Source organism: Bombyx mandarina, chromosome 09 (assembly GCF_030267445.1).
Source record: "Bombyx mandarina strain Sakado chromosome 09, ASM3026744v2".
In the NCBI taxonomy this organism is placed as follows: domain Eukaryota; kingdom Metazoa; phylum Arthropoda; class Insecta; order Lepidoptera; family Bombycidae; genus Bombyx; species Bombyx mandarina.
This window is the reverse complement of record NC_143216.1, coordinates 3,207,024-3,772,406: the sequence shown is the minus strand read 5'-3', so window position 1 is coordinate 3,772,406 and position 565,383 is coordinate 3,207,024. Positions and strand designations below refer to the sequence as shown.

At 38.1% G+C, this 565,383-nt stretch overlaps 8 protein-coding genes, 3 long non-coding RNA genes and 1 other non-coding gene across 17 annotated transcripts; 5 read left to right on the top strand and 7 right to left on the bottom strand.

The window, feature by feature from the left end:
• Window positions 1–1,269: 1,269 nt before the first annotated feature.
• LOC114240840 (ATP-dependent RNA helicase DDX54) lies at window positions 1,270–18,805 on the bottom strand. Its single transcript, XM_028171525.2, has 12 exons — window positions 18,441–18,805; window positions 18,116–18,295; window positions 17,773–17,956; window positions 15,032–15,378; window positions 11,712–11,922; window positions 9,333–9,565; window positions 7,323–7,514; window positions 6,209–6,322; window positions 4,762–4,880; window positions 4,024–4,159; window positions 3,350–3,500; window positions 1,270–1,491 (listed from the first exon to the last, which is right to left on the bottom strand). The coding sequence occupies exons 1-12, from the start codon at window positions 18,636–18,638 to the stop codon at window positions 1,307–1,309; spliced, it is 2,250 nt and encodes a 749-aa protein (XP_028027326.2). The 5' UTR covers window positions 18,639–18,805; the 3' UTR covers window positions 1,270–1,306.
• An 8,958-nt stretch (window positions 18,806–27,763) lies between these two features.
• LOC149502299 (uncharacterized) lies at window positions 27,764–45,928 on the bottom strand. 2 transcript variants are annotated; one of them, XR_016323524.1, is made up of 5 exons: window positions 45,554–45,928; window positions 30,187–32,303; window positions 29,939–30,010; window positions 29,362–29,482; window positions 27,764–29,270 (listed from the first exon to the last, which is right to left on the bottom strand). It is a non-coding gene; the product is annotated as an uncharacterized LOC149502299 (long non-coding RNA). The 2 variants fall into 2 exon arrangements; XR_016323523.1 differs by having other exon boundaries at window positions 29,939–32,303.
• Window positions 36,725–40,963, bottom strand: LOC149502300 (uncharacterized). The gene is made up of 2 exons (XR_016323525.1): window positions 39,069–40,963; window positions 36,725–38,970 (listed from the first exon to the last, which is right to left on the bottom strand). It is a non-coding gene; the product is annotated as an uncharacterized LOC149502300 (long non-coding RNA).
• A 22,567-nt stretch (window positions 45,929–68,495) lies between the features above and the next one.
• LOC114240818 (uncharacterized) lies at window positions 68,496–70,060 on the bottom strand. The gene is made up of 2 exons (XR_003624522.2): window positions 69,366–70,060; window positions 68,496–68,849 (listed from the first exon to the last, which is right to left on the bottom strand). It is a non-coding gene; the product is annotated as an uncharacterized LOC114240818 (long non-coding RNA).
• A 1,809-nt stretch (window positions 70,061–71,869) lies between these two features.
• Window positions 71,870–105,178, top strand: PGRP-S2 (peptidoglycan recognition protein S2). Of its 3 annotated transcripts, none has more exons than XM_089729673.1 (4): window positions 71,870–71,983; window positions 97,994–98,198; window positions 98,936–99,054; window positions 104,899–105,178. In XM_089729673.1, the coding sequence occupies exons 1-4, from the start codon at window positions 71,923–71,925 to the stop codon at window positions 105,096–105,098; spliced, it is 585 nt and encodes a 194-aa protein (XP_089585799.1). In that variant the 5' UTR covers window positions 71,870–71,922; the 3' UTR covers window positions 105,099–105,178. The 3 variants fall into 3 exon arrangements, with proteins under 3 accessions (XP_089585799.1, XP_028027285.2, XP_089585800.1); XM_028171484.2 differs by lacking the exon at window positions 71,870–71,983 and adding an exon at window positions 96,645–96,798; XM_089729674.1 differs by lacking the exon at window positions 71,870–71,983 and adding an exon at window positions 97,011–97,167.
• A 2,936-nt stretch (window positions 105,179–108,114) lies between these two features.
• On the top strand, window positions 108,115–118,440 carry Nurf-38 (Inorganic pyrophosphatase Nurf-38). Its single transcript, XM_028171506.2, has 5 exons — window positions 108,115–108,331; window positions 111,580–112,184; window positions 114,587–114,648; window positions 115,500–115,609; window positions 117,509–118,440. Exons 1-5 carry the CDS (start codon window positions 108,136–108,138, stop codon window positions 117,538–117,540), a joined length of 1,005 nt encoding a protein of 334 aa, XP_028027307.2. The 5' UTR covers window positions 108,115–108,135; the 3' UTR covers window positions 117,541–118,440.
• A 6,549-nt stretch (window positions 118,441–124,989) lies between these two features.
• Window positions 124,990–150,299, top strand: Cow (Proteoglycan Cow). Its single transcript, XM_028171472.2, has 11 exons — window positions 124,990–125,215; window positions 137,495–137,576; window positions 138,544–138,646; window positions 139,820–139,960; window positions 141,678–141,906; window positions 142,735–142,813; window positions 143,640–143,738; window positions 143,829–143,927; window positions 144,804–144,956; window positions 146,073–146,213; window positions 147,425–150,299. Exons 1-11 carry the CDS (start codon window positions 125,114–125,116, stop codon window positions 147,532–147,534), a joined length of 1,338 nt encoding a protein of 445 aa, XP_028027273.2. The 5' UTR covers window positions 124,990–125,113; the 3' UTR covers window positions 147,535–150,299.
• A 1,585-nt stretch (window positions 150,300–151,884) lies between these two features.
• On the bottom strand, window positions 151,885–152,237 carry Uqcr11 (ubiquinol-cytochrome c reductase, complex III subunit XI). The gene has a single exon (XM_028171473.2). The coding sequence runs from the start codon at window positions 152,149–152,151 to the stop codon at window positions 151,981–151,983; it is 171 nt and encodes a 56-aa protein (XP_028027274.2). The 5' UTR covers window positions 152,152–152,237; the 3' UTR covers window positions 151,885–151,980.
• Window positions 152,238–154,400: 2,163 nt separating this feature from the next.
• On the top strand, window positions 154,401–158,689 carry LOC114240772 (protein ST7 homolog). Its single transcript, XM_028171448.2, has 4 exons — window positions 154,401–154,925; window positions 155,862–156,014; window positions 156,375–156,791; window positions 157,484–158,689. The coding sequence occupies exons 1-4, from the start codon at window positions 154,545–154,547 to the stop codon at window positions 157,910–157,912; spliced, it is 1,380 nt and encodes a 459-aa protein (XP_028027249.1). The 5' UTR covers window positions 154,401–154,544; the 3' UTR covers window positions 157,913–158,689.
• Window positions 158,690–161,016: 2,327 nt separating this feature from the next.
• Window positions 161,017–477,463, top strand: LOC114240815 (EGFR adapter protein). 3 transcript variants are annotated; one of them, XM_089729671.1, is made up of 13 exons: window positions 161,017–161,494; window positions 162,745–162,976; window positions 163,476–163,600; window positions 368,821–368,907; window positions 412,802–412,876; window positions 414,735–414,881; window positions 451,139–451,219; window positions 467,461–467,555; window positions 468,797–469,015; window positions 469,782–469,964; window positions 471,054–471,210; window positions 471,635–471,802; window positions 472,816–477,463. In XM_089729671.1, exons 2-13 carry the CDS (start codon window positions 162,775–162,777, stop codon window positions 473,026–473,028), a joined length of 1,752 nt encoding a protein of 583 aa, XP_089585797.1. In that variant the 5' UTR covers window positions 161,017–161,494; window positions 162,745–162,774; the 3' UTR covers window positions 473,029–477,463. The 3 variants fall into 3 exon arrangements, with proteins under 3 accessions (XP_089585797.1, XP_028027305.2, XP_089585798.1); XM_028171504.2 differs by lacking the exons at window positions 161,017–161,494; window positions 162,745–162,976; window positions 163,476–163,600 and adding an exon at window positions 343,653–343,986; XM_089729672.1 differs by lacking the exons at window positions 161,017–161,494; window positions 162,745–162,976; window positions 163,476–163,600; window positions 368,821–368,907 and adding an exon at window positions 398,397–398,539.
• TRNAV-CAC (transfer RNA valine (anticodon CAC)) lies at window positions 207,681–207,753 on the bottom strand. Its single transcript has one exon. It is a non-coding gene; the product is annotated as a tRNA-Val (tRNA).
• On the bottom strand, window positions 441,545–442,640 carry LOC149502298 (uncharacterized). Its single transcript, XM_089729600.1, has one exon. The coding sequence runs from the start codon at window positions 442,255–442,257 to the stop codon at window positions 441,754–441,756; it is 504 nt and encodes a 167-aa protein (XP_089585726.1). The 5' UTR covers window positions 442,258–442,640; the 3' UTR covers window positions 441,545–441,753.
• Window positions 477,464–565,383: the final 87,920 nt, after the last annotated feature.

Genomic DNA, 565,383 nt, shown 5'->3' with positions numbered 1-565,383 from the left:
TTAGTCGATTCGGGTAATAAATAATAATAATCTTTGAATGTTCGTCATTACAGATAAGTAAATTATTCTGTTTAAAAATTGTAATAACATTGAAATGTCCAAATAGGTCAAAATTTAATAAATTAATTTATCAACGTGTACAGATAATTTTAAGTAGGTACGTACTTGTAACATTAATCTTATTTTTTTTAAATATACATAATCATGGTTTTTATTGAGATTTTTATTTCTGCCCGAAATCGTCTCTGCTGATTGTCAATATTTGCACGTAGAAATTTTAGGCAGGTTGCAAATTATTTGGTATTGAACTATCCAACGGGTCCTTAGAACCGTAGTTCTGACAAAATGTACAGACAAAGTACTACTTTGTGAAATATAAATGACATTTCGTTAGCTTATTGCAGTAAGAAGTATATGTGTGTGGACTGTGATTGCCGCGGCGTTTCGTGTCACCATCTTAGTAGTTATAAGCAACTAGTGAAATCTGGTCACTGGCATTAATTGTAAAAGGGGCACAGATTTCTTAAAGTGTTCGCGCGCCACCTATCGTAGGTAGATGACAACTATGACAGAAACCGCCTGGTCACAATCGGATCAACAGCTTAGTCTTTATTTGTGTAGATAATAAATACGGAAATAAAAAGGCCGGATGTCTGTAAAACTTTTCAATGAGGGAGCACAATTTCATCAGTTTTCGGGTGACGCATACACAGGCTAGATTTGGTGATTCAAGATTGCACAGGCACGTCTATGTTTTGGCCACGTTTAGGTATTATTAGGGTTTTTTGAAGAATCGTCTCCTTTTTGTTGTCTCACCTTAACTATCGAAGCAGGACTTATCGTCAGTGAGTTCCCAGATCTGTCTTACCTCGTATCATCAACGTATTGCGTTCAAAAAGGTTTGTCAGCGAACTGCGACTCAGCTGCACGATAGGCGGCTTGGGTCTGCTCCTGGAATTGCTGATGTCCTTGAGCGACGGTAACCACTCACTGGGATGTATGCTCGTCTGCCTACAAGGTCAATAAAAAAAATCCGTATGGCAAACTTTCATTACTTATTTCAGCAGAGGGTATCAGTGCCACCTGAGGATCTATATACCACTCCTCTATTCGTAACGTTAGGCAGTAATCGCTGTATTCGAACAGCTTAATTAAATAGAATGGTAGTTAACATTTTTATTTATATTTTGACATTCAACAAGTGTGTTATGCTGACATCTAAGTTGAAATAAATGATTTTGAATTTGAATTTGAATTGAAACGAACAAAAAAGTTATAGAGTCGTTAACGTTTTATTAAAAATAATTCATTTATTTTTCCTTTTGTTTTTCTTCTTGTTCCCTTTGAACTTGAGTTTCTGTTTAATCTTGTCCTTCCGCATGCGCTCCTTGACGATCTGCTGCTTGTCTCTGAACTCGCGCGACTTGGACTCGGTCGCTTTTTTCGCTACGCGTTCGTTGTGCTTCACCCAGTGCGGACGGAACTCCGACGCTGTCGAATAAATTGCAGAACTTAAAAGTTTACCTATATATTAATGGGACGGAGAACTATGAAATTTTTTACACTTATCTATACTAATATTATAAAGAGGAAAGATTTGTTTGTATTGAATAGGCTCCGAAACTACTGAACCGATTTGAAAAATTCCTTCACTGTTTGAAAGCTACACTATTTCCGAGTGACATAGGCATCTTTTTAGAAACAAAAATTGGGATCCTTACTAAAACTCTAATAATGTAACCTAAGGAGTAAAAAATTATCAAAAATATTCTTTACATCGCGTGCCCTGCGAAAACTATTGATGATAGAATAAAATAATGTACTACGGCTTTGTAGAACACATTATTATTTACAAAAAGTGTCGCGACAGCATATGTCTAACTATTATAGTTATACCGCAATAAGTGTTCTTTTCTTTAAAAAAATAAAACAACGTCAAATATCGTTGAAATTTTTGTTAAAGACCCGAGCGGAGTCGGAGCCGGCAGCTAGTCATAAATAAATACACGTAAATTTAAAAGGTTTTTTTCATGAAGATAGTCATAAAAATCATTTACGATTCATAATTTTAATTAGACTATGGCCCTGGCATTGCCAATGTCCAAAGTCACGGCGATCTCTAACCATCAAGTCGTATTCTCGTAATAAAAAAAATCAACCTGTCTAAATCTTAATATGTCTGCACAGTTATTTTTAAAGGCCATCATTACGTTGACCTATGATGAAATCACCGATAAACAATTCGAAGTCGTCGTGGCCTAAAGGATAAGACGTTCGGTCCATTCGTATCGAGCGATGCACCCTACGAAGATGCACCGGTGTTCGAATCCCGCAGGCAAGTACAAATTTTTCTAATAAAATATGTACTTAACAAATGTTCACGATTGACTTCCACGATGCAGGAATAACATCGTGTAATCAAACCCGCCAAAGCATAATCTGCGTAGTTACTGGTAGGACGTCTTGTGAGTCCGCACGGATAGGTACCACCGCCCGACCAATTTCTGCCGTTGTAACTATACTGAGACCTTAGAACTCATATCTCAAGGTGGGTGGCGGCATTTACGTTAAACTTACTACCTTTAAGAGAGAAATAAATAAATGATTATTATATATATTATATTGTATATGTCTCACAGATGTCTATGGGCTCCGGTAACCACTTAACACCAGGTGGGCCGTGAGCTCGTCCACACATCTAAGCAATAAGAAATAAAAATCAAACTATTCCGATTTGAATACCCATGATATACTTTCTCGACATTCAACTATACTATGCGTATCAATTGCTTATGTTAGATCATGTGAGCCCGCAATGGTATTATTAATGCCAATGTTTTTTTCTGCAGCCAGTAAGATTTCCCATCTTAAAAGGCGAGACAGCCTTACACAATAGAATTTAAATTTCGATCGTCTTCAGATAGACAGCGCTATTCATGTTGTGACCGCATGCTAAGTCGTGTGAGCCCGCAAAAAGTGTCGCGACAGCATATGTCTAACTATTATAGTTATACCGCAATAAGTTTTCTTTTATTTAAAAAAATAAAACAACGTCAAATATCGCTGAAATTTTTGTTCGAGACCCGAGCGGAGCCGGAGCGGGCCGCTTGTAGAGAATATAGAGGAGTGCAGGATATTAATTTTTTTTTTAATTATGCATAAAAAATACATTAAATCAAAATACATTACATTAATATGTATTTGACACAACATATACATATACAATACACTTTGTTTATTCTTAATGTTTAAACTTATAATTTCATTTATTTGTAAAAATTGTCGACTTTCAAATCACAAGTGTACCAAAAGGTTTATTTAAAAAAAAAAAAAAAAACGGCCCCCATACCTGGTTTCCTTTTATTGGTTTGTGCTTGCGGTTCGTCGTCGGAGTGGTCGTGCGCGAGGTTGCGTTTCTTCCAGTCGTCGAAGCGGCCGCTGCGGAACGAGGCCGGCACCCGGAACCCGCTCTCCGTGCGAATCATCTTGCGTCCGCCGTCCTAAAACATAATTACGTTAAAATATAAAAATATATATATTACGTTAAAATATAAAAAAATATATATACAGTGCAACTTGATGCACGTGAGAGAAGTGAAACTTCTTTTGCGATTTTTTTTAATGCTCTCTATTGGACTCTACAACGTAAATGACGCCACCCACCTTGAGATATAAGTTCTAAGGTCTCACGTATAGTTACAACGGCTGCCCACCCTTCAAACCGAAACGCATTACTACTTCACGGCAGAAATAGGCGGGGTGGTAGTACCTACTCGTGCAGACTCACAAGAGGTCCAACAAGCAGTAAACTTTCAGTGCTGATAAAAGCGCCATTATCACAGGCAGGATTAAACACTATTTAAATTAGTAAGAAATCTCGAAAAGCTAAGCTGTTTATTTTGATTGTGGGGGCGAGATATTAGCTACTTTCACCAAAAACGAATTATAAAGAGGGTAGAAACACATTTGTTAGTTGTAAACATCTACTGGCAGTCTCCAGCGCATGAGGCGCGCAGTACGTACGGGGTCAACGTGCACCATCTTCTTCCGCTTCCTGTCCCAGCGCATGACGTTCCGCTGCGCGCGCTCGGCGTCGCCGCTGTCGGCTCGCAGCTCCAGCTGGGCGTGCTCCGCGCCCGCGCTGAAGTTCACCGCCATGCTGCACACGAAACGCACACAATGTAACACTCATCTATGTACTTCCCTTCAAGACTAGCAAAGACTAGTATTATAATATTCTTGAAAACTCATTTTCAATCATTAAAAACGTTAATTGAATAGATGTTAAATAAAATGTTTACGAGCATAAACAAAGCAGGTTAGAACGTGTCCGCGCGTCGCTGTTTTCGGCTCTCTACGTTGCAATGTTTGTCGACTCGCACGTGTCGATAGAGCTAAACGATCGAACGCTACTTCGCTGCTCTGCGAAGTTCGGACGAATACAAAAAATACTAATTTCTCATATTTGGTCATATTTTATTCTAGAAAAAAAAATTCACGCAATTTTACACCGTCTTCTGCGAGAAATATAATTACGTGATATTTGCCAAGAACCCCCCTCCCCCTTAAGTGAGATTTGGAAAAATTTAGCTTGATCCCTCCCCCCCCTAGTACACCTCACGTAATTAATGGGTGGCCCCTAACTTGTGCGGTCACTTACTTGTAGTCAGCTGGACGTGTTGGGGTCCCCAGGCAACACTTCTAAGGTGTCATTTTAATCACGAACTAGCGTTATCGGATACAACAAACCAAACATCTCACCCTGTTTCAGTGTGCTGGTCGCTTGCTTGGTGCGGTATGTAGTTCTCATCTCGCACTGGTCCCTTCTTTTTCTTCTTAGATTTAACGGCAGTGACGATATCATCAAGTTTACCTTCGGCCTGAAAAAACAAGCGTTTTTGTTATTTTTTTATGTATTGATGTCCATAATATTGTAAAATTTACGACTAGGCAATTAATGAAAATGTGTTTTTAAATTAAAATCAGGGGGAACGCGAGGGGTGAAATTGTGTGATTTGTTTTATTTTGTCTATTTAGTGTTAAGCTTCAGGTTTAAATGTGTAATAACAGTGGTTTAATAACTGTTTAGTATCTGTGAAAGTTCACAAATGTGGGAAAATGAAACAAAGCCGCTGAACGTAACTTCTCAGGATCCTCCAAAAAGTCCACTGAAAAACTCTCAGTAAATGACCACCATTTTACTGAGATTATACTTCATCCCATATCATCTCATCTCATTTCATTGCATTTCATATTAATCAACTTCGTTTCATTTCTTAATATCATTTTTCATATAAAAAAAGTTTCAGTAAAATTAAAATAAGGCTTGACCTAAAGTTCTTAGTTACCAGGTCATAAAATCTCTTAAAAAAATTACTAAGATATATATTACACTACGATTATAAACGCGAAACTGAGTTTGTTACACTTTGACGTTTTAAGTGCAAAATTTCATGACCCTGATAATACACAAGGAAAGTAGGTATAATTTTTTTCTATACTATTGAGTGAAAAATATTAAAATAAATATGAATACAGTTTATACCATAAGCATTTGTCCTAAAGCGGGCTTTTATATATTTTATAGTGGCTGTGCAGAATGGTGAAATAAACGTTGGTATAGATCTGTGTCCTGCATTCAATTAAAACGCTGATAAGTTATTGATTTCTGAACAGAATTTAATGTCATTTTCTTTTATTCTTCACTCATTAATGTTTACCTTCTATTTGAGAATTAAAACATTAGACAGCACTCGGATTAGGAAACATACATAATTTAGTTACACGAGCATTTTAATTCATTCATTGTATGTACCAATTTTTTTTTAGTTTTATTTAATTACAAATCATATTTTTGATGTATGTATGAGGAAGTCCGAAAGTGGCACCTGTGACAGAGAAGCTGAGAAGTGCGCGTTTGGCATGGTATGGACATGTGATGAGACAAAATAAAAATGAGATTGGTAAGAGAGTGTTAACTATGAATGTGGAAGGATATAGAGGAAGAGGTAGGCCTAAGAAGAAATGCATGGATTGCGTGAAAGATGATATGTGTAAGAGAGGAGTGAGCGAAGAAATGGTATATGATAGAGGAGTGTGGAAGGAGAAAACATGTTGAGCCGACCCCAGGTGACTGGAAAAAGGGCAGGAGAATAATGATGATATTTTGGATGTATTGTGTAATAAATGAACTTTATTCAATATTTACCTGTAGCTTTTTGTTTTGTCTCGTCTTCTCGACAGTTCTGCCGTGTGCGAGCTTCTTGGCTTTCATCGCCAAATACATCGGTGAATCGTTTTTAGCCGACAACTCCAATATTGTCTGTGAATTAACAACATATCTATTTAGTATTTTTTACATCATCTGTCTTTTTTTTTCCTACCTAAACTGATGGTATAGAGACCATATCAGCGTAACCTTAACTAGTAGGTGAGCTCACGGGGCTCAAACCTGATGTTGTTGCTAACACGAACCCTAGCAAGAGCAGTGCTTCGCAGAATCTACCACCGGATCGGAAACGCGACCCACTGAGAAGATCCGGCGAGAAACTCAGCGGGCATCAAGAAAACTGTAATGTATTCGAAAGATCGGAAATAATATTTTAAAAAATGCAAGATTAAACAGTGACATTAATTTTAATTATATATATTATGTAGGCAAAAAATATATGAATTTACGGTCGCGACATCATGTGCCGCTTCTGTCGCAGTCAGGATAACAAATTACAATCAAAACCTCCAAGCTTTTTTTTTCTTAGCCAAGATTCGCTAATTAACTTTAATTAACCTTGACATATATTTTTTTTATTGCTTAGATGGATGTACGAGCTCACAGCCCACCTGGTGTTAAGTGGTTACTGGAGCCCATAGACATCTACAACGTAAATGCGCCACCCACCTTGAGATATAAGTTCTAAGATCTCAAGTATAGTTACAACGGCTGCCCCACCCTTCAAATCGAAACGCATTACTGCTTCACGGCAGAAATAGGCGGGGCGGTGTTAACTACCCGCGCGGACTCACAAGAGGTTCTACGACCAGTAATTATGCAAATTATAATTTTTCGGATTTTATTTTTATTGCACGATGTTATTCCTTCACCGTGGAAGTCAATCGTGAACATTTATTAAGTACGTATTTCATTACAAGAATTGGTACCCGCCGACGGGATTCGAACACCGGTGCATCGCTCGATATGAATGCACCAGACGTCGTATCCTTTAGGCCACGACGTCTTTGACAATGATTGTGATACACATCGAGACATGATTTTGAAGTCTCAATTGAGTTGAAAACAATAATAGTTTTATGTAAAGACTCACCCCTTTAGGTGTGTAGTTCTTGATCTGATCCACGAGTACCGCGGCGGAGTCCAGGGCGCCGTCGGTGAGGAAGGGGTGCGGCTGCGTGGGCGCTTCGGTCAGCTTGGCGCGCCTGTTGCCCTCCGCGGAGGCCGCCTCGCGCCACCGCACGTACTGCTGCAGTCCACGGGCGCACGTACGAGCCGCCTCCTCCTGTTTTCATTTATATAATCGTTCTAACATGAAAATCATCATTAACTTATTTAGCCGAAATCCAATAGTATTTTCTCTGATATATAATCAAGGGTGAGAACAAAGCATCATCTATACTAATATATAAATGTACAGTGGTTTTTACGGATGTTCCATTATAACTACTGAACCATGCATCCGATTGACTTGAAACTTGGTATCCATGTAGAAAATACATGTACTTAATGGATAGGCTAATATTTATATGAGTGTTGGACTCCCTACACCAGTTGCGGGGGCGTTAATGATGAGAATCTTTGTGAGGGTGAGAAATAATAATGTTAATTTTAAATGCCTTAATCTTAAATGAAAAAAAAAACAAACGAATCTATCAACCATCAATTTGTAAATTATAAGATGTTATTGTGTTTTATTAATAACTAGTGACCCGCCCTCGGTTCGCTTACAACAACTGTAATTTATTATTGATTTCTCCACTATTTAATGGATGTTATTATACATATAAACCATCCTCTTTAATCACTCGTATCTATTAAAAGAAACCGCATCAAAATCCGTTTCGTAGTTTTAAAGATTTAAGCATACATAGGGACAGATTTAGGGGCAGAGAAAGCGACTTTGTTTTATACTATGTAGTGAAGCATAATAATAAATAAAAAAACCGTGAGGAGTTAGTTACACAAAGCAGGGGTGAGAAGACGGAAATATTTCTTTTTTAATTGTCACTGTAACGCAGCGTTCCGTTTCGCGGGGCAACAGTAGCCAAAGGGATCGTGACTCAGGTCAGTACCGCGACGACCCACCCCGCGCATCTATTGCACCATTTGCAACCCCCCAAAATTTTTTTTAAGGGATTTTATGACCTGGTATAACTGAGACCTTTAATATAATAAAATAACCTTAAATGAAATGAAGATGATTAATTTGAGACATTAATCAACTGGGATGAAATGAAATGATATGGGATGAAATACTATCTCAGTAAAATGGTGGTCATTTACTAAGATTTTTTCAGTTGATTTTTTGGAGGATCCCGAGAAGTTACGTCCAGCGGCTTTGTTTCATTTTCCCACATTTGTGCACTTTCACAGATATTAAAAAGTTAAGAAACCACCATTATTACACATTTAAACCCGAAGAAACGCTAAATAGACAAAATAAAACAAATCACACTTCACTCCTCGCGTTCACGCCAAAAAGTCCGCGCCCCCAATTTTTTTTAAGAGATTTTATGACCTGTTAACTGAGACCTTTAAGTCATGTCTTATTTTAATTTATATTATTCATATTTTTATGAAAAATTATGTTATGGAGTGAAATGAAATGAAGATGATTAATTTGAGACATTAATCAACTGGGATGAAATGAAATGAAATGAATTGAGATGATATGGGATGAAATATAATCTCAGTAAAATGGTGGTCATTTACTAAGATTTTTTCAGTTGATTTTTTGGAGGATCCCGAGAAGTTACGTCCAGCGGCTTTGTTTCATTTTCCCACATTTGTGCACTTTCACAGATATTAAACAGTTAATAAACCACCATTATTACACATTTAAACCCGAAGAAACACTAAATAGACAAAATAAAACAAATCACAAAACTTCACTCCTCGTGTTCCCGCCAAAAATTCCGCACCCCCAATTAGTGCGCGCCAGACCATAGATTATACACTTAATATATTTGAGACGCCAGACTCTGAAGCGGCAAGCACGCGTCCCCGGTCGATACCGGAACTGACAACCCGAGAGCCTCATGCCAGTCGGGCACCCAACATTAAATCACGATAAAAAACGCTTCAAATACAAGATATGTACAATTTCAGAGTAGTTCTTCTCCCAGGCCATAACGTCCTGATGTCGAAGTTCCAGCTGTTCTGCGGGCAACGCCCCCCACACTCCGCTGGCGCAGGCGGCCCCCCGCCCCGCGCTCTCGTCCACTCTCCCCAGCGTGGTGCCCAAGAATAGCTGCAGATCCAACAAGTGGGCCACGTCTTCCGCCGCCACCAGGGAGAAGGCCCGACCCGCTCGACCCGCTCTGGCACTGCGACCTAAGTGTCAGACAATTTTACATTTGTCACTAATCAAAATGAGCTGATAACAAAACGTGATAAATGCGAAATTTAGAAAAATAAAATAAGGATTGTGCGGTTTTATGAAACCACGGTAAAAGTGAAACTTTTTTTCACATCATAGACATTTAACTCTAAGGCTTATTACACTTGGCTAAATTTAGTCGCCTGAATTCAGAAGCAAATTTAGAAGCTTCTGATTACACTGTTCTGAATTCAGTTACTGAATCAATTGTCAGTTTAAGCACGACGAAGTTGGACGTGTCGTGTGTGTACGAGGATGGCCCCAGTATTGTCTAGACAACAAAAAATTGGTCTTGGCGTAGACGTAGCAGACGGCACAATTGAAAAAAAATATATATGCGTGAAGTAATATTTATTGCTCCGCGGAAAGATAGCAAATATGAACATTACGAGGGCTCCACTAAAAGTATCGGGAAAGGAATATTTCCACTGTTCCTGTCATATTAAAATCTTTTTAATTGGAAACTCCTTGGTTTTAAAAATCGAATACCATTTATTTATTTAAAAAAAGATTCTCGGTCTTGTCACGAGGTTTTGTCAAACTTGTTTAGTCGTTGAGAAAATGGAATTGACTCGAGAAAATTCAAGAGCGATGATTTATTATGACTTACGAAGTGGTTTAACACAAAAACCGTGTGTTGACCGGATGATTTCTGCATTTGGTGATGAAGCCCCATCCAAAACCACAATTTATCGCTGGTTTGCTGAGTTTCAACGTGGACGTGTCAAGCTCAGTGATGATCCCCGTCAAGGTTGTCCAAAAACTGCAGTCACCCAAGAAAGCGTTGATGCTGTGCGTAAGCTGATTGAGGAAGATCGACATGTGACATACCGCGAAATTCAGGCAACTTTAGACATTGGCATGAGTCAAATACAAATAATCTTGCATGAACAATTAGGTGTAAAAAAGTTGTTTTCCCGATGGATACCGCATTCGCTCTGTGAAGAGCAAAAAGCGGCTCGCGTTACTTGGTGCGTCAGAACTCTCGAAAGATTTCACGCAGGATCCTCAAATGCTGTATACAACATTGTATCAGGTGACGAATCCTGGATATACGCGTACGAACCCGAAACAAAAAATCAGTCACGAGTTTGGGTGTTCGAAAATGAGTTAAAGCCAACAAAAATTGTTCGTTCACGGAGTGTTGCAAAAAAAATGGTGGCCACGTTTGCCTCCAAAACCAGCCATGTTACGACTATTCCTCTTGAGGGACAAAGAACGGTTAATGCAGAATGGTATGCTAGCATTTGTTTGCCACAGGTCGTTTCTGAACTCCGTAAAGAGAACTGCAACCGCCGCAGCATCCTCCATCACGACAATGCGAGTTCTCACACCGCGCACAGAACAAAAGAGTTTTTAGAGCAAGAAAACATAGAATTATTAGACCATCCGCCGTACAGCCCCGACCTACGCCCTAATGATTTCTATACTTTCCCTAAAATAAAGAATAAATTGCATGGACAGAGATTTTCATCACCTGAAGAAGCTGTGGACGCCTACAAAACGGCCATTTTGGAGACCCCAACTTCCGAATGGAATGGTTGCTTCAATGATTGGTTCCATCGTATGGAAAAATGTGTCAAATTTCGCGGAGGATACTTCGAAAAGCAATAAATACATTTTTAAATAGTAATGTGTCACTTCGTTAATTCCCGAAATTTTCAGTGCCGCCTATGTATGAGTGATTTAGAACCAGCAGACTTCAGAAATTATCTACGAATGGATTCGAGATCGTTTGACCTAATATTAAGCATTGTGACACCGTTTATTCAAAAAAGCAGGATATTATCCTACGATACTACGATAGTCTATTATATATTTAACTATTACATATCTAATCCTACGATAATATAAGTCCAAAAGAAAGGGTGGTGGTAACATTAAGATTTCTTGGAACAGGAAATTCGTATCAAGATTCAAAATTTAGTTCTTTAATATCCCAACCCCTGCTGACAAAAATTATCCCTGAAACATGTCGGGATATTTATAAATGTCTGTCACATTAAAATAAAGGCGACTGAAATAAAGAGCTATTTCGTTCTTCTTTTCTGTTCATAGGAACAGTATAAAATCATATCATTGAAAGCATTAGGTACTCACCAACTCTGTGGACGAAGAGTTTGGGTTTAGCCGGAAAGTTGTAATTAATGACTGTATCCAATGCAGGTAAGTCTAGACCTCTGGCTGCCACATCCGTTACTATTAGAACAGAACACTTCTTATTGGTAAACCGTCCTAGAGCTATCTTACGGGCTGACGGATCCAGGCCTGAATACGCATATGTTGAACTTATACCGGCTTGTTGTAGAATCTAAAACAATTATTAATCATTATTAAACTTGATTATAGACACGACTATATTATTTCAAACAACATTTACATGACTAAAGAACAGGTACTCCAGTTCTGGACCTTATTCATTGTTATAATAACCGGCAAACTTCTTGAGCATTTGTTGACGTAGTGGGGGTAAGTTTGCGCATGGTACACTTACGTGCAAAAACATTACTTACTCTGCGTCATAATGCTATTAAATTATTAAAATCAACATATGTATTTATTTATATATTTATTAGAACATCAACAAAACATATAGGTTAATAATTGTAATAATTTAATCTTGGGGTAAAATAGATATTCCTTCTATTAAGTCAAAACTAGAGCTGTTGCCAGGTCTTGGTTCAGTTGAAGCGAAGCTGGTATTTGTAATTTTTTTTTCGTTATCATAATCTTGACCATCATCATCATCACTGTTTTCATCACCCGAGTCGCTATCATCGTGATGAGTCGACATAGGGCTCATCGGCGTAGTTTACAACTCGGTCGATTCGGTCTTCTTTTTTGTCTATAATTAATTATTTTTTGAAGATATTCGATTCGTAGTAATCGAATGTTACTTTTTTCATTTACCAGCTTCCGATTATTTTCTGTTCTTTTTTTCCATCTGAAGCCTAGCTCTTTCATAATCCGTCGTAAGCTTCATTCCGAGCCATTAAAATTTATATCTTCTTTAAATTTTTCGAAGCCTTTCTACGGTACGGAGTTTCGCTGCTTGTTATGTAGTTATTATGATTACATCTTTTTATTACAGATTGAACGAAACTATCCATTCCGGTAACTTTCTTCTTCCCTGATCTTTTCTTACCCGGAGTCCGAAACACGGCGAGCAAGCCAGAGCCTTTAGCTTCGTTAATAATGCACCTAACAGTACTCACTGATGTTTTTGTTGCTTCCGAAGTCTGTTTTAATTTTTCCATATCATTCTTCCCCTGTTTTATAAAGAAGCAATATACGTCGTACACAAATGTTCTACCCTTTCTTTTAAGTACTACACCAGTTTGTCACGGCATAGTGTATATTTTATAAAAAATCAACAAACACTCAACAAATAGCAATGGCAACAAAGTCCACAAGCAATTATAACAAATAACTTAACGATTAATAACGATAGACTTTTCACTGTACGCAAGCGTACTTTTGGGAGCAAGCGGAACGAGGGCGCGGTGCGGGACGCAAGGTTCGACTGATCTACCAATAACGCGCTCGATACGATTTCCCCTGCCGTCGCGCCTCACCCTCACCACCAAAGTGATCTAAAATTCGGTTCTGCGCAGTCAAGGTCATTTGCTCAAGAAGTTTGCCGATTACTATATGAATGGATTTGTAATTAAAGTAATTGAATACTAACACTACTTTTAATAGAGTTGCCATTTCTTTTTACTCATCTTTCTTAGTAAAAAATATTATCGTAATTAAATTGAATAAATAAGAATATTATGCGGGTAGGTTCAGGGGATACAAATACAGGTATAATAGCCGGCAAACTTCTTGAGCATTTGTTGACGTAGTGGGGGTAAGTTTGCGCATGGTACACTCACGTGCAAAAACATTAATTACTCTGCGTCATAATGCAATTAAATTATTAAAATCAACATATGTATTTATTTATATATTTATGAGAACATCACCAAAAAATATAGTTTAATAATTTAATCTTGGGGTAAAATAGATATTCCTTCTATTAAGTCAAAACTAGAGCTGTTGCCAAGTCTTGGTTCAGTTGAAGCGAAGCAGGTATTTGTAATTTTTTTTTCGTTATTTATAATCTTGACCATCATCATCACTGTTTTTATCACCCGAGTTGCTATCATCGTGATGAGTCGACATAGGGATCATCGGTGTAGTTTACAACTCGGTCGGTTCGGTCCACTTTTTTGTCTATAATTAATTATTTTTTGAAGTTATTCGATTCGTAGTACTCGAATGTAACTTTTTTCAATTACCAGCTTCCGATTATTATCTGTTTTTTTTTCCATCTGAAGCCTAGCTCTTTCATAATTCGTCGTAAACTTCATACAGAGCCATTAAAATTTATATCTTCTTTAAATTTTTCGAAGCCTTTCTACGGTACGGAGTTTCGCTGCTTGTTATGTAGTTATTATGATTACATCTTTTTATTACAGATTGAACGAAACTATCCATTCCGGTAACTTTCTTCTTCCCTGATCTTTTCTTACCCGGAGTCCGAAACACGGCGAGCAAGCCAGAGAATTTAGCTTCGTTAATAATGCACCTAACAGTACTCACGGATGTTTTTGTTGCTTCCGAAGTCTGTTTTACTTTTTCCATATCATTCTTCCCCTGTTTTATAATGAAGCAATATACGTCGTACACAATTTTTCTACCCTTTCTTTTGAATACTACACCAGTTTGTCGCGGCATAGTGTATTTTTTTATAAAAAATCAACAAACACTCAACAAATAGCAATGGCAACAAAGTCAACAAGCAATTATAACAAATAACTTAACGATTAATAACGATAGACTTTTCACTGTACGCAAGCGTACTTTTGGGAGCAAGCGGAACGAGGGCGCGGTGCGGGACGCAAGGTTCGACTGATCTACCAATAACGCGCTCGATACGATTTCCCCTGCCGTCGCGCCTCACCCTCACCACCAAAGTGATCTAAAATTCGGTTCTGCGCAGTCAAGGTCATTTGCTCAAGAAGTTTGCCGGTTACTATACTAGACTTATTGACTTAATTTATAGCTCTGGCCTGTTTGAAACAACATTCAGGGTCATTCCAAAGCAATGGACTTTCACTTATTGTTGTTGTATGAATTTTTGCATTCCTGGGTTGAAGCAACCAACCAACCGCGGAGACCGGCGTCGTTGGTCGTCGGCTATCGCCTCGACGACGATATTGTGAAAGAATTAAGAAAATCCGGAACAATTGAGTAGTTCTAGTATGATCCCTTGACTGACAAATATGGCTTGACAAAAATAGGTTACCTAAAAAGTTTTATCACTAAATTTATTGGCATTTATTTGATCCAGGGTTTTATTTGGGTGATTCTTTTTAAATGTGAATATTCTGTGTTCATATAGTGTTTTAATGAAACAAAATGGCAATACTTACCAAATGTAAATACTCAACATGATGTTTCGTAGCAGCAAAAACAACTGCTTGGGGTGTTGTTGAAGTTAATACTTTGTCTAACAGAATCAACAGGGCTGCTGTTTTCAATTCAGCCCTCACTGATATCCATCCCAGCCATAATGTTGAAGGTAATTTCCAATCAACATCTAATCTTATCAAGGTGGGATCTGATAGTCCAGCCCTCGCAAATTCTACTAGCATTTTAGGTAGTGTTGCAGAGAATAATAACGTTTGACGACTAGAAGGGAGACGAGCACAGATCTCTTGTAATTGCTCACCAAAACCAAGCTCAAATAGTCGGTCAGCTTCATCAAAGACAACTATTTCTGTAAACCAATAAGATCATTAATAATAAACCAACTAATTGTTTTATTTTGTTATTAATAATAACTACCAAAGTGGACAATAAAAATTAAGGGGTTACCAATGTGGGTAATGATGAAAAAAACTAAACTAATTAAACATTAAAATTAATAGTAAAACCAACATGGTTCACCCATAAACTAGGGGTAGGGACTTGCGCGAGTCTGCCCGTCTTTCCTGCGCGGGGGTGGCCTTCGTCGTCGGCAGGATCCGAAGGCTGGGTCTGGAGGTGGCGTTCGATAAATCCCAGGCCCTGTTGTTCCACGGGGCCCACCTCGTGATCGGAGGCGTTCGCGTCGAGATCGAGGCGACCGGGTTGCGGTACCTCGGCCTCGTACTGGACGGTCGTTGGAGCTTCCGTGCTCACTTCGAAAGATTGGGTCCCCGACTGATGGCAGCCGCCGGCTCGCTGAGTCGGCTGTTGCCGAACGTCGGGGGTCCCGACATGGTGGTGCGCCGCCTCTACACGGGGGTGGTGCGGTCAATGGCACTGTACGGGGCGCCCGTATGGTGCCACGCCCTGACCCGTGACAACGTCGCAGCGTTGCGACGTCCGCAGCGCGCGATTGCGGTCAGGGCGGTTCGTGGGTACCGCACCGTCTCGTTCGAGGCGGCGTGCGTGCTCGCCGGGACGCCTCCCTGGGACCTGGAAGCGGAGGCGCTTGCTGCGGATTACGCGTGGCGATGTGATCTCCGCTCCAGGGGGGAGCCGCGTCCCGGCGCGGCGGAAGTTCGAGCGCGGAAGCTTCAATCTCGGCGTGCCGTGCTCGAGGCGTGGTCTCGCCGCCTGGCGGATCCCGCCAACGGGCGACGGACCGTCGAGGCAATCCACCCGGTCCTCTCGGACTGGGTGAATCGCGACCGAGGACGTCTCACCTTCCGAGCGACGCAGGTGCTCACGGGAACCGCTGTTTCGGTCGCTACCTGCACCTCGTCGCCCGGAGGGAGCCGACGCCGAAGTGCCACCACTGCAGTGGCTGCAACGAGGACACGGCGGAGCACACGCTCGCGTGCTGCCCCGCTTTCGCGGAGCAGCGCCGATAGCCGCAGTCCTCGTTGCAAAAATAGGACCGGACTTGTCGCTTCCGACCGTCGTGGCTGCGATGCTCGGCAGCGATGAGTCCTGGCAGGCGATGCTCGACTTCTGCGAGTCCACCATCTCGCAGAAGGAGGCGGCGGAACGGGAGAGGGAGAACTCTTCTTCCCTCTCGGCGCCGTGCCGCCGCCGTCGAGCCGGGGATCGGAGGAGGGCGTTTGTCCAGCTCCGGCCCCTATGAGGAGGCAGTCTCCGCATTTTCGTCGTCGCTGTCGTCGCCGAACATACTGTGGAAGAGCAACCCGGTCGGCGGTGTATCGCGTTCCGACCCGGCAGGCTGGTTCTGGCCCAGCGGGGTATCCCGGAACACCAGCGGCATCGCCCGGGCGGCCTGAAGGGCCGCCGTACCGCGGAGACTGACGTCGTTGGTCGTCGACTATCGCCTCGACGACCCGTCGGTCGGGCGTCCTTGGGGTGGCGCCGCGTGTCTGGTTGTAGTGTTGACCGCGGGAACCCCCCTACTCTGACCGGGTTTTGACCCCGGACGGAGATCGGACGCCGGGTGTAAGAGTGCAGGGGAGTCGTTTAGTGGGTGGGCCCTAAATTCCTTGGGCCCGCGGTCTGCTCTCAACACCTGCAGATCGTTGAGTCTCACATACCCCGCGCGCCCCCTAGGCGCGGGGACCTCGTAGGAGGTTCGGCCCTCGGCCCGGAAAAAAAAAAGAAAAAAAGAAAAAACCCATAAACTACCACAAGACTATAACTGTTTGTTTATGTACCTAAAGAATGGAGAAAGATATAATAATGTATACAACAGATATACTTTAAAATAACTTTAAACTAATGTAACTTTAATTAACTTTGTGTTTATAAAACAAAAACTCATAATTTTGCTTTTGTATTTTTTTTTTATTGGTTAGATGGGTAGACGAGCTCACAGCCCAATTGGTGTTAAGTGGTTACTGGAGCCTATAGACATCCACAACGTAAATGCGCCACCCACCTTGAGATATAAGTTCTAAGGTCTCAGTATAGTTACGGCTGCCCCACCCTTCAAACTGAAAAGCATTACTGCTTCACGGCAGAAATAGGCAGGGTGGTGGTACCCACACGCGCGGGCTGACAAGAGATCCTACCACCAGTAAATATAAGTATTTCTATATAAGTAATATATAAGTTTTGACAAAACATCTAGTGCATGGACATTAGGAATGCCAAAAGTACTGCTAAACCCTGGCCTACCCCTAATGCTAAGATAGAGGTTGCCTTAACTACATTATAGTATTTTAAATACAATTACAGTTACTTTATTTCGACTTACTGATGTTGTCTAACTTTAAGCTCATCTCAATGCAGATGTGTAAGAAGCGTCCCGGTGTTGCAACAACTATGTCTGGAGATGAGCCAGACATCACATTAAACTGCTGCTCAATAGACTCTCCACCAAGAATAGCTGCACTCGTTAATCCAGTGAATTTTCCCAGCTCTCTCACAAATCTTAATGTCTGTATCATTTCAATTCTAGTTATAAAACTTCATTACTAAGAGTTTCTTAATTACTTTTATATGCTTCAGATAAAAAAAAAACTATTTAAGGTATTTTGTTGTTTATCTGATTTTAGTAAAAAATTAATCTATTCCAGTAAATCTAAAGTAAAGTTTACCTGTAATGCGAGTTCTCTAGTTGGTGAGAGAATTAATGCCCTCAAATTCTTTCCAGGTGTAGGTTTGTTGTTCGGAACAAGAAGTTTCTCAAGGATAGGGAGGACAAAACAAGCTGTTTTGCCGGACCCAGTTCGGGCCATTGCAACAACATCTTTCCCGGTCAATGCTATTGGTATGGTCTGTAAATAGTACACAAGGTAAAAAAGAATGGCTTTTTAAATCTCCTTCTTACGTATACATCATTTGCCTTTAAAAATAGACTGCCTTAACTCAATGGTAGTTTTTAACATTGTATTTTTTCATTACATATTTTCTTATCATTACCTTACGTTGTATAGGTGTTGGTTGTTTGTAACCCCGTTTCGTGATTCCTTTTAAAACAGGAAAACTTAGGCCCATTGATTGAAAAGCACCCGAACTCTTCTTTTTCTTCTGGTTGTTTTTGGGTTCATTTTGAGGCTCATCTGCTTTAGGGGCATCAAAACCCGGCAGATGATCATCTAATTCTTTAGGTTTTAACATTTTTATTAGCTTAATTTAACCATGCTGCTTATAGTAATAATATTAGTACTAACACGCGAAACACTCAATATTTTATAACCTAACAATTTGACAATCGTGCACCGTCAATTGTCACTGGTCAGTACATTTTTTTATTTGCTTCGTCCATCAGACAGGCAAAGAAAGTTGAGCTGAAACGGTGAAATTTTTGTTAACAAAGACCCATAACATAAAAATTTCTATGCAACAAAATTAAAATCGAACTACTTTTACGGTTTAATCTCGCGTATATTATTTCAAACGTTTTTAATAATTTACAATATTCGTCACGGACGATCACGACATAATGAAAATCATCTAGTATTGAATGAGATGTAATGACATAATGTCACAGTAAACGGGATTTTACTAGAACTAGGTCATCATTATCACAGGTGTCGTAAAACTGACTAATGGATTTAGTAGAATAAGGGAAACATCGTTCTCTAAGTATTACACCAGCGTACTGCGATCGTCAATTGGCATTTGTTGTTGGTAGGGAATATTGTAAGCCGTGGACATGTACCACCCTGCGACTTACATTTATCACGACGAAGTTTTGAGTGTAATTTGAAGAGTGAGACATCTGATATACAAAACAAAGACGTCTCTGGTCCTTGTAGCGTCCCTGGGCAATAATTACCGTAGTAATAACTATGGCACACGGATGCCACATAGGCTAGAGATGGCTTTGCACACCTTGCACTATAGGTAAAGCCGTCTATGATATTTATTATACATAGTACTAGCGACCCACCCTCACTTCGGTTAGGGATCTGTAATTTATTATTGATCTTATTGAATTTTCTATCTTCATCTTTCATAATATCGCGTATTCGGTTATTATACTATAAATAAACTATTCAAATATCTTTTTTTTTCTTACATGGGTGGACGAGCTCACAGCCCACCTGGTGTTAAGTGGTTACTGGGGCCCATAGACATTTACAACGTAAATGCGCCACCCACCTTGAGATATAAGTTCTAAGGTCTCAATATAGTTACAACGGTTGCCCCAGTCTTCAAACCGAAACGCATTACTGCTTCACGGTAGAAATAGGCAGGGTGGTGGTACCTACCCGTGCGGACTCACAAAGACAAAGATAAATTATAACTATTTTAAATACCAGATACGATAAAAGTATTAATTTTGAAGGATCAATTTGTTACTACTACCAGATGTGCGTTAGAAATAAATTATCAATTTTTATTGTAAACTAGCGACCCGCCCTCGCTTCGCTTCGGAAACATTAAATTTTATTATTGATAGGCGAGTCCCGCCATGTTGCGCGCGGTACGACAATAACTGCGGGTGACGTCGCGGCGTCGCGGGGCGAAGCTAGTCTAAAAAGTAGCCGAAGTTACTCCTTATATCATCAGCCACTTATTAGTGAAAGTCTCATCAAAATCGGTCTCGCCCTTCCAGAGATTAGCCGGAACAAACAGACAGACAGAAAGACAGCCAGACAGACAGACAAAAATTGTAAAAAATGTTATTTTGGTGAATGTACCGTACATATATTCATATGCATGTAGTAAAAAGCGATTATTTCAATATTACAAACAGACACTCTAATTTTATTTATATGTATAGATGTATAGATATATGGTTTACTATTTTGGCGATAATGTCTTACCTACACATAAAAGGTAGATATATGCTGTCCCGGGCTTTTTTGTACGATTAATTAAGATAAACATTTCCATTTTACATTATAATCGTGTAACTCCAACGGTTTTTGCGTCGCACGTGGCAGATTTTTATCCTACTTACTTGAGACTTTTATATTATGGGTAATTCAGACTATATCTATATTAATTATAGCCTATGTGTTATTCTGATGTATAACTTATATTGTTGTAAAGTTTCACCAAAATCCATTCAGTAGTATGTATTTGCAGGGCCGGATTTAAACTTAATGCCGCTCCTGGACAACGGAAAAAAATCCGCCCTAATACTGGAATTTTACCTAAACTTTATAGCTTATGTATTTTATTTTTCAAAATAAAAATAACTAGTTTATTGCAGAAACATTATCATAATATGTTATATATTCCAAAAACAGAAATAAATTAAATATTTGTTTTTTTCCTAACAAATATAAAATTTGACTAAGGGTGACTCATAATTTTATTATATTACATAAAAAAACTAATTAACTTTCTTTAATTACAGAAAAAGAAAAATCGATTATTATTTTAATTCTCCAAAGAAATAAATTAATTAAATCATTTTGATTGTTAATTTTTACCAAAAGTGCCAAAATTTTAATTCACAAATAATGGATGAATTGAATTTCTTGAAATATCAATTAAAAACAAAATAATTAATTATTAGAATTAATTAGTTATATTGAGCAATCTTGATAAGACTAAAAAAATATATTTTACTTTCAAAATTTTGCCACCCTAAAAAATTTGCCGACCTGGACACTTGCACCGACTGCGCCTAGTGTAAATCCACCATTGAGTATTTGCGTGAAAGAGTAAGAAATATATACATCCATACATTATTACATATTTTCGCGTTTATAATATTAGTAGAATTAGTAGGATGTAATTGAATAACTAATTAATTTAGATATTAACAGAGAAAAGTTAGTTTGATCGTTCAATAATACTTACCTGTGTAGTATGTGGTAAAGACATACATTACGTAGGTTCGATAGCTATGTTCGTGGAATTCGAAATTATACCTACCGCAAATCATAAATTACGAGTAAATTTTCAAGGTTTAATAACAAATGTGTATACATTTAAAAAACCCAGTATGATAAATTGTTACTTCTAGATAACATCGTCATGCGGTCCAGGCTGTGCAGGTGTGAATAATACCGTCAACACTTCGTGGAAACTGAATTTTAAATAACAATATAATAGAAACAAAATAAGTATGATACAAAATTTTAGCAAAAAAGATTATCAGATAAGTTATGTAATGTATATCATTTAATGTAGTATTTTTGTAAAATTATCATTTAATATAATAATTTAGTCGAAGTCAATTAAATGAGCATTATTAGGGCAATTTTTTTTATTGCTTATATTGGTGAACGAGCTCACAGCCCACCTGGTGTTAAGTTGTTACTGGAGCCCATACACATCTACAACGTAAATGCGCCACCCACCTTGAGATATAAGTTCTAAGGTCTCACTATTGTTACAACGGCTGCCCCGCCCTTCAAACCGAAACGCATTACTGCTTCACGGCAGAATTAGGCGGGGTGGTGGTACCTATCTGTGCGGAGTCACAAGAGGTCCTAGCACGAAATTCAGACGAGTCTTACGGTGAGTACTTAGCGATTTGGCTCTGCCCCTGGCATTACTGACATTCATGAGCGTAATTACCCCAATTAATAATTACTATCAGATGAGTCGTATGTTTGTCTCGTCTGGCTAGGGCAATAAATATAAAACGGCCAGTATTAATAGTTTTAATTCAAGCTTACATGCCCTACCATTAGCACTTCATATAATATTTAGAGCGAGAGTTGGGTAGGAAAATCAGACGAGGAAATCCTACTGCGAGTGAATGACTTTTTATTTGGGTCAGAAAGTATTTGAAGGATTACCAGCCTAAGCGCTTGGGCAGAATAACTTGTAGTCGTTCGAACTGGAACCCAACTTCGCTTGAAAAATCGCATTTGATTCTCTATTGAGACAGAATACACATGAGAAGGATTAATAGGCCATTACTTTGGTGAAATAGGATGGTATGGAACTAAGCCAAAATCAAAAGGCTTTTTATTTAAGTAGGCTCTTTTTACCAACATATTTATACATCGACCGGTAGTTTATAAACAAGAGTGTGACACAAACAACTCTCGATACCGAGGAAATGCAACGTGTTACATTATGTCTGAATTACAAATTGTATATGGTCAAAGCCGCGGGGTACGTCTGTTAATTAATGAATAAATGCTCCACATTCAACGACCCCAGTGGAGTATCTACATTATGTATGCCGGAAACGCATACGTTACAAGAACAAGTACACTCAGATTACAAATACATTTCGTTATTTTTAACAAAGATACTGACTGCAACCGAGGATCGATCTATCCTCGGGGTGATTATGTTAGAATTGCCAACCTTTTTTTTTCCTACCTAGGCTGATAGCCTTGAGAGGCTATTTCAGCGTAACCTTAACTAGTAGGTGAGCTTGCGAGGCTCAAACCTTACGACGTTGCTAACACGAACCCTAGCAAGAGCCGTGCTTCGCAGAATCTACCACTGAATCGGAAACGCGACTCACTGAGAAGATCCGGCAAGAAACTCTGTGGGCTGTGTCTGTGGGTTAATTTGCTTGTCGAGCGACGGGTTCGACGAGAACGGTGACCGGTGCTCGAGGTACCTAAAAGCACCGTTAGTGGATCGGAAGGATCAGAAATGACGTGTTTAGAGCGACGTCGACTGCTTTCCATTCTGTCCGCTGACTCTAAGTCCAGGTCGTCATGGAGGTCGACGTTCCTGACGAACCACGGGGCTCCGACGGCTATCCTGCAAAAACGGGATTGAATAGCTTGGAGTGATTTTAAGTTAGTGCGGGCCGCGTGAGCGAACACTACACTTGCATAGGTCATGACGGGGCGCATGCAAGTTTTGTAGAGTGTCACCTTATTTCTAAGGGACAATTTATTTCGCCTGCAAATCATCGGGTAGTTGCCAACCCTTACACGATCGGCCATACAAAAATGTGTGGTAATATACTACTATAATATAATACTTAGGTATTGTTTACAAACCCATGATTTCGATTTGTGTTCATGATTTGCATACTTCACTAGCACGTGATATAACGATAAATAAAGAGTAATTATCATATTAATCATGTTTAAGACACAGTTGAAATAAACGCTGAAGGTGAACATGGTTAATTTTAAACGTCACTTTGAAACGCCTTTCCTGATTTCCTAAAAGTTTCACTCAATATCCGTAACTAAATTGATTCTCAGAAGAAGAAAAAAACGGGCAGACATATTTGTCTATGTTTGTGACGTAAATAGAATTCAGCGGTCTTCATTAATAATAGTTGCCCAATTAATTGTTAATAGTTGTCAAATTATTTATTATTCGAGCCTGATTTTCTAAGAAATCTAGATAATGATCTAGATGGATAAATCTAGATAAAGATTTTGTAAGTATGTAATAAAGATGGTCGCGATAGCTTAAAACGATTTCTAAAATAACAATGATTTTTTGATGATTGAATTATCTATAATTAGAAAGATGTATGAATATATAAAATATGTATTAAAAATTTATTGTTTTATAACATTTGACATATAACTCGTTTGAATTAGCATAGATGGGCAAATCGTGACCCATAATATGGAATGTGCATAAAAAAAATCGGTGTTTAAGTACACTTCTTCCTGTTTTTGATACGGAAATGGAAAGTTTTATACGCGTCCGCTTGAATATGAGTGGCCATGGTCGTGCCCATAATGCTACAGAGGCCGTTACACAAAAAGTTGCACAGGAAATTGGATGACAGCAACAAGTATTCTCGTGAATTGCACTCGTCAAGGTGGCCTTAGTAACGTGCTTGTAAAACGATCACTGCCGAGTAAACAAAATACTAAAATTTTACGAGTAATACCATACTAATATTTTACATTGTATTCCATATGTCGAACGTGCGTCTCGTAAGTTTAAGCAGTCGAGCAAAATATAAAAATACAGTAGGTACAGAAAACAAAGAATGATAAAGTCGATTGATTATAATATAATACCGAAACGTGTTTTGTTCTTGATAAAAGCTACAGTTTATAAATATAAAATCGTCAGATGGATACCATATACTAGACATAAAATAGAATGGCGCCCGCTTAGAGGTAGAGCGTCTCATGAACCCTCGTTGAAAAGAGTGGGCTACCGGTTAGTAATGTATTGCGTCCCAATCCGACTGGTTCTGACTTAACGGGCTATCGAGACACCAGCCGCACCACTTGGACGTCGAAATGGGCTATTGTACCGAGACAGCTGCGTTTGAAAGTCTTTGATTCACCTCGAAGGCTGCGGCGGCTGGGCGTCCTTACCCCTTAGGGTGAGCTGCGCGTTTGGTTGCTCTGTTGACCGCCTTAACCCCCCTTATCTAGCCCGGGTTCTGTCCTTGGATGTGGATCGGACTTTTGGGCAAGAGCGCAAGGGGCTCACCGTCTTTAGCCATCGAGTCCCACATAGCTCTAAGCGAGGGAACATCTCGACTCTTAGTTGCGGGAATCTGAAAAGCGTTCCGCCTCCAGCTGAGGCTGGAAAATTTTCAGTTTCAATAAGAGCCTAATTGTACACTTTGAAAGTTATGAGTGTCAGTAGCTACTAGGCTTTCTTCTTAGTCGCGTACTTCATTGCTGAAGGTCGTGTCCCTGAAAACCCTTCGTGGCTCTTTGTATTCCATTTCCATTTCCTTCAGTTTTCGGCTTCTTTTTTTATGTTCGAGAATTTACTGGTGGCCCGGAGGCCTTTCCAGTTTTACCAGGCCAGGTGGAGTTTTCGGCTTCTCTCAGAGCGGTCGCAAAAGAGAGTCCAGTGCAGTAGCGCAGTTACCTGATCTGACCAACAATCTGACAAAAGGCTTTAGTGACTACTAATCATTGTTTTTTGGCCGTAGGCTTATACCATATACATTGCCTCAACTTTCAAACCAGAACGACTTACTGCTCCGCGGCAGAAACAGGCGGGGCATTATCACAAATCCTGCATATAAAACTTAATCTTTATAAGGTACCGTCACCAAAAAAGTGTACGTTTATAATATAGGATGAGGACTGTCTCAAGGTTCACTACTACAACAGGTACTGCGTCGCCGCAAGCAAATAAAAAAAAAGCAAATTTCAGCGGCAATTACCTTCGCAAGGCCGTTGGTCCACACAGTAGCTTGCCGTCGCTCAATGTTGTACTTTCCTACCTTCCTACGACTGTTCTACGAGTATAGTGCCTGCCCTTGTCCCTTAAGGTTGTAGAGCACTTTGGTTTCACGCCGAACCTTCTTAGGAATTCCATAGTCCACTGCACTCCATCCACTACGTTAATAAAGATATCTCAAATGAAATCAACTGGTGACTGGGCATTTTGTGAGCCCGCACAGGTAAATACCACTACCCTGCTTTTTTTCTGCCGTAAAGCAGTAATGCGTTTCGATTAGAAGGGTGGAGCAGCCTGTGTACTGAAAAACTTGAGACCTTAGAACTATTATCTCAAGGTAGGTGGCGGCATTTACGTTGTAGATGTCTATGGGCTCCGGTAACCACTTAAAACCAGGTGGACTGTGAGTTCGTGTATCCATCTTAGCCATAAATAAAACAAATCAAACACATTTGTTTTTGGCAGGCAGGTTTTTGCGTTGTTTAATCAAAATAAAAAACGTATTAACATATTTATTATTTATTATATCGTTATACAATATGGCTAACGCTAAATTATTATTAAGATTCTTACGTAGATACAATTCTCGTGTTTAGTTTATACCTACTTTGACAAGCAGAAAGAACACATGGACCACATTAAAGCTTAGTATGACTTAAAACTAATAATATAATCTTAGAGCATCTGTAGCAGATAACAACATTGCAGTAATAATGTTCCGAAAAAAAAAACAATCAGCTTGCTTTACTGTGGAATTTGCGAATTCAATGATTTTTTTTAAATAACACTGTAAAACGATTAATCGTATTTATTTTTATTTATAAATTCGCTGGACGTATACTTAATATATCATTTAATTATTAACATTCTGTATTGATTAGGAAATAAGGTATTTCTAAACGTTTAATTTATTGTGCACAGATAATATAATGAATAATGCGATTGAAAAAAGGCGGGCCCTTATAGTTATGTTGTCTGTGAAATCTGGTAGTAGCTATCATAGATTATACACTTAAGTAGCTATATAGCATCAGTGAGTTTATCAAAATTAGCAAATATTTTTACGAGTCAACGCTTTTTATTTTTCTTCTAACACTCCCTGCGTACTTTATTCGAAAATATGTTATAAATCCACCACGTTGTAAAATACAAATTACTTATCACCTTCTCTCTAATCTCAGGGCCCACTCCGAACTATCGAGATAGTCCGGCTGTTAAGGTATTATTCTATAGTGATATTATACATAACTGATAATAGTAACATATTCTGTGGGTATTTAAAAAAAACTGTAGAAATTCTCAATGAATTAATGTGGAGTAGTTCATTTAAGAAACATAAATAGAATGTAACATTTAACAAAACATTTTATTTATGGGCAAAAAAATATTTGAGGAAACTGCATGAATTATGCATTGGAATTTCAGCAGTTCACATATTTTGGTTTAATAATCATATCACGACCGTCGTATTATACTTGAGCGAATAAATTACGAACCTTGACAGCTTTCAGAGAATTTAATTCTCGTCGTCTGCATTGACATTGACATTGTGTTGAATTTTGTTCTCATAACAATTTGCATATGGCGACTCGATAATTGAAAGCTTAAAGATTCCTTGATCAGTTATTTAACTGACTTGATCTAATTTTTTAAACGACAATAATGCCTTTCGTGGAATATTATTATAAGACGTTTTAGAAATTAATGGAATCCTTCGAATGGTTATTAGAATAGCTCTACAAAGAAATCTAATACTCGCTTAATTGAGAAGAAACTCGAATTTTTAAAATTCACGGTCTAAGTTTAAGGCAGTACTGATGCAAGTACATTGATTCTTGTTTGCAGCCTCTGAAGCACACAATGGGCAATCGATCATACGCAATAATACGCATTCTCCAGACGTCGCGGATTTATTAACTAGGGTCATAGATTATACACTTAATATACTTGAGATAGATGCGCAACTCTCATTTTTATTTTTGCTTTAGTTAGAGCCCAGGACAGCAGGCGTCGCTGCTGTCGATTATTAGTCTCCCTACCCCCCACCAGGTGGCTTTTTTAGTAATTTTAATATTTTTTATAATTAACTCTCTTTATGAAAAAATCTTATCGTTTAGAATCGCTGAAATTCCCGGTAGTACTTATGAAATATTAAAGAACGTTTGATTGTGTTCAGCATTCTAATCGATAAGACCTTTTCATACAGAGAGAAAACAGTTTTTTTAAATAAAAAGCTGTAATTCTCTGTAAGCTATTTAATTTCCCTATATTACAAACAATTTACTGTTAAAAGATAGTATGAACGTACAATTGTATAAAATTTCGAATAACAATAACTCCTCTAGATTAATCCTACTAGAGTACTTATTAACATTAAATCGAAAGTTATCTAAAAGTTAATTAAGTCTAGATAATCAAATCATTCAATGTCACTTAAGTCATTTGTGCGAAATATAAACATGTCAGCTTTCCATTACAAACATAGTAGACAATTTGAATTAAATTTAATAAATTTGTTTCTTAACTATAGCAGTTCTTGCTTAAAGTTGATCGTGACAGATCATGACCTTGTATGAAAATATTACATCTATAAACACTACCTATGCTTCGTCATACAATAATTGTCATTTATACTAGCATTGTAGAGATAATACACACACTAAAGTGAATACTAAATTATTCTTAGCATTCTTATAAACATTTAGAAATTTAAGAAACGATTAACCCACAATCATGTTCATAACATGTGACATTTTGTTCTGCACAAACGTTTTATTACATGATTTGAAAAACAAAAAATGTTTAAAAAATGTAATGATGATTTAAAGTACTCTTAAATATTGATAGTTTGTACTTAATGACGCTTATAGTAATCTTAGACATGATTACATTAGTTATACTTTTATTCCCTATCTAAATTATTTCTATTCTGACGTTTCTGATGCTTTAGCTTTGGTAATACTAGATGAAACAAACAGCAGATTGAAAGAAAATCATCTTAAAGTTAATTACATTCATTACAAACCATTAGTTTACATTTTGTTAAAAAAGAAACTGGTGTTCGTTACATGCAAATGAATTATAAACATACACATGCAAACATAAAATGTAAATTTATCTTTTAATCCAAATTAAATGTACACTAATATTACATCTAAATAATAGAAAGGGTTTCGAAAATTTTTATTGCACTCAACAGCAGACGAGCACGCAACCCGGCCCGTGATAAGTGGTCACCAGTGCTTATAAACTTCAGCAGTGCCATAGGGGTTGCTGTCTATCACTTAAGTTTTAATAAATTATTAATATACTCAGTCACAAGCATATTGATTTCACATAATGAAAATGTAAGAAACATAATCATGTTTAGGCATTTTCATTTATATCTGCTCATACAGAAAACACAACTTAGCAAATATATTCCACAGTAAATCTAAATAATTGCAAATAATGCTTTTAAAGACCGTTGACTTTTGATCATTAATTAAAATCATCTTCTCGTAGAATTTACAAAAGGTTATTTACAAAAATTTATATCAGTATTTTCATATATTACTAACTTACTAATTACAACTATTCAAACGTAATACTATAACTATAAGAACTAAACAACCTATTTTAAAACAAAATTGGCATCAATTTAGTTCTTATGAACTATTTCAATTATTAATTTATCAATTATAAACATATTTAAAAAAAATTAAGATCCCTTGAGAGTTCACGTTCCTTGCTGAATCAGTTTCTCTTCTGAAACGGAGAAACAAAGTATCTTAAGTATGTAACAAATATTGAAAAAATACGACCATGAAAAATTTAGTGTTAATGTAATCTTACTTACAAATTAATATATTACATAACACGTTCTGGTTCAAATATAGTGCATCAATATTTTCATGTTTCAGACATTTTAGTGCTCCTTATAATTTTTCCATAAAATTTTGTCATTATCAAACCTTTGTCTACAAAAATAAAAACATTATTTTATATTGGGTAGAAGGATGAACGTGGTCACAGGCCACTTGGTGTAACTTAGTTATCAAACACCAGGAAACAAAACGTGAATGCCATCATCTAACTTTGGATGTGAGATCAATTGTGCTGTATTTTATTTAAACAGGAAAGCATGACTGATTGATCATTCCAAAAAACTAGTTCGGGCCCACTTGACAATAAGCATATAATACGCTGAGTTGCAAAACATAAATACTTCCACCCACTCGAGACAATTTTATTATCTGAGGTGTGTGTGTGATAGTACGAGACTTAATACCGACTGTTTTGATCAAAACTTAACATATATGATAGCTAGGCAGCAGAAATAGGAAGGACCATTAGTTGGTGCTAATTCATTTAATTATATTATGAATAATAATTATGTTAGCAAATAATATACCGGGAAAATAGTGTCAACTCACCGTTATCAAGGCATCCGAAATAGCATTTCATTTTCGATCTTCGAGGCATGCTGATTTTTAATAATAAACATTCTGTAAGAAATGAAAATAGTTACACAGGCTTACGAAACGCTAACGAAGAAAAAAGTATTGGAGCCAAGTTATGTCTAAAGAGAATTCAAAACAGAGTTTCTCAATGTCTAATCGTCTAATATTCTCATAAAGCTAAAAGTTGCTCTAAATTAATACTACAACGTAAAATAACTCACACCAAGACCAAAAAAAAACGATTTAAAAAATTAAATCGTTACGACATTTTGAAAACTTTTTTTTTTTTTTGAGATTGTTTTACGGCCCTGGAATTTTGAAAACTTCAAAGCAGTGTTTCCACTTACGTTTTTTTTAACACATTTTACCCTAGTTTCTTTTGAATTTACCCTAAAATTTCCTAGACAACTTTCATAAATCCTTTATATGAGTCGACTATTATCAAAGCCGGCAATCTGACTTTTGGACAATGATTGGTAAATCAGAAAAACGAATTATTGACTTTATATTCCATTGGCAGTCACAAAACTCTTCGGAACGACATCTTAGATAAATAACAGGTTAACTATTAACCTTTATTTAATGCAGATTTTGAACCGTATTCTTTGAAGGAGACGATTATATTCAAATAAATCTGTATTGACATATCAATAAAAATTTTTTGTCCAAATGCACAGATTGCCACCTTTGATAATAGACGACTCATATAGAAAGCGTAAATAAAATACAGAAAATAAACCACAGCATATTATTTAATGTAGGTATATATAATATAAACGCCCCCAGAAGATCATAGATCTATAGGATTAGAATTTTCAAGGAAGTCGACGCATTGCTTTTATATTCTTTTGCTGCACAACCTAACACTGTTCGGTTCTAAAATTGAGCAATTGTTTGCTGGCAAAGTTGGGAACTTTCTATGAAGCAAGCCGTTCAGGGTTTCATTAGAAAGCCTGTTTCTTTTGTCAGTTTTTAAATTTGAGAACACTGAATAATCTTTCCACCTCAGTCTTTGAAGAAGGAACTGCTAGCAAAAGTGAAATGACAATTACAAGGTTTTCGTAAATGAAATTACCATGATAATCTTTCATGGTACATGAAGTACCTGTATATTACAATACAAGTAAGTTCTGGTGACATCAACGAAAATAGGTAAATAAAAATTTGGCGGATTATACTTATTGGGATTCTGGGGAATCCCTAAGAAAAAGCAGTGGCTTAATCTATGATTTACTTTACTAGAGGGTTACTGTTGAATCAAACCTTTATAGTTTTTATACACAACTCTGTTTTATTCTTTTACTTGTCAACTCGACTTAATGTCATTCTCTCTCCATAAAATAAAATGTTCATTGTTTTACTTTAATTATCGTTTATTTTAAAATTCACAACAGTTACTAGTATAGGCTTTGCTTTTTACCCCGAAATATCCTAAATCCTGGTATTTTTTAAATTGTCTTTATCATCCAAAATATCAGCTATTTTTCCCTAAAAAAGGGAGAATTCCCTAAAAGTGGAAGCACTGCTTCAAAGTACGCTACATTTTTTATTGAGTCAGAACTCATATCTGCCATCTAGTGAGTTTATTAGATCATTAATGCCTAAAAGTTACAAAAATGACGTCGCCACAGGAGTAAGATGACGCTAGTTGTATGTTATTTTCCTTTGTATGGGAGTTGCACCCCCCTGACTAGGGTGTCCCGGTAACCGTACTCGTTGAACTCGGCAAAGAGTGCGACGTGCAACCTAACCCATATATCAGCCCGCTGAGTTTCTTGCCGGATCTCCTCAGTGGCTCGCGATTCCGATCCGGTAGTATATTCATTCGCGAAGCAGCTACTCTTGAGTTGTTAGGTCTCTTTTGGAGACGCTCGGACAGCTGTCAGCAAATCTCACACCTCTTGGCTGAGCCTTTGCTCGTAAACCTGCCCTGATGAAGTTGGAAAAGCCTTCAGGCAACCAGTAATCCTTCTTTCTTAAAAAAAAGGTAGGGTTACGCCTCAGTTTTAACTCGCGTTTGATGTTAAGATATACATGGTTATGAATTAATAGTTTTTGTATGAGCTTGAACCTGTCTTAAGGCGTAAAGTAATAAATCTTAATTTTTAACTTTAATAAGAGGGACAAATGAATAAAAAGACGTAACCCTAATTTTAAGAGTATATTTAAAATTTAAAATAAAATTCAGTGGCACTACTAGCTTTTCTGTCAAGAAAAAAATAATAATAATTTGTATACTACATTTATATTATGTATCATATTTCTTATAAATTTTATTGCTATCTTACTTATAAAATTAATTTTAAAAATTTTCAGTCCATGTCGTAAAGTCGCACACCTGGAACAAAAAATATATTATTGTTTGTATCTAATATTGTATATCTAATAATCACTTCGCCTCATTTTCTTCACAATCTCGTTTGCAATCTTTATAGATTTATTTCTAAGTAGGAATGTGACAGACGGACGACAATACGATTCCAACGCAGCGCTATATTGTCTTTTTTTATATTAAGTATCTGGTTTGGAAATCACTCTGACCATAGAGTGTCTGTTGTTGAAAAAAGAGGTTACTTTTTAAATGCACGCAGCCTTTAGACCGAATAATTTAAATATATATATATATATATATTGCAAATATTGCAAAGATGAATATGCTATTTTTTTATTGTAACAACAATAAGTACCTACTAACTTTTAATCGTCTAGTCTAATCTTATCCGACCGCGACGGGGCAACGCAAAGCCGCCGTCACCCGAAATGTTTTGTCGGATCCCCCGGATTCACTTTCGGTGCTTTTAGGTCTTTCAAGCACCGGCCACTGTCCTCATCGAGCTTCGACCACAACGAAAAGTTCAACGAGCTAACTAACCCATATACACAGCCCACTGAGTTTCTCGTCGGATCGTTTCAGTGGGTCGCGATTCCGATCCGGTGATAGACTCTGCGAACCACTGCTCTTGCTAGGGCTAGTGTTAGCAAATTCTCTCAGGTTGAGCCCGTAAGCTCACCTCGGGTAGGTGCGTCCTAGCGTAGTTGGAATAGCCCTAAAGGGCTAAGGGCTACCAGCGAATAGGTAGGAAAAAAAATCTAAAGAAGTATAAAAAATATATCAACTAATCTATCTATGGTGCGTGTGTTTTTTAAATCTAATTTATTACAAAAGTTGCATTGAATATCGCGGTAATTTAAATAAAACACTAAGTAAATGGAACATTAATTTAAAACCTCAATTGATTTTCACAAATAAGCTTAAATTGCTTAATGTAAAGTTTCATCAAAATCCATATTTAGTAGTACTTTTTGCATGAAAGAGTAACAAACGTACATCCATACTTTCTTACAAACATTCGCGTTTATAATATTAGTAGGATTCAAATTTAACCCTTCTACCTTCAAAATTCATCGAAATACTACATGTGACTTTTCGAGAACAAACTAGTATATTTAATTTTGTAGCCTAAAGAATTGCGTGCTAAAACTTTGTTTCGCGTGTAAAATTGTACAAATTTTATGCCAAGGGAACTCGATTAACGAGGTATTTCGTAAGGAAATCGTGATATTTGAATGTAATACCTCATTACATTTAACTTCGTCGCTTAGTTCAATAATAAAACTTTAGAAATAGAAGCGTTCAACACAAGAGGTTAGGGAAACATCTTTTGAATGCAATAGGTTTGAATGAATAGCGCTGTCTATCTGATCGCAATTTAAATTCTATTGTATAAAAGTGTCACGCCCTTTAAGACGGAAAATCTTACTGGCCGCAGAAAAAACATTGAGATCAGTACCATTGCGGGCTCACACGACTTAGCATGCGGTCACAACATGAATAGCGCTGTCTATCTGAAGACGATCGAAATTTAAATTCTATTGTGTAAGGCTGTCTCGCCTTTTAAGATGGGAAATCTTACTGGCTGCAGAAAAAAACATTGGCATTAATAATACCATTGCGGGCTCACATGATCTAACTTAAGCAATTGATACGCATAGTATAGTTGAATGTCGAGAAAGTATATCATGGATATTCAAATCGGAATAGTTTGATTTTTATTTCTTATTGCTTAGATGTGTGGACGAGCTCACGGCCCACCTGGTGTTAAGTGGTTACCGGAGCCCATAGACATCTGTGAGACATATACAATATAATATATGGTTGCGCTGGTTTAAAACTTAGTTAGTTTTAGGTTTCGAAAAATAGCAACATTTTTAATTTGGTTTTGCAAATCCTGTCCCATCCCTCTCCGGCACTTTACCTACGGACGCGTGCGAGCGAGATCGTGTGGTGACATCGAGACGAAAAAATATGGCTGAACAACCGCGCGCGCGCTTCGTGTCTTTGTTATGTTAAATACGTAAATAAGTGAAATCGTTGGTGTTTCTCATCGCGAAGTGGTACGAGTCTGCAGTAAGGACTACATAAAGGTATTGTGCATCCTTCCTTTAACGCAGAACTGCCACTTCTTATCGTTTCTTCCCGCAGTCTGTGTCCTTCATTTGCAACGACCAAATTTCAAATATTTTCATAGTTTGCTTATCTCGCGTCTACATTTTTTGGTCCAAACGAGCCGGATTCGTGTTAAAACAGCGCCAACCATTGCCTAGGTTTACCTAATTTACCTAATATAATTAGAACCGCGTACCAAGTAGGTACTTCGAAAAAATATCGCTTTTCCTGATTTCGTCTTTAATATCGTTTTCGTTCACATTATTTCTTAAAATTCACTTATTTACAATATCAAATTAGGTACCTAGATAGAAAACCCGCGTTCTGGTTTCATAATTATATCGGTTATTGCAAACAGTAGTTTCTTTGTTTAGATCACCGGTCGAGCGTACGCCTCGAGCCGGCCGCATACATTAGTTTTAGGTATTCAGTGTAGGTTCCCCGTGTGGTGTCGGGTACCTTACGTAGAATAGCACCACTCCCGCCTCTTCCTGGGATATCGTAAAAGGCGATAGATAGGAAACGCCAGGCGACGGGTAGTAGCGTATTCCTGTGTGCTAATAAACACCCGCCGCTTCGAATATTATCTTTAGTTTTTTACTATAAAATATTTATTAACATTTGTACTATTCGCATAAATTTGTACTCGTAGGTAGGTGTTTACCTTTCCCGCCGCTTCGAATATCGTTAGTTTGTTAATTTGAAATATTTATTTACGTTTATCTTAAAATGGCACCTTCAGATACTAATTAAAAGATGTTATATGCCAAAAGAGATAGGATATTCTCCCGCATGCAAAGCATTTCTAGCCAAGTTAGAGATATGGATTCAAAGTCATTCAACGCTGACGCTTTTTTGTGCGACTTTGAAACAGTAGATTCATTGCGTGAAGATTTTGAAGGTGTGCTCGATAAAATAATCTTGTTGGAGTTAAAGGCTAATCCCGATTATTTAGTTAATTATCAACCTCTTACGGCGTTTGAAGATCTCTTAGGCTGCGTGAAACGAGCTGCCAAAAGGTTACAATCGCAAACGGGGGATCACGTTACGCTGGCTGGTCAACATAGGATTCCAAAACTACCCCCAATAGAAATTCCCGAATTCAATGGCGATATAAAAAACTGGCCTTTGTTTATCTCTAGCTTTCGGAATGTCGTACATAATAATACATCGTTAACGGACTCTGAGAAACTTTATTATTTGATAGGCAAATTAACCGGCAGGGCTCGTTCCATATGCGCGGGAATTACTCCAAGCGCCGAAAACTATTCGTTAATTTTTGATTTATTAAATAGCAAATACGAAGATAAACGTCTATCTGCTACTGCGTATTTAGATCAATTATTTGAATTTAAACCTATCTCTTCTGCAAAGCCTAGTAATTTAGAATTATTTTTGGACAAGTTCGCATCGTCGGTAGCCGCTTTAAAAAACTTGAAGGTCAATGACCTATCGGATTTTACGTTTTTGCATGTTGCGCTTAAAAAATTAGACACAGACACTGCCCGTGCGTTTGAATCCTATCAGCGCTTAAATAATAAGGGATGCGAAATACCATTGTTTGTAGATCTAGTGTCTTTTGTTCGTGATCACATAAAAGTATTAGAGCGCACGTCATCAGTTCCCAAGGCTGCCAACAAAGGGCAGTTTGACTCTAAGTTATCATCTACACAGGCTTATACATCTAGTTCTGAGTCAACGGTATGTAGTCTGTGTCGTGACAAACATGATCACATTTATAAATGTAGGGTTTTTAATAGTTATAAACCGAATGCGCGGTTTCAATTCGTCAAATCGAACAATTTATGTATAAATTGTTTAAGTAGCGGTCATCGTGTTTCCGCGTGTAGGTCGTCCTCTTTATGTAAAAAATGTAATTCTAAGCATCACACTTTATTATGTTTCGGAATTGAACCCGTCGCGAGTAAAGCGCATTCGAATGCTAGACGCACGCAGTCACCAGGTACACGAGCATCGGCTGTCGCACGGCCCTCCATGCCTTCTTCGGTAGGCTTAAATGATATGGGCATTGCTCCAGCTCGCGTCAGCACGGATGACGTAACGCTGTGCACTTTATCGAAAGGTTATAACCGCATCTTACGCAGTCCTACTACGGTACTAATTGCGACCGCACGTGTAGTTATTATTGATTCACGTGGTAGGGAGCATTGTGTACGCGCGTTGTTGGATGGCGCGTCTCAAAGCAATTTTGTCACTCGTGATTGTTGTCGACGATTGGGTTTGAACATAAATAATAGACCTGCTTGTTCCGTAGTAAAGGGAATAGGAGGTTCTAGCAAAACAATTGAAGGTTCTGTAGAAATAAAATTTTATTCTCGTTTCGATCGTAACGTAAATTATACTATGGAGTCGTTAGTAGTAGATAAAATTACTGAACGTTTACCGACTACCACAGTTGATGCCTCTCTTTTATCGAATTTCGAAGACATAGCATTGGCAGACGATACTTACTTTAACCCAGGCCCGATCCAACTGTTGATTGGAGCTTCGATTTTCCCGCATCTGCTCTTATCGAACAAGGTTCAAGGACGGCCTTCGCATGCCTCGCCGATCGCGTTAGAGACTATCCTCGGTTATGTTATTGTTGGTGACGCTCCCGTTCGTGTAGCTAGCAACGAGAGCCTTTCATATTGCTGTACCGGAGACCCGTTAGACTCCACAATTCGGAAGTTTTGGGAATTAGAGGAGGTAGACGTGCCGTCTGTACTCAGCCCCGAGGACAAAATGTCTGAGGAGTTTTATACCAGTACTACCACACGAGATAGTGACGGACGATACGTGGTGGCTTTGCCCTTTAAAGGTGATGTTAACACTCTCGGTAATTCGCGTCAAGCAAGTGAAAGTCGATTTTACTGCTTAGAAAGAAAGATGCAAGCTTCTCCGCAGCTAAAATTAGCGTACGACAACATCATTCTCGAATATTTAGAGAAGAACTATCTCTCAGCTGTAGATTGTGACAGTTCAGATATTTCTTGTTTTATTCCGCATCATGGTGTAATCAGACAAGATAAGGTCACAACCAAATTAAGAGTCGTACTCGATGGTAGTTGTAAGACTACTACTAATGTTTCGCTCAATGATCTGTTATATCGTGGACAAAATTTCCAAGGAAATTTATTTAATATTATTATTAATTTTCGTTTGTTTCCGGTTGCCCTTTCCGCTGACATTCGTCAGATGTTTCAGAGTATTGGAGTCAGAGATTCTGACAGGCGTTTTCAACGCATTCTATATCGTTTTTCTCCTCAACAACCATTACAAGTTTATAGTGGCCCCCCTTGGGCACATTTGGATGTCGCGCAGTGGCCTGCTGTTCCTTTTAATCCTTCCGTAGAGCCTGAGGCGCCGGAAGAAAGGAAACAGACTTTTCTCGCCGCTACTTTAAATGAAAAATCTCCTATATTATCACTAGGAGATCGTATCTCATCTTGGTCTAAACTATTGCGCAGTGTAGTTTTCGTTTGTCGATTTGTAAAATTGTTACCTCACAGATATCGCATGTCAGCATCGGATTATGAGTTCGCTGAGTTATTAATTCTTCGTGAACTTCAACGGTTTTATTTTCGCGCTGAGATCGCGAAGCTCGAGGAAGGTCAAGTTTGTAGCCCTGCATTTCGACACTTAAAACCATTTCTTAAAGATGGAGTAATTAGAGTAGGGGGACGTTTAAGAAACTCTGACTTGAGCTACGACGAGAAATATCCCATTTTGCTTCCGAGAAAAGATCCGATCTTGAATTTACTTGTCGAATATCATCATAAATTAAATTGTCACGCCGGTCCTGACCTGCTGATGGCGCTCTTACGTCAGAAGTATTGGATACTTTCTGCTCGTAATTTAATTAGGAATAGGATACACAAATGCATGCCTTGCTTTCGACTTCGTCCTAAGCCAACATTCCCTGAAATGGCGGATCATCGTTCTTGTCGTGTCGTTCAATCCGCTAAACCCTTCATTCACACGGGTACAGATTATGCTGGCCCTTTCAAGGTTACCATAACACGTGGGCGAGGTATTCGTTCTACCAAAGCTTACGTGTGTTTATTTGTTTGCATGACTACGCGCGCAGTACATATAGAACTGGCTGGTGATTTAAGCACAGCTAGTTTCATGGGAGCCTTCAAGCGGTTCCTATCTAGACGAGGCCCGGTGGGTAGAATTTATTCGGACAATGGAACGAATTATATAGGTGCTAAACGCAAGCTTTCAGAACTTCATGAATTTCTTTGTTCAAAGTATCATAATACAGAGTTTGGTCACGTCTTAGCTGAAAATCGCATTGAATGGTCCCTAAATATACCGACAGCTAGCCATTTTGGCGGGAATTGGGAGTCTAATATCAAAAGCTTAAAGTCTCATCTATATCGCGTTATAGGTGATACAATTCTTTCATTTGAAGAGCTATGTACTGTTCTCACTCAGATCGAATCGGTAATGAATACACGACCTTTATGTAGAACACTCTCTAGTGATCCTTCAGAACCGCTTGCCTTAACTCCTGCGCATTTTTTGAATCTCACGCCTTTGAAATGCTTGCCTGCGGAAGAAATCGATGAAAATTTAACTACTCTTGCTAGACACGATTTGCTAGACAAGTTAGTTCAATCGTTTTGGAAGCGCTGGAGACGGGAATACCTTCATACGTTGCAATCACGCCGCAAATGGAACACGCCGGTCGATCCAGTCGTCGTCGGCTCGGTGGTGATTCTGATTAACGATAATTCGCCTCCTCTACACTGGCCTTTGGGTGTCGTGGAAGAAGTGTTTCCGGACTCTACGGGAGTTACACGCATTGCACGGGTTAAGACAGCGATCGGATCGTATTTGCGTCCCGTGGTGCGACTCTGCCCACTACCCAACCAGTAGCTCATTTAGATTTTTCATATTATTTAGGTTAGTTGTATATAGATATAGTATAGATTCTTAATTCTTGTAGGAACATAGCGTAGTAGTAGATAAACGTAGCGTACTTATTTGAATTTATTGTTATTCGTTTGTTAGATAATACACTTTTTAGTTTTTTAGTTTAGATAATACTTTGAAGGCGTCCCTTCAAGCCCGGGGGAATGGTTGCGCTGGTTTAAAACTTAGTTAGTTTTAGGTTTCGAAAAATAGCAACATTTTTAATTTGGTTTTGCAAATCCTGTCCCATCCCTCTCCGGCACTTTACCTACGGACGCGTGCGAGCGAGATCGTGTGGTGACATCGAGACGAAAAAATATGGCTGAACAACCGCGCGCGCGCTTCGTGTCTTTGTTATGTTAAATACGTAAATAAGTGAAATCGTTGGTGTTTCTCATCGCGAAGTGGTACGAGTCTGCAGTAAGGACTACATAAAGGTATTGTGCATCCTTCCTTTAACGCAGAACTGCCACTTCTTATCGTTTCTTCCCGCAGTCTGTGTCCTTCATTTGCAACGACCAAATTTCAAATATTTTCATAGTTTGCTTATCTCGCGTCTACAATATATATAATAATCATTTATTTATTTCTCTCTTAAAGGTAGTAAGTTTAACGTAAATGCCGCCACCCACCTTGAGATATGAGGTCTAATGTCTCAGCATAGTTACAACGGCAGAAATTGGTCGGGCGGTGGTACCTATCCGTGCGGACTCACAAGACGTCCTACCACCAGTAACTTCGCAGATTATGCTTTGGCGGGTTTGATTACACGATGTTATTCCTGCATCGTGAAAGTCAATCGTGAACATTTGTTAAATACATATTGTATAAGAATAATTTTTATTTGCATGCGGGATTCGAACACCGGTGCATCTTCGTAGGATGCATCGCTGTATACGAATGGACCGAACGTCTTATCCTCCAGGCCACGACGACTTCGAATTGTTTATCTGTGATTTCATCATAGGTCAACGTAATGATGGCCTTTAAAAATAACTGTGCAGACATATTAAGATTTAGACAGGTTGATTTTTTTTATTAAGAGAATACGACTTGATGGTTAGAGATCGCCGTGACTTTGGACATTGGCAATCCCAGGGCCATAGTCTAATTAAAATTATGAATCGTAAATGATTTTTATGACTATCTTCATGAAAAATACCTTTTTTTTACGTGTATTTATTTATGACTAGCTGCCCGCTCCGGCTCCGCTCGGGTCTTTAACAAAAATTTCAACGATATTTGACAGTGTTTTATTTTTTTTAATAAAAGAACACTTATTGCGGCATAACTATAATAGTTAGACATATGCTGTCCGAAAACTTTTTGTAAATAATAATGTGCTCTACAAAGTCTTAGTACATTATTTTATTCTATCATCAATAGTTTTCGCAGGGCACGCGATGTAAAGAATATTTTAGGTATTTTTTTTACACCTTGGGTTACATTATTAGAGTTTTAGTAAGGATTCGTAATTAAAAAAAAAAAAATTATAGTCTATGTCACTCGGGAATAGTGTAGCTTCCAAATAGTGAAAGAATTTTTCAAATCGGTCCAGTAGTTTCGGAGCCTATTCAATACAAACAAAAAAACGAATCTTTCCTCTTTATAATATTTAAGTATATAAGTATAGAAGTATAGATAATAAATCTGATTGGGGTTTAGATTTTATAAGAAAGTCGTTGAAATTCGAACAATTTAAAACTTAAAATTTAAGTCTGCGTTAAATAATTACTCAACAAGTTTTTTTAAATCTCAAGGTCTCTATCATTGACGTAACGTTACTTAGGATACGTAGAGTATGAAGTTGCCAGAAAGCACAGCATTACGAAAGGTACCGCGGCCAACGCACGCCGGCACCGGTTGCATCGAAGTTTCCAGAACAGTTTACGTTCTCGAAATATAATTTCGTTCGTGTGGAGGTAATGGACAAAGATAAAAAAAAGTCTAGTAGTAGTGTCTCACATCCAATTATACCATATAAATTGTTGTTATTGTTGTTATTATTAATTGTTGTTATTAATCTTAAATTTTTGGCACAACGATGTAAGGTGTGGAACATAGTCACTCTTAAGCTGCTATACGCACTATACACTGTATTGTTTGTTTTTCAAGATATTCTAAAATTTAAAATTGTGTTCATTGATGTAACATTAAAATTATGTAACAACGTTTAATTGAAAAGCTTCAGCTTGTCCATGGATTTGCAAGAATGTCACTTAAATCTTGATTATTTTTATATCCCTCAAATGATGATGATAAATTGATTTAAGTTGGGGTTTTTTTTAAAAAGAATATCGCTAAAACCAATACCTATATCTCTTTTTTTTAAATAAAACCTATTGTTTTACAAAAAAAGAAATCCCTATACATTATTCCACTACCCCATAATATCCATAATAATTATTTAATTATCGAGAATAATTATATTCTAATGTGTATGTGTCTTAATGCAAATTCGGCAACCTTTATTATTTCTTTTAGGTTTTATTTTAAACTAACACTAAATATATTGTTGCCGTTTTTAGCACGTTTCTGTAATATAATTTAAAATCTGTAAAAAAATAATTTTCGTTTCGTTTTTTTTTTTTCAGTGACGTCTGTGCCTTAAAATTATCGAGACGTGTTTTTGCTTTATAGTTTCTTTTTCAAAAGCTAAATGATGGTCGTAAAATTTTAACGTATTTTTAGAATTACTAGTTTTAGAAGTCTTTTTCTGAATCACACATCTGCATTTATGTATGTTAAGGATGTAGACGGGTGTCGTGATAAGTGAAGGAGATACATAAATTATTTACTCAAAAATTTTCCATTTCATATTCCTTTCTTAATTTTTTTTCTAATCTTATATTTCATAATTGTATTTTTTTTTATTGCCTAGATGGGTGGACGAACTCACAGCCCACCTAGTGTGAAGGGGTTACTGGAACCCATAGACATCTACGACGTAAATGCGCCACCCACCTTGAGACATAAGTTCTAAGGTCTCAGTATAGTTACAACGGCTGCTCCACCCTTCAAACCGAAACGTATTACTGCTTCACGGCAGAAATGGGCAGGGTGGTGGTACATACCCGTGCGGACTCCCAAGAGGTCCTACCACCAGTAAAAATCGTCGTAATCGATCGTATTGTAATCCATCAACGAATACACACAGTCTGTTGAAAACGGACTATATTTAGATGCCCCGCGCAAGCCGTTATGTAAGGGCCCTCTCGGTGTGTTAATGTGTTTTATAATTTGTTGCAAGGTCGTTTGGTTGTATTAGAAATAACTGGTCCTCAGCGGACGGCCAACGTGTCTTGCAAAATTTAAAGTTTCAGCAAAACTAGCCTTATTTGCACAAAAGAGAATGCTTTTAAAAATGAAGTCGTCGTTGCCTAAAAGATAAGACGTCCGGTGCATTCGTATTTAGCGTATGCACCGGTGTTCGAATACCACAGGCGGGTACAATTTTTTATAATGAAATACGTATTTAACAAATGTTCACGATTTACTTCCACGGTGAAGGAATAACATCGTGTAATAAAAATCAAACCCGCAAAATTATAATTTGCGTAATTACTGGTGATAGAACCTCTTGAGTCCGCACGGGTAGGTACCACCGCCCTGCCTATTTCCGCTGTGAAGCAGCAATGCGTTTCGGTTTGAAGGGCGGGGCAGGCACTGTTAAAAGTGAGACCTTACAACTCATGTCTCAAGGTGGGTGGCACATTTACACTGTCGTATATGTGCTCCGGTAACCACTTACCACTAGGCAGGCTATGAGCTCGTCCACACATCGAAGTAATAAAAAAAAATGTTCCGAAAAATAGCCAAGTAGTATTTTAGTAGTATAGTACACAACTTAAAAAACGTTAACAAAGTTTATTGACATTACATGTATTAAGAAAATCGTTAAATGAAAATATTTCAAAGACATTACAAAATGTTGCTTAATGTCATTCTTTTTTAATTAATGGCAACTTTAAAAAAACAAACAAAACAATTTTTAAAAACTAACAATGAATGGCAAACTGTTTTTCTCTGTCTTTCTTTCTTTTGTCCTTGAAAATAATAGCTAATATTATTATTTAGGCACATTATCTGTTTTATTTTATAAAATAGTCTGTGATCGAATTCAATTTAACAATACGCTTATGAATTCATTATATAAAGTATTGTAATAGCTCATGGCTGTCAACTATTTATTAAATGTTAAAGAACTTCTTTTTGAGATAAAAAGTTCCAGAAAAATAATCGTTTTTTTTTGTTTGAATTTTATTTTAACCTATTTATTTATTTATTATATAAACAGTCTATGTAGAGCAAAATATATTATTTTAATCACATTGGTTTGTGATATTAAACATGTACTACTATAATTATCACTCGTATGAAACATAGTTAAGTCACTCTCAAAATGAATAACAAAGTTTATTTTGAAATTAAAATTAACCGGTTTTTTTTCTTTGTGTAGGTACTGTTATCTAATAACAAAATTCATTGCATTTTTTTAAATAATCCTTATAAATATGTTACGATAAAACATTCGTAAATATACAATTTCATCAAAATATCATCAAAATAAACCTTCTATAATCGCGATTAAATCGGACAACGTAGTAATATATATATTTCGACAAATAAAAGTGTCTCATGCAGTAGTATCTAATATATTAATACGTGAAGCAAAAACTTTGTATCCCTTTTTACGAAAATTGCGCGGACGGAGGAGTATGAAATTTTCCACACTTATAGAGAATATAGAGAAGAAGTGCACAATGCTAATATTTTTTTAAAATAATGCATAAAAGATACATTAAATCAATAAAGAAAACATTACACACACTACATACCATGTATTTGACGCACACACGCATGCATACTATTTATTGTCAAACTATTGTTCTTGACGTCTGTTGTCAAATTGAGATTAAATATTGTTTGTCTTTGTTAATATTTTTTATAGCGTAGTCTTGGCGAAATTTGTGATTATAGAAGTATATAAAACCGTTTAAAAATACAATCATAATAGTGTACAAACTTACAATTCCAATTAATTATAGTCGAATTTTGACTACTGCGGGACCTCTAGTAGTGATGTTATTTGGTCAAGTAACAATCGCGAAGATCGAAATATTTACTATTTCGATTAATAACAGACTTCAAGTGAATATCTTTAAATCAGAGCGACTCCTTTTTCAATGCTCTTGTAGGCTGATGATCGCGATTTAAATTGAACTAGTAGTCTCCCAGTAGTCGAAATTCGACTACCTATAATTATTAATCATTTGAAATTATAAGCTTGTACACTATTTTCAAAGACTAAGATACTTCTATAATCACAGATGTCACCAAGACTACACTTTAGACAAATATGAATAAAGACAAACTGTAAATGTGTTAATCTAAGTAAACTATCGGCCATGACTAAATGTCGGTATTGATTTCGGGACTGTTGAGAGGGTGCATCTGTAGTTTGTAAGTATCTATTTCGCCCAATAAAGCGTTCCAGTTTGAATCATCGGATGTTGGTTCACAATGCGGGTTCTTGCAACCGCTTAACATCAGGAAAGCCGCGAGCTCTTTCCGAGGACCATAAAATAAAAGCCGTAGGTTTTCGAGAATTGAATGCGGCGATGCTTATACGCTTAGGCAACTGCTAAACTTAAGGAGCTCGCTAGCTACGCTATGAAAAAAAGAATGAGCTCACAAGCCATATTATGCGGCCAATCCACAAGTCGTTAACTTCTTAACACCAAATCGGGCGAGCGATTCTCTGGTTATGTACACGTATATGTAATACTACTACATATTTAATGTATCTAGTATTCAGTAAGTATTGCATATTATGCACGACCAATGTTTTTTTTTATATTAATGGCCGAGCAGACAGACGAGCATACGGCCCACCTATTGCCTATTTCTGCCGTGAAGCAGTAATGCGTTTCGGTTTGAAGGGTGGGGCAGCCGTTGTAACTATACTGAGACCTTACAACTTATATCTCAAGGTGGGTGGCGCATTTACGTTGTAGGTGTCTATGGGCTCCAGTAACCACTTAACATCAGGTGGGCTGTGAGCTCGTCCACCCATCTAAGCAATAAAAAAAAAAAACCTGATGGTAAGTGGTTACCGTCGCTCATGGACAGCAATGCCAGGGGCAGAGCCAAGCCGCCGCCCACCGCTTATAATGCAACAACGGTACTTATGGCTTAGTAAATGAATACATACATACCGTAACAATAAATGGCGAAACACAAACGATGACTAGCAGACTGTGAACGGGTTTGTTGCACAAAACGAGACAGTTAAATTAAACACTTAGAACGGACTTTAACTGCGAACGAATCCGAACACTTTCCTATTGTCCGAGATTGTCGAGGCGTTCGAACAGGACGATGTGTTGCTGCCCTTTCTTGACAGTCCGTTCTTTCTGCCAACGCTCATTTTCGATTCTTTGAAAATCCTATCCAACATCTGTCGGATCGTCGAATGTTTTCTGTCGAACGGATTCGGGAACATGTTCGTGTGTTAAGTACAGAAACGTGCACTCGTCAGCGCGCTGTTTGCAAGATTAAATGGCTGCGTTCCGAATTGCAGCAGTGGGGCGGCGCTTGCGAAACCCAAGGGTCAAGTTCAAAGCCGCCTGCCCGTGTTTGTAGTTACTTAAAACACCGTATTATGAAATGTTTGGTAAGATCATATTGACCGTTTCAATGAAATGCTGCTGCTGGGTCCGTCGACGGAGAATTGCGTTATATCGATTGCGTGTTTGCTTTCAGTGCCATTTATCAGTGTTTCGAGGCTTATACTTGTTTCCTTGTATTTGAAAATATTATAACGTTAAAATGTGTATTCTATTAATATAATTTTTATAGAACGTAGATATTTTTTTTTGAAAAATTTTTTATTGCTTAGTGCGGTGGACGAGCTCACAGCCCACAGCTCAAATCGAAACGCATTACTGTTTCACGGCAGAAATAAGCAGGGCGGTGGTACCTACCCGTGCGGACTCAGAAGAGGTCCTACCACGAGTAATTACGCAAATTATAATTTTGCGGGTTTGATTTTTATTACAGGATGTTATTCCTTCACCGTGGAAGTCCATCGTGAACAGTTTTTACCTTCTGTGTGTGTTTTTCTACGTTACGAGACGAATTAACTTTTTCTAAATTGGTTATCATGAAATCGCGTGTTCAATGATTTAAAAATGAAAATACAAAAGCTTAGCTTTGATGACGCGCGGTATTATTAAAACCCTGCAAATTCACGTAATAATATTTTATTTATTTATTTTGCAGTGCGATTTAAATGCAAGGAACAAAAAATAGGATTTAATTACATAATTTGATTACACGATTGTTCAATAAACAAATCTTTTATTTATTCTCCTATTACGCATCTAATCTAATTTTACTTGGGATTGCAAGGACAAGGTGACCTTTACATTGTTACTCTTTGAATTACCTTTTTGATTTTGTTATGTCAGAATAGCGTACTGAGAGCATCATTATGGTCATAATATGTATAATAATATGTAAAATAATAATATGTATAATAATATGTAAAATAAATCATTAAAATTTTGCTACACGCTTCACGGTAAAATAGACCATTGCTTTATAGCATTGCGTTCGTATTTTCAGTACGGTTGTTCAATTTATTTTTTATTTTTTTATGTCAGGATGGAATCACCGGACTTCCACCCTCCACTGGGGATGGAGGGCGGGGCATGTTGGAGTTGAACCGACTAAAACCTCCTGTCGCTCAACAACCAGCATCCAAACCTCGCATGAGACAGAACTCATGAAATGGCAAAGGGGGGAAGGTGAAGCGTTCAGGGCTTCGGATAGCCCGCCACTGATTGATAGTCAGCGGCGAGCGATTAAGAACTAGTTAATACATAAATGGACTAGAATTTCATAACTCTGAATATTCTAGTGGATTTAAAATTAGACATATACATAGATCTAATTTAAACTAATATATAAATCTACAGTGGTTTTTTCGGATGTTCCGTTATAACTACTGAACCGTGCCTCCGATTGATTTGAAACTTGGTATCCATGTAGAAAATACATGTACTTAATGGATAGGCTTATATTTATATGAGTGTTAAACTCCCTAATAATAATGACAATAAATAATAATGTTAATTTTAAAATGCCCAGCGAAGAGGGCGAGTACGGCTTGTTCTGCAATAATCTAGCCTAAATCACTAGAACATTAAAATTGAGGTAGAAAACGCAGATCTATTTGACGGTTTTCCATTCCAATAATGGACATCGGACAAATATTACGAAAATGAAGTCATTATCATCATCATGCAGCCTCCGTCACGTTTGACCCTGAATTATTTTACCGTGTTGTTTAGGTAAAGAGTTAATTAGAAAAAAAGAAACTGAATGATATAATCGCTTCACGGACGGCTCTAAATTTTATACAAGCGTTCTGGGTATTTCCCGCAATAATAAAACTGTAGCTACTACTGCGTTCTTTGTTTACATTAAAAATGTTATTCATCGGTCTAAGACTATACAAGAAAATGTACGACATCGGAATTATAGAGTCGTATCTAACCATATAAAACATAACAAAAATGCACTTTACTGCCGTGTTCTAAGTTTGGTTTTTTCTAGTTATTTTGAATCACGCATGACCTATTGTTGATATGATGCTTTGATCTCCAATTCTCTATCTGAGGTGTATAGTGAGCTGATCGTTGACACTTATTTTTGTGCTTAACATTAACAGGACATGGAAGTTTTTATGATCATTATTTAAGCAACGGTAGTTAACTAGGTTGCAACCGTGTTTAGGTTTAAGTATCAAAACATTATTTTGTTCTTGACACACTGCATATCTAGTTTTTCGACAAAATAACGGGATACCTACATAATAATAAGCAAATTCAATTCTGATATTGAGCTGAACTATCCATTGTGCAACTTGCTAGATATTATGGATACGCTGAATAGAGATCACCTGATTGGTGGCCACATGTTGGGGTCGACTAAATAAAACTCCTCAAACGTTTTCCTATTCCTGAAGAATCAAAGAAGACTGAGAGCATATAGATATAGAAGAACTTGATGATAGAGTCGATCTGGGAGGATTCAAGCTAGACACGATCTTCAGCAATAAAGAAGAAGAAAAACATTCAATAGAACAGACTTTTTGAAGATTATTTTAAATTGAATTATAAAGAATTACTAGCTGACCCGGCAAACATTGTTTTGCCATATAGAGGTAAGATGAGATTTCTAGGGAATTGCTAGTGTAGAAAAAAAAAAAAAAACTTATTGTAAGTGTGTAAGGATGTGGTAAATGAGTGAAAGAGGTATGTAGTGCTGTGAACGATGGGGGAATATATAATAAAAATAACAAAACCTCATTCAACCACATAATACCTCATTATAACAAAAAAAATATGTTAGGGGTGGACAACCCTAATCACTTAGGGGTATGAAAAATAGATAGTAGCCGATTCTCAGGCTTACTGAATATGCATAAAAAAATTCATGAGAATCGGTCAAGCGGTTTCGGAGGAGTATGGGAACGAACATTGTGACCCGAGAATTTTATATATTAGATGAATGCGTTTCAATACATTCACCAATAACCACCGACTATCTCTGTCTCTCTCATCAGACATCACTTGAAACTTAATTACTTACTTGTTTAATATAATTAAGACTTTTCAATAGTATGGATATTTTTAACGTTTTACTTTGCTTTGGGTTTTGCAAATAGCTGTTATTAATGTTAAAATGAATAAAAGTATGTATGGTAAAGTATAAAGACGAATAATTGATGTGGGAAAAGGATTCGAACGTCTAATCTATGCAAGAAAAGCGCGTGACGTCAAGTTTTGTTTTGAACGCTATTTATATCGTCGTATTTCATTTTATTATTTTAAGTTGTATTTGATAAGGCGTGACGAAAGCGGCTGTGGTGTCAACGTCTACGTTGACCTAAGTTAAATGAGATATGATGAAGCGAAAATATACATTTATACAACTAATGCAAGGGCAAGTATAGAGGGCACCTTGTCTTCCTAGATGCGCATTATTGTATCTGACGCAATTGTTATTAGTTGCCTATTGTTGATTTTATTCTATACTATACGATTTTGCTCTGATACCGTAGGCACGAAAATATGAACGCCTATGTAATTGAAGATATTTAAAAGTATACCTTTGTAAGCACTCTGGGCGGTTACAGAAATATAGACCTAGAAAGAAATACAATATGTCTTGATAAAAAAAGAATACTCAACATATACTCACGAATTAGGTACTTATATGATGAAGGCGTAACGTCGTGTGATAAAAATCAAATCAGCAACAATATAGTTGGCGTAATTAGTAGTGGTAGGGCGAGGTGGTGAGAGCTCGCTTCCTACCCGTACCTTGTGGGTAGGCGCTACCACTCTGCCTGTTTCAGCCGCGAAACAGTAATGCATTCTGGTTTGAAGAGTTTGGTGACCGTTGTACTGTACAAGGTGTCCCAAAAATAGTGTCAAGCCGAAGTCCAGAGGTAGAGCATCACTAGGGCTAGGTAGTTCGGAACAAAAAATTTCATTTTTCTCATTGGTATGTCAAAAAACACCTTTGTTATATTCGTAATTATATTTGTTTCATGAATGTTTTTTTCTATAAAATGTAGCGAGGATCGCGATGGTAATTTCATTTCTTAAATCGGGCCCGAGCGAAACTAATTAGTGATCATTGGTATAGAGTACTAATAAAAATCTACGTTTCAAATTAAAAATCTGTTCAAGACGTTAAAAATGTACCTAATTTTAATGCATATATGTATGAATCATATTATGCAACTAAAAGTGGGTATATACTTATATATGTTATTGTTTTAAAATTACGCGGCAATCTATGTTACAAAATAATTGTATCCGACGGGTTCTTATCGCGGTTTTTAAATTTATGGAGATTTTGACATTTCAGCGCTGCTCCAAGTTGATCGAAATCTTTTTTTTTTCTTTTTCTATCTATTCACTAGTAACCTAAGGGGGTATTCTAGCTTCGGGCGGACGGGTAGGTGAGCTCACGGGCCTAGACTGAGACAATTTTCTAACAGTAGCCCTAGCAAGAGCAATGCTTCGCAGAATATAAAGAAACAATTTTAGAAATAAATTTATTAATATATTCCTTTTAGTACTGTATAAGCTATTATCTGTATGTATGTATGTATGCTCGTATATGTGTATGTATATGTATATGTGATTGTGTCTATATTTGTAACTAAATATCAATTTCATTGCACCTACCGCTATATTTACTCTACACTACCTTTGGTTGACTGGTAGAGAATGCCTTAGGCATTAAGTCCGCCAATGTAAATCTGACATGAAGTGTAATCACTACATAGTATAAAACAAAGTCGCTTTCTCTGTCCCTATATCTGTCTGTCCCTATGTATGCTTAAATCTTTAAAACTACGCAACGGATTTTGATGCGGTTTTCTTTAATAGATAGAATGATTGAAGAGGAAGGTTTATAATAACATCCATTAAATAGTGGAGAAATCAATAATAAATAACAGTTTCCGAAGCGAAGCGAGGGCGGGTCGCTAGTAAATAAATAAATAAATATACCACCTGATCTGGATCGCGACCCTCTGAGAAATTCCGGCGAAAAACTTTGTGGGTTGTATCGAGGTCCAAGCGAAATTCCTGGAGCCCCTAAAATCGAAGTATAGTATAAAACAAGCTCTTTATGCTGCAGAACGAACCATCTTTGCCACAATGAAAACTACTTTTACGGTTTTAAAACACGTTTTTAATTGTCATTATGTTGTTTCCCACGATCCGAGCACTTTACAGTTTTCGTGGTCACGGATGACCAAGGTGTTGTTCGTCAGCCTAAGAATATTGTGTTAACCACCGACTATTGTATCTTTGCCATCAGGGTATTTGGAGTATAAATGAGCATACTTTGAATCAATCAAAACGTATAAAACAAAGTTCTTTGTTATTTCAATTCACGCATATAGATTTATCGAAGAAGGAAAATTGACATAACGACAGTGTTGATTTTAATATTTCACGACAAAAACAGCATGTTTACCTTAAAATAAATGTGTTATTTGTATAATATATTATTTATTAACACTATCATTATTTTATGGAATGTAAATTAATCTAAAAATACATTACATTTAATGTCAAAACAAGGGCAGACAGAATAAGTATTTTTATATCACACTTGTTATCCTTGTTTCTATTATTGGTTTAAAAAAGTTGATAAGATCATTTAAATGGAAATTTTAATCATTTTGTTTGTTTGTTGCTTGAAGTTAAGTTAGGTTAGTTTGTTAGGCAGCGGCTAGGCTCTGCCCCTGGCATTGCTGAAGTCCATGGGCGACGGTAACCACTCACCATTAGGTGGGCCGTATGCTCGTCTGCCTACAAGGGCAATAAAAAAAAAAGGTTAGATTTTCGTGTGAATTTTGGAAATTATTGCAAAAAATAAACTTCAATCTCTTTCCGGCAATTACTTTTGGCCAAAAAATTATTTGTCTTCATCCCTGTATTAACATAACTGGCTAAATTGTATTTTTAATGAAAGGGTACCGCATATGTATTGTATGTACCTATATGTTGTACTATAATTAACCATCCCTAAGTTTTTACCAAGCCTGTTTGTCAATTGAACCGATTGTGACCTTTTGTAACCTTTGCAAAGAATATGCTAACTATACCTTAGAACTCATGTTTTAAGGTGGCTGGCGGCATTTACTTTGTAGATGTCTATGGGCTCCGGTAGCCACTTAAAACCAGGTGGAAGGAACTCTTGTGAGTCCGCACGGGTAGGTACCACCACCCTGCCTATTTCTGCCGTGAAGCAGTATTGAGTTTCGATTTGAAGGGTGGGGCAGCCGTTGTAACTATACTGAGATCTTAGAACTTAAATCTCAAGGTGGGTGGCGCATTTACGTTGTAGATATCTATGGGCTCCAGTAACCACTTCAAATCAGGTGGGCTGTGAGCTCGTCCACACATCTAAGCAAAAAAAAAAGGTGGGCCGTGAGCTCGTCCACACATCTAAGCAAAAAAAAAATGCGTATTAAACCTATTGAACCTAATTTAGATAATATATTTGCTGCAAAAAAATGCCAAAGATTCTACTACCATATTCATAATCGCACCTCTTATTGCTCATATAGGTTGTATCACGGGGCAACACCAGGCTGTCATGGCTTTCTAGAAATTTCTGTAACTTTATAGGAGGTAATTGCTTAAATGCCCTTCTGTCATTGTGACCCAAAATTCGGATATTGGCTCCAAAACGATATATGTATTTCCATTCCTCCCGATTGTGTGCTAAAAAATCTAAAAATGAATAATTACACTTTCAGGTTATTATTCTTGGTGCTCTAGGTGAGGGTTCAGACATAATAATGTTAAGGGGCCTGCGAGTTATGCAAATAATTTTAACAAATATTTCTGTTTTATGTTACGCTTTGAATAGTAGCAGCGAAGCGTGGCCGGGTTTTTTATAAATTTTCCAACAATAACAGAAGTGAATTTTAAAATATTTAAATATCTTAAACAATTAAATACAACAGGATATCAGTACTAGGAACTTCAATACTCTTCTCGAACGTCGTTCCGGCTATGAATTTCTCAGCGTTGGGATAATACTGAAGAAAGATTCATTACAAAGTTTTAAGGTTGGAGAAAGGGATTTCAGATACGGTTTTTACACGGCACCACATTTTTGACAATTCCTACTCTAAATGCAGTTAGATGCATCGCACCTTCGGTAAGACAAGGGCCGAAGTGCTAATTTTAAAAATGTTCAGGAGAGACGTTTTAAGATTTTTATAGATTTAAATTGTGTTTTTCTCCGCATATTAATGTAAAATAGTATTTTATTTATAGCAAAAATATACCTTATACATGTGAATATAAATATGTAATTTGAAAGACTGAGTTATTTATTTATTTATACTAATTATTTAATGAAATATTAATGTATGCCTACAATTATGCCATTATCCCACCAACATTTAAATAAATGTGCAGTTGCGACCAAAGTTACACATTATATTGAAATAACTTATTAAATGAAAATACTACTTATTTTCTACATCTTTATTCTTCTTTTTCTTAGGAAAATCTTTATCAATGATAAAATAAAACTAAAATAAAAAAAATAACATAAAATTTACTTCTAAAAGGTTTACATTAAATCTATAAAATGCCACATATTCCTTTGTGGAATGCCAAGTAAATGCGTAAGACATTTATTTTTTCTGTCAAATATGTGCTCTCAAATTAGGCATATTATGTACACAAAATGTGACCATGTCTTTCCAACATATAAAACAAAAAAGGGGATATTTACCTTAATGACCCTTATGGTCCAGTACACAAACACTACTCGCGCGGGCGATGCCGCAAATGACCAATAAGATTTTGTCGCGCCAATATCATCCAAAAAACGAACGAATGGTACAAAGACACTTTTGCCATCTGGCGAAAATTAACTGAATCTATTGAATGTCTTTGTTCCTACAGGTAGAAATTAGTTTTTAAGGCACTTTGGCATATATAACTCATTTTCAGAAATTCGGCCCTTGTCTTACCGAAGGTGCGGTATTTAAATCCGTTTTCGAGTTTGGCAAATTGGATTCTAAAGCTACATAACAATATAATATGTACTTTTCATTACGTCACTGTTTTAAATTTATTTATTTTAAATATGTAGTCTGGAAAGCATCGTTATTTTTGATAAGATCGCTTATTGAACTGGTGCATAGTTTATTCACTTTCTACTCTAATTAATGTGCCATAAATGATATTAAGTTAAAATCAAAACAAATGCTTTCTGCGGTCAATGTCCCCGAGTGCTAGTTTGATTAAAACAATATTAATGAAACAATTCATTCAATAATTATCGATACTTTGACACGTCTGTGGTAGGACACCAGACATAATATCGCGTGATTAAAACGTTTCTTGTTTTCTAAGTATAAATAGCTATTGTTAGGAGCATTATATTTAGTAACGTAATTTTAATAAATAAAGGTAAAACATTACAGTAAATAACTTTCTCATTTCATTTCTACACTATTATAGTCATGAAACTATTAGGATCATTTTATTTAAGTTCCAGTAATATAAGCACAGATGTAAAATAAACAACAAACTTTGTCGAAGTATGACTAAAATATATTTATTTAGATTCAAAAACCCATAATTTACGTAAATATTAAAAGTATTAAATAGATAATAGCAGTTAGACTATTGACCTGTAGAATAATTTATTACTTAAATCTATATACTAATACGTGAAGCAAAAACTTTGTACCCCTTTTTACGAAAATTGCGCGAACGGAGGAGTATGAAATTTCCCACACTTATAGAGAATACAGAGGAGGAGTGCACATTGCTATTTTCTTTTTAATTACGCATAAAGCAAACATTAAATCAATAAAAAAAAATTACACACTCTACTATGTATTTGACACACACACACACATACATATAATTATTCTCTTTGTGTATTGTCAATTGTCAAACTTTTGTTAATCTTTAAAGTCTGTGGTCAAATTCCGAATAGATTAATATTGTTTTTTAATGTTATTTATCTATAGTGTAAGTATTGGCGAAATCTGTGATTATATTATAGAAATATTATAGAAGTATTTGACAATAGAACCATAATAATGTTTAAACATACAATTTCAATTAACATTATAGTCGAATTTCGAGTACTGCGGGACCACTAGTAGTTTCATGATTATCCTATGTTTACTAGGAGTGGGTAATATCGGTTTTGCCGCGTATCGAATCTTATCTATATATCGAGGATCAATATCGGATATTGAATCTATATATTTTCTGAATCTATATATCGATGGATGCTAGTAGATTTTCTCGATTCATGATATTTGAGATTTGAAACGATACGCTGATATAATATCGTAGTAGATATAGATTTAAATCAACGTTATACGGTTGGTTTTCTGATATCAATTTATAATATGATCTTAAAGTAATAAAAAGAACATGAAAATAAAAATATCAAAAAAACTTTCCTTCATGCTTTTACCAGGCTTAGGACTGGCTACATTATTTTCAGTTTTTAGTATTTTGTGTCTTAATTTAAAATTACAAAATATACCAAAAGAGTGTAGATTTCAAAAGTTTAATACAAACACAAGAAATAAACTCAATTATTTGGATTCAACTAAAAATAGAAAAATGTATACTTTAAAAATCAAACACAAAAAACTTTTAAGTATTTATAAACACTTGTCCAAAAATTCTAGTTCAAGGTCAAAGCGCGTGAAATTAAATTCAACGATGCAAATAGGCTATACTGCATTCAAGTTAGGGTCGAAAGTTGAAACTTCTTTCCTTAATTGTATCCTGCTGATACGCTAAGAAATACTAAGAATAATCTACAGACATATGGACTTAAATATAAGGTTTACAATTGTATGGATAATGCCTGTTTCTGTTTCATTCATCACATGATATCCCTATCGTGCGCTCACTCACTCTGGCCGATTCGATACGAACCAAACGAATATTTACGAATTAACGAATCGGTACGATATGCCGATGCGCATCACATCGAGCAATATCGTGTATCGGCTGATATCGAAATATAGATTTCGATTCACGAATCGGTCCGATATGGCGATGCACATCACATCGAGCAATATCGTGTATCGGCTGATATCGATATATAGATTTCGTGCGGAGCGATATCGGATTCAACGATATTGCTGCGATATATAGATATTGAATCTATATACGATTTATATCACCCACTCCTAATGTTTACTTCTGCCCTGGCAAAATAAACGCATGGCGACGCACAAAATGATGGACTTCACTGATTGAGCGAGAGAAAAATCAGGATGTTTCTCGTATGACGAAGTGTACCGGATAAGGCAATTTATGTAATGTAAATAAAGTGAAGCCTATGTGAAAATATAGTAATAAAGGAAGTAAAATTGAAAAGCGTTTGGATTTTTCGGCGAAAGCCTTAAGTGTCTATAACAATTGTTTCAAATTGTCGGTAAAGGACTAGCTGCGTATAAAATGAAGTGTGAAGTTATAAATTTGCGTGATTTCTTATGATATAAATGTTGTATATATAGCATTTTGTACGCCAGCATGACTGTCTTTTTTCTGTCGTGTAGCAGTCACGCGCTGTTTGAAGGATAAGGCAATCGTCATTACAATTGGACATTTCAATCTCATTTCTCTAGATAGGTGGCGGGATTCAGGCTATGATGTCAATGGATTCCGGTAACCGTTTAACTTTATGTGAGACGTGAACTTACGTTCCGAATTACATATAAGTCGACCAGACCTACTCGACCAGAGCGACGTGCATCTTTGACATCAAAATTTCCGGATTGAAAACGCTTAAACCAAATTTCTGCTACTCTCACAGACAATGCACTAGGTCCGTAAACATTGCAAAATTTTTTCGCGGCTTGCTTTGCATTCTTACTTTTTTTGTAGGCAAATTTTAAAATGTATCGAATATCTTCATTAGATTCACTCATCTTAACAGTACGAAAAATAAATAAAAATCACACATTTTCCTAATCTGAATTTGAATTCTTTAAAATTTAAACTTCTAATGATACCAAAACCAGCCAGATACAAATAGTATAGCCAAAGAGATTTTATTACAAGTTCATAGATACTATAATGCGAAAAGACTTTTTCCCCAACCTATTATGAGTAAAAACATGCATTTTCGCGACGACGAACCTGCGTCGAGGATCATTCAACTTTAAGTTACGATAATAAAAAGCTGACATTTAAAACTCTCTGCTTTGGACAAGTTCAACCTGAAACGCACTAAATCGGCTCTCAATTTGAGGTGATTGTGGCGAGCATTTCCTTATTGGCCTCCAAAATAAACAATTTAATTAAGGAAAAATGTGACTGAAATTATATTGATACAGTAAAATACAATTAACTATAAATAGGATAGGTAATGTGCATTTTGCGGTGAACGATCGAGTTATTTTCCATTTTATAAAAGAAACAAGTTTAGCTACACCAAGGGCGGATCCAGCTTTGGCGCCGGGGGGGGGTCACATACTCAAATTTTCGATGCGTTCGTTCCCAAACGTTTGCCATCATACGAAGTTATAATATTATATTAAATTAATTAAATATTGAAGGTATGTAGTTACATAAAATCTGTATGGTGACAAAATATATAAATAAAATCATTATGTTCAGTTAATGGTCCACCTAAGTCCTGGAACCAGCTCGGGGAGGAGGGTCATGACCCCCCCTGGATCCGACGTTGAACTACACCCGTTTTACAATTAAATTTAACGAACATTAATTTACATTACGTACATAAATATTTGTAAGTATATTAATAAAACGAGTCACTGTTTCCACAATTAATTTGCGATTTTATTAATTAGTTTTCTAATTAACGTTTAGTAAAAATATATCGAGTCACTGTTTACAATTTTTTTTCATTTAGTATCAATTAGAAATAAATTAATAAAACATACAAAACGTGTTTCGAATGTATGCGTACGTTAATGGTGCCGTGCAGTACTTAATTAAGTTACACGCGGTATTTTCCATTGCTTTGACGTCAATCTGAATTGCACTGGGCTGCTCTCAAAAGGTCGCATTAAAAATATTTTTTATAATAAAAAGGTATCTTAGCCGTTGGAATTTTGAAACATTATAAATATATTACTTTATTTTCATTTGAATTATTTTAAGAAAACTGGCTACGACGATGCTATTTGCATATTTTTTCCATCAGTGAATTCAAGACTCGCTCCTCTATGACTAACGTTTGCGATGCGACATACAAGGATTTGCACGAAACTTTTTTTTTAATTGCCTATAAAAACTGTATTAAGATTTAAAAATCCGGACAAAAAACGTGTAAATGAAGAGTAACAAACAAAATTACAAACGTTTTTAACTGAGAGAAAGAAAAATGTATTTGTTTCAATTCCTTAATAAGATTTGGCTTTTGTTTTTCAAATGTTTATTAGTCACTTTCATTCTTATCTATCTATCTGCTCTCCTTGAGGTCGTGGAGGAAGTTTTGGAGAGTTTATATAACTATTTTTTTGTAGGATTTTAAGCCTTTTCTAAGATTTCACTAGTTACAAGTTATTACTTTCATTTGTGGAAGTGACATAGGCTTTATTTCAATATGGTGTCCCCAAAATAGCAAAGAGGGAATTAGCTATTCTTTGGCACGCTCTACAGTCCAAAACTTTTCCGAATTTAAAAAATTACCATTATTATAATTGCAATTAATCTTATTGTAAGTCAATAGTTTTCTATAATGCAGCACATAAAACTAATTTCTTTTATTCATAATTCAAATTTTATTTTAAAGGATTGAAATAAAAAAAAAACATTGAATGAGACAATAAATCCGCCTGCATTAAAAAATAATAATGAAAACACGAAAGTTTTCAACTAATCCATTTCACAAACACTAGCAGTTTTATCGAATTATTAGGAAACACACAACGAAAACAATTTGTTTTTCGCCTTTTTACTTACTTAACCTAACTTAGTTTTCAAAGAAGAAGCATCTTTTGATTTGCAATAAATAATCAAAAGCAAATTACAATTAAGATCTGGTCAATTCTGTGTTTTTGCCGCGTTACGAAGCTGCGTTTTTGTTCTCCAATCATTATTTACGTCTCTATTGATTACTCACATACATATCCTTGATCATGGGCACAATCGCAAGTTCTTTTAATAGCATAGCATAGCAAAAAAATGTAAAAGTTTCCATAGCGCAGTCGACTGTTTACCAAGTTCTGTAGTATATGAAACATGTTTAGAACACAACAAGCGGTACTTCGGGAAACCCCTAATGAGTCTGCTGTCTTTTGACCATTGTCTATACTCTACTTTGTAGAACCAAAACCATTTTGCTACATTCAACGCTCATTGACTTTCATCTAACGGTCGCATCAGGCACAAATAACGGAGGTCAAATTATTTTCATAGACTAACCGGAATGTAAGTACCTGTTTGTATTGCAGTTTACTCGTGCTCCTATTGGAAGGGTGGGGATCCAAATATCTATTACATGTTTTTTTTTTCGTACTAAGCTGGTAGCCTGGAGAGGCTATTTCAGCGTTACCTTAACTAGTCGGTGAGCTCACGGGGCTCAAATCTGACGACGTTGCTAACACGAACCCTAGCAAGAGCCGTGCTTCGCAGAATCTACCACCGTATCGGAAACGCGACCCACTGAGAAGATCCGGCGAGAAACTCAGTGGGCTGTGTCTGTAGGTTAATTTACTCGTCGAGCCCTTTGTCGCAAGCGACGGGTTCGACGAACGATGACCGGAGCTTGAGGTACCTAAAAGCACCGTAAGTGGATCGGGAGGATCCGAAATGACGTGTTTTGGGCGACGTCGACTGCTTTTCCATTCTGTCCGCAGGATCGGGAATGTAGTTACCGGCGGCCACGATGAGAGGGTTCTCGTGTCGTGCCGCTTTAACGAAGTGGTATTACATGCCGCTGTTAAAATGTTTATGTATTTTTTTCCTGCCTTATCTTTGGTAGTCTACGGATATTCCAACTACACGCGGACGGATAGGTGAGCTTACGGGGCTCAACATGAGAGAGAGCTTGCTAATACTGGCCCCAGCATGAGCTTCGCTGAATCTACCACTGAATGGAAATCGCAGCCCACTGTGGCCTGAAGTCACAGTTGTGTTCTAGTTCCAAGTGGAAATTGGGTTTTATAGGCATAATTGTGGCATCAACGAAACCGTTACCATCATGTCTGTCTGTACGTCTGTTTGTATGCTCATACTTACTACTCGTAGTCGATCGAAACCATGCATATGAATAGATAATGCTATAAACCTCTGATCAAAAGCATGATTACTTAATACTAACTATTTATAAAGTTCTTAAATAAAATTAAAAATAAACAAAATTTAGAATAACAGTAATTATAGAACTCCATGCAGCATTTTAATTCAGTCATTATGTTTGAAATGATTTAAAAATGAAATGGAGGTTTTCAAATGAGTTTTTAATGCGGAGGAAAAGTTGGCCAGGAACGCAATTTTAAAGTCGTAAAATGTTTTTCCTCGTCTATTTTTGTTTTCGATCGGTGGAAAAATTATGCATTGATATTAGAGTATTAAATTGATATTAAACGAATATTTGTTTTGAATCGGTAGAGTACGTAGTTCTCGAGGAGATTCATTGTCTAGACAAGCGTGATGTGGTAAAAGGCGCTATTAAAACAAAAACTGTGAGGTGATATGTAAATGATGTTTATTTTCTTATTTTTCAATTATTTTTTTTGCTTCGATCGATGGACGAGCTCACAGACCACCTGGTGTTAAGTTGTTACCGGAACCCATAGACATCTACAACGTAAGTGAGAAAAATATCCACCCACTAAAATAAGATCTATAAAAATATAAAGCAAAAAAATCTTCTTCAGCTATTTAAAATGAAGTAAACTTAATTGAAGTTCAATTAAAAACTTCGAACCGTTGATGCTAATCTATATATATAAAAATGAATTGCTGTTCGTTAGTCTCGCTAAAACTCGAGAACTGTTGGACCGATTTGGCTAATTTTGGTCTTGAATTATTTGTGGAGGTCCAGAGAAGGTTTAAAAGGCTACATAAATTTTAAAATCTTCGGAATTAAATAAAAATAACAATTTCGTTTTTCCTTTGATGTGTCCCCCGTCGAACGGATTCCTTTTGTTTATTTTATACATTATCGATTGAGGCACTACGAAGTCTGCCGGGTCAGCTAGTACCAAATAAAACGGACTTTTGATTACAAAGATAATTGTCGCGTATTAAGCGAAATGTCGCTTAAATCAAATAGTCTTGCACCCCTCGATATAAATTTGACTGCCTCGGTGATGCAGTTGTTAGCAGCCATGACTGTTTCGCCAAGGGTCGTGGGTTCAATTCCAATATCGGGCAAACATTGTGCGATTAACATTTGTTTGCTCTTTGTCTGGGCGTTTATTATCTACAAGCCGTACTCGCCCGCTTCGCCGGGCATTTAAAATTAACATTACGAGGGCTGCACTAAAAGTATCGGGAATGGAATATTTCCACTGTTCCTGTCATATTAAAATCTTTTTAATTGAAAACTCCTTGGTTTTAAAAATCGAATACCATTTATTTATTTAAAAAAAGATTCTCGGTCTTGTCACGAGGTTTTGTCAAACTTGTTTAGTCGTTGAGAAAATGGAATTGACTCTAGAAAATTCAAGAGCGATGATTTATTATGACTTTCGAAGTGGTTTAACACAAAAACAGTGTGTTGACCGGATGATTTCTGCATTTGGTGATGAAGCCCCATCCAAAACCACAATTTATCGCTGGTTTGCTGAGTTTCAACGTGGACGTGTCAAGCTCAGTGATGATCCCCGTCAAGGTCGTCCAAAAACTGCAGTCACCCAAGAAAGCGTTGATGCTGTGCGTAAGCTGATTGAGGAAGATCGACATGTGACATACCGCGAAATTCAGGCAACTTTAGACATTGGCATGAGTCAAATACAAATAATCTTGCATGAACAATAGTAAAAAAGTTGTTTTCCCGATAGATACCGCATTCGCTCTGTGAAGAGCAAAAAGCGGCTCGCGTTACTTGGTGCGTCAGAACTCTCGAAAGATTCCACGCAGAATCCTCAAATGCTGTATACAACATTGTATCTGGTGACGAATCCTGGATATACGCGTACGAACCCGAAACAAAAAACCAGTCACGAGTTTAGGTGTTCGAAAATGAGTTAAAGCCAACAAAAATTGTTCGTTCACGGAGTGTTGCAAAAAAAATGGTGGCCACGTTTGTCTCCAAAACCGGCCATATTACGACGATTCCTCTTGAGGGACAAAGAACGGTTAATGCAGAATGGTATGCTAGCATTTGTTTGCCACAGGTCGTTTCTGACCTCCGTAAAGAGAACTGCAACCGCCGCATCATCCTCCATCACGACAATGCGAGTTCTCACACCGCACACAGAACAAAAGAGTTTTTAGAGCAAGAAAACATAGAATTATTAGACAATCCGCCGTACAGCCCCAACCTAAGCCCTAATGATTTCTATACTTTCCCTAAAATAAAGAATAAATGAGTCGTCTATTATCAAAAGTGGCAATCTGTGCATTTGGACAAAAAAATGTTATTGATATGTCAATACAGATTGATTTGAATATAATCGTCTCCTTCAAAGAATACGGTTCAAAACCTGCATTAAATAAATATTAATAGTTAACCTGTTATTTATCTAAGATGTCGTTCCGAAGAGTTTTGTGACGGCCAATGGAATACAAAGTCAATAATTCGATTTTCTGATTTACCAATAATTATCCGAAAGTCAGATTTCAGATTGCCGGCTTTGATAATAGTCGACTCAAATTGCGTGGACAGAGATTTTCATCACCTGAAGAAACTGTGGACGCCTACAAAACGGCCATTTTGGAGACCCCAACCTCCGAATGGTATGGTTGCTTCAATGATTGGTTCCATCGTATGGAAAAATGTGTCACATTTTGCGGAGAATACTTCGAAAAGCAATAAATACATTTTTAAATAGTAATGTTGTGTCACTTCGTTAATTCCCGAAATTTTCAGTGCCGCCTATGTATTATTTATTGTCATTATTATTAGGGAGTCCAACACTCATATACACTCAGTATGTAGCGGCTTGGCTCTGCTCCTGGCATTGCTGAAGTCCATGGGCAACGGTAACCACTTACCATTAGGTGGGCCGTACGCACGTCTGCCTACGAAGGCAACAAAAAAAAATTTTTAATATTAGCCCATCCATTAAGTACATGTATTTTCTACATGGATACCGAGTTTCAAATCAATCGGATGCACGGTTCAGTAGTTATAACAGAACATCCGTAAAAACCACTGTAGATTTATATATTAGTATAGATATATAAGCCATTTTAACTCTGCCATTGCCGCTCCCAAGCTCGGATGAGAAAAGAGGAGGGTTGGCGTCGCATCGATATGCCCAGCGTCGGTATATTTTTACCTAGCCGTAAAAATATAAAGCCGAGCAACTGGCGGCAGTCAACTAACCCGAACTAGGGCTTCAGTGGCCCAGAGAAACTGAATCGCTTCTGAAATTCTGCTGTGGTAGGACGGGGCAACCCACCAATAGCAATTTTCCCAAGAAAGCCTTTACGTATGTATTCCGTAAAGGTCACGATCTTCAGCATTGAAGAACACGACGCACGGAGGAGGGCACGGCCATATATTAGAACTTATATCTCAAGGTGGGTGGCGCATTTGCGTTGTAGATGTCTATGGTCTCCAGTAACCACTTAACGCCAGGTGAGCTGTGAGCTCGTCCCACCGACTAAGCAATAAAAAAAAACAAATATATTTACATTTTTACCTAATAATACTAAGCCACGAATTCTTATAGAAGGTCTACTGCATTGGGGTTTATCGACATTCTCAATAATCTACAATGAATCGATATACTTCGCAAATTTTATACGTTCTAGAAAATATTGAGCTCCAAGGACTACGAGATGTGTATTATACAAACCGGCAACCATTGTTCTGAGAATTTTAGAAAACTAAAACTGGATAAACAAGTTTGAACTCTATTCGCCATTGTTTACACTGCAAAATAGCCAGTTTATGTGCGTGGAACCTGGCCGTGGAAATGTAGTAAGGATTACCAGTGCCCAGTGTCCTTAAATTGTAAATTCAACATAACATCCTTAATTATCACAATTAAAATACGCTTGTATTTTTTAGGTTTTTAGTTCACAAAGACTACATAGTGTTATATGTACTGTAAAATCTAAGTTGGGAAATAAGACAGATTCGATGGCATGCCTTGGCACCTTCAGTGTTAAGGTACAGTATTAAGGTAGCGTCAGAACACTACTTAAACAAAGCGACACGACACGAAAACTCGTACTTGGTCGCCACCAACTACATATCCGAACCAGGTGACGGGCAAACGCAAAGCCGACGTCGCCCAAAAACTGTCCTATAGGATCCCCCGGATCCACCCTCGGTGCTTTTAAGCTCTTCAAGCACCAGTCACCCTCCTCGTCGATTAAGTCGAAGAGTTCGACGAGCGAACTAACCCATAGGCACAGCCCACTGAATTTCTCGCCGGATCTTCTCAGTGCGATTACGATGTGGTGGTAGATTCTGTGAAACACTGAGCTTGCTAGAGCTAATGGTAGCGAATTCGATACCAAATAGAATAGGTAGAGGAAACGATTAATTACCATTGATTTTCCCCAAATCGCAAACAAAACGTGTCTCTACTCCACCGTTGATAAATTTAAAATAGTCAAAGCTTAAAACCGTAATAATATATGCTTTAAAATTGACTGCACTATAAAAACAGACATTTGGTGGTTCGTAGAAAAAAGTTCCATGAATATGGAATGCAATTAATATAAATGGAATATATAATAAGCCGAAATACCAGGTCAGAAGAGACAAATATCGAAGTCAAATTATTTTGGTGATATTATAAAGTATTTGATTTTTTAAATATACTAAGTTATTTGTATAGAAGATAATCTAATACAAATAAGATATGTTGAAGCACGTGGTCAATAGGGAAGCTTTAGATTGCTAAATTTGAAACCACTAAGACGAGCCGTATTTATTCTTAGGAAATCATAAATTATTCCCAATCTATGCTTAGGTATTTTCATTTTCATTTTGGCTTCAGAAAAAAAATGTGTCAAGTATCTTTCTAGTTTTATTTAGACATAACGTAAGTTTGACATACCTTAATTTTTAAATATCCAACATCTTAACAACATTTTATTGAATTTATTTATAGTGTATTAACGATTTAGAATATCTTTGAAATTGCGTATAAGCTCAACATAAGCCAAGCCTACACAATGTGGGACGGTGGGATGGATGTAATGTGCTCTGCGTCAACCCTGTCCCGCCGTTTCAATAGCCTCGACTGGGCTCCGGCCCGGTCCGACGTAGGGCGCCGGTTGTGAGCGGCAGGAGTTTTTAGTGAGGTTCAACTCCCACATACCCCACCTGCCGCGCGGGTGGGGATCCGGCGATTTTCTGCTGTGGAAAAAAAAAAAAAGCCTACACAATGATTCAGACAATAACCGCTGGTTATGATTTTTCCGTTTTTCTTTTTCTCGGAATGAATTGATCAAGGTTTTTTAATAGTTGTTATGTAAAGTGATCCAGAGGTTGATCTCTGGCCTTTAATATATAATGCGTTTTACTGATTTTAATTTTATTCTTGTTATACGTATAATCATTTTTCAAAATTTTTATTAATATCGCAATATTTTAACTGGAATAAAAACAAAAGCTGAACGCGTTTTGACGAGACAAGAGGAATTTAAGAGGTGCAGCAAAACTTGATATGTAATAAATATCTGACAATTACAATTATTTGCATATTTATATAATTCGCAGAATTAAGTTGTGTCGAATAGATTTTGGTAATTTTTTATTTATTTTATTGCTTACGTTGGTGGACGATCTCACGGCCCACCTGGTGTTAAGTGGTTACCGGAGCCCATAGACATCTACAACGTAAACGCCGCCACCCACCTTGAGACATGAGCTGTAAGGTCTCGCTTTTAACAGAACCACGGCTGCCCCGCCCTTCAAACCGAAACGCATTAATGCTTCACGGTAGAAATAGGCAGGGTGGTGGTACCTACCAGTGCGGACTCACAAGACGTCCTACCACTAGTAATTACGCAAACTATAATTTTGCGGATTAGATTTTTATTACACGATGTTATTCCTTCACCGTAGAAGTCGATCTTTTTTTTTTTATGATTGAAGGATTACTGGTGGCCCGGAGGCCTTTCCAGTTTCACCAGGACAGGTGGGCGAGCAAAGGCTCAGCCAGGAGGGGTGGGATTTGCTAACAGCTACCCGAGCGCCGCCGAAGGAGACCTAACAACTCAAGAGTAGCTGCTTCGCGAATGAATCTACTACCGGATCGGAATCGCGACCCGCTGAGAAGATCCGGCGAGAAACTCAGCGAGCTGATTCATGGGTTAGGTTGCACGGCAAACTCTTTGTCGAGTTCGACGAGTACGGTTACCGAGGTCCCTAAGCCTGCTCCTAGAGCTGAAGGCGTCTAGTGCAAAGGTTATTGGGTCTGATGGATCCGTAAGGACGTGTCTAGGGCGTCGACGGTGACTGGCTCCTGCATGATCAGGATTCGGGGAGTAGTCAGCGGCGGCTACGATAAGGCGATTATCATGACGCATAGCCTTATCGAAGTACCGTTCCGACGCTGACTTCATGTATTTCTGTATAGATTCGAGGCCCAGGTCGTCGTGTAGGTCAACGTTCCTCACGAACCACGGAGCTCCGACGGCTAACCTGCAAAAGCGGGATTGTAGAGATTGAAGGGTGTCTATGTGTGTGCGGGCCGCGTGAGCGAACACCACACTCGCGTCAGTCATGACGGGCCTTATGCAAATTTTGTAAAGTGTCACCTTGTTCCGAAGGGACATTTTACTCCGCTTACAGATCATGGGGTAGGAAGTCGATCGTGAATATTTGTTAAGTACGTATTTCATTGGAAAAATTGGTACCTGCCGGCGGGATTCGAACACTGATGCATCGCTACATACGAATGCACTGGACGTCCTTATCTTTTTAGACATTTTCGTAAATTATCATGACCATAGTATGAGTAAACAAATAGAACTCATTTAGATTGATTGTATATTTAAAAAAATGTATTTGGCTATTTAAATTTTTTTGTGGTACGGTCAATTTTCTTCTTCATGTTTAGAAAACTTAGTCCACATTACACTAATCGATGTGTTTTGATTGATCTTTTAATTAAGTGAAGCAGATTCACACTTAATTGTTTTGTTTGTGTCATTATGTTTGATTTTAAAGTTTACGTAAGTGATTTCTCGACTCATTTAAATTACGGATCTATGATGATAAATGACACTGGTATTTGTTCGGAAGATAACTTGTTTATTTTAGAAATCAAAATGCACTGAAAATCGGCGAGGCAATAGCCGAACTTTATTAGAACAGAATTTGCGAGACACAATAACAACAAACTGTCCTAACTAGAGACTGTCTCTAAAAAGAGTAGTACTTCGCTGAATCTACCACCGGATCGGAATTACACGATGACGCGGATTGCTAGGAACCATACTAATTACTGCTGTGACGTTCAGTAGGTTGATTTCACTTGACCTTCAAACCAACAATTACCTCGAGATAAACAGAACGACAAATAGGAGAAATTTCGTTTCGAAGATCAGGATCCACTATTGGTGCAATTAAACAATGTAGCAGCAAAGCAAGTTTTGTTAAATTTCTCAAATTAATTTACACTTTATTAAAAACTTTCAGATTTTTGGGCGGAAAACTTTTTGACTTAGCTCAGGAAGTGTTTCATTTATGCTCGACAAATATTTTAATTACGGTCATTGTAACAATATAAATATAAGATATTATTAATTTTCGAGTATCGTTCCCACTCTGTAATTAAAACAAACAAGGTTAATCTGTTTTAATTTTCTTACAAAGTTAATTGTAATTGAGTTCTCTAATCTGTCACTGTAAAAACGTAATGAATTATTAAGATAACGTTCTCATTCATTGAAAAGGTGACTGTTGACATTGTAGATGGTGTGCTTGACCAGAGTACTGGTGGTACTGGTGGTACAATCATTACTACCACCACTCGCTGCTTATCACCATCCTGCATATTTTTGCCGCGAAACCGTCTTACATTCAATCCTGTTTGAAAGTTGGGACAACATTGCTACAGAGAATTCGATGTCTCTGGGCTCTGGTAACCATTTAATGTGGTCAGCCATGAGATGGTCTGTTTTTCTACAATAGCTTTTCCTTCTTTCAAATTCGGCTTTCTCTTAAGTTGGAGTGATACAACGGAATTCATTTCATCCATCGAATGATTCCATGTATTTATTACTATGTATGACGAAATTACATACTCTTCATAAAACTCATTTAAATTCTAATGAAATTAACTCAAAAATAAGATCTTTTACGTCAAACAACCTAATAAATTACGTTTAATCTTGTTTGTCATCACCGAAAGAACGGGTTATTCTAATATTGTTGATACTTTAGTTTCTTTCTTTATAAGCTTTCGACTAAATATTAGGGAGTGGTAATTAAAACAGTGGATTTGAAGATTAATTATTTGTTGTTTATTAGCATATTTGATAGTACAAATTATCTAGATAAATTCGAATCATAAGTAGTGAATATAACTTTTATTTGTCTGCTTTTTCGTGCACTTAAATATTCACACTGGCTTAGTCTAACCATAATATTATCAAGATGATCTTTGAGGATTTAATGTTTCATTCATTAAAATCATTTAAATATGAAGAAGATATTCTTATATCAATATGTAATGTATTATACTATCCTAGTAATAATAATAGTCATCAAAATCGTGGGCCTAGCTCTTCCTTATTTGCTTAAGACTTCCATAAAGCGATTTCATCCCACTGTGAACCAAATACTGCAATTGACCTGAGAACAAAAGAAATATAATATTAATATTGGGTCCGAAAGAATTTTTTGATTTTGTGTCAGTTAATTTAATCAATTTGAAGTTATTCGATGGATACAATTATAAAGTAGATATTTATTTTTTCTGAAAACGTAGTTTTGGGTCAACGATTGTGAACGTTTTCTTATAAGAGGATTAAGAAAACGACATGTTAATCGTTCTTTGTCATTTTCATATACACAAATTAAAATTAAACCCTACACATATAGAGATAGAGTTTACAAAGTTCGTTATGAAAATTATCGGCATAATTATTTTTGGTAAAGGCTTTTTATTGCATGATATAAATGAAATTTTCATCTCTACCGGATATGTAACGCTATCAAGTAAACACCACGTGTCATCTAATAAAATCTGACCATCGCGAAAATGTATAAATGTACCGTTTACATATTAATAGGTTTACAAGTGAAAACAATCACTTATCTGCTAATTGAAAAAAAAATGTTATTGTTGTGTACCAATAAGATACTAACCTCCTTGGAACTGGGCCATTTCGAAGCGTTATCACTGGTTCCTTTAGTGAAACTGTTCTCTTCACCTCTTGGAGCTCAATTTCTGCTTACATTCCGTTGTGGAAGAAGCGAAAGAAGAAGAGCTTCCCGACGATTTGCTGCTCTTTGAGAAATCACTTTTCTTCCTAAAACTCAATCTCGTCTCTCCCTTGATGAAGCGGTCGAGTGCTTGCCTCAAAACCGAGTGTTTTCTCTCGAAAGGATTGGTATACATTTTCACAGAATATCACTTGGCCACGTCCTTCCAGTACGACAGTCGTATCGACAATGATAGCGGTTTGCCTGGTAGCAACGTTAATATAGGATGCGTGCGTCGACGGCAAAGCGTGCGCATCGGGTCATCAGTTGAGTTCAAACATTTATTATATTATTAAAACGAAAAGACGTCACTGACCACTTTTTGTTTGGATGCCCTATAATTTAACAACCATTCTCAGCACGATGTCATTAAAGCCGAGCCAGTTTTTTTCGTATGGCTCGCTGATGTTTGTAACAGTTTTTTAATGATTTCGTTTTGTTATATGACTTTGTACTCGTTATGATTAAGTGTTTTTGTTTATTTATGAAAGACACACCTATGATGTTCATTATTTATTCATTTGACAGTTGAAATTATAAGGAAATTACTATAGAAACTAGTTTTTTTAAAACGTTATATAAATAGATAAATGTTTTGTTTTTCTAAGATGCGTTGTGGTGCTCACGGCCCACCTGGTGATAAGTGGTTACCGGGGCCCATAGACATCAACAACGAGACATGAGTTCGAAGGCTTCAGTTTTTACAGTCCAACGGCTGCCCCGCCCCTCAAATCGAAACGCACTACTGTTTCATGGCTGTAATAGGCAGGGCGGTGGTACCTACCCGTGTGGACTCACAAGATGTCCTAACACCAGTAATCACGCAAATTTTAATTTTGCGGGTTTTGTTTTTATTACGCGATGTTTTTCCTTCACCGTGAAAGTCAATCGTGAAATTTGTTGAGTACGTATTATATTTCATTACAAAAATTGGTACCTGCCTGCGGGATTCGAACACCGGCACTGTCGCATCGCTTGATACAAATGCACCGGGCGTCTTATCCTTTAGACCACGACGATTTCCTACTATAACTTTGTTACCGTAGTTTGTATAATTTAATCAAATACACCATTAAATGTATTATTAGTATTTATTTACGTTTTAAAATAGAAATGTGTTAACCTTAAAGTACAAACAATAACAAAAAAAATTGGGAAATAACAGTATCGTAATATTGAATTGGGTCACAATATCTACCACAAAGAGCACAGATACATAAAATAACAGAAAGAATAATTTGAATTGTTTTTCTGCATCTACACTATGAAGGTAAAAAACATGTTGATTTTTAAGCGTTACATTGCCTCATAGTAATAATATATAATATACTAAAATCTTTTGAAATGAAAACTAGATTCAAAGAGCTTTTCTTTCAGAAAATTTGAAAAAGAGCAGAGCATTTTCAAATTAGAACGCCCATCAAATCAAATCAAATCAAATCAAAAAAAAATTATTCAACATAAATGAAAGTACATACTTGTTGAACGTCAAAAGAACTACCGCCAATTCACAAGAACTAGCCTCCGTCCTGAGAAGAATTGGCAAGAAACTCAGCGGGCATGTCTTTTTTTTTTTAATTTTTTTTTAAATATGAATTTATTATTTATTTATTTTTTAATTAATATTAGATTTTTTTTAAATATGAATTTTTTACAATGAGTATTATAACGTAATAATTACTACAATATTGACATCAATTCCTAATAGTAAAACTTGTGTATTTTGAAATACGTATAAATCTGAAATACAATAAACTTCACTTATTTCGTTAAGGCACATAAAATAACAAAATAAATAAGGCAAAAATAACGAAAATGTATTGAAAAAAATAAATGAGAAAACTTATATCTAAAACTTCGATCAACAATCTAAAAGTACAATGGGCGGATTTTTCTCTTAAAGCGATCTCTCACAGTCGGCCTTTACTTCAATTGGATAATAAAATTTCAACGTTACGATTACAATTTTGATACTTTCTATATTTAAATTTATTTTATTATAAGCTTACAAATGGCCACGTTAGCTGTTTTACGCCCTCAGGGTTTTATGCTAACTAAGGTTACAAAGTCAAGGTAGTGTAACAATTGTCAATAGCATTGTGTTTTACATCACGGATTCTAAGTATCATGATGTAAACAAGTTAGCACTGAGCGCATTTTGTATCTCGAACGTCAGAGCACGTGTCTACAAATGCCGCAAGCACGTTTGAGATACCTACGAACTAGGAAAAATTGGGTTAATTAATTCTCCGACGCTGAATCGTTTCCATTCAATACTTTCGCTTAGTGATTTTCGCATTCGCGTTTACGTCACCGAGGACTCGTGACGTCAGACAAATAATTTTCCAGTTAACTAGAATAATGTCGCTTCATTTGTTTAACGTCTTTTTGTTTGTTACGCACCCACACGTCAACTTTAAACCGGTTATTCCAAGTTGTGATGTTAATGTGCGCACCGGACATTTCACCTGCGGACTGCGGTATTGACATCGCATATAAAGGTAACAACGAAAAATTCCATAATACGTTGAACGTTGACAACGCATGAGTTTCGCAGTTCTGGCTTGAATTAGTTTTTTTGTTTAGTAATGTTTTTGAAAGGAGATTATTGTTAATTGTTAGTACGAGACTCATGTTTGACATTTTATAAAAATTCCCTGAATATGTATAATGGTATCTACGGTGTTTAAATAAGAAAAGACGAAATTGCGTTTCTTCTAAACAACAAGAAACAACATTTAATGCCCTTTCTTCAATAATTCTTTAACACACATTTCACAACGTCCATTAACCGAAAAATTATTTAAACAACTATCAATTGTCATATGACAGATTGACATTCAATCATTCATTACATCTCCCCCGCTGAAAAGACAATTGTAAGAGGCAGTGAATGGTTTTACAATTGTTTATCATATCAGATAGACACTGGAGACAACTTTGTTATATGGTAGAGGTTTGATTCTGCTTTTTTGTGTCCAGTGTCAACTTCATAGATCGATTCTGAAATCTTCTTTAGTATTTTGTATGGCCCTGTTCTCAATTCATCCATTTTTTTTCTGTTTAGTTTATTTCCATTCTCCACATAAACACTATCTCCTTCTTCTAATTTATACCCTTCTCTGTACTGGTCAAATATATTTTTATTATAATTGTGAGATTTTATTGTGTTTTCTAAGGCTAATTTTCGATCTCTTCTCAAATCTTCTGTTGTACAACTTGTTTTCAAATGTAGTGGTAGAATACTCACATTTTCACCCTCTAGAAGGTACCTGGGAGCAAACTTTGTAACTGTGTGTTCTGTTTCATTATATTTTTCTACGCATTCTTGTGCAATTGTTGTCCAAGATGTCTTCTTATCGCTTTCGTTTATTTTACATCTTATCTTATTTGTTAGTGTTTGATTTAATCTTTCGTTAAGCCCATTCGAAAAAGGCGCATCAACAGCTGTGAAAACTATTTTGATATTATTATTCTTTAGAAATTCTTTAAATTCTTTTGAATTTATGCCAGGGTATTGGTCTGATAATACCATATTAACGTCATAATTTTTTGTTACCTTTTGCATTAGCTTAATGAAATCATTGGAGCCTTGAGTTTTTGATGTACAAATATAGGCATACCGTGTGAAATGATCCACTAGAAGATGCAAATACCTTTTGGTTGATCGGGATCCTCCAAAGCCCCCAATAGTATCGATGGATACAATTTCAAATGGGTGTGTGGCGGGTCCCAAATGTGACATTAAACCATATTTCGACTTCCTCCTGGACTTGTTTTTAATGCAGGTTTCACACGCATCACACATTTTATTAATGTTTGCTGTAATATTTTTGGCTGAAAAGAATGGTGTTATTTTATTTGTCATTTGGGTTCTTCCAATGTGGCAGTATGTGTCATGGACTTTTTTTATTAGAGCTTTGCTAAGTTTTTCTGACAGTATAATCTTATTTCTTCTTTTATTTTTCTTGTAATAAACTTCATTCTCTAATATGTGCTTATTCTTTTCTTTTTGTAGGTCTGGATTTGTTAGCTGGTCATTCTTTATTTCTTGTAGGTCGATTAAATTTACGACCTTTAAAAAATCATCGTTATTATCATTTGCTTCTAAGACTGGATTTCGGCTTAAGCAGTCCGCTTCTTGATTTGATTTTCCTGGGTTGTATTTAATTTCAAAATTATATTGTGATAGATAATATGTTAAATCACCTAGTTCCTCATCAGTTCGAGCTTTAATGTTCATATTTTCCAGGGGTTTATGATCTGTGTATACCATAAATTCTTTTCCCATAAGCCAATGTTGCCAGTATTTGACTGCTTCTTTTATCGCCAGACATTCTAAGTATATTGCCTTCTTCTTTTTCTGTGCTTCTGTTAATTTCTTCGAAAAATAAGCAACCGGTTTACTCACGCCGTTTTCATCGTCTTGTTTCAACACTGCTCCAACTCCTTTGATACTAGCATCTGTGTAAATTCTTATCGGTGAATCTGGGTCAAATATTTTTAGGATTGGTTCTGAGCAAAGCAATGCTCTAATTTTATCAAATGCTTCCTGGCATTCTGCCGTCCATACAAATTTCACATCTTTCCTTAATAAGTTATGTAATGGATCGAGGATAATTGCACTATGTGGTACAAACTTATGATGAAAATTTACTTTTCCCAAAAACTGCCGTATATTTTTCCTTGTTTCTGGAATTGGGAAGCTTTTGACAGCAGTTAAATAATCTTTCAGAGGTCTAACTGAATTGTCTTCTATTATATGACCCAAGTATTTAGCATGGTGACTTGCAAATGTACATTTTGAAAACTTCAGTCTAAACCCTTCCTTTTGTATTGCTTCCAGTAGTCTCGATATGTGTTGTATATGTTCCTCAAAAGTTTTAGAAAAAATTAAGATGTCGTCAATAAAGTTTACTGCAAAGTTAGATAGTCTGTGTTTTCTTATAATATTGCTCAATATTCTTTGGAAAATCGCTGGTGCAGTCTTTAACCCAAATGGGAGACAAGTCCATTGAAAATGTCCTTCTTGTGTCACAAAAGCAGTCTTATGTCTATCTTGAATTTTCAATGGGATCGACCAAAATGCTGAGTTTATGTCTAATGTAGAATAATACTTACAGTTTACTGTTTTGGTCATTAAGTCCTCTATAAGTGGGAAAGGTTGTGATTGTGGAACTACTATTTTGTTTAAATCTCTGAAATCTATGCATAATCTTGTTTTTTTATCATCTTCTTTCTTATATGCTAGAGTTACAGGAGCAGCAAACGGGCTGTAAGATTCCTCTATCAATTTTTTCTGTAGTAGCTTCGATATTTGACTTTCAATTTCTGTTCTGTCTTCAATTGTGCATCTGTACGGACGCTTATAGCAGTATTTATCTACCATCAAGTCTATATGGGCTTCATAATCCTGCACAGAGCCAACATCATATTTGTCCTTAGCAAAAACAGATTTGTATTTATCTACTAACTTCTCAATTTTTGATTGCTGATATAAATCTAGATGATTTACAGACATTTGAAATTCATCAATGTTTACATGTTCATTGAAATTAATTTCACACAATTTGTTGGTATTTATAGTAGTACCCTTTTTTACTATCTCAAAGTATAGTTCCATCTCTGTCTTCTCTTTCTCTTCTATTCTCTCTTTAAATGTTTGTTCTTTATTTTTGTCACCTAGTACATCAGGAATTCCGACATTTGTTACATTATTCTCATTAAAACAATGTTCATTTGAGATTATGCTTTTCTTTTCGGGATATTGTATGATGTTAAGTTCTTCATTTTGTATTAATTTGAATTTTTTTATACAATCCAAACCAATTAAGAAGTCATAGTTAAAATTTTCATTATCCACCACAAAAATATCCATATTTCTTTCAATATTGTAGATTTTTATTTTTAGCGTTACCATACCTTTCGTTTTTTTCTCACCATTAATAGTTTTTAAGTTTACAACTTGCATATCATTTGTCTTCTGTTTCTCTTGTATTTTCAATAATCTTGCATTAATTAAAGAAACATTAGATCCAGAGTCATAGATTCCAGAAACCTTCAAAGTGTCATTTATTTGTAAACTTATTTTTATTAATGGTGGTATTTCTAGTTTTTTGGATTTTTCTCATTCAGTTCTATTTCCAATTCTGAATTATTTACTGTTTTTACCACAGCTTTTTTATTTTTTTCTTTGAACCAACAGCTGTCTTCTGGGTGGAACCGTTTCCCTTTTTTCTCATTTAAACAGATTGGGCATGGTTTCTTTTCGTCAATCTTTTTCCCTTTATTATCTAAATTATATGAGCTGTTCCTTTTTTCATATTTATTTTTCATCACCAGATGTTCCAATTTTCTTATCTCATTGTAAAGGTCTTCCGTTCTTTGTAATGTTTCTTTGTCAATCTTGTCCGCCACATAATTGGGTAAACCAAATGCTATGAGATCAATAATTGTTCCGGTATCCACTGTCTTCCTGACTTCCAACAATAATTTCTCCTTCTTTAAAGCATACTCAAGTAAGGATCCCGATTGATATTTAAAGGCAAGAGCATATCTAGTGGAGGACCATCCTTTGTTCGCAAATGTCTCACAAAAATTTTTCTCCCATTTGCTCCATTCTGATTGTACTGTAAGCTTCATCAGCATACAACTGTACCAATCTACACTAGCATTTTCTAAGAAGTTCTTCAAAATTTCAATTTTTTTTTTATCCTCGTTTATTTGAAAACGTTCACATTCTTTATTAAAATCTTTGATCCACTGTAATGCATTTGAATTACGGCCGTTGAATTTTTCTATAATAAAATCCTTTGCAATTTTCCCTAAATTTTGTTTTTCTGGTTTCTGCTGTTTTTGTTCTTGTAGTTTTTCTAACAGTTTTTCAAGAATGTGATTAGAATCACTAGATGTCGATTCATAACTAACAGGTTGTTCTGAAATCTCTTCCAAATAACAATCATTGAATTGCAAATTTTGTTCTTCATCCAAATATGTTTTTGAAATTTCCTCGGTCACAGTTATCCATATTTTCCTCGTTTGATGCCTTTTTACTAAAGAGTTTTTTACTCTGGTGTAGTTAGGAGTAGTTGTGATCACCTTATGAAGATTTACGGGTTGATATTCGACTGGAATTCCAAAAACTTGTCCACTTGGTGTAGCAATGGAAGTTATGCATATGACGTTTGTTTTTCCATCCGCCATTGATTTCATTGTAAAATCAAATCTTAATTTCTCCATTTTCTCAATATATTAGCAAAAATGTTGTTTTATAATGGTATCTACGGTGTTTAAATAAGAAAAGACGAAATTGCGTTTCTTCTAAACAACAAGAAACAACATTTAATGCCCTTTCTTCAATAATTCTTTAACACACATTTCACAACGTCCATTAACCGAAAAATTATTTAAACAACTATCAATTGTCATATGACAGATTGACATTCAATCATTCATTACATATGTATTATGCAGAGACAATGTTAACTTATAAAATCTTTTTTTTTTGTATACATAAACCTCCTTACGTTAATACGAAAATGCAAATTATAGCACAAAAAAACGGACAAAGTAAATGAATCAACAAACGAAAAACAGAAATTTCTCGTCCTATGGGGTGTTGGGACGCGTATTCGACTGAAGATGTACCTAGGTACATAATCTAATATATAAAATTCTCGTGTCACAATGTTCATTCCCATACTCCTCCGAAACCGCTTGACCGATTCTCATGAAATTTTTTATGCATATTCAGTAAGCCTGAGAATCGGCTACTATCTATTTTTCATACCCCTAAGTGATTAGGGTTGTCCACACCTAAAATTTTTTTTTTATTTGGACATTTTTTTTTGTTATAATGAGTCGTGGTTGAATGAGGTTTTGTTATTTTTATTATATATTCCCTCATTATTCACAGCATTACATACCTCTTTCACTCATTTACCACATCCTTACACACTTACAATAAGTTTTTTTTTTTTCTACACTAGAAATTCCCTAGAAATCTTATATATGGCAAAACAATGTTTGCCGGGTCAGCTAGTAATAATATATAACCCAAGTACCGTAACACAGTTAACCTAAAAATATGCGATAAAAATCTAGATGCTAAAATTAGTTTCTAATAATTTTACTTAGTTCCATTATTTAAACCGCTACTGTAGCCGTAAGCTTTTTTATGAACTAAATAAATAATTTAAAAAAAACTACAATTAACGTACTTATGGCGGTAGTCCGCGCATAAGATATTTGACAGATTCCTGAATCTCGCTAACGACATTTTCGAGATTAGTTTCCATTTAAACGATCTACCGAGCAATTACACCCGCCTGTAGAAGATCTTCCCGTTGTTGTTATCCCTAACATCTACTTATTATTTTTACGGTTTTTTTTTTTTAAATATTCTTCGCCCAAATCCACCCACAGAATCACTACGATAAACAAAAAACCGCGGTATGAACATGTCATATAAAAGTGTTAGTAATTATGTTAAGAATATGAGCTGTTAGACTTCAGAATAAATAGCTCCCTTTAGGCTCGCATTCCAAGAATGGTTAGATCCGGAAACAATCGCCTTCAAGGTCAACGACATTTACAACGTAACTTACAAAATAATGTTCATCGTCCAATAACAAAAAAAAAATACATCACATCAATTACATACGATCGAAGTCGTACCATACCTTTTTTATTAAACATGACTTCCTTTCGATACTTATGATCTTTAGACCGGATCTTCTCTTTGGTGAAATAGCATTTTACCGATTCGTGTGTTTTCTGTAAATTTTTTAAGTTTCAACCTCGGCCTCTAGACTCAATATTTTGGATCTATATGTATATATAGATAGTTAATAGTAATATAATTTAATTACATTTATAACAGAATCAAATGCGATTTGGAAATAAGATAACAAAAACCTGCCTGGACGAACCCTGAAGATTTTGGGTAGAATACTTTTATGCCTGTAATATCGGAATTGCAAGATACCTACTCCATGTTGACCAATCTTAACAAAAAATAGGTATATTACTGTTGACTGACGCAAATTCTGTTCCAAAACATTTAAATGGCGATGATGCCAACTTTAATCATCCGATGTTAATGTAAACATCCTATTATTTTTTTTTAAAGTAATAAATATAAAGGAATTACGCATTGCGTGTTTAAAACATTCTGATAATGTGAAAATCAAAAAATAATTTAATATAAATAAAAAACAAATGTATAATTTAAAATTAAGTTAGCTTTTTAGTTTTTGTTATCTAATAGTGACTATTAATATTATATAAGAGATAGAATATATAATGATCTTAGACGTGGGAGGTCATGTTTGTAGCGTTATTGTAAGTGCATTTTTTGCGTATTTTTTCTTGCGTTTCTGAATTTTTTGTGCTGGCCAATTACAAAGTTAATGAACGTTTCTTCCTCAACCGGTTATATTTAATGGTGTAGATGGGGAGACAAGTTTACAATCCATGTTGTATTAAACTGCTACCGGAGCCAATAGATACAACGAAGTCATAACGATTAATATTGTAATAATGAAGCAGTGGTTTTAGCTAGATTTAATATTTTACATTTCTTTAGAATAGAGGGCCTTCCATATTTGGCTGTAAGTATTTTTGTAAATCTATGTTTACTGATTTTGAAAATTCTTCTTTTTTTTGTCAAAATTTGTATCTAGGCGATCCAATTGTGAAGAGAAGAAGGGTCGTCGTACCCCCTTACGGGGGCACGGAACGGGCCTCGGGGCGAACCCCACTGCCCGGGCAGAAGCTCCCTACCACATAGGGCAGGGGTGAGTTGATGCAGGGGGGAATGGGAAGAGGGTTCGTATGCGCGTTCGGCGCACTCCACATCGACAAAAATATATACATATACATAATACGATGAGCTTGATGTAAGCGACGGATTGATGCCCGCGGAGGTGGCACCCCGGCGCCGGCTGCTGTCCTTGGCTTCGGTTTTTTTTTTTTTTTTTTTTTTTTTTTTTTTTTTTTTTTTTTTTATTTTTTTTTTTTTTTTTTATTTTTTTTCTTACAATCTAACTAATTCTAACTAAACTAACTATACTACTATATACATACTATATACAAGAGCCAGGGCAACAGACAGCTGACGAGGGGCCCGCCACCGGCCCCATGCCGCGGCCCCATGCCGCGGCCCCATGCCGCGGCCCCGCCTCTACAAATCAGAGGGGGGACCGCGGCACTAGTTTGGCGCTCACCCGCTAAGAACTCCCCAAGAGGGGAAGGCCGTCGCGGGGAGGGACCGACGTATAGTCACTCCCCATAAGGGGGAGTGGTCCACCCAAGGGGTGGGAAATGGGTCCCCATAAGGGAGCACCCCAACAATGTGGGGGGAAATGACGAGTATGGACAGCTCAGTCCCATGGGGGCACTCATTATGAGCACTCCCATATCACTCCGGTTAAGCCGACTATCTTACCATAGAAGGGGGTTCTAGTAGCTCCCTTGGTAGCGCCAGACCATCAGGTGGTCTGGCGTGCAAGGGAGCTAAATTGTGGAGATGCTCGTGGGGTCCACCGTCAGCCCGCTCGTATAGATTACGAGCTAGCCTCCGGATGAACTCCTCGAGTGACTCCACATCCAGATCCCGGGCGATTACGGCATTACTGACGTAACGCCCTGCTCCGACTATCGTGCGAAGAGCCAGATTCTGCTGGGCCTGTAACTTCACCCGCATGACCTGCGGGATGAGGTGATACCAGGCCGCAGCTGCGTACGTGATACGGGAACGGACATACGTCTTATAAATGCCGAGCTTAGTCCTGACCGGCAACCCGGAGGCTAACACCGGCCGGAGGAGGAATCTCGCGTAGCGAGCGGCCGCCAACGCCGATTTGGCGTGGGCGGTCATCCTCAAACTCCGGTCAATATCGACCCCCAAGTACCGGACGCTGGATCTAAACTCGACATTAGCGCCACGGAGACTGAGCTGTCCCGGGACGACTCTTGTGCGGACCGGACCGAAGAGGATAGCCGCAGTCTTCCCCACGTTGACCGCGACCCTCCATCGGTCCAGCCACTGGGGCAGTAAGTCCAATAGCCTCTGCATCCTCGAAATGGCCGCAGAGGGGAAGTTGGATGACGCAAAGTAGGCGCTGTCGTCGGCAAACAGCGCCAACTTCACGTCGGCTTCCCACGCTTGGAGGTTGCCCTCAAGCGTGGGAATGTCGTTGGTATAGAGAGCGTAGAGGAGTGGTGCCAGGACACTCCCCTGAGGAACTCCGGCCGTGACTGGGCGCACCGACGACTTGGCGCCCTCGACCGCGACAAGGAAGGATCTTCCCTCCAGGTACGACCCCAGCAGTCCCACATAGGCGTGCTGGAGGTCCGTGTTCTGCAACAACTTGTGAACCAGTCCCGCATGCCAGACACGGTCGAAGGCCTTCTCGATATCGAGAAAGACTGCGGCCGTGTACTGGCGCGCGTTGGACCGATCCGCCAAGTGATGCATAACGCGGACCAATTGCAGCGTTGTCGAGTGACCGCTGCGAAACCCGAATTGCTCGGGTCTGAGAAGGATGTGCGGCGACACCCTTCTCAGCAGCAGCCGCTCGAACAACTTGCCCACATGCGACAGCAAGGTGATCGGACGGTAACTGGAGGGATTTCTCCTATCCTTGCCGGGCTTGGGCAAGGCAATGACCTTGCCCAATTTCCAAATTCCCGGGAAGTGTCCTGTGGACAGAATGGAATTGAACAGCCGTGTCATGTATGACACGACCGTTTCAGGGAAGTGGAAGAATGCGAGGGAGGGAATACCGTCCTCACCCGGCGCCTTGCGCCTCTTCATCCGCTTGATGGAGAGGCGCAATTCGCTGGGAGTGATGAAATCATCATCTCCCAACGGTGGCACTGGGGAGGAGAGTAGGTTCGCTACGCTCTCTTCCACCGATTGGTGGAATGCGGCCTCTGAGGATACAGAGTCATTTGGAGCGAACTGCCGCTCCAGCATTGCGGCCAGGACATCGGCGCGGGCCTGAGCCGAGAAGCATCGGTTGCCCTTCTCGTCCACAAGTGGACAAGTGGGGGCAGGCCGATTTGAGAGCTGGCGGCAAAGTCGGTGGAGGGACACGGAAGAGGGGTCCTCACGGGCCTCCTCAATCCGTTCCTCCCACGCATAGCCCCGAAAGGAGCTAATCTTCGCCGCCAACTACGCTTCCAACTCATTAAGCTCGCGCTTGATCCTGGGACAACGAGTTGTCGCCCAGAGCCTCCTCAGGCCCCTCTTCCGGCGAATAATCGCTTTCAGATGGGCCGGGAGTATACCTCTGGGCCCGCCGCTGGGCACAAGAGTCGTCGCCTGGTCGATCGCTCCCCTGATGGAGTCGACAAGGCGGACCGCCGCGTCGTCGACCCCCTCAGGGGTGTTGGGGTCCTGAATTACGGGAAGGTCGACCAGTCGTCTCTTAACGAGCTCCCAGTCGACCTTCGGTCGTAGGGGCGAGGTCGCAACCCGGGTGAGCCCCATACCCAGTGTCACCAGGATAGGGAGATGGGGGGTACCCAGGTAGTACAGTGCCTCGATCGTTACGGGGCACCGTAGCCCCTTATGAACACACACGTCCAGTACATCGGGCTGATATCGCGCGGCGGACGGGACGTGCGTGGGTTCGTCGGGGCCGACCACGGAGTAGTCGCCCCTATCGGCATCTTCTAACAGCCGCCTGCCCACTGCTGTGTTAAGTCGGGAGCCCCACGCGACGTGCTTCGCGTTGAGGTCCCCGACCAGCAGAGCTGGGCGGCTGTCGTAATTCAGGGCCCGTCTTATATCCTCAGGGTGGAACTCAGGCCCCGGGGGTCTATACGCGGCATAAATCCGCATATCTCCCCCCGAGGTGTGTACCCTCACACCGACTGACCTTGTCGATGTGAAGGACAGCAAATCCAACCCATCATGCACCACGTCCCGCCTGACGAGGGCCGCAGTGCCCCTGAACGGCCGCCCGGCAGGGGTAAGCTCGTCACGTCGGTACATGAAGTAGTTTGGAATCCTGAACACATCCTGAGGACGTAGCTTGGTCTCGCCCAGGAGCACAACCTCAGGGTTGTACTCCCGGGCGAGAATCAAGAGGTCGTTCTTACGGGATTTAATCCCGTCGGGGTTCCAGTAGATGATGCGCAACTCCTGGCTAGCCATTGAGCTGCGCAATCATCTGGTAGAACCCCGACAGGAGCGCCCCGAAAGGGCTGGCTCCTGAGGCGATCTCACGGATCACTCCGGAGATCACCTCAGATAATTTCTCCCATAGCTTGAGCAGCCATGCAGCAAAGCCGGCAGGCTGGGAGGCCTGCCGACCGCTGCGCCGCTCACGCTGCGGGCGGGGTGGGAGGGTTTGCAAATTTGGGCCCGAGGTCGTTGGGTCTTGGGACTTCTCGATCGACGTTATTTTTATTGGCCTGGATGTAGAGGAGGTGGAGGCTACTGCCTCTTCCGGCTCCACATACTCCACCTCCATTTGTTGAGGCGCCTCTTTTTGTGGCTTGGGTTGGGCAGTTGAAGTACTGTCTGTGGCCTGATTTTGCAATGCTTGTTCTTGGGCCCTTGCCGCAAGTTTCTTCTGCCTTTTTTTAATTTTTTTGTTTTTTTTTTTTTTTTGCGTTTCTTGCGGCTTTCCCTCCGGTAGAGCGTACTTGTTTTGAGGACGCAACAGCTGGAGCTCTTGGGACTGGAGCGAAAGATGTGGAAGGACGTGGTGGGTTAGCCTCCGCCATCAGCGTTGCCACTGCGGCGTGGGCCTCCACATTCGTAGGAAGGAGTGTGGGTTGGGAAGGAGGAAGGGAAGATTTTCCCTTCCCCTTACCCTTCCCTTGGGGGATCGGTAAAGGGGCAGCGGTGGGAATAGGAACTGGGTTTGCCCTTGGCCGCGGCACCGGTGGTAATGGAGGGGGAGCGGTTACCCCCATCATCCTCAGCCTCCTGCGGTAGGTTACACACCGTCTGTCGACGGCGGCATGATCCTTACCACAGTTTGCACAGGTGAAGGGGCCCTCCCTCAGCCTCGGGCAGTCCGCCACAACGTGCTCACCTGCACATCGCACGCAGCGGACCGCTCGATGACAATTGTAGGAGGCGTGACCAAAGGCCTGGCAGCGGTGACACTGCGCAGGACCCTTGCCGGGACGCCAACCTTCAACCGTCACCCCCGGCAAGTATAGCAGTTCACTGACTGCATACAAGCGGGCGAGGTCGACCTTCGAGAGGTGGTCTAGAGCTACATGAAAAATGCAGCTCGGCCTACCCCTCTTGGCCTCTATACACCGGGCATAGCGCGCCGGGAATCCCAGTTCTTTGAGGGCGTTGATGACTGCTGCCGAGTCCGTGTCGGCAGGGAGGCCCCGAATCGCTACCTTAGTGGGGATGTCCTCCGACATTGCGTAACAGTACCACTTAATGGTACTGTCCGCGGCGGAAGCCCCCGACAGGTACGACTGGACCGCCCTGTATTCCTCCACGGACGTAGGCAGGAATCGAAAACCGGACCCATGGGGCCTCACCGAAGGAGCTCGGCCTAGTCGCTCCCTAATGGCAGCCATGTGGCTAGGCCAATTAGGGAGCACCTCCACCAATATAGGTGGGTGGCGTTTGAGCTCTACGGCGCGGCCCCTAGTGCCCGGGGTAGGAGTGGCTGATGTAGTTGGGACTGTAGCTCTTGGAGGGATGGAACGGGTTGGAGGACGAACTGCGGCTTTGGCCGCGTACGTAGTTCTTGGAACGGTAGCTGGAGCAGCTGGGATTGAAGGAGACTGCGTATGCGTACGCAACTGCGTGGCCTCTAAGTCCATATACCTCGTGGATTCGAGGTTGCCTGCCGTGCTGCTTAGGGCAGGGGCACCTCGAGGCCGAACAGAAGGGATGGGAGATATAGGAGGAGAAGGGGAACGAGGAGGGGTTCTCTTGCACCGTCGTACTTCCGCCGTACTGGCAAGAGCCCTTGGCATAGGAGTGGGTTTAGAAGTGGGAGTGGGTTCAGGACTGCCACTGCGAGAGGAAGAACAAGAAGAGGAGGGAGTCGTGGTATAGGAAGGAGAAGTAGAGGAAGACTCCTCGCTGTTGTCATCCTCCCTAGACCTAGACGACGGTCCTATCCTGGCGCGTTTGTCACCTCCGGATGAGCCCTGGTCCGACTCGGACCTGGCCTTCTTTCGAGACTGAGTGGCCCCCGAACGAGCGGCCGGAGTAGGAAAGGTACTTTCCCCCGGACCGGTCTTCGGGGACCCCTGAGCCTCTCTGGAACAATTGTGAAGTTTGGAGTGTGGATGAGGTCGCGGAATCGCGAGACTCCGCGGTGCGGGCACCCTTTTTGCCCCGTACGACAGTCGTGAATCCGTCAGACGAAGCGGTTGCAGGGGACTCCTGTACCTCCATCTCGGAGTCTGAGTCGGAGTCAGCAATGGAGGACGCGGGGGAAGATGAAGAGGACGATGCGACGGTGGGAGACGATGCGGGCGCGGGCGGGGTTTCGGTAGAAGGTGTTTTTTTTGTCCTACCTAAGCTGAGAGCCTTGAGAGGCTATTTCAGCGTAACCTAAACTTAGTAGTGTGGCGGGTAGCCATCATACAACGCAAGATAATTGACAGATCCCTGAATCTCGCTTACGACATTTTCAAGATAAAACGCATATATACAAGTTCCGAACAACAACATTCGGACCGTCGGTCTACCGAGCAATATCATCCGCTCGGTGGAAGATCTTCCCTTTGTCGTTAAGCCTTCCAAACTGGTGACCTGCGACGAGATGTGAACACGCAGCCTTCTGATTCATCATCAGCGCATCAAGAACTTCGGCTACCACAATCCCCGCATTCACGCAGATAAAAGCACGTCATTGACAGTCGTCCCACAGCAAGCCAGCATCGCAGCCTCAACAGGACCATCGCAGCCGACTCACCGCGCTTCCTGGTCCTACGGCACGCAACTTCACTGCCTCATCACGCCGCTACAGTTCATCGCAGCCCACGACCGGATCATCAACGCTTGGGGTCACACATCTCCGGCGTGGCAGCTCTGCATCACATGGACTACGCACGACACGCACGCAACATTTAAGCTCAGTCTCGACTCACCGCAGACTTCGAGCAGCACTGGCGACAATCACGCAGCATTCAGCTCAGTTTCGACTCACTGCAAAACTTCGAGCAGCACTGGCGACACGCACGCAGCATTCAAGCTTAGCCTCGACTCACCGCAGGCTTCGAGCAGCACTGGCCCTTGCAAGCTAATCTCAGCACGGACAACGCTAATTAAAAATGACACGACCTCCAGTCTCGGAGGGGAGTGATGTGGCGGGTAGCCATCATACAACGCAAGATAATTGACAGATGCCTGAATCTCGCTTACGACATTTTCAAGATAAAACGCATATATACAAGTTCCGAACAACAACATTCGGACCGTCGGTCTTCCGAGCAATATCATCCGCTCGGTGGAAGATCTTCCCTTTGTCGTATATATTCCCAAAGTAGAATTATTTTGTCCGTGCAGTTTGGGTCATAAAAAACCGGAGCGGTGCAGCGAGTATTTCGCTCTCTGTTCCACTCACGAGCCTTATGGACGGGCATAGTGATCCGCATTATTGTTGTCGATAAGCGTTATCGATAGTGTATTTAGTTTTGTCATTTTGTGAGTTAGTGATAAAAATGAAAGAAAAAATCACTAATCGAACACTTACACCACATATCGCCGCAGCAAGTTAACGAGAACGGCAGAAATTAACACTTTGTAACTTTTCGGGAACTATTCTTATTTCAGTGAAAATTTTTAACACATTGTTGATAGCAACACGTGCAAATATTAAATTGAATAAATTCTGCCGTTTTGATACAAAACAAAGGAGTAGACATTGTGTCACTAAAGAAATTCAGAGAACGAATGCATAAAAACACATTTCTCTTCGACATAATGTACTATAATTTGCAGGTAAGTACAAATGACTCATAACATTACAATGTCTTACCACCCTTCATATACCACATCGCCGCCGTGTACCTGCCTTCGCTGACTCATTTGTTTTTATCGATAATGGCGTTGCGCCCGCGCAACATGCTCACCTCCCTAGCCGGGCTATGTTTTATGACCCAAGCTGCACGGACAAAATAATTCTACTATAGTAGGTGAGCCCACGAGGCTCAAACCTGACGACGTTGCTAATACGAACCCTAGCAAGAGCCCTGCTTCGCAGAATCTACCACCGGATCGGAAACGCGACTCACTGAGAAGATCCGGCGAGAAACTCAGTGGGCTGTGTCTGAGGGTTAATTTACTCGTCGAGGCCTTCGTCGCAAGCGACGGGTTCGACGAGAACGATGACTGGTGGGGTGAGGCCACGGTAGCAGCGCGCTTATGGTCGACAAACTTTCAACTATCGCGGGATGACGTTCGCGCAAGAGCTCAATCAATTGGGTCAATGAACCCACCCTTGACGTAGTGCCCTGGGACTTTCGTACGCTCATCTTGCGGCGAGGCCCCGACGAATATACATACATATTATACAGACGAAGCTAACAAAAACGTAATTAAAAAGCAACTTTAGTAGTGATTATTGTTCTTCCCACGAATCAGTTCAGAGTTCAGTCCCACGAGATGGTCGGACCAAATACGATCTTTTCTAAGCATCAACTTCCACAATGCCCTTCATGAAGCTAAGGATCGCAGCAGAAGGAGGGAAATTGTACGGGAAAAACTGATGCAGCGGGGGAGTCACGACCCTCAGTAATGAGGAAAACGACGCGAGAAGGAGGCGAAGGATTGTTCTTTGACCTAATTGCGAGCTTTCAATATCCTGTATCCAAAATGAACTCAACTCATCCACACTCATAATCTAAAAATTTTGCTTAAAAACCGGATTATTTTTTATGCGACCGTTAATTGTTTAGGGCGGCTCACAGGTACAACCGCAGGCTAACATCCGCCTAGTGATTTATAGCCTGGATTTGATAGCCTTACCTGGAGTAATTTCGCACCGTCGGTCGTGGGTACCTTCACCGAGTACCAAATTGTACGCTATTTATTTTTGTAATAGAATATTATTCCTTTCGGTGAATTTTTTGGACCAATTATTTATATTGAAAAAAAAAGAACTATATAGTAGTTCACTAAGGATTAAATGATAACGTTCACAAACATTTTAAATCCTTTCTAACTGCTATAGTTGTCTATGTTATATACGTGACTGTGGACACATCGCCTAATTACTTCGAGTACATCATATTATTTAATTTAATTATGAATCTGTTTACAAAATACATTATTTCCAATTAGGATTGATAACAATAGTTTTACACGGACAGGCAGTGATATAAATTTGTTCTATTTATATAATTATTGATTGATTAGATAAGTGTTTTTGAGAAATCTGCTTAATTACAACATCTGTAAATAGAGCTCCGAGTTGTATATATTAGTTACAAATCTCTTATTTATGAAATACTAGCGACCCTACCTCGCTTCGCTTCGGAAACGTAATTTATTATTGATTTCACCACCATTTAATGATGTTATTATACATATAAACCTTCCTCTTCAATCACTCTATATATTAAAAACAAACCGCATCAATATTCGTTGCGTAGTTTTAAAGATTTAAGCATACATAGGGACAGATATAGGGACAGAGAAAGCGACTTTATTTTATACTAAGTTCATTGTACTCCGTGGCATTTGGAGTAAATGTGTAAATAAATGCCTAACCTATTTAAGATAATACAATTCAAGATTTTACAACTTATTACAGTTAGAAAGAGGAGTTTTGAGTTCTTTAAGCATGTCGCCAGAAAGAGAGATTAATATTTAGAAAAAGCTGCTGATAGCACGCAATGTATGCGGAAGAAGGTCCAGAGGCAAAAGTCCAATGCGCTGGTCGGACTAGAGACGCTATACTCTTTGCAGTCCAAGATGGAATCCACACAGCCGAGAATAGGCAGAGCTGGCGCAGAATAATCCAGGAGAAAGTTATTAAGGGATCTCACGACCTTCAGTATTGAGGAGAGAAGGAGGACAGTTTGAAGCTGCTCTTAGAAATTAGTGTATTTTATACAGCCATTGAAGAGAATGATGTTTACGATTCACTAGTTAATTGCATTATCGTTATTTCGTTTTTGAAACACCTAAAACAGTCGTATAATTTTTAAAGAAGAAATAATCAAATCTTTTTTGCTGAATGGGCTTCCCTCCACGGTGTTTCCCGAGCGCTATGACGTGTCCTTCTTCAAACGAGGCTTGTGGAGAGTATTAAGCGGTAGGCAGCGGCTTGGCTCTGCTCCTGGCATTGCTGAAGTCCATGGGCGACGGTAACCACTCACCATTAGGTGGGCCGTGCGCTCGTCTGCCTACAAGGGCAATAAAAAAAAAACAAAAATCCAACCTTAGTCACTTTATTCATACAAGTACATATGACAAAGCGACTACACGATTAATTATTATACACGAAAGATAATGCTTATTCAAAATGTGATCGATCTTTCGGTCCTTGACCCACATCTTGGATAGATACCGGGTTTGTTCTACCCGATCGTTACAGTTCATTTCTGTTGATATTTGATTATCCGATTTTTGGACGTTGAATAAGCTATGATTTCTCATGGATACCTTTGATGTAGTTGCAGTTGAAACCCGCGTAAAATATAAGTAATTTGCGTGATTATGCAAGAGTTTCTATCCTACTAAGACCGTAAGGGTAGCTATCACCATCCTGCCTACATTTACCTACCCGCGTAGCAGTATTTCATTTAGTTATGAAGGCCGTTCCATTACAAGGAGGCAGCATTCATGTTTATGAGCTATCGTACCCACTTAACAGCAGGTGGGCTCTCAGCTCGTCCTCTTTTTTATGTAGTATAAAAATAACACTATAATACATACAGCGATTCACAACAAAGCGCAATGTGATTGCTTTAAAATATCAATTAATAAAATAAAAATAAATCCTATTAATTTAACTAAGATTCTCTATAACTGCGTTTTTAAGTATTTCATTATTGATCTAGGTCCGCCTTTGATTGATTGCTTATTCTCACGGGTGTACGGTCTTCCAATGGTCGTTATGAGGCCAAAATAATTATAAGAGAGAGAATCGGATCTCCCAATTGATGTAATTGGACCAATATTTATACGAATGAAAAAATGGGAGCATGCTATAGACGGTCCTTTCTGCAGTAAAACTTAGGAAATCTACTGACTGTTGGTATTTATTCATATCGGATATATTTTTGCATAAATCTTTTCATACAGATTTCATGTTGGGTTTTGCGGCCTCGAGCGGATATTATTCGGATTAATAGATTAAATAATCAAAAGTTAAAAAAAAAAATGACCGTAAAATTATGAAAAGTTGAGAGCACGAATCCAGCGCGTTGTACCTATTAAACAAATTCAATAAAATAATTTAACTACAACTAACATAACGACGTCAATCAAATATACCAGTTTTTATTAAAACCAATCAAGAGTTTTTAATACTAGTAAAAAGGACAGAAAGATTGGATCAGATGAACTAATGTTTTCGTACTTAATGGTTGATTAAACACACTTTATAAAACTTGCCTATGGCCCGTTATGACTTACGCAAGTGTGGTGTTCGCTCACGTGGCCCGCACACAAATAGACACCCTCCAATCCCCACAATCCCGCTTTGGAGCTCCGTGGTTCATGAGGGACTTTGACCTACACGACGACCTGGGCCTCGAATCCAGAAATACATGAAATCAGCGTCGGAACGGTACTTCGATAAGACTTTTACCATCGCACCGCCGCCAGCGGAGTAGAGTTCATCCATACTACCTGGAGCCACTGCGGTCATCCACAGTGCGGTCTCTTTTGCCATGTACCATCCGGCTGTGAAAACAGCTCCCCTCCAAGGTGTTTCCCGAGCGCTATGACATGTCCTTCTTCAAACGAAGCTTATGGAGAGTATTAAGCAGTAGGCAGCGGCTCGGCGCTGCCCCTGGCATTGCTGAAGTCCATGGGCGACAGTATCCACTCACCATCAGGTGGGCCGTGTGCTCATCTGCCTACAGGGGCAATAAAAAAAAACTATAATCGCCTTATCGTTGGCGCCGCTGACTACTCCCTGAATCCTGATCACGCAGGAGCCAGTCACCGTCGACGCCCTAGACACGTCCTTACGGATCCATCAAATCCGATATCCTTTGCATTAGACGCCTTCAGCTCTAACACTAGGAGCAAGCTTAGGGACCCTGGTAACCGTACTTATAGAACTCGACAAAGAGTTCGACGTGCAACCTAACCCATCCATCAGCCCGCTGAGTTTCTCGCCGGATCTTCTCAGCGGGTCGCGATTCCGATCCGGTAGTAGATTCATTCGCAAACCAGCTGCTCTTGAGTTGTTAGGTCTCCTTTGGAAGCGCTCGGATAGCTGTTAGCAAATCCCACCCCTCCTGGCTGAACCTATGCGTGCCCACCTGTCCTGGTGAAACTGGAAAGGTCTCCGGGCCACCAGTAACCTTTCAATCACAAAAAGGCTGATTAAACAAATATACAAGTAAATGATGAATTGAAGTTAGACACTTAGGCACCGTATCGCTCTGTTACACTAATACTATAATTTGGTAATAATAACAACATTTCAAATGATTAACGTTCATAAATTAGAATTGAATGCGGTTAACCTTTCTTTGATTGATCCTGAATGATGAAAAAAAAGTGACGTGTGATGTTTACGCAGTTTTTGTTGCCAATTAACCTTACTTGTGACGCAAGCGTTTTAGGGTTAGTCCTTATACATTTTGTTTTCAATGAAATACCGGAAGAAATTGTAATTCCCTCTCTATAGCTGCAATGGATATACGGAGATATAACTTAGCTAAGGAGGGTTCACATCTAGTAGGTGGCCAGTCGTGAAACCCATGCCAAGTCCATATACAGCATGATAAGAAGACATACTGGGCCGACCGTACATAATGTAGGATAAGAGCAAGAGGAAAAAGAAGGCCATTCTGTTTTCTTGAACATTCTTGAGCTTAAGCCGTAGACTATTGAATTGATTGTTGATGACGTCCTAAGTATTGACGTCTTCGAAATGCTAAAGGGAAAATCAACATCTAACATCTAAATGTTAGCCTCCCTCTCTCTTCCAGTTTTACTCCTCATATCTTAGAGTCGTGACTACCTCTACCCATGACTTTCGTTCCCACGATGTTGCGCCATCACATCCTGTCTTCGGCTACTCGGGGAGCATTGTAGACAGTGGAATCAAGGGTGGGGCGGAGCTGATCAGACCAACACATGGGACTATTACCCCCACGATTTTTTTCCTTCAAGCTTGCCAGTAACCACCAGTTTTTCGGGATTTTCTCTGTCCATCCTGGAGCTTTATTAGCCTTAGGGCTTCGAAAATGCATTGTCGTTTTTATGACTTTAAGATTTTACGAATAAATGGATTTGTTTTGCCTTTTGACTAGCTTTGTATGCTTCCTATGTTCCATGGAGAGTGCTCTGAGGAATTGTTTGAGAAGATCTCTTCATCTCATTTTTACCATCACACCTCTACGTCATACGCAAATGATAATAATTAAAAATCATAAAAAATATATGGATTGGATAAACTTAAAGATTAGTATCGGACCACTTAACTTAATCCGTTGGAGTTTTATTTTTATTATCGTAGTTGGATCGGAGAGTTCATGGCCCAACTGATCTTAAATGATTACCGGAACCTATAGATTAACGTTTTGCCTCTATGCCCATATAGGAATCCCGCAAGCAGGTACCAATTTTTGTAACTAAATACGTATTCAACACGGCACGACTTCCCCAGTGGAGGAATAACATCGTGTGACTAGAATCAAGCCCGTAAAAAAATATATTTGCGTAATTACTGAATGTAGCTACATATGTAGATATGGGTTCACAAGACGCTTTTTTCTTCTTTTTTCTTTCTTTTTTTTCTTTTGCGGCGGAAATAGGGCAGTGATACTATTATCACTACCCTTTCTCCGCCGTAAAAGAAGTGATCCCTTCAGGTCTGAAAGTTGCGGCAGCATTTCTACTATAGAACTGAGACTTCTAACCAATGTCTCAAGGTACCCACTTCCGGTAGTTACAAGATGGTTATCGAGAAGGTTGAAGTATTTCGAGGATGCCGCCGTACTATACGCAATCGCTAAATAGAAAAAATTAAAGATGTGGTGTCGTGGGACACCAGGTAGGAACGAAGTTCCTTCGGCTAATGTAGAATCGACACAATTTGCAAAAAAAGAAATGGTGCTCAATTTTATGTAGGTTTTCTTGGTTTTTCTCTTAAATTTTGCTGATTAGTTTTTATTTAAGTACGGGAAAGTATTTAGGAAATTCAGTATTTTAGGAAATAATAAATTACGTAAAATAAAAAAAATAGTAATTCAAATTATCAATTAAAATAACAAAATATATCTCTTTATTTTTGGTTGACAACATAAAATTACATAGAGATAGAAATAATTACTAAATAGAGAGAGAAGGGATTAGAGAACTAAAAGAAAGAAGGAGAAAGAGAAAGGTATTATACACTACTCGCTTGTGTATGCGACTGTCGCGCCTGCGCACGTCTCATTTAATGGTTTTATTCCACGCACTTTTTTCCACGGATTTATTCCACGCATTTTTTTCCACGGATTTTTTCTTACGGTTTTCCTATCACATTTTTTTCAGTTCGGTCGCGCAGCAAAATCCCTATCCCCTCCAAGCCTGCCGTAAGGAACTTCGTTCCAATATTACGTCCCATCTGTTTTGGGGTCGGGTAAGAAGTGTTAGCCGTTTCTGCGTCCCCGTACCTCACCCCAGCAGTGATTATGGAAATAAATAATATGAGGCCTCGATTTTAAATGCGACTCTTTTCCTTCATCGACCTGTCAAAGTCTTTTTGTAAATAATTTCGTTTTTGGAACGAAGTTCCTTATCGGACGATGCGGAGGAGTACCCTAACCGGGAAAAACGTCCGTAACGTAAGATTTTTATTATTTAGTCTTAGTATGATGGCTATAACAGTGTCTAATGTCATAGTCTACGTGATGACGGTTATTATTATTATTCATATAAATAGCTGTTTCTTTGTATATTATTATTATATATTTTTTATAAATCATTGTGAATAAAATAAAGTTGATAACTTTGTAAAGTAGTTTCTTTTTATCTAAAAAAAATCATAATAAAAAATGTATACCCGAATAATTATTTTCTTTATACCTCGAATAGAACTTAAAATTAATGTTTTTATAATAAGGAACTTCGTTCTTATCCGGGGTCCCACGACACGACACACATTTTTTTTTTTTTTTTATATTTCGTATCGGTTCATGTAATAGTTTGTAAGTTCATTGTACTTGTTCAACGAATTTTAATATTGATGGGTAGAACGTGCTTACAGTCCAGCTCTTGTCAAATAGTTAATTGATCTCTTAAGTATCACAATTTAAATGTCGCTAGCCACTTTATGACACGCGATCCAAGTCTCAGTTGCTTGTATCGCAGCTGCCCTACCCTTCGATTCGGAATTCGCGCCACAATAGCGGTAATTATTAGGAGCTCGGAATGTGCCCTACCACAAGTCACTGCTTAATCAAGCAAATTAAAGAAAGATATGGCTTTCTATACAGGAGGATTCAAATTTTTTTTCTTTTTCTATAACATAGATGGATGACCGTGCTCACAGCCCACCTGGTGTTAAGTGCTTACTGGAGCCCATAGATATCTACAACGTAAATGCCGCCACCCACCTTGTGATATGAGTTCTAGTATATTTACAACGGCTGCCCCACCCTTCAAACCGAAACGCATTACTGCTTCACGACAGAAATAGGCGGGGCGGTGGTACCTACCCGTGCGGACTCACAAGACGTCCTACCACCAGCAAAATGTCGGGTTTAGGCGGCTTTGAGTTTCTCGGTCATCTGGGTCGGTTATACAATGTGGGGCAGTCACGATAAGAGTGTTATCGTATGGGACCGCTTTCGCGAAAACGGCCTGCCATTAATCTAATGTGTTTATAGCATTAATATCGCTGGCAGTATGCCAGAATTAAATACACTAATATTATATCTTATCTTATACCTTTAAATGAGCAATTCTTTTATGTATATACAGTCAAAATCTGTTATAACGACATCGAAGGGACTGCTCATATTCAGTCGTAAAAACCGATAGTCGTAACAACCGATGATGTTAATGTGTATCGTGCAAGTACAAGCAAATCGATAAGGGATTATTGGAAAAATATATTTATATAATACGCGATTTTTCTTCAATATTAATTTGTTTTATTTTTCTTTGCGACATTTTGAAAGTTTCACGAATAACTCCATAAAGTTTTGGTGTGTCTTGTGTATAGATAAGTAACAAACTAGCTGAAGAGATATGAAGAAGCGGGCTTTGACTACCGCAAACAAGAATTAGAAAAGACCCTACACTAAACTAAATCCTATTGTTTTCTTTCCTGATTTTAAAAGCCATTGAAGACAAATGTGGATACCTATTCAAATTGTTTACAATACAGCTTAGCCGGTCGTCCTAACAGATCTAATTCTCCGAAATATTAGTTAAATGTGGTCGTTTTATGAGGTATGTCGTTATTACCAATGTCGTAGAAAGCAATATTTTTAATAAGGCGGTCATATGGCATTCAGCCGAGACCTTTGTTCTTGGTTATTATAACCGGCATGTTGTATTAAACGATGTCGCAGTAAACGGTTTTGACTGTATATATATATAATCTGAATCTCGGGAACGGCTCCAACGATTTTCATAAAATTTAGTATACAGGGGATTTCGGGGGCAATAAATCGATCTAGCTACGATTTATTTTCAGAAAATGTTGTTTTATTCGTGTTTTCAATAATCAACTTTATCGATAATCAACTTTATGGTTCTTCCCGACATCTATTGGCGAATAATAATACTATTTTTCTTAATTTAGGGCAACTAGCCGCTTTAAAGACACAACAAGATGGAATTATCAAGAAAAAAAAACCGAGCAAAGCGTCATCATCTAGTATATTTTAAATCCAGTGATGTTTCTGCCTTGACCCTAAATTTAATTAGCATTTCGTCTTGCAATCCTGCCTTAGTCCGATCACGGTTGTTCATCAAACGGTCTGACGTCAGAGCCGAATGATTTATGACCGTTGTCATAACCGCTCCACTTATTACGGACAAAACAATTTATTTTTTCTTACTTTAATACATCACGTTTCGTCTCCTCAAACCGGTTTTAATTAATTGATCTATTAATTTGCATAAATTTTGTTTATACAAGGAAAACTGCACAAGAATGTCAACGTCAAGTTATGATCCATTATCAATTTTGTATTTAGTGTGATTATTTATTTAATTTATACATGATTTCAGTATTAAAAAAACCATACCATCTTGTTAGTAAGAATTTTTTATAATCTATGTTAGGAAAATAAAAAATCTAACAATAAAAAATATTATAATTCATCATCAATTTGGTCTTTAGTGTGATTGTTTATTTAATTTATACATTGTTTCAGTTCAAAACAAAACCATAATATTTCGTTACTAAGAATTTCTTATAATCTATGTTAGGAAAATAAAAAATCTAACAATATATAAAATTATAATTCATCATCAATTTGGTCTTTAGTGTGATTGTTTATTTAATTTATACATTGTTTCAGTTCAAAACAAAACCATAATATTTCGTTACTAAGAATTTCTTATAATCTATGTTAGGAAAATAAAAAATCTAAGTATCAGACATACATTATACATCATTACAATTTTTTCCTTCCAAATGCCTGCTGCAAAAGCTATTAATTAGAAATCCCTCGATCTTGCTCGATATGATTTTCAGAAGACTATTGCCACTGTCACACATTCAACGCAATAACGATGCACTTCTCTTCCGCATTATTGCAAAAAAGTTCTCTGTGTGAGATGTCACAAACATCGTGGAATATTATGACTAAGTTATAGTGCTAGGTTCCATCAATATGGTGCAGCAAATCAATCAATCAATGGTGCAGCAAAAATATTTAGTATCCAAAATTGACACGCGCTAGGTCCGATAACAGGAAAGTACCTTGGGCTTTTGATTTGTTTCAACTGGAAAACGGTGTTTTTAGAGTAGAGTAAAAACAAGGAAAATTTGTTTTTCCCAGACCATCTCCGGGGAGTTACCATTCGCTTGATAAGACCGTACTTGGGACATATAAATACGTAATTCATTGATTAACGTTTCATTGCATTCGACAAATCTAAAACAGGTTGCAAAGATGTTGGTTGCACCGTCTCTATTATTTTTGGTGTTCTTGGTGAGTTTCGGAACCCTGAATGCAGGTCAGTTGATAGTATTTTTTTCGTTTATTTATGGATAATTTAAAAAATTAAGATAAAATTATTTAAAACATACACGAGATAACACTGTCTCGGTGGTGCAGTAGTTTTTAACCCAGAAACAGCAACCTACATCGTAACTGGTCGATTTGGTATTTGCATTATCGGAACAATTTGCCGATACATTTATCAAAGTTTAACGACCCAATGGCGGCTTCCCTTATCATATCAGCTCTATAATAATATAATTGCCGTACAATTCTTTTCATATACAGAATTCGTGTTTTGTGGAGAACGTACTTCGTTTATTTACAATGAATAGTATTCTATTCTTAATCATTGTTGCGACATGTGCTGGATTGTCGACTTTCGGTATGTAGTTACTTGGTACCGTAATTATTAAGTGTGTTATCTCGAATGAAACTTAGAATTCACCTCGCAATTACTTATTAGCTTATTGCTGGAGCCTATTGAAATCATGATGAAAAGTAGTCCGCCACTTTGAAGTGCGAGGTTAAAATCTCAACTTTATTGTTTATCTGTTGTCTTAAAATTTAAACTGGAATGCTTGTACTACGCTAATAATTCGCGGCAAAAATAGCCTCGTATTACCTGCCCGCGTGGACCCTAATATCGTCTCATTAGCGAAGGGTTATTTTGTGATAAATAAAAATCTTCAAAACTAAAAGTAAACAATTTAAAGGACATAAAAAATTTAAATATAAGCATACCTAATTCTTATTTATGGCATTGATTATGCTAACGTCCTGAATTATTTGCTGTGACATCGTAATGCTATAAGATAAGTAAGTACTTACTTATTGGCAATACGTACTTGCCAATTATACTTGGTAAACACAAGAAAACTATTAAATCCAAATAAATTAATAAGAAAAAGTTCCGTTCGGATAATTCGTAGACATATTCACTTCTTGTTTTGTGAATATTAAACAATAAAATAGGGATTTTTATTTACCAATAGTACGATTAACCTTAGCATCCATATAGTTTTTCTTTTGTGTACCTACGTAAAATCCTTTGCATCTAGGTATCTAATCCCACCTTACTCAAAGACGGTTCCATTCATGTAACAAATCCGTCATTTCTTTGGACAAAAAATAAGTCTAATTATTTTTTTGTATCTTTTTTTTTAATTAACACATAATTAAAATGTACTTAAGCTGTGTTTTATTTCCAGCGTCCCAATGCGGCGAAATTCCCATCACCGAATGGAGTGGCACGGAGTCACGTCGTAAACAACCTCTGAAGAGTCCTATTGATTTGGTGGTGATACAACACACGGTGTCCAGTGATTGCTTTACAGATGAAGAGTGTTTGCTAAGCGTAAATTCTCTACGACAACATCATATGCTTCTGGCTGGGTTCAAGGACTTGGGCTATTCGTGAGTTTATTTTATGAATGTATATATTTTTTTAATTTTACTAAATCATGTATTTCCTATTTCAAACCTAACGGGTAAGACTCCAGAATCGGTTACCCGGAGTATCGGTACCAAGCAATGCGATTACGCCCGTTTCTGGCTGATACGTACAGTATGTTTTTTTATGTAGGTAAATAACTAAAACGTGGCCTCGAATAGCTTGCAAAATTAAAGAATAACTTTTAGAAATGAATATGGAACCGAAAAAAAAATTACGTGTTGGTGGATCGTATTGTGTAAATGTAAGGATAGGTGCCGCCATCCTCCAATTTCTGGCGCCGAATAGTTTTGCTTTCTGTCACCAAGAGTTTGACAGTTGACATCCAATTTAAATTTAATATTCATAGATAATAATACACATAATGTTGATATTTCCAACTAAAGCTAGGCGGCAGTGCGCGTCCACCTCTTTTAAAAAACTTATACTGGTGGTAGGACCTCTTGTGAGTCCGCACGGGTAGTTACCACCGCCCCGCTTATTTCTGCCGTGAAGCAGTAATGCGTTTCGGTTTGAAGAGTGGGGCAGCCGTTGTGACTTTACTGAGACCTTAGAACTTATATCTCAAGGTGGGTGGCGCATTTACTTTGTAGATGTCCATGGGCTCCAGTAACCACTTAACACCAGGTGGGCTGTGAGCTCGTCCACCCACCTAAGCAATAAATAAAAAAAAATATTAAAAACTATTTTTATGTTTTAGATTTGTGGCTGGAGGCAACGGAAAAATTTATGAAGGAGCGGGATGGAACCATATCGGTGCTCACACATTGCACTACAATAATATATCCATAGGGATCGGTTTCGTTGGAGACTTTAGGGGTGAGCATTTTAGAAATTTAACCAAATACCTACCTGGTAATCGTCACCTTAAACAGCCACATCCACTGCTTGGTATAGGTGTCTTCTAATCCGTAGTCTTCTAGTCGGTTGTCGGCTCCTCTTATTTAATACTTACCGACAGCCTTTCAGGATAAGGAGCCGATCCGTAGTCTCCACACAAGAATACATTTGCTCCAATGCTTGTCAATTCTCCGGCATACATTACCATCCCACTGCCATTTCAGCGCATTAATCCTGTGCTCCATACTGCTATGATTGGTTCTCTATCAATCAATCAATCAATAAAAAAAATTTATTCAACATAAATGATAGTACATGGGTACTTGTTTAGGAAATATGTTGTCAACTGTCGTCGTTGCGGATTAAACTCAAACTGCAGTATAGGAAGCATTTATTTATTCCACACGCACCTTAAAATCGTATACATTAACAATCAATTGGTTTTTATCCTTTGAACCTTTTAAAAACGTAAAACACAAATTTTTATCTCATGACATTTTTCCCTCAATCTGACAGCCTGTCTTTCTTTTCTTCCGGACGTCTCCCGTTGTTAATCTGTGTGTGAAAAACCATTCACCACACCACACCCCCACGGAGAAAGATACCCCAGTTGAGAGCCCTTAATCAAAATTGTCACTATACTCTTAATATTACGCATAATTAGGTATACGTGCGAATGTATTACAAGAATAATTGTATAAAACGAAGAATTATAAGTGAAAATAAGTGAAGGTAACAAGTAACAAGTACAAGGTAACGATAGGTAACAACAGGTAACAAGATACAAGTAGTTCTTATAAATCAGTATTTTTTTTAAATCTGACACGTCTGCCTGAGCGTGTGGTATAAGGCTCTTTCGTTTTCTCACCTTGAATTTTTATTGGAATTGACAGCGGCCTTGTTGGCAGCGGCAACAGCGGCGGATTTTCCAGATCCATTGGTCGTAAGGCTTGATTTTGCTGACAAGACAAAGGCTCAGCTTGCTTCCGTTCATCATCAATGTGATCTATGAAAGCCGGCTTAAGTCTGTCTACACTCACGACAACTTTGTTATTTTTTATGGACAGTGTGAACGTTTTCCCATCAGGGGAGCGTTCTAATACTCTATATGGACCTGTATATGGCGGCTGCAATGCCCTGCGGATGGTATCGTCTCTCAGGAAAACATGAGAAGCGCTTTCCAATTCCTTGAATATAAATGGAGAGTTTTTACAATGTCGAGAAGCAGGCACTGGGCGTATAGATGACATTTTGTTACGCAATTGTACCACAAAGTCGGTGGCATCCTCAATTTTTTCTATTGACGAGGAAGCTATTAACAGCTCTCCAGGGAGTCTTAAAGGTTCACCGTACACCGTTTCTGCGACTGTGGCTTCCAAATCTTCTTTAAAGGCTGACCGCATTCCCAGCAAAACCATGGGAAGGGATCTTACCCATGAATCTTGATGGCATATTAATGCCGCCTTGAGCTGTCTATGGACACGTTCAATCATTCCGTTTGCGCAGGGATGATATGAGGTAGTCCTTATACGCTTGGTGGCGAATCGAAGCAGCAGCCGGTTAAACAAATCGGATTCAAATTGGGATCCTTGGTCTGTTGTGATTATTGACGGTACTCCAAAACGGGAAATCCACTCCCTGGTAAAAGTTTCCACCACTTCCTCTGCCGTGATGGTGCGCATAGGCCACACCTCTGGCCACCTGGAAACCCTATCAATTGCCGTCAAACAATATCGGTATTCGTTGCAAACCGGTAATGGCCCTACAATGTCTATATGCACGTGCATGAAGCGACCGGATGGTGTGTTAAACTTTCCAGTAGGAGCTGAGTTGTGTCTTGAAACTTTGCTACGTTGACATGCGTCACAGCTTCGAGACCAAATACGGCAGTCCCTTTTCATCGATGGCCAAACGAAACGTTCTGACACGAGGCGTGTGGTAGCACGGATACCAGGATGACTCAAGTTGTGCAGTTGGTTGAACGCGGTTCTTCGAAAGGAAGGGGTCAAATACGGACGTGGCTTACCTGTAGAAACGTCACAATAAATTGCCGATTTCGCTTCTGGAGGGCTGATTTTAGTTAGGTTCAGGCTAGAGCCATTTTGTAACAGATTTTTCAATTCAGAATCTGTAGCCTGAGACTTCGCGAGTGCATCGTGATCTTGATCCAGCGCGATGGCATTGATATCGATGCGTGACATTGTGTCAGCAACGATATTGTCCTCGCCCTTAATATACTGTATGTCAGTCGTGAATTGGCTTATAAAAAACAACTGGTTTAACTGAGGAGGTGGCAGCTTCTCGCGTCTCTGTAAGAAAGCATATAAGAGTGGTTTGTGGTCGGTAAAAATTGTGGCATGCTGGACTTCTAAAATATATCGAAAATGTTGAACACTTTCGTATACCGCTAATAATTCTCTGTAGTAAGTCGGCCACTGTCTTTGCTGGGGTGTGAGTTTCTTACTAAAAAAAGATAGCGGAAACCACTTACCATTTACCTTTTGCTGAAGGCAAGACCCAATATGAACACTGGAGGCATCCGTGAACAGACCTAAACTAGAATTACTCACAGGATGTTGTAATAGCGTCGCCGAGGACAAGCTTTGCTTGCAGGCTTTAAATTGCTGAAGTAGCTCTGGGGACCAAGGAAATGGCCTGGCACCCTTGCTCTTTGTTGCTACGAGAGCCTCAATTAGCGGTGCCTGAAACTGAGCAGCATGTGGAACAAAACGCCGGTAGTAGTTCAGCATACCGAGAAATCGGCGCATACCTTGTACCGTCTCAGGAGGTGGAAAGTCCAATAAGACTTGGATGCGAGCCTGAGGAGGGCGTGTCCCTTCACTGTTTATGTGATAGCCCAAGAAGTTAACTTCATCTACTCCCAGAGTACATTTGGAGGGGTTAATTACAACTCCGTATTCTTGTAGACGTTCGAAGAGGGTTCGAAGGTGTTTCAGATGAAGATTCTCATCAGCTGAATGAACGAGGATGTCATCAACGTAGGGAAAGCAGAAATCAAGACCCCGTGTGACCTCATCAATAAATCGCTGGAATGTCTGTCCCGCGTTTCGAAGCCCAAAAGTCATGAATGGGAATTCGAAGAGGCCAAACGGTGTAACAATTGCTGTCTTCGGCACGTCCTCCTCAGCGATCGGTATCTGGTGATAAGCTTTTACTAAATCGATGGTGCTGAAAACTTTTGAACCAGAGAGGTTATGAGCAAAATCGTGAATATGGCGCACGGGGTACCTATATGGAACTGTTCTGGCGTTTAGGGCCCGGTAATCGCCGCATGGACGCCAGGTGTCGTCTTTTTTAATTGTCATATGCAGTGGTGATGACCAGGCACTTTTGGATGGTCAAGCTGTACCAGATTGCACCATATCTTCGAACTCTTTCTTAGCTGCAACTAGTTTCTGAGGGGCTAAGCGGCGGGGACGGCAGGCAATCGGAGGCCCATCCGTTGTTTTGATGAAATGGACCGTATGGTGCTTAACGACTCGAGGCAGCCCTGGTGGTCGTGTAATGTCTGGAAATTCTGCTAATAATTCAGTAAAAATGACCTTTCCAGATGCAACTGCTCGAACACTTGGTTGATCAATATCAGTGGTTGAGGCAATTGATGATAATCCTGTGGTCCCATCAACTATCCTTTCATTTCTGCAATCCGGTAAAAGATTGTAAAACGCTAAAAAATCAGATCCGATAATTGCAGAGTTAACGTCGGCTATGACAAATTTCCAGACAAAGTTACGGCGTAGCCCGAAGTTTAGATTTAAATTAATTGTGCCGAAAGTCCGAATGCAACTACCATTGGCAGCGCTTAAGTCGTATTTGGTAGCCTTTCGCTTTACTGGTAACCAGTGATGGGGGAAACAACATAGGTCTGATCCAGTGTCGATTAAAAAACGGTGCTTGGTCACTTGGTCAATGACAAACAGGCGGCGGCCAATACTATGGCAATCAGTTGCCGCCATTACTGACTGCTGTTTGGGTTTTCCGCCTTCCAGGTGCAAGGAGTTACACATTTAGTTGCATTATTGCCCCACCTCCGATGATACCAACAAATTTTAGGGCCGCGAGATGATGATCTGTCACGATAAGGGCGGCTCTGTCACCTAGATAGGGCAGCAATTTGGCTACTGATCTCTTCTAGTTGTTTGGCTAATGAACCAAGGGTTAAACTGTTCGAAGATGTTGCGGTCGAACATACCATAGGAGGAGTTTGGGCCAACTCAAGAATTTTGTCGGCTAGTTCTGACAATTTGTCAAGGCCAAGGTCAGCCTGTGCTGCCAGTATAGCTTGAGCCTGATGAGGCAAGCGGCGTAACCAAAGTTGGCGTATAATATTGTCGTCTGTGAGTGTGCTTCCTGCAAGAGAGCGTAGGTGTCGGAGGAACTGTGATGGTTTTCTATCCCCAAGTTCTTCATCACTCAGAAGTTGTCGAACTCTTTTTTCTTGTGATACAGAAAGGCGCTGAATAAGTATGCTTTTTAATTTTTCATATTTTTCTTCAGTTGGTGGGTTTGTTATTATGTCTTCAACCTCTCCAGCTATTCTTTGGTCAAGGTGACCTACAACATAATTATATTTAGTAGTATCTGTCACAATATTGGCAATTTGGAATTGAGCTTCAATTTGAGCAAACCAAACAGCTGGTTTGTCAGCCCAAAATGTAGGCAATTTGACTGTAACTCTACAAACTTTTGTTTCTCTCTCATTTCCTTCAAGTTGTTTTTGTAGCGCTGCATTTGCAGCCAAGAGTTGTTGCAGTTGTTCCTGTATTTCTTGACTGGCCATTGTTAAGAAGAAAAATATAAACTTAGTTTAATAATATAAAACTGTATAAATAATGTTAACTATACCACACGCTCAGCAGGAATTATACATATAACCAATTATAGTATTATATTACAATACAAAATGGTATTAAAATATTTTTTTTAACTAAAATTAATATTGGTTAATACATTCACAGAAAAATAAAAAATAAAAGGAAATAAATAACATTAAGGTTTTTAATACGAAATTCTATTTTTTATTAGAGTCCCTAATATATAGACTGCAGCACTGATGGTGTTCATATTAGACCTCACTAATACTTGCGAAATTGATAATTAAATTGTCGAAAAAATGTTCAGGCGTAATAATGAGAAATGAACATTTGCGATTAATTTCTGTGGTTCTCCGTGGATTTATTGAAAGCAGGCTTCTATATTGCGTTACTACATCCGTTATTACGTCCGCGGCTTCAACGGGACATCTCAATTTCTCGTGTCGGGGTCACCATTTTAGGAAATATGTTGTCAACTGTCGTCGTTGCGGATTAAACTCAAACTGCAGTATAGGAAGCATTTATTTATTCCACACGCACCTTAAAATCGTATACATTAACAATCAATTGGTTTTTATCCTTTGAACCTTTTAAAAACGTAAAACACAAATTTTTATCTCATGACATTTTTCCCTCAATCTGACAGCCTGTCTTTCTTTTCTTCCGGACGTCTCCCGTTGTTAATCTGTGTGTGAAAAACCATTCACCACACTTGTGAGCGTCAAAAAGAACTACCGCCAATTCACAAAAACTAGCCTCCGTCCTGAGAAGAACTGGCAAGAAACTCAGCGGGCATGTCTTTTTTTTTTAAATATTAGATAAAATATATATATATATTAGATTTTATATTTATTTTATCGGACGATCACTACTAAAATCTGCTCAAGATTAACCCTGACTGGTAATAGTGACATTAGAATCAAGTACACTGACCACCAATTAAACGTTAACCATGATCATTAATTAAAGTATTTTTTTCTCATTTCAGAGAAGCTGCCGACCCAGCAGGCACTACAGGCGGTACAAGACTTTTTAGCGTGTGGAGTTGAAAATAACTTATTGACTGAAGACTACCACGTCGTTGGTCACCAGCAGTTGATCAACACGCTAAGTCCTGGAGCTGTACTGCAATCAGAAATCGAAAGTTGGCCCCATTGGCTTGATAATGCTCGAAAAGTACTGGGTTGATATCTTATTTACACAACGAATAGATCGAGCATTACTATAATCGGACTTTATATTACATTGAATAAAATTAATTGAGTAAATATTCTGTTTCGTTATTTAGTTATGAATCTGAAATGTTTGAATACATGAATTTCAAAAGCCGTATAGAGTTGGAGCAGCGGCTTGGCTTTGCCGCTGGTGTAGATAATACACATAAATTAGAGATAAGCAACTCAGCATTCAACAAAAATGTTTACGGGCGTCGGCCACTAGATGGCTTCGCTTCGATTAGTTTCTAGTATATTTTATTTTTAATGAAGGATTTTGTAAATATTCAGAAACCACAATTTGATAAAATTTAATCAATTTGTCTATAACAAATAATGATGTATTAACTTATTATTTTCTGTGTTTAGTTATACAATAATTAAATGCCTTAATTTTAAAAATATATATCGTCGCCAAGGTCACCGGCAGCATGTCGCGATTGGGCAGGGTTCGGATGTACGTCAACCTGCAATAGTTAGGTCCGGTGCGGACGCGGCGTGGGCTCGTGCGATACTAACGTGTGCATGTATAAGCTTAGGGGCTTAGGGGCATTATAGGACAAGATGTCGCTAGTTTCCATACAAAAAATATTTGTCTTAAAGTATCACAATTTCGGGGCCCTGGCCGCTGGCATTGTTGACGTTAACGAGCGACGATAACCACTTATCCTTAGTTGAGCCGTATACTCGTCTGCCTAGAAGGGCAATATTATAAAACTCAAGATATTATTAGTTATATCTGTGTGAAACGTAGAAGTTAAGAAATATTTTTTAAAGAATTATAGACCGTAACACAATAATCGTAACGAATATCATCGTGTCGTCCGTGACTACGAAAACAGTAATGTAGGTATTCGAACCGACGAAACAAATAAAATGAAAATACTATGTAAAAACGAGATTTGAAGACAAAAGTAGTTTTGTTTTAAAATAGCGCCATCTAGTGTTTCAATATTAAATTAAGATCAAGTGTTGGGGTCGAGTTCATAACGTTGCATTTAAAACGAACACCAAGACACATTTTATTACCACCAAGACAAATTATTATAAAGAACAGTCTATAATAGGTAATTGGAGCCAGCTATCATTTCTTAACAAATTTATTTACTTTATCGCAATTGAATTTCGATAAAAATTCAAACTACGACCTTACGTTTCATGATACATAATAATATTATTATGATGCGTGGGCACCAAGAATTATGCTTTAATACTAATTATCTTTATTTAGTTGAGTAGGTCCTGTAGTTTATTGTAAAAATGAACTGAGTTCTGTATAATTTATATAGATGGCGCTAACCTAAGTTAGGTAACTCATACTTGAGCAACCATGAAAATTTGATATTCCCTATTCTTTTGCTACAGCTGTGAAAATGAAACCAGTGGTAATTTTCTCTGGATTTAGTAAACTATGTTTAGTATCTACTAAATGTTGTATATGAAAGTGAAACACGTTTGAAGACTAGGCAAAAACGCGAGAGGTTATGTTTTTGTGAAAGTTCGTTAATTAGTACATATTTAGTTTTGTTTCGTTTCGTTAGCTTAGTATTTCTTCTGATTTAAATTTGTTATATTGATGTCTTCATAACCGCTTTAACATCTGTGAAAATGTAGAGGCAGGAAAACAAAGAAAAACTTTGGACACCGCTTTTCGTTTTCCTACAAAAAGTATTTGATAGAATTTACAGAATATTAACTTAAATTCCCACCATATTATTGAAACAATATTTAATTTCATTCCATTATCAATTTTAGATTAATTAATAATTAACAATCATTTAATTCAAGTTTGTTACATTTTTCATTATTAGACATGACTTTGACTATTAAAAACATTGGGCACATTTATAAAAATTGGGCAGTATACTGTAATACCTTCGCCTTTCTCGTTTTGGAATCGTTGACATTTTTCTTTGGATTGACGTTTTAACATGTGTTGCTATGAAAAAAATATTATTCAAATTTCTTTTAATTACGATCCTATGCTTTACACATGTCACCGTGTTTGCTTAAAGTTTGTTTATAACAGAAATTGTGTGGAAAGTAAGAAGCGTCTATAATTGAAGCAGTAATGCTTTTCGGTTTGAAGGGCGAGGTAGCCGTTGTAACTGTAGTGAGACCTTAGAACTTATATCTCAAAGTGGGTGGCGTATTTATGTTGTAGATATCTATGGGCTCCAGTAATCACTTAATACCAGGTGGGCTATGAGTTGATCCACCCATCTAAGCTATAAAAAAATAAACTAAAGAAATGTTTAAAAACATTCACTATCATATCATTCGTTTATGGCGTTAGCTAGTAATTTTTATCCTATATTTCTATGGATTATTAAAGAATGCCTATAAGGACACGGTCCATTGCGTTTAAAGAGAGGGAGGGACCGTTATTCAAGGATCCACAGTCCAGAAAATTGTCGAATAGTTAAGGACTTATATTTGTTGCTTGTTCTATAAGTTTTGTTTCTATAAATGTCTGATCCTAGTATTTGTGACAAAAATGGCGCGGGCAAGTTAAAATTGAAAATATCAATTGTACCAGATTTATATGAGGGATAATTTTTATTTACATTCATTTGATGCACTAATAGAAAAGGGAAGAAAGAATTATCAAACTCTTTAACAGAACCCTTCACAAAATTTGCAATATAAATTACAAAGAAAATTAAAATCTCGCAATACTGCCACGAACATATAAAGCACAAGTTTGGTGTTTTGAATAAAAATAATGAACTTCAAAAAGTTTAAGTAAAAACTAAATTTAACATTAGGATATTTGGTTGAAACTTCTCTGGTCTTCAATTTCATTAGTTTTAAAATATTAAATTTCACATCTAGCTTATAGTTTTTTTAAGATTACGTTTATCTGAATCATACGTGTGTCCACACAAAGATACTTTTAACAACTTTGACAGTCCTGTAAACTACTAAAATGAATTTAACACTGCCGAAAATTACGTAACAAATTTCGTATTCTTTTTACAGCTTACCTTGGTAACCCGTAGTGGACTAAAATGTCACTTTCACGTTGCGTTTGTGCCGCAGCTGTTCCGGTTTGCCGGTCGATAGCAAGACGATTGTGCGCTGTTAGAGAACCGACACGTGTAACTTGTTCAATTAATTCGACTGCCACACTAAAAACTCAAGTAAGGATGTACATCGTAGAAGAAAGAGGATCACCTTACACTCCTGACTATCGTGTATTCTTCAGTAAGTCTGATAGTGAGAATAATAGATAAAGATAAAATAGTACTCGAGTCGAGTGTGTCGCGTGTCTGAACATAAACTCTCTTAATCAGTCATATTATAGTTTTAAGTGTTTGAACTTTGAAGTTCGAGGTAATTGTTTTTAAATCAAGTTCAACCAGAGTTTGTTGAAATTGGTTCTTAGTAATGAACTCCGTTTAGAATTCACACAATGTTTATTAGGAGATTTAATATCTATTTCGTTGTTTTAAATTTTTACAGCAATTCTCACAATAAGACCTTTAGACTTTAGAAAACTCTCAAGCAATATTTGTTGTTACACAAGACACCATAATAAAACTAAACAGTAAAAATACTAAAATTTTAGATCGTTAACATGATAGTGCTACATGAGGTTCGGGTTTTTTATTTTAGACTTTTCATTTATTTATAGTTTGTATATAATATTGATATATTTTTCTAAACCTAAACTATAATTTGCACAAAAGTAAGGTCAAAAAGAAGAACCGTCAGAAACTATTAAAACTTATATATTCACTGTACCATAATAAATTTTATTTATTAATAATAATTTAATAAAAAAAAAGATTAATATAGTTTAAAAAAAATGTTTTTTAAGCAAACTGAATAAAAATAATATTTGGTTTATCCCCATAATACTCAAGTTGATTGGGTGTTTTGAAGATGGTGAAAAATGTTTGTACATATTCTGTCTGTATACATGTAGAAATACAACCAAAGTGAACTTAACCAACTGAACGGACTTAGCATATTATTCTCTTACCATAACCGCTAGCATGAAATTCAACAAAAAAAATGTAGACTTTTATTACGACAACAATTTTATATATTAAATATAGATTTTTTTATATTTCATGTTTCCTAAAGTGTAGAATTTTTTCCATTTTTTTTATTTAAGCAAATGCCACAGGATAGAAATTTAACACAATAGTAAAATTTGTTTTAATAATAAAATTGATAGTGTAGTTGATAAACCTCTGGTGGTAGCTTTCACCTCAAAATAAACACAACGTGAAAGCTGCTACTTTATTCCTGATGTTGAATTATATTAAAATAATCTCTTTCTTGCTCTTCAAAACTATTGCGGAAAAATGATAGGTGTATATTACTATACAAGTAAATGCCTACCATAAGGAAATTGGATTCATAACTTGTTTATTCCAAAACAAAGTCCAAAGTAACAGTTATTATTGATAAATAGCTGATATACTGTAATAGCTTCATAATTTACTGTATGAACATGTAAATTATGATGTTGTTTTTTACATAAAAAATTAGCCACAAAAGATCTTGCTGATAAGTGGTAAGCATAAAATTGAATTAAAATTGAAAATATATTTTTTACTTAAATAGCCTTGGTACAGGTGTATAAAAATTATAAATATATTAATATTATATTAATACTGCTTGTGGGTGTTCATTTACTATGACTTTCCTGAGTATATTTGTTATCTTTCATAGTTCTGATTGGCTCATTCCCTAAATTCTACACTCAGAAACTTCGTGAATTTATATTCAGTGTTCATTCAGAAGTCTGAAGTCATGTCCATCACTGGATTTTTATTTATCTGTATGATTTTCACAATACATGTTAGAGAGCTTTAGTTAAAAAAAAAAAAAAAGATCCACATATCCCGCCTGCCCCTTAAGTGCGGAAACTTATTATGAGGTTCGGCCCGGCCGGAAAAAAACCCTTTATTCAAATTAAAATGCATTAAAAATAGTAATCGAAGCTATATAATTAATCTACGAATCGAAAAAGATAGCAAACAACTCAAGGACTTGATAATTTTCTTCATAATCGTAATATCAGTAACTATTGATGTTATAGGTTACAGATAATGTTTTTCCTTGGCATTAACAATGTTAACCTTGTTACATGGATAGTAAAAGTGAATTTTGTTTGTATAGCATTAAGTATTATGAAAACCTTGACTTTTCACTGTTTTTTTTTTTTTTTATTGCTTAGATGGTTGGTGTTTTTAATATTTGTTTATTTATTTATTCTTATAACGAGAACCGGCATTTGGAAATCACAAAAATTAATATTTTTTTTGTTCTTGTGTTAGTACTATTGTCTGACTGACAATAGGCTGACTTGGTGGTGTTTTAGTCTGCGGCCCTGATTGTTGCGCCCAGGGTCGTAGGTTCGATTCCCATATCGGGCAAATATTGTGTGATGAACAGTTTTGTTTGCTCTTTGTCCGGGTGTTTATTATCTATATCTATTAACGGTGCTTTTAGGTACCTCAAGCACCGGTCGCCGTCCTCGCCGAACCCGTCGCTTGTGACGAAGGGCTCGACTAGTAAATTAATCCATAGACCCAGCCCACCGAGTTTCTTCGCGGATTTTCTCAGTGGGTCGTGTTTCCGATCCGGTGGTAGATTCTGCGAAGCACTGCTCTCGCTAGGGCCAGTGTTGGCAACACTCCGGTTTGAGCGGGGCTCACCTACACCTCAAGGAGAAGCTGAAATAGTCTCTCGAGGCTATCAGCATAGCTAAAAATTATTTATACATATATTATATATTAAACATTTATAAGTATGTTTATCAGTGTCTGGTATCCATAACACAGGAAATGCTAAACTTGGCCCGCATGATCGTGCGTGATTTGTTCCCAGTTATTAATATTATTATTAGATTACAATTTTTGTTTCATCATCAATGATGTTCCTAATTTTAAGCGGACACCACAGAATGCAGTATTTTTGTTGTGATCAATGTATTATTAACCAAATTGTGGTAGGACGTCTTGTGAGTCCGCACGGGTAGCTACCACAACAGTGCCTATTTCTGCCGTGAAGCAGTAGGAGGTAATGCGTTTCGGTTTGAAAGGCAGGGAAGCCGTCGTACTGTTAAAAGTGAGACCCTTACAACTCATGTCTCAAGGTGGGTGGCGGCATTTACGTTGTAGATGTCTATGGGCTCAGATAACCACTTAACATCAGGTGGGCCGTGAGCTAGTCCACTCACCTAAGCAATAAATAAATAAAGAACAACAACCGAGGCCTCGGAGAATACAAACCAAAATGAACTTGTGTAAAATCAATACTTTTATGGTAATAACGTATTTGTTAATATTGTATATAAATGTATATTTGATTATTACATTTGAAGTGATGACCTCCACCAATTATATTAATAAAAATCTTACCTACCGCCTGAAAAGGTTTCATTCATAATCTAAATTACAGTCACTACTTACATAATATAATGATTTTGTTCACAGAGGATGAAGGCGGCCCTATATCGCCCATGCACGACATTCCACTATGGGCCGACAAAGCTCAACGCCTCGTCAACATGGTAGTAGAAGTACCTAGATGGACCAATGCGAAAATGGAGATCAGCCTCGGGGAGGCCCTCAATCCTATCAAGCAGGACGTAAAGAAAGGCAACCTTCGGTTCGTGAACAACGTCTTCCCTCATCGCGGCTACATCTGGAATTACGGTGCCCTGCCGCAGACCTGGGAGAATCCTAATCACGTCGACCCTGACACGGGCGCGAGGGGCGACAACGACCCGGTCGACGTCATCGAAATCGGTGAGCGCGTCGCGAGTCGCGGCGACGTATACCCCGTGAAGATCCTCGGTACGCTAGCTCTCATCGACGAAGGCGAGACTGATTGGAAGCTGATAGCGATCGATTCGCGGGACCCGAACGCGGAGAAGTTGAACGATGTACAAGACGTGGAGACGTTGTTCCCTGGCCTCCTTCGCGCCACCGTCGAGTGGTTCAGGCTCTACAAAGTTCCGGACGGCAAGCCGGTGAATAAGTTCGCGTTTGACGGCGAAGCTAAGAACGCAGAGTTCGCTTACAAAGTCGTTGACGAGGTACGTTTCATTTGTCATACGTTCGATTAAACACACTGTTCGCTGAAAAATTTGACAAACAATAACAAAGCTCTCGTAGTAGTGAAACTAGCAGACCTTTTTTAATACGCTTTTATTAGCTTCAGACGTATGTATGTTTGTAACGGAATCTTATAACATGATTTTGACCCCTTTCAAAACGTCAAATTAACTTAAAATTTGGTATACTTATTTTATAACTAGGACTAGGATTCGCTATATCATGGGTACCAAAGACTTATATACATATAATTATATTTATATTCTATACATACTTCTATACGTTTAAATATGTACATATTTTAAATATATAAAGATATAATGTATTATTCTATGGACCATAAAGAAAGTTTAGCCCAGTAAAACTATTAGCACAAACTGAGTTGCTCTGTAAAGAGAAACAACATTTAAAGCTATTGCTTCACCAGTTCTTATGTTTCAATATTCAAAGTACCATTTATGTGTCTGTCTCATTTATAACTTATAATAACCACGTTAATATTTGTATTGTAAATTATATAGAAGTTACATAGGTATTAAACACCCAGACAAAGAGCAAACAAATCTGTTGTCACACGAATTTTTGCTCAATGTGGGAATGTAACCCACTACCCTCTTCCCAACAGTCATAGCTGCCAGCTACTGCACCACCGAAACGTAATCGCAGTAACTTAAATAAAACTTGATAATCGTTTGGCCTTATTCAGCATTTAGCAGAAATCTGAAAAACTTATCGTTTTTTTCTACCTAAGCCGAGAGCCTTGAGAGGCTATATCAGCGTAGCCTTAACTAGAAGGTGAGCTCACGGGGCTCAAACCTGATGACGTTGCTAACACGAACCCTAGCAAGAGCCGTGGTTCGCAGAATCTACCGCCGGATCGGAAACGTGACCCACTGAGAAGATCCGGCGAGAAACTCAGTGGACTGTGTCTGAGGGTTAATTTACTCGTCGAGCCCTAGGTCGCAAGCGACGGGTTCGACGAGAACGATGACCGGCTTAAATTGCATGGATATATTTGTTTGGTAACAACAACACTAGCGACAGGGCTCTTGTGCCAATCACTACCGCATTTGATACATTTTGACCTTGTTAATTTGATTGTGAACCGGTTCGAATGTCCTAAATCAAAGAGTAGTTTTACGTTCTCTTCAAACTTAATGTGGCAATGTTTCGGTATGTATCGAAATCAGTTATAGCCTATTGTGTTATATTCGTAAGCTTACGCAGATGGGAGATAATGCTTGCGGCTTATAAATTGCCAGAGTCGAAATCATCATTATGTTAAAGTCATCCGGCATTAGGTTAAAGACTCAATAGTATAACTGCTGTCGCATCTTTGAAACCACTTCGACTGCTTCGCGGTAAAAATAGGCAGGATGGTAGTGTCAACCCGGGTGGGTTATCCATACAGCCCATCACCAGTAAAAACTGGTTATCGATCGCATCAAGCTGGTAATTTTTTTTTATTGCTTGGATGTGTGGACGAGTTCACAGCCCACTTGGTGTTAAGTGGTTACTGGAGCCCGTAGACATCTACAACGTAAATGCGCCACCCACCTTAAGATATAAGTTCTAAGGTCTCAGTATAGTTACAACGGCTGCCCCACCCTTTAAACCGAAATGCATTACTGCTTCATGGCAGAAATAGGCGTGGTGGTAGTACCTACCCGTGTGGACTCACAAGAGGTCCTACCACCAGTAAAAATCTTCTTCTTTTACTATAGCTACGGAAAGAGGGTAGTGCTATATTAAGCCTCTAAATGTCGAGCCTCGCTAGGTTAATGAACTCGGCTATACGACCGGTCACCATTAGATACTGAGGATCTATAAAATTCTTAATACAACACGAAAAAAACATTAACTTTTATTAATTAACATTATCGATTTTAACCATCGTTGATGGAATACGACCACGTACATGCTCGTGTTCAGATAATATTAATGAGTTTAATATCAAAGAGAAACGCGATTAAAAATCTCTTTTGCATGTGAAGTTTGAGGCGGAAATTGAAAGTGTATCGAATGAATAATGCGATCGTCCGCTATCATGAAATGTTTCGATACGTTTTAATATCTAACTAGCTGACCCGGCAGACTTCGTAGTGCCTCAATCAATAAAAGACCTAAACGTTTGTATAAAATAAACTTAAAACAAACAAAACGGAATCCGTCTGACGGGGGACACATCAAAGGAAAAACAAAATTGTTATTTTTATTTAATTCCGAGCATTTTCATATTTATCTACCTTTTAAACCTTCTCTGGACGTCCACAAATAATTCAAGACCAAAATTAGCCAAATCGGTCCAGCCGTTCTCCAGTTTTAGCGAGACCAACGAACAGCAATTCATTTTTATATATATAGATTTGAAATCGATTAACAGGTCCACGAGTTTTGGAAGAGTCTCATCAGCGGCAACGTTCCTGACGCAACCGATATAAACAAGTACGTGTAAATAGATTTGTTTTACTGTTTGGACGTGTGGATTAGCTCTCAGCGGTTCTTGTATGGGTACCGGAATACATGGATATTAACATTTTTTATTTATTTCTTGCTTAGATGGGTCGACGAGCTCACAGACTAATTGGTGTTAAGTGGTCACTGGAGCCCTTAGACATCTATAATGTAAATGCGCCACCCACCTTGAGATATAAGTTCTAAGGTCTCAGTATAGTTACAACGGCTACCCCACCCTTCAAACCGAGACGCATTGCTGCTTGTGAAGGTAGAAATAGGCGGGGTGGTGGTTCCTACCCTTGCGGTCCACGTAATTACGCAAATTATATAATAATTTTGCGGCTTTGATTTTTATTATACGATGTTATTTCTTCACCGTGGAACTCAATCGCGAACATTTGTTAAGTACATATTCCATTAGAAAAATTGGTCTCCGCCTGCGGGATTCGAACGCCGGTGCATTCGTATCTAGCGATGCGAATGAGGTAGCGAACGTCTGATCCTTTAGGCCACGACTACTTAAGCCAGCTGCGGATCGCGGTCTTTTTTTTATTGCCCTTGTAGGCAGGCGAGCACACGACTCACATGATGGTGAGTGGTTACCGTCGCCCATGGACTTCAGCAATGCCAGGGGCAGAGCCAAGCCGCTGCCTACCGATCTTGAGCCAGTGCTAGGTGCATTCACGAAGCAGCTGTCGAGCTGTAAGGTCTCCTTCGCAGCTATTCACAGATCCCATTTCTCCCGGTGAAACTGGAAAGGCCTTCAATAGGTCATCCTTCCCAAAATCAAAGGTCAAATGTTTTGTGGTGTATCTCATGAGAATGTATCTCGTTCGCAGAATGAACGTGTCAGTGAGCGGCAGCGTGGACCGGGCGGAGCGCTCCGAAGCCGCCGCGGTGTTGGCGAAGGCTCCAGCGCTCGGGCTGCCCGCCGCCATACCGCAGACAGGTAACCGAACATCTCTATAGTCTCCTTTTTTTTTAAGGGATTTTATGACCTGGTAACTAAGACCGTTAGGCCATGTCTTATTTTAATTTATATTCTAATTTTTATGAATAACTAGCGACCCGCCCTCGCTTCGCTTCGGAAACTGTAATTCATTATTGATTTCTCCACTATTTAATGGATGTTATTATACATATAAACCTTCCTCTTTAATCACTCTAAAAACCGCATCAAAATCCGTTGCGTAGTTTTAAAGATTTAAGCATACATAGGGATTAGGGATATAGGGACAGAGAAAGCGACTTTGTTGTATACTATGTTTTATACTATACTGTTTGTTTTATACTATATTATAGAGTGAAATGAAATGAAGATGATTAATTTGTGACATTAATCAACTGGGATGAAATTAAATGAGATGATATGGAATGACATACAATCTCAGTAAAATGGTGGTCATTTACTGAGATTTTTTCAGTGGACTTTTTGGAGAATCCCGAGAAGTTACGTCCAGCGGCTTTGTTTCATTTTCCCACATTTGTGCACTTTCACAGATATTAAACAGTTAATAAACCACCGTTATTACACATTTAAACCTGAAGAAACACTAATCAGACAAAATAAAACAAATCACACAATTTTAATCCTCGCGTTCCCGCCAAAAAGTCTCTATAATCTCCGAAGCAGAAATACAGATAACTACATATCGATTAAAATCGAAATAAAAATAATCGATTTGTAAACACATCTAGTTAATCCAATTATGAAAAGAAATTATTTCTTAAAAGTGGTGGCATAGATTATTCTAATAAATTGCAATTTAAAATAATTTGTAACGTAAAAACATCGATTATCGAACGATGTGTAAAGTTTTCTTTTTTTTTTCATTCTATAGACAGGTAAACGGATTTAAGGGGCCCATATGGTGTTAGGACCTCTTGTGAGTCCGCACGGGTAGGTACCACCGCCCCGCCTATTTTTAGCGTGAAGCAGTAATGCGTTTCGGTTTGAAGGGCAGCCGTTGTAACTATAATGAGACCTTAGAACTTATATTTCAAGGCGGGTGGCGGGTGCATTTACGTTGTAGATGTATATGGGCTCCAGTTACCACTTAACACCGGGTAGGCTGTGAGCTCGTCCAACCATCTAAGCAATAAAAAAAGTGGTTACGAGAGCCCACAGACATCACTTTGTGAACATCAACGTACCCCGTAAAATCCGAGTTAAGTTTCATTAGTATAATATAACCGCCGTCACGCTCTTCCAATCGGGACGTATTACTGATTCGTGGCAGTGAGCAGGCTGGTGGTACGTACCCATGCCGGCCCACAATACGCCCTACCACTGGCTACTACGCAAATTTGAATTATTTCAATTTATTTTTTTACTACACCATGTCTTGTTGCTTCATTCTCGAAGTAATTCGTGAATATATTACAAATATTTTATTGGATTATTTTTTACCTATATGTAGGATTCGAACACGCGTCGCCTGACTCGATACGATGATACCGAGCGTTTGATCCTTTAGGCCACGACGACTTCGAATTCCATTAACCTCTAACAACAAGACGCTACAACTGGTAGAGTGGTAGAGTTAACATTTTCATTTATATTTTGACATTCAACAAGTGTGTTATGCTGACATCCAAGTTGAAATAAATGATTTTGAATTGAACTTATATGTCATCTATATGAATAAATTTCGAACCGAAACATTAGGGCTCTCGTTAAACTAGTTTATACACAAGTCAAGAATGTTCAAACAAACACAAAACGTAATTCGTCACGGCCTTGTTCATTGTAACAACGAACTATTCGAATTCAAGCGACTATGTACTTTGTATAATGTTTTAATGAAAGCGAACCCTCTGTATAACATAATGTGTTGTTTGTTTTCAGTTGACAAGTGGCACTTCCTCGCGAACCTATAGTTCGCTGAACACATCAAAACAGATCGGCGATTCTCAACTTTATCAACAAAGTAATACAATCTAATTAATTATCATTAAACAGACTGTAATAATTGCAATGATTTCCTGTAAAAAAAAAAACAAAAATACATACGTATATGTTCTTGGCATTATACAATAAAAAGCATTGATTAATTTAAAATTAAAATGTAAAGTGCAGATCAAAATAACAAAGGTTATTTACTGTACAAAAAAAGCTAATTAATTTTTTAACACAAATTACACGAAGAATGGAGTCTTTGACTGTTTTTCCCAAAACCACTGCAGATTATTGAGTTTAGCTCATTTAATATATTAATTGTAAGTTTATTGTGGCGTTTATTTTCCTCCTGTCAGTGACATTTAACGCATTAAAAATGTAAACTTAGGTTGTTTTTGGTCAAGTCATCGATGTTATATCTTGTGTAAATATGTGAGTATAACATAAAAAAAATACCTCTTACCCATTGCAACATTTCAAGATTTTTTTAAAGATCAAAGTGAACCATACTAAGTACAGTCAAATACTTTATTCAGAGCTATTAAGAATTACATTGAAAGAAATGATAACTCTCAAGAGGCCTCTTGAGGTGTTTGTCTATAAAAATGTTGTTAAAACTAGGTTGTATCATGGAAGGTAGACCCAAAAATCTATTTTTAAAACCACGTATTTAAATTCATAAACGTCAAACCATAAAATGCACGGTTAGTGTTGCCATGAACGATTCTTTTGAGTGCTGCCGGGATTTTTGCAGCTGGCAACATTAAAAGTTGTGGCTGCAGACTGGGTTACTAGTTTTTGTGGTTGTGTAGTATGTAAGTAAAGGGTTTCACTATAGTGTATTATTTATACTTGATTAAAGTTAATGTTGTTTAATAAAATGTTTTTTCTTTTCTTCATAACGACCTAAATCCTTAACCTTTTTACCCGCTTTATATTAGCTTCACTTGTATGTATATTTGTAACTGACTCCTTTAGACGCTATTTTGACCCACTTTAAACGGCCAGCTTTCATTCAAACTTTGTAGATTTATCGAGGCCCGATGACAATTCAATATTAAAAAAAATTGAAAAAAATAATATTGAAATATTGAAATTCAACTAAACAATGAAAAATAAATATTAACAAATTTAAATGGAAAATAGTGTAAAAAAATATTGTAAAAAAAGCGTGGGGTGCATGGTGTTATCTATATATATATAAAAATGAATTGCTGTTCGTTAGTCCCGCTAAAACTCGAGAACGGCTGGACCGATTTGTCTAATTTTGGTCTTGAATTATTCGTGGAAGTCCAGAGAAGGTTTAAAATGTGAATAGAAATGAAAATGCTCGGAATTCAATAAAAATAACAATTTTTATGTGTTCCCCGTCGGACGGATTCCTTTTGTTTGTTTTAAGTTTATTTTATACAAAAGTTTGTCTTTTGTTTATCGATTGAGGCACTACGAAGTCTGTCGGCTCAGCTAGTTAATTATAAATATTTTTCTGACGGATGTGAGTAGAAGAATTATTATTTCAATAATATCTTAAAAAGCAACCCACGCTTTTTTTACAATAAAATATATCTTTTTACTAACTTATTAAACTATTATTTATTTTTATACAATGTCTATGGATATCTAAGAATTGATTTACCAAACACTAAAGTTAAGTTAGTTATATAATGTTGCAAGCAATTAATGGTTGTATTACCACATATTTAGGCGTTTTACAAAATTATTGATGTTTCTATCTCGTTCACGAATCGTACTTGCTGTGTGTTGGTGTGTTGTTTGTGGGTAAATAAAACAAGGAATAGGGAGGATAGGAATAGGCTTTCAAAAGATAATAAAAAGAAAAGACTCTAAGAGTGACAGAATCTTTTGATTTGATGCCAAAATGGTGTTTCTAGTGTAAAAAAAGAATTAAATGGAATTAAAGTGAATCTGTCTTCTATCTTTTCGCCCATAGAAGTCCACTGCTGGACATAGGTCTTGCAGTGAATAAAATAAAATAAATCATTTTTATGTTATATGTGTCTACTTATCTTGTCTATTTATGTTATCTAAGGGGTCTTCCATAAATTACGTCACACGTTGATGGGAGGGGCGTTATCACCGAAATGTGATAAGGGGCATGGGGGGTCAATAGTTTTGTGACGTCCCATGTTAAAATTTAAAATCTTAAAACGCGAAGTTTAGATGCGAATAAAAAGCTTTAAAAATCTACGAACTTGAACTATAGTTACTACTATATACTACTAAATAACTAAGCGGGATTCGAACACCGTTGCATCGCTAGATACGAATGCAACGAACGTCTTATCCTTTAGGCTACGACGACTATACTGAGACCTTAGAACTTATATCTCGAGGTGGGTGGCGCATTTACGTTGTAGATGTCTATGGGCTCCAGTAACCACTAAGCAATAAAAGCTATCTAAAGCTAAACTAAGCAATAAAAAAAAAAACAGCGAAACACTGCCCTTGCTAGGGTAGAGGCTAGTAAGTTCCTCCAGGCTGGGTCCCGTAAGCTCACCCACCAGTCAAGGTGAAGCCAGAATGGAATTTCGAGGCTACTAGCAGATAGGTACCCCAAAAAAGGCAGTATCTTCTGCTCAATAGTAAAATTGAGGCCGTCAGCGCAAAAGTTGCCTAAGCTTACCATAGTTATGGAGCAATGAGGCTTAAGTTTTCATGAATTTGAATTTGAGTAGACGAAAAAAGAATACGCGCAAAAATAATGTTTACAAAGCCATTTGTTATCTATGGGTGAAACTATGGATAGGCCGGTTTTGCATCACAATTTATAATCTTTTAAATAAATTGCAATATACTGCATAGCATGAGTACGAAAAATTATGGGCTAGGCCATTTTTGCGCTGACGGCCTCAATTGTCGTTAACATCCCTTAGCCCTATCCTGACTGACGGACAATCTCACAGGCTTTGAATATAATTTAATACATACTATTGCTTTTCGTACCAATGACAATGCTCTTTATTAATTTAACAAACGATTTTGATAATGTTTCCGAGTGGCAACACGTATCGCTAATCTGCGGATAAGGGTCGTCGTCCTGACAATGTTAACCATGAAATAATTCAATTTTTGGATTTAAAGAAATGCTTACTGGCGAAAATGGCTTTAGGTTGGTTGAATCGTGATCCTGGTGCCAAAGAACTAAATTGCTGTTAGCGAAAGCAGTGCAAGGTAAACAAACAGACATTGGTGATAAAATAAATATATACAGGGTGTCTCAGAAAGGGTATATCAAGACAACTGTAGACAGTGTTCTGTTATAATAGATATAATCGATTTAACGAAAAGAAACGTTCCCAATTAAGGATACTCGAACATAATGAACAAAGTATTTATTCTTCTGCCAGTTCTTGAATTGTGTTTTACGTAAGGTAACGTAATATGATAAGTAGTAAAAAATAAGGCTGGCATTTCAAAAGATGCATTTTTTTAGTTTATTGTTCATTATTTAGAACTGTGGATGAGCTTATGATCCTTCTGGTGTTAAGTGGTTATCGGAGGTAATAGATATCAACAAGGTAAATGTCGCCACCCACCTTGAGATATGAGTTCTAAGTTTCAGCTTTTACAGTACAACCGTACCCCACGCATCAAACCGACGCATTACTCGCCGAAACAGGTAGGATGATGGTACCTTCTTGTACGGACCCACAAGACGTAAATCTCTCACGATGAAAATCTCAACAACATCGAATTGCTTTCGGAAGTCTGAAGAAACACTGCAAAAGCGTTATTTTTTCTTTCTTTTTTCTACCTATTCTGATAGACTTGAGAGGTTATTTCAGCTTCGCCCTAACATATAGGTGAGGTCACGGGGCAAACGCGATGGTGCGGTGGCCCAATAGAGATCGAAGAGCTTAAGACGGTCACGTGATGTCAGCTGATTGAAATACACAAACACTTAACACATGAAGTCGTCGTGGCCTAAAGGATAAGACGTCCGGTGCATTCGTATCGAGCGATGCACTGGTATTCGAATCTCGCTGGCGGGCACCAATTTTTCTAATGAAATACATACTCAACAAATGTTCACGATTGACTTCCCCGGTGAAGGAATAACATCGTGCAATAAAAATCAAACCCGCAAAATTATAATTTGCGTAATTACTGGTGGTAGGACCTCTTGTGAGTCCGCACGGGTAGGTACCACCGCCCCGCCTATTTCTGCCGTGGAGCAGTAATGCGTTTCGGTTTGAAGGGTGGGGCAGCCGTTGTGACTATACTGAGACCTTAGAACTATATGTCAAGGTGTGTGGCGCATTTACGTTGTAGATGTCTATGGGCTCCAGTAACCACTTAACACCAGGTGGGCTGTGAGCTCGTCCACATACCTAAGCAATTAAGAAAGAAAAGAAAAAAAAAAAACTTAGCCGCTACCACCATTCACTCTGAACTGTGTCGGCATATCAAATAGCTATTTTTGTCTTTGCAATAAAGGTGACATTTAGTAGCATTCGCCGTAATAAGTTTTAAATTTGTTTTGAGGTTTTAAGCTTCATGCAGTTAGTAACATGGTTGCATGTTTTGTCGTATTCATTCATTCGTTTGTCGTTTGAAATGAGTAAAACGATTTTTTTTTCTTGACGCTCTAAAACTGAATGAAAAAATTCAGGGCTGTCATCGAACCGTTGAAATAATTAATTTAATTAATTAGTTTTTTTTATAAAACTACTAATTACTGTTTAGATTTTTTTTGTCACATTTCGACTTGATATACTTATTGCCGGACGCCCTGTATACTTTTGAGCACTGCGGTACCACACAGCGTTAATTACGTTCGTGGCCTAAGGTCATCTGTGTAATCGTATCAAGCGATGCCACTGTACCTGGGTTGAAGAAACGACGATAAATATCAAAATTCTAAAAAGTGTCTGAAATGTGTTCGCTGACGACTTCCACTATGAAGGAATAAAGTTTAGGTTTAGGTTAGGTAGTTTACTGGTGGTAGGACCTCTTCTGAGTCCTCACGGGTAGGTACCACATTCCAGTAACCACTTAACACCAGGTGGGCTGTGAGCTCATCCACCCATCTAAGCAATAAATAAAAAAATTCAACTCGCAATAAGCCTTCGTAATTTGTTATGGTCTGATCAAAACTGAATCATCACTGAAGTAGTCATCGGAAATAAGCCGGCTAGAATTTGGTAGCTGTAACATTTGAAACTTCGAGCCCATATTTCAAGGTGGACAATAAGTATTTACTTTGTTATTTGAATACACCTCGGTGACCTTGGACTGGTTTGGTAAACTTCAGGTATTCTCGAATGTTCTTTGTCAGAGACACTTTTGAGGTTTGCGACTCGTCTTCGGCGGCATTTCCTAAGCTTGTTTACGTCCAGGGAGTGACATCGGCGCCGGCGGGACGCCACTTTCAGATCGATACTCCCCGCACACGCGACTAGCTGTCTGCATCTCACACTCTTGCGTAATCACTAACCACTACACGAAAGTGTAACGTGAGATATCGCAACTCTGTCAAGGGGAGTAAACCATCAAAGCACTAAAACATTTAACAGGCATCCCTCACATGGACGATGAAATTCGTAATGCCATTTACTAATTAACAAATATTAATTACATCGACACATTAACCCGGAGGTTGAATGATGAAATGTCGTTGTTGTGTGCTAATTTATCACGCTTCGAGGAGAAACAAACATGACATGCGAATGGTTTTTCACGTAATTGATCGAAGTGCCTTCGTTTACTCCCTGTACTTATGTTTGACATAATGTTAATTGTTACACCACACGCAACCACACGTCGCAGATATGAAGGCGTGAGCTGAAAATGTTGTTAATATTTTTCAGAATCAACTCTTCGAGGCAACGTGAAATATAATCGATAAATATCTAGGTGGGTAAACATTATTAGATCTTGTAATAAGCTCTAAGTTCAAAGACAAGACTAGACAGCGTTATTTGACTTTTGATAATTTATTATTAGGCTTTTTTATTCTAAATCCAATTATAAGGAGTTAATGTCGTTCGTATTTCTTAAATATACTTGATACAATAGTCAAACATATTTGCAATTTTAATCATGTTATGGAAATTAAGTTCTAGGTGTTACTAGGTAGGTATATTAGATTCAGATCACAACACTAAGTGAAAACTGGAGACCTTGTATCGTCCAAAAGAACGAGCCTGTATGAAACTGCAACTCCATTAACCGAACAATGGCTGTCAGTAATTCGTGATATTGTAATTACAATAAAATAATACGAGATTAAACCGTAAAAGTATAATAGTTTTACTTATGTCTGCGAATTGCGAAAACCGACGAAAAATGCTATGATTGTTTAATTGCTGTTTATGTAATGCGAAGCAGAATCTCCTTTTACGTTTACAATAATTATCGAGCTGACCTAAACGTCAGTTTTCTAAATTATCCCACAGAAAACCAATGCGTAGGCATAACCAATTTGAACACAACCTTATCGTCTACACCGAGAGAAACTATCGATGGCGACACAGCGATTTTTCGCGTGGCGCTATTAAAATTCGCTTACACGACAACCAGTAGGTTGTGGGGCTGCTTCTAAAGCGTGTGTGATAAAGGCTCGCGGTGCGGGGAGGGTGCGGGGGAGGCTGTATGCCGGTTTCATGGGAGACAGGGCGAGGCGGTCAAATACTAGCGATGCAAAACGGATATGCCTCTGTTTTTTAAACAGTCACAACAACGATATTGATTTTTATCTAAATTTAGGTATGGTTCGTGATAATAAATTGAATATTTTGTACATATTGCATATTGCGTTTGTTGAATGTAGGTACTCTGTAGTCCACAGTAAATACGAATTAGAAACGAGGCTCTAATAAAGCAACCATTTCAATTCGTTATACTATCATTATATATTTATAGTTAATATTAGAACAGTACATCTATACTTCTATACTAATAATATTATAAGGCTGAAGAGTTTTTTTATTTCAACGCGCTAATCTCAGGAACTACTGGTACGATTTAAAGAAATCTTTCAGTGTCAGATAGCTCATTTATAGAGGAAGGCTATAGGCTATATAACATCACGGTAAGGCCAATAGAAGTGGAGCACCAATAAAGAATCTTTCAAAATAGGGGTTTAAGTAGCTCCTTAACATTCTATAATTCAAAAATATTTTCACTTTATACGTAAATGAAGTGGGCGTAAAATTTAGCGTTATGCCAAAGTAACTATTCCACGCGGACAGAGTCGCGGGCAAAAGCTAGTTATTAATATAAGAAACAATCAATGAAAAAACCCACAAAATACACATGCAGTTTCTCGTTTTTCTCTAACCTAACCACAGTAAAACGGTAAACAGTTGTTCAAATTCACGTCAAACACTATGAGCATGTTGCCTGTGTAAATTTTGAGTTACTGGTTAATGTTTTTACACCGGGAAGTGGGAGGGAAGGCTCGGGAGGGCGAAGCGGCAGTGCGCGCCGTGCTGAGCTTAGCGCCGGGCGTTCCTCTTGCCTCAAGCCTGCAGTTTCGCTTGTGTGCGTCAGACCTGAGTCTCTATCACGGGTCAGGGTGGTCACGGCGAGATGCGCTTCTACGAGTGGCTGTTGGCAGCCGCGGTGCTGTTGGCGTTTTCGATAGCTTCAGCTCGACGCGCCGACCAGGACTTCGAGTTCGACGACGACTCGGTAAGCAGAGCACCCGCACATCTCCTACGGCGCGAAGGGCCGACGCGAAACGCCCGCGACCTTCTCTATTAAATTATAACCGGGTGACGAAAACAAAATCGATCGCCATCTCGGCTGAAACGCGAAACCGAACGGCGAGGTTAATGCGGGTCCCGGGACCGGGACGATATTCTCTTTGTACCCGTTTATAGTGTATTTACATAATATATTTCGTTTAGAATGATAATTCGATGAGAGAAAAAATAAAATAAATATCTCGTATTACTATAATATAATGATAAGAAATAGCCTTTGATGTTGCGCTTTCAAAGATCGTGTCGGAAATAATAATTATGTCAAATATATTTTAGGGACGTATTTATAGTATTATATCTTCGAGTATAACTTTCAGAATGCAGATTTTAAAAAGTTTTAGGTAAATACGTGATAATAAAAATATCATTATGCCCATAGCAACGGACTTATTGCGCTAAAAGCACATCCTAAGCTATATCCTAAAATACTTGATGCACACTAAACACGTCGCCGCAAATCGTTTTTTTATCGGTTACAAAGCTGAACAAGCTCACTGCCCATCTTGTGTTAAGTATTTACCGAGCCATTAGCCAACGCAGTCAGAATGCCGTCACTAATTTTCAGACATAAGGTCTCCATAGTGTAGTATAACAGCTAAGTCACTTTTCAAACTGGAAAGTGTGATTACTTCATGGCAGAAATAAGCAGGATTGTGGTAGCTACCCGTGCGGGCCTTCATCAGTAAAAGCCCCTTTACTTATAAGAGACGCTTTCCATAATCATATTTTTTTGTATATAACACGACTCTAGTAAATTAAAATAAAAATAAATTCAGTAAGCAAAAACTTAGAGATTATTCCTAACTACAGTGAAGAAGGTTGATTTTAATTTTAATATTTAGTGTAAGTAATAAACATTAAATTTTAATTAAAGATAGATAACCCAATTGTAGGTACAAGAAGAAAACTGGATCAATTTCGGTTGAAAAGCAAGATTATTCACTTGGTTCATTTCTATTCAACTTGATCTTAAAGAGAACATAATTGTAAGTGCAAGACAAAAGGTACTTTATCGTGCACAATTTAAGACTGAAAGAACATCTTTATTATAAATCATAATGGCAACGTACATATTTGAAAGGCTAAGATTAACTGCTAAAACCGGTGGCTCTAAAATGTTCCTTTATTAATATTTTACTATACAAATATTACCTGAATTATAACTGGGATCCTGGGTATGCCGAGAGCCATTACTTTTTAATCTCACGCTGTCCGGATGCGCTGCCTATTCGTTCATCGTCATAAATAATGTTACCCTCTTACTACGTATACCCTCCATACCTCTTACCTACTACTAACCACAAAGCCACAACAAAAAATGAGGATGAGTAGGTACATAATCTTGTGCCAAATTTTGCTTCAGAAAAAAAATTAAACAATCAGTCATTCAGCCGGTCCGCATTACGAGCTTCGTAAAAGGAAAAAAGAATACGAACGATATTTTTTTTAATGAAAAGAAATTGTTTCTCAAAGTTATTAAAACTTTTCCCTGTATATCCGGGAGTGCTTAATGATTATGTTAAAACGAGTCGTGAGTCCAATATTTCCGTCTTATTGATGCGAAAATTATGTAGATAGGTATTTCGTTTTGTTGTTTCCATTGAAGTTTTTTATTACAATTAATGGACTTAAACTCAATTAGTAATGTATTAAGTCACCAAGTTGCATATATTCGAGTGGTCACTTGATTTTAATGACTAGCATTGCTCTTCGTTACGGGAAATATCAAAGCTAAATAATTCAATAATGCCACCCGATTCAATACATCTCTTGATAGTACGAATGAAGAGATCCCAGGAACCCAGAGAACGAACTCTATTGAAACAAATGATAGAGATTTACAACGCTTGTCTTCTTATTGTGTCGAATTGTTGAAGTTGATATTTACACCGAATTGAAAGCAGTCCTTAACTCGCGTCGTAATCCTTTGAATTTTTTTTTTTTTTGAATGGATGGATTCTGGCACGTCCTTGTCGCTTGGCTATTTCGCATGGGCGAATCCAAGGGCTCAGTCGGAAGGGCATGGTTTGCTGACAGACTCCCGAAATATTTTGGAACCAATTTGACTTATCTCACTTATAAAGCGATCATCGTTCTCGTGGAACCCGTCGCTTGCGACGAAGGGCTCGACGAGTAAATTAACCCTCAGACACAGCCCACTGAGTTTCTCGCCAGATCTTCTCAGTGGGTCGCGTTTCCGATCCGGTGGTAGATTCTGCGAAGCACGGCTCGCCTATCTGACTTCAACCCTTCTAGTTCAAGTACATTCCAATGAATGTACTACTTCTTACGAAATTGATTATCGATGTAATATAATTGATAATCGATATACTAAAAGAAGAAAAAGAACATAGAAGAAGAAAAATATGCAGATGGTACAAGAACTCTTGCACCCATTGTACCCATTCTCTTGAAACGAACAATGTTGAGCGAGCGTGTTGAGCGATTCACCGGTGTTCGAATCTCAGGCGGGTACCAATTTTTCTAATGAAATACGTACTCAACAAATGTTCACGATTGACTTCCACGGTGAAGGAATAGCATCGTGTAATAAAAATGAAACCCGCAAAATTATAATTTGCGTAATTACTGGTGGTAGGACCTCTTGTAAGTCCGCGCGGGTAGGTACCGCCACCTTGCTTTTTTCTGCCATGAAACAGTATGCGTTTCGGTTTGAAGGGTGGGGCAGCCGTTGTAACTATACTTGAGACCTTAGAACTTATATCTCTAGGTGGGTGGCGCATTTACGTTGTAGATGTCTATGGGCTTACTTAGTCCAGTAACCACTTAACACCGGGTGGGCTGCGAGTTCGTCCAACCATCTAAGCATAAAAAAAATTGCGCATTTTAGAGCCGTCGATTTGCGGAGAACAGTTTGTTTATTTATTTCTCAAGTTCATTTGTATTTTAGTAGTAGAAGATATAAAATAAAAAAAATAAAAAATATTCCGAAAACTTTTACAGGCAAGAGCTATGAAGTCAGTTTAATTATATAAAAAAACCCATTAAGAACTCGTCTTTCCATTTTGTATCCTTATTGCCGTGGATTAAAATCTTATCTGAACAGAACCTTACAAAATGCGTCCGCAAACTCAATTACTTTTTCGTGGATCATGTTTAATCATGAGAAAATCCTGTGACAAGCCGTCACCCTATAAATTATTCAGGGAAGTTCTCTGCGACGTCGTAGTCTCCGGTCCGTAACTATGCGGCGTTGTTAGTTGCTTACAAATTTACAATGCAAATTGAACTGCATTCATTCAATGTATTGACAGATGAGCGTCGGCGAAGCTCAACGTGTATCGTGATCCTATTATAAATGAATGCACGAATTTGAAAAACTATTTCGTTTTTATATTACTGTATTTTGTATAGTTACAACAGCTGCCCCACTCTTCAAATCGAAACGCATTACTGTTTCACGGCAGAAATAGACAGCGTGGTGGTACTTATCCGGGCGGACTCACAACAGGTCCTACCAGCAGTAAAAGATGCGACGAAGAGTTCAAGGTGCAACTACTGTACTACTACTGAGTTTCTTACTGGATCTTCTCTATGGGTCGCGATTCCGGCTGGTGGTTGATTCAGCGAAAAACTGATCTTATTAGGACACCGGCTGGTGGTTGATTCAGCGAAAAACTGATCTTATTAGGACAAATGTTAGCAAGTTATTTCAGGATGAAGCCCATTAGCTTGCCTATAAATCAGGGTGAAGTTAAAATAGTTCTCCTAGCTACTGGAAGACAGATAGGCAAAAAAGGGGGAATCCTTAGTCGCTCTTTATGACATCCACGGGAACAATTGGGGGCCACACAGCCATTTAAATAAATAGATAAATAATTTAAATATATGTCTGTGAGACAGATTATTTTTCCGTTCTTAATATTTTTATATACATATATAAAATTGTTCCTATATATGTGAGTATTACGCCACCGGATAATCACAAAGGCCTTTGAATTCGTAGATCAATAACGGTTACAACCAACAATCATTATATTCATGAATGACAATACTGACACAATTGCAATACCAGACTTGGAACAATGAAAGCATTATTTCAGGACTAATAAGCATAATATATAATATAAATAATATATATATAAATAACTACATAGCTATACTTATTTGTGTGACGTCAGACGCGTAAGGTGAACTGAATTGGTCGAATGGAGCTCATCTATACTAATATATATGTAAATCTACAGTGGTTTTTACGGATGTTCTGTTATAACTATTTTTTTATGATTGAAGGATTACTGGTGGCCCGGAGGCCTTTCCAGTTTCACCAGGACAGGTGGGCGAGCAAAGGCTCAGCCAGGAGGGGTGGGATTTGCTAACAGCGGCCCGAGCGCCTCCGAAGGAGACCTAACAACTCAAGAGCAGCTGCTTCGCGAATGAATCTACTACCGGATCAGAATCACGACCCGCTGAGAAGATCCGGCGAGAAACTCAGAGAGCTGATTCATGGGTTAGGTTGCACGGCGAACTTTTTGTCGAGTTCGACCAGTACGGTTACCGGGGTCCCTAAGCCTGCTCCTAGTGTCAGAGATGAAGGCGTCTAATGCAAAGGTTATTGGATCTGATGGATCCGTAAGGACGTGTCTAGGGCGTCGACGGTGACTGGCTCCTGCGTGATCAGGATTCGGGGAGTAGTCAGCGGCGGCAACGATAAGGCGATTATCATGACGCATAGCCTTATCGAAGTACCGTTCCGACGCTGACTTCATGTATTTCTGGATAGGTTCGAGGCCCAGGTCGTCGTGTAGGTCAACGTTCCTCACGAACCACGGAGCTCTGACGGCTAACCTGCAAAAGCGGAATTGTAGAGATTGGAGGGTGTCTACGTGTGTGCGGGCCGTGTAAGCGAAAACCACACTTGCGTAAGGCATGGCCGGCCTTATGCAAGTTTTGTAAAGTGTCACCTTGTTCCGAAGGGACATTTTACTACGCTTACAGATCATGGGGTAGAGTCTACCGAGAATAAACGCGGCACGGTCGCGGACTGATTTTATATGCGGGCGGAATGTCATCGATGCATCCAGGGTAACGCCCAGGTACTTGACCTTCCTGGCCTAGGGTATGGGTTGTCTAAAGAGAGTAATCGGGGGTGTGAGATGTCTCCTCCTAATCCGGGAGGAAATCCGTGTGGACCGTTATAACTACTGAACCGTGCATCCGATTGACTTGAAAATTGGTATCCATGTAGAAAATATATGTACTTAATGGATAGGCTAATATTTATATGATTGTTGGACACCCTAATAATAATGACAATAAGTAATAAAGTTAATTTTAAATGTCCAGCGAAGCGGGCGAGTACGGCGAGTACGGTAACATAGATTCGAAATATCGAATAATAACGAAAGTAAGCTTTAAGCTATTCGTTTTAACTTTTAGTTTTTAGTATTTCAAATTGACAAAAGTACTTGCTTTTTAAAAATAGCGACGACTTCTTTTAAAAGCGTGTGAATTAAAATGATCGTTCTGTGAAATGCGGAATTAAAAAGGCATGTTGAATAAAAACGCTTTGTAGGATAGCAGCCTTTAGGAACTGTTCATATGCTATTCAACCAGTGCGATGAATGTTTATCTCTTATTTTGGCTTCAATAATTACGAACCTCTTTTCTTTTCTACTGCACTTTATTTGCAAAAATGCTATCTTAAATATCTGCTGTTCTCTTTTCTTGCTTAAAATTTGATTTGGGCTTCGATTTATACGAATATAGGCTTGGGATTGCCAAAGCAAAATAGGGCTTAGATAGCCTAGGACATAGAAAATTAAAAAAATATAAGTTACATATACTCTCAGAATAATCTACAAGAAGACAATTCAACAATTCAACAAGTTCAACAATAAAAACATCGAGTAGGATTGTAATACGAACAGATAATGAGGTGGTAAGGTAGGTAGTTTAGATGAATGACTCGGTCACACGATTTTTTTAATAAATTACCATACTACTACTCGTATTGATCGGGCGTCTTGTGAGCCCTCTCTATAAAACTGAGACTTAAAAATCATGTCTTACTGTGGGTGGTTGCATTTAAGTCATTAATGCTTAGGGGCTCCGCCACCAGACCGATCGTGAGCTCGTCCACTCACCTGAGCAATAAAAAAGGCTATTATCATGTAAGATTCCCTGTGCCTAACACATATGTGAAAGGTATTTGAGATTCAAATGCATGTTTGTTTGTGAAATGGAATCAGATGGCTTGAGAGTCCCCCCGCAAACAACTTTTAAAATGCAATGTTAACTCTTTGCAAAGACTTCGTTGATAATCATTTTCTCGATACAAAGATCAGTGCTTCCCTTCGTTTGCCGCTAGAGGCACTGTTCTAACTCCATACAAATTTGAGTTAACTTTTACGCGATCGAGAAGTTAAAAAACTCGCACTAAGGACATAGATATCTATTTAATTATGAGAAAAAATAAATAAATAAAAAGTTATATTCTATATAAAATTCTCGTGTCACAATGCTAGTTACCATACTTCTCTGAAACGGTTCGACCGATTTTTATGAAATTTTATATGCATGTTCAGTAGGTCTGAGAATCGGCTTCTATCTATTTTTCATGCTCCTAAGTGATAAAGGTTGTCCACCCCTAACATTTTATTTTTATTTTTGGTTGTTTTTTTTGTTTGTTTTAATGAGTCATTATGTGGTTGAATGAGGTTTTGTTATTTTTATATTCCCTCATCGTTCACAGCGCTTCATACCTCTTACACTCATTTACTACATCCTTAAACACTTACAATAAGTTAGTTTTTTTTTCTATACTAGAAATTGCCTAGGAATCTTATATATTATTATTATGGCAAAACAACGTTTGCCGGGTCAGCTAGTATTCTCAGAATAATATACAAGCAGACGCTGCGTTCAACAATAAAAACATCGAGCATTTCGTGTCTTCAACTTTCAACTTTCTAATTCGATATCCAGGTAACATGTTGCGGTATACCAAGTGCCTATATATGTGTTACCTACTAAAGCACACTGCTTATACATACATAATATCTGTAGTGCTAGGTGCCGACGCCGCCAACTGTTAAGTCAGGTCAAGGGCTTCCGTTGGAAACCCCGGCTTTTAGCTTGTATTGAAAACGGCGTCACTTCAAAACATCAAAAAAAAGTGTATGTGTTATAGAGTCTTGCATTTTGCGTTGAATGTTTACACTCTGTGTGTTTAGTGCGAGTTTTTTAACGTTCTCGATAGCGTAAAAGTTCACTCAAATTTGTATGCAGTTTGAACGGTGCCCCTAGCGGCAAACATAAGCAAAGGTTCCTAATCCATACAAATTTGACTTAACTTTTACGCTATCGAGAGCGTTAAAAAAGTCGCACTAAGCACATAGTAGATTATGGTTTCAGTTTTCGTTTAGATTAGGTTTTTTGTTTGCCTACCTTTTTCTATTAAAATAACCAACATGATGACCGCTTACGATTATCAAAAAGAATCCATTTTTCGTCGCAAGTGACAATGCGGTTCAAAATCCCTTTGTTTCTGTGTCTGCAACGCAAGGCATGCCTTAACGCGTTGGTAGAGCTGACGATCGCTTAGTTCGTACGGCGCCCACTTATCTAGTACTAGCTTTTGCCCGCGACTTCATCCGCGTGGTTTCACAAATAATGCTTTATTTTAGAACAAATTTGGTTAGCATAAAAAACGTTATAGTGAGCCAACCTTAATCAACATATAGACATATGCTGTTGCAGACTTTTTTTTAGATCTTTTAAAGGGGAACAATTCTGTCATACATTATTTTAGCGAAACTTTAATCGTTTCTGCAGCGCACGCAGCGGAAGCTATCAAAAGGGAAAAAAACCCCGATTTTGAAACATTCTTTATTGGTGCTCCGCTTGTATTGGTCTTAGCGTGATGTTATATAGCCTATAGCCTTCCTCAATAAATGGGCTATATAACATTGAAAGCATTTTTCAAATCGGACCAGTAGTTCCTGAGATTAGTGCGTTCAAACAAACAAACTCTTCGGCTTTATAATATTAGTATAGATACCTTGCCAATTTTATGCAAAATTAAATGTAGGTACGTCGAAAGCTGTTGCTAACCAGCGGTAGATTGAATATGAGTATTGGGCTGCCACTATTGCATTTAATTCGTCGTTGTTGACTTTAGTTTTCGACGAGGTTAATTTGGTGAATCAAAATTTCTATGTCGGAAGTATTCAAACTAATAAAAAGTCGTGCGTTCGTCTGCAGTATTCACTCCGTACATGTCATTAATGCTATGAGTTGTTTATGCGGCTTTGATATTTCAAGGGAACTTGTATTCCATAATTAATGGTATTTTTATCGTATCCACATTGATGAGAAAATACACAAATGTATTGAAAACAATAATCAACAAACGAACGACCGTCTGGTGTAGTGGTAAGTGACATGGTCACTACACCAGGGGGTCGCGGGTTCGAATCCCGCCAGGAAGATATTTGTATGACAAATATAAAATGTCTTTTCCAGGGTTATGGATGTATATTAAATATAATATGTATGTATGTGTTTAATAAAAATCTTACATTTGAGTCGTCTATTATCAAAGGTGGCAATCTGTGCATTTGGACAAAAAAAATTTATTGATATTTCAATACAGATTGATTTGAATATAATCGTCTCCTTCAAAGAATACGGTTCAAAACCTGCATTAAATAAAGGTTAATACTTAACCTGTTATTTATCTAAGATGTCGTTCAGAAGAGTTTTGTGACTGCCAATGGAATACAAAGTCAATAATTCGTTTTTCTGATTTACCAATAATTATCCAAAAGTCACATTGCCGGCTTTGATAATAGTCGACTCATTTATTTCCGTTATCTGGTAACTGTAACACAAGTTCTTTACAAGCTTAGCACGGGACCAGTTAACCTGGTGTAATCACACCACGTTAACTGGTCCCGTGCTAGAAGAAAAAAAAAGATTGAATTAGAAAATTAAAATCCAAATATTTTAAATAAAAAATTGTTTCAATTTAAATTATATTATTTAAAAAATATTGCCAGTTATATATAAATTACATTTCAAATTGCCAGTATTGTAAAAAGGCAACTTCACACGTGAAGACCTATTATATTAAATAGGCACGTAGACTTAATTTTATTTCTGCTATTATCAACCAAAATTTCTTTTTTTTCAGTCGTTATTGACGAGATAGCACAATTATTATAACGACAAGTAGTTTTTGTTTTCACCTAAACACAAGATTTTTCTTAAATAAATAAAAACATTAATACCAAAACGGAGAAGAAAATGTAAAACCTAAATCTATTTTTTTATTGCTTAGATGATTGGACTAGCTCACAACCCACCTGATGCAAAGTGGTTAATAGAGCCCATAGACAACAGATCTACAACGTAAATGCCACCACTAACCTTTAGATATGAGTTCTAAAGTATCAGTATAGTTACAACGGCTGCCCCACCCTTCAAACCGAAACGCATTACTGCTTCACGGCAGAAATAGGCAGGGCGGTGGTACCTACCCATGCCGACTCACAAGAGGTCCTACCACCGGTAATCAATTCCTCAAGGGACAGTGATTTTGATTGAATTCCAACCGCAGAGCAGAATTAAATACTATATGTAATTCTTACGGCGATGCCCTGGAATATTGCGTTCAATAAGGTAAACATAAAATTGTAAAATCTATACATATAAATAAAATTGGAGTGTCTGTTTGTAATATTGAAATAACCGCTTTTTACTACGTTCATATGAACATAATTATATATACGGTACATACACCAAAATAACATTTTTTACAATTTTTGGCTGTCTGTCTGTTTGTTCCGGCTAATCTCTGGAACGGCTGGACCGCTTTTGACAGGATTTTCAATGATAGGTAGCTGATGATAAAAGGAATAACTTAGGCCACTTTTTTTAGACTAGCTTCGCCCCGTGGCGTCACCCGCGGTACGGCAATAGCCGCAGGACTCAGCTAGTCTCTGGAACGGCTATACTGATTTTGACGAGATTTTCACTGATATGTAGCTGATTGTATGAGGAGTAACTTAGACTACTTTTTTTTAGGCTAGCTTCACCCCGCGGCGTCACTCGCGGTACGACAATAACCGCGGGTAACATCGCGAGACTCAGCTATTAATAATAAAATTTAATGTTTCCGAAGCGAAGCGAGGCCGGGTCGCTATATACAATAAAATATAAAACATACAGAGCTAACATTAGGTACCTCCCTTTACATTAACAATCCAGAAAGGTGTCGTATTTCGACCTAATCTAATTGTATTAAATGAACTCTGGGACTGGTATTACAGGGTGAGGTGTTTTGGGGTCATCAATTTATAGCTGTACGCATAGTTCTTTATTGAAGTGTTTTCGTGAAAATTAGAGGTAATTAAAATGTTTATAGAAAATTGAAAGTACATACTAGTAAAGACTGAATTTTGAACGTACCTTTGAAAAATAAATAAAATACAAAGACAGATGAAATTAATAAATATTATGATTTTTACATTAATTATAGTCCTTTAAATTGATATGGTATATATTGAGTCCACGTGGTGATTTGAACACTTATCACATGTTAGTTATGGACCCCTTTTTTATCTATACTATAAATTGTATGTGTTTAAATCATGAAAAAGTACTATAAATTATGGGATGGCACTACATATATATAAACTAAAATCTTCGGGTAATAACATACATCTACTTACATACTTACTAGTGGATCCGGCAGACGTTGTCTTGTACAAACGACTTAAAAATAAACCTCAAATAATTTTATAAAAAAAATATAATAGATAAAAATATAAAAAACATTTTTACCAGTGCACTGAATCTAAAATATTCTCGAATTCACTGGAACTCACACATAAAGTCTCATCAGAATCGGTCCAGCCGTTTATGAAGTATTCACTAACATACACACGCACAGAAGAATTATGTATGTTAAGATTTATCCTGATTGACTGGTTAATCAATGCAGAGCCTAAGCCGCTTGGGTTACTAACTAGAAATGTTGACTGTTAATGCCTTTATTGGTCTATGTATCCAAAATTAAAAATACTAGAAAACAAATCTAATAACCTAACCAAATTTCATCACTGAGTGAGTGAGTAAAATTCAAGTCATTTCGGATCCTCGCGATCCACTAACGGTGCTTCTTGGTACCTCAAGCACCGGTCATCGTTCTCGATGCACCCACCGCTTGCGGCGAAGGTCTTGGCGAGTAAATTAACCCACAGACACAGGCCACTGAGTTTCTCGCGAGATCTTCTCAGTGGGTCGCGTTTCCGAGCCGGTGGTAGATTCTGCGAAGCACTGCTCTTGCTGGGGTTAGTGTTAGCAAAGTCGTCAGGCTAGAACCCCGTGAGCTCACCTATTTGTTAGGTTACTAGGTAAGCTAATGCTTAAGTAGGATAAAAATAAAACAAAAAAAGTGTAGGTAATATTAGCTATAAATAATTTGCCCGTTATTTTCAAAGAAGCACGAAAATTGTATATTTCAAAATGTCAACCTCAAATGGAAGAGTTAAGGTCTGAAAATTTAGATGGGAGGAATTTCATCAATTTCTAGGCTTGATATTCTACATTAAAACTACTTACATAAATGATAGGTATATAATTACTTTAATGTACTGTCAGTAGAATATCGCGCTTGATCTGTGCAAAGCTGGGACGGGACGCTAGTATAACAATTAAGAGAATGGCATAAAGAAAATTATTCGCATCAAACCGTTGGATTGCGATTAAAATGTAGAATGCGATTTCGTCTGCCCATCAACGGCAATAAAAAGCTATTTTAATTTACTTAGGCAGCTGTTAGGAAGCATTTTATATCCGTAATCGTACGAATCATGACGGCAAATGGAGGACATAGCGAGCGTATTTTCTGACACTTAAAACTACCCAGTGGGAAAATTATTAATAATTGAATTACAGAATTCAAATTCAAACTTGAACAAAATTATTGAGTAATTTGTACAAAATATTGGCAGATAATTTACTCTGTTGTTCTTGAGACGTGGCATATAATATATTGTTAAGGACAAAAATATTTATAAATTTTATTATTAATTAGTAAAAGTAGATATCCTACCTATTAACCAAATCAAACATGCGTTCTCCGATACGCAACTGTCCACTTTCATTTATTTTTTCGTAACTTATTTAACTTATTGTCTAAATTAATAACGTGTCAATAATGGTTTTTTTTTCACAGGATCCTGCTTCTTCCTCTACGAATCGCGACTCTAATGTCGCTCACTCTCGCAGACCCAGAAGATACATTTACGACCCGCACAGTGAGTTAAGATTATTAAAACAGGACTGATTTTCTTTTATCTATCAATTAATAAACTAGTCGAATATAGATTTTTTTGAAAATTTTATTCATACATATTTATTTAATGCCTTGTTTTAACAGTCGATTGGAAGCTCAGCCCTAAACTGATTTTCAATCATAGTGTCGTAAAATTTTATCGATTTTTTTTTATTGCTTAGATGAGTGGACTAGCTCACAGCCCCCCTGCTGTTAAGTGGTTACTGGAGCCCATAGACATCTACAACGTAAATGCGCCACGCACCTTGAGATATAAGTTCTAAGGTCTCAGTATAGTTACAACGGTTGCCCCACCCTTCAAACCGAAACGCATTACTGCTTCACGACTGAAATAGGCAGGGAGGTGGTACCTACCCGTGCGGACTCACAAGAGGTCCTACCACCAGTAATAACGCAAATTATAATTTTGCGGGTTTCATTTTTATTACACGATGTTATTCCTTCACTGTGGAAGTCAATCGTGAATATTTTTTGACTACGTATTTCATTAGAAAAATTGGTACCCGCCTGCGAGATTCGAACACCGGTGCATCGCTACATACGAATGAACCGGACGTCTTATTCTTTAGGCCACGACGACTTAATTTGTTTGTATAATCAGACAAATGTATTTACTGTTGGTAGGGCGTTTTGTGAGTCCGCACGGGTAGGTACCACCGCCCTGCCTATTTCTGCCCTGAAGCAGTAATGCGTTTCGTTTTGAAGGGTGGGGCAGCCGTTGTAACTATACTGAGACCTTAGAACTCATATCTCAAGGTGGGTGACGCATTTACATTGTAGATATCTATGGGCTCCAGTAACCACTTAGCACCAGGTGGGCTGTGAGATCGTCCACCCATCTAAGCAATAAAAAAAATCATTGGTTCATGTAGTGTTTTAATTTAATAATAATTTCATATCATTAAAAGTATATCATATTTATTTGCCAGATTCCCTGTGCCATTCGCTCGTGTGTAAGAAACGCGAGGTGTGTCTCCTCCGTGACGCTTTCACAGCTCTGTGCGCTACGAAGAAGGATATTATACGAAAAGGGTATTTGTAAATTCATCATTTATCACACGCGCTGATGTACAAAGACCTTTTGCATATGTTTACATAATGACCGCTTGGAAGCGACCTACATTCAGTGTTCCTTTGACCTCTGTCAGATCGTCAGACTATCGTGCTAGAGCACTAATACACAGACTTAATTTTAAACTAGATCAGTTTACATATTTCGAGTTACCCTTGTTGAGACTTGTGGGTGAATGCGATTTCCACAAGCTCGTATGTGTGACGATCAAATGTTTAATGTTTAAGATAAAAAATAAATCTATATTCTCAATTTATAATAACATAATTGAAGTTGCCAAGTACGGTAATTCATCGTTTTAGAATAAACTAGCCGTACTCGCACGCTTCGCTGGCATTTAAAATTAACATTATTATTTATTGTCATTATTTCCAACACTTATATAAATATTAGCCTATCCATTAAGTACTATTAAGTACATGTATTTTCTACATGGGTACCAAGTTTCAAGTCAATCGGATGCGTAGTTCGGTAGTTATAATGGAATATCCGTAAAAACCACTGTAGATTTATATATTAGTATAGATAAGTATTTCACAGAACACAGTCCATAATGACTTTGCCCGTCAACCGTTTTTCAATAATATACTTAAAAATAAATAAAAAATAATAATAATAAATAATAAAAAGAAAATAAACTTAAAAAATACATCACATTTTGTGTTGAACAATATTATCGTTTCAGCATCTCTAAAGGATCTTGATATATATAATCTTCGGATCCTGCTGATCCACCCTAATCGACACCTTTTGTTTTGGTAGGCAGCGGTTCGGCTCTATCTCTGGCATTGCTGAAGTCCATGGGCGACGGTAACCACTCACCATCAGGTGGACCGTATGCTCGTCTGCCTACAAGGGCAATAAATAAAAAATAAAAAAACATTTATTTTTAACCTTAACTTTGAGTTTTTTTGAACTATTTTGATCCCACAATGTTACAATGCAATGTCCTAAACACCTACTTAAGTACACTTAAAAGTTCCACATCCAAAGTACCCGAGCATGAATTTTCTCCTGTATTATGTACACTGGAAACACAAGAACGAACTCAAAGCACCGCATCAATCTAGGTCACCCCGCTATATTAATGAGTTTCTTACAGTGAACGCCATGTAATGTAAATTTGTTGACAGCGACGTAATAGTAACAGCAACTGCCAATAGCTGGGAAGCGCCGGCTAGAGATCGCGAAGATGACGAGGAAGATGTATTTTACGACAGTGCCGCCAGAGATACTGATGCAGATCTCGACAATGATGAAAACAAACCTGACCGGTGTGTAGTTTATATCTTTATACATTATTATTTTACGTAAATATCAAAGTAGATGATATTAAATAATCATATTATGTCGGTACATATCTATTATATTAGTGCTTATAAGCAATTTGTGTAGGTAATATGTGAATGTATGTACTTAATTGTGTATTTTTATTAAGTCTACATAAAGTAATTTTACTATATTTTACATTCTTTTCATAATTTACACTTAGGTCACGTTTTTGAAAGGCACCGTTCTCTATAACTAAATAATTTCCTTTTGCACATGGTTGCATTGAAGAGATTGCTCTAAGCGATAAGGCCTATTGTTACAAAGTTTATATTGAGAGGTGAAAGGCAATTTTGTTTTAAGCAACATTTCGCTTAATACACGACATTTGCCTTTGTAATTAAAGGTCCGTTTTATTTGGTATTAGTATCAACAATTCGATGTTTTAAGCTATTGCATAGCTTTTATCGCGGGCTTTAAGTGCGGTGACCGAATCAAGAAATTCCGTAACGAAAATAAAACCTAACACCTCCCACTCCGCCTACCATGTAGCCTCGGTTCAACACATTCACACGTTGCGCTTGTGTAGTGTTTGTGAATAAGCGCGCGGCGTGACGTCGCACTGCATGCGCATCATAAAAAGTTTGCCCATCTCTCTCTCGCGCGATCTAGCTTATTATTGTCTAATTATAATTGCACGAGTTGATAAAAAATGCTATGCAATAGCTAGTCCCCGAGCGCCACACGTGTTTGAACTTCAATTATGTTTACCCCTTTTAAAGAACTGAAGAGGTTTTTTTGGTGTGATATTTTTTCCAAAATTTAAACATTAAATGGCTCCTGCTGTAAAGTTGCAAAAATGTCCCTTAAACCAAATAACCTTTCACCACTAGAATATAGTTTTAAGCCTCTACTGCTGTTACATGTGATTTTTCAAAAAAAAAAAGTTTTTATATTATGTAACTTTCTAAATACCCATCTCGTCTAAAGTTGGTTAGAACCAGGCAGAATGTAGGATGAAGAGTGAATCATGAATTTTTAAATTTTTACGGGCGGGTAGACACTCTTTTAACCGATATGTTTTTAAGCGGTTACTGAAGTGAACTCAATAGAAACACAACATGAATATCGACAACTACATTGAGGCACGGAATCAAAGTGTTAGTTTTATTGTATAGCGGCTGTGCAACTTTTCAAACCGGAACGTAGTACAAAAAGGCAATGCGCTACTAACCTATCTATCTGTGCAAACTCAAAATTCGTTTTGCGACGGATGATTAGACAACTTTAACAAACAAAAAAAATTGCTTAGATGGGTGGACGAGCTCACAGCCCACCTGGTGTTAAGTGGTTACTGGAGCCCATAGACATCTACAACGTAAATGCGCCACCCATCTTGAGATACAAGCTCTAAGGTCTCAGTATAGTTACAACGGCTACCCCAACCTTCAAACCGAAACGCATTACTGCTTCACGGCAGAAATAGGCGAAGTGGTGGTACCTACACGTGCGGTGGTACCTACAAGAGGTCATACAACCAGTAATTTGAAAATAAATCAAACGTAACAGTAATTCGTGTTTATACAAAGCCATTGTTTGAGCACTTTTAGTTAGCCAAGTAAAGACGCATCATTGTAAGAAAGCCTCAGGTAATAAACGTCGTCTCTTAATATGTAGTTCAACCAACACATTTCACAACAACAATAAATTACAATTTTATAGCTGTGTGGGTTGTCCGGTGCGCGGTCGCGGCGAATTCCTATGCGGTTCGGATAATCGCACGTATTCGTCGTTGTGCCGTCTGGATCTTCACAACTGCGTTCACCGTAACAAGAAACCGGTGACGTTGGCTTGCCGAGGCTTCTGTCCGTGTCCTTCGACGCCGCGTAGAAATCGTCGTCCACACCAACGACAGAGACCTACCAGACGAAACTTCAACGAATACGATGATGTAAGGCTTCTAGTGATTTTCTATCCATTCATATTTTATAGTCAGACTGGCTGTAACCGTCCGCTTCGCTAGCCATTTAAAATTAACATTATTATTTCTCAACACCACAAAGATTCTCATCATTAACGCCCCTGCAACTGGTGTAGGGAGCTCAACACTCATATAAATATTAGCCTATCCATTAAGTACATGTATTTTCTACATGGATACTAAGTTTCAAGTCAATCGGATGCATGTTTCAGTAGTTATAACGGAACATCCGTAAAAACCACTGTAGATTTATATATTAGTATAGATATTGACTCGTTCTGTTTATAAGCATAACATTTCGATGTTACTATAGTAAAATTCGATCTTAACGATTGTATTGTCAATGTATTTTTTTAGTGTCCGTACGTAAGTGTAATAATGAAATCGTGAGAATACAAATACTGCAATGAGTAGAACAAATACATAATAAGTATGGTTCTTAAACCCTTAATCATCACCTCCGTTCAAATCATCAAGCCACTACTACTTCATCATCTTTTTATCATCATCATCAAACCACAACATCACCGCCTCATCAATTTCATCGCCATCCAGCGGTAACATCGCCCCTGCCTCGTTAGGCAGCGAGTCCAAGCCAGGGCAGAGGGTTTTGCCCCGAGGCCCGATCTGTGCCCCCGTAAGAGGACACGAAAACCCAACGACAAATACATATTTCAATCTTCACAATACACCCTGACTCGGAGTTTCTCGGATATAATTTATGCAAATACAGTACATATCATTTGTCATGATTATGAGATATGTTAAGATTAATTTTCAATCTATTAAATATTTAAGGATTGGCGACGTAGGAAAATGGAATCTTCGCACAACGAAGTTCTTCCCGAGCGAACTTCCCGAAGACGTCAATCACAAGGTCGTAAACTGAATGTTATAGTTATTTTATATTTATTATATATTATATTATCTTATACTTCTTGCTTGGAACAAAGTGTACTACCTGAGTAGATCAGCTCCGTAAGACCTTTGCTTTGTATTTGTAGGTTTTGAATTGCCTAATAAAGCTAGGAATTAGTGAGAGGGTCAAAATTCAATGTATACTAAGCGTTACTTCAGTCGAACTTTGTTATTGGTATGTTAGCAGTCTCAGCGGCTAGATTATTAATCAAAATAAAAATTTGGCATAGATGAGGAATTGAGGGGAAGGTAGATCTGAGATTGGTCGTCTCAGAAGTTTTTAACTGCAACTTCTTATGAAGTTAAAGCAAAGCATTGGAACGACCGTTATCCATCCCTTTAAATTTTAATTGAGAATTGTATTATAGCCCAAATTGGGGAGATGACAGCACAAACTTCTGCGGTAACTTTAAAAGAACCGAAGCATTTCAGTAATTGCCAATATTCCGGTTACAACTGTCAATTAAAAACGATGCGAGTGTAAACATAGCTCTCATTATAAAACTTATAAAACAACCAAATGCCTTCTGTGAAAACCTGTACTTACATCTGAAATATAAACCAAAATCAATAGCCAATTATAAGTTCTTCAAATAAACGTAGCGTTTCACTAGTTGTTATTACTTCTACCCGTTAAATGTAGACCTCTTTATTCGTTTCAACAGTATCAAGCTTAATGACGTAAGTCTGCGATCTGTTGAAGTGGTCGTGGCCTAAAGGATAAGCAATAAATAAAAAATAAAAAAGACTAATTTCTAGAGAATACTAATTAAGTATTGTTACAGCCACTGAAGGCTGCGCATTGGATAAAATGGCGAATCGTTTGCTCGACTGGTTCTCTGTTCTGATGGACGAGGCTGCTGAAAAAGCACCTTCTGAAGAAGGTCAGTAGTTATTCCTTTTACAGTGTAAGTATATTATTGGCCAAAAATAATTTCATTAGTGATCCTAACAAAATGTATAAATTGTGACAGGCTTCCCGAATGATTGCAAACCAGAAGTACGCTGGATGTTTGCTCATCTGGATACGGATGGTGATGGAATACTATCCGCTGACAACCTTTATTCCCTACGTAAGTATAAAAAATTTCACAATACCAGTACGCGTTATACATAACATTTCGTCTTTTCGCCTTAAAAGTGTACAAATTCCAAAAATATTCGAAATTGAGTAATATGCGGAATTGGTATCACCAGTATTTTTATCATAAAGAGCATAGTTTAGTTTTTTTTGCTTACCTATGTTTTGAGTACTATTAACAAAATTATTACATAATTTTATCTCACTTTAAAAGACAGAGAGTGTAACTGGTAAAAAAATAAAAAATAAATGTTACAAATATGATTAATATGTACCTTTAAAACGCTCTCCTGTAAAATTAGTAAATTTTGAAATTGTACAGTTTTAATGTGAGAAGACGATTTGATGTCCACGCACCGCGCAAGTGCATGTCGATATTTAATCAAATAACGAAATTATTATGTAAGTTACACCTTACATAAATTAGCGATCTTAAATACAACATTTTGAAATATTGGGAGTATAATTTGACATTTTTCACTTTTGGCGGGCTTTCTGTTTCTACCACAGTATATTATGTGTATCTAGTGTGTGTAGTGTAGTCAATTTTATTAGCGGCTCCAAATAAACATGCAATCCGCCACATTTATATAACTATTTTAAAAAGGAAGATACTTTCGTCGAGGCTACGTTCGTCGAGTGTTGTTTGAAATATGTAGATCATTTTGTTGTATCGACACGCACGCCACCTTTCATGTATTGACGGTAATATAGTAAAACGAAACGATTCAAGCCGTAGAAAACTTAATCCACTTCAACTTCCGATCGCATGTCCTATATTTATTGCCTCGATTTGTGACCAAGTTTTTTGCTTGGTGTTGAGTAGTTATCAAAACCTAAAGTTAAAAGCTTCTGTTTTTGTTATCAGGTCACGACGAACGCGAACGCTGTCTGCGACCGTTCCTATCGTCATGCGGAGGTGCTGGTGGTGACGTCACGCGTGCTGCATGGTGCGCGTGCCTCCGCCGCGCCGCCAGACCCTGCACCGCGCTAGCACGTGCGCATCCTCAACCTCACGCTGGTATACTTTTATTTTAATTTTATACAAGCGGCCCGCTCCGGATCCGCTTGGGTCTTTAACACAAATTTCAACGATATTTGACGTTGTTTAATTTTTTTTTTAAAAAGAACACTTATTGCGGCATAACTATAACAGTTAAGCATATGTCGTCGCGACACATTTAGTAAATAATGATGTGTTCTACAAAGTCATAGTACATTATTTTATTCTATCATCAATAGTTTTCGCAGGGCACGCGATGTAAAGAATATTTTAGGTAGTTTTTTTACACCTTGGGTTACATTATTGGAGTTGTAGTAAGCATCCCTAATTTTCTCCAAAAAAATTATAGCCTATGGCCCTCGGAAATAATATAGATTCCAAACAGTGAAAGAACTTTTCAAATCGGTCCAGTAGTTTCGGAGCCTATTCAATACAAACAAACAAACAAATCTTTCCTCTTTATAATGTTAGTATAGATTGCTTAGGTGGGTGGACAGCATATTGGACTAACGCATCCATATTAAGACAGCTCAATATCCAAACCAGGCTCTCTACCATCTGCCTCAAAAGGATATTTAGGTTTTTCGGTCACATTGCCAGAAACAGCGGTGACAATCTTGAAAAATTGATAGTAACTGGCAAGATTGCAGGCAAAAGATCTCGTGACCGCAATCCAATGCGCTGGTCCGACCAAATCCGCACTACTCTGGATACCACGCTACGATGCCATACACACCGAGAAGGATAATGGGAGGAGATGCTCACGACCTTCAGACATGAGGAATGCGACTCAGGGAGGAGTGTGGACGAGCTCACGGTCCACCTGGTGTTAAGTGGTCACCGGAGCCCATAGACACCTACGAAGTAAATGCCGCCACCCACCTCGAGACATAAGTTCTAAGGTCTCAGTTATACAGTACAACGGCTGCCCCACCCTTCAAACCGAAACGCATTACTGCTTCACGGCAGAAATAGGCAGGTTGGTGAAACCTACCCGCGCAGATCCATAAGACATTCTACCACCAGTGATTACGCAAATAATAATTTTGAATTTCGACTACTGCGGGCTCACTAGTTTCTGTAGATACCTACGTGTATTATTATACATTCGTTTATCAAATGAATGCTTTGCAGGAGCCTACGTTCCGTCGTGCGACGCGCGCGGCTTCTACAGACCGCGGCAATGTCACGCGGCTCTGGGCGTGTGCTGGTGTGTGGACGCGCATGGCGTCGAGCTGCCGGGCTCGCGGACCAAGGGAGCACCTGCTTGTCCCGGTACCTACATCTTATAAGCCGAATGGAGACATCTTCACCGTAAATGCGCCACCCACCTTGAGATATAAGTTCTACGTTCTCAAGTATAGTTACAACGGCTGCCCCACCCTTCAAACCGAAACGCATTACTGCTTCGCGGCAGAAATAGGAGGGGTGGCGGTGCCTACCCGCGTAGACTCACAAGTGGTCCTACCACCAGTAATTACGCAAATTATAATTTTGCGAGTTTGATTTTTATTACACGATGTTTTTTTTTTTTTAATGTGAAAGTTTACTGGTGGCCCGAAGGCCTTTCCAGTTTCACCAGGACAGGTGGGCGAGCAAAGGCTCAGCCAAGAGGGTACACGATGTTATTCCTTTACCGTGGAAGTCGATCGAGAGCATTTGTTGAGTATTTCATTAGAAAAATTGGTATCCGCCTGGGATTCGAACACCGGTGCATCGCTTCAACACGAATGCACCAGACCTCTTATCTTTTAGGCCACAACGACTTTAGAATAAGATACTGTCGGTATAGTATGGCCCTGTGCTCGAGCTCGCCACAATATAAATGAACTTTTGTTATACCGGTAAATATGGATATCAGAATGTAATATTTCGAGATTGTCGTGTTGAAATTGCGATCATATCTTGTTGGATTTTTGATGATGATGATCTATGATCAAATTCATAGCTCAAGAGAAAGAGGTAGACCTAAGAAGAAATGGATGGATTGCGTGAAAGACGATATGTGTAAGAAGGGAGTGAGCGAAGAAATGGTATATGATATATGGTATGGAAGGAGAAAACATGTTGCGCCGTCCCCAGGTGACTGGGGTGAAGAGTTTAATCCATGATCAAATTATAATATTTAATCTATGAAAGTTTGTGGATTGTGTTAAATTTGTTAAACTAGTCCGAGATTGAAATACACAAGCGCCGTGAACACGGGAGGCCACGATTTGACTAGTTTATATTTATAAATCATTTTTGCATAATTCGACTTGTTTATGAGTACACAAGTAAAATGTTAAAGATAAAATATCTAAAAATTGGTCATTCAACTCCTGTACAACATAAAGTTTTAAAATTTTTATTGGTTCTTCCTGTCAACCAATTTTACTTAATTTGTTCACTAGCTGCCGTAACTTTTTATTGGCAAGCAAGAACAATAGTCAGTACAACGTAAAATAATTGTTAATAATAAATGAAGTCAATGTTATTTGGTTTAGGCGAGAAATCCTCAGAGAACGACAGCAACAATAGTTCTGAAGATGCGGACGGAGCACCGTCTGATGATGAAGACGCCGACGGTAGCGGTGATCAGGAGATGCGCTTCTAAATGTCGTCAAATTAAAGTTCAACTTCGTCCTTTTTACTAGCAATTATACCCATATAAATAATTAAATCCCAAAATAATGAAATATTGTTTCTGAAGTCATCCTACGTTAGGCTTATATTACAGCCTAACGTAGGAGATGAAAAAAAAGGAGTTTGATTCCTATTGCAAAATAAATACCTCCTCAATGTGCTTTTATATATTGAGTAATATTACAACATGGAATGAATTACTACACTTACTACTAAGTAAAGTACTTATATGTTGAGCGATATCACCACTTGAGTCTATCAAATATCTCAGGAATGTTAGGTTCCATAAATAAAGTATGTAGTTAGTTAGCTCTACCTAGTGATTAGCATAGATTCTTACTATTGCTGGTTCGCGGAATCCTCAGCTGTAGTTTATGATTGTTTATACCTAGTTATTCTTGACAGTGTCAAGCCTTTGAATATTTAAACGTCAATTGCTCTTTAGGGGCAACGAGGCTTTTAATAATAAAAGCCCCGTTGCCTAAAGAGCAATTGACGTAAAAAAGTTTTTTTTTAACGCGTTCCTTTGGCAATGACTTTAACCGCGTAACTTATGTCATTAATATTTAATCAACGTTGACTTCAAAATCTCGCATGGCCTTATAACCTTTGTAACGAACTTTTTAAATTGCAATAAAAATTAGTTCTAGTTATGTGGGTACTTTCGCATTAGATTGGTTGGTACCTACTGAATAATGTTTGTATAAATCTTTTAGAAAAAATCACGTTTGAGTGCTAGTTTACTATGTATGTAGTAGAATTTAGCGCTACGTTATGTATTCTCAGGCATAAGTACTTACATTAGAATTCTAAAACATGTTTTTGAATTAGAATTATAGTCGCTGAACTTCAAATTCGGGGAGTAAAATCTTATAAATGTTACAAAAATGCCGTTATTCTTTTTTTTTATTAAATTTATAATATAGTCGAATAGTGTATGTTTTATGGAGAATGGGTAGGTAGGTAAATCTGATTTCAATTTACTTTAACCTAAATTTTGTTGTTATACCACTTCAGATTTACCTTCCTGGTTTGATTCCAGATGGTTGAATTTGTGAGTCAATTTCATTTCACTGACCGTCCATTGATTTGAACGTAATTTATAGAATGAATAGTCAATATCAAGAACTGGATGATTTTTTAGACAAGTCAGCCAACTGTAAACAACTACTGCTCTACAGTTTTTTTCATTGTTCTCAAGAATATCCTTAATTGATGTATAGTCCCATTTTCTAACAGGCTTGTTGTGCATTAAAATATTTCAAACGATTGAGTTACCTCGTTTAAAGTTCAGGGACTCGATAATTTATCAGAAAATACTTAAAGAGGTATGTACTTACTTAGTTTAGTATCTTGATCTAACAACATTCGCAGCGGTACCTAAATAAGATAGCAAGATAGATATATTATTATGTAACCACGAGCAATATTTATAAACCCCTCGTACTTGATTTGTAGTTGTTTGTACCTAGTATATCTATATCGCTATATTATCTATTTGTATACAATATTACGGCGTGGTAGATTTTTATAAGTAGTGAAAAGCTGTTTACGATTTATAAACTTTATAAGGACAAATTATTGTTTTGGGAAGGCGAAGGCATACCTACACATATGGCCTAAAGTCGTTGTAAAATTGAAATTAACCGTCCCATAATAACAAAAAAACAAATAAAATTAAGGTAAATAAACAGTTTTTAAACAATGCAATATATTAGCCGCCCGGTTGCTTATTTAAAGGTCTGTCAAAAGTATATCCCACATTCCACCAAAAGTACCTATATACTGTCCTAAGTTGTGCTCTGGTGATAATACGTACAAATTATGTAATTTTAAATAACAGTGGAACTCAATCCACAAGCGCTATAGAAAGAGATAGAGCTGCCTTTGCACGATGGAACCTTAGAATAATGATGGAACCCAATCCGGTATCGCCCACTCATATAATCGTCACCCTGATACGACCTTTCGAGCCATTAATAGTTCTTATGGAGAGATCCTAGAATTTTTTATCTCATACCATACCCGTCGCAATATGGAATATTAGGCATGTCTCATTGAATCTCATTTCTGTAATCATCAGAAAGTAGGAAAGGATGATTTTAATGTACCTAACCACTACGCTTTAAAAGACTAGAAAGTCGACATTTAACGATCGAAACGGCCGAAATTTTGTTCCCCTTTCCGATCCGGCTACATTATGGTTAATACTTCACTAGCGTACTTACCAAACGGCGCCGCGGCGTCTCATTTACTCTGGCAGAAAAATCTTAGCTGTTGTCGACCTAGCTTTGCTTGGGTTTTTTAGGATTACTCATCACGGTCGGAAATCTTATTCATACTTCATATAATTACTATGTAATCGTCGATATAGATCTTAAAAAACAAGCTTATGAATGTTTGATATTACTAGTTAATTAGAAAATATAGTGTTGTATTATGGTATAGGTCTTAAAGCAGATGACTTTCTTGAAATTGTACCAAAAAAAAATTTTTATTTTTACTATTAAAGTTTTTTTATCATTTACTAAATTTTATAGTTAAATAATTATATTTCTGAATTGGATTGTTCCTTCACCTCGTATTCTTAAAAGTCATTTGTTGAGAAAATTTGTATTAGTGTCTAATACTCGTATTATGTACATGTAGAGAAACCACATAATAGTAAGAGAATTATTTGCACTTTTTTAAATCTCTCACAGTACTCTAAATAAATAAAAGCCTGTATTATTAAAATCTGAGTTTTATTCCAGCATTTAACTGAATCAATGTAACTGAAATTATTCTTTTAATTATAAATTTTTGATAGATAGGCAGGATGCTGATGTGGATTTTTCTGTAGTTATCTTGAGACTTATATCGCCAAAGAAACCCAGATGTTCAAAACAACCTGGATCCGTAAGGACGTCTCTAGGACGGTGACTTGCTTCTGCGTGATCAGGATTCGCGGAGTGGTCAGCGACGGCAATGATAAGGCGATTATCATGACGCACAGCCTTATCGAAGTAACGCTCCGACACTGACTTCATGTGTTTACGGATCGTTAACCTGGATTATGGCATTAACAGCAATAGGCCAAACAATAGGCTAGGTTAGATAAATATTTGAACCTGGTGATAGGACCTCTTGTGAATCCGCGCGGGTAGGTACCACCTTACCGCCTTACCTATTTCTACCGTGAAGCAGTAATGCATTTCGGTCTGAAGGGTAGGGCAGCCGTTGTAACTATACTGAGATCTTAGAACTTATATCTCAAGGTGGGTGGCACATTTACGTTGTAGATGTCTATGGGATCCAGTAACCACTTAACACCAGGTGAGCTGTGAGCTCGTCCACCCAACTAAGCAATAAAAAAATCTCCAGGGTACCCTCATATAATCCACACTCACAAAGAGAATGGTCTAAGACTCTAATTTTAGCAAGAAAAACAGGGGAGCAAACATCACCAGCCAAGTCTAATACAGATAACAGCTGAGAGTTTTTTTTACAGAATTGACGATAGGAAGAAAACCAGGGTTTAGAGGGAATGTTGTATGTTACCAAAATGCTTACCTCTCTGGACTATTGCTAAATATTGGATCCAGCGGTTGATGTAACATTTTTTTACTTTCTAAAAGCTTTAATGATTTTTAAGTTGCAATTTAACATTTGTATTTTAATTTGTTTGTAATCTCAGTAGGAAGCTCTCCGTACTCGCCCAGTGACGCTGATATGGTCTCTCAAGACCATCAGATTAGGTAGGAAAAAAAATCTCTCCACTACCAACTACATCCCTTTGAAACTAAACACGGGCTGTCATGCCCATGTTAACTGTAAATTGAATTTTTCTTTTATTTTTATACGGTTTGTTAAGTCGTGAGAATTGTTAGAAATTATTCCACTCTCTTTTTATTATCTCTTTTCAGATACCAGAGCCCATAAGCATAATGGTGTTGAAAGAGTCCTTAGCAATGAGCAGTAGCTTTTCTGTGGTCTTGTCATTGCTGACGTCTATGAGTGACACTGACCAAATGTAGATTGACCTTCAAAGGCAATAAAAAACAAGACTTCTTGAATTTCAAGTTTTATTTAAAATCTAAACAGGATAATTCGTACATGATACATCTAAGTTTATGATACTGGTGCTTAAATTTTTTCTGCAATTGATTCTTACTGATACTCATTAAATGAACAGCTTAGAATAGTAATTACAAATAACAGTAGGGGTCTCCATAAATTATAAGTTTTCGAAGTACACATAATAAGAGAGAATCTAGGATTTTATAAGATCAACTAGGTATGTGTTGGTTTGTCAGGGTAAAGTTAAAATAATACTCATAAATTTGAAACTTTTAGGATATAATTACATAGTCACCAATTCACAGTTTACACATATTAATTAACTATACAGTTTTAGGAACAACCTTCTTAATATTCACTACTCCTCTTTGAGTCCCTTAAACTTTCCGTTGTAGTAGGGTATATTTGCGACGAATACTTTCCAGTCCGTGAAATAAAGGAGCGTTACAAAAGCAGCACCGCCGAACCCTCCGGCTGAAGACAGGAATGCGGTGGCGATTTCCAGATGTTTCTTGCCCACACGAACCATTTTTAAATAGTTCTTGGTACTTTTTTAGTTGGTAACCGTATGAAATAAATTGTCTAACTTGTTACGTAAATTTTTACAGATGACAATTATTGTCAAGAGACTTTTTTAAAGACAACTGTAATTGACAAAGGAGAAATAGCATAATACGTACCGGTAAAATGGTGCGATTAGGGACAAATTCAAACTTTATAACTTATTTTAAGGTAGTTGTTGATGTATATAATGCTATATCAGGATCAAAATGATTGAGTCTTGGGGGCATCTTTGTTGTCCAATTTATAACTATGCAACTAGCATTCCAGTTTAAGCAAAAAAAGCAAAAATAGGTGTAATCCCTATTTACCCGGAAATTGCGGTTAATTGGGACGGAATGAGAAATTTGCTAGGGTGGGCACTACTTGGTTTTAATTTATTTATTTATTTAGTTGCACCAACAAAGTGATCATCAATAAAAAACATTGAAAAACTGACACTCTGAACAAATATTAAATACTTTATTATGTATTTGTATATATATGTATTGCTTAGACATTTTTGTCTACCTTGAGATTTCATTGTTCTTATTACATGTCTGTGCAAAATCGACTTACTTAAATTAAATTGCTTAGCTATTTCAACTAAAGACTTATTCCCAATTAAGCAATTTCCCAATTGCTGTTTTTAATATTAAGGGATAATACCTCTTATAAGGCTTTGCACTCTTTGATACGTACACGCGAGGCATATCTAAAAATAGAAAACAATACGTAACTGATAATATAAATATTTACCAAACAATAAAATAACACATTGATAATTTTGAATAAAAGTTCTAGACAAAAACATCATGAATAAACCAGATTTTTAACAACAAATTTAACAATATTGTTATAACTACATAGACAACCCTAGAAACCTGTACCTATTTATACTTAGGTCGTTTCCATTTCACGTATTCTCATCCCAATTGACCCCTTTTTCGTTGTTATTTGTACCTAAGACGTCCCCAATATCCCCAAAGACAACAAATTTTTACATGTATTTTTATTTTATCAAATACATTAAAACCAATAACAACTGAGACTGACCTTTAATATATATGATGGTTCAAACACTAAATAACGTTATAAATCACAGTCGTCTTCTATTATTATCAAATAAATAAAAGAGAGCAAAGTTTCTAGCACTAAAATAATTACCACCACAGGAAGTTAATTTGAAACGCGATTTTTTATAAGTTAGCAGCTATTATCATGCATATTCAGAGTTGTTTTGTAAACTTTCAACATTCTATTATTAAACTACAAGAAATGGAAGATTTTGCAACGAATATAAAACTAATATTGAGTGTCGAAAGATTTTCCCGGTTTTTTCCCGATTCGCCTCTCAATCCCTAATCGCCCCATTTTACGGTACTGTTACGGCCAATTCTTTTTTAAGATTTTTGTAATAAAAATGTTAAGAAATAATATTATGTAGATATATTTTTTAAAGATGTACTGTAATGAAACTTGATGAATAGAATCCAGTCTATGCTATATTATCATTTAATATGCTGGTGCACAGTTCAAATCTAGGTCGTTCGTAAATAAAAGTATTAAAATTAAATTATACAATATGCTTATAAAGTGAAAAGATCTTGTAAGCTTGTTCTAGATGCCCTTAAGCACGCAATAAAATCTAAAGAACCCATTTGTAGACATGAGGTCTGAATTTCGATTGTATGACTACTTCGCAGTAGAAATAGGTAGGTAGCTGTGTGCATCTAATATCGTATATAAAGTTTATTATACATGCATATATTAAACACCTAGTATCACGGGTAATAGTTTAACAAATTTAAAATTTTGGTGGATGAGGATGACATAATTTATACAGTAACTTCTTTATGCACCGAATACCGAATAACTTTTCTTAAAAAGTCACTTTACGTCGAAATAGTTAATAAAACAAAAAAAAACTTATTATGACGGTTCAGTAGATCTCAATGAGATAATTAAAGATTAGAGCTCTTTCAAAAAGTGCTTGGAATGGAGCTCTTAGTAAATTCCAACCGTCACACTGAGAGGTTAATTCTTTTCATCTTACCAGTGTTGATGTATTATCATCGCTAATTTATTTGAATTTCATTTCAAAAGCAGTATTTAGTTTCCTTTTATTCGCTTTTTGGACAAGAGATGGTTTAAGCCTATTGTTAAGACTAGGTTGTGTAATCTATATGCCCTTAGCCCGTGTAATCGATTTTTCAAACAAAAAGCAAACTGGATTTGAAGTCTATTAAAATAGCTTACAAAATACAAAAGTACAAAACGTAGCTCCTAATAGCTAGTTGAGCTTATTACTAAAAACTAAGTGGTACCAAAAAAGAAAAGAATGTATTAGACATATTCAGTTTGTTTCTTAAATCTTTGGTCATGTGGGACACAAACGCATATTTGAGCGCATTGACGCCTAAATTCTATGTAGCATTAACAGGCACTTCGTCTTTGATATCAGGACTCATTCTTATTTTCGAATGGTGGTATTTTAGAAAATACGGTACCTCATTTATAGAACAAGTATCGCTATCACATCTTGGACCATGGTTAGGTGGCGGCAATGAGACGGATAATTCAAATACTAATACAAACAATACAGCTAGTAATGAATGCAAAGTTTGGCGGAATCCTATGGCTTTATTGCGAGGCGCTGAGTATGGGAGACTTTGGAGTGCCGCAAGGCGAGCTCCACTCACCTATTACGATATGAATTTATCAGCTCAAGACCATCAGGCCTGGTTTAGCTGTGGAGGAGATGTAAGTTTTCTATTTAGGTTAAACTTTTATAGATGCTTACAGAGATAGATTGAGTATGTTTAGTAATCAATTTTAAAGACAAAAGAGTACCCTTATGTTGAGAATGATTTAAAATAGTGCATTTTTATTCAGTATTTACAGTCTATTTATTCAAAAATCCCACACTAGGATTATAATTTAAATAACAAACAGTTCTAAACTGTATATCAAGTGAAGAGTCGGTGTTAATAGATACCATATATATTGTGATAATTCTGTCTAATGCACTAGATTGAAAATCAGGGCCCTGCAACAGCTATACTTTAAGACTAATATTTTTTGGGATAGAAAATAGCGACATCTTCCAGCGGTTGCCCCTAAACTTATATGTTGTTAAAGTTAAGACATTTAATTATTGTGTAACTAAACACAGAAAATAAAAAAATAATAAATCATACAAGTCTTTATTTGTTATAGAAATATTGATTAAATTTTATCAATTAGTGTTTTCTGAAAGCTTCAAAATCCTTCATTAAAAATAAAGTATAGGATAGGTAATATGTTACTGCCATCTACAAGAGCAATGAGAAACTAATCGAAGCGAAGCCATCTAGTAGCCGATGCCCGTAAACATTTTTGTTGAGTGCTTGAGTGGTTTATCTATAACTAGTTTATTCAAAATTACTACTATCTATTTGAAATAAAATTGTTTGTAATATTAATCCCTATAATTGTCACATATATTGCAGAAAGAGCTAAAGGATTTTTGAGAGAAAAGTCTAATAAAAAATATTAATTTAAAAAAAATTCAAAATCAAATAAATTCACATTCTAAATTCGAATTCTGTACAGGTCTATACCTAATACCTATAATCAACTTTGCAATAGTCTGTATTCTGATGCTCTGCATTAAGAGAGAAGTTAATGAAATTAAAAATTCACAATTTTGATTTACAGCAAAGTCCTGTGGAAGAAGCAATGAATCGTGCATGGCGTGAACGTGAACCTACAGCCCGTGTGGCAGCTGCTCGCACTGCACTAGCTAGAGATCCAGACTGTGCTGCTGCATTGTTGTTACTGGCAGAGGAAGATTCACCGACAGTACAAGAGGTATGAGATGATAAAGGGATCATTAATCTTTATGCTAATGATGGTAGAGGAATGTTGAGCTATCATCAAAAGACAGACATATTATAGTACTTTGGGTCCAAATAGATAGATTTAAACTTTGTGTTTGACTTTGTGTTTGATGTTGAATTAACAATAATATTTTGTTGATATTTGTGAATAGAATAATCTTTTTTATATGTAATTATATAATATGTTATAATAGTTTCAAGGTATAATATTCTTACATTCAAAATTTTTGTCTTAGAATTTAACCACAATCATTTACCTGTATTATGTAAAAACACGGTGATTTGAAACTTTGTCTCCAATGGTTATCTGAAATTATTCTTTGATTTGCAGGCTGAACGTGTACTGAAGAGAGCTTGGCGAGCAGCTGAGGCGTCTTGGAGAGCGCACGCAGCAGCTGGATCTGCATATGCTAGCGCAGCCCGACGTGATGCGGCCGTGCTAGCCCACGTCAAGCGTCGAGTTGCTATGTGCGCTCGTCGTCTCGGCAAACTCCGCGACGCCGCTAGAATGTTCCGCGAACTAACGCGAGACGCTCCTCCCGCCCTCCACGCAATGTCACTCCATGAAAACTTGATAGAGGTGCTGTTGGAGCAGAGGCTGTATGCGGACGCGGCTGCTGTTGTTGCGAGATTTGAAGACGCAGGTGCTCCGCCTTCAGCAGCGTTATTGTACACGGCCGCGTTGTTGAGAGCACGTGCTGCCGTCGGCGTTGGTGCACGTCCCGGAGCAGAGGTCATTGCTCTGGAGGTCTGTAACTGTCTGTCTGACGAAAAGCCATATAATAATTATAAATTAAGTTTTACTGGTGGTAGGACCTCATGTGAGTGCGCGCGGATGGGTACTACCACCCTACCTATTTCTGCCGTGAAACAGTAATGCGTTTCGGCTTGAAGGGTGGGGCAGCCGTTGTAACTATACTTGAGACCTTAGAACATATATCTCAAGGTGGGTGGTGCATTTACGTCGTAGATGTCTATGGGTTCCAGTAACCACTTAAAACCAGGTGGGCTGTGAGCTCGTCCACCCATCTAAGCAATAAAAAAAACAAATAGTATTTTTGCGATTCTTTCCTTGACAAAAAGCTATGTAATAATTATACATTTATAATAAGCAGCATACAATTTCAATGGTAACTTGGTATGTAATGTGGAGAATGTGTTATTAAATAATTGTACACATGGTAAGTTTATCTAACTGGATGATATTCTATTTCTAAGTTGATCTTATTACAATATTATCATCATCTTCACTCTGTGGGTAGGAATAATAAAGCTATTTATCCAGTTTTCGTTGTTACAAAAAGTTATCCAAGCATAATCCTGTGTGATAAAACAATAAAAAATATTGGAAAAATATATATTTTGATTGCGATTAGATTTATTAACATTGGTGTTAATCTGTATAATCAATGGCAGTGTTTCATTTTGTTTTATTTTCAGGCAATACGTCGCGCTATCGAGTTCAATCCTCACGTGCCCGAGTACCTATTAGAATTGCGCGCTTTAACTTTACCACCTGAGCACGTGTTGCGTCGCGGCGACAGCGAAGCGGTCGCGTACGCGTTTTTCCACTTGCGACACTGGCGGAACGCGGAGGGCGCGCTGCGGCTCGTGGCGGCGGCGTGGGCGGGCGCGGAGCGGGCGGGCGCGGGGGCGGGCGCGGGGTGCGCGGCGTGCGCGGACCGCGAGCTGCTGGCGCCGCACCACGCCATGTCCGCATTCCCGCGCCGCCGCGCCGCGCTCCTCCCACTGGCGGCAGCGCTGTGTGCGGGCTGCGCCGTGCTGGCGCTGGCGGCGCACCGGTGGCCGGCGCATGCGCACGCGCTTCTCGACCCGCGCCGCCTCCACTCCCTGTTAGCGGCCGTCTGATCGCTGTGGCCGGACGCGCCGGCTTCAGACACAGAAAACTGAACTTTAAGTTTTCTTCACTGTGTTTATTTGAACTATTCTTTTTTATAAAGAAATGTGGATTAAATTATCACGTTGACTACAGTGTAGGTCCCCGGTGCCCTACGTGGCGCACTGAAGTAACTACGTCGATTTTAAAGTGAAACTTTACATCGTCTCAAACTTTTTCGCCTGTGTGTTGCATGTCGCGTGACGGTCGGCCGCGGAGTAGGGATAAAGTGAAAGGTGCTCGTCAGAGCAGCCAAGGCCAATATGGCGGCGCCTATAGTTCGCAGCAGCTGACCGTGTAGTGTATAGACTATTACTCATTTGTGCAAGTGCTCTACGCAATTTTGTTTGTTTTTGTCAGTGTTTAATGTAAATGTTGTTTGTTAGAGTTAAATGTCTATAATGTGAAAAAAAAGTTTCACTTTTACCGTGGTTTCATAAAACCACACAATCCTTTTTTTTGTGACTAAGGAACCGGGATTGACCAAATTTGCCTACTTTTGTTTGTTAATGTATGTTTTAGTCTTGTAAGTCTCTTAAAAATAGATTGTTTCTCAGCGGCGTCTTAGTAAAAAGAGTCTTGAAGAGAGAAACCGAAATAATTACTTCAGTGCGCCCCGTAGGGCACCGGTGACCTACACGACAGTTTACGTGTTAAACAAAATCTCTTGTGACTTTTAAAACGTTTTCTCACTGTTTTTATTTGAACTATTTGTTTTTTATAAAGCCTTGTGGCTTGAATGAACGAAATCTCTTTGACTTTTAAAACTTTTAGTTCCGATCGATCATCAAATGCGTTTAAAACGTCGAAAGTTTGTAGTGCGTATTGAAAATAAATCGGCAAGTGAAGTTTAGTGATCCGACAAAAACAATTGTGAAATATTAATTATAGACTTTAGTGTTGTGGTATTTGTCTCTGTCCTAGTGATGTTTCTGAATGTGCTAGTATTTATTGAATGTTTGACGTAATAATTAATAATTTAACTGAATAAATTACTAATCGAATATCTTATTAATGTAGTTTAATTTACCATTGTTTTAGTTGAGGCACTAATATTTTGATATCATTGTCGTTACTAAGTATAGATGGGGGGATAAAACCACAAACTTCGTAGTGTTAAGTGGTTATCGAAGTCCCTAAGTATCATTGTGTATGAGATATGAGGTCGAAGTCATTGTATATGAGATATGAGGTCGAAGTCATTGTATATTGTAACAGCTGAGCCACGATTTGAAACGGAATACGTCATGACCAAATAGGTCGTGCTGAGTATTCAGAAAACTCGAGTACTTTTGCGGATAGTACTTAGTGGCAGCTACTTGGCTCTGTCCCTGACATTGCTGACGTCTATAAGCGACGTAACCATTTACCATCAGTTGGGCCGTATTCTCGTCTGCCTACAAAGAGAATAAAAAAGATGGGTAGTGCCAACAGAGTTGATGCTTTTGACATGTAGTGTTGGCGCCGCCTATTAAGGATTCCATGGACAACCCACCGCACGAATATCTCGGCCCTACAACAGCTTAAAATGGAGAAAGCTCAACGCCACTCGCTGCGGAGCACTCGTCATCAGATATGATGTGAACTGTGTGGTTAGTGCGAGCTTTTTAACGTTCTCGATAGCGTAAAAGTTAACTCATATTTGTATGCAGTTTATCACTGGTGGTAGGACCTCTTGGGAGTCCGCACGGGTAGGTACCAACACCCCGCCAATTTCCTCCGTGAAGCAGTAATGCGTTTCGGTTCGAAGGGTGGGGTAGCCGTTGTAACTATACTGAGAACTTAGAACTTATATCTCGAGGTGGGTGGCGCGTTTACGTTGTAGATGTCTATGGGCTCCAGTAACCACTTAACACCAGGTGGGCTGTGAGCTCGTACACCCATCTAAGCAATAAAAAAAAAACAGCGCTCCTAGCGGCAAATGTAGGCAAACGCTCCAACTCCATACAAATTGAGTTAACTTTTACGCTATCGAGAACGTTAAAAAACTCGCACTGAGCACACTGACAGTCGCATCACTCAATGACAGTACATCGGATGCCTTACACCGGGTAATAATATTGACGATACTGTTTTTTTTTCTATTTTCTTTGAGTACTTATTTGTCAGGCAACCTCAACTCTCTTTCAAAGTTGCGAAAGCCGGCGTCACAGTCGTACTTTCATGAACTTCACTGCGGTACGACAGAAGGAACGGTTGGATGTGTTTATCCCAATCCCTTTGCCTATTCTCCACAATTTTCGCCAGATATCTCTCCAATGTTGGATTAAACCATTCCACCACTTCATCAGATTGCGGGTGATAAGTTGTGCTTCTAGTTTTGTGGATACCCAAGACTCTGCAAGTCTCTTGAAATACCTGGGACTCGAAGCTCCTTCCTTGGTCACTGTGTATTTCTAGGGGCACTCCAAGCAGACAGAACACTTCGCTTATTACTTTATTAGCGATCGTCGAGGCTTCTTGATTAGGAAAAGCGAAGACTGCGGACCACTTTGTGAAGTAATCCATCACCACCATGAAGTACCTACTTGTTACCACTGTCACTTTCCGGGAACGGGTTGGTGACGTAAATGATTATTAGTGACAAGTCACATATAAGTATAAACTGGTTGGTATATTTATATTATAAAACCACTTCATTCCTTCTACGAAGCGTTGAGACGTTTTAAACGGTAAATAGAATTTTTAAATATTTCATTTATTACTTGTGTTGTTTTGCGAAAGTTATTCAAAAATATTCAAACCTACACGTCTTTATCGTTAGATTGTTCGTTCCATTCGTATTTTATTATCGGTATCTAAAAGATAAAATTTCAGGGAGGAACCTTTATGTATAATGTGGGCGACAAAAGATAAAGAAAGGGACAAAGGCAACTTTTACAAAAATCACAGCGGAATCACTTTCGATGACGGGTTATTACAATGTTATTCGTTATTATTCTATCGAGGATACACCAAATAATATTTTTATGATAATCAAGTGCCTTCTGGTTCTCGCGGCTACGACCACGAAGGATAATCTTGTAGGTCGTTGCTCGCTAGGAGTTGTCAGGCGCTTCGTCAGTTGAGCGGTGGCACTCCGCCGGAGCGGATGTGTTTGTTTTCGAGATATTTATTTTGAAACTCGGTTCGTAGATCGCGAAATTTTATCTTACAGCGTTTCACTTACTTTGGTTATAATTTTGTGATTAGAAATTAAACAATGAAAGTTGCGGTTCTTCGTTTGAGCGCGTATTTTGATTTTATTTTTAAATTTGGATATTGATTGTTAATAATTGTAAGTTATTAAAAATGTGTTAACTGTGAAAAGAAAATATATGGTTCGTAAATACTTTTGGAATCACACACACAACAACCGCATATTTTATACATTAGTTATTGAACAAGAAAATGTTGGAAACGTATCGAAAGTTCTTTAAAGTGATCGCAGTAAGGGACGCTTTTTGTTTGTTTAAGCTGTGATTTGATAAGCCGTCGTTACGAAGTATAAAGTGAGGAAGTTTCTTGCGTGGTGCGTATGCGCGGGCGCCGTGAAGCCGTCTCGTAGCCGGCAGGTTTGTTTAGTACCTACTACAAAGATAAATCGTCTTCTGGCATTAAAGCTGTATAGGTAATGTCAAAACTTACTAATTTTACAGGAGAGTGTTTTCAAGGTTTAATATGTTGTGATATTTGCTTCGTTACATTGTTCATAGTAAGGGATCGGTTATTTAGCTAAGGGTACAGTCGTCTATTGTTTTTTTTTTGCTTATGTGGGTGGACGAGCTCACGGCCCACCTGGTGTTAAGCGGTTACCGGAGCTCATAGACATCTACAACGTAAATGCCGCCACCCACCTTGAGATATAAGTTCTAAGGTCTCAGTATAGTTACAACGGCTCCCCCACCCTTCAAACCGAAACGCATTACTGCACGGGCAACGACTACTTATGTTTTGTTTTTAATACGCTTTTATTAGCCTCAGACGTATGTATGTTAGTATGTAACGGAATCTTTGAACATGATTATGACCCCCATCAAAACGTCGGATTAACTCGACATTTGGCATATTTATTAAGGACCGATGACAATTCAATATTTAAGAAATAAAATTGAATAAATGAAATTCAACTAAAAAATGAAAAATAAATAATAGTTTAAAAAAAAATATGCTTTTATAGAAAATCCAAAGAATAGAATAAAAATTTTTTTTTTTATAATTTTGAATTAAAAATAGTGTAAGAAAAAATGATTTTATTGTAAAAAAAAGCGTGGGGTGCATGGTATCAGTAGCTATAATAAATATTTTATGAACAGACTAGCTGACCCGGCAGAATTCGTAGTGCCTCAATTGATAAAAGAGATAAACTTTTGTATAAAATAAACTTAAAACAAACAAAAGGAATCCGTCCGACGGGGGACACATCAAAGAGAAAAAATAAATGTTATTTTTATTTAATTCCGAGCATTTTCATAATTATCTACCTTTTAAACCTTCTCTGGACTTCTACAAATAATTCAAGACCAAAATTAGCCAAATCGGTCCGACCGTTCTCGAGTTTTAGCGAGACTAACGAACAGCAATTCATTTTTATATATATTTAAAGAGATATGAGTAGAAGAGTTATTTTGATAATATCTCGAAAAGCCCCCACGCTTTTTTACAATAAAATAAATTTTTTTTACACTAATTTTAATTCATTTTTATTAAAATTTATTTTCGAATTTTTAGTTGGATTTTCTATAAAAGCGTATTGTTTTAGTTTGTTTTAAATTATTATTTATTACGTATAATAATTTGGTTTTCTCAATTATTTGTTGTTCAGATCGGATGCACGGGCGTAGGCAGCGGCACGATGGCGGCGCGCCGCCTCGTGCTCAACGGACTGACGGCAGAAGTGGAGGCCGAGGCGGCCGACTGCGGCGACGGCTCCCCGGACTCGCTCGAGTTCTACCACGAGCTCGAACTCTACCGGCAGCTGTTGGCCATGCCACCGGCGTCCCCGCCACCCCGACGCGCTCGCACCCCAGACCCTGCACCAACTGAGAGACGAGATGGTATGTTTCTTTTTATGATTGAAGAATTACTGGTGGCCCGGAGGCCTTCCCAGTTTCACCTGGACAGGTGGGCGAGCAAAGGCTCAGTCAGGAGGGGTGGGATTTGCTAACAGCTGTCCGAGCGCCTAACAACTCACAGCCCACCGGGTTTTAAGTGGTTACTGGAGCCCACAGACATCTACAACGTAAATGCGCCACCTACCTTGAGATATAAGTTCTAAGGTCTCAAGTATAGTTACAACGGCTGTCCCACCCTTCAAACCGAAACGCATTACTGCTTCACGGCAGAAATAGGCAGGGTGGTGGTACCTACCCATGCGGACTCACAAGAGGTCTTAACACCAGTAAAAACTCGTTAGATATTGTATTTTAAATGTATGTATGTGTATGTATTTTAAAACTCTTTAGTTTTCTATACCTTGAACATATTAGGTCTCTAAACCTAAGCAACAGTCAGTCGATTAAGAATTTCTTTGTTAGCGTTATGAAATTGTTACAGAAGGAGCCCCTCGTCGCAGCCGCACGCCGGGAACGGCAGCACGTAAAGTCAAAAAGGTTTCAGCCCCTTTGGTACCCCTTGCACCGCTCGTCGACCATCCGCGACCTGTCACAAGACCTGCCAGGGTGAGTTTAGATTACGATATAAAATAAAAAATAAATAATAGTTTTGAAAAAAACTAACAAAATAACGCTTTTATAGGAAATCCAATAAAAAAATAGAAAATAAATTTTAATTAATTTGTATTAAAAATTGTGTAAGGAAAAAATATTTTATTGTAAAAAAAAGCGTGGGGTGCAATTCAAATTTATTAAAATAGATTTTCTAGTTTTAGTTAGATTTTCTATAAAAGCGTATTTTGTTACTTTTCTTAAATTATTATTTATTTTTCATTTGTTGAGTATGATCATAGGTCATAGTTGATTATGAATTTTTTAATTTTTTTTTTAAGTATTGAATTGTCATCGGTCCTTAATACGTATATCAAATTTTGAGTTAATCCGACGTTTTGAAGGGGGTCAAAATCATGTTCAAAGATTCCGTTACATACTAATATACATACGTCTGAAGCTAATAAAAGCGTATAAAAAAAAAGTAATCCCTAACTTTAAATTTATTCGGGCAAAACACTTGATAACTCAAAAACTCCTTAATTATACCTTTATTTAGGTAATAATTTGTTTTTTTCAAAATCATGTTCAAAGATTCCGTTACATACTAATATACATACGTCTAAAGCTAATAAAAGCGTATAAAAAAAAAAGTAATCCCTAACTTTAAATTTATTCGGGCAAAACACTTGATAACTCAAAAACTCCTTAATTATACCTTTGTTTAGGTAATCATTTGTTTTTTTTTAAGAATTGAATTTTAACTATATGATACTGAATTTTATTTATGTAGCTACGTTTAATTATCAACAAAAAACCATAAGTAAAATAAATGAGTACATCTCTGAGATACACATTCGAATTGGTTCAGATGAAAACTGATATTATGAAATGAAATTAAATGAAATCACATGAAATGAGATGAGATGATATGGGATGAAATAATAATATAATCTCATTAAAATGGTGGTCATTTACTAAGACTTTTTCAGTTGACTTTTTGGAGGAATCAGGGAAACTACGTCCAGCGGCTTCGTTTCATTTTCCCACATTTGTGCGCTTTCACAGTTAATAATTAAACAGTTAATAAACCACCATTATTACACATTTAAACCTAAAAGAACACTAAATAGACAAAAAAAAAACAAATCACACAAGTTCACTCCTCGCGTTCCCGCCAAAAAGGCTTCGGCTTAGCCTTTTTTTTTAAGGGATTTTATGACCTGGTAACTGAGACCTTTAAGTCATGTCTTATTTTAATTTATATTCATATTTTTATGAAAAATTATATTATGGAGTGAAATGAAATGAAGATGATTAATTTTAGACATTTATCAACTGGGATGAAATTAAATGAAATGAAATGGGATGAAATATAATCTCAGTTAAATGGTGGTCATTTACTAAGATTTTTTCAGGAAACTTTTTGGAGGATCAGGATCGTTTCATTTTCCCACATTTGTGCACTTTTACAGATATTAGACAGTTAATAAATAACCATTATTACACATTTAAACCCGAAGAAACACGAAATAGACAAAATAAAACAAATCACACAACTTCACTCCTCGCGTTCCCGCCAAAAAGTCCCGGTTCAGACATAGTTCACTAGGCCACACAGATTAACATGCAAAACAGCACAGATAAACTCAAAACACGTTTACTGTTATAGTATTTTCGTATAGTTAGACTACGAATCAACTATGCAACGTACATATGTTTGCTTGTTGCGTGAAACAAGTCATCTTAATTGGGTAGTTCGCCAAGTTTCAGGTGAATAACGAAGCATGAAAGTAAGGAGACTGCAGTTAATACGAGAGAGCGACCGCGAAATTCAGGATTCTAAATTTTAGTTTTTTTTTTCTAAAAAAAATTGGAATTCTAAATATCGTCTTATATTTTTTGTTTTATTAATCCATCATTTGTTGGATGACTATAAGCGGATACTCTTGTACTATTTATTTGTTTGGAAAATTTGGGAATCTTTGTAAACTGGCAAAACGACTTAAACACATTCTTCAGACCATTAACTACCTACAGCATTTAGGACAGAATCTAAAATTTCACCTAAACCAATAAAATATCAAATTAAAACTACTTTTTTGATGAAAATCAGAGCAATATTCAAATGTCGACGAACAACACTTTAGTCGTCCGTGACCATGAAATCTGTAAAATCTTCGTTACGTTAAAAACAATATAATGCCAATAAAAACTCGAAATTAAACCATCAAAACAGTTTTAATGTCTACGGTTCTCGAAAACCGAAGAAAATATTATACGAAAATAAATAAATAAAATAACACATTTATTTCTTACTCGGTTCATTATTGTTCTCCCTAATACATCCAATTCAATTTGCAAAGCCGTTTTTTTAGATCGGTTAGGAGTTAGAAATTTCACACAACTCAAACGAAACGGACGATCGGCTCGGTTAATGTGACGTTAATCGGTAGACTGAAACTGATTTTTTCCCAACCTAATCCCTGGTACTTTAAGGGGCTATTTCAGTTACTCACAGACTGGTAGGTGAGCTCAAGGGGCTCAACTTAAGAGATTTCGCATGGCCGTTACCAACCTCATAAGCCACTATTCTGCCTATCTCTTCTGTTACAGAGCAATACTATCTTTAGGATTTGATATATGAAACAGTACAAAGGAAAGTTGAGCTTCATATCTTAAGGTGCTTGTGATCAGCGTTGGTAGCCACTTAATCCCTGTATCTTGTCCAGAATTAGGCGCGGTAACTCAATTTCCGCCATCTCTGCCATCAACGGTTAGCCTGGTATGAACATGTGTAGAGAGAAGATGCATGTGACTAGGAGATGTATGGAATTGGTAGTGCAAGGTAGAGGGGAAAAAGGTCAACCGAAGAAGACATGGATGGAGTTTGTGTATGACGATAGTAGAGAGAGAGGAGTGAGTGTTGAGATGGCGGTTGATAGAAGAGAAGGGAATAGAAAAATTCGCTGTGCTGACCCCATCTAGTGGGATAAAGTGGAGAAAAAGAAGAAGAACTCCATTTCCGCCATTTAAATCTTTGGCCAGCCCATACCGTGGGCATCAAGGCCAAGTACCTAGGCGGCTCCCTCGACAAACGGATGACGTGACCGAACAGTGTTCCTACTCGGTTGACTCTACCCCATGATCTGAAAGTGAAGTAAATTGTACCTTCGTAAAAAGGTGACACTCTACAGAACTTGCATACGTTCCGTCATGACCTATACAAGTGTAGTATTCGATCACGCCGCCCGCATGCACACATATTCTCCTCAGGTCATCCAATCGCGTTTCTGCAGAATAGCCGTCGAAAGAAGCTAGAATAACCCCTTAGGCTACCAGTGAACAGGTAGGGGAAAGAGGCGCTTAATTTATGAATAAAAAAATAAGGTACACAATACAACACCTGTCACCTGTTACACACGTTATCCAAAAATGTTAAATTTGCGATATGGTAATGTGAAATGTATCGCACTGGCGTCAGTCGTGAATCGAGACTGTATATTTTAATTTTGGCTTGAAATGCGAATTCTGGGGAATTTCGAATAGTGCTCGTAGTACATTTTTAACGGCGAGATGTGAAGATTCGGCAAGACTAGGCACGTAATGGATCATCCGAAAATCACCACTATGTCACCCCTTTTTCCCCTACCTATGCAGATAGCCTTGAGAGGCTATTTCAGCTTCGCCCTAACATGTAGGTGAGCTCACGTGGCTCAAACCGGAGTGTTGCTAGCACTGGCCCTAGCAGGAGCAGTGCTTCGCAGAATCTACCACCGGATCGGAAACGCGAGCCACTGAGAAGATCCGGCAAAACTCAGTGGGCTGTGTCTGTGGGTTAATTCGCTCGTCGAGCGCTTCGTCGCAAGCAACGGGTTCGACGAGGATGGTGACCGGTGCTTGTGGTACCTAAAAGCACCTATTCACCACCCAACCAGATGCCGTTCTTTTCTATTTGATCTTAATCGATGTAAGCTAGTGTTGAGGTGTCCGTGTCCTAATGGATAAGAAGAGCAATGTACATATGTTGCCTGATGCCTGATGGCAAGGTCAAGGAACTGAGGCCCAGAAACTGGAGGCAGGTATAATTTTTTTTTTTATAAATTTAAGGCACGTGGACTAAAAATCCGACTCAATTTTTGATTCATTTATTTGTATAAGTATTTATTGGATGCAACCAACACGAGTAAATATTATATTGATTTCTGCTGCGAATCAGTTATGAATTCTGGGATAAGGAGTGAGGAGTAAGCTGTAATACAATATTATTGAAAGTTCGAAAAGTGGTTGACGGAATTGTGATCTCTAAGTGTTCTGTCATTACGAATAGTGCGTAATTACGGAACACCTCGTGAGCAGTGATTTTGCACCTTGTTTGATAGATATCGTGTCTGTATACAGGTCAGCTTAAAGCTTAGTGGATCTGATCTAGTCTAAATATTGCAAAAAAAATGACAAAAAAATTAACTTTGCATTCCAAGTACCAAGTCTCAGAAAAGAGTAATTTATTTGTGGTCATTTTGAAAAATTACCTTTGAAGCCCCAAAACTGTCGCTTCGCATTAAAAATGATTGTCTTTTAAAACCGCAATAACAAGATTGCTCTCTGTCTCTCTCTAGTAATTTTGCCGGCGTTAAGTTTTGATGAGGTCCCACCGTGTTTTCGGACCGCCTGCTATGGCGATAAATCTTCACTGAATACTACTCGTTATGTTTTATCAAGCTCAAGTTTTTGAATAAGATCTTTATTTATAAATCGTTTGTACAGTGTAATACAAACTTCTGCGTATTTTTGACATGAAAAACAATTAATAGAATTATCAACAACAATAAAAATAGTTAAAAGGGACATTACGTGCATATAGTGTATTATTGTTTTATGGTTCGACTTCCACGGCTACTGACTTATTTCACCCAGAATAATGTCACACGTCTGCAATTTTGAAAACAGAAACAATCGATTGACAAATAGAAGAGGAGAATTGAATATGTTCTATCTTTGTCTATTTATCTATATATTAATACGTGAAGCAGAAGCTTTGTACCCCTTTTTACGAAAATTGCGCGGACGGAGGAGTATGAAATTTCTTACACATATAGATTGTAGAGAATTAGAATTATTATAGAGAAGGAGTGCAGAGTACTAATATTCTTTGTAATTATGCAAGAATATTCATTAAATCAATAAAGAAAACATTACACACACTATTTATTTACTACTACTAGTATTTATGTATTTGACACAACATATACCTAGTCAGGTCATAAATTCTGTCACATGTTTAATGTAAAATAATTGAAACAAGTTTATTCATTATGTAACCATTCATATACCAAAATGAACTTAACAAAACATAGATTCTTATGACACTAAAGTTTATTCAAAATGACCTCCGTGATTTTGAATACAGGCCTTCAATCTGCGCGGCCAGTCGTTTATCGCAGCACGAACGAGGTCCATGTCAATATCGGCGGCTGCCTTAATCAAGGATGTCTTGAGTGACTCCAAATTGGGATGAGGCTTTGAGCACGCCTTTTCCTCCAAGTGTTGCCATATCTTGTAATCTAACGGATTCAAATCTGGACTGGAGGAGGGCCAGTCTTCGTGCCGGATGAAGTCGATTTCACGCGCCGCCAGCCAATCTTGTGTGCTCTTCGCTCTATGAGCTGGCGCCGAATCTTGTTGGAATACCCAGTGCCTGATATTGAACATGGTATGAGAAACAGGTTCCACAAGGTTCGTCAGGACTGTATTTTGATACACAACTGCATTCGTTTTTACACCTTTCTCACAAAAATGTACCTCTGTTAAGCCCCAATAAGAAACTCCCAACCATACCATGAGCGAGGATGGAAAATGACCTCGTTGGACACGCGGAATACGGTTGCTCGCTTCTTCACTACTGTGTGCGTACACCTTATCATTTTGTTTGTTGTAGCTCTCTTCTACGGTAAAAAATTTTTCATCCGAAAAAATAATTTCCCGATAATTTTTTTCCCGCGTACCGCTTCAACAAAGCGCGGCATCTCTTCAGTCTCAGGTCCATTAGACGAGCATTCAAACGATGTACTGTTTTTCTTCGATATGCCCGAAGCCCTAAGTCTTCATTTAATACCCTTTTCACCGTGGTTCTGCTTAACCCCATCTGAAGGGCCAACAGTTTCTGCTTACGTTTGGGATTTCTTTGAATTCGGGCCTTCACAGCTTTTATCACTGCTGGAGTCCTAACAGACCGAGGGCGACCACTTCTTGACCTGTCATCTACACTAGAGTCTTCATTGTATCGTTTGATGGTACGATAATCGAATCTTTTGGTTATATTCAAATTTTTCAGTATGTTAAAAATTTGAATTGGCGCGTAACCGCAACGATGCAACGCAATAACTGCAACACGGTCTTCTTTAAGCGTCCACTCCATATTTAAAAATGAGTAAAATTCTATAAGTATACATTTTTATTTTCACGAACAATTCGAAATTCGAATTCAATAAACTTTTTTGTGGCCAGCATTCTAAAAGAAAAGTTTTTACTGTGTGACAATACTTATGACCTGACTAGTTACATACACATATTCTCTGTGTTTGTTGTCAAACTTTTGTTATTGTTGAAAGTCTGTGGTCAAATTGAGAATAGATTAATATTGTTTGTCTTTAATATTATTTGTCTATAGCCTAGTCTTGACGAAATCTGTAATTATAGAAGTGTAATAGTCTTTGACAATAGAACCATAATAATGTTCAAACTTATAATTTCAATCAATTTTAGTCGAATTTCGACTACAGAGGGACCACTTGTATACATAAACATAGGTAGCGTGTGAAAAGTGATTACATAATATAACCGGGTCCATTGTAAGAGAGTGACAATTTGCCGGTATGTGGTCAAATGCAAAGCAGTCGATTTAGTCAATTGTCCCGTATTATCACACGATACACGGTCCATGGAACTTGCTGCTACTCTTAGTACTCGATTCGGAATTTCACAAATGTATTCATTTAGAAATGTTTATATGTATGTACATATGTACGCTACGCTTCTGCCGTAATGTCTCAGTTGCAATAAATCGAGTAATTTATTTTGGCGTGTTCGAACTTCAATGATTTTTAAATGACATTAATTGGCTTTGAAAGCATAGTCTCTATTGAATTGCGCAGTTTTTTAGGCGCTTTCTTAAGCCTGCTATCTATGTTTAAGGAATCTTTTAATGTGATTTTCACCAACTTTAAAGCGTTAGATAGAATCGAAATGCCGTACACTTATGAAAGTGAGGCTGGTACGTACATTGGTTTTCTCAATTTTTCTTTATGGCGCCGAATCCTGGACAATAAGACGAAGTGAGAGAGCAAAGATCGACGATTTTGAAAATTGGTGTTGGAGACGGATGTTGCGAATTCCATGGACAGCACGCCGGACCAACCTGTCCATTCTGAAGGAGCCCGGTATTGCCACAAGGCTGTCCGTTATCTGCTTCCAACGTATTCTCGCGTACTTCGGCCACATCGCTCGTAGAGGCCCCGATAACTTGTAGAAGCTGATGGTAGTTGGTCAGGTTGACGGGAGAAGATCACGCGGACGCTCACCTGTCCGCTGGTCTGATCTGGTTGAGACGCTCACCGGCCTGCCAATAACCGAGGCTATAAAGACCGCCGAGGACAGGAAGACGTGGGGAAGCATTGTGCATCGAGTGGTCCACATTATAGATTAGACACGATCTTCAGTAATAAAGAGACCGACTCAGAAGAAGACACTTATCAAGGATCGATGACAGTACAATAATTAAATATTCGATAATCTTTACTGAGCATTATCGACAATCGAGCATTATCATCAGCATTATCGATGGTACGTTAAGTAAGGATGTTGTCTTGCGCCACCTACTAAGGCATGAACGTGGCTGATGCCTTCCTTGGATATCATAACCGTTTTCTTGGCTCCTTTTCCGAAATCGATTCCTAATTCTCCGTTAAAATCCCGGTAGTCACACAACCTATAATCCGATAGAAAAACTTGATCGCTCAAAGTTGCAAGGGAGACCTTGTAAGTCTCGTCTAAAAATGAAAAAAAAAAAACTTTTTATTTTAATACTGATAAGTGAAAGACAGTCCGACTTAACGTAAAATAAGTAATCAATCTAGCTCACAGTTATAGAAAACGTCCAATGTTAAACTTGAGACCTTAAGTTTGTCCTATATTTTTCTCTAAAACAAGCATATGCTTAAAACGCACAGATAAAAGTGAATTCTAATCAATGAAAACAAATCTTTGATCTGACTTAAACGCTGATTTACACATTGAACGTAATTGCTATGTAATCGATCTATAACAGCGAATCGTCGGTCCCAAGACGCTAATTTACTGCAAAAAATCGTGAGGTACCCTCACTTCGGGAGACGCGTGCTAGGAAGTCCAAACTTTGACGATTGATGAGGGGACTTGAGACGGCCTCATTGAAATGTAACAAAGCATTTGTCATGTCTCGGTACTCGGTGCCGCGTGTTGTAATTTACGTATGTTTTATGTAAATTGAAAAGGTCTTTTGTCGGTGTTATTGTACGTAATAAATTCGAATGTTTTTATTATTATTGAAGTTGAGTGTTTGATATGTGCTTCTATTGGTTCAATTGCGGCTTTAGTAACTGCTCGTGTGATTTAGTAAGACAAATGGGGAAATTTAGATAATTTAGTTAGTATTGTAGGGGAATGATACCCCGCCCCGCTTAACTGCTTACTATGCATTTATAGTAATGAGCAACATACGTTAGTCACCACTTCAATAAAGCGGCACGACACGAGAACCCTCTCATCGTGCCCGCCGGTAACTACATTCCCGATCCCGCGGAAAGAATGGAAAGCAGTCGACGTCGCCCGAAATATGTCATTTCGGATCCTCCCGATCCACTAACGGTGCTTTTAGGTACCTCAAGCAACGGTCACCGTTCTCGTCGAACCCGTCGCTGGTGATGAAGGGCTCGACGAGTAAATTAACCCTCAGACACAACGCACTGAGTTCCTCGCCGGATCTTCTCAGTGTGTCGCGTTTCCGATCCGGTGGTAGATTCTGCGAAGCACGGCTCTTGCTAGGGTTCGTGTTAGCAACGTCGTCAGGTTTGAGCCCCGTGAGCTCACCTACTTTTTTTTTTTTTTTTTTGTCAGGAGGAAATCGCCGGACTTCCGCCCTTCACTGGGGATGGAGGGCGGGGCATGTCGGAGTCGAACCGACTAAAACCTCCTGTCTCTCAACAACCAACGTCCAAACCTCGCATGAGACAAAACTCATGAAAAGGCAAGGGGGGGAAAGTGAAGCGTTTAGTGCGGAGCACATCTCTCCCATCACCCTCCCCCTCGGGACGCCGGACTGGCGGTCGTCGGCGCCACGACCACCAGCCCTCTCGGTCGGCAGGCTATCCGAAGCCTGCCTAGATGGCACCGGTTAGAATGGTCTATCCTACGGAATACCCCGCTGGGTCAGAACCAGCGTGGGTTGAGGATAGCCGGCCTTCCATCACCCGGATGCTCATGCATAAAACGCGTGCAGAGCAGCTTGCACGTCGTCTTCTTAGGCCCCCTTCGCCGGTCCCCAGGCCGACATGTGAGGGAGACCCGAAACACTTAGAGGGCCAGGGCTTGGGCGAAATCCGCCTCCCTGGCCCCCGCTCGACGACGGCGGGCCTGTGCGTCTCTCACGCGCCCCGCCGCCTCCTTCTGCGAGATGGTGCACTCGCAGAAGTCGAGCATCGCCTTCCACGACTCGTCGTCACCGAGCATCGATGCCACAACACTCGGCAACGACAAGTCGTTTCCTATTTTTGCGACGAGGACACGGCGCCACCCCTCCCATGCGGGGCAGGCGACGAGCGTGTGCTCCGCCGTGTCCAAGTCGCAACCACAATGGTGGCACTCTGCCGTCGGCTCGGCTCCGATCCGGTGCAGGAACTCACCGAAGCAACCATGCCCAGTGAGCACCTGCGTGAGCCGGAAAGTGAGGCGTCCTCTGTCACGATTCACCCAGTTCACAAGAACCGGGCGAATCGCCTCGACGGTCCTACGACCAGCCGAAGGATCGGCCAGCCGTCTGGACCATGACTCCAGCACGGACCGCCGAGATTGGACCCTCCGCGCTCTGACCACACTGGGGCTGGGACGTGCCATGCCCCGGGCACGAAGGTAAGCCCGCCACTGATAGTCAGCGGCGAGCGCCTCCGCCTCCAGGACCCAAGGCGGCGTCCCAGCCAGTACACACGCCGCCTCGAAGGAGATGGTGCGATAGCCACGGATGACCCTGACCGCGATGGTGCGTTGCGGCCGTTGCAGCAGCTTCGCTACCCCCACGGCCAGGGACTGGCCCCACACGGGCGCCCCGTATAGGGCCATTGATCGCACCACCCACGTATAGAGACGGCGCGTCACCTGGTCAGGCCCCCCCACGTTGGGCAGAAGCCGGCTTAACGCGCCGGCCACCCCCAACAAACGAGGGACCAGGTTCTGAAAGTGAGCACGGAAGGTCCAACGACTGTCCAGAATGAGGCCGAGGTACTTCAACTGCACCCCGACCTCGATACGGACGCCTCCAACCATGATATGGGCATCGACAGGTGGCACTCTCCGGGGCCTGTGGAACCACATGGCCTCGGATTTACTGAGCGCCACGTCGAGGCCCAGTCTCCTGATTTTGCCGACGACATGCGCCACCCCAGCGGTGGCAAGACGAGCAGACTCAGCAAAACTCCCCCCCCGGGCCACGACCAGCGTGTCGTCTGCGTAACAGATTACGCTTAGGCCCGGGAGGAGGGCACCCCTCAGTACCCAGTCATACCCGATATTCCACAAAAGGGGGCCGAGCACCGACCCCTGTGGAACACCGCGCACGACTGGGAACCTGTGCACGATCCCACCGTGTCCGGTACACGTGACCGATCTGTCCTCCAAGTAGGAACCCACCAGTCGGCGAAGGTAGAGAGGCACTCCGTGTCTTTCCAGTGCCCCCCCTATCACGGACCAGGGCAGGGTGTTAAACGCATTGGCGATGTCGAGCGACACCGCCAAGGCCACCCCACCCCTGGAGACGGCTTCTTCCGAGAGAGCCCGTACGCGAAGGATCGCGTCCACCGTTGAGCGGCCCTCTCGAAAGCCATACTGCTCCGCCGACAGATCGGGTCCCACCCCGACCAGATGCTGAATGATGCGGGCCGCCAGAATGCGTTCCAGCAGCTTGCCCACCTCATCCAGCAACACGATGGGACGGTACCCGGCGGCAGTATCCGCCGGGCGCCCCTCCTTTCTCAACAGCACGAGTCTGCCCGTCCTCCACGATGAAGGAAACCGTCCCGACTCGAGGCAGGAGTTGTAAAGCCTCAAGAGTCGGTCCCCCAGGGCACTAAGAGCCAAGGCCCAAACCCGGCCATGGACGCCGTCCGGGCCGGGCGCAGTGTCCTTCGCGCACATTTTACGCACGGCCACATGGAGCTCCGCCCCCGTTATGTGGGGCACCTCAGCAGGGGCGTCGCCGCCGTTTTCCGACGGGACGTCCATAGCGGGAGCGACAAATCCCTCCCGCTCCTGCGGGAACAGCGCCGAGACGATGTCCCGCAACTGCTGAGGCTGGAGACGCTCCGTGATTGGGGGGGCCCATGGGCGCATTTTATTGCGCACCATATGATAGGGTCGCCTCCACGGATCCTCATCCAGCGTCTCCAAGAGACCCTCCATGTGTTGGTTCTTGGCTCTTCTGATGGCCAGCTGCAAAGCCCTCTGCGCGACGCGAAATGTGCCGTACAGCCGGGCCTCCACCACCGCGAACGCAACCGGATCGTTGCGCCGCGGCAAGCGACGGCGGCGATGCCTGGCGCACTCGCGCCTCGCCCGAACGCACTCCACGCGGAGTTGCGCGATTTCGGGCGACCACCAGTACACCTGGCGATTGGGAGGCCGAGGGCTGATCCGGGGCATCGATACGTCGCAGATGCGTCGCATCGTGTCCCGGAACCACCCCGCTTCGCCCTCGACCTCAACCGGATATGGACGCATGGGCGTCCACGCCGCCACCGTAGAGGCTTCCATCAGTAGCGCCTTATTCAGGCGCTTCAATGCCCACCTGGGGAATGACCGGGGCGCACCATGTGGGTAGTCCCCGTGGGCGTCCGCGACTGCAGAGCGGGCGGAGAGATCAAACCGAATATATCGGTGATCTGACAGCGTCTCCGCCCCCTCCAAAACCCTCCAGTCGCGGATACGGCGCCCGATGGCCGGGCTCGCAAAAGTAACGTCCACAATGGACTCGCCCTGCCACCGCACGCACGTCGCAACCGACCCTCTATTCAACAAACAGAGGCCGGCCGCGTTCGCCCACCTCTCCAGTAGCCTACCCCGAGCGTCCGAGCGGGGGGAGCCCCATGCGACAGACTTCGCATTGAGGTCCCCCGCGAGAATCACTGGGCGAGGAGCGAGGCGGCGAGCAATCGCCCCGATCCCGCCCAGGAAATGCCCGAACTCGACGGTAGGCCTGTTCGGAGAGAAGTATGCCCCGATCACGACGGTCCCTTCCAGCTGCACTGCGACGAACCCTTGGCCCCTGGTCACCATCGCCAGGGGGGGGATCGCCGCGTCTCTTCTTATGACTATGGCCGCCAGGCCGCCATCGTCCCCAAACCAGCAATCATTTGCCGGGGGAACGAAGTACGGCTCGGCGACCACAGCCACATCTATTGACCACTCCGCCATGCTCTGAGACAGCATGTCCTGAGCTCTGGCGGAGTGGTTCAGGTTTCCTTGGAGGAAGCGATAGGTGCGGTCCATTACTGTTGGACCACATCCATCACCCCCTCCCCTTCACCGCTGCCCCCGCTCTCCGGCACCGGCGCCGCAACGGGGATTACAACGTCGGCCAGTGCTCCTCTGGCCAACCTTCTCTTTTGCCGGCGCTTTGATTTCCGGCGCCGGTTTCGTTCGGTGTTATCACCGGACGGGAAACATGCCTTGCCTCCCGCCCGGTGGTTTGCCCTGCGCCCGGCCGCAGCGCACAGAGCGCAGTGCGGGGCGACCGTGCAGGACGCGGCTTTGTGGCCCGGTTGACCGCAACGGAAGCACAGACCGCTGCGGTCAACCGAGCTGGTGCACCTAGCGAGGCCGTGCCCCGTGCTGAAGCATCGGAGGCATCGCCAGGCACGTGGTTCTTGGAGACGCACGTGGGCTGCTATCCAGCCCACGCGCAGTCTCCCCGGATCCCCCGTCGATCTTCCCGGTGGAGGGGTGGCCAAAGAAGTGGCCGCCTCCACAGGGCAGCGCGCCCACGCCGACCTGGCCCCGGAGTACAATGAGCGAAGTTCGCCCATGGTCACGCTTTCCGGGGCACATCCCCCCTGGGCGGCTATTGCGGCTGCCACCTCCTCCTTGGTGGCGCAGTCGTCCAGGCCGGTGACCCTAATCTCGGCCATCCTCACTGGCCTGTGCACGCGCACCTCTTCCTCCGGCAACGCCACGCGGAGCGTCGCCACTAGTTTGTCCGCGATGCCAGAACTATCGGCACCGGGACATTCCAGCAGCTTCGCCCCATTGGCGGTATGCCGGAAGCGTAGACCTTCCTCTGCCCCGATTTCTGTCAGGTTTACGGCTGCGCGCGCCCGGGCCATCACCTCATTGTAGGTGAGACCCTTTTCGGCGGCGCCCGGCAGCAAAGTCACTGAGCTCACCTACTAGTTAAGGTTCCGCTCAATAGCTTCTCAAGGCTATCAGCTAAGGTAGGAAAAGAAAAAAAAACGTTAGTCAGTCAGTGGTTAACGTACAACGATCCACCGCGGTCGCTGACGCGAATAAACATGTAATTATAAGTAATGTTTAATTGACCGCTCCGATGAGGTTTATGGAGGACAACACGCAACAAACAACGCAACGCACACGCCTCTTCTTTTATCTCCCAATAAACCTCACAGTATTAATGATTAATTTCGGATCGGAATATTTTCTTGTGTTATCTATTGAGACCAAAGTCTTGTAGCCGGCTAGTACGGTGGGTGGGTTCGTTTGTCCGTTTAAGACAATAAGGTAAAACTCGACTGAATTTCGCAATTTCTTCACGAGTGACGTCATTTGTGGTGAAATTAAGCGGTGAGCTAACCGTTGGTCACGCTACAGCCAAACTACAGCGATTGACATTATCCATAGTAATCGATTTTATGTAATAAGTACTATAATTTATTTATTTATTATGGTTTTCGACAAATACTGCCCATCGTTTTAATTATGAAAAAAAACATTTTATTTGCTTGCGTTGTTTTGTTGCCGGTTGACTATTGATTGTTTTTTTTGTTAATAAATATGTATTAACTATGTGAACGTAATAAATAAGATTACGCTATAACATTATGAACGAACATGAAACACACTTAAAGATAGAAAGAAGTTGACCAAACTTCTTCACATGTGACCGGTCAATAAAATAGAATTTTCCTTGGTAGGTGCTGAATCTCCATAATACACACATTCGTACGACACCAAACCTTCATTCACACTAGGACGCTACGCTGTTTGTTTTTTTTTCTTTCGAGAAACTTCTTTCAACCAACGAAGTTTTTTCCGGGTAAAGGTATTGTTAGCTTATTTTTAAGATTGGAATTCCGTTTTTGAATTTGGAATTCTACTTCTATCTAGTCGGTTCCTCTTGGCAGAGTAGTCGTGGCTGTCGATGGACAAGGTTGCGTCTCGTCGTCACCACTCGCTTCCAAGGCAGCCGCACGTTCAGCGATATTCCTCCATTGGAGGCGGCTGTTGACATTGCGAGCGCATTGTACTGCGGTGGCTTTTGTAGTGCTGGTCAACCCAGGGCGTGGGAGATCGACCTCAAGGTCTTTTGCCTACTACACGATCCCTATCGACAATGGAATGGAATCCATTCAAATCCATGGAATCTTCCTTTCTGGAGATGTGCGACCACCAGCCGTCTGGGTCGGCAGGCTATCCGGAGCCCGCCTAGATGGCGCCGGTTAGAGTGAGCTATCCTACGGAATACCCCGCTGGGTCAGAACCAGCGTGGGTCGAGGATAGCCGGCCTTCCATCACCCGGATGCTCTTGCGTAAAACGCGTGCAGAGCAGCTTGCACGACGTCTTCTTAGGTCCCCCTCGCCGGTCCCCAGACCGACATATGAGGTGGACCCGAAACACTTAGAGGGCCAGGGCTTGGGCGATATCCGCCTCCCTGGCCCCCGCTCGACGGCGGCGGGCTTGCGCGTCTCTAACGCGCCCCGCCGCCTCCTTCTGCGAGATGGTGCACTCGCAGAAGTCGAGCATCGCCTTCCACGACTCGTCGTCGCCGAGCATCGATGCCACAACACTCGGCAACGACAAGTCGTTTCCTATTTTTGCGACGAGGACACGGCGCCACCCCTCCCATGCGGGGCAGGCGACGAGCGTATGCTCTGCCGTGTCCAAGTCGCAATCACAATGGTGGCACTCTGCCGTCGGCTCGGCTCTGATCCGGTGCAGGAACTCACCGAAGCAACCATGCCCAGTGAGAACCTGCGTGAGCCGGAAAGTGAGGCGTCCTCTGTCACGATTCACCCAATCCACAAGGACTGGGCGAATCGCCTCGACGGTCCTACGACCAGCCGAAGGATCGGCCAGCCGCCTGGACCATGATTCCAGCACGGACCGCCGAGATTGGGCCCTCCGCGCTCTGACCACACTGGGGCTGGGACGCGCCATGCCCCGGGCACGAAGGTCAGCCCGCCACTGATAGTCAGCGGCGAGCGCCTCCGCTTCCAGAACCCAAGGCGGCGTCCCAGCCAGTACACACGCCGCCTCGAAGGAGATGGTGCGATAACCACGAATGACCCTGATCGCGATGGTGCGTTGCGGCTTTTGCAGCAGCCTCGCCACCCCCACGGCCAGGGACTGGCCCCACACGGGCGCCCCGTATAGGGCCATTGATCGCACCACTCCTGTATAGAGACGGCGCGTCACCTGGTCAGGCCCCCGATGTTGGGCAGAAGCCGGCTTAACGCGCCGGCCACCCCCAACAAACGAGGGACCAGGTTCTGAAAGTGAGCACGGAAGGTCCAACGACTGTCCAGAATGAGGCCGAGATACTTCAGCTGCACCCCGACCCCGATACGGACGCCTCCAACCACGATATGGGCATCGACAGGTGGCACTCTCCGGGGCCTGTGAAACCACATGGCCTCGGATTTACTGAGCGCCACGTCGAGGCCCAATCTCCTGATTTTGCCGACGACATGCGCCACCCCAGCGGTGGCAAGACGGGCAGACTCAGCAAAACTCCCTCCCCGGGCCACGACCAACGTGTCGTCTGCGTAACAGATTACGCTCAGGCCCGGGAGGAGGGCTACTGTATAGCTAGTTAACTTTTAAACATACTTAAGTAGATTCAAATCAGATAAAATTAAAAAAAGGGCAGGCTAGAAGCGAAATGTTTAGTAGTGTTAACAACGTAGTAGTTTTTTTTTATTCACAATTACTTTACGTACGGTAATGGCTAATTTGCCTATTAAAAAATGTCTTTTTTTTAAAAATGGTACTGGCCGTGTACCGTATAGTGAGTTTTTGTTTACGAAATCATTTTTTTCAGCTCGGAATTTAAATTTATTAGATCTTCCAGCTTGTTTCACCCGTGTAAATTGCACTCCTTTTTAAATTTAATAGCAAGGACATTATTCCAACGTAATCAAGGTAGCGGCTGTTTTCATGTTGTGACCTACTTCATTCTTTTTATTCCTCCGCGATAGATGAGTATACGAGCAAACGTGGTCTGCTTACTGCTTTTGTGCTAAGACATTTGCTATATCGGTGAGTCAAGTGCGAACATACGAATTTTTAACTCTTTTGGAAAGGCAATTACAAGCATCGAGTTGAAGCGTAATTGACTAATATTATCTGCTGGAGGCGTATCGAATGAATGTGGCAGGATCAAGTATCTGGAATATCTCTGTGTGTACTCCGAGGGCAGGTTATGGGGCGGATTAATAATTTTTTTCATTGCTTTTACTGGTGGACGAACTCACAGCCCACCTGGTGTTAAGTGGTTACCGGGGGCCATAGACATTTACAACGTAAATGCCGCCACCCACCTTATGTAGGTCTCAGCATAGTTACAACGGCTGCTCCACCCTTCAAGCGGAAACGCATTACTGCTGCACGGCAGAAATAGGCAGGGTGGTGGTACCTACCTGTGTGGACTCATAAGAGGTCCTACCACTAGTAATTACGCAAATTATAATTTTGTTTTTGATTTTTATTTTTATCACACGATGTTATTCCTTCACCGTGGAAGTTAATTATGAACATTAGTTTAGTACGTATTTCATTAGAAAAATTGGTACCCGCCTGCAGGATTTAAACACCGGTGCATCGCTAGATACGAATACACCGGACGTCTTATCCTTTAGGCCACGCCGACTTCAACTAATAAATTAATAATATAAAAATAACTGGGAACAAATCATGCACAGTCATCCGCCCCAAATTAGGATTCCCTGTGTTATTGGTACCAGAGACTGACACACATACTTATATACGTTTAAATATATACATATATAGACAATAAACGTCCAGACAAAAACGCAAACAAAACCGTTCATGACACGAATGTTTGATCCGATATGGGAATCGAACCCACGATCCTTAATCACGATGATCAAATAACCTATGCACTTCCCATTGTGTGGACGATATTAAAAACAAGAAATGTTCCTCGCAATCACAAATGTACTTGATTTAATAGGTAGTTAAAAAATACAAAAAAATGTAAATAAATATGTAGAAGATGTTATTAGATATTAGAGCAAATTTATAATAATAATATTATTGTATTGTTATTGCTTCTAGAAGCGCTTTTCATCTGAAACGGACGTTTTGAACTCGCCGACTTTCGTTCAAAGATTCCGTTACATAAACACAAACATACACACATACATACATACATACATACCGAGCTAAGAACATGGTGTTCAAAATAGGCAACATTAAAGCTTTTCTATAATAATGAACAAAAAACAAATACAAACAAAAATGGTAATTGGATGTTTCGTCTTTGCCTATTTATATACAAATTAATTATCTAATGCTTAGTAAGTAAAATACGTTCTGTTAGCATATGAACATTTACATAATAGCTAAATTAATTACTGAGAGGATCGAGTGTGTGCGTAAGGCGGGATATTGACGGTCCAACTAGTCCTATTGTTAGGTGGTTGCTTATATGATAATCAATATGTTATTTAAATTATATAGCAAGTGTTTATGAAGGTACATAATATTAAATGCAGTTTTTGAAGTGAAACTTATTTATCGACGTAGGGAGGAAAAAACGTAATGTAACGTTTTTCGGTTACGCGCCATCTTAATTTCTTCCGTTATGCGCCATGTTTATTTTATTTATATTTAGTTTGTTCTCAACAGATGTCGCCTCACGTAAATTCAACAATTCCTGAATCACGGTGACGAGATGTTACACAGTTTATAAGCGTTCTCGTATTTCTCTTGCTAAATCATACCTATCTGGCGTCGGGATACCGTGATCATGCAGGCGGTTCCCCAGGGTGCGGCTGCTCCATTGCACTGCGGAGTGGTTGACCCTTGCGATTATTTTTATATTTTATAAGTTTCACTTGTACCGTGTGTGATTTGCACACACATACATTTTTCATTAGGATTTTGTGAGCCGCTGTCCTGATTAAACAGTGTTTATTTACCTGACACTGATTTAAGATGTGAATTTCACGGGCTATGAATTTCAAAGTCGAATCGATTCAGCCATTGCAAAAGTGTAACGTGCCGAAATGCCGACAAACAAAATAGCTGCTTACGGATTTCTTGTACATATGTATCTTTATGTTTCTCAACACAAGGTTCCGTGCATGTAACGCGTAATATATTTAGTTTCATCACACATAACACTTATGTTTGAGTTCCCGAGAACTTCTCAGAAGAACCGAGGTGCTCCGAGAAGTTTAACGCCGCAGTTTTGTCGATTTCAACGTCTTTGCGCGCTCAATTACGACAAGTAAGATTCTTGTTTATGTTATAATGAATTTTGTATGAGCGAAATGCATTCGAGTTTGCAACGTGATTTAAATTTGATCGCGAACAGTTTACGTGAAAAATGTTTGTATGTAAGTGCGGTAAGTTGAATAGTCATGCCATTTTGTGATTGTCACCGCGTAATGTACGATGAGACAAAACTTTCACGGGTCATTTGGTGTTTAAAGATTACTAAAGCTCCCAATGCTTAGACAAGAAGTTGATATATCAATTGTTTATTGTTATACCGAACAGCTTAAGCTTTAGTAACGAATTTGATTAATGATCATTATTCCAAAGATTACAATTAAGACTGATCTTATGTGTCAAATTGGACGCAGTATTTTTCAGTATTCATGTAATGGGGTTAATTACCTCCTGTAATCGCTGGGACTAATTGAATTAAACTATAGACAACTATAAAAATAAGCGGGAACACATCTTGCTACTACTGATATCTGTGAATTGAAATTATACACATTTCTCTGTTGCTAATGAGATATGTAACGTATAGTATGTACCGCCTATTATACAAATGTATCTGTTTTTTGACTGTTTTTAATGTAAATTGTGTTTTGGTGTGCAATAAAATATATTCTTCTTCTCTTTCTCTCTCTATGTATGTATGCTATGAAGTTATCCTGAGCTATAGATAAGACGCCCGGTGCATTCTTATCAAGCTTGATAGGAATGCACCGGGCGTCTTGTGCTTTAGGCTACGACGACTTCAAATTTAAAATTAGAAGTAGTTGTACAGTAAAGATTCTCCCTACGATATTCGTCATAATTTACTGGTGGTAGGACCTCTTTTGAGTCCGCACGGGTAGGTACCACCGCCCCGCCTATTTCTGCCGTGAAGCAGTAATGCATTTCGGTTTGAAGGGTGGGGCAGCCGTTGTAACTAAACTTGAGAACTTAGAACTTATATCTCAAGGAGGGTGGCGCATTTACGTTGTAGATGTCTATGGGCTCCAGTAACCACTTAACAACAGGTGGTCTGTGAGCTCGTCCACCAATATAAGCAATAAAAAAGAAACCCGAATAATCCCGAATATGTCCGAACCCAGAACGTCACGTCCAGTCATTTCATCTCGTTCGTCTCCCCACTCGATCAGCGCTCGAAATGGATAACTTGCCTCGTCCCTAGCCCGGTATTGGTTGGTTCTTTATTTATACGAGAACTATCATTCTTGTTGTCGAAGTCGATGTATTGTTATATTGTTACGTTTAATACCCGAAGGATCTAATAACGAGATGTTTCTTTGAAGTGTGTTTTATTCTCTAGATGCAATGTAAGGGTTGACTCGTTAAATTTATTTAATTAATTCATATTGAAATATATTGTTTTTATATGTCCATCGATTGAAGCAGTTATTGAACCAGTAAAAATAAACAGTTGAAAACAAAATATTATTTATGCAATGCAAATTATATATGTATATTCTTAACAGCTTTGGACTTTTTTATTTATTTTTTTGCTTAGATAGGTGGACGAGCTCACATCCCACCTGGTGTTAAGTGGTTACTGGAGCCCATAGAAATCTATAAGATAAATGCGCCACCCACCTTGAGATATACGTTCTAAGGTCTCAGTATAGTTACAACGGCTGTCCCACCCTTCAAACCGAAACGCATTACTGCTTCACGGCAGAAATAGGCAGGGTGGTGGTACTTACCCTTGCGGACTCAAAAGAGATCCTACCACCAGTATGGACTACATGAAGTTTACTATATTATTGTCTCCGTAAAAAAAGTGTTGTTTTTTTATGCCCTTAATCCAAGTATAAATATAATTAAAAGTGTCCAGAAAGTGTCTGGACACTTTTAATTATATTGATGCTCGGCAGGTGGGCCTGCCTTTTGGTTCTAGATGTTAAACACAAAAACGTGGGCATCCGTTCTTTGATGAAGTAATATACAACAGTACTCAAAAAGGAGAATTAACTTTGTAAGAAAACCAAAAAATATGCAAATGTATAAAAAAAAATGAACATATAAGATTTCATAGATATTGATAGCAATCAATAATACGTTATTATTTCTCCTTTTTCTTCAAAAATTATGTACGCTTTATTTGATATCTTTCGTTAATTCTCTTTACATCTGATGGTTTGTTGAAGAGATCTCTCGGCTAAAACCCTCCATTGTAACTTTTGTTTTTTATTGTTTTGTATTTGTTTTGTTTATAATATTATTTTGGCATAAATAAACCATACTCTTCTCTCTCTCTCTCTCTCTCTCTCTCTCTCTCTCTCTTTCTCCTTTTGCTCTCTTTTTCCGTCTGTCTACGTTATTGGTAGTAAAATATTATTAAAAACAAGAATCGTCTTTTATTTAAAATTGCTCCACAGTATCGGAATCGCTCGTGGTTTATTAATGCAAAATAACTGTATTTACTCACAGTAATCGATACTATCCTTCTATTTACAGACTGCAAGAACCCGTTAAATAAGGGTTTTAGTAAAAATAACTCCAGGTATTTTGGAGAATCGTGAAACGATTTAAATGTGTACTTTTTAATATTAAGTTACCTTTTTAATTTATTAAACTTCATGTACATCGGTTTGAATCAGCAAATTTAGTGTCAATGACAAGTTTAAAATAAAATGTCGTCAATATTATTTTTAGTGTTACTCTGCGCCCGTAACATCAAATCCTGTCTGATAATGCATCTAGCTAACAATTTTGTATTGAGATATTAATGGCAAAAAGAATTAAAAAAACAGTATAGATCGTATTGGTATAATAGAGCTAAGACTGGCATGTGTTATCATAATATCCGACCATGTTCCGTTAACCACATAACATTGAAAAAAGCATACACATGGAACCTTCAGACGTATTCTAGTCGCAGTAAATCCTAGAGATATTAATTTTTGTCTTGTTAGTGTCGCATTTTGGATGTCATTTTGCGGCTCATTGACTTACTTTTTTTCTCAAACTATTCTAGTAACCTAGAGGGGTTATTCTAGATTCGCCGAATTAGTAGGTGAGCTCACGTGGCTCAAACCTGATGACGTTGCTAACACTAATCCGAGCAAGACCAGTGCTTCACAGAATCTACCACCGGATCGGAAACGCGTCCCACTGAGAAATTCCGGTGAGACATTCAGTGGGCATCGACTTTCGAAGCAGCAACGCGTCAAAGAATATTTGTCTCGAATAAAACTAACCGTTTTAAACTATTTTTTCTTGCGTACTAGCTGACCCGGCAAACTTCGTAGTGCCTTAATCGATAAATAAAAAACCTTTTTTTTTACCTATTTTGTATAAAATAAACTTAAAACAAACAAAAGGAATCCGTCCGACTGGGGACACATCCAAGGAAAAACAAAATTGTAATTTTTATTTAATTCCGAGTATTTTCATATTTATCTACCTTTTAAACCTTCCCTGAACTTCCACAAATAATTCAAAATAAAAAATAGCCAAATCGGTGTAGCCGTTCACAAGTTTTACCGAGACTAACGAACAAAAATTCATTTTTATATAATATATAGATTAAATTTGTATATATTTATGGCAAGACTGGGTATACCTAGATATGACTGAATGAGTTAACAATAAAGAAACCACAGACATGACGCCAGATGAATATCACCGTTCACCTTTCATTATGTGGTTGGAGTCTCAATTGTATTGTCAACCTAATCGTGTGTTGTCAGGGTGTCAACAATATGACATTAAAAGGCTTCATTTAAGATTGATACAGACAGGGTCGTGTCAGCCCTATGTCAAAACCCTCTCAGCTCCCGAGTCGTTCTATTTCAATAGATCGAATGCCGTCACTTATTGAATTGGTACGTGAGCGTCGTAACACGACCATATTAAGCATACGCTTAAAGCTGTACACATGCGGATTAATGCGCTCACGACTTGCTAGCTGGATGGATGGCTTTTGAGTCATTGGGCCAACTTTTTAAATACTTTTTTGTGTCTTTGTTTTGGAGGGATTATTGTAGAAGTCGTCACTTGGTGGCTGAATGATTGGGTTAGGGGACATTGGACCAACGTTTTCCAATACTTTTCAGTGTTGTTGATTTTGAGGGATCAATCTACTGACGACTTGGCGGTTAGATAGGTTTAGAAGGCATAGGGCCAACCTTTTTCAATACTTTTTAACATCATTGATTTTGAGGACTTACTGTGCTGATGACTTGATCGCTCTACGATTAGCTTACGAGACATTGGGCCAACTTAGATGATTACGAAGGTCTAATATACTTATAGTATCTTTGATTTTTGCAAGCGATAGACATAAACGAGACTATATTGGCATAATAATTGAACATGTGATATTGTCATTTTAACAAAAAATTTCGAAGCATTTTGTACGTATTTTAAATTTATTTTAAAAATATGGAAAAAGAAATCCCCATTGAGTTTGTTTTATCGGTGTTTCTCAAGATTGTGGTTGTTCTTGGAAACGATGGTTAGATTTCGTTTCGACTTTATTATTAATAAGAATTTCAATGAAACATAAAGTGAAATGAATCATTTTGAATCAACGATATATGCGGCGACTGACGTCTCGTGCGTATCGTTTGATATCTGAACATTTTTCTAAGAACCATCGAATGTTTTGAAAACTATAATAATCTAACTATCTGTTGCTAGCACAGTACAGAAGGTATTTGACAGATGCCTTGTCTGTCGCTAACACAGTACAGAAGGTATTTGACAGATGCCTGAATCGCGCTAACGACATTTTTGTGGTAAGTTTGTGTATGTCCGGTATATCTGAACATCAAACATCACATTCAGGTGTCGGTCTATCGAGTTATTTTGCGCGCTCTATGGAATTCCATTTGTTGATTCCGAACATGATTGTTTCACTGCTTAATTCGAAGGAAGTGTCCATGCATTGCGTAATTGTTTGTTATTTCCGAATTTTAATTAATCCTTTCATGATCCCTTTCAATTTTCTCAACTGTTAGGCAATTTTAGTGATGTTCCACATTTAAAATTTCGAAGTTTCAATTATTAAATCGTTTTAATATAAGAAATTTCGCAAATTTACTATCGTGATAAAATTTAATTAATTTCGTATGATGCTTCGGTTCAAACAACGAAATCAATCAATCAAGTTCAATAGCTTATAATTGTGGTAGTAAAGATTGATTGCTCACGATCCCGGTTAGGACGAGCCGTAAAAGTTACAGCAGCAATTTACGCAAGTACACGTGTCAGGTGGGGATTGAAGTTGTTAAATGTGCTTTTATCAAATAAAAAATTATAATGTAAACAAGTGTATATTCAAAAAATTGGATCAATTTTTTTTCCGCTGTACACTTGGAATGCTATAAATAGAATTCGTTGGAAAGGTGAGTCTTTATAACCGTCACTATGGAAGGTAATGATGATGATGAAGAGAACAGCGTCACCGACGCCGACGTCATCATTTTAAATAAAAATCTTACGTTACGGACGTTTTTTCCCGATTCAGGTAACCCTCCGCATCGTCCTATAAGGAACTTCGTTCCAAAATTAAACATACCACAGAAACAGCCTCTATCCGTCATACATATATTTCGTGTATTATCTTAATCCGTCCCTGTAACTGTATATTTTCCCCTTAAATAAGGCTCGTAGCTTTAGGACGAAAATTGCGAATATTGCATTCCTTTGTACGTCGTATGTTTTGGAGATACTCTTCACGAATATACAGTCAGTCAATCACCCAGCCGTAAGCTTTCAGGAAATGTGTTCAAAATCTGTCTTTGCAATGGATCCTTGAACGTTACGCGTTTTGTTGGCAATTCGCAAATGACTCTTATTTTTTTACTTTCGTTAAGAACGAGGACAATTTTTTTTAAGGATTCGTTTTCAGCTACAGCTTCCTCCGTCGTTAGATACTAATACAATACTAGAAAGAATCTAATGAAATCCAACTGGGCTGCTCTCGAAATCGTGATGCTATTAGTTCCATTTTTGCATCCTCATTTAAAAGCAAGCCAGGCAGCTTGAGTCGTCCCGAGTCATAAAGAATCCTTTCAATTCGGCTGCAAGATATTATTTCCTGATTATTGTTCTTTTTGGTACACAATGAACTCGTTCAGCTAAGTTAAACATACGCTATTTTGGTAACAATACAATATAGTGTTTTTTAAATACTAGTATTTAAATATAGTATTTAAAAAACACTATATTGTAACCACGATTGGCATCCTTAATATCGCTGGAGTTGGTTTTCGTTAACCCAACTGATAATCGGGTTAAGCTAATAAAGCAGGCATATGACATGTTAATTTTGTCATTTTTTATTGCCTTTGTAGGCAGACAAGCATACGGTCCACCTGATGGTGAGTGGCGTCGCCCATGGACTTCAGTAATGTCAGGGGCAGAGTCAAGCCGCTGCCTACTACTTGTCTTGTCTCTTAATTTTCGTAAATAGGAATTCAAAAGAGTTTTACTTATTAAATTGCATGATCGTTTCACATCTGTAAATAGGAGACGAATCGACGGGTCATTGGCGACTATACATATTCCAATACGAATACCGCCATCCAAATTAAAATATGAGTCGAAGTCTCTGTTGTTTTGGCTGTGCCGCGCTTTTACACGGAACGCATGGCTGGTTTGCGGGAGAAATACACATGCAGGGTTGTGACGCGCCTTACTGCGCGACTTTACCATAGCACCGAATTAACACAAACGTGTCTCTTGATAAGAGTTCATCGGGAGTATTAACCTATATACTACGAAGACTTCATTCTCTTATTTTTATTAGCGCTTTGTCAAAACCAGACGCTTTCAATGTTCGTTTTCATGTAGGTTAGTCCAGTTCAGTCCGAAATCTGAAACCGCTCGTAATGACATGTACGCCACAGTGGAATGGTATATTAAATGGTTTGCATAGTATCGAATAACTGTTGAAACTTTAAGAAATAAATGAATTAGTAACAAACTTAAAAATATGTTTCAATTATCAATACTATACTATTACTAATAATACCTATTACTAATACTTAATATAAGTCGAAAGAATTTCAGAAGAATTTCATTGTTACGTAGGTAATGTATCTTGGTACAGTTTACGTTATTATTATTCCGTGCAATTTTGGGGTTCCTGCGTAATATTAAAAAAATTCAGGGAGGACATTTATATGCAAAATGTCAATAGAGCCATGGACTGAAATTGTTAATAATATTTGATAATAGGAATAAAGTAATAATAATGTCCTGAGTTCAGCAACATGATTGTGCAATAGCCATTGTCTATGGAATAATGAAGGTGTTATCAGATTGAACATTAGAAAATTAAATATAGTTAGTTTGAGAATTTCTAGCGATGATCGAAAGTGTTCAAGCTGCTAAGCATGATAAACAAGCAAAAAATTTAACATGCAAACGACTGAGTTACTAAAACTCGGATTTATAAACTAGCATTCAGTCTAGACTTTATCACATATAAAGCTTAAATTCTATTCATTGTACTCGCAATGTATCAGACAAGTTCTGAATAGAGTTCGCCTCTACGTTACTTGTGCGATAAATCTCCTGAACAAAACCTCTCCTTGAAAAGTCTGCGGGCACCAGGTGTGAATTCTGATCTGAAGAGTTTACTTTAACTCGAGTCATACGTTAGGGATGTGATATTTCGAAACGATAAGTGACAATAGCAAAAATCGTTCCACATTTAAAGGATGGCTACTGAAAACGCACATGCTAAATAATGACAAATAAACAGAGATAAAATAAAGATAAAGATAAAGAAGCCTTTATTAACAACCTTAATTCATATTTAGGTACATTTTTCTTTTCATTTGATATCGGCTAAGATTGTTTTGCTTTCGCATAGGCCTCCCCCAAATCCTGCCATAAGTTCCGGTCGTGGCATTTCCTCTTCCACGTAGAGCCTGCAACGACTTTTATATCGTCTACCCACCTTTGGAACGGTCGTCCTTTTAATCTTTTCCCCTCTCGAGGGTACCATTCAGTTACTACACAGAGATATTGAATATCAAATATTTTCAAAAAAAATCGAATTTGAATCATAAGGTATGTGTCAATGACCACTCGACTCACAAGGCGATCGATTTCAAAAATAGAAACTAAATTTTTACTTCAAATCCATATTAGTAATGCTGTGATCTGGAATTGACATATTTTGTTGTCACGGTATTAAGAGGGTAACAATGTTAGACAGTAATTAAGATTATCCCACCACACACAGTTCGAAATTAGAATCACTAGCATCCACAACCGACTTTGAAATGTTCGGACTGATTGGCGTGCTAAATACGAACGTTTGTCTACAAATCGATAACAACAATGGTAGTTATGCCCGTCACTATCGCTTGCCTCACGAAATCATCAATCAATTATGATGACGTCACGCACAGAGACTTGCCGAGTGTATATAGGTCAGTCTCTCTTGCGAAGGCCCCGGAAGGGATGCAAGCTCCAATCAAGGACCTGTTTACAATGTTTGCATTGTTTGCTGTCAGTTACATCTGATACAGATCATTGTTTACTCCGCACTAAATTCAGTCTGATAAACGAAGGCATATTGTAAAATCGATTTACGTTTATTGATTTGGAAGAAGAAGAAAACAAGGTTAGAAAGAAGTTTATCATAATATATAAATACAATGTTGTTTTAAAAAGTTTTTTTTGCTTTGATGGCTGGACGAGCTCTCACACCTCTTCCGGTGTTAAGTGGTTACTGGAGCCCATAAACATGTACAACGTAAATTCTGCCACCCACCTTGAGATATGAGTTCTTAGGTCTCAACGGCCGTCTGGTGTAGTGGTAAGTGACATGGTCACTACACAAGGGGGTCGCGGGTTCGAATCCCGCCAAGGGAAGATATTTGTATGATAAATATAAATGTCAGATAATATTCCAGGGTTATGGATGTGTATTAAATATATGTATGTATATAATAAAAACCTTACATTTATATCCGTTATCTGGTACCTGTAACACAAGTTCTTTACGAACTTATCACGGGACCAGTTAACGTGGCGTGATTGTAAGTAAATATTTATTAAAAAAAAAAAAAAAACGCATTACTACTTCACGGCATAAATAGTAGCGGTCGTGGTACCTACCCGTGCGGACTTGCAAGAGATCCTACCACCAGTAATTATACAAATTATAATTTTGCTTCTTTGATTTTATTACAAGTTATTCCTTCCAATGCACTACCAATGTACCGGACATCTTATCGTTTAGGCCACGACGACTTCAAACTTTCTTTCAACCGCAAGTCAGTTTGTCGTGAACCCGCAACCAAAGTTCGAAGTTGGATCCCAAAAACCTACGCGTCATATAAGGCCGTATATACCGGTCAATTTATTTTAAATATGTTATGTTTCGTGGAATGTATAGAGGTTGGAGAAATGCTTGACGTTTTGTTTTATTTTCTTTATTGCTTAGACGTGTGGACAAGCTCACAGCCCACCTGGAGTTTAGTGGTTACTGAAGCCCATAGACATCTATAACGTAAATGCGCCACACACCTTGAGATATAAGTTCTAAGGTCTCAGTATAGTCACAACGGCTGCCCCACCCTTCAAACCGAAACGCATTACTGCTTCACGGCAGAAATAAACGGGGCGGTGATACCTATCCGTGCGGACTCACAAGAGGTCCTACCACCAGTATAGAACTGATGCGGTGGTACATGAGTTAACGACCTTGACTGCAGCGCCGAGGGTCGTGGTTTTGTGATGAGCAGCTTTGTTTGCTCTTTGTCTGGGTGTTTGTTATCGATGTATATATTCAAACGTATATAGAAATGTGTGTTAGTCTCTGGTACCCATGACACAGGGCATCCTAATTTGGGGTTTGATTATTATCCATTATCCATATTCCCAATTATTATTATTTTTATTATAATCAATTAAATTTTCGATTTCGTTTTTGCGTATCAAATTACCAGTATTAGTGTTCCCCCCGTAGTCGAATTTCGACTATAATTAATTGAAATTTTATGTTTAAACATAATTATGGTTCTATTGTCAAACACTATTCTACTTATTTAATAGAATCACAGATTTCGCCAAAATTACACCATAGACAAACAATATTAATCTATTCTCAATTTGACCGCAGACTTTAAACAATAACAAAAGTTTGACAATTCAGAATAAACAAAGAGTACCTATGTGTTGTGTCAAATACATGGTAGTGTGTGTAATGTTTTTTGTTTTAATTATTTTTTATGCATAATTAAAAAAAATTATACTGCACTAATTCTCTATATGCCTTATAAGTGTGAGAAATTTCATACTCACCCGTCCGCGCAATTTTCGTAAAAAGTCGTACAAAGTTTTTGGTTAACGTATTAATATATAGATTATTAATTGTCTTTGTGTTTGGGAATCGTTTCCCAACAACACAATATAATACTTGATGCTAAAGATAACTTACCTCATTAAATAAAACAACTCGGATTGAGAACCACTTCCTTCTGAGCTTTTGATTCGAAATCATCGATTACAAATAAAATAACTATTGGTGTTGCTCAAGTCTTCATCGTGTTTATTCGGGAAAATTTTGTTGGGGCATTGATTCGTGTACAATATACAAAATACATCAGTAATGCTTTAACGAAGTGGTTCGCTCGCGCGGCAAATGAGCAACAGATTAATGCGATATTTCCCAACAAGCTTACTAACGTATTTCCAAACTTAGTAGATAAATGAATGTTCTAAATGATTTAATATTAATACGATCTTTCTATTATAGTTAAGTAGTTACCGAAGCCAATAATTATTATATAGGGCTATATACCACTACCCACTTTATGGGACGAGACCAAAATCTCAATTCCCATAAATAGCTGTCAAACTGAAACAATTTACTGTTTTGTGGCAGAAATAGGTGAGGTGACGGTACTACCCTTGATGTTACCGGTGGATTAAATGTTGGGTTTTACTGTATTAAGTGTCATCATTATAGAAATACGCTCGTTTAAATTGTCATACTGTTCAATATCTGCATAGTGTAACTATTAGACAGGAATCTCGTAGTCTCCGCGATTACGTACTTTAGGCAGTTTCGTAGCGCCGTAGCGCATTATCCGAGCTACCGTGTTAAAAATAAATTGCTACGAGGGTCTACGATGTCTACGGGCTACGATCCGTAAACATTCAATTTAATATTAGGGCAGATTATATTACTCTACGACACACTATAGTGTAATAAAGAGATGGTGTAACAAAACATTGTCGTATTGTATTAGTATGTCGTCAAAGAACTCTGTCTATATTCTATTTTAATCTAAAGTGAATCGGTTATTTCGGTGTTGGTTTAACCGCTTTACCGCGCAATCTTAGAAAAATCCGTATCAGATCTACTCGTGTGTTCATGTTGAGTGTTATTTGCTTAGCTCTGAAACACTGTATAAAAAAACACGTGTGGCACTCGGGGACTGCCGCGGTAAAGCTATTGCATAGCATTTTTTATCAAGTTATGCAGTTATAATTAGACAATAATAAAATAAGACCACGCTATATTTATAAATATTAACAAAAGCAAAACATTAACTGTCCCCTTCACACTCATAAGCTAGACCGCGCGAGAAAGAGATGGGCAGACTGTTCATGATGCGCATGCAGTGCGACGTCATGCCGCGCGCTTATTGACAAACACTACACAAGCGCAACGTGTGAATGTGTTGAACGAGAGCTACATGGTAGGCAGAGTGGGGGGTGTTAGGTTTTATTTTCGATACGGAATTTCTTGATTCGGTCGTTGCGTTCAAAGCCCGCGATAAAAGCTATGCAAGAGCTTAATAATTGCTTTAAGTAAAAAAAAAATTGAACATATTTTGAGACTATTGTAAATGTTTATTAGATGGATGGATTGGATTTATGGATAGTTTTAAGACTTTCCGCTGCTAGAATGTTTCAGGTTACTCTTGTTGCAAGGTGATACTGAACACAAAAGATAAAATGAGTTTTCTTAATGTGATAACGAACACAGCGTACTAAGAATATGTTGAATGCAGAGGTCTACTATTGCTACTCTTATGTTACGGGAGTGAGTCGTTGACCTCGAGAATTTGTAAGTTTTACATTACGGAGTTAAAAATGCATCGACTTATTGTACCTCTCGCATACTTAAAATTTATAGACATAGGCAATCACCATTTTACCACGAGGTGCGTGGTAATAATTTTTAAAATACAAACCTTGTTTTGAAACAAAATATGTTAAATAATTCATTATTTAGCTATGCATGCACAAATGTATTACAGAATGTAGCTTGTCATTTACACAGAAATCGAATAGTTGTTTGAATGACATACAAATCGATACTAACAAATGATATTATGGATCCTAGAAGAAATAAGCTTGTAGCAAAATATTGTTGTTACAATTTTATCTAGCACTACGTGTTTGTTATTGAATAATGATCATTCACAATATTTACGAAGTATTCACGTCGACTTTGTGTTTGCTATTGAAATGCAAAGTAAACCTTGTGCGTTTATATCACCAAAATTGAAATATAAAGTCTACTGTAGTATTTTTGCCCAAAATGTTTTTGTTTAAATTCTTTTTCGTATTCTTCGTTCAGAGTATGAAAAATTAGAACAGTTATCGAATTATTAACACTCCATAGCTTAAAATTTTAATGTGGTCCTAAGATGGTTTTTAAGATCAGATCGTTGGAAGCATAGCGAACAATCTGTAATATTAAAATGTTCAACTTCATGCTTCCAGTTGAATCGATCCTCAAATCCTAATTGATTGATGTTCGGACTAAACTTTTCGAGATCCATCATGGTGACCGCATCCCTGTTAGTAGAATTTAGAACGAATGACAAAAAGTTAGACTAATCTGAATTTTGAGTACCTCAAAACTGAAGGTTTGAATGACCTATGTATAGAATGTTTTTTTTTTGTTTTTGCCCTTGTAGGAAGACGAGCACAGGGCCCATCTGATGGGGAGTGGTTACCGTCGCCCATGGACTTCAGCAATGCCAGGGCAGAGCCAAGCTGCTGCCTACCGTTTAATACTCTCCACAAGCCTCTTTTAACGAAGGATGTATGGTAATATATAGCTTTAATTACGACTTATTTGAGTAAATGCACCCAGTTAAATATTTTGTTTTGATTCAATCGTCCTATAACTGAATTTAATGTAATTGAAGTAAATAAATAAATAGTAAAATGGGTACTGATTTTATTGCCTTTGGCAGAGGCCAGATGTGACTTGATATTTATCTCGATTTAATATTTTCATCCTTTAAACATTTTTGGCTATCAAAGACAGATGAGCATCTTACTCACTTGAATGATCAGCGTCACTTCAGATCATTGCTAATACTAGCACCACCGGCGACCATTGTTTCAATGTAATTGAGGCTTCAACGTCAAGTTTCAGCCATTTCTGTTAATGATGTTGATGTCCATGGACTCTGGTAACCGATTAACACCAGATAGATCGCGAGCTCTTCAGCTTAAAATGTAAAAGAAGATTAAAAAAAAACAGCGGTCTGATATTACCGCAGAGGTTTTTCGTCAGCAAAATGTGAGCTTCATACAAGTTTTTCCTTCATACAAGTTCCTTTTGTACGTAGGACGTTCGGTGTTGAATATTCATGTTCCGAGACCTAACTAGCCGGCAGCCTCTTTGAGCACAGTGCACTTGTAATGACGGTGCTCTATTTGTTTACACTCACGGAATGAATTTGTAAACTTTATTTCGCTACTGTGACCTTTTTGAATGACTAGTGGTCGCCCGGTAGTTGAAATTCGACTATAATTAATTTAAATTCTAAGTTTGAACATTATTAAGGGTCTATTGTCAAAGACTATCATAGCCCTCTATAATAACAAATTTCGCCAAGGCTTCAATATTATAAATAACTAAAAACCTAATGGTACTCGGGGACTGCCGCGGTAAAGCTATTGTATAGCATTTTTATCAACTTATGCAGTTATAATTAGACAATAATAATTAAATATTAACACAATAATAAAATAAGACCACGCTATATTTATAAACATTAACAAAAGCAAAACATTAACTGTCCCTTCACACTCATAACCTACACCGCTAGACTTTTCATGATGCATTACATTACACAAGCGCAACGTGTGAATGTGTTGAACGCGAACTACATGGTAGGCGGTGTGGGGGATGTTAGGTTTTATTTTCGTTACGGAATTTCTTGATTCGGTCGCCGCGCTCAAAGCCCGCGATAAAAGCTATGCAGTAGCTTAAAAATATTGAAGATAAATCTATTCTGAATTGGACCACAGACTTTAACAATCAACAAAAGAGTCTATGTATATGCATGTGTGTGTCAAATATATGGTAGAGTGTGTAATGTCTTTTTATTGATTTAATGCATTTTTATGTATTATTTAAAAAAAAATAGCATTCTGCACTCCTTCTCTATACTTTCTATAAGTGTGGAAAATTTATACTCCTCCGACTACGCAATTATATAGATAAAGATACACATATACACATCTAACAAACAATAGCCATGAGAATTGTTGAAAGTGAACGTTTGTGTTCTGATCTATACTTAGATTATGTTCATTAGATACCGATTTTTAATAGAGTTTAATCTGCATACTATAGTGTAACAGTTTCATTAATTCAGTTTAAAACATTAGTAACGTATATTATACAATCACCACGTATTCGGCTTAAAGAGCGTACCTAAGCCAAGTTCTTTTATACGTGGTTCATTTACTTCGTGAAAGAAAATGTGAAGACATAAGTATCAAAAGGCATTGCGTGTGACCTTGATTTAAAAAAAATATATACATTAAAGACGTTGACTGCTTTATGCGGTTTAAAAAGTCATACGCGACTGTCCCTTAATGCAACAATCAAAACCGCCTTTCTCCTCGACGCAAGAGGCGTGTACATTCTGATTTCTATGGATATAGGCTTATTCAAAAACGCTCTTTTGTGTTTTTTTTATTGCTTAGATGGGTGGACGAGCTTACAGCCCACCTGGTGTTAAGTGGTCACTGGAGCCCATAGACATTTACAATGTAAATGCGCCACCCACCTTGAGATATAAGTTCTAAGGTCTCAATGTAGTTCCAACGGCTGCCCCACCCTTCAAATCGAAACGCATTAGTGCTTCATGGAAGAAATAGGCAGGGTGGTGGTACCTACCCGTGCGGATTCACAAGAGGTCCTACCACCAGCAAGAAGGCTATCTCGTCTTATACGCGCTGTAAAGAAGTCCAATCTTGCTTCGAAAAGACATCATACGCATTGGCTGAAAGTCCCTTAAGAATCAGCGTGTTAATCCCACTTGCCATCAGCTGCAACGGAAAACTCCAAGCCGGAGATTCACGTGGGTTCAAATGATAAACACAATCGTTTTATTCATTTCCACATTTCACTGCAAATCCAATAAGATGCCTAACTGTTCATAGCCGTGTGAGAGTGGGCCGAGTGTCAGTTAAATCGTCTGAACGGCTTAAGGCCCGTAAAATGCTCCTACGTACGGCTGAGCTGTTTGTACCCGCGTTTGTATTGTTGTTTATGTGAGCCTCTGAAGATTTTTTTCTTTAAATGCCCTAGTATTTAGTGTAAATTGTAGTCTTTAGTGTCCCATTGTAAAATAAGAAACGGTAGGCGATTTTGCGTTTCGTCTACTTGAAGTTGTATGTGAACTAAAATTGTAATATGTTTGGAGATAACGACAATCGAAGGATCTTTCACCGTGCGGTTGTAATTACTGCGGTCCTAATGTTATTGGTCGGAATTTGTATATATACAAGCTTATCTTGAAACAGTCGTTAGTAAGTTTCAGGCGTCTATCAAATATTACGACACAATGTAATATAGGTATTTCAAATCAAATCAAAATTTTTTTATTCAACATAAATCGTCACAAAGACGTCAAAAGAACTACCATCATTTCACAAAAACTAGCCTCCGTCCTGAGAAGAAGTGGCAAGAAACTCAGCGGGCATGTCTTTTTTTTAATATTAGTTTTTTTTTTATAATTATTTGTCAAGGAGTATTCGCTATAATATACAAATTTCATACTAATTAGAAGAATCATGTTAAATTTGATGTCGCATTATCCTGTATTACGGCTCTTGTAACTACTTGAAATTGGCAGGGTCAAGAATTTGTCTAATGGATATAATATTCTCACGTAAGCGAATTGTTTTGTCATTTGTCTATCAGACACTGCAGCGTTGAGTGTTGTTCTTTTTTGTATCTGAAAATACGTGATGCGAACGTATTACGATGGTAGATGAAACAGGCCTAGCCCTAACAAGCTGTTAGACGGCTGCTAGCAAATCCTCTCTTCCTGACAGAGTCTTCGAGTTTGCCCACCCGCTCTGATAGACCGATAATGTGTCTGGGCCAAAACGATCCCCCAAACTGTGGTGTACAGGGAAAAAAAAGGTATATTATTTGTCAGTTTACTAGCTTTGTTCAAATTTTCTAAGTGATTACAACTCCTAAAAATTGCTTGGAGACCTCTTCTATTTCCTACCTCCAATTAATCCACTTTCTCTTTGCTGGGTTTGTCCTGGTATCCTATGTTCTACTAGTTCTTATTTAAGCATGTAAAGAAACACTCAATGCGCTGTGAAATACGGTCTGAAAATAAATTACATTTTATTGCTACAGGTTAATCAGTTTTTTTTTTTAATAAATATAAATAATATTTACTAACAATCACGCCACATTAACTGGTCGCGTACTAAGTACTTGTATTACAGGTACCAGATAACGGAAATAAATATAAGATTTTTATTATACACATACATTTTTTTTTTTTTTTTTTTTTTTTTTTTTTTTTTTTTTTTTTTTTTTTTTATTGCTTATGGATGAGTGGACGAGCTCACAGCCCGCCTGGTGTTAAGTGGTTACTGGAGCCCATAGACATCCACAACGTAAATGCGCCACCCACCTTGAGATATAAGTTCTAAGGTCTCAAGTATAGTTACAACGGCTGCCCCACCCTTCAAACCGAAACGCATTACTGCTTCACGGCAGAAATAGGCAGGGTGGTGGTACCCACCCGCGCGGACTCACAAGAGATCCTACCATCAGTAATAAGTAGTAGTATTTAATAAACATCCATAACCCTGGAAAAGTCATTTCTACATTTATCATACAAATATCTTTCCTTGGCGGGATTCGAACCCGCGACCCCCTTGTGTAGTGACCATGTCACTTACCACTACACCAGACGGCCGTTGTATTATGTATGCGCTGAATTTAGCTTATTTACAATACTAGTTATTATGAAGATAATGCCTTCAGAATGAGCCTCCGAAGATTCGTAGGATTTCGTGGCAATTACTCCGGAAGCGCTACGCGTGCTACGAATGTTGATGGCTTCTTAATAATGTTGCGTATAAAACAAATGTTAATATTTTTTTGACGAGAGGAACATATATGTAGGTCAGATATAAGCCACAGAGTCATTTACGCAGATATGAACTATTTAGCAGTAATATGTGTTCCTGATCAAGGTTTATACATTCATGAGAATTCCACATTTCTTATAGTTATATGACAGCTTTTAAATTGTCAACTTGGTCAAGACAATCCGTTAACGAAATAAAAACGTACCAGGTCCGCCTGATGTTAAGTGATTACTGTCGGTCACGGATATCAACAATACCAGTTTCACAATCTATCAGCCACTTACAGCGGTACATATGTAAATATAAATACCCCTTATAGCAACAAGTAGTCATTGTATTGTGCTTGTAGTTGTGTAGACGAGAGGTCACTCACCCACAGTCTTAAGTGGATATCGGAGTACACTGCCAATACGACTTGAATATAAAGTATGTGATAGTAGAAGGAAGTATTTATAATAACTATACATACTTGGAACCAAAATGCATGATTATCTCGGAGCAGAAACAAGAAACATACATACATACATCTATATCATGTGATAAATTCTTTATAGAATACTTTTATTTTACGTACGTCTTACGTAAATCTTAAAAAGTATAAATAAATACAATAATTATATAATAATAATAATAATAGCGTGGCGGTCGTCGCTGCATGAGCCCCAAGTGGACAAAGAAGCCTCTGTGCACTGGCTGCGATTTGGTGACCTCTTTGGAGAAACCGAGGGTTTGTCTGTGCAATACAGGATCAGGTTGTCAAGACGAACAACTACAGGAAGCATATTCTGAGGGATGGGACAGCGGACATTTGTCGATTATGCCGCCGACCGGGTGAATCCCTCAGACATGTCACCTCTGGTTGTTCTATGCTTGCTAACACTGAGTACTTGCACAGACATAACCAAGCAGCCCGAATCCTCCACCAAGAGCCCGCCCTTAAGTATGGGCTCATCGAACAGAGGGTACCGTATTATAAGTACCAGCCGGACGCCGTGATCGAAAACGACCGCGCCAAGCTCTACTGGGACCGGCCCATCATCACCGACAGGACTATTCTTGCGAATAAGCCGGATATCGTACTGATGGACCGCATGGAGTCTCGGGTATTTCTGGTAGATATCACCATTCCCTACGACGAGAACCTTGTGCGCACCGAGTCAGATAAAAAGACCAAATATCTGGACCTGGCGCACGAGGTGACCGACATGTGGAGGGTGGTATCTACAGAAATAATCCCGGTAGTTGTATCGGTGAATGGTTTCGTCCCTAAAAGCCTCTCAAAACATCTCGAGAGGCTTGGTCTCAAGAAAAAGTCGTTGGTGGCCCAAATGCAAAAGCAGTCTTGCTGGACAATGCCCGTATAGTTCGCCGTTTTTCACCCAATAGTCCCTAACGCTCCGGCCGATTGTTGCCCACCTCGCCGGAGTGTGTCCTGCCGTCTTCTCAGGCGAGGCAGTGTTGAATACACAATAATAATAATAATGATTTATTTATTAACCTTGAAAAGATTTACACATAACAGTTTGCTAAAAACTCTCCACACTAGGCACTGCCTGTCTCGTGGAGAGTTTTTTTACAGGAGTATCTTAAACTAGTAATAACGGTGCTGAATATACGAGTAAAACAAAATAGTTAAGTGAATATCATATATATATATGTATATGAAAAAAAGAAAAAAAACAGGTGTAATGATTTTTACTATGCGTGTTTAGGGTTGCTTACGATATTTTTAAGTTGAACGCACAAACTACCCGAATTTCAGTTAACAGACTTTGTAAGTAAGCAAATCATGTTTGACTGCACAAATAAAATATGTATGTAGATACGTACGTGTTTTATCGAACCTCGCTGAACAGTCGACTGGTCGACTTAATACGAGACGCTTGCGTTTTTGTAATAACTTTTGCGTAAGATAAGAATTTATAAAGTATTCTTTCATTGAATTTTCTGTCGCTTTGTATTCGGGAAATATAGGTTTATTATCTTCTGCTCCTTTGTGCTTGGAATTTCTGTACGTTGTAAATAACCGATAGTATTTTAAATTGTGCGGTTGGTTGAATTTTACAACACTTCACATGTTACCGTCTCGACGAGTGCATGTCAAACAATAAGCTTCATGACTATTGTGGCGGTAGCATGGTAGCCATCATACAACGAAAGATATTGGACAGATACCTGAATGTCGCTTACGACATTTTCAAGATAAGCTTACATATATACAAGTTCCGAACAACAACATTTGGAGCGTCGGTCTACCGAGCAATATCACTCGCTCTGTGGAAGATCTTCCCTTTGTCTTATATCTCTACTTATACACTATTTACATTACGATACAGTTTAATCGTAATATTATCGAAGCAGCAGCCGTGTTTAGTTTTAGCACAACTCTAGTGGGAAATTTGTAGGATATTTCGCTGCAAAACGTTCATAGTACAAGGCTATGATTATGTTAGTGCCAATTAAAACAACGACACATTTGTTTTGGTCTGTACTTTGATAAGCGATTAGACTTAGACTAGATTGTGGTTTGGTGCTCAATGCATTAGTATTGTGCTGCGACAAAAATAAGACTTAATCATGGAAAAACATGCTTTAAATAACTTTGCTAGTGGTAGAGTATCTTTTAGTCTACGCAGGTTTGTAACGACGACCTGCCTATTTCTGCTGTGAAGCAGTAATACGTTTCGGTTTGAGGACTGGGACAGTCGTTGTATTATTAACCTGAGACTTCGAACTTTTGTGAGTCTACACGAGTAGGTACCACGACCCTGCCTATTTCTGCTGTGAAGCAGCAATGCGTTTCGGTTTGAAGGGTGGGGCTGCCGTTGTAACTATGTTGAGACCTTAGAAGTCATATCTCATGGTGGGTGGCGGTATTTACGTAGTAGATGTCTATGGGCTCCGGTAACCACTTAACACCAGGTAGGCTATGAGCTCGTCCACCCATCTATGCAATAAAAAAATAAAAAAATAACTCTTATCTCAAGGTGGGTGGCAATATTTCATTGTTGATAACTATGGACTCCGGTAACCAATTAACACCAGATGCACTGTCTAGCCATATAAATACTAAAAAGTACTGTTAAATAATCGATCTAATGACAATGCTCTTAAATGTTTCAAAACACTATAATGTAGCCAATTTATTATATTTAAAAAGTTTTCTTACTTGTTAGTGTTTTATCGTGCAATCTCCTGTTTTGAAAATCCTTTGTTTAACTAAATTACGACAAAGAACGACTGTCGTCGTCCTGTTTCAACACATAATATCAAGACACGTACGCTAAAATTGTGAAGTTAGTTATAGCATTTCAACAAACTTGATCTTGTTTGCCTCATTTCGATCTTGTTTCGATGTAGCGTAACAACAATGGCTAGATATAAGATCCGTTCAATGTAGTGCAAACAAATAATTGTGCGTAACATTGGAGCGATGTGATTCCCGACCCGACCGGTGACGAGGGTACGGAAAACGAACGCACCACTCGCATTCTGACGCTTACTATTTATAGATTATCGACAGATCTGACCGATGTTACGGAATCTTTGTTACCGGGAAACTAGTCTTTTTGTTGTTATTATTATTATTGTTGTTACGCGCTGGGGTACGGGATAAATAAAAATTCCACCGAAGTACAAATTAAAACTCTATTTAACACTTAAAACACTTACAGAACACTTTACAATGTGTAAATCACTTCTTCCGCTTCGCTTCAGGTGATCCGTTCGCTGTTTCGCTTCGAGTAGAACCGCTTACTAAGCTAACCGCTTACGTGCCATATCTGCAACGCTTTTACAGTCGATACGACATCCCTAGACTTATCGAAAACATCCTGACAAGTCGAGTAGCTTCGATCTGACAAAAGATGGCGTTGTACTTCTCGAGTGTTCTCGATTTTACTAGTTCCTTTAATATTCGCTTCTGTCTTTCGACGACAGATGGCATTGCTCTTACCGGCGTAGCATTATTATTGGTGTTACTTTTATTATTTTTGGCGGTGATCGGTAACGCGCACACAGACTTCTCACGAGATCTCAATTCTTCTCTAATAATGGCATTCATTTCGACCTGGAATAAGCGATTGATTCGCGGGGGTATATTACAACAGCTGCCCCGCCCTTCAAACCGAAACGCATTACTGCTTCACGGCAGAAATAAGCGGGGTGGTAGTACCTGCCCGTGCGGACTCACAAGAGGTCCTACCACCAGTAATTACGCAAATTATAATTTTGCGGATTTGGTTTTTATTACACGATGTTATTCCTTCACCGTGGAAGTCAATCGTGAACATTTGTTAAGTACATATTCATTAGAAAAATTGGTACCCGCCTGCGGGATGCGAACACCGTTGCATCGCTAGATACGAATGCACCGTACGTCTTATCCTTTAGGCCACGACGACTTCTAGTTTATTATGAGTTTATTAAAGCATCCATTTTTCATCGCAAGTGTCAATGCGGTTCAAAATTCCTTCGTATCTGTGTCTGTTAAGCAACGCAAGGCATACCTTAAAGCGTTTGTATAGCGTTAAGCTGGCGATCGTTTAGTTCGCGCGGCACCCATTTATCAAGTTTTTTTGCCTAGTCAATTTGACGCAAATGGACCAATATAGTTTTGTGTTGAAAGCTGCTGCTAGCTCAGCGGTAGATTAATTATCGTCAGCTTCCGCTATCGCCTTTAGTACGTCGTTGTTGAAATTAGTTTTCGGGAGACCACAGGGTTCATTTTTAGATCAAATTTCCATGTCGGAACCTTTCAAACCAATAACGAGTCGTGCGTTCGATCGTCAATATTAATGCTGTGAGGTGATTGTGTGGCATTGTAACCATGTCGGAACTCGTATTATATAATATAATTAGTCGTATTTTTGTTGTACCTTTTTTAATGAAAACGATAATAATATAGTGAACAAACAAACATTACCTAATCAATAAATAATTGAGTGAATCCGAAAAGATAATTCGATGTTCTTAAAATAAAAATTATTTAAATTTAGAATTTATTGCCAGCCAGACATAAATTTCGTTAGAAATGGCCAGTATTGTACAACGGTAACTTCACAGGTAAAATGATTATTATTTCTGGTGTTTTTGCAACCTTAAATTATCTCGTGAACGATATGATGTCTTTCGCTGTGTAACAATTTCTTCGAAAATGACTTCTCACTTCCTTAATATATATATACGCATATATATTTCCTGTATTCTTATCAGCTCTATGCACGCGGAGTGAAATATTAATTGTTGCCCGCCTTCCCGACGAGTAATCGACGTAATCGTATTGGACCGGCTCCGAGATTACAATGGACGTATTCAGAACGACAGTCCGTTGTTGTATTAATATTAATTTATTAAGATTGTAGTCGAGATGGTATGATTTATTTATTTTATTATATTTATCTTTATGTGTTAAGGTATTTACGATAATTTACGAATATTTACAGTTATTTAAATCGATATTTAAAAAGAATCGACAATTCAAAAACGATGACAAAAAAATTTTGTTTTAAAGGAAATTTTTGATATCGGTGAATATTTAAATAATAATTATATTTTGATTGATTGATTGGATCTATTATTGTATGATTTTAATGGATTATGAATGTCATTAATTTCTTTATGACTATAATTTATGAATGTTATATTATAACTTAAATAATTATATTATATTTTATTTTAATTTTATTTATAATTTATTATATTATAAATAGTTATAAATAATTATAATTATAAATTGACATGCTAGTAATCTTCAATTAATTTTATATTTATTTTATATTTGCACACTTTTTATTTAAGTAAGAGCATGCTGAACTTTTCAAATTTTCTATAACCTGTCTATGCACCATGTCTCTGGCAAATAAATCATTTGAATTGAAATGAATTGAATTAATATTTTTTTGGTAAGTTGTAGGGCTTATTGTGAACGAGTATGTACCATCATCCGGCTTGTTTCTGAAGCGAAGGAAGCATTCCGGCTTGAAGGTTAGGGCAGCCGATATACTATCCGTCGGTCGGGTGTCCTCGGGGTGGCGCCGCGTGTCTGGTTGTATTGTTGATCGCGGGAACCCCCCTACTTTGACCGGGTTCTGACCCTGGCAGAGATCGGACGTCGGGCGTAAGAGTGCAGGAGAGTCGTTTAGTGCCGTAGAGCCCTAAAATTCCTTGGGCCCGCGGTCTGCTCCCAACACCTTGCAGATCGTCAAGTCCCACATACTCGGCGTGCCCTCTAGGCTCGGGGACCTTGTAGGAGGTTCGGCCCCCGGCCCGGAAAAAAAAGCCGATATACTATACAATTGATGTTTAAAATCTTGGCCATGACTCTTTAAATATTTTTTCAACCAGCAGGATTATACTAGGAAATGATACTGTGAAAAGGAATTATTTTGTGATTATAAAACAGTATTGTAACTAATTAACAGAGAGCACATGATCTAAACTAGAGGACATAGCTTGGAAATTGGAGAAATGATTTCTTTCAGCACCCTAGACTGCTGAAGACGTTTAACATTGTACATGTCACCGAAAGAATCTCTTTTAATGTTATTCTAGGATTACAAGTAAAAAGAATCTATTATAGCAATCCTTTAAATTTGAATAAAAAAACTTACCGCCTTCAAAATCACAATCCATATCTAGCAAAACGTTCGATTCACAGCAGCGACTATTCATTTCCAATTTCAATTGTTTTAAATACAATACTAAGTAAAATATTTAAGCTAGTTTCATATAAAATCCGAGGATGTTTCACTAAAAGTAAACAAGTGAATCGCCCGACGAGTATCCGGAACTTAGCGGTTCTTATCTGACAGTTATCGAATAATGGCGTCGGGTTATCGATCCTCGAGTCTCTAAGACCGAATTTATTTTCATTAAGATAAATAGTGATAAGCTAAGGATAGCTTAGAGTGATCGTAATTCAGATAGTATTAGCTTGAATTTTATCTATATAATTATAACAATACGCGAAGGAAAAACTTTGTATCCCTTTTTACGAAAATTGCGCGGACGGAGGAGTATGAAATTTCCCACTTATAGAGAATATAGAGAAGGAGTGCAGAATGCTAATATTTTTTTAAATTTTGCCTAAAATACATTTAATCAATAAATAAAAACATTACACACACTAACATGTATTTTACGCACACACGCACGCATACTATTTATTGATTGTCAAACTTTTGTCTAGACGTCTGTTGTCAAACTGAGAATAGATTAAATATTGTTTGTCTTTATTAATATTTTTCTATAGTGTAGTCTTTGTGAAATTTGTGATTATAGAAAATAATAGTCTTTGAAAATAGAATCTTAATACATTATAAACTATAATTTCAATTAATTATGGTCGAATTTCGACTACTGGACGACCAGTGTTTAACTTCTGAGAGTGTAGTTCGGATACGTTATTCTGTTGTGAAACGATACGTTTCGCTCCAAAAGAAGTATGTTTGCCCTTAAATGTTACCGAGACTTCGATCTGATATTCTATGTTGGACGGCGTGGTTTGCTTGCTTACTTCGCGTCTACAAAAGGAACCGCGCAATTTTGTAATACATATTAAAAGTGTGTTTGAAAAGTTTTACTTAATAATTGTAACTGTGAAGTCGCATTTTATATTCTTTGTAGGCAAATAACATATGACGTATAGTTGTCGATTAAGACATGACAAGCAAAAAAAACATAAGTCAAAATGCAAAATTCTAACACCAATTCTATACTGAAAGTCGAAGACAAAAGTGTTTCCGCCCGGGATCGAACCGGGGACCTTGTGCGTGTGAAGCACACGTGATAACCGCTACACTACGGAAACTACACTTATACTTTCAAATACACGTTATTTATACAAGTAATCTTCGATTATCATAGTGTATTTTATTGTCTGGCATGTCAATGATAATTGATTTAGCAAACAGATAGGAGAGTCTCTATACTTTTTAAATCTACTCCTCTTATTTACAGTTTTTATTTTTATTGCGTAGATTGGTTAAAAAGCTTACTGTTTAGCTGATGTAAATGGCTATCAGAGCCCACAAATGAAAAACGTGAATGGCTTTTCCGTCTAAAATAATGATCAAAAGAAAAGCGCTAATAATTCCTATTGAAATAACACAATTTTCGATGAAATTTATCGAGACATGGTTTAATACATCTCTGGGAATTTTAGAAATAGAAGTTGAGTTGAAATTAATACTGAAAATAAATAAGCAATTAATAGATTTCGAGAACCCGCCAAAGTATACCGTGTTTAGGAAAAATATAATATTTTCTGTTCCTTGTGATTCAGTTTTTTTTTTTTTTTTTTTTGATAAATAAATAAATATTTACTAACAACCACGCCACGTTAACTGGTCCCGTGATAAGTTCGTAAAGAACTTGTGTTACAGGTACCAGATACGGAAATAAATGTAGATTTTTATTATACACATACATATATTTAATATACATCCATAACCCTGGAAAGACATTTATATTTATCATACAAATATCTTCCCTTGGCGGGATTCGAACCCGCGACCCCCATATGTAGTGACCATGTCACTTACCACTACACCAGACGGCCGTTATTGATACTATATTTTTAGCTAAAAAAAGCCGCGTGTGAACTTTGTTTGGATTAAATGCGGGAAATAGTCCACGACCGATCTGATGTCAACTGGTCGCCGAAGTACATACACTACACAACGTGAACCTATGAAAAGAGAAACAGCCATTACTTACACTTACAGACTTAATTGACTTCGACCTTATATTTTAAGGCGAATGATTCATTTCTCATGTTTCTGACTAACCGCTTCAGACCAGGTGGCCTGTTAATTCGTGTTACCCACAGATAGTTACCATACAAAGCAATAAAAAACACGTTCTATTGTTCTGTATTGATTTTTTTCGTTAAATGATAAATAATTTCTATTCGGGCTAGAAAGCCGATTCGTATTTATATCTATATATAAATAGGCTAGGACAAACTTAACTGATGTACCATTTTCTTTGTTGTTTGTCAGCCGATTTAACTTTTTTTTGTTTACTAGCTAGCCATTGACAATTTAGTGCTATCAATAAAAAAGTTTTGGAAATAGACGTTTTTATTTTCTTAAATGTCATCGTCTTAATGTCAGTAACTAAATAAACGATGGAATCCATACGTAATAATTACTTTAATTATCTAATTCTAATACTTTGTAAAGTATTTAGCATTCGGTTTGACGGATGTGCGTCATTGTCTTGTATCTATGTATAAGTTCTTAGCATTCGTCATACAGGAGAAAATACTAGCTTAAAGTTTAATCTGGAACGTTCTAGATTTAACATTGATTTATCCGTTACATAAGTAATTAATACGGTTCTTTAATTCTTGTGGTGTTTTCACACTACCGTTCTTTTTTTCGGCAACATTTCAGTGCTATGACTCAACAAGGACCAGTATTTTTCAAGCTATGTGGGTATATTTTATGAAGTTTATCAATGAGACACGGGTATCCGACTCAGGCGACGGGGCAAAGCAGAGACGCCGTCGCCCAAAAGTACCCGACGGCGGCTTTGCTTTGCCCATCGCCCAAAACATATCTGGTCGGATCCCAACATATCCACTTTATTTCTTGTCGAATCCCGCAGATCCATATTCGTGCTTTTAGACACTTCAAGCACCGGTCAACGACCTCATCGAGCTCGTCGACTATGGCGAAGAGTTCGACGTGCTTCTTTCTTCTTCTTCGTCGCTTTCTTCATTGCTGAAGGTCGTGTCCCTGAAACTTGACCGTTGCCGTCTCGTGAGCTGTTTCCATCGACGTGCTAACTAAACCATAGACACATCCCACTGAGTTTCTCGCCGAATCTTCTCAGTGGGTCGCGATTCCGATTCAGTAGTAGATTCAGAGAAGTCTTTCCTAAGTTTCTAGGCCCAGTGTTAGCAATTTTATTAGATTGAGCGTGTAAGCTTACCTATCGGTCCGCGTGAAGTTGGAATAGAATGGTCTGCCAACGATTAGGTAGGATAAAATAAGACACGTGTTTTGTGAATTTTAGAACATCCCAGTTGTGTTGTGTACTTAACTTGAAAAAGAGTAGGAAATCTTAGTTTCTTAGTGATTCCTCAACTCATGAGTATTTAAAATTGTGATTCCTAATGATCCATTCGAATGATGTTTGATTACATCCACACTTCCGTACTTACACATTTTTTTTGTTTTTATTATACTATAAACATGGAGATGTGTTATCGCGTTTGTTTGTCCTTTTATGTCGAAATGAAGAAAAGGATTGTCATAATTTTTTGAAATTAATACATAGTATTAAGTCAAGAGAGTGACATGGGCTACTTTTTTTCGGATAAAATATCTCATTCCAACGAGAGACTATACTACTGACACTTATCCATGTAACAGCTATCCTGTTATTCTGAGGAGGAAAACACTAATGTATTATAAGTCGACATTACAACATTACTACGGTAGAAAAAAAAATTTAGAAATGATGGTTTAGTCATTAGCAGACAAAACTAGAAAAAAAAAGGAAAAAAAAAACATAACGAAAGTACTGTTTGTTTTACATCCCTCGTAATTTAGGTGACTTCTTCGAAAAGCAATTCGTTCGGAAGATGTAGGCAAAAAAACAACACACCCCGATACAGAACCATTTATCTTATTCGTCGATTATTCGCGCTTATATTGTAACTTGAGCATTCAGGAAATGTTCAAAGAACGAATACAAACAATAATGATACAGTAAGGAGATAAGATGTTGAATTCTTAGTCAATTGTTAATATCTATACTATTATTTTTATTAGTATTATAAAGCTGAAGAGTTTGTTTGTTTGAATGCGCTAATCTCAGGAACTACTGGTCCGATTTGAAGAATTCTTTCAGTGTTAGATAATCCATTTATTGAGGAGGAAGATTATAGGCTATATAACATCACGCTAAGACCAATGCAAGCGGAGCACCAATAAGAATGTTCAAAATCGGGTTTTTTTTCCCTTTTGAGAGCTTGCACTGCGCTGCGGAAACGGTTTAACCAAATTTGTTCTAAAATAAAGCATTATTTGTGAAGGTGTTTTAATAAAGATGATATTCTAAGTAATTTTTTTTTTATTTTTTTTTATTGCCCTTTTAGGCAGACGAACATACGGCCCACCTGATGGTGAGTGGTTACCGTCGCCCATGGACTTCAGCAATGCCAGGGGCAGAGCCAAGCCGCTGCCTACCGTAAAATTAAATTTAGTATTAAAATTTAGTATTATTTATGCCAAACTAACTATTACACGCGGTCGAAGTCGCGGGCAAAAGCTAGTTAAATAATATTAGGTTAGTAAATCGGTCGGCATATGTCAGCGTTTTTTTCCTACCGCGAAGCCTTTATGTGTTTCCGTTACAAGGTTAAAGCTGACGTTGTATATAATTTTGAAGTCGTCGTGGCCTAAGGATAAGACGTCCGGTGGATTCGTGTTGAGCGATGCGCCGGTGTTCGAATCTCAGGCGGGTACCAATTTTTCTAATGAAATATGTACTCAACAAATGTTCACGATTGACTTCCACGGTGAAGGAATAACATCGTGTAATAAAATGGAAACCCGCAAAATTATAATTTGCGTAATTACTGGTGGTAGGACCTCTTGTGAGTCCGCACGGTTAGGTACCACCGCCCTGCCTATTTCTGCCGTGAAGCAGTAATGCGTTTCGGTTTGAAGGGTGGGGCAGCCGTTGTGACTATACTCTCAGTACCTTACAACTTATATCTCAAGGTGGATGGCGCATTTACGTTTTAGATGTCTATGGGCTCCAGTAACCACTTAACAACAGGTAGGCTGTGAGCTCGTCCAACCATCTAAGCAATAAAAAAAAATAAAAAAATTGAGAATTTGACTCGATATCTCAAACTGCGGCTGGGCCTATGGTCAGACTAGATCTTCTGCTCAATCAATTGATAATAGCTGATAATTTCGTATACTCACTCTACCGTACAGATATTCATGTCACGCACGTGTCTCGCTCGTATATTGTTCTATGAATATTCAACTAAAGGCCGCGCGTGACCGATCTATGTGACCCGTCACATCACCACGGGAGCGTTAAATGACAATCTGTGACGTAATTATGGGAGATTGGAGGTCGCGTTTGAGAATAAATTGTTTAAATTTCCTTTTAAATTTTGTTGGTTGGTTTTTTTCGTTGTTTTTGTAAAATATTAATAAATTTTATTCGATTTATGTTTACGCTTTTCCGTTTGAGGCTCTTTGGTACATTAAAAAAAAGTGTTTATATGTACAGTGTGATTACATAAGTCTGGTAGGCAGTGGCTTGGCTCTGCCTCTGGCATTGCTGAAGTCCATGGGCGACGGTAACCACTCACCATCAGGTGGACCGTATGCTCGTCTGCCTACAAGGGCAATAAAAAAAAAAGCAAATATATTTAAATATATACATTACTGGTGGTGGGAAGTCTTGTGAGTTCGCGCGGGTAGGTACCACCACCCCCCCTATTTCTGCCGTGAAGCAGTAATGACTTTCGGTTTAAAGGGTGGTTCAGCCGTTGTACTATACTGAGACATTAGAACTCATATCTCAAGCGTGGAAGTCTATGGGCTCCGGTAACCACTTAACATCCGATGGGCCGTGAGATCTTCCTCCCACCTATGCAGTAAAATAAAAAAAAGCCCCATTTACTTAGAATTGATTCTTGTGAAGCTCGGCGCCGTCTGAATTCTCAAATTATCTTACAATAACTAAAGTCTTATTATTTACAAAAATGCTATGCATGAAGTACCTACCATATTTATAAATTCAGAAGCTATTGTCGAAGCACATACAACAAGATGTCTAATTAAATATCTGTTTCGTTCCGCCTTTACGTTGCTGCGTGGTAATTAATAATATCGCATTGTATCAATGTACAGACCCATGCATAGATGTATTTTATCTTATACTATAACTTTATCATTGATACAGACCTACACAGCAAGGATGTTTTATACGCAGTTGTTGTTATTACTAAGTTATTTTAAGATGGCACTGCAATGCCAATTATGTGTGAGGTAAGTTTAAGTCGTAAGTTTTAAGTCGTCGTGGCCTAAAGGATAAAACGTCCGGTGCATTCGTAACTAGCGATGCAACGGTGACCGAATCCCGCAGGCGGGTACCAATTATTGTAACGAAATACGTATTTAACAAAATGCTCACAATTGACTTCCACGGTGAAGGAATAACATCGTGTAATAAAAATCAAACCCGCAAAATTATAATTTGCGTAATTACTGGTGGTAGACCTCTTGTGAGTCCGCACGGGTACGTACCACCACCCTGCCTATTTCTGCCGTGAAGCAGTAATGCGTTTCGGTTTGACCTTAGAACTGAAATCTCAAGGTGGGTGGCCCATTTACGTGGTAGATGTCTATGGGCTCCACTAATCACTTAACACCAGGTGGGCTGGGAGCTCGTCCACCCATCTAGGCAATAAAAATAAAATAAAAAAAAAGTAACAGTAAAGCTAGATTCTTAACATAGCTTTTGTTTTAATTCGAGCAATTTGCTATGTTACTGTATTGTGGGATATTTAAGTTTTTTTCGCATCTTTATGTGCGGGTGGGATGCCGCTGCTTATAAAGGTTAGTGTGGAAAAGGCATATTTCTTTTACATTTTATGACGTGGTCGCGTACCGATATCCTTTCGATTTGACTCCATGTAATTTGTAAGTCCTTTCTATTTTATTTGCTTTTATAAAATTATATTAAGATCATAGGATCTGAGTGTAAATAAATCTCATCGTTAAAGATTGCTTACTTAAGATCCCCTCGGGGGGTAGTTGCTAAACTTTTTAAGAATATTTCACTTCTGGTTCCTAAAAGTACAATGTTTTTATTTCATTTCCAAACGTTTAGTGTTAAGTGTGCATCAGTTCAGATATTAAGTAGCCAACATGTCACATGAACATTTCTAGGGAACCAAAACCAAATCACTGTCTTAATAAAAACCGTACCGGTTTGATCACTGGTTAATAATTTTTATTTCACTATTTGTTATCGTTTCGAATACTATACAGTGTTCGTGGTCACGAATGACTAGTTAATTATCAATTAATTAATTAATAAAATAAATTAATAATAATCAATTAAGAATAGTTTAATTTTAAAATTCGACCTTCGAAATGAAGCTAATTAGTCCCGCACAAATATAATATCACCAATAAAATCAGTCTATTCTAAAAACATTTGTTTCTCATCTTCATCAGCTGGGAATATTTGTACTACATAGATGTTTGCAATAGACTAGAACTGATTACAAATTTATTGTGTGTACGTGAAATATATTCTCTTGTGTTGATTTACAGACAGCCAATATTTTACAGAAAACGAGCCTCAAGCGAATCATCGTACGTAGCTCAGTGGCCAAACATTACAGCTGTTAATCCGTCTCCTATGCTGAGAGTTACACGCTCTAAAACATTTATTGAGGGCTGTAAACCGATTGTATGACGATAACGCCTCCCATATTATTACTAACATAATTTGAGGATCAATATGAGAACAGAATCACACGTTGTGGTAAAGCTTATTGTAATACTGCAAGAGTAGGTACTACCGTCCTTTGAATTTGGATCGCGAAGATTTTAAGGATCGGGTAAGCTTTACCACCATAGGCTTGGGTAATAATTTATACTAGGATGGCCGTCAAATCGCTTGACCAACATTAAAAAATAAGTCCAAAGCATTTAGATATGTTTGTTATTGAGTGTCGTCGATACATTGGACTCGTTAATAGACAAATTAAAAGCTCTGATAGGATGATATGCTGACATTTATCTATATATTAATACGTGAAGCAAAAACTTTGTATCCCTTTTTACGAAAATTGCGCGGACGGAGGAGTATGAAATTTTCCACACTTATAGAGAATATAGAGAAGAAGTGCACAATGCTAATATTTTTTTAAATAATGCATAAAAGATACATTAAATCAATAAAGAAAACATTACACACACTACATACCATGTATTTGACGCACAAAGCATGCACACTATTTATTGTCAAACTTTTGTTCTTGACGTCTGTTGTCAAAATTGAGAATAGATTAAATATTGTTTGTCTTTGTTAATATTTTTTATAGTGTAGTCTTAGCGAAATTTGTGATTATAGAAGTATAAAATACAATCATAATAGTGTACAAACTTAGAATTCTAATTAATTATAGTCGAATTTCGACTACTACGGGTCCTCTAGTATTATATTATTAAGAGTGAGTAGCAGCAAAAATCTAAAACTATTTCCTTTACATAATCAAAAGTTAAACTCTAAGTATTAATGTTACATCTCACACATGTGGTATATGAGGATAAAATATATATAATTATCGTTATCTAACTTTACAAAATGGGCGGGTTGCGAGTGAAAATATACTAGAGGTCCCGCAGTAGTCGAAATTCGACTATAATTAATTGGAATTGTAAGTTTGTACACTATTATGATTGTATTTTATACTTCTATAATCACAAATTTCGCCAAGGCTACACCATAAAAAAATATTAATAAAGACAAAAAATATTTAATCTATTCTCAATTTGACCACTGACGTCAAGAACAAAAGTTTGACAATGACAATAAATAGTATGCATGCATGTGTGCGTCAAATACATGGTATGTAGTGTGTGTAATGTTTTCTTTATTGATTTAATGTATCTTTTATGCATTATTTAAAAAAAATATTAGCATTGTGCACTTCTTCTCTATATTCTCTATAAGTGTGGAAAATTTCATACTCCTCCGTCCGCGCAATTTACGTAAAAAGGGATACAAAGTTTTGCTTCACGTATTAATATATAGATGTCTAGTCATTCACAAAACCACTCGTTTGGCGTGTAAGACCTATGTAATCAGAAACCCAAATTCTACAGGCTACATCTAGGATGCCACAGTAGTGAATCGATTTAGGGTGAATACAAAATAGACTTTGAATTAAAACCTATAGTTAATCAGTGGTTGACGAGATGAAAATAACGGGGAAAAAATCTTTGAATAAAAATATAGGTCTATGAGCTTACGCGCTCTCCGATGAAAAAGTTCGAAAGCTTAGCTGATCAAAGAGTTCAACGGATGTGAAACGGTTACCGAAACATGGGAAATAAGTTACAATCGAGTTGTAGATTTGAAGGAGTTCAGCATAGCGAGTCAGAGCTTCAGAAGCACTAGTTTTATTATGTAACCAAATTTCTGACCATACAAAATTACATGCCCTGAGTAACTTGACTAGAAACCTGAAAATAGGTCAATTTTACTGCCAAATGAACATTCTAAGTCATTTAAATAGATTTCGAGATATAAGTTAAATTATTTGCGTACAAAGAGAATATGTCGTATTTTTTATTGTGGAAAAATGTAAAGAATTTTATAATTATATGACAAGTTTATTAAAATTTTACTATCTGGCGCAGCTTCGCTAGCCTGAGTTACATTTTACATCGCGTGGGCAAAGACTCCGTACCTCAGTGAGATTAAAGGATACCAAATTTTATCAAAACAAGTATAGTGATTTGGAAATGAATACTTTGGTGATAGATAATACCAGTAATGCGTTTTTTTTAATTCTTTTTTTATTGCTTAGATTGGTGGACGAGCTCACAGCCCACCTGGTATTAAGTGGTTACTGTAGACCATATACATCTACAACGTAAATGCGCCACCCACCTTGAGATAAGTTCTAAGGTCTCAGTATAGTTGCGACCCTGCTCCACCCTTCAAACCGAAACGCATTACTGCTTCACGGCAGAAATAGGCGGGGTGGTGGTACCTACCCGTGCGGTTTCACAAGAGGTCCTACCACCAGTAAAAGTTTTGGTTTGGTTTCGTTTGAACTCATATCTCGAAGTGGGTGGCATTTAGATTATGGATGTTTATGGCCTCTGGTAATCACCTAACACGACCTGGGCTATGAACTCATCCTTCGTTATAAATATTAAAAAAAAGTGTTTTCTTTATTACAGTTAATAAGTACTAATTTTAAAACTGTCTAATGTGTAACTTCTAACATCTAACAGAAAAAAAAGTTCTCTTCGTTTATTCACTTTTTTTTTAATTATTTTTTGTCAATGCACAGACGACGTATTCTACTGTATTTTATGTAAAAACTTTTTTATATTGTTAGAGGTCGCGGTTATCGCGTGACGTAATTTGGGCATGTCATATCAGATATATAAGTATATATAAAAATGAATTTCTGTTCGTTAGTCTCGCTAAAACTCGAGAATGGCTGGATCGATTTGGCTAATTTTGGTCTTACATATTTGTGGAAGTCCAGAAAAGTTTTAAAAGGTAGATAAATATGAAAATATCGGAATTAAATAAAAATACACAAAATAAACAATTTTGTTTTTCCTTTGATGTGTCCCCCGTTGGACGGGTTCCTTTTGTTTGTTTTGAGTTTATTTTATACAAAACTTTAGGTCTTTTATTTATCTATTGAGGCACTACGAAGTCTGCCGGGTCAGCTATGATCAGATAAATATAGCCCGTAATAACAATAATAGTGTTTGTCGATGATTTTCGTACACAATACAACGCGCTATGTCTTTGTCTCAAGAGAGCATCCAAAGTTTCTATTATTGCCCGTTTTACTCGGGCATCTTATCTACAGTTCAATTTATAGTAAGAAATCAACTGAATCGGGTTAATGAAAACTCATTTAACGAGACAGAGTTTATCGCCAGGCTGCGAGTTTAGATCCGTTAGATTTAGATCGTTCTTGATAAACTGTTATTTATAGAATAAATAATATACTAATTCATTTTAAACAAACGATCAACGAAAACATACAGACACTTAAACGTTTGATTATGATTAAAATATTCAATTATTAAGATTCAAGGTGTACAACTAGAGGTCCCGCAGTAGTCGAAATTCGACTATAATTAATTGGAATTGTAAGTTTGTACACTATTATGATCGTATTTTATACTCCTATAATCACAAATTTCGCCAAAAGTACACTATAAAAATATTAATAAAGACAAACAATATTTAATCTATTCTCAATTTGAACCACGTCTTTGCTTCACGTATTAATATATAGATATAATAGATATAATAAATAATATTTTCCCTTTATCTGTGTGTTTAATATCTAAATACTCGTATATATTTATTTAAACTTATGTATCCATTTTTAAACCTATATAATATATATCGGTCTCTGATTCCTATTTTACGGGAAATGGGCCTAGATAACCGTATCTGATTTTCCCCGTTTATTATAATTATTATTATTGAGATCTCTACTTAATTTTTTAAGTAGTTTAAATTCGTCTAAGTAACACCGGTTGTCTGGAAAATACATATATTTTTATTGTCTTTGTAGGTAGACGAGCATACGGCCTACCTGATGGTAAGTGGTTACCGTCGCTCATGGACGTCAGGAATGCCAGGGGCAGAGCCAAGCCGCTGCGTACCGCTTAATACTCTCCACAAGCCTCGTTTGAAGGAAGACATGTCATAGCGCTCGGGAAACACTGTAGAGCGGAGTTCATTCCAAAGCCAGATGGTACGTGGTAGAAAATATCTTTGGAAACGTACTGTCGATGAACGCAGCGGTTCCAGATAATATGGATGAAACCTGCTCCGATGGCGGGAGGTGTGATGATAAAAAGGAGATGAGGAGATTATTTCGAATAATTCCTCAGAGTATTCCGCATGGAACATACGTTACAAAATACAGAGGGAACGGAAATCCCTCCGCAGACCGAGAGGTTCCAAACGAGGTTCCGTGATAATGGGATTTTCGACAATCCGAACGGCTCTCTTCTGTATGGAGTCAAATGGAATGGATGAGAGCAGTACTCCACGTAAGACCGGACTTGTGCTTTATAAAGCGCAAGTCTCTGTCCATGCGAGAAATATCGATTCGCTGTGTTGAGGACCCCCAACATTTTAGAGGCCAATTTGGCTTTACCTTCCAAATGACTCCGATACTGAACGCCGCTCTAATTATCGACTTGAAGACCGTGCACGACCGCTATGGTTTTACTGGTGGTAGGACCTCTTGTGAGTCCGCGCGGGTAGGTACCACCGCTTTGCCTATTTCTGCCGTGAAGCAGTAATGCGTTTTGGTTTGAAGGATAGGGCAGTCGTTGTAACTATACTTGAGACCTTAGAACTTATATCTCAAGGTGGGTGTCGCATTTACATTGTAGATGTCTATGGGCTCCAGTAAGCACTTAACACCAAGTGTGCTGTCAGCTCGTCCAACCATCTAAGAAATAAAAATTAAAAAATTTATTACAACGGTCTGTTGACTGTTTTTCAATCTTAATTTTGTTGTGGTGTGCAATAAAGTATCTCTCTCTCTCTCTCTCACTCTCAATTTATAATCCTCTATTCTTCTGTACACAGATATTTTACAGATCATTTATATTGCAGGATGTGTTTCCGTGATACACGCTCCATGTCGAGATAAGGAAGGGACCGAGAGTGGTGTCACTTATGAAAAATTGTATCATTTATTTTTCGTGATTTTTTTATCTATTTATTGATAGACGTTTATTCTAAAATTACAATATGCAGTGAAAGTCACACTATAACCACACAACTACTACTATAAAATAAAACAAATTGGCGATAAACTTTTATTGTAATTAATTATTAGTAATAAAGTAAGGAAAGCTTTGCTTGAAAATAATTTTAATTAACCTTACCATTAAACTCTGCTTATATCGCCAAGATACTTCAGTGCAACAAAGAAGCATATAATAAATCTTGGCTTGTAATTACCAGGAGTTGCCGAAGGAAAACTTCACTTCAGTTTTAATAATGCGCAAACTGTATACATTGTAACTGACGGCGCATATTTAAACAAGTTCTGTAATACTGTATTGCTACGGCGTAGCACGCTCTACGCAGCTTAACTGGTTACGACAGTTACAGATACTTTAAAACACATTTATAATTAATTTTTAATCTACGAATTTATTACCGTTACTGTCGTAAAATTATAGGCAGAATCGAATTCTATGAATACAGTTTTTAACGACTTTACAAAATCATTGTTACAGTGCTATCAAGTGGTCATGGATCCAGATATGATATTCAATTGTTTTTTTTTGCTTAACATTTAAATAGGCTTACACTTCGCCTGATACTATTTTTTATTTATTGCTAAATAGTTGGACGAGCTAGCGGCTCACCTGGTTTTAAGTGGTTATCGGAGCCTATAGACACGAACGACGTAACTGCCGCCACCCACTTTGAGGCAAGAGTTCTAGATCTCGATTTTTATAGCACAACGACTGCCCCACCCTTCAAACCGAAATGCAATACTGCGGTGGTGATGGTGCATACCCGTGCGGGCTCATAAAATACTCTACCACCAGTATAAAAATAGTTATCGGTCTCAAGGTGAATGTTAGCACTGACGTTATGTTCTGTATTAGTTTCGGGAATACATTAGGTGCATTGTGACTCCATTCACAGTATATAAAACAGTAAGACAATCATCTATCTTATCTCTATATATAAAAATGAATTGCTGTTCGTTAGTCTCGCTAAAACTCGAGAACGACTGAACCGATTTAGCTAATTATGGTCTTGAATTATTCGTGGAAGTCCAGGGAAGGTTTAAAAGGTAGATCAATATGAAAATGCTCGGAATTAAATAAAAATAATAATTTTGTTTTTCCTTTAATGTATTCCCCGTCGGACGGATTCCTTTTGTTTGTTTTAAGTTTATTTTATACAAAACTTTAGGTCTTTTATTTATCGATTGAGGCACTACGAAATCTGCCGGGTCAGCTAGTTTAAAATAAAATTGAGTTTGACCTCGTTTGACCTCATATCTGTAAGTGAGTGGCTGTATTCATATTATGATTTCATTGGGCGTTCCATAACATTATTTTTCTTCAACAATATCCCTATACTTAAACTAATCATTAATTGTTTAATTAAAGTATAATGTACTCCCATACGATGAAAAGGCCACTGCATCCAAGACACTAATTTCATTAAAAAGCTGTCTCGTGAAAGTCGGTCGGCGCCTTTCCTAATAACACAATAATGAGTTCAGCAAGCTGTGAAGGTTCCTCACGAGTGCTATATATAGTAAATTAATTTGAAGTGCCTAACAATATTCTATATAAAACAAAAAATCGTATTGCACGAGAATATTTAAAGCCCGTTATTTGTAATATTTTTTGTTGACAAAAATAATAATAAGCGCTTCATTAAAAAATATGTACTATTAAAATTTCCAAACGTAGCTTATCGTATATTAGCTTATCGTAGGCAAACATTCGATATTTTTTGGCGCGTAGCAGCCATTCGTGCGATTGGAAGTTTGGCATATCATAAATACTTAACATACATATATCATAAATACTAATATATATATAGGTTTAATAAATACAATTTACTGGTGGTAGAACCTATTGTGAGTCCGCGCGGGTAGGTACCACCGCCCTGCCTATTTCTGCGGTGAAGCAGTAATGCGTTTGTTTCGGTCTGAAGGGTGGGGCAGCCGTTGTAACTATACTGAGATCTTACAAATTATATCTCAAGGTGGATGGCGCATTTACGTTGCAGATGTCTATGGGCTCCAGTAACCAAACCACAAGTTAACACCAGGTGGGCTGTGAGCTCGTCCATCCATCTAAGCAATAAAAAATAAATAAAAAACACCGATTAAAAAAAAAAACAGCAAATTTAATTCAAAAAGAACATCGAATTGTCGAGTTTGTGGTACAAAAAGCCGTGTCCAATATCGTTTTCATAAAAAGAAAAATTGTGTTAATGAATACAAGATCTGCTACAGCCGAACACATTTTTCGAGATAGCATTACCGGATCTAGACTAAATGTGGTAAGTATCGGACGTGACTGAGCTGCGGAGGACACCAAAATCTCTAGTTGACAAATATGATACGAATTGAGATGACGTATTTCTCCAAGCTTTCTCACATATAGTATTTCCTACGGGTTTCGTGAGCCACTGATATAATTAAAACTACTTTCATAGTTGGACTTCGTGTTTTTTGATTGCCATCATATTATTCCTAGAAATTATAACTAGTCTGGCCGTAAATACTGTTACATAAACCTTTCTTTTTTTCAACTTTTTTAATTTGGAACACGTAATATATTTTAAAAACTTTTTTCGATTTTGCGCCATTTCGCATATTTTTTCGTGTTCATTATCAAATTACAATATGGAATGGGGTTTTAAAGAAAATAGGATTGCAGTGATTGCCTTGCACAAAGTGGGTATGGAGCCGTCGGTCATATTCCAGACACTTCAAAAGCTTGGTAACACTAGAATGAGCAGAATAAAGAACCTTCTAAAGAAGCTCAAGGCCACCGATGATGGTAACTTATGACCACTACTGCAAGATAATAACGTTTGCAACGTGGAGCGTCGTTTGGTCGGAAAGGTACAACGTGGTCATCATCCTGCGTCAGTGATGGTTTGGGGGGGCGTGTCTTATCAAGGAGACGCAACTACATTTTTATGAAAAAGGCGTGAAAACTCCAGCCAAAGTGTACCAAGATACAGTCTTGGATACAGTACAGATAATGTGACGCGTGTGTTTTAATTACGACTTAACGCTTTTTGTATTTTGTAAATTTTACGAAACAAGAGAAACCAGGCGCAAAACTAGGTTAAAAAACGCATCACGCTTGACCGCTTAGTTCACGCACCATTATATTTTGAATATTTAAATACCACTGGCCAACAGACCTCAATTCTGACGTGAAATGTACGAGTATTTTGTTTTCTCTTCGCAATTTCCCGTTCGACATTCGACTTGTTTTAATTTCAATAATTTTAATATTTTGTGGCAGTAATATAGATTTCTCCATTTCTATCTATCCTCTTACGTTTTTAACTACTGTGTATGTGATTTCAATAAGTTTATTTCCGTCTCAAAAATGACAAGAAATTCTAGTTTCAAGCTAGATGATCCTGTGTCACTTATCACCGATCATTAATCTATTTAATTATAAATAATAGTTTAAAAAACTAAAAAAATACGCTTTTATAGAAAATCCAACTAAAAAATAGAAAATAAATTTTAATTAATTTGAATTAAAAATAGTGTAAGAAAAATGATTTTATTATAAAAAAAAGCATGGGCTGCATAGTATAGTAACCGGCAAACTTCTTGAGCAAATGACCTTGACTGCGCAGAACCGAATTTTAGATCACTTTGGTGGTGAGGGTGAGGCGCAACGGCAGGGGAAATCCTATCGAGCGCGTTATTGGTAGATCAATCGAACCTTGCGTCCCGCACCCCGCCCTCGTTCCGCTTGCTCCCAAAAGTACGCTTGCGTACAGTGAAAAGTCTATCGTTATTCATCGTTAAGTTATTTGTTATAATTGCTTGTTGACTTTGTTGCCATTGCTATATGTTGAGTGTTTGTTGATTTTTTATAAAAAATACACTATGCCGCGACAAACTGGTGTAGTATTCAAAAGAAAGGGTAGAAAAATTGTGTACGACGTATATTGCTTCATTATAAAACAGGGGAAGAATGATATGGAAAAAGTAAAACAGACTTCGGAAGCAAGAAAAATATCAGTGAGTAGTGAGTGGCTCGGAATGAAGCTTACGACGAATTATGAAAGAGCTAGGCTTCAGATGGAAAAAAAAAACAGAAAGTAATCGAAATTGGGTATTTAAAAAAAGTAACATTCGATTACTACGAATCGAATATCTCCAAAAAATCATTAATTATAGACAAAAAAGAAGACCGAACCGACCGAGTTGTAAACTACACCAATGAGCCCTATGTCGACTCATCACGATGATAGCGACTCGGGTGATGAAAACAGTGATGATGATGATGGTCAAGATTAGGATAACGAAAACAAAATTACAAATACCAGCTTCGCTTCAACTGAACCAAGACCTGGCAACAGCTCTAGTTTTGACTTAATAGAAGGAATATCTATTTTACCCCAAGATTAAATTATTACAATTATTAACCTATATTTTTTGTTGATGTTCTAATAAATATATAAATAAATACATATGTTGATTTTCATAATTTAATAGCATTATGACGCAGAGTAAATAATGTTTTTGCACGTGAGTGTACCATGCGCGAACTTACCCCCACTACGTCGACAAATGCTCAAGAAGTTTGCCGGCTATTATATCAGTAGTTATAAATATTTTATGAACAGACATGAGTAGAAGGGTTATTTTCATAATATCATGAAAAGCACCGCATGGTTTTTTACAATAAAATAATTTTTTCTTACACTATTTTTATATATTAAAATTTGTTTTCTATTTTAATATAAGTATGCCAAATTCCGAGTTAATCCTACATTTTGAAGGGGCTCAAAACCATGTTCAAAGATTCCGTTACATACATACGTCTGAACCTAATAAAAGCGTATTAAAAATACTTTTGAGGATACGATATCATATCTCAAAGCTGTGAGGTCTTGTACAGCTGTAAAAATAAACAAAAACTCAGCTGGGTCGTTGCAAACGTTATTATCTTGCAGTAGCGATCATAAGTTACTATCGTCTGTGGCCTGAGAGCTTTGAACTGAACTAGGGAACTAACTTAGTTGTTAGTATAACTTCGAGGCGTCGCTTTGCCAAAACAGCTCCAGCAATGTCTCTACATGGTACTACTGGTTGGATGAAATTCACTTTAAACTAATAATATTATTCCTGTTCAAGCGACCCTAATCTAGAATTCTTATGTACTAATGGCCCCGCAGTAGTCAAAATTCGACTATAATTACTTACACTTTAAACTAATAATATTGTTCCTGTTCAAGCGACCCTAATCTAGAATTCTTATGTACTAGTGGCCCCGCAGTAGTCAAAATTCGACTATAATTACTTACACTTTAAACTAATAATATTATTCCTGTTCAAGCGTCCCTAATCTAGAATTCTTATGTACTAGTGGCCCCGCAGTAGTCAAAATTCGACTATAATTACTTACACTTTAAACTAATAATATTATTCCTGTTCAAGCGACCCTAATCTAGAATTCTTATGTACTAGTGGCCCCGCAGTAGTCAAAATTCGACTATAATTACTCACACTTTAAACTAATAATATTATTCCTGTTCAAGCGACCCTAATCTAGAATTCTTATGTACTAGTGGCCCCGCAGTAGTCAAAATTCGACTATAATTACTTACACTTTACACTAATAATATTATTCCTGTTCAAACGTCCCTAATCTAGAATTCTTATGTACTAGTGGCCCCGCAGTAGTCAAAATTCGACTATAATTACTTACACTTTAAACTAATAATATTATTCCTGTTCAAGCGACCCTAATCTAGAATTCTTATGTACTAGTGGGTCCGCAGTAGTCAAAATTCGACTATAATTACTTACACTTTAAAGTAATAATATTATTCCTGTTCAAGCGACCCTAATCTAGAATTTTTATGTACTAGTGGCCCCGCAGTAGTCGAAATTCGACTACAATTAAATGAAATTATAAGTTTAAACATTATTATGGTTCTATTGCCAAACACTATTATAATTCGATAATTCATAATCACAGTATTCGCCAAAACTGCACTATAGATCAATAATATTAAAGACAAACAATATTAATCTATTTTCAATTCGACCACAGACTTTAAACAATAGCTAACAGAAGTTTTCCAATTGACAGTCAACAAAGCGTATATTTTTATATATGTGTTGTGTCAAATACATGGTAGTGTGTGTAATGTTTTCTTTATTGATTTAAAGTATATTTTATGCATTATTTAAAAAACATATTAGCATTGTACACTCCTTCTCTATATTCTCTATAAGTGTGAGAAATTTCATACTCCTCCGTCCACGCAATTTTCGTAAAAAGGGGTACAAATTTTTGCTTCACGTATTAATATATAGATTATGTGTTCCCTAAAAACAAAGTAGATTGTTTTATTGTTCTTTTAGTCAGAGGAGCGTACAGCCCAACTGATGATTAGTGATTGCTATCGCTCATGGACATCAGCAATGCTAGAGGCAGAGCCAACCTCTGATAATCTCTGCAAACTTCGTTTGAAGAAAAATATGTCATAGCGCTCGGAAATCTAGACAAAAACTTATAAAGTTCTAAGTGATTTGACGAACTCACAATTGTCATTGTGTTAAGTGATTAGTCGAGCCCAAATGTATCACAACCTGAAAGCTATATTTGAAGTAGGAGAACGAAGTCTCAGTTATATTATATAACCGATGTCCCGTTTTCCAAATCGGAACATAATTGACCTATTGTCATTATACAGAAACTAGTCCTCAGAGAAATAGGATAATTAAAACCGGTCAATTTTATTATTTTCCGAATGCGTTGTTCTATATTTCGGTAAATACGTTTTAAAAGTGTATGAAACATTCATAAAAGTTTATTTCGTGCTTATTATGGGGACGTTACAGCGAGCCGGGTCTTGCTGTCGTGTCGCCGCGTGCCAATAACACGATGTCGCGCTGCCAATGCAATATCGTTATAGTTCTCATTATCTGTGGGTTATAACTTGTAGCCTCATATTAGTCGGTAATAACGCGGATAGGTACCGGATACGGATGAAAGCCGATTGCATGCAGCAGAGATGCGAATGTTGCGATGGATGTGTGCAGTAACGAGAATGGATAGAATACGGAATGAATATGTTAAAGGAAGTCTGAAAGTGGCACCTGTCACAGAGAAGCTGAGAAGTGCGCGTTTGGGATGGTATGGGCATGTCATGAGACGAAATGAAAATGAGGTAGGTAAGAAAATGTTAACTATGAATGTGGAAGGATATAGAGGAAGAAGTAGACCTAAGAGGAAATGGATGGATTGCGTGAAAGACGATATGGATCAGAGGGGAGTGAGCGAAGAAATGGTATATGATAGAAGAGTACGGAAGGAGAAAACATGTTGCGCCGACCCCAGGTAACTGGGAGAAGGGCAGGATAATGATGATGATGAACGCGGATAGGTACCCCCGTTACCGGCAGAGCAGCGCAGTATATTCGAAGTGTACTATTAGTTGTAAAAACGTGTTATAAACTGTTTATTTTGCCAATGTCTACTGTTGTTTATCGTCGAAGACTATAATAGCTTCGTTTGAAGAACGCGAAGTTATTTATCAAGCTCTATGATCTCCCGGAATAAGCGATCGAATTTAGTTTAATTCCTAGCAGTTTTAAAGGCTGATAAACAGAAAATGTACATAGATACGAGTTTATAAATGTTTTATATAAAACTCGCCACATTTACCCACCTGCATTGTGAACTAAGTTTTTAAGCTGTGAAATTAAAATTAGAATGGACACTAAGCCAGTTAATTTTTTTATTGGATATTCCTTGAATCCAGGAGAGTCTAAAGTGGGAGATTAGCCCTCTCTATCTGTGGCTAATCAGATTTACGCAATACTGAAATTAGTGTAGTAGTTAAAACACAGTGATATTGCCATTGACCGGCACGTCTAAGGATTATTATACCCGGTTCCTCTCCAAAACTTATTACTGTAAGACAAGTAAGATAGAGCAAGGTAACAAAGGTGGACCTTTGTTATGTTAAGATGGATCATATGAGATGTGACTGACAGATTAAATTACAGAAACAAACCATTCCTTTTAATTAAATATTTTATTTAAATAATGTATTTCTACCTACCTACCTTTCCCAGTAGGGGGGTTCGGCGATTAGGAAACCAAAATTTACCAAATCGGGTTGCGGTTTTTGGACCTCGCGCCAAAAAAAGTCGGAAATTTAATGTTAGCTCCCAGATAAGTAAAGCCACAGCTTTAGTGTACGGTCTTATCTGCGACGTCTTATCGAATAGGTCAAGGACGCTTCGATTATGATAGTGATGAACAAAGAGCCAAACATTCCAGATATTTTCTATTAAAGGATTAGATAGTTTTCTAGGCACAGTCTCAAAACTATTCCATATTCATTGTTACAACTAGCGGTTGGAATATTATCACTGACACTTCAAGATTTAAATTAATTTGTTACAAATTTGTTTTATTATTAAATATTTTTTTGTGTAAAGATGAAAAAAAACGCTAATAATTTTTAATTTTAGAAACGATAACACTTAAATTCATCAATAGCTTATTTACTCAATTTATTTACAAACAAAAGAACCTTTAAAACACATACACATTCTAAAACACATACGATAAAAAGTTTATGAACTGTTTTCTCTTTGTCTGCTTATATAAAGGTTACAGCGAATCACAAGGCTGTAAATAAATGCAGACTTTATTTTCCGTGTATTTTTAAAGTAATTGTAGATATTTATTTCTTTATTTTTATTTATTAAGTTGCACCAACAAAGTCATCATCAATACAAAACATTGACAAACTGACAAAAGCTCAGGGCAGATGTCAACTTAATTATAGGTGCAACCGACAGTGCATAGACAACAACAAAATTATAATATATAACTAAAACTTGATTAAATTTTATTGATTGCTTATGATTAATTTGGGAAATTGGGAAATTATATAAATATTATATAATATGGTATAAAAATATGATGTTAATAATTCGTTTCACACTTGACGGAATAAGTCCGTGAGATAAACGAGACCCGCTGATACCCTGGCCTCCACTCGAGGCCTATTACTGCGAGATAAGGCTCGAGTGGCTCCGTGTAAGGAGGGCCTTTGTTACTTCGACGAGTTCATTCCTTATGACTGATGTTGAACAAGTTTCCTTTGATATATTAAGTGAAAATATGACGGGATCATGACTTTACTAACATGAATAACTCGATTGATTTTTATAGATTTCGTATAGGTATCAGACAATGTTTTTCGATACAAATTTTTTTTCATTCTGTAATCACGATACAGTCACTTAAGCTGAAGCATTTTATGTGACAACTTTTCTTCTATTTTCTTTATTTCGACGTAAATTTAAATTCGTAAGAATAAAATAATTATATAAGTTATATATTTAAATATATTTTAGTGAGTGGTTTTCTATGAAATTAACTTAATTAATATTATGATCCCCGAGTGGGCTTACAAAAAGCTCTACCGCCAGTACTTACGCAAATGTTTTTTTATGGTTTTCATTATTAGTGTATTTATTACACGATGTTATTTCTTTAAAGTAGAGGTTATATGTGGACATCTGTTAAGTATGTATTTCAGTAGAAAAACTGATACCTGCTTGCAGAATTCGAATGTCGACACAGTTGCATCCTTCGATGCAAATGCGCCAGACGACATATGAGTCGACTATTATCAAAGCCGGCAATGTGACTTTTGGACAATTATTGGTAAACCAGAAAAACGAATTATTGACTTTGTATTCCATTGGCAGTCACAAAACTCTCTGAACGACATCTTAGATAAATAACAGGTTAAGTATTAACCTTTATTTAATGCAGGTTTTGAACCGTATTCTTTGAAGGAGACGATTATATTCAATTCAATCTGTATTGACATATCAATAACATTTTTTTGTCCAAATGCACAGATTGCCATCTTTGATAATAGACGACTCAATATCTTTTAGGCCACGATGTACGAGGAAAATAAAAATAGCACTAAACGATTATGTTTATTTTCTTGTAGAAGTCGTTCGTGTCAGTATCAAGTTTCTTTATTTCTTTGACAGCTTATTGAAACCTTTAAATTTTCTGTACAAGGTGTAGCGATTATTCTTTTTATCTATATATTAATACGTGAAGCAAAAACTTTGTACCCCTTTTTACGAAAATTGCGCGGACGGAGGAGTATGGAATTTCCCACACTTATAGAGAATATAGAGGAGTGCATAATGCTTTTATTTTTTAAAAATTGTACATTTATAATACATTAATTCAATAAAAAAAACATTACACACACTACCATGTATTCGACACTCACACACATATATGTCAAACTTTTATGTCAAACTTTTGTAAAAGTTTGACTAAAGTCTGTGTTCAAAATGAGAATAGATTAATATTGTTTATCTTTATTAATATTTGTCTATAGTGTAGTCTTGGCGAAATCTGTGATTATAGAAGTATGATAGTCTTTGACAATAGAACCTTAATAATGTTCAAAGTTATGTATAATTTCATTTAATTATAGTCGAATTTCGACTACAGAGGGACCACTAGTTATTTCAATTAGCTATAGTCGAATTTCGACTACTGCGGGACCACACTAGCACATTTAAAATTACTATTAAATTTGTCTTTACGGGATCGTTTTACCAAAATTCTCGAGAAGCCTTTTGCATCCGAACCCAAATTCTTGTTACGTAAGAGCGACGTGCTTCCGAAGAGATCGAACGAAGCGTGCCGCGTGTGTGTAATGTGTTTCGTGCACCGTACAAGCCCCTGTAACGTATCCGTATCGATAATGTAGCGTACGAACGATATTTTATCGGGAGCGGGCTGGAACCGGGCCGTGTGTAAGCGCATACGTTAGCTTTATATTTGCCGATAGATGTGATGAGGATTTCGTAGTTGTCAGTGAGACTGGACCTTAATTCGTTTAGCTAATTGAAGATTAGTTTCCGGGTAAGCAATAGAGTTGATTTGCTTTTTTTTGCTTAGATGGGTGGACGAGCTCACAGCCCACCTGGTGTTAAGTGGTTACTGGAGCCCATAGACATCTACGACGTAAATGCGCCACCCATCTTATGATATACGTTCTAAGGTCTCAAGTATAGTTACAACGGCTGCCCCACCCTTCAAACCGAAACGCATTACCCGCGCGGACTCACAAGAGGTCCTACCACCAGTATCATGATCATGCTGATGTTAAGGATCGATTGTGACACTTAACAATCGGTTGAATGGATTGCTCGTCGACCGTTTGATCAACAAGTCGCTTCGTATAAACGAATGGAGTATTACGTTTATCGACACTTAAAAAACAACTTGGTTCATTTTTATTCTATGTAAATACATTTACACGTACGTCGAAATATTTATAAATTTGCGTTATTAATAGTAGGGTGTTTTGTTAGGCTGCTCGAGCAGGTACCGTTCTGTCTATTACAGCCGAGAAGTATTAGCTCTACAGGAACTGCGATTAGAAACCATTCGTCATCCTCCGTATTCACCAGACCTTGCGCCAACGGACTATTGTCGTGATTTGGACAATTTTCTACGTGATAAATAGTTTTCTTCCCAGGAGGCAGTACAAAATGCTTTCACACAGTTTGTAGAATCTAGATCACCAGAGTTCTACCGCAAAAGCATAAATTACCTTCCTATTAGATGGCAGCAATGTATAGATAATAATGGTAGATATTTTGACTAAATAAATATGCTAGGTAAATGAAAAAAAAAAATGTATGGTGTCGTGGGACACCGGATAGGAACGAAGTTCCTTATTATAAAAATATTAATTTTAAGTTCTATTCGAGGTGTAAATAAAATAATTATTCGGGTATATATTTTTATTATGATTTTTTTATTGATAAAAACAAAATAAAAAATACTTTACAAATTTATCAACTTTATTTTATTCACAATGATTTATATAAAATATATAATAATAATATACAAAGAAACAGCTATTTATATGAACTAGAGGTCCCGCAGTAGTCGAAATTCGACTATAATTAATTGGAATTATAAGTTTGTACACTATTATTATTGTATTTTATACTTCTATAATCACAAATTTCGCCAAGGCTACTCTATAAAAAAAATTATAAAGACAAACAATATTTAATCTATTCTCAATTTGACCACAGACGTCAAGAGCAAAAGTTTGACAGTAAATAGTATGCATGCGTGTGTGCGTCAAATACATGGTATGTAGTGTGTGTAATGTTTTCTTTATTGATTTAATGTATCTTTTACGCATTATTTTAAAAAAATATTAGCATTGTGCACTTCTTCTCTATATTTTTTATAAGTGTGGAAACTTTCATACTACTCCGTCTGCGCAATTTTCGTAAAAAGGGATACAAAGTTTTTGCTTCACGTATTAATATATAGATAATAATAATAGCCGTCATCACGTAGACTATGCATTAGAGACTGTATAGCCATCATACTAAGACTATACATAAATAATAAAAATCTTACGTTACGGACTTTTTTCCCGGTCAGGGTACCCCTCCTCATCGTCCGTTAAGGATCTTCGTGCCAAAAAAAAAACGAATTTCAATTTTTCAGATTTAAGCCCCTAATATAATCGTAAGCATTGCGCGCTTACTCGCTTATTCAACTGCATTAGTGTCATGCGCAATAACTATTCGTAAGTGTCAAAAAATACATTACACTCATGACGTTCAAATCGATTACTATACAACCATCAAGAACTACTGAAATCCATCATGAATTTGATTTATAAATGTAGTTAAACGAGTTAAAACCACTTCCCTTAATTCGGTAGCAGGAATCCCTTCAAAGGAATGTTATCGTAATTAAATTATCTCATTCCTTTTGCTGTACGATAAGCCTTTGATGTTTAGTTGTACAAGATTTAGGGAAATTTTATTTGCTAATTAACAACAGAAGATTTTTTTGTAGACCACACGAACATTTCGGGAAATCGAAAGCGGTAATGTATTTGTTAATTAATGTCTTGATGTATTTTATTTATTTATGAGCGTAGTAGATAAGTTCTCAGCTCTTATTTTTTCAGCCTGGCTTAAAAGCTAGCAGTAAAGAAATTAACGATTAAAACCTCTTGTGAGTCCGCGCGGATAGGTACCACCACCCTGCCCATTTCTGCCGTGAAGCAGTAATGCGTTTCGGTTTGAAGGGCGGGGCAGCCGTTGTAATTATACATGAGACCTTACAACTTATATCTCAAGGGGGGTGGCACATTTACGTTGTAAATGTCTATGGGCTAAAGTAACCACTTAACACCAGGTGGACTGTGAGCTCGTCCACCCATCTAAGCAACAACAACAAAAAAGTGAAAAATATTTTTATTGTCATTTAAATTTTATTCTTTAACGTGTTGTTTGAACGGGAATCTATCTGCAGCGGCTAAATCGTCGGGAAAATTAAGTTACTAAAGCAATTATAAGCCTTGAACGTAGTATAAAGAATCTTGAAGCCGAAATGACAATAAAGAATAGCAATAACGTCGAAGATTCACAATTCAGGGCCTCTTTAATAAAAAAAATGTGTAAATGATAATATAAATTATATAAAAATACAGCTTAGATTTTTTTATTGCTAACTGGCAAACGGCCCATCTGGTGGTAAGTGGTTATCGAAACCAATAAACATCGATAACGTGAATGCCACCCACCCATCTAAAGAAAGAAAATGTCAGTGTGTAAGTTAAAGAAATATAAACAAAGCATAAAAATTATATAAGACTAGCTGACCCGGCAGACTTCGTAGTGTCTCAATCGATAAATAAAAGACCTAAGCTTTTGTATAAAATAAACTTAAAACAAACAAAACAACACACATCAAAGGAAAAACAAAATTGTTATTTTTATTTAATTCCGAGCATTTTCATATTTAGCTACCTTTTTAACCTTCTCTAGACTTCCACAAATAATTTAAGACCAAAATTAGCCAAATCGGTTCAGCCGTTCTCGAGTTTTAGCGAGATTAACGAACAGCAATTCATTTTTATATATATTAAATATAGATTACTACTTCTTAAATACCGCCAATTTATGGTAAAACGTCTTATTAAAGAAAACACCTCATTTAATTTAAATTTTGAGCGTCATTTCAAAGTAGAAAACTAATAAAAAGACAAACGTATAAATTCTAAAAGACTTAAAAGACGAACTTTAGATAAATTGACGTTACGAACAGGTGCAATAAATAAAAAAAGTTGAACGACGTTTGAACAGTCAGACTTGTTAATAGAGAAAGTTGTACAATAATGTACACGAGACGAACAGAATGCACCGTGTGTATTTTGTTGAGCGATCGTATAGGGCCATAAAAACAGCTTACTTTTTTTTTATAGCCGAGATGGGTGGTATTAAGTCATCAGGATAGCCCATAGACATCAATCACGTCAATGCCCATCTTAAGACAAGAGCTTTAATTTGAATCCAATACCATAACGGCTACCCTACCCTTAAAAACGAAACGCATTACTGCTTTACGGCAGAAATAGGCAGGGTGGTGCTATCCATCCACGCGGGCTCACATAAGGCCCTACCAACAGTAACTATGCAATTAAAAAAAAAAATTGCTCTTGTAGGCAGACGAGCATAAGGCCCGCCTGATGATGAGTTGTAACCGTCGCCCATGGACGTCAGCAACGCCAGGGGAAAACCACGCCGCTGCCTACCGTTAAGTACTTTCCACAAGCCTGGCTTGAAGAAGAGAAGAAGAAATATTGTTTGCAGATTTATTAATACACAATGTTGGGCCCTAACGCTTCCAAAACCCATACATATCACATTACAGCAATCTTGAAATAAATGATCTTTTCTTCAAATCAAAAAACCCGGTTACTTTACTTTATAAATAATCAGAACGGCGTTAACAGACTCTAGTTTGGATCAAAACTCGTTTTGTGTGGCCAAACACTAACGAGGCAACTTGTCGCATTCGCCGCACCCCAGGTTGCTTTGTAACACGTTTATTGTGGCAACTATCGACAACAAGCAATTGAGTGACGGTCCCGGGTAATACGGGACGTGACCGAGCGTCGGGTAAGCCGCGCTGTACAACAACTAAATGCGATTTTTAATGGTTTCGTGTTCATGCTTTTAGCTTTGTTTATGTTAACAACTATTTAAAGGAAACTAAAATTCTGAGAAGAAAACATTAATGTGTTATTTCTTTTCTAAATAAGGATATAACGACTAAGCGTCGTAGTGTTTGTAATTTCAAACTAACGCATAGGTTTTATCGCGGGCTTTGAGCGCGGCGACCGAATCAAGAAATTCCGTAACTAAAATAAAACCTAAAACCTCCCACTCCGCCTACCAAGTAGCTCGTATTTTTTTTTCTTATTCTATAATAAAGTAAACCAGTCGTCGGTCATCGGCTTCCTCGTTAATCTGTATACATATAAGGTAATGCAAAAGTTTATCTGTTAAAACCATCGATATATTTAAAACCTACTAATATTATAAAACTGAAGAGTTTGTTTGTTTGTTTGAATGCGCTAAACCAAGTAACTACTGGTCCAATTTGAAAAATTCTTTCAGTGTTAGATAGCCCATTTATTGAGGAAGGCTATATATAACATTACGGTAAGACCGAACACGGTAAGTGGAGCACCAATAAAGAATGTTTCAAAATAGGGGTTTAAATAGCTCCTTAATATTGTATAATTCAAAAATATTTTCACTTTCTACGTAAATGAAGTGGGGGTAAAATTTGGCGTTATGCCAAAGTAACTATTGCACACAGACGGAGTCGCGGGCAAAAGCGAGTCCTTAATATTTTTTCTATAATAATTCTCTTCTTTAACCCGTGTCCACCTAATGTTGAGAGTAGGCCTCTTCTTTTACACTCCATTCTTTTCGATCACTTGCCTTTCACATCCAGTTACAAGTTACAAGCTATTTTCCCGCCAATATATAAATCTAATTAATTTTGTCTTAAAAAATCACCTTCTACGGAGCACTAAAATTTATCAACGGAGTGCAAGCTCTAATTATAAAGGGAAAGCCGCATAGTGCAATGTTTACTGACCCCGTAATTTATGTAGCTTTGAGAGAGTCACGCTCAGCGAAAACAAATTATACGATCTATTAAATTTATATAGCGAGTTGGAGTTCGCCGAGCTGCTTCTGAATTATTTAAATTCGGACTAAATTCACTTTTTATAAGTTTTTTTTTTAAATAACAGAAGCACAAGGCATAAATCATTTATTTTGAAAATTCCAACTGTCACTACATTTTCGAGAAAACAAAATTTAGTCTAAATTAAACTAGATTTTTCGATATTATATGATAGACATATTTCTAGAGGGGGAGGGTGATGGAAGAGATGTGCTCCGAACTAAGCGCTTCGCTTTCCCCCCTTTGCCTTTTCATGAGATCTGTCATACGAAGTTCGGACGTATACTGTTAAGCGACAGGAGGCTTTAGTCAGTTCAACTCCGACATGCCCCGTCCTCCATCCCCAGGGGAGGGTGGAAATACGGCGATTTCCTCCTGAGAAAAAAAAAGACATATTTCTTTTAAATTTAAAACGCAAAAAATCTCCATAACGACACATTCACTAAACAAACGTACTTTTCATTTCTCAGAAGTTCCTTGATATTTTAAAATTCTCAGATCCACATTACTCGAGTGAAAAATGCTCGAAAATAAACCAAACGTTTCTCATGCGTCTGGAGGAGACATTTGTACCGAACCATATTGAGTGTCATGACCAGAATGTACCTTTGTTATTTTCCGTATTTATAATAAAAATGATATATTTTAAAAATATATATTATTATATATAATCCATATATAAGCACCATTTGTATACTTAACAACAAAAGGAGTCTTAAGTCAACTTAAGCAGTAATGGGTTTCGGTTTGAAGGGTGGGGCAGCCGTTGTAACTATGCTGAGACCTTAGAACTTGTATCTCAAGGTGGGTGGCGCGTCTACGTTGTAGATGTCTATGGGCTCTAGTAACCACTTAACACCAGGTGGGCTGTGAGCTCGTCCACACATCTAAGCAATAAAAAATAAAAAAACTTGTGTTTAACGTAATTCGAAAATACATATATTTTTTTTACTTAAATAATATAGTGGCTAATAAAATATACGAACTACCACTAACGCCTCATCTATATTTAGATCGACTAGTAATCCGGAGCATGATGGCATGAGCAAGTAACGAGGAGTAGCAAAGAATCCGCCTTGGAATATGTGAGTGTTGGCGCAAGTATTACGTGAAACTGGCAAAAACCGGAAGCGAACAGCTGTGGGCCATTGAACATGAGATTAATTCGGTAATTGCCTAACAGTTTTACTCGTAAGGTTTATTGTAAAATAACTACGTAGTCTTGCCATAAATACTGAGACAAAGGAAAAAAAAATCTATTGCAAATAACATTTATTACTTTTACAGTGTGTTAGCTTAATACATGAATATAAAACAATTTAAAGTATAAAAAGCTTATTCGAAGTGGTCTCCATTGGCTGCAATACGGTTCTTTAAACGTTGAGGCCAGTTATCAATGCCCGTTATCAGAGCACGTACTCTTTCTATGGGAAAATTTTTCACTGCCAATCTTTTTTTAATTTATGAAATATTCTTATTTTTATGAAAAATGATGATATGGAGTGAAATGAAATGAGGATAATTAATTTAAGACATTAATGAACTGGAATGAAATTAAATGAAATGAGATGAGATGAGATGATATGGAATGAAATATAATCTTAGTAAAATGGTGGTCATTCACTGAGATTTTTTCAGTGGACTTTTTGGAGGATCTCTAGAAGCTACGTCTAGCGGCTTTGTTTCATTTTTCCACATTTGTGCACTTTCACAGACATTAAATAGTTAATAAACCACCGTTATTACACATTTAAATCTGAAGAAACACTAAATAGACAAATTAAAAAAAATCACACAACTTCACTCCTCGCGTTCCCGTCAAAAAGTCTCTGTCTAGGTGTCTTTGACGAGCATGTGTTACCAGTGAAGATAACAGAAATATTACCACAATAATTAAAATTATACCCCCATAGAAATAGACTTATTTTATTTGTATGTTAGGAGCAATAACTTGAAATCATATTCTTAGTGGCCACACAAGTTTACGACCTATCGAAGATGGGAGCGGGTGGTCGTCACGCGCAAAAACTGCGATTGGCGCATCCGTCAAAGGGTTATAAAAACGAGCGTAGTTCCATAACATCCACACACGAAGTTGGTGGCTTCCTTTATTGTATCGAATAAGACAGTGTGGGACCTTATAAAGGTTTGGCTCCTTCACATAAGTTATTCGTTTGCCATTAGTCGCGTGAAGAGATTCTGATTTATATTTGATTTAAGTATTATTCGGAATTCAAACTATTGGTATTATAGCTAATGGTGAATAGAATAAAAAAAGAAAATCAAGAGTTTAGTTAGTTAATTTTATGTATAACTAGCGGCCCGCTCCGGCTCCGCTCGGGTCTTTAACAAAAAATTCAACGATATTCGACGTTGTTTTATTTTTTAAAATAAAAGAACACTTATTGTGGCATAACTATAATAGTTAAACATATGCTGTCGCGACATTTTTTGTAAATAATATTGTGTTCTACAAAGTCGTAGTACATTATTTTATTCTATCATCAATAGTTTTCGCACGCGATGTAAAGAATATTTTAGGTAATTTTTTTACACCTTGGGTTACACTATTGGAGCTTTAGTAAGGATCCCTAATTTTTAAAAAAAATATTGTAGCCTATGTCACTCAGGAATAGTGTAGCTTCCAAACAGTGAAAGAATTTTTCGAATCGGTTCAGTAGTTTCGGAGCCTATTTAACACAAACAAACAAACAAATCTCTTTATAATATTATAGTATAGATAAAAATTATGATTTAAACTGTACAGAACCTATTCCTGGATTTGACACATTTCTTAATTACCTCGTAGAATATCAAAGTGGCCGTTAAAATTTAATGTTCGTGGTTATGAAACCAAATAGCGAGTCGTCATCATAAATGTACTATTTGGCTTTGTAGACCACTAATTGACCTACTCGTTACTACTAAATCTGTTATTTCTCATGCTGTTTTTTATTTGATTGAAATGCTGGTCGCGTAATGTAATACGCACTAATCTACTTCTATACTTAATATTATAAAGAGGAAAGATTTGTTTGTTTGTTTGTTTCGAATAGGCTCCGAAACTACTGGACCGATTTGAAAAATTATTTTTCCATTAGAAGCCGACATTGTCCCTGATGAACATAGGCTACTTTTAAAAAAAAAAAAAAAATTTTATTTTTTTGGTTTCATGTGTGTTTTAATGTTTCCGAAGCGAAGCGAGGGCGGGTCGCTAGTCTTTAATAAAATTAATATTTCTTATCGAAACAGATACGGATTTAAAAAAAATGTTCTTAAAATTTTGAATATTTTGGTATACTAGTGGTCCCGCAGTAGTCGAAATTCGACTATAATTAATTGAAATTATAAGTCAACATTATTAAGGCCCTATTGTTACAGATTTCGCCAATACTACACTATAGACAAATACTCGTAATGTTAAAGATAAACAATACTAACCTAATCTCAATTTGACTACCGACTTTAAGCAATAACAAAAGTTTGACAATAAACAAAGAGTATATATGTGTGTGTGTCATATACATGGTAGTGTGTGTAATGTTTTCTTTATTGATTTAATGTATCTTTTGTGCATTATTTAAAAAAAATATTAGCATTGTGCACTTCTTCTCTATATTTTCTATAAGTGTGGAAAATTTCAAACTCCTCCGTCGCAATTTTCGTAAAAAGGGATACATAGTTTTTGCTTCACGTAATAATATATAGATACTTCAACGGCGTAATATGAAATTAGATTTTTAAGCAAATTTAAAATGAACTGGCTAACAATGACAGGATATTTCATATATATCGGGATGATGGTATTTATAAAAGTCGCCGTGATCCGAATGATTAGACGTCCGATGTACTCGTATCGAGCGGTACGACTATGTCGGTTTAAGGACCCCGCAGGCAAGAACCAATTTGTCTATGAAATACGTACTTGCTGGTGGTAGGACCTCTTGTGAGTCCGCACGAGTAGGTACCCGGCCTATTCCTGCCGTGAAACAGTAATGCGTTTCGGTTTGAAGGGTGGGGTAGCCGTTGTAACTATACAGAGATCTTAAAACCTATATCTTAAGGTGGGCGGCGGCATTTACATTGTTGATGTCTATGGGCTCCAGTAACCACTTAACACCAGGTGGGCTGTGAGCTTGTCCACCCGCTTAAGCAATAAAAAAATATACTTAATACAATATATGTTCACGAATGACTTCCACGTTGTAGGAAAAAACCGTGTACAAAAAAATCAAACCCGTAATTACTGGTGGTAAGGCGTCATGTGGGCTTTCGCGGGTAGGTACTACCACCCTGCCCTTTATGCCGCAAAGCAGTAATCTGTTGCGGTTTGATGAGCAGCCGTTATACTATTGAATTGAGACTCAGACCCAATCGGAGTCAATAGTATTGTTAAATATGCTGGAAATTCGATTTTTAAGTACCTACTCCTTTTTACCTTGTATGTCTTTATGGTCCCTCCTCCAATAGATTAGAAAAAATTAACTTTGGTGGCTGAACACTAAATCATTATGTGGAACGTTAATAATGAATTTATGTGTTTCTGATGTCATCTAAGATTTTCATTATGAAATTTTTTTCAATCAATCAATTTTTGTGTTCTTGCACAACTGACCAAAGAGCTATCCTTAAACCTCTTTGAATCACAGCAGTGGTAGTAGCAGATCGAGTCTTAGCATCGTTAGTTATGACAATGATAGCATTTTTCTCTTATAGCGTCCCCAAAAGATAATTATTTTATAAAGTCTATTACGGGTAATTAACATAATTAAAGGTGTTTAGTATCTACTGTAAAAATACAGATAAAATACAGTAAAGTACAGTAAAAATAGAGATAGCAGTACACATAAAATAACATGATCATAATATATCTATACTAATACCAGCTGACCCGGCAGACTTCGTAGTGCCTCAATCGATAAAAAAAAAACATCAAGGGGACACATCAAACGAAAAACAAAAATGTTATTTTTATTTAATTCCGAGCATTTTCATATTTATCTACCTTTTAAACCTTCTCTGGACTTCCGCAAATAATTCAAGACAAAAATTAGCAAAATCGGTTTAGCCGTTCTCATGTTTTAGCGAGACTAACGAACAGCAATTCATTTTTATGTATATAGATAGATTATGAATGTGAAATATTGAATGTTTCTCACTCAAAAATGGTCTAACCGATTTGAATGAATTTCGCACAGATTTAGTTTTCATAGCCTATATCGAACAAGTTAACAAAAAAAAATAACTCGCCAGTACTCGCACACTTCACCTCTTGCAGGTCGAGCTCTGAAATCCCTGTTTATTACTTTGAACGTTGAAACTGAATGTACGTAAAGCTTTCTCTGCGCTTTTAAAGTTCTCGGACCAGATGCAAACGGTTTTAGACTTTGGTTTAGGGGGTTTAGAAAATTTTGGCTGTTAGTACATAATATAAGTATATTGATAATATTTCAATAAGAATACCAATTGTTTGGGTGCGGGCTGTATGGGCCGGTTGCTGATATAAAGAAAACTTGCGCTTTGTGCTGCAATACGGTTTATTTGAATGTTCATCCTCCTCCTCGCGTCGCTTTCCTCATTACTGAGGGTCGAGACTCCCCCGCTGCATCAGTTTCTCCCGTACGATTTCCCTCCATCTGCTGCGATCCTTTGCTTCATGAAGGGCATTGTGGAAATTGATGCTTAGAGAAGATCGTATTTGGTCCGACCATCTCGTGGGGCTGCGTCCTCTGGGACGTTTGCCATCTACCTTTCCTGATCGTTTCTTGTTGAAAATATCAAGTGAATGTTCATACACTTGATATTTTATTAATATGATAAACACGTCCGCTCGCGGTGAAAAGTAAAAAAGGAAGAGACTGACATCTACAATGTTGCCACCAACATTGTAGATGTCAGTCTCTTCCCTTTTAATAATAATATTTTTTTATATAATAAAATTTTATTTTCCGTGTTGAAATGTTGGAGTTGCCGACACCAATGAGTTGGTTTCAAACGGTAAACCCGAAATTCTTCTCGTTTTATAAGACTCCCCTTTGACAGCGAATAAAGTTATATAAAAATTATACAAGTAGAGATCAATTTTGCCATTCTAACTTTTTATCAGATGTTCATTCTCGAAGATGAAACGGTAATAAATAATCTAATCTTAAAAAAGGTATACTATAGCTGAAATTATAATAATTTTCTTGGATAGTTACTGGATAGTTAGGTATGGTGTATTGTAGCCAGTACGTGTAAGTACCCCCTACATTCTGCTTTTATAATTGGTGTAAAATAATCGTGTGAGGGACTCCGATGTCATGTGTCAAGGTAGGTGGCACCATATACGTTGTGACGTCATTGGTTCCTGTAATTATTTAATATCAGATGGACTGTGTTCTTTTACTCATCTTTCCTTTGACGTATCACTCTTGTCAGAGCGGTCGTGGTCGTCATTCAGTATCATTGCTGTAGGCCTGTTTTTCCCAAAGTGGGCGCTGCAGGCCTAAAGGGGGGTGGTAAGAGACCCAGAAAAAAATAAGGGGGCATTGTGTAGAGACTTGGGAAGCCATTTGTAACTTCATTTAGGAGGACTCTTAGACACTCTTAGGACTCTAGCTATATAGTGGTTTTTAAGTAGGGGAAAAAATGGGGGCGCTAAAAAAGAATTTATTCTCAAAGTGGGCAGTAGACAAAATAAGTTTGAAGGCCCCTGCTGTAGATTGCGTTATGCACCTCACGAGCAATCGCCACTTCTCCCGGCTTGTGGTGAGCCTGGTACACTCATGCAAGCAATCGTCAACTGTCGACTTGACTTGGTCGGTCCATTGCATGGACAACCTTCCACGCGGTCTTATGCTTCTATTTTACCCATCTATGCAATGAAAAAATGTAACAAGAATATATGTATCACTTTACGGACTTCGTAGGGCCTACAATGAAATACGAGTGAGAAAGTCGTGACCCCACGCGCGTCTGTTGACCCCAAGTTGATGTTTGTATTGCATTGCCTGCTGGCAAAAATATTTAATGAAATATAACATTTTAGAACACGGTTATTTTGGCATTATCGTTTTAAGGATTACTGTCAATACCAATACTCTGTTGGGTTTGGGATACCTTTCTAAGACTTCTACCGAGTATAGTTTATAATAATAGTTTAAATTATCTATGTGAATATTAATTTCCTAAATATACTTAGTCTAGCCATAAATACTGTTACAATTAAAAATAAATAAAATATTATATTTGAATTTGGAATCTGTCATTTTTATATGATTGCTCATTGAGTTTTCTCATTTTGGCGCCAATACATTGTACAATATTTTGCGATATCAAAATGGAGTGGGGTGATAAAGAGAACCGAATCGCTGTGGTTGCATTACACAAAGTAGGTATGGAGCCAAATGCAATTTTTAAAACTCTCCATACGCTTGGTATTAGTAAAATGTTTGTGTACCGGGCTATTAATAGGTGTAATGAGATCTCCTCTGTTTGTGATAAAAAAAGATCTGGCCGTCCACGTAGTGTTCGTACGAAAAAGGTGGTCAAAGCAGTAATGGAAAGAATTCGAAGAAATCCTGTCCGAAAGCAAAATATTTTATCTCGGGAGATGAAGATAGCACCTAGAACCATGTCGCGTATTTTAAAAAATGACTTCGGACTTGCAGCTTATAAGAGACGTACTGGTCATTTCTTAACTGATAATTTAAAAGAGAATAGGGTGGTAAAGTCGAAACAACTACTGAAGCGGTACGCAAAGTGAGGTCATAGAAAAATTTTGTTTACGGATGAGAACATTTTTACAATTGAGCAACATTTTAACAATCAAAATGACCGTATTTATGCGTAAAGCTCTAAGGAAACTTCTCAATCAGTCGACAGAGTGCAACGTGGCACTATCCGACTTCAGTGATGGTTTGGTGGGGTATTAGCTATGAAGGAGTGACTGAGCCATACTTTTGTGAAAAAGGTATCAAAACATCGGCACAAGTGTATCAAGATACCATTCTTGAGAAGGTAGTGAAGCCCCTTAACAACACCTTGTTCAATAATCAAGAATGGTCCTTCCAGCAAGACTCGGCGCCAGGTCATAAAGCTCGGTCTACGCAGTCTTGGTTGGAAACGAGCGTTTCGGACTTCATCAGAGCCGAAGACTGGCCGTCGTCTAGTTCCGTCTAGTACGATTGGCAGTGAAAATTTTTCCCATGGAAAGAGTGCGTGCTTCTATTGATAACTGGCCTCAACGTTTAAAGGACTGTATTGCAGCCAATGAAGACCACTTCGAATAAGCTTGTTATACTTTAAATTGTTTTATATTTATGTATTAAACTAACACACTGTAAAAGTAATAAATGTTATTTGCAATAGAAATATATTTTTTCCTTTGTCTTAGTATTTATGGCAAGACTAGGTAATATTGCATTTAAATAAGGCAATGCAGCCAAGTTGGGAAATACTTATCCTAATAATAGAACAGAAACTTCGACTTGATGTGGCAAGTACGTGTCAGCAACAAGTTTGGAAGATTTTTATAGTAATTTGGGAACGGTAAAAGAAACAGAAATTGTTTATCAAAGTAATGTAACATCCCTTATTGTACTGAAGCAATTACACTTGGCAGGGTGACCGCAAGTTTGCTAAAGCTATACATCATGTCATACTGTTAGTTAGACGTTATAATTTATGTGCATTCATGGCTTGTGGTGGCCATGGACCATAGATTAAAGGTTCGCTGGAGGTCACGTAATTTATCAAGCCAGTGAGCCCGTGTAAAAGTAGATGCGATTCAGCCCTTTACTGCCTTGAACGGTCATGTGTTAAGTTTGGATGGGCGTGATGTATCATTGATTCTTTACAATTGACATCACATTCTAAGGTGGGCTTAGTTTATGTTTGTTTGTTAGTTTATTTGTTTGTATCCGACCCTGTTCCCGTTATCTGGGGTCGGGTCCCCTCACTCTACGGCACCAGGCTGATCTGTCCTGGGTTGTCGGTTTTGGCAATTGGGCTTTCTTAAGGTCTCTTTCGATGTTTGACTACAAGGTCGATGGCGGGCGGTCTCTACCTTTCTTTTGTTCTGGCAAGCCCAATGCGACCTTCACCATATGATTTTCGTCCCATCTCATGATATGGCCATACCATCTAAGGCGATTTTCCGTCATTTTGTCCGTGATTGATGCGACTTTAAAGCTCTTTAAGTTTATGTCTGGCCTGAATATTAATTAGGATGTATTAAGCGATTCCGTCCGATGGTAGATTTGACGAAGCACTGCTCTGGCTACAGCCAGTATTAGCAAACTTTTTTGGGTTAAGCCCCGTGTGCTCACCTACCATCCACAGTGTAACTGAAATGGCCCCATAGGCTATTAGCGAATTGGAAGGGAAAAAAGATGCATTAAAATTGACCAGACCCAACTATCCGTAAACTATAGATTTAGTTAGGTCGGATAAAATCTAGATAGATAAGTATTGGTGCCGCGAAGTTATCTTCCATTCGGGTTGAAAGAGTGAGCCAGTTTGGCTGCATTCACGCTGTGAAATCCTATTGTCGCCTGCAATACAAAAAGAAGCGAGGCTGCTTTAGTGTGAGAAAAAAATTTATCTAGCTTCATTCTATTCGGTTGGATAATACTCGTAACCTCGCAATTAAATGACAAGATTCATTTTGCTTTTGAGTATATTTATGATACTTGAGTATATTTAATACTAACTCTTCCTCCTTTATGTTATAATATGAGCAATGAATAATACTATGCAATAGATCGTAGCATAAACCACGATTTAATTAACTCGGTGAGGATAGTTACAAAGTTTTGGTATGCCAACTTAAGCATGTATACGTTAGGCGTTTTCGATTCTGTAGATCTTGTAAATATTAGTTAAGAGGATTTTTTGGGTTGATAAACCAGGAATTGTCTCTATAAAATGATATGAAATGAAATGCGTTTATTTCAGGAAAATTAAGTCCATAAAATTTCACATACAATTAAATATTTAAATCAAAATACAATAAAATTAAAATAACAACTAATAGGAATTATTAAAAAATAAAAGTAAATAAACATTAAAACAAATGAAATTGAATTAAAATTATTAAAAATAAAATTTTTAATTACTAATATAAAATGAAAATTAAATAAAGGACCCTAGTATGTGCAATAAATAATGAAATAATGTTAACTGAATAACCACCACTATATCAGTAACTGTGTTAGATTAATGTTTTTTTTTTTATTGCTTAGATTGGTGGACGAGCTCACAGCCCACTGGTATTAAGTGGTGACTGGAGCCCATAGACATCCACAACGTAAATGCGCCACCCACCTTGAGATATCAGTTCTAAGGTCTCAAGTATAGTTACAACGGCTGCCCCACCCTTCAAACCGAAACGCATTACTGCTTCACTGCAGAAATAGGCAGGGTAGTGGTACCCACCCGCGCGGACTCACAAGAGGTCCTACCACCAGTAAAATTTGTAATAATGTGTCTATAAATCCTTTATTTAAAACAAGGAATAAAACAAGGAGCGTGTATTTTATGCATAAAAGCTCAAATATATTTTTGTCGCTTTTCCGATAATGTTCTCGGAGCTTTAGTTGTCTTGGTAATCACCTCCTATATCTGACATTACGAAACGAGTATGCAATGACGATTTTGTTACTGCGAACGGATAATAGATAAGTAGGTCAAAGAGATTACCGGTCCAAGTTTCAAAACTCATATCTTCTGATTGATAATATTATTAAGGTGAGATATTACGTGTTTTGTCTATTAAGCTGACCAGGATTGAAATATAAATGTATTTTTTGGAACGAAGTTCCTTATGGGACGATGCGGAGGAGTAGCCTAACCGGGAAAAAACGTCCGTAACGTAAGATTTTTATTATGTACACATTATTATACACACAGTGTACGACTTAACTTTGTAATAACGTAAAAAAAATAACATTTTTATTATATATTTTTTATAAATAATTGTGAATAAAATAAAGTTGATAACTTTGTAAAGCAGTTTTTTTATTTTTTATAAATAAAAAAAATCATGATCAAAAATGTATACCCGAATAATTATTTTCTTTATACCTCAAATAGAACTTAAAATTAATATTTTGATAATAAAGAACTTCGTTCCTATCCGGTGTCCCACGACACCACACATCTTTTTTTTATTTGGCCTGCTTCTCAAGCATCTTTTTTACCGTCTTAAACCGTTTTTAGCTACTGCGGGCTAGCTACTACCTATTAAGGGCTCGAAGAGAGTGTGTGCGATTAATTTTAAGCATTGATGTTAGGTAATTTTTGTCACTTGAATTTTTTAAAGTTAAAATAAATTTGTCATAATAATTATATGTAAAGAGATAAGTGTCTCGTTAAGAATGTATGATATACAATATGTTTTAGTATAATAGTATTTATAGTTAGGCCAAAATACAACTTTATAGTTCACGAATAATTTTTATGAGGAGAAGAGGAATTTGCCTATATAAATTTATAATTTTATTTATCATACCCAAATGATCGATCGATTTTGCTATTTCTAAATTTTGGAGGAATTAACTCAATAAGAAATTAATAAACGTCTGACCTACATTACTTTAAAGCATTTGACGAAATTGAAATTTCTGGAAACGGATGTAAAGGGAACGTTTATTCCAGTTTGCTAAGTTACGAATTAATAAATTTAATTTGCGTTCAGGCAAGTCGGTCGGCTTTCCGTGAACCGCAGTGTAGTTAATAAGACCTCAACAATAATTACTAGAACATACATAAGGCACTTTAACTCGATTTATAACGAATCGAAGTCACGTTCTAATCTATACTTCTATATTAATATTATAAAGAGGAAAAATTTGTTTGTGTGTTTGTATTGAATAAGCTCTGAAACTACTGAACCGATTTGAAAAATTCTTGCACTGTTTGAAAGCTACACTATTCCTGAGTGACATAATTTTTTTTAAAAAAAATTAGGGAACCTTATTAAAACTCCCATAATGTAATCCAAGGTGTAAAAAAATTACCTAAAATATTATTTACATCGGGTGCCCTGCGAAAACGATTGATGATAGAATAAAATAATGTACTACGATTTTTTAGAACACATTATGATGTACAAAAAGTGTCGTGATAGCATATGTCTAACTATTATAGTTATGCCGCCATAAGTGTTCTTTTATTTTAAAAATTAAAGCAACGTCGTTCAATTTTTTGTTAAAGTCCCGAGCAGAGCCGGAGCGGGCCGCTAGTATTATATATTTTGGCTGGTTTCGACGCACAAATAATTCGATTACCTACTTAAATATAATTAATTTAATAATAGGTTCAATTTCAATGCTTACAAAACGCTTACCTTAATAGTTTTGTGAAATGCATCGCTATGAGATTTAAAATAGTACTTAAAAATATGTACATATCAAAGCATGAATTCAGCCTGAAAATCTTACATGATAAAATTATTACGCCAACTATATATAATCAGAATTGGGAGTAGGAGTGTTGTTAGCCCGTTTTGGTAGGTACTATCTATCATTCTGTCCATTTCTGCTGTGAGGCGTCTTGCGTTCAAGCTTGAAGGACCGTGCTTCATCTCCGTATCCCAAAACGGCTAGTTAACTGCTAATTGGTTCGTAGCAGATTTAATTAAAACAGTTGCAGAAGACCATGAGACATCTTTACATTATTGTAATAAAACATTCTTAACTAGAACCATCCTCAGAAATAGTTTCAGGGCTATTCCGGATGAATCTTATTAGGCCCATTTTTTTTAGTTTATCTTTTGTAGACGGTGGCACAAAAGTTCTGCTGAATATGGAGGTTGCTAACAGCTGCTTGTTGAAAGAGGCCTGATGGCTCAAGGGCAGTAACCTCGCGAATGCTTCTACCACCGAATCGTCATCGTAACTCGCTGACAAGATCTGACACAGTCATTTCTGAGCTGTGGGTGTTACGTAAGCGAGTTTGACGTGTACGATTACCTGTGCTTTGGTTGAAGTTAGCGTAAGCATAAGGACTACTGGCATCCACAAGCAAGCACTAATGTGAATCACGTGGATCGATCAGGGCGCGTCTGTAGGATGTCAACGGTGGCTGGTTTCTGCGTGTAGTAAACAGTAGCCACGAAAGGGCTTATCGTGGCATAGGGCAGTCGAAAAAGAGAATTAATATGTTGGTTTCATTTAACTATGACTATATTTGAGATCGGCGTGAAAGTCTACACTCCTTACGTACCGCAGTACTTCGACGGCTAGCTTAAAGAAACGGCGTTGTAAAGTTTGAAGAGATTCTATGTAAATAAGAACAAGCGAGAGCCGGAATACACACGCTTAATACGTGATGAGGTGAATGCAAATTTTGTAAAGAATCACCCTAATATTTTCCCTATTTATGGTGGTAGGACTCTTGTGAGTCCGGACGGGTAGGTACTACCACCCCACTTATTTCTGCCGTGAAGCAGTAATGCGTTTCGGTTTGAAGGGTGGGGCCGTTGTGACTATACTGAGACCTTAGAACTTATATCTCAAGGTGTGTGGCGCATTTACGTTGTAGATGTCTATGGACTTCGGTAACCACTTAACACCAGGTGGGCTGTGAGCTCGTTCACGCGTCTAAGCAATAAAAAAAAAAATTTAATTCTTAATTCAAAAATATTGCAAGCTTCTTGTGTTCGGTACAGACTTAGCTTCGTTTGTGCTTAACTGACTTCAATTAACAACGTCACATACAATATTAATGCGCTGCTAAGCATGAGCTCGCTCCAGAGCTTGCCTTGTATTACGTTATGTGCATAATTATGAATTTACTAATTAATTTATATAGAAAATAGCACTGATTGTTGTGCAACACATGGGATAGGAAAATCAGTAATATTTTATACAATTTGAACACGATTTTAACTTGAGAGTAGTAGAGCAGAGTATACTTTGTGAGAATTTGCTTTATACTTTTACGCGCTGGGGTTCGGGATAAATAAATGTTTCACCAAAGTACTACTTAAAACTGTCTTCAATACTTAGAACACTTAAAACACTTTAAAATTCTCAATTCGATCCGTTCGCTGTTTCGCTTCGAGTAGTTCCGATTACTGACTGACTGCGTGCCATCCCTGCAACGCCTTTATAGTCGAGTCGAAATCCCTGGAATCGTCGAGAATATTCCACAAAAGTCTAGTATTATATATTTCCGTTATCTGACAATAGATGGGGCTGTACTTCTACAGCGTTCTAGATGCTACTAGATCCTTCGATATTCGTTCGACTATTCGGCGATAGATGGCGTATCTTTTTATCGGCGTAACAACACCATCACTTCTTCCGACTATATAAACTGTGTTTGGAGGCTTATGTTTTCGTTCGAGGAAAGCTGTTCATAAATTTGAAAATCACCTACCATATGTACGGTGCTCGGTCAATGATAATTAAAAATTTGCTCGCATGGGTAGTTACCACCATAGTTACTACCATGCATGTGAGACGTACGACTACGAGAGGTATGGAAATGGTAGTAAAAGGTAGAGGAGGAAGAGGTCGACCGAAGAAGACATAGATGGAGTGTGTGAATGACGATATGAGAGAGAGAGAGAGGAGTGAGTGCTTAGATGACGGCTGATAGAAGACAATGGAATAGAAAAATTCGCGTAGCTACCACCACCTTGCCTATTTCTGCCGTCAAGCTGTAATGCCTTTCAGTTTGAAGGGTGAGTCAGCTGTTCTACTGTAAAAGTGAGACTTTGAACTCGTGTCTAAAGATGGATGGCGGCATTTACGTCTATGGGCTCTGATAACCTCTTAACACTATCTTAAGATATAAAAACAACAAAGTATTTCCCACATTAAGAGTTAGCTGGATTTGTGCTAATCGGTAATTTGTGACTATTCGTCTATGGAGCAATAACACTAGCGCGGTGAAAGATCTTCTCTTGATCGTTCTCATTATATATTTTGGATTGAAGGTCAGCATCAAAGACCTTTTATTGGTGATGCTGTATGGCACAAACCGACACCATAATCCCACTATTTCCCAGAATCAGCGTCTTATATTATACTAGCGTTTGCCTGCCCTGGCCGTGGGGGTGGCGAAGCTGCTGCAACGGCCGCAACGCACCATCGCGGTCAGGGTCATTCGTGGTTATCGCACCATCTCCTTTGAGGCGGCGTGTGTACTGGCTGGGACGCCGCCTTGGGTTCTGGAAGCGGAGGCGCTCGCCGCTGACTATAAGTGGCGGGCTGACCTTCATGCTGGTCGTAGGACCATCGAGGCGATTCGCCCGGTCCTTGTGGATTGGGTGAATCGTGACAGAGGACGCCTCACTTTCCGACTCACGCAGGTGCTCACTGGGCATGGTTGTTTCGGTGAGTTCCTGCACCGGATCACAGCCGAGCCGACGGCAGAGTGCCACCATTGTGGTTGCGACTTGGACACGGCAGAGCATACGCTCGTCGCACATGTCGGTCTGGGGACCGGCGAGGGGGGCCTAAGAAGACGACGTGCAAGCTGCTCTGCACGCGTTTTACGCAAGAGCATCCGGGTGATGGAAGGACGGCTATCCTCGACCCACGCTGGTTCTGGCCCAGCGGGGTATTCCGTAGGGTAACCCACTCTAACTGGCGCCATCTAGGCGGGCTTCGGGCAGTCTGCCGACCGAGAGGGCTGGTGGTCGTGGCGCCGACGACCGCCAGTCCGGCGTCCCGAGGGGGAGGGTGATGGGAGAGATGTGTTCCGCACTAAACGCTTCACATTCCCCCCTTTGCCTTGTCATGAGTTCTGTCTCATGCGAGGTTTGGACGTTGGTTGTTGAGCGACAGGAGGTTTTAGTCAGTTCGACTCTGACATACCCCGCCCAGTATCCCCAGAAAAGGGCGGAAGTCCGGCGATTTCCTCCTGACCAAAAAAAAAAGAAAAGCTTTTGCCTGCGAATCCGTCCGCGTGGAATAGTTACTTTAGCATAACGCTAAATTTTACCCCCACTTCATTTACGTAGAGAGCGAAAATATTTTGAAACATTCTTTATTGGTGCTCCACTTGTATCGGTCTCATGATGTTATATAGCCTATAGCCTTCTTCAATAAAAAAGCTATCTAGCACTGAAATTTAAATCCGACAAATAGTTCCAGAGATTAGCGCGTTCAAACAAACAAACTCTTTAGCTTTATAATATATAAAGTATTTGTATTTGAATTACAATTTCGGTGATGTCACTACAGCCAACACACTACTCTTCATCTAACATTACGTAGTATTGCAGTGGAAGCGGACTTCCCTAAAGTTTTCTGTTTGCTTTCTCGTTTACTTTGAAGCCCGCCATGTATTTGAGAGCGGTTTTCTATTTATCTTCAGTGCAATGTACGTTTGTTGTTGTTTTGATTTGTATCTTAATTTATCTTATTTTAGTTTTATCTCTTATCTTAATTTAGATTTTTTTAACAGCCGTTGTGATTAGTAGTGAATGAGGTACCTAATTGTTTGGTTTTCTGAATTCGATTTTGATTTTGGATTCCGATTTGAATATATACTTTAGAAAGAGAGAGAGAGAGAGAGAGAGAGAGAGAGAGAGAGAGAGAGAGAGAGAGAGAGAGAGAGAGAGAGAGAGAGAGAGAGAGAGAGAGAGAGAGAGAGAGAGAGAGAGAGAGAGAGAGAGAGAGAGAGAGAGAGAGAGAGAGAGAGAGAGAGAGAATACACTTTATTGCACAACAAAACAATTTACATGCAAAAAAAGTTAAAAAACAGATACATTTGTACAATTGGCGGTCTTATCGCTAAAAGCGATCTCTTCCAGACAATCGTTTATTTACATAAATTCTGGAAAATATAGAAATATGCTTTATAGTTTGATGTGAGCTCGCATTGGTGTCACTAGAGTATACGTGCGTTTCAGTCTTAATGGTATGGTAGCCGTATTTTCATAGTATTATTGAGATATTAACCTCATGTCTCAGGCTGGAGGCACCGCTCCCAAGTAAGGGTAGGTCGCTGGTTTAGGTCACTCGGCGTTGAGAAGTATCGACCCAAAGCGCGACGGTCCTAACGACAACTACTGTCTTGAATGTGACCGAGGTATTTCAATTTTACCCTGACTTCAACGTGGACACTTCCAACCGCGATGTGAATATCGACGAATGACGCTGTTTAAGGTACGTTTACTGGTGATAGGACCTCTTGTGAGTCTGCACGGGTAGGTACCACCACCGTGCCTATTTCTGCCGTGAAGCAGTAATGCATTTCGGTTTTTTTTTATTGCCCTTGTAGACAGACGATCATACGGCCCACCTGATGGTGAGTGGTTACCGTCGCCCATGGACTTCAGCAATGCCAGGGGCAGAGCCAAGCCGCTGCCTACCGAGTTTGAAGAGTGGGGCAGCCCTTCTAACTATACTTGAGACCTAAGAACTCATATCTCAAGGTGGGTGGCGCATTTACGTTGTAGATGTCTATGGGTTCCAGTAACCACATAACACTCATCTAAGCAATAAAAAAATAAAAAAAAAACAGTAAACAGCGTGTCGTCCGGGTAATAGATTACTTGAATGTTTCACAGCAGACGGCCAAAGGTCGGTCATTGAGCAGTACCACGGATGAGTTTAGCCGAAAATTACTCATTGTACATCATATATTTTTAGTTTTTCACACGATTACACCATGTTTTACCGGTAAAATTGTAAAACTCCTAAAATGATCATTAATCGCTTCAGTGTTGATTTTAAATTGCGGTAATCGTAATAATGTTTTTTCCGACCTTGAATTCTAATCAAAAATCTGCCCACCGATTAATGATTCATTCTTCGTTCGAGCTAAAATTTCGATTTAAAAATCCACAATTTTTTTTACAATTATAAAAATGAGTTCTAAGCTTGCCGTTTCGAAGATTTTTTTTTAAAGTTTCAAAACTCCAAAATACATTACATACCAATAACAATTTGTAGTAATTATGTCTTAACTCTAAGCAACATTATGAATCACTAATACGTTTAATAACGTTTCCAGGTAACTAATTGGGCGGATATGAGTTTGTTGAGAGTATAATGTGGGTTACAATCTAATCCTGTGTACGCTGAAGAGAGATCCGACGATACGTGTAGCGCGTTTTACGTGTTGGCTTGGGCCATGAAAAAACCGATTTATCTTGAATTTTATAAAATTGCTGTATATACCTAATGCAGTGTATGTTTTTTTTATTGCTCTTGCAGGCATACGAGCATACGGCCCACCTGATGGTGAATGATTACCGTCGCCCATGGACTTCGGCAATGCTAAGGGCAGAGCAAAGCGACTGCCTGTCGTTAAGTACTCTCCGCAAGCCTCGTTTGAAGAAGGATATGTCATAGCGCTCGGGAAACACCGTGGAGGGGAGTTCATTCCAAATCCGGATGGTACGTGGTAGAAAAAGTCCTTGGAAACGCACTGTCCATGAACGTAGGACATGGTTGCAGGTGCAGGCTATTTGAAATGATTACAGCATTAACGACCTATTGTAGTCTACTATTGGACATCGGCTTTCCCCAGCCATACCGCGAGTCCCGATCTTGGACTTCTTATTTCTGCCTGCTACACATGTCTCGTATGTCGTAAAGGCGTAACTAAACGGAAGACCAGTGACGGAAAGCCGCATCACTAGTGCGAATAGCTACGCCCTATGGTCACTAGCCCGCATGCCCAGCGTGGTGACTTTGGGCATATTCTCCCTATGAAAGATCATAGTAATGAACGGTCTCTTGTTCCCAGTGGTCCTGCTGTCCCTGTTCAATGGTGGACTGGGCAACAGCAGGGCAGGTGGTGTGAAAATGTTTACAGTTCGTTTTCTTTTTTATTTTCATCAAAGGCATTTCAATGTTATCTACTTTAGCGATTTTTATTAAATTACACATTTAGACTATTATATTGTCATATCGTAAATGTTTAGGTAAGTAATTTTTTTTTTTATGGCTTTTATAGTGGGCCGAGTTCTCGGGCCACCAGGTGTTAAACAGATATCGGAGCAAATAGACATTTACAACGTAAATGCCACTGCCTACCTTGGAACATAGTTCTAAGGTTAAGCCGAAACGTATTACTGCTCCACAGCCGAAATAGTAGTTGGTACGGTGGTTGTACCTACGCGTGCGGACTCGGAAGAAATCACTGGGAAGATTTTCGCGGATATCTACATAAGTCCCATAGCATATTTCAATATTATCCAAAAAGCATGAGCCCGTGAATTCTAGCAACATTTACTGATTCACAGCATATGTACCAATAACTTTTTTTCACGATTAAGACCGTCCGAAGTAAAAACTTTTGTGAACACATCGATTTAATTTATAGTAGCTGGATTCTGGCTTTGCTTCTCTGTTACACTTATTACTAAACAAATAAGATATCCAAACCATTTGAAAGAACATACGTGCTATCTGCTGAGCGTAGATGATAATTTCTCAGGAACCTACCCTAATGGATCAACAAAAGTATACGGCTTTCAACAAATAAACATTCATATTTACATATGGTTGCATCAACAACTAAATAAACATGATTCGCTTTAGTATTGGAGTTTAGGATCGCTGACAGACCAGTTTTAATGGCCACACAATATTACGTCCGGAATCCGGTGTATCAGTGAGACCTCTGAAAATACGCGATAAAACAACAATATGCAGACTGAAACTAATCACTTTATTCCGTTTCATGTGAGGTCTGTAGTCTTGTTTTACGTTGTTGAATACGAATGAGAATAAACAAAGCCTATTTTGTTGTTAAACTTCATTGTATTTAGTTGACGAAGTTATTTTATTTTCGTTTCGTTCATTAAGTTTGTAGATTGCGGCGCCTATAATAATTTGTGTTATTGTTACGATATTGTATGCGCAGTTTACATTAAATAAATATAAATAATATAAATATTACTAACAATCACGCCACGTTAACTGGTCCCGTGATAAGTTCGTAAAGAACTTGTGTTACATGTACCAGATAACGGAAATAAATGTAAGATTTTTATTATACACATACATAATAATATATTTAATATACATCCGTAACCCTGGAAAAGACATTTATATTTTATCATACAAATATCTTTCCTTGGCGGGATTCGAACCCGCGACCCCCTTGTGTAGTGACCATGTCACTTACCACTACACCAGACGGCCGTTAACATTATGTTCTGACAATATATTTTTATAATTGACCTCGGGTATTAATATAATAGCGCTGACTGCAATTTCGAGATTTCCTTCTCTGTCGTATATACATATGTATGTAGGTAATTGTTAGAAAAAATATTACAGTCTATTGTACGAGCAGTGTTAGCTGATTACCGTCTTATAATCTATACCATACTAGTCATTTATTTATGTTTATGTTCTCGTTTCTTTTTGAATTTACGCCGGTTTTTTAATTTTCACTAATAAAGTCCGGATTGTTTGCGAAAGCCTTCAAGTATCTGAAATATCGAAGATATCGTATAATCTGAAAACTACAAACGAGAGAAAAAATAAAAAAAGTATTATAATAGTATTTATAATACTACTAGTATACTACTAGTATATTATAATAGTGAGAGTATTATCTATATATTAATACGTGAAGCAAAAACTTTGTATCCCTTTTTACGAAAATAGCGCGGACGGAGGAGTATGAAATTTTCCACACTTATAGAGAATATAGAGAAGAAGTGCACAATGCTAATATTTTTTTAAAATAATGCATAAAAGATACATTACATCAATAAAGAAAACATTACACACACTACATACCATGTATTCGACGCACACACGCATGCATACTATTTATTGTCAAACTTTTGTTCTTGACATCTGTTGTCAAATTGAGATTAAATGTTGTTTGTCTTTGTTAATATTTTTATTGTGTAGTCTTGGCGAAATTTGTGATTATAGAATTATAAAATACAATCTTAATAGTGTACAAACTTACAATTCCAATTAATTATAGTCGAATTTCGAATACTGCGGGACCTCTAGTATTTTTAATTACGTCTACGGCTTGCGAAAAGTGAATGAATTATGGTCGTTTCGGCTCTAATTATTGTACAAAAGCGACCGTGTACGGCCACTGAACGATATCACGTTCGCACAGGTACATTCCGTAACAAAACAATTCCTTTTATCAAGGCATCTGTCGTAAAACAAACAACACATACAATCTCAACTATGACATTATCTTGCGCGTCCCGCCCATGGCTCACCCTTCATAAATCCGTATGTTCCGCGATTATAATTTTACTGCGAGAAACCCAAAAGAGACACTCCGAATATTTTAACCTATTTTGGTAACGTCTCGGAAATTACGATTTTCGGGCGAGTTTTGTTAAGCGATTTTTTATTAGATATCAGTGAGGGCCGGCCCGTTTTGCTGTAACTAAGGCGTGATATAAAGGAGGCTTTAGTTGATTATTTTTGAACAATTACTAGAGCAAAATTATGTTTTATTGTATAAACATTAGAAATCAAAATCCGTTCGATGAGCACACATATTTCTTATTTTAGTATCAACCACGTTTTGTGAATACGAAATCTAAATTAAAGGTAGCTTTATCGCGTCCTCATGAGATCGTTGACCCCGGGCGTAATTTTTTTTCTGCATTAAATTAAACTAGTGGTCCCGCAGTAGTCGAAATTCGACTATAATTAATTGGAATTGTAAGTTTGTACACTATTATGATTGTATTTTATACTTCTTTAATCACAAATTTCGCCAAGACTACACTATAAAAAATATTAATAAAGACAAACAATATTGAATCTATTCTCAATTTGACAACAGACGTCAAGAACAAAAGTTTGACAATAAATAGTATGCATGCGTGTGTGCGTCAAAGACATGGCATGTAGTGTGTGTAATGTTTTCTTTATTGATTTAATGTATCTTTTATGCATTATTTTAAAAAAATATTAGCATTATGCACTTCTTCTCTATATTCTATATAAGTGTGGAAAATTTCATACTCCTCCGTTCGTGCAATTTTCGTAAAAAGGGATACAAAGTTTTTGCTTCACGTATTAATATATAGAATGAACTATTTACATTGCGTATAATGTACCAAAACAGATGAAATACCAAATACACATAAATTAGCAAAGTGCAAATGTTCGATCGTCATTTTTTTCCATGTCATTGCTTCAGGAATCAACAACATTTCCATAACTCTTTGTTTCCGGAATTGATTCCATTGCGCTTTGTATGAAATTTGTTAAAACTCAATCGCGTGACGTAGGTATATCGTTTTTGTAAGGCAATGTTAAAACTGTATTTCAAGTGTTGTTGAAGATAGACGAGGTGATCTTGGTATTCTGAGTAAGCTTACAACGATTGAATCCGGTTTAAATTGGTTACGAAATTTATAACAGGGAATTATGTTCTTTTAATTTTATGAACTACAGCGATTGAGTTCGCGGCTCTCTTGTGAACATCCGAAGTGGAAGTATCCATTGCAACAGGACTGTCTCATCCTTCCAATCAAAAGGTTTGATGGTTTCGCGGGCGGAATACCTAGGACCACCATACTATGCCTACCATATAACCTTAAAAAAAGTTCAATATTAAATTTCACAAATGAGCGATTCTGATACGTATATGTCTTTCTAAATAAGATTCCTGAGTATTGGCAATAAAAAGCTATTTTCCCTGCACATAACTCTTGACTTCTTTCTACCTGTTCTAATGTATTCGGACGTAACCTTCCATAAAGGAAACATGAAAATTTTCATGCCTTCACCGCCGAAAAAGTTATGGATCATAATGGCCAATAATTTAACGTAATCTTTTCTTTTTACTACATACGCCACGCTGTTTTGCCCGTGTTAAATTTAATTAAAAAACGAATGAAACACGTTGTGTTTTGCCGGGATAACCAATCGATTTGTAAATCTGCTGGTACGTAAAGTCACGAATCATCGGCCAGACTGTTGTATTTATTATAGCGGATATATCCGGTGTTGTCCGTCATCGATAATGACATTTACGATAAAACTATCCTACATTGATCCAGACTGTAAATTATCTTTGTCCGAAAAATAATGGAAATTCATTTATCAGCCGTTATTGCGCGATTGATTAACAAAATCAATAAGCAGTAAACCAAGATCTACTGCTAGTCTATTTTCAAAACTTTATTAAAACCAACCATGAACAAGCAAGCAAAATGTTTTCATGTGATCTATATATTAATACACGAAGCAAAAACTTTGTTAATTGCGTGGACGGAGGAGTATGATATTTCTCACACTTATAAAGAATATAGAGGAGTGCAGAATGTAAAATTTTTTTTTAAAATTTGCATAAAAGTACATTAAAATCAATTAAAAAAACATAAACGGCCGTCTGGTGTAGTGGCAAGTGACATGGTCACTACCCAAGGGGGTCGCGGGTTCGAATCCCGCCAAGGGAAGATATTTGTATGATAAATATAAATGTCTTTTCCAGGATTATGGATGTATCTTAAATATATGTATGTGTATAATAAAAATCTTACATTTATTTCCGCTATCTGGTACCTGTAACACAAGTTCTTTACGAACTTACCACGGGACCTGTTAACGTGGCGTGCTTGTTAGTAAATATTTATATTATTAAAATAAAACACACTACCATGTATTTGACACACACACCTATACGCATGCTCTGTTTACTGTCAAATTTTTGTTATTGTTTAAAGTCGGTGGTCAAATTGAGAATAGGTTAATATAGGTATGGTTTATTTACTTACTATTATTTGTCTAAAGTATAGTCTTGGCGAAATCTGTGATTATTGATGTATAATAAGTCTTTGACAATAGAACTTTATTAATAATGTTCAAACTTAAAATTTCAATTACTTATAGTCGAATTTCGACTACTGCGGGACCACTAGTAATATTAGAATTGTCACGTAACACAAAATGGCGGCTAAATTATTTTAAAAAATTTCGAATATCCCTTCCATTCGTTAACGGCCAGAGTACTACTTTTTTAACAAAAAGTTTTCAATGTGGCAAGTCGAATTCTTCGGAACTGGTTCGTATTGAGTTATTGGAATTTGCTCTCAACGCCGTTCTTATTTCCGAAACGTCCCCTCGGCTCTCATATTTTAAACAGATTTAATGTTAATTTTATATTCCCAGTTGAAATTTTAGTTGTTCGTTACTCGAAAAACAGACTTTCGACTAAAGCGTATAAAGTTGATTTTTATTAAAACAAATATTAGGTAAGTGTGACTCTTGTATTTTAAGTTTTTTGAAAAGGATATTTAGTTTTTTTTTAAACTTTTAACTTATCGATGAATTTCCTTTTGGCGCGTTTTTTATTTAAACTTGGAAGTTTTACATTCGTTACACATAAAAATGATTTAAGTCACTGTTGATAGGGCTTTTTGTGAGGCTGTAGAGGAACTTTAGTGCTTATTTCTCGTGAAAAACAATATTGGATTCCATTATTAAAATGCAATTGGGACTCTAAGTTTATTTCGATACAGTAGAGTGATATATGGGCTCTGCTGATTGATTAAAATCAGACGTGAAGTTTTTTAAATTCCCATCAATTATAATCAAAAATGTAAACGAATACGAAAAGAATATAGAGGAACAACAAGAGAAAATACAGAGAAGAATATTTTAATGGTGTGTGTAATTTTCATAACACATTACGAGTAATTCGAACAGACGTATAAATAAGTACTCAGGTGTAGGCTAAAGCCTATTGTGTAAGCCCACCTGAATAGCCTTGTTAAGCATTTGATGGACAACCAAAAGACTCAGAAGAAGAGTGCCTCAAGATCTACTAGATCTTCTTCTTCTTATCAGCCCACAGACGTCCACTGCTGGACATAAGCCTCGCCACAAAGACCGGTCCTGCGCTGCCTGCATCCAGCGGATCCCCGCGAACCTCGATAGATCGTCAGTCCATCTTGTGGAAGGCCTACCCACGCTACGTCTTCCGGTACGCGGTCGCCACTCAAGAACTTTCTGGCTCCAACGGCCATCTGCTCTACGAGCAATGTGTCCTGCCCACTGCCACTTCAACGTCGCAATCCTTTGGGCTATGTCGGTTGCCATGGTTTTCCTGCGAATCTCCTCATTTCTGATTTGATCTCGCAGGGAAACTCCGAGAATAACCCTCTCCATTGCTCTTTGGGTGACCTTGAGCCTGATTTTTTGATTGACTAGATCTGCTGCAGATTAATTGATATGGACATGTCAATGGACAATGTGCAGGCACCGCCTAAGAAATTGTTTTTCTCAAAACTACGATTGATTGTTTTAAGACAGCTTACTGTATAGAATTAATAAAAAATAAATTTATAAAGTTGTACGATGTTGTAAAATTATCTAACCTTTCTTTTTACCGTTGAATTAACCACGACCAGAGTCGAATTCATATCTACTACATCGAATCACTGCTTTCTTCATTTCGTGATATACCGCTTCGTAACAAACTCCCTTTCACAGTGTTTCCAGAGAGATTTTTGCATCGATCTCAAATTAATAACTCTAATTACAATGGAATTTAATGTCAAAGACCACATATCTATTTGCATATCATATCTTTTTTTTTTTATATGCCGAACTGCATATTAATCATATTTTAAACTGTGTGCGTTCCGGATGACCATGTATAGCGTGTGATACGCGCCGTCAAAGGACATAAGCTGACTAAGAATGATGAATGCCGCCTACGTGCTTTGAAAATCAATTCTCCGAGGAAAAGTAAAGCTACTTTGGTAAATACGATGTAATGTTTATATTTAGTGTTTAAAAATAATACAGGTAGACTTTCCGCTCACCTGGCAAAAATAACAAAGCCAATATACATTATAACTTTAACTCTGAAAATCTCTTGGAGATACGAAAGAGACTCTGTCAATCTTAGTTTGAATGCCATAAGGATTCCTATTCCATAAACATAAAAAGTCGTCGTGGCCTAAAGGATAAGATGTCCGGTGCATTCGTATCTAGCGATGCACCGGTGTTCAAATCCCGCAGGCGGGTACCAATTTTTCTAATGAAATACGTACTCAACAAATGTTCACGATTGACTTCCACGGTGAAGGAATAACATCGTGCAATAAAAATCAAACCCGCAAAATTATAATTTGCGTAATTACTGGTGGTAGGACCTCTTGTGAGTCCGCACGGGTAGGTACCACCGCCCCGCCTATTTCTGCCGTGAAGCAGTAATGCGTTTCGGTTTGAAGGGTGGGGCAGCCGTTGTGACTATACTGAGACCTTAGAACTATATCTCAAGGTGTGTGGCGCATTTACGTTGTAGATGTCTATGGGCTCCAGTAACCACTTAACACCAAGTGGGCTGTAAGCTCGTCCACACATCTAAGCATTAACAATAAAAAAAAAAAAAAAAAAACTGAACCATATTACTGTTTCCCGGCAGAAATCAAATGATTTCACCCAGCAAATAAGACGAGACTTTTTTATTGCTTAAATGGGCGAACGAGCTCACAGCCCACCTGGTGTTAAGTGGTTACTGGAGCCCATTGACAATTCAGCGTAAATGCACCACCCATCTTGAGATAGAAGGTCCAAGGTCTCAGTATAGTTACAACGGCTGCCCCACCCTTCATGCCGAAACGCATTACTGCTTCACGGCAGAAATAGGCGGGGTGGTGGTACCTACCCGTGCGGACTCACAAGAGGTCCGACCACCAGTAAAGAGACTCTCCAGTATGTTAGCAAAGGATCACAGGCTACTTTTATTAGTGCGTAACTTGACAGCTTCGATAAACTGGTTGTTATTGGGCAAAGCATATAGCAGAAGACCTAGCGACCCGATGACCCAGTAGTTCTTTGAACTTGATACACCTTATTCAAAATGGGACGAGAGTTCATGTTAGACACGACAAAAATGAAGAAACACGACCAAAAAAAAAAACGATTTGTTCCTGACAACTTATCCCGCAAGCAATAAAATACGCCCAGACTATGTTTTACGATTTCATCAATATTTATAATAATCTCTCAACAAACATACGAAATGTAATGAAAAAATCATAGATTCAATACATTTGGAACTAAATGACACGATCAAAGGTCTATAAAAATGTAGGCAATCAAGAGCTTCATCGAAAATGTATGAAGAAAAACTCAATACTATGACCGTATTTGACCTTCAGGACTTATAATTCACAAATTCTTATAAAAAGAAACGTGGTCTTTTTTGGAAAAAAATAATACTGGTCCGTTCGGAAATTAAATTCATAAATTAAAACATTAGGAACCATTATAAATCTTTCATATCTGTTAATAATTTTCAGAATAACGTACAAAAAGTACAATGTACAAGACGACTTATGACGTCACCGACTTTAAAGATAGCGCAATATATAATTACCTACCCACGCAATCTTCTAAATTAAATTAATTATCACAATCTAGTATTTATTACCATTTCTATTTTTAGAAAGCTCCTTACGTGAAGCTACGCCACTAAAAAGTATTAGGCTCTGCAAAAATATGTTCCTAAGTCTCTAAGATTCAAGGAATCCCTAAGAAAAAAACGTGTCTCCTGTATTAAATGAGGGGAAAGTGCAAATGACGCCAAACTCGGAGTCTCCCAACGGGCCGACGGGCAGATTTCCAATTATTATTTTTGCTTGTGACAAGGGGAAAAAAAAAGACGTTTTCATAACTAAAAAGCTCTTTGTAATTAGCATGGCATGGTCGTTTTTGCTGAAATCTTTATTTCTTGTTTTCCACGTTTAATACTGAGCTAAACGTAATAATATTTTGGAGTTTACTCCTTTAGAATCGATTTACATATATAGGCCCGGGGTATGAAAATTATGGGGACCAAAATCGTACTAGCATGTCACACGAAATGCGTTATGCGCATTTCGTGTGACATGCTAGTACATGCGCCGGCAGTCCGCCACAAAGCCTCGTACTGATCGCGCGTTTCTCTCATTATTGTATTTTCATATATTTGTTAGTCGTTTGTTTTGTGTCTCGTTAATTTGTTAATAATCTGTAGTGTATCGTGTTGTCGTAATATAGAACTATTTCTCGTATTGTTTCGTTTAATTTTTTATATCCAGTAAACTCCAGTCGTGCGTCGGAGCGGACACACACACTTTTTTTTGTTTCATAAATAAATAGTATAATATTTTTTCTGAAAACAATTTTCTTGTTTAACGAAGTCCTAAATTGATACATTAGTAAAGAGAAAATGCGACATTCCCTCCGTAAATTGTACGTTTTCCGAGAATAACGGAGCAAGCTAATAAGAATAGATCTAAAGACAAATCCCGCACAGATTAATCATCAAAATGATTTCATTATTTTATTCGAAGGCAAGTAGTTGTAGGAGCCCTGGCAAATCATTTTTCGATTACTGAAAACGCTGGTGCGGATTTTATTTATTTATTACTTAGACGGGCAAACGAGCTTAGCACCCACCTGATGTTAAGTGTTTACCGTAGTATATTGATATCACAACGTGAATACTCCGCCTTGGTATATTAGGTCTGGTATCTCAACTGTACCTATAGTATAACGAGTGACCCACCCTTCAAACTGGAATGCATTACTGTTTCATGGCACAAATAATCAGGGCGGTGGTATCTAAAGTCAGAATTGTGCCAAACAAAAGTTCTCCTGGTTTCATCGAAAGTTTGCCTGCATAAAGAAGTTAGTAAAAAAGGAATTCATGTAGAATCTTCGGATCGAAGAATGATCGAAAGCGTAGAATAAAAATGTCCAATTGGACTCCTCGTATAGAATTTAAATTCACTCAATGTTGATAGTTCCCTCTCGCTTCGAACACAAGTTTCGATTTCTCCTGCACCAAGTTCTGAGAGGTATTCTGATAGTCAATAGTAACTTTTCAGGTAACCTTTCGTAAAGTGTAGCGAAATCGAAAAATTTATTATTCTTACTGGTGGTAGGACCTCTTGTGAGTCCGCGCGGGTAGGTACCACCGCCCTGCCTATTTCTGCCGTGAAGCAGTAATGCGTTTCGGTTTGAAGGGTGGGGCAGCCGTTGTAGCTATACTGAGATCTTAGAACTTATATCTCAAGGTGGGTGGCGCATTTACGTTCTAGATGTCCATGGGCTTCAGTAACCACTTAACACCAGGCGGGCTGTCAGCTCGCCCACCCATTCTGCGGAATGAAATTCAATATAACTAATGTGATCTCGTGTGTTCAATGTTCGTGCATAAGTTCGACTTGCGATGAGCTCATTTTAATTTATTAATTCAATTGAACAGAAGCATGAATGTGATGTGATCTATTGTCGACGTAGTCAGTATAACATTTCAATAAATTATAATTTCAAAATACAGAAATCGGATACTTATTTTAGAATTGTGAAATTCTCGAATATCAATCGAAAAGTAAGTAGGTTTTAAATTGCTGTTGTCATCTTTACTCGTACTTTTTACTCTTACTCTGAAATGATTTTACTTTATTCGGTAGGTAGGACTGGAAGGTGTAAAGCGATCTACATGATAGTAGTACTTAAATTAGTAACTTATAATCAGATGTTACAGTCTAGGTGCCCTAATCACTACCATTTCTTGGCCTCGAATCTTTTATTTTTTTTATTGCTTATATAGGTGGACGAGATCACAGCCCACCTGGTGTAAGGTCTCAAGTATAATTACAACGGCTGCCCCACCCTTAAACCGAAACGCATTACTGCTTCACGGCAGAAATAAGCGGGGTGGTGGTACCTACCCGTGCGGACTCACAAGAGGTCCTACCATTAGTAATAAAACTTGGATAAGGCTGAACTTATTGAAGCGCGCGTCTCTCTGCCATTCTGTCCTCAATTGTGATCGAACGAAGTTGAGCTTCTCAGTCAGTGCGCTGCTCGAAGATTGCCCACCAACTCGTACCTCCTTGGATACTTCCTTGGACCAAAACCAGCGTGGTTCCGCGAGTGCGGTGGTTCGTCACCCGTATGCTCTTTCGCAAGACGTGAATACAGTAGCTTGTACGTCATCTTAATAGGTCTGCTCCGCCCGTCACGAAAATAGCATGTGAAGGGGCTCGAAACACTTACGAGGCTAGGATTCAGGTGATATTCCGATTATCGGCTAGTCGTGCGAGAAGAGTGCTTTCTCTCAGGATTCTCTGCTTGCTTCGGCGAGATGGTGCACCCGTAGAAGTCGAGTTGAGAGTGAGGTGCTTGCAATACACTATTATAGGACGAAATAAAATTAATATATTCGAACTTTCTCTGTGTATTCAGAAGATACACTTTTAAATATGCTCTTGAAGTAGAAGGAATCTTAACAGTAATTAAAATTTTAATCTTTTAACGAAAACTTAAGTTGTGCTTATAGAACCGATTGGATTGATTGGAAACAGCTTATGACAAGGTGAACCACGTGCTTGGCTGTTCTATTAACTGTAACATCTATATATATAAAAATGAATTGCTGTTCGTTAGTCTCGCTAAAACTCGAGAGCGGCTGGACCGATTTGGCTAATTTTGGTCTTAAATTATTTCTGGAAGTCCAGGAAAGGTTTAAAAGGTAGTTAAATATGAAAAAGCTCGGAATTAAAAAAAAATAACAATTTTGTTTTTCCTTTGATGTGTACCCGTCGGACGGATTGCTTTTGTTTGTTTTAAGTTTATTTTATACAAAAGTTTAGGTCTTTTATTTATCGATTGAGGTACTACGAAGTCTGCCGGGTCAGCTAGTAAACAATAAAATTAAGAATGAAAAGTATTTTGAATACTTCTCCGTTCTTAAACGAATCTTTATATTTTGTGTTTGTATATAAATTATATCGCGTTCACAAGACGTTGGTCACGATGCCTCTAGAGTTTGGAATACTTAGCGAGATCCGTGTTTAAACGTCCCTTCGCTGTTTATGTTTGAAATATCATGCTTTAACAGTCTTTATACTGTACCTAAAGTAATTACTGTAATGCGCGTTGCGGTTTTAATTGAATTTCTTAATTTAATTTAAGATTTATTTGCTGAATCTGTCATTTTGTTGTACACTCCATTTTCTACGTGTATAAACCGCTTTTCTTTATAGATGGTTTGGTTAAGAGAAAAATATCTTAATACTCATTAGTAGATTATTCAGGACTAACTGATAAATCTAATTATATTTACCGAGGCTGTTTGATGGGGTAAACATTTATTTGTGGCCCAAAACAGTAATATGATTTGAGGTATCTTAAGCAAACGTTAGAGCAATGCAATTGAGATGTCGTGTCTCAAACCTCTATATGACATCGCTGTATTTGGAAGTAGTAGTAATTAATAAAAAGTGCACTACAAGCATAATCACTCAAATAATACGGTAACAAACTTTATACTTACTTACATAAAGGCGATTGCGTGCAGCAGAGATGCTAATGTTGCGATGGATGTGTGGAATAACGAGAATGGATAGAATACGGAATGAATATGTTAGAGGAAGTCTAAAAGTGGCACCTGTGACAGAGAAGCTGAGAAGTGCGCGTTTGGGATGGTGTGGACATGTGATGAGACGAAATAAAAATGAGGTTGATAAGAGAATGTTAACTATGAACGTGGAAGGATATAGAGGAAGAGGTTGACCTAAAAAGAAATGGATGGATTGCGTGAAAGATGATATGGGCAAGAAGGGAGTGAGCAATTAAATGGTATATGATAGAAGAGTATAGAAGGAGAAAACATGTTGCACCAACCCCAGGTGACTGGGAGAAGGGCAGGATAATGATGATGGTTAATACAGTAACAAACTTTAGTACTTTAAGCACTATTATTTCAGTCTACCAGTGATTTGATTTGGAGCTCTTTGAGGATGGATACATTAGTGCGGTGAGCAGTCCATTTTACCCTCAGCAAGCGTCTCCAGCACCACATCTCAAGGGCGTCAATCTTTTTACGACATTTTTGATGGATCGTCGATTGTGCAATTGCGAATCCTTAATATGTTTGGACATATCATTCGTAATGAAAGGTCATTGGAACGTTTAGTGTTTCAAGGAAGAGTAGACGGTCAACGCTCTCGCGGCCGATCACCCACAAGGTGGACAGACTTGGTTAAGTTTTCTACGAAGTGTTCCCTTACTGAGTGTACACGTACCGCCACAAATAGAGAGAGATGGAGAAGCCTCTCAAAAGCCGCAACCAAATATTAAGACTTACATAACCACGACCACTCCGCCAGGAGTGAACGACTGAGAAGAAGAAACCAGTGATTATTTTGCTTGCAACAGTGCTACAATGTTGGAAACTGATTAAGTATGACAATCGCTTTAAGAACTTACTCTCTTTTTTTCCTACCTCTTCACTAGTGGCCATTCTAGCTACGGGTAGGTGAGCTTACCGGCACAACCTGAGAGAATCTACCACCGATCGGAATCGCGACCCATTCAGAAAATCCGGTTTTTTTCTTATTCTGTAAGTTGTTCTTGAATCCGCATCAGATTGGATATTATAAAGAAAACTACAAATTTGGTAATTTGGATTCGTTTAATGGGCCCAAAGATGGATTTAAAAAGAAAAACTTTAATCTCGATTATTGCTTGTGCATTATAGACACCATAAATCGTTCAATTTATATGATATCGAAATACGAAAAGCCGTGCAATAACAAAGCAATGAAAACGGGGAAATGTTATTAATCAGAAAACTCGCAAAAATATAAAAGTTTTCATAAACAAACAAGATTAAAACATTTTATAGTTCAAATTAACGTTCACGCTTTCGTCAATACCGGTTTTCTTTTGTTTTTATTTTCGGGTCCTCGGAGAAAAGTTGTTACAGAGCGAGCCATCATTCATAATATTTATATCGATAAACTGTCAATATAGATAAAAAACAATGGCTTGAAAGAAATGAGCTTTAAATATCACTATTTGAGCCGATACCCAGTTAATGAAATTCGACGAATTCTCAAATAGTAAATTATCTGTTCAAATTGGAAGAATGTTTTTGAAAGGAGAAATCAAATGACGAAAACATAGCCATGAGGGTTCACAATGCTGATCGAATCTTGTTACATGATGATGATATGATCTTCTTCTTCTAAGTCGCTTCACTCTTGACAGAGAGACCGTGATCGATGTATGTTATTTAGAAGGGACAGATTTGATGCGTCTCTCGATGTACCATCACTTTTCCCAAATAGATATTTCTGCATAAGAAGAGGCCTCTCACTGCAGCATTCATTAGACGCGCCCACCCAAGGAAGATCTCCCGCGCGGTATGATTCCTTGGACCACGCACCTGTCTATGGTTCTGTATAATATCTGATCACGTCATTATGTATGTATCGCCATAGAAAAATAGGTCCCTCCTTCCGGGATTTACGGTAGGCAGCGGCTTGGTCTGCCCCTGGCATTGCTGAAGTCCATTGGCGATGGTAACCACTCACTATCAGGTGGGCCGTATGCTCGTCTGCCTACACGGGCAATAAAAAAAATATTTTTAAGCCTTAGCCTACGGGTACACTGTGAGTCCGCCGCAAACAAATAATCTTTGTTTGTTCCGAACCGCGGTCTCAGTTGACAGTACTCAGGCACTGGTTGATATTGATGGTTCTGGTAATTTGATTGTACTGTTTCTAGGGTATAATATCATGATCAATGTGTTATATATTTTATAATTACTAACGTCACGACCATCATAGCCATTTACAATTGTTAATTTAATACCGTACTAGTTACTGCCACCTAAATTAGATTAAATATAAGAGGAACATTGTGTTCGATGATCATCAACTTTTGCTTAATTTCAATTTTATGTGTACCGTATGCGGCAAAGTACTTAGATTTTACGTATTATGATAAGCTCTATAGCTTATGACTTGTAAATTTTTTTCAGGAGGTCAATGAAATATTATCTTGTAATTGACGGATCGATGAGTCTATCAAGCGGGTCTTGAGTTTATGACTAAATTTGAAATCTTTTTAAGTCTCGTTCCCAACGAAAATTCTTAAGTAACAAAGAAAGATGGATATTTCAATTTATGACGACACTGTCATCATAGTAGCTGATGTGTCAAAGAGATGCAGAAAAGGTCTTTTTAGTTTTTCCTATATCTCTTTGATTTTGATATTTATAATTGGGCCGTTTTTGTTATTATAATAGCAAAAAAGGCTTTAATGCCGTTTACTCTCGCATATAATATTAAACATAGGAAGCATCCCTATTCTCTGGTAACTGAAATTAAAGGGTGCTTGAAGCGAGCGCTCTCGAGGCTTTAGCCAAGTTGAGTTGTAACACTTGAGAATTAAACATTGTTGAGTAATGTTTTGAGCGGTAACCGCTAACCGTATTCTTGGTTTGATGTACTCAAAACTTCTGTACATAAGTTACATAATACATACGTGAGGGAATTCGGATCAATTAGTGACGTATCGAATTTTGAAATTAATTTTCTGACTACATAAAATTATATACTTAAAATTAATTTAATACAGTTTTAATACTCAATGTAGCCTTTGATCATTTGATTTATTATCGCACATATACATAAATAAATTATAAAACCAAATAATACTGGTACTACCTACCTACTGGTGGTACCTCCTGGTGGTAGGACTCCTTGTGAGTCCACACGGGTAGGTACCACCACTCTGTCTATTTTTGCCGTGGAGCAGTATAGCGTTTCAGTTTGAAGGGCGGGGCAGCCGTTGTAACTAAACTGAGACCTTAGAACTTATATCTCAAGGTGGGTGGCGCATTTACGTTGTAGATGTTTATGGGCTCCAGTAACCATTTAACACCAGATGGGCTGTGAGCTCGTCCACCCATCTCAGCAATATAATATATATATTTGTTTGAAACGCTTCGAACAGTTATTGAAAATGCCACGATACTTTACTGAAACATTGTAGTAGTGGTCCAATGGCAGCTCCAAAACGAATTTGAATGACACTAATCTCGAAAACAACACGAAACCTGGTATGTTTGGGAGTAGATAGTATATTGCATTAACGAGGGTTTGTGGGCTAATTAAAACTAAATAAAAAAATTTGATACTGTTTCATACAATAGAACCGAATTTCAAGTTTAGACCATGCTTACTAAACTCTGCACAGATTAGTTAGCATGATTGTAGTAGGACTTATTGCAAATAGAACAGTTTTAGTTATTTTGAACGCAAGGAATGCCTGCGTTCCGATTTGAAAGATAAGGCAAGGATTTTAAAACATCCAAATATTATAATATTCGAATTGTGAGGTAGTCTGCCTATCCTGGCTGAGCCTTTGCTCGCCCACCTGTCCTAATGCAACTGGAAAGGCCCTCGGGTCACCAGTAATCTTTCAATCATAAAAAAAACCTGCCTATATAAATAAAAGCAAGTCAGAACATCTCTGAGATTCAATTTTAAGGTTCGAAAAGTAGGGTATATCTAGTGATGATTATATCCGTTTTGATTACATGGTCGGTGAATATTAGTGCGTACCCAGACATAAATCTCTGCGCGCCCCACTGCCCTATATATGTATACAAAGATATATGATGTACAAAATAAGTATTTTGCTTCCGCGATTTTTTTATTTATGGTATTAGGCAACTATGCATCGAAATAGCCGAATTGAAGTTGCCGTGACCTAAATGATAAGACGCCCTTTGTGGTCATATCAAGCGATATGAATATACCGGTTTTCAAAGTTAGCAGACAGGTACCAATTCATCATTATTCTCCTGCCCTTCTCCCAGTCACCTGGGGTCGGCGCAACATCTTTTCTCTTTCCATACTCTTCTTTCATATACCATTTCTTCGCTCACTCCCCTCTTACTCATATCGTCTTTCACGCAATCTATCCATTTCCTTCCTCTATATCCTTCCACGTTCATAGATAACTCTCTTACCAACCTCATTTTCATTTCGTCTCATCAAATATCCATACCATCCCAAACGCGCACTACTCAGCTTCTCTGTCACAGGTGCCACTTTCAGACTTCCTCTAACATATTTATTCCGTATTCTATCTATTCTCGTTACTCCACACATCCACCGCAACATTCGCATCTCTGCTGCATGCAATCGCCTTTCATCAGCCTTTGGTACCAGACAGGTACCAATTGTAACGTAATAATAAAATTGTTGAATACGTGTCTAATACGAAATACGTAAAACTCAACGCTTATGAATGATTTTCACGACGAGGGAATAACATTGTGTAATATAAATCTGCATAAATTATAATTTGCATAATTGCTCGTGGAGTATTGTGAGCACGCAAGAGCGTGGTGGTAACCCCTATTTCTGCCGTCGAACGGTAATGCGTTACGGTTTCATAGGTAAGACATCTGTCTTATTATACGACTGAAACTTAAACCTTATGCATCCAGGTGGATGATGGTATTCAGATTACGATGACTCTGTGATCCGGCGATCTCATAACATCATATGGGCACACTCTCAGCCGCTTCTAAAGGAAAAAAAGCGTTTGTCCTTACAAATTTTGCTACCTGCGAGATTTGAACATCGAAATAGCCACATCGTTCCATACCAATACATCGGGTTTCATATCCTTTCGGCCACGACGAAAGATGTTGGTAGCACGAAAAAATATAAGGAGTCCTCTAGCCCGTTGTAAGCTTTCTTTAAATAACATTATTCGCTTTCTTTATAGTTTCACGATCACCAAAATAACAAATGAAAGATACTCAATCGAACCAGAATAGATATAGGAATAGAAATTTAGCGTTATTGATCTCGTCGAATTGGCTCGAGGCGAAATATTTATGTACCACTAGTTTCATTAAATTAAATCATTAACGAGGGCTTTTATTCTATAGATATCAACACGTTTTTAGTTGAGTTAGGTGAGTTTTAGTAGTCGCCTAAACAAAAATAATCAAATCGATTACGTAGCTTAATAGATACAGCGTAGTTCTTCAATGTAGTCAAAAGATGAATGAAATGAAACATGTTTATCCTGCATAAGTAGAGCAGGAATAAAGCATAATACATTTTATACAAAGATAATGAAAAATTATAATTTTGATTTGTAAATAAAAAACAAACGATTTGTTGTCTATGACTTCACCCTCTTGCCTATTATCATGAAGCAGTCCAAAGTCAAAGATTATGATTGCAAATATTTATTATGACGTCAGATATGGATATGTCTACACAGAAAAGAAAAAAGTGAGTGAATTGGGTTTTTCTAAGTTCGAGATCAAAGAAGTGCTCCAACGATATCATCGAATTATTAAAAATTTAGTTGAACGTACTCTCAGAATTTGTGAAAATTTCGAAATTAATTCTGCACACTCTCCGCCAGAAATTATACAAGTAATGAAATTTTAATATAAACGTATTTTCTTGGAATCCTCGCAAGATCTCAGACATTTGTACCTGCTGAAACGTCTCGGCTTTGTCAAATCGTCGACAGTCAAAATATTATATGAACGTTGTTAATCAAGACGGAACAAACAACTTCCATTATTTTTACGAAAAAAAAATGTAGCTCTTAGTTCTTGTCCAGAGAAACATACTTTATCTTGGTCTTTTATAGATAGCCTTCAAATGAAAAAAACTTACCGACGTTTTCCAAGTTTATCCAAGAATATCTGGTTGGTTGCATCCTTTTTGCATACCCGCATCCTTAACATACTGTTCGGAATGTTTAATTAAAATCACACTAAAAAGTAAATTCGTCGTGTCTTCAAGAAATTTAATTAAGAACTTGCAGAAAAATCATAAGTAACAAAATGTTCGTGACGTTTCTAACTTATGATTTTTGGGTATTACACTTATTTGTTTTAATGATTCATGATCTTAGGAATTTAAAGTTTAAAAATTAATATTTTTATGGGACTAGTGATTGTTGATTTTGAAACTGAGAATAATGCACTGTTTGTTGCTCGCGATTATCAATAGTACAAATGAAGTGAAGTGAATAAGTTCATGCTTATTACTTGAGCTGTTTTTTTTTTTTTTTATTGCTTAGATGGGTGGATGAGCTCACAGCCCACCTGGTGTTAAGTGGTTACTGGAGCCCATAGACATCCACAACGTAAATGCGCCACCCACCTTGAGATACAAGTTCTAAGGTCTCAAGTATAGTTACAACGGCTGCCCCACCCTTCAAACCGAAACGCATTACTGCTTCACGGCAGAAATAGGCAGGGTGGTGGTACCCACCCGCGCGTACTCACAAGAGGTCCTACCACCAGTAATTACGCAAATTATAATTTTGCGGGTTTCATTTGTATTACACGATGTTATTCCTTCACCGTGGAAGTCAATCGTGAACATTTGTTGAGTACGTATTTCATTAGAAAAATTGGTACCCGCCTGCGGGATTCGAACACCGGTGCTTCGCTTCAACACGAATGCACCGGACGTCTTATCCGTTAGGCCACGACGACTACTAAAGCTGTTGCTTTCATATAGTCACAGATAATTTTGACAGAAAAAAGTGTTAAACCTTCGCTTCTCCACAGAACTGAGATATCCTCTTACAGATGAACCTAAAGAAGATGACACTGGTAAAGACTGGTAAAGGTAACGATATATCAACAGTAATGGTTTATCCTCTTGTTTGACTAGCTTATATCTTCGGTGACCGAGACCGATAAGTCCGTTTCGATTTGTATTAAATAAAATGTAGGTTATGGCAAAGGGTAAACGTATCTACTTATATGCAGCTTAGAGGGCACGTTTCTATCCCTCTTTTTGTTTCGTTTTTCAATCAATAAGGATGGGAATCTGGGTACGACCTTTGGTTATTTTTGTGTTTTGTACAGTATTGTTACGCGCTGGGGTTCGAGATAGATAAAATTCCACCGAAGTATAAACTAAAAACTGTATTCAATATTTAGAACATTTAAAACACTCAATTCGCTTGTTCCACTTCGCTTCAGGTGATCCGTTCGCTGTTTCGCTTCAAGTAGTTCCGATTACTGACTGTGTGCCATCCTTTTTTTTTTTTTTATGATTGAAAGTTTACTGGTGGCCCGAAGGCCTTTCCAGTTTCACCAGGACAGGTGGGCGAGCAAAGGCTCAGCCAAGAGGGGCGGAATTTGCTAACAAATGCCCGAGCGCCTCCGAAGGAGACCTAACAACTCAAGAGCAATTGTTTCGCGAATGAATCTACTACCGGATCGGAATCGCGACCCGCTGAGAAGATCCGGCGAGAAACTCAGCGGGCTGATGCATGGGTTAGGTTGCACGTCGACCTCTTTGTCGAGTTCGACGAGTACGGTTACCGGGGTCCCTAAGCCTGCCCCTAGTATTAGAGCTGAAGGCATCTAATGCAACGGTTATTGGATCTGATGGATCCGTAAGGACGTGTCTAGGGCGTCGACGGTGATTGGCTCCTGCATGATCAGGATTCGGGGAGTAGTCAGCGGCGGCAACGATAAGGCGATTATCATGACGCATAGCCTTATCGAAGTATCATTCCGACGCTGACTTCATGTATTTCCGAATTGATTCGAGGCCCAGGTCGTCGTGTAGGTCAACGTTCCTCACGAACCACGGAGCCCCGACAGCTAACCTACAAAAGCGGGATTGTAGGGATTGGAGGGTGTCTATGTGTGTGCGGGCCGCGTGAGCGAACACCACACTCGCGTAAGTCATGACGGGCCTTATGCAAGTTTTGTAAAGTGTCACCTTGTTCCGAAGGGACATTTTACTCCGCTTACAGATCATGGGGTAGAGTCTACCGAGAATAAACGCGGCACGGTCACGGACTGATTTTATATGCGGGCGGAATGTCATCGATGCATCCAGGGTAACGCCCAGGTACTTGACCTTCCTAGCCCAGGGTATGGGTTGTCTAAAGAGAGTAATCGGGGGTGTGAGATTCCTCCTCCTAATCCGGGAGGAAATCCGTGTGGAGCTTCCCCTCTGAAATAGCACCGCAGTACTTTTCTCTGGGTTGATGTCTATGCGCCATTTTCGGAACCACTGTCCTAGGGCTAGGGCTGCACTCTGAAGCTTCTTCGCGATTAGGGACTTATTTCTACTAGAATAGTAAACAGTCGTGTCATCGGCGAATAAAGCTAAATGGGTCGGCGGCGACCGGGGAATATCGTTGACGAATAAGCTAAATAGGAGGGGTGAGAGGACAGAGCCTTGCGGGACTCCAGCTGTGAGAGGTCGTGGGGAGGAGCGGGTTCCCTCGACTCGATATCGAAAAGAGCGGTTCGACAAGAAGTCCCGTATGATGAGCACGAGACTATCCGGCACACCCATGTTGAATAGTTTGAAAATCAAACCGTTGTGCCAGACTTTGTCGAACGCTTTTGCGACGTCGAAGAAGAGAGCTCCCGTGTATAACGGTTTTGGTCGATTAAGCCCCACAAGAATGTGCTCCGTGAGGCGGTGCACCTGTTGAACGCATGAGTGATTTGTACGGAATCCGAATTGTTCATCGATGAGAATGCCCTTGGATGAGACGAAGTCTCTGAGGCGTTTGTAGAGCAGACGCTCATACAGTTTGCCTAGAGACATGAGGAGGCTAATCGGGCGGTAGCTCGTCGGATGATTTTTTGGTTTACCGGGTTTATGTATGCCGATAACGTCCGCTTCTTTCCACACCGCGGGAAAGATACAGTTCGCCATAGCGGCATTGAAAATAGATGCCAACATCACGATGAGTTGGACGGGTAGAAGTTTAATAACGCGGTTAGATATACCGTCGGAACCGGGAGCCTTGCGAGAACGTAGGTCTTTGATCAAGTCTTTAACTTCCATCGGGGTGAGTGTGCCATCCCTGCAACGCTTTTATAGTCGATACCTCATGCCTAGAACTATCGTAAATATTCCACACATCTCTAGTATTGCGATTCCGCTATCTGACAATAGATGGTAGTGTACTTCTCGAGCGTTCTAGGTGCTACTAGATCCTTCGATATTCGTTCGACTATTCGGCGATAGATGGCGTTACTCTTACCAGCGTAACAGCATGTTCCATGGGTTCCCTTTATGCCCTTTTACCGTTTTGCCACCCGCTACTTGCGCAAAGCTTATCCACATCACAAAGAACCATTTGATTCATTCATTCGTAATTCTTCAATGACTGTGGCTATGTTCATTGGCTTTATGCTTCTTCAAGATATAAATGAGGAGATTCTCCTGCGGTGAGCATTAACTTGGGTATGATCTTGGCAACGATGATGTTCACGAGTGATGGCTTCTACCCATCATTAGGTGAGCCGTAAATTTTTCTGTCTTCAGTGGCAATAAAAATGAAGTTCCTGTCAAATTGTTTCTGAAAATTTCAGTTTGGTTTATTTTTAATTTTTTCTACATGCAGTGCTAATTGCGCAATACGAGTACTTGGTAGATTTGTTACAGATTTAGCATTCAGTACTCAGTAAGAAATTGTTATAAATAGATGTTAAATAACTTCCTTCAAAGCTAATGACGTGCCTCGGGAGACGAAGAAATCCTATAGTTTGAAAGTAATTGTATCCCGTACTTGCAATGATTGTACTTAAACTCATTATTGTCTAAGCAATAAACAATACTTATACTCTGTTCCAATTACGAAGTCCTTTTTCACACTTCTTAGAACGTAATTCTTCACGTTTCGCATTATCTTCTATCTTCTATCTATATATATAAAAATGAATTGCTGTTCGTTAGTCTCGCTAAAACTCGAGAACTACTGGACCGATTTGGCTAATTTTGGTCCTGAACTATTTGTGGAAGTCCAGAGAAGGTTTAAAAGGTAGATATGAAATATGAAAATGATCGGAATTAAATAAAAATAACAATTATGTTTTTCTTTTGATGTGTCCCCCGTCGGACGGATTCATTTTGTTTGTTTTAAGTTTATTTTATTTTATACAAAAGTTTAGGTCCTTTATTTATCGATTGAGGCCCTACGAAGTCTGCCGGGTCAGCTAGTTTGAAATAATAATCATTTTTTTGCTTCATGGTTGTAAACGTCATTTACAAATACACAATCAATCTAAATCATTATACAATTAATTCACGCACACAATAACACAGTAATAACATCTTTCTCACGGGACTTCGTAATTGGAATAGAGCATAATCTTGCTGACGCAAAATCCCCCTTCACATTCGCCAGCGGCAACGTATTGCCTACCTCATGGAGATTACGTCACTTTCTAAATGTCACACTAGCCCAGGGTCATATATGTGTGTGAATCGAACCCGCGTCACTCGGCTCAGTAGTCAGGGACGCTAACAATTGCAACATTGAGTCAGTCGTTGGAAATACTGATAATATATTACCGCTTTGAATCTATATATATAAAAATTAATTGCTGTTTGTTAGTCTCGCTAAAACTCGAGAACGGCTGGACCAATTTGGCTAATTTTGGTCTTAAATTATTTGTGGAAGTCCAGAAAAGGCTTAAAAGGTTTAGATAAATATGAAAAGGCTCGGAATTAAATAAAAATAACAATTTTGTTTTTCCTTTGATGTGTCCCCCGTTGCACGGATTACTTTTGTTTGTTTTAAGTTTATTTTATACAAAAGTTTAGGTATTTTATTTATCGATTGAGACACTACGAAGTCTGCTGGGTCAGCTAGTAATTAATAATTTTGAGCAATTCGAATTCTTAATAAAATACGTAAGAATTTATTTTCAAGAGTTGAAATCGGAAATGAATTGAAAAATGGAGGCAAGATATTGCGGAAACTTAATTTTTTTCAATACCTCATAGTATCGTTCTCGAGGAGTATTATCGACGATTCGTCTCTGATTAAAAAACGACATCGGTTCGTTATAATAAGTACTACTCATCCGCCAGACTAAATTGATACCTGAAATGAACATCGGGTAATAAGCCTTAAAGATTTATTTAAAATGGATCAATCTTTTGAGATTATTTTTCTTAACGCGAAAAATTGTAATGTTACATATTTTTTATTTCTTTTAGGTTCTCCCATTTTTCTGCTCGAATGACTTTTTCTGAATCTCAAAGCCTGTACAGATGCAATTGAATACAAAGAATGTCATGTCCCATTTGACTTTAGAGTAAAAAGCAAAGGGTTATTGTTATATCGTTTAGATCATATCGGAGGAAAGTTCAATATACTTCACGGTCCGTTTGGTGTTAAGTGTTAATCGGAGGTTATAGACATCATAAGATTGCCGTTGCCCGGCTTAAGATGAGATTGAAGTTTCATTTTTATTCTATAAATGCCATCTCATTTTTCAAACTGAAACGCATGATTTGTATCTGGGTGCTTAGTGCGAGTTTTTTACCGTTCTCGATAACGTAATAGTTAACTCAAGTTAGCAGAGATAGAACGTTTACGTACGTTTGTCGCCAGGGGCGCTCTTCCAACTGCATACAAATTTCAGTTAACTTTAACGCGCTATCGAGATCGTTAGAAAACTCGCAATAAGTACACTGGTAGATCTAGGGAGGGCGGCGGTATCTACCCATGTTGGCTAACAGTACGTTTTACCACTACTTAGTAATTACGCAAAATTTGTAGGTGTATTCTTTATTATAGTTAAGTTGTTATTACGCCTTCACCGCGAAAGTCATTCGTGAAAACGTGTTGACTACGTTTTTACTTAGAAATTATGTTGTCTGTTTGCGGGATGTAAACATCGGTTAATACAAGATCGTGAACGTAGGCCTTGATGATTTTAAGTGCCTACATACATATCAACTGCATGTGTAATTTTTTAAATTGCAATAATGTTTTATAACAAACTAGCCTTTGCCCGCGACTTTGTCCACGTGGAACAGTTCACAAATAATGCTTTATTTTAGAACAAATTTGGTTAGCATAAAAAACGTTATAGTGAGCCAACCTTAATATATAGACATATGCTGTCGCCGACTTTTTTTAGATCATTTAAAGGGGTACAAATCTGCCATGCATTATTTTAGCGAAACTTTAACCGCTTCTGCAGCGCACGCAGTGGAAACTCTCAAAAGGGAAGAAAAACGATTTTGAAACATTCTTTATTGGTGCTCCGCTTGTATTGGTCTCAGTGTGATGTTATATAGCCTGTAGCCTTCCTTAATAAATGGGTTATCTAACACTGAAATAATTTTTAAAATCGGACCAGTAGTTCCTCAGATTAGCGCGTTCAAACAAACAAACTCTTCAGCTTTATAATATCAGTATAGATTTAGTGACGTAAATAGAAAACTAATAAGCCGAAAACAGAACAATATATTTGAATCTGATTTGATTGAAATCGAGAAACTCCGTACGAATCCAGACCGATGTTTGAGCGAGTATTCCTGCTCTTTCGCGCAATCGTTTCGGAACTGCTCCTATTATTGGACCTTTACAGAGATACAGGATGGATTTAGGGATTGTTGGGAGCGCTAGTGTTCCGGGTCAAAGGTCGGGATAGCTGTTTAAGTTTAGTCTATTTCGACCTACCATTTCGTTTGATGTGATCACGATGGGCTGCAATTACTGTTAGCAAAAGTGCACCGTCTTCTATACTAATACCAGTACCTTTGTATAAACAGAAAAAATCTACATTAAGAGTAAATTTTGTATAAAAAGTCCTTAATGTCACACGGTCACTATACGGTCAGCTAAAGAGTTTAATGATTGCCTTAAATTCTACAATTCTGTGAACACTTGTATATAAGTTATGTAGTATGTGTATGATGCGATAGAAAAAAACCAGCAGCGTAACGACAAGTTCTTTTATTTGTGCGAGAAACTGAGTGAGTAACAATACTGAGTGAGACCTTAGAACTTATATCTCAAGGTGGGTGGCGCATTTACGTTGTAGATGTCCATGGGCTCCAGTGACCACTTAACACCAGGTGGGCTGTGAGCTCGTCCATCCATCTAAGCATCTTTATTAACACTATCCCCCCTTCGTTGGCTTTGGCTGGTGGCAGTGGTGGAAGAGGGGGTATTAACACGTGGCTTGGCGGCACGGCAACTGACGTCACGTCCGTTACAGTTATTAAAAATAAACTAGATGGCCTTAGTCATTTTATTTACTACATGCATAGTGGGTGACCTTATAAAAATCTAGGTTTTTTTTTCCCTGTTTGCTGAGCTTTTGCTCGCCCACCTGCCCTGGTGAAACTGGAAAGGTTTCTGAGCAACCAGTAATCCTTTAATCTTACACAAAAAGTGTTTTTTTTTTTTCTGAATTGTAAATTGTGAAATTATTTACCTACATCATTATTTACCTACTATCTTTTGTGTTTTTGTTGAACGAGTATTGACTGGTATTACTGGTGGTAGGACCTCTTGTGTGTCCGCGCGGGTAAGTACCACCAGCCCGCCTATTTCCGCCGTGAAGCAGTAATGCGTTTCGGTTTGAAGGGTGGGGCAGCCTTTGTAACTATACTGAGACCTTAGAACTTGTATCTCAAGGTGGGTGGCACATTTACGTTGTAGATGTCTATGGGCTCCAGTAATCACTTGGGTCAGGTGGGCTGTGAGCTCGTCCACCCATCAAAGCAATAAAAAAAAGTAAAAAAAATACTTTTTTTTTATTGCTCAGATCTACAACGTAAATGCGCCACCCACCTTGAGATAGAAGTTCTAAGGTCTCAAGTACAGTTACAACGGCTGCCCCACCCTTCAAACCGAAACGAATTACTGCTTCACGGCAGAAATAGGCAGGGTGGTGGTACCTACCCGCACGGACTCACAAGAGGTCCTACCACCAGTAAAGAAGTACTGTTTTATTGTACTATCCATTCGCTTTTGGCGTCAACTGTACATGTTCGTTACATTGAAGCCATCGAATGTGGTATTAATATTACAATTAAAATAACCGCTTCTATTTCGTTCCTGTTCATTCGTAAGTAGAATCGATACTAGCTCATCGAAGTTAGAGACGTTAATACTGAAACTTACATTTTGCAAGTTTGTCACCGCTGAGTGCAATTCCGCGTCGAATTAAATTTAAACTCAATTTAACGTGTTTCTAACATGTTTAAACTCGAATTTATTAATTGGTATGATTGATAGCAGCGATACTTTAACGCTAAGGTTTTTCTGATCAGTATTGTGACTATAGACGTAAAATAGCCGATTTAAAAGGTTTAAAAAAAAATAGTTTAAAAAAAAAAACATTTTAAAAGGTGTAACGCTCTCGTAAATAATAAAATATATCTTTTAGACTTAATTATGGGTATATTTAATCACCGGACTGCATGTTTTTTATCATTACTTTATAGAAAACTAGCGACCCGCCCTCGCTTCGCTTCGGAAACATTAAAACACACATGAAACCAAAAAAAAAAAAAAAAAATAAAAAAAAGTAGCCTATGTTCATCAGGGACAATATCGGCTTCTAATGGAAAAATAATTTTTCAAATCGGTCCAGTAGTTTGGGAGCCTATTCGAAACAAACAAACAAATCTTTCCTCTTTATAATATTAGTATAGAAAAATTCTGTTCCGCACCGATCCGTCGCCGTCGAGCCGGGGGCCGGAGGCGGGAATACGCCCGTACGTCCCGGCCCCTGTAGGTAGCGGCCTCCCCCCGGTGAAGGTCAAGGGGCGACCTGAGGGGGTGAGGCCGCGCGGCGCGCTACCAGCACTCTAGCGCGCTGCCGTGGAGTGAATAGAGCGACCGGTTGACGGTGTATCGCGTCCCGACCCGGCAGGCTGGTTCTGGTCCAGCGGGGTATTCCGGGACACCAGCGGCACCGTCTGGGCGGCCCGACGGGCTGCCGTACCGAGACGGCCGACGTTTCAGAGCCTTCGATTTGCCTCGAAGGCTCCGTCGGCTGGGCGTCCTTGGGGTGAGCCGCGCCGTCTGGTTGTAGTGTTGACCGCGGTAGCCCCCCTACCTCATCCGGGTTCTGACCTCGGAGGGGATCGGACGTCGGGTGTAAGAGTGCAGGGGAGTCGTTTAGTGGGTGGGTCCTAAAATCCTTGGGCCCGCGGTCTGCTCACAACACCATGCAGATCGTTGAGTCTCACATACCCCGCGCGCCCCTTTTGCGCGGGGACTTCGTAGGAGGTTCGGCCCTCTAACCGAAAAAAAAAAAAAAAAATAAAAAAAAAAAAAGGTAATTAATGGTGGAAGTGTCGTACGCGTAGGGGCCGAACCCTTTACTGGTGGTAGGACCTCTTGTGAGTCCGCACGAGTAGGTACCACCACCCGGCCTATTTCTGCCTTGAAGCAGAAATGCGTTTCGGTTTGAAGGGTGGGGCAGCCGTTGTAACTATACTGAGACCTTAGAACTTATATCTCAAGGTGGGTGGCGCATTTACGTCGTAGATGTCTATGGGCTCCAGTAACCACTTAACACCAGGTGGGTTGTGAGCTGGTCCACACAACCTATGAAGTCCCCGCGCCTAGAGGCTCGCAGTATATGTGCGACCGAACGGTCCACAACTGCGACCTCAATAGTGGCATTTAAGACTCTACCCACTAAAGCGGGTGCTATTCTGTCACCCGGCCATTCTGTTTTTCTATATCGAAATAATCAACTTTTCCGGTTTGAAAGCTAAAACAATTAATCCACCGTTCCACAGTAATTTTAAAACTGTGAATCACAATTTACAGTTTGAAAGATTGACTTTGAAGATTGAATTCTGACCTCGGAGGGGATCGGACGTCGGGTGTAAGAGTGCAGGGGAGTCGTTTAGTGGGTGGGTCCTAAAATCCTTGGGCCCGCGGTCTGCTCACAACACCATGCAGACCGTTGAGTCTCACATACCCCGCGCGCCCCTTTTGCGCGGGGACCTCGTAGGAGGTTCGGCCCTCTACCCAAAAAAAAAAAAAAGGTAATTTTACGTTAAGATGTGTTAGATGTAATGTTTGACTGACAACATAATCCACGGAGGAGGATAAAATTAACGTCAAATATCTTCCCACCAAAAATCCAAAAATCATCCCACGCCTTTTACGAAAAAAAATTTTTAAATCATTTTTTTTTACTAATGGAAAATTATTTTCTACTTTTTAATTGATGCAACTAAAAAATGCCAGAACGCTTCATACAACGCGTTGTGGTCGTCTATCATAATAACCACGACACGAATTTCGCTTTGTGGTCTTCCTGTGATTGCCATAGCGCGTCAACCGTTTTTTTAACCACCGTAATACGAATTTTGCAATGTGTACGTTTCATAGTGACAGCAGCGCGCTGTGAACTGTTTTTTCACTCAGTGAGCTTAACATGAATATATGTTAATCATTTAACATGAATCTGAAAATATACTTTATGTATGTTGAGGAACTTCAAACCCGAGCCGATTTCGGGTTATGCGGAAACGGAGGTTGGCAACACTAAGCGAAATGTCAATGTCATTTGTGTTCGAGCGTTGTCACTTGGTAATTGCACCTCACTTTTGGACTGAAGAGTGATTTGTGCGGACGTGCTGCCATCACTGTTCCGGTCTCGCTTCGTTCCAGTAGTAATATGGTTCCATTCGATTGATGTGTCTAAATTTTGATTTGATTTTTTGATAAAACGTTCTAAATACATCTAAAGAGTTCACTCTATTTACCTATCTATCTTTCTCTGCTACCTTTCTGTTTAACTATGAACCACGACTATGTATCTAATGACGTTACCCGCCGTCATATACACAAATATGTATAATATTATCATATAACTCCCTTAATACTGAGGAGCACAAGTTTTATTCAGCATCAACTTTAGCGTAGGAAATTAGGTTATTAATAAAAGTTTTATGGAACGTAAAACTAGAAAGATAAAGCCACCTGGTCCGTCTATTCGTTTCGACTTTGATTTATTAAAAGCTGATCTCACTTTTAGAAAGTTCAGTAGCTTTTTCATTCTAATAAAGTATTTTGTGAAAGATTTGACGTACTATCCAATAAAATTAGGGAGGGGAGTGACCTTGCATTTTTTTGTTTTCAAAATGTTACAAATGACTAGAAGTTTTATGATAGTTTGTCTTAAATGTCGCAAAATGCTGTCCGCTCTAGGCGTAGTATTTGGTTTCCATGGTTTAATGTCGTCGTGGCCTAAAGGATAAGACGTCGTGCAATCGTATGAAGCGATGCACCGGTGTTCGAATCCCGCAGGCGGGGGTACCAATTTTTCTAATGAAATACGTACTCAACAAATGTTCACGATTGACTTCCACGGTGAAGGAATAACATCGTGTAATAAAAATCAAACCCGCAAGATTATAATTTGCGTAATCACTGGTGGTAGGACCTCTTGGGAGTCCGCATGGGTAGGTACCACCACCCCGCCTATTTTCCGCCGTGAAGCAGTAATGCGTTTCGGTTCGAAGGGTGGGGTAGCCGTCGCAACTATACTGAGACCTTAGAACTTATATCTCGAGGTGGGTGGCGCATTTACGTTGTAGATGTCTATGGGCTCCAGTAACCACTTAACATCAGGTGGGCTGTGAGCTCGTCCATCAATCTAAGCAATAAAAAAAAAAAAAAAACTTTTTTTTTATTGCTCAGATCTACAACGTAAATACGCCACCCACCTTGAGATAGAAGTTCTAAGGTCTCAAGTACAGTTACTGTCAAAACTGTTAATTGCTATAATTAATCAGATTAATTATCATTTTCAATCAATTTCGTCATTTTTTAAACAAAATTTTTAAAATTATTTATTTTACACTGATCGAATCTCAGCCATGCATGACGTCCCCAAGTAATTGTAATCCATCGATTTGTCTAAAAGCCACATACCATCTGTGGTAATTTCTTTGTATCAAGAATCTTTGATGTAATACCGGAAAAGTAAAACTCTTTTAATCTAAATCATTAAAACTGACAAATGATAGTCTGATTGGAAATCATTAGTGTGTGTGATACTAGGTGTTTTCTCGTTTTTCACGATAAACCAGCCAACATTGTTGTCAGACCCGTCCCAAGATTACAAAGGTAATCGTAAATCTTTCATTCACGATTTACCAGTCGTCGTCCTTACGCTCAAATTACATTATATTAGACAGTCCTTAGAGAATGGGAGAAAATAAAGAAAATACGTAAAGGGACGTGTAAAAAACGATTTCGCTCACTTTACGGTCCTAGGAATTTCCATTTGTCTGTCAGTTGGGCATGTGCTAAGAGGTTTTATTTAAGATATACATTTAGGACTGGGTTGTTTGACGTGAAAAGTGGATTGTATATTTTACTTTTTGGGTTCGAGTTTTCGAAGGCTTTTCGGTCACGTGTATTAAGCTGTGAAATTATCACGAGAATTCTAGAGAAACAAAGCCTTTTTGATATCACTTTCATTTTCATTCATTCTATTGTTGATCGTATAAATTTTAATACCATTAAATACGTAAAAATTTTTTTTTTTTTTAACAGTCACGCCACGTTAACTGGTCCCGTGATAAGTTCGTAAAGAACTTGTGTTACAGGTACCAGATAACGGAAATAAATATAAGATTTTTATTATACACATACACATATTTAATATACATCCATAACCCTGGAAAATACATTTATATTTATCATACAAATATCTTCCCTTGGCGGGATTCGAACCCGCGTCCCCCTTGTGTAGTGACCATGTCACTTACCACTACACCAGACGGCCAACTGTGAAATTTTTACGAGAATTCTAGAGAAACAAAGCCTTTTTGATATCACTTTCACTTTCATTCATTCTATTGTTTATCGTTTATATTTTAATATCATTAAATACGTAAACATACTAACAAAGTATGCTAACGATTAATATTTCTATCTCCAATAAATGGACAATGCTTAAAACTAAATAACAGCGGTAACAATATTGATATTAATTTGGTTCGTATTCCCATTAATTAAATATGATCTTTGCGGGTTGTAAGTAATGAAGCCATTCCAGTCCAGGTATTCATTGGGATATGAAATGATATGTTGATAATTTTTATTATCAACCAATGCAGTAAACATTTCATGAAAACAACTGCTTGTAAATCTAAAAGAACGTAAATTGTAAAACCTGTACAAATTAAAGGAAATAATCACATTGAAGCTTCAGTACTACCCTCTAGGGATCTACAGCGATGTTCATTGAAAATACCTGTGTTGTGTTAATGAGTTGATGCAGGGAAGTGGGCCAAAGGTCGGAAGCTATTTTTGACCGTTGCCTGTCCATATTTGATTACATTAGACCAAGAGACGGAACTTTTGAAATTATAAACGTTTTAAAAATATAAATATAAAAGAGCTGATTATTTTTCTAAAGAAAAACTTTGGCTGAGTTTTTTGGTAAGGGCAACTTTATTCAAACTAATAAGGTTGGTTGTTTATCGAAACATAAATAAACATTCTATAATATTATGAATAAGTGGTTTGTACTACTCTTTATACCTTATATCTTATAGTAATGTCTAAATCAGGATAGCTTAACCTAACGTTAATTTTATGAAAATTTCCATAATAACTATAGCAAATTCACTGATGACCGCGTTGAGACATTCAAAAGCTCGAAGTGGGATAAAAAAAGTTATGCACTAGTTCTCATAAAAATCGGACACGAGATTTATGGAGTTGTGCCGGAATTCTACCCGCATAATAATATGTAATCTGCAGATCTTTCAAACTGTAAATTGTGATTCACAGTTTTAAAATTACTGTGGAACGGTGGATTAATTGTTTTAGCTTTCAAACCGGAAAAGTTGATTATTTCGATATAGAAAAACGGAATGGCCGGGTGACAGAATAGCACCCGCTTTAGTGGGTAGAGTCTTAAATGCCACTATTGAGGTCGCAGTTGTGGACCGTTCGGTCGCACATATACTGCGAGCCTCTAGGCGCGGGGACTTCATAGGTTGTGTGGACCAGCTCACAACCCACCTGGTGTTAAGTGGTTACTGGAGCCCATAGACATCTACGACGTAAATGCGCCACCCACCTTGAGATATAAGTTCTAAGGTCTCAGTATAGTTACAACGGCTGCCCCACCCTTCAAACCGAAACGCATTACTGCTTCAAGGCAGAAATAGGCCGGGTGGTGGTACCTACTCGTGCGGACTCACAAGAGGTCCTACCACCAGTAAAGGGTTCGGCCCCTACGCGTACGACACTTCCACCATTAATTACCCTTTTTTTTTTTTTTTTTTTTTTTTCGGGTAGAGGGCCGAACCTCCTACGAGGTCCCCGCGCAAAAGGGGCGCGCGGGGTATGTGAGACTCAACGATCTGCATGGTGTTGTGAGCAGACCGCGGGCCCAAGGAGTTTAGGACCCACCCACTAAACGACTCCCCTGCACTCTTACACCCGACGTCCGATCCCCTCCGAGGTCAGAACCCGAATGAGGTAGGGGGGCTACCGCGGTCAACACTACAACCAGACGGCGCGGCTCACCCCAAGGACGCCCAGCCGACGGAACCTTCGAGGCGAATCGAAGGCTCTGAAACGTCGGCCGTCTCGGTACGGCAGCCCGTCGGGCCGCCCAGACGGTGCCGCTGGTGTCCCGGAATACCCCGCTGGACCAGAACCAGCCTGCCGGGTCGGGACGCGATACACCGTCGACCGGTCGCTCAATTCACTCCACGGCAGCGCGCTAGAGTGCTGGTAGCGCGCCGCGCGGCCTCACCCCCTCAGGTCGCCCCTTGACCTTCACCGGGGGAAGGCCGCCACCTACAGGGGCCGGGACGTACGGGCGTATTTCCGCCTCCGGCCCCCGGCTCGACGGCGACGGATCGGTGCGGAAAGGGAAGAGCTCTCCCTCTCTCGCTCCGCCGCCTCCTTCTGCGAGATGGTGGACTCGCAGAAGTCGAGCATCGCCTTCCAGGACGCGTCGCTGCCGAGCATCGTAGCCACGACGCGCGGCAGCGAGAGGTCCTCTCCTATGACCGCGACGAGGGCGGCGCGTTGCTCGTCGAATCCAGAGCAACGCGCCAATGTATGTTCCGCACCATTAATTACCCTACACAAGTTTTTTTTAATTTGAGGCTTCTGTTCCGATACACCATTCTATACTAGAACCTTCATCATCAAAGTGTCTGCCTTTCCTTTTGTCAGTTTTATCCAATTTAACTAGCTATTTTTCATAACAATTAGAGTCCAAGCAAGTATTGATTTTTTAAATTATTCGTTCCCAGTAATTTCGGAAAACCGCTATATTGATTATTTAGAAACAGTTATAAATAAGGCTAAAATGTAAGGACGTCGTCGCCACAGTGTTCGCTGTCTCAGACACTACAAGTTCTGTTTGCCAACGTTCTCTTTGTGCGAAACTTTGTCGCGAAATGGCGGTAATTGTTCCGAAAATGACTGCAAAGCTTTCTTGAATTTACCTCTTGAGATAATGTTTGTTCTTTCATTACGTGAATTCCTTCATTGAATTGCTTCTGTTGCGTTCTGTGTATTTAGAGTGAGCGTTTGAAGAAATTTAACTTTATGTTTTTTTATCGAGTTTTGTATAACACTGATTACGTTTCTCGATTGATACCAATTAAAATAATATAAACATACTCTACAATCATGCAATTCTTACAAATTTAGGACGACTTTTATTTAACTTCGTTTCCCAGTTTATATTAAGATACACTTTATTTATTTTATAGCTTTTAGAATTTAACATGATTTTCATTTAACGGTTCTGTATTTTGACCGTATGTAGTTTGTTTCATATTGTACTATTTGTTGTTTCTATTATAATATTATAAGGTGGACAGACTTGGTTAAGGTATCTACGAAGTGTTCCCTTACTGAGTGTACACGTACCGCGACAAATAGAGAAAGATGGAGAAGTCTCTCAAAAGCCGCAACCAAACATTGAGACTTACTTAACCACGACCACTCCGCCAGGAGTGAACGACTGAGAAGAAGATTATAATATTAGTTTCATTTTACAAATGCTAATGATACGCGGAGGAGCATGCTAGGCTTGAAACTAAAGGACAAAGTTAGAAGTGTAGACATCAGGCGCAAAACGAAACTAACAGACATCCTGTCACGTATTGATCAATTGAAATGGAGATGGGCAGGGCATATGCTCCGCTGCAAAAAGGAAAAATGGAGCAAACAGGTGACAGTATGGTACCCAAGGGATGGAGCGAGGAGCCGAGGTCGCAAACCAAGAAGATGGGAGGACGAACTTAAAATTACCTGTGGACCCCTTTGGGTTAGAATAGCAGCATACAGAAAGCAGTGGAAAGAGTTGGAGGAGGCCTTTGCCGAAAGGCACACCGAGATAAGAGAAATTTTGTAGTATAAGTGTAGATTTTATTTTTATATTTTGTTTTAATTTGTTTATATTGTTTTTAGTTATTTTTTAGTCTACTTAAAATTATTTGCTTAAAATGTAAAATTTTCGGGAAATAAAGGCTTTATTATTATTATTATTATAATGATACGCGTCAGAACTTTCAAGTAAATTCAACTGTATTTAAAAAATATTGTCTATTATATAATTAAACGTGTCAACTACGTTACTATACTATTAGTACACTGTAACGTAATAAAGTTATTTAACCAAATCAACGTTATTAAGTTTGTATTAATTAATCTGCTATTGGATTATACAATCTCGTGCATAACAACGACTGTAATTCCCTTAAACATAATTGATACGATTTGTTCCATTAGCGTCATTTAGCGCTACGCGAATTAGTAAAATGACACTGACAGCCTAGATGTTTTGACAGCTGTCAAAGTGACTTATGATCTATGATCTTTTGACACTTTGTGAGAGCAATTTCAGTAAGAATGCATATTCTTATACATATGTCAATTACATCAAATCTTTTTGAATGAGCACTTGAGCATACAGCCATATTTCTGTTACAATTTATATTTATATAATCATTTTATTAAACTAAATGAGGATGAAAATGAAAGGAAAAAATAAAATTGTTATTCCAACCTAAACGCTTCTCATTTTAATCCGTAAACAATAAATATATATATCGACGCTTGAAAGGCAAACATGACTAAGCGACAATGCGTGAACTTTACAGTAGACTAATTTAAAGTTGAAATACCTGAAAAAAATTCTATTTTAACGAATCTAGCTGTAGGATTGAAATTATTTTAATAGATCTAGAAATATATTTTTTTGCGCATCTAATAAGGTTATTGCCTATCGTTTATGTACAACGCAGTTATTGTCGCTTAGTCACGTTTGCCTTTCAAGCGTCGATATATATAATTATTAATAAATATAAATGCAGTTCACATGTGGATTGGGTATCAAACCTCTCGTATTCAGATTCTCAAACACTTCCCGGATCAAATTATCGATCGCCAACAATCGCCGCACAAAACCGCTATTTTTGGCCCTCGCTGACCGTGAGTCAAGGGTACTTGTTTGATTTGTCGACCTGGAAACGTAAAATTTTATTTCCATTTATGAACGTTTAATGTTTTGCGGTATTTTCATTTACCAAGAGGAATGTTTGAAGCACTAAGTTTTTGAATGACCATTGTTTGCAGGTTCGACTTTTGTGCGAGTTTTTACAGATGATTTCCCGATTTGGCTCTGGACCAAGATTAAATTTTGGTGCATTTTGTAAGCGTGTGTTGCCTGTTAGGTAAGACGCCTTGTGTATTTGTATCGACTATTAGAGTGATACCACCATTTCGGGGTTTATTTCTGGCGGATAATTATATTTCAATTGTACGTTCAAGAGCGATTTCGTCGAAGTATGAATAGCATCTTGTAATAGAAATGAAACCCAAAAAAGACTAAATATTCGTGAATGGGTTTGTTTCAGTTGACGCGTGGATCTCTTGAGGATAATCGGCTGAAGAGCCAAAAAACAATTAATGTCATTTGATACTAAATGTTCCTCAGTCTGGCCTATTGTCTATGCCTGCTGTAGTGCAGTCATGCGTTTTGAAGAGTCAGTCAATCCTTATACAGTATAATTAGACTTGAAAATCATGATAATAATAATAATAATAATAATTTCTTTATTTACTACATAAACTCTTAAATCATGACCTAGAATACTATTTACATATTTAACAAACTGAGAGATTACGCAGATGGCATCAACAATATAAAATTAACCAATGATCCTCACACTAGGCATAGCCTGTATCGTGAGGACCAAAATGCGATTTACTATATATATAATTGACCTCAAAACGACATCACTATTATTAATAATTATTACGCTCAAAAACATGCGATACAAGATTTAACATACAAGATAATAAAAAAATTTGAGTAATAAAAATAACACATCAAACAATTACACATATGTGGGGAGCGTAGACATAAACAATTATAAAATAAATTTATAAGAAAAAATAAACAAAAGATACAAAATTAATAAATCTACTGCTATTTCTTGCTTTTAATTAAGTTCTCTGTGTCCATATAGTTCAATGTAAGCAACCATTTTTTCACTAGTGGTTTAGCTTGCCTAACCGTTTTGTGCTTTAGGTTTTCATTACAATGTCTAATAACCGCGTTATAAATATAGATCTTAGCAACATCTTGAAATAGATGTTTTTGGATAGATGGTAATTTTGTAGCTATCAAAGTTACAGGTAATTTGTAAACCCTGCGTTTAATCAAGGAATCGTACATTTCAGAAGAGAGCACCGCTCCATGTATCAATAAAAATATTTTTAAAATGAATAACTGACGCACGTTGAGAACTTGACTTTCCCTGTAAACGCGTTCTGTAGAGTACCTTCGAGGTTTATTTAGTATCACCTTTAACACTGAACGCTGAGCTCTTTCTAATTCAATTAGCACAGTTTTTGAGGCAGATCCCCAACAGATGATACAGTACATTAATAGGGATTGGCATAGTGCGAAATATACGGACTTGAGAGTATCAAAACTAGCCACGTCACGTAGATTCTTCATGACGTATACACATCTTCTGATTCGACCAGATAACTCCCGAATATGTGTCTTGAAAGACAGCTTTTCATCCACTATGACGCCAAGATACTTTATTTCATTAACTCTTGCAATCTCCTTGCAATCACACGATGGATCAAATTCATCGCAAACGTGTATTTTAATACTCGTAGATGCTGAAGCAGACATTGAAGTTTTGCAAAAACAGATGTACATGCTTTTCCTTGTATCCAGTGTCAAAAGATTACATTGTAGCCATTTCTGTACTTTGGACATTCCCGCCTCAGCAATAGAATGAGCATCATGCCATGTTGATCCGCTAAATATAATTGCCGTGTCATCCGCATAACACAGAATGTCTGCGTTTGTTAAAGAAAGTTCAAAAATATCATTAATATATAATATAAACAAGGTAGGCCCCAGAAAACTACCTTGCGGGACACCATATTGGTTAGTCTGTAGTCCACTGATTATAGATCCGACCTTAACACACTGTTTTCGTTCCATTAAATAGCTAGTGAACCAATTTAGAGCAATTCCGCGTATGCCTAAAGTATCTAACTTCTTTAGTAAAATTGGTACGGAGACAGTATCAAATGCCTTTGTTAAATCAAGGAATACGCCAATACAGAATTTTTTCTCACTTAGTTTTGATGACACTACAGTTTTTAATAAGGATACAGCATCCTCAGTAGACTTCCCCTTACAAAACCCAAACTGTCTGTCAGAAATGAGATTTCGAGATTTTATGAATTCAGTCAGTCTTATATTTACCAATCCTTCGAGTAACTTGGAAAAAATACACAAGAGTGAAATAGGGCGGTAGTTATCCACTTTATTTTTAGGTCCACTTTTATATATCGGGCAAACTAACGCTGTCTTCCAAGCATCTGGAAAAGTTCCCGCTTCAAAACTACCGTTGAAAATTATAGTTAAGGGCTCAAGCAGTTCATCTTTAATATTTTTGATTAAAGAGTTATTTATTGCATCGATACCTGGTGCTTTATCATTAGAAAGATTTTTAATGAGAGCTTCGACTTCTCTGTGATCTGTAGGGTGCATGAAAAAGGAGTCAGCTGCCGTACGGGAGATTTTTACAGCACTCGCCAATTCGCATTCAGACTTTGACAAATCCTGTAGTATTTTATCTGCCAGTGTTTGTCCAACGGTTGAGAAGTGGGTATTACACATTTCAATGGATTCCGATATATCATGACTGCCTTCCAATGACAATAGTTCAGTGTTTTCAGTTTTAGTTGTCTTCATATTGCATATTGTTTTAATAGTTGTCCAAAGTTTTTTCGGATTCTTTTTAGATTTTTCCAACTCGGCTGTTTCATACTCTGCCTTTAGCTTACGCAACAAAGATATGAAAAAATTTCGATATCGAGTAAAAATAAGCTGTAGATTTTCATTATTTGGATTATTTCGAGCTTGCATATGAAGTTTGTCACGATGGCGCATGCACCGCATAATTCCTGGAGAAATCCAGGGTTTCAAATTATATTTAGAACGAGACACTTTTAGAGTGCGTGAATGCTTTTCGAGAATATCCGATAAAACCTTGGTGAATACATCATTTGCTTTGTTAATATCTTTAAAGGAACACAACTCTGACCAATCTACAGATTTAAGCTCTTCCTTAATAGCTACGATATTTCTTTTTAGTATAAATCGATCAGGTTTTTTCACTTTATCCCTGCCTAGGTTTATTCCAATCATTGCCATGTAATGGTCAGTAATCGAACTTTTACACACAACACCAGTAATACAAGTATGATTTATGTCTTTCACATATATGTGGTCAAGGCATGCAGACTCTCGAGTGGGCTTAGTTATAGCTGATAGAAACCCATTTTCTGCCATGAAGGATACGTATTCAAGAGACTGCACATTCGGTAAGGTATCTAGTATATTGATATTAAGGTCTCCAGCTATGATTATAAGTTGGTTACCTAAGCCTTGTACGCAATTATCTAATGTGGTAAGAAAATTATCCAAGTTTCTATAAGAGGGTGAACGATAGATGCCTAGAACTACTATGGACTCAGATAGTTGAATCTGTAAGCAATCTGCTTCCTCGATTAGAGGTTCCGACACAGTAACATTCCATGAACATTTGACATAAGTGACTACGCCACCATTTTGATTACTGCATTTAGTGGTATGGTAAGCATTATATCCCGGCAACTGTGGAACAATTGTAGTTTCATTTAACCAACACTCTGTAAGTATTATAATATCGTAATGGATATTTAGTCTAGACAAATGTACAAGAAATTGATCAAAGTTTCTCCTAATGCTTCTAATATTAAAAGTTAACCCCCTAAAGTTACGATTTTTCAAAAATATACTTTTACAATGCTCCGGTTCATCTATGACCTGACAATCGATTTGGATCGAATCCAAGTCTCCGTCAATGTCATCATTTATATCCATGTGTAATAAAAAACATTCCAAATACGCAAAGAAATGTTCACCATTAGCATACAATGCAGCGCCATTAATAGCATTAATTTTATATTTACATCGGAATCATTTAATTGATCATATGTACGGAAAATATTATTCTCAAATATAAGTAAAATCACTGGAAGTAAAACAAATCCCACAAGCAAAGACCATAAAGAACTGTGATCTATATACAATTTTTCCAAGTTATACATAGTACAAATATATAGTAAACATACGTAATCCAAATTAAACACTAAAGCTCTAGCAAGACAATCAGTGAAATGAGCTATACACACACTAATTATACTGTTTATACATAACGAGAAGAAATAGGGAAGGTAGTAAAAAAGAATATGCTCCTTAGTTTGCACCACTGGATTATCACACAGACTGTTATACCTCGATATTGTTACATCCGACAGTAGTTTTCGTGTTAGCAAATAACCGATCCAGATCACTTTGGCTTCGCAGTTGCACTGCAGCATTCCCCTCACGCCGCCTGACATATATAGCGCCATGGTTACACCAACAATAAGCGTACCCTTCTTTCTTCGCTCTATTTCTAGCATCTCGAAATAAGATTCTATTTTCTTTAGTAAGCCTCTCATTGAAATATATATTTTGTGGTGTTCCAGGGGCATCCAAGTCATTACTTTTTATATTCCTACGTGATTTAGATACTTTTAGTATTTCGTCACGCTTAGATCTACGCAGCAAACGAACAACAATTGGTCGCGGCATCCTATTTTGAAGTTCAGTTAAGCTAGGAGGAACTGCAGAACGGCGAGGCCCCACCCTAGTGATCCAGTCTACATCTTTCTCATCCAGTTCGACACCCAGCTTCTTAGTTGCAAGCTGAAAAGTATGTTGCAAATTCTCTGCTGGAGACTCCGGGATTCCAATCAACTCAATTTCATTTAACAGAATATTTTGAGCCTGTATGTTTATATCACTTTGTATTTGAGATACCGCCGATTTAAGATTCGTAAACTCAAGATCCCGTTTCTCTAGGTACTTCATACGGGTATCGTTGGCCTCAATTTTGGCCATAAGTTCTTCCATACGGTGATGAGAGTAATTTAAGGATTGAGTTACCTCTTCTAGTCTCATACTTATTTTACAAAGTTCCTCTGTCAGTCTTTTTATGTCATCTTTACTGTTCTCTGCAGTGGGCTCCTTCTTACGAGTCGTTATATTTTGGCCGTCATATGTACCTCTTATAGGAGTAAGACTGTTATCACCTCCTTTTTTGTGTGCAGCACAACAATCAGGACACTTCCAAATCTTTTTTCGATCTACAGGAACCAGAGAGATGTCTATACAGAGAGGACAGAAAATTTTCGTACAAGATGGGCTGGTACAACGAATAGAACCTAATTCTTTCGTTACCTTTAGACAACCGGCGCACTTCATTTTTTAATTTAATTCGACTGAAAGTGTGTATAGTCAAGCAATTGATCCGTTTCCCTCACAGAGACAAACGCGGTATGATTTCTCTCAAGACTGTTCTGCGTTACTAATCTTTGCCAAAGAGGTCACAGTTTCGATTTAGTGCATCGTATAATGCACCTTACGCTAATGTAGTTCTTAATTCTCGTGTATATTAACGAATATTGCTTGCGCGTAGCGCTTGTACTCGCAGCACACGTAACACTACCTACAACGACTTTTTTAAAAACACATGAAATTAGTTCGTTAATACACTTATTTTTGCACAGTTGGACTGTAAAAATATAAAAACACTGAATATTTGCGAAAAACTAAAACACTGCAATACTTTAAATGTAAAAATATACTGTATATATGGCCAAAAATTTGATTTATTGCGGAGCGGTTTTAACAAAGTGTTTACTGTCAGAATGAGGTGTCAAAGATGATCCCAGGAGAATTCACGCTGTGATATCTAAGGGCACATTTAAAAACAAATTCATATTCTTTTTTGCTAAACCATGTTTATCTTAAACGTAAACAGCTGTAAGCGCTTATCTATCTCTATATATAAAAATGAATTGCTGTTCGTTAGTCTCGCTAAAACTCGAGAACGGCTGGACCGATTTGGCTAATTTTGGTCTTGAATTATTCGTGGAAGTCCAGAGAAGGTTTAAAAAATGTAAAAACGCTCGGAATTATATAAAAACAAACAATTTTTGTTTTTCCTTTGATGTGTCCCCCGTCGGACGGATTCCTTTTGTTTGTTTTAAGTTTATTTAGGTCTTTTATTTATCGATTGAGGCACTACGAAGTCTGCCGGGTCAGCTAGTAATCTATAAAACAAGAGTAAGTGTGAACTCATATATTAGAAATATTAAAAAAGAGTATAAGAATATCTTATTTTTTTATTTGAGCAACTTATAAAAGATCTTCTAGTTTCGATTCGAATAAAAGTAATAACGTAGTGCCAATGTAATAAAAATATCTCAAACAATACGTAGAGTGTATTATTTTTGTCATCAAGCGTGGTTGGTTATTGCATTATGTGAATATCTAGCCTCGCGTAACACAGGAATCCGGGGCTTGCTCTATTGGGAACAAGAATATGTTCGCATTTCTTTTCAAGCCATTGAATTACGCTTCCATTATTTTCCGGGACAATTGGACCGCACGAAATAACTTTAGTATATTATAATAATGCTTAGTTTCATCTCGGGGCTATGATAGACGAAATGTCTTTTAACGTCATCATATTTTTGTAATTGCGTTGGGTTTTATCTTTTTTTTTGACTGTGTAAAAATTTTGTGAGTGAACAAAGCAGTGAGTAGGTAACTTGATGCACTTAACAAAACAATCCAAAGTGTAAGTTTATGAGATGTTAATTAAATTAATTTAGCCAATTATTTATTTTAAATATTAATTAATGTAAAATATAATTTTACCGAAGAGCTGGCTACCTTGGACAAAGAATTAGTCTAGCCATTCAAAGGGGGAACGCTGCTAGTATCTTCAAAACCTTGCCTAAAGGGACTCCTTTTAATAATATATTTTAGTTATTAAATAATAATAATTATTATTATTATTGTTATTTTGTAAAGTTTTTAGTTTTAGTTTCATTGTTAGAGTTGATTGGATAATTTATAAATATTTTAGGTCAGTAAAGTATAATAATTTTAATGTTTTTAAAATCAAGCACATGGCGTGATTATTCATGATCAGTCATTGTGTATAGCAACGCACTGATCATAATTAATGCGGTGATTATTTTGACCCCAACTGACATCATACATAGTAAAGATACGTTCACCTTAGCTTTGCAAAATGTAACGGGAGCTACAAGTTACAAGAATTTGTTTTATCTCATTGGAAACTTTATGTTAATCTTTGTTGTCTGTCCATCACTTGGGCAGATGATGATGAATAATCTTAAAACAGTCAGCCTAAAAATAAATATGTTATCCTAGTCTTCTTATTGATGTAACATTCTTATCATGCATTGGTATTAATACCATTGTCCTTACTATGTTATGTTAAGCCATTTATGCATTAAAAAAATCTGTTCTACTCAAACTAATAAAAATAAAAAGAGGTTTTAACTTCACGTCTTAAGTAGCTCCAAAGTTTTTCTATAGACAACATTGACATCTTAAAATCAGGTGACATTACTTAAATGTTAAATTAATTGATGGCTACCGAAATATTAATCCGTCAGACAGAAGCATGATTCTTTTCGTGTTCCAGAATGTTCTAGAATTATAGTAACACTCAGTTGCAGTAACTCAAAATTATATACACCGACCGAAAACAATTCGCGAATCTTCTGAAGTGTTTTAACCCCTTTAATTTAAGTTAACACCTAAAGTAAGCCGACATTTATTCTGGGAGTATAAAACAAAATTAACATAATACCGTAAAAATTAACAGGCTCCGATCCAAAGTTTTCGCTTTCACAAAATTATATGAGTTTTGTTAGATTTTTATAGGTTATTTGTCTTGTAAGAATTTATTAAGGAAGTTGGTAGTACGGCAGCCGTCTTTAACTTTCCTCGTAATTATTTGAACGTTAAAATCTGGTTAATACTTCGTGGAACCGTGTTTGTGTTCAAATATTTAATTATGTACAGCTTGTATAGTAATTAAGATTTCCCAATACTGATACGAACATCTTGTCTCGGTAGTATGTTAGAATTTGTTTGGTGTTAGTTTCGGGCCATAGAACTTACTAATTGGCTAACACTATGTTAATAAATATAACAAGCGGATTTATACTGGCAGTAGGTCAAAAAATATCAATGAAAACCCTCAATTTGGGAGTTTTTGGCCGTGGACAAAGCATGTTGTGTCAATTCATTTTAGACTTTGATCTTATGTCAAGATGTTTGAAGGTGTTGCGTTTGAGTCTCGGTAATCACTTTATATCAAGTAATCAGTGAGCAGTCTACCCATTTCGCTTAATAAATAACTATTCATAATTTAATTTTCGGGCCACATAATTTACGATTGCTGAACTTCCATGAAGTTCTTCCACAAATAAGTTTAGTATTTTGTTGCGACCACACCTTTTATTTAAATATATGTAGTTGCCTTAACTTAGACGCCTGTGATCGCGAAAAATGTAAATTATTCGAAAAGTCCCAAAAAATAATAATGATGACAACAAAAAATGCAAGCTTAAACTGTAAAAGTTGTTTTAATACAGGGTGAGTAATTTGCTGTAGAAGTAGAGTAATTTTTCCAACTGGAAAAGCAAAGGTATCATTCCATACAGTCTAATCTTTAATTTCAATATAGTGAGGATTAATTAATACCACTAGAACATTTCACCGATTCTTTTTCCCAAAAACAAATACCTTAATTTCGGGATAGTATTTATAGGGACTGGTAAAAGCCGTGTTATCTTTTAAGGTAATATCGTCATTTACATTCCCCGTATTTTCCGCTGCTATAAAAAAACCTCGATAAACTTCAATTTCATTAATGACACGCCTTCTTCAAAGCTCCGTTTCAACACTCACCTGTTTATATGTTCACTCGCAGCGACACCGGGATATTAATCATCGTTTCCCCGCTCCCGCGTCTGCCCCCACTCCCGCTCGAACTCGGACCCCGCCCTCATAAATCATACGGCATTTCATACTTTTAAAACTATTTTGCTGTAGAGCCTGAGTACTGTGCTTATATTGCGAAAGCTGAGCTCACATTTGAGATTTAATTTATCTTTCGTCACATTTCCCTGATGTTTGAGAATTTTCAGGTAGTGCGAATATGTTAGACATTTCAAATAGGTGTTATTCTGATGTTTTTAAGGTTGTTTGAATGGACGGAAATTTAATTTGAAATGTAAATGACGCCAAAGTCGGGTCCTTTCATATGCTAAATAAGGGCGATAAGGCGTTCATTTCAATGGTGGCTGGGTCGAAGTCCTCCTTGCCACTATCGTACTGTTCTGCCTATTTTGATTTTAAAAATGCTTTTCCTGTTTTGATGTTTTTTTTTAAAGCTTAATCTGACAGACGGTATGCTATTGTGATGTAGCTTTCAATCGTGATCACCGGTGAACACACTTGAGATTATCGATGTCTTCAGAAAAACTGGGAAAAGCACTCATAATGTTAACGAGTTACGTCCTCGAGAAATCTGGCATTCAAAGTCACAAGAATTACTATTGCTGGTGGTTCTGAATATATTTTATTAGGTTGGAAAGATTACTGGTGACCCAAAGGCCTTTCCTGTTTCATCAGGATAGGTAGGGCGAATTTTCCATTTTTGAGGTCAACTGCGATTCCCAATTTAAGGCGATTTGGCTGGTGAGTTTATTAGCAGATCTATCCAATACCGTTATGAAAGATATATGTAGTTTAAAAATTAGAGAAACAGGTTTAAGCAGAAAACCGAGCTAGCTGTTTTTTTTATTCTGTTTATATGGATCCGGATATTAGAGCGAAGATACAAAATTTTTGTATTGTGATGGGCTCTAGATCCGACCAAATTAATCCGACGTCTTGAAGTCAGTAAAATGACCTACAAAATTTTTGTTACAACTATTATATTTATGTATATAGATGCCAACTTTTTAAAGAATGTTAAACAAAATATAATAGAGCACGTTATTAGCGTTTTGTAAACGATCGTAGGGAATTGCAATGCAGTTGCTATCGTTACCGACCGAAAATGAAATTTCGGATTTGCGTTTAATTTCTGTATCACGTATTGAGTAAGTCATTTACCGGTCGATCGCTTCCGGGGGCTTATCGGTTTCGGCGTGTGAGGATAATTTCCATACAAAGGCTACATACACGCTTCGGTATGAATTTAATGTAAAAACCGAAATTTTCCGTTTTTATTTTTTCAGCGGTTAACTAGCGGTTCACCGGAGTCTCAAAATGGCGGCGACATTTACGTTGTGATGTCTATAGGCAGTAAGCGCCTTAATAGCAAATGGGCCGTGAGCTCGTTGACATATCAACGTAGTAATAAATTAAAGATTAATAGCATCTAATCTAATAACAACAACTCGTTCTTCAGTATTCATGGACTTTTGTACGAATTCGCTGGCATTTTGTTTTCTTCATTTTTTGTTTTTGGGGAACGGGCTTAGTGTAAACTTGATTTGTATGAAATAATTTTTTTTCATACTCTTTTAAATACTAAATGATAGTCCCGATGAATCTCTTGGTAAATGATTTAATGATTAATGTAGTGTTGGAACTGTTTATAATAAAATCTATATAAAAAATAAAATTTTGTTTTTAATAAAAAAATTTTTAATAAAATAACAATTTATTGATAGATTGATATTTGTATTCGATTACCACTTTTTATTTGCTCGATGTATAATATTTTTATGTAATGGTATAATTTTGTAATTCCACTCTTATATCCTGACTAGTATCAACAGGATAAAAAATAATAATCATCGTTGAGTTGACTTTGTTAATTAAGCACGTTTTTTTTTGTTTTTAAGCTCTGAATATTATTATTACTGTATTCCGAAAATACAAATTTTAGCAGACGCTTTACTTTTGGGTCGCATTTGTATTCCCGGCTCATCTCACGGCTAGAGTATATGCGATGGACTGGCTATAATTTACCTGAAATATTCCCAATTTTCCAAAATCAAGCCAGTAAGATGAAGTGAGACAATAGTCTGGCTTTTGCATACAACACTATCTTGACTGACATAGGCGCCACGGCCGTCTGTGGGCCACATAAAGCCTATCTAGATGGGACACTTACTCTCCCACTTCAGCTATTTTTGGTGCTGCCAATAAAAACCCTCACCTAAACCCAAACCCGCACAAAATGGTATTAAATTTTTCCTTCCTTAAAACTCCTTCTTCCATTTAATTTACGTATCAACGGTTATCAGTTTAACCGGAACGGGAGACATTAAAACTTTTTAATAAGCTTTAAAGCTGTGAAAGTTTGAATTAATATTGTACATTTTACACCCCCATAAAAGTGGTGCATGGCTCGTTTCGCGCTTCCTAACTTATTGCTCATTGTAGTGCATTCTCTTTATAGCAGAGCACAATTTGTTGCTCACTGTACTACATTATATTCTATGTTGCTACTCGGATGGGATAATTTAATTAATGAGACCATTAAATTTTCTGCATTATTTTTGTATCTGTAACATAAGTTTGATATGCACATTGTTAGGAGAACTAAATAGGAAGCTTAGTAACTGACATTTTTAGTGCAATCTTTATATTCTAGTTTAATTTCTATAATCGTTTTTTTTGGGCTTAGATTATGAAGAAATTCGAGAAGGAAAGGCTCGTGATATCTGTGGTACAGTCTCTTTTTCTTCGTCGCTTTCTTTATTACTGAAGGTGTCCCTGAAACTTGACCATGGCCTGTCTCGTGAGCTGTTTCCACCTCGTCTGGTCCTCAGCTTCTCGAATGGCGGTTGCGACTGGCAGCCCAGTTAGGGAGGTTATTTCATCACACCAGCAGCTAGGAGATCGGCCGCGGGGTCTCTTTCCTTCTACTTTGCCCGTCACAATCACTTTGTCCAAGCTATCTGACTGTCGGCGGGCAATATGACCAAAGTAGCTGAGGATCCTCTGGTAACATATTGTCGAGAGTCTGACTCGGATGCGAAGCTGATCCAGAATAGATTTATTTGTCCTCTTGGCCGTCCACGGAATTCGGAGCATTCGTCTCCAGCATCACATTTCAAACGCGTTTATTTTCTTGCGCTCGCATGCCCTAATTGTCTAGGACTCTGCCCCGTATAGTAAGACTGTGGTACAGTGAGTAGGTGTAAAAGAGAGGGCAATATCGTGGATTTTTAGTTCACATGTGTAGGGTCCGACATCGAGTCTGCTTCTACTATATTCTATATAAAGCTCTCATGTGGTCTGGTTCGAATGATGAAAAGCCGTTGAACTGCTTAGAGTTCGACCTCACGTCGGAAGGTAGGCGGCTGAATTGATGTTGCTAGGAAAATGCTAGGTAAATTGATAAGGCCGTTCGTCCATTTAAGGTAACAAAAGAAAAACAGAGGATTCCTGATAATTAATCATAACAGCTGTTAATATAATATAATGAAAGCTTCTCAAATCAATTCGATCGCATCTTGGACCAATACGATACAAAACAAATCTAGTGTTCAACAGTTGCATGCCACTATCATTATCTGTTACAAGCACAAATGACAATATTACGATAAGATTAATCACTCATCGAACCAGCTGTTTGTAAAACAACAAAAAGTATTCTCACATTACGTTACAACTTTTGGAATTAATTCTCGACGCGAGAAAGAATATTACTGTGACTGCAGAACAAAAACAAAAGTGTCGCGTAGCAGATGTGCCGCAGCGTTGTTTGTTTCAATCCTTTGGACGTCGTTATGCAAAAGAATCAAATGCAAAATAAAAATGGAGAAATATTTTCCTAAGGAATTCATTGCTTAAGTTTTAAATAAAAAAAATATTCATGTTCATGTTACCTGTTGTTAATTTATTGCTGGAACTCATGGACTTCATAATGAGAAAGTCGTATCTAGTTTGGGCTATGAAGTTGAGTCTCAATTATATTAATGACTGCCTCATCCCCTAAATCGAAATACATGACTCCATCGTAATTAAAATAGGCAGGATGATGGAATTATCACCATACACGGATCTCTCCAATGTCTTGCAATTCATAACGTATATGGTAATACTATAATAATCATTAATTAATTTAAATGAGATTGTTACTGAATCTAATTTATCATTACTAAATTTGCATGTTCTAATTTTGGAACCAGTAGGTATCTATGATTTAACTAGACCGTCCTTTTGTACTAATATTGAGTTAATCTTATCAATACAAATTTTAGTTTTATAAAGACCTACCCACAAAACCAATAAATTTATAATACTATTCAGTGTTGCATAAACTCTTCGTTTTAGATTAATACGCGCTCTTTTTCACTTAGTTTTGTCAACAATGTTGTTATTCCAACGGATGTACTCAAAAAATAATGTGCCTTATACACCAGAAGGTGATATGAAACAAGAAAATCTTAAGCAAAACGTTTTCTAATACATAGTTTCAGGTCGCTATCGTGAGCGAATTTTTATTCTATGTTTGAGAGATTAGTGGTGGCCCGGAGGCCTTTCCAGTTTTACCAGGGCAGGTGGGCGAGCAAGGGCTCAGCCAGGAGGGTTGGGATTTGCTAACAGCAACCCAAGCGCCTGCAAAGGAGACCTAACTCAAGAGTAGCTGCTACGCGAATGAATCTACCACCGGATCGGTATCGCGACTCGCTTAGAAGATCCGGCGAGAAACTCAATGGGCTGATGTTTAGGTTAGATTGCATGTCGAACTCTTTGCCGAGTTCGATGAGTACGGTTACCGGGGTCCCTACTCCTAGTGTTAGAGCTAAAGGTGTCTAATGCAAGGGTTATTGAATCTGATGGATGCGTAAGGTCGTGTCTAGGGGGTCGACTGTTACTGGCTCCTCCATGATTAGGATTCGGAGAGTAGTCAGTAGCGGCAATGATACGTGAGCCAATTACATGTCGTAGGCTCAATGCAGGACAAATACTTTTCCCGTTTTCCTTGAAGTAGTACTGGTTGTGGGGTATATTGTGCGCTTGCTGTAAAACTGTATAAAAAGCATTGAAATTTTGACCTTTAGTCTCAAGTTGGGCTGCTACATACACGTTATAGTAAATAGAAACCTGTTTTAATATCATAATTGTATATAAACGTGATTTAACAAAAACCGACTTCAAATAGAAAAAAAAAAGATTTTCCAAAACAAATTAATATACACTAAAAACCATAATTATCGAAATCGGTTGGCGTGATAAGAACTATTCATCTATTTGTCGCGCACGTACTTAATGCAAATTTAAGACTTATATGGTTTTCTCATGGATACCATTATCAGAACTGGACTAAATTGGAATGGGACCACACGGGAAGCGTCAGCTTTCCAAAAAAAATAAAAAAAAATTATCAAAATCGATTCACCCAGTCAAAAGCTATGAGGTAACAAACATAAAAGAACATACAATCGAATTGAGAATCTCCTCCTTTTTTGAAGTCGGTTAAAAAGTGGTCTCTGGCATTGTTAAGGGCGCCGGTAATGGCTCACTTTTAGCTCATGTGGGTATGTAGTGATAAGCGCTGAAGCGTTTGTACTTAGCGGTATTGGCAGCAGTCAACTGTTTTACACAATTTATTTAATGGAAGTAATTTATAGAGGCTTCTGTTTCGAGAGAACCTTTTTGTTACTGATATCTATCTGTAAAGTACCTAATGGAAATCGTCAAAATGTAAATACTTCATTTTTTTTTATTTCTTTTATTGCTTAGATGAGTGGACGAGCTCACAGCCCACCTGGTGTTTAGTGGTTACTGGAGCCCATAGACATCTACAACGTAAATGCGCCACGCACCTTGAGATAAAAGTTCTAAGGTCTCAGTATAGTTACAACGGCTGCCCCACCCTTCAAACCGAAACGCATTACTGCTTCACGGCAGAAACAGTCAGGGGGGTGGTACCCACCCGTGCGGACTCACAAGAGGTCATACCACCAGTAAAACGAACCATCAACCGAAACATGAAACTAATAATGGAACTGTGAGATTAATTATGGTATACTTCTGTTACATAGCTACTCACTCGTTAAAGATTGTTTTTCCACTTTTTTAATCAGACAAATATAATTTCATAAAGAAATGTAACCACGTTTTTATTATTAACTGAATCGATGATGCATTATCTAGCGCCGATGGTCGTGGGTTCGATTCCCACATCGGGAACACATTTTTGTGATGAACAGGCCTGTTTATCTTTGTCTGGGCATTTCATTGTAATTCTCTGTTTCCTATAGTACAGGGAATCCTAATTTGGGACCAGATGGCCTTGTGCGAATTGTTCCTCATTGTTTTTCTAATGAAATACATACACAACAAATGTTCACGATTGGCTTCCACGGTGAAGGAATAGCATCGTGTAATAAAAATCAAGCCCGCAAAATTGTATTGTAATTGTGTAGTCACTGGTGGTGGGACCTTTTGTGAGTCCGCGCGGGTAGGTACCATCATCCTGCCTATTTCTGCCGTAAAGCATTAATGCGTTTCGGTTTGAAGGGTGGGACAGCCGTTGTAACTATACTTGAGACCTTAGAACTTATTAATATCTCAAGGTGGAAGGCGCATTTACGTCGTAGATGTATAGACATACAAGTGGTTACCAGGTAAGCTGTGAGATCGTCTACCCATCTAAGCAATAAAAAATTAAATATTACTATTTATTATTATATTACATTACATGATAATACTATAATCGTGTATTTAATGTTGGAGCAGCTCAGGTGGTGGAAGATAAGGCTTTATTAATAGCAACGCGTCATTTTGATTAATTAGCGATGCGAAAACGGGTACTCTATAATAAATACTGTTCGTTCGCGGCCTGTAATAATGAGCGTCTTGTGAGCCGCCACGGGTAGGTACCACCGCCCTGCCTATTACTGCTGTAAAGCAGTAATGCGTTTCGACTTGAAGCGGTGTGGCAGCCGTTGCATTATATACCTTAGATTAAGAACTCATGTCTCAAGATGGTAACAGTTTGCTGCTGGTAACAGGCAAGGTAAGCGGATGAAGGTCCAGAGGCAGAAGTCCAATGCGCTGTTCGGACCAGATACGCTCCACTCTCAATATTGCTGCTTTAACTGGCGCCATCTAGGCGGACTTCGGACAGCCTGCCGACCGAGAGGGCTGGTGGTCGTGGCGCCGACGACAGCCGGCCCGGCGTCCCAAGGAGAAGGGGGATGGGAGAGATGTACTCCGCACTAAACGCTTCACTCTCCCCCTTTGCCTTTTCATGAGTTCTGTCTCATGAGAGGCTCGGACGTGGGTTGTTGAGCGACAGGAGGTTTTAGTCGGTTCGACTCCGACATGCCCCGCCCGCCATCCCCAATGGATGATGGGAGCCCGGCGATTTCCTCCTGACCAAAAAAAAAAAGAGGCCACGACCCTCAGCATTGAGGATTATCGACGCAAGGAGAAAGAGGTCTCAAGATGGGCGACAGCATTTTTGCGCGACGTTGTTGATTTATTTGGCTTAGGGTCTTATGGGCTCGTCCAAATGTAATCTTTTAAAATACTGACAAAAAATTATTATTCTATATTATGTGGATAAGATTTAAGTATATTTTATTAGTTTAAAAGTAGCATATATTATGGTTTCTATGCATCATAACTTATGTTTGTTGACTGGAAGGGAGGAGTTCGGACCGGGAATATCCGACGTACTGCCTATTTCCGCCACTGAGCTATTACGTTCCGAAGCCGATATCCGTTTTGAAGGGTGTAAATTGATGCAAATCGATCTAGTGATAAAACTGGACTGAGGAATAATTCAGATGTCGTGTAAAAATTCATATTTTTTTGTCATATTGTTATCTTTAAATTAATACGTGAAGAAAAACTTTGTGCCCCTTTTGACGAAAATTGCGCGGACGGAAGAGTATGAAATTTCCAACACTTATAGAGAATATAGAGAAAAAGTGCACAACGCTAATATTTTTTTTAAATTATGCATAAATGATACATTAAATCAATAAAGAAAATATTACACACACTACCATTTATTTGACACACACACATATACTCTTTGTTTATTGCACTGAAGTATTGTCAAACTTTTGTTATTGCTTAAAGTCTGTAGTCAAATTGAAAATAGGTTAGTATTGTTTATCTTTAATATTACGAGTATTTGCCTAAAGTGTAGTTTTGGCGAAATCTGTAACAATAGGAGCATCATAATGTTGAAACTTATAATTTCAATTAATTATAGTCGAATTTCGACTACTGCGGGACCACTAGTTGGTATTAATGTGTAAATTTTCGCCACCAATAGAATTATCGAGCTGTGTGTGACGCAAGAAGCGTGCGTGTGTGCGGTTGCAATTGGTTAAGAATATTGTTCCCTGACCCCACTATCCTATAAAACTGTACGATTACGGATTCAGAATACACACGCCAACTGTTTTTTTTAAAAATACGCATTTTTTAATTTCATTGAAATCTCAAGTCCTGTAATATTGATAACAATTTCAAGTACGGCATATATATTGCCTCTACAGATACTCGTATTTATAGTAGAACAGTGGGGGTAGGTTGTTCATGAATTCTCTCGAACACTAGCCCAAACAACAGTCTACATATAATAATACCTACAATAATTAACTAATCATTTTAACATTAAGGAAATAGTTGACCACAACAAAATCCAGTCAAGTAAACAGTATTGTTGCCCCGTTATCTATACTTCTATACTAATATTATAAAGCTGAAGTGTATGTTTGTTTGAACGCGCTAATCTCAGGAACTACTGATTCGGTATGAAAAATTCTTTCAGTGTTAGATAGCCCATTTATTGAGGAAGGCTATATTATAACATCACGGTAAGACCGATACAAGTGGAGCACCAATAAAGAATGTTTCAAAATATTTTCACTTTCTACGTAAATGAAGTGGGGGGGTAAAATTTTGCATTATGCCAAAGTAACTATTCCACGCGGACGGAGTCGCGGGCAAAAGCTAGTATAAATATAAAGCAATGAGCAAATAAACCTGTTCGTTATATGAATGAATGTTTTTCCGAAGTGGAAATCGAACCCACAGCCCTCGATCCAGTTGTCAGCGGCGCGTTAACTATTGCGCCTCCATCAGTCAATAACAACACGTCTATCTATAGAGCCCAGCACGACGCCACCTCATTTAGAAAAACATGACATACAGCCGTGACTCGCCTTATTTATGGTTCCTTCGAATAAAAAAAAACGTAGGAGATAAAATGTTCCTGCTTAATTTCTTTTATCATTGTGTGGCATATTAGATCCCCACATTTATGGCTTTCATATTTTAAGGGGGATAATATTTATCGTTTGTTTCCGTTCGGGGATTTGCGAGTTTTTGTGTCAAGAGTAAGTTTTTGCGTCGTCCGAGATAACAGTTTCAGCGTATTTTCTTCAACACGAATACCATACTTGTTAATTATAGCTTAGATGGGTGGACGAGCTCACAGCCCACCTGATGTTAAGTGGTTACTGTTAGGTAAAGAATGTACTTAATCTATGGCAATACAGCCAGACTACTTCCGCCATTAAAACAAGTCACACGCAGAGCTCGTCGTTTTATTATAAAATATATATATGCCACAACCCGGCCATCCTATGACTTCACATGGTGTCAGAAGTGGAGCCCATAGACATCTATAACGTAAATGCGCAAACCACCTTGAGATATAAGTTCTAAGACCTCAGTATAGTTCTAGCGGCTGCCGCACCCTTCAAGCCGAAACGCATTACTGCTTCACGGCAGAAATAGGCGGGGTGGTGGTACCTACCCGTGCTGACTCACAAGAGGTCCTACCATCATTTGCTCAGGACGTATTTAGAATTCTGCATGCATGCTTCTGCAAGCATGAGTGCTTTTCACCTCGAGAAATTTGGCTTAATTTTTAACCGATATTTCGGCAGTTGCATAGCATACATCCATTAGCAATGCGAAACGGATAATATTAGAAAATGGAATTGTGACTTCGATCTGACTTGTAGCCGGATTTACGTTAGTCAATAGCCTGACGGTCATTATGGCCTAATTTAAACTCAGTTACAGCGATGGTAGGCTTAAATAACCTGTTTATTTAATACTAGCTGACCCGGCAGACTTCGTAATGCCTCAATCGATAAATAAAAGACCTAAACTTTTGTATAAAATAAATTTAAAACAAACAAAAGGAATCTGTCCGATGGGCGACACATAAAAGGAAAAACAAAATTGTAATTTTTTGTTAATTCCGAGCATTTTCATATTTATCTACCTTTTAAACCTTCTCTGGACTTCCACAAATAATTCAAGACCAAAATTAGCCAAATCGATCCAGCCGTTCTCGAGTTTTAGCGAGACTAACGAACAGCAATTCATTTTGATATATACCTTATAGTTATAGATAGATTTTTCATAAGATTATCATGAATGAAATTGAACATTTATGAATCTGAAATTGAACAACAATGAAACGCCCCGCCAAACAATATTAGCTATCAGACACATTAATGCCAGGTAATTATCGGATATCTGTCGGGATATGGAAGTGTTGAAAGATAAGCTAGTTTAGCTGTGTGTACATAGCGTTTATTTCTAACTCACTTCTTCCTTCCAATCGTTTCACTCTTGACAGAGTGATCTGATCAGAGCTGGAGGGGCAGACTTGACGGGTATCTTGATGTCCCGCTATCTCTCCCTGTCCTAGTCCATCTTACTACGCTCATTTCGGAGACCTCCCACTGTAGTTTTGACTTAGTCGCTCCACAGCATTGGCGATCTTCCGCGCGGTGTTGTACCGTTCCTATTTCCATGTACGACATTCCGTAGTCCTATTTTTTGTTTTTCTAACTCACGTTCAGTTTGATCGTAAACTCTTTAACGTTGGCTTAATCTTAAGATTTATGTTTGTTTTTTTCTTTTATTCTTGTGTAATTTTGTCTGGTCCAACTGGTTTTGAAAGTGCACGATAGTAAGGCTATTGATAGTCGATATCACAGAAAGTCTGGTGAAAGGGCCTGTGAAGATTTTACTGAATCTTGTTGTTCTTATAAGAACAACTCTTCAAGACTCAGACTTGTTTTTACGGGCATACATGTTGCAAAATCTATGTGGGCATTGAGTCGAACAGTAGAGCAGATGCCCCATGAGCTTATCCTGTTAAATAAGGTCAGCTAGTGCTACTCACTCCCCCCAAACCTAAGGTACCTTATATCCACGTTGGTAGTACTTTCCAATGCTCTCAATAATTTTTTACGAACTTAGGGTTTAATTTTCAAAGCGAGGCAAATCAATAACCCGACCTAAAACCAAACCAAGCAAGTTCATTTGTTCATGTGCGCTTTAAAAAGCAATGTTCCGGTAATAGTCGTCTCCAAAAGAAGTACCATTAAGAGGTATCCTTAAAATTCTATTAAAATATCATTACAAAAAATCTCACTTCCCGGTTCGCTGAATTTTCTTTTCCTGTACTTGTTGACGCTGCACTTAAGATGTTTTTGATCGGCTCTTTATACATTTTACTCGGCGGCGACTTTTAAAACGTTCCAATGTTATTTTTTATGGCAATTAGACGCGAAGAAGCGCAAACGGATATTTTTATTATGAAGCGAAAGCAGAAAGTTGTGCGGGTGAATGATTTTCGGGAATAAAAATTTTCACTGAGAAATTTCTTGGTAAAATACTTTAGATTGTCGTTCGTTTCAAAACTTTTTGTGATCGTAGTTTTTATTTAATTATATACAACGGTAGCTTGGTGGGTTATGTGCAGACATTTAGGGTGTACTTTATAAATATATTTTTATTTATTTTTTATGGCTTATATGGGTGGACGAGCTTACAGCCCACCTGGTGCTAAGTGGTTACTGGACCCCATAGACATCTACAACGTAAATGCGCCACCCACCTTGAGATATAAGTTCTAAGGTCTCAAGTATTAACGGCCGTCTGGTGTAGTGGTAAGTGACATGGTCACTACACAAGGGGGTCGCGGGTCCGAATCCCGCCAAGGGAAGATATTTGTATGATAATATAAATGTCTTTTCCAGGGTTATGGATGTACATTAAATATATGTATGTGTATAATAAAAATCTTACATTTATATCCGTTATCTGGTACCTGTAACACAAGTTCTTTACGAGCTTATCACGGGACCAGTTATCGTGGCGTGATTGTTAGTAAATATTTAGTAAAATATTTATTAGTAAATATTTATTTAAGTATAGTTACAGCGGCTGCCCCACCCTTCAAACCGAAACGCATTACTGCTTCACGGCAGAAATAGGCAGGGTGGTGGTACCTACCCACTCGGACTCACAAGAGGTCCTACCACCAGTAATTATAATCCTGTTTGACACATTTTCCATCAGGTATTTCATTTGACCTGAATCTATTCGATGGTCTGATTTATAATTTAAATGAAAATCTATTTTGGCCACATCTAGCAGAGTTTTGCTTAAAAAGGCCTGAGCAGAAACCATGGGGCAGTGAGCAATATACTACGCAGATTGAAAATTATTATTATCAGCTTTGTCCACCCATTGAAGTTAATACTATAGACTTTGTAACGGCTAATAAGGGCTGTAAGGGATAATCACTTTTCAGTGAAAATAATCACGAGTTAAAGCATCTATAAAGTGGTCATCTTCGCGACTTCATACGCGTCGCGTAGTTTATTACTAAAAATATTCAGATCCCTTCTATCAAACTCCCCTTTCTGTCGAAAAGGAAGTAAAACCATTCATAACAAAGCTTTTTTAGTTCTCTATCTGAGTGATTTATTTCACAGCCCGTTTGGTATTTATTGGTTAAGGGAAACCAGAAATACCAAACGAGCGAATGGCATACGGCGTAAATAGGCATGATGGTTTTATCTATCTCTGTGATCTCAAATATCCCTAACACTCAGTCAGTCACAACGCATAGATTTTATAGTTTTGTTTATAATTGATAATATTTAATAAATATACTTTAAATAACTATTTAAAATCCGAAATTGTGTTCATTTGGTTCGTCCTTCTTTTACGCGATATACAGACACGATATAGATTATGATGTAGTTTATTATGCGTCATTATTATTATAACACTTATCCACTGCTGAATACGTGCTAATTCCATTTGATTTCTGCTTCGGTTTCCTCCAAGTAGTCGCTCCACCTGATCGGCAGACTCACTATGCTTGCCGTACGTGTGTGTTCACTGAGTGTACTACTCAGTACTATTGATTGCAGTAATTTATCTGAGTCAGATGTACACGTAACGATCATTAGTGGTCAGTCCCAAAAATACTCATTAATATAAACGTACAAAGGAAACTGTAACAAGTAATATATTTGGGAAACAACATTTTCAGTTCGTCTGAACTCATATGTTCTATTCTAACTTATTCTGAGTTTTTATAGTACTAAAACATCGATTATTTGTTTTGTTTGGTTGTATTTGAACCGTTTACTGATCTTCAAACGCGAGCTATGAGAACTTATAAAAAAGTGAGAATACGCGTGTATATATCACCTGTTATTTGAGATACACATGGTAAATAGAAGGCAAGGTATGCGGAAGAAGGCCCGGAGGTAAAAGTCCAATGCGCTGGTCGAACCAGACACGCTCCACTCTCAACACTTCAGTCCACGTTAGTATCCATACAGCCGAGGATAGGCAGGAATGGCACAGGATAACCCAGGAGAAAGATGTTAGAGGAGGCCACGACCCTGGTCATTGAATATTATCGAAGGAGGAGGAGAATGGTAAACACTCGACGTCCCTCAAAACATGTCATTTCGGATCCTCCCGATCCACTATCGGTGCTCTTAGGTATCACAAGTATCGGCCACCGTTCTCGTCGAACCCGTCGCTTGCGACGAAGGGCTCGACGAGTTAATTAACCCACAGACACAGCCCACTGAGTTTCTCGTCGTCGTGGGTCGCGTTTCCGATCTGGTGGTCGATTTTGCGAAGCAATGCTCTTGCAGGACTAGTGTTAGCAACGTTTTCAGGTTAGAGCCCTGTGGGCTCACTTACTTGCCCAGTTACGCTGGCATAGCCCTCTTAGGTTAGAGTAGCTTAGGTAGGAAGAAAAAATGAGGCATGCATGATTGAATAGAACTTAGAACACAGTAAGCTTTAAGACATATTGCATAATGGATTCTATTGTTAAGTTATAGGGTTTGGTGATTACTAACAATCAGGTGGAGTGGGAGGTCGTTTAATAAAAATACTTGATACCAAATTTCATGTACCGTGTAAAGGTATTGTAAGTAAAATGGTTGTCGGCATTTACGTTGGGTAATCTCGTCTGTAGGGCTTAGAAACTAAGTGGAGCTCATCCACGTAGAAAAATATAAAGAAACTGTAATATGAGAATATAGTATTGAAATTTTCCTATATGTTACTTGTTTTAAATTTAAAACAAAGGCAGCTGGGAACCGTTGACATTGGGACGTTGACCCCATACACGGCCGAATTTCTTATTAAATCTATGAACGTAATATCTTGTTTCTTATTACATTACTGGCTGCGAAAAAAACACAATTACACGAACGTGATTATGATTTGTCGATACTGATTGGAAATATTTCAATTACTACGGTGACATCAGCAGTGTATTGGACAAGATGAAGTGATTGTAATTAAAAGATATCGACGTTGGCGAATCCATTAGTCTGGTTTCGAGAAATTTTATTACTCAGATTATCTATTTTTATGACCTAGTCCAACTATAAAATTCTTATAACTTTCTTTTGCTGGTGGTAGGACGTCATGTGAGTCCTCAAGGATAGGTTCTGCCACCTTGCTTATTTCTGCCGTGAAGCAGTAATGCGTTTCGGTTTGAAGGGTGGGACAGACGTTGTAAATATACTGAGACCTTAGAACTTATAACTCATCATATCTCAAAGTGGGTGGCCTTTGCGTTGTAGATGTCTATGGGCTTCTATAACCACTTAACACCAGATGGGCTGTGAGTTCGTCCACGCATCTATGCAACAAATAAAAATATATATCTTTCCATTCAAAGTTACTGACAAGTTTTGGTTTGTAAATCATCTATTCCAGATTAGGTCTCATTGACGGATTTTATTGAATATCAAATGATAACAGGCGATTGCATGCAGCAGAGATGCGTATGTTGCGATGGATGTGTGGAGTAACGAGAATGGATAGAATACGGAATGAGTATGTTAGAGGAAGTCTGAAAGTGGCGCCTGTGACAGAGAAGCTGAGAAGTGCGCGCTTGGGATGGTATAGACATGTGATGCGACGAAATGAAAATGAGTTTGTTAAGAAAATGTTAACTATGAATGTGAAAGGATATAGAGGAAGAGGTAAACCTAAGAAGAAATGGATGGATTGCGTGAAAGACGATATGGGTAAGAGAGGAGTGAGCGAAGAAATGGTATATGATAGAGGAGTATGGAAGGAGAAAACATGTTGCGCCGGCCCCAGGTTACTGGGAGAAGGGCAGGATAATGATGATGATCAAATTCATTTTCGGTAGTTGTGTGGCAAAATTAACCAATTTTATTCGAATGCAAGCGAAGCTAACGAATGAAAGCTTCGTTTAAAAAACTCATTTCCGGGCCTTTGTTGATAGACTTTTTTGTTGAATACGTCTCATGGCTGCGGTACAAACCCTGTTACATGTTACGATTGCATCTAAATCTGTCCGGCCGGTATCGTTTCCAATATGTCCACTCGTTTTGCAACTAGCGTCAGGGATGGACGGTTTCCCTGTGATTTCTATTGAATTAGTTGATATTGAGAGGATGTAAGAATTCGTTGACGTTACAAAAAAATAAATGTGTGGTATCGTGGGACACCGGATAGGAACGAAGTTCCTTATTATATAAATATTAATTTTAAGTTTTATTCGAGGTATAAAGAAAATAAAACTGGAGGTTTCGCAACAACCCACGGTCATTCGGTAACGTGCGAACTTATTGTGGTACACTTCATTCACGGTTGTTTGCATAAGAGTTAGTGTATTGCGCAAACGAACGCTCTGAGATCGCGGTCAATAAATGATAAAAAAATATGTTATTTTTTGTACGTTATTACAAAGTTAAGTCGTACACTGTGTGCATTACTAATAAAAAGCTTACGTTACGGACGTTTTTTCCCGGTTAGAGTAGCCCACCGCATCGTCCCATAAGGAATTTCGTTCCAAAAAATGGGGTCAAGGTCGCAATAGTATTCAATGCGGCTATCCTACTTACGACCTAGAACGTAAATTTACTTCTATACAGAATGAAACAATTGGCGAGATGGATTCAGGTAGACTGACCACATTAGTGAGTAGGGTCCTATACCATGCTTGGGCGCGCGATCCGCTCCAAACATCTGCGGACCGTCCAGTCCGACATACTCACACCTCCTAGGTGCGAGGATTTCGTAGGAGGCTTAGTCTCTGGAGCAAAAAAAGGTTGACCACATTATCCGCTGTTTGCTAATGGAAAAAGGAAAGAAGAAGGAAAGGATGACAATGTAACGATAACACTATTTGGCCAGTAGTGTTTATTTGAGCAGGTAGTAACACACAATTTTCACGTACTCAGGTCTGATATGAAACAAAACAATTTGGAAGAGATGATATGCTTGAAGTTATCGTCATTTGTAAATTCAAGAGCAAGCGGAAGCTTGGATGTGCCGTTTGATTATTTATCCTCTAGAATGACTTATCACCGCTCGTATAAGCTGTATTAAGCTTTAGAACCAAAAACAAAAAATAGCGCTTTAGGCTTAGTATGAATGACCTTTTAATTATGCCGTAAATGTGCTCAAAGTCAACTTACAATAAACGAAATTACACGCGTCAAACCTATACGCACTAACTTCCCAAAATTTACGCGGTAATATAAATATAAGTACAACATAAAATATCAGTACAAAATTCTTAGTTGCACAAAAATTCAAGTTGAGTTTTTGATGTCAACCCTAGCTCTCAAACGTCCGATGACGGCTTTTGAATCGATCACTCACACATAAACGCGTTCAGTATTTCACATAGACACACACATACATACTTTTAATTTAAAAATACCATGAGGGCTGTCTATTACTTTGAGAACCAACCTAATTGGTTGCTTTGCTCAGCGGTTGGAAAGTAATTTGCGTGAAATTCTTTCGTTTAAAGCGTTTTAGTTGAAGCTGAATTGAGCAAAGTCAAAAGGTATTTCACGAAGAAGGCACCAACAATATTACGTTCAATATTAAATCATATTTTATGCAATTTAATCAATTACCTTGTGGGCGACTTGTTAACGAGCTTGTTTTGTTAATAGTAAACAGATTACAGAAGGCTTTGGAACAAATAATAATAAATAAATAAATAAATAAATAAATATTTAGTAACAATCACGCCACATACAAATATCTTCCCTTGGCGGGATTCGAACCCGCGACCCCTTGTGTAGTGACCATGTCACTTACCACTACACCAGACGGCCGTCAAATAAATTGCTGTTCTCCTGTATGCTATTTCTACAATTATACTAGCCACTGCTTTGATTCATTTAAATAACTTTTAACAGTATTATTTACATGAAACTTAAATGTGTGTATATTATATATGTCGGAGAAGTCACAATTATTAAAACCATCGTCAGACATCATAGGGGCGAATAGGGAGATTGAGCTAAGAGAAATATTGAGTACACCAACCACGTTTGTTGTCTTAGAACAATTTAGAAATCTTCTCTTGACGTTAGCAAATTAAAACGAATGACAGTTCTTAGGACTGAGGCGCCGCTCTTCAATAAGGCTGGTTGGTAAGTGTGATGGCGTCTACGCACCTCCATCGGCTAGGCTCTGTCGTAGCACGAAGTTAGCCAAGTTCCGACGATACCCCAATCGTGCTGCCACTCTTGGGCATCGTGCTGCGTTTCGTTTAGCTACCAAACTAATGACCGTCTCTGACATATATAATACATACTTATCTATTAAATTTAGTATTTGAAATAAATAAATCAAAAGCGTGTCATCCCTATAGAATTGGAACATTAGCCGTTTATGACAGTGGTTTTTGTTTGGTAGAACGTTCTGGACCTATTAAACAATATTATTGTACATAATATTCACATTTCATCTAAATATCTCAACCATTAAACACTCAATATTGGACAGCAGAATGGCGCGTGTTTTGTTATTTCCACATAGTCTCGATTCCGTACAATTTTCATTGCTTTGAAAGATGAAATCTATTTTCAGTCCAAGAATATGAGCTAGAATTCTTCAGTCGCATTTGAAATTGATTCTAAATCGATTTGTTAGTCGAAAGCTTGCGCTGGAGCGCTCGGGCGGAAAATAGGCAACTGTCAGTTCGCTAGCTCAGCGCGAGTTTCATGCCCTCGTCCGAAATAGACACCTGTTGTGCCTATTATATTGTATACTAGCTGACTCGGCAGACTTCGTAGTGCCTCAATCGATAAATAAAATACCTAAACTTTTGTATAAAATAAACTTAAAACAAACAAAAGGAATCAGTCCGACGGGGACACAACAAAGAAAAAACAAAATTTGTTATTTTTATTTAATTCCGAGCATTTTCATAATTATCTAACTTTTAAACCTTTTCTGGACTTCCGCAAATAATTCGAGACCAAAATTAGCCAAATCGATCCAGCCGTTCTCGAGTTTTAGCGAGACTAACGAACAGCAATTCATTTTTATATATAGGTATATAGATGTAAAGAGAAACCTTTATTATTTAAAACTCTTTAGTTTTTGAAAAGGACATACTTCATTGTCATTCAGTTTCACGGAGTTAAGTCTGTCATTCAGTAAAAAGAGAGCTCAGTTTTGTATAGTTTATTAATACTTTTCACTGTTTAATTTTTAATATTAATTTTAAAAGAGATTAAGAGCTTTGAATGTTGTTTTTTAATTACAACACAGAGAATACAATTTAGTCTTTTATTGTTTATTCATTCTAAAATACCCCATATCATTGTATACTTATATATGGCGGCGATAGGTTAGCAGTATGTCTGTCAGTAGTAAGGGTTTTAATATAGTACCGTCAGTAGTACAGCGCAATGTACAGCGAATCGTGAACGGATTACACTAGCAATTTGTAATTTTTCAATGTTGATTCCTAGTGAAAACAGAGTCGATAGCCCGTTCTTCAGAGACACTGATCATTTATCTCATTTGTAATTTCGTAGTCACCGCGAGCTTTTCCGCCCGACATTCGCGTAATTTTGATTATATTATGTGGCACAATTTTGTTTGTAATTACTGAAATTACTCAGTCCTGAAACATGATAGGCTGCATCTCAATTATTCGAGAAATTTGTTGTTGTTAATTTTAATGTCTTTTCTCTTTAATAGATTAGCTCTTGTTTTGAGAATTTTTTATTTAATTAGTTAATTAGTATTCTGTGTTATGGATGTGGATTTAATCATTTTTTATGTTGGCTAGTCGAGATTCAGTAAAATGTATTGATTGTGATTGGTAGTAATCATGCAATCATACCCATGAATTGATTTCACAATCATGGGTTTTTTTTTATTGCCTCTATAGCAAGAATAGGAAAACCACCTTCTTTTGGGCCCAAGATTATTTGAGCTGAAACCACTCAACCCTGTTTATTTTTCTACTTGAATGCATTTATATTCATTCGAAAAACACGCATCCCTTATTTTATGCGGGGTTTCTGAAAACCTTAATCTGTACGAATTTTTTTTTTGGAACGAAGCTCCTTTTGGTACGATGTGGAAGGGTACCCTAACCGGGAAAAAAGTCCGTAACGTAAGATTTTTATTATAATAGTAATGCACACAGTGTCCGACTTAACGTCGTAATAACGTTATAATAACGTAATAAACATATTTTTTATTAGATATCTTTTATAAATCATTGTGAATAAAATAAAGTTGATAGCTTTGTAAAGTAATTTTTTATTTATTTTTATCAATAAAAAAATCATAACAAAAAATGTATATCCGAATACTTAATTATTTTCTTTATACCTCGAATAGAACTTAAAATTAATATTTTTATAATAAGGAACTTCGTTCCCATCCGTTGTCCCACGACCACACATCCTTTTTTTGTTGTTTTTTTTGTTGTTTAAAATTTTTTTAAATCTAGTAGTGTGTACTTATGGTTGTGATATATAAAAAAATGACGTCACTCAGCGTGTGTAATCATAATATACGCATACTTTTACAGGTATTGTCGAGTGCGTTCCAACTTTGAGCTTAACAAGGTGAAGTGTAGGTCGGGAATTACGGCAAGCCAAGACCGCAGAGCGTTCTCTTTGTGTTAAACGCTTTCCACCGAAATGAGACGGTTGCGTCAATTTCACATGTTACCGTAGCTTTGTGTTTTGCATATATTTCAGATTCAGAAGCATTCGAACACGGTCATTTTATGTGAATTAAAGACCAAAAAACAACTTAAGTCACACGGATAGTTAAATAGTGCTCTCCGATGTTATAGAATTAAAGATAGAAGACTTAATGGTGGTAGGACCTCTTGTGAGTCCGCGCGTGAGACCACCACCCTGCCTATTTTTGCTGTGAAGCAGTAATGTGTTTTAGTTTGAAGGGTGGGGCAGCCGATGTAACTATACTTGAGACCTTAGAACTTATATCTCAAGGCGGGTGGCGCATTTACGTTGTATATGTCTATGAGCTCCAGTAACCACTTAACAACAGGTGACCTGTGAGTTGTAAAAAAAAAACTCACTAGTCGTCTGTAAGATTGAGATTTATTCTCGTGATGGCATTGTTTAGTTTATAGTTCAGGTACCTAATACCAGCAATTAATTTAAAAACCTTACTTTACTATCTAGTGTTTATATGTTACACATAAACTCATAATAAATCCAATTTTTTAGAGCTCCGGTCTTCAAAAGAAAAAAATACAGATCTCTACAAGATGATCACATTACGTGTAACATCACATTTGTGTATCTTTTCTCTCGGGAACGACTAAATATGTAAAGTAGGGATTAGTACGACAAATACCAAGATCAAATATTAAGGCGGAACGAAGTCATAAAAATCTCAAGTCGGCCCGTCAACGGAATCAAAAGATATAGTCGTGTTTTGTAACACATTAAAATTTTGTAAGGCACTTCCCGTTTATTATTTTTAATCATGAAATTTGACCAGAAGCAATGTCTTATTGTACAAGTAAAGAACAAATTCCGTAAATAGTACATTTGTACGTTCAACACAAAATAAAGGGTATTTTGTTATTTACAAACTTACATTTGCAGGTATGCCATTGACCGTTGCGTAGAAAATGTAGGGGAGATAAAAAAAGTCTGACTGTAAACTTGAGTTTGTCTTTCAAGCTACCGTATAAGCCTCTCCATATTACAGCGTGAATGGCACGGGAAGCCGCATACCACCGGCGAAATACGAGTGTTAATATACATTTTTCCAAATCCCTCTATGATTATTTAGATAATTTCAATGTAAAAATTAATTTCCAAAAGACGCAATAACTTAGGTATTAGTTAAACTAATCTCCGCTTCTATATTTGGTTATAATTAACATAAACTTTAACCGAATTATCTATAAGTACATATGAAAGGATGCCATATTTCTTCGAAATTATACAGTTATTTGTATGTATGTATGATGTATTTTTTTAATTTCTATAGGTTTTGGATTTTATAAAAGAGCATGGTCTCTATGTTAACACATGCCCTCTACGAATGCTACGATCTTTGTAGTCAATTGCTACGATGCTACAAAGATCTACAGAAACTCTTATTAACTATTATAAATAGCCTGCTCTAACATTTAGGAAGCAACATAAAGCTTACTAAATAAAGGTAAGCTCTTGGATAAAAATGTAATCAGTAGTTATTTTGCGTATTTTTTTTTCATTAATATTTTTTTTTTTTTCAAATATTATTTTAAGTTCTATTCGAGGTATAAAGAAAATAAAAATGGAGGTTTCGCAACAACCCACGGTCATTCGGTAACGTGCGAACTTATTGTGGTACACTTCAGTCACGGTTGTTTGCATAAGAGTTAGTGTATTGCGCAAACGAACGCTCTGAGATCGTGGTCAATGAATGATTAAAAAATATGTTATTTTTTTGTGTGTGTAATGCAATATACGTTATTATAAAGTTAAGTCGTACAGTGTGTGCATTACTAATTTGTACGTTATTACAAAGTTAAGTCGTACACTGTGTACATTACTAATAAAAATCTTACGTTACGGACGTTTTTTCCGGGTAAGGGTAACCCTCGGCATCGTCCCATAAGGAACTTCGTTCCAAAAACTTACATAAGAAATCGAACTAATAATTAATTTTATCGTTTTATCCCATTGATGCTGGTCAGGATGCAGGTAACGGTATGCAGCGGCTTGGTTCTGTCCCTAGCATTGCTGACGTCTATGAGCGTAATAGTAACCACTTACCATTAAGTCGTCAAATGAAGTCGGCGAAAATGACGTTCAAACATAAACAGGTTCTTCTTCTCAGAGTCGTACACTCCTGGCGGAGTGGTCTTAATGTTTGGTTGCGGCTTTTGAGAGACTTCTCCATCTCTCTCTATTTCTGGCAGTACGTGTACATTCAGTAAGGGAACACTTAGTATATGACTTAATCAAGTTTGTCCATCTTGCACCCACAAGATCGGCTGCGAGTGCATTGACCGTCTACTCTTCCTTGAACCATTAATCGGTCCAATGAGCTTTAATTACGAATGATATGTCTAAGCATATTAAGAATTCGCAATTGCACAATCCACGAAAGCCTTTATTTGGTTTGGAGCTCTTTAGAGGATAAACAGATACCAAGCGAATAAAAGCATTTTAGTTAAATTCTAAATATTTTACGTAAAAGCTCAAAGCGGCTGTGAAATAAAAATAAAAATTGTAAGAAATTAATATATACAAGATTCCTACAAACCTTAAAATATTGTTAAAAAAATATTCATTTCCATCCTTATTAATTTTAAAACGTAATTTCATTATGAGAATACATTAAGTGATTATTCAATTTCGAAAACCTTTGTCTTGAACTAACTTAAAGTCGCTAAGTTTTAATTAAACTTGTTTAAGATTGTGTTTAGCATTGCAAAGCGATGTGTAGCGCACCTACTTTACCGTTCCAATAATGCAGTTTCATAATTAGATATATTTTTTTCTACTACAACCAATTTTTTGTAATGGGTGGATGAGCTCCACCTGGGCCCACCAGGTGTTAAGTGATTACAGGAACCCATAGATATCTACAACGTAAATGCCCTAACCTACCTTGAGGCATGACTTCTAAGGTCTCAAGTTCAGTACAACGGCAGCCCCACCCTTCGAACCGAAACGCATTATTGCTTCACGGCAGATATAGGCAGGATGGTGGTACCTATCCGTGCGGACTCACAAGACGTTACCACCAGTAGCTGTAAGCTACAAATGATCGATTATTGTGACCTCTCTTATTGAAGATCTTCCTATTCGTACACTCTTGACAGAGTGGTCGTGGTCATGGATCAGTCGGATACGACCTGCTCATGACTCTCGTGGGAAATTAGTGCAGTGGTTTCCCGTTGCCTTCTGCACCAGCATTTTAGGGGGTATTTGATCCCCAAGGTTTCTGACGCCTCTTCCGTACAGGTTGTCCTGACGGGTGTGTATGGTTATACCGCCATTGCTCGGTCGCCATTGCCCCGTTCGTTCTCTAGCAGGAAGCACCACGGCAACCTGTTGGTCGCCGCCGCCATCCGGCGCGTGCAAGTGGGGTTGACAATAGGGCCGGTGAAGGTAGCATTCCGATCTCCCCTTACTCCCCTCTCCCCTTATTGAAGATCACTGTTCGGTTATGACAGTGGTCTTTTTTTTATGGTAATAGATATAAACACTACTTTTGTGGTTTAATCTCACGCTTATTATGTCCATTTTTTAATCTGCATATTATCGAGTAGTTCACAGTTTTCGTGGACGCTGTGAGTTCGAAAGGTATGATGTATGCAAAACGGCGATTCATACCTAAATGTGACTCCAAATATGAATTATTAACATCGTGAAAATTGATTAATGATGTGTTAAGTGATTAATTAACTATGAATAAAGTAGTGATTTAAAAAAAAAAACAGAAACTACAGTATAGAATTTTTAATTGCAAACAATAAAATGTTTTATTAATCTGTCAAAAAAAACACTATTTCTTTTTGTAAGGGAATTATGTTGCTTGATGAAAAATTTCATTGTAAGATTTAAATCCAATCCTGATACGATGACCAAAATTATTTAAATAGAAATATACAATTCTCAGCAGAGACAAGCCGTAACACTTTTTAATTGTTCGGTGCTAAAACAGCACACTCTATTTAATGAAAAATAAATTGTTTGAACAAACAAAACAAGGGCACCCGTTCTTAATGGCCGTAAACATTCAACCGGCCGTATATTGGGGTGGGCCATGAAACTGTCTAGTTGTGACGTCAAAATAATCGTGACGTATTATACATAGAATGTAGGTATATCGTATCTTCTGGCGCAGTTTCAATTGAATATCAACACAATATCAACATATATTATTTATTCTTAAAATATTAAAAAATACGACCATGCTAATAAACAAGTAATTAATTATTTATTAGGAAGAATTTTCAAAGATGATCCATATATACTCGTAAGCAGAATTATGTTATTCTCTACTCTAAATATTGTTTGAACAGATACACGTACAAAAAAGTGTAACCGCATAATCGAAAATAAAATATTGAATCCGTCAAGTAGTGTAGCGTGTTTAAAAGTGAACTACATAATCGCCTAACGCAAGGATGAGAAACACGCGGCCCGCCAAGCATTTCTAAAATGGATTTTGTTTTATCGACTTTCTCCCATCAATATACTATTGCCTAACGCATTGAGGTCCACGATCATGTTGGTCTCCGAGAACTGTAGAGCGGTGAAGAGGGCGGGCTGCCCACAGTAACCGAAGATCAAGTTCTACGAACAAAACACTAAACAAGCTAAAGCCCGGTCTAGTTTTGTATATCATCTCATAACTTTTATAAAACTTAATTTATACCCAAATTCAGTCCACACAAAACCGAAAGGCGGAATTTCGATTCGCCCAATTATAAGCTTAACCTTCTATGACTTCAATGTTTTTTTCTAACGAAACATTTCAATAAGGAATTGTTCCGGAGATGAATCGAAAATGTATGCCTTTTTCTAAGAAACTCACCATTTGGATCTGCTTTATGTGTAACTCGTTGCTTCCATGAACATCGTTTGAAATAAGAACAAGTTTGAAATAACATCAGAAGTACACGATAAAAAGGGGTAATTACATGAAAAGGAATCCAAAGAGAATTAATTAAAATGTTAATTTTCTAATTGTACTCCTCTCGCGTGTTATTGTTAATTTTCATTTTTCAATGTCCATTGGTGCAGAATAACTATAATAAAAAGAAAGTGTAAGCTTAAAGAAAAGTATTAAAATATTCCTACAACTGACGTCAGTTGACGCTCCATTTTAAAACGTCATAACCACCATTAAATGGTGTATTTCTTTTATTGGTTTCAGTAGCGTATGTTACTGAAACAAACTCCATGTTTGTTTGAATATTTTTGTTGTTGCTTAGACGGGTGGACGGGCTCACGACCCACTAGGTTTTATGTGGCTACCGGAGCCAATAAACATCAAAAGCCTAAATGCCGCTAACCGCCTTAAAATATGAGTTCTGAGTCATGAGTTTTTACAGTACAACCACTGCCACACCCTGTAACCCTAAATGAATTATTGCTTCGTGCGGGCTCACAAGATACTCTGCCACGCAGATAAGGATTTGTTGTGGGTATGATTTTTATTACACGATGTTATTCCTTCACGGTGAAAATCATTCGTGAACATTTCTTAAGTATGTATTTCATTAGACCGGCACAGTCGCATCGCTCAATACGAACGCATTGGGCGTCTTAACTTCAAGCCACGACGACTTCAGAGAAGCTGTTGAGAGCAGCCCTTTCCCTGGCCCTACAGAGAAACATCGACGATTCGACATTGTCCTCAGGCTTGACATAGCGCAAACAAATGTGTACACAAAAAAAGATCAGCCATTGTTAAAATTATTGTTCGCAAGGAATACCTAAAAAGTAAAACTGTTTTAATATAGGGCAATGAAAGGTATGTACATAATATGTATGTGGCGTAGCAAAATGAAACAAAGGATGTATTGTTTCAGTTCATTCAAGTTCACAAGTAATTTTATTTCTTATCTTTGACGGAACTTTCATGCTCAGACTTTTTTGACATTGACATCATAAGTAGACATTTGGAATGGACAAAATAAAACGTATGACACAGATAAATCAAATTATTCCGGCGTAAATATCTATGTTTTCTGATGCATTTTTTATTTGATTGGATTGATAGGTAAGCCAGTTCACGAACCCTCTGCTGTTAAGTCGTTAACGGAGCCATAGATAACGCTAATTTACTTGTTTCAATAATAAAACAGTCATGTATTTCGATTCAAAACTTAAAAGTAGGTGAGTAATAAATTAATTCCGTCATCTATGTATACAATAAATAGAGACAAAACATTCATAAACTAATAGTGGTATGGCGTACTTATTGTGTATCAAACGGTAAAAAAAAATAAGAAACATTTTTGAAGGCTTCATTTAAAAAAAAAAAAAATCGTCTATGCCTAAGTTTTATAGAAGTTTGATTACGAATTTCCTTTCCAAGTATTTCTGAACTTCCTGCTCTTTAAACTCATAATTTTATTTATCTCTTCCTCGTTGTAAAGTAGTTTAAGTAGGCCCTCTAAATTTGCCCTTCAACAAAATAACATCCAAACATTTTCATTCTCGTGCTGCTAATAGAATTAGAGTCTCTGCTGTCCCACCAATTACGATGGGAATGATTTACAATTTCGCCGCAGGAAAATCGTTTAAGCGGCTTACAGTGGAGCGCCTACTCATTGTAAATGGTTCCAGATAAGTAGAATGGCGTCGGTTTTTAATTTCCCCCGAGAATCGAACCCTAACGATTTGGAGACCTGTTCGAGACATTGTTTCTAATGGGCCACCATCGATAAGATCGTATTTGATCACAACGGATATACTCCCCATTATGACGTACATGGAGTTTACGTGGCAAATTTTAGAGGAAGAGGAAGACCTAAGAAGAAATGGATAGATTGCGTGAGAGACGATAGGTGTAAGAGGGGAGTGAGCGAAGAAATGTTGCGCCGAATCCAGGTCACTGGGAGAAGGGCAGATGAGAAGAGAATGATGATATGTCGTACTGCAGTTCCGTATTCTGGAACTTTCTTCGGTTTTCATGAATCGCAGACATTATTAGAACTGATTTTACGGTTTTGTTTCGTATTTTTTATTGTCATAATATTAACGTAAACGAATACGAATTCTTTACAGTTTTCGTGGTCACAGAGTCGTCTGAGCTTAAACTGTAAAAGCAGTTTTATTAATCCGATATTCTGTGTTATATCGTGATGATAAATTTGTGATTTCGATTAGTCCGCTAAAATATGGCAACAGTAATACTTTATTGGTTGTTATAATAAGGCAGAAGCGCAAGAGTTCAGTAGCTACTGATGCTCACGAGAATCACATTAGATCGAAACTTTACCTGTTTCATCCTCATTATTTCATAACTCCCGTTGTTTTAAAATGTTGTGTTCTTCAATTGCTATGTCGATTTGTGTTTCGATTATTCTTAAAAATGCTCGTAAACTATGATGTTAATATTACCGCGAAGTTGTTGCATAAATTTCAATTGACATCAATATTTTGACTTCGCAATGAGAAGATGTAGCATAGGAATAACCATTTCACGTAATACAGGGTTGTGATAGCAGAAACTTCTACACCATCAAAGACACTAAACGCTTTCGCCGATTATCAATGTTTGGCATATTCCCTAGGCAAATATTTTATTTTTGGTTCGATTACTATCGGCCATGTTGGATTTTGAATTCGCCACACCTAAATTCCGTTTACTCGTAATCCCTAGTGGGATTGTCGAGCTGGCTTGTTATTTTTATATAAAGAATGAAGACTTTTTTTGCTGTAATCGTGGAGTTTGTTTACAATCTTGTTTTTTTTATAACGTCATAGATAAATACAGTTCCTATGAACCGTATCGAATCTTCGAAATTCACCTCTTGTAGGCAGAATAGTCGTCCTTTCTATAAACGACTTAGCTTATTCTGCCTACAAGAGGTGAATTTGGCAATTACACGAGAATATCGGATGTATTGACATTTGAAACCGAGATTTATCATTACATTAGCATTAGATTTACAGCAGAATGGCTATGAACCTATTGTTGCGCGCTGGGGCTCGGGATAACTAAAATTCTACCGAATTACAAGTTACCACTGTATTAGCACTTAGAACACTTAAAACTTCACAAACACTTCAAAATTCTCAATTCACTTCTTCCGCTTCGCTTCAGGTCATCCGTTCGCTGTTTCGCTTCGAGTAGTTCCGATTACTAATTACTAACTGCGTGCCATCTCTGCAATGCTTTTATAGTTGAGACGAAATCCCTAGAAACGTCGAGAATATTCCACAAAAGTCGAGTATTGCATGTTTCCGCTATGTGACAATAGATGGCGTTGTACTTCTCGAGCGTTCTAGATGCTACTAGATCCTTTGATATTCTTTCGATTAGATAGTTGGCGTTACTCTTACCGGCGTTACACTATATACATATCCATTCACTAGTAAATCTATTTCGTGTATGGAGATATTTTATCGATTTGAGGTTGAAATTATAATTTATGACGTGCATTGTGGATATATTTCAGTAGCATTAACACTTCGTGAATGAGAGTACTGTTTTTAATTAGAAGTCGTCACGGCCTTAAGAATAGACACCCGATGCACTCGTTTTTATTTATCGTAAATTAAAATAAAACATCGCTCATTCATTCTCTGTATAAAAAGAGAGTGACTAGTATGAATTCATTTTACTCTATGGTTCTTAAAGTTTTCATACGATAAGCGAAGAAAATATCTGATTTAATTGTGAATCAAAAGTTCAGGGGCAAACTGAAAAATATTTTCCTGAAAATAAGCACTTTACACGGCTTAAATTTTAATTTCGAAAACATTCTTGAACAACTAACTAACAAGACAAGTGAGTGGAGTTTCACAGTTTTTATAAGACTCGCGCGAAAACATGAAGTATTTGCATAAAATGTGTTCGGAAGTTTATCGAGCAAACAATTTAGGATGGTTTTTGTTAAAACAACATTTTCTAATTTTTTTTACATTTTATCGCTTTTGTTAGTTAGTTCGAGTTTAGTTTGTTGAATCTGTTCTCTATATTACAGCTCATCAATTTTAAAAAAAACGAGTATGTATGCAAAGTGTATAAAGAAGAACATAAACAAGCGATATGTACAAGAATTTTCTGTCAGTCTGTTTGTCCGTGCATTGGAGTATCGTTGCCAAAAATGCTAATTTTATAAAGATTTTTGGAATTTCCATTTAAGCTTTTACATAGTTACTTAGCAAATAATGTAGTTAATATGAAAATGACTGCTTTTTGGTTATGTTTCCACGTCCCAGCTACAAATCCGAGATTCAGATCAGAAATAGTTTGAATCGTGGAAAAGAAATAGCTAACCTTTCATTTTTCTACCGGGTAAATGCTTCAATAAATAAATCCACGTAGGTCCAAAAACACAATTCTGGCAATTTGCGTATAAGTAGGATGTTTTTTTAAAATCTAATTTAGTTGAAAATTCTCAATATAGGTAATGGCATATATATACGTCCTTTTCGACCAATGGAACAGTTACTTTATATCTTTTGTTTATTTGTTACATTTTACAAATATTCAATGTCGTTGAAAAATTAAATCGTTTTGCATATCGTCTTGTAAATCGTAACATACAATGCATAAGTAAATATCACGGAATAGATAAATAAGGTTATTTATCTATAACCTTATTTATCTATTCCGTGGTAAATATCTACGGGCACATTGGAGCGATCAAGCCGTCAAGGGAACGCTTCGGGTTAAAGTTTGATTGTTATAAAGTGCAGCATTAAGTGAGCACCTGTTACAGATATAAACTTGTGGATTACGAGCCTCGCGGCGTCCCCACGCGGTTCGCTTAGGCTCCCTTCATACTTACAAGTTTGGTTTAAGATTCGTGTGGTCTTTGATAGTTGATCTAGTCGAGATTTTATTACCTCGTCTTGACATATCAGCAAGGGGTTATTGCGTAATTTATTAATAACGTCAATAGATTAGTGACAAGCAAGCGAAATGAAACTGTATTTTATTTATTGGTAATAAGGTTTATTATGAGCCATCATTTTTAATATTACGACAGTTATGCATTACAATTTTAACTGTGGGACAGTTATTAAAATGTAAAATTAAGTTTCACCTCGTGTGTAAAAGTCAACGGCGCTATTGAATTGTGTATGGGTCCTTGTCTGCCCATTTACAGTAGAGAAAATTGATATTCCAAAGTTGAATTAATCTCGATCCTATTTTTGGTTCAGCAAGTGATATTTTCAAATAATACAGTTCTCGAACCTGTGACCTTTTGGATATGAAGCAGAATTCGTAACCCTTATGTTTATGCCCTTTGATTCGATAATGCTTGATAGCAAATTTATGTATACGTCCAGCCTTAAATCTACGTACTGGAAACAAATTTATAATCTGAGTGGAGTATTCGTTTTGATTACTTTAAATTTGTTGATCGTTGCGACGAGAAAACATTAATTGCTCATTAAAGCCTGATCTTGGAATTACTCAACTGTATTTTGATGAATTTTATTTCCCTGCAATGTTCAGAGTGGCTTAATAGGGCCGCTGTGTCGGGGAAATCGGCGTCGTTGGCTGTCGACTATCCCCATTAGTTGGGTATCTGTACTGGTCGGAGTCTGGTTGTAGAGTTGACTCCGGGAGCACCCCTACTCTAGTCGGGTCCTGACCCTGGTCTGAGGTCGAACGTCGAGTGAGAGAGTGTAAGGGGAGTCGTTTGGTAGGTGGGGTCGTAAAACACCCTTGGTCCCGCGGTCCCCTCCCTATATAGTCCTCCATGAACCGTTCAGTCCGTTAGCGGTAGGCAGCGGCTTGGTTCTGTCCCTGGCATTGCTGAAGTCCATGGGCAACGATAACCACTTACCATCAGGTGGGCTGTATACTCGTCTGCCTACAAGGGCAAAATAAAATAAATAAATAAAAAAACATATCCCCTATTGCAAGGGCCTTGTAAGAGTTTTACTGGTGGTAGACCCTATTGTGAGTCCGCGCGGGTAGGTATCACCGCCCTGCCTATCTCTGCCATGAAGCAGTAATGCGTTTCGGTTTGAAGAGTGGGGCAACCGTTGTAACTATACTTGAGATTTTAGAACTTATATCTCAAGGTGGGTGGCGCATTTACGTCGTCAATGTCTATGGGCTCCAGTAACCACTGCACACCAGATGGGCTGTGAGCTCGTCCACATATCTCGCTAAAAAAAAAAGATTCAGTCACCGACCCGGAAAAAAAATATATTCTACAATGCAGGAATAACATCGTTGAATTAAAGTCCAATGCACAAAAAACATTATATCGTAATTACCATACATTTGTGACAATAGATCTCAAGATGGGTGATTACTTCCACGTTGTGATGGCAGGGCCGTGAGTTCTTTTACTCATCTACGCAATAAAAAATAATTGAGGAAGATATTTCTACTGTTATGTAGTTGAGGTCGTCCTATATACATCTGAACGATTGATTGGGCCAACCGAAATAAGCAGAACGGTGCTACCTACCGCTGCTAATTCAGAATACGTCAAACTAAAAGCAGTGTATTAACAAATTTTGTAAATTCTACATATAGCTTGCAACAATAATATAAAATATATAATAGTTTAAAAATTATATAATAGTTTAAATGAAGTGTTAGTCAAATTAAACCACCCGCACAGTTTTTAAAAACACTTTCAGTTTTATTGTCTTATAATATTATATTAAGAACAAACACATAGAAGGGGAAGAGGAAACAACAATAATAACAATAAACAGACTTCAACTATAAGCTAAAATTACGCAAGACTATGCGCAAGCACTGCGAAGCGGGTTAGCAGGTAAAATCATACGAGTATCCGACGGCAAGGCAGTTTACGGACTGCTGGTGAAGTGCGCGCGCGGGGGCCACCCGTAGCGCTTGCGCACGGTGCGTCATTGCTGACTATATACAAAGAATGTTTGTCCCAAAAAGCAGACAATATTAAAAATCAATATAATTTTTAAATATAATAATTCTACATCTAATATAATTTCAAAGTTATTATAAACAAAGTCAAACTTATACAATAATAATAATAATAATACATAGTTACACTACATCACCCCCCTCCAGAGACCGGGTTACGGGCGATAATATTGCGGAAACTTCACTCTACGCCCTGATCTAGTTCTCCTGATGACACCTTCATCGGCATCGAGGACAACTGGGTCTGTAGTATCAGGTGAATCTGTGTGAGTGTATGTATGTGTGGGTGATGGTGTGTGTGTGGTATCTGAGTCGTGCAGTATGTAGGCCGGCTTGATGCGGTCGATAGATACTGCGACGTTTTTACCGTTTAGGATTATTCTAAACACTTTGTCACCACGCTGTAAGACTTCATGAGGTCCAGAATATGCTTGTTTAAGCGAACCTCCCAATGTATCATCCCTCAAAAATATATGGGATGCTGTTGCTAAGTCTTTGAAGACGAATGTACGCTTACCGCCGTGACGAGAGGCTGGTGTGGGTCGTAGGTCTTTAACAAACTTGCGAAGTCGTGCCATGTAATCTGTTACGTTGACGGTATCGCTTACTTCGGGGTTAAAAAATTCTCCTGGTAAACGTAGCGCTTCTCCATATAAAAGTTCTGCAGATGATGCTCGGAGGTCGTCTTTAACTGCACTACGGATCCCTAGCAAAACAAGTGGAAGCAATTCAACCCAACTGTCGTTGGCATGACATATAATAGCAGCTTTAAGCTGTCTGTGGAATCGCTCCACGAGTCCATTGCTTTGGGGATGATAAGCAGTGGTCCGTCGGTGTTGAAATCCGGACAGTTGTGACAAATTTTTGAACAGCTCCGATTGAAACTGACTACCACGGTCAGAAATAATGTCCGTTGGGCAGCCGAACCGCGATATCCATCCGCTAATTAGTGCTTTTGCAACAGTTTCGGCACTTATGTCTGGCAAGGGTATTGCCTCAGGCCATCGCGTAAATCTATCAATGGCTGTAAGACAATATTTATTGCCGTGTGAAACCGGTAATGGACCGATTAAGTCTATATGGACGAATGTGAACCTAGCTCGTGGTACTTTGAAGGCAGCGATGGGCGAATAAACGTGACGTGTAACTTTAGAGCGCTGGCAAGCTAAGCAGGTACGTACCCACTCTCTGCAGTCTTTTCGAACTCCAGGCCACACGTATCGCTCAGAAACTAGTTTCGCCGTCGCATTGGCGCCAGGGTGACTGAGTGAGTGTAGACTCTGAAAGACCTGTCGTCGAAACTGCTTCGGAATGAAAGGTCTCTGTACTGTCTCACCCACATCACAGTATAATTCTGTGCGTGACCCAGGTAGCTTCACCTTTCTGAGGCAAAGGGAAGAGTTATCCTCCAAAAGGTCTTTTACCTCGTTGTCTCCTTGCTGAGCCTTTGCTACTTGCTCAAGGTCAATGGGTTGCACGATCTCTTCGATTCGGGATAACGTGTCGGCAACAACATTGTCTTTCCCTGAGATGTGGCGTATGTCTGTGGTAAACTGCGAGACAAAATCAAGGTGTCGGAATTGGCGTGGTGAGCAGTTTTCTTTACGAGAGTGAAAAGCATACGTTAATGGCTTGTGGTCCGTAAAGATGGTAAAATCTCGGGCCTCCACCATGTGACGAAAATATTTCACACTCTCATAAATGGCTAAGAGTTCACGGTCGTAAGGGGAATACTTGAGCTGTGTGGAACTCAACTTTCGTGAAAAGAATGCCAACGGCTGCCACGAATTTTCCTTTTGCTGCTGGAGGACTGCGCCTATTGCCGAATCAGAGGCATCCGTAACTAACGCGAGCTTTGCGTTACATTCCGGATGTGCTAGCATGGCGGCCTTGCATAAGCTTTCTTTGCAGGCTTCAAAGGCTTGATGTTCCCTGTCTCCGAAATGAACGGGATGAGACCCTTTGACGGAGCCTGTTAGGAGGAGATTCAAAGGCGCTTGATTGACTGCAGCTCCAGGGATAAATCTGCGGTAAAAGTTTACCATCCCTAGGAACCGCCTGAGCTCTCTGACCGTTTTTGGTAGAGGGAAAGTCTTAATGGCTTCCACCTTTGAGGGAAGAGGTTTAGTGCCCTCAGCAGAAATGCTGTAACCTAAAAATGTGATCTTTGGGACACCGAACACACACTTTCCTGTGTTGATAACCATGCCATATTTTTGAAGCCTGGAGAACACTTGGTGCAGGTGCTTTTTATGAGCCTCTTCATCCTTGGAAAATATTAAAAGATCGTCGATATAGGCGTACGTAAAATCTAGACCCCGAAGCATTTCATCAACAAAACGCTGAAACGTTTGTCCGGCATTACGTAATCCAAACGTCATGTATGGGAATTCGTAAAGACCGAACGGCGTTGTGATGGCAGTTTTCGCGATATCGTCCTGGTGGACGGGCACTTGATTGTAAGCTCTCACTAAATCCAACGATGAAAATACTTTGCAACCAGCGAGACTATGACTGAAATCATGAATATGGCGTATGGGGTATTGGTCTGGTATGGTGCGTGCATTGAGCATCCTATAATCCCCGCAGGGGCGCCATCCATTATCTTTTTTAGGAGCGAGGTGTAGTGGTGAAGACCATGGTGATAATGACGGTCGACAAGTACCATTTTGCAGCATAGTCTCAAATTCAGCCTTTGCGATTTTTAATTTGTCCGGTGCCAGTCTACGTGGTGTGCTTACAATCGGTGGTCCAGGTGTGGTGCGAATATAGTGTACAGTGTCATGTTTCGGTGTACTGTGTATGCCTGATGGACGAGTGATGTCAGGGTAGTGTGCTAGTATAGAATGATAAACAGAATCACCTGATACAACCCGCACCGAAGAAATGTCCTCATGAGAATGATCGAGCGAAGCCGCGGTCGCAAGTGAAGTTTCAGCGTCAATTAAGCGTTGCCTGCGAACATCAACAATTAAATTATAAAAAGATAAAAAATCAACGCCTATTATAGCCCTTGTGACATCCGCTACAATAAATCGCCAAGCAAAGTCGCGGCGCAACCCTAGGTTAAGAACTAAGTGAGCGTAGCCGTAGGTATTAATAATTGTACCGTTTGCTGCACAAAGATCATATTTTGTTTTTTGACGGTTGTCTTTTAAAAACTTTCTCGGAAATACACATAAGTCACTACCTGTATCCACTAAAAATTGCATTTTAGTACGTTGGTCTGTAACGAATAAGCGACCAATACCTAGACAGTCGGTGGTCGCTACTACCGAATGCCCGCTGCGTTTCCCGAAAAATCACAAGGTTTCACACATGTCTTAGCCCGATTTCCAAATTTTGAGTGGTACCAACATAACGGGAATTTTCTGTAGTTTGAGTCAGATCTGGTCCTGGACCTGGAAGCGCGTGTGTGGTTCCGATGGAAGGACTTTGATCTCTGCCTTGAGCGCGACATCCTGTCTAACTTTGTTGACAGTACCTGTACCTGGCGGGTGAGTTCCGCTATCTGAGCGTTAACGGCACTGCTTTCGGGTACTCCCACTGCTGCTACTTGTGGGCTGTTGGATACTACGTCGTGCACTTTGTCTGCCAACTGCGACACGTCTTCGAGCGAGGCGTTGCACTGCGATGCTACAATAGCCTGGGTATTTGAGGGTAGACGACTAACCCAAATGGTGCGCACGAAGTCTTCTGGTACGTCTGCCCCGGCGAGGTCCCTTAGATGTCGCAGGAATTGCGAGGGTTTTCTATCACCGAGTTCCTCGTGATGCAGGAGTTGTTGGACTTTCTTTTCACGGGACTTGGAAAGACGGTTAATCAACTCCGACTTTAGTCGCTCGTACTTCCCACTGGCTGGAGGATTGGTGATGATATCCTCCACTGTCGAGGCGTAGGCTTCATCCAACTGGCTGCAGGTATAGTGAAATTTTGTCGAGTCAGCGGTGATGCTCGACAACAGAAACTGGCTCTCCAGCTGTGCAAACCAGAGCGCAGGTTTATCCGGGTAGAACGGTGGTACCCTTACACCCACACGACCAAGGTCACTACTGCCACTTGCAACTGTTTTTTCCACACTCATATTGCGTTCTGTATGAGAGGTCACCAATGAAGTGTTAGTCAAATTAAACCACCCGCACAGTTTTTAAAAACACTTTCAGTTTTATTGTCTTATAATATTATATTAAGAACAAACACATAGAAGGGGAAGAGGAAACAACAATAATAACAATAAACAGACTTCAACTATAAGCTAAAATTACGCAAGACTATGCGCAAGCACTGCGAAGCGGGTTAGCAGGTAAAATCATACGAGTATCCGACGGCAAGGCAGTTTACGGACTGCTGGTGAAGTGCGCGCGCGGGGGCCACCCGTAGCGCTTGCGCACGGTGCGTCATTGCTGACTATATACAAAGAATGTTTGTCCCAAAAAGCAGACAATATTAAAAATCAATATAATTTTTAAATATAATAATTCTACATCTAATATAATTTCAAAGTTATTATAAACAAAGTCAAACTTATACAATAATAATAATAATAATACATAGTTACACTACAAAACTAACAAAATACGCTTTTATACATAATCCAACTAAACAAAAAAACGTGGGGTGCTTTTCAGGATATTATCAAAATAACCCCTTAACTACTGATACCAGGCACCTCACGCTTTTTTTACAATAAAATCCTTTTTTCTTACACTATTTTTAATTCAAATTTATTAAAATTTATTTTCTATTTTTTAGTTGGATTTTCTATAAAAGCATATTTGGTTAGTTTTTAAAAATATTATTTATTTTTCACTTTTTAGTTGAATCTCATTTTTTTAATTTTTTTTTTAATATTGAATTGTCCTCGGTCCTTAATAAGTATACCAAATTTCGAGATAATCCGACGTTTTGAAGGGGGTCAAAATCATGTTCAAAGATTCCGTTACAAACATACATACGTCTGAAGCTAATAAAAGCGTATTAATTAGTATTTCATGGTTGAAGACGTTGGTAAACATAAATTAAAAGAAAAATGATTTAATATATACAGATTTAATATATAATAAAGATCGAGAACCTAAAGAAGTCTGTTAAAAATTTACAATCATCGTCGCTTCGTTTCATTTTTTTTATAGGAAATCTATAGTTTATAGTTAGATATACAAATTAAACTGTTTTTGAATTAAACAGTTATAAATGCCTCGATAATCTATATATTAATACGTGAAGCAAAAACTTTGTATCCCTTTTTACGAAAATTGCGCGGTCGGAGGAGTATGAAATTTTCCACACTTATAGAGAATATAGAGAAGAAGTGCACAATGCTAAGAATTTTTTTAAATAATGCATAAAAGATACATTAAATCAATATAGAAAACATTACATACACTACCATATATTTAACACATACAAATATACTCTTTGTTTAATGTCAAACTGTTGTCTATAGTCTGTAGTCAAATTGAATATAGGTTAGTATTGTTTATCTTTAATATTACGAGTATTTGTCTATCGTGTAGTCTTGGCGAAATCTGTAACAATAGGACCATAATAATGTTGAAACATATAATTTCAATTAATTATAGTCGAATTTCGACTACTGCGGGACCACTAGTACTAAATAAATACGCCATATTGCATTTACAATCAAATTTAAATCACGTGATTTCGTTCTAAGCGAATTATTCGTTTTATTCCGCCAAATCTAACGTAAATAAAGCGCCGTCCTCAATGTTTATGTGAAATATTTACGACTACCCTCGTGAAGGCTCGTTCACACACGATTTTACGATCAAATCTTTATTCAGAGTGTCGATAAACATGTATCAAACGTTTAGCGATTACATTATATTCTTTATCGATACGTTTAAACAGCTGCGATGCGAAAGGAAACGATTTTCGTATTGGTCTGTGTATGTAGAACTAGCGAATTTCAGTCACGCTTCGGCTGTGGCTGAAACTGTGAAGTAAACTCATTTATCAAAACAAATGAAGCGCCATCTATATCTATACTAATATATAAATCTACAGTGGTTTTTACGGATCTTCCGTTATAACTACTGAACCATGCATCTGATTCACTTGACACTTGGTATCCATGTAGAAAATACATGTAGATACTTAATGGATAGGCTAATATTTATATGAGTGTTGGAATCCCTACACCAGTTGTGGGGGCGTTAATGATGATAATCTTTGTGTGGGTGAGAAATAATAATGTTAATTTTAAATGGCCAGCGAAGTGGGCGAGTATGGCTAGTACGAGTAGTATGTCTATATGGTAGTATGAATCACATTGACAGTTTTCTTTTGTAGCAGAGAGTAATCCCTGCCTATTTGCCGGTAGCCTAAGGAGATATTGCACCTACGCGCATATGGGTAGATGAGCTCAAGGGCAAAACCTGAGAGAATTTTCTAACGCTAGCCCTAGCATGAGCATTGCTTCGTAGGATCTACCTCCGGATCGAAATCGTGTCCCACTGAGAAGATTGACCTACCGAGGAATCTAATAGGCTGTGTCTATGGGTAACCATCTGTCTACTCAGTAGATGTTGTGAAGTTATCTGAACCTATAGACATCACAATGTACAGGTCGCCATTTGAGACATAATATCGACCTCTTCACGTCATTCCGGATCCTTTTATCCACTAACGGTGCTTATCGGTACCCCAAGCACCGGTCATCGTTCTCGTCGAACCCATCGCTTGCGACGAAGGGCTCGGCGAGTAAATTAACCCACAGACACAGCCCACTGAGTTTCTCGCCGGATTACGTTTCCGATCCTGTGGTAAATTTTGCGAAGCACGGCTCTTGCCAGGGTTCGTATTAGCAACTTATACGGTTTGAGCCCCGTGAGCTCACCTACTAGCCCGGTGACGCTGATATAGTTTCTCTAGACCATCAGCTTAAGTAAGAACAAAAAATAATATCGAACAAAAAATAACTACAAATCTAATTACAGAGAATTCAAGGGAATGACCACACGACGACAAGGTCTAATTCTTAATTGTATAGAATGTTCAGGAATGTTCAGGAATGTTCAGGAATGTTCAGGAAAGTTCAGGAATGTTCAGGAATGTTCAGGAATGTTCAGGTAAGTTCAGGAAATTACAGAAATGTTCAGGTATTTTCGGGAAATTTCGGGAATTTTCGAGAATTTTCGTGAATGTCCGGAATGTTCAGGAATGTTCACGCATTTTCAGCCATATAGATGGTAGTACTTACCCATGCAGCCTCTCAATAGGCTCTAAAAAAATAGCAAACGCTTGCATTCATGACGCGGTTATATTATACGGTAATTACACTGGTAATTTTTCCTTTTTGCGTATTTTACTTTGACCAATAGTCACTGTCTTTTATTAAAGCACCTCCGTTTTTTTTGGAACGAAATTCCTTATGGGACGATGCGGAGGGGTACCCTAACCGGGAAAAAGGTCCGTAACGTAAGATTTTTTCTAAAGCGAGACAGTAATACACACAATTTTCCATTGCCATTTCCAATGCGCATTACGAAAGAAAAATAACACGTACCCATTGAAGCTCGGCTATAAAGCACCATAATTTCCCACACGCGATCATTTCTACGCGAGTCGGCAACAATGCGGTATGATTTAATACAAATTATATTTTGAATTTAACTGCAGTCGTCGCGTATTACCATATAAAGTGCAGTTTTATCGTACGTCTCATCTCCGCGGAGAGTACGCGCTGATGTACGTATTATTTGTATTTAGCTTCTTTGGGAATATATTGAAGGCAGATGAAGTATGATTAAAGGGTATTTTTTGCAAAGCGTTCATGTAATATTAAGATAGTTTTCTTGTTGTCAATGAACTGGTGCAACCGTGGCTCATTTGTACCATAGACTGTTTTTACTGGTGGTAGGACCTATTGCAAGTCAACGCGGGTAGGACCACCACCCTGTCTGTTTCTGCCGTGAAGCAGTAATGCGTTTCGGTTTGAAGGGTGGGGCAGCCGTTGTAACTATACTGAGACCTTACAACTTATATCTCAAGGTAGGTGGCGCATTTACGTTGTAGATGTCTATGGGCTCCAGTAACCACTTAACACCAGGTGGGCTGTGAGCTCGTCTAACCATCTAAGCAATAAAAATAAAAAGGTGGGCTGTGAGCTCGTCCACCCATCTAAGCAATAAAAAAAAAGACCACGGCTTGAATGCTGCCATTTATAGTGATGAATATCCAAAACAAGGGGTCAAAGTTCAATGGGGTCAATTGCAACAAGGGGTCAATTGCATAGGCTGCCCTACCATTCAAACCTGCATATGATTGGTTCGCAGCCCAGATAAACAGGATGATGATGCCCTCCCAGCTTCCAATCCGTCCTACTAACGTTAAATGTCGGTTGGCGTTCGTGGTATAGTGGTATAAAACCCAGACAGCTATGCTGTCTCCAGTGAATCCCCGATTCCATCTTATGTCGAATCACCGTTTTTGTTCCCACGGGAAAAGATGGTTGTTCCTATTCTATGCGGACATTTCATTAATTTATCTGAACGAAAACGTGATATGATAGGATATTTGAAGACAGCTATTTCAATTCCTCCGTGCATTGGAAAGTTTACTAGATGAATCCCATGATTCATTTATAATCACAATAGAATGATTGAATTATTAAATCACGTAATAAGTTCTTTAATATCTGTACCGTAGAGAGTAGATCTTATTTTGTAAACTTTGTTTGGGTGTATAGTTTATTTTTGTAAAAGAAAGCGGTCAATCGGAGGGAAGTACCAGTCTCCTACTATTACTACCACGAGAGTCATTGCTGTGGACAGCTGGTTTCGAAAAATCACATTAATACTCCAGACTCATGACTTGTTGGTTGTATAAGTTTTATGTATTTTTTTTATGACAGGATAAATACCAGAATTATAATACAACAGCGTGACTTATAAAGTGCTTTTCGTACGTAAAGCTTCTGTTTATATCTCCGACCACATTGAAAACTTTAAAGTATCCAAATTAAATTTGTAATATATGTAATATTATAGTTTTTTTGGAATGGAGGGATTTCTGTTGCGCCAGAGGTGTTATTTGGCAGCTTAACCAGGGAAGGAGGGCGAGCACGGGCTCAGCTTAGGGAGAGTATCGGGAGAAGGAGTAATCGTGTAATAAAAATCAAACCCGCAAAATTATAATTTGCGTAATTACTGGTGGTAGGACCTCTGTACCACCGCCCTGCCTATTTCTGCTGTGAAGCGGTAATGCGTTTCGGTTTGAAGATGGGGGCAGCCGTAGTAACTATACTGAGACCTTGGAACTTATATCTCAGGGTGGGTGGCGCATTTGCGTTGTAGATGTCTATGGGCTCCAGTAACCATTTAACACCAGGTGGGCTGTGAGCTCGTTCACCCATCTAAGCAATAAGAAAAAAAAAGGCAGGCATAAATAGTACGAATATAAAAGAAGCACGAACTGTAATTTTTTTCCGGAGGATGGATCAAGTCTCATGTTTAAATTTTAAACAAATAAATGCGCCATTAACTGGATATCTCACGGTTCTGTTTATTGGTTCGTAATACTGTTAATTGAAACCAAACTGTTTCTGCCGCGATAAAGTCATAATTTCCGGCTGGAAGGGTGGAAGAGATTTGATTGACATACATTGACATACATTCTAAACATATTTGTTAAATGTTTTGATGATTGGATTATAATTATTCTGAAGGAGCATACATTGAAGGTGTTAAAATACATTTGGATAAACAGAGTAGTATAATTAAGAATTTAATCAATAAAATAAGTGAGGCAGAATATTTTAATGAGTTTGTTGATAAGATTACTCGCGAGAGCTCATTGAAAAAAAATTAAAACAGATTTTTAGTAACTTGCGTCATTACGGATCCTTCAGATCCATTAACCTTCCCTTTGTATACCATACTCACTTAAAGGTCTTAAGTTGGAAGCTACCAAAACCTAGTTTCCGATACATTAAGAATGTGGTGGCTATAGGCACGCGAGCATGCGCGCGCGCGGACGCCGCTCCGGTTCGACCGGTCTCTGAGCTAACCAGTTCTGCGAACCGTAGTGTTGGGAACACCCGAATTGACATAGATCGATCTGTTGGATGCAAAAATTAAAGTGACAAATTTATTAGACTAAAAGGTAAACAAAGGCTAACCCCTTGTTTTGGATATTCATCACTAGAAATGGCAGCATTCAAGCCGTGGTATCTTTTTTTGCTTAGATAGGTGGATGGGCTCACAGACCACTTGGTGTTAAGTGGTTACTGGAGCCCATAGATATCTACAACGTAAATGCGCCATCCACCTTGAGATATAAGTTCTAAGGTATCAAGTATAGTTACAACGGCTGCCCCACCCTTCAAACCGAAACGCATTTACTGCTTCACGGCACAAATAGGCGGGGTGGTGGTACTTACCCGTGCGGACTCACAAGAGGTCCTACCACCAGTAAACAAAATATATACAAACAAAAAATAATCATAACAACAGTGGAATGTTCTTTTTCATCATTAGAACGTAAACTTTAAGTTTAGAATTTCTCGTATTAAAGAGATAGAGAGAATAATATATTAAAGAGCTTATTTTAATTAAAAAAAACATTTAAAGAAGGTTAATGTTGCTCATAATCTTCAACCAAAAAAGAGAAGTTTGTATTTCGTTTTATTCCATTCAATCGAGTATCGTTCGTGTCATTAGGTAACATGGATGTTGACATTAGCAAAAATACTTCTGTAAATAGACAGTCATTACAGCGAAAAGTATCAAGATTTGGCTAGTACAGTATAGCCATACATTCAATAAAAATAACATGCAAATATTTCTGAAAAACAATCAATCACAGCATCATTATTAGTTGATTATCTTAGTACTAAATAAATAATAATACTAGAAATGTTGTTACCGTAGCAAAGCCGGTGTCGATGTAGGGCACTTAACGTGAAATGAATTATACCACCGCAAGAGGAAATTGATTGAAAGTAATTCATCATTATTTCGTTTGATTGATTATAGTCACTAAATTAATGTAGGTAAAAAATATATTTGAATAGTCTTCTTAATACCATTTTAAAACAAGTTTTATTTCTTAGAAATATGAGAATTACAATCATGGCTGATCCACTACGTTAGACTTAGACTGTGTCATACGTAATTCCTTGCACTATTGTAAAAGCTGTTGACGGCGAACACTCGTAAATACAAAATATATTATCAAACCCCATTTTAAGACACCCTGGGCGTGAAGTGAATTGTGTCCTTGATCAATGAACAGAGAATCAACTCTCAAACGTAATGTGACGAAAAATTACTATTACACTATCGCAAATGTAGTAACGCTTCAAAGAATGCTGTGTTTTTAAGCTATTGCATAGCTTTTATCGCGGGCTTTGAGCGCGGCGACTGAATCAAGAAATTCCGTAACGAAAATAACTTGACACCCCCACTACGCCTACTATGTAGCTCGTGTTAAACACGTTGCGCTGGTGTAGTGTTTGTGTATAAGCGCGCGGCGTAACGTCACACTGCATGACCATCATGAAAAGTCTGCCCATCTCTCTCTCACGGCGTCTAGCTTATGAGTGTGCAGGGGACAGTTAATGTTTTGCTTTTGTTAATGTTTATAAATATAGCGTGGTCTTATTTTTATTATTGTTTTAATATTAAATTATTATTGTCTAATTGTAATTGCATAAGTTGATAAAAAATGCTTTGCAATAGCTTTACCGCGGCAGTCGCCGAGTGCCACACGTGTTTTTTTTTAATTATTATTGCCCTTGTAGGCAGACGAGCAGACGGTCCACCTGATGGTGAGTGGTTACCATAGCCCGTGGATTTCAGCAATGCCATTGGCAGAGCCAAGCCGTTGCTTACCAAAAATGCGTGCGAAAGTGAATTTAGATCATTCTCAGTACTAGCACATCCCTAATTGTGAAAAACACCGGCATTCGCAAAAACTGCCCGCGCCCGTTCGCTTGTCTCGGGTTTGTTTTCAAAACACATTATTCAATGAATTATTGACGCATATTTACGAAAATTGTTTGTTCATTTAGTTCGATTTGATAACGAAAAAAAATATATTTGTACATACATATAACAATGAATTTTATGTTTTGAAAGCTAGTGATAAGTGTGTTGAGTGAATTACTCGTAGTGTATTTTTACGTGTCAGATATGTTTGTGTGTTAATAACAGTGTTAGTGGCGGTTAAAGTGTATTGTTGTTTGGGCGTGCGATGTCGGAGACTGTCACGCCAACATGCTCGCCGTCCGCCAAGCTAAGGTAAAATTAAAAAATAAATAATATTTTAAAAAAACTAACAAAATCCAACTAAAAACCAGAAAATAAATATTAATAAATTTGAATTAAAAATAGTGTAAGAAAAAATTATTTGATTGTATAAAAGCGTGGGGTGCTTCTCAGGATATTATCAAAATAACCCTCCTACTCATATCTGTTCATAAAATATTTATAACTACTGATACAATGCACCCCACGCTTTTTTTACAATAAAATTATTTTTTCTTACACTATTTTTAATTCAAATTTATTAAAATTTATTTTCTGTTTTTTAGTTGGATTTTCTATAAAAGCGTATTTTGTTAGTTTTTTTAAACTATTATTTATTTTTAATTTTTTAGTTGAATTTCAATTTTCTTTTTCAATTTTTTTGGTTTAATATTAAATTGTCATCGGTCCTTAATAAGTATACCAAATTTCGACTTAATCCGACGTTTTGAAGGGGGTCAAAATCATGTTCAAAGATTACGTTACAAACATACATACGTCTGAAACTAATAAAAGCGTATTATGAATTGGAAAGTATCTGAATTGAATCCAAATTGTCATCATTTTTAAGCAGTGATTATATTTTAAACATATGATGGAACAACGCTTTTTTGACAACTTTACTTAAAAGCTCTTTATTTAGATTCAGAACACAATACTACTCTCTTTTATTACAAAATAGTCGAATGAAAATAAGTATTATTTAACGAACAAAATTATTTAGTTTAACTGTAAATTTTTCATTGTTACGAGGTACATCTTATGGGTTATCGAATCACGAACATTTTCAGATTCACTATTGAATTCAGATTCACTATTGAATTGATTCACCAACCTACTTATTTAATTCTTAGATCGTCGATAATATAATTGTACAGAAACACGTTTTAAAACCTGTCTTAAATATAATTGTGATTAATTTAAGAATAATGTCTCGACTAAAATTTATGTGAATGTCTTGATTATTTGTTTTTCATTTTATTTCATTACCAAAACTAATCTCTCGGACTATCACGCATTTGATGATGTATTAAAAGAAAGCTGGTGGGCACTCAGGGCTTAAAAACAGTCAGATTATTTTTATATTCACGGTCTTTATTAGGCGTTTTTTTATTGCCCATGTAGGCAGATGAGCTTACGGCTCACCTGATGGTGAGTCGTTATTGTCGCCCATGGTCTTTAGCAATGTCAGAGGCAGAGCCAAGCCACTGCCTGCCGTTAAAAGTCACATTTTTGATCTTGCCTCTTTGTTTTGGGGTCATAGGGGAATCACCTAAACTTCACCGTCCGCATTGGAAGCGGTAGATGGAGCATTGATTAACACCAATCAAAACCTCGCTCATATACAACAGGAATACACTAAATACCAAAAAATCATTGCCTACCGATGAAAATTATTTTCAAACATTGACAAGATATACTACGTATAAATAAAATAGCTCTATTTGATTCCACAATAATTAGATAGAGCTTAATTAATTTATTATTTATTAATTATATTACTAAGTAGCTATAATAAATCTACTACTCATGCAATTTAATCTCCTTCTAATGTGGACCAGTCAGGGTAAAAAATTCTACGTAGGTATAGCGCCTTGAAAGCACCATGGAAGGATATACAACATAAATAGCTTAAAACTAAAGAACACGCTTAATTTGGCAACGCGAACTAACAATTGATTTCATTTTGTTTTAACCTCTAATATCTTTAAGCTCTAATACTAGAGTATACTATTAATAGTAGTACTAGCGTATACTATTATTGTAGTATACTCTAGTATTATATGTAAGATACTGGTCAGGATATTAGAGCGAAGTTATAAAATTGTTGTATTATAAGTAAGTCGTCGTGGCCTAACGGTTAAGACGCCCAGTGCATTCGTGTTGAGCGATGCACCGGTGTTCGAATCCCGCAGGCGGGTACCAATTTATGTAATGAAATACGTACTCAACAAATGTTCACGATAGATTTCCACGGTGAAGGAATAACATCGTGTAATAAAAATGAAACCCGCAAAATTATAATTTGCGTAATTACTGGTGGTAGGAACTCTTGTGAGTCCGCGCGGGTGGGTGCCACCGCCCTGCCTATTTCTGCCGTGAAGCAGTGATGCGTTTCGATTTGAAGGGTGGGGTAGCCGTTGTAACTATACTTGAGACCTTAGTACTTATATCTCAAAGGTGGGTGGCGCATTTACGTTGTGGATGTATATGGGCTCCAGTAGCCACTTGACACCGGGTGGGCTGTGAGCTCGTCCACCCATCTAAGCAATAAAAAAAAAAAAAAAATGATCGGTTCTTGAAGCGTGTGCAAATTTTTAACTTAATCGCGTCTTTTGGAGTTGGTGAAAGCGACTTTCACAGATACCCTTACACATAAACAAACATACACACATACAAACATAATAAAAGTAAAAAGGTAATTCTCCGAATACTCCCAGTAGGAGTGCCGGTGCAAGTTTATATACATAATTCAGATATCAAATTACTTCAACAAAGATCCGAATTGTGTGTGTGTGTACTTCGGTAATCGATTAACTTATCTAAATGTTTGTTGGTGGAATGACTGGAAGGTTCATCTATTAAACACCTATTAAATTTCATCATCATCCTCGGTCTTGAGACGTCCACTGTTAGACACACGCTTCCTAAGGTTCGTCATCATGACCGGTCCTGCGATTTATCTTATACCTTTAAACGAGCAATTCTTTTATTTTAATATATACTTATATAATCTCAATCTCGGATACGGCTCCAACGATTTTCATAAAATTTAGTATACAGGGGATTTCGGGGGCGATAAATCGATCTAGCTACGATTTATTTTCAGAAAGTGTTGTTTTATTCGTGTTTTCAATAATAAACTCTTCCTGACATCTATTGGCAAATAGTAATACTATTTTTCTTAATTGAGGGCAACTAACCGCTTTAAAGACACAACAAGATGGCGTTATCAAAAATAAAAACCATCATCTAGTTGAATTTAATTTAACAAATAATAAGATATAGTATACCACGACGATGTCAAGATTTAATCTCGCAATTTACTTTCGAATACTGAACAGATTTTGTTTTTGTGTTTCGTCCGTGCGTTTTCAATTCGTTAATTTAAAAAAAAAAAAACTTTTGTGAACAGCGATGATTCCGGTAAACATCTCAACGACCATTCATTCAACGAGAATGAACTTGTTAAGGGAACCAGTAGAAATCGAATTCATTAAGTTTGAACGATAAATTATACGGCGCGTGAACATTTACATTAACTTTTTAAGTTCTTTAAACAATATTCTTATTTCGAGACCCTTCGAATCGAGTGCAAGACTCGAGTCATTAACCAAAGCCATGACAGTACAAAGCCTGTATCAAAAAAAAAAAAACTTCTTCTCATTCTGTAGGGTTGAGATTCAGTAATTTACATTTGAAATTTATTTAAAAAAAAATACACAACATTTATAGGATTTTCTACAAAAAATTAACTATCAGAGTCATTTCGGAACAAGATCCTTGTTGTCGTGTGTGTATTAAAAGACAGGTTTTAATAAATAAATATAAAATAATATTAGCACTGGTAAAGCAGTGTACGCAGTGAATTCGATCTGTAATAAAGCAATTTCGGCTTTTTATAATTCAAATTGAGGATTTCAATATACTTGGCAAACGCCAAAGGCGATTGCTTTTTTTAACTTATTATATTTCTATTATTTCTTTTGGTAATGTAACAATGTATACAATATTGACCTCCGATCTGGTTCTCTGGTTGAATGACAAATATGACAAATACGCGTCTTCTAAGACGGTGGTCGTATTAAAAATAGCATAGTAATCAATTTGAGCTCGTTTTTGTTACCAGGTATAACTAGGGTATAGGTAGGCCAGGACGGGCTGGTACTTTTATCCTTATTTTTATTTCTTGCCCATTTCTGGCGTGAAGCAGCAACGCCTTCTCATCTGGAGTGAAAGAAATCATTCCAAATCATTGAGCTTTCGCCGTCATGTCTCAAGGTGGGTGACTACATTCACGTTATGTTCTTTATGGAGCTCATAACCACTAATTACCTATGATGTTTATGGCCTCTAATAACCACTAATTACCACGTGGATCGAGAGCTAGTTCACCCATAAAAGCTATATAAAAACGATCGCAGTGGCAACAAAGTTCTCATTTAATTTTTTTTGTTTTTATGTTTAACCAATTCTCAAATGTCTTGCATTCTGTACATTGATAGTGAGTTTTATATAATTAGTTCCCTAACTATTGCCACATCTATTACAGCTCAATGCGGATCGTTATGAATTTCATTGTGAAGAGAATCAAGGTCACAACCATATTCTAAATATCAACGCCTTGCGGTGTTCAAATAGGGTGCTTCTTTAAGAATAGCATTGAGTAGACCAGCACGTAACAGAATATTTGACACATAATTTCCCGTCCAAATTTATTTAGAGCGAAGTAGTGATGGGTGAAGTTCGTCTTGAGTTAAGGCAAGGAAAATACCAGCTTTTATACAAGCAAGACCTCTTGGTCCGAATTACTAAACCAAGGTGTATTATACAAGAGTAAGACTAAACGTGCAAGCCTAATCAAAATTTAAGTTCCGTTGAAATTATAAGTTAATATGTAATACATGTCATAACTTGAACATAATTATCATAATGCTTTTCTTCTGGGAACGAAATATATTATTTTATTTTCAAATTTATAATTTACTTAATTAGTTTTTAGTACTAAATATAAAACACTATACTATAACATTGGAAAATAAGATCTGCAATAATGTTCCAAGAACGAGACTAAAAAAGCAATACCAAGTCTAAGATTATCCTAGTATTTGGCCTTATTTTTTTTTTGCTCATCACTAAAGTGAAGAATTAAATTCTATATCGAAGAAATATAACACTAAAAATTCAAAATATTCACCTTTTAGTTCGCCCTATGGTAATATTTTAGGTAATACTTTACGTAAAGCCTTAAAACCTTATCGATCAGTTGACCTTTGCACTTGCAATTTTAATAGGCGATTTATCAGATTGGCTTCCAGGAATAATGTTTATTACATAATTTTATTATGGTGCATTCATTCTAAAACGTCTAATGAATTTACGAACAAAATATTTATCTATGTAACAAGTCGAATTAGAGATTGTGTATTAAAATAGTTGATTGTGTTTTTACTGGTGGTAGGACCTCTTGCGAGTCCACACGGGTAGGTACCACCACCCTGCCTATTTCTGCCGTGAAGCAGTAATGCGTTTCGGTTTGAAGGGCGGGGCAGCCGTTGTAACTATACTGAGACCTTAGAACTTATATCTCAAGATGGGTGGCGCATTTACGTTGTAGATGTCTATGGGCTCCAGTGACCACTTAACACCAGGTGGGCTGTAAGGTCGTCCACCCTTCTAAGCTATAAAAAAAAATTACAATCTGTATTCATTAAAACTCTTTGCAGGTAGTTAAAAGGGCCTTAACATATAAAAAAATATGCATTTTAATATAATCTTTAACGTACGCCAGTAATTTTAACAGAAAATAATATGATTTACGCAACAAGAAAGTTTTAAATATATCTTTATCGAGATGCCCAGCCCTCGACTAAAGTGTGTACATACATATGTGCATACATACGCGATGAAGTTGAACGAACTGTGCCCTGCGTGATTTAAATGCATCTTAAGTGTCCGCATTTAAAAAATCGAATTCGTATTACTTAATCTATATATATAAAAATTAAATGTTGTTCGTTAGTCTCGCTTAAACTCGAAAACGGCTAGACCGATTTATCTAATTTTGGTTTTAAATTATTTGTGAAAGTCCAGAGAAGGTTTAAAAGGTAGATAAATATGAAAATGGTCCGAATTAAATAAATATAACAATTTTGTTTTTCCTTTGATGTGTCCTCCGTCGGACGGATTCCTTTTGTCTTTTATTTGTCGATTGAGGCACTACGAAGACTGCCGGGTCAGCTAGTTTATTTAAAAAAAATCTTTAAGCGAAAACATAACTTGACGTAAACGACGAACATCAGCAATATCGATCGCTTTCTTGTTCATGAAAATTTTTTCGTTAATTTGCGCTCGTAAAAGTTAAAGATTGAAATCTCTGGTTATAATAAGACTTGTTGCGTTCGAAGTACCGGCGAGTTCTTGTCTTAGATACTTATCATTAAAACGAATTATAACGACCGAATAATATTAAATAAGTTTAATAATGGCGTTTTTATAAATTTATTCATATTTTGATAGCTCGTTTCGAGCTTGGGCTGTTTTAATTAATTTACCCGTGCCTTTTATTTGTATGACTCATCACAAAAATCGTTCCGAAACATTTATGTAGTTTTTTTATTCATGCTACGAAACACAAAATTCTATAATGCTTCTCTCACGATTATGTCACTGAATTTATTAAATACATTCATTGGTTACTCGTTCATGAGTCGATCCAGTGGCGGATTTGCAGTCTCGGCCGCCCTAGGCCCCAAGCCATCAGCCGCCCCTTTCTCAGCATATAGACAACATATAGACAGCATATATAGACAACATAATGAAATTACTTTATTGCCAACTTTTATCTAAATAGATTTAGAATTTTAGGAAAAATAATTAGTTTTGTGTGGTATAGATTGCACCATGCAGTGCAGTTCACCCGCCATACGTTATAATAAGTTTTTTTACACGATTGGGGCCGGCCCTAAATCTGGCCGCCTTAAGGCCGGGCCCACCGGGCCTTAGGGTAAATCCGCCACTGAGTCGACCAATTCAAATATCTAGAATTACAGTTAAATGTGCTATTTTTAAAATAAAGTTAAGTGAAATGGGCTTACGAAACTTTCAGCTTGTAAAAATTGCTTAAAACGGCCTGATCTGTAAGTTCTCATTTCTTTGGCAACGGACAAATCGCAAGGAATCGTAAAATGTATGCATCATTTAGACGACGATTTTATTTTAAATCGAACACCATATAACTCTATTCTATATTTAGAACACCATTTATGGAAATTCAACATTGTATTTTTACAGATCTTGTAGGCTTGGACGAGTTGAATGTCCTACTACTACTTCTAAGGCAATAACCACTAAATAGCTTTTCGTAAATTTTCTTTACAACTATGATATTTTACAAAACACAAAAACTTTTTAGTTCTCCTACGCAAATGATGATGAACAACTTTGGTTACTTTTCAAGGAAATTACTCTAAAAGGCAGCTTTTGCAAGCAAAATCAAGGACTCATATATTATTTAAGGATTAGTAAGAACTATCATCCTTTTTACAATCCCGATTCTGCAGGATAGCCGTCGGAGCACCATGGTTCCAGAGGAACGTGGACCTCCACGATGACCTGGAGCTCGACCCCGTCAGTAAGTATCTACAGTCGGCATCGCTGCGCCACTTTGAGAAGGCGGCACGACATGAGAACCCTCTCATCGTAGCCGCTGGAAATTACATACCCGATCCTGTAGACCGATTGGTAAACCGTCGACGTCGCCCAAAGCACGTCATCACGGATCCTCCTGATCCATTAACGGTGCTTTTAGGCAATACAAGCACCGGTCACCGTCCTCGTCGAACCCGTCGCTTGCGACGAAGGGCTCGACGAGCGAATTAACCCACAGACACAGCCCACTGAGTTTCTCGCCGGATCTTCTCAGTGGGTCGCGCTTCCGATCCGGTGGTAGATTCTGCGAAGCACTGCTCTTGCTAGGGCGGTGTTAGCAATTCTCCGGTTTGAGCCCCGCGAGCTCACCTACACAAGCTAGGGTACGCTGAAATAGCCTCTCAAGGCTATCAGCATAGGTAGGGAAAAAAAAAAAAATCATCCTTTCGCTTTAAAATAACTGATAGATTCTACTCTAACAGAAACACAACTAATGTCGCGTAATCAGTAATCATTATTGTTAAGAATATGATAAATGTATTTTAATGCTAATAAAAAATTGTAACTATACTTGAGACCTTAAACTTTATATCTCGAGGTGGGTGGCGCATTTACGTTGTAGATGTCTATGGGCTCCAGTATCCACTTAACATCAGGTGGGCTGTGAGCTCGTTCAACAATCTGAGCAATGAAAAAAAAATTCAACTCAACTTACTTCTGGCGATGCCTGAAAATTTACAACACCAATTACTTACGTAATTTTAAAATTAATTACCCACATCAAAGACTGACGAGTGCCTGAAATAAAATTTTATCTGTTTCCTTTTGTCTTTTAAATCAGGTTGAATCTTTTGATTCGATCCTATCAACGGCCTACAATGGGAATTAATTTATTCGTTTTATGGAGCCATTCATGTGCTAATGAGTATTGAAAATGTCTGGACTTTACGACTAAAATTGATTCGAATGTCCCAGTCAATAGATGCGGCATATTAATCGGTTGTCTAATAAGGCAATAAGTTTGTTTTTAGTTTATTATAATTATATTCGCCAGATATAATTAGCTTTGTGAACAGTTAAAACTCGATTTGTAATGTTCAAATCGAAAAAACTAAGTGTGGTTTGATGGAACAACACGAAATCACACACGTGGTGCTTTTAGGTACCTCAAGCTCTCGTAGTAGTACCAGTACCAATAGCTAAATATACTAAATGTGACTGTACTAAAAAGCATTTTTGCATGCACTAGCTACACAATGAGTCAATAAAACAAGAATGGAATGTGAATATCTAATACTATATACTTTTATTCAACGACTCGTGAATAAGAAAAATATCGATTTCGTTTTTTTTTCATAAATAAGCTGATAGCCTGAGAGGCTATGTCAGCGCTACCCTAGCGTGTAGGTGAGCTCTCGAGGCTCAAACCAGAGGTGTTGTTAACACTAACACTAGCAAGAGCAGTGCTTCGCATAATCTACCACCGGCTCAGAAACACGACCCACCGAGAAGTTCCGGCGAGAAACTCAGTGGGCTTTGTATATGGGTGACTGCTCTACTGCAGTACCTACCCGTGCTTTCTCATAATATGCGTTTGGACGTTATTATGGTTCTATTGTCAAATACTATTGTACTTCTATAATCACAGATTTCGCGAGCATTACACTATAGACAAATAATATTGATCTATTCTCAATTTGACCACACACTAAACAATAACAAAAGTTTGACAATTGACAATAAACAAAGAGTATATCTAGATGTAAGTTGTTTTGTCAAATACATGGTAGTGTATGTAATGCTTTTTTTATTGATTTAATGATTTTTAATGCATATTTAAAAAAAAGACGTGTGGCACTCGGAGACTGCCGCGGTAAAGCTATTGCTTAGCATTTTTTATTAACTTATGCAATTATAAATCGACAATAATAATTTAATATTAAAACAACAATAAAATAAGATCCGGCGAGAAACTCAGTGGGCTAACTTTCAATGAATCTGCTACATTGTGAGTATTCCATTTTGACCGCGCACTCACTAGATGGCACTACATGGGATAGAGACACGCCTTTGGATGCTAGTTCTAACTCTCATTTGCCCAAAATCAACGGCTTAGCTAGTTTATTTTTAATGCCACTCCAATCACTGAATGAGTAGTAGGAGTAGTAATAAAATTTTTCGACTAAGCAATAATAATAATAAGCTTTTGTAGTGCATCCACAATGTTTGCGACATCTCACACCGATGACTTCTTTGCAATAATGCGGAAGAGAAGTGCATCGTTATTGCGTCGAGTTCGTGACAGTGGCAACAGTCTTTTGAGAATCATATCGAGCAAGATCGAGGGACTGCTGATCAATAGCCTTTGCAGTAGGCACTTGGAAGGAGAAAAAAATAAAATAAAAAATGTAATGGTATAAAATGTATATATATAATGAGAGTTATGTGTTAGATTTTTTAAGTCACTAACATAGATATAAGTAATTACTACTAACAAAATGTTATGGTTTTAAAAAAAAAACTGAAATAAAGTATTAATAATAATAATAATAATAGAAAATGGCACGTCCAACGCATTGTAATGTGATAAAATTTTCTATTTTACAATTCCGTTTGTCGCCGATAGATGGCGCTTGACGCAAAGCTGAATCGCGCTATCGTTGTGTTACCCACGAAATTATATCACATATTTTGATAGTACATAGATCGGTGTTTAGACTTCTTACTTCAAACACTATACCAGCGCAACGTGTGAATGTGTTGAACGCGAGCTACATAGTATGATAGTAGGCGTAGTGAGGAGTGGAAGGTTTTTTTCGTTACGGAATTTCACGATTCCGCTCTCAAGCCGTGCTCAAGGCCCGCGATAAAATCTATGCAATAGCTTAAAATATTACTATTCTGCACTCCTTCTCTATATTCTCACTTATAAGTGTGGGAAATTTCATACTTCTCCGTTAGCGCAATTTTCGTAAAAAGGGTACAAAATTTCTGCTTCACGTTTTAACATAATAATATAGATGTCAAAATCATGAGAAACAGTCAATGATTTGTAGACCTGTAGTACCCTGTAAACCGATCAAGACGTACAAGTTGACAAACATCCCGAATTTTACGCCAAGTGAGTATATACTGAAGAAATTCTCCAATTAGCTTAATAAATCCGCGATGAGTCTCGTTTGACTTTCATTTCGCGGTTGAGTTATTCCAAACCAAAACTGAAGTGTGTGTTTCATTTCTCTCGGTGATAAAGTACGAACACATTTGTATGTACAAATCCTGTTACTTATACAGTTTTTTCGCAATCAAATTTTTACGAGCGGAGACATAACCGCGGTACATTGTCTCTGCGAGTTCATACGCAGGTGTGAAAAGCACTCACAAAAACATACAGCGTCAGAAGGTTTGGGAAAGGCCAATCTTTTTTCGCATTTTAAAAATACCTATCATTGTAATGTTGCAACGGTTCGTAATGGAATTTATCGTATAATGGAGAGTGACAATATTGAAGTTTAATGCGTTTGATGCTAAGTTTATGTAATTACTAGAGGTCCCGCAGTAGTCGAAATACGACTATAATTAATTGGAATTGTAAGTTTGTACACTATTATGATTGTAATTTATACTTCTATAATTAAAAATTTCGCCAAGGCTACACTATAAAAAAATATTAATAAAGACAAACAATATTTAATCTATTCTCAATTTGACCACAGACGTCAAGAACAAAAGTTTGACAATAAATAGTATGCATGCGTGTGTGCACCAAATACATGGTATGTAGTGTGATGAGATTTAATGTATATTTTATGCATTATTTTAAAAAAAATATTAGCATTGTCCACTTCTTCTCTATATTCTCTATAAGTGTGGAAAATTTCATAATCCTCCGTCCGCGCAATTTTCGTAAAAAGGGATATAAAGTTTTTGATTCACGTATTAATATATAGATTGGGCTAAGGACACAAATATGTTTCCTGAAAACAGCACGTAGTCGTTGGAGACTCGCTCGCGTTGGATTGCGATGGTCACAAAATGTTAAAGACATTGAAAATGTCTCCGCTTCGAAATATCTTATCATTTAAAATTTTATTTTCTCAAAAACATTTCAGAAACACATGAAAGATACTGCTTATTAAGATAATTTATGTACAATAATCTGAATATAAAAGGTTATTGTACACGTCAGTACATAACAGTAGCGAAGTGATTTTGCGGCCTATGAATCTTAGCGAGTAATTAAAATGATGATAGAAAATATTTTGGAAGTAATTCTTCGAAAACATAACTTTAATTAATCTCAGAGACAAGAAAGTGTGTACTATGTATTTTGTTTATGCATATTTAAGCCATGAAATTGTCGTAGACCCTTAAGCTTAAAAATTAACGTAGCTTTCTCAACCGATAAAAGTCAAAGTACTAACGAAAATTCGTGAATAATTTCAAATATTTCGAGGGTAATTAATATTTTACCTGTTTGTCTTGGAAACTAGTTAACTATGCTTTCTGTTGTAAAATTGGTTTGTGTCAATAAGTTCACGATGCGTATACTGCGTACTCGTAAAACTGCGACATCACGCGACGAGCACGTGGCTGATATCCAACCGTAACGCCATCTATCGGCCATTGTGTTCATTTGATAGCTCTGAAACTCTCGCACGTACACCACGGGATGTGAATGTTAAATTGAGTGTAAAATTTGTTTTAAGAAAAAGATCTTCTATTGACTTTTCATAGCAAATGTGTAACCTTTTTGACATGTTGGCTTTTACTGGTGGTAGGACTTCTTGTGAGTCCGCACGGGTGGGTACCACCAAACCGGCTATTTCTGCCGTGAAGCAGTAATGCGTTTCGGTTTGAAGGGTGGGGCAGCCGTTTGTAGATGTCTATGGGCTCCAGTAACCACTTAACATCAGGTGGGCTGTGAGCTCGTCCACCCACCTAAGCAATAAAATAAAAAAATTTGAACTGATATCTCAAGGTGGGTGGCGCATTTACGTCGTAGATGTCTATGGGCTCCAGTAACCGTTTAACACCAGGTGGGCTGTAAGCTAGTCCACCCATCAAAGCAATAAAAATAAAAAAAAGATTATATTATGTACCTGTAGATCCCGATTCAAATCCCAGTCGGTGCTTAGGTTTTAAGCTTCAATGGACTTTTATGTATTAATATATTAATACACGTTGTTTGTACGTTGATTTAGATTTAGCGTTAATGTGTTACAAATTCGAAGTCTGTATTTTTTTGCTAAATTATTCCCTAATACATTTTTGCAGCGTTTGTACTTGCTTAACATTATGGCGCTAACTTCGTTAATCTATGAGATCGAAATCTCAGTTTGATAGGGCTTTAAATCATTACAAAGCTGTCCCTTAGACTAAACGAATTTACCCTTTATTGCAGATACGAGACGGAATTATGTTTAGCTACCCTCAAAATTTACAAAATATTTGTTCGAGTATGTTCGAGAAATTCTTACATTTCCGTTTTTTTTTTGAAGTTATACTTCTTTAGGCGCGTTATGAAAAATTGATGAGAGTGAAATTTTACGATGCGCGCGCACCGTGACACAAAATTAACAGAATAAAGTTGCCCACTAAATCGCTCATTATAATACGACCGACGTAACTTGGCGAGTCTGAATATAGCCGCAGGTGAACTTTCCGAACCCTACCCAGAATTACCGAATTTATACGATGTCAAGAAAAGGGATGTCCAATATGCATGTTTGAGGATGTTGTTTAATCGATTTTTTTTCAAATTGATTAAAATTTAAATAAAAAAAAAGAAATAAATTTAATAAAAATAAAGTATAACTTCTTACGCGCGTACATAAGTACACGCACTCTTTTTTTTCGTTTTTCATTGAATGCTATCTTGAGCTACGGTAATTTAATTCCGTTCTCATCTTCCACCGGCTCCTACGTTTAAGGACAAAAAGAAAAGTGCATGCATTCAATTCCGGGATGCGTTAAATTACAGAGCAGTCAAAGAATACTCGAGGACTCAAGATTGGAGGAGAAGTGTGTCGAGGGTTTGCCGGGCTCCGGGACCGGACGTGCGGATGTACGACGGAAACGGGAACTTCTTTGATTAAAACTTATGCAAATCTGAAGACGGGAGTCGAGTGGATTCGGCGACTTAACAAACGATAGTTGATCGCGGTCCAAGTTTGAGGAATTTAGCGATTTATTAAATTGATTTAGGCACTTATTATTCCTGTGCTGTTTCACGACAAAAAAGATAAAGATCTCATGGATCTTTTGGAACCTGTGGCTCTATGGAGGGGCTTCGGTTTTCTCTGTATTTTGCACCGTATTTATTATGAGGAGTGCTCTGAAGAATTCTTTAAAATTGTAATTTCCTTTTTACCTTCGTACTCATCGCTACCTTTCTCGTCGAACCCGTTGCTGGCGACAAAGAGCTCGGCGAGTAAATTACCCCACAGACACATCCCACTGAGCCTCTCGCCGAATCTTCTCAGTGGGTCGCGTTTCCGATCCAATGGTAGATTCTGCAATACACCGCTCTTGCTAGGGTTAGTGTTAGCAACGTCGTCAGGTTTGAGCCCGGTGAGCTCCCCTACTTGTTAGGGTTACGCTGAAATGGCCTCCCAAGGCTATCAGCTTAGGTAGGAAAAAAAAACTGCCGCCAGAGCCAAGTTTTTTATTTTTATTGCTTAGATGGGTGGACGAGCTCACAGCCCACCTGGTGTTAAGTGGTTACTGGAGCCCATAGACATCCACAACGTAAATGTGCCACCCACCTTGAGATATAAGTTCTAAGGTCTCAGTATAGTTACAACGGCTGCCCCATCCTTCAAACCGAAACGCATTACTGCTTCACGGCAGAAATAAGCAGGGCGGTGGTACCCACTCGTGCGGACTCACAAGAGGTCCTACCACCAGTAATTACGCAAATTATAATTTTGCGGGTTTGATTTCTATTACACGATGTTATTCCTTCACCGTGGAAGTCAAACGTGAACATTTGTTGAGTACGTATTTCATTAGAAAAATTGGTACCTGCCTGAGATCCGAACACCGGTGCATCGCTCTACACGAATGCATCGGACGTTTTATCCGTTAGGCCACGACGAAATCGAAGTTCCATACTATCGATTATATCTACTATATACTACTACGATTATCGATATACTTCACTCGAGTTTAAATTCTAAATTTTATTTAATTTGAAATAGAATTGTATATTATACGCGTTTTGGATTACACTATTATTTATTAAATTTTGGTGTCAGATCAGTTTCTACACATTGAACCATTAAACTAATGTAGTTTATGTTTTTTAAATTTAATTAGAGCAATATACACTGCGTAATATTTAAATGTTAAATTAGTGTAACTTCACGCTAGTTTACCTAGAAATTAGCTCAACATTATATTTAGTTTTTGAGAGGTTTTTCACGTTTAAAAAAAAATCATCTTATCGTATATGCAAATCTTAGTTGGAGACTAAATGACAGATCGCTTCCGCTCATCACATACGACAAGCACTTGAAAATATGGCAGTGCTAAGACTGCTAAGTGTTTGTGGGATTATAATTAAGTTTGGCTGTTCTGAATGACATTTCGTCCCCGCGGGCTTTATCTTACGATGTGTCGTACCAACCGGCGCACAATGTGTTCGCCTATCATACATATTAGATACTACATTATCATGTCATTCTAACTTGTAGACATTAGAGAGAACGGTAACGTTTTTTTTTTTAAATGTAATAGTTACAACTTTTTACGTTTATTGTTTTTAGCGAAGCCTTTAAGTGGTTATAGGCTCCAGCTATAAAAATCAGAAAAGTGAAATGTCAATAGTATTATACAACGGCTATCTCGCTCTTCAAATTGAAGCGCATGACAGAAATGGTCACCGGTGCAAGCTCACACTAAGCCCGATCACTTTTTTTCTTACCTAAGCTGAGTCTGAGCATTCAGAGGCTATGTCAGCGTAACCCTAACGTGTAGGTGGGTTCTCGGGGCTCAAACCAGGAGGCAATGCTAACACTGGCCCTAGCAAGAGCAGTGCTTCGCAGAATCTACCACCGGATCGGAAACAAGACCCACTGAGAAGATCCGGCGAGAAACTCAGTGGGCTATGGGTTAATTTACCCATCAAACCCGTCGTCGCAAGCGACGCTTCGCCGCTTTTTTTATTGTCATTTTATTGTAGACTTTACAAATACTTGACAGTTTTCGTGGTCAAGGACGATTAAGGTATAATTCAACGACATCTGAATATTGTGCTAATGCTACAACACGAGATAATACGGTACAAGTGTGCTTAAATAGATATTTAAATACATACTCTTCTATTATTTTTCCTTGTAATAAAAGCGAGAGTAAAACAATTATCTGAAGCGTGAGTACCATTGAAACACCAGATAAACCGTCAGTGTTTGTTTAGGACCCGACTTGTTATCACACGGAACCGGTACTTGGTGTTACACTACTGAACAACTTTCAAACTTCAGGACGCAAGGTCGTTTACCTGCCAAACGAATATAAGTCTTATGTCCGAGTGAATTAAACATAAATTTGGAAATACGCTATATAGCTCATACAGAAAGTTAGTAGCAATTTGTCCTGCGACTTGGATACTTTGATTCATATCTTTAGATAGTGTTTTGACACTTATGATAATTGATTCTGTATTTTGCGTTTAAGTACCTAGATTTTAATTTACAGCACTATTTAATGAAAGTTCTAATTTAAAGCATTTAGCATGCTTATTATAGTTTTGGAATGTTTGTGTTGTACACATTACAAATTAATTATATGTAACTAGCTGACCCGGCAGACTTCGTAGTGCCTCAATCGAAATAAAAGACACATCAAGGGGACACATCAAAGGAAAAACAAAATTGTTGGTTTTTATAATTCCGAGCTTTTTTATATTTTCTCACCTTTTAAACCTTCCCTGAACTTCCACGAATAATTCAAAACCAAAATTAGCCAAATCGGTCCAGCCGTTCTCGAGTTTTAGCGAGACTAACGAACAGCAATTCATTTTTATAGGTAACTAGTCAGGTCATAAGTATTGTCACACAGTAAAAACTTTTCTTTTAGAATGCTGGCCACAAAAAAGTTTATTGAATTCGAATTTCGAATTGTTCATGAAAATAAAAATGTATACTTTTAGAATTTTACTCATTTTTAAATATAGAGTGGACGCTTAAAGAAGACCGTGTTGCAGTTATTGCATTGCATCGTTGCGGTTACGCGCCAATTAAAATTTTTAACATACTGAATAATTTGAATATAACCAAAAGATTCGTTTATCGTACCATCAAACGATACAATGAAGAGTCTAGTGTAGATGAAAGGTCAAGAAGTGGTCGCCCTCGGTCTGTTAGGACTCCAGAAGTGATAAAAAATGTGAAGGCGCGAATTCAAAGAAATCCCAAACGTAAGCAGAAACTGTTGGCCCTTCAGATGGGGTTAAGCAGAACCACGGTGAAAAGGGTGTTAAATGAAGACTTAGGGCTTCGGGCATATCGAAGAAAAACAGTACATCGTTTGAATGCTCGTCTAATGGACCTCAGACTGAAGAGATGCCGCGCTTTGCTGAAGTGGTACGCGGGAAAAAATATCGGGAAAATCTTTTTTCGGATGAAAAAATTTTTACCGTAGAAGAGAGCTACAAAAAACAAAATGATAAGGTGTACGCACACAGTAGTGAAGAACCGAGCAACCGTATTCCGCGTGTCCAACGAGGTCATTTTCCATCCTCGCTCATGGTATGGTTGGGAGTTTCTTATTGGGGCTTAACAGAGGTACATTTTTGTGAGAAAGGTGTAAAAACGAATGCAGTTGTGTATCAAAATACAGTCCTGACGAACCTTGTGGAACCTGTTTCTCATACCATGTTCAATAACAGGCACTGGGTATTACAACAAGATTCGGCGCCAGCTCATAGAGCGAAGAGCACACAAGACTGGCTGGCGGCGCGTGAAATCGACTTCATCCGGCACGAAGACTGGCCCTCCTCCAGTCCAGATTTGTATCCGTTAGATTACAAGATATGGCAACACTTGGAGGAAAAGGCGTGCTCAAAGCCTCATCCCAATTTGGAGTCACTCAATACATCCTTGATTAAGGCAGCCGCCGATATTGACATGGACCTCGTTCGTGCTACGATAGACGACTGGCCGCGCAGATTGAAGGCCTGTATTCAAAATCACGGAGGTCATTTTGAATAAACTTTAGTGTCATAAGAATCTATGTTTTGTTAAGTTCATTTTGGTATATGAATGGTTACATAATGAATAAACTTGTTTCAATTATTTTACATTAAACATGTGACAGAATTTATGACCTGACTAGGTATATAATATAGAGATTACAAAGACACCAAAAAATAAATTTTTAGATGACCTACAAAATACGTAGCTGCAGATTTTAATCCCCGAAATCTTTTGCTCGAAACTATTTATTATGATTTATTTATTAACAAATAAACATTTATAAGCATCTCGTCTGAGTAATAAAGGTAAACAGATTAGTTCGCTTGGCCAAAAAAAATTTGTCCGGTCTCCAGATAACTAAGTAACAAACTGCCGAATAATTTGTCCTATACATAACTTGACTATATCTAGTTTGTAGTTCGGAATTTACTGAGAGTACTCAGAGACGGACTTAGGTAAAATAAATATTTATTTAATCTCAAATCGGACCAGGGCTAAGATCGTTGTCGCCTAAAGGATGTACGTTATTCTTGTATTGAGCGATAGGACTTTGCCAAGCTGAAAACCCCGCAATAGATATGTAATAAATTTAAGAGGATAGTATTTATAAGGCGCTCAAGAAATGCATACAAACGACTTCATGATGAAGACATCGTGTCCTGATAATGAAAATCTAAAAATACAGGGTATACTATCACACGTGGTAGCTATCCCATCTTTCTGTATAATTTGCAGTGCTACAGTCATGCATTCCTTAACAAGGGAGAATGTGTTGAAAAAGAGCATTCATGATGTGATGTATACAGGCATGCGAGATTCAGATAGTACATCAATCGTGAAGTCTGTGTTCGCGTCATTTCACGTCTCACGATCTTACTTCATTTCGGATCCTCCCGATCCTCTAACCGTGCTTTTAGGTACCTTAAGCACCGGTCACCGTTCTCGTCGAACCTGTCGCTTGCGACGAAGGGCTCGGCGAGTAAATTAACCCTCAGACACAACCCACTGACTTTCGTGCCGGATTTTCTCAGTAGGTCGCGTTTCCGTACCGGTGGTAGATTCTGCGAAGCACTGTTCTTGCTAGGGCTAGTGTTATCAATGTCCTCAAGTTAGAGTCCCGTGAGCTCATCTACTGGTTTGGTTGCGCTGGAATAACCCTCTAAGGCAACTCGTTTTGGGTAAAAAAAAAGAAGATATGCCCCACCTACTGTCTTCAATGCAACGCAGCGGTTCCCCCTTGACTCAAAAAAATGGGATCTTTGTTCCCTCTTCTTAGCTTATTTTTATCGTACAATAATAGATTTTGTCATCTAACATGACATATTAAAGTTTTATATGCATTTTTAAACTGAATATTGCGACTACCTCATTGAGACCCTGTAAACAAAATACGCTTATGTTTAGTGGGTTTGAAGTTTTCACTTCGTCCTCATTGTTACCGTTTTATTCGTGAATTTCAAATTCGAGACGTTCACTACAACTTTGTTTTATACTTATACATGGTACCTGTGTTTATTATCACCAGTATCAATATTTACTAAAAGGAATCCGATCATAATCACTGATACTTCAAGTTCGATAATTCCTTCGATTCCCAAGATACTTCGGTTAATTTATTTCAAGTAGTCATCGCAATTTTGTCTGTTGTTTTGTGACGCACAATTTTTGTGAGGGAATTTATTTTTATTTATTGCCGTTGTAGGCAGACGAGCATACGGCCCACTTGATGGTGAGTTCGGCGAGGGTGGCAAACACGCGGGATGAGATGTCCTACTTTTCTCCCGCGGTGCACAATGTACTATTTCTAGCCCACAGACATAGCCCATTGAGTTTCTCACCGGATCATCTCGGTGGGTTGCGTTTCCAATCCGGTGGTAGATTCTGCGAAGCACTGCTCCTGCTAGAGTTAGTGTTAGCAGCGTCGTCAGACTTGAGCCCGCGAGCTCACCTACTTGTTACGGTGGTTACCATCGCTCATGGACTTTAGCAATACCAGGGGCAGAGCCAAGCCGCTGCCTACCGCTTAATACTCTCCACAAGCCTCGTTTGAAGAAGGACATGTCATAGCGCTCGGGAAACACCGTGGAGGGGAGCTCATTCCATAGCCGGATGGTACGTGGCAAAAAAGATCTCTGGAAACGCACTGTGGATGACCGCAGTGGCTCCAGGTAGTATGGATGAACTCTACTCCGGTGGCGGGCGGTGCGATGGTAAAAACGAGTTTGTTCGTTTCCTTTGTTTTATTTTCAAATATAAACTATATAGCCCGAATTACAGTTCATTCAAAGCTGACGACCACTAGTAGTAGTGAAACAGTAACTTTTGTGACTTTATTATAGAACCAGCTTTTGCCCGCGACTTCGTCCGCGTGGAATAGTTACTATGGCATAACGCTAAATTTTATCCGCCTCTTCATTTACGTAGAAATAGAAAATATTTTTGAATAATAGAATGTTAAGGAGCTATTTAAGGTACCAAAATCACGCTTTTTAACCGACTTCAAAAGAGGAAGTTATCATTTCGAACATAATTTTTTATCTACGTATGTGCACCGATTTCTCGAGAATGGTTGAACCGATTCTAATAATTCTTTTTTCTTTTTTTTTGAGCCCATAGACATCTACAATGTAAATGCGCCACCCACCTTGAGATATAAGTTCTAAGGTTTCAAGTATAGTTACAATAGGTGCCCCACCCTTCAAACCGAAACACATTACTGCTTCAGGGCAGAAATAAGCAGGTTAGTGGTACCTACCCGCGCGGACTCACAAGAGGTCCTACCACCAGTAATTACGCAAATTATAACTTTGCGGGTTTGATTTTTATTACACGATGTTATTCCTTCACCGTGGAAGTCAATCGTGAACAATTGTCGAGTACGTATTTCATTACAAAAATTGGTATCCGCCTGAGGGTTCGAACATCGATGCATCGCCTCAACACGTATGCATCGGACGTCTTATCCTTTAGGCAACGACGACTTTCAAAAGATCTGATGATGAGATCTTGGAGAAATCCAGAAAAATCTATTGTTGTCAAAGCCTATCTTGAAGTGATTTGGGTGTTTCAATGTTGTAATGAATAACGTATTTATTTCGATAGGGATTAATATCATCTTTATAAAAACACCTTCACAAAAAATGGTTTTTTTTTAGAAAAAAATATGTTTAACTTATAAAACGTTATAGTGAGCAAATTTTAATATAATAGACATAATAATATGCTGTCGCGGTTTTTTTTTTAGATCTTTTAAAGGGGAGTAATTCTCTCATACATTACTTTAGCGAAATTTTAACCGTTTCCGCAGCGCACGCAGCGGAACCTCTCAAAAAGGGAAAAAAAACCCGATTTTGAAACATTCTTTATTGGTACTCCGCTTGTATTAGTCTTAGCGTGATTTTGTATAGTCTTCTTCGATAAATGATCTATCTAACACTGAAAGAACTTTTCAACTCGGACCAATAAGTTCCTGAGATTAGCACGTTCAAACAAACAAACTCTTCAGCTTTATAATATTAAAATAGTATAGATAAACGCTCAAGGATTTTTCTAATTTAGGTCAGATTCTTATGATCTATTTTCATTATTCGGTGTTGCTTAATTTATAACTTTTGTTAGAAAACTCCAGTTAACGGGTTGTTGAATAAAATTATTGCGCGATGTTCTTTAACTTTTTTTTTTGTGTAAGCTTATAACGAGGCAGATTATGAATTTGCGTTTAATAGAATAACTTTTCTCAACTTTTTCGGAACAAATGATCTTCCTTGTACTTTCCTGTCGAACATTTAATTTATTGTTGAGGAAACAGTAAAAAATAAATTGAACGAAATTAATCCTAAGATTTTAGATATCTTTTTTTATATTTTTTGTTTTGTTATTATAAATTCGAACGAGGAATTTAATTTTTTATTTATTTTATATCACGTTACAATAAATTTCATAGTGTTCGTTCAAAAATTGTGAGATTAATAATTGTTATGAAATGTATTTGGTAAACAAAACCAAAAATTATGAGAATAGCGACATCTGTAGCTCATTGTCGCAATCACTGCTTCTGCTTTAATAGGTCGAATTGGGAACGATTCGTTTTAGTTTTTACTCCCCTTGATAGATGGCGCTAGCTGTATCTCAATAAGTTTCTGTGTACGTTTCACAAAATGTTCTAACGATTTTCTTGTTCAAGTAAACAAACAATAGAAGTACTACAATTTGTATTAACAAAACAAAACAAACAAAATTTTAATTTTTCATCAGAAAAAAAAAAGAAAAGATTAAAAACATACTAAGCGGGATTCACTATGTACAGGATTATACCTACCGATACCGACATCCCGACATCCGATGATACCGACATCCGCTTTGAGACATGAAATCGAAGTCTCAATCCGTTTTGCCTAACGACCATCGACTGCTTCACAGCAGAAATAGGCGGGATAAATCTAATTTTTAAGCTGGTCTAACTTGGAATCAAGGTTAGACGCCTAGGACAATATCAAGATGGGTAATATCTATGGGCTCCACCAACTATGCTCAATACGAAGGCGAGGCCTCGAATAAATTAGCCAACTCTTTTATTGAATTCTCAACATAACTGAGAAATTTACGAACGAACGTATTCATTACGTGGGCAGTTACTTAGCAGATGTCCATCATATGTATATTCGAGATTAAAAACGAAATGACAGTCGTAAATCGTGAAACATTAAACATTTTCATTCCCTACGAAGGGAGCACGATGGTTGTACAAGCGTAAGGACGTGTTTTAATGTATTTAAATTAAATAATTAATTTAAGACACAATTAAAAGTACCTTTACGATTTGATTTTAAGTTTTTTTTTTATAAGTGGAGGAGCTCACATCCCACCTGCTGTTAAGTGGTTACTGGAGCCTATAGACAACTACAATGCCGCCACTTTACTGGTGGTAGGACCTCTTGTGAGTCCACCCGGGTAGGTACCACCACCCTGCCTTTTTCTGCAGTAAAGCAGTAATGCGTTTCGGTTTCAAGGATGGGGCAGCCTTAGAACTTATATCTCAAGGTGGGTGGCGCATTTACATTGTAGATATCTAATGGCTCCAGTAACCACTTAATTCCAGGTGGGCTGTGAGCTCGTCCACTCATCTAAGCAATAAAAAAAAATACCTTGAGACATGAGTTCTAAGGTCTCAGTATAATTTATACCCTTCAAACCGAAACACATTACTGCTTCACGGCTGAAACAGGCAGGGTGGTAGTACCTACCCGTGCGGACTCACAAGAGCTCCTACCACCAGTAAAGTTAGGTATAAGTAAACTAAGTTAAGTGACGATTGACTGTATATTCTTTGGAATCCGTGAAGAATAAACCTGTCCCCTTTCTTAATAGCATAATATTCTTTTTAAGGTAACAATAAAGATTTAAGTATTATTATTTGGTGAGGGAGGGAGAATGAATGATACTGTAGACAGAAACCGTATCATTCGTACAGTGACGTCAACGTACAAAACTGATACACAGAACTACGATGCGGGAAAGAGAGAGAGAGAACGTCTCGAATCCAAAAATTAACAAGCTCTCACAGCTTTATGAGTCGATTTAAATGTTATCTTTAGTTCATTTTGCTTCATCTATTTCATCATTTGCTATCATTTGCATTTTGCATATTGCTACTGTGGCGCACCTTTTTCCCATACAAAGTTTAGCAACGTCTAAAAACGTCCCGCCATAATAATATACGTACATCTTATGATGATTTTTTTTAGGGAACGCGGCGGTGTAGTCTATGAAAATCGAATGAGTTGCGGCGCTAATTAGATGCGCCATAGGAATTTGCTCATACAATAGACGTCCAAAGAAGTACCGACAAAATTAATATGATAATCTAGAGGCCATTATATGACGTTACGCCATTTCATATTTTAAAAACACGATGTTATAAGACATTGCTCACGCGAACGTGTTAAGTTCACAAAAATTGTTTTCAACATAATATCGACGGCACACGATACAAACAAAATTTAAACTGTCCAATAAATGTAATGAATATTGTGATCGCAGCCTAATTTGGATTCCTCATGCTTCAATAATGAGGAACCCCACAGAATTTATGGGGAACATACCTAAAGGGTCGGACCCCCGTTCAATCATGTTCATTGTCCAATAATTGCTTTAATCTTAATTAGGTGGAAGTGTATTATATTGTGTGTGTGTGTCGGAACACGTGATATTTTTCACATCACGGAATCCGGATGACTAATTTGTTGCAATTGAAAATTTATATTACCAAAATTTTTACAAAAAAGAAATCCGACTAAATAAAACTTAATCAAAATTAATTTAAATCAAATAAAGTTTTATGAATTGTTCTCTAAATGCTTGTGTCTAAATGCTTTTAGGACCCTCAAGCACCGGTCACCGTGCTCGTCGAACCATATCTATTATTACGACGAAGAGTTCGGCGAGCGAATTAACCCGTAGACACAGCCCACTGAGTTTCTCACCGGATCTTCTCAGTGGGTCGCGAATCCGATCCGGTGATAGATTTTGCGAAGCACTGTTCTTACTAGGGCTAGTGTAAGTCAATTCTCTCAGGTTGAGACCGTGAGCTCACCTACCCATCCGGGCGTAGCCGAAATTACCCGTCAGGATAACAGCGAATAGGTATAAAAAAAAAACAATTGCTTTATTTCTATTTTACTGTAGTTCTTTTATACTTAAGTATTTAATTTCATAATATATCATTTTATTATTTTACAATTGTTCTTAGTTTAAATTCAAGATGTCAATTATTGCCCTGTACCAATAATTGAGATGATATATATCACGTGATTTCTTGTTAGCTTGTGAGCTAATGATCATTTTATTGATACAACTAAATAGCAGAACATCCAAGTAGCAGACGCCAGCTTCGTTGCAGAAATAGGCTAATAAGTTGTGTAATCATAAATACTGCCACAGAACGCGTGTACATCGTTAAACAATTACAATAAATATTTAAACGGACTAGCGTTAACTAATCTCGGAGGAAGAAAAAAAACATACAGTCGATTTGAGAACCTCCTCCTCTTTTGAAGTCGGTTAAAATTGAGACTTTGTAATTAAAAAATGGCAAAATATAATATACAGTTTACGTTTGAGGGCTTAGATTTCTTCGTCAGAGAAATCAATAGGGGACCTCGTGTTTCTGGAAAAAGAAGGGTGCTTGATTGTAAAATATTACAAGTACAGTTTTTTCTTGGTTTTATTTATTAAACTGTTTTTTTTGTTTTGTTGACAGTACCTGGGCTCTTTCCTGGTGGCAGGCGGCGAGCACCCGCAGACCAAGCGAAGCGAAGCCGTCACTCAGCAACTCCAGCTCATGAAGGTATAAAGAATAGTCAATCGAGACAATAACCAAAAAACCTGCCGTTCAAAAGCTACTCACAATCGCTTAAATTAAGTTGAAAAGATCAAAAATGTTGTTGATTTAGATTTAAGCCCGGTGGTAGGAACTCTTGTGAGTCCGCGCGGGTAGGTACCACCACCCTGCCTATTTCTGCCGTGAAGCAGTAATTCGTTTTGGTTTGAAGGGTGGGGCAGCCGTTGTAGTACTTGAGACTTTAGAACTTATCTCAAGGTGGGTGGCGCATTTACGTCGTGGATGTCTACGGGCTCCAGTAACCACTTAACATCAGGTGGGCCGTATGCTCGTGTGCCTACAAAGGCAATTAAAAAAAAGAGCTTTGTGGCATGAATAACGCAGGATCGTATATCGATACTCGCAGTTGCAAGCCCACAATTCACTTCTTCACTCGAACACTAATAATAAAATGTAATTCAGCTTAACGAATATGCGAAAAAAAAAAATTCTCATGTTTTTTTTTTTTTTTTTTTTTTTTTTTTTTTTTTTTTTTTTTTTTTTTTTTATTGCTTAGATGGGTGGACGAGCTCACAGCCCACCTGGTGTTAAGTGGTTACTGGGGCCCATAGACATCCACAACGTAAATGCGCCACCCACCTTGAGATACAAGTTCTAAGGTCTCAAGTATAGTTACAACGGCTGCCCCACCCTTCAAACCGAAACGCATTACTGCTTCACGGCAGAAATAGGCAGGGCGGTGGTACCCACCCGCGCGGACTCACAAGAGGTCCTACCACCAGTAATTACGCAAATTATAATTTTGCGGGTTTCATTTTTATTACACGATGTTATTCCTTCACCGTGGAAGTCAATCGTCAACATTTACAATGTACATGTAACAAATTTCGAATACATGGATTATCTTAACGTAAAAGCTGACGTTTTAGGTAATTACAAACTATGCTTAACCCTTCGTCTCCGACCTACATGTCTGAGCCTTTGACCAAGCTCAACTCTCAAGGGACCATTTACTCGTTCCTCAAAACAAATGTGGGGCGACCCACAAAACGTTAGGAACCTACAAGTCGTCTCAGATATATACATAATAATAATAATATGTAATATAAATAGGCAAGGGTAAAACAGTGACATACAATTTTCATCTTCTCTGTTTGTCATTCGTTATTTATAAGCAACTAATGGATAGCTTTAGTTATATTGAATATTGAATATCTATATATCTAAAAATGAATTGCTGTTCGTTAGTTTCGCTAAAACTCGAGAACGGATGAAGCGATTTAGCTAATTTTGGTCTTGAATTATTTGTGGAAGTCCAGGGAAGGCTTAAAAGGTAGATAAATATGAAAATGCTCGGAATTAAATAAAAATAACAATTTTGTTTTTCCCGTTGATGTGTCTCCCGTCGGACGGATTACTTTTGTTTGTTTTATTTTATACAAAAGTTTAGGTATTTTATTTATCGATTGAGGCACTACGAAAGCGATTTGATATCGAGCGTGCCGCAGATCAAAAGAGTGTGTATACACACCTACCCGCATTATTTATTATTACCATTTACATATCGACGATTGAAAGGCAAACGTGACTAAGCGACAATAACTGCTTTGTACATAAATGATAGGCAATAACCGTATTCGATGCGCAAAAAATATATATTTGTAGGTCTATTAAATTCATTTCAATCCTACAGCTACTAGCTAGATTCTACTACAGCTAGATTCGTTAAAATAAATTTTATTTTCAGGTATTTCCACTTTAAATTAGTCTACTGTAAAGTTCACGCATTGTCGCTTAGTTACGTTTGCCTTTCAAGCGTCGATATACATATTTTAAAGATATATTAGGGAATTAATAGGCTAAATGTCAAAATGGTATCGTAAGTAAAGAACTTAAGGTAGAGTCTCCCTTTTGCATATTATGTATTTACCTTGGTGTTGCTTTCACATCTTCAACGTATGCAAACGGTAAGGAATAAATCGATAAGTTTATAAACGAAACTCATTATGAAATAATGAAAATATTTGTTATTACACATTTGCGATATTAGATTTCTGTAGATAAAGGAATTGAGATGTTTATTCGTTAGCCATTCTCTCTTAGCCGTAAATCGGAATTTGCGGAAGACAGAACGATCACAATATTTATGCAGAGGCACGAAATATGTTCGTTATGGATCCCAAAGAATTGGTGTGTGATTCTCTCCAAAAGTATTTGATTAAGAGAGATTTGAAGAGATTAAGATTTGATTAAGATTAGCTCTCGCAGAGCCACGAGTCGCAGGCTATTTGGCTGTCACAAATTTCTATTTCGCTTTTTTTATATTTTATGAAGTGAAACTTCTTTAGGCGCATTGAGAGTAAAATTTAACTCGTGACAGATTAGTTACGTCTAGAGAGAAAAGATACAATTTAGGACGAACGAGAGTGAGAAAATAAACAGAGCGTCTCGCGAACCACTCGACCTGAGAGAGAGGGAGAGAGCGAGCTAGGTCGTTTGTCTTTAACACATTCTGTTTACGGGCGTCAGCCACTAGATGGCTTGTTATTAGTTTCTCATTGCTCCTATAGATGGCAGTAACATATTGACTAGCTTATAATTTATTTTTATTAAAGGATATATATATTTTTTTTAAATATAATTTAAAATATATATATGTGGTGAAGAGATCGGCTCTCTTATACACAGCATTCTCTATTACAAGAGAACATATTGATTTAAGGATGAAAAATGAAGAAAACTACAATACTACTAATAATTAACTAACTACTACTAATACTACTAATTTTTTTTACACCTTTCGGTAACTTGGTTGTTGGACGCTCTAGTGTTTAACACTGAATGTAATTTATAGAAATTAGAACGTGAATGCTACTCCACAACCCATCTCGAGACATGAAATCGAAGTCCTAATTGTATTATATTACAGATAGGACATTTGGGACCCTTCAAACTGCACTGCTTCACGGCGGATACGCAAGACTATAGTACTTATCCGTACGAGACAGGTACTCCTACAAAGTAATTGCGACAATATCCTCAGAAATATCTACTTATTTAAAAACAAAAAAAATCGGTTAAAATACACTATTCGCTCTGCCATGACTTATATTTCTGAAAGCACCCCATTTCTTCTTTGTTTGTTGAAATAAAAGTAATAAGTGCGCACACTAGGCGGTTTGAAAATCCGTGAAATGGGTACCGATCCAGACAAAGCTGGAAGCCCTACAACAAAAGTACACTTGAGAACGAATTTATGATTGTCATTGTTTTTCGATTTATCGGATTTTTTGAAATACATTATTATGGAACCAAGAATAATAGTGCTGTTCAAAATGTCGAGAAGATTTTATTAAGTACCTCTGATTCGTCTAATTCACTGCAAATAAAAGACATCCATTGCATTTATTCATTTGAAAATTCAAAATTATTTTTCTTTCTGAGCAGTAATTTTTGGAACGAAGTTCCTTATGGGACGATGCGGAGGGGTACACTAATCGGGAAAAAACGTCCGTAATGTAAGATTTTTTATTAGTAATGCACACAGTGTACGACTTGACTTTGTAATAACGTACAAATTAGTAATGCACACAGTGTACGAGTTAACTTTGTAATAACGTACATAAAAATAACATATTTTTTTATCATGCATTGACTACGATCTCAGAGCGTTCGTTTGCGCAATACACTAAATCTTATGCAAACAGCCGTGAATGAAGTGTACCACAATAAGTTCGCGCGTTAACGAATGACCGTGGTTTTTTGCGAAACCTCCAGTTTTATTTTCTTTATACCTCGAATAGAACTTAAAATTAATATTTTTATAATAAGGAACTTCGTTCCTATCCGGTGTCCCACGACACCACACACATCTTTTTATATTATGGCATCTATAGATAATAATCTAATTTTAGGTAAGGCGTAGACTGCTTTGGTTAGAGAACGAAAAATAAACATATCTATAAACATAAATCGTTGTCTGTATATCTTGCCATGTAAATTGTAATAGTATTGTAATATACGTATGAATTTTGTTTTTTTTAAATACTTTGTATTATGTTCGTGACTGTACCATCGGACCCCTTCGTCGCGGTTGGCTTTTGCGCAGTCCTTTTCACAATTGTACGCACTAGTATAGTACTTTCTATTTGTCCCACACCCCTATCGCTATGTCCTTGGACCTGTATTCCGTTTACGCAGAGATAGTTTTTTTTTTTAATTAAATAATTACTGGTCGTATGACCTCTTGTGAGTCCGCGCGGTTAGGTACCACCACCCCAAGGGTGGGGCAGCCGTCGTAACTATACTTGAGACCTAAGAATTCATATCTCAAGGTGGGTGGCGCATTTACGTTGTAGATATCTATGGGCTCCAGTAACCACTTAACACCAGGTGGCCTGTGAGCTCGTCCACCCATCTAAGCATTAAAAAAAAGAAAAAAAAAGGCTGAGTATATCTGATTGGGTGGAATTTTAAACCCTCTTATCGCGGCCGCTTCTAATTACAAATCTGACCCAGACGACGGGGAAAAGCGAAGCTGTCGTCTTCCAAAACAAATCTAATCGAATCTTCTGGATCCAGTCTCGATGCTTTTATACTATCCAACCACCGGTCACCGTTCTCCTCCAATACGACGAACATTGCACAATATGCATTGACTTGTAATAAAGTAAAATTAACTTATGTCAGTTAGCACGCGAGTTGTTCCAAGAAATTGATGTGTCTCATACAAATACCGATATTAGCAATGAAGTGTGACCACGATTCGCTAATCTTTGCTTTAAATCTATCTAGAAATTAGGTAAATCATATAAATATAAAATAGCACTATTATGAATTAAACAGCTTTCAATTATTTAATATTTCTGAATTTGAAGTAATCTTCTTCTTCTTTCTTATTCGTCCCTTCATTGCTGAAGGTCATGTTTAGCTTGAAGTGTTGATCACTCGATGCACTATGCTTCTTGCTTGCTTGTTTCACCACGCCTTCCTGTTCATGAAGAAATAATAATAAATAATCAATTCATGAAGTAATCTTAAACCTTAATTATTTCTGAAATTAGTTTCACTTTCTCAATCCATAAATATACGAGCATGTGGCTCAAACAAGCTGGTACAATCCTTTATAACAGAATTTAGTATGTTTTGTAAAATGAAATATAAGTATAGTATTCTTCAATTTTTTTAAATCGGCATTTGTGTTTTTTATATCACCGTAAGAGCCTGTCATACATTAGTGGGCGTTTGTGGGTTGAAAGATAATTAGATAAGTGCTGCAATGTTTTTTATAATAAATCTGTGCTGATTTTGTGAAAGTCCTTATAGAAAAAGTAATACTTACGCACTTATGATAGATCGAATAAATTGATACAGCAGCACCTGTTGTAAACTGTTGTACTATTGACACTACATAACCTCTAATCAGTTCAATAGATATCTGTTTAGTTATTAGAATCTCTAATTTTTTTCAAAGCTTGAAGCATTTGTCTCTGAACGGTCGCTTCGATTCACTTAAGCGCAAAAATGTAACATAAAAAAGGCGTTAACTCTTTGGCAATTACCATAAAAAGTTCCCAGTTTTAATCTACAGATTATCAGAACATTTATTTAATTGAGTAGGGTTGAAGCGATAGCCCTTAACGGGAAAAAACACCGCTGGGGGCTACATTGAGATTAATTCCACGGGCCGTTGTTAGCGGACAACACAGACAAGCAAAAGAAAAATGACAGTAGGACTTTGTGCATATGCAGATATTAGTTCTGTTTACGGATAGAAGCCTCAATGCTAATTTTGTATGATTTTATTATTTTAAACTGAATTCTAATTCACATATGACGCGTGATATATTTCGAAAGTAATATATTAAGCCAATTAAGTGAGAATAAAAATTGAGATTCACAATTATTAGTTACTAGCTTTTGCCCGCGACTCGAATAGTTACTTTGGCATAACGCTAAATTTAACCCCCTTTTCATTTACGTAGAAAGTGAAGATATTTTGAAACAATATTGGTGCTCCACTTTTATCGGTCTTACTACGATGCTATGCAGCCTATAGCCTTCCTCAATAAATAGGCTATCTAACACTGAAAGAATTTTTCAAATCAGACCAGTAGTTCCTGAGATTAGCGCGTTCAAACAAACAAACCCTTCAGCTTTATAATATTAGTTATAAATAGTAAATCCTTCATAACAATCAAAATGAGTACTATTATGTTACAACTAAGAGTTTCAAAGGAAAACAACATAGACAACAGTTTAATGGTATAGCTATTTTTCTAACCAAACTTTTTTATTTAATATCCTAAACTAAAATCACAGACGATCGTAACTGAAGAATCAAAAGTCAAGAAAATTCTAATCTAGATCGGCAATAAGCCGGCTACGTTCAGACGATACGGACGTATCCTAGACCAACCCGAGGCCATCCAATCTAGGCGATCGTTCCCGCAGGAACCATCCGACCGTTATGTAACGTCCACAGACTGAGCAGCCAGGATTATACGATGGAAACACTCCTCTTCCACACTACGGCTTTAGAAGTATAAAGCCATAATAACATTTTCCCATTGATTTTGATTTCTCAAGAAAAGGTAGGACATTGGAAAAATTAACTCGTATATGATTTGTGAAGGGTTATGATTCGAAAATCATGAACTGAGAGAAAGTATATAATAACTAAATTAAAGAATAAATAGTTGTACACAATAAATTAGTAATAAAATAATTTGGTGCATTTATTGACGACGCTACCGCGATGTTAAAGTTCTTATTCATGTTATCATTAAATTTGTTAATTAATTTCAGCGTATTTTTTTAGTGAATTTTTATTTAATAATTAATTTGAAAACCATTCGAATGTATCAAAAAACAAAAGAAGTTTCAAGTATGTTTGTAACAACATTAATAGTTTAATTCACATATTTTTTTCTTCTTTTTTCCTACCTATTTGCTCTAAGGGGTTGTTCCGGCTTCGCATAGACGCTTATTGGTGAATTCACGGGCTCATCTTGAGATAATTTGTTAAGACTAGCCCTAGCAAGAGCAGTGCTTTGCAGAATCTACCATCGGATCGGAATCGCGACTTAATGAGATCCGGCGAAAAACACAGTGGCCTGGGTCTATGGAGATTACAAGATTGTTGAGTCGTAGACATATCTAGAACCACCTAGAAGTGATCCAAATCTCAATTTAGTTTAATTTTTTTTCACAATATCTTATATTTCAAACTCTTTTACCGCTTCAATTGTTAAGTTACGTACGATGTAATTATAAATTATTTAAACGCGAATTAACCATAAGTTAGGAAATTAAAAAAAGTATTGAATTTAAAATACGGTATCATCTCACGTTTTTTCTTTCCTATAAATTAATCAATACTTGGGTCCGTAAGGACGTGATTATGCATGCGTGTGTGCGTCAAATACATGGTATGTAGTGTGTGTAATGTTTTCTTTATTGATTTAATGTATCTTTTATGCATTATTTAATAAAAATATTAGCATTGTGCACTTCTTCTCTATATTCTCTATAAGTGTGGAAAATTTCATACTCCTCCGTCCGCGCAATTTTTGTAAAAAGGGATACAAAGTTTTTGCTTCACGTATTAATATATAGATGTCAAAACTCGCGAGAAAATCCACACAAATTTAATTGATATTTACAGTTCAGAGATATAAAATAAAAACGGTCTTGGAATTTAATGTCAATTTACATTTACGGGTTAGTAAGCTATTTAAGGTATCGGCTTGTATTTGCAGATGCTGTGCTTAGCAATTGACTTCATATATCAAGGTTGGTGGAGATATACAGGCTGTGTTGTCTTTAGGCTCTTAAATCACTTATACAATAATCCTTACTAATAATAATAATAATTAACAAATAAATAGAAGGGTTTTCAATAAAAATAACAAATCAGAAATTTAATTCTTAAATAGATCTAGTTTCTTTAGCTGAGATACTCAAATTAGATACCCCGATCACTGTTGAACCCTGCTGAATATTTGGTAAGACTTAAAACCCCTGATGTTTCTAAAGATATATAAAATTGAGATAAACCATTTATTATACGTTACATTTAGTATCTATGATCACAAAAACGTATGCATGTCGTATTATGACAGTAAAAAAGGGCAGCCCAAGTCCACGAGCGGTCGTATCTGTTCTGAATAACAATTGACCGAGGAGAAAAATTTCAAGGGTTCAACATGTGTCCATTAAAAGAACATTCCTATTTCTTATGTTTCATGTTTAACAAACATCTGACGCTCTATAAGATTATGGATGGTTTATCCGAATAGTATAGTACTAGGCTGCACTAAAAGTATCGGGAATGGAATATTTCCACTGTTCCTGTCATATTAAAATCTTTTTAATTGAAAACTCCTTGGTTTTAAAAATCGAATACCATTTATTTATTTAAAAAAAGATTCTCGGTCTTGTCACGAGGTTTTGTCAAACTTGTTTAGTCGTTGAGAAAATGGAATTGACTCGAGAAAATTCAAGACCGATGATTTATTATGACTTTCGAAGTGGTTTAACACAAAAACAGTGTATTGACCGGATGATTTCTGCATTTGGTGATGAAGCCCCATCCAAAACCACAATTTATCGCTGGTTTGCTGAGTTTCAACGTGGACGTGTCAAGCTCAGTGATGATCCCCGTCAAGGTCGTCCAAAAACTGCAGTCACCCAAGAAAACGTTGATGCTGTGCGTAAGCTGATTGAGGAAGATCGACACGTGACATACCGCGAAATTCAGGCAACTTTAGACATTGGCATGAGTCAAATACAAATAATCTTGCATGAACAATTAGGTGTAAAATAGTTGTTTTCCCGATGGATACCGCATTCGCTCTGTGAAGAGCAAAAAGCGGCTCGCGTTACTTGGTGCGTCAGAACTCTCGAAAGATTTCACGCAGGATCCTCAAATACTGTCTACAACATTGTATCAGGTGACGAATCCTGGATATACGCGTACGAACCCGAAACAAAAAACCAGTCACGAGTTTGGGTGTTCGAAAATGAGTTAAAGCCAACAAAAATTGTTCGTTCACGGAGTGTTGCAAAAAAAATGGTGGCCACGTTTGTCTCCAAAACTGGCCATGTTACGACTATTCCTCTTGAGGGACAAAGAACGGTTCATGCAGAATGGTATGCTAGCATTTGTTTGCCACAGGTCGTTTCTGAATTCCGTAAAGAGAACTGCAACCGCCGCATCATCCTCCATCACGACAATGCGAGTTCTCACACCGCGCACAGAACACCACATCAAGACGGTACGCGACCGTGTCGCCTTCATTCTAGGACGTCTCTACCCGATGATATGTAGGAGAAGTAAAATGTCCCTTAGAAATAAGGTGACACTCTACAAAACTTGCATACGCCCTTCATGACCTATGCAAGTGTAGTGTTCGCTCACGCGGCCCGCATACACTTAAAATCATTTCAAATCATTCAATCCCGTTTTTGCAGGATAGCCGTCGGAGCCCCGTGGTTCGTCAGAAACGTCGACCTCCATGACGACCTGGACTTAGAGTCCATCAGTAAGTATCTTCAGTCGGCGTCCATGCGCCACTTCGATAAAGCGGCACGACACGAGAACCCTCTCATCGTGGCCGCCGGTAACTACATTCCCGATCCTGCGGACAGAATGGAAAGCAGTCGACGTCGCCCAAAACACGTCATCTCGGATCCTCCCGATCCACTAACGGTGCTTTTAGGTACTTCAAGCACCGGTCACCGTTCTCGTTGAACCCGTCGCTTGCGACGAAGGGCTCGACGAGTAAATTAACTCTCAGACACAGCCCACTGAGTTTTTCGCCGGATCTTCTCAGTGGGTCGCGTTTCCGATCCGGTGGTAGATTCTGCGAAGCACGGCTCTTGCTAGGGTTCGTGTTAGCAACGTCACCAGGTTTGAGCCCCGTGAGCTCACCTACTAAAGTTAGGGTTACGCTGACATAGCCGCTAGGGCTATCAGCTTAGGTAGGAAAACAAAAGCACAGAACAAAAGAGTTTTTAGAGCAAGAAAACATAGAATTATTAGACCATCCGCCGTACAGCCCCGACCTAAGCCCTAGTGATTTCTATACTTTCCCTAAAATAAAGAATAAATTGCGTGGACAGAGATTTTCATCACCTGAAGAAGCTGTGGACGTCTACAAAACGGCCATTTCGGAGACCCCAACTTCCGCATGGAATGGTTGCTTCAATGATTGGTTCCATCGTATGGAAGAATGTGTCAAATTCCGCGGAGAATACTTCGAAAAGCAATAAATACATTTTTAAATAGTAATGTTGTGTCACTTCGTTAATTCCCGAAATTTTCAATGCCGCCCTTGTAGTAAAATTGCTTAGTGCATCGCACGTAATGTAAGACAAAGTAATGACAATTGACAGAGCGGGGTCAACTGAGTCGGGGTAACGTCGGCCGCATATACTTTTGTGTTGCATTGCGCGTTCATACAGCAACATACTAATCACATTTATATATATGTATATATATCTCTTTCTAGTTGAGTCCCGCGATGTTACCCTCAGTTACTGTACCGCGGGTGAAGTCGCGGAGCGAAGGTAGTCTAAAAAAGTAGCCTAATTTACTCCTTATATCATCAGCTACCTATCAGTGACAGTCTCGTCAAAATCAGTCCAGCCGTTCCAGAGATTAGCCGGAACAAACAAACAGACAGACTAAATTAAAAAAAATGTAATTTTGGTATATGTACACATACTTACGCATTCAGTAAAAAGTGGTTATTTTATTATTACAAGCAGACACTCCAATTATACCTATTTGTATAGATTAGACAAGTGAATGATTTAGTGTTTTTCTAGGGGTGGAAAATCAATCCCAAACATTTTCACTTTTGTTTTGACTTGACAACTCTAAATGTCTTTGAAAGTTTTTTTTTTTTTGTCAGGAGGAAATCGCCTGACTTCCGCCCTCCACTGGGGATGGAGGGCGGGGCATGTCGGAGTTGAACCGACTAAAACCTCCTGTCGCTCAACAACCAGCATCCAAACCTCGCATGAGACAGAACTCATGAAAAAGCAAAGGGGGGAAGGTGAAGCGTTTAGTGCGGAGCACATCTCTCCCATCACCCTCCCCCTCGGGACGCCGGACTGGCGGTCGTCGGCGCCACGACCATCAGTCCTCTCGGTCGGCAGGCTATCCGAAGCCCGCCTAGATGGCGCCGGTTAGAATGGTCTACCCTTGGAATACCCCGCTGGGTCAGAACCAGCGTGGGTTGAGGATAGCCGGCCTTCCATCACCCGGATGCTCTTGCATAAAACGCGTGCAGAGCAGCTTGCACATCGTCTTCTTAGGTCCCCTTCGCTGGTCCCCAGGCCGACATGTGAGGGAGACCCGAAACACTTAGAGGGCCAGGGCTTAGGTGAGATCCGCCTCCCTGGCCCCCGCTCGACGGCGGCGGGCTTGCGCGTCTCTCACGCGCCCCGCCGCCTCCTTCTGCGAGATGGTGCACTCGCAGAAGTCGAGCATCGTCTTCCACGACTCGTCGTCACCGAGCATCGATGCCACAACACCCGGCAACGACAAGTCGTTTCCTATTTTTGCGACAAGGACACGGCGCCACCCCTCCCATGCGGGGCAGGCGACGAGCGTGTTCTCCGCCGTGTCCAAGTCGCAACCACAATGGTGGCACTCTGCGGTCGGCTCGGCTCCGATCCGGTGCAGGAACTCACCGAAGCAACCATGCCCAGTGAGCACCTGCGTGAGCCGGAAAGTGAGGCGTCCTCTGTCACGATTCACCCAATTCACAAGAACCGGGATAATCGCCTCGACGGTCCTACGACCAGCCGAAGGATCGGCCAGCCGTCTGGACCAGGACTCCAGCACGGACCGCCGAGATTGGGCCCTCCGCGCTCTGACCACACTGGGGCTGGGACGTGCCACGCCCCGGACACGAAGGTCAGCCCGCCACTGATAGTCAGCAGCGAGCGCCTCCGCCTCCAGGACCCAAGGCGGCGTCCAGCATACGCCGCCTCGAAAGAGATGGTGCGATAACCACGGATGACCCTGACCGCGATGGTGCGAAATGTCTTTGATAGTTAGAAACAAAAAAAAATTTAAACGAAGTTAAACGAAGTTAGTACTGAACTATTTTCTTTTCCTATACATCTATAGTATATAGATATTTTTTGTTTGAGGTCAGGGAAACGCTTTGTTCCTGTTTCAGCGTTCGGTTTCCTGTGCCTTCCTATCACACCATCTTTACTAAAATTCAATCGCTAACATTCATTCAAATTCAAAATTCTAATTCAAAATATATTTTTTTTAATGCTTAGATGGGTGGACGAGCTCACAGCCCACCTGGTGTTAAGTGGTTACTGGAACCCATGGACATCTACAATATAAATGCGCCACCCACCTTGATATATAAGTTCTAAGATCTCAGTATAGTTACAACGGCTGCCCCACCCTTCAAACCGAAACGCATTACTGCTTCACGGCAGAAGTAGGCAGGGCGGTGGTACCTTCCCGCGCGGACTCACAAGAGGTACTACCACCAGCTTCAACTTAGATGTCAGCATAACACAGTTGTTGAATGTCAAAATATAAATAAAAATGTTAACTCTACCACCGGTTCCAAAAATAGTCACAGTCCTGAGAAGAAACGGCGAAACAAACTCAGCAACTTTTTTTTTTTTTTCTCAAATATTTTTTTTTAAAGAAGAAATTATACGAAAAAACAAGTCAAAAAATACAGTTAAAAAAGTAATATTAATGAAGAATGAAAAATGAAAATGAAAAGGCCAGGAGCGAACGCCTCATTCCCACGTAGTGCCATCTAGTAAATAATCCTTAACTATAATATGCCTTGTTGCACAAACGTTCCTTGACAGTTTTCTTAAATCTATGAACAGGTAGTAATTGAACGTTTAGTGGGAGCTTGTTGAAAAGTTGTACACCCAGCCCCCTAAAAGCGTTGCTTATTTTCTCAATTCGAGCCGCCGGCAACGCAAGCCTATGTTTGTTCCTAGTGTTCACATTATGCAAATCACAGACTCTGGGGAATTCTTCAATGTTTTTACGCACGAACAATAAATTTTCAAAAATGTATTGGGACGCTAATTTTGTAAGTAATTAAAAAATATTGGTAACTAAGTCCTCACTATTTTTATTGTAACATCAGACTATATGGGCGTATATCATCTGACAATTCCATTAAAAGACATCATCAAACTTATTTGGTAATAAAACTGATGTCACAAGTAATTATCTGAGCGATTTCGTCAACAGCACGACGAGGGAAAAGCTCGTAAAAACCTAATTCAACTTTCATGACGTCGGACGCCGTAAAACATCCTACAAATTTGTTATTTATATTTTGAATGCAGTCTCTCTCTCTGCGCATTATGAGTAAATGGAGTCACTCGAGCTTATTGTGCAACGGACAACATTTTAGTTGGGCAAACACGATGTCCAATATACCGGTATATGTTTGCACGATGCGATGATCAATATTCACTTTAAGTATTTTTGTAAAGAATTAATGCAATGTTTTAGTAAATATCTCTCGTTTTTTGGCGTATTCCGAGTCCACAATGGTAGCAGATGTATTCCTCTAAATACTGAAAAGCAAAGATCAGTAATGTTACTTAATGGAGAGCTAAACTTTAAGGGGGTGTACGCGTTTTGAGGTCTATAGGCTCCTGTAACTATTTAAATACAGGTACAATAGCGAGTATGTTTATCGTCGACTGCATTAAAAAAAGAAAAAGCATGTTCAGAAGACACTGTTTAAAGCAAATAATATCTTATCTTTATTATTAAAAAGTATACTTTATGAAAAGCATAAACACAGTATCAGACAATAGACGTTGCAATCAATACTTAGCGATATAACTTGAGTACAATAGGCCTGCAACTGATTGTGAGTCGCGACGCGCCTATTTACCGGAGTGGTCTAGCGTCTAGCGGCCTATCGGTTTGAATGGAAATATTTTCAATCTTTTAGAATAGAAATGCTACTTTTATTTTATTTTAACTAAAGATTACAAATTGAAATTTTCTATTGCCAGAGATGGGCAAATAATTATTTTTTTTCCTACCTAAGCTGATAGCCTTGAGAGGCTATTTCAGCGTAACCTTAACTAGTAGGTGAGCTCACGGGACTCAAACCTGATGACGTCGCTAACACGAACCCTAGCAAGAGCCGTGCTTCGTAGAATCTACCACCGGATCGGAAACGCGACCCACTGAGAAGATCCGGCGAAAAACTCAGTGGGCTGTGTCTGAAGGTTAATGTACTCGTCGAGCCCTTCGTCACAAGCGACGGGTTCGACGAGGACGGTGACCGGTGCTTTTGATACCTGGTAATGACGTATTTTGGGCGACGTCGACTGTTTACCATTTGGTCTACAGGATCGAGTATGATAATGATTAATGAAAGCAATGTAAGTACATGCAAAGCTATTTTTATGTTATTTTTTAATTCCTTTAAGTGATGACCGGAGTCTATAGACGTTGCCCAAAAACATGTGGTTTCTGTCACCAATCGAGGAAAAAGATCTAAATCTTAGTACATATAACGTTGTAACTATACTGAGATCTCAGAACTTATATCTCAAGGTGGGTGGCGCATTTACGTTGTAGATGTCCATGGGCTCCAGTAACCACTTAACACCAGGAGGGCTGTGAGCTCGTCTACCCATCTAAGCAATAAAAAAAATAAAAAAAAATTATTACAACGGTTATCCCAATACTTCAAACCGAAATTCTTTTCTGCATCTTGATACTAGTACGGGCTTTTTGTACGCCCTACCAACAGTAAGAATTACATTATTGTGATTATTTTCTCCAAAACCTTTGGAATAACCACGGCAAATGGCAATTTCCTTTGTAGGGTTAACTTGCGAATTTTAATCTACACATTATTATTATATCGAGGTGTGAAATGCTATTCGGTTTAAACGACATTTTTCCAACTCTACACGAGAGTCGTGTAAAATTTGGAAAAAAATATCGTAACAAAGAAACTTCTTCAGCTATTCGAATGGAGTAAGCTCGATTGAAGTTCAATTAACAACATCGGACTGTTGATGCTAATACTAAATAAAACGCACCTTTTATTACAAAGATATATCGAGCATTAAGCGAAGTGTCACTTAAATCAAATAATACCATTTATATATGTCGGAATAGTTTAGTTTAATCTGTGTATTTATTATGTCATAGTCAGTTGGTTGTCAAGAAAACGTGTCAGAGGTAAGACGTTCCGTTGTTAAGACGAGAAATAAAATTAACTAGAGGTCCCGCAGTAGTCGAAATTCGACTATAATTAATTGGAATTGTAAGTTTGTACACTATTATGATTGTATTTTATACTTCTATAATCACAAATAAAATATTAACAAAGACAAACAATATTTAATCTCAATTTGACAACAGACGTCAAGAACAAAAGTTTGACAATAAATAGTATGCATGCGTGTGTGCGTCAAATACATGGTATGTAGTGTGTGTAATGTTTTCTTTATTGGTTTAAAGTATCTTTTATGCATTATTTTAAAATAATATTAGCATTGTGCACTTCTTCTCTATATTCTCTATACCTAAGTGTGGAAAATTCCATACTCCTCCGTCCGCGCAATTTTCGTAAAAAGGGGTACAAAGTTTTTGCTTCACGTATTAATATATAGATTGTAAAACACTTGAGGAAGTATTGCTTTATTCTACTACACCATCCCACATAGAATTTAAGCTAACAATTAAAACAAAGTTGATTTCGTATCACTTTATACGTGACTCTGTCACCGCAAACGAACCACTCCTATTAGCGAGTTTGTAAATTTATTAAGCGCCGTTATGTAAATGGCTGAATTGAATAAACATCTACAACATAAATGCCGCCACCCACCTTAAGACATGAGTTCTAAGGTCTCATTTTGAAGAGTGCAACGGCTGCCCCGCCTTTCAAACCAGGACGCATTGCTGCTTCACGGCAGTAATAGGCAGGGTGGTGGTTGATACCTACGTGTGCGGACTCAGAAGACGTCCTACCACCAGTAATAAATGTTTCAGTGTAAGCTTCAGTATAGGTATATTTTTGTGCCGGTTAACTTAAAGGAAGTTAGTGGTAGATATTACTATTGATTCCTGATAGTTTTGCCTAGTTTCATGGCTGCTTTCTTATCACCCTTTGCACAATTTTTCCATGTGTCTCTATCTTCGGCAGTTTTTTTGCTTCAGGTATAGATATGATGGTAAGTGGTGCCATCAATTTTGAAAAGCGGGTACGTGATGACCACGCCGTCTATTGCTATCGACATCAGCTACTACCATGTATGTGGTAATTCAGGTAGTCGTGAAATTGTAACTCAAATAATTGTAAATAGACATGCTTTAACAAAAACCGACTTCAAATAGAAAAAATAGATATTCCAAAACAAATTAATATACACTAAAAACTATAATCATCGAAATCGGTTGGCGTGATATTGAGTTATTGAGTTATTCATCTATTTGTAGCGCACGTACTTAATGCAAATTTATGATTTTGTCATGGATACAATTATTAGAACTGGTTAAAACTGGTCAAACTGGTTGGAACTGGTCAAAAGTTATGAGGTAACAAACATAAAAAAAACATACGGTCGAATTGAGAACCTCCTTTTTGAAGTCGGTTAAGTACTAAAAATGATTTCGTCGTCTCCTTGTACCGCACTAGCTGTCACGAATATTAAAGTAACCACTTTACACCAAGTGGACCGCATGTTTGCCTGCCACTGGTGGTAATGAAGAATAGAATATTTTAAGCCGTGGTACTTACTTTTTATCGTCTATTTAATACTCTGATGGCTTATATCAGGACTATTTTAATCGCGTGATACAGTATAAGAGCTCACGGCCCGTCTGTTTGTTGAGTAGATAAACTTACATTATCCAGTGATTCTCTTTTAGTCGATTTTACGACACCCACGGGATGTGATCCAGTACTATTTAAGGCGACACCGCATAGCCAGCGTCTCAATTTGCCAATCCAGAAAAGGTATGGAAGCGTGAAGAACTTTAATCATAAACTTTTCTTGTCAACCTAAGAAAATATAAAAAGACATAATTAAATTACTTTTCCTGCTCCCGTGTAATATCAAGGCTTTCTGTCTACGGGCGAACTTGCGGAGTTTCTTGGAAATTTTCATTCGGATCGCTTAAATATATAACTACGATTTTTTTATCCATTACCTACTAAAATGATTTTTAATATCAGACAATGCGTTTTTCTTTGAAGATTTTCATAAATTAAAAAGCAGACTACGGTCGAGGAAAATTTGCTAGCCCTAATCTAGCTTTGATGAATTTAATCACCATTATTTTGTATTGTTAAGAAAATACAAATTAAGTAATATGAAAATCTTAATTTTGCATATTAAATTTAAATCCGTTCCGAAGCCAAACCAAGAATTTGTACTATAAGCTCAAAGTAATTAGAAAAATTTAGATATTAACATACCTTTACTAGCCTGACCTACATTTATTTATGGATATACCTATAAGCATTCGACCTATTTATCATCAACTTTAATACGTATAAATTTAAAGTGATTTTTTTATATAAATGTTTTCTATCATCAAAATAATTAGCCATGGTATCTATGCATCTCTGCCAGCGTAGTGATAATCTTTCAATGCCCTTCCTGAAGAAGTTAGCTGTACGGATGCCAAGAAACTCTTCAAAGGCATTTTATACTGCCTCACGGGTTTTGAATTTTTTCCCTGCCAAGAAGTTTTCCTATCTTTGGATAAAGTAGAGGTCTCACAGCCAGGGGTCTGGTGAGTATGATGGATAACGCAAAACTTCAAACCCTAGCTCTTGTAGCTTAGATACCGTCGTTTGAATCGTATAAGGCCGAGCGTTGTCGTATCGAGGAGCCGAGAGGACGAGCCATTAACCAAGGCTAGCCGGTAATACGCGAGATTCTCCGTCATTGTGTCCAGTTCCATACAGTAGGCATCCACAGTAATGCTGTTACTATTTAGTTACAGGCTGTGGTGAAATATACTGGCACTCAACCAGCAAGCAGTGACCGTGACTTCTTTAGGGATAAGTTTTTGTTTGGGGTATTGCCTAAGTGGTAACTACCATAATGATTGCTTACGATTATGAAAATGTATCAATTTTTATGGTAAATACCAATGCAGTTCAAAATCCCTTATGTATGTGTTAAGTGCCAGTTTTATCAAGTTCCTCAGATTAAGGGCCTTTGAGCCTACGCATAGTTGGAAGAGCCCCTTAGGCTACCAACGATTAGGAAAAAAATGTTCACTCCATAGACGTCACTTATGTTATCGTCTGATTGTATAGCATTACTATCGCGACAGAATTCGTCTTCCTTAATTACTCGTATCGTGTTCGTATTGATGAAATATATACTAATGTAGTGAAAACAAAACACTAATTAGTAAACAAATGACTTTATTGAAAATAATTTATGGTATTACATAACTTACGTATCAAATGGCTTGTATTGTAAAACAGCAACTTCACAGGTAAACACAACCTGTTATTATTTTAATTTTTAATGCGGTTTGCTATTATGTCGTTTTTTTTTTAACTTTTTATTTATTTATTTTTTATTGCCTTTGTAGACGAGCATTCGGCCCACCTGATGGTGAGTGGTTACCGTCGCCCATGGACTTCAGCAATGCCAGGGGCGGAGCCAAGGCGCTGTCTACCTAACTATAAGTAGATACTATTTATTCTGCCGAACTACTCCTATTTAGCTGACTATAAAGTCAATGATTATCTAGAAGATTGCACAAAGTGGGAATGAGTTGCTCGCTCCAGGCATTTCAATATTGTAGTAATTGTTACGTTATAATACTCAGTGTAAAATTTTCATATTTAAAAAAAAATCTAATATTAAAAAATAAATAAATAATAATTTTATATGTAAAAAAAAAGAAATGCCCGCTGAGTTTCTTGCCAATTCTTCTCAGGAGGGAGGCTAGTTCTTGTGAATTGGCGGTAGTTCTTTTGACGTTCAACAAGTATGTACTTTCATTTATGTTGAATAAAATTTTTTTGATTTGATTTGATTTGATTTGATTTCTAATCTTTAGCACTGCTGTTTGGGCAGTTAATAAATTCCACAACAATATTCGAGCTCACAACTTATTGGACACAACTTAACAAAAGGTGTATGTTTATTCACATTCATTTAAAAAAACACGTTCATTACTCAAAATTTCCATTTAGTTGTAAAGTGACAAATCTCGCAACGAAAAATGAACTGTCCTGATAAGATTGTCCTGCTCTTCAGGCGAAACGACCGAAAGGATAGTTATGAAGCAACCATTCGGTTCGATTCGGAATGTTTTTACATTTGGATCATTGGAACTTTGGTGTTTTATTGCCTTATCGATTCACGCTACCCCTCCGTCTTCGTTTTACGATTTCATGATGGAAACGTTGGGTTTGTTCCGAAGACTTATTTTCTTGTTGAACTTGAAGTTTTTTTTTCTTTTATCTCAAAGGGTTTATTTTGTATTCATTGGCACGTGCTCATTCCATTTTATGAGTTCGTTTCATACAATTTTAATTGGTGGAAACTGTTGTTTGAATTCAATTTGATATCCAAAAACATTTGTACTGGGTAACTGATTGATTACTGGTGGTAGGACCTCTTGTGAGTCCGCGCGGGTAGGTACCACCACCCTGCCTATTTCAGCCGTGAAACAGTAATGCATTTCGGTTTGAAGGGTGGGGCAGCCGTTGTAACTATACTTGAGACCTTAGAACTTATATCTTCTTTTTTTTTTTTTATTGCCTTTGTAGGCAGACGAGCATACGGCCCACCTGATGGTAAGTGGTCACCGTCGCTCATGGACGTCAGCAATGCCAGGGGCAGAGCCAAGCCGCTGCCTACCATAAAGAACTCTCCGCAAGCCTGGTTTGGTTTGAAGAAGGACATGTCATAGCGCTCGGAAAAGTTGACTGGTGAATTTACGTTGTAAATGTCTATGGGCTCCAGTAACCACTCAACATCAGATGGGCTGTGAGCTCGCCCAACCATCTAAGCAATAAAAAAAATATCTATTGACATACACTTGTTCGCTATCAATATGTATCGTACAAATTGTTTCGACTATTATCAAATGTATCAATGTCATAAGCTCAACTGGTGTGATGACCTTCGAAGGGTGGCCGGCAAGAAATGAATGGGTAGAGCCGAAGATTGGGCTCATTTGTGCGAATTGGGAGTGGACGATATTGGGTAGATAATGATGATAATGAATCCCAACCAGATAGATTACAGGAGAGTGATGACAAAGAAGAGTCTTTTTATGCTTTTCCGCACATATTGAAATTCGTTGAAGCTCGTTCGTTGAAAAGTAAAAAAAAAACAAGTAATACTAGACACATCCAAGACGTGACAGGGTGAAGTGGGGCTTGCGATTTGGTAGCGCACCTCGCCAGCTCCTCAAACATGAACGGTACTGGATCGGATATTCTTATGTTTTGTGGAAAAAAACCTGGGGCTGTTTTTATTAAAAAAAAATTTTGTACTTAGTAGCTTAAATACAAAAGAGTCTCTACCCTAGCGGTAGGCAGCGGTTTGGCTCTGCCCTTAGCTTTGCTGATGTCCATGGGCGACGCTAACCACTCACTATCCGGTAGGCGGAATACTCGTCTGCCTACAAGGGCAATAAAAAATAAATAAATAAAATCTCATGTAGCGCCGTGTGCAATAATTAACCTAGCGTCCTTTAGTAAGCGCGCAGTCAAAATGGAACAGGTACAAATGTTAACATGTCTACATAAATGTTATGTCAATGTTAAAAAACAGAAATTTTGTCATACATTGACGTATGGGCTAAAGTTGTTTCTACTAAAATACCAAAAAACTATTTAACGGCTTTACGATTTACACTTAATTTATCATAGAGACTTTTCCGCTGGTCTAATTGACTTTGATCGTCACTCTGTTGTATCATGTTCTCTGTTGGTAAATATGGATTCATAATATATATATATATATATATTTTTATTTTTATTGCTTAGATGGGTGGACGAGCTCACAGCCCACCTGGTGTTAAGTGGTTACTGGAGCCCATAGACATCTACAACGTAAATGCGCCACCCACCATGAGATATAAGTTCTAAGGTCTCAGTATAGTTACAACGGCTACCCCACCCTTCGAACCGAAATGCATTACTGCTTCACGGCGGAAATAGGCGGAGTGGTGGTACCCGTGCGGACTCCCAAGAGGTCCTTCCACCAGTGATTACGCAAATTATAATTTTGCGGGTTTGATTTTTATTACACGATGTTATTCCTTCACCGTGGAAGTCAATCGTGAACATTTCTTGAGTACGTATTTCATTAGAAAAATTGGTACCCGCCTGCGGGATTCGAACACCGGTGCATCGCTACACACGAATGCACCGGACGTCTTATCCTTTAGGCCACGACGACGAAATTATTGCTCTACCGGCTGTTTTAAATTCCCCTACACTTGTACCTAGGTTTCTTGCACTGAAGTAGGAAACATATGGAAATGAAACGTCAACCAAAAATTCGTGCCACTGTGACGTCATCTGGCCACAAAATATGGCGGTTTTAGTGCTGCCCAGAAGATTTTAATGTTAGTAGGTTTTATCGATAAACGTTCTTGGCTCATTTTATTTTAAATATTGTTGAGTATAAATGTATTTGTAGAATTTATACTTTAATAGGAAGTAAGTATATTGTTATGTGCAAAGATGATGTGATTTAGATATTATGTGAAATCTAAGACGAGTTCGTGCTTCAAATTTGCCAAGTAAACGATATGACGATTTTTAAAATTTGCTACACTGATTTTATAAAGTTGTCGTTTGTCGCAAAACATAAAGATATGGCGTAGTACAGTGCCATCTACCCATTTCTAGCATGCTAAATGTTATCGTATTTTGAGTACGTGTTTTTCTTAGACTATTACAATCTATTTTAATTGTTTTGCTTACCTAAAGTCCGTAACACACTACCACAGCGCACCCCAAGGAAGGTGCGCCGCACCATTTGAATCACTTTCACTTGAGAGTGATTCAAATTTTAAACTTATCAAGGGACCGCGTGAAAAAAAAAACCTACAGAACATTTATTCATTATTAAAAACGTCATTCCTTGTGACTTCCTCTCTAAAATCACTTAATTATTAAATATTTAACGAATTTACAATAGTGTTTTACTCACTGCGAATAAAACTATTTTATTTAAATAGTTCCGAAGAGATTTTGTCGGTAGCCTTTTTCTCGAAATATCTAAACAGAATATCTAAATATGTTTTGATGACATATTTTAAAGAGGTATTTATGATTAGTGTAATGATCAATAGATTCCGACACAAAAATCGGACACCATTTTTCGGATGAGGGCTCCATAATGAATTTAAATAAATATAGATAATAGTTTTGGGGCATCGACTTTCTTGAGATCCTATAAAATACGTGTTAATTATTATTTTTGTATGTTCTAAGCATGATAAATTATGAAATTCTATATAAGCAATCATATTAAATCGATATCAAAGTCAATAATTAATGTACAACCCAAAACAGACGGCCGAACTGACGTGACAATGACATTTGGTGCGCTCAACATGGCGGATTTTCGGCCTCATTAGACGGAGACCGAGATATTTACGTATATTCATGTTTCATTTTATGTACGCACTGAAATACTGTTATTTTGTTTTCCTGGGAGTTAAAGTGCTGAGTAGGAACGAGATAGATATATGTTTAAGTGTGTGCCTTCAAAATGGGTGCTATTTATATAAGCAATTGTACGTATAGAACAATATGTCGTGTCCCTACTATATAGGTCTATGGTTTCTTGTGAGTATATACTGTGACGGGTAGCCATCATATAACACAAGATATTTGACAGATGCCTGAATCTCGCTTACGACATTTTCAAGTTTGCAAACAAGTCCCGACCAACAACATTCGAACCGTCGGTCTACCCAGCAATATCACCCGCTCGATGAATGATCTTCCCTCCGTCGTTAAGCCTCCCACAATAGCATGTGCAAGATGACCTCAATGATTCTCTAAATTAAAACAATAAATGGGAAGTCCTCGTTATTTCTCGGCTCTAGGTCTTAGAGCGCTTCTTCGCGTTGGAGCCCGGTACTCGAACGCCGCCCGTGCCCACGACAACACGAAGACGATGTACTGCGAATACTTTCTACCTCCTCGACATACTGCCGTGATAATCAACCGACTTTTGAGATCCGGTTTTTCGCTAAATATTTTATTTCACTTAGTGAAGAAACTTAAAATCCTTTTACTTTAGAGCAACAGCTTTATTCGGTTCTAGCGACCCTCCCTCGCTTCGCTTCGGAAGCATTAAATTTTATTATTGATAGGCGAAGCCCGCCCTGTTGCGCGCGGTACGACAATAACTGCGGGGGACGCCGCGGGGCGAAGCTAGTCTAAAAAAAGTAGTCTAAGTTACTCCTTATATCATCAGTTACCTATTAGTGAAAGTCTCATCAAAATTGGTACATACACCAAAATAGCATTTTTTACAATTTTTATCTGTCTCTCTGTCTGTCTGTCGGTCTGTCTGTCTGTCTGTCTGTTTGTTCCGGCTAATCTCTGGAACGGCTGGACCGATTTTGACGGGACTTTTACTGATAGGTACCTGATGATATAAGGAGTAACTTAGGCTTTTTTTAGACTAGCTTCGCCCCGCGGCGTCATCCGCCGTACGACGGGACATAACATCGCGGGACTCAGCTATCAATAATAAAATTTAATGTTTCCGAAGCGAAGCGAGGGCTGGTCGCTAGTATATTCATATGCATGTAGTAAAAAATTGTTATTTCAATACTACAACCAGACACTAATTTTATTTATGTGTATAGATAAATGGGCTGACAAGTTAACAGAGTACTCGATGTTAAATGGTAACCAGGACCGATTATCATCAGAAGAACGTTGTAGAAGAACGTTGTAGAAGAACGTTGTAGAGGATACGGTATAAATTAATAAATATAACTGTATAAATATTTATGTAAATTAAATACAATTACTAGACAGTTCCAAGGTGAACATGACCTTTTCTTGTAGATATTCTCAGCTGGCTGGTTTTAAACTATTTTTCGGCTTTTTTTGGCTTTAAAGCAGTAGCTTTGCTGTGTCCCTGGCAATACTGACGCTTATGAGCGACTGTGACCATTCATCATAGGGTATGACGTATGAACAACGAGTTATCAGTCTACCAGACTTTAATCGATTATTGGACTTCATAATACAACACGATTTCCGTCACCCACCTTGAGATATGAGATCGTCTTCAACCTTAGGGCCTAACTGCTTCGCAGCAAAAACCCTGGTTGCTGCCATTAAATGCTGCCGGTATCATAACTAATGGCGTTTAAGAGTGCCAAGATCAGGTAAATCCATCAGGACGTGTCTAGGGTGATGAAGGTTTTGCGTGAGCTGGGTTAGGGCTGTAGTTACAATGGTAAGCAGTGATCTAGCCGCATTTCTATGTTTTTTTCTTTTTCTTATATGGGTGGACGAGCTCACAGCCCACTTGGTGTTAAGTGATTACTGGAGCCCATTAACATCTACGACGTAAATGCGCCACTCACCTTGAGATATAAGTTCTAAGGTCTCAAGTATAGTTTCAACGGCTGCCCCACCCTTCAAACCGAAACGCATTACTACTTCACGGCAGTAGTAGGTAGAGTGGTGATACCTAAGCGCGCAAACTCACAAGAAGTCCTACCACCAGTAAATGAAGAAGCCTTCTGATGCCGTCTTCATATATCGTATTATCACCTCTGGGTCAGAGATCTAGATCGTCGTGAATACTCTGATTCCTCATCTACTCCAGTACTTTGACGGCAGTGAAGTTTAAGTAAACAACTGGCTGCAGCACCTAATGCTTAGTCTCACAACAAAAAATGTGTGCTGTCGTGGGACACCGGATAGGAACGAAGTTCCTTATTATAAAAATATTAATTTTAAGTTCTGTTCGAGGTATAAAGAAAATAAAACTGGACGTTTCGCAGCAACCCACGGTCATTCGGTAACGTGCGAACTTATTGTGGTACACTTCATTCACGGTTGTTTTGTATTTGTATTGCGCAAACGAACGCTCTGAGATCGTGGTCAATGAATAATAAAAAAAAATGTTATTTTTTGTTCGTTATTACAAAGTTAAGTCGTACAGTGTGTGCATTACTGATTTGTACGTTATTACAAAATTAAATCGTACACTGTGTGCATTACTAATAAAAATCTTACGTTACGGACGCTTTTTCCCGGTTAGGGTACCCCTCCGCACGTCCCATAAGGAACTTCGTTCCAAAAGCTTTCAATCTTTTCAAGTGCCTCTAAGCCACACCTCAACGCCTTCACGATGCATTGTATGAATTAAACTTTCAATTTTAACAAGTTTTTCAGTCTGTGAAACAAATCTGTTAGCGGGCCACGCCGACCGTATGTAACGTTTGCTAGTAACAAAGACATATTTACACTCACCCCGCTGAGTCGAAGCTTGTCGCTCGTTCGCTAAATTACGCTTTCAGGGACTAACCGGCGATTGTCGAGCTTTACTTTAACTTAGCTCGGGACACGTACTGTTTTAACGACTGTTTATCTTTGCATTATGAAAATGCGAAAGTGGGTTCAGAAACTTTGTAATTTATATACAAAATTAAATACGACCTTAGGTCCCGGATAGAGGTTTTCTGCTGTCATAGGCTATGACCTAAAATTTTAGTTCAATGAGTCCAGACTATACCTTGCGCCAGTTTGGCCACGTCAAAAGAGGTACGGCCTCAGGTCCGAAAAAAAAAGATCATGACAGAGGAACTCATATTATTAAAATTAATTGATACGTTACTGGTCTTAGTGTCCTATAATGCTAGATTTGCGTGATCCGTATTGGTTGTTATCACCTTTTATTACGCAAAATGGTTTTTATGTGATTTTGAAGTGGAATGTCTCTATCTGTATATTAATACGTGAAGCAAAAACTTTGTATCCCTTTTTACGAAAATTGTGCGGACGGAGGAGTATGAAATTTTCCACACTTATATAGAATATAGTGAAGAAGTGCATATGGGCGCAAACGCCACTGTTGGCAATAATTAACATAATAATATATAGTTTAGTTTATTCTATGTTAATATTTATTTATTATTAGCAACAAAACTGTTATTCTACTATATTTAATAATTAGCAGACACTGTTTTGATGTGAAAATGTTCAGAATATGTTTAATGTTTATATTATTGTTTAAAAACACAAATGACTGTATAAATGATTAAATATGAATAAAGCATAAATATTAATAATAATTTATATTATAATTAACAGTACTAATAATTTAATTAAGTATTGTAATTGTTATGCAATGATGTTGTTGGCGCCATCTATTATTAGGCTGGATAATAACAATGTTAGTTAATATTACTTAAAAGTAATTCATGTAAAATAAATTAAATGTGAGTCATGTAAAATCACTAAAATATGTATTTTGAATATTAAGCTATGTTTTGTGAATTGTTTCGCAGTAATTACATTTGTTTGTATAAAAGAAGTTGTAGTTGCTATAACCAACACAAAATGGCTAATTGTGTAAAAACCACTGAATAACTCAGGCGTGGCTTTTTGTTGTAAACAAGTAATGTTAAAGTTTTATAGAATTGTATTGTATTTTCATTGTAAAAGAACTTATGTGTGTAAATCCTGGCTTAACGCTGACATGCACTATGCTAATATTTTTTTAAAATAATGCATAAAAGGTACATTAAATCAATAAAGAAAACATTACACACACTACCATGTATTTGACACACACACTCATGCATACTATTTGTTTATTGTCAAACTTTGCAGTCTGTCAGTTATAGTCAGTAAAATGGAGAATAGGTTAAATATTGTTTGCCCTTTATTAATATTTGTCTAAAGTGTAGTCTTGATGAAATATGTTATTAAAGAAATATAATAGTTCTTGACAATAGAATCATAATAGTGTACAAACTTATAATTTCCATTAGTTATAGTCGAATTTCGACTACCAGGGGACCTCTAGTCTTTCTTAATTGTTTCTTTCCTGATATCAAAGTATGCATATTATTTTCATTTTATATCTCTGCTTATGTTCGTCCACGATTAAATTATTTAGAATAAATGATATAATTTATACATGGATCCAGACGAAAAAGGTGCTTAAGTGCTTACAATCCATAAGAGTTACTAGATATCAAGCTTCAAACCTTGGGCTACCAAGTCTGCTTCCTTTACTGCTAAGTGGACCGAGGCTACCCCCTAATTAAATGGTGATGCTTATAAGGTCCCTTCCAGAGACGTCAATTTTCGCAGAACTGCACGTTCATTGTATTAGGTTGTCTTGTGTTATGTTGTGTTGTCTTCTATTATGTTGTGTTGTGTTTTGCTATGTTGTGTTGTTTTGTTGTGTTGTGTTGTAAGCTATATAACATTTTTCATTGATTATTCAATTTAATACTATAGTTGTGTACTATATTCCGCACTTTAATCAGTGACCTGAAATCTTTCGCGTTATTCAAAGGACTCCGAACTGTGGAGAGGTTATGCTTCTTTTAAAAAAAAGGGGGAAGAACATGTTATAAAGTCCGTGTTCTTACCGAAGGTAAAGACAGATAACTTTTGAACGTCCAAGTATTACACTGTTCAAAACTTTTTCAATAAAAAAGTATGGTTTTGTCATTCTAGAACTCCAGAAATTTTTAGTAATATTGAACCTATTCATCAGAAGAACGTGGTAGAAATGAGAATACCGTATAAATTAATAAATATTACTTTATAAATATTTATGTAAATTAAATTTAATTACTAGACAGTTCCTAGGTGAACATGACCTTTTCTTGTAGAAATTTTCAGCTGTCTGGTTTTCAACTGTTTTTCGATTTTTAACCAATTTTTTTTTGTTTTAAATTATTTAAGCGGTTTGTTAAATATCTACGATGGAGTAAAATGTATTTTAATATTAATTCCGAAGAATATGCCATTTAATTACTGAATCATAGTACGAAAATGGTGGAGGTGCTAATTTGAATCATAATTTATTAATTTTCACTAGGTAAAGGGCTTATAAAAAAAAAACTTATCATTCTAACGTCTTAAATAGATTATATTTGACACATTCATAAAACATAATGCAACTAAACAAGGCTAAATATTTCTCTATTAAATTGTTGTTTATTTTTTTTTCAAATCCAAAATAAGTTTCACGTACGAAAATATGAAATCCGCTTTTAAATGATGAATGGACGAAGGAGGCCGCTGTTTTTGCCAGCTTCGACAAAACCATGATAAATGCGACATCGCTTTTGTCTTATCTAAACTTTTGTGTTCGTGGTATATATCTGGCTGGCTTTTATTTTGCTCTCCAATTTGTCGGTTTTTGGGTATTCGTGTTTTTTTTAATTTATTATTATTATAAGATTTACGCGAATAATTCCACTAAGTTTGTTACATTCTAATCTCTCGATAAGCTTTTGACATTTTACAATTAGACGTCAGTAGTGACGTCATAAATCCTTTTAAAGTTATATCTGACCTTAGAACTCGAAAAACAATGAAAATGATATAATTAAATACACCTTTGATATTTTGAGCGAAATATTATATCGGAGGTTTGAGATCCACAATAATTACACAGTACAGCATGTTATTATTATTATTTGACTTGGGCGAATAATATTTTTTATTAGTTGTGCTTCGCGGCTTGACTCGCGTACAGTCGCAGCATAAAGTCCTCGAATAAAACATAAAAATATACGAATCGAGATAGTCAATATTTAAATAAATATATGTAAGCTTTGTGTTGACGTTGACGTTGACAGAAACATTAATATTTGGATATGTATCAGATCAGCATTCAACCATAAGAGGGAGCCACAAGTGGGACAAAGAAAGAAACATGTTTTTTCTCGATCGGAATAAAAATATATAATTAAAATTCATTACAACTCTTTGTGAATTAGCTGTATTATAAAAGTAAAAAGGACGATTCAAATTTGAATACAAGAATAGTAAAGCATGAACGTTTAATTGTCGATTCACTGTTTTAGATGGAACACATAGTGTTTTGCTTTAAGAAGAAATATAATAGATAATCTTCTATATATTTTTCTTCTTCAAAAAACGAAATCTGCCTCAAGAAATAGACTATTTAATGCAGAATAATTTTCTAATTAAACTGTCTGTAGTTTTTGTATTATCATGTTAATACATACAAACTTCCGAACTTATATATTATCATAATTGTATATACTTAATCTTACCGTTTTATGAATATTCCAATTTGTGAATTCCTATGGTATTTTATACCTAAACGTAACGTAAAAGTAGGCAAGTGAAATTCAAATTAATTAAACGAAGGAAGTAACGGGTAAGTCGGAATTTATTTGACTGTTATAAATCAGAAATGTTTATGTGGAGAGCACACGCACCGTCCCGCCCTAGGCGGCTGTCAGGGCGGGCGGATGGCCAGTCGTGCCTCACGATCCGACGGGGACACACGCGTCCACGTCTCGACACGCGGCTCGGTAACTTAACACGTACATATTTCGATGAGTTGATTGTTTTTTGATAAAGAATCCGAAAAAGGAATTTAAACGTTACCGGTAAGATTATTTGTTTTAAATCCATAGTACCTGGATGACCGTTTTTTTGTTGTTGGATAAATTGTGTTTTTTAGAAACTATATTTAAATACGAATCACATATTGAAAAAATTATGAAATATGAATAATGTTTTTCGATCTTAACGACAGAATAATAAAAAAAAATAAACTGGTTATTTAAAGAAAAAATCAAAATTATCGATAAAGTTGATTATTGAAAACACGAATAAAACAACATGTTCTGAAAATAAATCGTAGCCAGATCGATTTATCGCCTCCCCAAACCAGCTGTATACTAAATTTTATGAAAATTGTTGAAGCCGTTTCCGAGAATCAGATTATATATATATCTATATACAAGAATTCCTCGTTTAAATATATAAGCTTCTTAAAGATTAATTTCAATTTATGTAATAATTTTTTTATACTAATACTATTTTCAAAGTATTCATTATTAGGCTATATAAGGTATCCTGAGTACGATATATTCCATTATTTATTATTAACTAATCAAAGGAAAGCAATGTAAACTTCACAAAGTAATAAAAGGGAGTATCGGATGACAGCCTGCTTTAATCACGCTACGAGGAACAATATATGAAGTTGGTTTTGTATTTATAGGTACACAACTAACTTACTAAGATCTTTCGATAATAAAATGAAGAATTACAGAGAGAATATCACTTTTTTTTTATTGCTTAGATGGGTGGACGATCTCAGCCCACCTGGTGTAAAGTGGTTACTGGAGCCCATAGACATCAACAACGTAAATGCGCCACCCACCTTGAGATATAAGTTCTAAGATCTCAGTATAGTTACAACGGCTGCGCCATCCTTCAAACCGAAACGCATTACTGCTTCACGGCAGAAATAGGCAGGGCGGTGGTACCCACCCTCGCAAACCTACAGGAGGTCCTACCACCAGTAAATTGCAGCATCCGGGTAATTTTTTAGAAGTTACGAGTATATACGAACCCAATGTTAATGTACTGTAAAAACGGAGTTCTAAGAACTTATATCTCAAGGCAGGTGGTGGCATTTACGTTGTAGATGTCCATGGGCTTCGGTAATCCCTTAACACCAGCTGGGCCGCGAGCTCGTCCACCCAAACAAGCAATAAAAATAGATAAATAAAAGTATACTGCTTACGTATGATGGGTGCGTAAGTTCCCCTAAGTCCTCAATTACTGGTAGTAGGGTGTGTTGATAAACTGCCCATCTTCTGAGCCTTCTTTCCTTTTCTTTTTTTATTACTAAGACGGGTAGACGAGCTCACGGCCCACCTGGTGTTAAGGAGTACGAGGTGGAGCCCATAGACATCGACTAAGTTAATGGCCCTACCCACCTTGATACATGAATTCTAAGTCTCTTTTTTTCGCTACCATCATGCATTTTAAGCAATCATGTATTAAAAAAGATGTGTGGTATCGTGGGGCACCGGATAGGAACGAAGTTCCTTATTATAAAAATATTAATTTTAAGTTCTATTCGAGTATAAAGAAAATAAAACTGGAGGTTTCGCAACAACCCACGGTCATTCGGTAACGTGCGAACTTATTGTGGTACACTTCATTCACGGTTGTTTGCATAAGAGTTAAGGGTATTACGTAAACGAACGCTCTGAGATCGTGGTCAATGAATGATAAAAAAAAAATATTTTTTGTACGTTATTACAAAGTTAAGTCGTACACTGTGTGCATTATTAATAAAAATCTTACGTTACGGACGTTTTTTCCCGGTTAGGGTACCCCTCCGCATCGTCCCATAAGAAACTTCGTTCCAACACTTAAAGAATAACATTGCTGTTATTACAATGACTATGAGACTCCGACCTCATTCAGGTACATAATAAACAATAGACACATTATCGTAGCATGAACCTTGAATTCATCCAACTAGGATTACGAAATTTTTATAACTATGAACATATAGATCACATAAGCGATGACGAGTAAGCCGATAGTTGTCTTATTATCGTGTATCTAAGGATGTTATTTCAGCACCACACCCAGCAATGACCATAGAAACCAAAGTTACTTTGTTATTACATAACTTTTCTCATTGTACCGCGTCAGCAAACCTTTGGTATCTCAACCTGGTAATTAGTCCCTAAAGTGCCTTCCGTACTTAAAGTTGGAGTGTTTAAGAAAAATAGCTTCTGTCTCCTCTTCGTAAAGTTACATTAGAAATTGGTGACTCGAGCTTTTTCCTTACATTCTAAGTTTAAACTGAGTTTTTGTCGTATCATTTTTAGTGTTATTAGGAATTTTTTCGATGAAGAATCCGGTGAAAAACATAATATTCATAGTTTTGTTTTTAACGCAATGTTTGTAATGCATTTATATTGCTAAATGCTTCTATATCTTTTTTGAGCAATTTGTATCTTAAAAGTAAATCAAAACACAGTTTATATTTGTTGGAGGCTCATGATAAAATTACAATTACTAGTGATCCCGCAGTAGTCGAAATTCGACTATAATTTAATTGAAAATTATAAGTTTAAACATTATTATGGTTCTATTGTAAAACACTATAAGCTCCTATAATATAATCACAGATTTCGCCAAAACTGCACTATAGATAAATAATAATAAAGACAAACAATATTAATCTATTCTCAATTTGACTACAGACCTTAAGCAATTATAAAAGTTTGACAATTGACAGTAAACAAAGAGTATATTTATATGTATGTGTTGTGTCAAAGACATGGTGGTGTGTGTAACGTTTTTTTATTAGATTTAACGTATTTTTAATGAACAATTAAAAAAAAATTTAGCATTCTGCACTCCTTCTCTATAGGAAATTTCATAATCCTCCATTCGGGCAATATTCGTAAAAAGGAGTACAAAGTTTTTGCTTCACGTATTAATTTATAGATATATATTAGGTCTATGAAAGTTCTTTACGTAAATCTAAAATAATATTCACGGTATTGTAATATCTTAAAATATTACATCTTTCACAAGAAAATATATAAGTTTAGAATTTGAAGGCACTCAAATTTAATAAGCTCTCACGTGTAGGAATGAAACATCGCGCGTATTTTTTCCATGAAGCAGTAAAGCGTTTCGGTTTGAAGGGTGGAACGGCCCTTGTATTACAAAAAGGGACAGTTGGAACTCATGTTTCAAAGTTAGTGAGGCAGCTTAGGTTGTCAATGTCTAAGGGTCCCAGTAAGACACCAAATTGACCGTTAGCTCAATCACCCATCTAAGCAATAAAAAAATTATTTAAATTTACACATTATTGTTCAATAATTTGTCTGTAAATTTTGTTTTGATTAAGATTGTCGTTAGATCATCGTCATCTTAATATTGTTAAACAATGGATTTTAGGGTCCTTAAGAGGATTTTAATTCAGAAAATATGTAAGATTAATAGAATATTAAGATGAGAACAACGATTAAGTAATGAAAATTCTAAGGCTATTAAAATTAAAATGGGTGTTTAAAAAAAGCTTTTTGTACTCTATATATACGTTCCTACTCAATTCAATTGATAGTGATAAAAGTTGGTGAAGTTTTTGCATAAAACCTTCCATAAAAGAAGGTATCTTTCTATGAACGTATGTAACAAGTACAGATCATAGAAACTCAATGTGTTTCTATGATCTGTGGTCACAAGTATGAACAGTTTTAAGAAACCAATGCTTTACATACGATCAGCGATAGTTGTAGTGGACCATGGCCAGATTTCACTAGTAAAGTAGTTATATTTTTTTAAAACAAATTTAGGCTAATATTTTCATACAACTGACATATAAAGAGTGGGGCTAAAGTATGTAGGTAGATTTATAAATTTCTCTAGGTAAAACCGTTTCCATACTAGTTTTTCACGTTCAAAGAAGAATAATATTTACGAGGTTCAAATATGAATACAAACCTATAATGTGTATTTCCTTTTTTTTCCTACCTAATTGTTGTTAGCTTAAGAGGCTATTCCAACTTCGCGCGGACCGGTGGGTGAGCTCACGGGCTTAGCCTGAGAGAAATGCTAACACAAGTTCTAGCAAAAGCAGTGCTACGCTGAATCTACCACCGGATCGGAATCGCGACCCACTGAGAAGATCCGGTGAGAAACTCAGTGGATTGTGTCTATGGACTAGTTCGCACGTCGAGCTTCGTCGTAGTTAACAAGTTCGACGAGGACGGTGACCGGTGCTTGAGGGGCCTAAAAGCACCGAGAGTGAATCCGGATGTTTTGGGCCGTCGGCGGCTTTGCTTTGCTCCTTTATCTGGATTGGATATGAATTTCCCTCCTCAAATCGAAACTACACAGAACATTAAGAAAGCATTCTTACAAAAAAAAAAACCTTTCTCACAACTTAGTAAAAGCATGTGGCGATCGTACTCGCAATTCCCACTCGATTTTAAAACCTTAAAATAGTCGATAAAGAATAAAATTAATCTCCTCTATCCGTGCAGCAACAGACTGCTTCAAACTGCGCCATTAAAGCAAAGTGCTTTTTAAATATCGCTCGATTTGTTTATACTTTACAGTAAATAATGCTTTTTTTAACGTTTTGTTTGCGTAAGGTAATCGTTCGTACTAGTAAATGTTTGTTCGTTCGACTATTTCGCATTTAAATAGATTAAATTTGTATACATTGTATATTTTTTTAAGAATTGAATTCCTGTTGAAGAAGATCTTTAGTTTGAAGAAGATCTTAATTACTGTCCGTCTATTAAAATTCGAACGCTTTTTACTACACCCACGAGAAGAGATGGAGTTGTGTAATTCTAGACTTACACCGTACATCCCAAATTCTAACATGGTTCTAACAGGTCCAATATGGTTTAGATCATCTAATATTCTCGAACAACCCACCCTTTGGGTGACATGAAAGACAATCGTGGGATTAAATTTTAATATAGAATTAGCATTATCGTTCTATGAGTTCTATGAGTATTTTTATCGCGAAGCATTTATATGTTCCGACTATAAGGATGTAACAGTCCTTTCAATATACTCCGGTAATTATATTTATCCATTATTTGCCTATATTATTCACCTATAAAGACGTTTGTAGTCACGTGCTAGGCAAATCATTATCTTTAAAAAATGCTACCTACCTGGGAATATAATAACGGTATATCCAAGCATGATTACGATTGCAAGGGGTATCTGCATGAGAATGAGTATATCAGAGGAAGTGTGAAAGTAGCCTCGGTAATCAACAAATTAAAGAACGGATAGTTAGCGTGGTATGGACATGTGATGCGGAGAGAGAAGATGCATGTGACTGGGAGATGTATGAAAAAGATAGTACAAGGTAGAGGGAGAAGAGGTCGACCGAAGAAGACATGGATGGAGTGTGTGAATGACGATATGAGAGAGAGAGGAGTGAGTGCTGAGATGACGCCTGATAGAAGAGAATGGAATAGAAAAATTAGCTGTGCCGACCGCACCTAGTGGGATAAGGTGGAGAAAAAAAATGAGATCTGCATGATCTCACAAAGCGGTTGTATTCTTCTTCTTTTTTTTATTGCTTAGTTGGGTGGACGAGCCCACAGCCCACCTGGTATTAAGTGGTTACTGGAGCCCATAGACATCTACAACGTAAATGCGCCACCCACCTTGAAATGATGATGAATGCTTGAAAAACATTAGATGTGTAGCTTCCTGCACATGTTAGCAAGCAGCTTTGACTTTAGTATCTACGCGATATAAGTGTGCGTAAATCCTCTGAGATTTTCCTTATCGTAACGAACCCGTTAAATTTCCGACTGCGAGGAGAATAATGATGTAAGTTTGGTCTTCATATTCAAATGCTACCAACTCGAATGCTCAAGTTCAGACAAGTAACTTAGGTAGGTATATATTAAATTGAGAAAGTCTGACGCTTTGATTATGCCTTGAGAAATTCTAGGTGTTACAAATATCGAGAGTAATCGTAAGTTTAACCAAATTTAATGTGGTTAAGATATAAATCCTAAAATTTACGTAAGCCTGTTAGACTTCAAAAAAGAACATTTAGATTTTTATAAAGTTTTTAACATTATTTTCTGCTAACTACAAAATGTTAGTTATGTAGAGAGGGAAAGTTCAGAATTAATTTATCTCTTACATCTATCTACCCGCTTCTGAAAAAGATCTTCTTTTTGAAGTTATACTTCTTTAGGCGCGTTATGAAAAATTTATGAGAGTGAAATTTTGCGATGCGCGCGCACCGTGACACGAAATTAACAGAATGAAGCTGCCCACTAAGTCGTTCATTACAAAACGACCGACGTAACTTGGCGAGTCTGAATATAGCCGCAGGTATATTCAGACTCGTATATTGAGTATTATATATTGTATATTGAGTATATTGAGGCAGGTATATTGCTGGAGTCCATGGGCGACGGTAACCACTCACCATCAGGTGGGCCGTATGCTCGTCTGCCTACAAGGGCAATAAAAAAAAAAAAGGTGAACTTTCGCGCATGTACACTCGTAAAAAAAGTGTTATTAGCATTCATTTTTTAGTAATATAAATGACAAAATTATTATTTAATATAATTCATACTAAATATTATTAAATTATTAACGTTAAATATTAATTATTAATTATTTAATATTAAAAAAAAAAAATTATAAAAATAAAGTATAACTTCATACGCGCGTACATAAGTACACGCACCCTTTATATTGCCTTTGTACGCAAACAAGCATATGGCTCACCTGATAATGGTGGTAGTAATCAACTATAAGAGGCAGGGAGGAGGTAATAATCAACTTTAATACCATACATAATGATAGTCAGCGACTTGGCTGTGACCGTGGCATTGCTGACATCAATGAGCGACGGTAACCACTCACCATCAGGTAGGCCGTATGTTCGTCTGCCTATAAATTCAACTAAAAAAATTAAGTGCCATGCTTAGTAAGCGAAAATGAATTCGATTATACGGGACAAAACCAAAATGGTTTTTTTAAGTGAAACTTCTTTAGAATTGTTGTGATTTCAAACACGATGAAACAAAAAAATTAGTCCATAGAGACACAAACACATAAATGTATAGGATTCAGCCAACGAGAGAATGGGATAGAACACCTCATTGAAGAGTATTGAAAATGATAAAATTTGAATTGTTTTCAGTAATTCTAATTCTTTTTTTATGTACTTATAAATATACAGCTTACATGAAGCGACTGTTGATTTTTTGAATACTTTTCAATAAATTTTTAATCAGGGACTTTTCAAAAGTCTCTCTTCTACCGTGTGTGACTTGCACACACACACACTTTTTACTTTTAATCCTCTGGGTAAAGTAAATTTGGTCGCGATTCACAACGTACCTGCTTGCTACATGATTGCTCCGAATCGAGGCCGCTGTATTTTCTCCACAGCTGACATGAATTCATAAAGCCAAACGATTTTCTTATTCACGTCTTTGTGATTTGCCCATGTGTGTTGACTTAGAATAGTATCAGCTCAGACCGTAGGTTTCGTAAACAGTGACTAAGTGATTTACCGAACCGCTAACTGCATTAGTCTCCTATCAATCCAGCTTACTGTCCAGACTTACCCGCATTTACTAGTGGTAGGGCTTATTGTGGATAATACCTTCTCATTTTTCAGAGCAGTACAGCATATTACAATGACTAAATGATGACCGAGCTTTTTTCGTGTTTTTTTTTTTTAATAAATAGTGTTTTTTAGAAATTATATTTAAATACGAATTACATATTGATAAAATGATGAAATATGAATAATATTTTTCTATCTTACCGACAGAATAATAAAAATCCCCTGTGTACTAAATTTTATTAAAATCGTTGGAGCCGTTTCCGAGATTCAAATTATATATATATAAAGTTTTAGGATTTATATCTTAACCACATTAAATTTATATATATATACCTATTTATATGCAGGAATTGCTCGTTTAAAGATATAAGATCATATTGGGAGCAAATATTAAATCACTGCTAATCTTTGAAATGGGATGCTTGATAATATATATATGTAGACTGCGATATTTACCCGAGGGGGCTTTCAATACGCCTTACCGTGGTTTGAGGAATTGTTCGAGATGATTCTCCATTTTATTGCATCTCCCAACACCGGAACAGAGATAACTATACAGATTAGAACTATTGTGTTCCTTTACAGTGCATTTCCAGAGATATTTACTGCCGCGTATAAATCTTCTATGGAATGAAACACCTTCCACGCTGTTTCCTGAGCGATACGACATGTTCTGCTTCGAATGAGGTTTCCGGAGGGTCTTTAGCAGCTGTAGACGGGCTTGGCTGTGCCCCTGGCATTTCATACGTCCATGGGCGACGATAAGCGCTCATCATCTAATACATATGCCGGTCTATTATCAAGATCAACAGAAATAATTCTCTTCATCCCAAATGCTTTCAGCAGCTGTTTGGTCTATACACTATTAAAGCCATTAATTTTGCGACTTCGACTTGTCAATCAATTTGTATAAGCCATGCTTAGTTTTTTGATCAAGTTTGAAAAGAGGTTACTTTTTTGTCCCTCACTAACTACTGTAAATGCATGTGATAAAAAGTCATAATTTCTCGCATAAGGTAACATTAAAAGCTAACGTAATAAATACGATACTAAATTTCTTATTGGTGGTAGGACCTCTTGTGAGTCCGCGCGGGTAGGTACCGCCCTGCCTATTTCTGCCGTGAAGCAGTAATGCGTTTCGGTCTGAAGGGTAGGGCCGCTGTTGTAACTATAATGAGATCTTAGAACTTATATCTCAAGGTGGGTGGCGCATTTACGTTGTAGATGTCTATGGGCTCCAGTAACCACTTAACACCAGGTGGACTGTGAGCTCGTCCACCCATCAAAGCAATAAAAAAAAAATTAGTATTATAAGAAAGCACAGCAGTCTCCGAAATAAGTTACTCCATTCAAAATACTTTTAAATACATTCACATTTTTACAATTTGAAAAACAATTCGACGTAGTCCTTCTGTATTCGTCTTCATTATGGCTTCTCAGGCCGCAAGGTCGCAATATTACCCTGGCAAATACGAATAATTCACGATTTGCATACAAACTACACCACGTACCCGGTTTAGTGAGGAAAATGAGCGGAAAAAAATGTAGGCAATTCCTTACGTTTTGATGCTCTGTGACTTTGTGAGGTTGATATGGTACGTTTGGCTTAGAAAACTGGGAAATTAGCAAATTATTTTATGCCCAATTTTGTACGTGTTTTAAAATTTAAACATTTGTTATTTTATCAACCGATTTCAAATTAACAAATAAATTATATTCCTAAATCATTTAAAGAAATTGGCAGAGTGGTATAAAACGGCAAGGACTTGCAACACACCCTGCCACTGGGTACTACACTAATTCTAATCATCCTTCATCACGGAAGACATTCGTGAACCTATGTCCAGTGTATATTTTACAGGTTATCTGACGAGTCATTACAACATTCGCATCTCCCAATACAAGTATACTGGGAATCTTATTCGTTAGGCGATGACAAGATCTTAGCCAGATAAATTTCTTGCCAATTTAAAGTTTCTTGTCGGATTTTCTCAGTGGGTCGCGAAACAGATCTGGTGGCAGATTATGCGAAGGACTACTCTTGCCCTCTTGCTAGGGCTAGTGTTAGCAAATTCTCTCAGGTTGAGCCCGTAAGCTCACCTACCCATCCGGGCGTAGCTGGAATAGGTTCTTAGGCTGCCAGTAAAAAGCTAGGTAGGGGAAAAAAGTAGTATACCATAATAACATGTTTGATAAAACCGCTAAGAATAAGTTGACTGGTTATATTCTTGTTCGCTTTGTAATTAGTGGCTACAACTTAGTGGGGGTCATTTCGAGTTTTCATGTTTATGTTCCAAATAAACTCAAAACACCTTGCGTATGAGAACTCTATTTATATAGGCATCGATTTGGATTTTATCATTAATAGGTTAATTTATTGTTTCATGTAACGTAAAATAAAATCAGAGGGTCTTAATGATAATGGGTTTTACGAGAGAATGGCGAGGAGAACAGTGATTCACCTTTTAGCGTTTCAGCGGCACTCGGCTCGATAGGTCTTTCCAGAATTTTCTTCGGAACAAGTAAGAAACATGCAGCATCCAAACACACGTCTACTTTGTGTTTATTGCCTATTTTAATTATTTATATATTAATACACGAAGCAAAAACTTTGTATCCCTTTTTACGAAAATTGCACGGACGGAGGAGTATGAAATTTTCCACACTTATAGAGAATATAGAGAAGAAGTGCACAATGCTAATATTTATTTAAAATAATGCATAAAAGATACATTAAATCAATAAAGAAAACGTTACACACGCTACATACCATGTATTTGACGCACACACGCGTGCATACTATTTATTGTCAAACTTTTGTTCTTGACGTCTGTTGTCAAATTGAGTATAGATTAAATATTGTTTGTCTTAGTTAATATTTTTTATAGTGTAGTGTTGGCGAAATTTGTGATTATAGAAGTATAAAATACAATCATAATAGTGTACAAACTTACAATTCCAATTAATTATAGTCGAATTTCGACTACTGCGGGACCTCTAGTTATTTATAAAACCACGAAGTTGACAAGTCTCTCATTTTTAGACCAATCAAAATAAGAATAAATAATAGTTTAAAAAAACTAAAAAATAGGCTTTTATAGAAACTCCTACTAAAAAATAGAAAATAAATCTTAATAAATTTGAATTAAAAATAATGTAAGAAAAAATGATTTTGTTGTAAAAAAAGAGTGGGGTGAGGTTTTCTATAAAAGCGTATTTTTTTTGGTTTTTTTAAACTATTATTTATTTTTCATTTTTTAGTTGAATTTAATTTTTTTTCAATATTGAATTGTCATCGGTCCCAAATAAGTATACCAAATTTCGAGTTAATCCGACGTTTTGAAGGGGTCAAAATCATGTTCAAAGATTATGTTATGGTAGGCAGCGGCTTGGCACTGCCTTTGGCCCTTGGCATTGCTGACGTCCATGAGCGACGGTGACCACTTACCATCAGGTGGGCCGTATACTCGTCTACCTATAAATGCAATAAAAAAAATACATACATACTAACATACATAACTCTGAAGCTAATAAAAGCGTATTAAAAATACTTTTATTTACTATTTTTTCATAAAAATATTGTATTATGTATCTAGTTTCAATTCAAAAGTATGATGACAATCTCAAACGAACCATTAGCCAACTATTACTAATAAATCCATGAAGGTTCTTTCGGTTCGATGATAAATTTTACTTTCTTGGTAATATTTCAAACAAAAAAAAGCTGACGATTTAAAAGTTCATAAAAAAGTATATTCGGCAATTCAATTTTCCTGTTCGACGTAACCAGTGGGTTACAGTCTTCTAAAAGGGCGCAGGTAGAACGTGATGGTCGTTATTGGCCTTAGTGAGGATCTGCGTACTCTTAATTAAAATGCCTAATGAAAGCGACTCCGGCTCCGGAACGCCTCCGGTCGCTCTGTCACATCCGACATTTTGTTTTCCTAGGCCTAGGACATTGTGTCATGCGCGGAAGCGGAAGTTGATTTCGTGACACATTGACGGTTTTTTTGCTACCTATGCTGATAGCCTTGAGAGGCTATATCAGCTTCTTGACGTGTAGGTGAGCTCACGGGGCTCAAACCGGGTGTGTTGCTAACACTGGCCCTAGCAAGAACAGTGCTTCGCAGAATCTACCAACGAATCGGAAACTCGACCCACTGAGAAGATCCGGCGAGAAACTCAGTGGGCTGTATCTATGAGTTAATTCACTCGTCGAGCCCTTCGTCGCAAGCGACGGGTTCGACGAGGACGGTGACCGGAAACATCGACGTAACAACGTTTATTTGTTCATGTTTTATATCGCCTTAATCAATTTATTACATTATTAGCCAAACTACATTAATCAATTACCTAAGTCTATAGACACTTTCTTACTGGTGGTAGGAAGTCTTGTGAGTCCACACGGGCAGATACCACCGCCCTGCCTATTTCATCCATGAAGCAGTAATGCGTTTCGGTTTGAAGGGTGCAGCCGTTGTAACTATACTGAGACCTTAGAACTCACATCTCAAGGTGGGTGGCGGCACTTACGTTGGGATGTCTATGGGCTCCGGTAACCACTTAACATCAGGTGGGCTGTGAGCTCGTCCATCCATCTATGCAATAAAAATAAAAGAAACTTAGCTCGTATGCTCTTCACTTTCAGACAAGAGGAGATTAAATCTAAATGTTATTATAATATCTAGTAGCTATGCCACAGATCGCATGGCTTCACACCATAAATAGACAAGATAGTGGTACAATACTGTCAAAATACTCATTAAATGTGCCAATCAATAATCCTAATTTGATTTTTACTTTACGATGTTTTTATTTTATTGGCAGTTTTTTGAGAGAGTTATATTTTTTTAATCGTCAAAAATAGCACTTATATATTTAGGCTCAGTGATTTCTATGTATTTTGAGTCTGTATATGAGTGTCAATATGAACAGCGTTATCGCTACGCTCCTAACTCAGTCCTCGGTACCTATAGCTCTCCTGGGTGACTTTTACTGTCTTACGTCTTTCTCACAATGCTTTCAACTGAGGAAAAAATGAATGAATATTTTAAATTGTTTTTAGGGTTATTAAAAAAAACGCATTTTGATTTGAAAATAATTCTTTTGTTCTTACTGTAGGACGCCTGTAGCGATACAATTTGGGTGAATGTATAACAATATATTTGGACATACATGGAAGATATTGATTGCTCTATCAGGCCATGGTTCATAAGGCGATGTAGAGACAGAGATGATGATAATAAAAGAGAGAGGAATAGTAGGAAGGATATATTTCTTAGAAAATGAATGAAACATATAAGCAAGCGATATCGCTTTTTTTATTGCTTAGATGGGTGGACGATCTCACAGCCCACCTGGTGTTAAGTGGCTACTAGAGCCCATAGACATCCACAGCGTAATTGCGCCACCAACCTTGAGATATAAGTTCTAAGGTCTCAAGTGTAGTTACAATCTTTTTTACATTTCTTATTACATCTCTTTTGAGATTTCCAGTCTGCACACGATTATGCATCCATTTGTTTTAAATGCTTAATATTACGTAGTGTGAAGCATGTTCACGAGCGCTCACCCTTCAACCCCCTTAACAGAATTATGTTAATTTGATTTGTAATTTTTGACTTGCTTTTGTTCAGGTTTGTTGGGCAGCCATATTTTACACCTGCCCGATGTTACCCGCACATTTTTACCGTCCGTCCCTGACTTACCTCTCTGCTAATTAATTCCTGGGACCTCGCCGTAAAAACTGGGGTAAATTCAAAACGGCAGATGCGTCTGAATTAATGGCAGTTTTTTTTTATAATTCATCCTCATTTCAAAAGTATTCGTTGTTCCTCTGTCTGCACGAATTTTTATAATATTACAAAATTTTCCCAAATGCGTCCAATTTCATAAGCATAATATCTGCATCTCTCTATTTCAATTGATCAATATGTTTTGGGACGAAGTTCCTTATGGGACGATGCGGACGGGTACCCTAACCGGGAAAAAACGTCCGTAACGTAAGATTTTTATTAGTAATGCACACATATACGACTTAACTTTGTAATAACGTACAAAAAATAACACATTTTTTTATCATTCATTAACCACGATCTCAGAGCGTTCGTTTGCGCAATACACTAACACTTATGTAAACAACCGTGAATGAAGTGTACCACAATAAGTTCGCACGTTACCGAATGACCGTGGGTTGTTGCCAAACCTCCAGTTTTATTTTCTTTATACCTCGAATAAAACTTAAAATTAGTATTTTTATGATATGGAACATCGTTCCTATCCGGTGTCCCACGACACCACACATCTTTTTTTTATGTCGTTGTGGTCTAAAGAATAAGACGACTGATGTATTTGAATCGGACAATGCGATTATGTCTCTGTGTGCTTACCGCGAGTTCTTAACGTTCTCGAAAGCGTAAAAGTTAACTCAAATCAGTATAATGCAGTTGGAACAGCGCCCCTAGCGGCAAACGTAAGCAAACGTTCCACTCCACACAAATTTGAGTTAACTTTTACGCTATCGAGAACGTTAAAAAACTCGCACTAAAAGCACACTGTAAAATACAACAAAAATACACAAAAACATAATTAGCGTTATTACTATACAATCGCGGCACAGGCCTCAAGTCTCAAGTTGAGTGGTGGCTTCCATATTATGAAGTATACGGGCTTCGGTAGCCACTCAACACCAAGAAGTCTGTGAGTTCGTTGACCCGTATATGCAATGAAAATGGATTTGTTGTTTCAGGAGTCTGGGCGTGCGGTTCCCGTACTCGTGGTTGTTGCGCTCTCGGGAGTCAAAGTATGCGACCCAGAAGACAAGGTATGTGTGGATAATTAAAAATATTCTGAGAAATTTGCTAGATAATATTGTGATAACCTATATTATCTAGCAAACCTATATTATGTAGAACAAACCTCCTTAGATATTCCCTTTTATCAAAGATTTGTAGTGAATATAACCAAATATGTGCATTAATTGACGGCATCGACAATTATAACGACACGTGGCCTGGTCTCAAAAACAAACTAGCATCCAAGTTCCCTTGTTTATAATAATAATTGATGAGAGAATGTTAAGTAGTTAACTCTTGTTTTCATGTTATTTTCAAATATATATATATATATTTTTTCGTACTGTTAACATTTAAATTTACCCTATTTTTCCGCTGTTTGTAAAATTGATGTAACATGTCATAGTGAGTGTTATAAGAGATTGCTGTACATGCCTGTAACTGGCTTACATACCAGTGCTTAATTTTATACATGTTAATTTTAAGCTTGAATATTTTGTGTGTATTGCTGTTGGCGTTTCTAAATAAATAAATAAATATCTAATAATACGATAAAAAGCCATGGATGGACTGTGTGAAAGAAGATATTAGAGAGAGAAGTGAGTGAGTGTAGAAATGACGTAGAACGGAAAAAGTGGACATACTGTACCGACACCACATAATGGAATAAAAGGACAAACGAAAAAAATAATTCTGAATCATTAAAAAATGTACTTAGCTTAAAATGTAGCTTAATTTTAATTTAACTGATATATTGAATACTCGATAGTAATAAATAATCGATTTGATCAATCAAAATCAAAAATATGAACTGACTTAAAAGATAAGTATTGGTGCTCCGGTTACCGAATCATTATTCATTTCCACTAAGTTCCTGGTCGTCACGACTTTCTACACCCTGTAGAATATACATACATCAGGAGACGGTGGATTGTCTGTATTGGATTGATTATGTATTAATTAAAAAGCGTTTGAAACAAATTAACCATAGTCAATATCGCTAAATTAGGACGTCTTGGTTGAGGCCACATTGTAATGACAGTCACATTATCTTTCATCAAAGCTGAATTGATTTGCAAAACAATTTTTTTTTTTTTTATTGCTTAGATGGGTGGACTAGCTCACAGCCCACCTGGTGTTAAGTGGTTACTGAAGCCCATACACATCTACAACGTAAATGCGCCTCCCACCTTGAGATATAAGTTCTAAGGTCTCAGTATAGTTACAACGGCTGTCCCACCCTTAAAACCGAATCGCATTATTGCTTCACGGCAGAAATAGGCAGGGTGGTGGTACCTATCCGCGCGGACTCACAAGAGGTCCTATCTATCTATCTATCAGCCCATGGACGTCCACTGCTGGACATAGGCCTCCCCCAAGCCTCGCCACAAAGACCGGTCCTGCGCTGCCTGCATCCAGCGGATCCCCGCGAACCTCAATAGGTCCTACCACCAGTAATTACGCAAATTATAACTTTGCGGGTTTGATTTTTATTACACGACTAGCGACCCGCCCTCGCTTCGCTTCGGAAACATTAAAACACACATGAAACCAAAAAAAAAAAATTTTTTTACAGTAGCCTATGTTCATCTGGGACAATGTCGGCTTCTAATGGAAAAAGAATTTTTCAAATCGGTCCAGTAGTTTCGGAGCCTATTCGAAACAAACAAACAAACAAATCTTTCCTCTTTATAATATTATTATTATTATTATTATAGTATAGATGTTATTCCTTCACCGTGGAAGTAAATCGTGAACATTTGTTAAGTACGTATTTCATTAGAAAAATTGGTAGCCGCCTGAGATTCGAACACCGGTGCATCGCTCAACAAGAGTACGACTAATAATTAAAGTAGACTAATTTTATTTTTATTCATTTGTCACCAGAGTGTGCGCATGTCACATGCGTTGCGTCGTATCTCGTATGCAACGTGTGAGTCCTCCCGGGCGTTGTTCGCGCTGGTGGCTCGCCAGCCGCGCTCAGAGCCTGCAGATCACTACTGCCACGCGTTCGAAACCGACACGCCGGAACAGGTCAGTGCCAACTAGTCGACGTCACCCTAAGCAGCTCATTTCGGATCCTTGTCATCTACTAACGGCGTTTTAGATACCTCAAGCACCGGTCACCGTTTTCGTCGAACCCGTCGCTCGCGACGAAGGGGTCGGCTAGTAAACTAACCCATAGGTACAGCCCACTGAGTTTCTCGCCGGATCTTCTCAGTGGGTCGCGTTTCCGATCCGGTGGTAGTTTGCGAATCACTGCTCTTGCTAGGGCCAGTGTTAGCTAAGCCCCGAGAGCTCACCTACACGCTACGGTAACGCTGATATACTTAAGGCTATCATCAGCATAGGTAGGAAAACCAAAAATGTAGCAATGCGAACCGCTTTAAAGCAGCCTTCCTGATTGAGAGGCCATTGATCTCTGACGATTATGATTTTAATGATTGATTTTTATTGCTCTTGTCGGCAGACGAGCATACGGCCCAATTGATGGTGAGCGGTTACCGTTGCTTATGAACGTCAGTAATGCCAGGGGCACAGTCAAGCCAGTGCCTACGAAATAAAATGATAACATAGATTTTAGTGTCAGCGTACAATAAGTACATACATTTATACTCATTCTCGGAGCAGTTCTTCCTATAATTTCGTTTATCCGCAGCTACTATAATTTCATGAGATCTTTTTCTTGCTACTATTCGGCTCTGGGATGAGCTGATGGAGATCTAAAACTGTGGCTTTAGAACGAGTCCATCTTAAAACTGGTTCTAAAATAGATTTCAATACTGTAATGATTTTGTTCATTTATTTAAATGATCCATTATCAGGAAACTCGTTCTATTTTAAATAGTGTTACAAAAATTAAAAGCGTAGCAAAGGTGTTTCCAGATTAGTAAATACTTCTACTAAAAAGTATAATAGTGATTACGTTACTATTAAAATAAAATAGTTCTAATATGTTTTCTTCTTCTTCTTCTTTTAGATAATTTGGCTCCAACGCCTTTGGCATTGATTTTGTTAATGTCAAAGTATTTACAAAAATGATAGGTGCTTAGACAGGGAAAAATTACTAAATCTAAATACAAATAAATTTGGTCGGTTTTTCCCTACGCGAATCTGTGGTTTTAAGAACAGCACAAACAAATATATTATTATGTTAGACTAACTACTTTAGAGATATTAGAGATATAGAGATAGAATATTTACATATTTAGAATAGACTAAAGTTAATAAACAATTAATATTAAGAGGCCGGGGAATGTCATATAATATGTTTTGAAATTCTATTAAAACACTAGAAATTAATTAATACATAAGCCTGTTTTTGAAATGTCTTTCTTATCTTCTTTAAGCTCTTGAACGCGAAAATAGCGTCTCAAGTAAATAGATCGAAAACTTTTATTTCACTGCGGTCCTACTTACATCACAACCCACTTTAGACTATCTAAGTCTAGCCTAGATAAGAAGGATCTCAATCGTTTAAGATTGTGGAAGACCAAGCTTTAGATAGACTTCACATTATGAGTCCACTTTATTTGTTTTTATAATGTAAACGTTATTGTTAAATTCAATTACCTATTTGCGATACATTTATAATGCTTTTTAAATCGACGAAATAACTCATACAGCTGAATATTCTAGCATTCAGAGCATTCATGGAAAATAATGAAAATGTTAGGTTTTGTGTATATAAGTATAATACATAATTGTTGATTTATGTATAATTCTGTCAGAAAAATACTTCTAGTGATTGATATGGACATCTGCTTTTAAACTACGTTTTCGTAAGCATTTGTTATTCTTATATAAAATCCTGTGTCTGTAAAACTCATTATTTGTTAGGTGACTAATGTTATAACTAACACTGTATCTGTCAAACTCATTAACAAATGTACGAGTATGATTGTCTGCTTAAGCGTTATAAGTTTCTCTAAAATATTTAGATAAATTCATATTTGTTCGCTCACTCAAAATTAGTTTAGTATGAAAAGTTATTAAACAATTGCGATTTACATTTTTATATCTTCTATCTATCTAAATAATATGTATATATAAAACTGAATTGCTGTTCATTAGTCTCGTTAAAACTCGAGAACGGCTGAACTGATTTGGTAAATTTTGGTCTTGAATTATTCGTGGAAGTCCAGAGAAAGTTTAAGGGTGAATAAAACGAAAATGCTCGAAATTATAAATAAACAAACAATTTTGTTTTTCCTTTGATGTGTCCCCCGTCGGACGGATTCCTTTTGTTTTTTTTAAGTTTATTTTATACAAAAGTTTAGGTCTTTTATTTATCGATTGAGGCACTACGAAGTCTGCCGGGTCAGCTAACTATAAATAATAACTAATATCATTACCATATCATTCCAATAATTACGTAGAGTAATAAATTAATTTCTCATTTAAAAATATGTTACATAATGCAAGTTGATTGATTCACTTTCAGAATAAATTATGGCTCAGTTTTAAGCCGACTGGCGCGATGGCGTTTTGCTAACATACACCTTAACACAACCAAACTCCAAGATAGTAAATATGAAATAATCTAGATTCTTGATTGCCTATTGTTATAGTGTCATCGAATTGGAGTATATTATTACCATGGGGTCCGTATTGAACTTATTATTATTATCTACTTTATTTAAATTTATATGTGTGTCCTATTATTCAACAGAGAAAACAGTTTAATGTCTTTAGACGTAGATTTTTGACGTGACAACGTCTTATAATTCGATGGAGCCGGCTGCATGCACGAAAAAACATGACTCTTGCGGCGTTACCTCGCTCTGAGGCGTTCCACTTAAGACTTGAAGTGCAAGTGAGAGCGCGCAACGAGCGACAAAGAGGCACAATCGGCCTCCTCGTTTGGCAGCGTTCGACATCTGTCTCTCTCCCACTTGAGTGAGCGATACATCCGCGTGGACATACAATAACACATTTACATGTTTTCGTCAAGTATGAAGTTCAGTGCAAAGTGAATGTGGTGTTAATTGTTTATAGCAACGATAATTGCAATAATTGAAAAATGAAACCATTCCATCAGTATTTTCTTATGACGTTGTCACGTTCAACTATCGTCAGTAAGCTGACCTTACAGACAACCGATTTTTGTCAGTAACATTTCTAATCGATCAGTCAGAGCATCTTTTGGTTGCACTTTAAAAGTAGTTTCACCAATACCGAGTAAGCAAACGCTTGGTCGTGAACCAAGTGATCGAGTCGAAACGAAATGATTCGTCACGATCAATACAATAGAAGCTGGTCATCGTGCCTGCCGAGGCTGCTATTATCTGCAGTATTGTAAGCGCGACCCATAAATGACTCGATTATATCGATAATGTGATTGGATTTCTTGGAATTTCGTGCTCGTCTACATAGCGACCATAGTTTGAATACTTTTGATGTTAATCTTGCATTGTTTGTGTTCTTAATGTGAAACATAAAATTTTGGATATAAAAAACAAAATAGGTGATCGTTCAAAATTTGTCAAAATTGATCATTCGTTTATTTGTTGCGTAACTGATGTACTTGGTAAAATAAGTAAACAAAAAAGTAAACACAGTGATCTGTGGCAAATATGATAATCTTCGAATCTTATCAAGTGAACTGACGGAATTTTGTAAATTATAAAATCGCGCCGTCAATAGTAAATTATGGATGTCCATGTACCTTAGGTGGAGACAAACGAAATTCCGGACTTTATTTATCCTATGGATAAGCACCGTCATAAAGCAGTTGAAATTGGAACAAAAACATGGAGCATTTAAATAGTCTCAAAGACGCTCGTTCTCAGATACGAACATATTATTTTAAGAGTCATCAGTGTGTCTGCGTGACAAGATATAAATTCTTCTCGGCGCTGATCCTTAACACACGAGTCCTGCGACGTTTCATCGCCCAGTCGTTGCATTGTTCATGTTGTCAATGACTTATTCGAATTTGAACGTCACATTAAGTTTGATAAATACATTCGTTTGAGCTTTAAGCGATGACGTTGTAAACGAATCGGGTTTAGTTTGAGTTAATTTTTGTAGAAAAACATATGTTTAAATAGATTGTTTATCAGTGATCTAGGTCTACAGATAATGGTCTAATGTTAAATGACTACTGTTACCCATACATATGTAACTGTAAATGCCACCACCCATCTCAAGACGTAAGTTCAAAGAATCAATGTATAGTGTACAGGTACACACAGAAATCACTAAAAATCTTTATGGCCCAACGGATAAGATACCCGGTGCAATTGTATCTAGCAATAGGGACTATGGCGGTGTTCAATACCACTGGCAAGTAGGGATTTGCTATAGAAATGCATACTTACCATGAGCTCACTAACGATGAAGTTTTGACGTCTATAGATCTTATACTAAAAAACCAAACCGCAGCGAGTAATTACAACTGCGCTGATATTTTCATCGTGAAGCAGTTTGGATTCTTTTTTAAAGAGCCTTTCGATTGTTCAATACAATTAAAATTTAGACTCTATTTCGTAAAGTGGAGGGTGGCATTCAGATTGTGATGTCTACAGACTGGTAATTCTTTTATAAGCTCGCCTGTACAGCTAGAGCAATAAATAAAAACAACGAGCCCAAACATTGTAATGTTTTTTTTGATTATAAAATAGTGTCGTCATAACGATTTCAGAAAAAAAGAAATTTGAGACATCCTTAATGATTTATTTACATTTATAGGAAAGTTATGGTTGTCCCACAAATTTAAAGTTTAAGTGTAGTGAGCATTACTTTGGGTACGGCCTTGCGCGCGGGGGCAAGAAAGGACAGACATTCCAAAACTCCAGGTACGCACTCAGATTTGTGATTATAACGTCATTTCTATTCAAATAAATATGTGTATGAAACGTGTGAGAGTTAGTTTTAAAATAAATGGAGCTTTGAATTGTCCTAATGATTCACGTGCGAACCCTTAAATTTAGGATTTCAGTTTATTTGTTCATTATCGGCATATTTTAGTATGGAGTGATAAATCTGAACTAGAACATCCAAGTATTATATGTATAACTGTTTCTGTTACAATTAGTAGTTTCATGTGTTCTACTTTTAGTACAGGCTAGTCATTAATCGATTGGAATTTAACTTCAGAAGAATGTCTACTACTGCTAAACCCATCTTACTCTTTGCTTGTTCATTAGCAAAACACTTCAATATCCCTAAGTTTAGAATAGTATCTAATTATAATCTATAATATAATAATCTAATAATAGTAGATAATTTTCTTCCGTGTTTGAAAAACATCCGTGTTTCTGTTACCGAGTGCATCTCTGTTTATTATCTAAATAGTAGTAAAACATCTCCGTTACATTTTCCGTCCATTCATATATCTTCAGTGTGAATTTCTTCTATAAACTGCTGTTACTTTGACGAGAATCGAGGAAGTTCTTAAAGGAATTATAAATTTATCGACTAATGAGTTTTATGTCATACAATCATCGGAGAGAATATTTATTTATTTATTTATAACTTCTTATACTATAAAGTATAAAGGCGGACTTAATGCATATTTACTATAAAACCAGAATAAATTTAGTATCCTATCATTTGTTTTCTTTCCTTTACACTAATGCAATTAATATTTCGATCATAAAAGCTAGGTGTTCGGATTGTTATTAGTTATAATCTTAGTTCAATATGACTCTTATGAAAATATGTACATTTGCGTTAAATCTTCAAATTATAATAGTAGAAATCAAAGTAAGTCAAAATCAATCAATATAATAATCAAATCAAGTTCAAATTATATATACATAATTTACGTTAAACATAAATGTTTAAAAGCTAAATTTATTGAAGATAATATTTAAAAATCGATTCGCATTAGATTTAGTCCACGTGATGTGATACCGAAAACAGGCTACAGGCCATACGCGTTAAAAAACGATTCGATCTTGATTGTTTGTTAGGTCATCAACCCGTTTGCAGAAAAGTTCGTCGTCTTGAAATAATAATAATAAAAAAATACGACACAGGTGCGCGGGCGCTTATGTTTCCCATTGTGACCGTCTACGGAGGCTCTAAAACGGGTTCTATCACTTCTATCCATGGTTTCTCCATCCAATACCAATATTACTGAAGTTACTATTACCCGATCAGTCGCGAGAGAATACTCGCGTAGGTCGGACGTGTGTGCGTTTTATTTGTGTTCTAAAATTAAAAACGCGAGTGTCAAAGTGTATGTGATTTGTTCATATTGGTGATGTAGTAATATCATAACCCTTTAATAGTACCGAGTTTTATGGACGGAAACGAATCGTGGGATTTCGAACTCTGGTATGTGGCATTGTGTGCAACGTGTGTGAAGAGAATTTCTCCTATTACTTTAGTTATTAAAGTTTTGTGTGTGTGTGTGTGTTTTTTTAATTATATATTGTAAGTATATACTTATCTTCTGTAAGTAATAAAATGAAGGAAGTGGACGAGCGTAATATTTTTGTCTCAAAGTAATGCGTGCTTAAGTAAAACAAGACGTGTGATCAGAAATAGATTTTGTTTACACGATTTTGTAATCTTTTTAAAGTTATGTTAGTGTTAATGGTATTTTTGGGTGCTTAAGAAATCTCAGTTAATTTTCATCTTTAAGTTAATTAAAAATTGTGTTTCAGCATTTAGGTTTTTAATATATATTTTTTTTTGGTGCAAGTGTTCAGACGAACTCATATTGTATCGAAGTACATTATATTTGGTGATAGGTAAGCAATAAAACCAGCATTAAAATATGCATTCATCATCAAGATCGAAGCCTCAGTTTTTCTAGAATAGCGCCCATTCATCACCCAATGCTGTTAGTAAAAGTACTTTTGACCAATTTATGCTGACGTAATTAAAATTATTGTAAAAGAGGTAACCCGTAATTACTTACTTCAGCTTAGTTGGACATACTGCTATAGTATGTGCTCTGTATCTCCTAAAAAGCTCTTTAAAGCTTTAATTAACAAAGTATTACGACTCTATGGAAAAGACTAAAAAGACCTAGTATGTACATAATAGAATTTAGAAAAAATATTGGTGGTAGTAAAAAACGATTAATTAAACTTTTAACAAGAGTAGTCAGCCTTTGAGATACCTTAGTATTGCTGATGTCCACATGCCTCGGTGACTATTGATTGCCAAGCAAACGTTCGTCCATCTACTTTAAAAGGGAATATAATAATAAACTGCGGCATGAAAGGACTCTGATTTATTTACTTATTGCTTAGATGGGTGGACGAGCTCACAGCCCACCTAGTGTTAAGTGGTTACTGGAGCCCATAGACATCTACGACGTAAATGCGTCACCCACCTTGAGATATAATTTCTAAGGTCTGAAGTATAGTTGCAACGGCTGCCCCACACTTCAAACCGTAACGCATTACTGCTTCACGGCAGAAATAGTCGGGGTGATAGTACCTACCCGCGCGGACTCACAAGAGGTCCTACCACAAAAATAATATCAGTATTGATTTATTTCTGTTGGTCCTACTGATAACATTACACTAATATTCAGAAATGACAATAGCATTGGCTCAGTTAAACAGAGTGGTGGAATTTAAATCATTTAATTTTTTAAGTAATTTTTATATTTGGAATAACGTACAAACATATGGTTAATCTTTACTTATTAAATGTGATCGTAAGCGATTGTAGATTTTCAAAGTGATTTTTTTATTTTTCACGATTCATGGTTTATGCACTCATACAGCCAAACAAGTTTAATACGCACAATTATTAAGTTTCATCTTTCATGCACAATTTAAAAGATAAAAAAATTACCGATCCGATCTTGAATTATTGATGTTGCTTGTAGACGTATAGTGAAACAAAAAAGAAATTGTTTTTTGTTTGAAATAAATTTTCAAAATATACATTAGCAACTTAAGAATTACGTTTGTCTTTGTAAATTTTTTTTCAAGATTACGGCCCTAAACACGTCATTACGTATCCTTCCCATCCATTAACGGTGCTTTTAGGTACCTCAAGCACCAGTCACCGTCCTCGCTGAACCCGACGCTTGCGACTAAGGGCTCGACGAGTAAATTAACCCATAAACACAGCTCACTGAGTTTCTCGCCGGATCTTCTCAGTGCTCACCTACACGTCAAGGAGAAGCTGATATAGGCTCTCAAGGCCATCAACACAGGTAAGAAAAAAATACAGATTTCGATATATTATGTATACCTAATCCCGACAAAAGACCGGGTGTGGTCGGACGAAATGCAGACTACCTGGACGTTTAATTATTATTACAGTCTTTGTCTGTTTTTGTCAAACTTTTGTTTATCGTCTTTCGTTTATGTAATTTGTAATGCTCCTCCGTGCTATGCTGGTTTTGTTGACGCTGCATGGCGAAAATAAGATATTGACCTGAAAATGTTTTAATATAACAATCGCTGGTGGTATAATTTTACTGGTAGCAGAATGTTTTGTGAGCTCGCACTGGTAGATACCAGTACTCTGAAGAGAAAGGCTTTTGCCCGACTCTGGCCCCTGTAGCAGGCGACCTCCCCTTGGTGAAGGTCATGGGGTGACTTGATGGCAGCGGTTCCACGGAACTGTTGCGTAAGAGCAACCGGTTGGCGGTATATCGTGTTCCGACCCGGCAGGCTGGTTTTAAACCAGCGGGGCATCTCGGAACACCAGCGGCATTCCCCGGGCGGCCTGGTAGGGCTGCCGTACTGGGATGATCAGCGTTGTTGTTCGTCGTCCATCACCTCGATGACCCGTCTATGAGATGCTGGAAATGCAGAATACGATTGAGTCCCCATTTCAGTTTTAAGTTATTATTAAAATCAGCACTGAATAAAATTAACCCATTCCCTTCGTATTTCTAAAGTTTTTCATAAAACAAATATTGTACCTACTTGAAACCAATTACAGGATATTCTCTGGAGCCATCAAAACGCTTGTTCAATCTTTAGCCGGTTTTTGTATTCGCAGCGTCTCCAGTGATGTCCCATTTCGAGATGTTATTCTCGAATCTCGACGCCCTTTCTCTTTTGTAACTTAAACATTACGAGATCAATTGTTACGGAATAACACGCCTGTATACTGTTCATTTTGTTTGGGTTAATATACGTGCTAGCTACAAAGATTCTGCTGGTTACATAGTCTTCCATTGATATTTTGCCCAATATAATTGATACTGACTGAATTTTGATTAATTTAAAAACCCATCCTGCTGTCTTTCTTACCAGCGAAATCTTAAATGCCGGTTCTCAAACGTTTGGTCATCGAGGTAATATATAAAAAAAAAATCCATAAAATAGTTTATTGAGGTTAGTGACCGGCTCGTAAAATCCAGCCACAGTAGCACACAATGACAAGGTGAGAACCTTTTGTTGTCCGATTTTATCTTAAACATTTTATGTCACATTGTTTTCTTAAGACACGTGTAGTATAATGAAATTGGTTAGCTTTTTTATCAACTTATATTGGTAGTCCAGAAATCGGTAGATTCTCTGAGTACCTGCGCTTTGTGACCGTCAGTAAGCGTTTAGTTGTGGTGAGGTGTATTGTGAAGATGCTTTGCTGATTATATCGCGAAGTAGTCACGTATTCTTGTTTGAAGACAGCTATCATACTCTACTATTGAGACTTAGACCTTATTTTTCAAGGTGAGCGGTGGCATTAAATTCTCATCATGCATCATTACATAATCTTTAACGTTGCCTCTATGGGCACCGATAGCCATTTAACACTGGATAGACCGTGAGATCTTACACCGGCGAAAAATAGACGACAAGGCTTTGCTGTGCCTTTGGTGTTTCTTGTCAGCAATTAGGAACTATGATAAGTAACCATCAAGTTAACCTAAACTTATCCTTCGATGGCTTCAAATATGAATAAATATAGTATGATGATTTATGAATTCCGGATTCCCTGTACTCTTAACTCAAAACTACGTTCATGGAACAAATGCTAAGCACATGGCGTCAAAATTACTGCCAGTCATTCTCTTTGCTGATTGGCAATTGTTTTCTAACAATCCTTCGTTACATCTGCGTAGTTTTCGATTTTTATTGTTATCTCTTCTAATGTTAGACCTTGGTGCTTGCTCCATTTTCCCATAATCATTTGGTTATTTATTTACTGATTTTAGTAGCGATTGAACCACCACAAATTATGTGTTTATTTATATTCATGTGTTTGCAAATGATCACCATCATTCATAACGTTGAAATGTTGCCGAAATCACCTGTGGGATTTTAAACTTGGTAGAACGGCACTGACATGATAAGAGCTAGCCAGCGAGAGAATGAGATATACTAATTCTGAATGTTTCATTTTTACTCCGTCTTAATTAGGCGTTTTATCTTTTGGTTTTCCTTGAGATCTGTTCCGTTTTACGTCACAGACAAATGAAATGGGCATTCAATGAGCGAACGCAAATTGGAATTTACTATTCATAAATCTGGCTCCGATTGCTAGATCATCAGGCTTTGTCAATTGACCGCTAGTACATTTAACCGTCCAATCTCCATGCCGGAATATAAAGAAAAAAAGCACTTAGGCAAATTCATTCCTGTTTTAAACGAACTCAGATTCCGTGTAATTAAAGTCAGTAATACAAGAACAACGAGGTATTACATTAGGCCCTTAGATTTATTGTAAACTTGCTGACCCGGCAGACTTCGTAGTGCCTCAATAGATAGTTAAAAGATCTAAGCTTTTGTATAAAATAAACATAAAACAAACAAAAGGAATCCGTCCGACGGGGGGAGGCACATCAAAGGAAAAAAAAAATATTTTTTACCTTTTAAATCTTCTCTGGACTTCCACAAATAATTCAAGACCAAAATTAGCCAAATTGGTCCAGCCGTTTTCGAGTTTTAGCGAGACTAACAAACAGCAATTCATTTTTATATAATTATATAGATAGCATTTATAATAGGTTATTTATTCACAGTGTAATGTAAATTCGAGATTTGAAAAGACTTCAGTTAAGATTTAATTGTAAATAATTCTTCTAGGATGAATGATATTTAGAATGTTGAATTTTGAATCGAATTTAAATCAGGAATTAGGCATTAACGTCCCAAGTTATTGAATTACGTTATTTCATTACGTCGGTTTGGTTGTGCATCTCGTATTGCCGTTGCCCCAAACCATCTCAAATTTCATTTCCTTTGTTGGTAATAAAAACTACATAAGATGGTCAATGTCGTGAATCGAATAACGATAGTTTTGTTCATTAAAATCAACTAATATATTCTCTTTTGCTCTGGTACTAATCTGCTTACGATTTTGCGTTTTGATTCTTCCTCTGTGAATGTGAATCGACTATCAGTTTTTTCTTGCCCAATGACAAAATGAAAACGTCTACTGCTATATCTACCATACATTTACAAATATTATCGAAGAAAAATGACTTAAGCGAATTAGCATTTAAAATATATGGCACTACATAAATTTTACTACGGATTTCTAAATATGCGTACAAGTGGGAGTTAACACAAATTAGTACAGGCCTCGTGTACAAACTAGTTGGTTTACTTCTGCGTTTTGAATGAAACCCGTTTACTCTCTGGAGTGTCAGTATGTGGAAGGCTTTTAACGGAATACTGTTTGTTTTTCTTGGTATCCGACGTTCATGGTTTGGACTTCCGTGATGTCATTACTCGGTTATAGTGGTGTGGTTTTATATATCTATATATATACCTATATAAATGAATTGCTGTTCGTTAGTCTCGCTAAAACTCGAGAACGGCTGGACCGATTTCGATAATTGTGGTCTTGAATTATTTGTGGAAGTCGACAGAAGGTTTAAAAGGTAAATAAATATGAAAATACACGGAATTAAATAAAAATAACAATTTTGTTTTTCTTTTGATGTGTCCCCCGTCGGATGGTTCCTTTTGTTTGTTTTAAGTTTCTTTATACAAAAGCTTAGGTATTTTATTTATCGATTGAGGCAGTACGAAGTCTGCCGGGTCAGCTAGTTTTTAATATAGTTTACATTTTTTTCCCTACCTAATGACTGGTAGCCTAGGGCGCTATTCTAGAATTCGTCGTGTGCTCAGCGTGTGTGTAGCTCACAGCTCAAAATCTACATGCTAATGATTAATGAAGTTCTCACGAATGACTTCAGCAATGAAAGGATAATATCGTGTAATAAAAATCGAACCATAGGAAAATTATGTTTTGCGTAATTGCTATGCAATAGACATGTGGACCTCTAGTCTCAACGTGGACGGCGGTATTCTCGATGTGATGTCCATGGACTTAGGTAGCCATTTTATACTAGGTGAGCCGTGAGCACGTTCACCTGTTTTATGAAATAAAAAAGTAATATCATTAATTAGACCGTCTGATTTTTTATAGGCACTGAAGGCAGACTAGAATACGGCCTACCTAGTGACTACCTGCCTAGTCACTCATGGATGCCATTAATGGTAAATGCACAACCAAACATCTGTCTACCTACTGAAATAATGTATTGTAATAATTTTGATAAATTTACCTAATTTCTTATTTAAATTCCAGTATTGATGTTCACGGCCTAAACTAAACACAATAGCAACTAAAGGTCCATTTAGACGACAAACAATTTAAGTCTTCAAGAAAGAAAACCACGGATATTTTCTCTTAATTTCAACTGATCCTTATTTAACCATCTCCGAGATGCGGCTCTGACAGCCCTGATAATATACGCTATTCCGTGTGAAATTCTATTGTACAAACACAATAACTACATTAAAAAAATCGCAACGGCAGCATTTGATCGATTTGACGCTCAAAGCTCTTATTAAAATATGGATATTGATCTTTACAAATCAATAAAGTAAAGAAAACTTCATATAATAGTATAAATGAGTCGTCTATTATCAAAGGTGGCAATCTGTGCATTTGGACAAAAAAATGTTATTGATATGTCAATACAGATTGATTTGAATATAATCGTCTCCTTCAAAGAATACGGTTCAAAATCTGCATTAAATAAAGGTTAATACTTAACCTGTTATTTATCTAAGATGTCGTTCAGAAGAGTTTTGTGACTGCCTATGGAATACAAAGTCAATAATTCGTTTTTCTGATTTACCAATAATTGTCCAAAAGTCACATTGCCGGCTTTGATAATAGTCGACTCATATTATATATTTTTTTCATAGGAAATCATTGAAGTTTGGTTTTGGAATTAGAATTACGAATCGAACATAGTTAATTGTTAAGACAAGCTTAGTAATGAGCATTCATTTGCCCATTTGAAACATCCGATGAAACGCAACTATTAACTTAAGCAATTATTTTTATTGCCGTGATTTTTGTGTGATGGGAAAATAAACTTAATGTCTATCTGGTAAAAAGTGACATTTGGTATAATAGAAACATAACGTGAACCGCTACCTACTTTAACAGATAAGGTTGAAGCTTCAATCATAACGCTTGGCCTGTTAAGACGCGTAGTGCTTAAGGGCAGAAGTAAACGAGTCGGTTGGCAGATGCCCGAGAGGTCTTGCGATAAGGTACTATAATTATGTTAATTCATAAATTGCACAACAAATACAAGTTTGTGTCCCTTCACAGTGGATGTCATTTGTGAACACAGATTGTAAACTGTCCCAAGATTAGCACCTTAGCAATACTGAAAAAACTCGCAATAAGGGACTACTATCCATCAGGACACTGATGCTACGAAAATTAAATCTTTACGAAACAAAATCCTTCGAAATCCTTCTATATACAACCTACAGGTTTAATAGTTACATAAGAAGTTCCTTTTTTTCCTACCTATTCTAGTAACCTCGAAGGGTTATTCTAGATTCACTGAACTAGTAGGTGAGCTCACGGGGCTCAAGCCTGGAGTGTTGCTAGCATTGGCCCTAGCAAGAGCGAAGCTACTAATATGACTCCTATGCACACACCACATAGACACCTAAAATATATAAGTACGTTTTAATAAATTAAAATTCCCATAACTTTGTTTTTCTTCTCAAAAGTAAACCTTCATATTTGATTGGCTTCTAAATTTTCAATTTCATCCAAATAATTTACTGTAAAAAATTATAATTTGCCACCTGGAATAACTATAACTATTCACTCTCAAACTTATCACTCCATTTGTAACTGACTTCAGATTTTAAACGTAACTGAGATAGCCATAGCGATTTTATAAGGACGTGAACACGACAAACAAAGCTCCAACTGTTCTAAATCAATCTGAGAAAAATAAAACTGACAGATGGACTACAAAAGAATATTGAGTAAGGGCGCGTTCATATATAACTTTAAAATATCAGCGACTGCTTTTTTACACTGTTGTTAACACAGTGATAGTATTATAAATTTGTGAAGTAAATGAATTTGTTCGACTATTAATTAGTGAATATTTTTTACAGCAGTTTAAACGTATATCCATATATAAATATCACTATAGTGGCGATGTATCATCAATGGTTTTGATGATACACCGCCAATCTTCTTTTTCTCCACCTTTTCCCACTAGGTGCAGTCGGCACAGCTAATTTTTCTTTTCTCTCTACGCACCACATGTCCTTATCACTGTAGTGATATTTGCTTCTCGCTGGATCTTATATCATGGGTCGCGTTTCCGATCTGGTGGTAGATTCTGTGAAGCACTGCTCTTGCTAGGGCTAGTGTTGAATCTCTTGAGCTCGTCTACTCATTCGGTGTATTTCGTCTAACCCCTCGAGGTTACTAGAATAGGCATACAAAAAAAAGCGTTTTGTGCACAGTTTTAATCCACCAGAAAACATTTTAGAGAGATGAAATAGGTTTTTCTAAGTTTTTGATTTAGTAAATCAATGACATAATCTATTTTTAAATATGTATATATCAATTATGCTTACAAATAGTTTGGCACGAAATTTATTTCGTGATAATACGCCTAAAATTAAAAGTTTACTAGATTTTAATGCGAAAATGAATTAACACCGTGAACAGATAGTAAAATATGTATATTTTAATTCGCATAGAAGAACAATGTACGTTTAACGTTTTCAAACAATTTTAAATAGTTGTTAATATCGAGATCCCACTTTCAAATATGAACGAACGCCAAGCAAAAAGGAAGTTATCAATAAAACCGGTCACAGTGTTCGCGCACTTCAAAGAACACCCGTGAGTGATAAAAATAAAGTTTATTGCCTTGTAAATATCCTCAGAACGGACATAAATGGTTGACGCGTCCCCTGTCGTAGCTTGGATACTGTCACGGTGAAACTAGCTTTATAAAATATTTCCGGTTTCATCATTACAAACGAAAAGAAATAGAATTGAATACTAACGTTTTAGTTCTTCTTCCCTTTTTTTTTATTTTAACCTTTTAGATGGTTGGACGAGTCCACAGCCCACCTGATGTTAAGTGGTTACTGGAGCCCATAGACATCTACAACGTAAATGCGCCACCCACCTTGAGATATAAGTTCTAAGGTCTCAGTATAGTTACAACGGCTGCCCCACCCTTCAAACTTCCTATTCGTACACTCTTGACAGGGTGGTCGTGGTCATGCATCAGTCGGATCCTGCGATACCGATGCTCTCGCGATGCGATGCCATGTGACACGATGTTTCGCTGAGTGAGTGCAATCGTTTATGTTGGAGTGAGTCACAAATTTTATGAGGTCGGTCCATCGTGTTGGAGATCGTCCGCGAGATCTTTTACCCTCGACTTTCCCTTGCACCACCAACCGCTCAATAGAGTCCTCATTGCGAGTGATGTGCCCGAAGAACTTGAGGATTCGTATTTGGAATATTTTGGAACGTTTTAGTTACGCAAATGCAAATTCAAATATTCATTGAGTAGGTACCCATACTTTAGAATTTCACAGAGCTAGTAGCGTCATTAGTTGGATAGAATCATGAACCAACACTATGTATATATTTCGAGTTATTTGGAGAATTTTCCAGAAAGAGAAGCAGCAATTTAGGAAAGCTGCTACAATCTAGAAAATGTAACAATCTGCGTCCTCAGTCCTCGATGCCATCCACCCAGCCAAATGCATAGACCACTAGAAAGTTAATCAGAAAGGCTACGACCCATAGAATTGGGGACTATTTACACAAGGAGAAGCGTCATCAAAACAGGATTCAAGGATCAAACCAAACTGATAAATGCAGTCAGTGTTGGCGACTGCAAAACAAACATGAATGAATATTTTTAATTTGAATTGTATTACTATTTTTTATCGCTGTATTGTCAGGCGCAGAGCTGCTCACGAGTCACAACGTGTTAAATAGGTAGTTATTGTAGCTCACAGAATTGATAACGCCAATCCCGCCATTAAATTTTAATAGTCCAAATATTGCCCTCCGAACCAGGTTTACTGGTGGTAGGGCATTTTGTGAGTCTACACGGCTAGGTACCATCACCTTGCCCATTTCTGCGGTGGAGCAGTAATGCGCTTCGATTTGAAAGGCGGTGAAGCCGTTGTACTGTAAAAACTGGGACCTTAGAACTCATGTCTCAAGGTGGGTTCCGGGATTTACGTTGTAGATGTCCATGGGCTCCGATTAATACTTAACTAACTTTTGTGGTCGTCGTAGCCTAACGGATAAGACGTCCGGTGCATTCGTGTTGAAGCGATGCACCGGTGTTCGAATCCCGCTAGCAGATACCAATTTTTTCTAATGAAATACGTACTTAGCAAATGTTCACGATTGACTTCCACGGTGAAGGAATAACATCGTATAATAAAAATCAACTTCGCAAAATCATAATTTGCGTGCGTAATTACTGGTGGTAGGACCTCTCGTGAGTCCGCGCGGGTGGGTATCACCACCCTGCCTATTTCTGCCGTGAAGCAGTAATGCATTTCGGTTTGAAGGGTGGGGCAGCCGTTGTAACTATACTTGAGACCTTAGAACTTGTATCTCAAGGTGGGTGGCGCATTTACGTTGTGGATGTCTATAGGCTCCAGTAACCACTTAACACTAGGTGGGCTGTGAGATCGTCCACCCATATAAGCAATAAAAAAAAAACAGACAATCTCATCCACCAATCTAAGCCATAAAAAATACCTAGTCTAGAGAAATATATAAATGAAATTATGTTACCAGAGCGTGTTTTCCTTGAAACGATTGAATTCATTTTATAAAATAATTCAGTAATTTTTAACTCCTGAATATACTCAAACAAAAACTAATGAGATTTTTAATTTGTAATACGTATTAAAAGTATAGAAATTTAAAGTTGTTAATTTACTGTATAGAAAACGTTTTCTTTATACAAAGAGAATAACATATATTCTGTCGTATATATAGAAGCGCCGGCATTTCGCAGAAGGATAGAGTTAAAAATATCATGTTCCTAATTTCCAATTAAACCCTAGTAGGTCAGATTCTATTCTGGATTCCGGGTACCGAAGATCGTTTGACATATGATACGGGATTGATGCGAAGCGTGAAATGGTGAACGCCGATAATTCTCCTTTTCTTATGTCGGCATTGATTATTTTTTATTAAACGTTTTTATTTAACTCTTTGTAATACGCGCTATGGAAAAAAATATCTACGGTATATGCACTTAGCTGCCAAATTAATCATGGGATATATGTGCGGTTAAAATATATGTAATAATTATATATGCATTAGGAGGATAAATCCTAGCCGAGTCCAACCAAAGCAAGCCGAATAGCCAAACTAAAACTACAGTGATTACAAAAAAATATGTTAAATATGTATTTAGAGGGAAAAACACCCGCTAATTTTATGGTTTAATGGTATTAAGCACAATAAACAATTAAGCGAATCAATATTTTTAATCATTTTACGGTTACGTACTCAGCTAAACAATTAAATTTATTTATATAATTTTTGGAATCAGTCCGCAATATTCTCAAGAATCATCATTCAATTTTCGAATTCATATAATAAATTTGTAATTCTTAAAAGACATACACAATAAGCCATCGCTTACGCTGTTTTAAAATTAGAACACTGATAAAATAATATCCATAAAATTCCTTCCGAATATCCGACAAGCAAAACTTTTGAGATCTAACACGGTGAAAGCGACAGTAAACAGATGCCACAGCGTTCGGGTTGGTCCAGAGATAATATAGAGTTTACGATCAAAGAAACAGCATCCTCCACGCTCGTTCTAGATAAATTCAATTACGTAGTTTCTTTTAATGCAACGAAGTCGGTCCGTAAAGCCGAAATAATGAGGTCTTAGGTTAAATGATCGGAATGATAATATGTACTTACACATTGAATCGACACACGCCACCAATCCGTTACGACTCTTTTATTAAAACGGCTCATATCTATTGATGCTAATGGAACAGGCAATACGTTGAAACACATACTGTAGAATTATTGACTTACGAAAAAAATGTATGAAGCCATACATAGGTACTGTAGGTATGATTTAGGTTTAAGTTAATACGGGCATGTGTTTTTTTTTCACACAATTTTAAGTTAGGGTGTATTATTATAATAATGGGTATAATTAGGGTGTATTATTTACTGGTGGTAGGACCTCTTGAGAGTCCGCGCGGGTAGGTACCACCACCCCGCTTATTTCTGCCGTGAAGCAGTAATGCGTTTCGGTTTGAAAGGTGAGGTAGCCGCTGTAACTATACTTGAGACCTTAGAACTTATGTCTCAAAGTGGGTGGCGCATTTACGTTGTAGATGTCTATGAGCTCCAGTAACCACTTAACACCAGGTGGACTGTGAGATCGTTCACCCACATAAGCAATAAATAAAAAAAATGATGAAAATTATCGATTGTGGTGTAATCAAGATATAAGATATTTAGTATATTTGTCACACAATTCTAATTTTTTAAATCAAGACAAACCCTCATGAACGATTTCCACAGAAGAATTACACGTTTTAATAAAGATTATATAATGGTCGCCGGGTAGTCGAAATTCGAGTATATTAATTTAAATTATAAGTTTGAACATCATCATGGTTCTATTGTCAAAAACTACTTCTTTAATCACAGATTTCGCTAAGGCTACACTATAGACAAATAATATTAAAGAAAAATTATATTAAAGAAAAATTATATTAATCTAGTCTCAACTTGACCACAGACTTTAAAACAAAAGAGTATAGTCAGGTCATAAATTCTGTCACATGTTTAATGTAAAATAATTGAAACAAGTTTATTCATTATGTAACCATTCATATACCAAAATGAACTTAACAAAACATAGATTCTTATGACACTAAAGTTTATTCAAAATGACCTCCGTGATTTTGAATACAGGCCTTCAATCTGCGCGGCCAGTCGTCTATCGCAGCACGAACGAGGTCCATGTCAATATCGGCGGCTGACTTAATCAAGGATGTCTTAAGTGACTCCAAATTGGGATGAGGCTTTGAGCACGCCTTTTCCTCCAAGTGTTGCGATATCTTGTAATCTAACGGATTCAAATTTGGACTGGAGGAGGGCCAGTCTTCGTGCCGGATGAAGTCGATTTCACGCGCCGCCAGCCAGTCTTGTGTGCTCTTCGCTCTATGAGCTGGCGCCGAATCTTGTTGGAATACCCAGTGCCTGTTATTGAACATAGTATGAGAAACAGGTTCCACAAGGTTCGTCAGGACTGTATTTTGATACACAACTGCATTCGTTTTTACACCTTTCTCACAAAAATGTACCTCTGTTAAGCCCCAATAAGAAACTCCCAACCATACCATGAGCGAGGATGGAAAATGACCTCGTTGGACACGCGGAATACGGTTGCTCGCTTCTTCACTACTGTGTGCGTACACCATAACATTTTGTTTGTTGTAGCTCTCTTCTACGGTAAAAATTTTTTCACCCGAAAAAAGGATTTCCCGAATTTTTATTCCCGCGTACCGCTTCAACAAAGCGCGGCATCTCTTCAGTCTCAGGTCCATTAGACGAGCATTAAAACGATGTCCTGTTTTTCTTCGATATGCCCGAAGCCCTAAGTCTTCATTTAACACCCTTTTCACCGTGGTTCTGCTTAACCCCATCTGAAGGGCCAACAGTTTCTGCTTACGTTTGGGATTTCTTTGAATTCGCGCCTTCACAGCTTTTATCACTGCTGGAGTCCTGATAGATCGAGGGCGACCACTTCTTGACCTGTCATCTACACTAGAGTCTTCATTGTATCGTTTGATGGTATGATAAACGAATCTTTTGGTTATATTCAAATTTTTCAGTATGTTAAAAATTTGAATTGGCGCATAACCGCAACGATGCAACGCAATAATTGCAACACGGTCTTCTTTAAGCGTCCACTCCATATTTAAAAATGAGTAAAATTCTAAAAGTATACATTTTTATTTTTATGAACAATTCGAAATTCGAATTCAATAAACTTTTTTGTGGCCAGCATTCTAAAAGAAAAGTTTTTACTGTGTGACAATACTTATGACCTGACTAGTTATATATGCGTGTGTGCATAAATACATGTTAGCATATGTAATATTTTCTTTATTGGTTTAATGTATTTTTTATGCATTATTTAAAAAATATATTAGCATTGGGCACTCGGCTCTCTTCTCTATAAGTTTGGGAAATTGCATACTCCTTCGTCCGCGCAATTTTCGTAAGAAGGGGTACAAAGTTTTTGCTTCACGTATTAATATACAGATAAATCGGACGAAATTCTAAATATTCGTAGCAGGGCGTAATGTAATGAGTTAACTCAAAATGTTGTCTGTATGTATATCTGTAGGTACTTATTTATGGCGTTCCGATTTGAAGCCTGGTTTCAATCCAATTGGTTTGACCACTTTGACTTATCTATGAGCTTCGGTAACCACTTAACACCAGGTGGGTAACAACGCACTTGTTCACCCACCTAAGCAATAAAAAAGCTCACACTAGTTGCTTGCTATAAGCGCATAAACCCATCCTACGACGGTCTTCCTTCGTCAATCTTTGTGCGCTAATTTAGAGCGACGTCTAAGTTACGTAATTCAAAACATACTTTGAAGTATTCTACGTATGTATAGGTATATACATTTACGGGAATATCAAAATGTATGTGGTTGTTATTTCAAAGCCACTTTGTTTATTTTGTGATAGTAGGCGCTTCTTACTAGACGAGGCGAAGCGTTTCAAGTAACGTGATTCTACGAAGGGCCCACCGCGGCTGGTAAACAGTTGAACGCGAAATCTATGAGGGTTATGGCGTAAGTTATAAGCGTATTGAAGATACAAAATCAGTTAACATTTTTTTTCATTCAATTCTAAATTCGTCGGTTGTCTAATTCTGTTTATGTTGGAAATAATTAAAATTGTATTAATTTTAGTAAAAAAAAGCTTAGTTTTGTTTCTAAACTCTAAATTGAACATATAGGGTCTCTTTAACACTAAACATACCATCACGAGTCAAATGACTTTTGAACTTTTGCATTGATAATGTAAATCATCTTATTTCTTTAGCATATTTAACTTCATGACTTTTTCTTACCAATTAACCTGTTATATATTGTTTTATATGTATATATTTTGTTTTGTTTTGTTATGTTTATTTTGAGTAATACCGTTATCTATAGTAGTATACCGTTATCTACCCGCTATGGTAGAAATAGGTACCAGTAAGTGTTGGTATGATTAGCGTTAATAAAACATGTTTACGGGTATATAGTCTGTAACATATTTATGTCTTAATAAATTTTTACAAAACCTTGTTACATGTAAAATTTCTTCGTCCTTTTTTGGCAATCATCTGTCATTTCTCCTTTTCTCTTTCTACTTCCTCCAAATAGGTTGAAGTCATTCTACCTAGATGGCCTTATGGCCTATTTTTAACGTTGGGGAATTCGTTTGTTATACCCGTTCGAAGGGGGTAGCAGACTGAGTTACGTCGGATTCCGGCGCGTCCAGAGAAGAAGAGTTAGAAGAGGAACACTGAGGTCCTCCTCTTCTTTCAATTACTGCCGGGAGACTACTCCTTGAGAAAGGAGCGCGAGGAGCACCCCAAGTTTACTTAGATGGTCTACTAGTGGCCATTTTTAGTCGCCACACTGGTTTGGCCAATTAGTTATATGGAAACTTAGCTACTTCACTAATTTAGTTACAGTTTATTTGTGTTATGTTATTCGCATACGACAAACTCTTCGGCACGTAACTTGGACCACGACGTAAGTCTCAATATCAATTCGCACGCACTGCGGGCTCACGTGATTGAATTACACGAGTATATCTCGCCACGCAAATAAAATGTAAACGAAAACGATCATTCGTTTATTCGTAAACAGAAAAACAAGTTATCTATATATTAATACGTGAAGCAAAAACTTTGTATCCCTTTTTACGAAAATTGCGCGAACGGAGGAGTATGAAATTTTCCACACTTATAGAGAATATAGATAAGAAGTGCACAATGCTAATTTTTTTTTAAACTAATGCATAAAAGATACATTAAATCAATAAAGAAAACATTACACACACTACATACCATGTATTTGACGCACACACGCATGCATACTATTTATTGTCAAACTTTTGTTCTTGGCGTCTGTTGTCAAATTGAGAATAGATTAAATATTGTTTGTCTTTGTTAATATTTTTTATAGTGTAGACTTGGCAAAATTTGTGATTAAAGAAGTATAAAATACAATCATAATAGTGTACAAACTTACAATTCCAAGTAGCTATAGTCGAATTTCGACTACTGCGGGACCTCTAGTCTATATATTAATACGTGAAGCAAAAACTTTGTATCCCTTTTTACGAAAATTGCGCAGACGGAGGAGTATGAAATTTTCCACACTTATAGAGAAAATAGAAAAGAAGTGCACAATGCTAATATTTTTTTTAAATAATGTATAAAAGATACATTAAATCAATAAAGAAAACATTACACACACGCATGCATACTATTTATTGTCAAACTTTTGTTCTTGACGTCTGTTGTCAAGTTGAGAATAGATTAAATATTGTTTGTCTTTATTAATATTTTTTTATAGAGTAGCCTTGGCGAAATTTGTGATTATAGAAGTATAAAATACAATCATAATAGTGTACAAATTTACAATTCCAATTACACAACAGCTTCAACGACCATTGAAGAAATTACTTGAGCTGTAGACAGTAGACGGTACTTAAAGCAGCTTTGATTTTTGTTAGAGTCTAGGATTAGTTTTATTGGATTCATAGACTTTTTATTGCTCTTCAAGGCAATTGAGTATAAGACCTATCTGACGGTAAACAGTCAACGTCCCTCAGGTAAATCAGCGATGCCAGGGGCACAGACAAGTCGCTGTCTACTGCTAAGATAATAGAATATATTTTAGAAGCCTGTAGAGATATACGACAAAGGGAAGATCTTCCACCGAGCGGGTGATATTGCTCGGTAGACCGACGGTCCTAATGTTTTTTTTTTTTTTTCTACCTATGCACGACAAGAGGGTTCTCATGTCGTGCCGTCTTCTCAAAGTGGCGCAGCGATGCCGACTGTAGATACTTACTGACGGGGTCGAGCTCCAGGTCATCGTGGAGGTCCACGTTCCTCTGGAACCATGGTGCTTCGACGGCTATCCTGCAGAATCGGGATTGTATAACCTGAAGGGGTTTCAAGTTGGTGCGGGCCGCGTGAGCGAACACTACGCTTGCATACGTCATGACGGGGCGTATGCAAGTTTTGTAGAGGGTTACCTTGTTACGGAGGGACAGTTTGCTTCGTCTACAAAGCATTGGGTAGAGTCGTCCTAGTATAAATGCGGCGCGATCGCGTACCGTTTTTACGTGGGGACGGAATGTCATCCCTCTGTCGAGGGTGACGCCTAGGTATTTGACCTTCGGGGCCCACGGTATGGGCTGGTCAAAGAGAGTGATGGGGCTAACGGCGGAGGTGTTTACGCGCCTATTGGGGAGTGGGGTGCTCGAAGTGGTATTCGGAGGGCGACCCCTTTTGAATAGCACCGCTGTGCTTTTCGTGGGGTTAATGTCTATTCGCCACTTCCGGAACCACTGTCCCATGGTGGTTACTGCGGTCTGGAGTCGCCGATGAAGCAACGACATCTTCCTACACGAGTAGTAGATAGCCGTGTCATCGGCGAAGAGCGCTAGATGGGTCTCCGGAGACCGGGGTATATCATTGATATACAAACTAAATAGTAACGGGGAGAGTGCGGAGCCTTGCGGGACTCCTGCAGTCAGATGACGGGGTCCTAATGTTGTTGTTCGGAACTTGTATATATGCGCTTTATCTTGAAAATGTCGTAAGCGAGATTCAGGCATCTGTCAATTATCTTACGTTCTAAGCTTCTACCTCTAAAATATATTCGTCGAATTGAAGTTGTCGTGGCCTAAAGGATAAGGCGTCTTCCACGGTGAAAAAATAATATCGTGTTATAAAAATCAAACCCGCAAAATTATAATGTGCGTAATAACTGGTGGGACGTCTAGTGAGTCCGCACGGATAGGTACCACCACCCTGCCTATTTCTGCCGTGATGCATTAATAAATACGTTTCGGTCTGAAGGGTGGGGCATTTTATACTTAGAGCTAATATGTCATTACAGAATATAAACAATTTTATCGCTACCAAAGACTAGTGAATTTTCATCATAAAACTTCAATTTACGTTCTGTACAATTCTTGATGTCTACCAAGTATTTTAATTTATTTTATAATTGCTGAACCATTTTTATATTTTTAAAATTTTTGAATTTCAATTTCTTTATTGAAGATTTTTTTTATATCTTATCATTTTATAAGGCATTTTACTGGGCTTACATCACAATTAAACTGTCTAAAAAGCAGATTTACTCTTAGGTTCAGCAGCATTAAGGGTACCCTGTATGAACGTGGGTCGCATACGCAATTAAGCAATTAAGATAAATTAATATTGAGATCTCGACCCACGTACAAACCTTACGATAGTCGTATTAGATATGTAAGCTTTCAAATTAATATTGTTATTCTTTGTGTTTGTAGAATTAATTTTTAAATGATTAGCATTCAATCAACCTCTCTATAGGATTTTCTGAGCTCAATGTGTTCTTCTTTAAATAAGATTTAAGTCCTCTATTCCTTCTTAAGTCTTATTGAGTTAGTTTAACTAGTATTATTGATTTTCATGAAAGACAAATATCATCAGTTAGAAAGTTTTTCTATTATTGCTAATATGATTGGACGGTCTCACGAAATGCTTAACGGCAGAAATAGGCAGGGGGAGGTGACTTAACATGACGACATGCCTATTTTAAAATACTATTTTAAAGCCCACTGAGTTTCTCGCCGGATCTTCTCAGTCGGTCCCGATTCCGATTCGGTGGTAGATTCTGCGAAGCACTGCTTTTGCTAGGGCTAGTGTTAGCAAATTCTCTCAAGTTGAGACCGTGAGCTCACTTACCCGTCCGGGCGTAGTTGGAATAGGCTTTCGGGCTACCAGCCAATAAATAGGTAGGGAAAAATAAATTTTATTTTAAAACTAGGTGACCCGGCGAACTTTGTTCCGCCTTAGAGGCAATAAATGAGCAGACTGATTTTATCAAGGTCAATTTTTTTTTTGGATAATTATTGTTAATTAAAAAAGCAAGTATTTTAATGATATTTTATTGGCCATGTATTTTAGTTGTTATTATTATTATTATATTTTCTTGTTCTTCTTCAGTCCTTTCACTCGGAATGTTTCGAATCCTAGTTGCATTACGGCTTCGTCGGGAAAGATTTGATCGTGTTGGTCCCGACATGGCTTCTTAATGATTACCTATCTCGGCACAATAAGCTAATAGAAACTCGAAACAAACACATAAACCGGTCAACTTCAAAATTCTACTATAATTAACCATAGACTACATTAAGTTTAGCTGTCAGTTGCTTTTTGTTATTCCATATGAGTTGCGTTTTGTTTATACCACGTTGTATGTCACGTCCCACGGGAACGTGATAAAAAGTATCCAATGTCCTTCTCCTGGTTCTAAGCTACCTCCCCACCAATTTTCAGCCAAATCAGTTCAGCCGTTCTTGAGTTATAGATAGCTGTAACTAACACGACTTTCTTTTATATATATAGATTTTCTATTCCCTACTAATTGAATACGCCAACGTTGTCAACAGACCGATAGCGCTGTCAATGTATTTCTATTGTAAACAGGAAATTGGACACCAGATCTGTGTATTTTACAATTTATAGCGGTGTGTTAACTTAAACATATGAAATACATTACTTGTTATGATAATTAGAGAGTCTTTGGTTATTTTACAAGAATTTCTGGAGTAAATAAATCATAGCTTCCTGTGAGTTGTAAAAAGATTATGTAAGCCTAGATAATAATAACATTTTGATACCATGTTTTTCAAATAATTTTAAGCTCCGCCAATATTCGAATTTGATTCCAACAATTTCCAATCATTGTCATAATTTTATCTGAACTTTGAAATGAGTCTTACGGTCATCAAGAAGCTAGCTTTGCATTTATTTAAGAAAGCGTATTTTTAAAAAGCAAAGTTTTTATAAACAATATATAATTCCGAAAACCTGTTCTTGTGACATACAACATGGCGAGGTTGTTGTGGGTTAGTACGTTTCCACCACAAACCCATCATATGTTCCAGTTTCAATAGCATTAAAGTCCTAACCCTAATATAACTTCCAATACAATCAGTGATGCAACATAAAATATACTAATAAAATTAAATCTTTTCTTTATTATTTTCATTTTGGCTACAGTTTAAATGGTGGGTTATTGGCGATTTAATAATTCGCTTTTATATTACCATGACATGACCATAGGTTCGCAAACTATGGAAAACATCTGTCAAGGCTTTAATAAGCAAGAATTCCACATGACCATGATCGGCGAGCAAAACAGTCTTTTTAAAGACTAAAACCCCACTGCGATCACCGCTTGTTGTGGCACTCACAACCCAGTGGGGCCCCTACCTTCCCAACTTCCACCCCAATCCCCAGCCGACTGCCGTTCTCACGGCAAAGGCACTCCCCCCCCTTGTAGCTGGTAAAGCGCAGGGGGTGAACTCCTACTCAGGGGACTCGCCTTTCGGCGAGTGTGCCTTAAGTCCCGGAGACGCCCCCCCCGGGCAAAACTACGATGGAAGAAAATGAGAACCCCGCGTTGTTCGCGAAATTCGTCCGCGAGTACTGCCCGGACATTATGTCCAAGTTTATGGCGTACAAAGCCAGCCTAGTTGAGAGCACCCACGCACCGATCGCCGCCGCCGCGACTATTCCCGACTCACCGATGTCGCCCCCCACCCCCGCGCCCGCGTCGATCGCGTCATGCGCGGCATCAAGCTCCGGCTCCGACTCCGAGTCGGAGATGGAGTTCGAGTCGGCCGCCAGCCCCGAACCCGGAACCTCCGATGGGTTCCAAACCGTCACGCGCGGCAAGAAACGCGCCCGCGCCGTGGAACCGTCCGCGGCGCCGAAACAACCCAAGGCCGCGAACGCGTCGCGGCCTAAAGTCGTGGTCTCACCCGACTCCCCTCGCCACGCAACCCCGTCGCCGCGACCCCAACCCGCGTCCGTCCGCAAAATTCCCGCGCCGCCGCCGGTCATCCTGCGGGAAAAGTCGTCGTGGAACCGGGTATCCCAGGCCCTTACGGCCAACAAAATTAACTACTCCCAAGCGCGTAATCTCGCGCACGGGATACAAATAAAGGTCGCAACGTCGGGCGACCATAGGGCCCTCACTTCTTACCTCCGAAAGGAGAGCATAGGTTACCACACCTATGCACTCCAGGAGGACCGCGAGCTCCGCGTAGTAATACGCGGAGTACCAAAAGAGCTCGACGTCGAGCTAAGGAAGACCTAATCAGGCAAGCGTACCCGATCGTAAGTGTGCACCGTATGCACAGCGGGCGCGACAAATTCGCGTATAACATGGTTCTCGTCGCGTTGGAACCAACCGCCGAAGGCAAACGAATTGCCTCAAGCCTCCGCACCGTTTGCGGTTTATCAGGGGTCACCGTCGAAGCCCCACACAAAAAAGGCACTCCCGGACAGTGCCATAGGTGCCAACTTTATGGCCACTCCGCGCGCAACTGCCACGCGCGTCCGCGGTGCGTAAAGTGCCTCGGTGACCACGCGACAGCCGACTGCTCGCGGGTCAAGGAGACCGCGACCGAACCACCGAGCTGTGTGCTCTGCCAAAAGCAGGGTCACACGGCCAACTACCGCGGATGCCCCAAGGCCCCGCGGAAGCGTCTGGCCAACGCGCCATCAAAAACCGTCGGCCCAAAGACTTCGGCGCCCCGCGCGCCAAAACCTGCCTTCGTGCCGGCACCGGTGCACACCGTCTCCGCGTGGGCAAAACCGCTGCCGCTCACGTTGGCAGGAAAACCACCGGCACCCCAGCCCCTGCTCGCGCCGCGCCCCGCCCTCGCGCCCGGTCCCGCGCCTCGCCCCGGCCCCGCGCGGCCTGCCGTAAACGACTTCTCAATCGTGCGTGATTATATCGCCGCGATTAACATCGATCGCATGCGCTCGTTCGCCGACGCCATGCGCAGGGCGGTCACGGCCGATGACCGCCTATACGCGACGTTCGACCATATGGACGTCATCGAGTCCGTCCAGCGTACGCTGGCTTGATTACCGGTAATCAATGGCCAACAACGGTAGGGAAAAACCGCGTTCCTTAAAGTTAGCATTCTATAATGCTAACGGACTCGCGCGTCAGCGCGACCAAGTATATGAGTTTCTCCGCGATAATCTCATCGACATCCTTCTGGTGCAGGAGGTGCTTCCTAAAGCCCTCGCGTCGCGACCCCAAAGTCGCGAATTACGTCATGGTTAGGAATGACAGACTCTCCACCCGCAAGGGCGGGACTGTCATTTACTACAGGAGGGCCCTGCACTGCGTCCCTCTCGATACTCCCTCGCTCTTACATATCGAGGCGTCAGTGTGCCGCATCGCGCTGACGGGACACCAGCCGATCGTCATCGCATCCGTTTATCTCCCCCCTGACAAACCCCTCCTGAGCAGTGACCTCGAGACACTGCTCGGTATGGGGGACGCGGTCATCCTGGCAGGCGATTTAAATTGCCACCACACTAGGTGGAACTGCCATCGTACGAATGTGAACGGTAGGCGTCTCGACGCGTTCATAGACGACCTCACATTCGAAATATTCAACCCCCCGACCCCCACGTGCTATCCGTACAACGCCGCGCGTCGTCCGAGCACAATAGATCTGGCACTGCTGAGGAACGTAACTCTGCGCTTGCGCTCCATCGAGGCAATGTCAGAACTCGACTCAGACCACCGACCTGTCGTAATGCAGCTCGGTCGCCCAGTCAACCGAGAACCAGATACGAGGACCATGGTGGATTGGAAGAAGCTGGGCACGTGCTTAGCTGACACCGCTCCACCAATCCTCCCTTGCGGCCCGGATTCAACTCCATCCCCCGAGGATACCGTCGAATCCATAAACATCTTCACTGATCACGTCTCGACGGCGATCATAAGATCTTCTAAGCAAGTCGATGTGGAGGACTGCTTCCACCGCATCAGACTTTCCCCCGATCTTAGGGACCTCGTAAGAGTTAGAAACGCGGCAATCCGGGCCTACGATCGATATCCCACGGATTCAAACTGGACTCGGATGCGTCGCTTACAGCGGGAGGTCAAATCCCGCTTAAGCGACGCCCGAAACGAAAACTGGGATAGTTATTTAGAAGAACTCGCGCCCACTCACCAAGCATACTGGCGACTAGCTAGGACCCTCAAGTCCGAAACTATAGCCACTATGCCGCCTCTCGTACGCCCCTCAGGCCAATCACCGGCTTACGATGACGATGACAAGGCAGAGTTGCTGGCCGATGCACTGCAAGAACAGTGCACCACCAGCACTCAACACGCGGACCCCGAACACACCGAGTTCGTCGACAGGGAGGTCGAGCGCAGAGCTTCCCTGCCGCCCTCGGACGCGTTACCCCCCATTACCACTTCCGAGGTCAAGGAGGCGATCGATAGCCTACAACCACGGAAAGCTCCCGGCTCCGACGGCATCCGCAACCGCGCGCTTAAATTGTTACCAGCCCAACTGATAACGATGTTGGCCACCATACTAAATGCTGCTATGACGAACTGCATCTTTCCCGCGGCGTGGAAAGAAGCGGACGTTATCGGCATACACAAGCCGGGCAAACCAAAGAACGAAACCGCGAGTTACCGCCCCATCAGTCTCCTCCCGGCGATAGGCAAATTATACGAACGGCTCCTTCGTAAACGCCTCTGGGACTTCGTATCCGCGAATAAAATTCTTATAGACGAGCAGTTTGGATTCCGCGCCAGACACTCGTGCGTCCATCAAGTGCACCGCCTCACGGAGCACATCTTACTAGGGCTGAACAGGCGGAAACCCATTCCGATAGGAGCCCTCTTCTTCGATATAGCGAAGGCGTTCGACAAAGTCTGGCACAACGGTTTGATATACAAACTGTATAACATAGGAGTGCCAGACAGACTCGTGCTCATCATACGAGACTACTTGTCGAACCGTTCGTTCCGATATCGAGTCGAGGGAACGCGTTCCCGGCCCCGTCACGTCTAAGCTGGAGTCCCGCAAGGCTCCGCCCTCTCCCCGTTACTATTCAGTTTGTATATCAATGATATACCCCGGTCTCCGGAGACCCATCTGGCGCTCTTCGCCGATGACACCGCCATCTACTACTCGTGTAGGAAGAAGGCGTTGCTTCATCGACGACTTCAGACCGCAGCTACCACCATGGGACAGTGGTTCCGGAAGTGGCGCATCGACATCAACCCCACGAAAAGCACAGCGGTGCTCTTCAAAAGGGGTCGCTCTCCGAACACCACGCTGAGCATCCCCCTCCCGACTAGACGCGTCAATACCCCCGCCCCCGCCGTTCGCCCGATCACGATGTTCGACCAGCCCATACCGTGGGCCCCGAAGGTCAAATACTTAGGCGTCACCCTCGACAGTAGGATGACATTCCGCCCCCACATTAAGACGGTACGCGACCGTGCCGCCTTCATTCTAGGACGTCTCTACCCGATGATATGTAGGCGAAGTAAAATGTCCCTTAGAAATAAGGTGACACTCTACAAAACTTGCATACGCCCCGTCATGACCTATGCAAGTGTAGTGTTCGCTCACGCGGCCCGCATACACTTGAAATCATTCCAAGTCATTCAATCCCGTTTTTGCAGGATAGCCGTCGGAGCCCCGTGGTTCGTCAGGAACGTCGACCTCCATGACGACCTGGACTTAGAGTCCATCAGTAAGTATCTGCAGTCGGCGTCCATGCGCCACTTCGATAAAGCGGCACGACACGAGAACCCTCTCATCGTGGCCGCCGGTAACTACATTCCCGATCCTGCGGACAGAATGGAAAGCAGTCGACGTCGCCCAAAACACGTCATCTCGGATCCTCCCGATCCACTAACGGTGCTTCTAGGTACTTCAAGCACCGATCACCGTTCTCGTCGAACCCGTCGCTTGCGACGAAGGGCTCGACGAGTAAATTAACTCTCAGACACAGCCCACTGAGTTTCTCGCCGGATCTTCTCAGTGGGTCGCGTTTCCGATCCGGTGGTAGATTCTGCGAAGCACGACTCTTGCTAGGGTTCGTGTTAGCAACGTCATCAGGTTTGAGCCCCGTGAGCTCACCTACAAAAGTTAGGGTTACGCTGATATAGCCTCTCAAGGCTCTCAGCTTAGGTAGGAAAAAAAAAAAAAAAAAAAACATGACCATGACTGCTCATGATTGCCAAGAGCAACTGATTACGGTGATGGTGAAGTAGGTGACTTCTTTAAGAGGCTTTTCTGTATTTCAATAGCCGTCTGGTTTCAAATGTTCATACAAAGTCTTCCAATCACCATCATAATCTTTATAAATCGGTATTTATCGTTTGATAGTTCAATGAATTAACTAATTTACATTAACATGTATTCGTTTAAATAAATTGAGATATATTAATATCTTTCTACGATTTTAAAACTACTGATCACCCGCTTAAACAATAAATACCGTTTAATACGATTGTTCTCATATTTCTCTAGCGACACCCGGAGAGATTACATCCATTAAGGTGCTCTCACGTTAATAAAGCGGAAACGATTATGTCTTAAAATATCACCAGAATTTGGAACTAACGCGTTGAAGACGCGTAAGCAGGACACCTAAACAGTTATGGGGTTATGTAAAATGTACTGACGTTACCAAGTTACTTATTAGGATTTCGATCCACAGAAAAATTACACTTATAGGGTCACTTTGTTAGCTATTCATCTATTTGTCCTACAATTTAGGCTGTTTTTCTCAGGTATGGATGTCTATTGGTATCGAGTTGAAAGTGGTATTAAATAGTAATATTTACGATGGAAGGAAATTATAAAAATGTCAAGCTTCTGAGTCAACACAATGAAAAGAAATATCCATATCCAAATGCCACGTATAAAAATAGGGCGCATTCCGTTGACCTACAATTATAAAAATTTCACTAGATAAGTTAGATCAGAGCACAAGCAAGGAAAAAAGTTTAAAACACTTTTGTATCTTTGACACATACAACGACCTTTTTCAGATTTCTAAATTTATATTACGTCGACCGCTGCGTAAAAAAGTATATGGAAGGTTTTTTTTTTGACTACAAAATTATGTACTTTTGTGCCTAATTGTCTATATTTATATGAATCGCCCAATATATGAACAATGTTAGTTCTGGATGGCTACACAGCCTACGAAAACTCTCAGCTTACACCAACAATATTTGTGGTGAGACTTTTACTCAAGAACCTTCGGTTTTTTAACGTTCATTTTGACTACGGGACATTTCTCTGCGCAGAGTCCAGCTTTTTGTTACTTCTATTAACAGGTTTTATTTATTAACAGTATCTTGAGACACCTTTAAATTTTATTTTATTGTTTTTGATTTATTTTATAGCACGCTAACCCGCTAAGTTTATGAACAAAACCGCAGCTTAACACGTCACGATTTTATGTGGGCGAGTGACGCCTGTCTTTCCCACATATCACTGACACCCACAGAAAGGCACCAGCATAGTAATAATCGTCAAGTAAATTTTATTGACCTTTGTGCTTTATGACTTAGAGTCCTTTTTCTAAAATCATGCATTTTCACATTTGACAATAATGCATACTTCCTTTACTTTGAGATTACTTTTGTTGTGATAAATCATTAAATATTGGAAGCGTCTATGACGTAATGCGTAAAACGCCTGCTGAACTCATGTCAAATGATGATTTTAACTCGAAGAACAAATCTTGTGACCGGTACCATATTGAAGGAATATCATGTAACAATAATTAAGCCTGCATTACACAATTTTGACCGTCTATTGAGACAAGAAAGGCTAGTTCACATTTTGTAGCCTATAAAACAAATTCAAGACGCCTTAAATCTTCCTTAGACAGTTGATTCTAACTAAATGCTCAGCGAAGCGATGTTGGATTGTTCCCTTGGGCGTGATGCGAACGCACTTGTAACGACTTATACTTTTCCGCCCACCCACAAATTAGTAAAGGACAACATTAATTTAGGAAATAGGAAGTCGTTAATCACCGTCAGTATTGATTGTAAATTAGGTTTAGCGTCAGACAATGAAACCAAAACCCCAACAAAATGACTGTTTATGCCAAGTTCACTGTGAATGTTTTAACAACATTTTGGGATCTAATTATGGATAAAGCATTCGTCTATACGATAAATGATCTCACTGAGACTACAATCTTATACCTTTAAACGAGCAATTCTTGTATATTAATAAATATAATCTGAATCTCGGAAACGGCTTCAACGATTTTCATAAAATTTAGTATACAGGGGATTTCGGGGGCGATAAATCGATATTGCTACGATTTTTTTCAGAAAATGTTGTTTTATTCGTGTTTTCAATAATCAACTCTTCCCGACATCTATTGGCGAATAATAATGCTATTTTTTTTTATTGATGGCAACTAACCGCTTTAAAGACACAACAAGATGGCGTTATAAAAAAAAAAAAACAGTAAAGCTCGGTCATCATCTAGTCATTCATTATTAATATAATAATTATAATTCTTCTGCACGTGTTTTTGTTACTGAACTCCTCCTTAATGGCTGGATCGATTTTGATTTATTGTTTTGTGTGTGTTTGAGTACGGCTTAGATTTACGACTGGACCCGTTAGGTAGCGCTGCAATTGGATTGTAAGTTTATTTATTTATTTTCAGAGCATGCTAGCGTATGTTAGTGGCTTTTTCCTACAATAATTACTGAGATTAAGCCCAGCTCAATCTCATTTGGTGCGAAATGTTGCCAAAACTTGTATTGCCTATTGTGAAAGCCTCATATTTGATTGAAGTTTCTACTGCATACGCAGAACAGTTTTTTGTTATAAAGGTAGGATTACTTGTGGTCCGGAGGTCTTTTCAGTTTCGCCAGGACAGATAGGCAAACAAAGGCTCAGGAGGGATGGGATTTGTTAACAGCTGCCTGAGCGCTTCTGGTTTTTTTTTCTACCTAAGCTGATAGCCTTGAGAGGCTATATCAGAGTCGCCTTAACTAGTAGGTGAGCTCATGGGGCTCAAACCTGACGACGTTGCTAACACTGGCTTTACCAAGAGCAGTGCTTCGCAGAATCTACCACCGGATCGGAAACGCGACCCACTGAGAAGATCCGGCGACAAACTCAGTGGGCTCGAGCGCCTCTGAAGGAGACCTAACAACTCAAAGGCAGCTGCTTCGCGAATGAGACGCAAAACAGTGCTCTTTCGTAAAATATGTTAAAGTTTACAAACATCGGACGGGATCAACCTTTTTAGGAGACTTTCGAAGTATTAAAGATGCCCGGTGTATCCTTAAACCAACATGCAAATATGACATTTACTGGCTCCAGATACGGTCTCGTTTATATTGTCGCGTCCCGTGGAGCGATGGCGTTGATTTGTTAAAGACAGTGCCACCTTCCTCTAAACATTTTTTGTATTCTTACTCCGCCAGGGGATCGGAAGATCTGGTCGAAAATTAACGAAGGACTTGCTTAGCGTTTTATTACTCTCAGTACTAAATTCGATAATTCCAATACTTGGGGTAATAATTATGAAGATATTGAATTAAATACATAAAAAAAAGATTTTTTATTAGTAGGGATTATAGGATAAGTGCTCATCAAACACGTGTTCATGAATGACAAAGGCATAAAGTTCTATAATGAAATAAATTTAGAAATTTTCGTTTTGACTGTCAACGTAATGAGCCTACATCTAGGTATTATAAGAATACTCATATTAAAATAAATAGCGGGTCTAGCTGTTTAAAATACTGGTATAACACAGGTACATTGAATTGAAGTCGTCGTGGCCTAACGGATAAGACGTCCGGTGCATTCGTGTTGAGCGATGTAACGGTGTTCGAATCTCAGGCGGTTACCAATTTTTCTAATGAAATACGTACTCAACAAATGTTCACGATTGACTTCCACGGTGAAGGAATAACATCGTGTAATAAAAATGAAATCCGTAAAATTAGAATTCGCGTAATTAGTGGTGGTAGGGCCTCTTGTGAGTCCGCGCGGATAGGTACCACCACTCTGCCTATTTCTGCCGTGAAGCAGTAATGCGTTTCGGTTTGAAGGGTGGGGCAGCCGTTGTAACTATACTTTATGGATGTCTATGGGATGACGTTGTGGATGTCTATGGGCTCCAGTAACCACTTAACACCGGGTGGGCTGTGAGGTCGTCCACCCATCTAAGCAATAAAAAAAAACAAAAAAAAACATACTCACATACGTATGAAGTTAATAAAAGTGCATTAAAAACGCTATTATTCAATAGGCTTTAGCACGATTTTGACATTTGAGCTCCCAATATTTAGACGCTGTTGCAGGCGTTACGATCACGTGTAGGCTGATTATTAAATGAGCCTATATATATGTAGGATTGGTAAGAATGGAACGTATCAAAAGAGTGTGGAACGGAGCGTTAAGATGTGGGTGAGAGAAAACGGAAAGACAGAGACAAGAGAATGACAGACAGAATTACAGAGAAAAGAAAGATGGCGAAGACTGTTAAAGAATAAGCAAGGCGTAATAAAAGTGTTAATTAATTTTTAAATTATTATTATAACCGAAGATTTTGGAACAGTGGAAGTTTTATTTAATGCGCTGCGATCCCTATTCTACATATATATACATAATATATATTATTCTTATAATTCAAAATACAGAAGGTAATTATCACTACATAGTATAAAACAAAGTCGCTTTCTCTGTCCCTATGTATGCTTAAATCTTTAAAACTACGCAACGGATTTTGATGCGATTTTTTTGGTAGATAGAGTGATTGAAGAGGAAGGTTTATATGTATAATAACACCATTAAATAGTGGAGAAATCAATAATAAATTACAGTCCGAAGCGAAGCGAGGGCGTGTCGCTGGTATAAAATAATTGTTTTTATTTTATTTTTAACAGGCGGAGGAACTAAACACGCTGGTGGGAGATGCTTTCCGAATGGCGTTCGCGTCGCAGCTTCAGCCCTCTGCACCACTATGGGTGAGTTACAAAATATTGAGCAATTAACACTATAAAATTTTAACGATTAAAAATAATTTAAAAGAGACGACACGGGAAGCGTCATATTTCAAATGGATTCATCATAATCGGCTCACCTAAAACACACATAGAAAATACGGTCGAATTGAGAACATCATACTTTTTTGAAGTGGATGTAATACAATTACAATTACAATTACAACCACTTCGATAAAGCGGCACGACACGAGAACCCTCTCATCGTGGCCGCCGGTAACTACATTCCCGATCCTGCGGACAGAATGGAAAGCAGTCGACGTCGCCCAAAACACGTCATATCGGATCCTCCCGATCCACTAACGGTGCTTTTAGGTACCTCAAGCACCGGTCACCGTTCTCGGTTCAAGGGCTCGACGAGTAAATTAATCCTCAGACACAGCCCACTGAGTTTCTCGCCGGATCTTCTCAGTGGGTCGCGTTTCCGATCCGGTGGTAGATTCTGCGAAGCACGGCTCTCGGCAGGGTTCGTGTTGGCAACAACGTCAGGTTTGAGCCCCGTGAGCTCACTTACTAGTTAAAGGCTTCGTCAAACAGAACGCGTAATAAGCGCGCGTCAGTGCGCTAAACTGACGCCGCGCTATGACGCCGAGATGTGTTGTACTACTATGGTAACATACTGTCAAACAGAGCGACAGCGCTATAAGCTTATAGCGCTGGCGCTCTGTTTGACGGTATGGTATGTTACCATTATAGCGCTGGCGCTCTATGTTACCATAGTAGTACAACACATCTCAGCGTCATACCGTAGCGCTCTGACGCGCGCTAATTACGCGTTCTGTTTGACGAAGCCTCTCAAGGCTATGAGCTTAGGGAGGAAAAAAAAACAATTTCAATTACAATTACAATTCAGACTTCGGAATCATGTCCCAATAGGTCTTTACGTAATTTTTTTTTGTAACTCCAGTACTTAATACCTCTACCTGTTAATGGCAAAAAGAACATAAACTACAAATCGAAGAATCGAATAGCCGGATATGAAATTCGTAAAATACCATAATTCTCTCAAAAAACGCTCCGAACATCGACACCCTATTTATTGTTTTAAACGGGTATTCAGTAAAAACTACCAAGCTACTGTTTAAACACGGGCTGTGTTTAGTTATGCGTAGAGATGACTGTGCGGCTGAGAAGAGCTCAACTTGAGAATTCAAGAATTCTAATATTTTACTTTCAGTCTTGTAAACTGAAAATAGAGGAATTTTCAATCTACTTCTTCTAATATAGTAGATAAATAAGTTAAGTGGCTTTCTTTCTTCGTGTCCGTCCGTTGTGTTTCGTATACATATAACATTGAGTTGAAATTTTGTATAGTTGTTGTCAGCATATTCCGGAATACATCTGGTATAGTACCACTAAAGTGCAATAAAACACGAGTAGTTTCAACTAATGAATTGATTTAATAATTAGAGATTTCGTAATTCGAGTGGATTTCGTTATTAATTGCATAATTTCATATTTCATGCGATAATCAAAGCGAAATGTAGTTTTATTGTACTTAAATATTTATTTTCAGCACGCAGAATGTGCTGTTCCTGATTGATATTTCGCCGCGTCGGTTGTATTTCGATGCCTCCAATGAACACTACTCTAACTAAAAATTTTGAAATTTTCATTTTTCACGCAAATCGCTTCACTATTTTAAAAGTATTACAAATTCATTATTGATGGGGTTCGAAGCAAGAGTAAATCAGCTAGTTACACAAGAAAAAACCATAAATATATCTACAATAATAAAGATTTTACCAACTTTTTTCGTTTAAACTCTCCTCTTGTAAACCTACGAATTTGGAGTTAGAGCAGTGTTCATTGGAGGCATCGATTTGGAATGTTTAATATTGGTGATTTGTCGATTTATTGCTTGTTTGTTCGTGTTATAGTGTTAGCGCTTCGATTATCCGATTGCGGTGTTTTGGGTACTTCAATGAAGCTTTATTAGTTTTAGGACCAACAGTAGACAAACTTACGATAAAAAGCGAGCGAATGGTTTGGCGAATTTTGACACGTCTCAATGGCCGTGTGATTTATATAATTCACTCTTAGTTACTCCTATTTAATGTGTCTCTATGAACTTTCTATAATTTTGTTCATAGTAAAAATTTAATTAGCGAATACTGTGAGTCAATTATAAAAACAATAAAGATATTGTAATTGTTTTTAAACTGATTGGTTTTTTTTTAATCCACCGCTTCTGATTCCTAGAAGTAGTATATTAATGTAGTGCCGTGTTGCATGTCACACTTAATTTAAAGCCGGAATTATATGAAGAATACTCGAAAAACGTATCTTTAAAGTTATGGCGTTTCTTTAGTGACGTGATGTGTATATTATATGCGGTCTCTAATAACACAGTATCGAGCAATATCCCGTTCACAGCGTATACTTCAAAGTCATTACGATAATCGCTTACTTTTAAAAGAACTTAATAGGTTTGTCTTTATTTTTTTGTCAAACAATAATATTATAGTGTATTTTTTAAAGGAATCCGCTATCAGGTTTATTTTGATTGCCCGTGTGATGTCAGCAATATTAGTGGCAGAACCAAGCGTTTAATACTCTCCACAAGCCTTGTTTGAAGAAGGACATGTCGTAATGCTCGGGTAACGCCGTGGAGGGGAGTTCATTCCAAAACCGGATGATACGTGGCAAAAGAGATGTCTGGAAACGCACTGTGGATGAACGCAGTGGCTTCAGTTATTATGGATGAACTCTACTCCGGTGGCGGGCGGTGCGACGGTAAAAACGAGATGATAGTATCATCTCAAACAATTCCTCGGAGCGCTCCCAGAGGTTTCAAACGATCCGTGAAAATGGGACTATTGACAATCCGAGCCGCGGGTCGTGGACTCGATTCTGACAGCGAATATAAATCTAAAGGTATAGTAAGTAAATATGTATATCAGTGTATATGGTTCCCATAGTACAGCGTTTAACACCTTATATTTTAAATGCCATGGCTAATAAAAAGTTATTAGAAAAAGTATCTGTTATAGCGTGCTTTATAAATACAAATATGTACTTTGAATTTGGATACATATTTTTACTAAACTATCGTGAATGTTAACATGTGCAATACATGTACAAAACAAATTTTTTATACAATAAAACATTCAACAATAACTCAACACTGAATCCTCTGTATCAAAAAGTTTTATCTGTATTTTTAAGCTCTTGTCAACTTCAAAAGACAACCATGTTTTCTTTGAAATAGAGATTACTTTTATATGCTCAATAACTCAAAAATCTTTAAGCATACTCTTAAAATTATATTCATCTTTATCTCATTAACGTAGAGTTCAAAATTCTTTAGTTGCAACATGTATCCACTGTGCATATATTGAGTGATTTATTACAGTTAGTCCTCTGCCTACTACCGCGTTTCCCTGTTATTATGACAACCCCGTGATTTGTGGTACTTTAGAAGTGGCAATCTTTTGTTTTTAACTCTTCGTGTCTTGAAGGAGACAAGTTTTATACCATTTCATACCGTTGTTCATACATTATGTGCTAATAATACAAGATTTGTTACTAACAAATTAAGAGTTAATAGATAGTGTTGTGTGATACGTCCTGCTTATTTTTGGGGTGTAGTAATTTTGTAGCGCAGATTAGTTCTTATTCCAATGACATATGAATCAAGGTAGCGCGGCATGCTCTTGTTACTAGCGGCCTCCAGTAACATCAGCGGGCTTAAGTCATGCTTAAGTTAACACTTTGTATGCAGTTGGAACAGCCCTCTTAGCGGCAAACGTAGGCAAACGTTTCAACTCCATACAAATTTGAGTTAACTTTTACGCTATCGAGAACGTTAAAATACTCACACCAAGCATACTGGTCATTTACTGTTTGTATGAGGTCTACTCAGATGTAATAGCAATTATTTATCAAAACTAATGTGATGACTGTCTGTTGTATTGTAAGCTAATTTTGATTTATTTGAATTTTTAGCAGAAATAAAAGTAAATAACGAATATATTCTTGAGTACACCTACGAGATGGCAGGCACTCAACTTTATTACAATTAAATCAACCCTTACGTAGCCCCATTAAAGTCCAATGTTCCTTAAAACGAAATTTCTTCCTCAAAACTAATAAAAGTTAATGAGGCCGTTCTGTTTGCTCACGACTTGATACCGTTGAAGCATATTTTATTGTGATAAAATTTACAAGCAAGCAAATATGCTGAACTAATTATGAAACCTTTTTTTAAATTGAAACCTTCCTTCTTAGTATTTGAAAATTATGATTGAAATATGTTTTTCAATTCAGATTGTCAATCAGTTAATATTCACTTAAAATTTGTCTTATCTGTAACAGCGGTACAATTAAGCTATCGGATTTTATATACAATTATCGAAAACGCCAAAGATAACCGATGTGTAAGTTCGCTCAGAGCCCAATTTATTACCCAGTAACCAATTATTAAACTCCAATCAAGAAACGAAGTCTTTCCAAATTCCAATCTTTTTATATCTTGATCTTTAAAGGGTTGGAGAGAAAAACCGCCTGACATCTTTGTGTCATGGGAAAACCCTATCCCCAAACACCACTCATATAAATTTCGCGAGTGTTTTGTGAATTTTATCTAATAGATATCCTTACCCGCTACCTAAGATGTCTAACCTTAATTTTCTAATGCGATAGCGCATTTACGGAAAGTTACAGCATAGCTTCTATCTCCTGTGTGTTTAGTGCGAGTTTCTTAACGTTTTCGATAGCGTAAAAGTTAACCTTTGTATGCAGTTGGAACAGCGCCCCTAGTGGCAAAGGTTTTTTTATTTTATTTTTATTGCCCTTGTAGGCAGACGAGCATACGGCCCTCCTGATGGTGAGTGGTTACCGTTGCCCAAGGACTTCAGCAATGCCAGGGGCAGAACCAAGCTGCTGCCTACCGCTTAATACTCTCCACAAGCCTCGTTTGAAGAAGGACATGTCATAGCGCTCGGGAAACACCGTGGAGGGGAGCTCATTCCATAGCCGGATGGTACGTGGCAAAAAAGACCTCTGGAAACGCACTGTGGATGACCGCAGTGGCTCCAGGTAGTATGGATGAACTCTACTCCGGTGGCGGGCGGTGCGATGGTAAAAACGAGATGCCGGTATCATCTCTAACAATTCCTCAGAGCACTCCCCCAGCAAACGTACGCAAACGATCCCATTCCATACAAATATGAGCTAACTTTTACGCTATAGAGAACGTTAAAAAAGTGGCACTAAGCACACTGTACACAAGTTCTACATCGATTTTTTTTTTAGTTTGGTACACATTACGCAGTCAACAACGAAACAAAATCACTGTTCTAAAATGTTTTCTGTACTTTCTAAATGTGGAATCCGTCCCTCTGTCTCGATAATTAAATCCGAATTATTTCCATTCCTGGCTCGATGTTTTACTGCCGTTCCTCACGCCAATTCAGTCGACCTTGCCCTCTGTCACGCTCGCACAACGCCGATAACGCTATTTATGTCTCATTTCAACGGTAAAATTTACTTTCGGGCGGCAAGCCCATTACGAATGTCAAATTATAATGGAGCACGCTTGCTTTTAAATGCAAGTATTTTGAATGTTTTTTTTGTTTCTTCTAATGTACATAGTTTCTTTTGTTTAATTAAATGAATAATCGGCGTTTTTACGGGTTAACGAGCTCGTGACCGACATGACATTAAATAGTTAGCAATTTTTTTTCCCAAGCTATGCTGATAGCCTTGAGAGGCTATTTCAGCTTCACCCTAACGTTTATAGGCGAGCTCACGCGGCTCATGCCGGAGAGTTGCTAACACTGACCTAGCAAGAGCAGTGCTTCGCAGAATCTACCACCAGATCGGAAACGCTAGTTAGCAACTTTTTAATTTGTAATATGTACGTATTTTAGCAGAAAAAATTATTACCTGCTTGTGGTATTTAAAATCTTCATTTTCGTATTGTCCGACATGAGTGTATGCGTTTTATTTGTTTCACGGTTAAAGTAAAGAGAGTGGATTACAAATTTGGTATTATAACGATAGTAAGATGTACTATGGATCACAAATAAAATAAAAAACTCCGGAAAACTTGTTTGTAAATTAACTTGAATATTTATTAATTGTTCGCAATTATAAGCTCTACGTACACTAACTTGAAATTCGCAGTGAATCACATCCCTGCCTTCTATTTCATTAAGAACCGTTGCACAGTACTCAATAAAAATCTAAAATAAAAACCACATTTGTTTCAAAGTGAATTCCTCAAAATTTCCTATTATAATTTCGAATATTTAGCATGGTATATATTGAGCGTAAACTAAAATAGAAACTTGAATCTGTGACATTTAATTTTAGCACTAATATATTGTTTTAATATAGGCCCAGTCTGGCTTTAATTACTCGGTGCTCTCTCGCATTAATCTAAGCGAAATATGCGTGCAATATTATTGTACGTGCGAGAAAAAGCCGTTTTGCAAAACATACAAGCGTACAAAATATGAAATAATACATAATTTAATTGTATCTACTTGATTTAAAAGTCGATCATATTATTTTTTTATATTGAAGGGTTTCACAGCCACAGTTCATCGACATCAGTCCTAAGTTTCAGTTATATAATATTGAATGTATAATGCGTTTCAATATAAGAATGTGCGCCATATTGTGACGTCATAGCTGTCAAATCGTAAAAATAGGTAAAGTCAGTAAAAAAGGTAAATTTTTAAATATTAATTCATAATCCAAATCTTCGAGTTTGCCGATTTCACTCATCCCACTGCGTGAGTAGTAATCATCGTCGTCGCCCATCCATAGATTGTTGGGCCCGACAGTGTTGCAGCGTTGATTTTTAAATAGGTGGGATTTCTTTTTATTTAATCTAAATTCATGTTTAATTTACCTCGACCAGTACTCAACAATCAACATATCAAGAAAATTATATAGATGTGTATGGTTCATTAAAACAAACATATTAATAGTATTCATAATTATGCAAAAAATTCACTAAAAATAGTTTTTTTTTTATTGCTGTCCATACTTTTTTACCGAACTTTGACAGATCAAGGTCATTGACGTGCACATTTTTATTTGAAACGCACTATAAGAACGGCTGCCCCACTCTCCGAACCAGAACGCATCAATGCTTCACGGCAGAAGTAGACAGGGTAGTGGTACCTACTCGTGCGGGCTTGCAAGGTGCCCTATCTATCAATCTTTCACCAAGCTTTTCAGGAAAAGCTTAATGGTAGGTTGCCTGCCGACTGCCGAGTGCCAGTTTTTTCAAAGCTGTGTTTTGGTATAGCACTCTACTCTGTAATGATATAAAATGGCTTTTAGAGCCAATATTCATTTTGAGAGAGGAGGACGAAGTATCTGTTGTACAATGAATGTTCCTACCCTACCCTACAAAACAGGACAGACGAATGTCTCGCGTCAGAAATATGACGGTACCACAGAAATAATATCAAGATTATTGATTTATTTCTGTGGACGGTACATATGCACGTCAGCTCACTATAACCCTATTTCATCAGCAACAGAATATTACTTTAAGCATTACGGCTAATACGTATTTTAACTCGTTTCACAAAACATTTGTATTTTTGTTAAAAAAACGTATAGAAATCCGTAGAGTTAGGTCTATCTATTTCTATTGGAGACGTGTAAGAAGAAGAAAGAATTATTATATTGAAAGAGTGGCGAAGCGCATCTTCTTCTCTGAATTGCAGGATGGCAAGCGAAAGCATGGCGGTCAGCTCTTGGGGTACAAGAATGTCGTGAAACGACACATGAAGAGATGTGATATAGAGCCCTCTCAATGGGAGCGCTTGGCAGCACAGCGGCCAGAATGGCGCAGGATGGTGAACAGCAAAGTACGCGAGTTCGAGGATCAGCGTAAAGCTGACCTTGATTACAAACGCGACCAGTTGAAGGCCCGCCCACCTGCTGCCATAACCTATAATTATGAGAACGGCGTGCTTACGTGCCCTCAATGCGCAAGGAGTTTTTCCGCGAAGATAGGCTATATAAGCCATCTTCGAGCGCACGAGCGCCAAATCGACGGATAGGAGTCAAAGTGGTCGCCATGGCCGAAATCGGTCGGATGAATCATCATCATTGGAAACGTGATATTTCACGCCGAAACTTTTTGGATATGCTTCCCTTAAATGTAGCTGTATAAAAAAGTTTTTACTGTTCAATTTACTACGTCTAGAATGTTACCTTATTTCTTGTATACATATATCACGTTTAAAATAAGGTCAGAAATACAAAGCTTTGTTACAATCTCGACCCGACAAGGTCATGTATTCGCCACGCCTGCCGTGTCTAAACGCACTTACCCATCTTGGATATCGTGGTTAAGCGCAGTAAAGCTCCGCTAAAAAGTACTTACCACGATAAAGAATAGCGTATATTGCTCTGCTGTACATGGTAAAGCGTTGCGATCTCCTAGATAAAGCGATAATAATATTTTTATTCGCTTTCTTCGTTATTAATGGGTCTACAAAAAAAAATCGATTTCATTTCTGGCCGAACCATGGCAAACGATGTTATTATAGTATTATTATTAGTCTTTATGCTTAAACATACTAAACGTTCGTTACTAAGCTGTGCACTAAACGGGCGTGCCAATGCCAATAGAATTTGATACTTAACTAATACGTAATAAAGTCTATTTATTCTACTTGAATAAGATAATAAAGATTTTTTATTTTTCAATTGTCGAACGGGGGCTTTAACCGTAATATATAATGACATATGTACGTACGTAATATGTAATGACATACAGCTTACCAGTCGAAGCACGTTTTATAGCTTGCCGCTTTTTATAGCATAGTTTTGGTCAGTACATTAATACTAGAGTGATACGATGCATAGATATAAATATAATGCGTTCGGTAATTGGGTCCATAACGATACGAATGTGACTACAGACTTGCGTTAATTACATTTAATTGTTTTATTTAATTTTTCATAGTGGGGTGTATTTTGAGCTTCCACTGATAGGTGTCGTGAAGCAGTCATGCGTTCTTAAAAATTATATCTTCGAATTGAATGATATTTTATATATATTTTTTAGGCTTGCGTTGAATCCCATAGATACAGCCCATTGAGTCTCTCGCCGGATCTTCTCAGTGGGTCGCAGCTCCAATCCGGTGGTAGATTCTGCGAAGCTCTCTTCCTGCTAGGGCTAGTGTCATCGAATTCTCTCAGTTTGAGCCCGTGAGCTCTTCCTAGCCCTCACCTATCCGTAGCGTAGCTCCAATAGCCCCTTAGGTACATAATAGGTAGGGGAAAAAGTTAACTAATAGCTTCATATTTTCATACGAATCTTAAAAGGTCATGTTCCCCGACTTCGACATCCGATTACAATATATATATATTTTTTTTTTTTTTTTTTTATTGCCCTTGTAGGCAGACGAGCATACGGCCCACCTGATGGTGAGTGGTTACCGTCGCCCATGGACTTCAGCAATGCCAGGGGCAGAGCCAAGCCGCTGCCTACCGTTTAATACTCTCCACAAGCCTCGTTTGAAGAAGGACATGTCATAGCGCTCGGGAAACACCGTGGAGGGGAGCTCATTCCATAGCCGGACGGTACGTGGCAAAAAAGATCTCTGGAAACGCACTGTGGATGACCGCAGTGGCTCCAGGTAGTATGGATGAACTCTACTCCGGTGGCGGGCGGTGCGATGGTAAAAACGAGATGCCGGTATCATCTCGAACAATTCCTCAGAGCACTCCCCATGGAACATACGGTACAAAATACAGAGGGAACCGAAGTCCCTCCGCAGACCCAGACCAATATACAATTAAAACTAAACAAATTGATAGCTTTGCTCTAAAATCTTAACCAATGTTAACAGGGTTGAAAAAAAAAGACTGAAATAGAGTTCGGTTTGCTATTAAGCGTGTTTTTTTTTATACTACGTATATAAATCATTCGTACATAGCACTGTAAAATGCTTTTTTAAATCTTGATAATACATACTTTTTTCATTCTGAGTTAAAAAATCACCTAAATATTTTCAAATAAACTTTTATTCCCGAATTTATTCTCTAACTATGTTTATGAAAATCGCTTTCTGTATTTGAAGGCGAATAGCATTATGATCTCGTATCAACAGTGGCACACAAATGTAAATCAAAACAAATTTATAGCTTTGCTCTAAAGTCATAACCAATATTAACAGGATTGAAAAAAAATTGAAATAGAGTATTACTTCGTTTTGCTATTAAGCTTGTTTTTATTTATTTTGAAATTACCTGTGTAAAGCATACGTACATACTTCTGTAAAATGCTTTTTTTATATATTGATAATACATACTTTTTTTTCATTCTGATATCAAATATCACCTAGATATTTTGATTCCTAGCGAATAGCATTATGATCTCTTATCAACAGTGGCACACAAATCTAAATCAAAACTCATCATTCTGACTAATCTACTATATTCCTTAAATCCATTTCATCGCTTCGGTTGATGTTCTTCAAAAATAAACTTATCAGAGGGCCGAGTCGACATTTGTAGAATCCGGTCCCGTTTGAGCGTTGATAGAAAACGTGAGGCCTGCGACTGATTGCCTCGTCGCTTCCACTCCGCTGGTTGGAACATCGATAAACTAGGGCTGCAAGAAGCCGTATGAAGTTTTAATTATTTTTTCTTCTTATTAAACTTTAAGAATAAGTATTCATAGATAAGTAGAACTTGGATAGCTCATCCGATGACGGACTATAAAGTTGTAAGGTATGACTTGTATCACTGTTAATGCCTTTAAGTTGAAATAGCAATAAAATAGCAGGTTGCTAGTTAATTTAGAGTATCGAGACTTGATTTTTTCAGAAAACACTCAAAAATTCCTCATCGGCCTAGTGCACGAAGCTAGTTTCTGTCTCGTATGTATATTTTGGGTAGTCATAACGTAAAAGAAAATTCTAGTTTAGGATTATTTTATAAAGCTGTTAGCTTACAGTTATCTTAGTAACATTTTTTAAATCATCTTTAAATAATAATAACGTCAAGTTGTGGTTTGCTGTCTGTGTATCAGCTTCTTTCTTAGAAACCACACAACCAATTCCACGATCGCTCTCATGAATCAAAAGAGAGATTAATGATGACGATTCTTGTATTTAATTTTTTTTAATGCTTAGATGGGTGGACGAGCTTACAGCCCACCTGGTGTTAAGTGGTTACTGGAGCCCATAGACATATACAACGTAAATGCCGCCACCCACCTTGAGATATGAGTTCTAAGGTCTCAGTATAGTTACAACGGCTGCCCTGCCCTTTAAACCGAAACGCATTACTACTTCACAGCAGAGATAGGCGGGGTAGTGGTACCTACCCGTGCGAACGCACAAGAGGCCCTACGACCAGTAAAATTTGTAAACATTTTGAACTAAATAACTGGACTAAAATTTAAAAAAAGTGTGGTCCATGCAAGTAACGCTACATAGAGCTTGGTAAATGGAAAAAAACATAATTCTTCGGAGCTAAAACATTAAATTTTTAATGCTTCGAACCCCCTAGTTCTGTATAGGGTACACTTACAATATACATTTCCATCTTCACTCAAGCACCCGTTTTACCCCACGTTTATCGGCTAGACAGATGGGGACAACCCAGCGACATTTCTGTCCATTGACTGAAAGGCCTATATATAGCTTGTAGCTAACTTATACCAAGCTATTGGCATTATCCAATATTACTTAGATTACTTAAATATTGTGGAAAAAGCTTACAGTTTTTAAAAAAACTTGAAGCCATTTAAAAAAAAAGACAGGCACACAACTTTGTAGCAGTCATAACAAAATGTGTAACATAATATAGGGTTTATTATTTGCATGTATGAGTCTGCTTAGGTAGATACCATCATCCTGCCTAGCTATTTCTGAAGCTGTGCAATAGCCCGTTTTTAATTTGATTCTGGGATAGCTTGTTCCAATTCAATATTTAATATTGGTACTACAATTACACATTGTGTCTATATGAGTGTGTGACATTTGTGTGACACATTGTGATATTTGTAATTAAAAATACTGTTACAAAATTATTAACTTTTTATTTTTCATTACTTTTAATTAATTAGTACATTTTTAAAGACATTTTGAAACTGTAAAATTTTCAAAGTCACGAACGGCTAAGGTGTCGCGTAGTCATTTCAATATTCTGTTAACTGAAGTTTTAACTTTTTACAAAATATTTTATTGATCGAATTAATTTACGAAAATTGAATAAATATACTTTATGCTTTCCTAATTTTTTATTTCGTTGACTCGCAATGCAGCCCCTCCACTAATTAAGTTCCTTCGAGACCGTTGACCCCGTGCGTCAGTTGATTTATTTATTGTCTCTTACGTACGGTGCAATGAAAACATTATAAAAAATATAGTTGAACGTTTTTTTTTCCGAATTTTGTTTAAATCTCAAACATTTCCAAGACGTCCTATTTGTTTTAAGCACCAAAATATCCAAAGTTTCTAACGACCGTTTTCTACTTAGATATTATTATCTGGTATTGACTTTGCGCACGCAAACTCAGTAAATTGAGTTAATCTTTTTAACTAATCTTAAGGAATGACTATTAGGCTTTAATGACGGGTAATTAAAAAAAACCTTTCTTTTCTTTTTAAGCAGACACGTATACTTGATACCCAATTTAATTTGTTTACCAAGGGTTCACCAAGGAATACATAATTCGTATAATTAAAGAAAATGCTCATTGAAGATAGAATATTTTTTATTTCTAAGCTATAGAGCCAATATATAGTACATTTTATATTTTATAATAAATCTAAGATTCAGATAGGCGTCCAATAAAACATGTGGTTATCATATTAACATCGCACACGCTCGATTTCGTAAAATTCGTTCAAAACAATATAATATGTTTTTGCAAAACAAAACGATGTCTTATGTAAACTGTATAGAACATATTTTCGTTTTGTCTCACACGACGAACGACAGTTGTCCCTATTTTTACAGTTGTTCACGTGCTCTGACCTGAAAAGTGCACAGCCGTAAAACCTTTGTCGGCGCGGGGGTAGCTCTGAATATTTCATATGCTACGTGTCTTCTGTTCTGAAAAACTTACAGCAATCAATGTTTAGGTGTTATTGACTTTTAAAGGAACGTCTATTAAAGGGGTAAGCGGAAACGTGCACATTGGCCCTTTGCGAACTTTAAATTAAACTAGATAACGGGTGGACGAGCTCACAGCCCACCTGGTGTTAAGTGGTTACTGGAGCCCATAGACATCTACAACGTAAATGCGCCACCCACCTTGAGATATAAGTTCTAAGGTCTCAGTATAGTTACAACGGCTGCCCCATCCTTCAAACCGAAACGTATTACTGCTTCGCGGCAGAAATAGGCAGGGTGGTGGGTGTACCTACCCGCGCGGACTCACAAGAGGTCCTACCACCAGTAAAAAAATCCATCTGGTGTAAAGTTGCGCGGAACGTGAAATCAAAGTCCCAACTGTATTTTATGGCACTGCTGCCCCCTTCTAATCGGAACGCAGGAATAGTTTTCGGAAGATATAAATAGTATGATGATTCTTACCCAAGCGGACTTCCTCTCTACCAATAAATGCTTCACTGAAGGCTTACGATTGCATTACTCTAAGATCAGTGCTGCGCATTTTCCGGTTAATCTCTTAATTGGCTTTTAATACACCCACGGGAATGGGATGGAACTCTTATAGACCACAGTCAACAGCTAATAGCAGTTTTTAAATCCCGCAGTAGGTACAAAATTTTGGAAGAAATACGTAATTTCATACTAATAATTTATTCATGAACGATGAAAGAAGAATGAGAGTGTAAAAAAAATCCTATAATGTTAAATTTATATGGTACGACCCGCCCTCGCTTCGCTTCGGAAACATTAAAACACACATGAAACCAAAATAATATAATTAAAAAAATTAAAAAAAAAGTAGCCTATGTTCATCAGGGACAATGTCGGCTTCTAATGGAAAAAGAATTTTTCAAATCGGTCCAGTAGTTTCGGAGCCTATTCGAAACAAACAAACAAACAAACAAATATTTCCTCTTTATAATATTATAAGTAAATAAGTAATAAGTATAAGTATAGATGGTATTCTTCAGCCTGTTAAATTCGACATTGTTAATAACCTCTGCCGGTCACGAATAAACATCTTCCGTGGTCTTATAAAATCTGGCTTTGACTGCAAGCCTTTCTGATCTTTATCTCTAGATTATTCTGCACTTAAATGATTAGCAACTTAATTCGTATTGCGATCTGTAGCAAATGCGATCTGCGTTTAGCAAAACACATCCTGTGACTAAACCGCAAAGCCTACGTACGGTAACCAGAAATTTAGACTTTACGACTCGAAACATACGGATGAAACTGCCGATCTCGGTAAGAGGCTCTGAATGGGGATGTGCTCAAAATAAAAGTACCAGCATTAACTTACCCAATCTGGTTTGGTGTCTTAGTTCCTTTGGTATCGTTTCTCATTACTCAGGAGACATACGCAAAATTAGGTATTAAGAGTAGTGTATTCAGTACAACAATGTTCTTGATTTCATTTGTTTTTGTTCCAATAAAAACTTCGATACTTAAGGAGGCTCCTTAATTATTACTAGTAAAGTTTATGGGAATTGTAATCAAGATGTATTAAAATTTATATTTCCACCCGCCATAAAAGGTACTGAGTGAGCTATGACGTGCTTTGAATTTGATAGAAAAATTTATTATTATATAAACGTTCAAAATACTCTATCGTATTTATTAGCCAAATGCAAAGACTTGTATTTGGTGATGGTGCTACAAATCAATTAGTGATGGTTGATAAAGATAGCTCGGGTGGCGTTTGTACCCCACAGTGACGCTTAGTTTTTTCTAATGAAATTTGTACTTATCAAAATATGTTCACGAAAGAGTTCCACGGTGATGGAATAAGAAAAGTCCATCGTGTAATAAAAATCAAACCCGAAAAAAATACATTTTGCGTTATTACTGGTGGCAGGGCGTCTTGTGAGGCCGCACGGGTAGGCATAGCGCTGCCTATTTATGCCGTAAAATAGTAATGCGTTTCGCTTTGAATAGTGGGACACGAAAAACTACCCAACTAACGCGTGATACAATCTCGCTATCAATGAGTTGTATGCCCGAAAGGAAACGGATTGCTAACAAAATTTTAAATATAGAATTTGTCTCAAAAATACTTCTCTTGAATGACGAAACTTCCGTTGAAGTTCAAAGTGAAATATTTTCTCGTGCGTACACCTTCGTGCCTTGACATTCTATTACATTATTGTTTGAGAGATAAATGCACCGATTTAAGTGCATTCCGATGTGTCGGAACGTAAATACTAGTTCTTTAATGACCGCGATGAAATATTGTACCGAAATGATAAAATGGAAAAGGTTAACTTGAAAAAATTTGAGTTTCTTTGATGTTTAAGCATTCGGATTCTTGTTTAATTAGAACGCCAGTTCGCATCGGTTTATGTTCTTGCCTTAATTAAACATGTTTCTCATTAATGAACGATCAACTATAATTTTCGATTAGGTTTGATTATAATTAGCCTTAGGCTATTTCCAGCATCGAACGACTTAATGTTGATGTCTTAGCAAAATATTTTGTATTGGCAATGTGCATCAGTAGGTAATGTCATGAGTGATACTTTTTTTTTGTCAGAAATAGTAATAAAACAGTATAAGTTTGACCAAAGAAATTCGTACTTCACACTTGTTTATGGATCACTCTGATTAATAATATTATGAATAAGAAAATCAATTCCTGAATTACTTGCTTGTCAACCCGGGCGCACGGGTAGCGATCCTATTGGGTTTGGAGGGTGGGAGAGGTATTATGCAATATTATCTAGACTTCTAAATTATTCATAAGGTGGCGTTAACTTTGATGTATCTATGATAAGCACTAAAAAAACACACACACACACACACTTACTTAGAGGTCACAACGTCTATAATAATTACTTAATTAAGTATTATAACCCCAAGAGTTGATGTTATTGGGAATTGAGTCTAAGTATAGCAAGTGCCCACAACAATTGTACTAAGTCTCCTTTGAGTAGACACAGAACGAAGATTGTCACGTCTCAGATCCGTATTCAGTCACCACTATTGGCTTGGTGAGCACACGAGCGCCTGTAGATCATGCAGAGGCAATGTCGACCTTCAGACACCGTGCTAAAGTCTCTATTCCCCCGACGTTATATCAATAATATACGTTGTTGCAGAGCAAGGAGCTAAGCAGCGAGTGTAACGGCATGGGCGTTCGAGCCCCCGACACCCTGCCAGGACTCATGCACCACTACCCGCATTGTGGAGATAGGTAAGTGTCAATGACCTATTAGGATCTCTCAATTTAAAACTCAGCATCATTCTCCTGCCCCAGTCACCTGGGGTTGACGCAACATTTTTTCTCTTTCCATACTCCTCTATCATATACCATTTCTTCGCTCACTCCCCTCTTACGCATATCGTCTTTCACGCAATCCATCCATTTCTTCTTAGGTCTACCTCGTCCTCTTTATTCTTCCACATTCATAGTTAACACACTCTTACCAAACTCATTTTCATTTCGTCTAATCACGTGTCCATACCATCCCAAACGCGCACTTCTCAACTTTTCTGTCACAGGTGCCATCATGCCACTTTCAAACTTCGTCTAACAAATTCATTCCGTATTCTTTCCATTCTCGTTATTTCACACATCCATCGCAACATTCGCATCTCTGCTGCATGCAATCGCCTTTCATCCGCCAATTCAAATCTCTCATCTCTCGCAATTTAAAACAAATTTTAAGATTTTACCTCGCTTTTTTTATTGTCATTATATGTATTTTTTCAGACGTTTCGAGAGCCTTATAGTTTTCGTGGTCTGTGCTGTGTGCATAGTGCGAGTTTTTTAACGTTCTCGATAGCGTAAAAGTTAGCGCAAATTTGTATGGAATGGGATCGTTTGCGTACGTTTGCCGCTAGGGGCGCTGTTCTAACTGCATACAAAGTTAACTTTTACGCTATCGAGAACGTTAAAAAACTCACACTAAGCACACTGGTGTCTTTTTTTTACTCTAGACGCATCGACAATATTGCATCAATCCTGGTATTGCATGGTTACGGAAGTCATTGGACAAATATGTACTTAACAATGAATGTTCACGATTAACTTCCACGATGAAAGAATAACATCGTTTAATAAAAATCAAAACCGCAAAATTATAATTTTCGTAATTACTGGTGGGAGTACATCTTGTGAATCCGTACGGGTAGGTACCACCACACTGATTATTTCTGCCGTGATGCATTCATGCGTTGTGGTAGGGCGGGGCTGCCGTTGTAGTGTTAAAAAAAGTGAGACCTTAAAACCCATGTCTCTAGATGGGTGGCAGCATTTACGTTGTAGATGTCTATGAGCTCTGGTGACCATTTAACACCAGGTGGGCCGTGAGCTCGGCCATCTATCTAAGCATTAAAAAAAAACTGAAAGTTAAAATTTGATTCTTCGGTAGTACTAACTAGGAATTTTTCGGAGTTTCTTACTTTAAATTTAAATGGGCTGTTTAATTTCAGATCGCCAGCGAAATGCGACATCATGGGCGTAACGAAACTTGTGAACGAGGCAAGTCCGAGCAGTTCCGAAGAGTCAAACTCACCCACCGAGATCAACTGCTACCGAAGACTGGGGGACCGGCCGCCTCTTATGAAGAGACTGGCCATGGGTCTCAGTGGTGCTCTACTGCAGCCATCTGATGATGACTCCACACCCCTCGTCGCAGACACTCCTACAACGTGAGTTGACATCTTTTTTATTTCATCATCTCAAGCTTTTTCGTCTGTGTTTTGCATGTCGCGTGACGGTCGGTCGCGGCGTAGGGATAAAGAGAAAGGCGCTTGTCAGAGCAGCTAAGGCCAATATGGCGGCGCCTATAGTTCGCAGCAGCTGACCGCGTAGTGTATAGATTATTACTCATTTTTGCCAGTGCTCCACGCTATTTTGTTTGTTTTTGTCAGTGTTTAATGTAAATGTTGTTTGTCAGAGTTAAATGTCTATAATGTCGAAAAAGGATCGCTTTTACCGTGGTTTCATAAAACCACACAATCCTTCTTTTTATTGCTCTTGTAGATAGACAAGCGTACGGCCCATCGAATTCCCATTTGCCGTCTCTCATGGATATTAGCAATGGCAAGAGCACAGCCAAAACGCTGCCTACTGTACAATTTAATTATTTAAATAATTTTAAATAATAATGCCTTTTATACTGACATTTGAAATTCATATATATGAACACTTAATAAGCTTATAAAATAGCGATAATAATTAACAGAAAGTGCCTTTTAATGCATGACATAATATGATAAGGTTTGCAATTTTTTACCTATGTTAATCTTTTTATTGTAAAGGCGTTATTACAAGCTTTATTTACGTTTGAAAGAATTGGCATCTGGTGTACTATAAAAAAAGAACTATCAAGCTCTACACTTTTGAAGATCACCTAGAACACCAATATTCGAATCCGCTGCTCATAACTAGAACATCCTGAATTATTGTTTGCAGTCCAACTAATTTGCCGTTATGTTTAAACGCGGGATACATCAACGAGGCCTCAGAAGCCGAAGCGAGGACTAGAGAGAGTAACCGAGATCATCCCATAGTGCCTCCCACTCCTCGACGCAATGATAACCTCATGCAAAACGACCTGGATACAGATTTCCGAAGATGTAGCAATACGAAGACTGGGTAAGTTGCGTTTTTTTGCATACCTATTTACCAAAAGCCTCGAAGGGCTTATGGGCTTACGGGGTCGAGTCTGAAGAAGCTTCCTAACATTGGTCCCAGCAAGAGCAGTGCTTCGCTGAATCTACCACCGGATCGAAATCGCGACACGCTGAGACGGTTCGGCGGGAAACTCAGTGGGTTCTGTCGATGGGTGATATTACTCAATCAACAGTGTTGATAATATTATTATATATTATTATTTCATTTTTATAAATATTTAAATTCAGGTTGAATGCTTAATTGAATGTCTGTACCCTCAAATATAATAGTCTGCTGCTTTCTACCTTCGGACATGATGCTGAAATCTCCCTTTTATAGTTATTTCCATTGTAATAGCCACTATGTGACGGATGATTGCAAAAGCTTCAATGTTGGTAGCTAACTATTTAGGTTTAAATGAAGATATCCAGCTATTGCAAGCTTAAAAGCATGCAAAGCCAGGCATGCAACTACCACATGCAAATACCACAACTAAATACAAATGCATTTCGATTAGTATAGCATTGTAATAATGTAACATTAAATGCTTAGATTCATTATGCTTTATGCTGCTACCAGTCATTATGCTATACAATTTATTAAGGCTCAATCATTTTGTATTTAGCGATCTATTCTGATTTGATTAATACGAAATTGCGTTAAGAATAGCAAAAGGCCCTCCAATTTCATGATAAACCGATTAACAGATTATGCTTATTATTTCACTAGCTTTAGCCCGCGACTCCGTCCGCGTGGAATAGTTACTTTGGCATAACGCTAAATTTTACCTCCCACTTCATTCACTTAGAAAGTGAAAATATTTTTGAATTATAGAATGTTAAGGAGCTATTTAAACCCCTATTTTGAAACATTCATTATCAGTGCTCCACTTGTATTGGTCTTAGAGTTATGTTATATAGCCTATAGCCTTCCTCAACAAATAGGCTATCTAACACTGAAAGAATTTTCCAAATCGGACCCGTAGTTCCTGAGATTAGCGCCTTCAAACAAACAAACTCTTCAGCTTTATAATATTAGTATAGATTAAAGCATACAATTGAAACTCTTCAGAAGTCCGTCGGCGGTTTGTAGTCGAACTACGTCGTCCTCGTCAGGCGCCTCGTCGTGTGGCGGAGGTATCTCCCACGGCTCAGGAAATAATAATGTACCGAGAGCCGAACCTGAGCTCCGACAGGCGCCTTGGTTCCAGCAGGGGATACCTAGAGAGGTGAGAATCATTGAATTCGTAATGCTGAATCTGTAAGGAATTACGTGGATTTTTTTTATGGCTCAGGTGGGTGAACAAGCTCACAGCCCACCTGGTGTTAAGTGGTTACTAGAGCCCATAGACAGCTACAACGTAAATGTGTCACCCACCTTGAGATATAAGTTTTAAGGTCTCAGTATATGTAGTTACCCTTCAAACCGAAACCTGCCCCACCCTTCAAACCGAAACGCATTACTGCTTCACGGCAGAAATAGGCAGGGTGGTGGTACCTACCCGCGCGGTAAAACAATTCATACCTAATAGTGGCTCTTTTCTTCTTTTCTTCACATCTTCTGCTTAAGTTTAACAGCGCCATCTATTAGTAGAACTTAGTACTAAGCTTTGTGAGTAGTATAAATAAAATATGGTTGTCCTTTTCTTTCAGATAGCATTAGAAGTGCTGAGCAGTCAACCTGTTGGTGCGTTTCTCGTAAGAGGGAGCACGACTCAGGCCGGATGCTATGCTCTTTCAGTGAGAGTCCCTCGTGATTTCCAACCGACCGGCATAGCGCATTATCTTATTTTAAGGACACCTAAAGGATACAAAATTAAGGTAAAACCAATGCGTGAAATAACCGAGGAACGATATTAAAGGTTTTGGCGATTGCTTAAAAGGTCCTTATAGTGAAATTACCTACATTATGTTATTAAAAGGTTTTTGTCGCACATTCTGTGGGACATTTTGTTTTGTGTATACAATACAATTGGGGTAAGATGACATCATACGCGATATAATATGGCTTGAAAACTTTAATAGGTGCTAGTCAATGAAACCGAGACTTCGAGGCCATCTGCCATTTATTTTCAACTAAAAACCGATAGCTACCACCCTCTCGTGGTGAGAAGTGGAACTTTCAACTATTATTTAACTGCTTCGCTTCACAATTAGCACGACGGTTATTACCTATTTAGTCGGTTTCCTAACGTTCACGAATTGTTCTTTTTAATTTTTTCATTGCTTAGATGGGTGGACGAACTCACCTGGTGTTAATTGGTAACTGGAGCCCATAGACATCTACTACTGCATGCACCACCCGCCTTGAGATATAAGTTCTAAGGTCTCAAGTATAGTTACAACCGCTGCCCCACCCTTCAAACCGAAACGCATTACTGCTTAATGACAGAAATAAGCAGGGCGGTGGTACCTACCCGCGCGGACTTACAAGAGGTCCTACCACCAATCAGTAAAAGTATGTTGTGTGTTTGTTCTTTGCCTAACTCAATGAGACACTGAATTCATATGACATACAAACTTATGTTCACGTAACGATTAGGCATTAGTCTTTTTTGCATACCTATTTACCAAAGGTTTACGGGGCCGAGTCTGAAGAAGCTTCCTAACATTGGTCCCAGCAAGAGCAGTGCTTCGCTGAATCTACCACCGAATCGTAATAGCGACACGCTGACACGGTCCGGCGGGAAACTCAGTGGGTTCTGTCGATGGGTGACATTACTCAATCAGCAGTATTGATAATATTATATTATTTTTATAAAAATTTAAACTCAGGTTGAATGCTTAAGTGAATGTCTGTACCACCAGTTCTAAACGACAAAACAATATCGCAGGGCTTCACAAAAGAGTTCACGTCGCTGACGGCGCTGGTGACGCATCACAGCGTGATGCCGGAATTGCTACCTGCGCCGCTGCGGCTGCCACGCGCGGGTCCGGGACGCGCGCCCCCCCGTCGCCGCGACCACGCCGACATTGACGCCCTGGCACCCCACCCTCACCAACACAACCCGCAGCAAACGCACTTCCTGGCCCAGCTCGATGTTTAAACATAGCCGACGGAGCACTCAAACAGAAACCGTCTGTAAGACGATCGTTCTAAGTACAATAATTCAGTGTATTCAATGATCAGCACCGAAACTTAGATGAGAACATAAACCTAATGCAACAAAATAACTATCACGTTTTAATTTTAAGCTATTGCATAGCTTTTATCACGGGCTTTAAGCGCGGCGACTGAATTAAGAAATTCCGTAACGAAAATAAAACCTAACACCCCCACTCCGCCTACCATGTAGCTCGCGTTCAACACATTCACACTTTGCGCTTGTGTAGTGCTTGTGAATAAGCGCGCGGCGTGACGTCGCACTGCATGTGCGTCATGAAAAGTCTGCCCATCTCTCTCTCGCGCGGCCTAGCTTATGAGTGTGAAGGGGACAGTTAATGTTTTGATTTTGTTCATGTTTATAAATATAGCGTGGTCGTATTTTATTATTGTTTTAATAATATCTAATTATAATTGCATAAGTTGATAAAAATGCTATGCAATAGCTTCACCGCGGCAGTCCCCGAGTGCCACACGTATTTTTTTTTTGATTCTATCTGTATTATGGAATGGTAATTTTAGACTACAATGGCTTAGACTTATTAAGAAAAACAAAAACTGAACGAAGCCAAGCACGTGTTTGTTCGTTGAAAGATGAACACATTGTCATGGTTTGGTTGATGGTATTCTTTTTTTCTACGTCAGAGTCAAACATGGCGCCCCAATGCGCTTGACCGATCACAGCCCGGGTATCGTTAATTCATAATTTCATAATTATTTATTTCTTAATAAAGTAGTAATTAAAGTGATAAATATATTTATTATAAAGGATCGGTGCATATATTTTTAGATTGATAATTATGTTTCGTATGGCCAGTTAATGTTTTATTTCTTTAAGCCTTGACAGTCTTATTGTATACCATCGACTATCCACGATTTATTATCTATGACCACCCGTAGCCCAAAAACCGTACAAGCAATATGTGTGTGCTTAATTCATTTATGTTTAATACGCATCGAATGATGTCGGCAACGGAAATTCTCATAAGTATTATGTACCATATGGTGTTTACCATATACCATTAAGTAATACCATTAAGTACCATTAACGTTATTACTACTAAATATGTACCTTCAACTGATTATCAAAAGTTATATAACGTTTTGTAATTACAGTTGAAAACACAGATTATATGTTTTTTTAAATTCATATCGTAAATCTATAGTACCTATATGTAATGATGGTTAAAAATATTTTTATTACTTTTTGGCGGGAACGCGAGGAGTGAAGGTGTGTGATTTGTTTTATTTTGTCTATTTAGTGTTTCTTCGGGTTTAAATGTGTAATAATGGTGGTTTATTAACTGTTTAATATCTATGAAAGTGCACAAATGTGGAAAAATGAAACAAAGCCGCTGGACGTAACTTCTCGGGATCCTCCAAAAAGTCCACTGAAAAAATCTTAGTAAATTACCACCATTTTACTGAGATTATATTTCATCCCAATTAATTTCATTTAATCTCATCCCAGTTGATTAATGTCTCAAATTAGTTGTCTTCATTTCATTTCACTCCATAATATCATTTTTTATAAAAATATGAATATAAATTAAAATAAGACATGACTTAAAGGTCTCAGTTACCAGGTCATAAAATCCCTTAAAAAAAATAATATTTTTATCACTTTGCTATTACAGAACAAAAAAATATTGAAATATGCCATAAATGACACATCTATTGATAATTTCGTCGTGATTAATACACAGATAAGTGTTACGTAGCAGAGGTAGTCATAGATGTTTGTTTCGCACATTTTTTCCAGAGGTACTATTGAAGAAGGTTTTTTTTTTAAACAAACAAATAGTTTAAGTAACTCAGTATTTGTAGCGACGATTCGAACGTTAAGTGTGGATTTATGTTTGAGCTAATATTAAATGTTAGACGAAGGAAACTTGGCCGTAGGAAACTCCTAACAATCGAGTATCTCCCCAAATGAGGTTGAAAGAGACTGGCATTTATGGATGGGTGATGGTACTTTTAAGCCAGGCATTTCCCTTCATTGGTGATGGTACTTTTTAGCCAAGCAGCCAGTTTGTCTCGGAATAGGTTTTAGAATCAATAACTGTATGCTAAAATCTATCAAAGCATGTTACAATGAAAGGTAAATAATTGTATAATGAAATCCACCAATAATTCATAAAATATTGAAATGCTGTTAAAGAGACATAAATTATGTTAAGTCAAAACGATACTATCAAACATAAAATGTTTATAACATAAATATAGTTGTATTTATTATATTAAAATATATTATGTAATTATTAATAGTCATTGTTAAGTCACTAAATTATTGTATGTTGTCTAGTAACTGTTGCTAAGAATAGTTCCATTTTGTATTTAAATGATTAATAATGTGATAATTATTATTTTAGCGCAAAAAAATAATTGTAAAAATTGTAATTTTAAACGTTTTGTGTCATAATCATAGTTGATAGTGAATAGAAAAAAAAATGGTAAACGGAATTGTTTTTTTTTTTTGGTTATAATTTTCGCGCCAAGTAAATTTTTTGTGTAGGTATTTTTCTAGTCTTGAATTGTATAGCGTTTTTTTTTAAACTGTCTTTCGGCTATTGATACCGCACCGTTTGCTAAGATTTAGATGTTTAGTCATTAAAATAAGCGCAATTAAAAACATGTGGCGCCATCTTTTATTCGTATCGAATTTTTTTTATTTTTTCTTTATTGTGTATATTTTATTGGTAGAAGTGATTCTTTAATTTTTATACTGAACGTGTAATGCGTGTGAAGTTGTTGATTGTGTACGGAATAATATTTAGGAAATATTAAAGTGAAACAAGTTGCCTTTTAGCGTGTACACTTAGCTTCGCGACTGTGGTGGGTGGTAATAATGTAAGTGCTGTAACTAAATGTACAATTTGACTCATTTAAAATTTATATCTACTTCAAAATTAAGCCTTCGATTCAATTTAAGCCGCAAGAATCATCCAGCTGCTTTCAGAAAACTGTTATCCACTTCTAGAATAGTATTTTTGCGGTGTAATTTCGCTTTTACTATTTTTATATTACATTCGATTCAAATACAGTTTTCACGGTCACGTACTACTAAGGGTTATTCGCTGACAGTCAAATATTTTGCTGTACAAATGTCAATAATATTCAACTGTAATATAGTTATAAGTAATCAAGCTACTTCTGTAGATATTTTAGACTTCTTTTTTTTATTTTGATACTATTTTTAATCGTACATAATTATAATAAATGCTGATTTCATATTGAGAACAAGAATACCAGATCGAGGTCAACAAAGAAAATCGAGTAATTTGAGATTTCGGATTGAGAGTTCTATGAATTTTTGTACAAGCTTTTAAAATCGCCCGCCACACATACCTACAAGTAAGAAGTGTTAGAACTCATTAGTGAGGAGATAGATATAAATACGATAATTGTTTAGGTGCACAATGTATTGTAATGTTGACTAGCTTTCGTTGTAAATGTTAAAATCATTTAATAAAACATTACAAGCCCAGGAAAGACGGTAATTAAAATTGTTTATGTCGATATTGTAAACGAAATCTCTCATATAATATAAAAAAAATGTAATCAAAACTGCTTCTTTGCTTTGTATTTGTTTAAGTTGCAGTTTCATTTTCACGATTAGAACGATCTTTGGTTTTAAACAGGCGAAAATTGTAACGAATTTCGATATTTTTAACATCATTGGTCATGGGTTAGGTAACATCATCATCTCAGCCTATTCAGCTGATCACTCCTAAAATCTGTTGCCTCTACAATCGATCTCCGGTGCGGCCGGTTCACTGGTCCTTCTGAATCCAACGTGACCCAGAGATTTTCAATAGGTCGTCGATTCATCTGATAGGTGGTTGTCCCATTCTGGGTTTTCCCATACGTAGTCTCCACTCGGGAGTCTTTCTGCCGCACAATCCGTCTGATCTTCGCGCTATGTGGATATGTAACTATATGGATATGTAACACACGTGGTATTCACTTTCATTCCTTATCGAATCGTATAAAATAGTTGTTACCGCTGTCTGGATCGTGGTGACAAGCTGCAAGGGACTCCAAGCGATCGTTACTTCTTTCTGCGAAGGAATATAAGCGAATATTATGATATCAAACATGTAAAGTGAACTTCAAAACTGTTGTAACTGGTACTAGTAAAATGGACGTGCGCTTAAAAATGTTTTTTGCGCAAATAGTACTTGTATATTTTAGTTATTTTAAGCTATCAATCTAACAATAAAAGTACTCTTCATTATTGATATGCACTACTGTCTATGTATTTAATTACATTACACAAGTGTTAATTTACTCAAAGGCGTCAGTCTCCTTTATTTTGTAATTAATGTATCGAATTGATTTATTAATTTATTTACGAAATACAGATGAAAAAACATGTGTTTACGGGTTTTATTTGATTAGACACCCAATTTAAATGAGTTGTTATTTTTAAAAAAAGGCGTGATACGATAACCCTTCTATCGTGGCCACTGTTAACTACCTAGTCCAACCAGGTGACGGGAAAGTAAGGAAAGAAAGCTGGCGTCGCCCAAAAATTGTCTTGTCGGATCCCCCGGATTCACTTTCGGTGCCTTTAGGCTCTTCAAACACCGGCCACCGTCCGAAGAGTTTCGACATGCAAACTAGCCCATAGATACAACCCACTGAATTTCTCGCCGGATCTTCTCAGTGAGTCGCGATTCCGATCCGGTGGTACATGCGAACCACTGCTCTTGCTAGAGCAGACGTTAGCAAAGTCTCCCTAGCTGAACCTCGTGAGCTCGCCTTCATCTTCGGTGAGCTAGCATAACCCGTCGAGGATTTTAGTAATAGAGGAAAGAAAAACAAATATTAATATTATAAGTACATATTATTATAATATTATATTATCTATGGTTTTCACCTTGAATGTCGCTAAAATTGTTTAAAAAAAAAACGATTTCTTCAAACAATTCGTACGCCATCTATGATATGTTCAAGTTACTAGGATACATTTTTTCCTACACTAAGCTCTTTTAGGGGCTATGTCAGCGTAACCGAGCCATTGGCAGGCTGTACTAAATTTAATCACAAACGAATGAATGGCTTGCAAACGTTACATATTATGATTAAATTATGGTTTATAAACTACTACAGATTATTATTTTGAGTATGCGATGATTATCAAAACAATTGTTTTGTGAAATTCAATTACTACCGCCATCTCTTGTCTATAGGAAAAAGTAAGAGAATTTACAGAGAGAGATTTTAGAGTTGTAAACGGAATGTTCCAGAAAATTGATATAGTTCATATTTTATGTAAGAGATGGCGGCTTATTCTATTTCTCGTAGTTTTTTTTTCTTACATAGGTAGCCAGCCGTAATCTTATCAGTTTTCGCTCTACTTATCGTCAAACTTTGGGCTTGAATAAATAAAAAATGATTTTTTTACGGTTTGAAAACTTACTATTGTTTTTCTTATGACTATTTATTTACCGGAGTATTGTAAGCCCGTTCTATTTCTGCCACGAAGCTATTGTGCGTTCTGATTGCAATATAGAACAGCTGTTACAGAATACAATTATGGAGACTTAGATCTCATGTCTTTATGTGGGTGGTTAAATTCTCATCCTAGTGGCTATCCATTGACTTTTTTGTTCCCTGCCTAATTTGCTAACACTGGCTGTAGCAAGAGGAGTTCTTCGCGGATTCTACCACCGGATCGGAATCGCTGAGAAGATCCGGCGAGAAAGTCAGTGGCTCAAACCATGGACTATGGTAGTCAAAAGTGATTGTAAAGACAGCAGATGGGCGATGGGCTTGTTCAACATCATCAACATTCTCCTGCCCTTCTCCCAATCACCTGGGGTCGGCACAACATCTTTTCTCCTTCCATACTCCTCTATCATATACCATTTCTTGGCTCTCTCCCCTCTTACACACATCGTCTGTCATGCAATTCATCATTTTTTTCTTAGGTCTACCTCTTCCTTTTACAGCGATAGGTTTGTTCAATCATATAAAATGAACGGTTTGCTATTTTTCTTTGGAGTGAATGGAATATTTAGTTTGGGAACCACTGTTTACATAATATTATACTCATCTTCAAAGGTAACTAACTCAGTATATCGATTCGATTTTTTTTTATTACTAGCGTGGGTGGGCCATCTCACAGCCCACCTGGTAGTTTAGTGGTTACCAGAACCTATAGTCATTTACAGGGTGTATACCGTGAACCACTTTGAGAACAGTTTTAAGTCTCAGTTTTCAGTACCTACAACGGCTGTCCCACCCTTCAAAACGACACGAATTACTGCTTTACGGTAGAAATAAGCAAGGCGGTGGTACCTACCCATGCGGGCTCATAAAACCCCCACCACAAGTGGAACAATATTGAACTAACAACAATATTGAACAATTTTAAAACATCGATACAAAATCAATATATTTTTGGACTTCATTTCTTCAATACAAAGAAGATAAAAATGAATAGACAGTGTTAATTCCGTACCGGATGAAACAGCACTGTTCTCTAATACTATAACATGGTAGTGATTAACCCGTTTTAACACAAAAAAGCAGTGATCTAAAAATTATAATTTATTGACAATGCAGCGTACTACAAAATTAAGTGACGCGTGGAGTTAATGGTCCGTGTAACGCTATTTGTCAGCTGTCCTTGTCTTATATTGTGGCTTAACTAAATACAAACATGCTAGAACAATATATCAAGATTAGTATGTCATATTCATCTATTATTTTTTGCACTTTTGAGGTGGTGACAAAGAAGTTTTTTCGTATAACAATTTACTCATCGAGAATTTTGAAAGAAATGGTTCAATGACCTTAAGTTATTTTAGAAGCATATAAAATATTTATTTTATATCGAAACAGCGATTCCTTCCAGACATTACGTACGAAAGCACTCGATGTGTGAAGTAAATGCTTTGGAAAGAATATTTCATTTTGAGAACAGTTGCCGTTACTATGAAATTCCAACACGACGAATAAGGTTATATTATGTCTTTGATATTTTTTTCAGTATGGCTATCAATTTATTTCACTAGGCCAACTGCCATGTTTGAGTTTTGCTGGCAGATCTGATTTTTGTTTTGAAAAGTTCAAATTGCGGTTTAGATTTTTTTAGGACCGGACAAGTTTCTAACGGTAGGCAGCGCCTGGGCCATGCCCCTGGCATTGCTAAAGTCCATGGGCGACGGTAACCACTCATCATCAGGCTTGTCTGCCTACTAGGGCAATAAAAAATAAAGATTTTTAAATTAATAACACAAAAATAATCAAAATTGTATCGTCCTGATTTTTCAGTGAATACCTTAAATAAAGCATTGACAAAAAAAGCTTTTTTGCCTAACCGATTTCTTATTCTCCTAGTTACTGTTTTTTTTTTCTTATAAAAACAAAGGTTATAAACCGTCAAAATATGTTAGATCTACACAGTACAATACTCGGATAATATATAGGTATGTAGTTAATCTCGTATTACAAAATCCGATTAGCTTTGTTCAAGGATTCGTTCTTTTTTTTAAGCTTATGTTTCTAAATTTTTACTTTATTTCGCAAGTAACTACCTTCTTGATATTTTAATTTCGTTTGTAATAATACACATATATTATAAATTGTGTAATACTGTTTTCTTATATAGATACATGGTAGGGGAAAGCTTTTACCTCTTCGCAGTCGGCAATCTCTTTCACTTGTGGAACATTTTACATTTTAAAACGAACAGGTATAGCCAGAACATAGCCTTCGGGAAAATGTGTCGACTAGAAAATGTGTTTTTGACAACATAAAAATTCCCCCATATTAAATTTGGACCTTATGCTCTGGTCTTGAAAGGGCTTGATATAGATTTGCCCGTTTTTATTTAATTTAGTACGATCAAGTTTTTTATATTATAGTGACGTAGATGAGTAGTCGATGCCTAACTGATGATTAGTGGTTACCGAAGCTCGTAGAGATCTTAAAGCGGATGCCTTCATCTTATTTTTTCTACCTAATCGTTGGTAGCCTAAGGGGCTACTCTAGCTATGCTCAGACAGGATACATCTTCCTTCAGGTGTAAGGTTGCAGTTTCATTTAAATTATATAACATGACAGTTTTTCCATCGTTGAAACGACGTTACTTACTAGAATAATAGCCACTGTAATTCCTCAACTTATAATAATTTTACTAGCATTGAGTCAATCCAAAAGCGTCGTCTCGAATTTAGAATAATTAAAGACACTTCTCATTCCACTCGGATAATTTGAATAGAATTAGGAAAACTAAAGAAAATTTCTAAAAATATGGAGATTATCGTCTAGACGCCTTTTTTTTTAGACTCAACCGAGAGAGTGAGCACTTGAAATGTGTCACTGATTAATTTAGCGTAACGTTAATCTGAACGTCTTTGTGTTGCACGTGCCAAAGGCGTTTCTCTCACACTATTAGTGAAATGCTTTACACGCAATGTTGTGATGGAATAGTAAGATCGTTTTTAGTGGTTTAATTGTTTTTCTTTGTATCCAAACCGCAAAACATTATTTCTGAAATTTCATTATGTTTATTTCAGTATCTATACTAATAATATTATAAAGCAGAATAATTTGTTTGTTTGAACGCGCTAATCTCGGGAACTACTGGTCCGATTAAAAAAAATATTTCAGTGTTAGATAGCCCATTTATCGAGGAAGGCTATAGGCTATATAACGTCACGCTAAGACCAATGCAAGCGGAGCACCAATAAAGGATGTTTAAAAGTCGGGATTTTTTTCCTTTTTGAGAGCTTCCACTGCGTGCGCTGCGGAAACGTTAACCGTTTCGCGAAAATAATGTATGAGGGAATTGTTCCTCTTTAAAAAATCTAAAAAAAAGTCCGCGACAGCATATTATGTCTATATGTTAAGGTTGGCTCTCTATAACGTTTTTTATGCTAACCAAATTTGCTCTAAAATAAAGCATTTCTACGTAAATGAAGAGGCTGGTAAAATTTTGCGTTATGCCAAACTAACTATTCCACGCAGACGAAGTCGCGGGCAAAAGCTTGTTTTCTTATAAAGTGCCTTGACTTTTACGACAGGTACACAATGCCTTGAGGAATTAAGCATAAAATGACATTGAAAATAGGCCATTTACATATGATATGGATTCAATTAAAACTATATTATTGCACGGTGTCCAAACGTGACACACTTAGTCCTCAGTGACGATGAAAGTTCTAGAGTTCGAAAAGTTTGAAATAAATATTATAATTATGAAAATTAAAAACGTGACTTATTCCATAATAGTAGTAATAATAACGAAAACGATCGCGAAAGCCGAAGAAAATACTAAGCGATGTGGATTTTTCAAAATTGTTTTTGAATTGATAACTTCACAACTTTCTTTACTGGTAGTAGGACCTCTTGTGAGCCCGCACGGGCAGGTACCACCGTCCCGCCTCTTTCTACCGTGAAGCAGTAATGCGTTTCGTTTTGAAGGGTTGGCAGCCGTTGTAACTACTGAGACCTTAGAGCTTATATCTCAAGGTGTGTAGCGCATTTACGTTGTAGATGTCTACGGGTTCCAGTAACCACTTAACACCAGGTGGGCGGTGAGCTCGTCCAAACATCTAGGCAATAAAAAAAATAAAGAAAACTTCACAAGTAAAAGTAAGCCGCTTCGTTACGTAACGCGTTACGGCGCCAGTCTGTCTGACATCTCTTTCTCTCACGCATACGGCAGCGGTACTGAAAACGTATGTAACTCTTAACTATTTTATATTTTTTTCAATTTATGTTACAAATTTTCCTTACATTATCATATTAATATACATAAAATTTGAATAACAACCTAAGCTTTTCTCAAGTTAAACAATTTTAATATGAAATAGTTCAACTTAGATTAGTCATCACTTCTATCGGGCGTCCCGAGACGCACACTTTCTTCTTTATTTGAGTGCGTCACGGTATCTTCAAAAGTTTTGATGTTCTCAATATTGTATAGATATTCAGTGATAATAACCTAATAACCTATACGCTGTTGAAAGACATTTGGCATTCTGATTTGAAATCTGATTCTTGAAATCTGATTTTAATTGTCTCATGTGTATTTTCTCTGGGTGTGGCAAAAACAATAATTACTTGGGCACTTAAATTTGGAACGTTTGCATAAATAGGCATAATGTATTTATTTCTCATAAGCCACTGGATGTTTACCCAAAATTAATGCCGTCGCCCACTTTGAGACACATGGATTAAAGTTTCAGTTATTTTCTAATAATACGACGGATGATCAAGACATAAAATTATCTACTCGGCATTTAAAATATTTATTTTTTTGCATTATTATTACTGTTCTCCTTATATCTAACTAAAGTTTGCCTGACGATAATAGCTTTCCGATCCATTATTCTACTGTACTTAGTGATTGGGACAATGAATTTATCGCGACATTCTCGCTGCTGGGTCACCTGAATCTCACTAATGAGTTTCTTTTTATCGCCCGTAAGTATCCCGCACTCACGAAGAAAATTAAGGCTATTTTCTTTCTATTTTTTCTTATTTGACACTTTTTAAAATTTTTAATTTAGGTATATGCTAACCCAGTGAGTTTCAAATTGGATCTTCTCAGTGGGTTGCGATTCCAGCGAAGCAGTTCTTTTGCTAGGGATAGTGCTAGCAAGTTCTCTCAGGTTGAGCTCAGTGAGCTCACCTACCCGTTCGCATGTAGTTGGAATAGAATCTTAGGCTACCAAACGATTATGGTAAAGTTGTTTGGTATTTCGTGGATAGATGTAGCGTTGTCAAATGCGGTATGATGAATGCATGCATATGTAACTTACTGTTCGACAATATCTATTTACACATTGAATAAGCCAATATGCGTATTTTTAGATGTATTTTTGAAAGTCCGACCTGTAAGTTTGTTGTGATGGTTGGACATTTTAAGCACATTTTTTTGTTTTCAACAGCGCAGTCGGTGCTGCCATACTTAATTTGTGATGGGTTAACCAGTCAACGAAAATCCAAACCAACACCAAACGAGTCTTATGATTTGCATAAATAAACTAGAAAAGATAATAAAATAGTAAGCGTAAATTGAAGCATTACATTTGTTACGGATGTTTTTTTATGCGATCATTAGGCCACTTTTTTAAAGTTGTTGTTTCAAGAGCTTTAACATTCAAATCGTATTTTTGTTGATTACCAATTTTAACGAGCAAACCATAGAATATACTAGTCTATCTGAAAACTACAAGCCAATTGCTTTAGTCATGACAAAGAATAGCGTGCCTAAGCATAGAAAAATATGCCAAAAGTCTGTGTACAGTTTAATTCAGTTATGTAAGTTAGATGACGCTATATTTTTAGAGAATACAAAATCAACCCACAATATAAGAAAAATAAATCACCACGGTCTCAGCTCCTAATGTCTTCTTGATTAGCGCCCGATTGGAGTGGGTTTTTCTCAATGAGGGCGATAATCTTACGAAGTGCTCTCGATAAATGTAATCTCGTCGTGCGTATCCAAAAAATCCCTTTTTGACTGTTTTTAATAATCCTAACAAAATGACCAGTTTAATGAATCTATATCAATAGCTTATTAATAAGTTTCAGTATGTTGTTTGTTTAATATCTTCAAAATTTTACAATAAGCGGCTTTTAAAAAGGCATATTTAACATTTAGGCACGAAAAACAAATATGTAAATGCTTTTTCATGCTTATTCTGTAATGAAATTTGACGCAAAAAGACGGTTCAATTTTATCCACCGGGTACTTGCTGCTGGAAATGTCCCAGGCGGAGATTCGACTCACTGTCAATGGTAAAGTGTAAGGGCTTAATTTGTTTTTGTCTCATTAGAGAAGCGAAATAAACGTGGTCAAAAAAACTAACTTACTGGTGGTATTGGTGGTAGGACCTCTTGTGAGTCCGCGCGGGTAGGTACCGCCGCCCTGCCTATTTCTGCCGTGAAGCAGTAATGCGTTTCGGTTTGAAGGGTAGGGCAGCCGTTGTAACTATACTGAGATCTTAGAACTTATATCGCAAGGTGGGTGGCGCATTTACGTTGTAGATGTCTATGGGCTCCAGTAACCACTTAACACCAGGTGGGCTGTGAGATCGTCCACACATCGAAGCAATAAAAAAAAATGTCCAACACCGATACCGTCATCGTTTTAGAAGCCAGAGATAAACCCAGCTTGGACAAAATGCAACTAGCCCCAAATGATTCCAAACCATGAAACTTTAGCGTATCTATTGCATGAGTTTATATGTGTAGGGATTAAAAAAAAAATGTTTTCATGGTGGTTCTTATTTTAAGAACAACAAACGCGAACGGGTCAAAACAAAAGGCTCAAAAATTCGGATGACATCTGACACGGAGGCATGGGTTGGTCGGAAATGTCGCGTCATTTACAAGACAGCAGCACAAACATCTCGCTACACCGTCTTCCGTATTTGTTCAAGTGTCACGGGAATTGGGATGTCTTTTGTTTGTCATCCGCTCTGAAATACCTTTGCATTTTACGTTAATGCTTTTTGTGGATAATCGTGAATATATTATTGTAAGATTCAGGTGGGTTCGATGCTTTGAAGTGACCCAGTTTCTTAATATTAGATATTTTGCCAGAATTTAAGTTCCTGATAGCGAAGTCTTTTGATATTTCTTTTAGAAATTGAATATCATTGATGTTTTTTTTTTTGTTTTTTTTTTTTTTTTGGTTAGGAGGAAATCGCCGGACTTCCGCCCTCCACTGGGGACGGCGGGCGGAGCATGTCGGAGTCGAACCGACTAAAACCTCCTGTCGCTCAACAACCAACGTCCAAACCTCACATGAGACAGAACTCATGAAAAGGCAAAGGGGGGAAAGCGAAGTGTTTAGTGCGGAGCACATCTCTCCCATCACCCTCCCCCTCGGGCCGGACTGGCGGTCGTCGGCGCCACGACCACCAGCCCTCTCGGTCGGCAGGCTATCCGGAGCCCGCCTAGATGGCGCCGGTTAGAGTGAGCTAGAGTGAGTGAGCCGGATGCTTTTGCGTAAAACGCGTGCAGAGCAGCTTGCACGACGTCTTCTTAGGTCCCCCTCGCCAGTCCCCAAACCGACATATGAGGGGGACCCGAAACACTTAGAGGGCCAGGGCTTGGGCGAGATCCGCCTCCCTGGCCCTCGCTCGACGGCGGCGGGCTTGCGCGTCTCTAACGCGCCCCGCCGCCTCCTTCTGCGAGATGGTGCACTCGCAGAAGTGGAGCATTGCCTTCCACGACTCGTCGTCGCCGAGCATCGATGCCACAACACTCGGCAACGACAAGTCGTTTCCTATTTTTGCGACGAGGACACGGCGCCACCCCTCCCATGCGGCGCAGGCGACGAGCGTATGCTCTGCCGTGTCCAAGTCGCAATCACAATGGTGGCACTCTGCCGTCCGCTCGGCTCTGATCCGGTGCAGGAACTCACCGAAGCAACCATGCCCAGTGAGAACCTGCGTGAGCCGGAAAGTGAGGCGTCCTCTGTCAAGATTCACCCAATCCACAAGGACTGGGCGAATCGCCTCGACGGTCCTACGACCAGCCGAAGGATCGGCCAGCCGCCTGGACCATGATTCCAGCAAGGACCGCCGAGATTTATCCCTCCGTGCTCTGACCACACTGGGATCATTGATGTTTAGTAATATTGATTTGGACGTTTTGACTTTGCAAGTAAGTAAACTATTAAACAAGCACAATTATTTTATACACATGAAAACAGATTAAAAACCTTGGTATTTATATTTCGGTACGATGTTGCGAAAGGAACGAAAATAATTTATTAAGCCATTAGTAGAAAGTCTTTAAATCACGACACGATTTATTACTGCCAATCCACTTAGTGTATGTTTCGGTATTTGTTCCGAATTATAACTAAATTAATTACCTAATTACTAGGTATTTAATATTTTGTGACACATTCAACCTTTAAAAATAAAGAAAAAAATTTCGACTCTAATAGCTGCTGATAAAGATGTAAATTTTTACAAGTTTAGAATCTGCAATGACTTTTAGATTGGTTCATAATTATAAAATGTAAAGCTTATTTGAATTTTAATTGAAAGCCAAAGTGTCAATTAAAATTTGTCGAATGGAAAAAGTCGATTTCACTCGACTCCAGAAAATCAAAGAGCTAAATTGAATAGATAAGTGATTTAAATACTAAATCTACACTCAGCAGAATCATTCGTGCATATTAAAGTTTGGAGCTATCTAGTTTGTTTAAGAAAAAGCTTTTAAGTTCTTCTGTAATAAACTACTTGGTCAGTCAGTTCGATATTCGTTGCTATTTTTAACGAACATAAAAGTATATATTTTTCATTTTCATTTATTATATTGAATTGACACTTTGCAGCTTGGATATTTTTACTGATTTTCGAACGCTTATAAATGGTGAATTCCACTAATCTGACGCATGAGGACTCAATAGCTTCAATCAATGGTTTCAATAGCCTTGTGTTCCACAATACGATATAACGTCTAAATATCGCTTTAAGGAGAAGTAGAATAGCTGCTAAGTATCTTTGAATGATAAATTATACAGTATTTTCCACGCTGTATTCAAATCTAAAAATAAACTATGTACAAAAATGATTCGCATTATCTAGTACTGGGAATTGGGGATTCGTAATATGAAGATTGAATTCCAAGTCGAAACGGAGGTTTATCTAGCAGTCATACTAATTAAAACTTTTGTACGCGGTCACTACGAAAACTGAAAAGTATTTGAAAATTCTGGAATAATAAACGAAAATAATAAAGAGAGAGATTAAGCTGTACAAGTAATAAAATTTTAGTCATGTTTGCAACACCCGAGACATTACCCAATCCCAAGACATTAATATGGAGAGCTGTAGCTAGTTTTATTAGAATGCAAATGAACGTAAATTTGAATCAATATTTCAACAATTATTAAACGGCAATTAGCATTAGACTTCGTTAGTGAAATTATAATTTGCATAATTACTGGTGGTAGGAAGCCTATTTCTGCCGTGAAGCAGTAGGTAATGCGTTTCGGTTTGAAGGGTGGGGTAGCCGTTGTAACTATACTGAGACCTTAGAGCTTATATCTCAAGGTGGGTGGCACATTTACATTGTAGATGTCTATGGGCTCCAGTAACGACTTAACACCAGGTGGGCTGTGAGCTCGTCCACACATCGAAGCAATAAATAAAAAGGTATTCGCGTAATAAAAAATTACATCACAATGGTTTTTAATAAATAATAAACAAAGTACAAGAATTTATTTATTCAACGAAGGTGGTTCATATTTAATGTGTTTCAAACGTGGCTCAAGGCTATAAAATTTCAATTAATTAACACGACGGCAAACAATTAATTAATGGATTCTTGTTTCCGCGAAAACCTTAAAATTTAAGAGGCCGTTTTCTTGAATAGATTTATTGACATAACAACCTACGTTATTGTATGTACATATCAACAGATAATGTTCTTTAACAAAATACCTCTACAACACCTTCAACAAAAAAACTATGAACAATAAATAAATTTGATAAGCTAAAAAGTCCAAAGATCATCATACGTTCAATATAGATTTGGGTGATTGGACGGAAGTACGGAAGTACTCTGTAGAGAAAAATTATAAAATATCGTCTGTATATGTAGCATACATATTATTTAGATTCCACATTTTATTTTTAACTAACCTAAAACTTTAGATGGGTCAGTAGAAGCTGTGATACCCATTTGAGTTTTATCAATGTGAAATAAATAATGGCATACATAATAGATTGCTAAAGATTTACAAATTTCCAATTTCACTTCACAATAGCTAACAGAATTAAATGCTTCTTGATCTAACTAGTTCAGGAATTATTTAACTGATCTCTGCACCACCTTGCATGTTTCCGTTGCGATGCAGTAAAGCCTTCCTGATTGGATTGCGAGACAGCTGCTACACAATACGATTGAGACTTATATCTTATGTCCCAGGGAGAGTGGTGGCATTCAGAATTCAATGTCTAGCGGTTCGCATACTGGTTCATCCGTCGGGATATCGATGTAAGAAAAACAAAACTGAAGTATAGGTTTGTGGTGTGGTTTTTTTTTTTGCTTTGTTGGGCGGGCGAGCTCACAGCCCACCTGGTGTTAAGTGGTTACTGGAGCTCATAGACATCTACAATGTAAATGCGCCACCCATCTTGAGATATAAGTTCTAAGGTCTCAAGTATATTTACAACGGCTACCCTACCCTTCAAATCGAAACGCATTACTACTTCACGGCAGAAATAGGCAGGGTGGTGGTACCTACCCGCGCGGACTCACAAGAGGTCCTACCACCAGTTTTGAAACTGATACCGATACTGTTTATTATAATTTAGGCATTAGCTTAATTTTCTGCTCGGGTTTTGCTACGTTAACGCCATACAAAACAGTTCCATCTCATTTTAGGCGAATATCCCCCAAAGATATCTCGTGCTGGCTAATTTGCAATACAGCAAATACAGTGTACACGTTTGTAAAGTTAAATTATGTGGGGGCCCCTAACTTATATGACGGACTATCCCACGAGATAGCTCAATGAATTGCAACTGTGTATCGTCGACCGGCTCGAGTTGGAATGCTAATTCCTTATTTCGCAACTAAGCCAACTGTAGGAGAGCACTGTATTATAATGATTTAAATTTTGCATTGCGATTGTAATCAATCCGCATCATGAGTGTTTGAGGCAATACGAATTGGTTTATTAAGAAGTGTATAGTGTGATTTTCAATTTTCTAATGAATGACGTTAATTTGTTGAGTTCGTGATCGAGTGGAAAGATGGTAGGCGTCGAATGATATCTTTTATGCATATATCAAATGTATAACAGACCAAATTGAATACTAACACGTTTCTTAGGACAACTTGTCTAAGAAAAGTTTGTCCTTTTTCAAACGAGGTTTGGAGAGTATTAAGCAGTAAGTAGGCAGCGGGTTGGCTCTGTCCCTGGCATTGCTGAAGTCCATGGGCGACGGTAACCACTCACCATCAGGTGGGCCGTATGATCGTCTGCCTACAAGGGCAAAAAAATATTGGAACGATAGTAGCGTCTTTATTAAATTATCTTAAATTTATCTTAAATTAACTATGCATTTTCATAGTTCATGTAGATGTTAGTTGAAATCTATCAGGTCTGTTTTTATTTATTTCATAGATGCGTGCAAAGTCCACCCGGTGCTAAGTGGTTACCGTAGCCCATGAGACCATAGTTTATTATCTTTAAACGTACTTACTATAAATAGTTACAAACTTGGTTTGGAATATCTTCAAATTCAGTCTAACGAGCTTGAAATTGACTGAAGGCGTAAAGAAGTTGGTAGACAATACTAGAAATTCTTAAGATAATTGTCCATTACAATGCACCAGACGTGAATTTCACTTCCAATAAAACGGCAATTAAAAACATGTGCCCTTTAGCTGGGTTTAAATATTCCTAAGAGTTGAATGCAGAAAATATACTTTAATGTAGTTAAATAAACTGTCCCAAATAGATATACCACTAATAAATCTGTATAGAACAACATTGAATGGAAATTAAAGCCATATCTTTAATCTTGTTCAATCTTACATTTTCCTCAATACAATAAATTCCTAATAGTTAGTGCTAACAAAGCAGAAACTAGGGCTTCCAGAGAATGCTAAACAGTCAGAGTCTCAGTGTTTTCATTAAATTCGGATGTTCACCGCACCCAAATAATTCCGTCAAACTTTCTTTTGGTTAGGGTGACCATATGGATGATGGGTTTTTAGGTACCAGTAATCATCAGACGTTTTTACCTGAAATCTCTGGTGATGTCGGCATTTAAATGATGAATGAAATTGTCGATTTTTGTTGGTTTATAAATAAGTAGAGAAGTACGTGGAGCATCAAATCAAGCAGTAAGTAAATGGTAAATATGTCATAGAAGGATGATGGGGAAATATGAGTAATATCTAGTGGTAGTCTGGGTCGCATATCGGTGCCGAGTTGACGTTGACATTTTGGGAAATTGGATATGTGTGTCTAGAATAGTACCACCCCTTCCTGTGGGTATCATAAAAGGATATTAACAAATTAATAGAAGAAATTACAGCAGTGTTCTTTAGGATTTATAAAATGTCATATTTCATCCGCGAACCGGTATTAAGTAAATAATTAACAACAAGCTCGTACATACACAAAAAAAATAGACAAGGTATGTCTTTTGGTAGTATGTAGCGACCTATAGCTTCAAAAGTATTTAATTAGTACGTTAATCTATATATTAATACGTGAAGCATAAACTTTGTACCCCTTTTTACGAAAATTGCGCGGACGGAGGAGTATGAAGTTTCTCACACTTATAGATAATGATTAAAAGATACTATAAATCAATAAAGAGAACATTACACACACTACCATGTATTTGACACAACGCATACATAAAAATATACTCTTTGTTACTGTAAATTGGGAAACTTTTGTTATTGTTTAAAGTCTGTGGTCGAATTGAAAATATATAATATTGTTTGTTTTTAATATTTTTGATCTGTAGTGCAGTTTTGGAGAATACTGTGATTTAAATATCGAATTATAATAGTGTTTGACAAAATAACCATAATAATGCTTAAACTTACAATTTCAATTAATTATAGTCGAATTTCAACTACTGCGGGGCCACTAGTTATTATGAATTAACCTTAGAGTTATATGCTGGTTTTTTCTACTATATATTAAACACGCGTGCGGCTTTTGTCGGGTTTATTAGTGAAAAATATGTTTAAATACATATTTTAATAATAAATCATTGTTGTAACAAAATATTACAGTTGAATTTGTCGTGTTGCCTACCCAATATTTTACAGTCTCCTTTTGAGTCATTTTCCTTTGAAAGTTACGTAATTAATACGCGCTGGGGTTTGGGATAAATAAAAATTCTACAGAAGTATAACTTATAACTGTATTAACACTTAGAATTCTATAAAATTCTTAAGATTTTAAATTCCTAATTCGCTTCTTCCGCTTCGCTTCAGGTGACCCGTTCGCTGTATCACTTCGAGTAGTTTCGATTACTTACTTCGTGCCATCTCTGCAACGCTTTTATAGTCGATATGAAATCCCTAGAATTATCGAGAATATTCCTCAAAAGTCGAGTGTTTTCGATATGCGCTTCCGCCATTTGATAACAGATGGCGTTGTACATCTCGAGCGTTCTCGATCTCACTAGATTTTTTGATATTCGTTTCTGTAATTCGGCGATAGATGGTGTTACTCTTACCGGCGTAGTATTTTTAATCATTATATTTCCTTCAACGGAGTTTATGATAACAGAACTGTTTTATTTTAAAGAGACTGCGATGTTTTCTATCTGTACATGATTTACAAAACGATACAATGTAACGTAAATGTTTTGCCCATTTTAGGTTTCAAATTCTTCGAAGCCTGGATGCTCTATTCACCGGATGATTGGTTTGCGTTTGTCTTAAAGTTCTACCATTTGACTAGTTAGTGTATTTGATCCGTTTGACTACTGAAAATTTATCGATCTTGAAAATATGCCGGTTCTTGTTTACTGTCCTGTTCTGTTTACTGCAAAGCTAAGAAATTGAAAATTTACGAACAGCTAATTAACGATTTGACGAGTAATCTCTTTATAACATTGCATAATAACTTTTTTTCGTCAAAGTATATTAATTGTCTTCAAGGTCAATCGTTGGCAAACCACATAACCAATCATACCAGTCTTGTTTGCTAACGATCTGCGATATTACATTTTATCTTTTTTCGAATTATTTGGCGAATAAAAGTTCTTATAAATGTTGCCGTAGCTATTGAAATTCCCGAAAACTACCCTCAACTTATAATTTCCATGTGAATGGTTTTCATACAGCACATCCGGCAACATTGTACAAAATTCCGACATAACGGGCAAGGCGATAAGACGTCGTCGTAGCAACATAGAAATATTCATTGAATCGTGAATAATGGATCTAAGTTTACAATGTTATAACATGGACAAGTGAAGCTTAATGTGACTGAAAAAATATTAAATCCTGTAACAAATATACTGGTCGCTAGAAGCTGTTCCATAATGCAAAACAAAGTTTGTTTAAAATATAATTAATAGTTTTATTATATTTATAGCAATCAAACATCAAGTTTGAAGTCGTCGTGGTAACAAATGTTCACGATTGACTTCCACGGTGAAGAAATAATATCGTGTAATAAAAATCAAACCCGCAAAATTATAATTTGCGTAATTACTGGTGGTAGGACTTCTTATGAGTTTGCACGGGTAGGTACCACCGCCCTGTCTATTTCTACCGTGAAGCGTTTCCGTTTGAAGGATTGGGCAGTCGTTGTAACTTTATTGAGACCTTAGAACTCATATCTCAAGGTGGATGGAGGTATTTACACTTAACACCAGGTGAGTTGTGAGCTTGTCCACCCACCTAAAGCAATAAAAAAAAATTAAAAGTTTGAAAGATGGAACCTCTTGACTTCAGTTATTAAAGGATAATATGCCGAATTGGAAAAATTGTGACCGCATCGTCCGATTAGCACCCGCCTCTGCTGCCTCCGCCATTAGACCCCCTATTGCGTCTGTCACCGCAACTGCTGAAGCATCGTAGTCTACATTCGATTACTAACAACCTAACCTTACTACTTCACGGAAGAAATTTGTGTAAAGTGGCAACACTAAATGCGGCAGCTTAATACGTACTGCCTATTTGTAATTATTGTTTGGATGCATTAAGAGTCTAAAATGAAAATTAAATTAGACGTGAGCTCATAGGACCAACTAAAATAATTAAGCAAAGCTTTTATTAATTGAAGTATAGTTTTTAGGGTGCATGCATTTAATTGTAACACGATTTTTTTACAATAAAACATTTTTTTCTATTTTTAATTCAAATTTATTAAATTTTATTTTCAATTGTTTTAGTTGGGTTTTCCTATAAAAGCATATTTTTTTAGTTTTTTTAAACTATTATTTATTATTCTAATAATCGACGACGCTTTCTTAACATTACGCATCTTTGAGCATCGTACTAACTCATATTACAACAAGCACGTACAAAGTTAGTATTTACGATTTAACTTCAGTACCTCATGTTGGATACGAACCGAACGTGTCGGTTGAAATTAAGCCAGTTGTTATGTGAATTCGTCTGTAACAGAATTCAAATACAAATATATTTTATAGCTATGTTAGTAATTAAGGCCGGCCATAATTTACTGTGGCTTTTTTATTACTAGGATGGGTGAACGAATTCAAAGCGTTCCTGGACTTAAATGGGTAAACCATAATTTTTTTTTTTTATGATTGAAGGATTACTGGTGGCCCGGAGGCCTTTCCAGTTTCACCAGGACAGGTAAACTTCCATAAAAATTACAATGCGATTTCCATTACGTTAGGTTCCACAAGACATTAAGTTAATTCTCTCTTGCTTATTGAAAATTAAATTAAATGCAGTTTTTTTTGACGAAGATTTTTTTTTATTGCTAGTTGAGTGGACGAGCTCACAGCCCACCTGGTGTTAAGTGGTTACTGGAGCCCATAGACATCTACAACGTAAATGCGCCACCCACCTTGAGATATAAGTTCTAAGGTCTCAGTATAGTTACAACGGCTACCCCCACCCTTCAAACCGAAACGCATTACTGCTTCACGGCAGAAATAGGCAAGGCGGTGGTACCTACCCGTCCGGACTCACTAGAGGTCCTACCACCAGTAATTACGCAAATTATAATTTTGCGGGTTTGATTTGGTATTTTTGTATTTTGGATTTGGTATTTTGAAATGGGCGGCTAAACCATAAAAATCACAACACAATTTCCATTTAGTTAGGTTCCACAAGACATTAGGTTTTAGTTCTCTCTAGTAAAATGAAAATTAATTTAAAAGCATTATTTTTTGTCGCAGGTAGACTAGACAGGTTCTTTTTCTTCTTAGTCGCATACTTCATTGCTGAAGGTCGTGTCCCTGAAAGCCCTTCGTGGCTCTTTGTACCATCGGCTTCCATTTGCTTTGGTTTTCGGCTTCTCTCAGGGCGTTCGCAACAGAGAGTCCAATGAGCGCAGTTATCTGATCTGACCAACGGTTTGGCGGCCGGCCGGCGGCTCTTTTCCCTTCTACCTTGCCCACCGTAGTCAATCTTTCAAGGTTGTCTGGTGGCCGCCGAGCAATGTGACCAAAGTAACCAAGAACCTTCTGGTAGCCAATCCTCGACAGTCTCGTTTCTATACGAAGTTGCTCGAGGACAGATTTCAGAGGACAGACTAGACCACTGGTGGTAGGACCTTTTGGGTGTCCGCACGGGTAGGTACCGCCACCCCGCCTATTTCCGCCGTGAAGCAGTAATGCGTTTCGGTTCGAAGGGTGGGGTAGCCGTTGTAACTATACTGAGACCTTAGAACTTATATCTCGAGGTGGGTGGCGCATTTACGTTGTAGATGTCTATGGGCTCCAGTAATCACTTAACATCAGGTGGGCTGTGAGCTCGTCCATCCATCTAAGCAATAAAAAAAAAAAAGACAGGTTACTTCACTAGAATTAATCGTGATTTGATAGTTAGTTAGGGTATAACGACATCGCTCGATACCTGTGCCCCGGGCGGGCTGTGTTTTAGGCCATTAGCATTGCCGATCGTATATTTTAATCAGTAAAGCCTTCTTCTAATATTTGCAGATAATTTGTATTAAAACTAAAACAGAATAGTAAATTTATTTACATTATTTATATAAAGAACGAAGATATGCTTCTATCTGCCTGCGCATTATATTATATTTCTCATTTTTGTTTGTAAAACATATACATATTTTTAAATTTTCTCCTGTGCTAACGGTTTCTGAATAAAAAAGGATGTGATTTAAGGAAATACACCTATGAAGGACCCATTGTATTTTTTTATCATTGAATTTGCTATCAGCCTGATGACTTAAAATTTCGTTTTAAGAAGAAAGAAGTGTAGCACATCTGAAAAAATTAACAAGATACTCATGTTTTTCTGTTTAAGCTTAAACCAAGAAAATATTTCCGTTTTTGATTGAAGGTACATTTGGGATTAAATTGACAATAATTTCTTGAATGAATCATTGTTTCGAATAAAGTCTTGGAAAGTAAATTTTTTAATTTGAATTTCTATTAACCTTTCTTTTTAATAAATTGATTCCGGTAGATCGTTTAGATTTACAACTATATTATTATTAAAACGGAATATTTTTTTTACTTAATGTTGACGAATTGCTTACAATGGTGCCCCTGGCGTGGCTAATGTCAATGACCATCAGTAGCTACAGTAACTATCACGTGACCCTTATGAAAGTCAAAAGCAAAAACAGACTACAGCAAAATAATAATTAGTTGGCGAGCGAACGTATATTATAAAATGTAAAGCGAATACATGGCATATTTTTATAATTGATGCATTTTACACGCTATGCTTTTTTTCGCATGAAGCTTAATGAAAGGTAAATAATCATTTATTACTGAACGGTCGGTTAGTTCTTTTGTCGTCTATTTTATGTACATATGAGAACGGTCAATTCGTTCCTTGTCGTCTGGTTCGTGTCCGTCTTGTAGGAAGTCAAAAAAAGTACTGCCTGCCGCTAGTCACGTACGCTTTCGTTCCATTTCTTTCTTTAATTTTGAATTCTTATCAAGTGTCTGTCTTAGAGGTTGCACACCACGACAATTACAATATTTGATCATGAAACAGGGACATGAAATTTGAAAAAGAATCATTGGTGCCCTAATTTTATGTGAGCTCTGAATAAATAGTCTTTTGTCATATTTACCTCATGTGTCAAGATAAGAGAATAGATTTAGTTCTTCAGATAGCCATTTAATATCAAGCAAGCCCTGAGCTGAGCGTGAGCAAGTCGTGATGTAGAGTCGTGGCCTAGAGGATAAGACGCCTGGTGCATTCGGTTGCAACGGAGTTCGAATCTTGCAGGCAGGTACCTACCAATTTTTCTAATGACATGTGTCTACCTATGTAGGTACTTAACGAATGTTTGTGATTGACTTCCACGGCGAAGGAATAGAAGCCTGTAATAACCCGCAAAATTGTGTTTTGCGTAATTACTGATGGTAGAACGCCTTGTGTGTCCGCACAGGTAGGTTCTACCACCTTGCATATTTCTGCCGTGAAGAAGTAATGCGTTTCGGCTTGAAAGGTTGGGGTTAAGCCGTTGTACTCTAAAAACTGAGACCTTAGAATCCATGTCTCTAGGTGGATAACCATTTAACGCCAGGAGGGCCGTAAGCTCGTCCACCCATCTACGCAATAAAAATGTCTACGCACATAGTACAACGAAAAATATGTAGGAATTTCATCTTTAATAAGATCTATAGTCCGATTACTTTGTTAGTACTCATAAAGTTCTGCAAGCCAGTGTCTATAAAAATAAAAAGCAAATTTGAAAAGCTCTGATAACCATAACCACTTTAAAATATCAAAACTTTCTACGAGCTTGAATTTCGTAGGCTCAATAACCTTCAATCGTACGAATATCATTTTATGATCAAAAACATAAAAGAAAAATCTGAATACTTTTTATATTTTATGTAGTACCAACAGAAATAGCTATTAAAAATATTCGTATGACTATAACGTAATGGGTTTTTTTTTCTTTCAAAGCTCTTGAAATTGTAATATTATTTGATACTATTTGAGAAATATTATGCTTCTGATTTATTTCGGCTTGCTTTCAACTAAGAGCTCGTGATTAAATCTACTTTAGGTGAATCCAAGAGTTATCAGAGCTTAAATTATATTCTGTTTCTTTAACTAGCCTAAAAGAACAATTAAATTTTTTTTTTTTTTTTAATAAATAAATAAATATTTTACTAACAATCACGCCACGTTAACTGGTCCCGTGATAAGTTCGTAAAGAACTTGTGTTACAGGTACCAGATATCGGAAATAAATGTAAGATTTTTATTATACACATACACATATTTAATACACATCCATAACCCTGGAAAAGACATTTATATTTATCATACAAATATCTTCCCTTGGCGTGATTCGAACCCGCGACCCCCTAGTGTAGTGACCATGTCACTTACCACTGCACCAGACGGACGTTGGAATTGGAGTTCGGTCCAGAGCTAGAGGTACTTTTTTCTCAAAGAAAGCTATGCAACCGCTTGTCAGCTGAGGCCCGGTATATGAAGTCTCCTGGAGAAACACGGATTCAGCAGTTTTAGAATAGTTATTTTGCAACAAGAAAGCAAAATTGTTTTTTGTTTCGAGTGCTTATTTTGAATCCTGAGCGTAGTGAGGGACTCAACAGCACGAGATGCAAAAAACTTTGCTCTCGTGTAGCACACATAACTTTTCACCTCAGCAGTGAGAGCACATATTACTTAGGAGGCATAGAAATGAACCGGAAGAGATTGAAATAATTATTTAAAAAAAAACGTAATTTCCTTATTACAAATATCTTTAAATTTTAGGGTATTATGTACGCGTTTCCGAACGTGTTTTCTTTAAGGTCGAACTCCAAAATCGAATTTCGAAGGGATTTGTTTTTTTCACTCTCTTTTTTATATGCATTTGAAAGAGACAGAGCACAGTAAAATTCGAATTGTTCAAATTTATGGCTGAACAATGTCAATTCGTGGCGCTGAAGATTGAAAAATTAAAAAGCTACTTTGACCCACGCTCGAATCAAAATTGCTTTTTTTTCACTATTGTATCACAGCAAAAGCGGCATGTTTGAGCTGCTGAGGTGAAAATACTAATTCCTGCCAACTGTGAATTTGGTCTTCATTCTGATCTGTGTAGTCCATTTATGGATTGGAGTACAGTTGAAACAGCCAAACCTCGTGTAGGACCACCATTAGATGTTTCGTACGTCGGTTTTGAGAAATCTACTTATAAGCTGATGGTGATAACCAGTTCCCGAGTCAGCTTCTTTGGATGTCGGTTGATCTTACATTGCGAGACGCTGTCTCTACGGTGGAATTGCTTTTATTATTCCCTGCAAAGAGAAGACGAAGATATATAATATTAAGGAATATTGAGTTCACATTACGTATAATAATTTTTATGTAAAAAGAAAATTGACTACTGATCTATTCTATAAATCTAGTCTTAGAGATTGTTCATTTTCAAAATCTATAACTAATGATGACTTATGTCTAATCCTAACTACTAACAATGTCGTGGTTCTTTCACACTTGCAAGTACTAATACTTGATCGTGATAGCTGTAGACCGAAATTCTAACTGTAGATTTCACGACTTTTGAAATCTTCCTATTTTCCAGTCTACGAGTTTTCTGAGGAAACAAAAATCTCTTTATAGCATTACTGTCGATTCGTAAACATTGTAATCACTCACAGCTGTAGAAACAGAATAGAATTTTTGAACTCTGGAAAACGAAAGTCAGTTTATTAGCATCGAGTTGATTGTGAGTTGAATCGAAGAGGCTACTTCATAATTCAATTTAGAATTTATAAAGATCAAAGCAAATAAAAGCTAAATAATAATCAATGTAAATAATAATGTGTTATTCCAGTATGAAAATAAAAACAAATTTATCAAACACATCAAACAAGTAGGAAAACCTTTTGTTGTTTTATTTATTTTATACCTTAACAAAATATTGGCTACAATGTGAGGCCTTATATTCGACGTATTGAAACCAATCTACACAGCCACTTTTTAGGCCACGTTTTTATCATTTGGGCTATTGAGCTACCATTAGTGTTACAAGATGAAAGTTACTTCATAATTAATCGATACTTAGTGAGGCAAATAGGTCATGTACGGAGTTATTGCCAGTGTGAACTAATGTCATTCTTATAGACTTAGAAATATGACGTCGTCTCTCAATGTTAAAGACTTGGTGTATTCCGAGAACAGTCAAACTGAAGGCAATCAAAATAAAAATACAATAATCCTTTGTTGCAGTTTTACTGAAAAATATGTTTAATTAAAATTTAAATGTAACTTATAATTAAGTATTACGTTTGGCGTTCGATGTTTTGGCTTTTTTTTGTTGCTTAGATGGATTGACGAGCTCACAATCCACCTGGTTTTAAGTGGCTCATAGAAATCTACAACGTAAATGCGCCACCCACCTTGAGATATAAGTTCTAAGGTCTCAGTATAGTCAGTTTAGCTATAGTCACTATAGCTTTTGAAACAGCTTGTCTCTCGACAAATTCCTTCTGTAAGGATTTCCAATACTCTTTATTTTTGGCTGTTTGACTCTAATATGGGCTGGCTATCCTCTTTATTTCATCCTACCAACGTTTTGGTTGCTTGGTTGCTTCTTTTCTAACTACAGCTGTCCTGATGGTACCAATCTGTAATTATTTTTGTTCATTTCTCGTATTTCTCTCTTAAGACGTGTCCCGTCCATCTTCATTTCAGTGCTCTACTTAGATTGCGTTTTTAAATTTTATTAATCTCTTTATTTCTGTCAATCTTACTTTGTCTCTTCTCTTGACACCAATGACACTCCTTTCTCTAATGTTTAGACATACATGCATTATCTTATTTATTCTTTTTTCCGTTAATGCGCGTGTTTGTCAAACGTGTATCAAACATGGTAAGATGCACAGGATATAGAATTTAGTTTTACCTTTTATCGATATCTTTTTATCCTTCATAAGTTCACTGAGAGACTGATATCTCTTCCAACTTCTGTTTATTCTTTTGTCAATTTCTTTTTGTATGGTGTCAATGGTCGAGATTAACTGCCCCAAGTAGACATACTAGAAAATATTTTCGACCCTAAATTTCGCGATTAAACAAAGTCTTTTGTTTTACAAGCAATTTCATATAATTCAAAATTTGCTGATCCACACAACAGTAAAATTACGAACGCTCGAGAAGTGCAACGCCATCTATTATTAAATAGCGGAAACACATACCGAAACCACTGGCCTTATCGAGAATGTTCTCGTTAATTTTAGGGATGTCGTATTGACTATAAAAGCGTTGCAGAGATGATACGAAGGCTGTTAGTGATCGCATCTACTCGAAGCGAAGCAGCGAACGGATCACCTGAAGCGAAGCGGAAGAAGTGAATTGAGAATTGTAAAGTAATCCTTAAGTGCTCTAAGTGTATAATAGTTTTAATTTGTACTTCGGTGGAAGTTCTATTTATCCCTAACCCCATTGCATAACACTTAGTATCAATACTTTTATCATATCATGAAATATAATCGTTTTCTGTCGCATGAAGCTATCAGACACGGCAAAGACAATAAGTCCAAAAAGTTATGTATAGCTCTACAGTATAAATAACGAACGGTACTGTGCTTAATACGATTTTAAACGTTATTACAAGTTTTGTAATTAAATTGGATTTACATATTTAGTCATCATTCATATTTATATATAATTATTTCTTGAGGTATTTAGCAATCCACAAAGTGAATAATTTCCACCGAGCTAGCAACTTCGCTTAGCAGACTAATAGTCCGAGTGTAGGTGTTAGATAAGCATAATTATTTTGAAAGTATCTTTAGCACGATTTGGGATTTTTTTTCAAACTATTACTTTCCCAATTGAGTCCTTACCTGATTTTATATGATAACAAGACTTATTTTGCCTCTCAGTTCGAGATATGAGGTGAAGCTCTATCGAAGTAATGGCTCAAATAGGACAGTTTAATTTTATAAAAATCATTACGAACCAACGATTTAATTGGAAGAAATTTCGTACCACATCCTCGATCGAGATCATTAATAACAAATTAACCCGCAAAATCAAACCCGCAAAATTATAATTTGCGTAATTACTGGTGGTAGGACCACTTGTGAGTCCGCACGGAAAGGTACCACCGTCCTGCCTATTTCTGCCGTGAAGCAGTAATGCGTTTCGGTTTGAAGGGTGGGGCAGCCGTTGTAACTATACTGGGACTTTAGAACTTATATCTCAAGGTGGGTGGCGCGTCTACTTTGTAGATGTCTATGGGCTCTAGTAACTACTTAACACCAGGTGGGCTGTGAGCTCGTCCACCCATCTAAGCAATAAAAAATATATATATATATTTGTACTTAAAGAGCTTAAGTAACTATTTCAAAAGCATTAAAATAAAATTATTTACAGTTTCTATACTGAAGTTTATGTGCTTTGTGTCTACAGTGTGTACATACAGTGTGCTTACGATTGCATTCCGGTCACGATCACGCGATATGCGATCACGTACATTCGCGACACTCGAACCCCGAGCAATCGTTGTTCTGTAAATAAAACATATTAAAACAAAACAACATTAGTTACACAGGTATCGTCGAAAGATACTGAAAATTTACAGTATAATTTCATGTATATGTGAACGATATCAGAATATTATTTACAGATAAAAAATAAGTATGGATAGATTTACAAAGTACAAATGAGCTTTTTGATTGAATGTCTCGACACTTTGGTACATCGCCAGGTCGAGATCTGCGACTTTAGGAAGAAGTTGTCTCAATAAGCCGGCCGCCGCCATCGGCTGAGGGCCCAAGTTTTTTAAATGAGCGTGGAAGCCTTGCCGTCCATGTCGAGATATCTCAGTCTCGTTCAAGTTGCTTTCACTGGTGGTAGGACCTCTTGTGAGTCCACACGGGTAGGTACCACCATCCCACCTATTTCTGCCGTGAAGCAGTAATGCGTTTCGGTTTGAAGGGTGGGGCAGCCGTTGTAACTATACTGAGACCTTAGAACTTATCTCAAGGTGGGTGGCGCATTTATGTTATAAATGTCTATGGGCTCCAGTAACCACTTAACACCAGGTGGGCTGTGAGCTCGTCTACTCATACAAGCAGTAAAAAATACTTCGATCTCGACGCGGATGGCTCCAATCACCAGGTGGGCGCCCGACGGCGGCGCTCTTTAGGGCCCGTGAAATAACAGGGCTTGGGTTTTCTCGAGCAGCCTCTCGAGCCCTAACCCTCGGTTTCTCCTGACGACGAACGAACCAAAGTAGCCCTGGATTGAATAACTAAATAGTTAATATCCCAACCCAATTGAGATATCGAATTCATTTCTTAAAGTAGCATGTCTATGCACTCCAGTAAAAACAGCATTTCAGCTAAAAAAAGCAGATTTGGGCATTCGATGTTTGAGGTGATGGAACTCTCTAAACACAAATAACTAAATCCGGTAATATCAAATATCTACGATAATATATATCTATGAAAATACGTTGCTGATGTTTTTGCTATTAACAAATAAAAAAATTGACTGTAAAACAAGGAAGGACTGTAAAAGAAGGACCGTAAAATTATAATCGACTCGTCAAAAGAACAAATTATTGATTTAAAATTGTTTGATGAAATAACAGGCCAGCTTTAGTTATGGCGAAGCTTTCTAATCTGCCTAAAAGTCTTCACTAGATAAACGTTCATTGTTAGTTTTTTTTTAGCCTGGATGCTCTATTCACCGGAAGATTGGTTTGCGTTTATCTTGAAGTTCTACCATCGACTTCGGTACTTTGTGCTTTGACTAGTTAGTGTATTTGATCCGTTTGACTACTGACAATTTATCGATCTTGAAAATATGCCGGTTCTTGTTTACTGTCCTGTTCTGTTTACTGCAAAGTTAAGAACTTGAAAATTTACGAACAGCTAATTAACGATTTGATGATTTTTTGTTATTTTTTTTTATTGCTTAGATAGGTGGACGAGCTCACAGCCCACCTGGTGTTAAGTGGTTACTGGAGCCCATAGACACCTACAACGTAAATGCGCCACCCACCTTGAGATATAAGTTCTAAGGTCTCTGTATACTTACAGAGTTATTTCATAGTTATCAGTAATACAGGTCTTTGAATTTAGTACAGCCTTCAGCTCTTTCAAAGGCTTACAAAATAAATTATAAGGTTAATTTTCATTTGTATTTGCACTATACCTTTAAGAGAGAAATAAATAAATAAATAAAATTAAATAAATTCTAGTTTAGCATGATTTTCTTTGCTAGGCCACTCAAAATAGCATCTGAATGAAATTGGTGTTCTGTTTAGAAATTGATATGCAGCCCACGATCCTCTGATAAACGGTCACGTGCGCGCCGTGAGTCGACTCCCAGCTGGTTCTACGTCCGACCGAATGAGGTGCCATGTTTGATATACTGTCTGCGTTGCAACAGTTGCAATTTATAGGGTGTCTGCGGTTGAAAACTAAATGAATCAATTTGATTTTCGTCTGGGTTAGCTTATTATACAGAACAGCTGAGATTTTGATATCATACCACAAATTATTTATTTATTTTTATTTTTTATTTACTAGCGACCCGCCCTCGCTTCGCTTCGGAAACTGTAATTTATTATTGATTTCTCCACTATTTAATGGATGTTATTATACATTTAAACCTTCCTCTTCAATCACTCTATCTATTAAAAAAACCGCATCAAAATCCGTTGCGTACTTTTAAAGATTTAAGCATACATAGGAACAGACAGATATAGGGACAGAGAAAGCGACTTTGTTTTATACTATGTAGTGATTATTAACATAGAAGTAGAAACATAATCATAACGTGCATCTGTGCTTGAACTAGGTGATAAAACCTGTATCTCAAGCAGCCGTGCTTCTCGTACAAAGAAAACAGCAGATTTACTTCAGATACGCAAAAATAGATTGTTAATAGACAAGAATTAAACTGAAATTTGGATTCCATAAAAGTGACAAAAAGCTTAAAAATATAAAAATTTACCAAAAATATTGAAATTAATGTATTATGTATAATGTATGTACCCTCTATGTGTAATGAGTCTATGTATCGTACATATATGCCTTCTGGTAAATAGATATAAGTTTTCTGTTGATTTAGCCGCAAATATTGTGTATTAAGGCATTAAATGTTTGGAGTGACGGAATTTCCCAAACATTCATAAAATCTGAGGAGCTTTTATCTTGTAAAGAAATTAACTATGAAAGCCCTGTGATTGTAAAATAAATAAGTGACTTCAAGCCGTAAAATTGTATTAATTGACTCGCACAAGGAAAGGTCTGAAAATTGTAATTTCGAAATTGCCTGAAAAATTAAAAAATATATATTACAGCTCTAAAGTGTAAAGGCGTTTAATGTTTACACGAACTTAAGTGCCAAGAGTTCCGGGTTCGAGTCCGCGGTGGTAATAAATGCGTTTTGTTGTCGTGCGGTGTGCTCTACCCTTCCTTCCGGTTCGCATAAAGCTGTGTTTGTTTCGAAGCTTTACGATTTATTTATGTTTGTTTTAAAATTATATAGGAATTTAAAACGTAAGCAGCTTCTGGTAGATTTGGGTTAAATCATTTAGTTTTATTAAGGTTCAGTTCATTTGGACATTTTTTGATGATGTCAAATCAATTAATCGAATTCTCGACTTTAGAAACATGAGCCTGAATATATTTTAGTTTGGTATTAGTTTTGACTTTGGCCATTGAAATTTAAATTTTGGTTATTCATTTTAATTGTATGTGATTTATTAAAATTAAGTATTATGGATATTTATGCCACTTCTTCTTCTTCTTCTCTGTCGTTTCCTCATTACTGAGGGTCGTGACCACCTTGGTCCAGTTTTTGCACCAGCTTCCTCCAATGCTGCCTGCATTCGGCCTGCTTAATGGCGCCAGGGATGCTGGTGTTTGTGGCCTCTTTGATTATGTCCGTCCACCTGGTTGGCAATCTTCCTCGACTTCTCTTTCCTTCCACGTGACCTACAACTATTAATTTTTCCAAGTTCTCAGGATTTTGTCGGGCCACGTGTCCGAAGTACTTGAGGAGACGCTGCATACAGATTGTAGATAGACGGGTCTTGACGTTTAGTTCCTCGAAAATTGACACATTTGTTCGGCGCTCCGTCCATGATACTCCCAATACATACATTTATGCCACTATTTTAGGATAATACTCAAAATATATTTTTTATATATTTTTTCTCCTCTTTGTTTTAGTTGAAAGGTTAAGATTGCAAGAAAACGTCAAAGACGAACCCGTATGAGACTGATGTCTTTAGAAATCTCCACCCTATTTTTACAGTTTAAGTACAGCGCATTTTTAAATTTTGACTTCTAGATTTTTAGCATTAATCTAGACATTTTTTATATAGCTTATCATCTACATAGTACGAGTCCATAGACACCACTGTGATTACCGGTGTCCTATGTTCCGACATACAACAAAAGTCTAAGTTCCATTCGTACATTTATTACCCTTTTCAGTAGATTATAAAAGGGTTAGGTTAAATTACAGACTCACCCCTTCGACTACCCTCTTCGGCCAATCTATACCCTGGGCCAAAAAGGTCAAGTATTTGTGAGTTATCCTGGATGTATCCATGACATTCCGCCCGCTCATAACGCCTGTGCACGATCGCGCCATATATCCTCCGGTATAGGATTATAATAGTACATAAACTAGGACGCGCGGACTACTGCATGCCTAAAGGTTCACCTTTGAAGTTTGAAATAAAAGACAAATTAGATACAACCCTTAAACACAACATGAAAATAACACACGGGTCAGTAAGAGAAAAATTACATTGAATGTTTTGAATTCAAATTACTAATAGGTAGAGACCTAATTGGTAGCTTAAGATTTATTCCAATTACAACGGTAAGTGAGCTCACAAGATCAACCTGAGAAATATGCTAACCCTACCAAGAGCAGATTCTACCACCGCATCAGAGTCACGACCCACTGAGAAGATTCGTCGAGAAACTCAGTTGGTTGTGTGGTCGTCCATTTATAAATGTCTTATTTTACATCAAAGCCGCGACTTCTACGTACTACATAACGACCCGTATTCTAATCTTAAATTTATAGCCAAAAAAATTTTCAACATATTCTAAGAACCACGACGTTCTTGAGTTGAACTGACTTTCATTTACCTTGCTTCAAACAATTCGTTATTTTTTTAGCTACAATATAATTGAAAATTCTTTTTGATTCTAGTTTCTACATTATTCTCCAGACGTCTAACAATACCGAACAATAGTCAGACTAATAATGCTCTTAGGACATATAGCATATTTTTGAAGAAAGCTTTTTCTACATTTATATTAATACGAACTGAAAACAGCTTAGAGCATATTTTTAGGTTCCTATTTTAAAATTGAGAGGTCTTTGAACTTGATATTTGAATGTTCAGCTATCACGCATTCAAGAAATACAGCGCTTCTAATGATACACATGACCTCATATAATAGTCTAGGCGATTTTAAGAACTAATCGGCGTGCTTTTAGTAATGTAAATAAAAGTAATAATAATAAATAGTTCGGTGAAAAAGCTAGTAAATTTCACAGAAATTGTATATCACTAATACTGAAGTATATGTGACTTGGAACTCATGTCTCTAGGTGGGAGGCGGCATTAACATTTAAATATCTGTTTATTTTGGTAACCACTTAACACTAAGTAGATCGACCTAGGTCGATGGGCTCAGATAAATTCTTAACCTCAGATTAGCCAGTAAATGGTGGACATTTACTGGTGGTAGTACCTCTTGTGAGACCGCACGGGTAGATACCACCACACCGCCTATTTCTGCCGTGAATCAGTAATGCGTTTCGATTTGAAGGGTAGGGCAGCCATTGTAACTATACTGAGACCTTAAACTCAAATCTCAAGGTGGATAGCGGCATTTACGTTGTACATGTCTATGGGTTCCGGTAACCTGTGAGCTCGTCCAACTATACAAGCAATAAAAAAAAGATGTGTGGTGTCGTGGGACACCGGATAGGAACGAAGTTCCTTATTATAAAAATATTAATTTTAAGTTCTATTCGAGGTATAAAAAAAATAAAACTGGAGGTTTCGTAACAACCCACGGTCATTCGGTAACGTGCGAACTTATTGTGGTACACTTCATTCACGGTTTTTTGCATAAGAGTTAGTGTATTGCGCAAACAAACGCTCTGAGATCATGGTCAATGAATGATAAAAAATATGCATTACTAATTTGTACGTTATTACAAAGTTAAGTCGTACGCTGTGTGCATTACTAATAATAATCTTACGTTACGGACGTTTTTTCCCGGTTAGAGTAACCCTCCGCATCGTCCCATAAGAAACATCGTTCCAAAAAAAGAACTTGTTCATCCATCTCTGTCAATTTATTCATTAAAATTACGAATGTTCTAATAGCATTAAAGAACTTTCTCGTAAGCCGAGGAACTCGGAAAAATCCTTCATCTCACCGCGTTAACGAGTACACTGGTTTAATTAAAAAAAAAAAGGGGGAAAATCCGTAGAAACCCAACCGGTGCTGTAACCGAGCAACTAATCGAAAACTTTTCACCTTTCATAACTGTGGGGCAACTCAGGCCGAACGTAGCTGAATTAAATACCAGTACGTCAACGAATTTTTTTGTTTTATTTTCTAAATTCTTTTTTTTTTCTTATTGCTTGGATGGGTGGACGAGCTCACAGCCCACCTGGTGCTAAGTGGTTACTGTAGCCCATAGACATCTAATGTAAATGCGCCACCCACCTTGAGATATGAGTTCTAAGATATCAGTATAGTTACAACGGCTGCCCTATACCCTTCAAACCGAAACGCATTACTGCTTCACGGCAGAAATAGACAAGGCGGTGGTACCTACCCGCGCGGACTCACAAGAGGTCCTACCACCAGTAAATTAAACTAAATAAAAATTCTCAAATACTTTGTAAATCAACATTACCTTTTCGATTCTTGTAAAGATTTTCCCTAGATGCTTATAATTTATAATATTAAAAAAGCGCTCAACAAGGCTGGTGAATGAGTTCGAGGCCTACCTGCGGGCTTACAAAGCACCCGACCTATTTCTGCCGTGGAGCAGTAACGCGTTTGGGTTTAGAGGGTGGGGCAGCCGTTGTACTGTAAAAGTTCAGATTTTAACTCGTGTCCAAGATGGTTGGTGACATTTACGTTTTTGATGTCTTTGGGCTCCGGTGGCTGCTTAATACTAGGTAATCCAAGAGTTTATTTGTCTATCTAAGTTAGTAGATAAGCAAATTTACTTATTTCACCTAAAAGTTTTAAAAAGGCTTACAGATTTGTTGAAGAAGTATATATTACTTTACGGAATAATATTTACGCTGTGGTCCCGCGTAGGGCTAGAGCGGAGTCGGATGAAATTAAAAAGTTATCGCTCGCCGGGGCGAAGTTACCGGATTATTATTACTGGGCATGACGTAATTATTTTATCCGGATCAATCAGACTCGGATAAACTGCTACCGAATCTTATCGAATCAACATGTTCAGTACACAATTATTTATTCTATTGAAAATTATATTTCAAGCATTTTGACAATGTGTATTTTATGAAATACTGGACACAATATTTTCTAATGAAATACGTACTCAACAAATGTTCACGATTGATTTCCACGGTGAAGGAATAACATCGTGTAATAAAAATGAAACCCGCAAAATGATAATTTGCGTAATTACTGGTGGTAGGACCTCTTGTGAGTCCGCGCGGGTAGGTACCACCACCCTGCCTATTTCTGCCGTGAAGCAGTAATGCGTTTCGGTTTGAAGGGTGGGGCAGTCGCTGTAACTATACTTGAGACCTTAGAACTTATATCTCAAGATGGGTGGCGCATTTACGTTGTAGATGTCTATGGGCTCCAGTAACCACTTAACACCAGGTGGGCTGTGAGCTCGTCCACTCATCTAAGCAATAAAAAAAAAGAAAAAAAAAAACATAATAATTATCAGGATAGGTAATTTTTTTTAAATGAACATAGGAGAATTTACCAATTAACAGTTACTATTGTCGTATCCATTGATTCATAATAACGACAGGAAATCTTTGTCGCAATTATATTGATGGCTATCTCACAAACGTTATTGTTTATGTGGACAATGTTTGTATTATTAGAAATTCATTTTAATTAGGAATATATGCTATGTAGACGAATGTCACTTTGATACACAACTGATCATTGCTGGCTTAATTCTACATGAGCTGTTATGAAACTAATGATACGGAGAGGAGACCCAGCTCGTCTTCATCATATTATCTTTTTTTATTGCTTAGATGTGTAGACGAGCTCACAGCCTACCTGGTGTTAAGTCGTTACTGGAGCACATAGACATCTACGACGTTATTCGTCGTTGTAAGAGCTACCTCTCTCTTAAATCATCTTTTCTCTGGCTATTTTTTATTTTTTTATTTATTTCTTTGATGGGTGGACGAGCTAACAGCCCACCTGGTGTTAAGTGGTTACTGGAACCCATACACATCTACGACGTAAATGCGCCACCCACCTTAAGATATAAGTTCTAAGTTCTCAGTATAGTTACAACGGCTGCCCCACCCTTCAAACCGAAACGCATTACTGCTTCACGGCAGAAATAGGCCGGGTGGTGGTACCTACCCGTGCGGACTCACAAGAGGTCCTACCACGAGTAAAGGTAAAATACATCAGTAAAGCCTATTTACAGTTAGAGTACCATTTCGCTTTGTACATTCTTATCCAAAGGGTAGGGTAGCCGCTGTTAGTATACTAATGAGACTTCCAGCTCGTTTCAGAATCTTTATCGGCCTCGAGTAGTCAAAAACTTAACACCAAGTGGACCAAGAGCTCATCCTTGCACCTATAAAAAGATACTCAAAATTACTGTCGCAGAATCAATTCACGCTGTTGATGTGATTAGAGAAACAGGAAAAGTGTAACAAAAGAATAACGCGTTCAGACAACAATCAACCTTAAACAAAAATTCACAATGAATAGATTCGACAGAAGTTGGTTTGTCGATTAGCCTTTTGTTGTTTAGTAAAGCCCCGGTTCCTTTTAAAGGACCCCGATAATCATAAATTAAGATGCCTCCTATGACGGACCGAAACAGGATTATCGATGAAACCGATGCCACCCTTAAACTAGTCGATTCGTCAGTAATAAACATGGCCATTAGACGAAGAGATCCATACAAGTAAGTTGATAATAAATCACACTGACCGTTTTCCTGGTTGGCTAAAAACAGAGCTTTAAGAATGAGTAGAGGATGTTCAGTGTTTGAAGGCCTGAATTAATATTTTTCGAACAAACGTTAAGAATATAGTTTTTTTTTATTCTTTACTAGCGACCTGCCCTCCCTTCTCTTTGTTTTTTTTTTATTGCCTAGATATGTGGACGAGCTCACAGCCCACCTGGTGTTAAGTGGTTACTGGAACCCATAGACATCTACAACGTAAATGCGCCACACACCTTGAGATATAAGTTCTTAGATCTCAGTATAGTTACAACGGCTGCCCCACCCTTCAAACCGAAACGCATTACTGCTTCACGGCAGCAATAGGCGGGGCGGTGGTACCTACCCGTGCGGCGTCACGAAAGGTCCTACCACCAGTAAGAAGAAGTTCTCTTCGGAAACTGTAATTTATTATCGATTTCTCCACTATTTAATGGATGTTATTATACACATAAACCTTCCTCTTCAATCACTCTATCTATTAAAAAAAACCGCATCAAAAATCGCTGCGTAGTTTTAAAGATTTAAGCATACGTAGGGACAGATATAGGGACAGAGAAAGCGACTTTGTTTTATACTATGTAGTGATTACACCTATAAGGTTAAGTCGGCTACGATCATAGTTCATATTCAGTAAATTTATTGAAACGACGAATCAACATGATGCTTTGTAATGTGATCACAGAGAAGATCTTCCACCGAGCGACAATTAGACTGAAGCAAAAATATGCATATCGACGCTTGAAAGGCAAACGTGACTAAGCGACAATGCGTGAACTTTACAGTAGACTAATTTAAAGTTGAAATACCTGAAAACAAAATTTATTTTATCGAATCTAGCTGTAGTAGAATCTAGCTAGTAGCTGTAGGATTGAAATGATTTTAATAGACCTAGAAATATATATTTTTTGCGCATCGAATATGGTTATTGCCTATCATTTATGTACAAATCAGTTATTGTCGCTTAGTCATGTTTGCCTTTCAAGCGTCGATATGTTTCTGCGGAGTGCCTAATTAATATTACTGTTGGAGCGTGTTATAAGGCTTAGTTTTATCGTCCATTACTGTATTTAAGTAATTCTATATTACGTTCTCAAAAACCAAATAGCCGCTATTTCAAATTTGCTCTTGAGATTTGTAAAATATCTTGAGGTCTGCAGTAGTGTTTACGTTGCATGTGGGTCTCACATCAGGTGAGTCAAAAAACCGTATGCACGTTTATTCTAAGATAATTTGAAAAGTAAGATAACTGTAATCTAAATAAATTTGAATCAATATTACCTATACTATTTATCTATTTTAGTCAGGCCTTAGTTCAGTTTAGTCAGGAAATTGACCTTGATTATGAGAAACGAATTCCAGTAAATAAATTCGTAGATAGATCAAAAAATTTAACAAAAACATACAGCAAAAATATGATTATGTCCGATCGAAACGACCGAAAACCCTTATTAATACGCTTTTATTAGCTTCAGACGTATGTCTGTTTGTAACGGAATCTTCGAACATGATTTTGACCCCCTTCAAAACGTCGGATTAACTCGAAATTTGGTATACTTATTAAGGACCGATGACAATTTAATATTAAACTGGTGGTTTTTACTTGTGGTAGGACCTCTTGTGAGTCCGCGCGGGTGGGTACCACCACCACCAAAATTTAAATTCAACTAAAAAATGAAAAATATAAATAATAGTTTAAAAAAACTAATAAAATATGCTTTTATAGAAAATCCGACTAAAAAACAGAAAAAAAATAAAAAAAAATGTGTGTGTGTCCGCTCCGACGCACGACTGGAGTTTACTCCTCAAGAACGATTATAAAATAAATAAATAGATAAGGGAATACGGGTATAAATGAATGCATTTTTGATGATACTTAGATTATGCACGGTAGATTTTTATTCTATTAATTATACAATAAATTTTTTGACATACATAAGGAAGCCATGAAAAATAATGAGAGAAACGCGCGATCAGTACGAGGCTTTGTGGCGGACTGCCGGCGCAGCAGCCCGGCGTCACCTGCGATAACGCGGCCGCGCGTTGGCTCCTGATTGGCGCGCGCACGCATCACGCAATCAGGAGCCAATCAGGCGCATAACGCATTTCGTGTGACATGCTAGTACGATTTTGATTGGCGCGCGCACGCATCACGCAATCAGGAGCCAATCAGGCGCATAACGCATTTCGTGTGACATGCTAGTACGATTTTGATTGGCGCGCGCACGCATCACGCAATCAGGAGCCAATCAGGCGCATAACGCATTTCGTGTGACATGCTAGTACGATTTTGGTCCCCATAATTTTCATACCCCGGGCCTATATATGTAAATCGATTCTAAAGGAGTAAACTCCAAAAAAAAAACATTTTTTCATACACTATTTTTAATTCAAATTTATTAAAATTTATTTTTTATTTTTTAGTCGGATGTTTTTATACGTCCGAAATACGTTTTTATAGAAATATAAAAACGTATTTTGTTAGTTTTTTTAAACTATTAACTTTTTAATAGGCCTTTATCACACCGAACAGACTATATGTCCCGATGTTCCATTTATTTTTCCAACCATCATACATAACCAGAGAATTTTCCCGTTCGCTTACCGTTTGAAAAAAAAATATGATTTGTTGAATAGGTGCTCTCGCTCCTGAATATTATGCAAACATCTCTCGTGGTGTACGCAAATGGAGATTTCCAGCCGCCATTGTGCCCGAACGTGGCGGGAGAATTATTGTTATTAAAAGAGTTTAAGGGAAATATGGAGTTACGGAAATTTACGTGATAAATTAAAGTGGGCTGGCTTAATGTATTAACGGCTCGTAGTTTTCTTCTACTTTCTTAACTTGAGTAGTTTTATTTAGAATATTTTAGGGGATTGATGGGTTTGATCAATTTCGATTCGAGCAATTGGAATGCCTTCATTTAAAAATGAGAGCGTAAAACAACGAAAGTTTTGTAGAAAAATTGTAATCGTGAAATTGATACAACTTTTTAATGCTAAAATCTTATGTTCATACAAATGGCGACTTCATGGGTTCAAAGAACTATTATTTTCTAATATAACGAATACTATCGCATAGACAACACGGGTATTCTATAGTAAGTTCAAGATAGAAATTATGGTCTTGTATTAATCTTTGGCAGTTTACTATATACTCATTTATAAATAAGCTTATTTGCAGTAACGTAATACGGTTTTTTCGATCTAAAGGCAGGATGTCCGGTATTTCAATGCTGAGTCTAACCTTTGAGGCTGATGTCTTGATACAAGAACATCAGGCGTCTTTTTCTTTATGCTACAAAAACTTATACATAGCTTTTCTGATTAAAAGTAAAACTACATTTAAAAAAAAAAAAGGGTGCCATTATTATATCTATATAATTATAAATATAAAAAAAAAACGATTGAATTTTATATCAATCATTAGTTGAAATATACAAAAGAAAGATGCGTAATTTGGGTAAATGTATCTTTAAGATCTGTTTACTGGCTTACACAGTACATCCCTATAACAATCTAAAGTATTTATGGATTTAAATCCCCTACGGGATCCCAACTTGCTTATAGCTAAGTAACAAATGACCCTCTAGAGTTGTCACTTAACTAGGTTACGTTCTATTTCCAATTAGGATTAATGCACTGTCTTAAGCCCACATGAAACATATACTCTTTAATACACTCCAATACATTATACGTACATATAATAAATAATAAAAATAACAGAAAATAAATAACTGGGAACAAATCACGCATGGTCATCATTTCCCTACGTTATCAGATGTCTTATGTGTACTAGACACTGACATACATATTTATATACATCTAATAAATCACTACATAGTATAAAACAAAGTCGCTTTCTCTGTCCCTATATAATAATAATATTAAATAATAATAAAGATCATTTATTGCCTTTCACATCATAAAATGAAATACAAAAAAAAAGAAAAGCAAAAAAAAGAGAAAAAGGCAAAAGGAGGTGGCTCAGCTATTGCTGTTCAAGGTTGATAAATTGAACAGCGCTGATTTTCAGTTACCCCCGTTTCCCTTTGGTTCTTTGCGGGAATGAAGACTCCGTACGTGTGTACATACTCAGAATATGATATAAATTAGTAAAATTAGTAAATTATAAAAATTTAAGAAAAAACAAAATAAAAATCAAATTAAATGGTGAACCCGAAAACAAAACCAAAAATTTAAGAAAAAAACAAAACAAAAATCAAATTAAATGGTGAACCCGAATACAAAACATAATAAGCACACAGTAATAACAACCTGTGGGCAACTTAAAAAAAATAAAAAAAAATAAAAATTTAATAAAAGGAAGTTTTCACAAGCTTTTTTTTTTTTTTTTGTCAGGAGGAAATCACCGGACTTCCGCCCTCCACTGGGGATGGAGGGCGGGGCATGTCGGAGTTGAACCGACTAAAACCTCCTGTCGCTCAACAACCAACGTCCAAACCTCGCATGAGAAGTCATGAACATGAGTCTCGAACTCATGAAAAGGCAAAGGGGGGAAAGTGAAGCGTTTAGTGCGGAGCACATCTCTCCCATCACCCTCCCCCTCGGGACGCCGGACTGGCGGTCGTCGGCGCCACGACCACCAGTCCTCTCGGTCGGCAGGCTATCCGAAGCCCGCCTAGATGGCGCCGGTTAGAATGGTCTACCCTCGGAATACCCCGCTGGGTCAGAACCAGCGTGGGTTGAGGATAGCCGGCCTTCCATCACCCGGACGCTCTTGCATAAAACGCGTGCAGAGCAGCTTGCACGTCATCTTCTTAGGTCCCCTTCGTCGGTCCCCAGGCCGACATGTGAGAGAGACCCGAAACACTTAGAGGGCCAGGGCTTGGGCGAAATCCGCCTCCCTGGCCCCCGCTCGACGGCGGCGGGCCTGCGCGTCTCGCACGCGCCCCGCCGCCTCCTTCTGCGAGATGGTGCACTCGCAGAAGTCGAGCATCGCCTTCCACGACTCGTCGTCACCGAGCATTGATGCCACAACACCCGGCAACGACAAGTCGTTTCCTATTTTTGCGACAAGGACACGGCGCCACCCCTCCCATGCGGGGCAGGCGATGAGCGTGTGCTCCGCCGTGTCCAAGTCGCAACCGCAATGGTGGCACTCTGCCGTCAGCTCGGCTCCGATCCGGTGCAGGAACTCACCGAAGCAACCATGCCCAGTGAGCACCTGCGTGAGCCGGAAAGTGAGGCGTCCTCTGTCACGATTCACCCAATTCACAAGAACCGGGCGAATCGCCTCGACGGTCCTACGACCAGCCGAAGGATCGGCCAGCCGTCTGGACCATGACTCCAGCACGGACCGCCGAGATTGGGCCCTCCGCGCTCTGACCACACTGGGGCTGGGACGTGCCACGCCCCGTGCACGAAGGTCAGCCCGCCACTGATAGTCAGCGGCGAGCGCCTCCGCTTCCAGAACCCAAGGCGGCGTCCCAGCCAGTACACACGCCGCCTCGAAGGAGATGGTGCGATAGCCGCGGATGACCCTGACCGCGATGGTGCGTTGCGGCCGTTGCAGCAGCTTCGCTACCCCCACGGCCAGGGACTGGCCCCACACGGGCGCCCCGTATAGGGCCATTGATCGCACCACCCCTGTATAGAGACGGCGCGTCACCTGGTCAGGCCCCCCAACGTTGGGAAGAAGCCGGCTTAACGCGCCGGCCACCCCCAACAGACGAGGGACCAGATTTTGAAAGTGAGCACGGAAGGTCCAACGACTGTCCAGAATGAGGCCGAGGTACTTCAACTGCACCCCGACCCCGATACGGACGCCTCCAACCACGATATGGGAAGTTTTCACAAGCTAGGATTAAATTAGTTACTATAAATACTATAAATTAGATTAGTTTTTGTGAGTCCAAAAGAAATGATTTTAAACGATTAATAAAGCCATGCTTTGTTACAATGTGACGAATAGGTGGTGGGAGATCATTCCAGCAATGCGTAGACTGCGTATTTAAACGCTCCCCGAAAAGCAGCTGTTCTGTATTTGGGCGTCAACAATGGCTTAACAGTAGCTCGTGAGCCATACCTGTACTGAGTACTTCTCCAATCCAACTTCTCATACAAGTACCTAGGTTCATGTGTCGAAATCACTCCAAATAGTAAGACTGCTAAGTGCAACCTTCTTCTAGCTGCCATTTTCAATATATTGTGATCATTTAAATAGGGCGTTATGTGTCCTCTCACGGGAATGTCAAAGCAATACCTGGCACAGGCATTTTGAATGCGTCGTATTAATTTTTCAGTTCTCGAGAGTAAACAGGGACCATAAACAGTATCACAGTAATTTAATTTCGACAAAACTAGACTATCGATAAGCAACTTCCTAATGGGTACACTGACGTACCGTCTAAACGAGTACAGAATCTTCAGTCTGTAAAAACAAGCTCTTAAGTTCTTTGTAATATGGGCCTCGAATCGCAATTCGGGATCAATTGTCAAACCCAAACTGCATGCTAACTCCACCCGATCAATTTCCTTACCAGAAACAGTCACCTTAGGATAGGTCCATAACAGCATATAATTTTAATAAAAAACAATTGAAACTTATACATGTTTCTCATTAATTTGTTGTTAGGTATTGAAATGTGTGCAGTCAAGCATTTTCTCTGTGTTTGTTGGCGTGAATTAATTACGAACCATTCTTATATACTTAACAATAAGAAAACATTTGAAAAGAAATAGAAACAAAAAAATACAATAAAATATACATACATAAAAAAAAGTATAATTTATCAAATAAATATACAGTAGCGCCCTGTCAGTCAGGGCTGTCATATTGCCGAAAAGGGTTCAACCCTTTCTATAAGGTAACACGAGTTTATTGTTGTAGTTCACAGAACGAGTTGCTAACCTTTGATAAGGTTGAAACGATTTCTGATAACTGCTTTTAGAAATACGTTACAAAAACAGAATAAAATACGTCGCGGGTTAATTCTGTTAAGGCTCTCTTATTGTTTGGTTGTGGGTTCGCCGAAAAATTTTATTCACGCTCAGATCAATGAAAAAAAAAAGTTTTTATTTTCACGAACGTCACATCTTGCATGAAATATTTTGGAACGAAGAAGAGAAAAAACGTCCGTAACGTAAGATTTTTATTATTTATGTATAGTCTTATTATGATGGCTATACAGTGTCTAATGTATAGTCTACGTGATGACGGTTATTATTATTATTCATATAAATAGCTGTTTCTTTCTATATTATTATTATATATTTTTTATAAATCCTTGTGAATAAAATAAAGTTCATAATAGAGTAGTTTTTTTTACCAATAAAAAAATCATAACAAAAATGTATACCCGAATAATTATTTTCTTCATACCTCGAATAGAACTTAAAATTTAAATTTTTATAATAAGGAACTTCGTTCCTTTCCGGTGTCCCTAGACACCACACACCTGTTTTTGTTTATATTCTTTAAATCGGCGAATAAGCTCATAAGCCTTTTTTTGTTAAGTAGTTACCGGAGCTCATAGACATCACCAAGGTAAATGCCGCTTTGAAACATGAGCTTAAAGTTTCTATTCTACGGCCCCACCCTTCAAAACGGAACGCATTACATCTACGCATATGCGATAGGTCTGCCACTATTCAAATGCTTTTATTGCACTAGATATAGAGCCCATACTCACCACGTGAGTTCCGTGGAGGGGAACTCATTCCAAAGCCGGATGGTTGCTGGCAAAAAATATCTCTGGAAATGCAATGGGGATAAACGCAGTGGCTCCAAATAGTATTGACGAACCGGAGTAGCGGGCGGTGCGATGGTAATGAGATGATGGTATCATTTCAAACAATTCCTCAGAGCACTCCCCATGGAACACACGGTACGAAATACAGGGGAAACGAAGTCCCCCCGCAGACCCAGAGGTTACAAACGATCCGTGAGGGATTATCGACTATCCAAACGGCTGTCGTCTGTATGGAGTCAAATGGAAGTAGCGCTTTACACACATTCGTACAGGTCGATCGATACCTTATTAGATATTTTTTTTATTGCCCTTGTAGGCAGACGAGCATACGGCCCACCTGACAGTGAGGGGTTACCGTCGCCCATGGACTTCAGTAATGCAAGGGGCAGAGCCAAGCCGCTGCCTACGGGTTAATACTCTCCACAAGCATCTTTTAAAGAAGAACATGTCATAGTACTCGGGAAACACCGTAGAGGGGAGCTCATTTCATAGCCGGATGGAACGTGGCAAAAAAGGCCTCTGGAAACCGCACTGTTGATGACTGCAGCGGTTCCAGGTGATATGGATGAGCTCTGCTCCAATGGCGGGAGGTGCGATGATAAAAAGGAGATGAGGGAATCATCTCAAACAATTCCTCAGAGCACTCCCCATGGAATAAAAAGTCGATCTATCGAGGGTTCGAGCTCAGAGGGCTAAAACCACCACTTATTTTTTGATGGAAAATGGCCCAAAACACCAGCCGAATACATTCCGATCAGATATATATTATGATGACAGAAAGTGATAATATAAAATTAAATTACTCTTTATTCCATTTTTCAAACTTAATCGTCTGGTACGTACCTCATTTGGCGCGGTGTCAAGTACATTTTAATAAAACGGGATCTAATGTAAAGGAAAATATAGGGAATGGTGAGAAAAAACTAAAAAGGCCCGACCTCGTTCAGCCATGCCACATTTGGCAGACGGCGAGCGGATTTTAAAACAAAAGGGAACTGTCCGGGATACTGCAATGATAAAGTTTACAGCGTGTTATTTTATTGGGTTGTAAGGATTACGGTTGAGTGAATTCTAAGGCTCAGTTAAGAGGGTAATCATTATCCTGCCCTTCTCCCAGTCACCTGGGGTCGACGCAACATGTTTTCTCCTTCCATACTCTTCTAGAATATACCATTTCTTCACTCACTCCCCTCTTACCCATAACGTCTTTCACGCATTCCATCCATTTCTTCTTAGGTCTACCTCTTCCTCTATATCCTTCACATTCACAGTTAACATTCTCTTACTAACCTCATTTTCATTTCGTCTCATCACATGTCCATACCATACCAAACGCGCACTTCTCAGCTTCTCTGTCACAGATGCCACTTTCAGACTTCCTCTCACATATTCATTCCGTATTCTATCCATTCTCGTTACTCCACACATCCATCGCAACATTCGCATCTCTGCTGCATGCAATCGCCTTTCATCCATCAGTTAACAGGGCGTTTGCTAGTAATATTTTTATTTATTCATTTTATTTTACTTAAAGTATACTGTTTTTAAATGTAAAAAAAGACAATATTTTAGTGAGAGTAAATTTAAATTTAATATAAATGCTTACGAATAATCAAATACGTAGCAAAACGTTCTAATAAAATAGTCGTCTTTGACTTCATGTCTCGAGGTAGATGATAGATAGCATTCAGGATTTTTTTTGCATTTCCTATGAGAAAAAAAAAAAAAACTGAACAAAATCTATTTCATAAATTACCTACGACTCGATTCTGATAACCTCGATAAAGCATAGAACACAGTTGCTTTATGTTTGATACCAAACTAGTGTCGTAGTCGAAACAATTTAAAATTAATCTCAAAAATAAGTAAATGAATTTCGCAAATTTCCTAGCTCTCGGTAAAACAAAACCAGGGCGCCCGGATACGAAATTCACAAAGTTAAATACTGGGATTTTTGTCTGTAGTTATTTATTTTATGCGTGTGTGTGTTTTTTATGTTCACGCATACAGAATAGTGTGTAAAGCAATTGCCGAAAATTGCATTGAAAGGCATTATTACATCTAAAATGTGATAGGAAAAATAAACTAGGCGTATCATTGTAAAGATTTCAATTAAAATTTGTATTAATTAAATGTTGTGCCAATTTTTTTATCAGTAAAACTAAATATTAGGCGATTTTTTATTTATTTGATTAGTGTCAATTGGTGTCAACATTACATACTTGAGTTCAATGTTTCATCTTTATTGTGAGTAAAATATTTTTGTTGCACTCCGTGGTCTGACGTGTTCATGGCTCACCTGATTTTAAGTGTGTGTGTGTTGTGGCTGTTTCACCCACGAAACAAGCATACTTTGCGGTAGAAATAAGCAAGGAAAGATATTAATGGCAGGAACTTTTTTTTTTTTTTTATATCGGAGGCCGAGCTCATAGCCCACCTGGTGTTAAGTGGTTACTGGAGCCCATAGACATCTACAACGTAAATACGCCACCCACCTTGAGATATAAGTTCTAAGGTCTCATTGTACACCACCGCTGTAGGTGGTGTACAATGAGACCTTAGAACACCATAAGGCACCACCCTTCAAACCGAAACGCATTACTGCTTCATGGCCGAAATAGGAGGGGTGGTGGACCCGTGCGGACTCACCAGAGGTCCTACCTCCAGTAAACCACTAACAGTATAAATAATAAAAGAAAAGATGTCTATATATCTACAACTTTTTATATAAAACATTTTACACACAAAAATACACAAATACATAAAGGTTCATATAATAGCGAATTTTCTTTTTGAAATAAATATCAAATCTCAAGCTGGCTCACCGGTACATCTTTGTAATTTCACATTGAAGATAATATATTTATAATACTTACCTTACACTAACAAAGTCATTAGTTTCGTCTAAATTGTGACTCCGAAAAATTTTACTAAAATTAAAATGAGATATTTAATTCATGTCACAGCAAAAGCCACTCTGTTCTACGCTTCGGTTTGGGTTTTTTTTCGTATTATTTACGTGTTTTTTTCTTTTGTGAATAATTCATTGAATAAGGCAATGACGCCTGCGCCTTCCCGCCTAACCCATTATTAATGAGGCGATCGAGAAATACCTCTCAATAAACATTGATGTTGTAAACAAACAGATACGAACAATACTCAACATTTATGTGGCAGTTACATAGTTTGCCTAAATGCTCTTACGATATTGAAATAATATTAATGTCATTAGTACAGGGATTCTTAAACTATTTTGACCAAGAGATCCTTCGGGCTCTCGTAGGCAAATTACTTTAAAAATCCTAGCTCTAGTATATTTCCTATTGATACTGTGGTTTATTATCTACTCTCTCCTATTAGCAAGAAATTTGCTCTCAAAAATGAATTAGTCAAGCAACCTTTTTTAAAAACACTTATAATATTTTAGATGTGTACAATATTATAATATTAACAGGAAACGGAGATAACTAGGCTAGGGACTAGACAATACTAATTATATTAATATTACGAAGTAATTATTTTTACGTTAAACTTAAATCGGCGCGCGAATCTTGTCGATTGGTGACGTAAGGTATGACGTCAGGTGATAACTGCGTCTTGGGGAATTCCTTTTACGCCCGATGACATCTGAGTGCGACTTGGCATGCCAGTGCTGCACGCTACAATATAAAATGCTTACAAATCTAAAAAAAATGCGGTTAGTTAATTTTTACATTAAATTATAACAAAATAAATAGCATAGTAATCAATTAGACCAAGGGTCAACGCGTACAGAGAACGACTTCAATTTTTTTGCAGGTGATATTAATTGTTACTAAAATTATTATTTTTATATATAAAGTAGAATATCCAAACTTTTGTAATTCGTTGTTTCCAATCAACCAGCTTTCTATAGCATCCATACTTTAAGTGCCAATCACGGCTCACCTCTGGGACTTTAAAGTTGCTGTCAGTGTTTCAGGTCGAGTTCTTAACTTCAATGTTTCATGATTCATGTTTGATTTTATCATTAAACTTTTTAAGAGCATTCGTTTTTTGCGGCTTCTCGCAACTTTCGTTCCGAAATAGATCACCGACTTACAACTTTGTTGATTTCTTAATATGCTCTTTGAGGTAGCTTGTTAAGTTTTGGATTTTTTCAACCAATTTTTTTGGTATTTAAAGTTTATATCATTTTTGATATTTATTTGATGTCAATTTTATTATTTATATTATTATTTTTAATTGGTATTAGCTGACCCGGCAGACTTCGTAGTGCCTCAATCGTTAAGTAAAAGTCCTAAGCTTTTGTATAAAATAAACCTAAACGAAACAAAAGGAATCCGTCCGACGGGGGACACAACAAAGGGAAAACAAAATTATTATTTTTATTTAATTCCGAATATTTTCATATTTATGTACATTTTAAACCTTCTCTGGGCTTCCACAAATAATTCAAGATCAAAATTAACAAAATCGGTCCAGCCGTTCTCAAGTATTAGCGAGACTAACGAACAGCAATTCATTTTTATATAGGTATAGAAGAAGAAGAAGAAGAAGATAGATTAATACGTCCTATCAAGAGTACAATTATCATTTTTTTAACTGTTTTTTTTCGATTAGTAAACTCCACGCTTGTTCCAATTTGAAATGAACTACAAAGAAACATTTTTTTTTTAAATCGTTTTTGTAAAATTGAAATATAAAATGCCTAACGCCAGAGGTTGCGCTTCGACTTGGCAAAAGTCACGAACTAGACCAATTCAAATCGATGTCTAGAATTGTGAAACTGAATTTAAACCGTGCAAAACTCGGAGACACGTTTTCGATATTTTGAATATAATAACGTTAGAATCTCTGATGTTTTATGTTGAACATTCGAAGCTCTTAGTGAAAGATTTGTGATTTGTTTTACTGCTTTTTAAATTTATTTATATCGATTTTTTATAAACCAGAGGTGCACAGAAAAAGAAGTAACAGCTGCTATGTCGTCATTTTAATAGATTAGAAAGATTAATGTATATTTCTATTTAATATTCTACGATGTCTTTACTATTCAAGTAAATTATTGAATTTAATTGATTTCATATATAAATCATAGGAAATAGCTATTCAATGACTAGGAAATAAGTATCCTGAAGCTATATGATGATAAACTGATAATGTTGCTGACATCAGCAGTGTATTGTAACTTCGGAGGGGTATAATTCTCGTGGGTATTTGTTACCTGGTCTATAAATTTTTACAAACGTATGTCTCTCAGTTCAGTTGGGATTTTTTGTCTATATTAATTCTGATACGACAACAATAGCGTTATAGACAGAAACAAGGCACGACGCCTACGAATTTAATTCGAGACATCTCAGGGGACTCATTAAAGTGTCCCAAACAAAAGAAAAAAATTCTGTCAACTTACGCCAAGTTTAATTGCCTTAATAAATCTGAGGGTGGATATTGTTTGGGCACGAATTTAGCGGTTTAGTATTCTTTGAATTTTTTGGCGATTTAAATAACTTTCTCGTGCTATATACTGATGTTCTGTACAAGCCCATTTATGACCCAAAGAAACATACAGAGTATTATCACAATTTGAATCACTGTTATGAATAATTTGATTTAGTATTAATTTAATTTCACTAATTTTATATATTATAATTAATATAATTTAATTCAATTTGATTAGTATTAATTAGTAATTTCGTTAGCGTATGCTTTTGTATGTTTAAAACTATGTAAATTTCAAACGTTTATGATGCGATATATAGGAATATTAGCTGTTTAATATCAGATGGCCTGTGAATTATTTACGAAATCAATTAAAAAGCATACAAAATAAACGATTTCCACTAATTTCAAGGTCTTTTTTGAAATTTTTTAGACTGTCAAAAATAATTATGAATGTTCTTAGAATTAGAGTTCAGAAGTTAACCTTTCAGTTATCCTTGTCTGTGAAAAAATGTGGAATTAATGCTATATCTGGGGACCCCTAATCGTTGCTAGTTCTTTTTATTTGTTAAGCCAGTGATTGAAAAAATCCTTAAAATTTATAAATTCGGTAGGCAGAGGCTTGGCTCTGCCCCTTGCATTGCTGAGGTCCATGAGCGACGGTAACCACTCACCATCAGGTAGGCCGTATGCTCGTCTGCCTTCAAAAAATTTTCGTCTTACAACAAAAGTTGATTTTGTTCGAGTTTTAAACCTTTTTTCTAATGGCCCAATAGTAAGGATCTAAGTCAGGTCTGGATGCAAATGAAACTCTTTGTAGCAAATCTTAAGGGATTTATTCGTAAAAATTGTCAACCGGAACGCGGCTCTACGCGACAAAAGAAAATAAATTGAACCCAGTAGGTAACTTTGCCTATACAGGGTGTGATTTCATTAAACTATTACATTCCTAATGACCGTACTACTTGATATAGTGAGGAAACGGTATATGGTAGGTATATAATGGTAAATAAATATTAGCTGCTGTAGGGTGCGGTGTGAGTTTGTTAGTTAAAGATAATGTTGTTTAAAAATGTTTATTGTTAAAATATAGAGAAAATAAATTAAATGTTAATGTTATGAATGCACCCGGGTGACGCGGTTGTTGATCGTGCACTGACGATTTGTGGAAATGAAGTTAACGCGTCACGCGAATTATGCTGACAAAGGTGTTCGGTAATATATCACCGAACAGCTGCGTTTTCTCTAACGTAATTCTGTCTGTCAGCAATGTAAATCTGTAGTGTAATATATTACTGTATTTTACTTTAAATTACATAAAAACTTAAAACTATAATAAATTAATTTGAATATTGACGTACCTCTAATATAAATAAATACAAAACAACACTTAAAACTCCTAATATTTCTATTTAAATTAATATTTTAAATATTATTATTATATTATGTAAGATTGAATTATTTCTCTTCATTGATAGGTGAGCGAACTTTTCTAAGGAAATATTTTTTTTAAAACTAAAGAGGTTTTTATTTTTCATATTCTCTTTGAATACTCAACAGGGATCATTGAACCACCATATCTGTGGACTTTTGTAAAATTCAAATTCATGAGAGCTGTAATCGTTGATGAAGACGTAAAACTTTCAAGGGTCGAAGCTTAGGACAAATAATTGGTCAGGAAAATTTATATCTAGTTTTTATTCCTACCTCATCATTAGTAGCCTAAGGGGCTATTACAACAACATTGCAACGTGCAACATTGCATATTAACTACACTACACAACTACGCTCGGACTGGTGTTGAGCTCACGGTGCTAAGCTGGAAGTGACGTCAGGATTGAAATTCTCTAAAGGACTCATAGATACAAAAACTAGAACGCGGCCGCTCACGTTTAAAAATGAGGTTCAGTCTGAATTGTAGATAGCAGTTGATCCACCCTATAAACTAAAACGCATGGCTACTTTGTGGCGAAAAATATGGAGCATGGTGGTCCCTACTTATAAGTAAGCTAAGACGTATTGTAACGCCTCTTTTACGGTGGGGGAATCACTTACGGTTACCATGCCTCTGAGGAACTAGACCGGGCTATATCAGACTGCGAAGCTTCTGAAGAGACCACGCCTTGTGAACGGTACGCGGAAAAGCATAAGCCGTAGGATTGCCCCACAGATATTTATTACAATATGGCCTATCATGAGTAAATACCAGTAAACACGTCATTACGGATCCACCCGATCCATTAACGGTGCTTTTAGGTACCACAAGCACCGGTCACCGTCCTCGTCGAACCCGTCGCTTGCGACAAAGGGCTCGACGAGCGAATTAACCCTTAGACACAGCCCACTGCGTTTCTCGCCGGATTTACTTAGTGGGTCGCGCTTCCGATCCGATGGTAGATACTGCGAAGCACTGCTCTTACTAAGGTCAGTGTTAGCATCACTCCGGTTTGAGCCCCGTGAGCTCACCTACTAGCTAAGGTTACGCTGAAATAGCCTCTCAAGGCTATCAGCTTGGTAGAAAAAATTATTAAATACCAGTTAGCGCTAGCATTACGCTGGCATAATACTCAGAGTAGCGTATATTAATATGTTTGCTTGCTACGTCTAGGGGGAACGTTTTTTTTTTTGATTACACGATTAAAAATCACGCAGGCTGTATAATATTTCGCAGCAGCATTATGAGTCGAATTAAAAAGTTTGATAGGACCGACTTTGCGACCGCCTCCGGCTTATTCGCCAATCGATGGATTCGGTGATAAATTGGAAATAATTTGTTTTTTAAATGAATAGACCCGTTTAGAAATCGGCTTAATGTTATTCCGGAGTGTAAACAACCAGCTGTGAACCAAATAGAAAGCTTTCGGTATAATTTTAGATACTGAGCTGAATTAATTCCGTTTGTTTTTAATGAAAAGTGTAATTTGACGTGAAGAAGATTTTTTCAATTTATTTCCTTTAAGTAACACCGTGATTTGAAAATGTGTGGTGTCGTGGGACACGGGATAGGAACGAAGTTCCTTATTATAAAAATATTATTTTTAAGTTCTATTCAAAGTATAAAGAATATAAAACTGGAGGTTTCGCAACAACCCACAGTCATTCGGTAGCGTGCGAACTTATTGTGGTACACTTCATTCACGGTTGTTTGCATAAGAGTTAGTATATTGCGCTAAGGAACGCTCTGAGATCGTGGTCAATGAATGATAAAAAATATGTTATTTTTTGTACGTTATTACAAAGTTAAGTCATACACTGTGTGCATTACTAATAAAAATCTTACGTTACGGACGTTTTTTTCCGGCTAGGGTACCCCTCCGCATCGTCCCATAAGGAACTTCGTTCCATAAATTATATAACCTTTAGTTACTGACCCTAATATAGCTAATTTATATCTATGGCAAATATGATATATTATGTGTAATATATAAAATGTAGGACATATATAATGTAACACTTTATTATACTTTATTGTATGACACACATACACAAACACACACACACACGTACGTACATTCTTACAGATCGCTCTTCCTGGTTGACTTACCTTACCTGGTGACCTAGCACTGAACCACTGACTTTTATAGCACAGGTTTTCTTAGCATAAAAGTCAGGAAATATTGTTATTGTGTACCTCATAAAAAAGCCATGTAGATTATTATACTAGTGTTATAAATTCTTGCACGTATTTGTATTTAAAGAGGTTTGAATAAATATCATTATTATTATTGATGGTACGGCATCTTTTAAGTCTACAAGGGGATGTACCACCGCCCTACCTATTTTTGTCGTGAAGAGCAGTAATGAGTTTTGGTTTGAAAGTATTGTATTTATATTATAGATTCTCTTAACCACTTAAAACAAAGTAGATCACCTAAACCTCTCAAGCAAAATAAAAAAATACGATTGTAACTGAGCGAAATAGTCAGCCATTTTGCTAACCCTAAAAATATTTTTATTAAAATCACCGTGGGTTTGAAAGAGCAACTAGCCTCCTATAAATAGTCCGTAATTAAAACTCATAATGTTGAAGATTCAAATCACGTCAAATATTCCTTTAATTTCAAACGTAGAGACTGTCTAAAATCTATCGAATCAAATCCAAATTTAAATGAATTGCGAACAGTAATTATAATTTGTTTCTGTTTCAAATTTAAGCACGTCTTGGTGTTTAATTTCGTTGAAATCGACGTTACGCTCGCGAAACATTTGAAGATCATTCGATAAACATTTAGTAGTATTTTCGTGTTTGAACGTCGCGATCTATCGCAATTTGTTTGCGGGCTCAAAATTACAATCACTGTCGGCTCACGATTTAATGAATAAACATTAAAATATAAAATACAATCATAACAAAAAATAATTAAGTTACCAATTGAATTAATACTCTTTAGTAAAATGGGTATTACACGTACTTTCTTATTGTTGATGTCGGTGAACAAGATTACACTTTATGCCATGTTTAGAAAGACACCAACCGATTAATTTCTATTATCATCATCAGAATTAAGATAGAAATTTAATTTATATAAAATGACAACCATCACACGTACCAGGCTGACCTTAAACTGTTTTTTATTATTACTTATTGGAACGAAGTTCTTTATGGGACGATGCGGAGGGGTACCCTATCCGGGAAAAAACGTCCATAACGTAAGATTTTTACTAGTAATGCACACAGTGTACGACTTAACATTGTAATAACGTACAAAAAATAACATATTTTTTTATCATTCATTGACCACGATCTTAGAGTGTTCGTTTGCGCAATACACTAACTCTTATGCAAACAACCGTGAATGAAGTGTACCACAATAAGTTCGCACGTTACCGAATGACCGTGGGTTGTCGCGAAGCCTCCAGTTTTATTTTCTTCATACCTCGAATAGAACTTAAAATTAATATTTTTATAATAAGGAACTTCGTTCCTATCCGGTGTCCCACGACACCACGCTTCTTTTTTATATGAAGACTAGCATACGGTTCACAATATGGTCAGTGGCTACGGTTGCTCATAGACGTCAGTAAAGCTATCAAGTCACTGCCTATTACTACTACTGAGTGCCATTCACAAATCGCGTTTGGAAAACCATTCATAGCGCTCGGAAAACACCGTGGAAAGGATTTAATTCCAATATTGAACGGCACGGACAAAGTAGATATCTAGTAACGCATTGTAGAAAGCACTGTTGAACATAACATTTCCAGAAAGTATGGATGTACTCTGTTCCGGCGGCGAGTAAAAAGTTCAAAATCAATCGGTCAATCAAATTATCACTAGATCAGAAAGGTCTTTAAGATCACATAGGGCAATCACATTAAGTAGATAGGCCCAGGTGTGTTAGCATGGAAAATCTCCCTTTATTAGTATCCTGGCTTTTAGCTTAGGTCACCATTCTTGTCTTTTTTGGTTGTGATAGAATTGGTCTTTAAAAAAAAAAAGGTCATTCAAAAGTACAGCAGTCCACTTCACAGGCTCACATGGAATTGACGTCGTACATGAGATCACCAGTATGTCTGCTAAACCCTGAACTAATTTTTTCCATACTCTTTTGGGAGGTTTAACAACAAAAGGAAGGTCTTCTATTATCTATCTGAGTGTTCTAGACGATTCTGATAATGATCTATGCTTAGCTTGTGTGGCAGCAAAGAAGACATCTACTTACATTCTAGTGTAATGTGATGAAGTTGCGGAATACCGCACAAAATATTTTAATGCCCTAAAGCAACATCGGAGATGGCTGATCAAATTTTAAGGGAACTAGTTGACAGCAATGTGGACGTCGAGATAATTTTACTAGACTAAATTGTGATTCAGTTCAGAAAGAAGATGGTTCTTGCCACGTCCGGAAAACAGTTCAGAAAGAAGGCGGTTCTAGGCACGTCCGGAAAAACAAGGAAGTGGTGAGGCTTTGTTGGTGAGCCGAATGTTCTGGGAGAGATGAAAGCACGGAGGCTCAAATGGCTCGGGAATGTAGTGCGTATGAAGCAGGATCGGGCTGTAAAATGGGTGTACGCGGGTGTACTGGAGGGACGCCGCCCCGTAGGGAGGCCCAAGAACCGCTGGTCTGACGCTGTGGAAGGAAATTTACGTGAGCTCCAAGTGTCGGACTGGCAAGGTGTGGCGCAGCGCAGGGACGAATGGCAAAGTTTATTGTCGGAGGCCAAGACCCACTTCGGGGTCATGGCGCCAGCGCAGTAGTAGTAGTAATTGTGATTGATCGATGTCATAGGATCCCAAATTTTCCTGCCCCGTATTCCATGCGGATTTAGTAGACAAGAATTGAAATCGTTTAAATGAAATCTAAGCTGTGTTAACATACTTGCCTTTTTTGTTGTAGTCATACCATCCACTTACTAAAGATTGAAAGACGCCAAAAGATTAGATGCCAAAAGATTAGATCTGTACCTGTGACATTTACTGGTCACCGTCCTCGTCAAGTCCGTCGCTTGCGACGAAGGGCTCGACGAGCGAATTAACCCATATACACATCCCACTGAGTTTCTCGCTGGATCTTCTCAGTAGGTCGGCTTGAGCCCCGTGAGCTCACCTACATGTTAGGGCGAAGCTGAAATAGCCTCCCAAGGCTATCAGCATAGAGAGAAAAAAAAGTGACATTTGTATTTTTCATGAACATCGACAACTGCTCACCATCAGGTGCTGGTGGCCTTACAAGCTCGCTCGTCCTTGCCGTTGTGCTTGTACGCTTTTTAAGGCAATAAAACAGGTCCCCTACAGATTTTCACAGGCCATTTTGGAAATACCTCATCTAGACTGTTTGTTCATAAAAAATTTTGAAAACAATATAAACCATAACGTGGTCGGAAAATAAATTGATATGTAATGTAATTAATTTTTTGAAATTTCGCGACACATTTCTCTTGAAGCTAAAATAATTGACTGGAAACGAGTGACACTGATAAAGCGGTCAACATGACTGGGTCGCACCGGCTGCTACATTAATTAGTTATTAAATTGCTTCTCAAAATGAAAAAATAAGATATCTTAGAAATTCTTCGTTTGAAAGATTTTCTAACATGTCATGTAATAAGAAAGTATGTTCATGTAAGATGACATGAACATACAAACTTGGCTTTGCTTCGGGCATTGCTGAAGTCCATGGGCGACGGTAACCACTCACTATCAGGTGGACCGTATGCTTGTCTGCTTACAAGGGTAATAAAAATTAAAAACCGACTACACATTGATAATACTATTCTAAAATTTTACAAGACATAATGCTACGTGCTGGGGTTCGGGATAAATAAGATTCTTTTTTTTTTTATTGCTTAGATGGGTGGACGAGCTCACAGCCCACCTGGTGTTAAGTGGTTACTGGAGCCCATAGATATCTACAACGTAAATGCGCCACCCTTCTTGAGATATAAGTTCTAAGGTCTCAGTATAGTTACAACGGCTACCCCACCCTTCGAACCGAAACGCATTACTGCTTCACGGCGGAAATAGGCGGGGTGGTGGTACCTACCCGTGCGGACTCCCAAGAGGTCCTACCACCAGTAATTACGCAAATTATAATTTTGCGGGTTTAATTTTTATTACACGATGTTATTCCTTCACCGTGGAAGTCAATCGTGAACATTGTTGAGTACGTATTTCATTAGAAAAATTGGTACCCGCCTGCGAGATTCGAACACCGGTGCATCGCTACACACGAATGCACCGGACGTCTTATCCTTTAGGCCACGACGACTTCTTTAAATTACTAGCACTGTATTCAACACTTAGAACACTTCAAACACTTCACAAACACTTTAAAATTCGCTTCGATTAGTTCCAATTACTGACTGACTGCGTGCCATCGCTACGTTTTTATAGTCGAGACGAAATCCCTAGAATAGTCGAGAATATTCCACAAAAATCTAGTATTGTGTGTTTCCGCTATCTGACAATAGATGGCGTTGTACTTCTCGGGAGTTCTAGATCCTTCGATATTCGTTCGACTGTTCGGCGATAGATGGCGTTACTCTTACCGGCGTAACAATAACATTTAAGTTTGAACAGATAAGTATAAACTTACTATCACTACTAGAATATTTAATAAATTTATAGCAGAGAATTTCGCATTTTTCTAAGTTTGCAAGATTTTATGCATATGCACTGTACGTGTTTTAAAATTTTAAAACACGTGCGCTTTGGAACCAATAACTAACTTACACACTAAGGTACTAGAAAATTGAATACCCAACATCCAGCCTGCTTTAAAATTCATCGTTTGCTCACAACACAACTCAATAAAGCCTGTTTACGAGCGAGAGGCGATGTAAAGCGAAGCGGCGCTAAACATGAATTACTAACGCGCTACGAAGTGTACTTTTTAGAAAAATAATTTTGTCCATGATGGAAATAAAATTGGTTTTAATCAGCGCTTTTTTGGCGATAGAATAAGAGTTTTTCCGGATCTGGTGTTGGACCCGTTCGGAATATTGAAGGTACAATGGATCAATGGCAACACAAAAATATCTTAGAGCACACAATTATTCCCTACTTGGACGATCATTTGCATGTAACCTGGATCTTTCAGCATAACAATGACCTTAAACACACGGCCAATAGCGTCACATTTTTCTTTAGCGAACAGGTATATCCGATTTAGACTGGCTGGCAAATAGTCCGGATTTAAGCCCGATAGAAAATCTCTGGTACATTATTTAAAAAGAAAGTCTCAAACAAACGTAACACCAGTCAAAACGAACTATATGAAGCATTTGTTGAAGCATATAATTCAATCCCCCTAGAATCAATGCTACGTCGTTGCAGTGCTGTTATTGAAAATAAGGGATACGTCACTAAATATTAATTATAACTATTGGTAGGCTGTGGAGAGTAGCTATTTCGTAAATAGCAATACTAATTACTAATATATAACTACTAATACAATTTTTATCGGCACGGACGACTGTGTGTAAAAAATATCTTCAGTTATTATAGAATGACTAGATATATCCATTTTCTAACTCCGCTTCCTCGTTGCGAGAGCCAAGCTGAAAATATCGATACCAAAGCATGCGAATATCTTGTTATAGAGAAGATATCATAAATAGGTGGTGAATCTATAGTGCATTCCGCGCAGGTATGTATTACGGCTTTGTGACTACGATGTATTTTCTCCTCAATGTTCCAGAGGAAGCTAGTTGGTTCCAAGGTTGGCCTATTTTATTTCTGCAATTCTTTCTCAATCTTGGGCCATATAATGTTCAGTGTATCTTTCTTATCTTGGAACCATGTGGCCATACTGCTAATATTAAAAATTAATAACCTTTTTTAAATATAAATATGAATGGATAATTATATCTTTGTATATTTAGTCTGCATTTTAACCTTATTAAAAAAAAAAGTCATAAACTTGGTTCTTACGTTTTTAATGTATTCGGTACAAAGCCCCTATAAGTGTTTTCTACAATTTCATTATTATATAAATAATAAACATAAATTACAAACTTAAACACAAATAAAATCGATCAACTACTAATTCCAATATATCAATAATGTTTTTTTACAAAAGTATAACAATTATAATGGTCCTTCCTGGCTTAAATGCTATACAACATCATATTATCACATCAATGTCAAAATAATTTGAGAAAATTGTGAAAAGAAACATTTCATATATTCAAAATACAACTATATTTTCATGTCGAGAAGCATAAGGCTATTTGGTTTGAGCGACATTTTGCTTAATACGCTATATTTATTTTTGTAATTAAAGGTCTGTGTTATTTGGTATTAGAGTATGAATAAATCCATTTTTTTACTTGAACTTCAATTAAATTAACTCTATTCAAATAGATCAAGAAGCTTTTTGCTATGATAATCTTTTCCAAATTGTAAATATCAAATGGCTATCCTGTAAAGTTGTAAAAATGTCGCTTAAACAAAATAGCTTTTACGAATATGGGTTTAATAATATTTCCAGCAAACTACCCGAATGGGATTTGATTAAATGCGAGCTCATTACTATTTAAGCCCTTATACTCAATTCTGGTTTGAGTTTCAGTTTGTGTTTTTGACGTGTTTGAGCAGAATGTAGCGAGGATACATTCCAGTTTAGTTACAGATTAATAGTCTTATTTTAATCTATCTATAGTTATACCTTCATAATACTTTTAGATGAATACGGTTGTACGAAAGAGATAACTTTTATCAATGAGCCTGCCTACTGTACAAATAAAACTTATCTGTTGACTTATTTTCAATGTGTTGTTGTACATTGAAGAAAGCTCTCTCTCTCTCTATAAATGTATCGAAGCCATCGATCCAATCTCTCAAGGCTGTATTTTAATTTTGATATATCAAGACACCGATAACCATTTAGTCCTGAACTGAAAATCACCTAACGGACAATCTCAAATCTATACATATAAATAAAATTGGAGTGTCTGTTTGTAATATTGAAATAACCGCTTTTTACTACATGCATATGAATATATAAGTATATACGGTACATAAACCAAAATAACATTTTTTACAATTTTTGTCTGTCTGTCTGTTTGTTCCGGCTAATCTCTGGAACGGCTGGACCGATTTTGGCGAGACTTTCACTGATTGGTAGCTGATGATATAAGGAGTAACTTAGGCTTCTTTTTTTCAGACTAGCTTCGTCCCGCGGCGTCATTCGCGGTACGACAGTAAACGCGGGTAGCATCGCGAGACTCCGTTATTAATATTAAAATTTAATGTTTCCGAAGCGAAGCGAGGGCGGGTCGCTAGTAAATAATAATCATGAAATCGATCATGACGGTTCGAACATGACGATGTTATCATAAAATTTGTGTATAAGATTTTTAAATGCATTTTCGTTTCCTTGCTCACAGAAGAATCATTATTGTCCTTAGCTTATTATCTTAAATGTTCATCTACAACATTAAAGAAGGCTAGGCGTGAGTATATAATTTTTTTGGTTTACCACCCTTTAAGAAAAAATGTTCATTTCTTTTTTTACCAGACAGTTTGAGTTCCATCATGCTCTACATAATATGAGAAAATTCAATCTGTGTATATTCAGTAAAGATTTCAAACAGCTTTGAAATCTTGAGCTATTTAGATTGGTATTTCCTTTCAGTACGGATATCAGCTTTTCGAGTATCTAAAATATTCTTTGTAAATGTAAATTTTATTTGTTCAAAAGGTTCAGCAGCCTACATAGCCTAAACAATTTTAGTATATGTTTAATGTATGGAAGGCAGACGAGCATATGGCCCACCTGATGGTGAGTGGTTACCGTCGCCCATGGACTTCAGCAATGCCAGGGGCAGAGCCAAGCCGCTGCCTACCGCTTAATACTCTCCACAAGCCTCGTTTGAAGAAGGAAATGTCATAGCGCTCGGGAAACATCGTGGAGGGGAGCTCATTCCGTAGCTGGATGGTACGCTCTGGGAACGCACTGTGGATGACTGCAGTGGCTCCAGGTAATATGGATGAACTCTACTCCGGTGGCGAGCGGTGCGATGGTAAAAACGAGATGCCGGTATCATCTCGAACAATTCCTCAGAGCACTCCCTATGGAACATACGGTACATAATACAGAGAGAACCGAAGTCCCTCCGCAGACCCAGAGGCTCCAACCGATCCGTTTTGATCGTTTAATCTTGGCTTTTTTTATTGTAATTATATTACTAGAATATTATTTCCGATATTTTGTTTACTCCATAGTTTTTGTAATCCCGGACAACTAAAGTTTTATTCATTGACATTGGAATGTTGTGCTTAATACCGTCTATTTTTCTATAAAAAAATATTTCATTAAGCTTAAGTTCCATTGTACGGTTTCTTTTCTGGGTGAAAAATAAGTCTACCTAATAATAATGATAATGTCTACGACTCGCCAAAGCCGAAGAAACTACTAAGCATAATGTATGGATGATTGTAGGAGTGATATAAGATATTTGCTATATGCTAGTATGGGTCAACTCACGATTCACCTGGAACTGATCTGTTACCAAAGGTCACGTTCATTAGCTAGCTTCTGACCTTCTTGAAACAGAAAGGTGAAGTGTCAAATGTATCGGAATGGCTTTAGAATAAGGTAGCCAAACATTTAATCGAAAATTTGTCACTGTTTTTTTGAAATTAGCAATTTTGCTAGTTGTGTCTCAGGTCAGCTCAAAATTTGTCATAAATTAATAGGTAACAGATATTGATAAAATTACATAAATTAAAATAATTTTGTCTTCAGAGGCATCAATGTCTAAAAATGAGAAAAGGCATTTCGAATGGATTTAAATAAGTTTGGGTATGAAATCCTAATCAAGTTAATTACAGGCTAGCGTCATTATCCAAGGAGAAAACAGACGTACCTACATATGTTTGTGTGGTTTAAACGCATAGCACTTTTCTCTAGTTTACGGTCTGCAACGTATATGTGGTAACATCTCAAGCGCCTATTACGATGCACCATCAAGCCGCAAGTCAATAAAAACACATCTTGAGTTCTCTGGAAACTGATACTTAAATTTTATCATCAATTCAGTCAACGTATAAGAGAAAATAAAAAAACAACGAGTCAATAAGAAAAATATGATGTTTTCGATGAAGCATTTCTATTATTAATACTAGCTTTAGCAGACATAGCATTTGTCTAGAGTCTAGACGATATCACCCAATTATAAAATAATCGATCAAATTTCATCCTACTATTGGTCTAGTGATCTTACAACAATTCATCTAGGTTCGATTCCAGGTTGGAAATTTGTATACTTATATTCATAAAAATAATATCACATCATTTTAATATCATTATATCCTTATTTTAGCAGCGACTATCCTCCATCGTCTATCATCATCATCATCGACTATCTCCATCCTTACTGGTGGTAGGACCTCTTGTGAGTCCGCACGGGTAGGTACCACCACCCCGCCTATTTCTGCCGTGAAGCAGTAATACGTTTCTTTTGAAGGGTGGGGCAGCCGTTGTAACTATACTGAGACCTTAGAGCTTATATCTCAAGGTGGGTGGCGCATTTACGTCGTAAATGTCTATGGGCTCCAGTAACCACTTAACATCAGGTGGGCTGTGTGCTGGTCCACCAATCTAAGTAATAAAAAAATAAATAAAAAAAGCATGTGTTGCGGCGGGTTGAGCGCCTTGTGGTGTAAGGCATGATAGAGGGTACAAGACCGCGCGCCAGATCACCGTTACGATGGATCGACCATATTTTACAAAGGCAGCTCTAAGAGGTCCCGTTACCGAGTGCACAAGAAGAGCCGCGGTACGCGAGGAATGCCGACGTCTGGTGAAGCGCGCCACTACCCGAAATGACGACCACGACCCATGAAAGCAATAAAAAACGACACTTCCATCAGTTCATGCTTTATTGTAATTAAAGCTTTCTTATCAATAATATAAGCATATTGTTATCAATACGATTTAATTTTGTATATGGCTGAATTATTTATTAACAATAAGCAATCCACAAGTCTAGAAACAAAAATACGTATTACAAAAAAAATTGAGAACACCATCAATTAGATTAAATTAAATATGCTTTATTGAGGATAACTCAAAAATCACAAGTCAGATCTTGTTAAATGTGATTAGATAAGAAGCACCAGCTTTTTTTTTTTGCTTAGATGGGTGGACGTGCTCACAGCCCACCTGGTGCTACGTGGTTACTGGAGCCCATGGACATCTACAACGTAAATGCGTTGCGTAATGCAATACCTCATTCAACCACATAATACCTCATTATAACAAAAAAAAATGTCCAAATAAAAAAATATATGTTAGGGGTATGAAAAATAGATAGTAGCCGATTCTCAGGCTTACTGAATATGCATAAAAAAAATCATGAGAATCGGTCAAGCGGTTTCGGAGGAGTATGGGAACGAACATTGTGACACGAGAATTTTATATATTAGATTATAATCTGAATCGCGGAAACGGCTCCAAACGATTTTCATAAAATTTAGTATACAGGGGATTTCGGGGGCAATAAATCGATCTAGCTGCGATTTATTTTCAGAAAATGTTGTTTTATTCGTGTTTTCAATAATCAACTCTTCCCGACATCTATTGGCGAATAATAATACTATTTTTCTTAATTTAGGGCAACTAACCGCTTTAAAGACACAACAAGATGGCGTTATCAAAAAAGGTCGCAACGCCGGGCGACCATAGGGCCCTCTCAGCATACCTCCGAAAGGAGAACATAGGTTTCCACACCTATGCTCTTCAGGAGGACCGCGAGCTCCGCGTAGTAATACGCGGAGTACCGAAAGAACTAGACATAGACTATGTTAAGGAGGATCTGATCGCTCAGTCACTCCCTATAGTTAGTGTGCATTGGATGCACAGTGGGCGGGGCAAGCAGCCCTATAATATGATTCTCGTCGCGTTGGAGCCAACCCCGGAGGCAAAACAGAAAATCTCATGCCTCTCGACAGTTTGCGGCCTATCCGGGGTCTCCATCGAAGCCCCTCATAAACGTGGCACTCCCGGGCAGTGCTACAGGTGCCAACTCTATGGCCACTCGGCGCGTAATTGCCACGCGCGTCCCCGCTGCGTGAAGTGCCTCGACGATCACGCTACGTTAGACTGCTCGCGAGTTAGGGAAACCGCGACCGAACCCCCCAGTTGTGTCCTATGCCTTAAGCAAGGGCACCCCGCGAACTACCGTGGATGTCCTAGGGCTCCGCGAAAACGTCTCACCCACCCAGCTCCGCGAACCGTCGGCCCAAAGACTTCGGCACCTTCAGTGCCGAAACCCGCCTTCGTGCCGGCTGCAGTTCCCACGGTCTCGGCGTGGAAAAAGCCGCTGCCGTATACGAAGGCGGGAACGGAAACCGCACCCCCGCCCCCGCTCGTGACACACCCCGCGCCCCAGCCCCTGCTCGCACCTCGCCCCGCGCCCGCGTTCCGTCCCCCGCAACCCTCTGCCGTCAACGACTTCGCGCTCGTGCGCGACTTCGTCACCGCGGTCAACTTCGACCGTCTGCGATCGTTCGCAGACGCGATACGTAGGTCGGTAACCCCCGAACAGCAGCTCGCGGCAGCTTTCGATCACATGGACGTCTACGAGTCCGTGTCCCGCACGTTATAAAAATCTTTACCGGTAACCAATGGCGCAAAAAGGTAGAGAAAAACCGTATTCCCTTACGTTAGCATTCTATAATGCTAACGGACTCGCGCGGCAACGCGATCAAATTTTTGAATTCCTCCGCGACAATCTTGTAGATATTCTATTAGTGCAGGAAACCTCTCTGAAGCCCTCGCGTCGCGACCCGAAAGTCGCGAATTACGTCATGGTTAGGAATGACAGACTCACCGCCTCCAAAGGCGGGACTGCCATTTACTATAGGCGGGCCCTGCACGTTGTCCCTCTCGATACTCCCTCGCTCTCACATATCGAGGCGTCAGTGTGCCGTATCTCGCTGACGGGACACCAGCCGATCGTCATCGCATCCGTTTATCTCCCCCCGGACAAGCCCCTTCTGAGCAGTGACATCGAGTCACTGTTCGGCATGGGAGACTCTGTCATCCTGGCAGGCGATTTAAATTGCCACCACACTAGGTGGAACTGCCATCGTACTAACGTCAACGGTAGGCGTCTCGACGCGTTTATAGACGACCTCACCTTTGAAGTAGTCGGTCCCTCAACTCCAACATGTTATCCGTATAACATCGCGCTCCGTCCGAGCACTATAGACCTGGCATTGCTTAGGAACGTAACTCTGCGCTTGCGTTCCATCGAAGCACTGTCAGAGCTCGACTCAGACCACCGACCTGTCGTTATGCAGCTCGGTCGCCCTCACAACCCAGTCACTGTTACGAGGACCATGGTGGATTGGAATAAGCTGGGCACGTGCCTAGCCGAAGCCGCTCCGCCAATCCTCCCTTACCGCCCGGATTCGAATCTATCCCCCGAGGACACCGTCGAATCCATAAACATCATTACCGATCACATCTCTTCCGCGATCATTAGATCTTCAAAAGAAGTCGATGTGGAGGACAGCTTCCACCGCATCAGACTGCCCCCCGATCTTAGGAATCTCTTAAGAGTTAGGAACGCGGCAATCCGGGCCTACGATCGTCTTCCCACGCATTCAAACCGGATTCGGATGCGTCGTCTACAACGCGAAGTCCACTCCCGCTTAAGCGACGCGCGTAACGATAATTGGCATAGTTATTTAGAACAACTCGCGCCCTCCCATCAAGCATACTGGCGACTAGCTAGGACTCTCAAATTCGAAACTACCGCTACTATGCCTCCCCTCGTACGCCCTTCAGGCCAACCACCGGCATTCGATGACGATGACAAGGCAAAACACGCGGACCCCGAACACACCGAGTTAGTCGACAGGGAGGTCGAGCGCAGAGCTTCCCTGCCGCCCTCGGACGCGTTACCCCCCATTACCACTGACGAAGTTAGAGACGCGATCCACAACCTCCAACCTAGGAAGGCACCCGGCTCCGACGGCATCCGCAACCGCGCGCTAAAACTCTTGCCAGTCCAACTGATAGCAATGTTGGCTACAATTTTAAATGCCGCTATGACGCACTGCATCTTTCCCGCGGTGTGGAAAGAAGCGGACGTTATCGCTATACATAAGCCGGGCAAACCGAGAAACGAAACTTCTAGTTACCGTCCGATTAGTCTCCTCCCGACGATAGGAAAAATTTACGAACGTCTCCTTAGGAAACGCCTCTGGGATTTTGTTACCGCGAACAAAATTCTCATAGACGAACAGTTCGGATTCCGCTCAAAACACTCGTGCGTACAACAAGTGCACCGCCTCACGGAGCACATCCTGATAGGACTAAATAGGCGTAAACAAATCCCGACCGGCGCCCTCTTCTTCGACATGGCGAAGGCTTCGACAAAGTCTGGCACAACGGTTTAATTTATAAACTGTACAACATGGGAGTGCCAGACAGACTCGTGCTCATCATACGAGACTTCTTGTCGAACCGTTCGTTTCGATATCGAGTAGAGGGAACTCGTTCTCGTCCCCGTCAACTGACTGCCGGAGTCCCGCAAGGCTCCGCGCTCTCCCCGTTATTATTTAGTTTGTATATCAATGATATATCCCGGTCTCCGGAGACCCATCTAGCGCTCTTCGCCGATGACACGGCTATCTACTACTCGTGTAGGAAGATGTCGCTGCTTCATCGGCGACTCCAGATCGCAGTAGCCACCATGGGACAGTGGTTCCGGAAGTGGCGAATAGACATCAACCCCACGAAAAGCGCAGCGGTGCTCTTCAAAAGGGGTCGCCCTCCGAACATCACTTCGAGCATCCCACTCCGTAGTAGGCGCGCAAACACCTCCGCCGTTAGTCCCATCACTCTCTTTGGCCAGCCCATACCGTGGGTCTCGAAGGTTAAATATCTAGGCGTCACCCTCGACAGAGGGATGACATTCCGTCCCCATATAAAAACGGTACGCGACCGCGCCGCGTTTATTCTAGGACGACTCTATCCAATGCTTTGTAGTCGAAGCAAACTGTCCCTTCGCAATAAGGTAACTCTCTACAAAACTTGTATACGCCCCGTCATGACGTATGCAAGCGTAGTGTTCGCTCACGCAGCCCGCACCCACTTGAAATCCCTTCAGGTTATTCAATCACGATTCTGCAGGATAGCCGTCGGAGCGCCATGGTTCCTTAGGAATGTGGATCTCCACGATGACCTGGAGCTCGACTCATTTAGTAAGTATCTACAGTCGGCATCGCTGCGCCATTTTGAGAAGGCGGCACGACATGAGAACCCTCTCATCGTAGCCGCTGGAAATTACATACCCGACCCGGTAGACCGAATGGTAAGCCGTCGACGTCGCCCAAAGCACGTCATTACGGATCCTCCTGATCCATTAACGGTGCTTTTAGGCACCACAAGCACCGGTCACCGTCCTCGTCGAACCCGTCGCTTGCGACGAAGGGCTCGACGAGCGAACTAACCCATAGACACAGCCCACTGAGTTTCTCGCCGGATCTTCTCAGTGGGTCGCGTTTCCGATCCGGTGGTAGATTCTGCGAAGCACTGCTCTTGCTAGGGTCAGTGTTAGCAACTCTCCGGTTGAGCCCCGCGAGCTCACCTACAAACGTTAGGGTGAAGCTGAAATAGCCTCTCAAGGCTATCAGCATAGGTAGGAAAAAAAAAAGTTATCAAAAAAAAAAGCGAGCAAAGCTCGGTCATCATCTACTAATCATCTAAATCGGATCATCCAAATTTTTTTGACGCAAATCATTTAAAATGCAATCGAACTGTGAACCTTCTGCTTTTTTTAAGTAGGTTGAAAATTAAGTTAATTTCATACATCAAACGATTGTAACAGTGAAACGTGAATTTTTTCAAGTAGCTGTGCGAGTAATGTTTTTAGCAGCAGATTTTTTCTTGTTCCATAACTACGTACAACGCGGCTGGCTGGCTGCTTAATGGAGCGCTTGAAATGAAGAGCTGCATTTCCGTCTGACGGCCCGCGATAACTGTTCAGAGCTCAGGTTCTATTTAATCTTCAATTTTCAGCATAGCATTTAAAAAATCAGTCTATGTTAACAAATACCTTGAAATTTCGAACATAACAATTAAATATCGGTTTAGTTATGATAAGAAAATATTCATATTTAAAAAAAAACATTTAAAGCATCAATGTACATTGCGGAATTCCTTAAAATTTAAATTCCTTAAATAGCAGTTACATGTCGGTGTATGTTGAGAAAAATTCTCAAACATTACAATAAAATAAATAAGAATAAAAATCTGTTTAAGGCAGTACGAATTAACACTTTTTTCAAGATTTGGAAATTTCAACAACATTGCTTGAGAGTAGGATGCTTATTTGTGCGGTAGCATGTGCTACTTATAGGCAACTTATATAAGTTTTTTTTTATTGCTTAGATGGGTGGACGAGCTCACAGCCCACCTGGTGTTAAGTGGTTACTGAAGCCCATATACATCTATAACGTAAATGCGCCACCCACCTTGAGATATAAGTTCTAAGGTCTCAAGTATAGTTACAATACTCAAGTATAGTTGTAATATTAAGCTTTTGTCTATGATCATATAAATAAAATCAGCAACGAACGTACAGATCACCGTAATAACTTAGCCTATAGAATCAGCTCGCTGAGTTCCTCGTTGTATCCCCTCAGTGGGACATCATTACGATTCGGTGGAGCAGTTAAGTCTCCTCGAGTACTGATTATAAAGCCTTGCCTTTCTGGCTGAGCACTTAGATTTGCTCAATCATCCAGAACTAGCTGTAATCCTTCCACCCCAAAAAAAAAAACAAAGAAACCCCAAAAGCGGCTAAGCCTCATTTAAGACGTGCCTCTGAAAATACTCAAACCAAAAATATTAATATCATCGTATCATTCCAATAGCCACGAATTTTAAACTAAAGAAACGTTTTTGTTGCATTAAGCTTGAGTTGATTTGTAAATGTTTATAGTATATCGTTTGTTACGTGCAACCAATTTACGGAGGAAACCGCCGGTTTTCAGTTGTTTTCTGTTTCAGCGGACATCCACCGGATATTGCCGGCAAAAACTATGCTACAATCCTGTTACGTTGCCTCGTCATGCTGCTGTAGTTCCTCGGGTAACAGTGAGTCAATTTATATTAAACTGTGACGGGCAGACCTTTTCACTGCCCAGAATTTACACAAGTGTAATTCCCAACGCATTATCTTAAGCGTAACACGTTTCGAATTTCAAATGAATTGTAACGATTAATACCGCACAGAATGAAATATGCGGCCTTACTGTACAATAAATGTTTAGTGGCACTAACACGTGCTTACAAAGCATCCACCTTTTATGGACGGATACTTTTTTATGGTTCAGAGTGCTTAGTGCGCGCTTTTTAACGGTCTCGATAGCGTAAAAGTTAACTCAAATTTGTATGCAGTTGGAACGTTTGCCTACGTTTGCCGCTAGGGGCGCTGTTTCAATTGCATACAAATTTGAGTTAACTTTTACGCTATCGAGAACGTTAAAAACTCGCACTAAGCACACTGATGTGTCAACGAGGTCACGGCTCACCTGTTGATAAATGAATAGACCTTGAGATATGCAGTTAGTCTTTATTAAAACGGAGACACATGACTGCTTCGCGCCAGCTACAAACAGAATGGTGGTACCCACACGTGCAGGCTTAAACTAGTAAGCTAAACATAATTAAAGGCTAAGCCTTTTTTTTTATTTTTTATTGCCAAGGTGGGTGGACGAGCTCACAGCCCATCTGGTGTCAAGTGGTTACTGGAGCCCATAGACATCCACAACGTAAATGCGCCACCCACCTTGAGATATAAGTTCTAAGGTCTCAAGTATAGTTACAACGGCTGCCCCACCCTTCAAACCTTAATTAAAATTAATAAAATAAAGTAAAAACATCTACTACGTATTTTAAATTAAATTCATTCGGATAGTATATCTGTCGTGTTTGCACTGCAATAAAGCCAGGTTCCGTAATTAACTTTCCCATGTTTGTCTTTCACGTCGACAGCTTCGTAACTGAACCGGTCAGAGTATATTTTTTTATTCGGCCTCTCCACGCGCTAACGTTTAACACGGCCGCAGGGAGGCTAAAAGTTTTTTGGGCGTAACAGAATTGGAGAAAAGTTGATTCAATTATCGAATTTCCCGTGAACTACATGTAATCAGTTTAAAGTCTCCTCCCAGCTTTTGGTATCCAAACGAGTTAGACAGCTTCGCAGTGGCAATAAGTAGGATTGCGGAAGCTTACGTAAATTATGAACTGGAGAACGACATAGGTAAAGGTTGAATTCCTCAAAAACGAGGACCTAGTTTTAAATTAAAAATAACATTATTAAAGTGAAACTTTTATTTCATCGTCTCAAACTTTTTCGTCTGTGTGTTGCATGTCGCGTGACGCTCGGCCGTGGAGTAGGGATAAAGTGAAAGGCGCTCGTTAGAACAGCCAAGGCCAATATGGCGGCGCCTATAGCTCGAAGCAGCTGATTGTGTAATGTATTGACTATTACTCATTTGTGCCATGCTCCACGCTATTTTGTTTGTTTTTGTCAGTGTTTAATGTAAATGTTGTTTGTCAGAGTTAAATGTCTATAATGTGAAAAAAGTTTCACTTTTACCGCGGTTTCATAAAACCACACAATCCTTTTTATCATTTGATGCGGGTTAAGCTATTTAGAACATCTCATGATTAATTTTACTCGTTAAATTTATTACGACAGGAGAAATTGCACGTCGAAGTTCCCAAGCATGCCAAAAATAATCCTGCCTTATTCGGCACCAAATTCTACCACAGACCGTATTCTTGATGAAATAATTATCGCAAGTCAATGGGCCACCTAATTAGGGTTGGGCTCCAATCTCAATCGATGAAGGGTCTGACAGAATTGATAAAGTGGCCAGCCGTCATGTTGGCAGGGAAATAGAAATGACCCGGTCACTGACCCTTTATGTGTTGTCTTATTCCGTTTTCAAATTTGTGTATTATCACGTAGAATGCCATTTAAACAATTTTATTATTATAATAATAATCTCCCTCTGTCTCTTTCTCTCATTTTAGCTATATACATTTTGATGGCCAAACTAAAATCATTACATCGCGGTTTTAGTCTTGAATCATTCCCACAAAAATCATAATTTGAGCATGACATTATAATACTAACTTAAGAATGCGTGGAATTAATGAGTTCAATTGAAAATAGCTTACAAATATGTTCTTACTGATGGTAGGGCGTCTTGTGAGCCTGCTCGGGTAGGTACCACCACCCTGCTTATTTCTGCCGTGAAGCAGTAATGCGTTTCGATTTAAAGGGTGGGGCAGCCGTTGTAACTATACTTGAGACCTTAGAACTTATATCTAAAGGTGGGTGGCGCATTTACGTTGTAAATATCTATGGGCTCCAGTAACCACTTAACATCAGGTGGGCTGTGAGCTCGTCCACCCATCTAAACAATAAAAAAAAGGTGGGCTGTGAGTTCGTTCCCTAATGTAAGCAAAAAAAAAAAATTTACAAGTCAACCCGTAGTCATAGTGCTAGCAAGAGCGTCAAAATATCGGGACCTCATTCAAAATGAAAATCGTGGTTGAAAATCGTGGTCTTTGCGTAATTATGTTTGTAATACCTATTTTAAAGCCCTATTTTCGATGTTCAATAAAACATTATGTTGTTCTGTATTAAACTGTACAATTTAGAAATAAATTAATGAAGGCATGTATACAAATCCATCATATAGATAATTATTGGTATTGCATGATTTATAGGCTTATCGATACGATAATCCACTCGTCACACTTGTCTAGCGTCAAGCTCGCTTATAACTTCATAATATTATTATGAAATATTTCGTTTTCTCTGATCTTGTTTCGTGGAAAATCTCAATAGCATTTCAATAAGTCGATATTAAAAATAGTTTATAGGGGATATCTCGAAAGCAATTGAATTTTCATGGTGGATTCTAAAGTCGAGCTGAACGCGTTCTCCGTCGATAGCCATAAAGTTCAATATTCGAAATTAAATTTCTTCTTTACGATTACGGTGTATAATATTTTTACTGTATCGAATGAAACTAGTAGTTGCATAGCGATATTGGTGTCTCCATAAAACGTATCAAAAAGGATTTCGAATTTATTTTCGAAGCGTTTGCCGACAAAGTCTGTGGAACGGGCGGGCGTGATCTGAAGAGATCCGACAGTCGTGAGCATCGGAAAAGCTCGCACGTATCTCTTAAACGCCTCTTAAGCCTTATTCGAAGCAATTCGCGTTGTAGTGATCGGATAATACAAAACGAAAGCCTCATTCCAGTGACATACATTTCAATGAAGAAAATCCCCGGAAATGTAAATGTTGTAAATGAGTATGTACATATGTAAATATGTATGCTTTATGTAAATAAGGTAATTTTGTACAAAGATACATGCAACGGTATCTGGTTACTGGTGGTAGGACGTCTTGTGAGTCCGCACGGGTCGGTACCACCACTCTGCTTATTTCTGTCGTGAAGCAGTAGTGTGTTTCGGTTTGAAGGGTGGGGCAGGCGTTGTACTGTAAAAACTGAGACCTTAGAACTCATATCAGAAGCCGAGTGGCGGTATTTACGTTCTTGACATCAATGGGCTCCAGTATCCTTAACATCAGATGGGCCGTGAGCTCGTCCCCATCTAAGCAATTAAATAAAAAATCTATAGCTTCGATGATGCGGTGCTATAATAAAAAAATATTACAAACGCTTAATCACAGTTTTTTTATTTTATTTTACTTCATCAAAAACATATGCAGCCCCATTTAAAACCTCACTGTCAGCGTAATCAACTCAAAATAGCATAAAGTGTTTTACGATAATAATTTTTGTGAAAAACAGAAATGAAATCTATGGGCAACTATCGCATTGTAGGTAACATTTATTTTAAGCTTACATAGCTGTTACAATCTTCATGGTATCGAACATAAAGTATTTAACCCGACCATTTTGGAGTTCGGCCAGCTTTAGATAGCACTGGAATCGTATTTTGGGACTTTTCGATTTATTGGGTTTATCTAAATCAGCAGGGTGTTTAGAATACTTAAAATACCCAAATATTGATTTTATAATATACTAGCGGCCCGCTCCGGATCCGCTCGGTCTTTAACAAAAATTTCAACGTTATTTGAGGTTGTTTTATTTTTTCAAAATAAAAGAACACTTATTGTGGCATGACTATAATAGTTAGACATGTGCTGTCGCGACACTTTTTGTAAATAATAATGTGTCCTACAAAGTCGTAGCACATTACTTTATTCTATCATCTATAGTTTTCGCAGGGCACGCGATGTAAAGAATATTTTAGGTATTTTTTTTACACATTGGGTTACGTTATTGGAGATTTAGTAGTTCCCTGATTTTTTTCAAAAAAGATTATAGCCTATATCATTCAGGAATAGTGTAGCTTCCAAACAGTGAAAGAATTTTTCAAATCGGTTCAGTAGTTTCGGAGCCTATTCAATACAAACAAACAAACAAATCTTTCCTCTTTAAGGTATAATATTAGTAAAGAAAAAACCTGAAGTTTCAATCATACTTGAAAGAAAAAGAACGAAGTTAACGCCTATTATTGTGAGCATTTCACAAAATCTTCGATTAATCAATCGCCTGGTTTGCTCTTATTTGAGGTAATTTTTTAGACTGAAGCTTCTGTTTCTCTTACCCCTTGGCCACAGCCGAGAGCGGTGCGAATTGCGGTGCGTCGTGAGGCGCGGCAAGCGGGAGCGGCGAAAACAAATGGTAGACAACCTATGAAGTATGCCACAGCTACTGGCGGTGCGTTTTGCGGTGCGTTGCGAGGCGCGGTGAGAGGCGCGTGACATCTGGCGGCGACGAGCTGCACGATGTGCGAGTGAAACAAATGTACTAGACAATATGGAGGCGGCCACAGTTCAGAGCGGCGCGCGCGGCGGTGTCGGTGGATGCATTGAGGCATCGCGCGACCGAAACAAATCATTTTGTTTTTACCGCGCGTTGAGCTAATAAAATATAATGGATGTGGAACAATTCATTAGTGAAATACTGAGTAGACCAGAAATATGAATGTTAAAACATCCACATCACAAATATAGGCATGTTATAAAAAAAATGTGGGACGAAATAAAACAACAATTTTCTGATACTAATGGTTTCCTAGATACTCTTGGATAGGATTATTGAAATAAAATTTGAAATTTGAATTGATTTCGTATTCTAGATGCTTGAACCGTTGCTCGATTATTCCGTTTTGATCTGCGTACGCTATTGTGATATGTGTATCTGCATCTCTGTCTCCATCACTTTCTTTTAAGGCACGAAACCTTTATAATCAATATCGCGTGCTTTTTGTTTGCCTTTACACTTTTCGTAAAAATACGAAATTTATTAGTTAGAATACCAAACGCGTACTGAATTGTGACATTTGCTCGGGATAATATTTTGTCGAAAATTATTTGTTCCGCATTTAAACTACCCGGTGGATATGGGCGCATCAAATAATTTTTAAGAGGATAGGCTTTATCAACAATTAGCACGTATGGTAAATTGAGATTTGAAGGTTGAATCTATTAATAATCTATTTATCGGGATAGTTCTTATATTCCTAATATTCCTAATAGAATACCTAATAAATATATAACTATGTAACTATACGTGAGACCGTAGAACTTATATCTCAAGGTGGGTGGCGCATTTACGTTGTGTATGTCTATGGGCTCCAGTAACCACTTAACACCAGGTGGGCTGTGAGCTCGTCCACCCATCTAAGCAATAAAAAAAAATAAAAAAAAAATAGGGTGAAATTCGCCAAGTCCTTTCTTTTTCTAACTGGGTGCCTATTCTTAATTGAATAATATCTTCAGCTAAGAACGCACTTATTTCAAGGTAATATCGTGCCACTTTTGAAAGGGAAATTTGATAGGGCTTTCTAAATACGTGCACCTCTAACGCCGCCGCCGTCGCAACTAGTCTAGCTGTGGCATACCCCCGCAAGTCACACCGCCCGCCGCGCCTCGCAACGCACCGCAAAACGCACCGCCAGTAGCTGTGGCCAGGCCCTTAGCGATTCTTTCCGTTAAATTTAAATGCTCGTGAAAGATACCGTTAACAAAACGCAACCGTGTAAAAAATGATAGAATTCTTGGACCTTTTTTCCACATTTCATTTTGTAGATGTTTGAAAAAAAAATTGTCTTTGACCCTAAAGGATCAGTTGTTCAGTATATCTTATGAACTACCTACATGTCAAGGGTTGAAAGGCTATTTGGTTTAAGCAGCATTTCGCTCAATACACAACATTTATCTTTGTAATTAAAGGTCCGTTTTATTTAGTATTAGTATGTACAATTCGATGTTTTTAATTCAACTTCAATTAAGTGTACCTAAAATAGCTGAAGAAGTTTTTTTGCTATGATATGAGCTTAAGCCTTTCACCCCTCGATATCGATGTATATAGATTCCAAAGTACCTTTCTTAGGCTACTATTAAACTTAAGTTCCGTATTTTATACTACTTAATTTAGTTATATCAACAACGTTGAATATTTAAAAATCACACCTCTCTAAATAAGGAACATTAAACTGAATACATTAACTAACAATAAAAACTTTAATTCTGTTTATTTCTGTATTTATCCTCTGATTTATTGATAATATAATATATAAAATAGATATGCATTATAGATTGCACAAGAACTAACACGCAAAATTTTCCTAACAATAATCACATAAATTGAAAAGTTCGAAACAATATGAAAAACAAACCATTTGCTTTTAAAATATTACCACCAAAGATGAGATCGCGTGTTAGAAATCGGTAATGCTAGTGGCTCATAGAACAGGCACAGAACCACAGTCACACGTAAGCGATATCGTGAAACAGCTGAACTCGCCAGTGCATTAACGACACGGAGTGAATGTCAGTTCGTGGCGTGTCACATCGTGCCGCGAAAGGTTTTACTTGTTCAACGGAAAAGCTTGGTAAGCGTTCCCCTTTTGGAAGCCGTCGAGAATTCTAGAAATTTCGAATTATAAATTCTTATTTCAGGGATATTTGACAACTAGAATGATGTAATTTGAAGAGAGAGAAAACTTAATATTTTCTGGGTTGGTACATTATGGTTTTTTTATTTTTTTATTGCTTAGATGGGTGGACGAGCTCACAGCGCACCTGATGTTAAGTGGTGACTGGAGCCCATAGACATCTACGACGTAAATGCGCCACCCACCTTGAGATATAAATTCTAAGGTTTCAAGTATAGTTACATCGGCTGCCCCACCCATCAAACCCAAACGCATTACTGCTTCACGACAGAAACAGGCAGGGGTGGTGGTACCTACCCGCGCTGACTCAAAAACCGTGGAAGTCAATCGTGAACATTTGTTGAAAACGTAATTCATTATAAAAAATGGTACCCGTCTGGGATTCGAACACCGGTGCATCGCTCAACACGAATGCACCCGACGTCTTACCCTTTAGGCCATGAAGACTTCGACTTCGCATTCTGCTTATAATTGTAATTAAGAATGTGAGACTTCAATGAAGCAAACACCTTTAATTCAATATTAAATGTACACAAAGAACGGTGCGAAGACGATACGCCATAGATTAAACCGAGAATGAACACGTAGTCAAAGAATAGTATAGCTTCACATGTCACTATATTGGTACGTCCTTGTCCCTAGTTTTTACTAAATCACGATAAACTAGTTCAGCTACAATGTTTAAAATAGATTGTGCAAAAACTTGGTGTGATTGTATCTTTCTTTAGAAAATAAACTATTGCATAAGATAGGCAGAATGACCTTGATAGAGATCCAAGACAAAGTGAAAAAATGTACTGCTGATGGACAAGGGGAAATGAAAAATTACTGACAAGAATGCCGAGGACAGAAAGAAATTGAAGAATTAATAAAGAAAGCTGATGCCATCACATGCGATGAATAGCTAGGAAGAGAGAAAGAGAGAGAGAGAGAGAGATTATCCAAGCACCTTCATCAGTCTCTAGTTCTTGTAGTAAATGAAATTCTATCTTAGAATCAAATGGTCATGTGTAATTTGTCTCGATTAATATACTAATAATCATATTTAAAATTTTGTCCATTTTAGTAATGGGAACTTATCATTTTTGCTACTAATAACATGACTTTGATGTTCTCGTATTACGTGAAAAAGTGAAATATACTTATGTTTTTACCATTAAAGCAATAATTTAATATAATAACCGGAATATTATCTTGATCCTATATACTGCAGTATAAATACAAGATTGATAATATGAATAATAATCTGCTGATTTAAAGCTTTTTTCTAATAATCCTATCTAACTTGAAAATAATAGCTATTTTTCGGTGATCTGTGCCTCAAAATTTCATGGTAGTAAATATTTATAGGCCACGCAATGCTTACGTCGCGTGATAGCTAACACGTTCAGTTATTCAAATATGAATGTCGCTAAACGATTCTTAGACATGTAATATTTTATCAATATCATAATAATAGCATGTGCTTACGAAATATATTCACTATTAAGGATCAAATTTTTGATTCTCGATTTGAAGATGGCCTTTATTTTAATAGTATTGAGCGACACTAATCTCTTGTAATGTCTGTACTGCTTTAGCTCTAGATTTATTATTTATTATCAGGTGAATCGTCTTACAGTTTAAAACAAAAACACACGATCGAGACTAATTGTCTTTAATGAATAAATGAATGATTTATTTTATTTCAGACAACAACAAGTCCATATGTGTACATAGTATCATTGAAACATACTTAAAATTAACAAAAGCAATCAAATAAAAAAGATACATTTATTAAAAGTACTTATCAGTTGAATACATTTCAAATATTCCATTCAACTGATACTTACTTCGAACCAACCATTATTATTATTATTTAGTCCGCAAGTGAATCATGGTACAATGGTTCAAGTACCGACAGTCATAACGGTTTGATGCCAAGTATTGCCAAGCAATATTGCCTAAAGTTGAACCGAAACTTCAAGCCATACACATCAATTAAACCTTAATTGGAAATCACGTACATTCCAAGGAACCTCAACTATTTTGTCGTCAAACTAGAGGAGAGATGCGCAACCATTTTCGGCCTTTGTCACGTGAGAATGTCGAGGGCTTTCCACTGGCTTAGTTATAGGTAGCTACTGTTACATCTCGTTTATCAGTGAGAAATCCAATGAGAGTTTCGGTTCAATAACTATAATATATGTTTAATTGGAAATCTGATGATAATCTTCAATGAACCGTATAGTACTTATAAATTTGAATCCAAACAGTATGGTATCCAGTCTATTCTACAGGTTTATATTAATGTTTCATGTTTGAAAGGTATTTCAGATTGTTACATTAGTGATAGACTTAAAACTTCATTCAAGATAGGATCTACAGAAAAAGAGAAAAAAAAGTTTTTAATTCAAAAAAAAAAAGTGCCAGACTATGAAAAATTCATCATCTAAGCAAACAAGAAGATATTATTAATATTTTCTGTTTTGATCAAGTCAACGCTAAAGAAATACGTACGCCAAGAAACCCTGTGTAACTTGCCTACGTAAAAACCTCGGTAAAGTATATTCGTATCTTATCTACATCTACACTGGCGTACACTCTGTGTATAATCGCGTATAAAACTGTGTCTCTTCAGTGCTTATTTACATAATCACGATTCGCGCCTCGAGCGGTCCGTGGCTCGGCGCGGTAACGCCGGGTCGTTTGCTTCACTCGTGCGCGATCATAGCTGAATTATGCGTAATCGAAGATTTACTGTAAAAAGTTACGATCTTTATGTTTGTTACGGGGCGTTTTGTTTGTTTTTAAATCGTCTGTACGTTTTGCGTTCGCGATACGAATCCTTTGTTTGGGATCGTGAGAAACATTCCTGATGCTTTAACGTCTGGATCGAGTTCGCACAAAAAACTATTTGCGTTAAGTCTACCTGATACTAATTAGATGGCACTGTCTGTGTTTTATGAATAATCATAATGTTATGCGTTGGGTTTCGGGATAAATAAAACATCCACCGAAGTACAGATTAAAACTTTACTAAACACTTAGAACACTTTACAATTCGTAATTCACTTCTTCCGCTTCGCTTCAGGTGATTCGTTCGCTGTTTCGCTTCGAGCAGATCCGATTAGTAACTGCCTTTGTGTCATCTCAACTCTTTTATAGTCAACTTTTTTTTTTTTTTTCTCCCTACCTATGCTGATAGCCTTGAGAGGCTATTTCAGCTTCACCCTAACGTTTGTGGGTGAGCTCGCGGGGCTCAACCGGAGAGTTGCTAACACTGACCCTAGCAAGAGCAGTGCTTCGCAGAATCTACCACCGGATCGGAAACGCGACCCACTGAGAAGATCCGGCGAGAAACTCAGTGGGCTGTGTCTATGGGTTAGTTCGCTCGTCGAGCCCTTCGTCGCAAGCGACGGGTTCGACGAGGACGGTGACCGGTGCTTGTGGTGCCTAAAAGCACCGTTAATGGATCAGGAGGATCCGTAATGACGTGCTTTGGGCGACGTCGACGGTTTACCATTCGGTCTACTGGGTCGGGTATGTAATTTCCAGCGGCTACGATGAGAGGGTTCTCATGTCGTGCCGCCTTCTCAAAATGGCGCAGCGATGCCGAATGTAGATACTTACTAAATGAGTCGAGCTCCAGGTCATCGTGGAGATCCACATTCCTAAGGAACCATGGCGCTCCGACGGCTATCCTGCAGAATCGTGATTGAATAACCTGAAGGGATTTCAAGTGGGTGCGGGCTGCGTGAGCGAACACTACGCTTGCATACGTCATGACGGGGCGTATACAAGTTTTGTAGAGAGTTACCTTATTGCGGAGGGACAGTTTGCTTCGACTACAAAGCATTGGATAGAGTCGTCCTAGAATAAACGCGGCGCGGTCGCGTACCGTTTTTATATGGGGACGGAATGTCATCCCTCTATCGAGGGTGACGCCTAGATATTTGACCTTCGAGACCCACGGTATGGGCTGGCCAAAGAGAGTGATGGGACTAACGGCGGAGGTGTTTGCGCGCCTACTACGGAGTGGGATGCTCGAAGTGATGTTCGGAGGGCGACCCCTTTTGAAGAGCACCGCTGCGCTTTTCGTGGGGTTGATGTCAATTCGCAACTTCCGGAACCACTGTCCCATGGTGGCTACTGCGATCTGGAGTCGCCGATAAAGCAGCGACATCTTCCTACACGAGTAGTAGATAGCCGTGTCATCGGCGAAGAGCGCTAGATGGGTCTCCGGAGACCGGGGTATATCATTGATATACAAACTAAATAATAACGGGGAGAGCGCGGAGCCTTGCGGGACTCCGGCGGTCAGTTGACGGGGACGAGAACGAGTTCCCTCTACTCGTTATCGAAACGAACGGTTCGACAAGAAGTCTCGTATGATGAGCACGAGTCTGTCTGGCACTCCCATGTTGTACAGTTTATAAATTAAACCGTTGTGCCAGACTTTGTCGAACGCCTTCGCGATGTCGAAGAAGAGGGCGCCGGTCGGGATTTGTTTACGCCTATTTAGTCCTATCAGGATGTGCTCCGTGAGGCGGTGCACTTGTTGTACGCACGAGTGTTTTGAGCGGAATCTGAACTGTTCGTCTATGAGAATTTTGTTCGCGGTAACAAAATCCCAGAGGCGTTTCCTAAGGAGACGTTCGTAAATTTTTCCTATCGTCGGGAGGAGACTAATCGGACGGTAACTAGAAGTTTCGTTTGTCGGTTTGCCCGGCTTATGTATACCGATAACGTCCGCTTCTTTCCACACCGCGGGAAAGATGCAGTGCGTCATAGCGGCATTTAAAATTGTAGCCAACATTGCTATCAGTTGGACTGGCAAGAGTTTTAGCGCGCGGTTGCGGATGCCGTCGGAGCCGGGTGCCTTCCTAGGTTGGAGGTTGTGGATCGCGTCTCTAACTTCGTCAGTGGTAATGGGGGGTAACGCGTCTGAGGGCGGCAGGGAAGCTCTGCGCTCGACCTCCCTGTCGACTAACTCGGTGTGTTCGGGGTCCGCGTGTTGAGTGCTGGTGGTGCACAGATCTTGCAGTGCATCGGCCAGCAGCTCAGCCTTGTCATCGTCATCGAATGCCGGTGGTTGGCCTGAAGGGCGTACGAGGGGAGGCATAGTAGCGGTAGTTTCGGATTTGAGAGTCCTAGCTAGTCGCCAGTATGCTTGGTGGGAGGGCGCGAGTTGTTCTAAATAACTATGCCAATTATCGTTACGCGCGTCGCTTAAGCGGGAGTGGACTTCGCGTTGTAGACGACGCATCCGAATCCGGTTTGAATGCGTGGGAAGACGATCGTAGGCCCGGATTGCCGCGTTCCTAACTCTTAAGAGATTCCTAAGATCAGGGGACAGTCTGATGCGGTGGAAGCTGTCCTCCACATCGACTTCTTTTGAAGATCTAATGATCGCGGAAGAGATGTGATCGGTAATGATGTTTATGGATTCGACGGTGTCCTCGGGGGATAGATTCGAATCCGGGCCGTAAGGGAGGATTGGCGGAGCGGCTTCGGCTAGGCACGTGCCCAGCTTATTCCAATCCACCATGGTCCTCGTAACAGTGACTGGGTTGTGAGGGCGACCGAGCTGCATAACGACAGGTCGGTGGTCTGAGTCGAGCTCTGACAGTGCTTCGATGGAACGCAAGCGCAGAGTTACGTTCCTAAGCAATGCCAGGTCTATAGTGCTCGGACGGAGCGCGATGTTATACGGATAACATGTTGGAGTTGGGGGACCGACTACTTCAAAGGTGAGGTCGTCTATAAACGCGTCGAGACGCCTACCGTTAACGTTTGTACGATGGCAGTTCCACCTAGTGTGGTGGCAATTTAAATCGCCTGCCAGGATGACAGAGTCTCCCATGCCGAACAGTGACTCGATGTCACTGCTCAGAAGGGGCTTGTCCGGGGGGAGATAAACGGATGCGATGACGATCGGCTGGTGTCCCGTCAGCGAGATACGGCACACTGACGCCTCGATATGTGAGAGCGAGGGAGTATCGAGAGGGATAACGTGCAGGGCCCGCCTATAGTAAATGGCAGTCCCGCCTTTGGAGGCGGTGAGTCTGTCATTCTTAACCATGACGTAATTCGCGACTTTCGGGTCACGACGCGAGGGCTTCAGACAGGTTTCCTGCACTAATAGAATATCTACAAGATTGTCGCGGAGGAATTCAAAAATTTGATCGCGTTGCCGCGCGAGTCCGTTAGCATTATAGCATGCTAACGTAAGGGAATACGGTTTTTCTCTACCTTTTTGCGCCATTGGTTACCGGTAAAGATTTTTATAACGTGCGGGACACGGACTCGTAGACGTCCATGTGATCGAAAGCTGCCGCGAGCCGCTGTTCGGGGGTTACCGACCTACGTATCGCGTCTGCGAACGATCGCAGACGGTCGAAGTTGACCGTGGTGACGAAGTCGCGCACGAGCGCGAAGTCGTTAACGGCAGAGGGTTGCGGGGGACGGAACGCGGGCGCGGGGCGAGGTGCGAGCAGGGGCTGGGGCGCAGGGCGTGTCACGAGCGGGGGCAAGGGTGCGGTTTCCGTTCCCGCCTTCGTATACGGCAGCGGCTTTTTCCACGCCGAGACCGTGGGAACTGCAGCCGGCACGAAGGCGGGTTTCGGCACTGAAGGTGCCGAAATCTTTGGGCCGACGGTTCGCGGAGCTGGGTGGGTCGGACGTTTTCGCGGAGCCCTAGGACATCCACGGTAGTTCGCGGGGTGCCCTTGCTTAAGGCATAGGACACAACTTGGGGGTTCGGTCGCGGTTTCCCTAACTCGCGAGCAATCTAACGTAGCGTGATCGCCGAGGCACTTCACGCAGCGGGGACGCGCGTGGCAATTACGCGCCGAGTGGCCATAGAGTTGGCACCTGTAGCTCTGCCCGGGAGTGCCACGTTTATGGGGGGCTTCGATGGAGACCCCGGATAGGCCGCAAACTGTCGAGAGGCATGAGATTTTCTTTTTTGCCTCCGGGGTTGGCTCCAACGCGACGAGAATCATATTATAGGGCTGCTTGCCCCGCCCACTGTGCATCCGATGCACACTAACTATAGGGAGTGACTGAGCGATCAGATCCTCCTTAACATAGTCTATGTCTAGTTCTTTCGGTACTCCGCGTATTACTACGCGGAGCTCGCGGTCCTCCTGAAGAGCATAGGTGTGGAAACCTATGTTCTCCTTTCGGAGGTATGCTGAGAGGGCCCTATGGTCGCCCGGCGTTGCGACCTTGATCTGAATCCCATGCGCGACGTTACGCGCATGGGTGTAGTTAATTTTATTTGCCTGAAAGGCCTGGGACACTCGATTCCACGCTGTCTTCTCTTGAAGTATCAGCGGGGGCGGGGCAGCTATTTTAGGAGCGGGCGCGGGCTTGGGACGCGGCGGCGGGGTTACGCGGCGAGCGGAGTCCGACTCCGGTGTCACGACTACCTGCGGGCGGGAGGCGGTCGCGGATTTTGTCTGCTTCGTCGTGGAGTTCCGGGACTCCACGGCGCGAGTACGCTTTTTACCGCGCGTTACGGTTTGGAACCCATCCGAAGTTCCAGGCTGAGGGATTGACGCGGATTCGAAGTCCATCTCCGATTCGGTATCGGAGCCTGAACTCGAAACGATCGAGGTCGCGACGGACGAAGCGCGCGATGACGTAAACGACGCGGGCGCGGGGGTGGGGGTAGCGTTAGGCGCTATGTGAGCCGCATCGTGGGAACGTGCGCTCGAACTTGACGCGGCGGCGGGGGGCGCGCGGCGTGCCTCCGAGGCACGGTTGAGAAACGCGGCGACGGACGCGGGGGGAGAGGGATTGCTACGAGAGGCCCTATACCTAACATACTCGGCCCTAATTGTCGGGTACCTTTCCCGGAGGAACCCGACAAAATCACTGTCACTGACAACACTTTCACTAATTTCTTCCATTTGTTCTTGTCTTCTTGCCCGGGGGGGGCGGCCCCGGGACTTTTGTTGAACTCGCCGAAAGGCGAGGCCCCGGATAGGATTTGTAACCCCCCTGTGCTGCAGGACTGCAAGGAGCAGGGGGGGGGAATGCCTATGCCGTGAAAACGGCAATCGGCGGGGAAAAGGAAAGGAACCCGCTCGGGCTGTATAATGCTACAGCAGGCGGAATCGCGAGCGGGGGTCTAGTCTTGAAAAAGACTGTTGTTTTGGGAAGGGTTAGGAAATCGCTAGCCTGTGATAGTGCCACAGGAAGCCTGATCGTAGCGATTGGTTTTGCCTTGAAAAAGACAGTTGGTACAGGGTGGGTTCGCGGTTACAATACTTTAGCGCACAAAAATGGACTCCGAGACGCAGATCGCAAGCAACCAACGGATCGGAACGTCCGCACTACCGAATTGTAAGCACGATGTATTCACGGTCACTACACTGTCGAGCACAACTGTGAGTTCCGAGACGCAGCTCGCAAGCGGGCCACGGATCGGAAAGCACGTCCGCGCACGACCGAGTCGTGAGCGAGAATGTATAGTCAACAGGAAAACTTTACGATTATCGAGAACATTGCCGATAGGGCGAATCATTCCGATATGTGTTTTCGCTATTTGATAATAGATAGCGTTACACTTCATCGAGCGTTCTCGATATTACTAGTTCAGTTGATATTAGTTCCTGCTATCGACGATAGATGGCATTACTCTTACCGGCGTAACAATAATATTAGTGCTTTTAGATTTTCTGCTTTGTAATGGGTGACCTTTTTTTTTTTTTTTTTTTCGGGTAGAGGGCCGAACCTCTTACGAGGTCCCCGCGCAAAAGGGGCGCGCGGGGTATGTGAGACTCAACGATCGCATGGTGTTGTGAGCAGACCGCGGGCCCAAGGATTTTAGGACCCACCCACTAAACGACTCCCCTGCACTCTTACACCCGACGTCCGATCCCCTCCTAGGTCAGAACCCGGATGAGGTAGGGGGGCTACCGCGGTCAACACTACAACCAGACGGCGCGGCTCACCCCAAGGACGCCCGGCCGACGGAGCCTTCGAGGCGAATCGAAGGCTCTGAAACGTCGGCCGTCTCGGTACGGCAGCCCGTCGGGCCGCCCAGACGGTGCCGCTGGTGTCCCGGAATACCCCGCTGGACCAGAACCAACCTGCCGGGTCGGGACGCGATACACCGTCGACCGGTCGCTCTATTCACTCCACGGCAGCGCGCTAGAGTGCTGGTAGCGCGCCGCGCGGCCTCACCCCCTCAGGTCGCCCCTTGACCTTCACCGGGGGGAGGCCACCACCTACAGGGGCCGGGACGTACGGGCGTATTCCCGCCTCCGGCCCCCGGCTCGACGGCGACGGATCGGTGCGGAAAGGGAAGAGCTCTCCCTCTCTGGCGCCGCCGCCTCCTTCTGCGAGATGGTGGACTCGCAGAAGTCGAGCATCGCCTTCCAGGACGCGTCGCTGCCGAGCATCGTAGCCACGACGCGCGGCAGCGAGAGGTCCTCTCCAATGACCGCGACGAGGGCGGCGCGTTGCTCGTCAGATCCAGAGCAACGCGCCAATGTGTGTTCCGCTGTGTCTTCCTCGTCGCGGTCCGCGCAGTGGTGGCACTGCGCCGTCGGTTCCCTTCCGGCTATCTTATGCAAGTACCGGCCGAAACATCCGTGGCCGGTAAGCATTTGCGTCAGCCGGAAGGTGAGGCATCCGCGGTCGCGGCCCACCCAGTCCGCGAGAACCGGGCGGACCGCCTCGACGGTACGGATGCCGGCCGACGGGTCCGCCAAGCGGCGAGACCACGCCTCCAGCACGGACCGCCGAGATTGGAGCCTCCGCGCTCGAACTACTCCTTTGCCGGGGCGCCCTTCCCCCCTAGAGCGGAGGTCGCTACGCCACCGGTAATCGGCAGCGAGCGCCTCCGCCTCCAGGTCCCAGGGTGGTGCCCCGGCGAGCAAGCACGCCGCCTCGAAGGAGACGGTGCGGTATCCTCGGATCGCCCTGACCGCGATCGCGCGCTGCGGTCGTCGCAGCGCCGCGACGTTTTTGCGGGTCAGGGCGTGGCACCATACGGGAGCACCGTATAGTGCCATCGACCGCACCACCCCTGACGTTTGGAAGGAGCCGGCTCAAAGAGCCGGCCGTTACCATTAGCCGAGGGCCCAACTTCTCAAAGTGAGCGCGGAAGTTCCACCGACCGTCCAGTTCGAGGGCGAGGTACCGAAGACCGGTCACCCCGACCCCGACGCGGACGCCTCCGATCACGAGGTGGGCACCCAGAGGCGGCGCTCGTCCCGGCCCGTGAAAGAGCAGGGCCTGGGTTTTGTCGAGCGCCACCTCGAGCCCCAACCGTCGGATCCTGGTGACGACGTGTGCCACGCCTGCGCACGCCAGACGGGCAGACTCCCGGTAATGTAATGGGTGACCTAGGCTTCAATTGTTTTTTAGGAATTATATATTTTAATACACTTACACTCTCCTGTGTAAATTCCATCAACTTTCATCTCATCCATTTAAGATTTAACGCTTTAACAAACATTCAGTATTTGATGAACGATAACGTTTTCAATTTATAAAAAGATTTTCAATGAAATCGATTACGTTGTTGAGCCGATTCAATCAAACAGAACAATAAATTTGAACATTAACTCTCAAAGTTATTTAATATAATACAAGACGCCGAGCAAAGTAACTGATGCTATTGAGTTTATTTGCGTAATAACGAAATTCTTTTATGCTTCAATGGAATTTAATCAAATTAACAATAGGTTTGGCGTTGGGCCATGAAACAAAGGGTTCTAAAAGTCGTTTCTTAAGTAATGCTTTAGCAGAGATTTAATTAGAGAGTTTCTTATAGTGATGCTATGGCTCATAGTCACGCTTTGGATGAATTACGAAATGTTACATGATATTGGGCTTTATAATAAAAATATTTTCAAAAATACTGCCGTAATTTTGTATGAGAAATCAAAATTTTAAATCGAATATCAAGCGGCTGTAAACTCGTTTTTTTAATTTTAAAATAACTGAAGTTACAAAAATTCAGGTAAGAAATATTCACAGACAAGCGGTCCGCTCCGGCTCCGCTCTGGTCTTTAACAAAAATTTCAATGATATTTGACGTTGTTTTATTTTTTTTAAAAAAAGAACACTTATTGCGGCATAACTATAATAGTTAGACATATTATTATGCTCTCGCGACACTTTTTGTAAATAATAATGTGTTCTACAAAGTCAATAGTACATTATTTTATTCTATCATCAATAGTTTTCGCAGGGCACGCGATGTAAAGAATATTATAGGTAATTTTTTTACACCTTGGGTTACATTATTGGAGTTTTAGTAAGGATCCCTAATTTTTTTCAAAAAAGATTAATGTCACTCGGGAACAGTTTAGCTTCCAAACAGTGAACGAATTTTTCAAATCGGTTCAGTAGTTTCGGACCCTATTTAATATAAACAAACAAACAAATCTTTCCTCTTTATTATATTAGTATAGAAGTATAGATAAGTATACGTTAAATTTATCAAAAGTACAAGTGTCGTAATGAGATGAAAAGACAAAGCCGGCGCTGAAGCAGTTTTAGTTACCCTCAAAAACTTTTAAATCCTCTCGTAAAATTCATTTGACTTTCTGAAAGCTTCTTGCATTCCTCGCGAAAGTCTCGGCTTAGTTCAAACGTAAAAGATTGTTGTGTGATCTTATTCCCTTTAGGGACGGTACAATAATACAGGCTATTGGTAAAGTTGAAAACTCTGGCTTTGTCTACACGATACCCAGGAGTATTGCGCGTTTTCCTTTTGATGAATTTTACTTACAATATGACTTCCTTTTGAGGAATACATATTGGAGATTGACCCTGTTTGTTTATGAATATTTCCATCACATTTGTTTTTTATTCGTAAGCCTCAGTGTGTAGATTATATCTGAGTATTTTTACTTATAAACTGCGCCTTATACAGTGCTTAGTGTATTTTGTTGATTCAGTATATGGTTATAACGGGCCATCTGATTGTTAAGTTAATCTGAGTGCTTAATGAAGCAAATAGGCAATTTGTAGGCAGCGATTTGGCTGTGCCCCTGACATTGCTGACGTCCATGAGCGACGATAACCACTTACCATCAGGTGCGGAATATGCTCGTCTGCCTACAAAGGCAATGAAAAATAACTGAATATCACAACGCGAATGCTCTCTTTTTTTTTCGAGCTTTTACTGCTGGATATAAGTTGGCTCCAAGGTTCATCATAATGACCGGTCCTGCGCAGCCTGCATCCAACAGATTCCTGCAATTTTTTTACTGGTGGTAGGACCTCTTGTTAGCCCGCACGGGTAGGTACCACCGCCCCGCCCATTTCTGCCGTGAAGCAGTAATGCGTTTCGGTTTGAAGGGTGGGGCAGCCGTTGTAACTATACCGAGACCTTAGAACTTATATTTTTATATTATACTTATATAACAGCAGGTGGGCTGTGAGCTCGTACACTCATCTAAGCAATAAATCAACTTTGAATCAATTTTGGAATATTATATTTTGAAATGAAAGAATGCTCTATCCATCATAAAATTCGAGGTTATTTTTTTAATTTTATAGTACGATATCTGACCAGAACGGTACTGAGCAGAATTGTTTCCCGGTAACAATAATAAGGCCTAATGGTGGTAACTGTCCATGCGGGCTTGGAGTATGATTATTTTTCTCCTTGAATTATTTAAAACATTTTACATTCTTTCATCCTGTTTGAGAAAAGGATCACCTAAAATAGAAAACTTAATACATTTTGCTCTTGAATACAGAATTCAATGAGGTATTAGGTAAAATAATTATTTAAGTAGTATTTTAAAAGGTCGTTTAATATTTAGATAACCGTTTTACATCAAAATTATATTTTCAGTTTAAATTATTATACAATAAAATCTTGCTAGCTCTATATTTTTAATATGTCGTATTAAAACAGTCGATTTCATTTACCACAAAAAACTTGATACTTGTAAATGAAAATTTTCATAAACAAGACAGCAAATTTTAAGACATTCTTGTGGCTCTCGACTTAGAAGTGCTCCTTCTTTGCTCGCCCACCTGTCCTGGTGAAACTGGAAAGGCCTCCGGGCCACCAGTTCAATGATAAAAAAAAACTTAGTAGCAGCATTTTATCCCTTAAATATAAGGTTGTTTAAAATAACTATTCAACTACACTGAAATATATTTTGAATTTGGGAGCACTTTGCGGCGCTGCGTTTCAAATTTGCGGCCGGAGATCGTGTTTCGTACAGGTGCTGTTTCAAACGACTTTTCTCCATGACATTAAAATTTATATGATTATAGGGAACACGAAGTGGAACGCTCATTGTATTGTTCGTAAGTAAAATTATATTTATTCAAATAAGCGCACGAATTTCGCTGGTTGAATCGGTCCGAGCGCTACTGCTACAAGGGCGGGATGATAAGTAACTAGCCTAACAATAAAACACTTAACTTTTCTTGATGAAATTAATTTTATTTTTCGACATAGTCTCCGTGAACCTCTACGCACTTATTCCATCTTCGTTCTTAAGCAGTAATGCCTTCCATAAAATGATACCTTTCGAGGCCTGCAAAATACTCTTCTACAGTGGCTCCTCTAGGACTTCATAATTTGTGGCAAATTTCTGTCCGCCCAAAAAAGTTTTGAGCTTAGGGAATAAGTGGAAGTCTGATGGCGCTAGATTAGGCGAATAAGTTGGGTGGGGCAGCAAATCATACTTCAATTCGTTGATTGTGTGAACCCTAGCGTTGTCTTGGCGGAAGATGATTTTTTTTTTCGCCAAACCTGGTCGTTTTTGCTGAACACACTGATGAAAATTATCTAGAAGATTGGTGTAGTATTCTCCATTAATCGTTTGACGTCCGGGGCGGGCTTCATCTTGGATACATGTACAACCGCGCTTAAACTCATCCACCCAGTTTTTTACTGTGGCATAAGAAGGACCACATTCACCCAAAACATTGTTTAACTCGTCATAGATATCTTCCACTTCATGCCCTTCATATGAAGAATCTTTATCACCGCTCTTTGTTCAATTTTATCCATTTTGAAAACACTTGACGAAATATATTTTCAAATGACAAAAAATCAATAAAATTTTCACGCCACCAAATTCAAATTTAGGCTAGAGATACGAATTTAAAAATGACATATATTTTTTTAATTTTAACTTTTTAAATAGTAAAGGCTAGTTACTTATCATCTTGCCTTCGTAAGATAGAATGAGCAAGATTGAAGTCGTCGTGGCCTAAAGGATAAGACGTCCGGTCCATTCGAATCCCGCAGGCGGGTACCAATTTTTCTAATGAAATCAAATGTTGACGACTGACTTCCACGGTGAAGGAATAACATCGTAACAACAACAACAAAATAAAACCCGCAAAATTATAATTTGCGTAATTACTGCTGGTAGGACCTCTTGGGAGTCCGCACGGGTAGGTACCACGACCACGCCTATTTCTGCCGTGAAGCAGTAATACGTTTCGGTTTGAAGGGTGGGGCAGCCGTTGTAACTATATTGAGACCTTAGAACTTATATCTCAAGGTGGGTGGCGCATTTACGTTGTAGATGTCTTTGAGCTCCAGTAACTACTTAACACCAGGTGGGCTGTGAGATCGTCCACCCGCCTAACTAATAAATAAAAAAGTTCACCTAGTGGTATTTGGTAGTAAACAACAAAACGTGAATAATACCTTGAGATCGAAGTTCAGTTATATTGGACAACTGCTGTACCACCTCTCAAGCCAGAGTGAATGACTGATGAAAAAACGAATAAAAAATTGCAAAGAAAGTACCCGTAGTAAATACTACTCGTTTTAAGCGTAGCATTCAAAAGAAAATGGTTTCAAAGTAAGAAAAACTAGAAATCGCATATCTATATATATAAAAGAAAGTCGTGTTAG

Excerpts from the sequence above, each read along its gene's own strand:
- LOC114240840 (XM_028171525.2), bottom strand. The coding sequence starts at position 18,638 with ATGTTAAAACCTAAAGAATTAGATGATCATCTGCCGGGTTTTGATGCC. Across the intron at positions 7,515-9,332 it reads AGAAGAACTACTCTGAAATT|GAGGAGGCGGCTCGTACGTG; the intron begins GTACATATCTTG and ends AAATGAAAACAG. Across the intron at positions 4,160-4,761 it reads GACCAGCACACTGAAACAGG|CATGGCGGTGAACTTCAGCG; the intron begins GTGAGATGTTTG and ends TTTCGTGTGCAG.
- PGRP-S2 (XM_028171484.2), top strand. The coding sequence starts at position 96,735 with ATGTTGGTTGCACCGTCTCTATTATTTTTGGTGTTCTTGGTGAGTTTC. Across the intron at positions 96,799-97,993 it reads TTTCGGAACCCTGAATGCAG|CGTCCCAATGCGGCGAAATT; the intron begins GTCAGTTGATAG and ends TTTTATTTCCAG. Across the intron at positions 98,199-98,935 it reads TTCAAGGACTTGGGCTATTC|ATTTGTGGCTGGAGGCAACG; the intron begins GTGAGTTTATTT and ends TTTATGTTTTAG.
- Nurf-38 (XM_028171506.2), top strand. The coding sequence starts at position 108,136 with ATGTCACTTTCACGTTGCGTTTGTGCCGCAGCTGTTCCGGTTTGCCGG. Across the intron at positions 108,332-111,579 it reads TGACTATCGTGTATTCTTCA|AGGATGAAGGCGGCCCTATA; the intron begins GTAAGTCTGATA and ends TTTTGTTCACAG. Across the intron at positions 112,185-114,586 it reads CTTACAAAGTCGTTGACGAG|GTCCACGAGTTTTGGAAGAG; the intron begins GTACGTTTCATT and ends ATCGATTAACAG.
- Cow (XM_028171472.2), top strand. The coding sequence starts at position 125,114 with ATGCGCTTCTACGAGTGGCTGTTGGCAGCCGCGGTGCTGTTGGCGTTT. Across the intron at positions 137,577-138,543 it reads ATACATTTACGACCCGCACA|ATTCCCTGTGCCATTCGCTC; the intron begins GTGAGTTAAGAT and ends TTTATTTGCCAG. Across the intron at positions 138,647-139,819 it reads AAGGATATTATACGAAAAGG|CGACGTAATAGTAACAGCAA; the intron begins GTATTTGTAAAT and ends ATTTGTTGACAG.
- Uqcr11 (XM_028171473.2), bottom strand. The coding sequence starts at position 152,151 with ATGGTTCGTGTGGGCAAGAAACATCTGGAAATCGCCACCGCATTCCTG.
- LOC114240772 (XM_028171448.2), top strand. The coding sequence starts at position 154,545 with ATGTGGGACACAAACGCATATTTGAGCGCATTGACGCCTAAATTCTAT. Across the intron at positions 156,015-156,374 it reads ATTCACCGACAGTACAAGAG|GCTGAACGTGTACTGAAGAG; the intron begins GTATGAGATGAT and ends TTTGATTTGCAG. Across the intron at positions 156,792-157,483 it reads CAGAGGTCATTGCTCTGGAG|GCAATACGTCGCGCTATCGA; the intron begins GTCTGTAACTGT and ends TTTTATTTTCAG.
- LOC114240815 (XM_089729671.1), top strand. The coding sequence starts at position 162,775 with ATGGCGGCGCGCCGCCTCGTGCTCAACGGACTGACGGCAGAAGTGGAG. Across the intron at positions 469,965-471,053 it reads TGTAGCAATACGAAGACTGG|AAGTCCGTCGGCGGTTTGTA; the intron begins GTAAGTTGCGTT and ends GAAACTCTTCAG. Across the intron at positions 471,211-471,634 it reads AGCAGGGGATACCTAGAGAG|ATAGCATTAGAAGTGCTGAG; the intron begins GTGAGAATCATT and ends CTTTTCTTTCAG.
- LOC149502298 (XM_089729600.1), bottom strand. The coding sequence starts at position 442,257 with ATGACCGGCGGCGGCGCGGGAATTTTGCGGACGGACGCGGGTTGGGGT.